This window comes from Carassius carassius, chromosome 34 (genome assembly GCF_963082965.1).
Source record: "Carassius carassius chromosome 34, fCarCar2.1, whole genome shotgun sequence".
NCBI lineage: Eukaryota > Metazoa > Chordata > Actinopteri > Cypriniformes > Cyprinidae > Carassius > Carassius carassius.
In genome coordinates this window covers 24,230,740-24,771,795 of record NC_081788.1, presented here as the reverse complement: position 1 = coordinate 24,771,795, position 541,056 = coordinate 24,230,740, and the positions used below count along the sequence as shown (strand labels likewise).

The following is a 541,056-nucleotide window of genomic DNA, read 5'->3' as shown; positions in this document are numbered from 1 at the left end:
TTAACTGTAATTGGAAGACAACTGATTTTAAATAGGCCTCAAATTTCAGAAATAAGTATGAATTCAATATAAACAGAAATATGAAAATATAGATAATTATGAAAGCCTGTTTCCACCACTGAATAAAAAAATTAAAAAAGATAATTGTAACTTTTTAATCTCACAACTCTTCTTTTTTTCCTTGTAATTGTGAGATACATTTTTATTCATAACTGCAAGATATAAACTGAGGTTGTGATAAAAAAAGTGAGATTTGCGAGATAAATTGTTTAAAAAATGTATATTCCATGGAACTAAAAAAATAATAAAAAAAAATATTAAGATGTAATTTCAAAATTCTAAGGAATACAACTGTGAGACATAAACCTAGAATTTCTAGAAATTTTTTTTTTTTTAGAATTCTGACTTTATGTCTTGCAACTCTTGCAAAGACAGACCAAATTGTGGGGAAAAAAGTCGCAACTGTCTTTTTTTTTAACTAATGGGGAAAACAGGTTTCCATAGTTACTTGAACTTGATGCACATTAAAATTGGCACTCTAGTTTGAAGAATTTTAGTAACAAAATTTGAAACTCAAATCCAGAAAAGCACCTTTTGAATTAAGCCGGATGCTGTGTTAATCTTGCAGAATAAACAACAAAATCCTGAAAGTGCTATTAATAACAGTGACTGCGTATCCTCATAATGACCTATTATCATGCATGCTTTAAGCGGTTCAATCCAGCAGCTAATTTTACAGCAAATCCCCCTAAACTCAAAGAGTCTTTATGTGCATTTGTTACATACAAAATAAATAAATAAAAATATCAGTCTTAAAGGAACTTCAACATCCAAAGTGCCACTGAGGCATCATGGTATCAGTTTGCAGGTGGAGTCGCAGTTGTTTTTCCTGATTGCACCGCAAATCCAGATGGCGAGATGGTCCCGGAATATCACCATAAATCCCAGGTTATGATCTCAAACCATGTAATCTCACATATCAGTCACGCTTTGTGTCTTTGCACTTTGCCCCTGTTCCACTTCAAATTCACACACAGGTTCAGATGCAGTGCAATTACAAAAAATCTAAATCACCTTTTTTCTTCTTCTTTTTTTTTTTTTGCAAACAGTTTTTTTTCAGTAAACTGTAACAGAAATACAGTATAGTTTCCAATCTCATAGCTGCCATTACATTAATTGCTGTGTCTTGCAACTTCAGAGATTGGCTTTCAAAAGTAGTTTGGTAGCTATGTCCTTTCCTCTCGTTCTGTTTTCCGTCGAGTGATGTTGCGAGGTTTGATCTTCAAAGAGAGCTCCCACAATGCCTCCTCAGCTAGATGGTCACTGAAGTCGTTGAAGAATGAGACAATGTCGTCGTTGTGTTTGAGGTCATAGTGCCTGGAAGAAAGAAAAGTAGAAGTCATGCAAAACGCTGAAAAAATATAAAATGTGAAGAGACATCTATAAAAAAGACATCTCTAGGCAAGTTTTCACATTTGATTTCACTTGATTATGAAAGTTGATTATGGTTATGTACTCACACTTGCTGGAAGCGCCTCATAGTGTCCAGAATATTGAACTGCTGCCAGCGTTTGGAAAAGTTTATCTTTCCATTGATGAGGTCAGGATTCCCAAGATGCACAAAAGTTAAGTCCTGAAGAATGAGGCCTCTGTATTTTGAGGCAAAATAGGGGAAAGAGCAGTTATAGATGAAATATGACATTTGGAAAGCAATACAAATTGTGTTTTTTAATGCTTAACATCTGTTCTTACAGATACGGTATACATGGAGGCTCCACATCCGCCAACGCTGCTCTGTACGCCCGGAAGGAGGAGGAACTGTCAATTAAAGTGCAATATTCCTCTAAACCCTGTGAAGATAACATCAGTCACCATGAAGATCGACTGAGCACTAAAACAATTTAGAGACAGGCTATGTGATTGACCTCTGACGTTTGCTTCTGCCATTCCAGTCTTCTGATGGGTGCTGAATCCAATGCTGATAATATTGCCAAGTAGGAGTTGAAGTTATTGAGTTTTCTTAAGTGCTAAATTCCAGAGAGACAAAGGTTCAAGGTTTTTTTTTTATATACATATACTGTATATAAATTAAGCCAATAAACCATTAGATTCCGTTTGGAAGTAAAATAGTTTGTACCTTCATAATTTTAATAAACTTTAGAAGTAGTTTTTCCCGATCCTGGGCTTTCTCTTGCAGGATTATTAAGGACCGAACCCTTAAAACAGAGAATAATAAAAATATAATGTATTGTATACTCATGAAAATGTCCATAAACATTTCTTCTTCATTAACATACAATTTTGGGTTCAAATTTATAAAGTGTTTAAAGAAATTATCTATCATTTTCATTATCATTTTATCACTTGTTTTTAAATAGTCCTTTGGTGACCAATTAATTTTTTGAAACGAATATAAAAAATTGTCAGTGTCTAAGGCTACGTTGACACAACAATGATGTGGTCAAAAACGGCAAAGTTTTTCCCTTGCGGTTTTTTTAAAAGTTTCACGTATACACGACAACGTTTTCAAAGCAATTTGCATTTAAATATATCTGCAAAAACGCCCAAACCGCTGTATTATGTATGCCAGGCCAGTAGATGTATATGATGCGTCTCCGCTATTGGTTGTAATATTGGTGAAGTAAATCCACACTTTGCAGCAACATCAGTACCATGTACTCCGCCCTTTGTTGTGTATGTTGTCGCGTTTTCCTTTAAAATCGACAAATACTGCACGTCTTCATAAATAGCATGTACTACGCATACGCATGACGTCATCGTTTTCAAAGATTCCCGTATTGGGTGGCGATTACTAAAACTTGCACTTTGAAACCCGTTTTTAAAAATATGCGTTTTCAGTCCCCAAAACGCTGTTGTCCTGCAAACAAACAGGCAGAAACGCATAAAAAGTTTCCTGTTTTTGGCTGAAAACATCTTGTAAACGGCTCCTAATTGTGAAGGTTTTGCAGAATATTAACATGGATAGCTGTAATATGGACCGGACATTATTCTGCAAGCCAAAAGCCTAGTCTTCTGGCTGTGCTGTGGCACCTGATGTTTCTTTTCTTAAACGCTAGAAGTTTTACAGCAGCTTGAGAATCAGAGCATCATACCAGTATGACATGTTGTTGAAGTGCTCTGTGAACTGGGTCAGATTGGGGCTCTTTTCCTCATTCTGTTCCTTTGCCCAAAGTAACACCTCTGGGATCTGCACACAGACAGGAAAAAGTTGGAAAACCCTGAAACTTTAAAGATAGGAAGCTTGATGAATGACATAAGAGAAGCCGTACCTCTATCTTATAAAACAGCTCTGCATCGAGGAGAGTCAGCTGGTCTGCGATCTCATGACTACGGAAGTCATGCAGAGTGCCAGGCCTGTGAACAAACACTCAAAATCAGTCCAATTCATTCTAAAATAAAAAAACTTTTAAAGAAAGATGATCTAGGTGAGCACTACCTGGCGGCCACACCTCGTCCAGCCAGCGTTTTGAGGGAATTAGTGTACTGCAGCAACTTCTTCTGCTGGACTTTATCTAGGATGTTCTTGCGCAGAACCCGGGCCAGGGTGAGCTCACCGTTACACAACAGATTGAACACAAGCTCCATGAGCTGCTTCAGGATGTCTTCTGTCAGCTCCACCAAACTGTTGACACAAATAATTTGTATGACATCACAAGGGCCTATGAGTAAACAGTGTGGAGTAACTGTGTCAGTGCCTTCAGAACTCAAATTGCTTCAACTTTAATCGCCTAATATTAGGGTATTCCAACCTTGTATATATGTGGCATAACACAGCATATCATCAAGGGCAACCCCTTTAACAACCGCTTTAACAAATTGCAAAAAAAATATCCAAGTAATTTAACTGGATTTATACATGTGTGTGTGTGTGTGTGTGTGTGTGTGTGTGTATGTATATCCCTTTGTAAAGTGTGCATTTGATTTGACTGAGTTCCAGCTCACCAAAGCTCATCCACGGCGCGCACCAGCACGAAGAAGGTGTTTTTACTAGCTCGTTGTTTGTTAATGTCGGAGCTGAGAGAAAATCTGGTAAATGTGTTCAGAGTTAAGGGCCAAAAAGAAGCTTGGAGTGTACAAAGGTCAGTAATGAAAGATACATAAAGTGCCCTCCTGTACCATCATAAAGGATATCTATAGCTGAGCTTTTTAATGAGGTCCTCTGGGGTTAGAAACGTTCGATATGTGGTCAAAAAAGCTTCACAGTATAAAACTCGATCTACAAAAGAGAACATAAGAAAGAATCATAATTATAGGTTAAGATTTAAGAACAAGATTAAATTAATAAATAAATTACACCACCGTTCAAAACTTAGGGGTGAACAATACATTAAAAGCAGTAATATTGTAAAATATTATTTACATTTTAAAAGAACTGTTTTCTGGTTTAATATATTTTAAAATGTAATTTATTCCTGTGATGCAAAGCTGAGTTTTCAGCATCATTCCTCCAGTCTTCAGTATCACATGATCCACGTGTTATTAAAGAAAGAAATATTTAACACAAATGAATGGTCACCTTCAGATTAGAAGGGATTATTCTTACCTTTGCGATCTGTTTCGGTGGCGTGAACCAATAAAATATCGCCTGATCCAGCTCTGACGTCAGGGCCGTCATCGTTCTGAGAAGCACAGATTAGGATTATGCAGTTTTCAACAAATTAGAGCTTTGCATGTAATCAGATCCTAAATATAACTTCTTAGTGGGATGTGCAAAATAATATTTTCAAAATGTACTAGTTAAGAAAGCCCTGTTTATTTAGAGTCAGCTGAACCTCAACACATGCAGAGTTGTCAGGATGTTCTAGACTTGTTTTCAAAAGCAGAGTGGAACAGGAAGAAGCATGCCTGCTCATTAAAAGACATATTTCCTGTCTTATTGCAGAGGACAAGTGGTCCACTTATTAACTCTCTTATGTATTCATTCAGGGGAGATGCTCTCTGCAGTAGATCTGACCTTGCAGTGTCACATGTACTTCAATACTGGGGTTCACCACAATGCAGTGACTAATTCACAGGCAGAGGGCAGCAGAGAGCACACTAGCACTCTGACTATCATTGCAACCAATGCAAATCAAGACAAACTTCTAAAATTAAAGATTGCCATTTCTGCTTCGCATATGTTTTACCTCTTGCTTTAGTGTTAAGTGAGACATAATCTCGTCGTGGTCCATCAGGTAGAGCTCCTCTGAGGACAACTCTGAATCCACACACTTCTGCTTCCAGCTGTGAATGAGAGGGTAGGTTATCAAACATACAAAACATGAAAGAAAAGGCGTTTGCTGGTGGAAGGAAAAAAAGAGCCAAATCTCAAAGTATTTCTTTAAAGCAAGGAATGTTACCCTTCTCTGTCGGCCGGATCTTTGCTGTGTTCTGAAGCGGAGTCCTGGAGCGAGTCCTCAGCATCACAAGAAGAGTCCTGGCAATTACAGAAGAAATATTAAAGGACTATCAGGACCATCACTCCACCCAGAGAAAGATGGGGTGAAAAATTAGAAAATCACTGGCAAAATGCTTCACAGGTACAAGACATTTTAATAAAATGTAAAAAATACAGGGAACAGCACAATGAAATAGTTCAGAATGTCACAAAACACTCAACACAAGATTGGGGCATACTGATAACACATTACAATACAGTAAAGTCAATATCACTCAATAACTAGATTTACTACTGATAAACGTTTCGGGGCCAGAAAGATTTTTTTAAGTGTCTTATGCTCACCAAGGGTGCATTTATATGATTAAAGAGTTCAGTAAAAACAGTAACATTGTGAAATAATTGTTTTCTGTTTAAATACATAAAAAAGTCATTTATTCCTATGAAGGTAAAGCTGAATTTTCAGCATCATTACTCTTGTCTTGAGTGTCACATGATCCTTTAGAAATCATTCTAATATGATTTCATTGCTAAAGAAACATTTCTTATTGTTATTATTTCTTCTTATTCTGTATTGCTTAATATTTCAATGGAAATCGTGATATATATATATTATTTTTTCAAGATTATAGGACGAACAGAAAAGTATTTATTTGAAACAAATATTTTCTGATATGCAAAGGTCACTTTTGATCAATTTAATGCATCCTTGCTGAATAAAAGTGTTTATTTTAAAAAATGAATGACCCCAACACCCATACATTTAAACTGTAGTTTATATATATATACATATATATATATATATATATATATATATAGTTTTACAGAAAGTGCCTTAATACCCATGACATTCATTATGAAGTGATTATCAATTATCATCAAACATAAGGTTAGATAAATAATTTGCGCTAAGCTGTTATATATAATCAAACACAAAGCATCACTGGGGAAAATATACTTATGTGACTTTACATCACAGTGTTTATATATACTTATTAAAAATGTATATATACACTGTTTATAATTACATATACATACACACCAAAATATTGCACTGCAATCATTCATTGTTTCACCAAATAGGCTTGCTGTTTTTGCTTTTTAATTGTTTGTATACATTAAATTCTTTTTCACTTCATTCTGAGAAAGTTGAAAATTGGCATGAATAGCTTGATGGCGTGAATGTTTACATATTCTCAGTCCCCATATCATAAAGTCCATGTCAAATGAAATCTTGTTGAAATGTAATGTAGACATGACTGTGTAGCATTATAACACAGCTGTCTGTAAACACTCAGATGATCTTCACTGGGAAGAATCTGATGAGCTGTTCAGTGGTTATAATAATTACCGCTGCAGCTGCAGTTTTTTTTAAAAAGCACACAATCATCAAATCAGCAATTCCTCTTTTCAGTTCTCGATTGCAACTCGAGCAACTCGATTTCACAACAATGTCTGCACACACAGTCACAAAGTCACTGAAAAACTACAGGCCTCTTTTTTTGCCCAACTAGTATTTTTGGCCACACATCATGCAAAATCCTGCACAAAGCCACAAAAATACATCCTAGGTGTTTTATTTCAAGCAATTTAGAGCTGGATTTCTTTTAGCCAATGAAATCTTACTGTGAGCAGGGCCACCCTGCCAAATTTCTTATGCAACAATACTGACAGTCACGGCCGGTTACGACAAAAGCTCCGATTAACATGCAAGAGATTTCTTGTTTGTCGCCTTTTGACACTTCATGCGGTACTGCATAAAGTATGTCTTGACGACAGGTGTTGAGTAAAATTTGCAATTTAACCAGTCTCATGATGCAGAGCCAAGCATTACAGTCACAAACAGCACAAGCGCAGCATGTGAGGGCACCGGTATGTCGGCTGCAAACGCTGACATGCTGTTACTTACTCCATTGGAGAGAGTCACATCTCCATTGGCTTGGTTGGATGAATACAGATTGACGTATTCACCCTCCCCACCTTCATCATTAGCACTTTCGCTCTACAGGAACACAAGAGGAAGGACAGCACAAGCATTGACAGGCGTCAGAGTAAAGGTGTGGTTCAGAGCTGATGCCCACAAAGATGAAGAACAGCTGTAATAAACTTGGCAGAGGGAATCTATTGCTTCGATGGGCCATTAAATCAAAGGACACCTGGTAGCAAAGCAAGATACAGCACGACCAGCCTCTGGAAACTTGGCACAGCATTGTGCATTAGAGTGATTTTACTACATGAAGCTGGATTACATTAAAGTGGACTGCCTGAAACACACTTAATTGTGGTAAAATCAATGTAATGCAAGGCCTCAGGTGACTCACTGTTCAACTGCAGGAAAAGAAATATGATAAAAGACATCAAATGTGCAATACATAATTACATTTATACATAATTACCACAATAAACAGTTCCTCAACTAAACAATATAATTTATTAGCCTAACACAGTCTCTAAATATAGAAGCAAGCATCATTTATTATGTAATAAATCTATATTGCTCCCATTCTAATCAACATAATCGTCTACATTATAAGCGCTTCATTGATTATAATGTGAGCAGTCACAACAAGCCATGTGCTTAGACTGTAGACTATCTTAACAGAGTAACTATTATCTCAATGGTTTTTTTTACTGCATTTTTTGTTTTTATGTATAAAACAAAAGGTAAAAATACATCTTTCTACTAAAGCTTTTAACTAGAAATGACTTTTCTAAAACAATGTATTGTGCTTTCTTTCATTGTTACTTATTTTATTATTCACATTTTATGCAGTCTAATTTAATATTCTTTTAATATTATGGGTTTAATCTTTCCATCTATTGTGGGTTTCATCTTTAATCTAGTCATATTAATGATGGTATTTTATCGGTGTGAATTTTTTATTTTTTTTGTAAGGAACTATGAGCTGCATTTCTTGTATGAAAAGAGCTATATGAATAAATAAAAAAGGTCTATTATTATTATTTTTATTGCATTTTGTGTAATGATGAGCAAAAATGTATTGAGCATTACTATTCTATGTAATGTTTATTTGATCAAATTATAATGAATATTTATATTTATATTTATATTTAGAGTTAAAATTATATTAAAGAAGATAATAACAATAAACTTTTATTATAATTTAAAGTATAATAAAACAAGAACAACAAAACAACAAAATATTACTACTATATATTAAATAAATACAGCCATTAAATCCCACAGATAATCCACTGAATCATTGCCACTCCATATATATATATATATATATATAAAGAAATTGGGCACAAAGTACCAGCTACCAACCCCGAGACAGATCACCTATATTCAGTAGTTGCTTTCCCAATTAGAGGTATTGAAAAGTGTCCCCTGTGATTCAGTAGACTTGGTCAGAGGATACAGCTCAGCAGACATAACATCATTACAGGCAGCTCAGTCACCTAACAGTGGGGAGCCTGACGAGTCCCTGCAGGATGATGCATGTTTACCCTGAGCTATTCAGCAGGTTACAGTTGCAGGACACCTGTGTGGTACATGCTTTTGACTCTTTAGATCTCTAGCACTGAAGACTAGAGGCGTGTACAGGAAGCTAATAAAATAAATAAATAAATCACTGAACCCTAACAAGGTAGTACCGCCTTTAATTGAGGTTGTGAACTATTCGCCGCCTACAGGCTACAGCAACAGTGATTCATCCGAGCTATTATGAACATGATTCCTTTTGTAGCCGCCGGCACACACACCTACACAGAGTCAATAATTAGACAACCAGGGGTGTTTGCATGTTTGTGCTACTTCACAGCATGTGAACACAAATTGAAAAACTTCAGAATTATAACTGCAGTGTTTAAAATGCTGCATTATAGTATTAAAGTTCATCCAAAATTCACCCTCAGGCCACCCAAGATGCAGATGAATTTGTTTCTTCATCAGAACAGGTTTGGAGAAAATCAGCATTACATCACTTGCTCAACAAAAGCTCCTCTGCAGTGAATGGGTGCCGTCAGAATGAAAGTATAAACAGCAAGTAAAACCATCACAACAATACTCCAGTTTGCAGAGGAACCACTGTTTACACGTGGATACAGCCAAAACAAATATGTTTGTGGATTTTGATGTGAGAGGACAACAGGAGATAGACCTTTTCACTGGAGAAAGCTTGTCCACAGTCGTGTGGATTACAATGTTTATATCAGCTGTTTGGACTCTCATTCTGACGGCACCCATTCAACTGCAGAGCATCCATTGATGAGTGATGTAATGCTAAATTTCTCCAAATCTGTTTCAGTGAAGAAACAAACACATCTACATCTTGGATGGCCGTACATTTTCAGCATATTTTCATTTTTGGGTGAACTAAACCTCTAAAATTTTACAACTGGTTCCTAAAACCTAAACCATTAACACTTTGCAGGCAGTGTTGTTAAATGAGGCTTTAAAGCAGATATTAAAGGCTTTATTAGTTCAAAAAGACGGGTTAACGGGTTAGAGGCCGGCAAAAGGCAAGCGAGACTCACCGTAGGGACAGGCAGGGAGCCCTGGCGGCTCAGAGAGGAGTTAGATGCTGAAAGGCTGAAAGTGCTTTCAGTCTCACCAGGGCCAGGCCCGGACGCACACTGCTGCAGTTGACATGACAGAGAGGAGGAAGAGGAGGAGGAAGGAGAAGCAGAGTGTGATGAAGCCTAGGAGGGAAGAGAAGAGTGGAAGGAAGGAAGAGAAAAAAGGCCAGAGATTCATGCACAGTATAGATTATTGAGCAGATGTGAGCTGAATGAAGAAATGGACTTCAGTCAGAGCAGACGGCATATTAAATGTGACACAAATAAAACCTTGTTAATCATAGTTTGTAAAAATCAGACATGACCTAAGGACTTAAAAGCCCTATTTGAATACTATTTTTATTTGTGTCCAGTTAAATATGACGTCTATTCAGTCGAAAGTCTACTGTAAAGCATGAAAGAACGTTATGTGAAAGAATTGTGTAAAATGTTGGAAGACAGATGTTTCTATTTTTTGTGCTTGTGCTTGCTAATCAGAGTGTGGGAACAAAAACTTACTAAAACTAAAAGCACAAATTAATGGCTAAACTTACGCTTAGCACATAGGATTAACTTTATACCTAAGCTCAAAACTAAGCAACACACCTCAGTGAATCCTTCTGCTCAGTCACACGGAATGAGAGAGCAAACGGTGGAAAAACCAAGTCAAAAGAAATGAGGTAGATGGGTTAGCAAGACAAGAATGAGGGCAAAAGAAAGAACAGTAAAAAGCACTGAAACAAAAAAATCAATTAAGATGCTATTTTCAGTTTAGTGTCCAATAAAATTAGACCCCATATATAAAATAAATAAATTATATATATATATATATATATATATATATATATATATATATATATATATATATAATATTTACATAAAATGTATATTTTATTTTTCTCCGTTGGTGCCCACTTTTAACCTTATCAGTACAATATAACATAGACATATTTCTAACCCTTGCATTGTGCCTTCAAGACTTCTATGTAAATTTCCTCTTTGCATGTCAAATTAGATAGAGTGTCTTCAAATGCCTTTTTCTAATGCCTGTTTGCAAGTTTTCAGATTTCCCTCTGGGTCCTATATGCATTTATATAATTTATTAGGTGTAAAAATGCACCATGCTTTTATAACAGTCTCTTTGTAAAAATGCATTAGAAGACCATAAAACAAAACAAGTCTCTATTCTAAAAGCGTCACAAAAAAATAACCAAGAACCTTGCTAAAAATAAACTTCAGTCTCTTGTTTTTAACATTGAGATGCCACAAAAGGATATGCAGAGCTGCAGGTGCTACACAGCCAGGAATAGTACAAGATAAAATTTTACTCTCATTTGAGCTGTTTCTTATAGGCATTAGCTGAATAAACATCAGACATGTTCATACAACACACTATGAGAAACTAGATGATGTAAGATGAAGACGTACTTTTACTGGCATAATATGACACGGATCACCCAAGGCAACACTTGAACTTCAGTAAGACAAACACTGAATGAATGCTTTGCTACGACCAACTTAAAACAAGCAATAATCTGACACTACGGGAAATATAATACTGCTACCATTATGATTAATGGTGACTCTCAGTAGGAAGAAAAACATTGCATCAACGTCTAGGGAGGGTGAGAATGAGACAGACTCAAAGTGTACACAGCGTGTGTGGGCGCAGCACCGACGGCAGTGATCTAGCTCTCACCAGTTGTCTCTGTTTGGGTGGCAGTGCTGGCGGAGGGACGGTCTCGTCGCTGCTGCTGAAGGAGTCGCTGAGACCGTACACTTCCTGAAAACGCTTCCGATTGCGCTGCTCGTAAATGCTTTCACTCTGTGGCGTCTGGTAGAAAACGGAGGGCAGTGGCTCAGAATAGTCCTCCATAAACTGCATGTACTTCAGTACTGAGGGTAAACGAGGCAAAAAGTAAATAGGTTCAATCAAAACACAGGCAGACAAGTGCTACAAACTAGAACATGCATAAAGAAGGTAAAGGTTATGATGACAAAATGCTCTGAGACTGTAAGAGGGTGTGAAGGCACAGTTTACTGCATGAATCATTCATGGTCATTCAGCATTTTATTCTGTTTATTTGTGAAATTAAGCAATATTTGGTCATAATCTCATTTGTATGCAGTATGAAAATTTATATTTACTCTCATTATACAATAATCTCAAAATTAAATAATCTGCTAACTAGGATGAATCTGTATAAAACAGCTGACATATGCATGTATTAATCTAAATGTTCTACAAATAATTGTTATTTGTAATATCAAAAACATTTTCCCCAAATTTTTTTTTATAGATTTAACGATTTAAAATGATAGAATTACACTTTAGATATAAGGCTTCTATTTATTTCTATTTACTGAATATTTCTTTTCTTTTTTTTAAATCAACATCTACTTCACCACATCCCTATGTTAAAGATATGAATAACAATTTACCTGTATTTATATATACACAGTACAGACCAAAAGTTTGGACACACCTTCTCATTAAAGAGTTTTCTTTATTTTCATGACTATGAAAATTGTAGAGTCACACTGAAGGCATCAAGGGCTATTTGACCAAGAAGGAGAGTGATGGGGTGCTGCGCCAGATGACCTGGCCTCCACAGTCACCGGACCTGAACCCAATCGAGATGGTTTAGGGGTGAGCTGGACCGCAGACAGAAGGCAAAAGGGCCAACAAGTGCTAAGCATCTCTCGGGGAACTCCTTCAAGACTGTTGGAAGACCATTTCAGGTGACTACCTCTTGAAGCTCATCAAGAGAATGCCAAGAGTGTGCAAAGCAGTAATCAAAGCAAAAGGTGGCTACTTTGAAGAACCTAGAATATGACATATTTTCAGTTGTTTCACACTTTTTTTGTTATGTATATAATTCCATATATAATTCCACATGTGTTAATTCATAGTTTTGATGCCTTCAGTGTGAATCTACAATTTTCATAGCCATGAAAATAAAGAAAACTCTTTGAATGAGAAGGTGTGTCCAAACTTTTGGTCTGTACTGTATATACATATATATATATATACATAAACCTACTATTTATCTATTTATTTATCTATCTATCTATATATATATATATATATATATATATATATATATATATAAATAAATAGATAAATAGTAGGTTTATGTCATATATTATTTCTGTAAGATTTCCAAAAGGCTCAAACGTAAATTGAACATGTCGGTAATGCTCTGTAATTCTGAGTTGTTAAAATGTAAAAGAGAAAAACAGCTTAGCATCATCTGTGTGCATGTGGCCTCAGATAAACTCTTCTATCCAGCCACACCGCTCATGTGTGAATTACGACATGATTCAATCATCCCTCCCTCCAAACAACAGTCTTTCAGCAAGAGCTTATTTCCTGCCGGCTTGGGTGAGGCCTTGAACTGTATTCACTAAGAGATTTCTCCAACAAAGGCATTATGCCATCTGATCTCACAGTGAAGATGACGTCACTGCTTCCCATCCACTAGCCGACACCGAGGGGCTTTACAGAGAAAAACTGGTGAAAAACTGGCTTCGCCATACTGCGTCATTCCTCACATAGATTACACAAGGAATTAAGTAAACTGTGCAAAGAGCTTAGTTTGAAGACAAACAAAAAAGCCAGGGCTCGAACTACCTGTTTGGTTATAGTATTCAAAGATTAAATGCTGCTTTTAAAGTTGGCAAGAAATTTAAATTCACCCTATTGTTTTTAAATGCATGCTATTGATCTTGTGAACGATTCATTTGTATATAGTTTTTTTTTTTTTTTAGGACCTAATCATTTTTTTTATAAAAAATGTACATAACTCAATCATAAAGTGAAACGAAAAACTTCTCTCTGGAGGTGAGCTCCATGACTTTTTTTCAATCATTTCGTAAACCCCCTTAAAAAAAGTTCACATTCAGATCTACCTCAATCAACAACTGATAGATGGAAGTCCCCACCATACGATTTTTGTTTTCAGTAATCTGTTTTAGATGTATGTCACAATATGGAAGAAATGACCTTTAAAAATTATTCAGCAATTAATTTTTTTTTTATTTGAATGTCAACCTTGTGCTGAAACAGGGAAACGGTCTGAATATATATAATAGGGGGCCTTAACTTGGTTTTCGCAAAGTGAAACAGTGCTACATGTCATAGCGCTGCCCACAAGGCTATCAGATCTGACTAAATAAGCGTTTCTTACTCTGATTTGCTATCCTACAAACAACATATCTAAATTTCTCGTACTCACTATTGCGACTCTTCTTCTCTGGCAAGGGTGGAGGGCTCTGAGGGATCTGTGCGTTCTCAGCAGGGCCAAAGTTTCCCATAAATACATCAGGGTTCAAGGGTGGCATCGAAGCAAAGAGGGGGAACGACAGGGTCTGCATGTCCTCATCAGAAACATTGTCATATTGAGAGTACAGTCGGTCCACTTGAGGTGGAGGGGGTCGCCGTTCCTTCTTTGGGAGAGCGGGAGGTATCGATTGAGGCTGAACAGGGAAGGAGGATGATTCGTTGTGAGACTCTGGGAGTGGGCTCAGACAACCCCCTGTGTTTGCAGGAGGGATCTGGTCGATACTAGACAGGTCCTGATGCAGGAAGTCATAGTCGGGGTCGTAGGTCTCTGCTGTGTCTGAGTAAACCAGGGGACAAAACAGAGAAGATAAATCTCATCAATATATTTAAACCACTCTTGGGTGCGTGTAGTCTGTAAAGCTATCGTTTCAAAGTAGCTTTCTCAACAATGATTTAAAGACTCACCTAGGGTCTCACAGCTGGTGTTACGAGAGCACCGTCCGCTGTCCTGCTCCAAAGACGACAGCTGTTCATCTGATTTGCTCAAAATGCTGATGCTGCCACATGGGGACAGTCGTGGCGATTCCCCTCCACAGGAGTGACTGCCTCCTGAAAAACGCCTCTGTAAGGCCTCTGCCTCATACTCCTTTAGATGAAATTACAGAACAGTTAACCTCAAGAAACAATCAAGCATGAAATATTTGTTCACCTTGATGCTTCAAACCGGTATGACTTTTTCTATTGGACATCAAAATAATGTGTAAATAATGTCTTTGTACGCCATGACTTTCACTTCATGGACAACAACACTTAAAATGTCCTTCCAAATAATTTTTTGTGCTCCACAGATTATATTAGGATCGTTTTTTTGGTCAAAAATCCTTTTAAAAGCCACTCCGATGTATGTTACGTCAAATTAATTCTGACTCGTTACTAAACAATTTTGGGGAAAGAGTGAGACCTTGAGCCACTGTTATTTATTTTCTAACGGATTTGCAATTTTTCATTTGGGACATTTGCTAATGCCTTTTGAAAAATCCTGATGTGTGATTTTATACTATACTAATGAAATATTTGGAATAAAAAATGTAATATATATACACTCCTATTTAATTTAAACACACATTTTAAAACCAAAACTATTCCAAAATGTGTAACATTAGGCCCACATTAGGCTCTTAAGTTGCAGATTGAAGCACCAAGGGAACACCAAAATCTCACCTGTCGACAGATACCAATAGGAAGACTTGATCCACTTGTGGCACGACTCATTGGCGCAACCACGGCAATCCTTGTGGGAGATGGTGCCGACTGACGCTTCTTTGGTGGGAGAGCCGGTGGACTGCAAAAGGAGAGTATGTTTAGCCAATGCTAGCATCAAACAGATTAACTATAGTCATACCTAAAAGTTAATTAGTCTCATACAAGCTGTCAATCAAGAAACCTACAGATAAATTCTGTGTCATGAAAATCTGAAACCAATCCCCCTCAATCACCAAGCGACCAGGGACATTTTTGCAAAGTGAAAGTGGAATCCAGCTCTAGAACCACAAACCACAACTTCATAAATCAGTCATTTAGTCAGTCTTAATTGCTCTGTTGCCCCAAAACAGCTGCTAACACTGAAGTCATACAGCAGAGCAACTAGCAGAAGAACTGACTCATATGAATGTAGAGTACAGCTGGCTGACATTTACAAATACCGATGATCATCTTCTAAATTACCAGTCTCAATATACCAGGTCACTCCTAAATTGTTTCACCAGACAAGAGGCTTGAATGGAGATTAAACAAAGTTCTCGCTATGAAGAGACTCTAAAAAACACTTGGAGGATCTGTTGTAGTCCTAGCACGGACAATTAATTTAACAGTCTGACTGATGTAAACTCATTTTTTGCTGTGAGCCGAGTGGCTGTGAGTTAACTGTGGGATATTAGGGCTACAACAACAACTGAAATCAGACAGCAACAAATTTCATAATTCATCAGGGCATTGCAATGTGCAAGTTGAACTTTCATCAGAGAATTCACTTACAGTATAAAAAAATAATAATAATAATAATTTGAATGAAAAACAGTGAGATGTAGTGAAAAAAATAAAAAGTGCCTGATGCAATTTGTCTGAAGTATGCGAGTACGCTAAATGCATATAGTTTCATATGGTCAGATTGTCGTACCGAGCACTTTGACAGTGTGAACAACATAAACAATGTGTTTTTTACTACAGCAAAACACAAGTCAAGTCACCTTTATTTGTTTAATGTTTTATACAATGCTGGTTGTCAAGTCAAGTCAAGTCACCTTTATTTATATAGCGCTTTAAACAAAATACATTACAAGCAACTGAACAACATTCATTAGGAAAACAGTGTCAATAATGCAAAATGACAGTTAAAGGCAGTTCATCATTGAATTCAGTGATGTCATCTCTGTTCAGTTAAATAGTGTCTGTGCATTTATTTGCAATCAGGCCATCCTTAAAAATATTTTGGTTTGCAGTAACAGTAATTTTTAAACAAAAAGGGTCGGTAGGTCGGTCTATATATTTATTTTTTCAAGTTTCAATGTAAAAAAAAAAGTAAATTTTTGTGATGGTGATGACTTCGGTATGAATTTAAACAAATTAGCATATCGTGACCTCACTGACTGGGTCTTCAACCCGTGCCTTCAGGCGCATCATTGCAAACCTCATTTTGATGCAGGCTATATAGACCACAAACAAATTTAAATCTGTCAAAAACATGTTTATTGCATGAATTTCAGGTGAGAAAAAAATGAGGTACTGTTTTACTTGCATGTAATCAATGCAACCTACAAATGAGAGAACATTTACTTTGCTTTCTTGGGTTGTCACTTTTGTGAAAAAAATCCTGTTTGATTTGAGTGACGAGTGTTCATTGAATCGATTGTAAAATCGATTTTGCATGTCTAAAGTTTTATAGTTACGGATGTCACACTATGTCAGAGCCGGACAGTAACGGAGTACATTTACTTGAGTACAGTACTTAAGTACAATTTTGAGGGATCTGTACTTTACTCGAGTATCATTTTTGGGTAGTACTCATGACTTTACTCAAGTACATTTGAGAGGCAAATACTGTACTCTTTACTCCGCTACATTTCTATCCATAACCGTAAGTACCCGTTACTTCTTCGGTCCTGTCCACACGGAGACAGAGTTTACCCCAATTCAATCTTTTTTTTCCCTCGTCTCAAGGAATATTCGCATCCAGATGAAACCACAAAACGACTTTGTATTCATGCCAGACCAGCATGTGCGCTGTAATTCTGCCACACAGATACACTTAAAACGGAGAAGAAGACATGGACTTGTTCATAAACCTTGCGCGTGATACACAAAAGAACATGGAACAATACATTTATTAATCTGTGTTAATGTTAGTTAATAAAAAGACAATCGTTCAGTGTTTGTTCATGTTTTTATTGCTGTTACGTGACGTAGCGGTGTCTGATTAGGGGCGAGACGTGGGCGGATGACGTCGTTGTTCCAGAAGATATACAGATTCACCGTCCAAACATAAATGTAAAGGCGGCGTTTTCAAATTTATCCACTCTGGGACCCGGTTTCAAAAAACATTGGTTTCATTCTTCCAAAACGCCGGATTTCGTGTGGACAAAACGCCTATCCGATAAAAAATGTGTGCGTATTCACAGAAACACTTCTCCGTGTGGACGGAAAAAAAGGAAAGGACATTTGATTGAATTGAAGTACAGTACACACACACACACAAACACACAGAATTGTCACACATAGTGAGAATGGTGTTAATTCAGCTGAAAGTATTTTCTTCTGCTTTGCCTGTATGTCAATGTGAGCGGAAGGGGCTTAATACTGTCACTCAAATGAGCTGAATTTAATTTTTCCTTCTTTGTATGCTGACCTAAACACAGCTGATTAGCTGATTTTCTTTAAACACTATTATGTTCTCTTCTATGCTGCGTGTATAACACGGTCAGGTTCAGAAGTGTGTCAGAACATTGCTATTATGCCTTCTTTGCTGGTTTAGGTTAATTGATTTGATTGATGAAAAAAACATAGAAACTCACATGTACACACAATTGTTAGCTTAATTTTGTTTCAGATATTACACATTAATGTAAGCTGAGCATTTGCTTTGATGTTCTTGAGTATGCGGTGTGTTTAACACAATCAGGTTCAAATGTGGGTGCAAAAAATCCATTAAAACTCTAGCAGAGGTTTGTCAGAGCATTGCCATTGTACTATTGCCTTGTGGGCAAGTGAGAAATGTTACATAAAGCAACGTGGTAGAAAGATGAAAATGACTTGATTTTACTTTCAATTCCTTTTACATTTTCCAAGGTACTAACATTTTTCATAACTCCATGTAGGATGATTCTTTACATAAATGTAAGCACTGTGGCAGTAGTAATGCAATATTTAGAAAATGTACTCTTGTACTCAAGTACTTTTAAAAACAAGTACTTCAGTACTTTTACTTAAGTACACAACTGACTGTAGTACTTGTACTTGAGTAAAATTTAGCAAGGGGTATCTGTAATTTTACTCAAGTAATGAAGCTGTGTACTCTGTCCGCCTCTGGCAATAATATTGATAATGCTGGGTGTCAAAATGTAGGTTTTAAATAGCTGAAATGCACAATTCTGTTTCAATAGCAGCTCTGAAAAATCATTAGTGCTTCTACATATTCACACTGCTACAACATTTTATTTGCACCACAGGGTTTTCACGATATCAGCAAAATTCCAGTAGGCAATACCAATATTAAAATAAAAATTAACAAATTAAATGAATGTAATGTTACCTTCTATTATTTCTCAATGAAGTAAACGTAAACACTGCTTCTAAATTTTACATTAATTATTCAAGTAAACCATCAATAGCAGTGAGTGTGCTGTCTTATTAATGTTAAACAATGAATTTAATGGAAAAGGCAATGTGAACATTTTGCTAAACGTCTGCTTGTATGTTCCATAGCAGAAAGAAAGTTGTGGGGGTTTGAAATGGCATGAGGATGAGTAAACAATGACAGGATGACAGATTTGTAATTTTTTGCGAGAGTGAGAGCTCTGATTGGATGTTCAGTTTAGCGAACGAGTCAGTGCAGAGAATGAAGGCAAAAGTGATGAAAACAAGCATGTGAATGAAGGCGGTACAGACAGAAGGCTGTTTAAATGTTACATGATCTTTCCCAATCATTCTAATAAGCAACATGAGCTATTAAAATGTTTAAAGCTATCAACGTTACTGATATTCAAAATGGTAAGCAAGCGCTGCTATGTTTACATTTCGTATATCTGCATTTATCTCGTATATCTTTGTTTTTTTTTTTTAGCTTTTGAATGATAAATATATACTTTTAATAGCTGCTGATATGAACAGCTCATTCCTCTCACACATGCGCAGAATGCACGTGTGAGTTTGCCATCGGCTGCAGTCTGTGTGGTGTGTTCCAGCACAGCTTTTTGGTCTGACGCTGCTGATGCGAGGCCACAACACCGTCAGCATTCATCGACCGCTAGTTCTTTGAAGTTGCCTTTATATATCCGAGAGTCTGAGACACAGACTTGTTGGAAAGCTGGAAACACGCCAAAAACATTGAAACCCCAGCAAACTCTATTTTATGCCAGTGGCACAACCTAATCCTCTCCTGTCAAGACTTGGTAGCAGAATATCTTACTGTTTCTCTCTCTCCCTATCTTGTCTCCTTCAGTCTTCAGAGGAGAGCTGACCCTGTTAAGTTCATTTCTCAGAAAACAGCCCATATGTCAATAACTCTCTGATAGAGGAAGCCAAGCCTTCGCTGCTGCACCCTACAAAGACCTGAATTCTCAAGAATAGCACTATTTATATCTCTCTTTCACACCTTTTCTTTTAGGCTTCCCGTAAACTGAGATGGGTCTATGCAATAATCTTTATAGCCAAGCAAAGCACTTAAAACCTACACAACATGCTGTTGCACACCACATCACACCTGTGGTATCTAAATGTTTATTGCATGTAATCCGGATAAGATAGCACGATAAGATAACACAGCATACCTCATATTTCCTCTTGTAAACTGCTCACAGTACCACCTACAATAACACTCACTTGTTTCACTGCATAAAGTGCAGTACACAGTTCACAGTACACAACTGGTTCTTATCTTAAAGCAGTTTAAAACCCTGATGTGTGATTTTGTGTTATTCTAGTGATAAATACTAAAAACTAAAAAGACAACATAAAACTTTATTTAAATAAATCAAATATTATTTATACATTAAAAAATAAATAGATTAAAATATATAATATATATTTTTGAAAACAAAAAAATAAATAGATTAAAATATATAACATATATTTTTGGAAAATGTTATTATATATTGAATATTTTAATCTATTTATTTTTTAATGTAGAAATACTATTTGATTTATTTCAATAATGTTTTATGTTTTCTTTTTTTTAATGTGTTTTATGTGTTTATAACATTTATTTTATATTTTTATTTTATAAAACTTTTACATTTTATATATTAAGGCCATAAAGATTTCATACCAATGTTCAGGGACTTTGAGTCCAGCTAGAGGGGGTTTAGGAGGGGCCACTTCCTCATCAGGAACATCATTTGGGGTCTCTTTGGCCTCGGCTGGGGTAGGGGTCTCAATCAAGACAGTTTCCTTCGACTCAATGACAGGGGGCTCTGGAACACTGCCATAATAAAAGTGGTTAAAATGAACAACACAAAACATCATATTACAGGTCAACAGCCCAGCTGGTAACTTGTAAGATGGATATCAACATCATCCGCCTCGATTTAAAATTGTCATGTTTTTCAAAAAAGGCCTCCATTTACCGTTGTGGACTGGAGGCAGGAAGCAGGTTTTTGACAGGCGTTGTAGGGGAGGGGTGCTCCTGCTTCTCAATGGCAACTTTGACCAGCTCCTACAGGAACCATAGGCAAAGTCGGCTTTACACACAAACTATCAACTAAGATCAAAACCCATGGTTAATACAGCTGGAATATGGGTAGAGAATAGCCATAACAGAGTCATAACAGAGTTCTACTCGAACATTAATACCTTCACACCATCCAGCACTGCTTTGATCACAGTGGTGACGGTTGCAATTGTTTCTTTATCTTCCAAATTCACCCCCTCCAGCATCACTTGGTCCGACCAGCGAATGAGGTTTGCAAGACTTTGATAGAGTCGACTAAGACAGGAGGACACTCTCGAACTGGTGACAGATGGATAGGGGTATAAAATATTTATATAGTTCAGGCAGAAAACGTTTTTTCTTGAAAGCTGAACAAGAAACACATTCTCTTAAGAAGCTCCAAAACAGTTTTACCTGCTAAGTATCTTGCCATCAAGTTGTACCAAGCCCATGATGGCCTCCAAAACTTTGCTAGCAGAACCAGGAAGCATTTCCAAGACTTTCTTGTCCACCGCCATCTTATCAATAATGGTCTTGAAATACCGCAAGGCGCTGACCACTTCTTTCTCGTGCTCCTCCAATTGACTCAGACTCTAAATGTGGTAAAAAAAAGAATGCCACCGAAACCAATGTCTTCAACACGTCAAATGATAACAAAGTGCTTATCTGCTTTCAGACAAAAAACTTCGTTTATAAAGTTAATATCTTCTACTACCTTGGTCACTGTCTTTTCTGGGGACTTCATGGGTTGTTCTGGTGGAGGTTTGGACTTTTTGTTTGATGGTGTTCGCTTGATTTTGGGAGAGTGGAATTTGTCCTTTAGTTTCATCGTAAAGGACGTCAAGTGGGAGCGCTGGGATTCTAAAGGAAAACAAAAACACATAATTATAAGGTAAATTAGCTCAATAAAGTTTATTTGCTCATAGTTGTTAATATATATATATATATATATATATATATATATATATATATATATATATATATATATATATATATATATATATATATACAGTACAGTCCAAAAGTTTGGACACACTTCTCATTCAAAGAGTTTTCTTTATTTTCTATGACTATGAAAATTTGTAGAGTCACACTGAAGGCATCAAGGGCTATTTGACCAAGAAGGAGAGTGATGGGGTGCTGCGCCAGATGACCTGGCCTCCACAGTCACCGGACCTGAACCCAATCGAGATGGTTTAGGGGTGAGCTGGACCGCAGACAGAAGGCAAAAGGGCCAACAAGTGCTAAGCATCTCTCTGGGAACTCCTTCAAGACTGTTGGAAGACCATTTCAGGTGACTACCTCTTGAAGCTCATCAAGAGAATGCCAAGAGTGTGCAAAGCAGTAATCAAAGCCAAAGGTGGCTACTTTGAAGAACCTAGAATATGACATATTTTCAGTTGTTTCACACTTTTTTGTTATGTATATAATTCCATATATAATTCCACATGTGTTAATTCATAGTTTTGATGCCTTCAGTGTGAATCTACAATTTTCATAGTCATGAAAATAAAGAAAACTCTTTGAATGAGAAGGTGTGTCCAAACTTGTCTGTACTGTATATATATATATATATATATATATATATATATATATATATATATATATATATATACACACACACACACACACACAAAAGTAACAGTTTGAACTAGCTTTTGTTTTAGTTAAGGTTTTAGTATTTTTTACGTGGTTGTCATTTTCATTTTTTTTTCTTTTTCAGTTCTTCAACTTAAACTTATTTTATTTCAGTTAAGCAATGTTGGTCATTTTTGTTTACATTTTTCATCTAATATTCATATTCTATCTCTGTTTTATTTCAACTAATGAAAACTTTTAACGAAAAACTTTGAATGATTTCAATATTAGTTAACCATAACTACACTTATCCAAAGTATTCATGACATCTTGCAGTAATTTAGGCAGCAGAATTCCAGTTCACTGCTCTATGAGACATCAACCTTATTCTGTATCTTGGGAATATATGCAAGATGAGACACAGGCCTTTGTGTACAGTGAAATCCTCTTAGACTACAAACTGAATTGGTCACAGTGGGACTCACCGCTCTCTTGGAGCGTGCTACTCTGGAAAGAATTCTGGTGATGACACTATTGTGCAGGCCACAAAACCATTTAGGGGCAATTTTTTTTCTTACACGCATTAAAGGAATGAAGAGCTCACAGTTTGCAAAAGTGCTCTGTGAACTTTCAAATCATATGATACAGATTCTTCTTATCAAAGTCTGAAAGACTCCGACAAGGAAGCTTAATGGAGTTTTGTCAGGATGTTCGAAATGGCTTTGAAAGCTGGGTGTGTGTAGATGAAGTATTTAGGAGACACAGAAAAGAAAAATATGTCAAATTTTCCTTGTGTATTGATATAGTTCCTATTGAGAACAGGAAGTTGGGTCGGGAACAGTTAATCACTTTTAATAAATAACCAAGAGACCTTAGTCAGAGTAGCGCCAAAGTAATTTTTAACAAAAATTAGGCTGTGAGGGATAGAAGTACAGTGCGTTCAATGGATTGTGCTATTTAAGAACATACCGACTGTTTAGCAGACGAAATGTCTTTCTGCAAAATAAAAACCTCAGTATACAAGAACTCCGTAAAACAGTTTTGAAAGTTCTGAGTTGTGAAAATGAAATAATCTTGGACCTTTATACAGTGTGTGCCATTATAAAAACTGTAAGTCTATCCCTCAGAGCCTCGATTTCATCCACGTTAAATTCAACAAGGAGTCTAACCGAATTAAAATTGTATGGGTTTTAGTTTATATAACGTAAACGTAAACCTGATTTACTAATTAATAGCTAGTCAGAAGCAGCTGGTTTAAGCAGGAAGGACATTCTGATGTGCACAATCAATGCAATTGGATGAGTTATCATTAATATTTTAGGACCATTTTCCTAGAACGAAAAGACTGTCAATTAACATTGAAATTTGTAATTGGTAATCTGACCTCTAATAAAAAATAAATAAAATTAAAAAAAAAAACACAACAGCAAATACAGTGCTTACTGAAAGTTAATGCATTTATAATTTTGCAGGACTGGAATTACCCAGGATGATGGAACTCTTATTTGCTTATCTCACAGTCAATGTTGTGACTGCTAATCTAAACAGGTTAAATTTCTCATGATAGACCACTTCCTGAACCACTGTCTAAGAAAAAGCACCGCTGTGCTAATAAAAACACAGCAAACCAATAAGGTGTGCTTGTGCTTTCAGAGGACATGCTCTTTCCATCTGCTTCTTGATCCTCATCTACTAACTCATATCCTCTTTTTTTTTTTCTTTTTTTGCACATCCTCTTCTGAAACAAACTAGTCAACCACAACAAGTCAGCCCCCCAGAGTCTGGGTTTAAAACATCAATGCAAGAAGCTTCATTAAAGTACAGTTGTCTGGTAAATGAAAACATGTTTTTAGACAAGAATTTGTAATGCATTTTACATTGATTTCAATCAAACAGATTTGTGCAACAATGTATTTCACAACAGCTCTATATTTAAATCATAAAAATGGCAAAGTAACAAAGAAAAATGAAAACAAAAATATCGTCAGCATAACCTGATAAACTTAAAAAGAGCAAAGAAACCACTCTTATCCAATTCTGATTCTTTTATTATTAAAATAATGCAGACAGCTAAAACAAGTGCGGTTCAAGAGATATGTCTTAAACTAGAAGACACTGGCCAACATCCTCCTCCTACGCAAACCAGCATCTACTTCTCAGGGCCATTTAGAGATGAATAACTGAACTTCTGACAAGAAGTTACCCACAAGTGATTCAAATTTCTCAGAGCCCTCAGAGAAAGGAAATGACAATGCTGGCAACCTCACAGGGTAGTTAACAGATATCTTGCCTTATTCATAAAAAAAAAATCACACATACAGTCACTGAGTGCAGTAGAGTAAAAAATAAAGCTTGCACTGAACTATTTCTGCACCACTGTCTCTAAACTAGCCTGACATGAATCAAGTGATTAAAATCTTTCTGAATCAACTTACTAAAGGAGTAGAGAAAATTGGCTGAAAATGACTCATCCAAAAGCCATCCAATATGCAGCGGAGTTTGTTTCTTCATCAAAACAAATCTGGAGAAATGTAGCATTACATCCCTTGTTCATCAGTGGATACACTGCAGTGAATGGGTGCCGTCAGAATGAGACTCCAAACGGCTTTATTCAATTCACAGCTTTTAAATTGAGAAAAAATCCCCCCACTTGCAAAAAAAAAAAAAAAAAAAACTATAAAAACGCACAAACCACAGATATATTTATTATTATTTTATTATATATATAATTAATTATTTATATATTTATTAGATGATGCAATGGCATTTTGCATCCATTTAAATTTTAAGCACATACTGTGTGTGTGTGTATAATTCAAATTGCCTGTTTATCTGTCTGTCTCGCTCTGAGTGAACTGTTAACCTTTAGTAAATGACTCAAACCTCACTAAAATTTCTGAGAAAGGAAGTGACATTGTTTTTTATCTCATTACCAGGAGTATCTCTCTACCCAGCTCAGCTGTATCTTACATAGTTGTATATGATTCGACTGTATAAATTACGCAGAAACTATCCATATCTTGTTGTCATTTGTGTCACAAGCTCTTTAAAAGTATACGAGCACTTACACAACATGTATGCGAAATGTATCATATTAAGAAACAGTTCAGGCTATTAATATTAACGTTAATGGCTACGTTGAAATACACTGAATAGTAACGTTACATTTTGTGGACAGCAGACCATAACAACACACACGACCAGAAAGGGCCAGACAGCAGCACAAAACAACTGTAACACAAACTCTACAGATAACTAGTGCAACAAAACGCATACTACAGATTTAAAATAAACAACAAATAGGAAAAAATTGATAAACACGCGAAGTCTGACAGCTAGCTAAAGTCAACAACAGCGCTATAAGCAGCTCCGTCCACACCCAAATACAGCTGTCTGAGACACACTCATGTAGACATTAATACCTGATTATCTTAAAAATAAACTTAATGACCCGAATATATAATCTAAGGCGTCCATACGTCGCGTTTTGGCCATCAAAAATAAGATAAAGATAAGATGCTTTGATCCTGTCAGTGGCCTTGAACCCTCGTCTGACGCTAATGCTAACGCGGCTAACTGAAGTTCATATAAAATGATTAATAAATGTAAATAAAGGTAAACACTTACCTTGCTTACTGTCTATTTTCCCAGACATTTTGGCTACTAAGTGAGCTGGTCTCGATCAACAATCGAAAGATGTTCGTTTCTCGCCGTTATTTCAGCATCTTAAGGAGACAGACCGGTCGATGTGGTCCTAGTCTCTGTGTCTGTGTATGTGTGTTTGGCTCTGCCTCCTCCATCCACACACACACACACACACACACACACACACACAGAGAGAAAGAGAGAGACAGACCAGCGTTAGATGATGATGTTGAGTAAAAGTGTTGGATTTCTGCAGTAATGTCTCCCCCATACGGCGAAAATGACAAATTGACAATATAAACAAAATTTGAAAATGTACAAACCCGATTCCAAAAAAGTTGGGACACTGTACAAATTGTGAGTAAAAAAGGAATGGAATAATTTACAAATCTCATAAACCTATATTTTATTAACAATAGAATATAGATAACATATCAAATGTTGAAAGTGAGACATTTTGAAATGTCATGCCAAATATTGGCTCATTTTGGATTTCATCAGAGCTACACATTCCAAAAAATTTGGAACAGGTAGCAATAAGGCCGGAAAAGTTAAATGTACATATAAGGAACAGCTGGAGGACCAATTTGCAACTTATTAGGTCAACTGGCAACTTGATTGGGTATAAAAAGAGCCTCTCAGAGTGGCAGTGTCTCTCAGAAGTCAAGATGGGCAGAGGATCACCAATTCCCCCAATGCTGCGGCGAAAAATAGTGGAGCAATATCAGAAAGTAGGTTTTCAGAGAAAAATTGCAAAGAGTTTGAAGTTATCATCATCTACAGTGCATAAAATCATCCAAAGATTCAGAGAATCTAGAACAATCTCTGTGTGTAAGGGTCAAGGCCGGAAAACCATACTGGATGCCTGTGATCTTCGGGCCCTTAGACGGCACTGCATCACATACATACTACTGTAATGGAAATCACAACATGGGCTCAGGAATTCTTCCAGAAAACATTTTCTGTGAACACAATCCACCGTGCCATTCACCGTTGCCGGCTAAAATTCTATATAGGTCAAAAGAGAAGCCATATCTAAACATGATCCAGAAGCGCAGGCTTTTTCTCTGGGCCAAGGCTCATTTAAAATGGACTGTGGCAAAGTGGAAAACTGTTCTGTGGTCAGACGAATCAAAATTTGAAGTTCTTTTTGGAAAACTGGGACACGATGTCATCCGGACTAAAGAGGACAAGAACAACCCAAGTTGTTATCAGCGCTCAGTTCAGAAGCCTGCATCGCTGATGGTATGGGGTTGCATGAGTGTGTGTGGCATGGGCAGCTTACACATCTGAAAAGGCACCATCAATGCTGAAAGGTATATCCAAGTTCTAGAACAACATATGCTCCCATCCAGATGTCTTTTTCAGGGAAGACCTTGCATTTTCCAACATGACAATGCCAGATGAATGTATAAAATATGTAATAATTTAGCACACACACACACACACACACACACACACACACACGGATTATCCATAAGGGCACTTGGGCCAGTGCCCAGGCGCACCAACCATTCACAACAACTAGGGGGGCACCACATGACACAAGCTTTAAAAATATTTTTCGTAAATTGTTTTATTATTAACTTGAAATTCTTAAAAGACCATACATAACTCGTTTATGAACACTAACTTAACAACAATAATAATAATAATAAATTATAAATAAAAAAAGATTACATGACCACTATCAAGGGGGTCGCACACCGGATGAGAAGCGCAGCGCCGCGCCGCGTCGCGTCGCGCCACGTATTTATAATTCGAACACATTATTCTCAATGAGTGTACCCACACCGGCGGCGCCATTCGGCGTCTCAGAACTCTGTTCAAATTCCTGCCGCGCCACAGAGCGCCATCTGCATAGTTTTATATTAAATAACATCATATTTGTTTCAAACCGTTGTTTATACATTATACCAAGATACCACTGCTGCAAAATACTAGGCTACCTACATTAGTTGTACAGCTTGAATAAAATGTAAACTTATATAATTAAATGTATAATAAACGCAGTCATTTTAATCTTTTATTTTTCTCTTGAGACATATTTTACATAGGCTACGCAAAATATTACAGTATTTGCCTGTCGTGATTACATTCAGTCTCAATGGCAGCCACCTAGTGGATTTACAAGGTCACAACCATCACAACACACTTCAGGTCATTTAAATAGCAGAGTAGCGGGCCGCAAAAGACCACAAACTAATCAAGGACATCGGGAAATACCCGGATTCAAATATTCAAAGACAACACGAGGAAGTCATAAACGTGGAGGAAGATCGCGTTTGTCATCAGTTTTTCATGTAAGAATGTCTAATTTTCGATCTGAGGTAAAATGTTCAGTGACAGTCCTTAGAAACATTAAGATATAAGCATACCTATATAATTTTTTTTAGCTTCTTTGTTTTTATTGAGCAAACAAATCAGTATTAGTAGCTACAGCATTAGAAATGTTGAAAATTTCTTATAATAATACAAAACAATTTATTAATGGCAATCTAGTAGCTAGTGATAATCTAGACTAAATTATAACACAGATTCTTTTCATTAATTAACGTTCAAAACTCATCAATGATCAATTAAAATAATATATTTAAAATAATAATAATAAATGAATTAAAACTCATCTTCATCTTGCTGCTCAGAACTTGATTCAATATTGAGCTCCAGCAGAATGTGCGCGTCCGGTGTGTGATACCTCGAGCTGTCCTACATGTGGCGCGACGCAACGCGGCGCTTCTCTACTGGTGTGCGACCGCCTTCAGTCTCCCCCTTCCGTCGCCAATCTGTCAGTTGAGTTGGTCCACAAGTACGCGCAAATGTGTCAGTTTTTTAACGTTTAGCTACAATTCAAAATATTCCAGGGATCGAAAGTTTTTTTTTAAACGAGTGAAGAATGATCTCAGGACGACAATGACACAGAAGCGATTGGCTGCACTCTCGCTTGCTCTCCCTGTTTAGCATTGAAGTTAAAGTTAAAACATTACCGTCTACAGCTGCGAGAGGGCGCTCTATGCTGCTGAGTGCTCCCCTGAGCAGCATAGAGCGGCCTCTCGCGGCTGTAGACGGTAATGTTTTCTCTTGGTTCTTGGTTCTAAATAAATGCTACTTATAGTCCAGTGTGACTTATATATGCTTTTTCCTTGTCAGGACGTATTTTTGGACTGATGCGACTTAAACTTAGGTGCGACTTATAGTCCGAAAAATACGGTAGTTGGACAAGTTAATAAATTACATTTGATTTGATAAATCACCTTAATTATGTCTGGGGGGGGGGGGGGTCACCACACTGTCTTAAGACGGCCCTGCACACACACACACAGAGTCACATTTATGTGTTCTCCTGTGCTTTACTGATTAAATATTTAATAAGGTGTTTTTCATGTTGATATACTACAGTGAATTGATCATATTATGCATCCTGGAATGTCATTTGCAGTTTCCAGAATGTTGTCACATTACTTGTGGAGGACGGGCATGTTTAATAGATTCATGTGGGGGATAACGCGTTTCTAAATGAAGATCACCACATACCAAGGCTGCAGACAGCACACCTTGTTTGTTATCTTTATTTTATAAATGCACAAAGTTTTGTTATGTCTGTATTCAAATAAAAGTAGACCCCGGCCTTTACAGATTCGATTGATGTATTGCTCTTGTCTGTATGATCAAAACAGAAAGTGTAATTTAAGTTCTTTTCAGGGTCATCAAGAGAAGATGCCTCATAACGCGTATACACGGGGATCGATTCCAGAGGGTTAAAGTGATGGCTTTCATGCTAAGATTAAATCTCAGAAGAAAATGCTATTGTTCAGAGGATGGTGTTTCACAGCACAAAAGACTTGACGGAAGTGTTCATGATGTTATTTTGTTTCTCATAATATTCCTTAGTTTAAAAACATAAAACAAAATAGACACAAATGAGTCAATTGCTGAAAAGCAGTCAGAATACAGAGATATCGAAACTGATTTTGGTATCTTGCCAAATCTGAACCGTTTTTGACTTCTCTTCTGAAACTCTTAAGTTTCATGTGTGAACTTATTTCTCTTACTGAATTATTATTTCGTTTCATTTTCTAAGACACTGAGACTTAGGTAAAACTCTTGATATGCTCTCCTCCCTAATCTAATTACTGTGGTTAAAAATGATGATATAATTGATGAAATCTCACATGTGAACCAAAAAAAAAAAAAATTCAGGTGTAGCTTCATTCTGTGACCAGCAGAGGACGCACCTTCACCACATCTGATCTCTTTTGATTAATGACATCATCAGCATTATATTTATACTACTGTGTACAGTACACAGAAAACACAGCTCTGAGGTCATCGTTATGCAAATATGTTACTAATTGCTCACTAAAATAACTGTAAGCATGACTGACCCATATGTTTTCTGGCTTATGACATGCTAACAACAACAACCACGAAATATAATTGGTTAGTGTTGTTAAATAAGTACAGTTTAACCCGAAATAAACACTATAACACTTTAAAATAGTAGCCTGGCTCACAGCTCATTTTTTACATTACCGTTCATTGGATTGGAGTACTTTTGTTGTTGTTGTTGTTGTTTTAAGAAATTAATACTTTTATTTAGCAAGGATTCAGTAAAGGACAGTAAAGACTTACTGTGTATTGATACTAAAAATAAATGAATATTTCAAATGAATGCAAATAATCCTGAAAAAACTATTATCACAGAAATATTAAGCAGCACAATTTGTTTTCAACAATTTGTTTCTGGAGCATCAGATCAGCTCATTAGAATGATTTCTGAAGGATCACGTGACACTGAAGACTAGAGTAATAATGCTGAAAATTAATCTTTGCATCACAGAAATAATTTGATAAAACATTATAATACGAAATAAAACCGTTCTTTTAAGTTGTAATGTTTTACTGTGTTTTTAATCAAATAAATGCAGCCTTGGTGAGCACAAGATACTTTTTTCAAAAATGTTAAAACAATCATACCGACCCCACACTTTTTGAGTGGTAGAGCATATTTCATTATTGTATCTTTGAATCCGACACTCCTCAGTTCTTGGCCTCATGGGACAGAAAAGTGTTCATCGGCTGCACACTGAAGAATCTCAGTGAGTGTTTTTTCTTGCATACTATATAGGAAGTATGCTTCAGTAAAAAAAAAAAAAAAAAAAAAAAAAAATATATATATATATATATATTACATCAAGGAAATGATATTCATTAGATTCAACCATAATGCTCACTCAATCATTTCTTCTCATGATACCATCTCATTTGTGGGCAGATGGCTACAGAATAAAGACAAGTGAATATGTACAATCCATTTCTGCTGAAAGCTCACAGATAAATAACTTTGCATCTGTCAGGAAAGAACTTTAAATGTGAATTGCTATTATAACTTGTAAGCTGTTTTTGAAAAGCACTGCTTGGGGTTTAATGAGCCACTGTCCTCTGCTCAAAGACGGATAAGACGTTGATACTCAAAGGTTGCCTGTGCTTCCACTGCAGTGGGAATATGTCTGTCAAAGCAAATAGACAGATGGCCTGTACCTCTCATCCATCAAGCGCTGCCATGTCCAGTTACACATCTTGATAACAGGGGAATTAACAGCAAGCCCAGAGATCAATGCATTATTTAAGAGCTGATTGGTGATGAAAATAAATGAAGAGCCCGTTCTCTCTGCCCCCGTTTTCTATGGCGTCCCTCAGGTACCTTCTCACAAATCCTGTAGAGAATGTAAAAACACCCTTTCAGAGGGAGAAATTCTAGTGCGTTTTTAATTAAGGCCGTTTTTGACGCATGATCAGTGAACTAACCCATTAGAAGGGGATCTTAAACATCTGATGGCATGAGGACCTTTTTAAAACCAAAGAAAGAAAAAAAAATCTAAATTAAGGGAACAGAATATGTTCTCTAAAAGTAAATGTTGAAACCGAACAAAATGAGTTAACAGCAAATTTTGAAAATACAGCTTCCAACAGATCTCCATGACCTTGGATCTAGAAATTTTTTTTAACATCTATTGTACATTCTGATTACAATGCACAACAGTGAAGTTGTTTTTCCAGTGCAAATGTCAAAAAATTCTTAAATCAACAGAGATGCAAAAATGACAAAAAGTCTTGACGTATGAGAAATATATTTATGTGAATTATTTAATTATTTGTTATTGAAATAAAAAATATCTGCCAGTGGGCTCAGAAAAATCAATGTAATTCAAAGGGAAAACAAGTTTTCACATCCCATTCACAGATATTTCTTATTGTTTTAAGGGTAAATTCACTTAATACTTTTCATTTTCTCTCTCTCTCAAAAAAGACTTCTTCATGTTCATTTTGCATCTTAAGTAAATGTTATCTTGATTCAAGGATGTTTGTACTAGTACACAAGAAAATAATACAGATAAAGATATTCATTATTTCTTTAACTTTCTTCTGCTGTACACAAAAGAAGATATTTTGAAGAATGTGTGTAATCAAACAGTTTCTGATCCCCATTTGAATTGTATAATCTTCTTTTTCACACTATGGAAGTCAATGGGGACCAACAACTGTTTGGTGACCCTCATGTTTAATGGAGGAAGAAGAAGAAGAAGAAGAAGAAGAAGAAGAAGAAAGAACTCAGACAGCTTTGAAACAACTTGATGTGAATAAATTACAGAATTTTCATTTTTGGGTGAACTCACAGGTTTGTGGAAGCACAAATTAAAACTTTTTAAGACCTATTTATGACCCCCAGAAACCCTGTAAAATCCGATTGTTTTTGTCAGCCACATCTAAATTTATGTGCTGCAATGCACTGCAATGGCCTTTACCTCCCATCAGAAAAAGACCAATGACACTTCAGCTGGCTCTTTGTCCTCGGTTAATATCAGGACACACGCCGTCCTTACTTTCACTTTGGCGAGAGATGTGTGCATCAAACACTACGGTGATGGTCCTAAATGGGTTTCTCCCATGAAGGGCTGGAGAGATGAAAGGCTGTGTTCTTAAAGAGAGATTAAGCAGGATTTGATAGGCAGAGCAGAACAGCTCCTTTAGTAACTCTGGGAAAGACAGAGAACATCTGACGGGCGGCAGGGAAACAGATCCACGGGGCAGCTCATTTACGGAGAAGCTCGCAGGGCAAGAACGCAGGTCTCCACTGCAAACATGTATACCTGACTTATATAACCCTTACCTGTGCTTACTGTTATATAAATATATGTAATGTCTAAAACTGATCCATACATACTTTCCTCTTTCTGAATTACTTCATGTCTCATTGTAATATCAAGTATATAGTTAGAAACTTATATTTATAGCTTATATTTCACCTTTTTTTTAATCTGTGCAACATATTTGCTTCTATTCGAACAGTGAACTAAATAACACTGCATGATATTAATATTTTAGTTTCATGTTTTAATATTATATTTACTAATTTCACACCAGTCTTCTCTGATTTTAATTATGTTTGTCAGGTAGAGATAGTGACCTAAAATACATATTTATATTTTATTTTTATTTCATTTCACACCAGAAATCTTTTTGGTTTTAAAATGTTTATATTCATTTCAAATAAAGATATAGAATAATAAAAATAAGGCCAGTAACACTATAGTAGTCTGACCTTTCAATTTTTTTTACTTCAGTTATCAGATTTATTAAACTATCAGCTATTCTTTCTTTAATATCTTACCATTATGGGGTCTCTGCAGAAAAACTGCCAATGTTAATTAGAGGTTAAGTAGGATACTTTTCATAAATATAATGAAAAGTATAAATATATATAAACTAATTTGCATAAATATAATGGCACAAATAACAATAAAAATATTATAATTACTATTAATGTTAAAGTATTATGTTTTTGTGTGCCAAAAAGAAAAAGAGAAAAAAAAGAAAGAAAGAAAAAAGTAATCTGTATTTGTCTTAAGGCAATGCATGTAACTCACAGGTTCATAAAATTATCCTTTTTGCATCAAACTGTAGGGCCTGATCATTGTTATTTTAATTATTTCATTAATTGCTTCAAGCAAGACACAATCCACTAAATCTATATGGCCATGTGTTGATTTTCTTGGAGCAGGTTGGAGTTAGAATAATGCAAAAATATCAGCTTGGCTGACTATAGATGTAAATATCACACAAACTTACTGAATGTGCTCACCTTGCTAAAACTCTATTACCTTTAGTTATTTAGTGTTTCTTTTGTGTTAAATGTTACCTAATCTTTCTTTGATGCCATTATTTTGCTGATTGTATTTTCTGAAAAAAAAAAAAAAAAAAACCTGAGCTAAAAATGACAAGAATAGACAGGGATTCAATCCAAACACCCACAATCCCACATTTCATCTTCTCAAGTTTAAATTCACAGTCGGAGACAGTGTGGGTGGCTGCTTTCAGATCATAACGACATTTCGATGTATATGAGGCCAAGAGGTAATTTTTCTTTTTTGGAAAATGCTTGTTTAGCGTGAATTCTCTGTACACTGCAAAATCAAACCCCACAACAACAAACTTAAGATTAAATAACATACAGAAAAATAAAAGGTGTGGGGTGTGAGTGGAACAGCTTGAAAAGATATTCAAATACATTTGCTATCAAAAAGATTCTCTGATTCTCTCTCCCGCTGCAGGCTTCGCTAAACCACGCCCCCCCTGCCACATACCCCCACCGCCCGACTCAGGCCGGGAAGCCATCCGGCCTGCAGCCCCCCCCCCCCCCCCCATTTCTGGAGAGGAAGTCAGCCACCGCCATCTGAACACCCGGCCTGTGGATCACCTTGAACTTAAAAGGCTGAAGAGCTAGATACCAACGAGTGATCCGCGCGTTGGTATCCTTCATGCGGTGGAGCCACTGCAGCGGAGCGTGGTCCGAACAGAGGGTGAACTCCCGTCCCAGGAGATAATAGCGGAGGGTGAGGACGGCCCATCTGATGGCAAGGCACTTTTTTCTCTATGGTGCTGTACTTAGCCTCTCTCTTTGAGAGCTTCCGGCTAATGTACAGCACCGGCCGTTCCTCCCCCTCTATCTCCTGGGACAGGACTGCCCCCAGCCCCCTGTCCGACGCGTCTGTCTGCAACAGAAAAGGGAGAGAAAAATCAGGAGAGTGTAACAACGGCCCGCCACACAGAGCAGCCTTGACCTGGGTAAAGGCCTGCTGACACGGCTCCGTCCACTGGACCGTATCTGGCACCTCCTTTTTAGTAAGGTCAGTCAACGGGCTGGTGAGGTTCGAATAATTAGGAATAAACCGTCTATAATATCCCGCCAGCCCCAAGAACTGCCTTACCTCCTTTTTGGTCTTGGGACGTGGGCAGGTCGCAATAGCGGCTGTCTTATCAATTTGGGGACGCACCTGTCCATGCCCCAAGTGGAAGCCCAGATACCTTACTTCCACACGCCCAATCGCACACTTCTTTGGGTTGGCCGAGAGCCCCGCTCCCCTCAGCGACCTCAGGACAGCCCTCAGATTGCCGCTGCCAATCATTACTAAATATAATGATATCATCCAGGTAGGCAGCCGCATATGCAGCATGGGGCCGCAGAATCTTATCCATGAGGCGCTGAAAGGTAGCTGGTGCCCCGAACAACCCAAATGGAAGGGTAACAAACTGGTGTAATCCAAACGGCGTTGTGAAAGCTGTCTTTTCTTTGGATAATGGAGACAAGGGGATCTGCCAATAACCCTTTGTTAAGTTTAATGTCGAATAAAAACGAGCCGTGCCTAGCCGATCAAGCAACTCGTCAACCCACGGCATTGGATACGCGTCGAATTTCGACACAGCATTCACCTTGCGGTAATCCACACAGAACCGGACTGAGCCGTCCGTTTTCGGAACTAAAACTATCGGGCTCGCCCAGTTACTATTGGATTTTTCTATTACCCCCATGTCAAGCATAGCGCCTAATTCAGCCTGAACTACTTTTTTCTTGTGCTCAGGTAAGCGATACGGCCGGCTGCGAACTACCACGCCCGGCTCGGTCTCGATATGGTCCTGAATCAGGTTAGTATGGCCCGGTAGGGGCGAGAAGACGTCGGCAAACTCTGCCTGTAATTTCGTTAAATCAGTGAGTTGGGACGGCGAGAGGTGATCTCCACCTGGAGCCAGGGCGAGGGATTGTGGTTTGATATTCGCCTCTGATCCGAGATCATCCTCCCCCCACCAATCACCGTTGCCAACATCACTGATTCCGCCTCATTCCATTTTTTTAGGAGGTTGAGGTGATAGATCTGATGGGACCCATTCCTATCGGATCGTATTACCTCATAATCAAGATCTCCAACTTGTCGTGCGACCTCAAACGGTCCCTGCCACTTAGCCATTAACTTAGAGCTTGACGTTGGGAGTAATACAAGTACTTTCTCTCCCGGTGCAAATTTGCGTAATCTAGTTCCACTGTTATACAGCTGGCTCTGGCGGTCCTGGGCTTGTAACAAATTCTCCATTGATAGCCGCCCCAATGTGTGGAGTTTTGTTCTCAATTCCAGCACATACTGAATTTCGTTTTTGCCCTGAGATAGCCCCTCCTCCCAAGTTTCTCTCAGTACATCCAGCACCCCTCGGGGCTGGCGTCCATAGAGAAGCTCAAAGGGGGAAAACCCCGTGGAGGCTTGTGGGACCTCTCGCACAGCGAAATAACAAGGGCTCTAGCCACCTATCCCAATTTTTGGCGTCTTCATGAACAAACTTACGGATCATGGATTTAAGTGTGCGATTAAACCGTTCGACCAGGCCGTCGGTTTGTGGGTGATAGACGCTAGTTCGAATCGATTTAATGCCCAATAATCCGTACAGTTCGCGTAGCGTACGTGACTTAAACGCCGTGCCCTGATCGGTGAGGATTTCTTTCGAACTGTTTCGGAGATAAGACGAAACAGGGCATCCGCAACACTTTTAGCGGAAATGTTGCGGAGGGCCACTGCTTCAGGATATCGTGTTGCATAATCAACTATGACTAATGCAAAGCGATGTCCACGTGCCGATCGCTCTAATGGCCCGATGAGGTCCATACCAATTCTCTCAAAGGGGACCTGTATTAAGGGAAGAGGGCGCAAAGGACGCTTTTGGGGCGGCCGGTGGGTACACCAACTGACATTCCGGCACGCCACCATGTGGTCCTCTGCTAGATGGATGGCCGAGTCCAGCGACGTGGGACGGTGGCACTGGACCCACTCGGCGGTCTTCTTTGGAAGCCGAGCGATGAATTGCTCCAGCACCACGAGGTCGATGACATGCTCCATGTCACTTCCCTCGGCCAGTAGCCACTTGCGGCAGGAGTCCCGGAGCTGCTGGGCCAACGCGAAGGGCCGACCAGATACCCCCAGGTCCAGGGAACGGAAGCACTGGCGGTGCTGCTCTGTGGTCCGGCCGACCCGCTGAATGATTGCCCTCTTTAGGTCCTCGAAGACTAGGAGGTTCGCCACCGGTAGCTGTTGTGCAGCCACCTGGGACTCGCCCGAGAGCAGGGGGATGAGTCGGAATGGCCATTGGTCGCGGGGCCAGCCGCACGCTTCCGCGGATTTCTCGAACAGTTCTAGGAATACTTCTGGGTCGTCTTGCGGTCCCATCTTGTGGAGGGGTAAATGAGTGGGAACCACGGGCGGTCCCGTGGCCTCTGGTCGATCCAGCTCCAGAACCTCTCGCGGTACTACTGCTGGGCTTGAAGGATGGCATGGAATCACCGCTCCTGATCCGTTCTCAAGTCCAGCAGGGCCTGGTGTTGCTCTTGATGTAGGGCCGCGAGGGATGAAATAACGTCCGCAAATGGCGTAGAGGAAGGACTCTGCATAGCGGCGCCACTCCTTCTTCCTTTCCCAGGTTTCGGCACCAGTGTAGTAAGTTCGTGGGAGGAAAGGAAGAGGACAAAGGGGTCGGCTGGACTGCTGATGTATTTATTAACTCAAAAATAACTTAAAGTTCACAAACACCAAATGGTGACTTTTACTCTGACATCAACACAGACACGTTCGCACAACACTTCCGGTTTACTCGTTCTGGTTCACGTCAGCAGTCCGTCTCTCTCGTCTGCTTCTGACTCTCCTGGCGTTTCATACTCTCTCCGCGCCAATTACTGAAACAAGAAACAGGTGTTGATAGTTTTTGCCCAAACCACTCACTTACCGCTCGTCTCCTGATTCTCTCTCCTGCTGCAGACTTCGCTAAACCACGCCCCCCCTGCCACATACAGTAATTCAAAAGACATCACAGCATCCCAGTTAACAAAAATATGTTTTAAGAACGTTTTGCTAATTTTTCCCATTGAGTTAGAAGTTATTTCTGAATGATCAAAAAATTTTTGTTTGTTTTATGTTTACATTTTTTTTTATTTAATTTTTGGTTATATGAACATTAAGGGAACATTCCATTTTCCGATCATTCCATGAACAATATATACCATTTTTGTGCTAATGTTTTAAGAACATTATACATGAAATGACTTGGAGTAAACATTATATTAATGTTACTGAAAGAATCTTTGTTCATTACTTCAAGAGAATCTTGCCAAAACATTCCCTGTTAACTGAGATATAGCTGTGAATTACATTTAAGCAAGCAACAATATATTAAAGTGCCCTATTATGCCATTTTTAAGTTTCATAATATTGTTGTGGGTGTCTCCTACAATAGGTTTGTATGTATGCAAAGTGTAAAAATGCTTTGATTTTCTCAAAATATGCATTTAATATTATCTAATTTTCCAACGGTTCTCAAATGATTCATTCAAAGCAGTTCTAAAGATTCAGTCTCATTAAACTGCTCCTACCTGTGAGCCTACTCTGCTCTGATTGGTCAGATGGCCCAGTTTGTTGTGATTGGTCTTGCATACCGAGTGTGACAGAAACGATACGTCTATTGCCATAGTTCTGTATTTTAAATGCTCGACAGAAATAAACATCTATTATTTATCAAACTTACAGGTTGGTGCTAATAAACTGGGTAATGGGTTCAAGAGCAAGTGTTTTGTGAATCACTGAGATTAGATAAGCAGTCAACAGTAAAATGTTTTTGTGACAGGAACACACAAAAAAAAAGTTTGGGGTTGTACTGCTAAATGAATTCAAACCACTGATTCTTTGCAGCCTCATTTTTTGGAGTAGGACACAGTGTAGGACACAGCATCTTCTCAACATGATGTTAACCACACAAACCAGCTACAGTGTTTAAGGGCGGGTCAAGATAGAACATAGGTGGGCATTACGCAAATGTGTTACCCTGTGACAGAGGGATTCAAATTACTGGTGTCTCGTTTAGGCTGTTCAGAGTCAATTATTTCTTATGGGAGACAATTTAGAACTTTGAAGATAATTTACATTCACATATAGCTATGTTACACACTCCATGAAAGACAATATTCGAAATGGCATAATAGGGGGACTTTAACAATATTTACAATAATTAGCAACTGCATGATCCCAAAAGTGAAAATTGTCATCATGCACCCTCAAGTTGTGCCAAACCTGTGCAACTTTCTTTCTGGGGAACACAAAAGAAGATTTTTTTGAAGAATGTCGACAGCCAAACAGTTTTGGTTCCCATAAATTTCCATTGTATTTTTGTTCAGGTATACTTACGAATTTTAAAATATCTTATTTTGTGTTCCACAGTAGGCAGAAAATTATTTGAAATGACATGAGGTTTAGTAAATGATGACATAATTTGCATTTTTGCATATCATCCCTTTAAATGCAATGTCTGCATGAGGGAGACCTCTATTAGTGGCCAATAAGGATACTAATATATTCTTTCCATCTATGTTTCTTTGTCTTTGTAAAATCAGATGAGCACCACTTGAAATCCCTTCTAAAGCAACAGAATCAGTGTGAAGGAAAGTAACAAACTTAGTTTAAACCCGGGGCAAGATGTCTTGCAGTTTCTCACGGCTCTGCTGCTGTTTGGAGCTCTGTGTGCTTGCCAGCTATAGCAAACATTGATTGGCTGATTAAGCACAAATTGATTAGCAGGCTCTCATTAGCATGCCATTAGCAATGACCTATACCTAGCAAGACACACCACACTCTGACTCATATGGATTGACAAGCACAACAATCCCACCATGGACAGAAAATCTGTGAACACTTCTCTAAAATCCAGAAATCGATGGAATTCACATTATTAACCCCCCACGGACATAAAACAGCACTTTAATGCTGTATCATGGTTGCAAAGGCCCATTTTAATATTTGCATTTATTTACATTAACAATAAGCTGTTCAACCTCTATGTCCTTGAATCAGTCCAAACACACCGCATGACTGCTAGTTCAATATTGCAGTCCTTTCCATCAACAAACAACGAGACTATTTTTAGCAAAAGAAGAAGGACAATAGCAATGTACCGAGAACATGCTTTGCTTTTGAACAGATAGGCCTCGGGACTTTAATTTGAATATATCTAATAAAACAAATATTCAGAAGAACAACAAGACAAGGCTGATATTTTCATTCCCTGGGAAATGACATGCTCTAATATGCAGACGGATGACAGGTCACGTAGTCGCCAGTTCCTAATGTTATTATGAAGATCTTAAAGAGCTCCATCCTCTCAACAGAAACATACACTCTTCAAAAACCAATGAAATAGCTTGTTTTCTGTTGCCTTTTTTGCACATTTTTTTGCCTTGACATTTGCAAATGCCTCTGAGTGCAGGATGAGACAGCGATAATTTTGCTTTGTTTTCTGGGGAGTAATGTTATATTCAGTTATACTAATTTTATATCGGTTGAAAGTGGATTTTTTGGAGAACACTACAATATTGATGGCCTCATAACAAAAAGCCACAAAAATCAAATTCAGATGTCATCTTTAAATAAAATCGACTGTACGGACTATTTCTCATGTCATTTTTTATGAATAACTAGTCAGTACTTGAGAATTTTGTGACTCTTGGCGTAGATAATTAGATTTGTTTCTAAACATCAGATTCATTCACATAGAAGAAATAAAAGGTTCCTTTACAAGTAACTTGCAATTTTGTTTCAATCATTGTTAACAGATACCCAACAGATTTTTGTTCTCTGTACTTTTTTTAATTATTATTTTTAGAAACAAAACGGTTCATTATCAAATCTATATTTGTATGCTTTTTGCTAATGCTGATACCACAAGTACAAATAATATAAAGGATAATGTAAATGATCTGACTCATTTGCAGACCATAAAATGTGCCATTCAAAAAAGCTGAAAAAAAGCAAAGGTTTTAGTGGCTATTACTGTATATAAATACTGTGAATGTTTATGACAGTTTCAACATTTGTGATGACACATTTAAAAGCCATATTTCATATGCAAATGAGTTGCTGCAAAACTTAAAACCTTTCAAAAATCAACATATTCTGACAAGACTAGTTTTTCTGTCTCAATCTGACAAGTCTGTATTTTTCTCACACAAAATCTGTAAAAAAGTCTGTCAATATGGATGACATCTGACAAAAAACATAAAAATTTAACTTTATGAAACTTTCAAGACTGGGCATTTTAATCCCAGCCAATGAGTCCAGGTTTTAAAAAACATTGATTTCTTGGTTATATGAAGGATAAATGAACATTTCAAATTACTTCTAAACATCTCTGAATGTTCTGAAACAAGTAGTACCATTAAAAAAAAAAATTGTTAGATGAAGATCCTGCTACATCGTTTCAGAAAAATAGCTCCATGAATGATGTAGAAAACACACACTTACACCTTTGTAATTAACATGGAGATGTTAGTCCTGTATGAATCAATACATAAAATCATAGATGTTGTGGGGGAGATAAGAACTGTAACTAAAGGTTATTCAGAAAACCATCCCGTGTCCTCATTAGTCTACATGACAGTCGCTGCATGTATTTATGCAAAGCAGTGTCAAGTCAAACATCCTCCCCTCCACATATAACATTTAAATAAAACCATGAGTAATGCTGGAACTGCTTTGCGTCTGGTCTCTGCGACTTGTGTGTTCAACTTTAGTGCATGAGAAAGTTCTCGCCATCTGCGATATACAGACAGAATTTTTAACAGCATAAGTGCTAGAGTTTTCGAGCATCTGATGCATTATAGGTCTTGTTACCAGTTCTAGTGGGTGGCAATTCCACATGCCAGGAGGGTGAGCTACATAATTTCAGAGCGAAGCGTGAATCTTATTTCCCAACACAGATCAATGACACATCAGCGCAAAGTGACAATACGGTGCCAGAGAAGCGTGCAAAAAGATGCTTGTGTGTGTGTGTGTGTTTGTTCTTGTTAATAATGTTTAAGCTGTCTTTTATAATGTTTTTAATAAAATAAATGCATTAAGAACAATGGATTTGCACTGAGATTTGCGCATTTCTACTTTGACCATGCAAGCAGTAATGTCTGTGATTTTGGATTCACAACTGAAGCAAAGGCTAAAGCTCCATTTAGTGCAGGAAAACAAGTGTTCACACACAACAGCTACAGTATTCAGGTACGTACTACAAACCCAGAGGGATTCGGCACAATGCAGATAAGATGAGCAGGGAACAGATGGAACGTGGATGTGGCCTGTGCATGAACATGGTGCCGATGTACGCACCTCCTACATAAGCCTGGGACTGTTAGCATGGAGATCTTCCAGAACATTCTTGGCATCAAGAGGATCTAGTCACCATCTGTCTCCCAGGACAACCTCCCAACATAGACCTTCCCCGCCTCCAGCCACCCCAGTGCTCATCAGCAAAGAGATACACAGACGCCTGTCAATGAAATTCACGGTCCGTTTGTCTTGGGTGAGCAAATATGACCATAAGACAATTCTATTCGGATCATCTGCACCACCTGTTAAGTCTATGAAAACAGATGAAGGCACGGTATTGTTAACCGGAGGCGTCCACTTCGCCAGACTTGTGTGAATCAACAGGAAGAATTAATAAATGCACACACAAAGCGCAGCCAGAAATGAGGCCATTGATGAAGACCACAAACAGGAGTGAATGCAGTTTCAGTGTGAATGATTCAAATCGTTCAATATCAAATTGATTCTTAAATGGGTACGCAAGGCTCTGTTTGTGCAATTTGATTGCTCGTAAGCTCTTCATAAAGTAGATTGTTGGTCCACAATATGAAATTTTTTCTTTATTGATCTAATACAGCGGTTCCCAATTCCAGTCCTTCCATCCCCCTGCTCTGTACATTTGCTATGTCTCTCTTATCACTTCAGACGTTTGTTCTATTCGAACGTAAGTGCCCTGCATAGTGGACGTAACAGGATATTCCACCATGATTCCAGTTGGAAGCAAACATATATGTTCCATTCAAAGTGCTTGAAGTGTGCGAGACTTGAATTTAAGTTTAATTTAATTTAATATTTATTTACAGAGGTATATGTTGTCACACTTGTCTGTGTGAAGATGTCGCGTAGCGGTAGCGCAAATCCATGAATGAATGTTCCCTTGCTCTAGATTTTTTTTTTTTTTTTTTTATGCAAAAAACAAAACAAAAAACTAAAACTTATTTAAACACAACTGATGTTATTTTGTAATTATGACTTCCCAACTTGATGCAAAGATATTTCCTGGCCGAATGTGCTAGTTCAACAACTTCCATTGCGATTAATGCCACTGCCAATGCTAACAGATCACTTTCTCCAGCTATATTAAACCACTTTGAGACCATTTTCACTGTGGAAATCCAATGTCAATGAAATAAATACAGCAGCCATACCTTAAATCTGAACAGTACAGCTAAAAATGTGCGTAAACCCTCTTTTGCAGCCTTGGCAAATTTGCACTGGGGCAAGGACATGGAGTACACAAGGCACCTGGTCTCGAAATCAATCATTAGCATGGGTCGAGGGCAGTAATTAGACGTTCAGGAGGGAGCGTGTGGGATGAGGTGACGAGGAGCAGTTAATGAGGCCACGGGCTGGGGAGGGGTGAACGGCCAGCACCGCAGGAAACTTCACACACACGGCGAGAAGAGAGAACACACGCTGCGATTATACAGGCACAGTACACAAACATATGATTCAACACCCAAGGAGGTCAGGCTGAGAAATGTGCTGTAACATAGATGACAGTCGAACAAAGCTTTGAGAACTGAGGTGCTATTTTTGTTATGTAGTAAGCAAGGCTAAGGAATGGCCTGTCCTTCTGGAAGACCACGGAAAATGCTAATTAGCATTGCGCTGTAAACCTAATCTCTTTGTACTATACATAATTTCAAAAAATGTTTTAGTTTCTTATATTGGCCTTTTAATAAACAAACAAATAAATATTTAATAATTTAGTAGGCCCATTTCAGTATCGAAAATGTTCATCATGCAAATGTGAAACCTTTAAATGTAATTATTACCTTGAAGTATTTTTTGATGATTTCTTTCAATTTGAGTAATGATCATATATTAAAATATATTAATTTTAATATATATAATTAATAATAATTAGATTAAAATATTCTTATATTTTATATTTAAAATAAAACGAATTAGATTAATATAGAATTAATTATGTATTACTAATATTAAATAAAATAGTAAAATAATGAATAATATAATAAATAGTATTATGATTTCTGCCAGTTCCAACACTTTTCCAAATTTTTAAGGAATTTGGAGTAAATTTAGGATTAAGCTAAACTGGCATTAAATGTACTACTAGATATTGGTTAATATCTTTTAATAGTATTATTGTACCACAGTATTATTGAAACCAGACCTGTTGCCTACTGTTTACTGTTTTCTAGAGGACTGGAACATGGAGAGCAATAATATTTCCTTAACCCTGGTAGCCTCGCTCACCTTTGGATATATGAAAGAAGACAAAACGCTCCAAAGAATGAAGCTTGAAGGCTTATTAAATCTACAAAGACTGAAGCACACCAACTGTTTTCAGGAACAGATGCTGTGTTAACTGTGGAGTGATGAGTAGGTGTATGAATTAGCCATCGTGTCTCACTTCCAGTCAGAGAGAGAAAGAGAGTGACTCCAGCATGGCTGCGGAGGCATTCGAGACTTCACCGACTAACTCGACTCAAAGCCTCTCACGCTGCAGACCGAGTGGGATCTGAAGGCAATGATGATTTTCACTTGATCAAAGCGGATCATGCAAAAGCGCAGTAGCTCCGTGAGCTCTTCGGAAAAGCTCAGAATATAAAGTGAAAGTGTGAATATAAGCCTGCTCATTAGGATTTTCAGCAGGTTTGAAATTTCAGACAATTAAATATATATGGTTTAGGATTTAGATTATTGCAGTGCTCTGATTTAAGCAGTGCTGTACTGATATTCATCATGCATTAAAGTTCTGCAAGTAATTAAGACCAAACTACACTCTTAGAAGAAAAGGTTCTATAGAAGCTTAAAAGGTTCTATCAGGCGGTACGTATTTGGAACCCCTAAAAGGTTCTATATAGAACCCTTTTTAAGGGTTCAATCAAAACAACCCTTTAGGGTTACAAAGAACCAGGAAAAAGGTTTTATATGGAACCTTTTAGGGGTTCATTCATGATTATTTCTTTTGTCATTTCCGGATTAAATATTTCATATAATTGACAAACACCAAGACCCTAAAATGTAAAAATGTAATTCACATAAAAAAGTCACCCATGAATACTGAAAAAAGCACACCCAAAATGCATGGAACTAGTCATTTATTTATATTAACAAAAATAATTACTATTACTGAAAGAATGCTACTGTAATTTCAAATATTCAAGGCTTTAAATGTACAAATCAACATTATAACACCAACCATTTAAGAAATCTCATAAATAATGAAAATAGAGTTTCACCTACATCTACATATTACAAAATAAGTCCATTATAAAATTACATTAATCTATCACTAATAAATAATGCAAATATACAGATTAATCTAAATTCCCATCAGGGTTAGAACAACAACAAGTACCTCAAAACTACAAATCCATATTAATATAACTCACAATGGAAATATACAGATATAGAAGTACTTCAAATCTACAAATTCATATTAATATCACTCATAAAGAATGTGAATACATAGATTAAAATTCAGATCAACATTTCAGAACATCTAGTACTTCAAATCTACAACCCGAATTCCGGAAAAGTTGGGACGTTTTTTAAATTTAAATAAAATGAAAACTAAAGGAATTTCAAATCACATGAGCCAATATTTTATTCACAATAGAACATAGATAACGTAGCAAATGTTTAAACTGAGAAAATTTACACTTTTATCCACTTAATTAGCTCATTTAAAATTTAATGCCTGCTACAGGTCTCAAAAAAGTTGGCACGGGGGCAACAAATGGCTAAAAAAGCAAGCAGTTTTGAAAAGATTCAGCTGGGAGAACATCTAGTGATTAATTAAGTTAATTGATATCAGGTCTGTAACATGATTAGCTATAAAAGCTTTGTCTTAGAGAAGCAGAGTCTCTCAGAAGTAAAGATGGGCAGAGGCTCTCCAATCTGTGAAAGACTGCGTAAAAAAATTGTGGAAAACTTTAAAAACAATGTTCCTCAACGTCAAATTGCAAAGGCTTTGCAAATCTCATCATCTACAGTGCATAACATCATCAAAAGATTCAGAGAAACTGGAGAAATCTCTGTGCGTAAGGGACAAGGCCGGAGACCTTTATTGGATGCCCGTGGTCTTCGGGCTCTCAGACGACACTGCATCACTCATCGGCATGATTGTGTCAAGACATTACTAAATGGGCCCAGGAATACTTTCAGAAACCACTGTCGGTAAACACAATCCGCCGTGCCATCAGCAGATGCCAACTAAAGCTCTATCATGCAAAAAGGAAGCCATATGTGAACATGGTCCAGAAGCGCCGTCGTGTCCTGTGGGCCAAGGCTCATTTAAAATGGACTGTTTCAAAGTGGAATAGTGTTTTATGGTCAGACGAGTCCAAATTTGACATTCTTGTTGGAAATCACGGACGCCGTGTCCTCCGGGCTAAAGAGGAAGGAGACCTTCCAGCATGTTATCAGCGTTCAGTTCAAAAGCCAGCATCTCTGATGGTATGGGGGTGCATAAGTGCATACGGTATGGGCAGCTTGCATGTTTTGGAAGGCTCTGTGAATGCTGAAAGGTATATAAAGGTTTTAGAGCAACATATGCTTCCCTCCAAACAACGTCTATTTCAGGGAAGGCCTTGTTTATTTCAGCAGGACAATGCAAAACCACATACTGCAGCTATAACAACAGCATGGCTTCGTCGTAGAAGAGTCCGGGTGCTAACCTGGCCTGCCTGCAGTCCAGATCTTTCACCTATAGAGAACATTTGGCGCATCATTAAACGAAAAATACGTCAAAGACGACCACGAACTCTTCAGCAGCTGGAAATCTTTATAAGGCAAGAATGGGACCAAATTCCAACAGCAAAACTCCAGCAACTCATAGCCTCAATGCCCAGACGTCTTCAAACTGTTTTAAAAAGAAAAGGAGATGCTACACCATGGTAAACATGCCCCGTCCAAACTATTTTGAGACCTGTAGCAGAAATCAAAATTGAAATGAGCTCATTTTGTGCATAAAATTGTAAACTTTCTCAGTTTAAACATTTGCTATGTTATCTATGTTCTATTGTGAATAAAATATTGGCTCATGTGATTTGAAAGTCTTTTAGTTTTCATTTTATTAAAATTTAAAAAACGTCCCAACTTTTCCGGAATTCGGGTTGTACAAATTTACATAAATATCCCTCATAAAGAATTGTAATTACGGATTCAAATTCAATCAATCGCCTCATATTTACAAATTTACATTAGCACTATTCACGAAATATCAAAGTATTATGATAATTGATTATACATTTTGAGCACTGGGACAGTTTTTTTTTTTTTTTTTGGCTTCTGGAGAGTTTAAACGGGTATTGCTCAACAAAATTCATCATGTGAGTGATGTGCTTGGGGTATTCCACACTGAATATGAAATAAGTAGCAAAGAGGCACTCCATTGCCTCCATTACATCCATTTCTGCGCTCACAATGTTGACACCCTCCATATTGATGCTGGCTCTTTTTGCATGGAGGGGGTTTGAAGCTTCATGAAAAACTATAGTCTGAGTTGGCTTTACTGATTCCTTCAAGTTGGAAAACATATAAATTATTTGTGAAATAACTTAGAATCTTGCAAACTTTCTTCCAAACAATTAGGGATGTGACTGACCATTTTTTACCACAGTGGAAAGGGCCAATTCACTGGCTAGGTTGCTCATGCAACTCACAAACAATCATGACCACAGAAACTTCGTGATCAATGCAATATTCATTAATAAAATAGCTTGGATAGCATGCTGAAAAACTAAAAAGCAACAATGTATCTGTTTTTGATTTAACTAAACTTGCAGCTTGATTATTGAAGAGACACTACACAAACATTATTCACACATGCAGTTTCTCACTTTCTCTCTGTTGTTAATTTAAATAAAAATGCTATTCGTTCAAGCTACATCATTTCTGTATCTGATTTAAAGCATGCAGAATGCTAGGTTGCTAAAAAAAAATGCATCAGTGATTTTTTGCCTCCACGTCTTTCATTTAAATTGTGCAAATGTTTTTGTGAGAAACTGAGCAGCCCTCTCTCAATTTTAACATCTTTGTATTTCTCCTGATATTCCAAAACAACTGTCAATAAGAGTAAAACGTTCTTCATTAGAACATTATTCTACAAGAGCAAGACATTTTTATTTAATTTGATCACATTCACAGAGCTACATGCAATCAAGTGATCGTGGCTGTCAATTCTTTAAAACTATGGCATCTCAAATATCTGCTCATCACAATGAACTTCATACAGTTTGGAACTCAAGTTTAGATAATTTTCAGAAGTTGAAGAGCAGTCTCTAGATTAAAGGCAGGGTAGGTAAAAAATGTATAAAAAACTTTTTTTCCAAATTTGTTTAAACTTTATTTATTTATCAATACATAATTAAAATGTAAGTACTCTGAAAAAGAAAGTATAAAAATCGAGTGACTGTAGACCTCTCACGACTGTTTTAAAGACAGCTCATTATTTCCATTAACTCCACCCCTTCCCTTCTGGGCTCCTTCCAAAGCCTCTACTACGGCTCGCTAAGTAATGTTATGTTAGCTATATTACGCAGCTATATGTGCTAATGAAACATGCTTCATGAAAAAAATATGTATGATCAAAATACAAAAAGAAAGATTTACCTGTCCAGCAGAAATAAAGCCATCAAGGAGTCACTTTTCAGCCCCTTGAGTTCCCTCAGTTCTCGCCATCGCTGGAAAGCCACGCCGATATTAACTCGCGTTTTATTTCTTTGTTTATCCAAAGACTTTTTGTTCATTGCCTTTTCTTGTACTGTTACTGTCTTCCTTTTTTTGCCTGGTTTGCCTTCACTAACTGCATAGGCTGGTACTGTGAATTTTGCTTGCTGTTTCTCTGCCATTGTTTTGGTATTCCTAGGATCCGTGACTGTTGAATTCCTCAAATCAAACGTGCGCGCGCAAGTGGGCAGGTCATGTGTGGCAAAAGGGTGGTTGCCATGGTTGCGAGAGAGTGACAGTCGCCTAAGCCAATCCTATGTTTCGTCCCGAAATGGAAATAATGAGCTGTGTTTAATACAGATTAAACGGTCTAGAGTCACTCGTTTTTTATACTCTTTTTATCAGAGTACTTACATTTTAATTATGCATTGATATATATAGAAAGTTTAAACAAATTTGGAAGAAAGTTGTTTATACATGTATTACCTACCCTGCCTTTAAGATAAAGGTCCTTCCCAAACTGCATCTTCACTTCATGCAGCAGCTACCAAAAAAAGAAATAAAGAAAATAGAAAGAAAAATTCATTAAAACAATTTTGACTGTTTTTATTCATACAAAAATTTTTTTTAAATGCAGTGGAAATACTAAACTCAAAGGAAACAACACTAAAAACAAATACTCACAAGTTGTGGAACCCGAAGAAATGGGAACATGTCCATGACCTCTCATGTTGATTTTGTCATTAAATCAACTCTTTTAAGAAGAGCGCATTTCATTAGATTTTTGATATGTTGGTGTAGTCGGGTTGTCTTTTACATAGTTCAGCATTTATCACAGTAATGTGCTCCTGAAAACTTAACTGATGTTCTTCAATATTTTCCAGGTTTAATATAATCTGAAAAAAGTAGTAAATAACTAAATTCCTATTGTATATCTACAATCTCCTAGCATTACTGGTCAATAACCAAGCAATTTTAAGACATTTTAGTGAAGAATGATAAAACAGACAAACCTCCTGGGAATGGGTGGAAACCGGATAAGCAGTACACAGAAGTACTGGAAAGTTTGCAGTCTTGCATCTTTTTGTTTGCTGAAATGAGCAAAAGACAGTTCATATAAGTAAAAATATTTAGAAGTGACATAGAACAATTAACTGAAAATAAATTATCAGTAGAATTAAAGCATTCATTCACCCAAAAAAAAAAAAAAAAATCTGTCACCATTTACTTGTTTACCTTTGTTGTTCCAAACCCACATGACTTTTATTCATGGATGTCAAGAATAATACAAAACTTGATTTGGCCGTATGACTCATACTGCAGATTGTGGGGCTGTTCTTCATTACCATTTGAGTGTGCGGTCAAAAACTAGCTTAGAACACTATCTGCAGTTAAAAACTAAGCTTAGGATCAGAAAACACAAAATTTACAGATGTAAGGCAACTTGACACTGTCGCGGCTCAGGCTCTCTCGTGTTTTAGTGTAAATCCGCTGTAGAAACATTGACAACTTAATTACTAATGGGTTTAAAACTTATAAAAAGTAAATTACTTAAAAAAAATTTTTTATCTGACTTACCACAACAATATTTCAGTCAGACCATCAATTTTAATCAGCAGACGGGGATCAATCTCTTCTCAACCATTGGAATTCAAAAACGTGCACTGCACTCGCGAGACAGCGCTGCATGAATATGCTCGCGCAAATGCAAACAAATTGTTTACTTTGTAAAATTAATGAAAATAATGAGTTTATTACTTCTTTTTGTTTATGTTTGTTGTTCAACAGATAAAAAAAGTTTAATCCATAAAGCACAATTGTTTAGTTGCGGTAAATAATTTCACATAAATTCAAAGAATGAAATGAAAGAGCAACAAACAAGGCTATAAGGGGCCGTTCACATATCGCGTCTTTTGCGCGCTCAAGTTTGTTATTTCAAATGTAATTTCAAATGTTACTCATAATGTAAGTGACGCGCATTTGTTTTTCCAGGTGCGTCCTCACTGCATCGAGCTAAAAACATCAACTTTTCAAAATGCCGCAAGCGCACTGCAGGTCATGAGACAAGAACCAACCAATCAAGGAATCAGCTTCATCCTTTCCCGTGACAACGTTGAAAGCTCAGCCAATATGAAGGAACAGCTGATCATAGCTGTATATGGATAGGCATTTTTAACTAATTTAGTAGCTAGTTCTAATTACGTTTTCCACGCGTGTTTAGGTGCGATATGTGAAGTCGTATTTTTTGTTTTAATGATGTGCCTTTTAACATTATCAAGTATATTCAAAAACTAAACAAATCGTGCCTACAAAGTGCACGAAACTAGGCTAATGCAAAGTTACATTTGAAAGTCATACTAGTGCGCGTGTGCATTTTGAGTGCGTTCTTTCACTGCATTATTCGGTGTATTCAAATGCATTTATGAATGAATGCATGTGAATGATCACAAAATTCAAGATATGGGGGTTAGAAAATTTATATATTTATATCATTTTATGTAGTTAATCAATATCACACGAAGAGTGCCATTTCAGTTTTTCTCCAAAAATCAGCATGATTAAAATGTGATATTAAGTTACCGGTACTACAAACAATAATTTAATTACAAATACAAAATGTTGCAGAATAATGTAATATATGAATGAATAATAGCCATAAAGAACCTTTGTGCCAAAAGGGTTCTTTCTTGTCATTATAGAACCTTTTTAGCATAAAAGGTTCTTTGGAGTTGAGTAAAAAACCCAATGGTTCTGTATAGAACCCCAATGAACCCTTTTTACTAAGAGTGTGTTGTCATAACGTTCACCTTGGAGATTGAAAATGTTTCTTCCCAAATTCAGACCCAGAACAATAAAACCCACAGAAGAGGTGGGAGTTCAAAGGAGGAATCTTTATATTACCAAACTGCAGGGAGAGGAAGAGTAGATATAAGTCATGATCTGCGAGATTAACCACAATCTGATGTGATCAGACCACCTCAGAGAAAACCAGTGTTGAGGTGCTGCAAGAGCTTTTGAAGCACAGCAGTTGTGGTCAAAGAGTTCTCGTGTGTTATGATTGGTGGATGATGATGATGAGTGGATAAAGACTAAAGACTAAAGCAATCAAATAGTGAGAGAGTGATCTGCTCACCTGGTTATGTTCATGGATGTTTCGACGTGGAAAGCTGTTCGTAATGGAAATATTGATATTTTATTTGTTAACAACATACTTTTCGTACTTTAAAATCAGTAAATGTTCTGAAATTAGAGAACTAAGCCAATAGTAGCACTGGCGGTGTCATTTGATTTGGATGGGATCTTCGGAATTTTGAATCATTTGAGTCAGTTCAGGAGTTCAAAACGGGTTTGCAAATCATTTGAGTCATTTTGGGAGTTCGGAGTATGGAGCGTGAATCATTTGAACCAGTTTGGGAGTTCGGAGCGGTATCGCGAATCATTTGAGTCAGTTCGGGAGTTTGGAGCGGGTTCGTGAATCATTTCAGTCAGTTTGGGGATCGCAAATCATTTGAGTCAGTTTGGGAGCACAGAGCGGGTTCGCGTATCATTTGAGTCAGTTTGGGGATCACGAATCATTTGAGTCAGTTCGGGAGTTCGGAGCGGGATCGCGAACCAGTTCGGGAGTTCGTAGCGGGTTCGCGAATCATTTGAGTCAGTTCGGGAGTTCATAGTGGGTTCGCGAATCATTTGAGTCAGCTCGGGAGTTCAAAGCGGGTTCGCGAATCATTCGAGTCATTTTGGGGATCGCGAATCATTTGAATCACTTCAGGAGTTCGGAGCGGGATCGCGAATCATTTGAATCAGTTTGGGAGTTCGGAGCGGCTTCAAGGATCATTTGAATCAGTTCGAGAGTTCGGAGCGGGTTCGCAAATCATTTGAATCAGTTCGAGAGTTCGGAGCGGGTTCGCGAATCATTTGAATCAGTTCGAGAGTTTGGAGTGGGTTCGCGAATCATTTGAGTCAGTTCAGGAGTTCGTAGCGGGTTCGCGAATCATTTGTGTCAGTTTGGGGATCGCGAATCATTTGAGTCAGTTCAGAGCGGGATCGCGAATCATTTGAACCAGTTCGGGAGTTCGTAGCGGGTTCGCGAATCATTTGAGTCAGTTTGGGGATCGCGATCATTTGAATCACTTCAGGAGTGCGGAGCGGGATCGCGAATCATTTGAATCAGTTCAAGAGTTCGGAGCGGGTTCGCGAATCATTTGAGTCAGTTCGGAGCGGGATCCCGAATCATTTGAGTCAGTTCGGGTGTTCAAAGCGGTTTCGCGAATCATTTGAGTCGCTGTATATGGATAGGCATTTTTAACTAATTTAGTACCCAGCCAGCATTTCAAAGTCAGGTACCATGGTTAAATCAACATTGAATTACCTTTCGATTTGGCAAATTGGATCAACGTTGAAATCGCAACATTGATGGACGGTTGAAATCACGACGCTGTTTCACCGTCTTACCTTCATCACGGGTGAATGACAGTCGTTCTGCAGACCTTGGATTAACGCTGAATGAGGTTTTGATTTTGAAAAGTTAATCAACGTTGATAACACGATGTTGTTTCACCGTCGTACCTGGCACTATGTATAAATACACACTTGTATGTTCAATTAGATCCTAGTTTGCATTTAGATCAACAGTACAGGATAAAGGCTGACAATCAAATGACTGGCAGCAATGGCTTTACAATCAACTTCAATAAACTACCACATGCTCAAAATTGTATAACAGTTTTATTTTGGAATCATACTGTATAAAACAGATGAAAATAATCCCAAACTTTATTTTTGCAGAGTATGCATGGGTGTATTCTTAAAAACATTTAGTAGAACAATCCAAATACAATAATATTTAAAGGTTTTTGTAAAATAATTTGGCATATAAATGCATATTTTTTTGCGGCACTTGCAAGAGAAACCCTTGTCCCTTTATGACTGAAACCAGTTGATCTTTTATTTTGGTGGAAAACTACAGTTTCTGTAAAAAACATGTTTTAGTAATGTGTCTCATGACAAGAGATGTGTACATTGGTGCAGTGAAAATGTGTTGCACAGTTTGAGAAGGGAACCTTCAACTAGGACCGCTATAAGAGGAGGGAAGATCAGGACAATTCCAAGGGCCCAGCATTAGAGAGGGCACCCCGAGTGGGTGGTGGGGGGGTTGGGGGGGGGTGTTCTAATGGGAACCCTGTGTCTTCTTTACCGTGGGGAATGCAGAATGAGATTTCTACCAATGGGGACTCTAAAATGTTAGAACCAACAGCCTCGTGCATATAGTGTGGCTGTGCTTCGGGTGATCCTTGAAAGAGTCCCAGTGCTAGGTCCATTCTGACGCCGTCCCCTCCACTCTCTCCCACTTGTGCACTTTCTGTACCGTCCTGTATAAACATTTAAAAAAAGTGATGTGACATTCAGCCAAGTATGGTGAACCATACTCAGAATTCGTGCTCTGCATTTAACCCATCCGAAGTGCACACACACAGAGCAGTGAACACACACACACACACACCCGGAGCAGTGGGCAGCCATTTATGCTGCGGCGCCCGGGGAGCAGTTGGGGGTTCGATGCCTTGCTCAAGGGCACCTAAGTCGTGGTATTGAGGGTGGAGAGAGCACTGTACATGCACTTCCCCCTACAATTCCTGCAGCCCCGAGACTCGAACTCACAACACTTCGATTGTGAATGCGACTCTCTAACCATTAGGCCACGACTTCCCATGTATTTACATTTGTAATGTATTTACATTTAATCATTTAACAGATGCTTTTATCCAAAGCTACTTACAAATGAGAACAATAGAAGCAGTCAGGTCAACAAGAGAACAACAACCGTATACAAGTGCCATGACAAGTCTCAGTTAGTCTAGTACAGAACGCATAGCCAGGTTTTTATTTTATTTTATTTTTTTAAATATGAAAGACAAGAAAAGAAGGAAAAGTGCTAGTATTAGCTGGTTAAGTGCTGGCGAAAAAGATGGGTCTTAAGATGTTTCTTGAAAATGAGTAAAGACTCAGATTCGGACTCGGATTGAGATTGGCAGGTCATTCCACCAGCTCGGCACAGTCCAGGAAAAGGTCCTTGAGAGTGATTTTGAACTTCTTTGGGATGGCACCACAAGGCGTCGTTCACTTGCAGAGCGCAAACTTCTGGAGGGCACATAAGATTTAACCAGTGAGTTTAGGTATGTTCACAATGTTTCACAATAACTTTGATATTGTGAAATATATTTAACTGAAAACTGAATGCAAAATAAATCACACAATATTTTCACTTTACAGTTTAGTAACAGTGAGGTTGGAAACAAAGTGGACAACACTATTCATTAAACACTTATTTAATGTATTCAGATGAAAGTTTACAATTCACAAATTATTCACAAGCAGTGTTTTCAGAGCCCCCAGTTACACTGTTTTAATCAGAACACTAGCATTACAGTATAGTAAAATAAGTAAAATCTAATTCAGTAAATTACAATCACAACTATCCCAAAATGTCAAAGCATCTTTACCAGAAGTGACAGTGCAATGTAGCAGATGAACAATTTCTTACCAATGTTTCAAGAATAAGCTGGATCCTTGATGACTCTACAAGGGGAAAGAAGAAATGGTTTACTGAAAAGTCTTAAAAAAGCAGGATTTCATTTTATACCATTACTTTAAACCATTGGTTCTCAAACTTTTTATACCAAGTACCAGTTCAGAAAATATCTGTTATTAAATATTAAGTTCCACCATAATTGCCAACATTAAATTTCAGCAGCATAGTAGGCCAAACTATTCAGCTACAGCTCTACAGTTAAAAAATGAGGCAGTTTTATTCTAAGAATATTTATTTTTGTCAGCCACTTTACCATGGGAAATACAGTTTGAACATTAACACTACACTGTGCTTACATACAGGTAAATGAAAACTTAAAGTTTTAATTAAAATGCGTTATAACAAAAGTTACATAACTTTACTGTACATTAACTGTACTTAAATGAACAACAACAACAACAACAACAAACAAAAAAAAAAAAAACCTTACTCAAAGATTAAATGAAAATGTATTAACATTAATATTTAATTTAGTGATTCACCTGCGTAACCACGAGAGAGGGGCCTGACACTGAGAACCACTGCTTTAAACAATCCTAATTCATTTTTTAATTCATTTTCATTAATTCATTAAAATTGTACCGACATTTGCACTTATGTTTCAGAAAACACTTTGAAACTATTATTAGAATAAAAACATAAATAACACACCTAATGCATAGGATTCATATCAGGAAAATGTGGAAAAATCTCTAACAGACATTAACACAACTTACCAGCAAGACAGTAGGTGAGCATCTAACTTGATCATCTGTGATAAAGCAATGCAAAAATACACACACGGGTATTTATTTATCTTCTGCAGGTTACATGTCCTTTAAGCTACCCATTTGTAAACTCTGGTTATACTTTACTATTTTCTAAAGATAATAAAGATAGCGATTTTCTTACCTCATTTTGCCAGTATGTTTGCAGGACCTCGCAGAACACATCTGACCCTTCTTATGTTCTCAGTTTTTGTTCTCCTTTGACATGTCATGACTCAAATTCGCTTAAAATAAAAAAAATTAACAGGCAAATATTAAATAATTCGGGACCGACCGAGCAGTCAGTTATAACGACCAGCAGCTCACAGTTAGCTGCCTCCCTCACAGAAACACGACAACAACGGTCATATTTTTAAATGTAGAAAGGCGCGAACCGATTCATTGTCCAGTTTCCTGAATGACAGCAAGATTAACCAATAATGATCAAAGTAATAAAACAAAACTACCAATAGGAGTTGTTTAAGTGAGATAAAGCAGCGAAATGTATTTAGTTTTATTGTTGTTAATCATGATAATATTTAACATATACCTTTAGATTTTATAATAGGTATCATGACTAAAATATTTTAAAATGCTATTAAAATAATAATAATCTTAAATAATTTAATATAAATAATTTAAAAGTTTGTTAACCTTTTTCAACCATAAAGCATTAAACATTTTGTTGTTTCATTAAAACAACTGACCTTATTTCAACCATATTTCTACGTTGAAAGTTGGTCGTGTGCTGGAAGTTTTTCAACTGTTCATCTTTAAACGTTGAATCAACGTTGTTTGAACGTTTAAACCACAACTGACCTTATTTCAACCATATTTCAACGTTGAAGGTCGGTCATGTGCCGGCTGGGTAGTTCTAATAACTAGGTGTGTTTAGGTGTGATATGTGAACTCGTATTTTTTGTTTTAATGATGTGCCTCTTAACAGTATCAAGTATACTCAAAAACTAAACAAATCGTGCCTAAAAAGTGCACGCATCTAGGCTAATGTAAAGTTACATGATGAGGTCATACTAGTGCGTGTGTGCACTTTGAGTGCGTTCTTTCACTGCATTATTCGGTGTATTCAAATGCATTTATGAATGCATGTGAATGATCACAAAATTCAAGAGATTGGGGTTAGAATGTGATATTAAGTTACTACAAACAATAATTTAATTACAAATACAAAATGTTGCAGAATAATGTAATATACCTGCTAACCAGTGTTGGGGAAAGTTACTTTTAAAAGTAATGCCTTACAATATTGCGTTACTCCCTAAAAAAGTAACTAAATACGTTACTTAGTTACTTTTTATGGAAAGTAATGTGTTACATTACTTTTGCGTTACTTTCACGTTACTTTTTAAATATGAGCAGGGCTTGATTGTTTTTAATATAAGAAGTTCTATTTATAGCAAATGTAAAAGCCCTTTCACACCAAAAAGTGTAATGAATAAACCTCAGGCTGAAGGAAAAGTAAATTCAGGTCTGTACAGTAGAACACAGGAGAAGAAGGTTCAACACTCTTCAGCAATAAAAAAAAACAATGAAGCACAATTGTTAGTTTATCTAAAGTCATTTTTTAATTATTAGTATGGTTGAACTGGATCATTAAAGGTCAGCAGCAAAGACACTGTTAATAAAATGGGAATAGATACATTTGTGTTATTTAATATATTTAGTTATTGCAGGTTTGCATCATATTCTGAGTTTGCATTTCACTGTTTTGATTAATTTTGATGAATACTAAATCTGTTTTGTTTTTTGTTTTTTTTGTGAGTGGGATGAATTAATGCACATTCACATTTAGTCTAGAACTACAGTAACATGTTCACACAGCGCCTCCATACTTCCGATTTCTCCCAATATGGGAACAGGAGGCTTGTCAGTCAAAAAATGGAAATACAAAGTAACTGGCGTTACTTTTTTGAAAAAGTAACTCAGATATTTTCTTGTAAATTAAAAAGTAATGCGTTACTTTGCTAGTTACTTGAAAAAAGTAATCTGATTACGTAACTTGCATTACTTGTAATGCATTAACCCCAACATTGCTGCTAACACACGACGTAACAGTTGCGTAAAATATTGGTAATTTTTGGTAATTCCATGACTTACCAATTGACAACGTAACTACGACATCGCATGCCCGTAATTTTATTACCATCACATTACCCACTCACAACATCGTCAGTACGTCCTTCCAACGTGACCAGATAACCAAGAATGTCCCAGATTAGTGATGTCCGATTCGCGAACTAATTGTTTAATTTAACCGGTTCTTCTTAGTGAACCGGTTGAACCGTTCACCAAATCGAACTGAATCGTTTGAAACGGTTCACGTCTCCAATAAGCATTAATCCACAAATTACTTAAGCTGTTAACTTTTTTAACGTGACTGACACTCCCCCTGAGTCAAAATAAACCAATATCCTGAAGTAATTCATTTACTCAAACAGTAGGCTACACTGACTGAACTGCTGTGAAGACCGAACTGAAGATGAACACCGAGCAGAGCCAGATGACGAACGAACACGGCCACTACTGGAGCAGTTCTCGTTCTCGAGTCAAGAATCAGTTGTATCGGATTTCGGATCACCAGTACACTGAACCGAGAATCTTTTCTGTCGGATGCGTCCGATTTGAGAACCGATGAGCGGTTCTCGTTCTCGAGTCAAGAACCGGTTGTACCGGTTTTCGGATCATCAGTACACTGAACCGAAAACAGTTTCTTTCGGACGCGTCCGATTCGAGAACCGAGGAGCTGATCATACTGTACATGCGTGATTCAGTGTAAAGCCAACTGACTCACAGTGCATCTGAACCGAACTGGTTCTTTTGGTGATTGATTCTGAATTGATTCTGTGCTAATGTTATGAGCGCGGGTAAACCGAGGGCTTGAATGAAGGGCAATCTGGCGAAATGTAAGTTCATTTGATAACAAATACATCGCAGTGGATTATGTATAGTAAGTGTATGAGTCGAAAACGTTAGGCACGTTATACTTTCACTGAAGCAAGCGAATGATCTTGGCGTCAGCGCGGAAAGTGAGGAACTAACTGATCTCTGCTTCATTACAGTTTGCACATATTTTTTCGTCGCGAACGTTGATCTTCCTTCAAAACAGCCGGTAAAAGAGTCATCACTTCGACACGGCATTAGATCTGGCTTTTGTTCACACAGCGCTTGTCCTGGGTTGAACCCGGCAATTATTGCTGTTACTGTATTTGGGTGCATTGTTGCAAAACTTAATTGTAAACTTTTCATGATTATGAGGTTTTTAACTGACTAAAGTTATGATTACTGACTTTATATATTTGAATGTTTGATAGACGTGACGTCATTAGGTCGAGCGTAAAAGAACCGTTTTTTTCAACCGGTTTATTGAATCGAACTGTCCGAAAGAACCGGTTCGCTGAAAATAATCGAACTTCCCATCACTATCCCAGATAGGTCCTCTATTGGTAATATATTGGTAACTTCATGACTTACTGGCAACGGAACTACAACGTCGTATGCACGTAATTTCATTACCATATTTTTTGTACGTTCTTTATATGCTCTCCGAGTATAGTGCTATTTAAAAAGTGTAATTAAACTTCAGACACAAGATTAAACGTTCCTTAAAGATAAAATATGTTTCTTTTCACTAAGTCAGAATATGGACATGCTTTTAATATATAGTGACGTGGCATACAGCGCGCACACTTCCACAACTGACGCAGCGCGTGGACAGTATTGACAAGAAAGGAGTTGTGAAACTTTCTATCTTGTAAGGAGTTATGAACGTGAAATAATGACACAGACTGGCTACACCATCTCATCTGCCGCAGATACAGTATCAAGAGGACAGCGCATTTGTTTGAGGCACTTTTCAATTCAACTCATCTCTAATGTTTGGAAATTTGGGTATCAACAGCTCATTTGAATCTCATTCAGTTACTGTTACCTACCCTTTTAAAATACATTTTGTAGTTGTCTATCGACCCCCAGGACCACTGGGTAACTTTTTGGATGAATTAGATGTGTTGCTCTCAACCTTTTCTGAGGATGGTACTCCCCTAGTTATGCTTGGATATTTCAACATCCATCTAGATAAACCTCTGTTTGCTGATTTCCACTCTCTGCTTGCCTCTTTTGATCTCAACCGAGTGTCAACTACTGCTACTCACAAATCAGGCAACCAACTGGACCTTATTTATACATGACACTGCTCTACTGATCATGTTCTGGTTACTCCACTGCACACGTCGGATCACTTCCTCCTCACTCTTAACCTCAACATGGTCCCTGACACATCACTTACCCCTCCACATGTCATCTTTCGACGTAACCTATGCACACTTTCACCCTCCCGGCTATCTGCAATGGTTTCATCTTCACTTCCTTCCCCTAAACTGTTTGCATCTTTGGACACGAACAGTGCTACTGATACGTTCTGCTCCACTCTTACATCTTGTTTAGACACTGTTTGCCCCTTATCTTCCAGGCCAGCCCGTAACACCCCTTCTGCCCCTTGGTTATCCCATGTTCTACGCGAACACCGTTCTAAGCTTAGAGCTTCTGAAAGGGTGTGGCGCAAGTCCAAAAATACTACTGACCTTATTGTGTATCAGTCACTCCTATCTTCTTTCTCTGCTAATGTCTCCTCTGCTAAAATGACATACTACCATAACAAAATTAACAATTCATCTAACTCTCGCATGCTTTTTAAAACATTTTCCTCACTTTTTTGTCCTCCTCCTCCCCCTCCTGCTTCATCTCTAATAGCTGACGACTTTGCAACGTTTTTCATTAATAAAATTAAACACATTAGTGCACAATTTTTCACACCACAATCAGTCAAGCTCATATCACCAGCAAACTTACACTCATTTACATCCTTCTCTTCATGCTATGAGGCAGAAGTCTCAAAACTCATCCTTTCTAATCACCCTACTACTTGCCCGCTTGATCCTATTCCATCTCATCTCCTTCAAGCCATTTCTCCTGCAGTTGTACCTGCACTCACTCACATCATCAACACATCCCTCCACACTGGTGTTTTTCCCTCATCATTTAGACAGGCACGTATAACTCCACTACTTAAGAAACCCAACCTCAACCCATCTCTTTTATAGAACTACAGACCAGTTTCCCTCTTCCTTTCATTGCAAAAACACTTGAACAAGCTGTGTTCAAACAGGTCTCTACATTTCTCGCACACAACAATCTCCTTGACAGCAACCAATCTGGCTTCAGAAGTGGACATTCAACTGAGATGGCCTTGCTCTCAGTTGTTGAAGCTCTAAGACTGGCAAAGGCAGAATCCAAATCTACAGTACTTATCCTGCTTGATCTGCCCGCTGCTTTTGACACGGTTAATCACCAGATCCTCCTATCAACCCTACTGGCAAATGGCATCTCAGGAACCACACTTCAATGGTTTGAGTCTTACCTATCAGAGGTCCTTCAAAGTATCTTGGAGAGGTGAGGTGTCCAAGTCTCAAAATCTAACTACTGGGGTGCCTCAGGGCTAGGGCTGGGAATCGATTCCAAAAAGAAATGATTCCTCGATTCCGAGGCGTTGGGAATCGAGAGTCGATTCCAAAGGTTGGAATCGATTCCATCAAGGAGAATCGACTCCTCATTCAGATTATTTTTCAGTTCAACAAAGCTTATCTATGGGAGTCTCTCTAATGGAAGGCTACATCCGACAAAGGCTGCACACATTTAAATTCACGAAAATAAACAAAGAAAACGAGCCGACACTGATCATTTGAATTTTAGGATGTAGCCTTTCGTTTCAGAAGCACAATTCACCATAATTTCAACAGTTGTGAGATAAAAGATTATTTTCAATTTTATATATGCATATATATATATATATATATATATATATATATATATATATATATATATATATATATATATATAAACGATTCTATGGAAGTAAAATAATGACTTATGTCTTTGAAACAAAAAAGCATGCCGAATAGCACTATCTGAAAAAATAATGCTTTGAATTAACAGTTCTTGCATTTTAATGCCTTGTATTTCCAGGGTTTTGCATCTTTAGGTCCTGAAATGTAATATAGTTGTTCGTTTAAGCTGTGAATATTTCAATTAAAAATATTTCACACACTTTTTCATAATAAAAAAATCAATAATTCATATTCACGTTCCAGAATTCACTTCCAAAATATTAAATCGGTTAAAAAATACGATGTATAATATTCAACAGGCAAATTTCGGTCCATTTTATTTCACTTCCACAAATTCAGTGGTTAAAATTCGGCAGATAATTCGCCCTTTCACATCCGGGAGCTGCAGGAATAGCAGTAGAGCACAGAGGCATGATCTCTATCTACTGTCAGTTGCTCACCAACAGGTGGTGCAAGCGGCTGTTAAATAAGACCAAAGCAACAGGTGGATTAAGTAATACAGTTACAAAAACTGATCTGCAGAAATTAAGCAAGCGCTAAGTAGAAGTTTTGATTATCGGGGCATGTGGAAAAGCTGATTGTGCGTATGTTTATTTCAACCTCTTTTCTGTTACCAAGTAAGCAGCATTCAAATGAGATTATTATGGTGTTTTACCCAACGCTGAATTACAGAACTAACATTACATCTAAGGAAGACATATATTGCTTTCGGTTGTTTAGTTTGCCTAACTTTGTGTCATGGCTTGTGAGTCGCTGTGCTGTAATACTGGGGATCCCCTCACGTCACACTCCAGGATTCCCCAATGACGAGTAATGCTTCTCAGTCAAATAATACTGTGATATAAGACCTCAGATCTCAGAAGACATTTTATTGATGATTATGCAAACTATATAGACAGTTAAGCAGATGTAAAATATGAACGAACGCTCAAGGTTTCACGCGGTTTCCCTCAGAAATCTGTTAAAGAAAAGAAAACACGTGGCTCAGCGCACTAACAGTGACAGCGATTTAAAGACAAACTCACATCTTACTGATGATGCAAACTATATACAGACAGATGTGGATATGAACGCAAAAAATGAGTTAAAAACAATCTAGGTATATTCTGAAAATGTAAACTGAAGAAATTATTGACGTGCTACCGCACCCAAGGGACCGTCTGACAATTCCACTGACTGGGTTAAAAGGTCCAATGTGTTTTAATTAAAATTCTAAATAACACAGTCAAATTCTTAATCTTGTATTTCTCATAGTGATTTTCTACAGGTGAGATTTTGCCAATACCTCCCTTCATATATTTACAGTATACAATCATTTACATATTAAAGATCCCTGGAAAGGGTTTTCATGTTCCAACAGTTGTAGTACATGGCTAGATACAAGACTGACTTACTAGGGATGGGTGTTTTCCACAAATATCACATTCGACTATTTGAGCTCACAAAAAAAGAACACTCGAATATTCGTTTATTTAAATTAAGTTTAATGAGTCAGACATTTTTCAGCAACATTTGTTTTCGTCATTTTGAACAAGCTTACACACAATAAGCTTGAACATTACACATCGTGTTTTGTAGCTGAAAACCTTTAACAATGCGTGCAAACAAATAAAAGTACAGATTAAAAGCAAAAAAATAATAATAAGTGAACAAAGAAAAAACGTAAAGCAGCCTGCAGCAATTAGGCTATTGTACACTTAACTTTTAAACTGTCAGCAAATCTTTTTTTCTTTTTTTCTATTCTTTCAAATGTTCTTGTTAAGAAATACGGGCATGTAAACATGATTGGGGGAAAGTCGGCTCCTTAGTCTGTTAACAATAAGGCCAGCCGCGGAGAAAACGCGCTCTGACGGCACAGACGTTGTCGGGACTCACAAATAACGGTGTGCTAAGCGAATAAGTTTTGTGAAGCGCTTCGTTTTTTCGTTTCACCACTGAATGGGATCCTCATCTGGTGGAATACATGGAATACATGGCTCCAGCAAGAACTGTTCCCACTCGTCTCGGCTGGACTCTCTGTAATCATCGCTGAAGTACTGGCTCAGCCTTTTCCAGCCTTTTCCTACGAGTTGTTATTGCATCCTCTTCATCGTTGGTGATGGCGGCTGCATCCGCACCACTTGCATCAAGGAAAATGTTCTGATAATGTTCAAATAAAGTTTTTTTTCTTAATTCTCTCATGTTTTCATCGAGAAACCTGAGATGTTTGTGCCGAGGGTCTAGGGCAGACGCGAGAAGAGGAGTTTTCACTGTATTCTCCAAGTTAGCGGTGTTTATTCGTTGCATGAGAGATGCTGCAACAATGTTCTTGAATTCGGTCACTTTCTGTGATTCTCCACGGCATATTTGAAGTACTGTAGAAGACCGCAGTTCTTAGGGGGCGTTCACTTATCGCGTCTTTTGCATGCTCAAGTTCGTTATTTCCAATGTAGGCGCGCGGTATGCGCGCTCATAATGGAAGCGACGCGGTCGCGATGCGCACGCGGTGCGACGCGCCCGTTTTTTCCAGGCGCGTCCGAACAGCATCGAGTTAAATACATCTCAACTTTCAGAATGCCGCAAGCGCACCGCAGGTCATGTGACAAGAACTAAACATTCAGCTTCATCCTTTCCCGTAACAACGTTGAAAGCTCAGCCAAGATGAAGGAACTGCTGAACATAGCTGCTTACTTGGTAACAGCAAAGAGGTTGAAATAAACATACGCACAATCAGCTTTTCCACATGCCCCGATAATCAAAACTTCTACTTAGCGCTTGCTTAATTTCTGCAGATCAGTTTTTGTAACTGTATTACTTAATCCACCTGTTGCTTTGGCCTTATTTAACAGCCGCTTGCACCACCTGTTGGTGAGCAACTGACAGCAGTTGGAGATTATGCCTCTGTGCTCTACTGCTATTCCTGCAGCTCCCGGGTGTGAAAGGGCGAATTATCTGCCGAATTTTAACCACTGAATTTGTGGAAGCGAATTTGGAAAGTGAAATAAAACGGACCGAAATTTGCCTGTTGAATATTATACATCGTATTTTTAACCGATTTAATATTTTGGAAGTGAATTCTGGAACGTGAATATGAATTATTGATTTTTTAATTATGAAAAGGTGTGTGAAATATTTTTAATTGAAATATTCACAGCTTAAATGAACAACTATATAAAATTTCAGGACTTAACAATGCAAGCCCTGGAAATTCAAGGCATTAAAATGCAAGAACTGTTAATTCAATGCATTATTTTTCAGTTAGTGCTATTCAGCATGCTTTTTTGTTTCAAAGACATAAGTCATTATTTTGCTTCCATACGATTCAGATATTTTTTTACGATGGAACTGGCTTGTCCACAATTTTGAGCGCTGCGTGAACGAATAGATCATAAAGTAACTGAGGGTCTTGATCTTATTACCAACTAAAATATATATATTTTTTAACATTTCTATCAGCCAATGATAATTATAAATAATATATCAATTTTCAATTTTATATATGTATATATATATATATATATATAAATGATTCAGATATTTTTTTACGATGGAACTGGCTTGTCCACAATTTTGAGCGCTGCATGAACGAATAGATCATAAAGTCACTGAGGGTCTTGATCTTATTACCAACTAAAATATTATTTTTTTTTAACATTTCTATCAGCCAATGATAATTATAAATAATACGTCACGAGCATAGATCAGTGGACGAGAGCGCATCTGATTGACAGAGCTCTATCAATCATTAACGTTCTGGTTATTTTGTTTAAGTGTACGGTTTGTTAATATTAAGCAAAGTATACAAAGAAAACTTCATCATTCAGCTGAACTGTACACAATTATTTTAGACACTTCATGTCTTATTTAATTAATGCGATAAATGCATGTCCCTGCTGAGCTGGGATATGACTAATTTCACGGGCAAAACAAAAATTTTCGTATCGTCAATTAATTTTTTTTTCAGCTTCATATTATAGGAAGGATACATTATACATTATATTCCAAAAATTGTGGAATCGAACAGCCCTACTCAGGGCTCAGTTCTTGGACCACTTCTCTTCTCTGTCTACATGGCATCATTAGGTCCTGTCATTCAGAAACATGGCTTTTCATACCACTGCTATGCTGATGACACTCAACTCTACCTCTCATTCCATCCTGATGATCCGACGGTAGCTATTCGCATCTCAGCTTGTCTAACAGACATTTCTTCCTGGATGATGGACCATCACCTTCAACTCAACCTTGCCAAGACAGAACTGCTTGTGATTCCAGCAAACCCATCGTTCCATCACAATTTCACCATCAAGTTAGGCACATCAACCATAACTCCTTCAAAAACAGCTAGAAGCCTTGGAGTTATGATTGATGATCAGCTGACTTTCTCAGACCACATTGCTAAAACTGTCCGATCCTGCAGATTTGCTTTATTCAACATCAAGAAGATTAATCTTGCTTTTCTCCCTTTCTTTCAGAACATGTTGCACAACTCCTTGTTCAAGCTCTTGTTCTGTCCAGGCTGGACTATTGCAATGCCCTCTTGGCAGGTCTTCCAGCCAATTCTATCAAACCTTTACAATTAATTCAGAACGCGGGAGCAAGATTAATTTTTAATGAGCCAAAAAGAATACACGTCACACCTCTGTTTGTCAATTTGCACTGGCTTCCAATAGCTGCTCGCATAAAATTCAAGGCATTGATGTTTGCATACAAAACTACCACTGGCTCTGCACCCATTTACCTAAATTTGTTACTTCAGACTTATGTGCCCTCTAGAAGCTTGCGTTCTGCAAGTGAACGTCGCTTGATTGTGCCATCCCAAAGAAGCACAAAGTCACTTTTACGGACTTTTAAATTAAATGTTCCCTCCTGGTGGACTGACCTCCCCAACTCATTCCGAGCAGCTGAGTCCTTAGCCATCTTCAAGAATCGGCTTAAAACACATTTTAATTTATTATGCAATTGTATATGTGTGTGTGTGTGTGTGTGTTTATTTTATAAAGACCTCTAACTACAGTAGCTTGCTCTATTCTTTTTTTTATTCTATCTGTTTTCTTTTAATTTATTATATTATTTAAAATCCCATGCTACGTGTACTGTGTTAACCTAACTGAGATTTGTTATAGCACTTATATATCATTGCTCTTTTTGTTGTTTTTGATTGCTTCCACTGTCTTCATCTGTAAGTCGCTTTGGATAAAAGCGTCTGCTAAATGAATAAATGTAAATGTAACTGTGTCTGACAGCTTTTCTGAGGTGAGTCCTACAATTTATAATAAATAGGTAGGTTGATAAAATGTATAAAACAAAGTAAAAACAAAAGTCTAACGTCGCTAAAACCTTTTTTTTTTTTATTGTTTTAGCCTTCTAGCCGTTGAGATACCATGGCAACCGCGTACACATCAGCTGCTGGAGAGGAGAGGACTCGTCTGACATTTTCTCTGTTTCTCGTCACTTATACCAAAGAAAAGGTCAACAACTGCGACAGATTGGTTAAGTAACACGTTAATATTATCCACAGTCTACTTTAAGTACTTTTTGTTAATATTTATACCTCTCTGATTATGGTATTTTTCCTGAAATGTCTGCTAGCAAGTATTACGCTAGCGTAGATACATAATTAACGTTATAGCATATTAGATTTGAGCTCTTATTAATGAAAGTTTGGGCTTTTAATTACATCTTATGCGTAAAGGATCAGTTTTGATTGCTTTGTAAATGTTTTTGATGGTAATTTGTCAATAGATAAATGAAGTAACGTTAAGATAATTAATTAAACCTAAAAGTCTGCACTGTAGAGTGTATCAGTGACGTCACTTGCGGTCTAAAATGGGCTGAAACTATTTCAAACCACTGTTTCAAGCTTGTTCTGATTTTTCATTGTAAACAAATATTGATAAAAAAAATGTACAGTTATTTTAGGAGTGTCTTAAAAACCCTCTAAAACAGAGGGGAAGTTCCAAGAAAATTTCGAATGGGAGCTGCTGACAGGTGATCTGATAAAGCTTATTAAATAACTTCATATTTATTTTTTTACAATATATCACCATGCATCTGTAAAATCTAAACATGTGAATTCTGGTATCTTAAGATATTTTTGTATGTTTTCCATATTACTATTTTTCTTTTCTGCATTTCCCCTATTCTCTAGTTTGTTTATTTCTAATAAGGAGCTGGAGGCCGTGAAGAAACAGATCCACGATATCGTGGAGAAGCAGGCCCAGCTGAGCGAGTGGAGAGCTGTGGTGGAAACATTCAGGGGTTGATGCTCATAAGTCCAGGGTAAGTATACAGCTAACCCTCCTACCACCTCTACTCTGTGTGGTTCTCTGCAAAGGCCCGGTGTAAGCAGGACGCGATCTTACCAGATGTCCTTCACCCTATATCACAGTGTAAGACATGAGCCAGGCCCTGGGCGACGACCTCTCTCCATCCGCCGCCTCCGGTCTTCAGGATCTCCGCCGGAAACCGATTCGCTCTACTTCGCGAGACAGAACACGACGCTGTGATCATCGGAGACTCCATCATCCGGCACGTTCGTGCTATGTTAGCTGAAGATAAAGTCCACACTCACTGTTTCCCTGGTGCTCATGTTCTGGATATTTCTGCACAGATTCCCGTGATTCTGAAGGGTGAGGGGAGCATCGGAGCGGATGTGCTTCACGCCGGGGTTAACGACACCTTGCTGCGGTAGACGGAGACACTGAAGAGGGACTTCAGGAGCCTGATCAAGACGGTGCGCAGCATATCGTCTGCATGATGATCATCGTGTCAGGACCACTTCCCACGTATAGATGAGGACATGAAAGGTTCAGTAGACTTTTTGCTTTAAACGAATGGTTATTGTCATGGTGTAAAGAACAGAAACTGCTTTTTGTTAATAATTGGAATCTTTTCTGGGAGCGTCCTAGGCTTTTTAGATCTCCTGTTGGACAACATCTCCCGGACACTTCGCTCCATATGACTAGTAAGCCAATTCTCAAATAACTGCTATGATGACTTTTGTTCTACCCACTTAAATAGAAGTACTTGTGCTGTCCAATCAATAAAGACTTTGTCTGTTCCAGTGTTAATTTTGACAGGCATTTTTGATTTAGCATTAGTCTTTACCTTGAGATGAAAATGCTTAATAGTCTTAAGGCCCGTTCACACCAAGAATGATAACTATAAAGATAACTATATTAGCGTCCACACCAGCGAACGATATTGTCTGTGTATTCTAAGCGGACGCGCGTCTGCTGCTTTATCTTGAGCTCATTACAGCAGGATTGATTCTGATTGGTTGGCAATGTTTTATCGTTCATCAGGGAAAAAAAATCGTTCTGAAAGTGATTCCAACCATATCGTTTCTCTGTGCCTTTATCGTTATAGTTGTGGTGTGGACTCTGCTATTCTTTAATATTGAGAACGATTTTTAGAACTATATCTTTATCATTATCTTTATAGTTATCGTGCTTGGTGTGAATGGGCCTTAAGTCACATTTTAGTCTTTCATAGTTTTGGTCTAGTTTTAGTCTATGAAAAGTCATTGTATTTTTTTTTCAACTTTTAGTCATTATGTTTAGTCATTACTTTTAGTCAAACTGCAGTTACCAACATTTATTTTGATAGCTATTTTATATGTAGTCTTCAAACAAAAATAGTAATTAATTCTTCTCTCTTTAGACCAAATCAATTAAGCCTTTGAGAAATTTGAATCTGAATTTGAATTTGGAAAAACTTGAATAAATGACAATTTTCAATTTAGGAAAGTGATAAAAAGTGATGTGACATGTGGCCAAGTATTTTGACCTATACTCGGAATTCGTGCTCTGCATTTATACCATCCAAAATGCACATACACAGCAGTGAACACACACTGTGTGAGCTGCCATTTTTTGATGTTGGGGGTTAAGTGCCTTGTTCAAGGGCACCTCAGTCATGGCATTGAAGGTGGGAGGGAGCTCTTTACATTCACTCCCCCCTCCTACAATCCCTGCCAGTATAAGACTCAAACCTGTAGCCTTTTTGGGTTACGAGTCCGACTGTATTTTGAATATCCGGTAGACCTGAAATAATATTATAGTCCCATCTAGTCTTATTGACGAAGACGAAGCACAAAGTTTTTATCATCAGATATTAGTTTTAGCTTATCAACGTCTCATCTTAGTTACAGAAAAATGTTTGTTAACGAATATTTTTTGTCATCGTCTTTGTTGAAATAATTCACACTGGTTTATTCCCCAAATAGTGAGGTCAAAATATATTATAAAATATGTTCTAGAAAAAAATCTGATTGTGATTAAACCAGAAAAATGCTAAATTAATAAAAAATCATTAGATCACTCGCACCCAAAGCAGTTATTGTTATTGTAAATGAAATGATCACAGATAATAGTTTTGATGTACTCTGCTTGACTGAAACCTGGCTAAAACCAAATGATTATTTTGGTCTAAATGAGTCCACCAGACTACTGTTATAAGCATGAGCCCCGTCAAACTGGTCGTGGAGGAGGTGTTGCAACAATATATAGTGATATTCTCCCAGAAATGTTACCCAGAAAACAGGATACAGGTTTAACTCATTAGAAATACTTCTGCTTAATGTTACACTGTCAGACATGCAAAGAGATCTAATGTATCTCTTGGTGAAGAGAACTTTATGAAATTAAACATCTATTTTAATACATTTTATGTAGGTATAAACATCATGTTAATACTGCAAAAGGTTTTGCCACAAACTCAACTGACAGGGAAGTAAAAAATTATATAGTATACATAAAAATAAATAATAACACAAATAATATCCTTTTAAAGTAGCAATCAGTCAAGTTTTTTGATTTAGTAAATTGATTTCCACTTTAATAAAAAAAAGTAGTTTTTTCCCATTTAATTTTTCTCAACTCCTTTTTAATAGTATATACATTTTCACGTCAATTTATTAAAAGTAAAAAAAAAAAAACATGTTTAGAGCCCTATGAAATGTTTTTTTTTTTATTATTATTGTTACCAAATTCTGTGTTTTAGCATGTCTAACTATTTGAATGCATAACACAACTTAATTTATTCATTTTATTTTTTCATAAAGTAGCCTTACTGATATAGATATCATATCTCAAAGTGATGATGTTACTGACCACTTCCTTGAACCGTGCATGCTGCATATTACTGATATAACTATATTTCCAAAATGAGCTGTAGAATCCAAAATGAGCTTTATTAATTTAAGAGCCTTACTTTACATTTATAACAATAATTGTTAATGTTTGAATTGTATTTCAGGGCAGTTTGTGAAGACATAATCAAGAGAAGTCAGTTCCAGGTCCACCTCCACACCAGACCTCTCTCTCATATGGATGGCTGTCTACTAGCATATTGTGTTCTCTTCAGACTTCGGTGGATGCAGATATTATTCGGGGACATGAACACTTGAATATTGCAAGAATAGAGAAAGTAAGAATTACTTAAGATTTAAGAATTTAATGTTAATTGCTTAAACAATTTCTATATATCGTTTTTTGGGGGGGGTTTCCAAAGCACCTAAAAGCCAATTCACACTGCCATACTCCAACAGGCTAAACACAGTTCAAACAAAACAAGCATGTTTTTTTAAATAGTTTTTGTGGCAGTGTGAACTGGCCATAATGATGTATGATAGGTGTGAGATTTATTAAACTTTATTTGCTATAATACATATGCTGATAAGCTATTGCATATATGATATTCAATTAATTATTTGTAGTGGTTTGGTTAAGGGTGTGATTAGCTGATGTATTAGCATGTGATTAGTTGATGAATTGTGTGCATGGTTAAAGACTGCTTTTTAAATATTTAAATGCAATGTGATGAGTGCTTACTAAGACTTGCATATTTGTGCATAATGTTTTGACCCTGGATGCTTACAGAATGATATAGATATTTAAATATATGTTAAATGTATTTATTATTAATATATTTCAATCTATGTGCTTCTGTATGGGCTGAATGCTTTCATTCATATTTTGCTGTATATCCTGTTTTTATTAATAATTTGGGTGTATTACTGTTCATATTTGTTTGTTAATAAATTAACTGAATTCATTTAGAGTCTGTATTCATCATTCACAGCTGCTAAAACAGCCTTTAAATTAGTTAGTGCATATGAGGACATAAACTAGGTTTAACTACTGCATGTCCGCCCATAAAATAATAAATAATTCTAAAAAAATACCAACTGATTACCAGCACACGACTACCAATCCGCGATGTCGCCACGACGTCGCAGTTACTTACTGGCAACGGCGATGTATACGCACCTTTCACTTTTCCGGTTGCCACGACGTAAGGACTTACGTCGCCACGAAGAAACTTTGGTCACCAGATTACGTTGCAGTTACGTGAGTTATGTAATGTTGTTAGCGGGGATATGAATGAATAATACCCTAAATAACCTTTGTGCCAAAGGGTTCTTTCTTGTCATTATAGAACCTTTTTAGCATAAAAGGTTCTTTGGAGTTGAGTAAAGAACCCTATGGTTCTATATAGAACCCCAATGAACCCTTTTTTCTAAGAGTTTGTTGTCATAATGTTCACCTTGGAGATTGAAAATGTTTCATTTTTGAGAACCCAGGAGCCCAAATTCAGACCCAGAACAATAAAACCCACAGAAGAGGTGGGAGTTCAAAGGAGGAATCTTTATATTACCAGACGGCAGGGAGAGGAAGAGTAGATATAAGTCATGATCTGCGAGATTAACCACAATCTGATGTGATCCGACCACCTCAGAGAAAACCAGTGTTGAGCTGCTGCAAGAGCTTTTGAAGCACAGCAGTTGTGGTCAAAGAGTTCTCGTGTGTTATGATTGGTGGATGATGATGATGAGTGGATAAAGACTAAAGACTAAAGCAATCAAATAGTGAGAGAGTGATCTGCTCACCTGGTTATGTTCGTGGATGTTTCGACGTGGAAAGCTGTTCGTAATGGAAATATTGATATTTTATTTGTTAACAACATACTTTTCGTACCTTAAAATCAGTAAATGTTCTGAAATTAGAGAACTAAGCCAATAGTACACTATTAGAGTAATAGTAACTTCGGATTGTGAATCATTTGGGTCAGTTCGGGAGTTCAGAGCGTGATTCATTTGAGTCAGTTTGGGAGTTCAAAGCGGGTTTGCAAATCATTTGAGTCATTTTGGGAGTTCGGAGTATGGAGCGTGAATCATTTGAACCAGTTTGGGAGTTCGGAAGCGGGATGACGAATCATTTGATTCAGTTCGGGAGTTCGGAGCGGGTTCGCGAATCATTTGAGTCAGTTTGGGAGTTCGGAGCGGGTTCGCGAGTCATTTGAGTCAGTTTGGGGAACGCGAATCATTTGAGTCAGTTCGGGAGGTCGGAGTGGGTTCGCGAATCCTTTGAGTCAGTTTGGGGATCGCAAATCATTTGAATCAGTTCGGGAGTTCAAAGCGGGTTCGCGAATCATTTGAGTCAGTTTGGGAGTTCGGAGCGGGATCGCGAATCATTTGCGTCAGTTCGGAGCGGGTTCACGAATCATTTGAGTTAGTTCGGGAGTTCAAAGCGGGTTCGCGAATCATTTGAGTCAGTTTGGGGATCGCAAATCATTTGAATCAGTTCGGGAGTTCGTAGCGGGTTCACGAATCATTAGAGTTAGTTCGGGAGTTCAAAGCGGGTTCGCGAATCATTTGAGTCAGTTTGGGGATCGCAAATCATTTGAATCAGTTCGGGAGTTCGGAGCGGGATCGCGAATCATTTGAATCGGTTCGGGAGTTCGTAGCGGGTTCGCGAATCATTTGAGTCATCTTAGCTGTATATGGATAGGCATTTTTAACGAGTTTAGTAGCTAGTTCGAACTACGTTTTCCAAGCGTGTTTAGGTGTGATATGTGAACTCGTATTTTTTGTTTTAATGATGTGCCTCTTAACAGTATCAAGTATATTCAAAAACTAAACAAATCATGCCTAAAAAGTGCACGCATCTAGGCTAATGTAAAGTTAAATGATGAAGTCATACTAGTGCGTGTGTGCATTTTGAGTACGTTCTTTCACTGCATTATTCGGTGTATTCAAATGCATTTATGAATGCATGTGAATGATCACAAAATTTAATATATAGGGGTTAGAAAATGTATATATTTATATGATTTTATTTAGTTAATCAATATCACACTGAGAGGGCCATGTCAGTTTTTCTCCAAAAATCAACATGATTAAAATGTGATATTAAGTTACTACAAAAAATAATGAATGAATAATACCCTAAAGAACCTTTGTGCCAAAAGAGTTTTTTCTTGTCATTATAGAACCTTTTTAAGCATAAAAGGTTCTTTGGAGTTGAGTAAAGAACCCTATGGTTCTATATAGAACCCCAATGAACCCTTTTTTCTAAGAGTGTACTTAACATGTGTTCCATTTAAACTTCTTAAGAATTGTACAATAAACACTATGCACATTCTATCTATCGATCTATCTATCTATCTTTCTATCTATCTATACATATACATACAGTATATATAAAGTGTACATATTATCATTAAATTTTTCTCTTTCAAGCATTTTTTATATATTTTTATGACGTGCCAGACAGTTTCGTTTTGATTCTACTCGGCTGGCTTTTCAGGATGTAAGGCATATCAAGCCCTCAGAGTACATTAAGTACATTAAGATCACAGTCAGCCCTGTAGCTCCAGCTGATGTGATTAAACTTTGGTTTATGTTCAAATGAGAATCTGAAATTTGGCTCCATTCATGCCTCACACATGCCCTTCACAAACATGAAATGAGTAAAATGGTAACATACGTGCTTAACCAGAAACTTCAAATCAATGTAGTTTCAACAATAGTGTAACACTTCAAAAGCTGGCTTTCAAAGTCACGTTCTTTCCGGTCCTGATGGCCAGTTTGAATGCATCATGCCTCAAACAAGATATGTTCAATAATTCAAACTTGCATGTACAACGTGGTGTTGCAAAAGTGAAGTCATGTCAGGTGAGGTTAGAAAACAAACACTCATCGAGAGCCTTCATCACTCTGGCTAAATCTGGCTTGATAAGCAATGAAAAAGCAACTGCGATTACAGGGTCATACGATACACTTATAAGAACGTACTCTACTTTGCAATATATTTTTCATGAACTGTTTGTACATTTTGCATTGGTTTCTGAAGTTTATACAAGCATATTTAAAAAGCAAGAAAAGTTTCTGCTGACATTTGCAAAGTTTTTAGACCTGCAAATACAGTGCTGCCCTAACCTATTTGAAGCCCCCCCCCCCCCCAAAAAAAATTGATACAAGATGTGGGACAAGAAAAGCAAAATGCAGTTTATTTAAAGGTAAAAAATGGATACAATTTTCATCCAATCAGACAGCATGTCCCAACCTACAACATTAAAGATTATGACCTATTTGTGGAAGATAACCTCCTAGCCATTTATGATCTGAAACCCATCAGCATTTAACAATTTCTCCTGACAAATGTGATAAAAATTTGTGATATCAATATGGAAAATAATGTTCTTCTAAAAGAGGATGGAGCAAAGCTGCAGAAATCAATAGGCTGAAAAATGTCTTTATGATATATACAAAACTGTCCACAACACAGATATCTGCACAATAACAGACCACTGAATCTTAAGAGTTTTCCAAGCCAAGCCATGGAATATTGTGTGCTCCAGGACAGCGTCACTGCCTGCAGGTGTCATGGAAGGCCTCAAGAGTTCGGAAGTCCCTCCATGTTGGAGGAAGGCCCTCCTGCAGGTACTTGCCACAGCGCTGACACGGGGTCTGGAATAGCTTGATGTAGCTCCTCAACCAGGTCTGCTCAAAAGAACAACACACAAATATTACACAAATATGACAAGTGCCTTTCATCTAAGATCTGACTGGTTAAAACCTCCAAAAACTAAACGGCACTCCTCTAGTGAAACACACTAGACTCTATTAACAGTTCATTTAAACGGAGTCTGAAGTGACTTGAATTAATGAATCCTGGCCAAAACGAAGCCAATAAGACAGTATATTTTCCTGGCCAAATGCTGTAAAACTGTTGCAGTGGATCCCCTTACCCTGCACTGACTGTCCTCACTGCACTAACATGGGACATGTGAGAGCAGCATGAGGGTCTGTGGGCTCTAGCAGCAGTCACGACTCGACATTGATTAACAGCAGGAGGAGTACGTCTGCTCTCCTCTCTAACCCGTCTTCACTGGGCTGCTCAGCACAGTCGGGGTTTACCTGCACCTGTCAGGATGCAGTGGCTTTCCTAATTCATGTGCCGGCCCAAACCACCCTCCACTGACTCCCTGTTATTCATACTCCAATTGGCACACACAAAAGTCCAGCACATCCATCCATCTATCTATCTGTCTATCCATCTGTCTTATTTGTCTGTCTATCTATCTTTCCTTCCATTCATTTATCCATCCTATCTACCTGTCTATCTACCCATCTGTCTGTTCATCTATCTATCTGTCCATCCATCCGTCCATTTATACATCCCATCTACCTGTCTATCTACTCATCTGTTAGTCCGTTTATCTATCTATTCATCCATTTATCAATCCTTTCTACCTGTCTGTCTATCTCCCCATCTGTCTGTCTATCCATCCATCCATCCATCCATTTATTTATCCATCCTATCTACCTGTCTGTCTATCTACCCATCTGTTTGTCCTTTTATCTATCTATTCATCCATTTATCCATCCTATCTACCGGTTTATCTACCCATCTGTCTGTTCATCCATCCATCCATCCATCCATCCATCCATCGGTCCATCCATTTATCCATCTTATCTACATTTCTGTCTATCTAACCATCTGTGTGTCCATCTATGCATTCATTTATCCATCCTATCTTCCTGTCTATCCATCTGTCTGTCGGTCCACCCATCTAACCTATCTACCTAAAAATACTTTTATAAAGCAAAAAGGAGCCTCAAGCTCTTATTTTTGAGAGTCTGAAGACTGGTGATGGGTTTTTTAGGTTCTAAATAAGCTGTCCTGGGGATGGCCTCAGAGTGTCATCATCATCATCAACTGTAGGGTTTAAATCCGTGTACAGGAGAAAGCCCACGATTCCAGCCACCATTCGAATAGCTCCACATTGATCTTACGGAGAAGTAATCAATCTCTCCTCTCTTTCTAAGTGTACAGCAGAGGTCGGCAAACTATTTAAAGACAGACCAGACTCAATGCTTAACATCACACACAAATATACAAGCAGCGATAAGGTTAACTTGTGAAGTTATTAAAGATTTCAAACACAAAGTCAACATTTATTTCTTCAGGGCGGAGTGTGATGCCATTTTATACATTTAGCACATGCTTTTATTCAAAGCTACGGTATTTACATAGCGCACTCAAGCTACCGATTCAGTATGTATGTTCCCTGGGAAACGAACCCTTGACCTTGATGATGTTTTTGTCATCATCTTTTGAATGGTCTTTCATGCATTCTTACAATGTGGAAAACCTCATTAAACAGCACCACACAGCCAAAAGCAGAAAGTAATAATTGCATGTAATAATTCTTGCACAATGTCATTGGAATTTTAAAAGCAATGTACCAATGTACCCACCATGAAGGAGCGAACTACAACATCAGGCATCTGGGGGAGCTGGTAATGCAGCAGGGCTGTGGTTGCATGATCAGTGACCTGAGAGAAAAAAAAGATCACTGAGAAACACAACAGAATGTGTACAGGGAATACACTAAAATATGACTGCCGACATTTACAAAACCAAAACAAAATATGAAGAACCAGTTAACAAAATTGGCATAAAGGCAAATCTATTTTATAGCCAGCAAGACATTTATTGTCTGTAATTGGGGAACTTAACTATAACTTATGCTTGTTTATCATTCTAATAGAAAAAATAATAATTAAAAAAAAAAAAGTGTACGAAAGTGTAGGATATGATTATGATTAGATTTTCTTTCAATATTTTGAGCATCGTGAACAAGTGAGTTTCTCTGCCTGCTACGCTATTTCTTGGCTAAAGGAAAATACAATGACATTTTTTTTAAATAGTAATTTTCCAAGACAACTACAAGACTCTCCAGGACATTTTACATTTCCTCTCATTTCAATGCATTTTACTGGATGTGTGGGAACCCTGTAACATATGTGCATTATTGTCTAAATCTAAAAATATTCTTAATTTTCTTTAAGCAAAATATATGTATTTTATATGTCTTTGCATACACGAGCACACATTTGAAGAAATCCTAATTAAAATCCATCTTCAGATCAATCCACCTACCTTTAGATTAACTCCTAAGTCCAATTTTGCAGAACACCACCATAACCTTATTACTTTCCCTAAAATCCCATTTTCCATCACTAACGTAATTACAGAAAGGGACTGAAAAATGACCCAGTTCAATCTCCCGTCATCATTTCATTAGACTGCCAATGCTGACCAAAGGCCTTATGGGAAACTGTCTGGTTAATACCTATCAATATTGATGCACCATGGGAAAAGAAAATCAAATGGTTACTACTATTGAAGTTTAAAAAGAAAAAGTGATGCTTTTTTACAAACACAAAAACTTCTGTGGGAAAACTGTTGGACAGCGGGGAAGAGTAAAGAACGATTAATTAAGTGAGCATGGAAAACGGGAACACAGAAGTGACACCTGGGAGGGGAAGATGAGAGGGGGCCCGTCCCTCCAGTTTGAGGCAGCCAGGGTTCAAGTTAGTGTTCGCAGCCAGAGATATAAAGAAATAAACAGGTCTGTGCTTTGATCAGCCCGTGCAGATGTGTGAAGCTCAGTTACAATGCGAGCGGGTTCTTGCAACCTCTTGCTTTAAGTTCCAGTGTAGCTCGTCATGCACGTTCTCTCTCCTTTGAAAGGAAAGCAAGTTTTTCTCCCTCTCTCTCTCTCTTTGAAAGGTGCATCAGCATTAGCAAGACTACATAGTTTAATCTGCCCCAGAGCAGACTGCTCTCTAATTCCAGCCTAATGAGATTCGGGGAGGGTGAAGAGAAGGCAACCGGAGTCCAGATGTTTAGGGGACTGTCAAATGGGGGCGAAGTGGCTCAGAGTGAAATTAAAAAACAAACAAACAAAAAAAAAAAAAACAGGGACAAATGATGTCTGAGGGATGAAAGGCAAGGACTAGCAGTGGAGAGGTGACAAGAAATGCTACCATCATTGAGAAAAAGAGATCTCATTAGGATTTCACGAACACAGGATTTTAATTGATTAATTTATTTATCACACGGCTCAAACTCAGTCTGATAATCAATGACAGGATCATTTGATTACTGTTACGAAATTTCCCACCGTATGATATGGGTAATGAGAAAGACATGCTCTGTTGATTAAACTGAATTTTGTACAACCAGTGCTGCAGAAAGGCCAGTATTATGATGTTTTAAAAATGTCAGTATCGACTTTTATTACTTAACAAGTAACTGAATTACTGAAATACTTCTCTTAAAGTTGACCACTGGATAGAAGGTTGGGAAACACATTTGGTGCTCACACTGACAAAAGTCAGTAGAGATGCACAAATCCTAATTTTTCATGACCAATTCAGTTTTTTTTATACAAGCAAATGGGCTGATTCTGATACTTCTGATTTGATAATATTTATTTTATTTTTGAAGGCAATCACTGCATTTCAATCACAATCCAAACAAAGATGCTGCACACATGAGCAGTTTCTTTGTGGCACAAAACAAAAACAGCCGAAGTTTGTTGTGATGCGTTTGCTGGTTTACTCACCTTTTGAAATGCCTGATAGTTGGACTTTGACCAGATGTCAAGCTAAAAAAAAGGACAGAAAAGTAAACCTCATGCGATGAATATAGATACTTATTCCCTGGTCACAAATTGATTCAAAATAACATGGTACCCAAATTTGACATTTATTGTGCCCAACCCTTCTTAAATTATTACGGCAACGTTCCATGAATCAATTTAACCTCTTAGTGAATGTCTTTCATCTGTGTAGACCTGGATGCTCCTGCGCTCCATACACTCCACTTTTTACATTCAAGAGTTGTTTAGTTCCATAAAGGATAAGAAAATTAAATAAAAATAAAAACTCGATAAAAAGTACCATGGTAGAGGTATTGTGTGTGACAAGCATGTTTGTTTTAACACACAATTCCATAAAACATTCAGCAAAAATAAAATAAAAAAGTTGTAGTGTTTTTAGATCCTCATATCGAATACTTTTTAAAATGAAATACAATGCAAATAAACAATTAAAGACAAGAAAAAACATGCTATTTGGGCCGAATTCTTCAGGATGATTTCTGGCTTCTGATTGATTTCTGTGGTTTAATTTTAAATAAGCAGTTTGCATTTTTAAAATCCAGAAAGAGTTCATCTCATTTTAACACTTCACTATCTTAAATCTATAATGAATTGGAATTAATGAATACATTTTTGTTTTTGAGGAGCTGTGTTGATGCATACTGTATCAACTGTTATTTTGCTTACAAGGATCATAGTGTGATCAGTCTGTGAGTGGTTTTAAAAGTGTTTCAGCATGCGTTGAGCTGCATGGATTCTCACTAAAGAACATGTCGTTGTATTTTCATCATGTGAGAAGTTGGAGTTGTAGGGGTGGTCTGCCTTTTGTCTGGTTACATTTGCCTCTGTTTTTTTTTTATTAAAATGTAATTAAATAAAGGCAGAGGCACTCATAAAATGCACAGAAATATTTGCAGGACTTAAACTTCTACACTTCATTTGAAAGTTTAAAGGTCAGTTCAGACAAGCCCTGCGTCTGATGCCAGGACTGTTGTTTGGGGGCGATAAACCCCATCACTAATCAACCTATTGAGTGAAGGTCATCAGAAGAGTTTTTAAAGACGACAACAAATCAAAATGTTCTCTGATTCTAATATCAAACAGGCTCGGTGTCAGCATTTATCAGAGAAATCCGACTCCATCTCCCCTGTCCTCAAACCCACCTCCACACACTGCTGCCATTTGAAGTAAAAAGAATGGCAGATCCCAAATTACCCAAGAGATGTCTGAGATAGTCTTTGAAGCCCTACTTTGATAGCATAGTTTCCCTTCTCCTACCTCTTCCTCTGTTTTTCTGTGCTTCTGTGCTTGGCGGTTCAGCCGGGCTTTTGCATGTAGTTTTGGTAAGCTATGTGGCATCATTTGAATTGTAAGGACCAGAGAAAGGGTTTAAAGAAAGAAGCCTGTCGATATTCTGCCCTGAATTGACACCTCGCACAGTCCCAAAAAAACCTATGAGGTTGATTACAGATAAAATAATAATAATAATAATAATAAAAATAAAAAAACATTGAGATGAACTGGAAAGAAAGCAAAGTTTTGGCAGAATTTTTCAATATGTGTTTCTGGTTGTTTGTGTGATTTCTGCTCAACCCAATGTTTAATTTTAAATAAGCAGTACATCTCATTTCAAAGCTCCATAATTTTAAATCTATAGTGAACTGGAATTAATTACTGTTTTGTTAACTTGTTTTTGAGGTGCTGAGTTTCCTTCCTGAAGATAAGCAGATATTTAAACTCAGAGTCTCAAAGTCTCAAAATTCAAATGAATCAAAGAATTGGAAGAGACGTGGATGAATGCACGTGCGTTGCCTGATCCAAAAATGCACATTTTAACCCCTACATGCACAAATTATGATAATTTTTAATACAAACTATAACATTTGTATTCACAAATATGTCTCTATTTGAACAAAATGCTGCACATTAATGTAATTCTTAACTCTGCAGACATCGGTTGAAAAGCATTTGTTTCAGTGTAGTGACGAACATTCGCAAATTTTTTTAATCGTGTACACGTTAATGAATTGCCCTGGGCCTTGTTCGTTAGTAGTTGTGTGTGTGTGGGACGTGAAATGCTGAAAACTGCGAAAATGAGGTCTCAAAATCCAAATGAACCGAACAAGATCGACTCAAACTAGACTTCAATTAATGCACGCGTGTCACCCGATCCACATATGCATGGATTCCTTTTTGCATAAGCAATTTATGATATATTAATGCAGAACAGAACATTTTTATTTGCAAACACATCTGTGTGGCGAGTGGGGCGGGGCCGAGGGACGTGGGAACAAGGAGGGAGGCCGGCAATGATTGGGAAATCAGTGACACCTGCGACCCACTGCCGGTCTCGAGTCCCACGTAGGAGATGGAAGGATATAAAACTGGAGCGACGACAGTGAAGGACGAGAGAGGATCAGGCCTGGGCTTTTAGTTGTGTTTTGGTTTTTATTTGAGCGCACCAGTCGTCCGTTAGGGGCTGGTGCGCTGTTTTGTGTTTATTTTGTGTTATTAAAATGTTATTTGATTGTCCGCCGGTTCCCGCCTCCTTCTTCCCGATGATTAGGAAGGTTTAATGCATTACAGTGGTGCCGAAGCCCGGGAGAAGGAGGGACGTGCTGCTGAAGATCCCTCGCCGCTGTGGTGAATCCGCGGTGCCACAGAGCAGGCGAGGAGGATGCCGCCATGGACGCTCGAGGCGGTGGGCTGGAGCGAGTTGCCGGGAACGGGCGGGCTCGCTGCCGACCGCCCACGATATGGAGGGGCGGCTGCCGTCCGTGAGGGAGCGGAGGAGTCGGCGCCGTTCGCCAGGGGGCCGGAGCCTGCTGCCTCCGTGAAGGTATCCGGAGGAGCAGGGAACGGGGGACTCCTGCCGGCTGCCCAAAACCGGAGGAGCCGTCGCCGTCCACCGGGCGGCGGAGGGGTGTCGTGCCGTCCGCCGAGGGCCGTCCAGTGCCACCGCCAGGCACCGCGGAGGAGATCGCCCAGCCGGTGGAGGACCGAGCAGCAGTGCGTCTGGGAACCGGATTTTTTTTTTTTCTCTCTCCCCTCTCTCGTCTCTGTCGCTCCTCCTTCCATCTCCTTTTCTCTCGCCTCGTCTGTCCTACCCCCAGGTTCCTGCAGGTCCCCGTGAGCGGTCCCCCCCGGAGGGAAGGGGGGGGGTAGAGCGCAGTCTCAAGGGTACCCCCCGGCCTGCGAGGGGCGATGGGGGTATGTGGTGAGTGGGGCGGGGCCGAGGGACGTGGGAACAGAAGGGAGGCCGGCAATGATTGGGAAATCAGTGACACCTGCGACCCACTGCCGGTCTCAAATCCCACGTAGGAGATGGAAGGATATAAAACTGGAGCGACGACAGTGAAGGACGAGAGAGGCCAGGCCTGGGCTTTTAGTTGTGTTTTGGTTTTTATTTGAGCGCACCAGTCGTCCGTGAGGGGCTGGTGCGCTGTTTTGTGTTTATTGTGTGTTATTAAAATGTTATTTGATTGTCCGCCGGTTCCCACCTCCTTCTTCCCGATGATTAGGAAGGTTTAATGCATTACAGTCTGTATATGTACAAATCGCTGCACAATCATTTAATCACGAATTAAATTGAAAGGCATTTGCTTGTTGATTGACAATTGATGTAGTACACCGATATTTTTGCATGCATCTATTGATAATTTTGAGTCTAATTTCATCCCATACATTACACCACTGAATATACATTTTTAGCCACAAATTGGATGTAATATTTTACTTATTGATAGTAAAAGTGATAATATACCTTGAAAAAAAAGTAATATGAGCTATAATCTCTTTGACTCATTACTTAATTAAACATTCATAACTTTGGGTAAAATGTAAAAAAATAAAAATTTCCACAATAAATATTTAAGATTGGTTTATGATTATGTAATTTATTTAGATGGTTAAAACACCAAAAATGCAATAATACTTTAAAGATGAATATACATATTTCAAGACAAAATGTTGCAAAAATAAATCCTAAATGCAAGGTAAAAAGTTTTAATATGCCCTCCATAAACAAGTCTTTTTTTTCAATAAAAGGTTTCCAATAAATATTTACCCAAAGGTGCCCGTAGATAATATTTATTGAACCACAATATCTTTATTAATTAATTACTATCAATTGTTTTTTGAAAGGTTGAGTTTCCTACTTAAAGATGAGCATATATTTAAATGCAAAACTATCCATATCAGTAATATGTATCATTATTATAAAATATCTACTTAGTCATTACTGACAAAACTTTATCAGAAAATAATTTATATTTATAATTTTTATCATAAATTTTTACTTTCAATTGCTATAAATGATCAAATTAAACACTTATTGACAACAGTTTGGCACACTATACTCTTCTGAAATGTTAGGGAAAAATTTTTATTTTTACAAAAATAGAATACAGTGTAAACTGGAAAGCATACAGTTCTCAGCATGCAAGTACTTCATTCCAAACATATTCCTCATCTTCCTTTCAGCAATTAACTAATCTGTTTTTACCGCCATAATGAGAGTGTTACAGATTTCCTGGTGCACGCATTGCTGTGTCTGTCAGTTTGAGCTTTTTAAATAAGCTGCAGAGGTTAATATGCAATTGCTCACCACACACGTTTGGATGCAGAGGCCCAGCGGCACAAAGCACCAGCCTGGCAAGCGGTTCAGAAGATTCACAATCGCTGCCATAATTAACTGTGATCAAGCATCTCCGCAGCTTTGATGGCCACCTCATATTAGTGTCACCAAAGAGTGTTCAAACAGTGCAGCTTTCACAGATCCGTACAGATCGCTTCAGAACGAATGAGAGGATGCTGCTCAACCTGACACAGGGGACGTGAGGATAGAGGCTATCGCATACGAACATGCTTTTCATGTTCAAGAGAGAGACAAACACATCATGTGAATTATTGAACAGCTGTGCTGAGACTTTTATCAATAGCTAAAATTTATCAATAGGGATTTCACATCCTTACCTAAGCCAGAAGTACTCAAGCTAATTTTTAATGTTCAACTTGAAAATGGCCAAAAGATGAGTTTTAAACTAGATTTGAACATGTAAAGAAATGAAATGTTTTACCTTTCCGTCCTCTGAGTATACATTCTCATGATAACCTCTGACAATCGTGCGGTCAATAAAAAGGCTCCTCATGACCACAATGGCTTTCAAAACCTTCCCCAGGGTGACCTGGAAAGAAAAAAGACAACAGAAGACAGGTTGAGTGGATGATATTTGAGCATTTCTTAAACTATGGCCACTTTGGAATCGTGACTAATGAACGTGATATTGCGTAGCTTGTCAGTGATCTATGGCTCTATTAAATGCCGCTCCATTTGAAAGCAGGTTATGGCGATTTAGCGATATATCACCCAGCCCTATTCGAAACCATTTTTCTTAAGTTATTAATTTTGTTGTGTTATGTCTGATAATATTCCGTGGTGGAAATTACATTTTAAATAAAATTGCCACCTAATTTTTCTTGCTACGGAAAATGTATAGCTAGACTGTATGTAAATTAATACACACAATTAAATAATATTTTCACATTTTTAGATTTAACAAAATTACAGCTTGTCTGAAAATTACTAATTTAAAAGTAAAAATATTTGTATTTATTGAAAAAAAAAAATATATTAAAAAATATTTAAAAAATATATGTGATTTTTTAATTTTTATCCTTTGTTAAATATTTAAATTACATTTTACAATAAATACTGAAATACTTAAATTATTTCATCCTTTGTTATTGACAAAAATTACAGTTACATTTTTATGATTTAAATATTTTAAGACTGAAAATATGCATAAAATATGCATAAATATATGCATAAAAATACACAAAATTTGCACAAATAAATGATAGTCATGGTAAAAAGTTTTATTATGACCTTTAAAAACAAAATGTTAACAGTTTGTTTGTTTTAATAGAATTGTACATTTGGGACACAAAAGTGCCCATTACATCTTTATTTTACAGTTGAATTGTGAATCAAAAACAGCTGGTTCGACCAATTTCTCTCAATTACTAAAACATACAGCGCAAAACTCATCTTTTCCGAGAAAGTTTTTTCCTTCATGCCAAAGAAAGTTCACACTTCAGTCTGAAACCATCTGCTGTCAGGAGGGGTTTCCTTTGAGTCTTTTGGCTTAAGATGGGTCTAATCTGAGGCAAAGGAGGAAATCCCAGTACAATATTCTTAAATCCTCACATTCACTTAGGTTTCACTCTACACACACACGACAGATACAGTACAACATGGACAGGAAGAGGGGTGAGGATCTCTAAAACAACCCCTCGATATTTGCCAAAGCCGTTCAAACATCAAAACCGTCCCGCGAACAAAACAGCAGTTTTGCCTGAGCTCCACTTGCTGAATAATTTATGTAAGGGATGCTGAGTAAGCTTGGGCCAGGTCTGAATGCTGGCAGGTTGGTGACGGTTCTTTTTGTGGTCCCTCTGAGGTTTTCAGAAGCCGCTAGATTTGACCCCACCACTGACTGTGAAGGGGAACACGCTCAGGTGGTCTGAAAAACGACGACCAGCGTGATAAAGGTCGGCTAAAATAACACCCGAGTGACAAAGTTAGACATGAAAAGAAACTAAGAATCAGAAGAAATGAAATATCAGTTCATTTGAGTTTCAGAGGGGAGTTTTCAGGTTCCCCTGAGCTCAAGTTTTTATAAATGCCAAAGCAATAATGCAATATGGAGGGGACAGCTATTATATAAAGGGATTTTAGTTTGGCAGAGCTGAATGTACTTTCGTCAAGTCTTATTTCAGTTAGATGCCAAGTGTTTTAAGTTATTCATCAAATATTAATACTTTATATTATATAAGCTTTATTTCAACTAACAAAAAAGATTTTTAATAGTTTTAGTTACGATAACAACACTGTTAAAACACACAGTTGCAAGTCAACATCATATTATGATGTTATACTCATAAGGGTTTGGAACAACATGAGCAAGTGAAATTTTTATTTTTTTTGTAAAATATCCCTATAAGACCACCAAGTCTCCTTCATTCACCCAACATCAATACAGATATCTAGCATATGATACACTGACAAGTTCATACACACAAATACACACAAAACCTTCAAAAAAATCAACATTGGGGAAAAAAGAAACTCTGCAGACATGATCAATCATGTCAGGATCCAGCAGAAATACCCATTCGGACGCGTTCATACTCTGTGAGCCCTCACAACACATGTTTTTCTCACTTTTAGGTTTGCTTATTAAATTCATGTCTGTCAGAGAAGCTGAACGCCTGGCCTCTGCCCGGAGCCGCTTGCGCTGGGAGCCGACACCAGCACTCACAGCCTGAATCCATTACCCCTGACAGCCTTTAAAGTCATAGTTCTCCCAAATGCAAATTGAAATATTATTTTTCTTGCCAGAAAGGCAACTTGGATGCCCAAAGATGAAAGCAGTTATTTTTGTTCAACTATAACAGCTGCCTTATAAACGTGCATTTATATATATATTTTAGATAAAATAAAAATGTAACTTAAAAAAAATTCTTGAATCTAAAACAGCAAAATAAATAATATCCAAATAAAAAAAAATAGCATTTGGAAACATTATGATTCTTTTGGAGTGACTAAAATAAATGTAAATTCTAGCGTAAGTTTTAGCTAAATATACATTTTTCAGAAAGAAAAAAAAATCTGAGAACATGAGGTCCAACAGAGGTGATATGTCAAAAAAAAAACAAAAAAAAAAACATTTAAATAAAATGCAAACTCAAATAAAACAAACAAAAATGTACATGTTTATAAAATAGGTTTTTAGATTCTAATAGAGTGAATTTGTCTTCTGGTCTTTCTTCTCCTTTCATGAGTGCCCTGCTGAGTTCTGCAGCAATAAAACCTCTGATCACCAGCCGGTGGAGGCACAGAACTTCACACTCATTTTTTCCCCCACATGCTAAGTATCTTTTTCTTTTTGTCTTGTTTCACTACAAAAATGATTTCTAAAAGGAACAGAATTATAGAGGCTGTGGAAAAAGGAAACCACACATTAAAAAACAACATATGCAGCTATTGTTTTCATATTACCTGCTTGTCAAACAATGACATTCACTGCTTATTATTTAATATATAATTCTATACATTTTCTGTGAATCAGATTATGTCAGAAATAAAGCAGACTTGACTTGATTACTGGATTTTATATCTGTATTCTTGCACCAAACTTAAAATTGTAATTTATGATTAAACTATTTTGTTTTGCAAGGAGAAGCAAAGCTGATCTCCATCGCTCGCAAAACAAAAAACCATGATCCCTCTAAGCAGGATTTCAGGATTTGATCAAAGGCCTTCGACTAAACCGCACTTCTTCAGCGGGGTTAATATATCCCAGCGTCCTAAAACACACCACTGACGCGTGAATCACTGACACAAGACTTATTAAAAAGAAATCAACCTCAAAAAGGCGTGACTTGCACTCATCAAATCTGAACTTTTCAGCACAAGAGAATTTGCAAATAGTAACTCGCCAGTGTGACTCAAGCAATTTCTCATGAAATAAAGAAAACAAAAAAGGCAGAAACCCTCGCTGTAATTCAAGTTGTGAAGCCAGTTAGTAGCATCAATAGCTATTTCTAGACACAATTTTCAGCTATAAGCTATTGGAAAAGTACATTTCTGGCCTAGGGCCAGGGCAACATAAATACTAGAACGAAAAGATGTTGACTTTGAGTGTGGTACACGTCAGGGCATCCTGGAAAGGTTCATTAGCTGATCTTAAGTGCATCCCCGACCGACTGGATCGCAATGGCGGCAGATGGTATTTTTTATTTGGAGTGAGAGTGGGCCGCGGAGAGGGAGGGGAAAGTGGCAAAAACTGTGAGATTGGACAAAAAAGAAACAGTTTCTAAGCAACAAGTGAGATTTCAAATCAGCTGCGAACAAGGAAGGAAAGAAGCCAGGCGAGAACATGGCCAAGCGTCCTGCTCCCTATGATCTTTCCTTTGAGAAAAATGGATCCTCATTCAAGTTGCTTGAGACTAAAATAAGTTTCATGTTCAGCCGTACTGTCCTACTGTACAGTCGTGGCCAAAAGTTTTGAGAATTACATAAATATTAGTTTTCAAAAAGTTTGCTGCTAAACTGCTTTTAGATCTTTGTTTCAGTTGTTTCTGTGATGTACTGAAATATAATTACAAGCACTTCATACGTTTCAAAGGCTTTTATCAACAATTACATGACATTTATGCAAAGAGTCAGTATTTGCAGTGTTGGCCCTTCTTTTTCAGGACCTCTGCAATTCGACTGGGCATGCTCTCAATCAACTTCTGGGCCAAATCCTGACTGATAGCAACCCATTCTATCATAATCACTTCTTGGAGTTTGTCAGAATTAGTGGGTTTTTGTTTGTCCACCCGCCTCTTGAGGATTGACCACAAGTTCTCAATGGGATTAAGATCTGGGGAGTTTCCAGGCCATGGACCCAAAATTTCAACATTCTGGTCCCCGAGCCACTTAGTTATCACTTTTGCCTTACGGCACGGTGCTCCATCGTGCTGGAAAATGCATTGTTCTTCACCAAACTGTTGTTGGATTGTTGGAAGAAGTTGCTGTTGGAGTGGTTTTGGTACCATTCTTTATTCATGGCTGTGTTTTTGGGCAGAATTGTGAGTGAGCCCACTCCCTTGGATGAGAAGCAACCCCACACATGAATGGTGTCAGGATGCTTTACTGTTGGCATGACACAGGACTGATGGTAGCGCTCACCTTTTCTTCTCCGGACAAGCCTTTTTCCAGATGCCCCAAACAATCGGAAAGGGGCTTCATTGGAGAATATGACTTTGCCCCAGTCCTCAGCAGTCCATTCACTATACTTTCTGCAGAAGATCAATCTGTCCCTGATGTTTTTTTTGGAGAGAAGTGGCTTATTTGCTGCCCTTCTTGACACCAGGCCATCTTCCAAAAGTCTTCACCTCACTGTGCGTGCAGATGCGCTCACACCTGCCTGCTGCCATTCCTGAGCAAGCTCTGCACTGGTGGCACTCCGATCCCGCAGCTGAATCCTCTTTAGGAGACGATCCTGGCGCTTGCTGGACTTTCTTGGATGCCCTGAAGCCTTCTTTACAAGAATTGAACCTCTTTCCTTTAAGTTCTTGATGATTATTCGTTAATGCATGTGTTGTGAGGATTTGCAGCGTTTCACTATATGCATGTGTTGTGTTGATTTGCAGCGCGTTTCGTTATATGCATGTGTTGTGATGATTTGCAGCGTTTCTTTATATGCATGTGTTGTGAAGGATTTGCAGCGCGTTTCGTTTATGCATGTGTTGTGATGATTTGCAGCGTTTCTTTATATGCATGTGTTGTGATGATTTGCAGCGCGTTTCGTTAAATGCATGTATTGTGATGATTTGCAGCGCGTTTCGTTAAATGCATGTGTTGCGATGATTTGCAGCGCGTTTCGTTATATGCATGTGTTGTGATGATTTGCAGCGCGTTTCGTTATATGCATGTGTTGTGATGATTTGCAGCGTTTCGTTATATGCATGTGTTGTGATGATTTGCAGCGCGTTTCGTTATATGCATGTGTTGTGATGATTTGCAGCGTGTTTCGTTATATGCATGTGTTGTGATGATTTGCAACACTTTTGTTGTCAAACTGATGATGTTTTTTCAATTTGCATGTGTTTTCTTAAGTTGCAGCATGTTGCATTTTTATGCAATGCAATATGTAATGATGGCTGCACGCGTTTCTTTGCAGGTCACCATGGTTAAACGTGCAGTATGGAATTTTTGGCCACCAGGGGTCACTCAATCAAAATAATAATATGAGACGTACTTTGATGACGTCGGGAAAGAGCGTAGGCTCATGGGAGTTGTTGTTCATTGGAACACGTGCTCTGTCGCTCCCCACATTCCTCACTCATTTTAACTGGGGCCGGCGACACACTGGATGCGTGGCGCAAGCGTCTCAGCTGCGTGGCGTGTCAGTTTTTAATTCGGCTCCCATGTTAATAGGTTAGAGCTTGCAGACTGCCTGCGTGAGATGCGTGTCTCAGAAAACGTGTGCATGCTAGAAATAGAACCGACGCCTATTTTTCACGCGACACGCACGCGTGTTGGAAGTGTTTCCAGGCAAAATATAACAGGAAAATATGTTTATATGTAATTTTGTACACAAATACATTTTGATGTTTGAAAGTCTATAGGTTGACAAATTCAGATACAAATGTAATTTAAAAAATAAATAAATAATTATCGATTTTCAAATATTGCACCTGTCAAACATAGTCTATTTTGCCGTCAATACTGTTGACGGTGTCCTTTATCAGTAGGCTTTATATTTATGTTCAACATGAAGTATAGATATTGTTGTCATGAAGACAAGAGCCTGGTCTGTCAGCGGTCTCCCTCTATGTCACCTACAGCAGCAGCAGAGACGCCACGCAGCCAGTGTGTCACCGGCCTTAGTATTTTGACAATCACGTATTTTCGAACGGAGAGATATATGAATTATCAGACCCCTATCAAATCAATATTCCATCTAGCTAGTAGTAATATGTTAAAAAAACACGGTTGCCTTTCGTTAATAATTATAATTAGGCTACGTTTATACTATGATATCGAACAAGATAGTGAACTGCATTTGAAGCTACTTTATCCAGCTAGATATTTTTTGCGTCGACATCATCGATGACATCGACGCGTTGTCCCAGCCCTAATATAAATATAAAATATAATAGTCTCGATCAAGGCTAGCTACTACTTTTTCTTCTTCGTCTCGTCTTTGCTTCTGTTCACCTTTGTATTTGGCGGTTCCGCAGGAAGTTAGATAAACTAGAGGGGTCAAAGTTTATATGACGCCATAGACGGGCGACAAAACGGAAATAAAGAAACGTGCCATGTCTTCTAATTAAACTATAATTTTCTCCGGATTTGAAAGTTCGTGGAAACTGTCGGGATAATGTAAGTACACAACAAAAAAATATATATAACAGATATAGTGATATCTGCTATTTTTAAAGCAGAAAAATTACATATTGCGCCTTTAACAATGGAAGAACAATGATTTCAAGCATCACCTTCCTTTTAACATGTCAAGTCTGCCATTCTAACCCAATCAGCCTGACATAATGATCTCCAGCCTTGTGCTCGTCAACATTCTCACCTGAGTTAAGACGATTACTGAAATTATCTCAGCAGGTCCTTTAATGACAGCAATGAAATGCAGTGGAAAGGTTTTTTTGGGATTAAGTAAATTTTCATGGCAAAGAAGGACTATGCAATTCATCTGATCACTCTTCATAACATTCTGGAGTATATGCAAATTGCTATTATAAAAACTTAAGCAGCAACTTTTCCAATTTCCAATATTTATGTAAATCTCAAAACTTTTGGCCACGACTGTATGCTTTTCAGCTCATTTCTACAACACGACTGTATTCACTTTGGCAGACCTGGGGGAAATAATACACCTTTTACATCATTGAATTAATGAATGAATGATGCATTTATATAGTGCCTTATTGTGTATTGTTGTACACCCAAAGCGCTTTTACAATCATGTGGGGGTCTCATCAGGCATTAGCATGCGTTTTGTATCAGACACTATCTGGATATTCTATAGTTTTTTCATCCAATCGCACATTATTGTGCATAATGGGGAAATGTATATATATATATATATATATATATATATATATATATATAAACTAAACCAAAAAAAAATAATAAAGAAATCACTGCAAAAACAAACAAAAAATAAAATAAAATGAGAATGACGAGAATGGCCTCCCAAAAAACCCAATCTAAATAAACATACATGCAAACAAATTAGTTCTAGAATAAGTTTTAGCTAATTATAAATATATTCTGAATAAAATAAAATGTGAGAAACATTTTAAGGTGACAGATTAATAATAAAAACAAATGAAAATAAAATATTATTTGGAAATGCTAATATTATTTGAAAGTGCTTACTAAAATGTTTCTGTCATTTAATGAATTTGTAAAAATGACACAAAAAAATTGCATATATTAAAATGTGTGTATGTGTATTTATAGAGTATTTTTAACCTGTTAGCCAGCACCCCCCATTATGGGACTCACAGCTGAAAGTGCTCTACCTAACTTATAATTGTAATAGTTTCCTACTTCACTGTGTTGGTATACAGATACAGATGGTAATAACACAAACGTGCCAAAGTAAATAATCCACTCTCTCTATTCATATAGACACGTTCACTTTGATACCCGTGATCATACAGTAATAGCGGGCTGATTTGGGCTGATTTGCACTCAAACAGATGGTAATCATGCAGATACATTCACATTCAACAAAACACACTCTCACATATATAAAAACTATTGAAAAATAAAATAAAAAGAAAAGGGCGATCGCTGTAAGTTCCGCCTCCATCAGCTGACAGGTGCGTCAGAGCGCGTCACGAGGGAGCACCAAAATTCAAATAAACTTTTTTTCCAAAATAAAATCTTTCGCCTATCTTTCATTCATTCTTTTTTTCGGTGGATCGCCTCATTCTGTTTGTGACACTGTACGCTGCAAAACCATGCCGTTTTTTTACTACCAAGACGCAGTTTCCTTCCGTGAGTTATTCCATAACGGACACAAACAGTTCTGTCGCTGAAGAACTGAAACGTAAACAAAGGAATTATGATCCATATTACAACGTTATTGCTTCATTGGACTAAACGTGCTTCATGAGATGTCGTTCAGTGGACCCTTACCTTTCTAACTAAACCGGGATTTACAGCTGTGGATGTGTTTATGACTCATTATTACAACCGATCTGGTATGTACAGCGTTTCCATTGTTCATGTTTGTATGTGTACTGCTTACACAAATGTAGCAAATACAGTCTTTATAAGCTTTCCTTCTGTCGTCGATGCTTGAGGCTTAGATCTTTATAATGATACATAGATTTTCAAGATTAAATTTGTCCCGTTTCATTTAATCTATTCATAAACACTGACACGTGCAAGTTGAGGGGTGTTCAGGACGAGGACCTCTTTGTGCTGGCTAAGAGGTTAAAGATATATTTTTATAAGCGATCAGAAGTGAAGAAAAGCAGCAAAAACAGCTATATTTGCAGTGCTCCTGCAAATATAAACCAGGACAGAGACGTGAGGCAGGTTTTGGGGAGATGAATGTGAGATTCCAAGTGTAGTCCAGTGGAAAACTCATGGGATATTGTTCATTAAAACGGATGACCAGATCCCAAAAGAGAATCGCATGTTGCCTTTTTCACATTGCGAGAGATGAATAAAAAGAAAAAAGAAGCTGCATCACAAATAGAGCATGATGGAAAGTTAACAACTCTGATAATTACTCTTTTATATAGATAAATGTGGTCAGAATTAATGTTATCATATGCGATACACTTGTGATCCGATCCCATGTTAATGGCAGGTGTAAAGTTGGCATCTCTTCTTATACTTAACAGGGTTGTCGCTGCACTCCAAATAGAACCGGGGGGAGCTGTTTTTAGTGAAAAATGTCAGTTTGACAGATTTTGAGGTGCACAAATTGCACTATTTTGACAATCCTAGAAATCTGAATGCTATTGCAGCTGAGGTCTCTGAGAGTGTCCACCTCATTACAGAAGGTCCTCACTGCAGAACACAAGATCCAGGGGGCGAGGTTGGACCTAGATCCAACTCCTCCCACTTTATAAACCGTGTTCTACCGGAAGAAGCTGCATAACGTTACATGTTCGTGAAGTTGCAGCCCTTAATCACCAACATTTGCTCTTATTAATGTAAGTCTAGATTAATATTAGTTGAGATAGATTCATTATGTAGTGTATGTCTGTAAGTAATGATCACAGTTAAATATATGTCAACGTTTAGACTGTGTACATACTATTTGATAGCGCCATGACATGTTTAAGAAATGTTAACTTTAAAAGTACTAACAGTTAACTAGATAACAGCTAGCGCGCACATGTAAAGCTACAGGTGGACTGTTGTTGGCAAGGTAGTTTACACGCTAGCCAGGCTATGCTAACTTGGCAAGAAATACCATTTTAAATACATTTAACGTTGACCATAGATGCACAGAACAGTGTTGCGATGTGAGAAGATTGCCCTTCAGAGATGCCATGCTGTTGCTCTAATTATCATTGTCTGTGTTCAAACCCACCATGGAGCTTCATGTGGTGGCCATGTCTGCAACCACTTATCTTTGGCAGTGCAGCATGAAGGTAGGTTGGCATTTTTTTCTTTTTTTTTGGTATTCTTATTATTTTGCTGACGTTAACAGTTGCTCATTAGCCTAATTTGTTTAATGTAAGCCTCATAGTATTGTAAGACTTGAACAATACAATAATGTATTGTTGACCTCTTTTAACATGCATCTTTCATTAGCCTTTGTCATAAGTCCTACACAGAATTTTCTTATCAATAATTGTCATAATTCAAATAATGCATTAATTTGTTAATTTAACCAGTTCTATCATGCTTATGTTTATTTTTTCATTTTCAGAATTCCTTATTGTCAAGTGCAACTTGCAGTGTAGAGAACAGACATTTTCACTGTTATAATTGCCAAACACAGTTACTGTATAAGGAAAGTCAATTCGTGAGTGCTGGCTGAACTTAATTTTAAAATGCATTAGCCATAAAAGGTGAGAACCAGATTTGCAAAACCATGCTGTCTTTCCAAAGTTTTAACTTTCTTCGTTTTATTTCTGACACCATTTACTGTGTTATAGGGAAGCCTCAAGACTCAAGAAGGACCAAGTGAACTACATGAATGGTTGTCTCAAGGATCATGGGATTCTTGTGGTATAATGTCTGAGTCACTAGCAATTGTACATTTTAGAAATTTTAACTCTCAGCCAGTGTTGGGTGAGTTACTCTAAAAAAAAAAATGTAATTAATTACTAGTTACTAATTACATTAGTGTAGGTTACTGTACAAATGACTCTCTCCAAAAAGTACTCAATTTCTTATTACTAATTACTTTCTAAATCCTATATCAACCTTGACAAGTTAATGATACAAAGATAGACATGAAATGTTTCTTTTAACTGTTTCAAGTAACTATATAAATTATTCTGTTCACACTTTAGATTAGGGTCCAATTCTCACCATTTACTATTTTTCCACAATGTACTCCTAATTATTGCTTAGTAATACGTAGTAACGTAGTTAAGTTTAAGAATCGGTTAGGATTAAGTATTTAGAATAAGGTTTTGAAGAATAAGACATTAATATGTGCTTTTTAAGTAATAATAAACAGGCAATATCCCAGCATTATTCATGATAATACACAACTAGTTTATTGTGAAAATTAGACAAAGTATTTAAAGTTAGAAGGGTACATAAAAAGCATGAATTTTAATGTTAGACTTTAAATGCTGATGTTAAATCCACTATTTAATTGTGTATAAATGTTCTGCAGTCTATACACAGTATTAGTTCAATTACATATGAAGTAACTTATTAAATTACAGTAACTATTTACTTAGTAACTAGTTACACCCAACACTGCTCTCAGCATACTGGTCTTTGTATTCCTTCTACAGGGAGTATGTGGTTTTTATACAATCTTGAATTCACCTGTGTCCCGATCACCCTGTTATTTACTTCACAATGAAAACAGACGGGCCATTATTCCTTTTTATTATATATATATTTTTATATATAACCCACTACAAACATGTATGCCCAGAACAAAGACAAAATCTTCATATTTCTCCTTTTTGTTTGCTTACAGTTGCCAGCATCTGTAAAAACATTTTTATCAATGTTGTTCTCCAGGAAAGTGACGAGGCTATTCTGACACTGGCCCTTGTGTGCACTCGCTTAAGAGATCTTGTGACGGGGGAAGCCTTAAGAAGATGAGCCCATTTCCTTTGGCTTGACAGTAAGTGTTTCCTTGTAGTTTTTGCATAACTTTTTACGTATTTTAAAAAAATTCTTATGTTATTTTCTTGAACAGCTGGTTAATGAATTCCAGCCTTGTGAATTTTTGAATGTGTGTACTTTTACATGTCTACAGGTGTCACAAATTGGAGTGCTTTCTTTTCATACTACAAGGCAGAGTTCTACAAAATGTACAGACTGGAAACTTATATGCAGTGTGGAGACATATTCAAAAATTGTATTCCATGTATTCAGTGTTAGTTGTTGCCATGTGGTGTTTTGCCTTCAATGATGAATTAAAACATTACAAAAATAATTAACATTGGAATATTTATTTTTTTCTTTCTTTGCTAAACCTGTAGGATATGTAGGTCGAGGAAGAAGGGAACTCGACACCCACCCAGGCTTCTGCAGCGAGTTCTGCCAAATCTGTGCTGACCTTCTTTGAGTGTTGTGTGCATGCAAATGAAAATATAAAAATATTTGGTACTTGCCCATAATTATGTGCGCCCGACTACAGTGTTTGCAACTAAGCATTTAAAGCGTTATTAAATAAAAAAATTCTTAGCAAGTTTATTTTTCCGTCAAAAGAATAACTTTACTTACGACTCAATGCGGAAAGTATGACGTGAATATGTATGACGTTAATCTGCCATATGTCCAATCTAAATGCAGTGGGACGAGATCCAACTCCGCCCCCTGGATGTAGATCCAACTCCGCCCCCTGGATCTTGTGTTCTGCAGTGAGGGGCTACTGCCTCATTAGCGCAGCTTACTGTACCATCAAGCAATGAGGAACAAGCTGACACACCATAATGCCCCCGAGTGCAAAGAGGGGTGTTTTCCAATCGCCTCTTCCACTATTCTGACCTCTCCACCTCAGGCCACTTCTGTCCTCATCAGCACAAAAGAGAAAGTATGGAACAAGAAGGGAAGTAGCCAGAGCGTCACATGGACTAGCAGCTAGCGCATGCATTATGACACACTGAACTATGGCTGGCTCAACAAACAACAGCTCCTGTATCACCCTGACCTAGACAGTTTATAAAATAAATTAAAATACTAATTCTATACAATTTTATTACACTACAATTTCAAAGTTTGGTTCTTAAGACTTTTAAATGTTTTTAATAGTCTATTATGCTCACCAAAGTTGCATTTATTTGATCAAAATAGTAAAAACCGTAATATTGCAAAATATTATTATCTAAAATAAATTTGAATATATTTAAAAATGTTATTTATTCCTGATGTCAAAGCTGAATTTTCAGCATCATTACTCCATACTTCAGTGGCACAGGATCCTTCAGAAATCATTTTAATATGCTGATTTGCTGCTCAAGAAATATTTCTCATTATTATCAATGTTAAAAACGGTGTTTATATTTTTGTGGAAACTGGTATTTTTTCAGGATTCTTTGACTAATAGAAAGTTAAAAAATATAATATTTAACATTATTTTCCAACATTACAAATGTCTATACTGTCATCTTCTATCCATTTAATATGACCTACTAACTAGAACTATTCACTTCTTTCCAAAAAACAATCTTACTGACCCCAAACCTTTTAATGGTACTGTATATTCATCAATTATGCAGTTTAGCGGTCAAAAATAGTAGGGCTGCACGATTATGACAAAAATTATGATTGTCGATTATTGCTTTAATTGTAATTGCGATTATTAATTATGATTATCACAATTTTCATTGAATGATGTTTATACCATTGTTTGATGCAACTACATGCCATATTTTTATATGAAATAAACAAGCTGAAAACAATAACTGATTTTTTTTTGTGATTTTCTATAGTATTAAGCCTCAAATGTCAAATGTACATCAGATTGTTTTCTTCTTTAAATTATATACAAATATGAATGGTATTATAATTTCATACTAAAACAATGGAAAAACCTTTGAGATAGCATGTAAAAAGAAAAAACACATCTCAAGTGTGCAGAATAACATAAGTGGACTTTGAATGATTAATTGCCGCTTTGAACAATTACGCAACTGTGACATCCATAATTGTAATCCCGATTAGAAATTAGATTAATTGTGCAGTCCTAAAAAATTGTATATTTAAAAAAAACAAAACAATAGCACAACTTTCACTGCAAAATGCTGCGACTGACCAATCAGAACCAAGATTCCAGAGAGACAAGAAATAAAATACGTGTAGAAGAGAGGTAAACACAAACAGTGATACAGAAGTGGAAATGTGTGTGACATGAGATCTTTCTGGAATCTAAAACAAAAAAACAACCATCAGTTCACAGGCTTAAAAAACACAATATATTCTACTGAAGCCAGTTAAAAGCATTTCTGTGCAACTGCCTATACACGCGTTAATTTCCATACTCACTCTACATCTGTAACTCGGGCAAAACCCTCTGGGATTTTTCACGTTCATAACTCACTTTAATCTAGACTGCTGCAGGAGTGACGAGCGCCAGTTTGTGGCAGCACATTTAAAAATCGGTTTTAGGATCTAAAATGCACCTCTCTCCACTGCTCTGAAAAAAATGAATATTGTTTGCCATGCTTCTGCATATAGTTAATATCGGTCAGACAGTTAATAAGCGGGTACGAGGTTAAGATAATGGAATTACAGGGCCAAGGAAAGCAGAGGGCCTAAGAAAGGTGCATTTTCCATGTTAATTAACATCCCCTAATTATGGTCGGGCAAGGCTGTTAGGCAGAATATGCCCATAGAGAGCCGTCCCGTGCCCCAATTAATTCAGTCTCACTCTGCACAGCCGTTCCTGTTTACAAACTGATTTTTAAGAGATGCAGCACTGCTGCAGAGACAGCTTGATTGCTTCTTGTTATCAATGGCAGATGTGTACCACACTGTGATGTTTTAAACCCTCCCTTTCATTCACTGGTACAGGAAAGGGACAGGAAAACAAACCAACAATAAATTCACCTCTAATATAAGCTGGGCTTCCACCCAAATTTGCTAATTAAACGTATACGCAAAATTATAAAAAGAATATCGCATAAAACATTTACGAATAAGCATGCACCATTTCCATACAACCGATCGAAGAGAACAAAATTGTCACTTCCTGATAAACTGCCACTAATATCACTAAGAAAAGTAAAAGAGAAGACACTGAATATAATAATATTCATATATGATAAATTACTTTCAAATTAGAGCGAGGAAACAAAATGCAATAAATGCGGTCATTGCTTTCAGAGGTTGATTCTGCTGTTTGGGAAATGCTCAGACATTTCAGAATGACCATAACATCATTTCAGATATCCCATTTTTTTCAGAGCAGCGGAGAGAGGTGCATTTTAGATCATAAAACTGATTTTTAAATGATTGGATGCTGGTTAGTCACGCAACATTTTTGATGCGCATGGAGGAATTTATTTGGCAAATGTGTTTTTATCCCCATTATTCACATTAACCCCGTTTCGCACAAGTCAAAAATCACCTCAAGTGAGTGTAAAAACCATTTTGTGATTTAAGAGATTTGGTGGACCCATCACTCATTACTTCAAAATGTACATAAAAACAGCACGATGGAAAAATAGATTTAGTGGCTCTCAACTAGTGGGTCGGAATCCTAACAATAAAAAAAATAAAAGGCTTGGATGTGATGTAATGCAAAGAATAATTCAATTAAAACAAAACAAAAAAATACTCAAAAATAAAATAAAAGTAATCAAAAAATACTTTTAGATCTTATGTTCAATGCAAAGAAAACCAAAATGTTTAAATAAAATTAAATATTAAAAATAAATTCTAAATAAAAAAGGACTTTTGGATCTGATATTCAAAGCAAAGGTAAGTAAAATAAGTAAAAAAATAAAGCATTACAAATAAAAAAATAATAAAAGATTTTTTATAAAAATAATCAAAGATAAAAAATATAATAAAGATAAACGATTTTTATCTGAAGTTCAATGCAATTAAATATGAAATAAAAAAACTTTTAAAGAGATAAAAAGCAATTAAATGACCGACGTGCCAACTTCCTGTTAGAAAAAAAAAAAATGCAAATCCTCGCTAACTCAGAAATCATTATCTTTATTTACATATGCACAAACTGTCACAATGGGGATTTCAATTTTATTTTCGCTGAACACTTTGTTGAACACCGTAGAAAAGCATGTCAGAAGAAGGGCCTGGCAGTGATTTAGCCCCCACAGTGACAGATCACTCCGGCATGCCAACTGGGCCATCTGGAAGTGTATGCCCTGTGGGTGTGAACCACTGAACTCCCACTGCTGTGGAAGGGGCATTTGTAGTCTTCTTGGCACCACTGCCAAGATCCCTCAGTCTCTCTATCCTCTCAGTCAGCGTTGCCAAAAGGCATGACAGCAGCAGAGAAGTGTCAGAGGAAGTCTCAGGGATGGTGTGAATGACCCAACTGACAATTGACATCTCAGAATGTGATAATCCAAAAAGACTATAAAAAAGTAATCTAGGTAGAATGGAAAAACATTAAGAGGAGACAAGAAAAATATCCATTGACAAAAATATTCAGATGACTGATTGTGACAACTTATGTTGCAATCAGGGGTGTCCAGGACTGGACTGGTAATCTGGTATACCGGGCAAATGCCCGATGGTCCGATGCACTTTGGGGCCAGTCGATATAATACATTTTTTTTTTTTTTTTAAATTGGCCAAAGACCGGCCCATAAAGCAGGGACAGCGGCCCATTGGTTCATTTTCCATACTGACACTGGGCTGGCCTGATCATCTCTTAACAGGCTCCACCCCCCCCTCTCGGTTTCTTGTGTCAGATGCAGTCAGTGGCTCAGAGCCAGAAACAAAAGCGCAAGGGGGGTGCGGAGAAGTTACGGGCCAAAAAAATAAAAATTCAACATGTGCAAAGATAACCAACATGTTTAGTGCTGTAGCTTCAGTTTCCAAGCCTACAGTACCTGATGACATTTTGCAAAAACAGGTGAACATAGCACATGGAGGTGACTAGCCATGGCGGCGCTGGCGGCATCCAGGCAGAAGAGCAGGTGTCTGATAGTGAAGTCAAGGAGGGACAGAGTGAGCAGGAGAGTGTAATTGAATCAGTAAGCATGGTAGCTACATGATTAACAGGGAGGGAGTATTAATCCGGGCGGGTGCAGGAGGATAGTGTGTGTGTGTGTGTGTGTGTGTGTCTGGCTGGGCCACGACGAAGATGATGATTTAACGTTACCTAAATGAATGAATATTATAATAAGACAACATAATCATTGTCGCTATTATAAAATCTGTCAGATTGTCTAGAAAAACTTAATGCCATTTGATTATTTTAATTATTACTCTAAAAGGCTGCGTAAAGGCACCCACGACGAGCTATACGGTGGAAGAGAGGTAAGCTAACGCATGCTATTTGGGGATTAAAACCCACCTTGCATTTTGAAAGCTGTATATTTTTGTTTAGCTGTATATTCAACGAAGAAGATATATTCTCATGTTTCTAATTAATTTCCAATATCATTAATATGCAATATTAATGGTGAGTGAATAATATGATTATCGTATATATTATTAGAACGTTTGGTTTGAGTAATTTGGTAGTATAGTTTGCTTTTCTTTTTTTATGGGAAGTATCTCAACAAAGAGAGGTACATTTTGTTTTGTGTCATATTAAAGAGGGGTTTGTGCTCTTTAAAACAAAGTAGCCTATACTTGCAATTGTAAAATAGTTTTTCTGCTGTCTGGTTCATTGAAAATAATTGTAATCATCTCTCTCTCTGTCCTTATGTATAGTCAAGCCAAGTTGAGTTAGCAGTGGAGGAGAGCACCTTTGATCACCAGGGAGTCAGTCAAGAGAGATCGTGAGTACACTGGTCCACCTGCACTGGTGCACTGGTCCATGGCACTTAGTTCTCAGCTTTGTAGGGGTTTTGGGGAATGGAAGAGTAGATATGCATATCTACAGGGATCCCAAGGATGGCGTACTGGTTGTTTGTGTCCGACCGATTGTGGTGGGCCGGTGTAAGCAAAAATGCTAGGGCCCTTTTTTTGTCCCAGTCCAGCCCTGGGGGGTGTAATACACCTAATTTATTTATTTATTTATATCACAGAGGAGGCACCAAGTCAAGCCTGGCTCACGTGGTGCCCTAGTTGAAATGAGACATGACTAAATGAGAAGGAAAAAATTGTAAACGACACATTGATGATGACGAACAAATTTAAATGATCTGTGTGGCTAAATGCATGATTACTACGGTGCATTTTTCATGTTAATATATTCTGGCTTCTAAAATGACATTTACATTAAAAAATGCAACCAAAAACTCAAAATACCAATTTTTTTTCTCTTTATTTATTTTATGATTTTATAGGAATGACTACATTATTTTTTAGCTACTGGATTGCACTAACCTAAACTAACATGATACTTATTTTACTTATAATTTATTATTTTTAATACTTTAATATTTATTGATACTATTGATACTAAAAAATAGTTTTTAAATATTTTTTTATTATTTTTAATGCCTACAAAATGAATTTGGCTTAAGTTTGAATGAGCATGACACTTGGCATGCTTTTAAACGTCCTCCATGAGAAATCTTACATCTGCTTGCCAATACACTTTCACATATTAACGTTCTCTGGTATACAGAATTATATTTAAATTTCAATACTACATTTTTAACACAAAGCCTTAGGGTCTCTGGGAACCCAAGTCAGTCAATCTCAACAGATCATCAGGGTTAAGTGCCTTGCTAAAGTGGTGTGCAACATCTCGCCTTTTAGGGAGCTAACAAGCAAACATCCAGAATGGATCTTAACCACCATATAAATTAATTGGGAAGATAGGAAAAATAATAAGAAAAAAAGAAAAAGAAAATAAATATTTGTAAATTCCCAATTAACACCATAACACAGCTTCACAAGAGTCAACATTACCTTAACATCACATGTAACTAATAACTAGCATAAACAAATAAACTCAAAATATCTAATTGATTTTGGTGAGGAAAGGCTCCGATCACAACAATTTAATCTTAATGGAGCTAAAAGGATTGCTGGAAATCATTCAGAGAGAGTTCATCTGTAATAAATCTCTTCTGTCTGTCTTTACTTCCATTATCATGCATGCACCCTCCAAAACTTTGAAAGTGTGGCGTGAACTCCTCAAAAAGTCAACAATCCCGGCCCCTCTGGGATGTTCTCAGGGACAACTCACAAGGAGACTGACAGAGCAGTCAACAGAGAGATTGCTCCCCGAGTACAAGGGCATCCAGCTCTCCTTCACCATTAACTCTTATACACCATTATTCAGGAAACTGAAACATTTAGCATTTTATGGAAGCTTACTTTTCTACAAAATTTGACTTATTTTTATTCTGTCTTTACGGAGTTAATTGCAAGCCAGTCAAATTGTGCTCTCATAAATGTATGTATGTTTCAAATACAAAATGTTATGCACAAAGCATCTCACCAAGATAACTGCCGATGTCCCATTTGGCCGGAAAAGTTCGATTGACATATCTGGAAACATTCGTCCAATTCTGGATATGACATCATCAACATATCTGGAACGAGAAAAAATTATATATTGCAGATAAGTTGCAGATCTTTCACTTTGAGTGCAAGTCAAAAGGTCCTGAGTTCATGGTCACACTATCAATACCAAATCAATGGTTTTTTAGATTAAGGTCTTGGCATTGAACAAACTAATTGTTTCTTCAGTTCAGATACAACACACAGTGATGGAGTCTAACCAGTTGAGGTGGTTTGTGTCAGCGTGTAATTAAGGGCCCCTCTTAAATCAACACACTGAACTAATGTCTTATTTAAATTCACTTTTAACATTTGAATATTTTACTAGTGTGTTTTTGGTGTTATTCATATACTATTATAGGATTTATTGTTTTGAATTAGCTTTTGCTTTCATATTTTCAGTTTCCGTTTCTATTTTTTAGTGTTTCTATTTTTTTATATTTTAGTTTTAGTCATTTATAAAGATGGATGCACATATCTAACTTTATCTGCATACATACAGTGCACTCACATAAAGAGATATACACAATATAGCAAATCTTAACAAAATGTAACTATATTATTGCCAGGCTCTTTATATAAATTTAGATTTGTAAATGTGTCCAACTTTATCTGTATACATACAGTATACTGTGCTAACGTAGGAAGATATTTACGGTTTAGAATATCTCAACTGCTTGATTAATTGTAAACTGTCATAAATTGTATATTAATTGCAAATGTATATAATCTGTAAAATGCGACAAGGCATAAGGTTATTCAGATATAATAAACAAACATCATGGTTTTCTGTAAAGCTGCTTTGAATAATGTGTATTGTGAACAGTGAATTTTGTTTACGTTAAGCTGTCATTTTTTTTTACATTTTATTTAATCTTTATTTAAATTACTGATTTGATTTATTTAAATCAAAATATGGATTGAATATATTTTTATATAATTTAAGAACAACACTGATAGACACACAAATCCCACCTCCTTGTTTTCAGCACAGCTGTAAATAATCAAAATGCCATAAAAGAATGAAATAAACATCAGAAGCAACAACAAATACTGTATAAGCTCTACACTGAAGGCATTAAGGCATCAATTTGCATCTACTATCAACAAGAGGCTCCATTGTTCTACATCTGACATAACCTTCAGTGCTTCAGAAAACGAATTCTTTAAACCCTGCCAGCATTGCTCAATAGCCTCGTTAGACATCAGTAAATTGGACTGAAAGTGCCAAAAGCCTTCAGCTATCCCTGGAGTCAGCAGAACAGTCCCCAATAAGAGTCGCACAACATGTATTGTAGGGTCAATGCTAATAAGGGTTTAATGAAAATCTCTGTTGCCATCAGCTATCAATAGACTTGAGGGACTGGACAGATGCACACAGACTAGGAAAATAATTCATTAAAGAACCGATGGTGGGCGGCTGGCATAGGGATTTGCTTAAAAGTCATTTGGAAGTTATTGGACCAACTATGGAGATAATATTTCTTAACGGTGGTTATGGAGAACCCAGGTAACCCATGGACAGGTGCAGACGAGGACATGCATGTGCTTACATTTACACACGTTTGCAAGTGCAATGCAGCTGAAGGAACAGACAAAGATTAAGTTGTCTCATCACGTTGAAAGTTCTCTGTGATTTTCCTGCAACAGCATTTTCTTTCCCAGAAGGGAAGATCAAAAGCAAAGAGAAATTGTTCAACATACCTCTCTGTTTGTTCGCAATTTCCCTTGTGCCTGAACAAAGGTTGCTCATTTACTAGCTTAAATTAAATAACAGCATATTAAATAGGCGAGAACGTCGCTAGAGTTTATCACCAGCTCGACATACGCTTAGTAAAATCTTTATACAAGGAGTTTGGGAATCATTAGACCAAGAATAAAACTAGATTTTAACCTTTCTTCAGGAGAAAATGTGAGCAGTGCTTGTACATGCAAAACATTGCCGGCCTAGTGCTATGGTATTTTTATGCAGTTGCTAGGGTGTTCTGGATAGTTGCTAGGTGGTTTCCCATTAGCCTAATTCTGTCTGTAAGATATTCTAGTCTTAATATGGCTGGGGTCCTTCAATATAATTTAAGAGGACTTTTTGGACCGTTTCATAGTCCACCAGGTGAAATGCATCTGATCACTTTGAAAACCATTAGCGCACTTCACCACAGCAATTCCAGTGACTTAAGGTATGATCCATGTCAAATACTGTGGGGGAAAGGTTATGCACTGAACTTAGTACTTCACCCTGAAATTAAACCTCATTACTTCATTATGTCATTACTTTCCCTCATGTCGTTCCAAAGCCATAAGACTGTAGTTTTTGAAATACAATTTAAGATATTTTTCATGAAACTTGGGAGGTTTCTGACAAGCCATTGATAATACAGTTAATCAAAACTTGCATGATCCAAAAAGGTTATAAAAGCAACAAAAACAACAAAATTAATCTCGTCAAAACATTCCCCGTTCATATGAATCCTAAAGTACAACTTCAAATACTATATTATGCATGCTAGGCCAGTAGCTGCACTGTAAAAAATGATTGTAATTTCAACTGTCAAATATTGTAAAAACGCTACAAAAAAAAGTTAATAGGTTAACAGTAAGTGCTCGTACTATATACAGAGGAAAGACTGTAACAGTCATTTCATGCAATTTTACAGTAAAATGCCGTTAATTGTTAAGTTTTAAGAAGTAAAAAAGAACAAATTAATGTATAATTTACAGTAAAAAAATATATATAAATAAATAAACGGTACACTGATATTCCCAGAATTCCCTGCATTACACTCCATAATTGAAAGTATTGTGTTTAAATAATCATGTTTTGTCATGTTTGTAATCTTTTATGCACATGTGGGTTTTATGTTTGTTCTTCTGTTCTTTAATGAATGTTTATTGCAATATTTAAGTGTCATGTGAGTTACCATGATGGTGTTTAGTGTTTGTGTAAATTACTCTGTGTGCCTTCTCTATATTAGTATATACTTCAGCTTGTGGAAAAGCTACTTGTGATTAACTTATTCTTCATACTACAGTCTCTTTTACCTCCTGCATTATTATGGTGGTTGTCAGTTTATGTTAAAGATACAATATTTTAGTAGCAGTGTGCATTGTTGAATTGACTAGTTTGCACTCAAATTTTCTTTTTTGTAAATTACAGTTTTATACTGTAAAATCAAAACATTTTGTAAATGTTTTTCTTACAAAATTATTCTGGCAACCACAGCTGCCAAAATTATTTTGAAAAAAATTGACCGATTTTTTATTTTATTATTTATTTATTTATTTACAGTGTGTCGATGTCACTTTGTCAATAAAAACTACACAAACATGTAACACGCAAGTGAATGATGTCACCGTTTTCACAAATTGACATTTTACTAAGACGATAACAGTACCGCTTTCAAAAACGTGCACTTTGAAACCCATTTTCAAAAGTTTGCAATTTTTTAAAGTTTTTAGTTTAAAGGTCCCCTCAGTATGAACAATAGTAAAAGTGACTAAAAAGCACTCAGAGTTATTTATTGAGCAGCTAACCAACTATAAATGACAACTGAACAGCAAACATCTTAAAATCCATTTAAAAAAAGCTTTAAAATAATCTAAATTCACTTGTCAAACAGGATGTCATAAGGAAAGCATGCAATATTGCATACTAACCTCATACGAGCCAAAACCTGCTCTTGCAGCCAATCACAGACACTTCAGCCAAGCAATTATTTTATTCCTGGCATAGGTTGTTTATTGGCAACAGAATGTCTGGGATATAACCAAACAGGGTTAGCATTTACATCTCCATTGGCATCACAGTGGGGTGTCGGCACGTTTCAAGACAAGACATGTTTTAATATCTTCATAACTCAATCTCTGGACTGAAACCTACCTAATATCCATGCAAACTAACTCATCATTGCTGGACTCACAGAAATGTTTCTTCTTCTTCTTCTGTGTCTCTGATTGTTTTCTCAAGCCAAGCAGAGCATGAGTCTCATAATGGATTTTAGGCACAGCGAGGCTTAGATTAACATATCGAACATTACTTGCACATCAACAATTGTACACATTAAATCACTGTGTCTTCACGCTGTAAAGTCAATACCTGCCTTCATAGATTTTGTGGTCTGGGATTTAATCAATAATGTATAAAATCAGTCAAAAGTAGGACCCAAAATTCAATCTCCTTCTGGTGAAAACGAACAATGTATTTTATATTACTTTAAAAAACACAAACACATACATACACACACACACACACACACACTTATATATATATATACATATTATACCCTGATGATATATATATTTTTTTTCATGACAACAATTATGAAGCTTTTTCATTTGAAAAACTGACATATTTATGACAAACAGTATAGTCTATGTCACAGTGAAACTGTACCTGTCAAAAAGCAAACATCAAAGCATAGTGACTTTATTCCATGTATATTTTGTTTTGGTGGCTTAATGTCACAGATATTTCACTCAACACTATACATGCAAAAATATAACAAAAAATTTGTTGGTATTCGACGTATGTCTAACAGTAATCTACAGACCAAAAACATTCACCCTAAACTAGGTAAAGTTGCAGTTCCTCATAGTTCCCAACATTTTATTTACTCACCAAAGCCAATATTTACTCACATTTGGTGCTTGGCTGCCTTGAAACGACAGTGTTTAAAGGTCTTTATTAAAGTCCCTCCCACTGGCCCTGCCCCAGGCCATCTCTCCGAACAGTGTTTTTTAATTGTCTACTACCCATCTGACCAGTTATACCACTGCATCAGTACAGGATGAAAGAAATCCAATGGAACCTTGAGCGGGCTGTAACACTGTCAATCAGCAAGGCACCATGGGCCAATTTGCCAGTGACGGCTTCATTTTAGAATAAAATATTCAGTAGAAACTCACCATTCAGTTCAATTTACTTACTTGACCAGGTGGAAAGTCTCAGGCACTGTTGAGGAAGCTACTAGCAACTCAATTATAAGTTTTCAAATGGCAGTCAAGCTAGCCTTTAGGAAAAGTAGTGATCTGCTCTTCTTGGACCACAGAACTTTTTGGACCAATCACCTGAGCTGTAAATGTCATGCATCTAAAATCTCCATACAGCCGCAGGAAAATGATATTATAATGCTGATTAGCTGGGACTAGGGGCACTTTAAGATCACTCATTTACTCAAATTATTTTTATTATTATTATTATTATTATATTATATATATATTAGGGATGTCCAGATCCGATCACGTGATCGGAAATCGGGCCCGATCGCGTGGTTTCAGACTCGATCGGAATCGGACGTTACCTCCCGATCAGGACTCGGATATATATATATATATATATTTTTACTAGCCTATTTAAAATAGCTGTTTTATATTTGAATATATTTCAAAATGTAATTTATTGAAGATCCTGGATCTGTTTTTTCGCTCTTCTTTATTCTTTTTTTATGTATTATAGAAGTATCGGATCGGGACTCGGTATCAGCAGATACTCAAAATCAAATGACTTGGACTCGAGGACAAAAAAACCTGATCGGGACATCCCTAATATATATATCTATATCTATATATCTATATATATATATTTAGTATTTTATAAGTATTTTATCACTAGATCAATCAATGAATCAATCAATAAAAAACTAATCAAATACATTAAAATTATTAAATCAATAAATGCATTGGTAAAACATCTATCATAATATAACAAAATATTTGTTATTTAAACGCAAATATTTATTCCATTAGAATAGCTAATGGATGGCTAATTCTGAACGCTTCACTTTAGAGCCAGTTTGTGTAGTTTACATCTAACTCCAGGTAACAGAACTGTACTAACTAACTAGGCACAAAACTCTCAGGGCTGGTTTTTCAAAAGTCATTTTGCTGTAATTTACAATGAAAAATATTTACTGTACAAAAATCCATCAGTGTTAGGCTTTTGTTGATCTGAAGAAGTGAAGTGAAAGTGACATTCAGCCAAGTATGGTGACCCATACTCAGAATTCTTGCTCTGCATTTAACCCATCCGAAGTGCACACACACAGAGCAGTGAACACACACACACTGTGAACACACACCAGGAGCAGTGGGCAGCCATTTATGCTGCGGGGCCCAGGGAGCAGTTGGGGGTTCGATGCCTTGCTCAAGGGCACCTAAGTCGTGGTATTGAGGGTGGAGAGAGCACTGTACATGCACTAGATACTGGTCAGAGCTGTTGGTGTGAATGAGGATGTGAATGATTACACCATGAGATTGTGTAAGGTAGACGCAAATGTTGGTTTTCTTTTTTCTATCAACCTTGTAATCTAAATGCAAAGTTAATGAATGCTCCATGGACATGAAGGTTCTGCAGCACAGTTTAAGGATCCAGTTCAGTGTGATTTGAATCCAGATGATGAAACATTTTCAGTGGATTACATGCCAACTGCTTAAAAAATGATGCGGCCACAAGAAAGGGCATCTTTAGACCCCCCTGAGGATGGCAGGAAGTCAGTGTCAGGGGAGATGCATGTACTACGTTCATCTTGATGTAACGGGGTAACATTGGTAGCTCCGTATGATAGATGGATGATACAAAGTGATCAAATAGCCCTTTCTAGTGACTGCATGTGAGGGTGAGATGAATACTGATAAATGAGTGCTATCTTCCTCTCTTTCCTTTAATCAGGGATCAGCTATGACTAAAATTTTCATAACACTCTGCTCTCTAAGCTTTGGTGCAATGCAGCACAGGAAAAAAAACCACATCTTGACCGGTGCTCCGTCCAGTCTGGAACATGAAACCATCTAGATGCACTTCATGATATTCAGATTACAAAATAGCCCAAAATAAATGTAATTTCAAAAGTTGGCTTTCTGAATGTAAGTCAGTTCTATCCACCCATCCATCAATGCATCAAACCCAAAAATATTAAAAAGAAATTAAATGTATTAATTATATAAATTATCTATTCATCAACCATCAAAAAAAAAAATTAAACCAAATTAAATATATGAATTATTCAGTGCATTTCAACATTTAAACTTATCCATTGTATTTTATGTTGTTGGGTATCACAAAACGGAATATAATACGAAAAAGTAGGTACTATCTTACAGCAGTCTCCTTTCCCCCACAATGCATTGCATCACGTCACGTTGGGGAGAGAATTTACCAAAGCCCGCCTTGAGATCATTAAGAGTGTCTAGAGAGAGACGAGTAGTAGACGAGAGTATTCAGATAGCGCAGATTATAGATAAATACATAGATATATATATAGATAGATAGACTCGATATATAGATAGATAGACAGACAGAGAGACAGATAGATATCGACCAACAGCGACCAAAACGCACTCACTTCCCTACAGCACAGCTGTCCAACGCAGTTTCCATGGGACGGCACACACACAAGCACCTGCCAAACACCGAGACAGACACGTGGCTACGTTTGCAACAACATTTTCACCGGAGGAAGAGATAAACGCTTAGAAACGTCCATATAGCTAGCATGATGCCTTCTATTTCTAGATGACAAAGACAAAGTTTACCAGTTCTACGACACTATGACAAAGGTTACCGGTACTTATCTGAACTAACGTCATGATCACTGCCACTAGATATAAAGAAAACATTGATTTTTCACTCTGTGCTATTCAATGACAGTAAAAAATATGTGTCGTGCTCATTGCTGCGATGCTAAATGATAGCAACTCACCAGGACACTTCACCAACTCTCCACTCATTCTCCTCGGACCATGCATTTAATTGGCTTTGACGGACATCATTTCTTGGCAATTCATCATTTGCCCTCTCACATTTTAAAAATGATATACATATCTTGAGTGATTTATGTACCAATTAATTGAAAGTGGTGGTTAACCTGCAACATGGCCTTTAAATTCACAGCAATTCTGTTTCCTTGCATTCAAACTCAATTACAACTCAGCAACTAGAAAGGAACTAGAAAATTCACAATCAGTTCTGAACGGCACACAAACCAGATTAACAGCATAAGTTTTCAGAAGTACTATGCAAGACTAAAATGACCAAATAAGTCAAATGAATAATTTCACCTCTTAATTACAACAGAATTCAAAAGCATCTTTGCAAAGAATGTCACCTTACAAACAACCCAATGAACAAACCAAAGGCCAAACTCCCTGAGATGAAGACGAGAAAGAAACCTTGGGCAAAGCCTTTGGGAGACTCAGCTGGGGAAGCCCATTTCCTCAGAATGGCACCATTTTAAACAGTTTTACAAAGCATACACAAATGTTAATTTGAGCAGATATAATCCAGCCACATATTATTAATGACAATTACACATATTATTAAATGACACTTCTAATAAACTAGAAATCTAGGCTAAGTGCGATTTGTAGGGATGCAGACGGACTATGACAGACACAGGTTAGGTGCTCTTAATTATAGTAACATGTAAAGGAAATCTGCAGGTCTCAAGAGGGTGGTATGGTGAATTAGTCTTGGTTCAGTAAATGTGGCTTTGCCTGTTTGGCCGATGGGAGGAGACGGCACTACAATGACAACAGCACTCTGCATTGATCCTAGCAGGGCGGCAGTCCAACCCTCTACATTCCAAGTAAATCACTCACATACACAGCAAAATCTCCAGTGTTGAAATGCCAGTGTTAAGGACTTTTAAGAAGTTGTGGGGTTGAATTTCAAACGATTAACACTAGCTGGTGTAAACAGCCCCCTCTTGTGGTATAAAAACGGAGCGTAACCCTTATTAACACTGTTGAGTGTTATTAGACACATCCGGGACATTTTCTCGTGTGCGAGCTTGACCCGTCTGAAATATTTTTCAAAGACGCCATTTTCTTTGCTCGCAATGCGAAGTGCATAAGGAAGTAAAACAGCGAAATAAAGTGTTTAGTCTTACTTACAAATATGTTTTATCATTATCGTTTTATAATGATATTTATGAGCTGTATGCGCCTAAACGTTTCTCAGAGACATTTCCTTTCGCTCGCGAAGCGGAACAGACGAGGACTTTTTATCAAAACAGTAAAATCCGAAAGTGTTTTTATCTCATTTAAAATATGTATTTTATAGCATCACATTGATTTAAGGTGATATTTATGTGGTGTACACTCCTAAACCTTTTCTCAGAGCGATATTTCCTTTCACCAGCGATGCGAAGTAGACAGGGAAGTTGGTTTTAACAAGGAAAACACCGACAGTTCAGTAGTAACAGTTAAGTGTTTTACCTCATTTACGATATGTTTTTTATAAGATAATATTTCTATATGACGATATTTATTTGCTGCGCACACCTGAACAAGCCTAACTTAACCATTTCTCACAGATTTGAATTGCTATGCAGTCCGCAGATGCGGAGGTCACTGGGAAACACCAGAAGTTAATCGTTTTAAACGTTACCTAATGTTACCTCATGTTATTTATAGTAATATCTAACGTATCTGCTTGTAACGTTACACTCCTAAACTTTTTCTCAGAGATATTTTCTTTCACTCGCGATGCTCTGGAGCAGGTGGGGAAATTGATCTTAACAAGGAAAACACCAAAAGTAAGTGTTTTATTTATTTTACGATATGTGTTTTATAAAATAATATCACTTTATGACGATAGTTATATGTTGTGCATGCCAAAACGATCCGAGACATTTTCACAGATGAAATCTGAAACTGAAGGGAAATGGCAGAAGTTTTTTTTAACGTTACCTCATTTATAATACAGTATGTAACACGTCAATGTCAAATCAAACCACTGCAAAACTGCAGGTTTAGAACCACATGGGGATAAACACATGACAGAATCTTCAGTTTTGGGTGAACTATTGTTGTATTGCAATTCATACTTGTATTTGACATTTCACCTGATAATAGTTTTGATAAATGGATTTGAAAATATTTTGTATTTTTTTTTTGGGTGTGTGTGTGTTTTTATTTATTATTATTATTGTTGTTGTTTTTCAATTTTACAGGGGAAGGTGTGTGATGCTGCAAATAGGAGTGGATCTTGCTTAGCTGAAAACTGCTGAGAAACGCATCTTGTCGTGCTGAAAAAAAAGAAGTTCTCTCTAAGGAGGTCCAAACACCATCACAGACTTTGATTAGTGAGCATTAACATGTATTCTGCATGTATTTATGGTAATGAATGGAATGCTGTTGTTTAACCTGATAAATGTCAGCAATATAAATCTTATGACATTAAGAGTACATATGGACCAAATAAGAATGTTTTTTGTGTCTTTGTTTTGACATTAGGATGTTTAATTGTTTTAAGACCATGTTCTTTACATTGATTTTGTTTTTGTTTTTTTAATTGTTTTCAATTGAAACATTCAAAATGAAGACATTTTGGTGCAGGAAAAAATGACAATGTTTTAATAAAATAAATATATGTAAACATTTTATTGTTTTGTGGGTTAATTTTTTGTTTTTGTTTTTCACCTGAGTGTTAACTTTGAACACCAACTTTGGTGATCTCATCATCCATTCTGGTGTTAATATTTTACACCTTAAGAGTTTGTTGGTTAACACTGTCAGTGTGTTAATAATGTTAACTCTTTCAAAAGTGTTAATTTAACACTTTACCAGTGATTCCCATATATGCTATGGGCAGGTGTTAATTTTAACTCTGAGGGAGTTAAATCCACTCTTTAAAATTTGCTGTGTATGCGACTAAATCTTCATTCTGGTGACTAAATGATGTCTAATTTTATCCAATGGCTAACAAATTCTCAGATTTTACTCGGCAGTGTATGAGTTTGAGGCTAAGTATAAGTTTAGCACAGATATATTTTCACCTGCAAACACTCGGACTGAGGGCTTCATAGTTTCACTCTCCGTCAAGCGATCTGTGATATTTCTCAGTTCATCTCAATGGAAACATCTCATTGGCTGGCGCTCACTTGTTATTGCCCCTGTTTTGATTTCAGCAAATCAGTTCAAGCAAACGCACAAGACCTGATTAATATTCATTAATGCTCATTAATCCTTAGTAATGCTTAGTGTGTTTTATAGTTCTTATTATTAGAATTCATATCCTTATTATCCTATCAGTATTTGTGTTAGTTTTTTCCCAATTGTTTTTGTCAGAAACATTGAATGACAGAAAAAAACCACTATCTCTCAAGTTAAAATGTGCAGTTAAAATGACTAATATGCATTCAAACATGGTTATCAAATTTACTTCTAATTACTTAAGTTATATTAAATAATACTTATTATAAAGCTTGACTGACTGATGTTAAAAGTGTATTTAAAAAAAACTGTGCCATTATATATATATTAGTGTTGTCACGATACCACAATTATTGTTTCGATACCGATACCTAGTCAAGAATTGCGATTTCGATACTTTTTCGATACTTTTCCTGAAAAGGGAAAATACACTCAAATATTATTGATTTATTTTAAAACCTGGACAACATTCTAACTAGGGATGGGCGTTTTCCACAAATATCACATTCGAATATTTGAGCTCACAAAAAACGAATATTCGAATATTCGTTTATTTAAATTAAGTTTAATGAGTCAGTCGTTATTTTTCAGCAACATTTGTTTTCTTCATTTTGAACAAGCTTACAATAAGCTTGAACATTACACATCGTGTTTTGTAGCTGAAAACTTTTAACAATGCGTGCAAACAAACAAAAGTACGGATTAAAAGCAAAAAAAAAAAAGTGAACAAAAAAAAAAAACGTAAAGCAGCCTGCAGCAATTAGGCTATTGTACAGAATGTAGCTTACACTTAACTTTTAAACTGTCAGCAAATCTTTTTTTCTATTGTTTCAAATGTTCTTGTTAAGAAATACGGGCATGTAAACATGATTGGGGGAAAGTCGGCTCCTTAGTCTGTTAACACAAGTTAGCGGTGTTTATTCGTTGCTTGAGAGATGCTGCAACAATGTTCTTGGATCACTTTCTGTGATTCTCCACGGCATATTTGAAGTACTGTAGAAAAAAGCAGTTCTTAGGGGGCGTTCACATATCGCGTCTTTTGCATGCTCAAGTTCGTTATTTCCAATGTTGGCGCGCGGTATGCGCACTCATAATGGAAGCGACGCGGTCGCGATGCGCACGCGGGGCGACGCGGTCCCGTTTTTTCCAGGCGCGTCCGCACAGCATCGAGTTAAAAACATCTCAACTTTCAGAATGCCACAAGCACACCGCAGGTCATGTGACAAGAACTAAACATTCAGCTTCATCCTTTCCTGTAACAATGTTGAAAGCTCAGCCAACATGAAGGAACAGCTGATCATAGCGGTATATGGATCGCCATTTTGAAATAAATTTAGTAGCAGAGCTACTGAAAGCGATTTTTTTTTGTGCTGCAAATTCATTTATCCTTTGCTGAAATTTCCGCGTCTTCATGGAGAGAACGCGTCGCCTCAGGAGCGCTTCTGCCCTAGTGCTTTGGAAAGAAGGAGAAAGCGGCGCGCATAGCCTTTTCCACGCCTTATTAGGCGCGATATGTGAATGGCCCCTTAATCATTCATTAATTATTTTTTGCTTGCATACACCTTCAAATATGCCGTGGAGAATCACAGAAAGTGACCAAATTAGGTTTTATTGTGAACTTTTTTTTTTTTTTTTGAAATTCGAATATCATTTTTATTTATCGAATAATTAGAGCAGAACGAATATTCGAATGTTCGACTATGCGTGCACATCCCTAATTCTAACCATATAACACACTAATAAATGAACATATGAACAGCAGATATATTAAACATTTGAACAAAATATGAAATATCAAAATATAAAAAATAAAATAGAGCAATGACATTCAAGGTAAAGAAAGAAATTTAGCATGCATTATCTCAGTTATCCTAAGAAACACAAGATTAATAAATTTGACAAACAGTAAGTCTTTGAGAAGGGGTTTATCAAGCCAGGTGGTGCATTAGAAAAGGGGCTCATCTCCTGTTTCCAAAATGCATCACAAAGTGCTTGGAAAAAGCTGTAAACTAATTCCACATTGCACAAGGTGCAAACAACTTTACGCCTGTTTCACACATACTCCGTCTGCAGTGTGTATGCGGTGCATATTTTTTTACGCACCCATGTTAACGGATTCCAGTTGCGTTCCAGGAGCGGTGCGTATGCAGCAGTGCAGCGATCATTTACCGGGTAGCGAACTGCAAACGCGTCCTGTGTGAAAGCAAACCCAACTTTGAGAATAGATTAATGGCGATATTTTTTTTTATCGCCCAATAAGAGTCTCACGTTAACGCAGCACATTAACGATGATAACGGCCCACCACTAATATATATATATATATATATATATATATATATATATATATATATATATAAATCACTGTGGAGAGTAAACTAAAAAATTTACTATCCAATGGCGATTCATTTGCCAAGGTGTCCGTAGAGGGTTGCAGTCTCATATCCTGAGGATTCAAAAGCAACAGAAAGCCCTGACTGGCAAAAACTAAGGTCACCTTGAGCTGACTGGGAGTGACTTTCAATACATACACCATGACATAGTAAAACTCTCTGATTAACAAATCAAATTAACAAATCTAAATTTGAACAAATCATAACTACCTCACAGTGGATAGATTACATAAAGTAATACAAGGTATTTTATCTGCGGTCTACTTAGCTGGTGGGAAAGTGTTCAAGCACAGACAAGATCCCCTTGAGCCAGATAATATGAGTAAATGCTGTGTAATTCTGTTTACAGGATTTATATTGCAATGAATGCACAGGATAGGACCAGACTCTCCTCTGGGCCTCAATTACCAGGCTAGTTTAATATGCCGTGATTTTAAAATAAATCGCTTTGTAGCAACTCCTGCTGGTTCATTAATGGCAGTATGAATGATTATAACAGACTGATTGAATAAATGAATCAACAGAGCGTGTGGTTTGTTGATTTGATTATTTTGAAAGTTCTTTAGGCCTCTACTCATTTTCTTTTTATCATTAGAAAACGTTCAATCACTAGGACTTGGCATCCCTTTGCTTGAAAATTAGATAGCACACCCAATCTAGGGCAGTTACAATTAATTATTATATTGTTTATTTACACAGTAAACATCTTTTAAAATGCATTTAGAAAACTTTGGTTTTGGGACAGCCTTACTTTCTGTCGGTACACTCATTTAAGCAAGCATCCATGTTGGACGGAAATGCGTTCAGAAAGTTGGCACGTAAAAAGTAAAATGAAAGCAAATGCGCATGAAGGTTGTGTTGCATAATTCATGCGCCGCTTCTTTTAGAAACGGCAAATTCATCAGGACAATGACATTTGACAGAAGAGCCGCTGTCTCTGTTCACCTTGCTCCGTTCAACATCCTCTCCCATCCGAAAAAAAAACAGCACAGTGCTATTACACAGCGCACTGACGACTGAAGGGCCAGTCAGGTTCAGGGCACTTTCAGTCGCCAAAAATCTGACTTGTGACAATCAACTTACTTTACTGTTAATGCTTTTTGAGAGGATGAATAAAAACAAATTCACTGAAATCAACCTGGAGAGCAAAACAAAAAACAAAAAAACGGAAAAAATGGCAAATCCAGCAGTTCTGACACACGGGGAAGCTTTTCATGTACTGACACTATGGAAACTGCTGGGGATTTTCTGAAATACCAATTGTTTCCATTTGTTTTTGAGGCCTTTCCAAATATTTCCTTCTGAATTATGTGTTCGAAATTACTCTCTAATTCACTTCAGTTACTTTTCCCTATATAGTGGGAATATAAATAACTCCACACAGTGGACTTTGCTGGGACAGAAGTGAATGAAAACAAAGTACCTTTGAAAGACAATTCAGTCCAGTTAGTTGCCATCTTGTTAACGCCCCTGGGCTGCTATTTCCAGTCAAGTACAACTCGTACCTAAATTACTGCTCAAGAATTTGGTAAGATTGTAATTTATTTTAAGAAATAATACAATAATTCAGACAGGATGCATTAAATTGTTCAATAGTGTCAGTAAAGACATTTACAACATTCCCCAAAAATTTACTAAAAGAATCCTGAAGTTCAATCAATTAATCAAGAAAAGATCAAACATTTGGCCTTGAGCTTAATTATAAAATATTAACTAATAAAAATGACTAACTTCTAAACACATCCTTGATTGATTTGGAAGTCTTTAGAAACCTGGAAAACTTGGCAAAATAACACTGATGCATTTAGACTGCTTGCACACAATAAATCTGGGTTCACAAAAAAGGTAAATATAAAGTGAATCAAATTTCTGACGTTCCATAGTGTTTAGACAACACTATATAGGAAACAGAGAGTGATTTCGGACACAGCAGTAAATATAGGACATTAAACATCGCAAAGGACTCTTTCTTCTCCCTGTCAGCACATTGTGCTATCAGTACCTAAACAGGCACCAGAGCAAAGGAGAGCACTACAACTTGAAATAAATGAACAATCACTTTGAAGGACCTTGGAAAGAAAATAAACAGAATCAGATTACACTGACCACCTGGGCTCCGCTCTCGTCTCTTGTGTCAGTCCCTTCATACTTATTTTGTGTTCATTCTCCATCCGTCTTTCATCTTCCATTCAGTGTCCATGGTCTCTTCTCCTCTCAGTTTACCGAATCTCACTCTCAATGCTTTACTATTAAAGCGGATGGTCTAAGACCCCAGTGACACCACAGAAGACAATGAGCTATTCTACTCTGTCACTGTAATCAGATGAACCAATAGAGAGGAAGAGAGTCACCTCTGACCTGCTGCTGATGGCTCTCTGGACAAGCAGATGCTGGGGACTTCAGTTTTCACGAGTGTGGGCCTTGTGGTGTGCTTTTTAAATCCTACATCTATGTACATGAGAATCAAGTCCATATGCACATTTACTGGACAAAGTTTACAACAACTAAACTTGTTTGACATGTAAAAGAGCCTATTGGGAGGCATTATAAACTTTCACATCTCCGGTTATGATAAACTGTTAAAAAATGATGACCTCATACTCACTGTGTTGGAAGGGATAGAGTGCTGGGCTGAAGTTTGGGTCTTCTTTTGGCAGATGTTCCCATCTGATTGGCTGAGCGTTTGAGTGACTGTTGGTTTAGAAGACTGGAGGCCAGACCTGCATGGTACTGTAACTACAGAAAGAAAAACAGATATTCATGTACTAGGGCTGTAAAATTAACATATGCTCCTGATCATGATTATTCAATTCCATTTATTTGGTCTTTATTTGGAATACACAATAACATTTAATATATTTACAATAAAAGTGAACAATTTATAACAATTCATGTTATATTTTAAAGTTTACAATTTGAATACATTTAAAAAAAAAATCAATTTATTTTATAATGGCAAAGCTGATTTTTATTTTATTTTATTTTTTTAACTCCAGTCTTTAGTGTTTCACATGATCCTTCAGAAATCATTCTTATACACTGATTTGGTGCTCAAGAAAAAAAGTCTCAATGTTAAAAACTGTTAATATTTTGCATAATATTTTTGTGAAAACCATGATATACCCCCCCCCCCCCCCCCCCAAGATTCTTTAAGGAATAAACAAGTTTTTACATTTAAAAAATATATATTTTAAAATCTTCCCAGTCTACTGACATTTTTTACGACATCCACTTCAAACATTACAATGCACATGATAACTTTCATTAACTCTACAATATGTAGACCCACTGCAAAAGCAAAAGTTCAAAGACCAAATTCTAAAGATGGCTGTGCACTTGAAAAGAAAAAAATAAACATTTACTATTGCATAATGACACAGATTAATTTTATTCTTTGGAATGTTATTATTCTTATTTGATAAAAAATAATATAGAAAGTAGGGCTGGGCGATATACAAAAAAAAATGATATCTCGATATTGTCAAAATTTTTACGATATTCAATATATATCTCGATATGTTTGCATTTGCATTTAAATAATAAAAAATAAAACATGATTTTCTTTTGCCCATTAAAAAAAAAAAACTATTTAGATTAAACAGCTAATTTAAGCAGTTAAAAAATCTAGACCAAGATATCACTTACTGCTTTTTATTAAATGAATACATGTAGGCCTATATGTAACTGAAGCAGTGCAAATTAAGTTACATAACCATTACAGAAAGTGCATTCTTTTTAGTGCATGCAATTCACAATTTAAACTATGCAACTGGGATAAGTATTTTATTTAAAAAATTTTAACAAGTTTTTAAGCTAAGAACACAAGTCTGTCAACTGTCTGTGGTTTTAAGAGAAGCTCTGTGGCATGAAACTATGGTCCTACTGACACTAAAAACCCTCTTAGATGGGGAGCTAGTTGCTGAAGCACATAGCTATTTCTTATATATAAATATATATAAATGAATACCAAAGACTTTTGCATTCTCTCTGTCTATATTATGGAAACTGGTAAACATAGTGAAATTCCCCAAATAGTAATTCCAAAAGACCATAGTCTATGTTTCTCTATTCAAACATCAGCGGTCAAGTAAGTGCATTTATTTTGCGATCACAAATGCAAACAATACAGTTGAGATCTCACGACAGAACACAGACCGGCTGAACGACGCTTTCATTAGATCGCTCAATTACAGCTTGTTAGTGTTTTCAGATTATCGACGGCGGCTCTTCCGCAATGAGGAGTGAGCACGTGCGCATGGTTGCCAGATTGCTTAAAATAAGCAAACACCGGGCAGAAAATGTATCCTTGTAACAGTGGAGCTCTGATTGGGAGATTTAAACTCTTGTTATCTGGCAACCGCTATCATTACAGCTCTCGTAGTAGAGGGGCGTAGAGCAGTCAGCAGTTACAGGTTCCTTTTTTGGACATTCGGCGCGTTCTTTTGGGAAAGTATGCTTGAATTTGAAATATTCGATATTCCCGATATATTCAAATTGTACATCGTCGTCAAAATTATTCCGATGTTATCGCTAATATTCGATATATCGCCCAGCCCTAATAGAAAGTAGCCCCTAAAATATAAAATACATGGGCTTCATTCATGAAACATTCGTAAATATATAGTAATTTGCACATAAAACCGACCTCCCCGAAAACTTTTCTCTGGATTCACAAACGCTTTGTAAACGTCTGATTTGTTAGTTAAACATGTGTATGTTAATGACTTTCAATCATTGGTAAATAGGGCGCTTTTGCGCGTTCATTCACAATTTGCATAATCCCCGCCTATAAAGTACAGCTACGTAAATTGCGTGACCAGGAACACAGTGGAATATTCTGCTCAACTTCCACAGGTTTGGCTCCAGTATATTGCATAAATGCGAAAACAACTAATAGGCCATATGACTAACGATAAATATTCAATAACACGTGTCCACCAAACAGTTTTTAGCCAGCTGAAAAAATGACCAGCTGGTGGCGATTTAGAATGCTTTAGTGGCACAGCGTTTTTCCAGCTGAGAGGCTTTAGTTGCTATGATTTGAAATATCCACGGCGACAATGTATTACTATATTATCTCATTTTAAAGAATTTTACTAAATATAAAAAAAAAAAAAAAACAGTAACCACTGATATTGAATTCTTCATTGTTGTAGTACAAGCAGGATACGGCTGGGTAAATAGTGATAGTGACGAGCGATATGTTTAACAGTTATCAACTCAAAACGATAAATAAATAAAATTAAAAAAGAGGGCAAGGGCAAATGAACTTGTAATTATTATGGCAGTGCATCAAAATTCTGTGTCATCAGTTTGTTTCAGTTTTATGCACCATTTACACATAGGAGGGAGCAGATGTACATTTCTTTCGTACCAACGAGCATTTTGAAAATACGAACATTTTCATGAATTTGAAAAAACAGATCAGAACAGCTTTAACAATTTAGACAAAAATTAGTTCTGCTCATGTTTCAAGAATGAGGCCCAATGTGTGTGTGTGTGTGTGTGTGTGTGTGTGTAAAAAAAAAAAAAAAATCACCTTGAATACTTCCCGTTTCAGTAAAAAATATATTAACACTTAACAGACAACTGTAATTGTCAAGCTGTACAATAATATCTAACTTCTGCATCTATTCAGATTTTTATGGCCAGTGGGTGTTATTTGAGTCTCACGGCGACTGTATTCAAGCCCTGAATTCAAAAACTCAAAACATGAGTGTCCAGAGAATCTTCTGCAGCTTTACAAAGAACAGCTAAAATATAAAACAAAAATCATCACAGCATAATTGGGCTTTTATGAATTGTTTACCCAAAGCACAGTTCCAATCATGTCAACAATCTGTTCTTCTGAGAGAAAGCACAGTTGCTTGCATACTGTACTCCATCACGTTTTCCTTGTGTTCCTCCTCAACTGCCCACCTCCCTCCCCCTCGCCTCCCGTCTTACTATGTTGAACATAACACGGCACGTGTAATATCTTTGGCTTTGAAGTTGCAGTATAGCAGAAGTCTGTCAATAGCTCTTCTGCTCATGTGATGAAACCATGTGAAAGGTGTCCGCTACCCAGAATGCACAGGTGTAGCACTCCACCACTCAAGACCGGACATATTTTAATGGCTGTGACAGAACTCTGGATATGATATCACAGACATAATTTTTCAGAACCGATCCGATACCGATCCAATCCGATACCAGCGCTGTTTTTTTTTTAAAACAATGTAGAATTTCTGTACTTTTCTGTGTTGACCTGATCATCACTCGTTTGTGTGTTAAACACAATCTACTACATATAACCAATTCATTTGAATGAAAAATAACAATGACAAAATATATAATCATAATATTTGACAAAAATACTATTATAAACTAGGTTAGTGGATAATTCAGCAGCTAAAGATAATCTACATTCTATAATTCACAATAATTTTATAATATTTTGCTAAATATTTTATTTACAAATAAATGTGAATAAGTCTAAAATCTGGTAAAATGTAACACATTGCTCATTGTATTGTTTTGACTGTGGTAACCAAACGCAACACACAGTTAGAATGCTGAATGGAGGATGACAGGCATGAAAAAGTTTTGGTGATTTATAATGTTTTTGTGCCTTCATGGGGCTCAACATTAACACAATAGTATACGCACAATATCGGATTTGGATCGGTCTTGTTTGACTGATACCCAATCCACAGATAATGCCAGTATCGAAGCAGATACAGATCCCGAGTATCGGATTGATGCATCCCTAGTTCAATGGACTTCTTAGACTTACGATATTTTTGAGAAATACAGCCTAGGAGAACTTCAATGCTAGCTAACTACCAAAAGGATTACTTGATTGCAAATCAGCTACTTTTAATAACGAGTAGCTTACTGCTTGACAAACAACACCTTCAAAGTATCTCCTCCAACACCACTGCTCTGGGCAGTCAGCTTGCTGGGAAATCTCAAGGAAATCAATAGTCCATGAGCAACATCCTGCATGCGAGGCTGATCATAACAAGCGGTGACAAAAACGATCTCGTCGGGCTTCAGAATTCATCTGCATGCACCCCCACACAAACCGTGCTTGCATAGGCCCGTGCTTGCATAGGCCCGTGCCTCATTAATTGCTATTAAAATATTCCTCCTATTGAGCTAATTAGCCATGTTCCGAGGCAGAGGAGCAATGTTCGCTGAGTGAGAAGCAGACGGCGCAGCACTCCCCCTGTTTAATTTGGCTGACCAAAGCAGCTGTGTTAACGGGGTATTATTTTAATTAACTGAATCTCCTTTTCGTAGCTAATGAGCCAACTTGGTAAGGGCCAGATCTTGTACGAGTGTAGCGTGTATGGTGGGAAGCTGGTCTCCAACTGTATTAAAAGCCCTTGCTAATAAATAAAAACCCTACATAAGGTAAGAATAAAACAACATGCAAAGAAGATGCTGTCAAGATGGCTCAGGTGCCTTTGAATGTCAAGTGGCTTGAGAGATTTGGTGCATTAAAAACATCCACATCAATCACCACTGGTTTAAATACTGGCAACTGGTAATTCTGTAGTTTGTATAGTGTTTCACAAAAACAAAAAGATTAGAGATTATTACAATATTAGAGATTGATAATTCAGAATGTTCTTTTGACAATATGACTGGGTGATATACTGAATGTTTAAGACATATTTGTGTTAAGATTGCTGGAACAATTATGTTCAATTCGCATGCCTTTGGTGTGAGAGATTCGGGTTCGAATCCACTGTGAGACACATAACCCCTAGTTGCTCCAGAGGCGTGTGACCTCTGACATATATAGCAATTGTAAGTCGCTTTGGATAAAAGTGTCAGCTAAATGAATAAATGTAAATAAAATACTAAGTAAGTACTAAGACGATACTTTTATTCAGCAAGGAAGCATTAAATTGATCAAGTTACAGTAATATAATACACGGCGTTAGAAAATATTTTAATTTCAAATAAATGCTGTTTCTTTTAAACTTTCTATTCCCAGAACACAGAAATAAAACTATTAAAGTTTCCACAAAATATTAAGCAGCAAAAACAGTTACTAACCAATACTAATAAGAACCGTCAATAATTAAGCATCAATAATAACTGATAAACATTGGTAAGCAATAAGCATATGAAATTTCTTCCAATAAAATCTAAACTAAACTATTCTAATATTACTTATAATTTTTTTTATTAAAATGACACCAAATGACAATTCGAAATTCTGAAATAAACACTCATTTAATAAATACCTGGTAGATTAAATAGTCTCATCCTATAAATTTTTCTTGTTGAATATCCTGTCTTGCTCAGAAATATACCACAAGTAAAATGGGTTGCAAAAATAATGCATGTTATCTGTAAATAAATACATTAATATCAAAATATGCAATTAATATTGTCAAAAGGCTGAATAACATTGAGACAGTAGATCGATGTGAATGCCACAAATTAATCGTTCAAAGCGGCAATTAATCGTTCAAAATCCACTTATTTTGCGTGCTTAAGATGCGTTTTTTTCTGTCTACACATTATCTTAAAGGTTTTCCTTCATTTGTTTAAGTATAACATTAAAATACCATTCATATTTTAACTTTTTTTATAATTTAAAGAAACCAATCCGATGTATAGTTGACATTTGAGGCTTAATACTATAGAAAAGCACTAAAAGTTTTTCAGTTAGATCATTTTCAGCTTGTTTATTCTCATATGAAATATGGCATAGAGTTGCATTAAACAATGGTATAAACATCAATGTAAATTGTGATAATCTTAATTAATAAACGCAACTACAATTTCAAGGGAATAATCGACAATTATGATTTTTGTCAATCATGCAGCCCTATGAGATATTGAAAAAGAGATCAAAACTTTGCTGTCCAGTCCTAAAGGGCCTATATATTTCTGTCAATTAGAGGGACCCAAAGCAACATCTACAAGCTGAAGCCTTGTTCCCAAAGAAAGAGGGACAGTGAAAAAACACTGAGGCAAAGGACAAAAGACGTGGAGGACAGTGGAGAATGAGTACAAGGAGAGAGAAAGACTCAGAATGCTGTCAGGCAGCTGAGTGTTTCATCTCATCGGGGCAGTTGAAGATTAAAGCGCGGGGTCAGAATCTGATTTGTGAGAGGGATGCACAGGACAAGCTCACACAATCAATGTCACAGTCAAATGGAACAAAACAAGACAGCCTCTTTCACTAGAAGCAAACGCAATCACAGAAGCACAGAAAAACCATTGCATTGTGCTAAACCACATTATCAAGCTATAATTCATACATATGTGTGTATATATATATATATATATATATATATATATATATATATACATATACATATATATATGTGCTTTCACACAGGATGCGTTTGCAGTTCGCTACTCGGTATGTAAACGATCGCTGCACTGCTGCAGATGCAACGCTCCTGGAACGCAACTGGAATCCGTTAACATGGGTGCGTAAAAAAATATGCAACGCATACACTAAAAAACGCTGGGTTGTTTTTTCAACCCAAATGCTGGGTTGAGGCCGCTGGATAGGATTTTGGGATGTTTTAACCCAAGTTTGGGTTGAAAATTGTTCTCCGTTTTAACCCAGCGGGGCTGGGTTGAGAACGTGGACGTGAAGGAGAGCACGCACGTCATGTCAAGATCGTACGTCTCCAGTGCGAGCAGCCGCCATTTTCTCAGCGTGAAAGAAGCGAGAAGCGAGTGAAAGACTATGGTAAGTAAATATTCAAAATGTTAAGTTATCATTTATTGTCTACCCGGTTGTATGAAAGGCGGAAGGTTTTATGAAAGGTGGAAACAAAGAAGCTTAAGTTATATTACAAAAAAAAAAAACTGATGCGGTTTTCGCCTCAGACACGGAGGTCTTAACGGCATCATTTAACGTTACTGAACGGAAGAGGTAGTTTTAATATAACGTCAGTGAATGTATTTGTCATATTTACATAAGATTTTACATTATCTGTACTTTTTGAGATGTTAATAGACGGTTATGGTCACGGTTACACTCATGTTAATGTTTTTCGTGGTTAAACTGAATGTATGTTTGTCTCCTAAAGGAAACGGCATTGTGTAGTAAAGACTAGCATAATTATTTTGAGGCTGTTGAAGTGGTAACAGTTAAAAGTATGTTTTACATGTAATATTTCAGACTTGTCCAGCTCGTTTCTTCATTGTGTCAGCGCTGTGCGCCGAGAGTTAAAGACACAGAAGCTGTTTGTGTGAGAGTCTCAGACTGTGAGGAGGAGGATGTGTTCTTCTGAAGAGAGGGACAGACGGCTTTAAGGAGAGTAAACTTCAGAATAACAACGTTATATTTATTTTTACTAAGACTAAAATAATTTCATTAAAACCATTGATGTCTGTGTTTTTCATTGCAGAACTCAAACCAACTTTGGAGTTGTCTTGTCTGATTTGGAGAGTCATCATTCTTGGTCTTCCCTCTTAACCCTTTAAGGTACGCACTATGAAAAAAGCAAAGGAAATTTTTTTTATTTGCGTTTATTATTCAATTATGATAATAACAACAATCAGTATTTTTTTTTTAAATGAGACCCTACAAGTATTTTAGATACAGTCCTCTACCAAACGGTTGAGATGTCTGTTCATAATAAAAGAACAACATTCAAAACAAGTCATATTAAGTGCAAGTTCTTGGCCAATAAAAAATCTGATGACTGCTATTTATGGCTCCAAACACATTAAGTGTGTGTTTGTGTTTGTGTGTGTGTGCGTGCGTACGTGCGTGCGTGCGTGTGTGCGTGCGTGTGTGTGTGCTGGTGCAAAACTTCACACAAGATTTGATTCGATTTTTTTTTTTTTTTTTAATGTCAGTGGGAGAAAAATAAAGCCTCCACTGTGCAGTAAGGGCTGAACAATGTGGTAAAAACATATTTAGTATTTTGAGGGATATTGCAATTGAGATGTGATTCACGATTACTGTAGGAATTAGGGCTACCCCGACTAAAGATTAAAGAATGGTAGCTAGATAAAGCCAATAGTCACCTAGCTGACACACATTTATGATACTCATTTAACTATATACAGTGTAACATAACACAGGTCTCATTGTTCAAAACATGGAATAAATAACTATCGTCACTGAAACAAATAGTGGTGGACTTATTGATACAATGGATAATGTTCCATTACACAGTTACATAGACGATATAAAACAAATACAACAAATATTTTTGTCATGCAACAGCACAGGGGTGCAACAGCACTTATTTTGCCTTTGGTCATTCATTTGTGATGGTATGCTGCAAAGCATTCCTTCTTTGCATTCATGCACAGGAATACATGACATTTCTGGCACTTCCATCTCGAAACTCACTTTGGACAGAGGTTGCATCGCCCCCGCTTGTTTGAGTGAAGTGGCAAATGTCCGAAATTAACATACTGTACATCTGGTTGTGGGTGGGAGGGTCTTGGGGTATTGTACTTTTTCTTTGACCACATCTGTGGTGGAGAGGATGAAGGTCGGACAACTTTGGATGCTGGCTTGTTGATGTGAGCCATAGTGTGTGCGACTGCCAGACGGAACTTTTTGAGAGGCAGCAGTGTTTCTTTCAGGAAGCTGCAGTCCTGCTTGTAGACAAGCCAGGCATTTGAGATGCAGAGGTCAGGGATGTATCCAAACAGCGGAAGGTACCATCGTCTGGATTTCGCCGGGGTCTTGTACATGTGTACCAGCATGTCATACAGATCAATGCCTCCCATATGCTGATTGTAGGCAGGGATGAGTGAAGGGCACATGACGGCGACCTTTGCTTTGGCCTCTTTGCTCCACCGTTTGACAGAGGAAAGAGGTGTGATCCCACTGGCACTGCTAAGAAGGCTCACACATTTATTATCGAACCATTTCACTGCGAGCAGCCCTTCAGCAGACATGAAGTCAAAAGCTCCATGTCCTTCCTTCATCAGCTCTTTGACCGTCTTTAAGGTTGCTCCACCCATGCGGTTTGGTCGGACAGTGCCAATGCACCTGATGCCCAGGTTCTCTTGCAGGTTCTGGACCAAGTCGAAACTGGTGAGGAAGTTGTCACAGAAGACGAATGAAAGTCTTGGCAGTGTGATGGTTTTGCAGAGTGTTGTCACGAGTTTGGTCCCTAGAAGCAGTGCCTCCTCCTGCTCAGTTAGGGCAACGTTGAAGAATGTGGATGCCCCCTGATAAAGCAAAAGGTCATGAATGATGCCAGCTGAGTTGGCCCGGCAGAACAATTTAAAGCCCCACTTGTCTGGCTTGTTGGCAATATACTGGCGGAGAGAGCCAGCCCTTGTGCCTTTATACACCACCATGACCTCATCCACACTGTGCTGGTAAGTGGATGAGATCAGAAGACACTGCTGACGAAGCATGTCAAAAAGGGGGCGGATTTTGTAGAACCGGTTTGGACTGCCATCGCACTGCTGATTGTCATTAAAATGAAGGTGCCGACGTAACAGCTTGAATCTTCTCTTTGGCATAATATCGGCTATCACACCGAACCGTGACTCAATGCACCAGTAGTCATCGATGGCTGGGAAACTGAAATCACCCATGAAGAGAAGCATTGCCAGGAGCTCTGCTACTAAATTTATTTCAAAATGGCAATCCATATACAGCTATGATCAGCTGTTCCTTCATCTTGACTGAGCTTTCAACTTTGTTATGGGAAAGGATGAAGCTGAATGTTTAGTTCTTGTCACATGACCTGCGGTGCGCTTGCGGCATTCAGAAAAGTTGAGATGTTTTTAACTCGATGCAGTGTGGATGCGCCTGGAAAAAACGGGCGCATCTCACCGCGAGCGCATCGCGACCGCGTCGCTTCTATTATGAGCGCGCATACCGCGCGCCTACATTGGAAATAACGAACTTTAGCACGCAAAAGACGCGATAAGTGAACGGCCCGTAAGAACTGCGGTCTTTTACAGTACTTCAAAATGCCGTGGAGAATCATAGAAAGTGACCGAATTCAAGAACATGGTTGCGGCATCTCTCAAGCAACGAATAAACACCGCTAACTTGGAGAATGAAAAACTCCTCTTCTCGCGTCTGCCCTAGACCCTCGGCACAAACATCTCAGGTTCCTCGACGAAAACATGAGAAGTAAGAAAAAAAATAACTTTTTGAACATTATCAGAACATTTTCCTTAATGCGATTTGTGCGGATGCAGTCGCCGTCACCAACGATGAAGAGATTGCGGCAATGCCCACTCGTCGGAAAAGGCTGAGCCAGTTCTTCAGCGATGATTACATAGAGTCTAGCCGAGACGAGTGGGAACAGTTCTTGCTGGAGCCATGTATTCCACCAGATGAGGATCCCATTCAGTGGTGAAACGAAAAAACGAAGCGCTTCACAAAACTTATTCGCTTAGCACACCGTTATTTGTGAGTCCCGCCAATGTCTGTGCCGTCAGAGCGCGTTTTCTCCGCGGCCGGCCTTATTGTTAACAGACTAAGGAGCCGACTTTCCCCCGATCATGTTTACATGCCCGTATTTCTTAACAAGAACATGTAAAACAATAGAAAAAAAGCAAAAAAGATTTGCTGACACTTTCAAAGTTAAGTGTAGGCTACGTTCTACAAAAGCCTAATTGCTGCAGGCTGCTTTACGTTTCTTCTTTGTTCACATTTTTTTTGTTGCTTTTAATCTACTTTTGTTTGTTTGCACGCATTGTTAAAGGTTTTCAGCTACAAAACACGATGTGTGATGTTCAAGCTTATTGTGTGTAAGCTTGTTCAAAATGACGGAAACAATAAATGTTGCTGAAAAATAACGTCTGTCTCATTAAACTTAATTTAAATAAACAAATATTCGAATATTCGTTTTTTGTGAGCTCAAATATTCGAATGTGATATTTGCGGAAAACGCCCATCCCTAATGTGAATGTCATGTCTGTTTTAATGTTTCAGTAAAGAAGCTTTCTGAAAGCAGTATATTTATTCAAACAATATTATGTGCCCTCATACTAGTGCTGCCATTATAGCATTCTGGAGCGCTGTGGTGGACCGAGACATTAAACAACCTCACAAAGTGTTGAAACTTTAACACAGATTATTTACCTATCCTTACGGATGTGAATACACCTCTACCTGAAAATGGATAGTTTAATTAAATGTTTTATTTTTTCAAATGTGTTTCTCTTTCTAGGCCACTGACGAAGAACAGGCGGTAACTGGATGAATGCTGGTCAAATAAGAGACCGTCCTTTCCCCTAAACTGATGCAGCAGTGGTTTTAAAGGAGGACGCTGCCCTGGAAGATGTAGAAGATGTAACATCCTATGCTTATGGGGCTTCTTCATGACTACATCAATTATGCTGAAGAGATCATGAAAATTGACCGTGATGCTTGATCTGTATTCATGGACTATGAAACAAACTGTAAGTGTATAATTTGTAAAAACAATGTTAAATGCTTTTTCTGGGTTGTTTAGTAGAAGAGTTTACACTCTGTCATTCATACACATGCTCACATTGTTTCACACACACACACACACACACACACACACACACACACACACACACACACGTCTGTTAAATGTTATAATATCAGAGTTAATGTTGTGATTTATTTGTGTACTGTCATGCCAGAATAGTTGGTAAAGAACTTAACTAATTGTAAATTTATTGTATAGTGTTTTCGTATATTTTTATACAATATATACACAATTGAACAAAGTCCAATTTGATCTTAAGTTATATTCAACGAATATTCAATGCTTTATGAACTGTAGCTGTTAATGCCATCCTTTTCTGCATTTCTTCTTACATGTTACTTTTTGACTTTACTCTTGTTTTTAATAAATATTTTCCTTTTGATAATTATTATTTGTGTGTAAAAGTGAAAAAAGTGTTAAAATGAACATTATTTGTAGGTTTAATGCCTAGCTCAATTTGGGTTCATTTTAACGTAGCATGCATTGTTTCCCACATCCTTACACTCAATTGGTGGCGGCACTCTGAGAGTTAATTTTCTGCCAGCAGGAGGCGCTAAGCGGGAATGGTAGGTTTCCACGGTAACGGCTGCAAAGTGGCACTGAACTCACAAACGCTGCCTCATCAAGCATTACATGCGAAATTAATTTGAACATTTTCTAAATATAGTAGTTTTCCTTCTGAAATACAGTGATAAAAAACACCCACTCTGGTTTTTGAAACCCTGCAATGTAGTCATTTTAAACCATAAAAAAAAGCAACCCAGCAGGTTGGGTTAAAATAACCCAGCGTTGGTTTCGTCCTTTTTTGACCCAGTGCTGGGTTGCCAAAATAACCTAAATTGGGTTGTTTTCAACCCAGCAGTTTTTAGAGTGTACACACTGCAGACGGAGTATGTGTGAAACAGACGTAAGGTTGTTTGCACCTTGTGCAATGTGGAATTAGTTTACAGCTCTTTCAAGCACTTTGTGATGCATTTTGGAAACAGGAGATGAGCCCCTTTTCTAAGCACCATCTAGCTTGATAAACCCCTTCTCAAAAGACTTACTGTTTGTCAATTTTATTTGGGTAACACGCATATTCTGAATGCCTTCATCAGAATTCGAATGAGTCATTTTAATCTAGATTAATCTAGATTAATTTCAAAATCACAGTGAGATCAATCTAGATTAAAAAAATGTATCTATGCCCACCACCACCATACACCCACACACACACACACACACTAATGTATATAGTTATTCACAACATATACTAGATTGTGAATTATGATGCATGATATAAGTATATGCATCAATAAAGTGTAAATATAATCTTATCCTTTTTCTTATGCAGGATGTCCTGGAACATTTAAAAACAGTTAATTTTTAAGGCCTTTTAAATACTTTTTCTTTTTTTCTCAGAGGACAGTGCATCATCCATCACCATCTTCCAGATTTTTGCAATGCTCAGACTGCGGTTATCTCATTCCCAATGCTTCTGCATTTAATACTATAAGCAGATCTAGGGGACTAGTATTTATGCAAGGGAATGTCCCGGCATTATTCCATGTACAATATATGTACAACTAATTGCAAACTCCCATCAAATCCAATATCTATTCAAAGAAGCTTTGCTGAGGAGGGAACAGTAAAACCACCAACGAATATTAAGTACAAGTTGAAACAACTCTCTTTGATCATTCTCAGCTTGTAACTCTGCACCAAAAAAATTACGAAATCACTGTTTGTTTGAGTGCATCTTTATCTAAAAATCCCCCAAAACCTTTACACAGCCTTGAGGGGAAAATCGGCTCAATTTGTTCAACTCAGTTTGCTCACATTTTACTGTCACCAACAATATTTACTTTATAATCAGATTTCTAAAAGCTATGACCAGTTGCAAAGCCAAAAATTGTGTTATTTCGAAACATTTAGCGGGATATCAGATAACATTGCTCATGGGAATCTGTCCCTTGAAGAACTGTAGTTTCAACGATAACATTTTTTTTGTTAAATGCCAGATTAGATCTTCAGAGAGTGCAATTAAATATACATTTAAATCACTGCAAACTCAGTGTGGAAAACAGCTCTGATAGAATCAATTACCAATGCATAGCAGCAGCTAAATATGTTATATACAGGCTGTTACATCCATATGCATAATCTATGGTCTTATTGTAAATGTTTAGTCAGAAGAGATAATTAAGATATTAATCCCCATGCAATGAGAGATAGAAAACAGACACCTCAAGACTGGGAAGGTGGAAGAGGGAAAGAGAGATTGACGGGCAAAGAGAGGAAGAGACAGCAATGCTGCAGTCAGGGGTTAATTAATTTTTAAATATCAGGCAGGGATCAGAAGGTCTAGGGTATTTTCTATGCCTGGTTCGCATAAATCAGGGTTATGAGTAACCCAAATGAGATCAGACATATTGCATGCAGGAAACCCATTTGGATTTAAAGAAGTTTCTACAGGCAGTGATTGAATAACGAAAGAGAGGCATGTGATATCAAAACAGTTTTTAAAGGAACAGTTCACCCAAACATAAAATTATGTCTGCTGTATTGCCGTTTTTTTTAATGAGACTACCATAAAAAAGTAGTTCAGATGACTTCTGAAGTCAATCGACAGCTCAGTGTAAGGAAAAGACCAAACTTCTGTTGATCTGTTATTCAAAGCTTCATTTCTGTCCAGCGTCAGTTCTATTTCTCTCCAGAAGTTATAATCAATAAAAAAGCCATTGTACAGGGTATGTGTACTATTCTGGTGATGAAATTTGCGTCATCGCACTATACACGGACCTTAGCATATGTGTAAAAACTTTCTCCTTTATATTATGTAAAAAGCAGAAGGCATTTATAACGCATCAGATTACTCATTTTGGGCGAATTATCCAAGCACCAAGCAATTACAAGAAAATAGTTAAAACCAGACAGACTTATAAAATATATAAATAAATACATATAAATACATAAATAATATTAGACACTAAACATGTGCTGATGCATAAACATTTTTCCAATTCACATTAAAGCCCTGTTTACAACAGTGCATTTTTGTTTTAAAACAGTCTTTTAAAATGAAAATTATCCTCGTCTAGACTGGCGTTTTCACTGCGTTTCAGAAACGTTCTCCGCACACACTAAACAATGAAAAAGCAGGTCATGTGACTATTCATACAAGTACAACAATGTGCATGATGTCATTGTTTACATGGTTTATCAAGGATATGCAGAGCGAATGTGGCCTGCCACGCCATTGATTTCAAAAGTCTCCGTTTTTTGTTTTTTTTGGATTAACCCTAAAACACAACCCCGGAGTATTCAAATTAAACAGTGATAGCAATTAGGTTAAACCCTACAAAGAAGTTCCGTAATGATCTAGGTTCATCCAATTTTACCAATCAATCAAAAACTTTACAAACAGATATCGTCCCCACGGCCTTCTAAACAAACAATTTAAATGAACATTCATATATGAATAGCAAACACTGGGGAAAAAAATATATATCAAAGGTTCTCGCTTGTCCCTTGCTCTTTTAATGAGGAATTAGCAGGCCGAGGCGAGCGGAGACCACTGTTCTTTTAACTTTACACTCCCTTGTCTTGGAACTAATAAGGAATCCAAGCTTGCTAAAGTTACCACATCAAACATTTTTCTCAGAGCAGCGCATTTTCAAAAGGTCGTTGCTTTTTTTCGGCCCCTTTTAGTTGTTTCTTGTTCTTTTTCAACCTTTTTCGTCCCTTTGCGGCACACTGATCTTTAAGACTGACCAGGCTATTAGTCCTCCCTGGCACAGCAATTGGCAAACACATGCTCCATCATTAACTGCAGGGCTGAAACATGTTGTGATGGCAAGTCCGCTGCTCTCTGATCTTATTGTGGACCCTGGGTTTGAGGCCTGCCATTTGTTTCTTCTGACAGCTTCGTTCAAGACATCATTAAAGCGTCTGAAAGGTTTCAGGACATTGTACGATGTGAAAGGCCACGAGCCTCTGCAACATCCACAGCAATCTTTTGATTAGTTTGAGGGCAAAAAAAAAAAAATAGGTTGTAGGATCTGTGATTCTATATAAATATCCATAACATAAACTCTGACACAAGGGGATTGACTTATGATATAGCTGTTAAGACTCCCAGCCTAGTGGCAACTCAACTAAAATCAAGACCATCTTAAACTCTGAATTCATAAAAGGTGCATTTTCAGTCAAAAGATCTTTAGTGTATTAATAATTACAGAATCTACTTTAATATAATTTTTCTAAAAAATATAGTTTTTTACTCCACTGTAGCTCTCAAAAAATGGTATCTTTGGATGCATTATTTCAGATTTGATGCACCAAAGATTGTTGAATTTCACATGATCAAATTCGACACAAAGCACTAAATTCTGCAATAAGTGTAATATGGGTTGGTTCATCCAAAAATGAAAATTCTGCCATCATTTACTCACCCTGATGGTGTAACAATCTTTCTTTCTTATGGGGAAACCAAAAGTTGTTTTTAAGAATGTTTCATTGAACACAACATTGGATTCCATTGTCTTTTATTGTATTAACAAAAAACTAAGAAACATTGTTCAAAACACTGCGTTTTAAAATCACAACAAAAACAAAAATAAAAACAAAATAAAAATATATAACAAAAATAAAACATGCAGGTTTGGAACAACATGAAGGTGAGTAAATGACTTATGATAATTTTCAATTCTGTCTGAACGATATTAACTTTTTAAATGAAGGTGCATTTATGTATTTATTTTTGCACTGTTAAAAAAAAAGTAATAAAAGCTTTACATTAACATCAAGAAATAGAGATATTGTTTAGAATATCTAGTTTTACTTAAAAAAACAAAACAAAAAAAAACACAATTTTCTTTTTTGGCTGAAGTATACCTTTAAATAGGTAAATAAAGGTGTATTTAATTATTAAATTTTTTATTTGCTGTTCAAATAATAATAAGAAATTATTAAAAAAATACATAAATTAGTGATGAAAAACATAAAATTTTACTGGTATTGACATTTTATTACTGAAAAGTTAGTATCATGACAGCCCTAGTGGATATAATGTAAAAGAAATTATATAAAAAATAAAATACATCTGCACTGTTCCCGTTGCTCATCAATAGTGTCAGCGCTGTCTAAACTGGCTCAACTCTATACGATTTGAATTCCCTCCATGTTTTAGAATGTAGTCAAATGTGGAATTTCTTTGAGATTAGATCCAATCTGTTTGAACGAAGCGATTGCCTTTGTAAAGGTTCACTGTCAAGATAATAGAGATTTTTCTTTAATATTACAAGCTTAGCAATTTCACACAAGTGGGGCTAATTTCTGCTTCTTAATCTGTTGATCTCATTAGTTGTCCGGTTGTGCAAGCTGAAGAAGAATATCAGAGCATCGATGGCAAAGTGACCTTGTGAAAGTCAATGAAGACTGTGCCTCATTTTACTCCCAGAGTTTCCTTCAATCCCAGACATATGCACCCATGATGCATGCTCGCATGTTATACGAAAGACAATTAAAGGGAAACATGTTTTCGGCCCTTGGTTACTAGCGGTCACTCACCATCGCTCATTGCCTGATTGTTTGGCTCCAGAAATCTCAAGGTCTCCTCTTTCCTGAGGCTTTGGCTTAAGTAAATGGGATGTACATTTGGATATTGTTACTTTTAATCTAATAAAAAGTGTAAAAATAATCATATTTCCCTACTCACTTCAACTTGATTCCAATGATTTATTTTGAATTTTATAATACTTTTTACAGTATATAGAGAGATATTTTTCAATGCCAGACCACTCACATAAAACACAAATCCACACAAAATAATTTCAATAAATAGATAAAATAGACCTAAATAAACATTAACCAACATACCGATTACATCTAAAAACTAGTCGAATGGTATCATTGGTACTTTTATACACCATTATAAACACATTATATTATATGTGAGGTGAATATGATAACTGTAACAAGTTATATTACATTAATTACATAAAAAATATACTAAAAATACTCCTCATTGTCAAATCAAATTTACAAATTCAAAGCTGAAAATAATGATGTTGATGTTTATAATACCTTTATATTATAGAAAATATTTATATAGAAGTTCAAACTGTCATCATTTACTCTTTCTGGCGCTATTATAAAACTGCCCAGGCTGTTCTTTTCCAAAAACCAAAAGACACTGGCATATACTTGTACATAAAACTAATTATTAAAATAAATAAAACCATAAAAATAGTCCACATGATTCCATATACCATTCAATATCAAGTTGAATGGACAATCTTTACGCTCCTTTTTGTCTTTAACATTATAATATGGGAATTGAACATCATTAGGGTGAGTAAATAACCAAAATGTCTTTTTTGTGTGTCTAATGTTTCTTTATTCTATTCTACGAAGAAAGATTTTTGTTTTACTTTCACTGTACCCAAGATTTAACCCCTGAGACACAAAAACAAACTCAAACAGAGATTAAAATCATGAAATATTTCTTAAAAAAAAAAAAGTCTGCAATGACACATTATTCATGTGCTCCTGGTCTGCTGGCACTAGAGGAGCTCGAGTATAGATGACAGAATAATAGCTTGATGTCTTAACTGAATTGATACAGGGATAAGCAGGTGCTTAAATGTCTCTCTATGCAGCCAGACATCTCTGGTGTACTGACAGCGCACAACCCGGTGTTAAATACAGTTAAACAGTCATTAAATCATCGTTTTCATGATAGGCTTCCAACTGACGAAGAGAATTCAAAATCATGCAGTCGAGAAGATCCTAGGATAAACACAAACTTGAGACATTTGTCCAAACCTGAATGAGTTTCTTTCTTCTGTTGAACACAAAAATATATATATTTTTAAAAATTAGTATGCGAACAGTTGATAGGCATCATTGACTTTAATAATAAGAGAAAATACTATGGAAGTCAACGGTGCCAATCTACTGTTGGGATACTAACATTTTTAAAAAATATATTATTTTACGTTCAACAGAAGAAAGAAACTCATACAGGTTTGGAAGAAGTGGAAGGTGAGTAAATGATGACAGAATTTTCATTCTGGAAGTGAACTAATCCTTTAATATTTTCTAATGTACAATGCTTCACACTTCACACAAAAAAAAGGTCTCAGGAAGAGGAGAGCCTTGAGATTCCTGAGACAAAACACACCAGGACATAATGAGGGTGAGTGACAGCTAGTAGCCAAAGGCAAAACATGTTTCCCTTTAATTAACTGTTGATCTATTCACTCTCAAATCCAACTGGACCAACTTTAACAGACTGCAGTACTTGAATAGATTACATACTCACTTAAAATGCAATTAGCAATATTATAAGATGGTATTTTTTATCAAAAAGGTGCAACTGTATAAATATGCCAGGATGAATGATCATACTGAATAATAAAACTCCATCTAATCCTAAATACCAACTGATAATTTATGCAGGCTGATGTGCCACTAATCTAAAAAACCGACTCAAATGAGACAATGGACAAAAACAGCCTTACTGAAAGCACGAAGTGCATTAATCCTGGGGTAGTTTGCATGGCGAAAACGTTCGCATCGATCAGGTTTACATTGGGGTGGGAGTGGTGCTGTCCGGGCAGACAGCGAGGAAGCATCAATACTTCTGCAGAGAGTCTTGGTTTGGCCTCATGCCCATGTTTGCCCGCACACAGTCCAGCCCAGACACCTAATCCTGCTGTACCGAAAACAGAGGAAGCTCACAGAGCGACCTGAACCTGATGCAGTCCCGGCTCACTCTGATGAGACCAGGAGAACACAGACACTTAGATCAAGTTTTCAACCTGGAAAAAGTGCAGAAAAGTTTTGACCTTAAAAGTCAATATGAAACCAGATTTGACCCAGTTTAATTTCTTAAAGTCCTTTCATAATTCATGATGTAACACTGATTCTGTTATTTTCCTGTTTATTACCATGAGGTTATTTTGAAACAACCTATACTGTATAAAGCGATATATAAATAAAGGTGAATAGACTTCTTGGTTGCATTACACAATTCATCAGTGAACTTTAATCTAAATTATATATACATGTTTATATATTATATAATATATATTATTATATATTGTTGTTTAACAGAAAGGGAAGCACAACCACTTACCTGGAAAAAAAGGAATGAATAAGTGTCAATAAAAGCACCTTTGGGCAAGAAGAGACGGGGAATATTTCAAAACAATTTAATTCCTGTATGACCAAAAAAAAAAAAAAAAAATTTCTTCATTATTATTATTTTCAAAATGAAAAAAAAAAAAAAAAAAAAAACTGCCAGTGATGTTTCAAGAACTTTTCTGTGCAATAGCTGACCTGTGTACAACTACTATTAAGCACAAAGTGTGGAGAGAGCAACTAATGAGTAGCTGCTATTGATTGACCAAAAAACCTGCCACACATTCACCAATTCATGCAGGAAACCTAAACAGGTGATCTGGTACTGCAAAACACTCTTCACCCTTTACCTCCAATATTGAGAATCAAACTATAGCTTCGTGCCATGTTTCCAAAAAAACAAAGAGTTTGTTTTCTATTCAAATTCCAGGTCTATCATAATGCTACCTGCATCACCTAAGGGCAAAGCATCAAAGAACTCAAGAACAGAGCGCAGGAATCCTGTGAAATTGCATTTACAGTAAGAACAGCAAATCTTGTTCAATAACACTTAGGACAGAAGACCTACTCAAGATCAAAAGAAGTCAAAGCACTCAGCCGTAATGGATATTGAGCAAATGTTGGTTCTGCTGTGAGAACACCCACATCTATTGAATCTCAAGTGTGTACTCTTCTGGCAAGACTTTGTGCGCGTTCTACTGAGAGGATTCGCATGAGGACCTTGATCCACAGAGAACATAATTTTACAGTTTTTTCAGGAACAAAAGAAGATTTACTAGGTAAGAAGTAACACAACTCGGTTTTCTGTCAAATTAAGCAGACAGAAATGGCAAGCTTTTTTACATTTGGAACTTCTCACATTGCTTTAAGCAAATCACAGATACGAGCTATAATGTGTCTTATTGATGCGCTGCGATTAGACCATCAAACTGTAACCCTATATTATTAAAGTATTATTAGACGCAATATATTCAAGATGATATTCAATTCCATCACAGCTGAGTCTGACAATTATGATGATGTAAAAGCCTTGTATTCATGTTCGTCTGGAATTCATGAATGGAAGCAACTTTTTCAAACTAAAGGAAGACAAAACAAATGCAATTTTCTCAAGTACTAAGACAAAAAAAGAGAAGGCTCTTACAATCATCTGCAATATTTGCCCACTGGTTATTTATCCTGAAAACATTTAATTATTTAATTAAAACATTAGTTATCATTCATTGTGGTTGCCAGGTTTCCAGAGTTAAAAAATCCCCCAATTAGAGCCATCCAGTGAATAAATTACATTTTTAAATATATTTAAATAGAAAACAGTTATCTTAAATTGTAATAATATTTCATAATATTGCGGTCTTTACTGTATTTTTAATCAAATAAATGTAGTCTTGGCGAGCATTAGAGGCTTTTCTTTTAAAAACATTAAAAAAGTAAAAAAACACTAAACTTTTTAACAATAGTGTAATTGCATTTTTGTCCACAACCCACCATGTAATAATTGCTGTCCAAAAGTCAATCAAAAAAATTTCTCAGTAACAATGTTGCAGTTGAACTGAGCATGCTAAAAAAAAAGACATCTTCCATAAAATGATATAGTGCCCAGTATTTTACTTTATTTTCCCAAACTGGCAACCATGCACATACACGCTTTAAATTTTTTAATTCTTTTGCATAAACCAATGAAATGAATACCCTGAAGAGAATTCACACTATAAACCTGACACATATCAAATGTAAAACACAGTTCTTCAACCATTTGATTGACCACTATAAACAAAAGACTTCTGTCTACCAATCTCCTCACTAGTGTTGTCACGGTACCAAAATTTCAGTATTCGGTACCGATACCAGTGAAAATCCACGGTTCTCAGTACCAATTTCGGTACCAAAGCAAAACACAAAAATATTCTAAAAAAAATAAATAAAAAAACTTTTTATCACTAAAAATAAAACCAATAACATTCTTTATACTTATTTACATTTGTTTCAAGTTTTGTTTGAAAAACAGTAAACAAGTTTCACCCAAATTTAATTTGTCTTTTAATGAAATGTAAACAAATTTTTTTTGATAAATGGGATTTGCTATTAAAATGTAAACATGGAAGAAATAGTGTGATTTATTTCTTTAAAAAATAAAGTTGTATTAATTTTTTCAACAGAAGTAGCAGTATCACATACATTCTACTAAATAATAGTAATATTTCTAGCACAATGCCTTTATGCAAAAATGAACTTTTATTTTGACGGGCTACTTTTATTTTGACACTAGTTTTACTCAGATGAAAAGGTAAAATGCTTGTGAAGTGACTCAGAACAGTTCTGGTGATGTAGTTTGTGTATTTATGTCCTCATTGAGATGGCAGATGCTGAAATTACTGCAAGCGTCACGCGCTTCAGTCAATGTAGTAAACAAACCATTCATTCATTCATTCACACAGAGACGCGCAGAACATGCAGGATTCATATTTCAACCAACTTTTGCGGCTTAACATTTACAGATACTGGTCTATAAGGAGATTTGATTTGATTAATTTATGCTAACTTTGACAAATTCCGTGACTGTCCATATTAAAATGTAAGTTTCATAATCAAGACTGGATTTTGAGATTCCGTCTGCGTTTTCTGCTTCGTGGAAATCGTAGCGCTGTATGTGTCAAGAACCGGGTTGAGCGGGTACTTGGTACCACCGGTACTTAAAGAAACCTGGTACCATCACATTTTCATTTTTTTAGTACCTACTTGGTACCGAAGTACCGGGTCTTTTGACAACACTACTCCTCACCAATTAAAATTTCTGACACTTTCCATTAATTTTCTCAAACTTTTATGATTAGTAGGGATGTAGCAATGTACCCTGAGCCAGTTGATAATTGTTACAAATATGTGAGAATTCAAATTGGCTGAGATGTTAAATGAATCGTGACACAGTTGGGGGTTTATATGTATGAGGGCAACTGACTGTCTTCAGAAAAGTTTAGATGCTATTTTCTTTTACATCTACCTCCATATAAAGCATATTAAAAATAGTGTTAAAGTATAAACTCAGGGCTGCTTTGTTTACAAAAGTAACCAGGTAAATGCTGTATTGCTGCTGTTCCATAAGCGCCACCTACTGTAGTATAGTTTCGAATTCAAAATTATAAAAATTTTGAAATGATACAATCTAATTCAGATTTAAAACTGCTCATACTGGATATATGCCGCACTTATGTTTGGATTTGGATTAAAATAAAGAGGTTGCCTCTAACTTTAAATGGAAAGAGCACAGGCAAAGCCTTGGTTTGTTTATATGAAGAGATTTCTTTTATTTGAATTATTTAATTATTTGATTTGGGCTTTGTTTTAAAATTTGAGTTTAGTTTTTTAGTTTAGCATTTGACACGTTTCAATTTCACAAAGAAATGTGCAGCATTTTGTCCAAGCAATAATATATGACATCTTTTCATTTAGAATTTGTCTTAAATCTTTTGTAAAACAAAAACACCTGTGAGAAAATCGTATTGTGAAATCAGTATTGTGAATCGAAACACATCGTAAGTTGGGTGAATTCTTACATCCCTAATGATGACTTTTCATACTGTTCAGAAGTTTGCAGTCAGAAATTAATATTTTGGTTCAGCAAGGCTGCATTAAATTGATCAAGAACGACAGTAAAGACATTTATATTGTTATAATATGTTTATATTTCTAATAAATGTTCTTGTAAACTCTCCAGTTATCAAAAGGCAAAAATATTACACAACACAAATGTTTGCAATATTGCTAGTAATAAGAAGAAGTTTCTTGAGTAGCAAATCAGCATTTTAGAATGATCAAGAATCATGAGACACTGAAGACTGGAGTAATGATGCTGAAAATTTAGCTTTACCATCTTAGGAATAAACTACATTTTCAAATAAATTAAAATAAAAAACGGTTATTTAAAATTGTAATATTATCTCACAAATATCAAATAAATGCACCCTTGGTGAGCATAAGCAGAGACAATTTATAAGAGACATGCTACTTCGTCAATCCTCAATACAACTATATAAGGAAAACCCGTAACGACAAAGATGGCGGTTGTATGCACATGTCCCGCCCCTCATGCTGGAAAGCCAATCATCTGCTTTCAACAGTTAAGCCGGGAAACATTTAAGCCTATCGTCTGGTTCCACTGATGCATGCGCACAGTTGAGGTTTTGCGACAGCGGAGACAATTTGGCGACAGTGAGTTGTGTGCAAGATTAGATGGAATCCACATAGAAGTGGGTGATAACAACGCGAAGGCACCGGACTACCAGTTAAAGCATTTTATATCGACCACAAATATGTTACCGTACATTCTAAGTAAAAGACACCGGCATTCTGGATAGAGACGTAAATGAAGTTGGTGTCGTGAACCCTTGCACATGCATAGTAAAAGTATAACCTGTGGGGAAAAAGGCGTTTTAAACCTTATTTTGGGGCAAAGTCATCAAACTTTTTCAGCGATTTTTATCATATTTTACTGCTGTTTCTATTAGAGTTGTTCCGATTCCGATACTAGTATCGAAAATATCTCCGATACCACAACAAATTCTGGCATCGGCATCGGCGAGTACATGAACCCATATACCGATCCGATACCATTTTCAAGACCTAGTTATGAACGCTAGCTTTGCCTAACCGCTGCACGGTTCTTCTTCGCTGATCAGAATGCATTGCAAACACAGGACGTTGTGCTGTAATGCCACAAGCAACCCCTGTGTAGAGCAGCGAAGAAGAAATGAAAACGCGTTAGCAGCACTGATCTATATATGACTGGATCGCTCATCGCGTTCTAAACTGCCAACAGACAGTGAAGCCGCTTCTATATTATAGATCAGTGGTTAGCAGTATGTCCGCTGTTTAGCAGTATTTCAGACTGGACCAACCAGACAGTAAAACGGCGACTAGGGACCAAGACGGTGCTGAAAATTTTAAAATGTGATGATACCAGCGTCTCCGGTAGTAAGTTTGAGTATATTCGTTACCCGCAGCTGCGTTCAGTCGCTTCCGTGTTAGTCTAAGCGCAGGGCTCCAGACTGTAGCCGAATATATATACTAGTGTCTGTGAATATTAAACTGCAAAATACTATTTAAATATTACTCCTGCAAAGTCTACATCTCTGTGGGAGACGGGCGCAGATGCACGGGAGCTCGCTGTTTTGTGGCCTCTGCCGTGTGTCACTATATGAGGACATGAACGCATAAACTGTCACTTCATGAGAATTTAACGTTTCATTTGAGAAAACTGTCATATCATAAACACAGACACTCAAAGATCTTCATGGCGAGTAAATTGACAATATATTAAGCTACTGTTGTAGCCTACAGTAGATTTAGGTACGTCTCTATGTAGTAATAATAGGTCTCTATTAATAATAATAATTATGCCTAGACGGTTGCTTGTTTTTTTACTTGTTTTGATGTAAAGAGATTATCTGATTAATATAGAATTTTTTATATTCCTAGACTTATTTCTTGCAGTTTTTTATACACTAATATAGTAAAACTAAAATACTAAAATACCTTTTTTAGTTTGCGGTGTTAGATTTTTGGCTGCATTTGAAGTTCTTTTTCGCTTAAGAAATTAAATAATATTACTGTCAAATTCATGTCAGATAATAAAAATACTGTAATAAATACAGTAGTTAACCATGTATTTGTTCATGTTTTATCAAGGGATAAGTCTGGAGCACACCATAAAATAATTCTAGAAATTTACACAGGGCTAGTAGTATATACAGCTGTATATACAGATACACACCCAGGTATCGGATCAGTACTCGGTATCGGCCGATACTCTGAGCCCAGGTATCGGAATCGGTATCGGGAAGAGAAAAAGGGTATCGGAACATCTCTAGTTTCTATACATGCAGTTTTTATGCTCGGTGACCAGTGAAAGTGCAGTTCTGACTCTCTGCCCATTCATATAGATAGGAGCCTGGTCTTGTTAGTCTGGAATAGCTGCCTGGAGGCGTTGCCAAGATGGCGGCCGAGTGGCACGACTTGCCTAAAAGGACTTTGGAATTAGAGACCTTTATCTTAAACATTAAAAAAAAGAACACATTTTGAACAATAAAGCTTTTTCCAGCCCTGGAAAAATTAACATTGTGCAAGACCACGGGAGCCTCAGACCACATCAAGGTGACCCTTTAATACATAATTCACTATTGAGCATATTTCTGGAGTGACTGTCTGAATAGACCATTTAAGAGATTCATCACTTAAATTTCGTTCCATTACTTTTAAATCACCTGTGTGTGTTGCATTCAAAGGCTTTAAAGCAAGGTGAATCAGCAAAATGCTGACAACTTACTTTATTGGACCATTTGTAAGCCTGGAGCAGCTGGCTGTAGAGAGGTGTTTTGTCCTGAACGGGGTCTAAACTGAGCAGTCCACTGTTGTGTAAGGGGTGACTCTCTGACGGCCTGCCAACCAAAGTACTGAGACGCTCCAATTCACTGCAGAAACAAGAAACAAAAGTCAGGCTGGTACTGTTGATATTGATTTTTTTTTACATACACAATAAAACCAATGTCACACATCACATAATAATTGTAATTATGGTTCCTAAAACCAAGCTAAAATCAAGCTTTTTTGACTTTCTCCGCCATAAAAAAAAAATATCAGTCATTTTTAGAAAACATACCACAACACATTAAAATCATAATAAATGAATGTGTGATTTCAGAATCTTCCATCATCGCTTTTCGTGTTGACATCAGCGGGTAATAACGTTACTAGGTTATCATGGTTTGTTACAATAACACTTGCATTTTGGCAGCGATGGTTACCGTTACAACATTTCACAGGGTAACGTTAAGTGAATGGTCAGACAATTAACTCACTTTAAATCGCGATTGACTGACTGTAGGTTATCTTGGAATTCAGTTATAAAGACCTTCTCCCGCCCTTCAAGGGTCTCCTTATTTTTCATCCCATCTTTAAGAGAATCGAACACCCTGGTGACACTCGATCGAAGAGCCTGGATGGCATTAATCGCTTGAGAAAACGCTTCTAAATTCACTCCAACATTCATAACGTCCGCCATGGCTTTTGAGTCCGCGGACGCTGGCGCTCGAGTGACGTCACTGACGCAGAACCATAGCGCAGAACGGATGATGGGATTTGTAGTTTCTAAAAGGGAGGCTACTGACGCGATGAGAAAATATGTAGTTCAGTTCTGTAATCGTCGTTATTGATAGAAACACGTTTCATTGTTTAATAAAATCTTATTTGCAAGAAAATGCGAAAAATACGAAAGCTAAAATTTTTGTAAACTTGCAGTTTGTATCTTTCATATTTAATTTCCCTAAGCAAACACAAAATAATAAAAGAGACCTTTCAAGTAAAAGTTAAATTTACAGTGCAGCTTGACTGTGCAATAGTGCAGTAATTACCTGCAGTAATGTTGTAGTTTTAAAATATTTGTTTGTTTGTTGTTACAGTTTTAGGTAGACTACATAATAATTACCTAATATTGTAAAACTGCACACCTCATTAGTAAAAAAAGGTAATATGTTTGGCTGAAGATGAACAGCATTATCTGAGGATTAAACACCTCTCTTCATTGACCATTTTTATAAATAAATAAATAAAACAGCATGTTTCATGAATTCATTTATTTTGAATTTTTAGCCCGTCCCTTAAAGAAATTCACCTTGGTAACAGAACAGTCTCCGACAAAATGCCATAGCCTAGTTATGAAGTTTTCAGTATTTTTCTTTCATTTTATTGTGTGACTCATTTATTTATTCAACTATATAAGTTAACACAGTTTTGCTAAAGCAATACCTCTAACATTTTGACCGAAACTATGGTAGCCTATATTCTGTAAGTGTTTGGCTTGATAAACACCTTGGCTACGCTGTGAAAGAAGCCTGGGAATCCTCAGCCTCTGATCTGTCTCTTTAAGCGGGGCGGACTGCCTCGTCTGCTGCTGGGACGGTTCTCTTCAAGCCCCTAGATAAACTTCTGCTCCACACTAGTTCGACTGAACAAGGCAGGCAGGTTGCAGAGACTAAAAGTATTTTCATCGAGGTTTCCAAAGAGGAATGAAAGTCAGATATTGCATTGCGCAAATAGATAGCTACAGTAGATAAGGCAGAGTGAATGGAGCAGGAGCGGGGATGGAATAACACAGGATGGGAACTGGAGGTGGAGTACTCTGAAGTCTGTCCTTGAGCGCACAGGACAGAGGCATCAATGAAGGCAGGGACAGGAACCGAAACTTTAAATGCACGGTTTTCAGGCAATACTTAATTCGATTCGGAAGAGTCTGGATGTAGGGCATCTATCTAGAATGCTTTCCAACAAACTACGCGGCAGCAGAAGAAAGCTCGAAGGAGAAAGCGTTTGCTGTGATTTATGGAGCGGAGTAACGTGTGCATGTGTTTCTCATCCATCTCAAGTGATATGGCAGGGAACTGACTGAGGGAGAGAGTTTACACTGAAGAAATTCAGCCGTAAAAAGGTGCTGAGCTCTGGAACCGAGGTAAGGTTACTCAGGTGTGTTACTTCTTTATTTCGGTCATTGAACATTCTAAATCTCTTGTAAGCGCTTAGAACACGGACAGCATTTCAGATGTTCTTTGATGAATTCAAGTAACTTAAGCTGGTGAGGAATAGGTTATTGTCTATCACATTTCCCGGATGTTTTTTGGAAAAAGTGCATTTAACTAAACTTTTTTTTTTTTTACTCAGTTTTATAACAATTTATTTGCGAATTTCTTTAGTTATTTATTTTCTTTTCTAATCGCCTTTTTGTACTTAAATAGGTAGGCTACAATAAAATTGTGTAATATTTGCGCGAATGTGTCACAACAGAATTTATTTATTCGCATTGTTTTGGAGCATGTCCCGGATGACCTACTACAGCGTTTACATAAATAAAAAAAAAAGATTTCCATAGCGAAGTCGAAAATTTAAAAGTGTATCATCTACTGCCTACGGAAAATGTGCACCTTGGAGAAAGTGGCAAGTTTTCGAATTTCGCTGTTATGAAAAATAATACATTTGGGTTTAAAAAAACAACAACAAATGGCAGCTGTGGTTTCCAGCATTGTATCTTTATTGTTAATACATTGACGATGTTTTAATCGTGTCTGTTTACTTCACAGTTAAAAACCTATACATAATGTAGCCTAATGGATAAATTTTATCCATGAACTATAATGCAGTTTCATTGTCTTTTAAAATATATTTTAATGTAAGTTAGCTAACTTAACTAATTAACATTTTTTTAACTGTAAAATATATATTGCTTATTTCTGCCCCCCCCCCCCCCCCCCCCTATTTCCTAGGCAACCCATCAGAAATGAAACAGCTCATCTCATCTCACTTGAATCTTAGTCTGGACTCTGACACCAGGCACCTTCTGATTGCATATGAACCACTAAATGCACTCCATGTCTCTGAACTGAAGTAACATTCATCCCTGGACTTGAATTCAGTTGTCATGTATAGAAATTGAACTTTGAGTTCTGAAGATGTCACAACAGATCTAAAAATAACACCTCAGTGTGAACAGGTTTTACATTAAGTCAAAGTTTTCCACCGAGGACCAGACTTTGCCCTTTTGGATGAATATTGGAAATTTCACAATCTAATTAATTTCCATGCTGATACACCTAATAGCTGTGGCGCCCCTTGCCTTTCTCTCATGCCCATGGACCCATCCAGTGCCATGCTCTCACAGGCGCTCCTGCTCTTACAGTGCATTATTCTGACTCTCGGCCAGTACGATATCTGTAAGTCGCTGGTCAGCACAGACGATGGACCAACATGGGAATATTACGCTTGCCAGCCCAAACCCATGTCCATGAAGGAGTACATGCAGATTAGAGTGGAGCCTCCCGATATCACATGTGGGAATCCACCGGAGAGGTTCTGTACTCTGGTGAGTTTGGATCACTTTTGGCTCTGCCTCTTTGTCAGTTACATCTGTTCCACTGGAACAGCTTGTGTTTCTATGCAAATATAGTTTGCAATCATGTTTATTTATGATAGTGCAAGTTTGATGGATTTTCGGTGTAACTTCAGAAGCTTCATAGCAAAGAAAGTCTAAAGAAAAATGATCACATGTGGATGTACAGTACATGCCTTCATAACAGTATGATTATTATCATTTTTGTCAAATTCAGGATGTGAGTTGGTGAGTCAAAATCTTTTAAAGGGACAAAAATGAATGGAAAAATTAAAATTTCATTTACCCACCCTCATGTAAATTCCAAACCTGTATGATTTTCTTTCTTCTGTGGAACACAAAAGAAGATATTCTAGAAATGTTGGTAACCAAACAGTTCTGGTTCCCATTCACTTCCCTTGTATGGTGAAAAATGTACTTCTTTGATATTCTTCTTTTGTACACAATTTTGAGGAATGTTGGTAACCAAATAGTTTTGCTACCCATTGACTTCCGAATCCAATGACAACCGAATCTGTTTGGCTAGCAACATTCTACAAAAACATTCTACAAAATATCTTCTTTTATGTTCCACAGAAGAAAGAAAATCATACAGGTTTAGAACAACATTAAGGTGAGCAAATGATGACAACATTTTAATTTTTGTGCATACTGTCCCTTTTAAAAGACAAATAATCAGGCATATAAATAGCTAGGCTGTGTTTATTTTTGGAAAGAAAGGATAAAAGAGATCAAAGAAATCCAGTATTACAGTAGGATCTAACACAAGAATGCTAAAAAGTTTCCAGGTAACCCTGATATGTCTACACACAGATTATGCACTAATCTGCAACGTGACCATTAACAATGTGCTTGCTCAGAGAGTCAACAAAGCCAGAGATGATGTGTAAATTTGACCACACAGCTGTTATTCAGTGTAGTTTCCCTCCGCGCATGAGACAGCAGCAACCGCAGGATTATCTGTGTTTAGCACCGAGCGTGAGGGTGCAAACAATCTGTGTCTTTCCAGGGTACATCTGATGACCGATCGACAAAAGATTTGGCTTACTCTGCGACATACTTGGGATGAGAGATTAGGGCAATCACAAGCATGAAAATATTATCCATTCAATACAATCAGTGTTTGGAGGGGTGAATTTTAGGCCCTCTGTTAGGTTGGTGAGGTATGAGAGTAGCCAAAGTTAATCTCCATCAGAGATGCTTTGGGAATTTAGCCAGAAGCTTGATTGCACAATAATCGGATAGAGGATTTGTCCAGCTGGACTGACACTACGCATGAAGCTCGGAGACGGAGCGCTGCCTCTGACGGGGTGCTAATTCACACATTTAGACTGTGTGGATCAAAGACAGAATGCCAGATATTGCTCACTCAATGACATCATTCTCTCAGCATATACCGTGTGGCTCACACAGTGACTACGGGTGGGTAGCTGGACTGTGAAGAGAGTCTGAATTCAGTCACCAAAATAATTTTTCAGACACAAATGTACTGCAAAGTCATAGTGAGTCACCAGTGATGGATTTAGTTGTCAAGAGTAAAAAGTAGGAGAAACAGATTATGTTTTTCAAATTCAGTGTGAAAGAAAGGATGCCGTTCTTTTGCCAGAACCTGTAGGAAGGCTGTAAAAATGTCACAGACCACAAATAGTGCTTGACCAATATGGGTCGCCCTGTTGACCGGCTCTTTTACTCTTGAGATATACCTGTCCGATGACCTTTCAGATTAGGTGTTAAGCAATTCTATGCAGTTTAGGACTGGTATGTGAACAGATTTTAAAACACTAGGCATCACTTGCTTTGTAAATAGTTAAAGAGGAAAAACTGGGTATCATACACTAAATGAATGACTACACACAACCAGACTTTCAAGTCCTTGAGATGAAAACAATAAAGGCCTCTTTACACAGCTAAGTTAAGGCTGCTCTGTGCAGGCTCAAAATTCAGTGTTAAGATGCAATGCCACATCAAAGTTTTCCCTTTCTTTGTGCACAAAAAGTATTCTCGTAGCTTAATAACATTATGTTTGAACCACTGATGTCACGTGGACTATTATAAAGATGTCCTTGAACGAGGTAGTACCGTTGCTGTCTATGCAGGGTCAGAAAGCTCTTTGAATTCATCAGAAATATCATAATTTGTAGATCAAAAAAGGTCTTATTGGTTTGGAATGACATGAGGGTGGCAGAATTTTCATTCTTGGGTGAACTATCCCTTTTCTTATACCTACTCTGACCCACCTCAGTCCCTAGTATCAAAGCATACAGTTGTAAAAAACACATTTCTGCCACCTTTGACCAGCATTTCAGGCAAAACTTTGTGTATTTTTGAGAATACCACCCTTTAACCATAACAAATGAGATACCAAATTGCTAAAATTAAAAGAGAACTTTTCACAAAATGTTTACTTAAAATTCACGAAAATTAAAATTACATTTAAATTAGCAGAAAATTTACAAATATATATATATATATATATATATATATATACATATATATATATATACATTTATTTATGAATTTAAATATTCTCTGACACAATTCCTTAGTGAAAAACAACATTAACTCTTTTGAAATAAACATTCAGAGCACACAAATTCACAAATCCAGCTATTCACTGTTAAAGGGTTAGTTCACCCAAAAATGAAAATTCTGTCATTAAGTATTCACCCTCATGTAGTTTGAAACCCGTAAGACCTTCGTTCATCCTGGGAACACAAATTAAGATATTTTTGATGAAATCTGAGAGCTGTTTGCCCCTGCATAGAAAGCAATGCAACTGAAATGTTCCCAAGTCCAGAAACGTAGCAAGGAGATCTGTAAAATAATCCATGTGACATTAGTGGTTCATCCAAAATTACACGAAGCTACGAGAATACTTTTTGTGCACAAAAGAAAAAACAAAAACAAATTTATGCAACAATTTGTCTCCTCTGCATCACCCTGGTGCCATTTTGGAGAATATTTGCTGTTCTGTGTCAGCTGCGTCACACCAATTACCTTGTTTCCGTTCAGATCAAATCACAACAACAGTAAACAGATCCGGCGTGACGCAGATTCCATCAAAAATATCTTAATTTGTGTTCCGAAGGTGAACAAAGGCCTTCCGTGTTTCAAACAACACAAGGGTGAGTAATTAATGATAGAATTTTTTATTTTTGGGTGAACTAACCCTTTAATTATTTACTAAAAATCGCATTTGGCCACAATTCCTGTAAGTTTCCTACTTTTTATATATTGCACCACATGAAACTTTCTGTCCTCATCTGCTATTCGTACAATAACCTGACACTAGGGCGTGTATTTCGTGCATACTGATTAAGGAATATTTTTCCATGTCGACCTGAGATGGCTTACTGAGCAGAAGAAACTAGAGATGAGTTTTAGGAGAAGGGTGTAGTCATGTCCTTTCCTGTCAGCACTTTCTTCTCAGATCAATAAAAGCTGACTGTTCATCCACTGATCAGCCTGCTCTGCATTCAGATGTTGAGTAAGAGGGAGGGAGGGCAGAGGGGCCAGGCACTGTAAACAGAGGAGACCTTCTGGCATTCACAACATCAAACTTGCTCCATGTGAGAATAACTCCATGTGCCTGCAGTCACAGTGCGTTTTAAAGCAGCAGTGTTAAAAAGAAGTGATCCTCGCTTGTTTATGGTTACAACTCCAGAAATGAATGTAGCGTTCGACGTCCTTGACAGGAAATGTCTCGCCTGACTCTCAGAAGGTGTAGGTGAATAATTTATAGCTACTACAGTATAATGCATTCAAAGTAATGCAGGCTACTTAGAAAAATGATAGCATATAATATTAGATAATAGCATGAAATAAAAACATACAAGACCTCAGGTAGACGAGAAAAAAATCTACAAATATGTCTATGCATTCCATAATACAATGAATATTATATATATATATATATATATATATATATATATATAATAAAATATGTGGGCTAGCCTATAAAATTTTTTTGGCAAAATATATCAAACATGCTGCAGTTGTGAATGAGTTTTAAGTTGAACTCATTTAGTTTTTTTCTGCAGAATTCTGCAGTCTCTGATTTGTTGTAGGGTACATTTAGGTACAAGCACAACAGGTTTATTTTAAATTTATCAAGGCACACAAGGCATATTTGATATAGTGAGTCTGGCACTCTTTTAAGCCTGTTGAACTGTGTTTACAATCAGAGTTCTTTTTTTCTTCACATTGAAAGCGAGTTAATTGATCCACGTAAGCCCTCTAGATTTGGCAACTTCTCTTTCTTTTGGAGAAGCTTTCGCGCTCATTAAAGATTTAGAGGAAATTTCAGTCACTCAGCGCCCACAGGAGATGCCGTTGCATTTTTACTCAGTGCCTTGTGTTTTTTTCTTTCCTTCTCTTGCATGATGTTAGCTACCACTGGAAGCTCTCGTTGTATGAAGCGCAGGCTAATTAGGGAGAGAGAGAGTATAAAGGATGGGGAGGGAGAAAGGATCTCAGCTTAGCCAAGCAGAAAGATGACCCATTGCTGCATACAGTACGCATCTGAACATAGACCGAGATTCAAAGCCTCCATTGTGTATCATCCTCACACATGCTATTTGAATGAAATCACTGTCTTTAGTCACACAGCCATATGAGGAATAATCCCATTAACCTGTTTAGCAACACATTAAGAGCCAGGACTAAATATAGCAGGTTGAGTAACTGCACACTCTCGCAATGCACCATGGGAAAACAGAAACACTTGGTCCAGATTTTTTCTGTAACCGTGTCTGGAAAACATCACTTCTACACTTAAACAATGAGCTGTCTGTTTGCCACAGAAAAATCCTGTAGCTGCTTAGTTTTTGCCATTTCTCATGAATTGTCCATGAATCCAAAGCACATCCTTCCCCATCCTGTACTCCCAAAGGGGGTCGAGTTTGTCCCCATGTGTCCACATGCAATAATCCCCCATCTGTCTGTTTTCATGCCGCCTCAGGTCTTGGGGATTCTTCAAATCAACATGTCTTCATGTAGTCATTTGCATTCCTCAAATTGCTTTCTTTAGTTGTTTCAGAAACAGCATGCTCATTCTTGTATTTTATTTTGCAATAAAACCCTGTCCTTTTTGACTGTATCAAAAAAAAAAAACACATTTCAAACACCAACATAATCCTTCTCCCTTATACAGAGCATTAATCACAATGAAAAGAGACTTTCCTCTAGCTTTTGGTGCAGACCAAAGTCTGGTTTGTTTGGTTGATGTGAATGCAGTTTTTCTGAAAGCGGTTCATGTAAATGTAAGTACTGTACAGTATGTTATGAAAGCATTCTGACTTGCATAAGCAAACCGTTATTGATCATTGTATAATATGAATCTTTGCACACACTCGAGTCACACTCATAGACTGTAATGCATTTCTCAAAGCAGCTTGTCTGTGAATAAATTGCCTTCTGCAAGCAGCTCACTTTCACTTGCAATGCGTCCCGCAGAAAACAGATGATAGACATGCCATTCTGTGTGTGTAGTTTTGATGGTAAATCCATAGGGGCAAATACTACAAACGTAGCCAAACTGACATAGGACTTTTTGGGGGGGATAAGATATTTATATTATTTTAATGATATATTGAATACTAAACTGGACAAGTCCTTGGTTTTAATTTCATAAATCTGGTCATTTTGTTTACATCTCACAATTCAGGCTTATTTTTTATTTTTTTCAGAATTGCAAGTTTATATCTCACAACTGCAAGTTTTAAAATTGCAATTGTGAGTTTACATCTCAGATTTTTTTCCCCCCTCAAAATTGCAAGTTTATTTCTCACAATAGTTATTAAATTGTAACTGCAAGTTAACATCTCGCAATTCAGAATTTTTCCTCAGAATTGTGAATTATTCAATTCAAGTTTATTTCTATAGCGCTTTGTACAATACAAATGGTTACAAAGCAACTTTACAGAAAATTATGTTTCTACAATATTTAGTAATAGCTTATAAGTGCTGACTGTCACTGGCTGTCGTTTGTGCACGTATGACAGGATTTGTAGAAAAATTAATACAAGACGAAGTTAACCAGATGATGAACATTATTAATATTAATAATTATTATAAGATGCAGTCACACTTGTAGCAATATTAGTTGGTTCGGATCCTTGTGGCACTCCATATTTTACTGATGATAAATGAGATGATCTCATTTAAGTAGAGATCTCCCCATTTAAGTAATCAAAATGGTAGCGATCGGACAGGTAGGATCTAAACCATCTTAGAGCCGCCCTTGAATACCTGTATAGTTTTGTAATCGATCTATGAGTATGTCATGATCTATGGTGTCGAACGCAGCACTAAGATCAAGTAAAACTAGAAATGAGATGCAGCCTTGATCTGACGCAAGAAGCAGGTCATTTTTTTATTTTAACAAGTGCAGTTTCTGTGCTATGGTGGGGCCTAAAACCTGACTGAAATTCTTCATACAGATCATTTTTGTGCAGGAAGGTGCTCAATTGAGCAGACACAACTTATTCTAAAAATTTTAGACATATATACTCACAATTGAGTTTTTATTTAATTTTAAGAGTTTTTATCTCATAATTTGGAAGAACTCAGAATTGCAAGTTTATATTTCTTAATTGCAAGGTGTATTTGAAATTACAAGTTTACATCTTGAAATACTGACCATTGTCCTCAGAATTGCAAGTTATTATTTGAAAAAAAAGCTAGATTTGTAAGATGCTACTTTGAAATGGTGAGAAAAAAACTATTCACAATTGCCTTTTTTTTTCAATTCCGTGGCAGAAATAAGCTTCAAACTCTCATTCAGTGATCAAACCATGAATAAAAACAGTCTGAAAACACATCTGAAATGAATTTAAAAAGCACTCCAAATCCAGTAAACATCAGAAACATTACCAAGTTTACTAAATAAGCTAAAAATGGTTTGATAATATATTTGCATATTAAAGCCCTATTCTGGCACTCTCTGGGACAGTTGAAACTCTTGTGCACGTCACTTTCTGGCTGGTATAATTAGGCGACTGTATCCCTCTGAAGCTGTTCAGCGCCAGCTGTTATTTGACTGGATGTCCAGAGGGAGCTGCCTTCATTGTAATAAACTCACACCACCTCTCCAGGTACAAGACCAGCGGTCAGTCTGGTCTCCACGAGTATAGTACCTGCTCTTCACAGCTTGTTAACTGGGGTCAGAACATTTCCACCAGAGTGACTGCTCTTATGAAACATTGTAACAGTTTCTATCTGAGTCCCATTTTTGTTAACAAAATCTCCTGATTCATCTTGTTTATTTTAAGAACACACAACCATCTTTCTTTCTCGGTCAGCCCCTATAAACAGATCCTCAGTGCAATGTGGATACTCCTTGGTGATGTTGAACCATATATTGAACATGCAATACAAACAGACTCATACAGACAGGTCGGGAAATCCCATTGAAAGGTGTGTGATGCTAATGATACGCTCACATTCAGCTAAAGTCAAAAGGAATCACAGGTTCCTGGAAAAACTTCACTGCTGTTCCAGGATGCTGGTGCTTGTGCTTTATAGCCTGTCCTCAAAAAAACACAGCACATTACAGTCTTTGTTTTTGGTTTATATATATTTTAACTTTTAGTATTTGAGCCAAATATTTAAAATATTTTATGAAATATATATTTTTTAATAATTAAATTAAATATTATTTAATTTATTAATTAAAAACTAAATGTTAGTAAAGTTTATAGCAGCCAATTTACAAATATATAAATGGTAATATTTAAACATCAAAATTCAGCCATCACAAACACCCTTGATATCAGAAGTTATTTAAATATTTTAGTTAAATATTATATATATTAAATATTTATTAAACACCCTTGATATCAGACGTTATTTAAATAATCATTATTTTATTTAATATTTAAATATTAGTAGCAATTAATTTACACACACACACACACACACACTTTACTTAAGTGTAAATTTTTTGAAATCTGGAATCTAGGGTGCAAAAAAGGAAATTTCCTTTAATGTATAATGTTTATTTAACAATGAATATAACTAATCAAAAATGTTGATATATTTATGGTATACAGCTTTGATAATAGAAGTTATTAAAATAAATATTATGTAACTGATTAATTCATAATTAAATTGATAAAATTCACAACAATCTGTTTACTAAAATATTTTATATGGAATGCAAATCAGCCATCACAAACAGTTTTGATATTTATTTTATTGAAATAAATAATTATTATTTATCTGAATCATTTATAATTAAATATTAGTCAAATTCACAGCCATCCATTTACATATATATATTATTAATTATTATTAATACTAAAATAATATTCAAAATAAATATTAATATTAAATAGTAATGTAATGTTTAAATATGTCATAGCAAACGATTTAAAAATATGATATTTATAAATACAATTTTAAAACAAAAATAGAAATCGCTCCACAAAAGTTACATTGATCTAGATTAAGTAGTGCATCCATTCATATGTATTCACAATGTGTTTTCTTCTTAATAAATTGTTCTGGTCCGATCACAGTAATGATTATTCATTGTCTCAAGTTCTGCTGTGAATTCGCCAGTGACAACACAACCACACATTTCTATTGGAGGAGGCCGATGTTTACTGACAGGTTCGAACATTTCTCTCAGAGACGCACTGGTCTTTAGACGTGAGGGCATTCCTGTGAGGATAGCTGGAGGTTTAGTGTAAGAACCACCTGCTGCAGCAGTTGGACTGGATTTGTTCGATATGGAGAAAGACGGCAGGATTGAGTCAGAGGGCTGAGTTAGGCTAAGGTTCAGGGGCGTAGCCATCTTTTCAGAAGTGAGGGGGACAGAAATTACATTTTATATATATATATATATATATATATAAACCATTACAATATAATATAAAACATTACAATATAAAATTTCTGTAACCTATAGCCTACCAGTCAACAGTTTATGTTTTTAAAGAAGTCTCTTCAGCTCACCAAGCCTGCATTTATTTGATCCAGAATACAGCAAAAGCAGTAATATTGTGAAATATTTTTACTATTTAAAATAACTGTTTTCTATTTGAATATATTTTAAAATGTAATTTATTCCTGTGATCCAAGCTGTATTTTCAGCATCATTACTCCAGTCTTCAGTGTCTCATCCTTCAGAAATCATTCTAATATGCTGATTTGCTGATTATCATTATTTAAAAGATATGAGTACATTTTTCCAGTATACTTTGATGAATAGAAGGATCCAAAGATCAGCATTTATTTGAAATAAAAAGCTTTTGCAACATTATACACTATATCATTCAAAAGCTTAGAGGTTTTTTTTTTTTTGAGCAGAAAATCTGAATATCAGAATTATTTCTGAAGGATCGTGTGAATGGAGTAATGATGCTAAAAATTCAGCTTTGAAATCTCAATAAATTACATTTTGAAATATATTCAAATAGAAATAAGTTATTGTTTTGCTGTACTTTGGATCAAATAAATGCAGGCTTGGTGAACAGAAGAGACTTCTTTAAAAAACATTAACAAGCTTACTGTTCAAAAACATTTGATTGGTAGTGTATAGGCAACTTAAATTTTTCTCTAACTTCAGGCTTATAATTGGCTTAGAAATCTATAACTGCTGGACAATAGCAAATAATAATGATCTGTTTATATACTACAAACACTTTTTTTTATCACATAATAAGGCAGAATAGTTTCTTGTAATAATAATGTGTTCGTGTTTCCAAAAGTGTCTGTTTTTCTGTGAAAACAACTGTTTTCACATAGCATAGCTGGACGCTTTTGTCCATATTAGGAGTTTCCTGGTATGAATTTCTGCGCGAGAGCGCCCTCTGGCTTCAAGGATGAATGAAACACACACTGCAGGAGAGTTTAGCGCTCCGTGATGTTCATCTTGTCTTCTGGGTCCGAATAAAATATCAGGTCATGCGCAGACTGTCCTGTCTCTTTGAGTTTAAATCTATATTTATTCACACCAGCTCTTGAAAACCTCTATGCGAACACACTTGACCGAAAAAGTGCGGGGGACGAATTTCCGTGATGATAAAAGAGGGGGGGACACGTAATCTACGCCCCTGCTAAGGTGCTTCCTGTTTATGGATCAAAGTGCTAAGGTACTCCAGATGGTTGGGACAGGTAGCTCGAATTATTTCTTAATGGAAGCTAATGGTCCATAAAGACACTTGGCCCGAGAAACATTCAAGTGTGCCGGCTATTAAACAATAACTATTCCTGGACACCAATCTGTGAGTTTTAGAGGCTGGAGCGTGTGCTGGGACTTTTAACTCCTCAAACATTTGCTGTGTGGGATGGCTGTTGCTTACTTACAAGGGAATTAAGGGTTCAAGGGTGACCAGATGGCAATCTGTAGGCTAATCCATACACCTGGTGTGTCACTAGGGCAAAGGTTCAAACCCTGAAATTACAGTAGCGATGGGAACTTTGGAAAGGGGTTATCTAGATAGATAGATAGATAGATAGATAGATAGATAGATAGATAGATAGATAGATAGATGCTTAATTAATGCTATGTTTGGTCAATAAGAGTTTTTTTAATGCTTTTTTGAAAGAAGTCTCTTGCATTTATTTGATCAAAAAATGTGTATGAATATAGCTATTCCTAAAAACCTTTTATAAAATTGATGATATATATATATATATATATATATATATATATATATATATATATATATATAGCATTAAGAATCAACATATTAAAATGTTTATTTTTATATTTATTATGTTTAAATATGCTAATGTTTTTGAAATGTTATGCTCACCAAGGCTGCATTTATTTGATAAAAAATATTATTACAAATTTAAAATAACTATTTTCTATTATCTTTTAAAATCGAATTTATTCCCGGTACAGCAAAGCTGATGTCACATGATCCTTTTGAAATCCTTTTAATTTTTTAATTCCTCTTTTCCTATTATCAATATTAGCGTTAGGGGCTTAAATAGAAAGTTCAAAAGAACAGCATTTGTTTGAAATAGAAATGGTTTGAACGTTGTAACACTATAAACATCTTCATTGTTACTTTTGATGAATTTAAAGCAATAAAAATAATTTATTTGAAAAAAATATATATATATCTTACTGACCTTAAACTTTTGTACGTTAAAAACTTTTTTTTTTGTTTAGTTATATGCATTTGCAAAGGCATTTTTCTCAGTATTTAGATTTTTTTGTACCCTCAGATTCCAGATTTTCTAATAGTTGTATAACTATAACAATAATAAACCATACATCAATGGAATGGTTATTTATTCAGCTTTTCAAAAAAACTATTTATCCTTCCTTAATTTTGTACAACTCTTTATTTGACATTTTATTTCCCTTTTGCCTGTAGGAAAACCCATACCTGTGTAGTGACGAATGCGATGCCTCCACCAAAGAACTTGCCCATCCTCCAGAGCTGATGCAAGACCCGGAGCGAACTGGACTTATCACGTACTGGCAGACTGTAACATGGAGTCGTTTTCCTGAGCCTCTTCAGGCCAACATATCCTTATCCTGGAACAAAAGCCTGGAGTTAACAGATGACATCCAGATAACCTTTGAGTATGGACGGCCCACAATAATGGTGCTGGACAAGTCCCTGAATTATGGACGAACCTGGCAGCCTTATCAGTACTATGCCGATGACTGCATGGATGGCTTCGGGATGTTGCCAAAGAGGGTGCAGGATCTGTCGGCCACGAACGTGACTAGAGTCATATGTACAGAGCAATACTCTCGCTGGGTTGGTTCCAAGAATGAGAAGAATGTGCGGTTTGAGGTCCGGGAACGCTTTGCCATATTTGCTGGGACAAAATTACAAAACATGGACAACTTATACACACGCATGGAGAGTATGAAAGGCCTCCGAGACTTTTTCACCTTCACAAACCTACGGCTTCGGCTGCTGAGACCGGCGCTTGGAGGAACATACGTACAAAGAGACAACCTGCTCAAGTACTTTTACGCCATCTCCAATATCGACATACCAGCAAGGTAATGATGCACAGCACAGTGTTTGTGTTACTGATGGATAGCTTTTGCTTGTTTTATTATTTAATCGCTCATTTTTCAGCCTTTTCTGTCTGAAAGAGTAGAGGAATTACAGGAAATTATGGGAGAAGAGAGGGAGAAGGGTATCAGAACACAATAAAGGAGCAAATCTTCATATTTTAGGAATCTCATATTGTTTAATCACATTCAAATAAATAAAATTGAGAAAAAAAGCTGACACTTATCAGACATCTTTGTGTCCAGCTCATATGTGCTAACCTGTAGACCAGGCCTACAGCATTGTGCTCTTCTAAACCGAAATCACTGGAGTGCAGAACGAACTAAATCATCTAGGGTGGTCCTTTTACATAACCTTAACTCTTTTGATAAATATCGCATGCATACATGCATATGTTATTGCATATCAAGAAGACGTTTACTTTCGCCCATTTCAATGCTTCTGGTTCTGGAATTTGTTGGTCAACTAATGCATGGAATAGACCTATGCAAAAAAGTTTCCAATTTTCAATGATAGTGTATATTATAAATATATTCTAAACTTTATCAGCTTGGCTCATGAATATTAATTAGGTAACAATGTTCAACAAGTAACCACAAAATTAAAGATTACTTTTCACAAATGCTAGATGCTTCTGTCAAGTTAAATGTCTTCGGACGGTACTTTTTTTCTAGACTGTGGACAGAACACATCTCTAAAAACATCACGATTATTGCCCAAATAGTTAGAAGGATCGATAATGCTTTCTGTGCACCATATTACATGAGTTAATAATAATAATAACATATTACATCTATATGAGTGCATATTTTAATATAAAAAACTTCAAAGGTTAGCCTAAAAAAGTGAGCCCTGCTGATCCACCTTTAGAAATGTCCATAGAGACACATCTTGGCACATTTCAAACTAGTTGTTCTATACGTTAAAGTGATCACCTGGCAGACACAGCTATGATAAAAATGTCCAGCAGTGAAGGGCCCAAACCTCCGGTAATGCAAACCCTCAATCAATACTTATTCTGGTATGTCAGAGAGGAAATTGTTTTAACAGCGACAGGGAATGGGATGGGTAAAGTAGACTAATGGACAAGCAGAAAGCGGCCTATCAGAGTGCTGACTGATGTTTCAGTGTTTCACAATGAGAGGAGCGTTGGAGTGGAAATGTTAAGCTAATACCCAGTGGAAAATCGTCCTGGGATATTGTATTCGTTCCACAATATTGGGATGCGTTTCAGCAGCATTTGAATAATAAAAATGGCACGGCCTCCCTGATGGCTTGCCCTGCGAGGACTCTTCTAAATGGAGTCCATGGGGTTGGTGGGTGTTGGGCATGATAATCAGATCAGACTCTACAGCCGGTGACACTTCCTGCATCACAGCCCATTTCCTCTGTCATCTACCATGCGCTAATAACCAGTGCTAAAAGCCTATAATAAGAAGAAGAGAATCAAGAATCCTTAATTGAAGAAGATGAAGTGTTACTTGTTTAAAGCAATTAAGGTATGCTGTTAATATCCCTATTTATCTCTTTATCTTGCGTCTTGTTTGCCAGGAAATGTTACGTGCTCTCTGATAATGATGTTTGCCTTTTTATCCGAAGTGCCAGCAATACTACTAACTCATATTCCAGCAGAACGCATCTAAAAATAACCTGACCAAACAATGAAAACATATTCCTCAGTTGTTTTTTTTCCTGCTGCTTTGATGACATTCGTGAAAAATTTTCTTGATCAGCTCCTTTCCTGCTAAAAAGTAATGTTTAGGAGGCATCATGCTGTACAGCACACCACATGACGGTGAACATAATGAGACACAATCATTCTTTTTATTTATTCTTTGCACAACAGTAATGTGTGAAAAGATAAGACTTGCGTTTTATCCTCACCTTCCCTGCCCTGCTCTGGTTTGCTGCAATCTTGACGTAAGATACAAGACAGTAGAAAGAGTTCACAAATAGGCGTCCCAGTAGATGGACCGGATTTGGAAACAGTAGGAGAGCGGGAGGGTGGGCTCGTGTTCCATCAGACAAATATCCCAAAGACATTGCTTGAACCTTAATTAAACCTGGTAAGAGAGGAAATAAATAAATAAACACAATTCCCAGGGTTCGTGTTAATTTATGCAAAGACTTGAGCTGATCAGATGCATCTCCTGTTCCCTTTCCTCCTGAATCCACACATGAAACCCTTCTGAACATCCAGTGTACCAAGATATTGCAGCCTTGATACTGAATATCAAAGAAGGCAGGGATGGCTGCTGAATTTTGCAGAAGGGATTTTGGAGAAATAATGCTGTTTTATTAATATACGCAGAACATGATAGGCCATTACTAAAGATCAAGGTTGAACGGAAATAAAATAAGTCCATGTAAGCCTATCAGAACTCGCATCTCAGAGATGTCCTTGGACCCACGTTGGCAAAGAGACAGAGGTTACGGAGGGAAGGTGAAATGAAGGAAGCTCCAGAGGAGCCACGAGGACAACATCAGGATCAATCCATCTTTATCACTCGTGTGTGGGCAGAAACTCTATCATGAAAGGGCCACCATGAAGAGGTGTTTTATAGAGAATCAAGAATCACTCAGAGACAGATTCACACCCACACTTGGATTGTGCCGTTTTGCTCTTGTATTAAATGTAAGTGCTTGTGATTTCAATCATTTAATCATCAGGCCTTAAAACACCAAGACATAGTAAAATATATGCTTAGAAAAAAGTTGAAAAGCAAATACCAGTCAAAGGTTTGAACACACCTACTCGTTTCTCTATTATTACCAGTGCTGGGCAAGCTACTTTGACACTTGAGTAGCATTTAAGGTAGCAATACATACACATACACTGTATACATGTATGGCAAGTATAAAATAATACACATTATATAGTCAACAATGTGTACAGTAAGCAGTGACATCTCTTTAATCGTGTTCATTCTTGTAAAATATGTATTTTATAGAATCAGTGAATAATTTTTAAACCTTTTCATTGAAATGAATAATCTGAATGATTTCACTAAAATTAATCTTCAAAGTAAGCAAACAGATGAGTGTGAGTATGTTCGATTATTGCTCAAGTTTGCACATATATACAGTATTGTTGGAAAGTTTGGGTTCAGTAATACTTTTATTCAGCTAGGATGCATTACAGTAAATGGATCATACATTATGCTCTTTTGAACATTTTATGCATCAAAGAATTATGAATGAAATGTATTCGTTTTCACAAATATTTTAAGCAGCACAACATGAATATATATATATATATATATGAATATATATATATATATATATATAAAACAAAAACTTTTATTTGGGATGTGATTAATTGTTTGACAGCACTAATATATATATATATATATATATATATATATATATATATATATATATATATATATATGACAGCGCTAAAAGTTTTTGTTTACATAATATATGTGTGTGTACTTTGTATATTTATTATGTATATGTAAATACACACACATATGCATGCATATATTTAAGAAAAATATGTTATGTTTATATATTAAATATATTTATATATGATATACATTATATGAATATAAATATATACATGTAAATATCTTCAAAATATATGCTGTATGTGTGTGTATTTATATACAACCCGAATTCCGGAAAAGTTGGGACGTTTTTTAAATTTTAATAAAATGAAAACTAAAAGACTTTCAAATCACATGAGCCAATATTTTATTCACAATAGAACATAGATAACATAGCAAATGTTTAAACTGAAAAAGTTTACAATTTTATGCACAAAATGAGCTCATTTCAATTTTGATTTCTGCTACAGGTCTAAAAATAGTTGGGACGGGGCATGTTTACCATGGTGTAGCATCTCCTTTTCTTTTTAAAACAGTTATAAGACGTCTGGGCATTGAGGCTATGAGTTGCTGGAGTTTTGCTGTTGGAATTTGGTCCCATTCTTGCCTTATATAGATTTCCAACTGCTGAAGAGTTCGTGGTCGTCTTTGACGTATTTTTCGTTTAATGATGCGCCAAATGTTCTCTATAGGTGAAAGATCTGGACTGCAGGCAGGCCAGGTTAGCACCCGGACTCTTCTACGACGAAGCCATGCTGTTGTTATAGCTGCAGTATGTGGTTTTGCATTGTCCTGCTGAAATAAACAAGGCCTTCCCTGAAATAGACGTTGTTTGGAGGGAAGCATATGTTGCTCTAAAACCTTTATATACCTTTCAGCATTCACAGAGCCTTCCAAAACATGCAAGCTGCCCATACCGTATGCACTTATGCACCCCCATACCATCAGAGATACTGGCTTTTGAACTGAACGCTGATAACATGCTGGAAGGTCTCCCTCCTCTTTAGCCCGGAGGACACGGCGTCTGTGATTTCCAACAAGAATGTCAAATTTGGACTCGTCTGACCATAAAACACTATTCCACTTTGAAATAGTCCATTTTAAATGAGCCTTGGCCCACAGGACACGACGGCGCTTCTGGACCATGTTCACATATGGCTTTCTTTTTGCATGATAGAGCTTTAGTTGGCATCTGCTGATGGCACGGCGGATTGTGTTTACCGACAGTGGTTTCTGAAAGTATTCCTGGGCCCATTTAGTAATGTCATTGACACAATCATGCCGATGAGTGATGAAGTGTCGTCTGAGAGCCCGAAGACCACGGGCATCCAATAAAGGTCTCCGGCCTTGTCCCTTACGCACAGAGATTTCTCCAGTTTCTCTGAATCTTTTGATGATGTTATGCACTGTAGATGATGAGATTTGCAAAGCCTTTGCAATTTGACGTTGAGGAACATTGTTTTTAAAGTTTTCCACAATTTTTTTACGCAGTCTTTCACAGATTGGAGAGCCTCTGCCCATCTTTACGTCTGAGAGACTCTGCTTCTCTAAGACAAAGCTTTTATAGCTAATCATGTTACAGACCTGATATCAATTAACTTAATTAATCACTAGATGTTCTCCCAGCTGAATCTTTTCAAAACTGCTTGCTTTTTTAGCCATTTGTTGCCCCCGTGCCAACTTTTTTGAGACCTGTAGCAGGCATTAAATTTTAAATGAGCTAATTAAGTGGATAAAAGTGTAAAATTTCTCAGTTTAAACATTTGCTACGTTATCTATGTTCTATTGTGAATAAAATATTGGCTCATGTGATTTGAAATTCCTTTAGTTTTCATTTTATTAAAATTTAAAAAACGTCCCAACCTTTCCGGAATTCGGGTTGTATACAGGATTCTTACAATAAACATTTATTGTAAATTGCAATACTTCACAATATTACTGTTTTACTTTTTGATCAAATAAATGCAGCCTGAGATAAGAGACATTAAAAAATCTTTCCAACCCTTTCATTTTTAAATGGTAATGTTTATCACTAAAAACAGTATACGAGTAGCGCATGAAACTACAAAAATTTGCATACTTGTAAGTAGTATGCTAGCGTGCTAATCCAAAAACAGCCATACAAGTGGAAATTTAGCACTGACACTTTAGGATTGATATTCAGCATTCATCTGTGTTGATAGTAAAAAACTAATCAGGGTCCTGTGGCAGGGGTCTAATGGGTAAAGTAAAGCAGCAATCAGCTTTGGCCTAACAATCATGGACAGACGGATTTGCTAGATGTGTCTGAGATCTGGGCAGGACCATATTTTCAGTCTGACCCTCATTCACCTTCTTCATCGGTCCCATTAGGAAAATGTCAGTCTGACAAAAAGGTGTCCTCCAGAGGAAGTGAAGTCTCTGGACATCAGATGGCATCTCTTGATTCTCTGCTCTCTGAGAGGCACCTGAGCCCTGAATCTAAGGTGTAAGACTGGCAGAGAGGGTGTGAGAGACATTGGCAGGCTTGTCAAAAGAGAACTTGGGTAATTTGGAGCAGGACAGTTTTGGAAAGTTCACATGACACCGGTCAGATGCTGTCAGGCCCATCTATCTTTTCACTGAAACATTTGTTTCATTGAGGTTTACTGAAATACCCTTTGACCCTGTTGGACTTCCATACTAGTCCAGACTTTTGCTAGTTGGTGCTGGTTTGGTGAAAAAAAGTACCATGCTGGTCCTGGAAGTACCTTGGAGCTCCATGTAAAGACCAAATTCATGAATTTCAGTATTACAACATAAGTATCATGGTACTCACACAATACATTTTTCTACGATGTTACTACTATGGAACAGAAATATACAATGATATTGAAAGTAACATTATTAACATATTATTTCAAGGTTATTACAAAAATGCCATGATATTACTATGGTAAATGTCCCAAAAATGCTAATACTGAAAAACATAGCAGAGTGTCACTGACAAAATGTTACTGTGCTGGTAGTTTGGTACAGTAATGTCATTTGGTGGTAATACCAAGCAATTTTGAAATTTGACAATTTTTGTGAAATTCATGTACAGTATCATGGTATTTGCATGGTGATTCCAAGAATACCATGGTTCTACTGTGGTAAAAATCTATTAAAACCAGGGTGCATGTCCAAAAACATAGTAGTACCATGGTACCTTTTTGTAAGTGTTACTTACAAAATATTACTGTGCTGTTAGTATGGTACACTAATGTAATTGAGTGGTAATACCTTGGTACTTTGAAACATACCACGGTACAAAAATTTCTGTACCATGGTATTTGCAATGTGTTTCCAAGAATACCATGGTACTACTATGGTAAATTTGAAACCTCAGACAAAAAAAAAAAAAAAAAAAAAAAAAAAAGGCTAATACCATGGTGTATGTCTGAAGAACATGGTAGTCCCATGGTACAGCACCTTTCTGTAAGTATTACCTAAAAAACATATACGTTTTGTATAAGTATTGTATAAGTTAAACATAACATAATGGTACCTTTCACAAGAACATTGTATTTTCTGTTGTTCTACTTAAAAAAGTTTAATTCCATGTTCTTTGCAATGAATTGTGAAATTTACTAGCAATTACTGAAAGCTAATTATTTCTACACCATTTTTGGAAGTACCATTGAATGATTTACCATACTAAATTAAATTTCAGTATAACATATATGAAAATACCATAATGTTATCACGTATCATCACCCGTACTGTATTACTAGCACAGTAGATTTTTGTAAGTGTAGCCATGCTACACGTCGGTGAGGCTGGTTAACCAGTGTAATGATGCTGGTTAACTAGTTAAAAAGCCTCATGGGTACACCAGCACACCATCATCCAATGCTACCTAGAATTCACAGCAACATACTGTATGCTGAAGACCAGCTATGGTGGTCTTTTAAGTAGGGAAATTTGCTTTAAAATTTTTCTGATTTTAATGTTGCTCTGGATTTGTTTTAGGATGTCTTTTCATCATAAACCCTTAGATAATAACTTGTGGAGGAATTTCCGTCTGCTCCTTCACACAATACAATCCCGTTATGTAAGTACTGAGGGTCTCTGAGTGTGTACGTGACGTGATTCTATGAATGATTCTCTGCTCTAACTGAGGCTCAACTGCTTTGTGGTTGCTTTGGAAAAACAAACCGCAGTAAAAAACCCAAAAGCTAATGTAAAGCTCACAAACTAGAAAAAGTGGATTAGTTGAGCAATCTGCATGGTTATTACAGTATAAATGAAATCTCTTGTCTACTGTACTCTACGGAAGCATCCCTTCACGGTGGTCAGAATCCATAAATCACAGAGAGCATGGCATGGCTTTATTTGATACATTACTTTGTTCTGCTGGGATCTGTCAATATTCAGACATGCTGACAGTTGTTTAGCATCTACAGTGCACTGTGCTGTGAATGACCTGACAGGCCATCATATGCTGCCATCCCTACTGAAAACACCAGCACATGTTCTGGATGCTGGTATGCTGATGTATTCCCATCTAACTTCTTGAAATTAACTTGAATTGTCATTCTCAACCCTTTTTATGTCCATAATATGATGTATTTTTAGGTGAAAATTAGGAAAATTGTTTCATGAAAATTGGATATTACATACCAGAATGGAGCCAGACAAAATTTTCTATATAGCTGTTTGGTTAATGGTTAAAATTATCCTACGGAGAGTCCTGTCAGAAGAAAAGCAAGTTAGTACATTTTGATGAAAATTACAAAGAAAAATATTCTTTGCAAATTAGGTATACATAATGCAATATTCAAAACAGTCTCTAAATCAAATATTTTATGAGATTAATAACATGTTACAGTAATCTCTCATGTGCTCACAAGGCTGCATTTATTTGATCAAAAATACAGTAAAAACAGTAATATTGTGAAATATTACAATTTAAAACAACTGTTTTCAATTTAAATATATTTTAAAAAGTAATTTCTTCCTTTTGATGGCAAAGCTGAATTTTCAGCATAATTACTCCAGTTTTCATTGCCACATGATCCTTTACAAATCATTCTAATATTCTAATTTTAGCTCAAAACCATTTCTTCTTGTCTTTAAAAAAATATTATTATACATTTTCTCTTAAAATATTTTTTGGAAACAGTTTCCACCCATTGCCATCATGGACTTTTAGTTTGTTTTCTTCCCTCGTGTTTTTCCCTGACCTAGGTTTCCCATGTGTGTTGATTAGTTCTTTCTGTTCTCCTGTGTTCTTAATCTAGTTATTAGTCCCTTTTTTAGTCCTCCTTGCAGCAGTCGGTGTGACACCCCCCAGGGTGTTTATTTAAATAGATTTTAAATGTCTTTAATGCATCCTTGCTGAATAAAATTACTAATTTCTTCTTCAAAAACTTACTGACCCCACATTTGAGTTGCAGTGTATGTTTGATATGTTTAAATGATTATTTGGACTGTCAAATTAACACATTTTTGCATTGTGTTCTCATTGGCTAAAATTATTTCATTTCATTGAGTAAACTGGACTATAATTAATGAATATGACATGACAAAATATGAACTAAATTTCAAGGACATTTTTGACAAACTATGACTAAAACAAATCAAGCTGTAAAAATGAAGACTGCCTGAAGGCCTCTGAGGGCAGTCATGTAAGTAGGTTTGGGGGCAACAGAGCCATGTCAACAGATCAATGAAGCCCCTTTCAAAGCCAGTCAGACACATCTGAAGAGCTAAGCACTGAGTTTTCTTTGGACAGGGCCTTGAGTGAGCTCCATTCTTCAGCGTGTGCTGCGTTTCAACTCAACCTGTAGTGCTGCATTTTAGTGCATGCTTGGTTTAATCTCACATTCTCTTTTTTCATCTTGTTTAGTGTGCATCTCTTTCCATACTAAGCCAGTCCATCCCACAGCAGGAAAAAAAAGGTTTTCAAGTTTTCTGCAAGGTTTGAGGTATAGAGTATTAATATATTTTCTGCTAGGGTGTACTGGGTGGTTGTTAGGGTATTGCTTTGCTGTTACCATGGTGAATGCTAGGGTGTATGTTCAGCTTATTTTATCATCTGCCAGGTGAAAATTATAAATCTGATCACTTCGAAAAGTTATGCCACACCTCAGCCACATAAAGACCACAAAAAAAGTAATACTTATTTAAATACATCTTTAAATACTGTAAAGATGCTATGTTAACAACCTCTTAATTGGTTGTTTATATACTAAATACAGCGAAAAACTGTAACAAATCTTACAGAAATTTTTAAGTTTCGTCTTAGTTTTGCACTTTAGGGTTTAACGTTATGTATCTTATGCTGTAAAATTAATGTTTATTGAATGTTTTTTGTGTAATGTGTTTTACCATGATGGTGTTTTGTATTTCTATATATTGGTATTTATATCAGTTTATTGAAAAGTCACTTAATTCTACATGACATTCTCTTTAGCACCTGCATTTTTGAGTGTTTTTCAATGTAAAATTATAAAACAATTTTAGTAATTTAATAAGTTGGTATATAATATACTGTATGTTATATATGTGACCCTGGACCACAAAACCAGTCTTAAGTCGCTGGGGTATATTTGTAGCAATAGCCAAAAAATACATTGTATGGGTCAAAATTATAGATTTTTATTTTATGCCAAAAATCATTAGGATATTAAGTAAAGATTGTGTTCCATGAAGATATTCTGTAAATGTCCTACTGTAAATATATAAAAACATATTTTTTGATTAGTAATATGCATTGCGAAGAACTTTATTTGGACAACTTTGAAGGCAATTTTCTCAATATTTAGATTTTTTTGACTCCAGATTTGCTCGGCAATATCTCGTCCAAATTTTATCCTATCCTAACAAACTATACATCAATGGAAAGCTGATTTATGATGCAAAATCTCAATAATAAAAAAAGACCCTTATTACTGGTTTTAAAGTTCTGGCAACCATTTAACCTTTTTTTTTTGTACATTTAACACCCCCCCCTCCCCCCCTTACAGCGTATAGTTAAATGTAAGTTTAATACTTTGCGTTAGGGGTTTGATCAAATCCTTAAACTAACAGAAATTGAGCATGAAGAATTCAATTAGCTGAAGTGTGGAGAATCATTTTTAGGGTTAGTTAGGGTTGCTCATATATTGTGTAACATTTCATAGACAAATTTTAAAAGCAGTCTATTTATGTCTTCACTTCCACTTAGACATCTTTGGTGTATTTGTCCATGAGTTTCACCACACTGCGTTGTGTGGGCGCATGTGTGATCTGTAATTTTTGCTTTTGTCTGCAGTGCTTTCATGTGATGTAATACTTGCCCTAGTTTTTGGTGAAGATTATGCTGGCGATACATCGGTACAGTTAGAAGCAGAGAGGAGAATGTTTTATAAATGCTCAGGTCTAGCAGAGCTGCTCTTACAGTATTCCCACAGGAGCTCCTTGAGTTTGCTTCTAAAAAGCCGAACACCATCAGCGCTGACCATCAAAGATGAGTCCTTGGCCTGAGTTACTCTTCCTATAAGGTTACATTAGTGAAGAGGCCAGGGGCGCAAACTCAGGCTTGCTTCCACCCTCCCCGCATGATCGCTGCTGTAACATATGCGAAGATATATTATTAAACACACACCGAGTAAGAGTGAAAGAAAAAATACTGTGGGTTATTGGCAGTGCGGAAATTCAGATGGCATGGTCTCCAAAGCCCCTGCAGTCTTTCTGTCTTTGTTAGTTTCGCTCACGATCGTTCAAGTATCTGAAAACACAATTAATCTTTGAAACATAAAATACAAATGTACAGAAACAGCAGTTTAAAAAATGTTGATGATTAGACCAAGTTACTGAAGTGTGCCATTGTTTCTACTGTATCAGCTTTAGGGTTTTTGTTGCCATCCGAACATAAAATTGCAAGCTATTTTTTTTAAAGTGAACTATTTAAAGGGTAAAGTTAATTTAAGTGCACTCTGCTGTTCAAGTATCCCAAACAGCTCGACAGAAAGGCTCAACCATCTGAATTTGTTTTGGGGAAGAACCATTGGTTGTCCAACCAATAGAAAGTTCAGGAAACCTGTTTTAAAACATAATTTGATAAATAACTGCAGCCATGATCAATATAAAATTTACACAAATCTCGAGAAGACTTCTTTCTGATGACATATGGAATTCTAGAATCATTTAGTCCAATCATTTAGTCATCTAGTCAATGACTGATGAATAGAACCAAACCCTGCCCTACATTTTTTTGCTTTTCCACATTAGCTTTGATAATGTTACACTCAATACATCACGACGCAGAAGAAAAGATCTGTCTCTATTTCCGTTACTTTAATTGAAATTAACACAATGTGAAGTGCACCAAGCCAATATAATGAGCATCTATAATGAGCATCATTTGGATAAAAAGGTTGCATTGAAAATAATTACAATTATTTGAAAAATGTCTGTTCATTGATACTACACTACATGAGGAAAAAAAAGTTCTTAGTTTTTTTGTCTTGTTTTCCAATTAAAAAACAAATACTTGAGAAGCAAAATGATGTAAGACATAAACGGCCCTATCATACATCCGGCGCAATGCGAAGCAAGGCGCAGAGCAAGTGTGTTTGCTAGTTTCAGTCCGGCGTCGTTGGCATTTTTCCGTCCAGTGTCACGTCATTTAATTAGCAAATACATTTGAGCCCATTTGTGCGCCCATGGGCGTGCTGGTCTAAAAAAGAGGTGTGTTCAGGCGCATTGCTGGCGCATTCCTATTTTAAGGAGCTGAAAATAGACTGCACATTAGACCAACTAAAACCTGGTCTAAAGTCTGGCGCAGTGTTTTTTCTTTGTTACTTAAAGAGCGTGTTAGTATAGGCAGGTCCGCAACGCACGTACACTCTGTTTATTAAACACAGGGATGCACAGCAGCACACAAACATGCCAAATAATAAAAATTAAAGGATTGCAATGCATAAGAATTTTTTTGTAGGCTTATTAAATATATATATATATGTATAAAATACTGAGAAAGAGAATCCTTTTTGCAGTGTAGTACCACAGAAATTTTTCACTTTGTATTTAATCAGTTCTGAATCCTACAATGATTGGGATTCCTACAATCCCATGGGGTGAGAAGTTTGAAATAGTGCCAAGTGCAATTTCATAGCCAAGTGAAGATTTGTGAAATGAAAATACAATATGGTGATGCATTTTGCATCAAAGCTATAGAAGAAAGCTTTGAGATCAATTTGATATTGAAGATTTTTTTTCACCCAACTTATTGACATATTCTCCATCTTACAATAAAAAGGCACCTTCAAAGCCATCATCCAAATGCAGTGAATGTGAGAGCTGCATCAAGCCAGAGCCAAAGCAAAACCCAACCAGAGGGATCAACCAACATACTTTTTCATCCTAGTTTGTGACCGAATACTTGTCTGTTTACATATGCATTGATCTAGCTAACTCATCCACCAGAGTCTGTTTTCATCTATCTCTGTGCGCAGAAGTGGGTATTATATAACTAATGATGCACTCTCGTGGCTGTGTATGATTAAATTAACCCATGCCTCTTACCCTGAGCCCTGCCATCATTTTTTATGATGGATGAAAATCGAAAAAAAAAACCCTCAGAAGCCCCACCCCACTCTACAATATCCAGAATATGTCTAATACACTTAGGTATTAACATAGCAAAAACAAAACTACTGTTAGATTTTGTCTTCTGTAATTTCCCCCATAAAAACCCTCAAATTTTACTGCACAAGAAAAGAAAATCCAATTAGCAATATCAGTCCATGAGGATTTTCAGCGCATTTCGTTAATGCATGTGTTGTGAGGATTTGCAGCATTTCGTTTATGCATGTGTTGTGATGATTTGCAGCATGTTTCGTTATATGCATGTGTTGTGATGTTTTGCAGCTCGTTTGGTTATATGGATGTGTTGTGAAGGATTTGCAACGTGTTTCGTTATATGCATGTGTTCTGATGATTTGCAACACTTGTGTTGTCGATGTTTTCTTCATTTGCTGATGTTTTTTCAATTTGCATGTGTTTTCTTAAGTTGCAGCGTGTTGAGCTGTCTCGGCCACCTTAGTGAAGCCACTTTTATGCAACGCAATGATGGCTGCACGCGTTTCTTTGCAGGTCACCATGGTTAACAATGGAAGAACAATGATTTCAAGCATCACCCTCCTTTTAACATGTCAAGTCTGCCATTCTAACCCAATCAGCCTGACATAATGATCTCCAGCCTTGTGCTCGTCAACATTCTCACCTGAGTTAACAAGATGATTACTGAAATGATCTCAGCAGGTCCTTTAATGACTGCAATGAAATGCAGTGGAAAGGTTTTTTTGGGATTAAGTTAATTTTCATGGCAAAGAAGGACTATGCAATTCATCTGATCACTCTTCATAACATTCTGGAGTATATGCAAATTGCTATTATAGAAACTTAAGCAATTTCAATTCCAATTTCCAATATTTATGTAATTCTCAAAACTTTTGGCCACGACTGTATATATATATATATATATATATATATATATATATATACACACACACATGTATATCAAATGAAGGCTCTTGATAAGCTCTTTCTACTAACACAAGTAAATTCATAATGAGGATATGTGCAGCATTTTTTCAGGTGCTTGCGCATGGATGATACCCATACTGTGCCAGCTCTGTGGAAAAAGTCATATATAACACCAATTCCAAAAAACCCTGGTGCATAATCAAATAATGACCTTCGCCCTGTGGCTTTGACTTCAAATGTTGGGAAGTGTTTTGAGAAATTCATAATCTCACTGTTGGAAAAAGAAGTAGAGCCACTATTAGACACCTGTCAGTTTGCCTATAGGCAAAATAGAAGTACTGAGGATGCTGCTCTTAACATTGTTCATCTTGTCTCTAAGCATCTTGAGAACACTAAAGCCTATGCTCATATTTTATTTGTGGATTTTAGTTCAGCATTTAATACAGTGCAGACACATCTGCTTTTAGAGAAGCTTTATGGCATGGGTGTCGGAATTTTTTTAATTAAATGGTTTTACTCTTTTTTTAAAGTAACAGAACTCAGCAGGTTAGGGTTAATGGGACAATTTCTGAGGTCAGATATAGCAGCACAGGAGTTCCACAAGGTTGTGTTTCATCGCCTGTGTTTTTTGCTTTATACACAAATGACTGCAGGAGCACATATACTAATAATTATATAATGAAATATGCTGATGACACTGTCATTTTATTATCATACACTATTATCTTACCACAGTGAAATAGATACTTTTACTCATTGGTGTGACAAGAACTGTCTTGTGTTAAATGTAAATAAGACACAAGAAATGGTCCTTGACCCAAGAAGTGTATCTGAACATGAGGCCGTGATCATTAAAGACACAGAGATACAGCAAGTGACATCTTACAGATACTGGGGTTTTATATGGACAATGTTCTTTGTTGGAAAACACACATTGACAGTCTGTGCACATGACTACAACAGAGGCTTTATTTTTTAAGAAGGCTGAGACTGTATTGGGTGGGTAGCAATATCTTGCGTGTTTTTTACCAGGCCACGCTTGAAAGTCTTATTCGCTACGGAATTACAGTCTGGTTCGGAAACTTGTCTGTTCAACTGAAAAAAAATGGGCTCATATGCACAAAACAGCTATGAAAATCATAGGAATAAAACAGTATGAGCCCATACAGACTCTATTTGAACAAGCAACAATTAGAAGAGCAATAAGTATCAGTACTGACACCAAACATCCTCTTTTTAGTGAATACCAGACACTGCCATTGGGAAAGTGACTAAGAATGCCAATGTGTAAAACTAATAGACTGAAGCTTTCATTTGTTCCTGCCTCGATAAAAATGCTGAATTCCACCAAAAATAATGCTCATATAACATATTAGAACCTTGTGTTTTGCATTATATGTATTTTATATATCAGACTCATACATAGTATTTTATTATGTTTTTATTATTATTGTCTGTTTACAGAAAAAAACATTGTAGCACTTTGCCCAAGACAGATTTCCCTTCGGGGACAAATAAAGTTATCCTTATCCTTAAAATAATATTGGAGTTATTCATTAGAAACCAAAAGACTTAACACTGAAAATACTAAGCCAGTTGGTGCCAAAAGGGCGGAATTGCACTTATGCCACTTTGCCATTGAGAAATGTATTTAGGGTAAAGCACATGAGTCAAAATGACTGACACAACAAGTAAGCCTGGTATGTCAACCAGAGGACAGCAGTTTTTTACTACTGAATATGGTTTATTAAGCTTATTTTGTGACAAAAAGCTGAATGATGATGGAGAAAATGTGAATATCCAGCATTCAAGGTCAGTGAGGTGTAGCTAGCTAGCAGGTAGTAACCAATAACTTACATTCTAATGGTATATCATATAGGCACTCAGTTACTGCTTAGTCAAACATAGAGAGAATGCATAAAAATAATGCATTTAATAATAATTAGTTATGCATTGCTTCAGTATCATTCAGTTAATGGTATTTGCGATCTTATTTATTTATTTACAAATCCTAGTAATTTACTGTATTGAAAATGCATTTATTTAATACTAGTTCAAATCTAGTAAAACTTTATTTGCTTCATTTATTGTATGTTTACTGACATATGAAAACTATATTTAAACTGGAGTACTACATGCACACGATGGATATTTCTCAATATTAATTCTAAAATGTGTTTTAATGTCACTATTGTTGAGGATGCTCTTTGAATAATATTTAAATGCAAGATGTTTAAAGTGCACCTAAAGTATACTTGCAATTGTTCCACTTTTAACACAATCAAATATAGTTCAGTATATCTTTTAGTTGGACTTCAGCACTTATTTCTTTAAATTGAATTGCATTCAGTATAAAATTAGTTGTTCCAATTTAGCAGACTTAAAGTATACCAGTTTAGCATATACCATATGTAAATAATATGTAAATGTATTTGTAGTATACTTAGCATGAAATAAATGTATTTCAAATACATTTAAATGCATCTGTAAAGGCTTTTCAATCGCCCATTTGGCCAAACAGTAAAGTGACTGGGATTACTATTTTAGTTAATAGTCAATAACTTATTTGATATAAGGACTTTTTATATGATATTTTATTTTATCACAATATTTTTTTTTTTTACTCATTAATGTAATGCTTTTTTCATATTGTCATCAGATGCGCACATTTTTATACATGAAATAAATACAACAATGGTGACTTTTTTTTATAAAATAAATGTAATTTTTTTTTCTGAATAAATGTTCAAATAGTGTTCAATAAGTATATTGTCATCAATGTGTGTAAATGTTTTTAATATAAACGATTGAATCAGTACACAAAGTAAATTTTTGTTTTGGCCCTCTTATAAAGTTGGAATGTCACTTACGCCCTTCTGGTTCTCACCCCTAACTCTTCTTCATAGAAAAATATCATGACTTGCATGTAGGATTTCAAGCTCCAGCTGTTCATTTCAAACATAAATTTTATCTTTTTTGATCTAAACTAATAGTTTAGTTTAAATATTTAATAATGAAGTTTTAATAATGTGTCAAATAATTGCTTACTGTCAAGACACAAAACTGAAGTGGTTATATAAAAACATGCGCAAATTGAAAAAAAATATGCTTGAAAATATATTTATATTTTGTTTTTTCATATAATATTTTTATATAATTTTTTACAGCTTTAAAATGCCACCACTAGTGGAGGATTTACATTAAATGATAATGAAATGTAGTTATATTTATTATTTTCATAATATTTAAACTATAATGTTACTTAATAATTAAATAATATTATATTATATTTTATTTTAATTGCTGTTTTGCTTTGTTTAACTATTGGTTCATCTCCCCGGAAATACAACCCAATGAAAGAAAAATGATCGCATAGAATTAGTTTCAAAACCAATACCATCCAGTGTGATTTACACTGTAAAGATAAGTGTGTGTGTGTCTCACTGTATTCAGCGTCATGTGGATATCTAGAGGATGCAGCTCTGTGGACAGTGACGCAGCAGGCAATGGAGTCACATTCTGGCAATAATTGGCCCCATCGCGATGTTTCCGTAGGGGGGAGAAATTAATTATGAAGGGACCTCCCTTATTCTTTCTCTCCTTCAACTTTTTTGATGTGCACAGGCAATGGCAAGACCACTCTCTGTATCTTTTTCCAGTTGCGCGCAAGTCTCCTTTCCTCACCATTAATCCAGGTCTTCCACGTGAGAAGCTGCGATGGCGATGCTTGCGTTGTCTTCCGCTCTTTCATCCGGGAGTGCAGAAGAAGCCCTTTTCTGCATCCTGTGTGAATAATTTACAGGAGCTGCCGGTGCCAAAGCTTTCAAGGTCGTCTGCGATTCGGTAGCTGTGACTTTCGTAGCTTTCGCCTCATGGGGAGCACTCTCTCTCCCATGTATCTCCAACCTTTTAACTGCAAATCCACCAAAAGGGGGATGGGGAATAGGGCTGTAAAGGCCAGGTCTCTGGTCTGCCACCACCCTTCAGCACTACTAGTGTATGGGCAGCTCTCTCGGGCATAGGGGAGGAAACAGCAGGGCATTTTTCATTAGCCGCTCCACCTGGCACAGGCTAGTAAAAAAAAGACCACATTCAGAAACAAGCTCCCTGCGACTGCCTTTTAACACACAGATCTGCTATTGTGCGGATGACCTTTTTTTAGTTGCTGTACTTCAAAAGTGTGGGAAGGGGCTGGAGCGGCGATAATAAGGAATATGAAAACCGACATATAGTGAAGTTCTGTGAGAGCCGTGCCACCGGAGGAGTCTGAATCGGGCATCGTTAGCCGAGGTCAAAGCTTTCAGGGTCCTGTGAAAGGATTAGGATGAGGAAGAGAAAAGAGTGTTTAAAGTCATTTACCCACGTCGGTCTTAGTGAGCGGTTCTTAAAAATCAATATCCGCTGCCTGAACACCGTGTAAACTGAATTGAATCTTATTTTCGGAGAGCTGTCATGTTCAATTTGTAACTTTCATCCTTAATAGATGAAGCTAAAGCATTGCTAATATAAGGTGTATGAGTTAACAAGATGCTTAGCTTGTTAACAAAGCGGGTTGTTTTCTCAAACAGGCCAACAAGTTCACGGGCTGTACAGCCCATTTGGAAACATTCATGCATTAACGCTCACTAATGGCGCTCTTTCTCTATGTTCTCTTCCTCAATCCTCCTCAAAATGGAGGTAATAAGTCAGTCGGGTACTGGTTATAATGACCAATCTAAGCCGGCCCGAGGTGACTCTCTGGCCACTGATCATCCTCGTCTTTACTCCATCCGTTTTTGTTTGCGTAAGTGCCTCATGATGAGCAAGGCAGTGCTTCTGTGCAAATGAGAATAAATAGTCAGGGTGTCTCGTGAGAGAGGACTGTGGGAAAAATAAATCAAGCTCCCATTAACAGCAGCTTCCAGCTGCTTCAGAGCAACGGACTCCTGCGGCAGCCTTTTATCTGTCTATCTGTGTTTGTTTAGTGCCACTGCTATTTATTCATCCGAGCGCCATGCTCCCGTTATTTGCACCAGACTTTGACTCTTTTAAACAAATCTTGAAAGAAATCTAGCTGCCGCATCCCATAAATGCTTAAATGCTCATAATGATATTCTATAAACGTTCATCAACGATGCCCTGGGGAGAATTACGTCACGTTCGTCTTAAGCTGTGCAGATTTATCCAAAAGCTCATTACCTAAGCAATGGCAGGGTTCAAAACTGTTTTTGTAACTTGCATCAAAAGTAGGGGGATGCTCAAGGCAGAGAATTGAGCTTGGTAGAAAATTCTGAACGTTCAAAGATTTTGCCACTTTTTATTTAAAGTAGAAAAATTTACTCAATATAATGTGTTAGTGTGATCAATAAAAAACAAATAAATAAATAAATAAATAAAAACCTTTTGATTTGAGACAGTTTTTTAAAGACACAATTCTCATTGTGTGAGCCAAAACAGTGACAGAGGCAGAAAATATGTACAGGGAAAGACTAAATATACATATACATATATACATGCTGGAGTGTAAGATTTTTTATAGATTTTTAATTATAAATTGTAATTAAATTAATCTGTTGACAGTAGACTTTTAAGAAACCTCTTTAGAAACAATCACTATGTTTGCAATTCCTTACTTCAGTGGCTCAGAAATCAATGTACATCAGTTTCGTAGGGTGAGGATAAACCAGCTGCAGGGCAAAACTATGAAATTCAGGTGGATGTGTCCCAATCTCATTTTCTGTAAAAACACAATTAGCAAAGATTGTTATCTGAAGACATAATGCATTCAAATGCGCTTCAAAATGCTTGAGGTCATGTTATCTAAACACTGTTCATACCTCACATACCTGAGCCTTTGGTGAATTTATTTGTACCATAGTCATCCCAGAGGAAGACAGTTTTGAGTTTAATATGTGGAGTGTGAAATGGGCATAATTTAAAAAGAAATACTTTACCAAAAACATTTTTAAATGCAAAAGTACATTTCAAATAAGAATTTAATAAAGACTAAAACAAATCAATTAAAGGGGTCAAGTTTTCCTTTCTCTTTGGAGTGTTACAAGCTCTTGGTGAATAAAGAAGATCTGTAAAGTTGTAAAGACTAAAATCTTAAACCCAAACAGATATTCTTCCTATAAGTTAAGACCTGTCCACACCCTCCTAAAAAGCTTTGTTTTAACACGCCCCACATGTCTACATCACAATGTGGGAAAATTTGCATAATGCCACCCAAATGTTCATGCAAAGAAAGAAGGCGTAACCTTTGATTCTCACTGTTGCCACCGGCACCATGTTGTGGAGACCCTGTTTCATGTCAAAGCAAAAATACTTTGTTTGGCCTTCTAGAAGACACAACTAGAAATCAGTGGTTATGTTGTATTTACAACACCGTTCCAGAACAGTTCAACCCAAATATTTAGATGTGTGCAGCGCATTTTATGGAGGACTGTTTCCTGACCCTGAGAGAGATCTAAATTCTCAATTCCAGTCTTTGCGCCCCCCTGCTCTGCACATTTGGTATGTTTCTCTTATTGTTTCAGACGTTTGTCCTATTCAAACGTAAGTAAGGTTTTATTGTTTTTGTTTCGTAGTGCCGGTGTTCTGACCGGTACACGCATCACAATATGGCAAGGGGCATAACATTTCCTTCACGCGCTTTTGGCAATCGGCCAATCACAACGCACTGGATAGCTGGCCAATCAGAGCACACCTCCCTTTTCAGAACGATGAGCTTTGTACAAAAAAAAAGATGTGTTTCAGAAAGGTGGGGCATAGATGAGAAACAATAATGCACATTATGTGGAAAATAATGTATTTTCTGAACCTTAAACCATAACACATTTCATTAACCAAATACACAGAATAATGTTCTTTTTAGCAACATCATATGACCCCTTTAAAAATAATAGTTGTTGGTGTACTTTAAAAATAAATATTTTACAAATAGCTTTTAATGCTTTTTTAAATAAAAAATAAAAAGGTTATGATTATATATATATGAAACTGATATTCCCTTGTTCCTAATTAAGGTTTAGATTGGCTTGGTAAACTTTCGTGTTTACACACACATTGTGCCTGTAGCCAGAGGAAGGCTAAATTTTCTTCAGCCTTACGCATTCAACTTTGAGAGGAATCCACAACCGTGTTTAATCTCTCTTTTTAGCTTCTGTTTTGCCAGAGCATTAAGAGCCATATGTTTATCACACACTCCTGATTCTCCAGTCACAGATGGCCAGATAGGGGTTTGATCCCATCCCAACAGCAGAGCCTGGCAGCAAACGTGCCCATGAGATTTGTTCCTGTCCCAATCAGTGGGGTCCCAGCCCTGTGGTGCCTGGATATAGCTGCCCTGGATCCACACAGATTCAGTGAGTGCAGGGCAGAGAAACCTCACCTCACACCCCCGAAAAAGATGCTGCTACTTCAACCCCTACCGAGGTCCAGGATGCTTCCCGGTGTTCCCCTGCAACCTGTAGTGAGATGCACTAGAAACGCACCCGGGCTGGTTCATCAACCCATCTAACCCCATGATGCCAGTGTTTTAATAAGAGCAAAACAGCCTTGCCCTCTCTGTCCTGAACACTGGCACAGATGATTCCTGCTGTCCTTGGTTTTTAATCACAAGACTTTACTGTCTACTTAGCACTTTTTTTGGTGAGGTGTCAATAATTTAATATTCATGATGATGAGGAACACATACCAATCTGTAAGCTAGCGCCCATATCGATTGCAGTCTTCACACTCACTACCCATGCACATTTACAAAATGCCAGCAGGCATTTATTCAGCCGTCAAACCAGACAGATTTCTTTTTAGCGTTGTTTTTGCCAAGGGCTTGCATCACTTCGAGTGCTGTTTTTTTCCCGGGACGTTAGATTCCCACAGCTGCTTTGCATTAGTCGCCGATGCAACTGTGTTGCTTTTATCTGGCAACTTTTAAGATGCAATTCTTGATTTAACACTACTTTCATTGGGTGCACCTTCATTGGGTGTTGCTTTGACTAGGAACACTTTCATTCCTGTGTTAATTTTCTCAAAACACTTTTCATACTCTCACTAGCTTAATTACCCCACTAACAATGTATGACTGTGTATGTATATTGCTCACTTCTGTTCTTCTTTTTTTCTTTCTAAAACATATTTTCACTACAATGTCTTTTCCATCACATCTAATGATTTATTGCATAGAAATGCATTTCTGGAATTGCTAGTGCTGAATTTATAGAATTAAATGTACACATGAATGCATATAAACACACACACACACACACAAAATACACACAATTATATGATATTTTCATACTTTTTGCAAAGCTGAATTTTCAGCATCATTACTCCAGTCTTCATTGTCGCATGATCCTTCAAAATTCATTCTAATTTGCCACTTTGGTGCTCAACATACATTTATTATTATTATTATTACTAAAAATGGTTGCGCTGCCTATTTTATAATATAAATATATATATTTTTTACTTACATTTAAAAAGTTTTAGTTCGTTTGAAAAAAAAAAACCTGAACATAAAAGTGTCTATAGATAAAGAAACACCCAAAAATGCAACCCAAGCAGAACATGCACATGGAGCAAGAAGACACTTCACACATACAGTATCTGTTCATGGTGCACTACATGACACAAAGACTCATTCTCATCAGTTTCTCATCGCTCCTCACAGGGTGGGTTCTAATTCCAATCTGTACCTAAGAGGATTGTAAAGCACGAACACTGGATTTGGTCAGAAATTGATACAAGACCTTGCCATGCTTTAATTGATTAACACTCGTTTTAGACCCTGCGCTGCCTCTCAAAAATAGAGAGGTCTTCCTTAAGGTGAGAATCTCTGCAATGAAGTGGTCCACCACTGATTAATTTGTCATGATAGGAGCTTGACGGGCACTTGGTCTTGGAGAAACAGCCGAATGAAAGAGTGTGTGATTGACATTTGGTTTTAATTATGAATTAAAGGCATACAGATGGTGATGGAAGTCTGTTTCCTCAGGTTTTTGAATAAATAGACCTAATTCAGTAAATGAAAGTGTGTAAAATTTTACTCTGTAAACCATCCTGTCTATTGTAGTATTCATATTTGAGATAAAATGTTGGAAACAGTACCTAAAAAGTACCTGTTTTGCACATGGAAATGAGGGTTTGAGTCTGGCCAGTGTCACTTTCTTGTCTGCCCTATATATATATATATATATATATATATATATATACACACACATTACAAAAGCACATACAATTAAACAAACTTAATTTCAATTAAAATATTTTTTTTAAAATATAAAAATAAATCCTTATTCAAATATTAATGAAGATTTTTTCATAGTACATAAATTATACTAAAATAACACTGGTGTAGGGGAGATATCTTTAATATGAGTGTCATGCACTGGCATGTTTTTATTTATTTGTTTTTCCCTTCTTCAAGGGAATCTTCAGAGGGCGAGGTATGACCTCATTATACGGCAAAACAAGGTTTGGTTATGGGGTGTCCACATAGAAATATATAGGTCAGCTACATAAATATTTCATGCAAATGGATAGCTGTTCCTTTTAGTGAGGATGAAAAAAAATCTGATGCATTGGGATTTACACACTCATTTGATTAGAGAGATTGTAATTGCAAAAGTAGTAATTTCCATACTAACCTGCTTTCCTCCCCAGACCTTTAATCTTAGCTATCCTTAAAGTCGGCTGTCAGATATCTGGACCATTCCTCATAAAATCAAAAGAGGGAAGCAACATTTTGTAGAGCACTGCAGATTTTTCTTATTAAGCCAATGATAAGGAGAGACAAGTCGAGGCCATCTCAATATCCCCCATTTATTCTCATTACTAGCGATAATCATTACTCACCCTCTCTCTCTTTTGTTGGTTCCATTTTTCTTGAGGTATTCCCTTCCCCCCAGTAGACGATGGTTATATTTGGAGTAGAGCAGACAGATGCTGTTTACTGTCCCCAAAGATCCCAGAGTTTTATCTCCAACATCAGAGACAAAGAGAAGCAAACTTACCTGCGTCTACAACAAACACAAACAGACTCTATAGTGCTTATAACATGGGTTAAGAGAAGAGTCTTGATAATGATGAAGAATAAAAAAAAAGATTACAGTAATATCTAGAAAAGTGCAGATGAAAATCTGTTTTTTTCCCACTTGTTTCCATTTTTTTTTTGCTATTTTATTCATTATTAAATATTTCAGTTAAACGTTCATTTATTTTTATTGCAGTTTTAGTAATTTAATACTAATTGGACATGTTTCATTGGCAACTAACTGAATTTTTTTTTCTTAACTTTTTTGTTACATTTCTTCTCCTTATAATTATATTTGATTTTAGTTTTATTTAAATTAAAAATATATATTTTAAGAGTTTTTTAGTGGCAGACACTGGCAGATTTTTCACTTAATTTGAATTTATTTAAACTTTAAATAAGTTGACAAAATATATGCCAGTGCATTAAGACAAAATACACTCATATTAAAGATATCTCCTCTGCACCAGTGTTAAGTACTATTTGTGTGCTACTGAACATAAAAATATTAATATATTGAATACAATTAATTTTTATATTTTCAAAATTAATTTTTGAGTTTTATCAACTTAAATGAAAATAAGAAATGTTGCCTTGGCAACTACTTGAAATAAAACAATTTTTTTTAAAAAAGAGAGAAATTATAAAGAGAATATACAGTCTTACTAGTTTCTGTACCAAATACAGAATAAAAAACAACAACTGAAAAATAAGACAAAATACTCATTATAACAGGATTTATTACAGTGCACAAGCTCTTAACCAGATGCACCATAATTAAGAAAAACTAAAAACACTTCCAACTTAAATGGCAGCAGTAAAAACCACTGCTTCAAATCTGAGATTTTGTCCCGATTTTTTGTCCCTGACTGTCCCGAAATTGGTCCAAAAGCACCCCCCCCCCCCCCCACTTTAATAACTGTACACACTTCAAAGGTCTGTAGAATCCACAATATTCCCTACAGGTACGGTTTCAACCATACACTATAGTGTCAGGCTCCGCTAATTAGCGTAGCTAATTTATTGAGCCAAGTAATGAGCTACCTCAAGTGACCCTAACAAATAAAAGGTGGGAATAGTCCTCAGTGGTCCAGCTTTCGCCCTTGCCTGCGATGTGACAAGTGTGCTAATTGGTGTTTCCTGTTTTCACAGATGTAAGTGTAACCTCCACGCCGGTCAGTGCTCCCTCCGTGACGGGACCCTTCAGTGCGACTGCGAGCACAACACCACTGGACAAGACTGTTCGGCATGCGAGAGAGGATTCAAAGCCAAGTCCTGGAAGCCTGGCTCATTCCTGCCCACCCCGAATGGCTCCCCAAACATTTGTACGAATTATAGACCTGCTGTATGCAGTAACACGACACACTTGAGAGGAAGCAATGATTTACGTACCATGTAGAAAACTGGGGCATCTTCACTCGCTAAGGAAAGTAGAATAGCACAAAGCTTTCACGTAAACTTAGCAATAAAACGAAAACAGGCATATTGAATTGGAAAAATGTCCAGCTCATCGCTAATGTACATTCACTGCATTCAAAAGTGACGTTTTAACTCTTAGATGTGCTCCAGAGAGGTAGAGCAATAAATAAAATAAACCCACAAGAAATAAACCCTCTCATTTGTTTTATCTTCTTCTCTTTCTGTTTGCAGGTGAGGCGTCGGGAACGTCTGACAGTAAGTGGCATGCTAATGGAATACGCTGACTGTCAGTTTCATGTTTTTTTTTTTGGCTCCTGCTGCCATCACTCTTTTTGGCCTCTTTATTTCATGTCGTTAACAAGATGTCGGTTCTGATCCGTCCCTTAACTGTCACTGTGAACTCTGATGGCGTGATGCATTTTTCCACAGTTTTCTACTTCATAAATGTTTCATGTGATGTGAGACGCAAAGCATTCTAATGCTGGCTAGTGATGTATGAGGGTGTGTTCAAGGTTATAGGACATTTCAGTGCAGTCCTGGCCCATTTGTGGGGGTCTAATGCTGTTTTGTTGGAAATCTGAGGTGATGACTGATCTCATGAGGAATATAGAAAAATCTTGTTCCTCAAGATTATTCTTAAAGGGGCATTTGGTATTTTTTCCATCTTAAAGGTGAAACTTTGGGTTTTTAGTGATGCTAGTGGCATACCCACAAAGTTTTGCGTTGAAAGAAATCAGTGGCACTTTTAAAAAGGTTTAAATGGTTTAGACTCGCATGAGTTTAACAGTATAATAGTTATATTAGCTGCATAAAAGCTGTTTAATTAGATAAGAACATTTTCTTCTCTTGGTGGTGCCCATATTGAGATCACATGACCAGCTGAATACTACCAAAACTTTTTCTGACACATTCTTTTTGTCAAATTAATTAATAACGGTTGATAAATGTGCTTCTGAACAGGGTATAAGTCAATTACATCTTTAACCAAAAACATTTGCTTTTGCATGATGACTGCAAGGACATCAGTAGTGTGGGTGTCAGTATCAATTCAAAGACTAGAAACATTTATTTGTGCAGCTCCAGTCATTTGCCAGAAGAAAAAACAGGCTATGATGCTGTTCTTCACTTTCAGTGTCAACATCAGCAGTTAATCTTGAGGCTGCCACTGTACCAATGTCCATAACTGCATCCATAACGCCACCCACAGTCCAACTGACCTCAGACTCAACACCAGCCACCACAGGGTCAGTCCAACCCATCACAGTATCCCAGACTCTGGGTACATCAGCGTCTGTATACACTTTTACAGGTCAGAGCTGGTTTAAAGTCCATTGAGTAGTGCAGTTTGTCGTGTGATGGTCTGTAGGTTAAAATAGGTTAGTCTTGTAGTAGGTGATCAGTGATCGGTAGATGAGCTCTTTAGATAAACTAGAAGAACATAACAGTCAAACATATCAAAAAGTATCTTTTTTGGTCATGATAATACTGCTATAGAGTACCATGTAAATTACATAGTACATGGATATGGTAATCATTCAGTATCATGGTACATGTATATGGGCAATTGACAAATGGACATGGAAATGAACAAAGCTTTACACTACTTTTCAAAAAGTTTGAGGTCATTAGGGGAAAAGGTTAGACGTCATTATTCGGCAGGGATGCACTGAATTGACCAAAGGTAACAGTGAAGAAATCTATTTTGTCACAAATGATTTCCATTTTAAAGTAATGCTGTTCTTTTGAACGTTCTATTAATCAAAGAATCCTGAAAAAAAAATTGCACTCTTCCAAGAAATATTAAGCAGCACAACTGTTTCCGCTGATAATAATAAGAATTGTGTCTTGAGCAGAAAATCAGCATATTATAATGATTTTTTAAGGATCATGTGACACTGAAGACGATGCTGAAAATTCCGTTTTACCATCACAGGAATAAATTACATTTTAAAATATATTCAAATAGACAAGTTATTTTGAATCGTAATAATATTTTACAGTAATGTTTTTTTACTCTATTTTTTATTGATTAAATGCAGTCTTTAAAAAAACCTTTCTGACCCCAAACTTTTGAACAGTATTGGATGTATTTGTACAAGAGACTGGATTTAGTTTATACATATATCCAATTTCCAATTTCAACAATAATTTATACTGTATATATTGCCGTTTGACAATATTGATGGCATACTGCAAAACAACAACCATGTTATTGAAATTGCAAAAATTGCTTAATTTTTATGGACAAAATCTGTTTCCTGTCCAACAAATTATATATGAGAAAAGTCATGTCAACTGCCCATGTACCACAAACATGTGAAATGTGGTATTATTACCATTTGAAACCATAACTGTACTATGGTACCATCACAGTGCTTTTGGGTCCTGAGAAGCTTTTCTTCCCAACCTCTTACCATTGAGTAACACTCACTAGAGTGAGAGCAATTTATCACAGTGTGTGTCGGGCCATGGACTCTCACACTCCCTCAGGGTCCTGCTGCCTGCGGTCAAACACACATGCAGAAGACACATTAATACATTTTTTCACTCAAAATAATATGTTGAAATCTCTGTAATTCAACATTATTAGGGCCTGTCAGAACTGCCTGATTTTTGAGTTTGTGATGTTATTTTTTTCAATCATTGCCAAGTTAGAAATGTTTAATAACCCTCACTGGAAGAACTGTTATTGTTTGGAGTGGAACAATCTTCCACAGTACACAATGCAGATTTTGCAAGGTCTGATAATTCAATTCAATTCAATTCAAGTTTATTTGTATAGCGCTTTTTACAATACAAATCGTTACAAAGCAACTTTACAGAAAATTATGTTTCTACAATATTTAGTAGTAGCTAGTAGTTTGTGCACGTTTGACAGGATTTTAGAAAAATAAAAATAATAATAATAATACAAGACGTAGTCAGCTAGATGATGAACTATCAATATTATTAATTAATAGTAATTATAGGATGCAGTCACACATGTAGCAATAATTGTTAGTTCTGTTTGTTGATTCAAGGTTAGCATCATCTGGGGTCCTCTGAGAGTCAGCATCATCTCTTCTCAGGTGTTCTGGATCCAGACTGGAGCTTGTGTAAATCCTAGTTACCACGGGATGTAAATCCCGTGGCAAAACATAGAAACAAAATAGAGACATCATTAGCATAGCTGCTGATCCAACAAAGTAAAATTAGTTTAACCCAAGCTAAAGAATAAAAATGCAGATGCAACTACACTCACAATTTAAGAGATACATTATTCGAATGCTTGGCGAAAGAGATGCGTTTTTAATCTAGATTTAAACAGAGAGAGTGTGTCTGAACCCCGAACATTATCAGGAAGGCTATTCCAGAGTTTGGGAGCCAAATGTGAAAAAGCTCTACCTCCTTTAGTGGACTTTGCTATCCTAGGAACTACCAAAAGTCCAGCGTTTTGTGACCTTAGGGTGCGTGATGGGTTGTAGCGTGGTAGAAGGCTAGTTAGGTACGCAGGAGCTAAACCATTTAGGGCCTTATAGGTAAGTAATGATAATTTGTAACTGATACGGAACTTAATAGGTAGCCAGTGCAGAGACTGTAAAATTGGGGTAATATGATCATATTTTCTTGACCTGGTAAGGACTCTAGCTGCTGCATTTTGGACTACCTGTAGCTTGTTTATTGACGAAGCAGGACAACCACCTAGAAGTCCATTACAATAGTCCAGTCTAGAGGTCATGAAAGCATGAACTAGCTTTTCTGCATCAGAAACAGATAACATGTTTCGTAGCTTGGCAATGTTTCTAAGATGGAAGAATGCGGTTTTTGTAACATTGGAAATATGATTTTCAAAAGACAAATTGCTGTCCAATATAACACCCAGATTTCTGACTGTAGAGGAAGTAACAGTACATCCGTCTAGTTGCAGATTGTAATCTACAAGATTCTGTGTGGTGTTTTTTGGTCCAATAATTAATATCTCTGTCTTATCCGAATTTAATTGGAGAAAATTATTTGTCATCCAATCTTTTACATTTTTAACACACTCTGTTAGCTTAGATAATTGGGAAGTTTCATCTGGTCTTGTTGAGATATATAGCTGAGTATCATCAGCATAACAGTGGAAGCTAATTCCGTATTTTCTAATAATATTACCAAGGGGCAACATGTATATTGAAAATAGAAGGGGACCTAGGACGGATCCTTGTGGCACTCCATATTTTACTGATGATAAATGAGATGACACCCCATTTAAGTAAACAAAATGGTAGCGATCGGACAGGTAGGATCTAAACCATCTTAGAGCCTGCCCTTGAATACCTGTATAGTTTTGTAATCGATCTATGAGTATGTCATGATCTATGGTGTCGAACGCAGCACTAAGATCAAGTAAGACTAGAAATGAGATGCAGCCTTGATCTGACGCAAGAAGCAGGTCATTTGTAATTTTAACAAGTGCAGTTTCTGTGCTATGGTGGGGCCTAAAACCTGACTGAAATTCTTCATACAGATCATTTTTATGCAGGAAGGTGCTCAATTGAGCAGACACAACTTTTTCTAAAATTTTAGACATAAATGGAAGATTTGAAATAGGCCTATAATTTGCCAGTACACTAGGATCTAGTTTCGGTTTCTTAATAAGAGGCTTGATAACCGCCAGCTTGAATGGTTTTGGGACGTGACCTAAAGATAACGACGAGTTAATGATATTGAGAAGCAGTTCTTCGGCTACAGGTAACAGCTCTTTTAGTAATTTAGTGGGTACAGGATCTAATAAACATGTTGTTGGTTTAGATACAGTGATAAGTTTATTTAGCTCTTCCTGTCCTATATTTGTAAAGCACTGCAGTTTATCTTTGGGTGCGATGGATGAAACTGAAGTGTTAGACGCTGTAGAATCTACATTCGCTATTGTATTTCTAATGTTATCTATTTTATCAGTGAAGAAATTCATAAAGTCATTACTATTTAACGTTGGTGGAATATTTGAATCAGGTGGCGTCTGGTAATTTGTTAATTTAGCCACTGTGCTAAATAAAAACCTTGGATTGTTTTGGTTATTTTCAATGAGTTTGTGGATATGCTCTGCCCTAGCAGTTTTTAGAGCCTGTCTATACCTGGACATACTGTTTTTCCATGCAATTTTAAAAACTTCCAAGTTAGTTTTTCTCCATTTGCGTTCAAGACTACGAGTTACTTTCTTGAGAGAGTGAGTATTACTGTTATACCATGGCACAGTACGTTTTTCTCTAACCTTTTTCAATTTGATGGGGGCAACAGCTTCTAATGTATTAGAGAAAATAGTGCCCATGTTGTCAGTAATTTCGTCTAATTCATGTGTATTTTTGGGTACAAATAGCAGTTGAGATAGATCAGGCAGGTTATTTGCGAATCTGTCTTTGGTGGCTGGAACAATAGTTCTGCCCAGACGGTAACGCTGAGACATATAGTTAATATCAGTTATACGCAGCATGCACGATACAAGGAAATGGTCTGTAATATCATCACATTGGGGTACAATATCTATAGCAGTAAGATCGATTCCATGCGATATAATTAGATCTAGTGTATGATTAAAACGATGAGTGGGCCCGGTGACATTTTGCTTGACTCCAAAGGAGTTTATTAGGTCAGTAAACGCAAGTCCTAATGTATCATTTGCATTATCAACGTGAATATTAAAATCTCCCATGATTAGCGCCTTATCAACTGTAACTAGAAGGTCTGAGAGGAAATCTGCAAATTCTTTTAGGAATTCTGTATACGGCCCTGTTGGTCTATACACAGTAGCCAGAGCAAGAGATACATTAGATTTCTTTTGCATGTCTGACAGTGTAACATTTAGCAGAAGTATTTCAAAAGAGTTAAACCTGTATCCTGTTTTCTGGGTAACATTGAGAATATCACTATATATTGTTGCAACACCTCCTCCACGACCAGTCTGACGGGGCTCATGCTTATAACAGTAGTTTGGTGGAGTAGACTCATTTAGACCAAAATAATCATTTGGTTTTAGCCAGGTTTCAGTCAAGCAGAGTACATCAAAACTATTTTCTGTGATCATTTCATTTACAATAACTGCTTTGGGTGTGAGTGATCTAATATTTATGAGCCCAAACTTTAAAAATTGTTTTTCTTCATTTACTTTACAGTTTTCTGGTTTAATTACGATAAGATTTTTTCTAGATCCTACATTATATTTTGACCTCACTATTCGGGGAACAGACAGAGTCTTAATAGTTTTTACAGCACAAGTACTTTTATCATTTAAGCGGGTGGAACAAAAGTCATCATAATAGTTATTAGAGAATTGTCTTACTAGTCACATGGAGCGAAGTGTCCTGGAGATGTTGTCAGAGAGCAGCTCCCCTCCGATTCTGCTGGGGTGTAATCCATCAGCGCGAAACAGCCTAGGACGCTCCCAGAAAAGATTCCAGTTATTAACAAATAGCAGTTTCTGTTCTTTACACCATGACAACAACCATTCATTTAAAGCAAAAAGTCTACTGAACCTTTCGTGTCCTCGTCGATACGTGGGCAGTGGTCCAGACACGACGATCGTCGCCGCGGGCGTCATGCTGCAAACCGTCTCGATCAGGCTGCTGAAGTCCCTCTTCAGCGTCTCCGTCTGCCGCAGCGTGGTGTCGTTAACCCCGGCGTGAAGCACGACCGCTCTAGGGCTCTCGTCGACCTTCAGGATCGCGGGTATCTGCGCAGAAACATCGAGAACACGAGCACCAGGCAAACAATGAGTGTGCACTTTACCTTCGGCTAACGTAGCACTTACGTGTCGGACGATGGAGTCTCCGATGATCACAGCGTCGCGTCCTGTCTCGCGGAGGGGAGCGAAGCGGTTCCGGATGGAGATGTCGAAGGCAGGAGGGGGAGAAGTCGTTGCCCGGGACCCGGCTCGCGTCCTCCGCTGTGGATGCACCCAGGGTCCGTGGTGTCCCGGCGTCGCAGTGAAGGACATCTGGGAAGATCGCGTCCTGGGTGCACCGGGCCTGTGCAGAGAAACACACGGAGTAGACGTGGTGGGACTGTTAGCAGATCGCTGTATACTTACCCCGGACTTGTGAGCGTCAGCCCGGGATGATTCCAACGCGGCTCTCCGCTCTCTCAGCTGGGCCTGCCTCACCTCCAGGTCGCGAATCTGCTTTCCCACGGCCTCGAGCTCGAGCTGCACAGAGTGGAGACATTCATCCGCCATTAAAGCAAGTAACAGTGAGTACAGCAGTGGTAATGTGTGTGAATAGAGTATTAGCAATGTTAGCGCAGTTAGCTGCAACCACGCCGCTGATGCTAATGGGCTAAAAGCTAATAGCGGACCCGGGAGATCAAAATAAAACTAGTGATAGCGAGGCGCTCTGATTGTTTTTGTTGTAGAATACAATAGAGGATATATTCACACGTTATATAAACGGAAACGATGATGTATAAAATTGATTTTTGAGTTAAAAATAGTCAATGAAAAGAATATAGTGACGGAGCTCAAACGCAGTACAGCCGCCAACAACAAACAGGAAGTGACGTGTCACAAATATAATATTTGTTCACAAAAAGTAACGTTTTATGTATGCTTAATGATGGTATGCTTTCAGAACATTGCTGCAATCTAAACAGTCAGATTATGAAACTTGAGTCAGATCTTTCTTTTGCATGCAAACATCTGGATTCCAGTTAGTCTCAGTCTCAAACACCCCCACAGACAACCCACATACTGTTCACAGACTGTCTGAAGTACAGTATACTGCAGGCAAAACTAGTAACAGCTAGAGGAACTGCAAGTTCTGATTGGCTGGCTGCTGTGTAACTTCTGAGAAGGTGCATAGGTTTTTATCAGTTAGCTGAGAAACAAAGTTTTAAATAAATACAATGAACACATGACATTAAAAATAAAAAGACCATGTTTGAGGCAGTTATTACAGGGTTCCCATGGAAATACATTTCTCACTGAAATACACACACACACACACACACACACACACACACACACACACACACACATATATATATATATGAACAAAATAAAAAATGCTATTTTCTACATATATTTTTTTAATTACACTACCTTTCAAAAGTTTGTAGTTGGAAAGGTTTTTTTTTTGATCAGGAAGACAGTAATATGAAATATTATTACAATTTAAATTAACCCTTTTCTGTTTGAAAATATTTTAAAATGTAATTTATACCCGTGATGACAAAATTGATTTTTTTTTTTTTTTTTTTTTTTGAATATTCACTGCAGTCTTCATTGTCACAATGACACTTCAGAAATCATTCTAAAATGCTGATTTGATGCTCAAGAAACATTTCTTATGGTTATTGTTGAAAACAGTTATATTTAATATATACATTTTAATATATAATATTTTTTGTGGAATCTACTGTATGTGGAAACTATGAGAATTAAAAAAAAAGTAAAAAACTAGAAATGTTATATTTTTGAGTGAAATCACTATTAAATGTTTGTTCAAAATTAATTTCCAGTAAATCACAAATAATTGGAAAGCAGTGTAAATTCCATTGATGTGTGAAAACTCATTCGTCGCACATAAAAAATATGTAATTGCTTTAAAGTAATCAGTGTATAACTAAGTTTATTACTGTGGCATGTATAGTTGATTTCAGAATTACCCACCTGCAAACATCAATATTAAAAAAGGAAATGGGTTTGGTCATTTTACAAGCCTTCTAGACCAAGTCGGCAAATACTGGCCAGAATAAATTAGAATGTGGAAGCAAGTCTGGTTGAAATCTAGCTGCTCTAGTAGGACTGCAGCAGCAGTGACCTCTGCACTTGTCACACTGAAACGGGAAGGTTATCAGCATATGTGCTTCAGGGGCAAATCAAGACATCATTACCAAAATGATCTCCAAACAGTCCTGGGATTGAACCCTACTGCTATCTAGTGTCATTTTTTATTTTATTTTTATTCAATTTTACTGTGTGAGAGGATGAGGAATAAAATATGGAAGCACCATTTATTCAATTCCTCTTTCCTGGATAGAGTGTTTGGAAATTGTGATAGAAAGCCCTCGCTGTCCTAAAGGAGAAGACAGAGAGGAAAACAGAGTGAAAGAGAGAGACAGAGAATGCAATAGAGAAAGACAGAGAGCAGGAATTTGGAGGAAATGGATGATTTATGTTTATTAATCTTGTGGGCCTCTCATCACTCTAAAAATAACCCTCATGCATTTATCCAGCAAGGGCAATGTTATTGCACATCTTCATGCCCAAGTGTCTGAGGCAGTGCATGGGAAGAAGCATCTTAGTAAGCAACTGTACGTGATAAAAGTGATTTTTTATTATTCATAATTACTTCAAGGAACTGGCTCTGTTCCAGAAACAAGTGAACTTCTTTGCTGTCTACAGCTTACATAGGCGCCCGCCTTTTAAGAACGCATGCCAACTGAAATAGAAAGCTCCTAAGTGACTGATTGAGCTAAACAGATAGAAACCTAATGGGTCATACAACCAGAACTCCTTAAAGCAAGGGAATGTAGTTTTGTCTACAGCTACTGTAAGTGAGTGGAATTCACTGTCATGATAACAGGATAGCTGCACATGTTCATTTGTTACTGCCGTAATAATTCACCCTTTTCATGGAATTTCGTTCCCACTCACCAAACTCTCATGTTCCCAGAACAGACTTTTGGAGGATAGTGTGGGTAAGAAACAAAAGTTATTTGTCTCCTTAGAAGTCAGTTTACCATCAGAATGATTTTTAAACGGGTAATTCAAAGGGAAAAGATAAAAAATAAAATTTTACATACAGTTGCTTTAAGTCAAACACACAGGAGAGAAAGTGTGAGAAGACAGACCAATCGTGGAAAATTGAATATGTGCTCAATATGGTGCGTGACAGAATGGAAGCCCTGCCTTTCATTTGAATGAGCCAATAATTTTGGCAGTTTGCACACTCTAAAATCTACATGCACATTAACCAGACCAACCTGAAGAGTTATATTTTTATTTTATTTTAGAGCTGAAGTAGTTTAAATATAAAATGCAATTTTTTTTTATAAAATATACTTAAAATTACTTAAAAAAAGATTCCATTATCCAATAAGTGTGTGTTCTATATTTCAATGGCATCAACAATAAATCAACTATAAAATATGACACAGTTACCTTAAATTTCACTAATCTGAATTGCTCATATACTACTGAAACGTAATCTTGGAAAACAGTTTTGGAGATTTTGGTACTTTTCAAGTACATACATTTTTGATTTAGATTTTCCTGTGTTAAGAGTTTGTGAAACTCTAATATGCACAAAAATACATAGTACTCACACATATTATGTAAAATAGACTACTGTTTTATTACATTGACTATTGTTAGACATACTTTTCGCAATGAATAAATATATTTATAAATCTAAATTTTTTACACTTTGTCGACCATCTTGGATAGAATGTCACAATGCATTTTGGCATTGCATCCTTTGTGAATCATACATTCTGCCGTAGAAACTGTCCAAAAGACATTAGAAGGCAACACAGTCATCCTTCCTATCTTTTGGAACAGCAGCAGCGCACTTATGATGCCTTAAATAGTCAGTTTACTAGACTTACTTTGGAACAGAGCCATTAATTCACAAGATTGCAAGCCTGTCTTTTTTTTTTTTCCTCAAACAAACACTCTTTCTTTGTTTCTCTCCAACTGAGAGCGGTTTAAAGTAGATCGGGTCAGTTTTTGCCTGCTCTTTTGGTTCTGGCCTGGTTCGGTGGCAGATGGCGGGTGGGGGGGGGGGGGGGTGTGATGTGAGAAATCTGCCCGAGCTCCAGCTCTCACGTTAACCCCCCATGGCCATATGCCTGCCCTCCTTCACACAGGCACAGATGCACTCTTTTTCTAGAAAGCGTGACTGCACTGCGAGAGACTAATTCGATAAGTAGCCTGTTAAAAGGCACTGGATGATAATTCCTTTCTGGATGCTTCTACTGATCATTCTGTGTGACACAGCATGTAAAAAAATCATTGTGAAAGACGTAGAATAAACAGTCCACATAGACCAATATTTATATATTTATTTATATATATATATATATATATATATATATAAAGCACAGTTGAAACACGAGGACATATCGACTCCTAAACCACTTTTTTTATATTCAGTGATTTTACACATCTGCCACAATAATGAAAACCAAATTTCTTTCTATCTTCATTTTGGAGATTTAAATATCATACAATTAACGTGACTGATGGCTCTTATTTTTGTATTACTATAATTATTATTATTATTTTTTTTTTACACAAAGTACTGTAATTTAGTTTTTCCATGAACATTTTTGACCTTATTTGGAATACTTAAAAACAGTTTTAGACTCCTGTACATTACCGTTCAAAGTTAAGTTGGAGTTAGATTTATTTTTTTTAAAGAAATTAATACTTGTATTCAGCTATCTATCTATCTATCTATCTATCTATCTATATATATATATATATATGTGTGTGTGTATACATACACACATACACAAATATTAAGCATCGCAACAGATTTCAACTTTGATAATAAATGTTTCTTGATCAGCAAATCAGCATATTAGAAGGAAATCTGAAGGATCATTACACTGAAGGCTGCTGTAAATTCAGCTTTGTTTTCTATTTTAATTAATTTGATGGCAATTATTTTAAATTGCAATAATATTACACAATATTACTGTTTTTACTGTATTTTTGATCAAATAATTGCAGCCTGGGTAGCATAAAATACTTTTTATTTCTTACCTTTTGATCTTACCTTTTGATTGGTAGTGTGTGTACTGTAAATGGCATCTGTTATGATTTTCTTACATCTTTGGGAAATTAACAACTGAAAACTGTTAAATAAATGAATAAATTATGAAATGTAAATGTGGTCGGTCATTCAGGTATGTTAAAAAAATTAGTTCATCCAAAAATCAAAATGATATATTTACTCACCCTCATGCTGTTCCAAACCTTTATAACCTTCTTTCAGCTATTCATGGGTTCAGACGTCAGCACCATAACTTTTCATAATTATCTTGATGGAAGGAAGTTTTACATTGCATTAGGACAGTGGTTCCCAAACTGGGGTGCGCGCACCCCTAGTGGTGCGCAGACTTACCACTGGGGGTGCGCGGAAGAATGTTTGTAATGGCGGGGAAAAATATTGTCTCTTTATTATTTTTACGTATTTAACCGAGGTAAACTTCACATGCGAAAGTTTTATTAAGAAATACAATTTCACATTACAAGCTATAAATTACTCATGATTAAATTTCATTTTACAAACACATCTATGTCACAATAGCCCCGCCCTGCTCATATTAGGCGCTAACTGATAATTCGTTCATTTATTTTTTCACTTACTACATTCAACAAAATGGACACCTGGTTAAAAACGGGCACTTAAAAGAAATCAAGGAAGTAATCTTTTGTATTTATAACAGATTTTTTTTATCATTGATCATTTTTTTTTTATCATTTTTGACTGGATTCCGCGATTCAATCCGTGTCGCTTTGCAAACACAGTCGGGGTGAATTTATGAATGAAAGTGTGAAAGTTCTGACACAAAACGAAGCTGTTACGTATCCACACGCCTTATTAAGTGGGTAACGTTATACGGAAATCCTTGGCCTTTTCTAGTGGGTATACGGCGTATTCCTGCGTATCATGTAGACCTATTAGTTGAGTTTAGGTTCGACACTAGGCTACATAGTTTTGCTTAAGGTAGAATGATAAGGCTAATTATATATATATGCATGCCACTTTCTGAAACAACCTTACACAGTTTTGATAACATTAATAATGAACACAATGCTAATGTGGCCTACTGTGATGAAATGCCGACTTCACACATATACACGTTTCTTGGGATTCCACAACTTCCATTGATCATCCTCATGACTTACTGCTTGTAGCCATTTTGTCCTACTTTCGGGTTCTGTATGTTTATTAGGAAGGATGTAGAACTTTAATTCATAATTTGTTCGTTTATTGGCGGTACAGAAAATGACACAGCAACTCTTCGGCATGATTGTCCCGTGTATTTTCAACTGGCGCCAAGGCAATGTTTTCCCCCATGGGCTAAATTCACATCATGTGACAGGGCATTCACGGGGGCGTTCCCAGACCAACTGTCTGTATGTATTTAGTTATTGCAATTAAAAATGTGAAGTTTAACCAGAGTAAGGTGTTGGGGGGTGCTTGATAGGTGTCAAACACTAGAAAGGGGTGCATGCTGCAAAAAGTTTGGGAACCACCGCATTAGGGTATTAAAGATTAAATAGTACATCAAACTCTCTTATTTCAAAAGAGAAAGTAAAATCTTATGATAGGTCATCCTATATAAACCAGTTTATATAATTATAAAAATGCAACACTGATCTCAAAGAACAAAAAAAACCCCTGTGTGAATCTCTTACTGAATTATTACAGAGAGACTGAACATAAATTATTTTAATCCACTAAGACATAACACTAAATAAAACATCTATCGGTAATACAGGCCATTTTTCATTAGCAAACCATAAATACAATAAGCCCATGGAATTAGGGAACAGTGTCTTCAGCCATGCTTTAATTATGAAACACTGGGGAGGAACGCAACCTTAATAAAACATCAGCATGCCTGAGAGCAGGAAGTATCGGCCTGCTGCGGTGCTCACTGTGGGCTGCCCACGCTGAATCCCAAAGCTCCTATCAGCACCGGCGCAGTGTGAGCTGAAATGGTCATTCCTCTTCCAAAGGGAAGACACTTTCTCCTACTGTGACAGCCAGACAACAGCAAACAAGCTAACATGCATGAGAAGCCAAATGCCACGTTTCATTTTTGATGTACAGTACTGTGAATTCTGGCATAGACAGCGATGATTAGCACTGGTCCAGCACTGAGGAGCATATTTGACATTAAGTAGGGTAGGTTTTTTAAAAAAAAAATTCAATGTGTTTGTGCACACGAGTTCATACACAAGTTAGTATATACACAGATTCATCCAAAGTACTATGGTAAAACAGAGGTGTTTGGATACCACAACGACAATATGATCTCAGTATTCAAACCTAACATCTGATTTTAGCGTGTACATTTTTCGGTTTCTGGATATATATGTGTGTGTGTGTGTGTTTATTTTTATTTCTTTATTTTATATATAAATATATATATATATAAAACACACATATTGTAAATATATAATCCAAAATAAACAATATACAATAATAAACATATACTCTACATACACTTAACTACAAGAGATTAAGTGTTAAATAAATTTATATTAAAATGAATTACATTTTTTTTAAAGAATAACTTTTAAATTGGCAAAGGTAATGTGCAAATGAGCATGCCGAGGTGAATATCCAGTATTGATATATACCAATAAATTTGTGTATAAAAATATGTGTAAACTGTACGTACAAAAACCTATGAAACAAATTAGATCTTGACCATGATGGACATACCACATTTTTATCATCTGTTGTATAAGGACATGTTTTATGACTGACATTATTTGTAAATCCATACCTCATCAAAATCGTGCTCATCTGAGTGTTTCTTTAGTGCTGGTTCCCTTTATTGCTGAGGGCTGCAGCAAAGTGTCTTTAGCGGTGCCCTTTATTTGTGGTCAGCAAATAGCTGAGATCAGGCTGATTTAGGCTCTGATGCTGTTGTGGTCTTTGATCCCTGCACTGGCGAGCTTATCATTCTATCTGCTGACTAGATACGGCCACCTCCAGTGACACATCGACTTCTCCTCCTGACCCTACAGGCAGCTCAGAGATCCCTGGATCACTCACCAGTACACCAGGTGACACAGGCAGAGACTAGAAACTTAAAGTAGTTTAGCTGGTGGATACAGACTTGATTTATGAAACCTTATTTGATGGACGTGCTTTTAGCTCCATTTTGCATGAAAGTCAACATGAAATGCTATTCACAATGTATTTTACTTTCATAATATGATGCAATTCTGAAGGAAACAGGATATTTAGTGGGATGAGAATGTAGGATGAAACTTGGTCGGGAATTAATTGGATTGTGAAAGTGGACCTGACAAACTGAATTACAATAATATCAGTACCTTGAACTGGGAAAATAAATAGGGCTGATTTCTATTTCATGTTGACTTTTAAGTTCCTTTTCATTTCCATTTAGTAGTAGATGGACCATAGTGCATTGCCTGTCTGTGGTACACGATTTAAGCTTTTCTGGTTGATTTTATACTAGTCATGGAAAAACATGTAATAATGTACAATAATGAAATCATTAATAGCATCTAAAAAAAAACTTTATAATCAGAAATGTATTTCAATACATTAAAACTAGAAAACAGTTCTTACCTAAAAAAACGAAGTGATTAAACTTCTATTTTATACAACCAAATGTAGCTAGATGTACCCACTTGTAACTTTGTATTATTTTGCATAAGTACAAGTTTGTTTTCTAAAGCTAAATTAAAAATAAAAGTGTGAACAGTAGGAGGTAGCTGGCCCTCTTTACTTACTCTCTCGGCTCTCGACTCAACGCTGTAATTTTACTGTCCCAAGTGCTACTTGTGACAAGCTTTCTGCCCACAATGCCAGATGCTACAATCTCGAGCCAGACAGACACCTCGTCTTTAACTACAATGCCATCTCCGTCTGGTCCAACACTCACAGTCGTACCCACAGCACCTGACCAGCCAGGTAAGAGAACTTCCTGTACATGCACAATCACAGTTTTGTGACAAGTTTGCACAAGACAATAACATTCAAACAAACTTTTTTCTCTAAATGTCTTCCAGTATTAAAGTTGTGATATTTAAGTAAAGCAAATCCATCGGAACTCTGTTCGCAAAGACATTTCAACCTTGAAATGAGCTTTAATATATGCAAACATGTGTCCATCTATTTAGATTAGACATTCTTCATTTATTCGGTCTCACTTGTGTTAATAATTGAGAAGTGAAATATTCAACAGGGAGCATGTTTAAAGTCATACATTGAGTTTGTTCTCTTGCCCTCTTGGTTGTGAGAATGCATAGATTACAGTTATTCTATTAGAAGGCGCTTTGAATCTTTACAAGCTTTCAGAAGAGCCTAGAACATCTGAATTTGTGTGACTTCATTTTATAATGCTACACTATGCTACAAGTCCAGGGTTCACTTCATGGGATGATTACAATTTGATACCTGGTTAAAAAAAAAAAAAAAAAAAAAAAAAAAAACCTAAAAACTTCTCTAAACAAAGCAGTTCAGACAGGACCAAGCGAGATCATTTCAAATTTACTAAACCCTTTCAGATATGCTCTAAACTTGCATATCATTCACTAAGCTACAGCAAAATAGTGCAGCACTGTAAAAACGTCACTGTAACAAATTATGCACAAATATTAATATAATTCATATCAGGTACAACACATTCATCACAGGCAAGTAAACAAGGCCAATAGCAAGTGAACTATACTACTTAGTAAATTCCCTCCAGTTTCTTTGCTCTCCCTTACCATACAGGAGACCTTGAGGATTGCAGTGCATGCAGGGAATCACATTCCACTGTAATTCCACTCATGATTGATGGCAGTAATGGTGCTCTATATTCTGATCTGAGGTATAGCAGGTTGTGGAGATTAAACACGATTACTGCTGTCCTAAATAACTCATTAATATATATAGGCCAGGGTGCCAAGTGACATACCATGCGGCAGCTCCCTAAACTATGTCTTCTTGAATCAAGCATTGAAGACTTGTAGCATTTTGATGATGATGCCACACTGATGCTTTAAAACCCATTACCAATTTAAACGGGCTGACAGCTGTAAAAAAAATAAATTAAATAACTGATAGTAAAATTTTACAGACTTAGGATTTCAATACAAATACAACTAAAGCTCAGCACCTGTAACATTATGTTGATTACTAATGAAAGTAATTTTTGCTTTTTCCATTCAGTTTTTACCTCAATATTAAAATGCCTAGTTTTAAAAGCCATAATACTGAAGTAACTAAAAAAGGATGATTTAGACAACTTTATAGCTCGTATGATATATAATATAATATAATATAATATAATAAACAATGAGTGTAATTTCTTTTTAAAGTTAATTTCTAATATAAAAATATATTTGTATAGTATTTGTATATAATGAAAATGTTTATATCACTAATATATTTATTGCAATGAGTATATGCTCATTTACTGCATTTACAAGCAGTGCAATTCTCTTACAAAGCAGGTTGATTTTCCAATCAGATATGCTACTGTAGATAGCAGGTGTTCAGTTTTGTCAACTGTGAAGATTTGATCACTTGGTTTGTGTATTCAAATCAATATGCCACCACCTCACCTATCCCACCATTTCTGCCTCACACCAGGTGTGTGTAGCATTCGCTTTTCAAACCTATTGGTATTGAAGCTATAGTTATGAAAATGGCAAGACCCGGCCTCAGGACATAAATCATTAAATACTCTGTTATTGTGAAACACAATCACTTTGGAGAGCACATGGAGCTCAATTCTTTCAGATCTATTTTTGAATAGCTATTGAATGAACACCTGCTAAATATTTTATAAGAGAAAAGAGACCAGGTCATGGTAAGGAAGACCAAAAAAAGCACAATTTATTGAACCTATGGAGAGAGAGATAGATACATGAAACCATAACAGGAAAATGCAACGAGTCCTGTCCTTGAAGGGTTGGACGGGGGCATGAACGGGGGAAGTGATTCTATCAAATCTTGTGTATCCCGTTTCTGCCATACTGGAAATGGCCAAAGGTTGAAACGCTGCAATAACATCTATTATGTACAATATGTAACCCAAAGGGCACCAATGGTATTCATAGGCATCTAAACTGCTCTTGACAGAACGGTTTAGATATCTGACTCTTTATGCTCTGTACACAATTACAGTTTCCACAGCACCAGATGTGATACCCAATGTGGCCACCACAGCAACCGACACCATGACAGCAACAACTGGCTTTGTTACAAGCAGTCCACTCTCTGTTTTTCCCGAGGTTACGGATTCATCGGCCTCATCTTCTGATCGCACTGCAACAACACTTAATATGGACACCCAAGCAATATCTTCTACAACTGTGGCAACAACACCTTCTGCAACCATGGCAACTTCTGAAACAACATCTTCAGCATCAGCTAGCACAATTCAACTGCCAACCTCTATTGCTGTTGATGCAGTTTCAATGGTTTCTGATAGATCTCCAGTGGAAGCGGGTGCAGTGGTTACAGGAAGTACTGCGGTAACCATTTTTACAAGCACAGTTGTGTCCTCAACTGATGCTGCGATTAAAACAGATGATGCACTCCCTCCAGACATTGATTTGATTTTCCCAGCATCTGCTGTTCCTCTAACTCCTGCATCTGATGGTGATGCACCTGCAACTGATGCCATCGCAGCAGTAACAGATGCTCCGGAGATATTTACAGTTTCTCCAGAGATTGCTTCTTTTGCCCCAGTAACCTCAGACTCAAATGCGACTACTACTGTGGCTCCTGAAGGTCCAGGTGAGGCAGAATCAACCAATGTATCTGATGAAGTCAAACCAGCTTCAGAAGGTCCAGGTGATGGTGATCAAATTGTCATAACAGGTGCTGAAACAGTCACAGATGCTGGTCCTCAAACTAATGCTGAGACTGACAGTAAACCTCCTTTCGAAGTAGTCGGGAAGAGTGAATTTCCTCTTGTTGAGACAGAGGAGGAAAAAACAGCAACAAATCTGGAGAAGAGAGATAAAGATCCTCCTGACAGTAAACCTCCATCTGAAGCAGGAGAAAACAGTGAAGTTCCTTTAGCTGAGTCCATGGAGGAAAAAACAGCATCCAACTTGGAGAAGAAAGATGAAGATGCTCCTGACAGTAAACCTCCATCTGAAGCAGGCGAAAACAGTGAAGTTCCTTTAGCTGAGTCCAAGGAGGAAAAAAATGTAACAAACCTGGGGAAGAAAGATAAAAATGCAGGAGCCCCAGGTACTCACAGCAAATCTGATATCTGAAATTTCTGACAAGTATAATCCTTGCTAAAGTGCAAATAACACAATGATACACTTTTAAAGGAGCTTTAAAAGTGAATTTTGGAGGTGTAATCTGTTGAAGTTTGTGTCACCCAACCCAAATTGCCTTCAGGACAGTAAGCCAGAGGCCTGCCTCTCTTAAAGAAATAGTAAATGAAAATTCTGTCACCATTTACTCACCCTTATGTCGTTCCAAACCTGTATGACTTACCGTACTCTCTTTTGTGGAACACAGAAAATATTTGAATAAACAATACGGAATATAAAAAAATAACTGATTAAAAAAATGAATCAGGACCTCATTTGGTTCAAGCCTTAATTAGATTCTCTTGCAATTAAACCATTAATGAACAGACCTTTATAAATTCCATGAAAATCTTTTGAAACAGACTCCTTAAATATTTAACCACTATGTCAGCATAAAACAAATGATGTATCACATCTGAACAATAAATAAAATTAAATGGAAAATAAAGTGATGTGACGTGTTCTTCTTCAAACACTCACGATCTCTCTGGTGTAAACAGTATCTGGTGACATTAAGAAGAATAACCAGGCTGGGAAAACCGGAGAGAGCAGGGAAGCCAAAGAAGAAAAGAAAGAGAAGGAAAAAAAGAAAGAAAAAGATTTTGAAAAAAAAGACTATGAGAAAAAAGGTATACAGCTGTAGTTGTAGTTGAGTGTGTGTACCGTGCATAGCTACACTATAGAAATGACTCAAACAGATATTGGACTCATCTCACACAATGTTTTAAATGACTGCGGTCTGAAAATGCATTTCTGCTTGACTGCATTGTATTTTCCAGTAATGGTGCTTTGGATGAGATGGAGTATCTGTTAGTGAAGAACATTTACAGCTTGTAGTGTATTGACTGGTTTAGCTGCCATTAGATCCACAAGAAACAAACTCTAAAAAACCCTAGTTTCCTCTAGTTTTGTTCAAATCATATCATATATCAGTTTTCCAAAATAACAGTAGCATCATTCCAGTGTATCTAGTTTCACATTTTCAGCCCCTCACAGTGATTTTCCACATTGCTGAGTGATTTGTCCCAATAGTGCAGTCGTGTTAGCCAACAAATATCCAACATAGTTAATAACGTTGCTTTTATTCTGAAGTTGTTGCGAGGATTTTGATCCCTGGGGGTCCAAAAACACAGTTGTCAAGAATTGCATACATCAGATTTCAAGGTAAGGCGATGCTTTAAATCAAGATAGCAAAAAGGCTTGATTTTCAGGGTTTCAATGTCATTTTATGTGAATATGAATTAGCGCTCCTGTAGGCAATGCTCATCAAAGGATAATTCAGTTTTGATTTCAGTTTTTCGGAATATGGACAGACACTAATATGGAAACTGTGGAAAAATTGCTTCCTAAATGTTATTCATTTCCTCTCTTCCATGTCGCCCTTTCTTGTCTCTCTCTTTTCTTTGTGCTCACATGTTTTGTTTTTTGCTTTGTCTCATAAGGTAAGCCACTCATGATGTATTGTGTTTGCTAGAAAACAGAAGGATCTCCCCCAGGCTGTATAATCAAAAACATCCTCTTCTAGAAACTAGCTACTTTGCATTTTCACTTGTCGAGTGTTTGGCAGCTGTCTGCTGAAGATGCAAGATTGTTTGTGAAACATCGCTCCATCCCTTCACCAATCTGGGGAGTAATTGAGCATTTATATTTAATTAGCTGCTCTCACCCCCCATCCCACTGCTTAGCTGACTGTGACACAGCTGGACCCCACGTCGCCAGCATCTTTAAAACATCATATCAATTATTCAAAGCCCCAAGTGTCCAAACAGCAAAGAATCGAAAAGATCAACTTCGCAAACACAACTTTAAACAGCAGCTCATTATCAGTGTTATATTAATGTCCATTTAAACTATGTTAATTAAGGCCTACAGGTGGATTTGTTCACTCATACTAATGACTCTCTACTGTTTAGGCAGTCTGTTTGGGGATGTCTAAATTACTGTTATGTAACAGCATCACAAAAATATTTAAAATTTAATTTAACCTTCAGCCTTACTAACAAGCCAAATAGAATAATTGGTGTGTGCAGGCCAAATAAGAATACATTGTCAGCAAAACTCTATCTACAGATAAAACATTCTATGGTATAATTAAATATTTGTTCACTGTATAAATAAAACAATGTATAACCGTCATTGGGAACAAAAGTTAAACTAGTTAAACTACAGTTAATAACCCCAGAGAAGAACTATTATTACTTGGTTAACATATGCATCTTAAACTTGGAAATAAATTATTTTAAACAAAATTATTTAGAATAAACAAATAATGTCAACACTTTATTTTCCACATGTACTTACGATGCACTTATTATTATAAATAACGAGGTGGTAACCCTGAACCTACCCCTAAACTTAACCTTAACCCATGTACTGGAAAATAAATTGTAACCCAACTAATTAAAGTTTTACAGCAAATAGTGCATAAATAAAAATGAAAAATAAGAGACCATAAGGAAAGCAATCTAGGCTACAGTGATCCACACCTGACCCTTCACTAAGCCTTGGTGGTTTACTGTTGCTGACTCAGACAAGCTTTACAGTACATCCCATAGGAATGAACTGGAGATATCCATGAGCAGTGTCATTTTCATTAAAAAGTGCTAATGAAGTGGTAAAAATGATTGGCTATTATTCATATGTGGGCTGAAATGAATCATGACACTGCAAAACATTTTTATTTCCCAAGAAGTTGTTAAAAGACAGTGATAACATTGGAGTTTCTAGAGCAATGATCCTCAACTCTGGCCCACAAGATTCACTTTCCTGCAGAGTTTAGTTCTTACTCTAATCAAACAAACCTGAGCACGCTAATCAATGTCTTCTTCAGGATCATTACAAAATCCCAGGTACAGTAGTTGAGTTTGATCAGGGTTAAAGCTAAACTCTGCATTGCGTTGGCCCTCCAGGGCAAGATTTGAGGAACCCTGTTCTAGAGTTTGTATAATATACTATAAAACTGTCGACATTTACATAACTGTCAATTACATAACAAATTTACTTTCAAGTAACGGCATCATTCATGTTTATTTTGGAAAGAAGGTGACAGCCTGTACTTCTGTAAAATTCTGCATCTGTAAAATAGTTTTTAAAAATGATCTCAGAAATTCTCCATAAACTTACATTAGATAAAAGCGATAAGTCATCTGATGACATAGTGGAGAGCAACCGTTGTTATGGGTAGGATTTGTCTTTAAGGCTGGAATGGAAATCAATGGGCTAATATGATCTGTAATCCAATCCAATATTTTTTTTTAGGTGTATTAAATACCTGCCAGCCTTTACAGCTGGCGAAATAGTCTTAGCCTAGATTATAGTCTTCTTAGTGTCTACATGTAATGCCCATGTCCTCTCATGAGTTTCCTGTGTATTTTCCCTTTCCTCTCCCTCGTTCCCTGATCCACAGACTAACACCTATCTACTCTTTCTCCATCAGACTGTGAGTGCAACGGTCACTCAAATCGCTGCAGTTACATTGATTTCATCAACATTGTGACTTGTGTGAGCTGCAAACACAACACTAGAGGGCAGAACTGTCAGCACTGCCGCCTCGGATACTTCCGGAATGCTTCTGCCGAGCTGGACGATGAGAATGTTTGCATAGGTCAGTCATATATCACTCCACGTCAACCCGTTTCACTGTTCCCCTGACGCACCCACACCATGCTGCACAGAAATTGTTATTTCTGGCCAAATGATACGTATGGAACTGGAAAGGTTGAGAAATCTTTCCTCATGTGCATACGCTCCAACATTTGGTCTGCCACCACCTTGCCATACATGTGACAATTTCTGACCTAATAAAGTCCAACAGAAGTATGGATTTAAATATACTAATATCATGCATCATTCATCTTACAGCCTTTACTATTAGAATCGCAAGAAATCTTCTCCTAGACTCCCGTCTTCATTTTACTTAAGATCTAGGAAACTAAACAACTTGCATTTTCAACTGGCCAGCTTAAAGCTTGATCAACATCTGTATAATTATGCTCTATGAGAGTAGTGTAAAGGAAATGAGATTTGAAAACAAGCAACTTTGTATTCAGTAAAAATGAACATGGATTGACACGGAAATGCAGTCAGTTCACAATACATTTGTAGAATTAAAGCCTACTGTGTTTCGCAGACAACATACGGCTTTTTGGCTAGGTTTAAAACAAGAAAAAGAGCACCTTTAGGCAAACAAGGAAACGCAATATATGCACTTTTTTGGAGGCAGAAAAACAAAGCTCATTAAGACCTTAGGGATTGCTTGTAATAAAGATTTAAATGCACAAGGCACCAGAGCCGACTGTTTCTGTCAGTGGTGAATTTTAATTTTAAATTTTTGTGATTGCCCAACAAGAAAATTAGGCTAAATGTTGTATTTAAATGTGTTGCCGCTTGCTTGAGCAACTTATTATACAAACCTAGAAGTCAAGTGCATGAATAATACTAATACTTCAAAGTAATAACGGTTATTTAACAAGAATAAAAAATTCAGTAGGATGGGATTGGATTGGATGTGTTTTTAAATAGAATTTTTGAATGAAAGTAGACGGTACATGGTAAAACTGAAAAGAGAGGTTTTTGATGACAAATGCATGTCACATTCACAGGCGTTTGGACATTTTGATAATGAAGACAAAATATTTTCTTTGGAATAAAATTAATCATTGACTATAGGACAAGGAATGTGTATTTAGAAAAGTAAATAGAATGAATTTTGATTTCATGTTGTCTTTATAAATTGGTTGGCAGGAGGAATTCAATCAGAAATCTGTCACAACTCTTTGATAATGATACAGTGACCTCTACTGGAAAAATACACACACATAAATCACTGCGCTATGACTGACAGCTGCCCAGATGAAAAAAAGTATACCCTTGTGAGTTCATAGAGTAAAACCTGACTGATGAACAACCACTGATCACATAAAACTGAAGTGATTTTTTCACGTGAATATATGCCTTTAGGCAAAAGGCTGTTACTTTTGAAACACTGTACATAATTTTTTTAATATTATTTTATATTAAACATTATTTTTCCTGCAGGTCGACTAATAATGTTAGTAATTTTATACAGGTAAAATTATACAGGTCATTTTTGCTGCTATGGCTTTAAGACTTTAATGTAAACACTCTTTAATATGTGTGGCACTGTTGTGCACTTTTACATTTAAAGGAATAGTTTTGCAAAATGTGCAAAAAAATTTACTAACCCTCAGGCCATCCAGGATGTAGATGAGTTTGTTTCTTCTTTGGAACACATTTGGAGAAATTTAGCATTATATCACTTGCTCACCAATGGATCATCTGACGTGAATGGCTAAAATAGCTAATGGCTAAAATACAAGTCCTCTATCAATATAATTGCTTTCTCCAGAGAAAAAGTCATCTTGTCTGGATCAGGAGAGAAATATGTGCAGATCAACCATAGTTTACAAGTGAAAACAGTCCAAAGCAGTTCTAAAGAAATTTGTTGGAGGACATTGATCTGGGAGGAAAACAGGGGTGGATTTTTGTACTGATGACCCATTGGTGAGCAAGTGATGTAATGCAGAATTTCTCCAAATCTGTTCAGATGAAGAAAAACTAATCTAAATCTTGGATGGCCTGAGGATGAGATGAAATTTACATTTTTTGGGTGAACTATTTTTTTTGTAAGAGCTGCAGGTTTCCTGTCGAATACAATACGGTTTTACTGCCCCATCAGGAACATAGTTTTAAAAGAAATTGTCTAACTATCCTACTGAATAATATGCAGAGCAGTATTGTTTGCAAGTATGAAACAAGCTATTTTTGAGTTTTAAGTTCTGAAAGTTACAGTGTTTTCATAGTTCAATGAAATCTATCACAAAAGAAAAAGAACATAGCCTTAGTAGCATAAGTCATAGCAATAACCAATAACCATAGCAAAAGTCATCTACAATTTTCTATACACAGAGTGTAACTGTAATCAGCTGGGCTCTCTACACGCCCGGTGCAATGACACAGGCTTCTGCCAGTGTAGAGAGGGCACCACGGGCCAGAAGTGTGAGGACTGCCTGCCTGGATATACCTGGAAGCAAGGCTGCATGCGTAAGTCACACTTCCTTCACAAAAGCATTAAACATAGGCTTAGTCATTCTGTGATGGAGGATTCCACTCAGAAAACAAATACAATGCTGTGAACGAACAACATATAGGTGTCATTTCACTCAAACATTTGAGCAATATTGTTTCTCACAGAGGTCTTTGATGTTGTACTACCAACAACAGGCTGCTGGTCACAGAAGTTGTGGATTATAAATACTTGTGGGTGGGGTGAGAGTGGAGAAAGCAGTGAGGTAGGGTAAGAAGGTGGTTGCAGGTCCAAACCTGGCAAAAGGAATAGCAAAGGACTAGAAAACAGCCCAAAACCTACATTAGCTTATCACAACCCACCACTACAGATGAAATTACTGTTTACAAACATACACGTGACTGTGACAGCTCCCAGTTCTTTTTGTTTAAGGCTTTATACAAAATGATCTGAAAATGATGTGTACATGGAGTTGAAACGCCCAGTCTTCGAAAGATTGGTGGAGGTCTGTAGATTTCTATCTTTACTGCGGGATCAGGACAAGTCTAGGATTTGACCCAAATAATGATCATTCACAAATCCCTACCATCATAATCATCTCTGCTGTAATTAGACCTGGTTTTCATGCAGGCATGGCATAAACTTATATAAGTTTTAGTTCAGCAGTTCAGCTTTCTGTGAAGTGTGTTTTCATTAATTAATTTCCAATAATAAACATATCATTATTAAATATTTGATGGCGACATAAAACACATTTATCTATCTATCTATCTATCTATCTATCTATATATATATATATATATATATATTCTGATATGCGATTTAAATTTTCTGTTATTATAAGTTTTGTAAAATAAATGAATATTTTTATACATCAAGGATGCGATAAATTTATGTAAATGATTTTATGTTACTACAAAAAAAATTCAAATAAATGTTGTTCTTTTGAGCTTTTTATACATCAAAGAATCATGAAAAATAAATGGATCATGGTTTCAACAACAACAATTAAAAAAGCAGCGTTTTCAGCAATGATTTTAATAAAAAAAATTTTTACTTTTATTATTTTATTTACTATTTTTGACCAAATAAATGCTTTGTGAGCATAAGAATTTTTCAAAATATGATTATTATTTTTTTTACATTTTAATGAAACATTTAAAAGGTAAGGTTTTCTGGCCCACAAGTTTACACACACACACATACACAAAGAACCTTTGGCCACTTAGTCACTGAAAATGAATCCCTTCCAGTTAACTGTCAATGTGAACACCTTAAGTCACTATGAGTAAACTATATCTGCTAAATGACTACCTACATTACAGGTACAGCTAGATTATAACTTTAAGACAATTGAACAATCCCTTAAAACATGATCTATCTTTATGTTTACAGACATGTAAGATTAGATATGTATCATCCTTAATGAGAATCTCCTCTCTGTCATTCTTTTACTTCTAGCAAACGTGTGTGATGACGAGCTCCTCCTGTGTCAGAACGGTGGCTCCTGTATCCAGAACCAGAAGTGCATGTGTCCACCCAGCTTTAGGGGTGTTTTGTGTGAGCAGCCACGCTGCCAGGGTGAGAAAGGGTGCGATGGCGCATCAGCCTGCTACCTCAGCACACTGACGCTGCTGCTCTGCCTTCTAGCCAACAGCTTGCTTAAAGCCAGCGCCTAGAAACCCATCTTAGTTCTGATATCAATTCTAGACTACGCAGGCCAAAGGGCTGATCACTGCGAACGGAGAGAGAGTGGCCTGAACCCATACAGGCCCAGCCTCACGGTGCCGAAATCTTTTTTGGAAATGACGGTGGCTGCGCTGAGTTCAGAACGCCTTCATGAGAAGAGCAGTTTATTGCTTGTCTACTAGCATCACTGATCGCCTGAACTTTATACCAAAAACAGATTAAAAAGAACTTAAGTTCAGTTTAAACTCAATCTAACGAAAGTTGAGAAATATATAAATATATTTCCGTTTCTTTGCATTTCTACATTCTCTGTAGTTTTGAAGCTCACCGAGGTACAAGCACTGCATTTAGCCAGCTTGTTTTACATACAACTAACAGTCAATATCACGGAAGCCTACTTATGCCAAGTTATTCTTCTCTTGAAGACTTGTTTTTACATTTCTTTTCATTTCTGCATTGTTTTTGCATCTTATTGCCATTGAGGTTGTAACAAGTAAATGAAACCATTGGATAAGATGTTTAATTGCTGTCCCACTTGTATGAAGAATGAACGTATCTAGCTTGTGTTTGAAATTACGTTTATGGAATGTAGAAAGAGGTTTTAAATTGTCACACTGAACAAATATACATATATCGGTCTATCTGAAAGGAAATATTAAGTATTGTATATTATGATTTTCAATATTTTTTTGTAGAAATGGTTATTTTTGTTGAGTAAATGTTACCATTGTAAAGACATTGCAGCCTTTATTGCAGTTCATATGGTATTCACACCATGGTAAAACTATTTGATACAGCAGAGTGCATCTCTAATATATTTGGAATATTTCTCCATCCATATCACTACATTTAAATAAAGCATAAACGGTTTATGACATGCACAGCTTTAGCTCAATGTAACCCGCACATCATCTTGTTACTGGCATGTATTCATCAGTGCAGATATGACCGTAAAGGACTGCTCATTAACACACTTTTGTGATGATACCAGTGATATAAGTTCATAAAGCACAAAGTCCCACGAACCCCAAATAAATAAGTTACGAAGCACAGAAAAAAAATGCATTGTTAAATCAGCACAAATAGAATGGCCATTCAGATTAACAATTAAAAATACATAATGAAAGTCAGCACACTGTATATCATGCAATCAGGTTATTTGTCAAATAATTTTATTTTCCTTGCGTGTCTCAAAGAAATGCCAAAATCTTTAGCGGCTCATTGGCTTTTGGATTTATTTCACATTTACAAATGCTTTACATTCATGATGAGCCTGGGTAAATAAAATACTATGAATAAATATTATAAATGAATAAAACCTGACAATCAGAAAGCACAAAGAGACATGTGTGTGTATTGTCTTTCTTTAGACTCTGTCCTTCTATATGCAAATCAAAGTTTTATATTAGATAAAAAATGTTAGCCTGTAAGTCGCTTTGGATAAAAGCATTTGCTAAATGCATAAATTTAATTTAATTTAATCTTTAATTTAACAGCATATCTATTTAGTGCCTGATGCAGCATACACAGACATAACAGCCACAGCAGCAAATAAGTGTAATTAATATCAACAAATTTTTATTCCGTAAAGTTTCACATGGGGAATCAGCCATATATATGTCTACAGACCCAGAATCAAAAGTGCCAAGCCATTTGCATTACTCCAACTACCTGCACTGAAATGAATAAATCCTTAATAACACACAACTTGAGTCAGCAGAGCTAATGCCAGGTGGAGACTTTCCTTTCTGGAAACAGACGTAAGGTTCTATTCATGCATGCTATATAACATACAATGTGTTATGTGATTAGCAATGGAAATTCCAGTTGGGTTTATTGCACATAACTGGGGTTATTGCACATAAGCTCCATAACTTTGTAATTTATGATAGCATTTTCATACCTAGGCCATCCTTAAAAATATTTTGGCTTGCAGTAACAGTAATTTTTTTTTGTTTTTTTAAAAAAAGGGTCGGACAACGGATCCACGGCCAACAGGCAGGAGGAATGTAAAGATTCAATATACTGGTAAAGATAGATAGTGTAAACATAGATGACGTCACAGGTTTTTTTTTTTAATTAAAGAAGATAGCCTTCGTTTGTATGTAGGCCTAGGCAATTTATATATTTACAATACTTAGCTACTTAAATATAATTAATAGTATTTTATTGCTTTTGTATTAGTTGTTTGAAGAGTAAAAATAAATTGGTCGGTCTTAACGCAAATTTACAATCGGCAAGTCGGTCGGACTAAAAGCAAAAAAAATAAAAATATTAATTGAGTCGGTCCTAAATTGACAGGTTCGGTCGGGTTACGACAAACAAAAATATTTTTAAGGATGGCCCTATTGTATATAGCAGAATTTCAGAAATATGCTGATAGAAATAAAGAGCTAAAATTAGCCATTGTCCAGTGAGGGATTGACAGTTTTCTTACTTTAAGTTTTAATTAAGTTAATTTTGAAATATTTTAAATCATAGTTTGTTGTGTTGATATTTCTAGGTTATTATCAATCAGCATTGAAAGTTTTAAAGTGATAAAAAAATCATAATAATTAATGTTTGAGCTTTTGTATTCATACAATAATGTTACTTAGAGGATGATAGGAAGGAGCTAGCTTTTGTTAGTAAACGGGACTGATTACCAATTAAAAAACAGAATTAGCATTTGAGTCATAGGTTCCCCATTTATTTTATGGGAAGTAATTGCTCATAAGAATTTAAAAGCTGCTGTGCTTTCAAAACACTTCAATTGTGGTCCACCATCCTTTATTATAATTAACTAAAACACCATTAAAAAATAAAATAAAAATTCATCTAGTTTAAGATTATATTGTCATTTAGTGTAACTGCCTATAGACTGGGGCAGTCGTGACCTAATGATTAGAGTCGGACTTATATAGGTCTTGGATTAAAAAATAAACACATTTAATTACACCAAATACACAAAATAATGTTCTGTTTAGCAACATCATATGACCTCTTTAATAAAAACCAGTATTCGAGCTACAGTGGTGGAATGCTAGACCAGGTACTGGTCATCCTGATCCAGAACATCAACACAGCATCAGAGATTACCCCGTACGAGACGGGACAGGTCACTGTAAACAGATCCACAGATGTGATGAAGTACGGCTTCCCTTCCCTGTCCAACATCAAGAGCAGAGTCTAACATGACCCAATACGACCCCAGAAACCGCAGCATGGGTCACAGACCAGCTCAGCGACGAAACTATAACCGTGGCTTCAGAGAGACAGTTCTGCGATTTTAAAGAAGATGTCTCGGTTCATCTTTACAGATCGACTAATGCGGATTACAAGGGCAGGGGGTTTGACAGGGGTCATCTAGCCGCAGCAGCCAATCACAATTGGATTCAAAAAGCCATGGATGACACCTTCTTCCTAAGCAACGTGTCACCACAGGTGAGTCCTTAAAGGGCTTTTCAATCCTTTTCATGGAGATCAAGGAATTAAGGTACAGTTCAAATTAAATTGTATCCTTAGATGATATTAATAACCCATTGTTAAAATGCCACATAAATGTATTTCTTTTTTTTAAATATTTATTTTTCAACAATTATTTTTGTTAGTAATTTAAACTTTAATGAAATGAAATTAAAAGAAAAGTATTTTAAACCCATCAAAAGAAACAATAGATGACATTAATAACCAGTTTAAAATGCTACCCTTAAAAAATATTTACGTTACTCTTTAGTATTTCTTAAAACTTTGATCATTCATACATAATTTATTTTTAACATTTAATTTGTTTTGAATATTTATTAACTATTGGTTTTTAATCGCCTTAAAATAACCTAAATTAAAAAAAAAAAAAAAAAAAAAGCCTTTACCATATAACTGAACTATATACTCAAGTAAACAAAACATTGTGTATCAGGCAAACGGCCTGGAAATAAGGCATCATTAAGGATTAATTTAGTTCACTGGCATTTAGAAACTCCGAATATGACTACTGGTCTCATCCAGCATTACATATTAGTTTGTTTTTCCATGTTTATGCCACAGAAACTAAAGTATACACACTCTGTGATAACCTGCAAATGTTTTATTATACTTCAATTCTTGAGAGCTGGGATAAAACAGCCTACATATCTGGTCCATTTTGAAGTGGAAATTGTTGTTTTCCAAACAAAAGGTAGGCTAATTTAACGTCCGTGTAAAGCAATATTAAATATGTTCTGGGTTTGTCACAACACCGAAAATTTTTATTAACCACCAAGCCAAATTTGAATAAAAAACAAACAAACAAACAAAAAAAAAAAACCCACACCAAGTATTTTAATTAATCTTGAAATGATGGGGGCGTGTCCACTGTCTGCACTGAAACCATATATCGTTATGCCATTTGTGGGAACTGTGTTAGAATGCTCAGTGAGGCTGAAAACAAGTCTTCTCGACATGATGTAAACACTAACTGGCGGAAGTGTTTGTGGGGGTTGTGGCTAGAAACAGTAAACACTGGAAACTAACAATAAATTGAATTTTCTACCTATTAGATTGTGTTTATTAAAGTCTACACCTAACCCAAACCCTAAACCTACTCCTTATAATAATGCAAAAATAGTAATTATTGTTGTACAGTGTGAGAAAAATTATGCTATATTGATGTGCGCATACCCAGTAGTTTTTGCTGTGTCAGAGTGTTCTTATTTCGCAGGCAGGTGGAAATTATGCAAATGTATTACCTTGTGACATATATAGGTAACGGAAAAGATTCGAAACTGTGACGACTTGAAAAGTCGTTTCAGAGTCAAATCTTTCTTTTGAGAGACAACATCTATATTTATCATGCACTTTTGAAAATGTAATTCATCAAACATGAGTTTCAAGGTACAGTAAGTACTTCAGAAGGGGTGGCTGAGGGATGCTGGAAATCTGTCAAGAAACAAAGGGATGACTGCTGTATATATGTACAGTACACCTCTTGTCTCATTAACTGGGTTGATTACTGATTGTGCTACTCTCTGTTAATTAGGTTAATTATCCCAAACTTTGTTTATAAAACATAATTTGTTTTAACAAACGGTACATATCATTTGACATTTGTGCTCTTAATTCAGTCCAAACCGCTCCATTGAAACTGTATGTATTACCTGTCTCAGGTGTGTTTTCTAGTTCAGTTGTTGTAAACATTACACTTACAGAAATTTGAAATTAAACTAAGTAAATCTTACATTGATAAACCTTCAACCGCTATATGCAAGATGTCCTCCACATTTGAATGGTCAACTTGACGTCATTCACCATAACAGTAGGCCTAACTTAAGTTACCAATGTTTCAAAACTTGTAATATTGAGTTAATACATTTAAAAACACAAACCGACACATACTCACCTGTGAAATGTATCCTGTTTGTTCGGGAATTTAAATGTGGAGTTGTCGCATCTTCGAATATTCGACCGTTAAAGATGACGGACGCATCTACGTGCTTGGTTGGCGCAATCAAATGGGGAGTCTACCTAGTCACCTTTTTCTTCAACGCGAAAGTAAGCCTATGGGCGAGACTTCCGGTTAATTAAAGGAGAACAACGAACAGTAAAACGGTTTCACCACAAAGCACTATGCTCTTAATTAAGATAACACATTAAAATAATATGATAAGACATACCAACTTTCAATTTCAAGCAGCAAAATAATAGTGATGGCAAAATCGAGGCCTCGTGAACCAATGAAACAGTTGAACCAAATGTGCCTTTTGTTTCGAGGCTTCGAATCAATCCGACACCCGTCTCAACGGTGACACCTAGTGGTCACTTGCAGGTGTTGATCTGAAACAACCTTGACGAGCCATTAAAAAAAATGTGTTGTTTATTTATTTATTATTATAATGTTCTAATATGTGAAGCTTGTAACCTATAGGCTCCTCACTGTGCATAATGTTATTTTGGTCATGAAAAATGAATATTATTAAAAGAAATCAAGCCACAATGTCTCACTTTTTTAGAGATTTTTATTCAAAAATATTAATTTATCTGCTGTGGAAGGACTTAGCCTACTTCTTTTTTTACAGATAATTTCTCCAGCCTTTGAAAAAATCCTCTCACAAGGGACACTTGTTGCTGGCATACAAAGATATTTTTTTGCAAGGACATACAAATGAGGAAAGATTACTGCTCTCTCTTTCCAGTAAGTTAGTGGATCATGAGTTCTGGGCATCGCATCGTTGATGTATTTTTTCACTTCCACTGTGGCATCAGCTGTAGCATTGTGTATCATCTTGGTTTGATGGATGCGAGTATCAAAAAGTTCCCATAAACTGTCCTGTGTTTCTACTGGTGTTGATGTTGATGGTGATTGGTGATGATGATGATGATGGGTGTGATGTTGACATTTCTGGGTCTGAATAAAAATGAAAACAGCAATTAGTAACAAATCCTAAACTGACGGCATATATGAAGGATATATTATATTACATGATTCAGATTACATAACATAACACAGACTGAAACTGCTCACCAGGATTTGTGTTTGAACGCATCAGTGAAGCACACTCCAGTGTGATATTCTTTTCAGCTTCCTGGGCTTTGGCAGCATTTCCAAATGCCACATTTTTGAACCTTGGGTCCAGCAGTGTAGCCAGTGCCAAGGCTCTAAAACTCTCATAACCTCCACATCTGGAGTGCAGACCTTCTTGCAGATGTGAGCCTATGAGCCAAAACAGGAGAAACATATATTTATAATAATGACAATAATATGACAGTTATGGCCAATCACATGGGTAGTATGGTCATTGTGGCCTACCTAATTGAACAGTTGATTCCTGCGTTGCATTTCCTTTTTTCTGTGCAAGCTTGTGCTGCAACATCCTGTACAGTGGTATAAGCTTTGAAGCAGACACTCTCTTTTCCTCTGACATCTCTGTTGTTGCGAGTTTGAATGGTTGCAGTATTGACAATGATTGTTCAATAATGTCATAATCAATACTTGTCAGGGGAGCAGTATCATTGTTTAAGTTGGAAAGTGCAGCAGCCACTGGTTCACGTTGGTCATACAAGCGCTGTAGCATGTCAAATGTGCTGTTCCATCTCGTGTCAACCTCCTGTATCAGTTTCAGAGTTGGTCTTCCCATCAAGCTCTGCAACTCCACAAGCTTGTCCTTTGCTTTGCAGCTGGATCTGAACAACCCCACTATCTTTCTGGCCTTCTGGCGTATTTCATTGATGACTGGGGTTTGATCTAGTGCCTTTTTCACAATCAAATTTAAAGTATGAGCAAAACATGGGACATGGCGAAGGTGGAGTAGCTGGGCACTTAGGATCATGTTAGATGCATTGTCAGTCACCATGCACTGAACTTTGGAGGTTATTCCCCACTCAGCCATTAGCAAGGCTTTAGCCTCCATGAGATGCTGGGCTGTGTGGGTTTGGTAAAACCTCCTTACACCCAGTACAACAGTTGCCATTTTTGCCTCTGGTGTTATGTAATGGCAAGTCACACCAAGATATCCATCCATATTAATGGAGGACCACATGTCAGCTGTAAGGCTAACAAATTCGGCCTTTTGTAGGTCCTCCATTGTCTTCTCCTTGGCTTTGTTGTACTTTTCGCTGACCATTATTTTAAGCACCTTCCGGGATGGGAGGACATAGCTTGGATCAAGCTTGTTCACAAATGCCCTGAATCCCTCATCGTCCACAATGGTGAAGGGCTGCAGATCCTTCACCACCATGTTTATAAGAGCCTCATCCAATTCCCTCTGTCTGACTTTTAAAAGAGAAGACAAAACATACTTTCAGACAAATACATTGGAAAAATACAGCTTCAATTAGTGCACATCTATTAAAAGTATAGCCTACTGGTTCATTATTTGGAAACCTTCCAGTGTTTATAATCAGTGCTTTATATAACTTATAAACTTTATAAACAGTGTCCCAAAAGGTTGTAATTATATTTCAATTATAATTATATCCCAAACAATGTATACCTTGCTTAGATGGCCCAGCAGTGTCAGTAGCAGGCCTAGGTACAGGGGGAATGCCATCCTCTGCACCCTGCAAAATGGCAGGATGAGTGCTCCTCAAATGGCGCATCATGGATGATGTATTGTTGCAGTAGGCTAGCTGCCGATCACAATACACACATCTCACTTTATTTGGGGTTTCTAAATGGAAATGCTCCCACACCACAGATGTACGGCATCTCTTCTGGGGAGCTTCCATTTTATCTATCTATCCAAATCTATCTATCTATATATGAATCGATCTATGTATCTAGATATGTATCTATAATCTATGTATCTATATATGTATCTATCTATAATATATGTATTTATATATGTATCTATAATCTATCTATATATGTATCTATCTATAATATATGTATTTATATATGTATCTGTAATCTATCTATATATGTATCTATCTATTAATCTAGCTGTCTATATATATTTATATCTATGTATCTATTAATGTGTCACTATATGTATACTCTGTCTGTCTCTAGCCTCTCAGTCAATGTGTTGTGTAAATTTAAATGTAAGTCTAAATTGCCTATAACTAATCAAATCGCACTATGTCACTATATCACCAAAAAGCCGCTATCTCAAAGTCAAACTCCTCTCACAAAAACCCACGAGGTCAAAATGCGTTTATTTCACTTTTACAGATGTGCGATTGTGTGGTCTGTTCCCGACCGTTCCAATCAAACGCTGATTCGGCGGACCACACCTGATGAAACAATTAGTGAAACACTTCGAGGCTTCGTTTGGTCATAGTCACGTGACATGGGTGTTTCGAATCACGCTTCGGATCAGTGTTTCGACACATCTGCGCTTCGGGATCTCGCAAAGCTTCGGAACGACTGTTTCGCTTCAGCCATCCTTACAAAATAAATGTTTTGTTTAGCTAAAAATAGCTGGAGGAATGGATACAGATGAGACTGGAAGCCGTGCCCAAAGAAATTACAAAAGGCCGTTCCCATTTTTAAGAAAAGAAAAAGGTGGATACGTATCTATGTAATCAAAGTCGTCGACATAAACGCAATATTTTCATACTGCATTTCGATTGGCCTTTTGTCTTAAATGAACCTTCAATCCAGACTGCAATTGTTTTCGACTTGCTTACAAATCTTACCATTTATTTCCCCGTTTTACTAAGGTGGCTGAGGTAAGATCAACACGTTTTGTTTGCATATTATTTAATATTAAAAAGGCTCATCCCTAAATCCAAACTTAAATACTAAAATAATAATTAAATTTACAACTTAAGCACAAATCTGTCAAAACCATTGATGTCATACATCCTGAATCTTTTCTCACAATATTATTTTAATATTGGTCCTTGTATGCATATATACATTTACATATACCCATACATACCTATACATGGCTGTTCTAAATTAAAAAAAAAAATGAAATTTGAATTTTATCTTGTTTATTCTCTTTTGCAAATCCCAAGCCTAAAACCTAAACTTACCTAATATTTTTTCTACCTTAAAATACTGCCATTTTCTTCGGAAAATGCAAATATAGATTGTGAATATGATTCTGTTGTTTTGAACAGCATCATAAATGATACAAACTGAATCAATATACTGTATCTAATCAATATATTTGCCTTAAAATGAATAAAAAAACAACAACTGTGAACTTCCACTTGAAGAGCACTAGATGGCAATATGGTCTCACACATCACAGTTGTTACATATTTAATAGACTGTGATATTACCATTATGAAGAGGTCAAGGTTTTGCCAAAGGCTCAAAGTTTCACTGGTTAGCATGGTCCAGTTATTCATAATTACACAAAAATCTGTTGATCTTTTTTCAAAAGTAGTAGTGTTTTCTTATGAAATAAAAGGTTTTTACAATATATAAATCACACATATTACAGCAGATGTTTAAAAGAAAGACTTAAGTGATGACACTCATGGACAAATATTTAGTTTTTATTTTGAATGGCACTTACTGAAGTGCACCAATCTTGACAATGGCATTCTACATGGATATATACATTCTGTCCATATCATTTACTTGACTTTACACAGTTGAAACAATATATATTTTTCTCAACAACAGTATTTTTCTTGGACTGTACAGTTAACTAACAACTAAAGTAAGAACCTTGAAATAGCTAAATAAAACTTTAATAACTCTAGAGGCAATAGTATATGAATTGCACTGAACATTTTCTTCAACACAAATGACTTCTCATATATCGTTACGTCTTTTGTTCAGGTATGTACATGTGGCAAAACTGTCAGCGTAGCTCTGAAACATACATATAAAGGACCTAGAGGTAAAGCAGAAAACACTTAGGATTTTTTACATGGTTTTTGATATATAATGCCAAAGAGGAAAAAGTTATCTTCCTTTAAGTGGCACTAAACAGCAGCCCTTTGACTTTCACATAATGTATTAGGGGAGTAAAAAAAATTAAACTAAATTAAATTAGCATACTATTGCCTTCAAAGGTTTGTTAGATGAAGTCCAGACATGTTTTGTTTGCTTGTTTTCAATTTCTCTGTATTTAAACAGGCTAGTATAATGATGTGGACACACATAGTGTAGTGATAAATGAAGCACAACTCACACACTTTCAAACCAAGCAGCTTTCTGATGTCAGTGTTGGTGAATTCAAGTCACCAACATGAACCCATTGCGAACCCCATACTGGGAAATCTATTGGCCACACATGAAATTACTGATTCCTTTTGTAATGAATGGATTTTGCCCTCGAAAATGTACAAAAAATGGTAAATGAGACCTCACCTTAATTCTTATAGATACAGTATGCAATTTCTGCATCACTAGTTTAACTAACCGCAACATGAGGTTGTTTGTTTGAAGAAACAGACAGGCCCGACTTAAACCTCACACTAATGGTATTTTAACATCCCAAAAAATCTTCAACTTTAAAGAAATGTATAGTCACCATGAAACCGAAATTGTCCATTCTTTTTTTTTCTTATGGAATATTGCAGATTACTATAAAGGATTCATTATATATATAGGCTATATATATATATATATATATATATATATAGGCTATATATATATATATATAGGCTATATATATATATATATATATATATGTATTCATTAATATGTTTTCACGTGCTTTCCCCTTGGAATGAAATCTCTTCTCTTCCCAAATGAGATTTCAGCAATTAATAAACAACAACGATCCAACAATCCACTCAATTCAATCAAACAAAATAAAGTCCTGCCCTATATTTTTTCTTGTTCAAGAAGCTGTTTCACCTGGATATCCGTCACAATAGGGAAAGATGAGCTTAACTTCGGTTTCAAATTGACTGAACAACACTGGGCATTCAATCTTCAACAAGTACTCTTAATTTTGGGGTTATAAAAACAAATATAACTAAATAAATTAACTGTATATAATAATAAAATAGTAAAAAAAAAATAAAATAACACACACACACACACACACACACACACACACACACATATATATATATATATATATATATATATATATATAAACAGTTAAACAGAGCATACTTTCTCGCAAACCTGTATGATAAATTAAAAAACAAATGTATTGAAAACAGAGAATACTGAAAAATGGAGATGTTTGATATGACATTTATACAAAGTGGTTTGCCCTTGCAGTTTTTCCAAAATTATTGTCCTAAATAAACTAATGTGAAAATGTATACATAAAGGAACACTTACAGTCTTCAAACTCTAGCCTGATTTGAATAAAGTTCAATGGAGCTAAAACAGGGCAGAGCAAAGGGTCTGTCTGCAGGGTTGATGCAACTATTGCTGCGCTGCACTGACTCCCAGCTTGTTTGATGCAAACCGCATTTGAAGAGCAGGAAACATCACAACCTTTAAGAGAAAATCATCACTTCACACATCAAGTCAAACCTTTATCAGTAGAAGTGCTGAATGCTATATGCTTCATTCTTGCTGCTCTGAATAGCCTTTATAACAAGTCCACAGAAGCAGGTTTTGGTTAAAGGGTCCATTCTAATGCTATAGAAAGTGCAGAGTGGAAGAAAGACATCGTAGGGGACACACACTGATTGTACTGTAGCCATGACGTTGAATACGGAGTCTAATACTGGCCACATGAACAGCAAGCAGTATGAGGACGTTTCAATCCACGGTGTTGATATTGAGCATTTGCAGAGGGGTTAAAGTGTGTTTTCATCTTTGCCCTGTCTAGAAGCAGTACCTGAATGTATAATTGCAGCTTACATTGTTTTTCGTTTTTCTTTTTCTTCTAAATAAAGTACAGCAGACCTCAGCACAGGTAATACACACCGTACGAAAAAAAAAAGAAAATCTCTTTTCTCTCAAAAGCCCATAAAAAACTATATACATTAATGAGGTGCGTTACCTCTATATAGACTTATATGTTATGCAAATACAAAAAAGCGAGTGGTTTGTGCTACTGCTGCCGTGAAGTGACACAAGCAAGAAAAATGGTAAGAAAATTATGTTTACATTAAAGGTACAATAAAAAGAAAGCAGAAAATAGTTTTTCAACAAATAATTACATACAATATGATTTGTTATCATCATGCTAAGTCCAATCAAAAGGTATATATGCACAGTTCAAATCTAGAGGTGATACAGAGTTTGGTCACAGCTTATATTGGTGACCAAGTGGCTCTCTTGACAACGGCTATGAATGAAGCATCATGGGACATCTTTTCGTGGCTAATCTAAAAGGATTCAAAAAGACACATTAGCCTTTAAATACTGAGCGAAAAACGACATTGTGCAACTCCAATTAGTTCCCAATAAGAGTTATTTTCGATCCAGTACTAGGGACTTTGTGAAGTAAATTTAACCCCGCCGGTGCACCTTTTTTCTGTACTGTAAGAGTTACCCATAGCCCTTGACCGTCACTAGGCCCATAGGCCTTTGTGTGTTTGTGTCCACGCTAACAGTTGCTGCTGTTCCGGAATTCACCGTTTTCTGTGATCTGCAGCTTGGTAGGGTTTGTGGGAGAGATGCCGTTCCTCGTTTGCATGCTGTAACGATCCTTCAGCTGAGACAAAGCACTCATTAGCCGGGCATTTGCGGCGTCCAGGGATGCGATTCTCTTCTCCTGTGGGGAGTGACCATTAATGGAGGTCAGATAGGAGAAAATGATTAACAGTGCATGATATTTAATGTTTAATTAAAGTATTTCTACTCTGCATTGGACGCAAGTTGACTGGCAACATCTATAACCCATAAAATGAATTTGAGTTTAATTTAATTTTAATTTGAAAATGAGTTTAAATTAAAATGAATGCATCCTTGTCTTTATAAAATAAATCTATGATATAAACAGTCTTTAGTAATTTTGATGAGTGCTAAAATGAATCCACAGTGGGTGGATTTTATGCTCATCAAACTGTTTATGAGAGGCGCTGATTGTCCCCGGAGGACACGGGTGTTCATCATTAAACTTTCAGATACATTAACACCATTAAACTTCAAAGACCAACTCATAACATTCTGCTGAAACCTAAACCAAACACAAGAGGGTGCCATGAGCCTGCAAACGAGTAGCTGACGAGCCATACAAACATTTAAGACCATTAGTGAAAATGCTGCTTCTTTCCTGTTTGATAGAAAATGATACATTATTACATTTTTATCAGCATAACAACTTGAGTGAAAAGTTAACATTGATTTTTTACTATTCAGTATGCACCCTTAATGACAGCTGCACTCAAGCTGACACAGACTGATGATCATGTTCTCTAGCCTGATTTGAGAATAATCCAAAAAGCATCTTTTGCTGCAATGGAATTATATATGTATATTTATATATAAATCTTGATCACATGCTCTGATAGTAATAGCTTTGTAGGACTATACTTTATTTGGATAATTGAAAACAAAAACAACAACAACAACCAGTAACATTTTATTCTGTTGCATAAAACTGATTAAAAATAATATATTGATATTTAAAATTTATATATTTTCCATCCAATTTCACTGCTTTACTTTCAATAAAGTGTTGTTTTTTATTGGCTTGTATTTTTAAAATTCAGTATAATTAAAATTATCAAATTAAATTAATTAGTTTATTAGTTAAATTAATTAGTATATATATATATATATATATATATATATATATATATATATAACTATATATATATATATATATATATATATATATATATAGTTTAATAAGATAAATAATTATTAAAAAGCATTTTTGGTTTTGTTTTTCAGAATTTTCCGTTTCGGCCAAGAATTTTCATTTCGGTACATCCCTAAAATATATACAGTATATACTGTTACAAAGTAAAAGTATTTACTGTCATTTTAAATATCACTTAGTTCAAATGGAATAATTTATTTTCTTTTATTTATTTTTTATCAAACTTTTGAGCAGTAGTATATGTATACATATTGTAAAACATTTGCAGTTCACTTAAATAGCACTGCTGTGTAACCAAATACTTCAAGTTCATTAATTTATTCCATAAGTGTCTCAATTTTATATGAGCTCATTAAACCATATAATAATTATGTAAAAATTTGATAAATGCTGTTTAGAATAGTTTTCAATGGAGTATAGCGTGCCAATGCAAAATCTTTCACATAAATTAAGCTTCTGGATTTAAATGCACCAGCTAATGACATGATTTGATTACAATAAACACTGCCTTGACTGACTTGAAAATGATTAAAGTCATGTAAAGGGTGATTAGATATTTAATTCACCTGGGCTTCGATGATTTTTTGTTTGGAGTCTACAATGGCCTGCATGTCTGTGTGATCTTTCTTCAGCTCCTCTTCAACTGACATCAACCTGAAACATAAAATTGCCATATACATCTTTATACTTCAGATGCTACTTAAGTGCTTAACTGAACTAGAGCGTAATACTTCAAATACTATCAGAAGTTTATCTGGGATTCTTTAAGTTTGAAATCCTTGTGATATCTAATGGATCACACCTTATGGGGTTTGAACCTACAATGTTTCGTTTTCTAGACCGGATTTTTAACCAGATGGTCACACCACCTCAAAACAAATCTTCACCTGGTGATGATGCTTTTCATCTGGTGCTCTTTCTCATCCTGCTGCTTCCGTAATATCTCCTCCGTGTCCTCAAGCCGAGACTGGTACTCCAAGAGCATCTTCTGGGTTTGGTCATCCTGGCACTTTATGTGAGATTCATACTCTTCCAGCTTCTTAGCAGAAATACGCAGCTTTTCCTGCAGGACCGCAACCTCCTGCTGATACTGAGGAGGAGAAAGAGAGAATGAAGTACTCTAATAGCAGGATTATAGAGCAACAAAAGCTGTGTAAAGAGGGAGTTCTCGGGTGTGTACGGCTGTGGTTTGAAATGCATATTACTCGATCAGAGCCCTGCTAATCATCTTGTATCTGCCTGCTAAGCCTGGGAAATCCAGCAACCAAGCTGTAGGTGCTACAGAATATTTCAAAGAGGAATTCTGTAGTTCAGAGTAGTGCATGCTGCTAACAACACCAATATCATGGGTTTAACTCCCAGGGAGTCAATGTACCGTGAGACCTTGACATCAATAATATATATATTATATATCAATAATATATATATATATATATATATATATATATATATATATATATATATATATATATATATATATATATGTGTGTGTGTGTGTGTGTGTATCTATATCATCAATACCTTCATCTATCTCTCTCTCTACATGCATATCTTAACATTTTTAGCTCTTCAAGTAAATTGCTCTTATTTTAGAGATGTTTACATATTTTATATATATAAAAAATAAGACATATTGATTTAGAAAATTTATTTTTTTGCTGTGTTGTTGCTTCAGGCTATTCAGAAACTAAGAAAGTGTTGTATGAAATGTTTCATGCAACTGTTTGGAGAAGAAAGTTCTGCAGAATTCCCTGTTGATAGTCTCCATCTTGAGATTAGGCTTGGTTAAAGGCTTATAGACACAGAAACCTACTGCTTTATAAATATGCAAAGACAAAGACTTGGAATAATAAGCCTGGTTTCCTGTGTGTGTGTGTGTGTGTGTGTGTGTTTTCATCTTGTCATTTTGCATCTAGACTAAAATGCTGTTGTGCAATAAGTTACATTCCCTGTAGAGGTTTCAACCAAACTTGATAATATCACTTACATTAACAGCTTCAAACAGTATGGATGCAGTGGGGTTCTGCTGAGGGAGGAGCTTAAGTATGTGCGTGTACACACTCAGTGCACTCCGCCGGGCTCATCATTCATTAAAGAGCAAGGGAAAAAGACGGCAGACAAGTCTGAACAAGATGTGTGCTCTCCACTATGTAGTGATTTGAGCCTGTCCTCCTGAATTACAACTCAAAAGTCAGCTTCATCTAAAGTCTATTACAATTGCATTGTTGCTCTTCAAAAGAATCAACCTGTCTGCAGTTTGACATCCACAGTGCGCGTATCAGTTTGAGACAAGATTCAGTGACTAAGCAACTAGATCTGAGCTTAAAATGTCCTCAAGTCTGGGTGATCAGGAAAAAAACCTTGGCTGGTTCTGTCTTTCTTTAGTTTAATGGTTTAGTGTTTAAGTTTTCAATTTACACCATGTTTACAAGTTGGGTGTCGATCATTGATCTAAGGAAGGTTACCTAGCAACATTAGCATGACCTAAATAATATTCATCAACATGTCCTCACAGAAAGTCTATCATATTCAAGAGATGACAAATAGTGAAACTAGCTAACATATTTTATAGGAAATCTGTTGTGTCCCTGTGGGAGGCCAGATTTTGATCACACAGACAGTAAGCCTGCTGTTTTTCTGCATACAGTATACTGCTGTTTTTCGTGCCGTCGGATGAGGTCTCATTATTACCTTTTCAGTTGGTGTGAGATCCTCCTTGTTTGGAAAGTCCTCCCGGTGTTTCGAATCTGGGTCAATTCCCTCCTGCTCCAAATATTGCACATTCATATTCAGCAGCCACGCAGCAGTGCGGTTCAACGCATTGGGATTCACAGGAGACGGAGCCTAATAAAAGTTCATTCAAACACACACAGACACAAAAACATTGTATCATAATTGGTCATGTTCATCTACATGAGACTAAAATTAGGTTTTACTCATACACACAAACAAGTGCCTTAAAACTTTTCAAGGTGACAACAACACTTGTGCTCACTAGGAAAAACACTTGCTCACTAGGAAAAACACTTGATCATTTTTTTTAATGAAGATTCATTCTGCAGACATCAAAGGAACCGTCTGGACAATGCGAGCAGTCATTTAATCACTAGCCCAGTGTTTGCACTCAAGCAATTAATTCTGCTTGTCTGCTCCGTTCTTTTTGCCTTTGACGGTGAGAGGGCTGTGCAGTCGTCTCAACCTTACAGCCCACAAAAGACTCATTAACCCCTGAGAGATCTGAGTGCCAATTTGTTTAAAGGATATCAGCCGAGTGCTAGCTAATTTGGTTGTATCTAAATCAACTATGGGAATGTTGCAACTAACGGACCTAGTGAGACACAAAGGATGATTGGTTTAAAAATGCTATCTCTCGAGAACACCAAACTTTGAAAAGTATCTTTCTTTTGAACTGTAGCAATAATAACAGTAATTCAGTTTACAACATTCCTGAAAAAAAAAAAAAATGTGAGCATTGCCTACCTCGCAAAACTTGTTACCACAATGCTAGTTGTTTGTGTGTTGCTGTGCGATTTCTTGGATGTTCTGAGTGCTTTTTGGCATGTGGATTGCTAGGGTTTTCTGTTGGGTTGCCAGGTTGTTGCTTACTAGGACAACTCAAGAAGGACCAACCCTTAATCCTCAAAGATATTCTGATCTCCAGATATAACTTGGGTCTTTAATATAAGTCTATTTTATTTTCTAAAACAGTTTATTGTCCAGGCAAAAATCATGTTTAATTTCCGAAAAATAAATAAATAACAACAACATTTGTGATGGTATACAGAGGCTAGCACATGATGCAGAAATGGCAATGACTTCACACAAATTATGAATTAAGTTTATCTTTTATTATTTCATTTCCTCGTTGTAGTTAACATAAATAATATCTTGTTTTTTCCCCTGCATGTCATTAGTGGGGCTCCGTAATGCCAAACGAAATAAAATTATAATAAAAATAAACAAATACATATATAAAAATTAAATGACTAACTAAAATTAATAAAATAAAATAAAAGCAATAAAAAATAAGATTTTTAAAAAAAATTGCTTTAAAACCTAAACCTAAACCTAAATTGCATTGGGTATACTGGAACTGTAACAAGCAAAATAAATGAATAAAATTAAATTAATGAATTAATAGAATCTGCATTATTCAACAAGGACGTCTTTGTTAAATGAAATGTCAATTTTCGTCAAAAGACAATAAGAAAAAAAGTGTTTTTCTAAACTCACTTGTTTGTGTAGGGTGCGCTGTTTAGATTCTGGACTGTCCCCTTTGGAGGACGACGACTGCTGCCTCAGTCTGGTGCCACTGCTGGGCCAGTCAGGAGATGATGACATCATACTTCCACTGGAGGGGCGGGGGTACGGTGCAGTGTTGAGCATGTTGGGTGGAGTGCGGCCCCTTGTGATGGCTGGAGGCGGCTGGTCTATCCTGCGCTGCGGCCCTGTGCTGTTCTGGCGTGGTACGTTGGCTTGGTGTTGGGTCTCTGTGAGGGACAGTTGTCTGCAGGTGAACTCTCCAGAGCACCGAATGAACTCGTCTCCATTGCTGCCCCCTCCGCCACTGGCCCCCATGCTAGACTGGCTCAGAAATGGGTGCTTTGACCCTGCAGTAGCTGCTTCCTCTGCATTACTCTGGGAGCTGATGGAGCTCTGGCATTCAGATCCTGAATCGGCCACTGCGCGGGGCAATCCAGTGGCCATCTGGTACACAGGGTTCTGGAACGAGAGCGGGGCAAGCAGCTGGGACCTCCCCATGGCGGTTTCTATACTCAGTGTGGTGGGTGTCTGGCCTGCCCTCTTCAGGGTCGGACCACTGGGTGTGTTGCCCTTAGCGGTGCGGGTGGTCCACATTCCTGTGCCCTGGCCAACGGAGGTCTGGCTGTCATTGATGGGGTCGCTGAAGGAGGTGTTGGGAGCGCTCTCAAGACATCGACTGTCCTGCAGGTCCACCATGGACAAGCTCTTGCTGCCGTTGGGGATCTGAACTTCTGGCTCGTTGGTCTCCGAGTAACTGGAGCTGCGGGCAGGTGACGGCTGGATCACAGAATTCTTTGTTACGAAAAACAGGTCCTTGTTTTCGGGGGTCGGTGAGGGCAGCCGTGTGAAATCCACCAACCTGTCCAAGAGCCAACGGGACAAAATGAAGATCACAGCTGTTCTTTAATTAAAATCAAACTTATTGTTTGCTGATGTGACAGTAAAAAACATGTACACTAAGTCTCATGACAGAAAACAGCTTTTATTCAAGACTACATTACAATATATGTCTTTGATTACTGTGCTAGAGAATAAACCACCCTGAAGAAAAGGAAAGAATAAACAATGTCTTGCTTGGTGCAAAACAAATCTGTTTCTCATGGATAAACCTGACAACGTTATCTGCATGCATTATATTATCAGTTTCTATATTAACACTATCGTTCAAAATTTGGGGTCAGTAAGATTTTGTTTGGAGAGAAATTAATTCTTTAATTCAGCTAATTTTAAATAAATGCTTTTCTTTTCAACTTTCTCTAAACTAAAGCAAATAATCTTGAAACCAATGTACAATGGTTTTCTCAAAGATTTTAAATGTCTACATATTAAAATATTCATATTAACTGTTTTCAACACCGATAATAATAAGAAATGTTTCTTGAGCACCAAATCAGTATTATAATTATTTCTGAAGGATCATGTGACACTGAAGACTGTATGATACTGAAAATTCTGTTTTGGTATCACAGGAATAAACTAAATTTTAAAGCGTATTCAAATAGAAAACAGCTATTTTGAATTGTAATGAAATTCCACAATATTACAGTTTTACTGTATTTTTGGTGAGCATAAAAGACCTCTTTCAAAGCATTCAACAGATGCTTTTAATCAAAGAGACTGTGTGTGCATATAAACAGTATGTGTGTTTCTAAGAGAACTGAACCCTGAAGTTGCTATTACATTGCTCTTCTAATAAAGAAATTAAAGTAACATAGAGAGTTAGAAAGTAAATAGTCAGTAAAAGATCTGAAAATGATTATTAAATCGTGGAGATATCAGATGCAAGTAATCTTCTTTGAAAGCACTGGGTGATCAGTGGAGCAGCAAGAGAAGATGTGGCGTTAACAAGAACCTTGTCTGGAACGCGTTTTACAGCTTCATTTTTATCATATTCTACTACATAATGATGAAGATTTTACTAGCTTGCAGTTTTTCCTCTCAGCTTTATTTACATGTCACAATGTCATGTTTAAGGCTCTCACCTAAATATATGAGTGCTTTAAAAGTATTTCCCTGATTTCACAGACAAAGTAGCCATTAACTCGCATGAATCACATCCCAGATCCCAGAGCCCACAGAATCAGAAGTCTTTGGAGTTTTATTTTTAAGTTTGTTCATTTTTTTTGTTCATCTTCAGTTCATCAGTTTCTCAGTTAAAAGCCTAAGTAATGCAAAAAAAAGATAGTATATTTGCTTGCCAGTTAAACTGGATATTTCTTATTACTTTCAGATTGACAATAACCTGCAATCTAGACCAGAAAAGTCTGGTTACATAAGACATTTTTTCCTTGACCTACCCTGTGATCTCACTGTCCATGACCATTTTCTGCAGACCGGTAGACAGGCTGCTGCTGGGTAGAGTGGGGGAACCCACACGCTCGGTGGGAGATGACACAGGGGGCCCGGTGGGGTTCGTCAGGGCTGAATTCACATCCCGCAAGATCCGTGCTAAAGGACCCAGCTTAGTAATAGTACTCTGCAACACAATACAGAACTGTGAATGACTGGATTTAACCCTATGAAGTCGATTAACGCGGATACGCGTTTTGAGTCATTTTCTCCTGATAACCCCGAAAAGAACTTAAATTACACTTTCAGTTTTAATCGTACAGATAAGAGCAATACATCAATCGAATCTGTAAAGGGTCTACTTTTTTTTGGATACAGACATAATAATAACAAAACTTTAACTTTAAACACTTAAAAACTTACAACTTTAAACTTGATAGAGCATGAAGGTACAATATCACCACAGAAAAGCCACCTAATATAAAGTTTTGCATGTTATTTCAGTACAGTTTAAAGCTGCAAGAAAGGAGAGGCAGTGCATTACAGTTATTTAACTTTGTCCATAGGATTTTGTTAGCTTATCATGAATAAGCCTGGCCAAGTTAACTGGATGCATTACTGTATATTGCCACTTTCACATTGTATCCATCAAAAATCCTGTAAAAATGCATTACGCTTTTCTTAAAAACATTAAGCAGCACAACTGTTTTCAACAGTGATAATAACAAGATTAACCATTTTGACTTAATGACCACTTAAAATAAAGTTATTCCAGTACAGTTTGAAGCAGACGAAAGAAGCTGTGAAATCACTGTAATGCACGTTCAGTTGGTGTTGTTAGGTTCAACACAAGTAGCGTGTGAATCTTAATGACTAATTGTTGGTGTAAATCTGGACATTTCTATTAAAGGCACACAATTTAGCCAAACAGCAAGCTGAATTTTAAAACTATAACTATTTTATGGTTTCTAGCAAAAAACAAAACAAAAAAAAAGATATATATCATATATCATTGACTGTGGCTCCTCCAATCAAAATTCAGAGCTATTGTTATCTGTATTTTATCTTATCCATTAGTATCAGATAATCACTTGATAAACTAAATTAAGCTCTTTGTAGTTTTTTTTAAGAATCTATTTTTCTGATCTCAAATTACAGTTTCTGTTCTGTGCGAGTTGTATGAAGACACATACATGGGACGTCGTGGCCTAGTGGTTTGAGAGTTTGCCTCCAAACCCAAGGGTTGTAGGTTTGAGTCTTGGGCCGGCAATACCACGACTTAGGTGCCCTTGAGCAAGGCACTGAACCCCCAACTGCTCCCCGGGAGCTGCAGCATAAATGGCTGCCCACTGCTCCGGGTGTGTGTTCACGGTTTGTGTGTGTTCACTGCTGTGTGTGTACATTTTGGATGGGTTAAATGCAGAGCACAAATTCTGAGTATGGGTCACCATACTTGGCTGTATGTCACGTCACTGTCACTTTATAAGTACATTACAATCTAATTAACAATTTTAACAAAACATTTCAATATTTGTTGAATCGCAGGACCTAACCTGATCGAGCTGTGAGATGGCTTCGGACAGGAGAGAATGGAGAGTGGAGAGTTCACGGCCCAGGTCAACATAACCCTCGAAGCCTGCCGTGTTTGAGATGGTCTCGGGGTTGGAGATCTCCAGCAGGAAGCGCTGCATGTTGGTCCATTCATGTTCCAAGAACTGATTCATGAAGGACATGTACTCCTCCTTGCTGCCAAACCTACAACAACAAATACAGTAAATACAGTTTGAAATACAGCTGAAAATGTGTACAAGAGTTCATCAGTGTCACATAACAAACTTGTCTGCTACCACAGGGGTATGATGCATTAAAACTCATGATCAACATCAAATCATGTTACATGTTATAGCTTAATGATGTAACTTTTTGATGTAAACTATTTACTTGATGTTTAAATGAATATTTCAATAATTCAGCAAAGCAATCATGTTGTCGGTTGTCTGATGTTAGTCAACGGTCACCAAACAAGCAGGTAAATAAATGAAATATTTCACATTTTTATTAAGTGTTTCATTTTGATTGTTTTTTATTTTTAAGTCGATTCATTTTAGTTTTACTCGTTTATGCTTTAATTCATTATTAGTTCCCTCATGAAGCCCTGAGGTTTGCGAACACCCAGTTTGGTGGAAATAATCTATAGTTGTACGCACGAACACACTCACTTGGTGAAGTTGGCGAGGTTTTGTGTCACTTTGGCAATGAGTGTAAGTGTGCGGGCGGTGCGGTCGTCAGGATATTCCTGCATGAGGCTGAAGAGCGAGGGCGACATGATGGCAGGACACAGGAAGCGCAGGAAAAGAGATGCGCTGATCAGGCGTTCGCTGATGTCCGGTCGTCCTCGGTTACTGCATTCCTGCCTCCAGGATGCAAACACTTCTTTGAGCTCCCGAGGAAACACGCTAGAGTGGATAGACAATAAAATGATTTGATCAGAAAAATATGACGGCGAATACAACATTTTTATTACAGCAAAAAAAGTATACAGTTAATGATGACTTTAAACCAGTGAGCTGAAATACCGTCTAGCACTGCTGAGTAACTGCTTAGTAACAAACAGGCCCAAAAACAACAACACTCCCACTCAGTTCTGCATTCCCACATCAAATCACAATCACCGTGTGCATTTAATTAAGTGTTAACAAACGCGTGACAGCATCCTCTCCCACAACACTTTCACTGCTACACCCGTTAACCGTTACTCCCACCTTCAATTTTCACATCACCGCCGTAAGGACGTCCCCTCCTGCGACCTCTAGCTCACCACAATCTGCCGTTTAAGTTGCTCTTTTCGAGACAGAGAGACACATAAAAGATGGCGCACAAAAAAACCGCGACAAGAGTTAGACACAGCTTATCAAGATCCAGTTTAAGATCCTCCTCAAAGGGAGCAAAATTACATTCCTCTGATGGAATACCTTGCACTAGGGAATTGCAGGAGGGAGTAACTTCATATCGCAGCATGGTTTTGCTAATACGTAGGTAATGACTGAGGAACAGCACAGTCACTGTGAGGACAGATGGAGACGTCTCACTTCTTATTAGTCTTACTTTGCCAGGCATCGTGGGCTTTCTGGAGAAAGATGACAAAATTGCTAGTTCTGGAGCTGCCTAGAATTAATTTAAAAGAACCCAAAAACCCTTTGTGGGTCATAATATTCTAGCGTGTTTTTATTAAGCATTTACATTTCTGAATTTGGTAAATGCTTATCATTTAAAAATGCTTGTCTTTTTAATCAGTTCATTTATTGCCTGAGATTCAAACCATGGCCCAAACTGTGCCTATATGCCATACTGACCAATCAGTTTCTAACATAGGACTAACAATTTTAAAATATTAAATGAAGCATGTTTCCAATAAAAAGAACATGTCTATAAATCTATCTAGGGCAGGCAGTTGCTGTGTGCAGACGCTGATGTGAGAAGTGAATTTGATGGCATTACCAGTAAGAATTGATGATCTTGCAGAAAGCCAGCTCACAGCACATCTTCAGGTTGCTCTGGTGCTCATGCAGGTCACTGGAGGAGCACTTGGATGGATCCACCTCGCAGTTCTCGTCTGACTCATACAGGGCTTTGATGAACTCACCTGGGACGGAGAAAGTAAACAATGCAGAAACCTCATTTAGCACAGAAAGCGTGAAGCCTGATGCAATACTGTACTGTACAACAAGGGCTGATTATTAATGATCATTAGAAATGAATATCAATTTCGAAAAATATTTAAAAATTCTACTCATCAGATGAGATGCATAATAAAAGCTGATTTATTTTACAGTGCAAAATAAACACCATCTTTGAAGAATTGATCCCAAAATGAAGAAAATGTTTAGACACATTTTAATTACATTACTTGAGTCAACTGAATATGAATCACTGACTCATTCTGTAAGTAAATAAATTATTTAAAGAACGATTTGGTTTTATTTTGTAATGCACAAAAATGAACAAAATAACTAACTGCAACATTACATAATATAAAACTATTCTATATGTAAACTGCAACACTTTTTCACAGACTTTACTTTTGAAAGTATTTTTCCCAGCATCAGATAAACTCTTTTGAAGGAAACCTAGATTAAAGCTTTTCCTCCTCACTTGATTTTGCACCCATAATTGACTTGATATCTTAAATAATTGAACAGAACTTAAAAAACACATACTAAGCACACACACATACACACACACACACACACAAAACCCTAAATTATTGATTATATATTCTCACAAGCATATCTGATGCTCTCCAGAAATAGTAAGGAAAGTATATTTCACTTTTTTACCTAAAGCGTCCTGAAGGTACTTCTGTCCCACTAACTTCAGGTACTCCTCTATAGCTTTAGTAGCCAGTGTGTTTTCACGGAATATGAGATGCTCATTGTCTCCGCACCGATCCACCTCCGACATCATCAGATCTGTCAGAAAGTCCTGAGGAGGACAAAGCATTAAGAAGTCTTTAGTGATGTGCAGCATTTCTAGTCTTTAAATATTTGAAACCTTGGGTTTAAATTGCAAATGGTTCCCCCTGACTCTCATTTGTGAGATAAACAAAAAGTTTCGCCCAAACACATTGGTTGAGTGAATGTTATTTATAGGCTGTTTTTGAGTGTACTGTGCTGCTTATGGTCCGTTTCCTCCTTTCTTTCCCCATCTGCCCATCTTTGATCACTTTGCTTTTGAAGTCCCACATTTGATTTTGAACTATCCAGAACTGTGTCTGACTGGATGAACTGGAAAACAGCAAATGCCTCTGATGGGCCGGATGCAGGAGTTTTTCAATGGAGTCCAGGAGCATTGCTATTGACTGAAGACACACAGCAGCTCCAATCAGGACATGTTCCAGATTAAGATGGTTATGGATATCCAGTGGGGGAGATGAATCATATGCAGTGATAGTGTGTTGATTGTGGGGTAATAGATGTTGTATAGTTCAGTGAGGTCTTGTTGTAATATTCTTTCCCTCACTTTCTGTTTTTCTTCTCTTATGATGTGAATCTCATGTGTCAGCTCCATCTTCACTGCACTACATCAGTTTCAGCTGTGCACATCCAAGACCTCAGAAGCCCACGAGTCAACATGCTAATGATATGTTCAAGAATCATAAATCCATTTGATATCTTGGGATCATTTTAATTGTTACTAGTCGAAAATCTTCTCCTCTGTGGTAGCTGTTAAGCAGTGATGACAAACAGTAGATGTCAAGTTTAAAGATTTTAGAGCTTTGCCAAATGGGAAGATCTTAAGTGAATAACGACAGCATCTATGCACTTTTTTTGTTTGCACAGAAAGAACAAAAAAGCAGTCCGAAATGTAACGACAGGAAGTGTAATTTACTTAATTACAATTCTAAGAAATTCAGCAGGTAATGACTTTGTGGGAAATTAGGTTTTCATTTAAATTAAAGGTAACAGGTTTATCCAGGTTAATTTTTTTTATTATTAATTTGAATCCAAATTCTAGTTCCTGTTCAAATTCATATTCATTAAAATGCACCAATTTAAAAAGCATTTGATTCATTTCAGAATGACATTAAAAATATTCAACAAATGATATTTTTTGCATATTTTAATACTTAAGCACATTCTGTCAGTTATATCCTTATACTGTATAATCATAATGTTTTTTTTTTTTTTTTTTTTTTTTTACAATAATTACAAAATAGAAAGGTACCATGAAAAATAGTAGTGGTAAAAAGTTTATTTTTTGTTCTCTTTATGTCCCCAAACAAGTCTAAGTTTCCATATAATGATTATAAAAAACGATACAGCAGAACTGAATTGATGCAAAAAATTTCCTGCTGGTTAGTGCTGGTTTAGGATGCATATCAAAGCTATATGCCAGCAGAACATATGATCCCACCAGCATCAAAAACACAATCTGGTCATAAGCTATGTAATGTGAGAGAGATGAAGGATCAATGTAGGTGGTGCTGTGCTACTGCTGTCAGCGGAATCTCCTTAAAGGACATGGACGTGTGTGTGTGTGTGTGTGTGTGTCTACAGCTGGCTGTGATTTCTGCTGATGCCCTGGCGTTGGATCAATGATCTGCAGCAGATGTATGTCTGTGTTTTGAAAGATAGTGTCTTAGTCATTATTGCACATCTCTAAAAGCACACTTCTGAGGATTCAGTCTCCTAAGCAGGTGTGCACAACAATCTAAACAGTTGAGTGACGTGACATTCAGCCAAGTATGGTGACCCATACTCAGAATTTGTGCTCTGCATTTAACCCATCCGAAATGCACACACACAGAGCAGTGAACACACACACACACACACACACTGTGAGCACACACCCGGAGCAGTGGGCAGCCATTTATGCTGCGGCGCCCGGGGAGCAGTTGGGGGTTCGATGCCTTGCTCAAGGGCACCTAAGTCGTGGTATTGAAGGTACCACGACACATTAGGACGGTTGCGACACATTACACTTATATAAGACAAGAAAAAAGACAGGATTTTCTGTGCTGCACAAAGCTCTCTCCACCATCACCGGTGGGATCAGGTGATAAGGGCATATCTGAGCTCTTCTCTTCCCAGTCAGGCAGAGGTGCATTGTGGTTATGACACTGAGAGGATCAAATGAGACCCAGTTTCTCGAAAAGCTCTACATCTTTGGCAGGAGTCACGGCACTCGGTATTCAATTAAGACGTGAGAGCTTAACACAGTGAGCAGCACTCAGTGCCCGTTCCCTGATGAGACTTATCCATACTCTCACCACTAATCAGTCAGCACCGAGTGCAGTGCATTTTCCCCGGCAAGCCTGTCACATCCCATCATGCCTGTCTGTAGCTTAGCACCACAATCAGCACACATCTGCAAAAAGAAAACTATGGGGGTTTTATGGGAAATTAGTAGTTGCAAAGCAATAACTGAATACTAGGCAAAATATACTATGCAATGTGCACAATTTTTAAGCAAATGATACATGTGAAATAGTATGCAGCTATAAATGCTTATGGTGGTATGCAATGTTGTCACATGACCTCATTAGATTGCATGAGGGGTGCCCAGTTAACGTGTCAGAAATATGGGCATTTGTTGCCCAGTTTTGCTCAAAAATGTATTTGGCAGTCTGATCAAATAACGAGTCACAAGAGAGATGTTAAAGTTTGTGGTTAATATTACTTTCAGAAAATTTGTCACACTGCAAGTCAAGCACACTGCATTGCAGAATAGTGTACATAGTGTGATTTGTTATGTGTACTGAATATTTTGACAGATATACTAGGTCATGCTTTTTACTGTATATAAAGTTTGCATACCACTGAAAAGTTTGGCATCTGTAATATTTTTACTGTTAAAAAAATCTCTTATGCTCAACAAAGGCTACAGTTTTTTTTATCGGAACTACAGTGAAAACAATATTATTGTGAAATACTATTAGAATTGAAAGTAACAGTTTTCTATTTTAATATATTTAAAAATAACATTTTGTTTATATGATGCAAAGCTGAATTTTCAGCATCATTACTCCAGTCTTCAGAGTCACACGATCCTTCAGAAATCATTCTGATATTCTGATTTGATGCTCAAGAAACATTTCTTATCAATGGTTAAAACAGTCGTGCTGCATATTTTTGTGGAAACTTTCATGCAATTGTTTTTTTCAGGGATCTACAGTAGGGTTGTTAGCATCTTGTTTAAGCTTCGTGCATACAACAGTTTGAGGCAGGCATGATAAGCAGTGGCTTGTTATAATGGCAATGTGTAGTCTCAAGAGTCAGTTCATCCTCTGGGCGATCCACTAATGACCCGTGTCCCACAGGCCCTGCCTCCCTAGTGCACAGCCCTGCTGATAAATAATCTTTCAGACTTGCCATTACAGCTCAATTCTTTACGGACCATGATCACATGAACCCGTTTGGCCCTCAAACCAGCAGCTGAATTAATAAAAGCTGATTAGCATGAGGCCTGGCACTTGGAATTTCCCTCGGGACAAACCCTGAGAGGACACTTTGACCCTTTATGTGAGGTTAGATTCGTGAATCTCCCCCCACTGGCTCACACCCTCACACAGCACAATCAATACTTCCTGCACAAACAGACTGGATCTGTATTCATGTGTCACAAAGCTTGGATTTAAAGTGTTGTGGATAAAAAGAATTTACATAATTTAAAATATAATTATATTAAATATAAAAGACAGGAAAGATATATATATATACCAAAAGTTTGGACACACCTTCTCATTCAAAGAGTTTTCTTTATTTTCATGACTATACAAATTGTAGAGTCACACTGAAGGCATCGAGGGCTATTTGACCAAGAAGGAGAGTGATGGGGTGCTGCGCCAGATGACCTGGCCTCCACAGTCACCGGACCTGAACCCAATCGAGATGGTTTAGGGGTGAGCTGGACCACAGACAGAAGGCAAAAGGGCCAACAAGTGCTAAGCATCTCTCGGGGAACTCCTTCAAGACTGTTGGAAGACCATTTCAGGTGACTACCTCTTGAAGCTCATCAAGAGAATGCCAAGAGTGTGCAAAGCAGTAATCAAAGCCAAAGGTGGCTACTTTGAAGAACCTAGAATATGACATATTTTCAGTTTTTTCACACTTTTTTGTTATGTATATAATTCCATATATAATTCCACATGTTAATTCATAGTTTTGATGCCTTCAGTGTGAATCTACAATTTTCATAGTCATGAAAATAAAGAAAACTCTTTGAATGAGAAGGTGTGTCCAAACTTTTGGTCTTTACTATATTTAGGAGCTTTATCTAAAATTGACATATTGACATAATTATGTTTTTAAAAAATAACACATAAAAACACTTGACATTTTATATTTATTTATTGCTCACTTTTAACTTTGGATAAAGCTATCTGTATCATGAAAATGAAAAGGTATCACGTAAAGACATGACATTAAATTGATTTAAATGTCTATATTCAGTATAAAATATACCATATTGTACACGTAACATAACTACTGTATATTTTAAATTGTAAATAATACCTATATAGGAGCTTTATCTAAAATTGACAAGGGAAAATAATATATAACATATGAAAACATAATTCTAGAAATAAAATGTATGCATTTATTTAATATGCCTATTTTCATTTTTGATAAAGTTTCTCAATAGACATTATGTAAATATAAATTAATTAATATATATACAGTATATAGTACAGACACACTATACTGTGTATATTTCATACTGAATACCTACTGTATAAACAGTGCATTTATACATGTAAATAATAGGAGATTTATCTAAAATCAACAAGGGGTAATAAATATGAAAAGATAACATAAAAACACTTGATATTTTATATTTATTTATCACCCTTTGCTTTTATAGTTGATGAAGCTCCTAAATATGTATTATGTAAATACATATGTAAATTATATATTATATACAGTAAATATTCATATTATATACATTAAATATTCTGTGTGTGTGTGTGTGTGTGTGTGTGTATATATATATATATATATATTATATTGTAAAGATTCTATACTGAATACATACTGTGAGTACATACTGTATTTTACCATTTACAGTTATGGTTGTGAAAAGATGTCTGATACATTTGCAAAGCTCAAATACACAGCATTTCCAGACTACCTTACAAATTTGACGGTTGCTTATTAGATCAATAAAGGTGAATGTCATATTATGCAACTACACATTATGGATAGCTTATCATTCAGCAACTTTGGCTTTTGCAGCAATCCAATTTGAAGACAAATTTAAAACGAGATGACCCATACAGGCAGATATTATTTCAATCATGTGCAATCAGTACATACTCAGGCTAATCAGTACTCATTATTGAAATCATGCAGGCCTGCAGACAAAGACAGGAAGCTGTGGAATGCTGAGACTAAGTCAATGCACTTTATTTACAGTAACCAGGCTTCTGCTAATAAGAGACAATGCACTGGCTGACCAGCTCTGGCCTTGTATAATGAGAGACAATGCAATGGTCAGGGACCAATTAACTCCTCTGTAATGAAAAACTGTGGCCTTATTGACTTACAGTACTGCGGTAATGACAGACCAGCCACTTTGTTAACCGTCTAAAAAAATTACATAAGATGTGCTATGCAAAAATTAGTTTAAAGAGGTTGAGTCATGTGCCGTGATGGCAATATGTTGGAAAAAGTAACAGCTAAGAACTGCTGAAAAGGACAGAATCAATTTTTCATTCAACACAAAAGGCAAACAAGATCTCAAAATCTCATTCAAGCTTGTCTAAACATAAGGCTTGTATTGCTGGGTTGCACAGACTAAAAAACCCCAAAAAGCCCAGAGTGGCACTTGACAATAACATCGCATTTTCTAGCAAATTGTTGTACTAGTCCGTTATGATGCAACAATTCCTCGGATTGGTGTCAAGAGTGCAGCAGCGGAAACAACTCTCTCTAACAGCATTTGATCAATAATGACAGATGAATGACAAAGCGTCAGACAGTGCACATTTGTTTGTAATGTCATCTGATTCTAGGCTGATTTATGTTGAGTATCAGAGCCGCTTGTGCTCAAGCTAATGAGGGCAATCACAGCGCTCAGCACTCCTGTGATTAAATGAAGGGAAGCAGGCCACGTCTCTATTGTTCATCTCTATCATTAACGTATTTCACAGTAGGACATTTGATGGGTTGAGTAAGGCCTAGAACATCCTTTTTGTTTCTTACAGCAAAACTCACAACTAGGCAAATGCTTCAGTTCAGGAAAAAAACTCTTAGAAATAACTTTCACAGTCAGCTTTTTTATACTAAGACATCTCAGATGAAATTCAAAATAACTCTGAATGTAGCATGGAAACTCAAAGTAGCACAATGATTGTTGAGTGTTTTATCTTGACAATGTACAAATCGTGATGTCACTCTCTCGTTCTGTTGTCAGCAAACAGCATCGTGGGAGTCTATAATTAAACAATCTTCCTAGATATAACAAATGCAGTCAGGCAACACATTTACTTTTATAGTCAACATGAAAAGGCCTTTGCATCCCATTTTACAGTTTTTCTCAGTCACTTTGGTGCATTTCTCAAATCAGAAATGAAATTCTCAAAACTACTTGTTCAACCTCCACATCATGTAGTAATTTATACACATCATAAAACCAGTTTCTCATTCTTTTGAACAAGTTGTGATTGCTTTTGTACATTCATGCCATTGATTATGCACATTTATCTGCGGTTTCCTACATTATCAGTTGCTAATGTCATGTTGCTCACAATGTATTATATAGTTTTCTGTGCAATAGTCTTACCCCCAAAACATATCAAGTCTTTAGTTCATCGTATAACTCATTAAATGCAAAATGGTTAATCTAGTTGTCAAACTGCCAAGCACATTTTTTTTATTTGTACACATTATTATTAGAATTTTTGTAAATTTGGCATGAATTGTGCATGTAAATCTTGTGTAATGAAGAGAATGTAGATCAACCAATGATAAACCATTTCTCTGAAATAGCTCAAAGTTTCATTTCATGAATCTTCAGTTAGAAAGATATGATGTATATTTTTTCCATTTCTATATCACAATGACATTGTAAAGGTTTTGGTTTTTTTTTTTTTTCTTTCAATCAATATCCCACATACAGTAATGTGTAAATGTGTACTTTTGAAATGGATATATGGATATATACTGTAAGCATATGGCATACTGTTCAATACAGTAACTATCATCCAAAATGTTGCCATAGTTTACATCGGAACATCCCTCCAGAGTACACTGTTATATTGACAACATGACTAAGTGATTTGACTGTCTTATCCATAAACTATGACACAAGGACTTGTCATTCTGATGGCACTGACATGTTCACTGACACAGATATTTATTTTTGAGAGATGAACTAAGGATTTTGAGCAAGAGACTGGCTTTTGCAGGTAATCCATGGTGTTTTGCTAATTGTACGAGTTGTCTTGAGAAATGCACTTACTGTTTTGCAAATGTCAAGTATGATTCGAGAAATGTACCAAAGCGACTGAGAAAAAATGTAATTATGGAATGTGATGCATTTCTGGGTTGTGACGTTGGAAATTACAGCATTTTAGTGGTATGTTAAAAAAATAATAAATAAATTAAAAAAATTACTAGAATAAAGTCATAGCATTTTGAGATTATAATAAAAACAGAATTACAACATTAAAGTCAACTCAATACAAATAATGTAGTAGAAATATGAGGTTACAGTCTTAATATTTTGACAATAAAGTGTGGACGATTTAGTTAAATCTAGCATAGGATTTAGCAATAAATAACACTGAAATGACAACTGGTGGGTGACTTTAATCTCATATTACTAAGACTTTATTCTCTTATTGATACAACTTTATTCTCAAAATAGTAGAAACTTAATATCACAATATTACAATTTTAATCACACAACGCTATTCTGACTTTATTTTCAAAACGACACTAATTGCAAATAGGGTTGTATGATTTGTTGTGTGCTTTCTGTATGATTTACAATTATTTATGTATCATATTTGTTAAATGCATTGTACAATGGTAGCCTGAAACTGCTGTATTGCATTATATTCATTCACGTGATTCTAATGATGAATCATGCACAACAAGAGCAGGACCGTACATTAGAAAAGAACATGGGCTGAACTGATTTCATGTTTACTTTAATGTGGCATAGCAGCATACAATGCAATTATCTTACCTTGGCCTTGCCTGTGCTTTGCAAGATATGGACAAGTGCACAAGCCATCTCTTCCTTGTTCTTCACACTTAGCGCTGGCTCCAGAACTGAGCACATTAACATATAATTGTTAGTAATATACTCTGCAAACTCCTTGTACAGCTCCATGGGGAGAATGGTCATGCTCTGATATCGGGATTTCATGCGGACCATGGGTCCCGGACTCTTTCCTTTATTGGGATTCGGAGTGCTCACAGAATACCACTTTTCCACAAACTGCCGCCCGGTGACTGCTGCTATAGGGATATTGACAAGGCCCACGTAATTATTTTTGTCTTTCTTTTTCTTTTTGTCCGTTTCCTTGTAAAGATGCACGGTGATACTCTTAACTGAGGGTAGGTTGTTGAACTCAAAGTGCTCGCCCCAGAAAACATTGTCCATTTTGAGTTTGCAGGTAGTACGTGCATATAACGTGTCATCCAGACAAAGTTCACAGAAGTATTTTTTCTTTGCAGGCAAGTCCTTAGCTTCGATAATCCAACATTTCAGCATGTTTTCCACCCGACGGATGTTATCCTGCAGAATACAAAAAAAAAGAGAAAGCACTGCATTTTACAGCAAACTCTGCAACCTGCAGAAAGGAATTAGATAACCCCCTGTGTACTTTAAAAAGTTAAGCTGAGTTAATGCAGAGAAGTCGATCAGAAACTGTCAATATGTGAGACAGGGTATATGAAAAAGTGACATGCATAAACCTCATCTCATCTAGAATTACCCAGGATTCAGATGAATCATCCAGTTTACCTTGTTGGGATGCACAGCACGTCTCAAATTCTCCATCCATTTGTCTCTCTCTGCAGCTGACCGACATGAGAAGCATTTGCTTCCTGTTGAAGTAGTTACCTGCAGTTACAGATTACAATTATCAAATTTGCGGATGAGTGCATTAAGGGAGCTAGAAAGGACTGAAATGCAGATCAGGAGATGGTGGAAGTGAGCAAAGAGATCCACTGAATGCTACAGCACTCAATCAATGATTCATTTCCCAGGAGAGGAGAGCAATTACATTTGGAGGAAGAATAAAACTCTCAATAGCCCTATCAGACAGAATGCACTTAGATCAAACATATTTGAAGCATCACATCACAGCATGCGTTATCAGAGAGTAGAAATAAATGCATACGCCTAAAACAATTTTTTTTTAATATATCTAATATTCATCCTGAAAAGACCATCTGCTCACAGTCACACCATCCAGGTGACAACAAAAGTACTGGTCCACATTACTGGAAGCAAAGAGACAGCAAGGCCCTTCTGGTATTAAGCTCCGCATGCAGATGCCTGATTTATGTATGATACTACCTTACTGAGATTCATTCAAAAACCCTTTTTTTTAGGTGAATAACTATTCCTTTAAGGAAACCTGCATGCCTATTGCCTGATCACAGTTTACTTTGTCTGCACCCTCTGACCTTTTAATTATATAACCATCTGTTTTAAGTGAGCCTTCTCTGAAACACGTGTGAAGATCATCCAGTAACATGACCCATGGCTCCTCAATGACTATACTGCTGAACGGCTATTTTCTGCAAAGTATTTGATCTTGGCTAATGGCCTTGATGAAGTTTTAATGGGCTTTTGCTGCGTGCATTTTGAGACTTGTCGGACATTAAAAGTCCTTTTGGCAATTAATACAGGGCTGTGACTTCAACAGGGCAGTGAGGTCAGCCGACTCACCTCAAAGCAGAAATCCTGTCCCAGGATGCTGCTGTGCACAGGTTTGATGAGCACTTCCTCCTCCATACTGAGATCTAGAGCTTCTACTGCACTGCTGGGGCTGAGCAACGATTCGTGAGACCGCGATTCCTTCAGCCTCGGCATCAGATGGGATCTACTGGAGTGAAACAGGACGAGAGGAACATATGCATCAGAGTCAAACGGGCATTTATAGTTTATCAGAAGTGAGTTGCGATGCGAGCTGGAACTATTGTATGCGTTGGCATGTTGCACTGAGCACGGCATGAGCTGCTGACTTCTCACTCTCTGATTAGTCAGAGGTTCTGCGGCACTGCATACAAAAGCTGAAGCTTCCAGGCACCGGCATGACATATCTGATGAAGATCAGAGGGGTTGCGTTCTGGGAAATGATGAGGCCATGAGGCATTTTCAACAAGTTGTAATGAGGGATCAAAAAGCAGCTTTGCGTAATTGGAAGTGAGGTGTGTCTCACATAGGAAATGGTAAACAAAGTTTGTCCTCCAGGTGAATGACCTTCACTCGGATGGGACTGTTTGAACGAGACCGCCGAGGGCACGTTGAGATGGCCAGCACTGTCACAAAAATGAAAAAGGAAGTAACACGCATAGACACACACAGAGTAAAAGGTGAAAAGGAAGTGTTTACAGCAGGTGTGACTTGTCTTCTCCATGTTCCCTTTAGGAAAGAAAATGTTGCTAATTTGTTAATCGTTTCTCTTAGATAATGATAAGATTAGGAAAGAGCAAATGGAGCAAATGAAGTCTGCTGTTAGGGTTTCCTGAGAATAATGATCTCAAATAAGAGGAAAAATGAAGAACATATTTTCTCTGAATTTTAGATATCTCAAAAATGTGTCAAACTGTGCTCTAAATTGCCAAGATGTGAAAGTGTGCAATCAAAGGTTAATTTCCATATGAACTCTTTTAAATTATTTTAAAAGTTAATTCATCTGAGCTCTGCTTTCAATTTTGTAGTTTACAATATTCCTACAAATAGTCACCTTGGAATTATAAGGTTCTATCTACATTCTGAGCAATTTTGAGATATTGAGCTTTCTAGTTTTTGCACTCCATATAGGTGATATTGCAGATGAGGAACAAGTATATTTCATACATCAGTCCCAAAATGTACATTATAAAAAAAAAGATTAAAAAAACAACAACAACATCATCATCAAATAATTTAAATAAGTAAAAGAATAACTACATTTTTACACAAATGTCAGATAGAACCTTATAATAACCTGATAGGTGACCAAATGTATCATTAGTGTCATTATTTATTTATTCTACGAAATATTAGGTCACACATCTAGAGAGACAACACACATCTAGAGACTAATATTTAAAAGAAACAACAAAGAACAAAAAATTTTATATTAAAATACACTATTTGTAAAATTTGGTATATAACAAAATACAAAATAAAAAAATCTAATACTAAAAAAATGCCACTAATAAATGTAGGCATCACAACTTTTTTAATATACATTATGTAAAATGAATATTCATTCTGAGATTTAAGATAGCACTTAATAGTGTTTTTAAATTATTCAAGTGAGCGATAAATGATGGCCGACATAATATAAAATGTAAAAATAAGGATAATGAGTAGGAAAAATTACATATAAATATTTACTGATATGATGGCAAAAAAATATATAATTAAATAAAAAAATACTGCCTGATAAATAATATAGTACCAATTATAGTTTGTATTTACTAATTCATAAATCAGGATCAGGATTGTTCTTGCATGCACTTTTGAGAGGCAGGGTTTTATCTGTTGTGACACATTCATGCTGTAGGTCAGTAAAGTCATAGTATCCACAAATCTCATTCTACCAGTCCTGCAAATTACTACTGTATACAGTACAACCCAGAAAGGAGGAAAATGTGCAACCAAATTGATTTTGTATGAGTCCTTGGATAGTGAGTTGAGATGATGGAATTACACTGGCACACTGCTGCTAACAGAAATTAAAGCTGGCAGATCAAATTACCAATTATGAAATTGTGAAACATAAATCTCCTTTGGAAAGTCTCAAGAAAGTTACAGGGCCATTTAGCTATCCTGGTCCATGGCAGTCAAAATGGGATATACTGTAAAGAACACAAAAAAATACAGATATTTTTCTGAAATTCCACAAGCTTCAAGAGAATGTACAGGGCACCAGTCAAGGGCTATAAAAAACACCTCTCAGTCAAATCTCATGGGAAGATGGCCATATTACCCCCCTGATGTCCAGCATGCGGCTGTTCATCTGTTCATTTTTCCTGACATGAAATAGATAAAGTCAAGCCAGCGCTTTGCAGGTCCCGTGTGTATAAATGATTGATGAATGACTCACTGTGGACTGTGGGCTGATATTAAACTCATGTAACATCCCTCTAGTGACTCTGTCAGTGGTGTCAGCGAATCCACAATGACCTGAGGCGAACATCATTTTGTTCCAGCCATTGACCAAAATGACAAGGAAACTTGCTTTATGCATTTCGAGAATGACCGATAAGTGCAACAGGGACAGAAAAAGATGTATAAAGATGCTTTATAATATTTTGTACACAAAATTCTATGAATTACATAACTAATATCACTCCACATTCTTTACTGCTCACTGATATTACCATATTTAAATGACTTTTCGAGGTTTGGGGAAATTGATTGTAGATTTTTATCATTATATAAGGATATATAAGGAGAATTCATATCACCCGTTAGAGATCACACAAATTCATTATGTTTTGTATTTGTACAACATTTAAAAGCTTTTGTATTTCTATATGTTGCAAGTTCAAGCAATGCTCAAGCATGGTCCAGTTCAAAAAGCAGTATAAAGATATTATATTTAGAAGGTATAATAACGAAAAAGAAGGGATTTGACGAAGTTATCTCTGATTATTTTTACTATTAAAAATATTATGTTTTCTTTATATTTAGTGTTAGCATATGGGAATAAACGTGTAAATATATGTAGTAATTTATTGTCATTGTTCTGTAAGAACAGATCATGAGTTTCTTCCCGTAAATAATGTTAAGAATTAAGAAATTTGATGGTTATCAATATTCAGTGTAATAGGTGTCGGATTAAATAATCTTATGATTCTTCAAACTCCTTTTCAGACATGTTTAAGTTAATATTGTTTTTTTTTCTGCGTTGTTTTATTTATATTTTTTATTAGACGTGTATATGTGTGTATACTGTATATGTTTGTATATGTGTTTATACATATATTTGTAAGTGCATACATATACATACATTCTCTATTTTATACAGAGAGAGAGAGAAAGAAAGAGATAAACATATACTCAATTTAAAAATCATTACATGTGCAATTTGTAAACAATTGCTTAGCATTTTCTACATTTAAACTTTAATTAGCAGAGGAGATAATGGATTGCTAAATGTTGCAAACTCCAAAACTGCATCATCTACACAAGCAGCAGCACAACTCAATGCATGCACTTATGTTAACCGCAAAGCCACATCTCTGAACAAGAAGGCAGAACATTTAAATGCTATCCAAATATTCTTTCTGGAATAATAAGCACTGAAAATCATCTATTAGCAGACAAAAACATTATTAAATAATGCAAAGGTCAAGAAGACATCTAAATGGGCACAAACTTGTTCTATTTGTGCATGCATGGGCTCCTCTGTTCAGAGAAGGCTGGTAATGACTCATGGGAAATGTGAGACTGTCGAGGTGAGATTTGAGTTAGGAAAAATATAATTTTTCACATTAAAAAAAGAAGTGTATAATGACAAACAATCTCTTTTCATCTTGTTTTTTTTTTGTTGTACTTATTTTAAGAAACAATTACATTCATATCAAGTACATACAAGCAGGGCCGTGCAGGACCTTAGGAGGGGCAGGTGCTCAAAGTATAAAAGGGGCACATGGAACAAGACTTTAAATAGCGCTGTTCAAAATATCAATAGAGCAATATATTGTGATGCATTCCTTGCTGATTCGCGTATCGATATGGATGATTATGTATTGATATGGCAGCAAATGCTGTGATGAAGTTTTGAAAAAGAAACCGATTAGAAAAGACAATTTTAAGTTTAAAAGTAAAAAAAAATATATTTTCTTTCCACCTAATAATAACTCTGGGATTAGAAACTGAAATGTCTTAAATTGTCCCAACCTGATGGCTTTTTCTTCTCTGTTCTACAGAATAATTAAGAACAGCTGTTATAGTAAAAACTATAGAAAACACTTGTGCCTCTACATTTCCCTCTTTTTCTTCCTCTATCTCCATCTCCTCATCTGATCTATTACTTTCCACTCTCTTTTCATCTAGGAACAAGGCACAATTTACTATTTCAGCATTAATCTATTATTTTAACCATCACTACTACCGGTACTCTTGCACCTTATTAATATGTCCACCTTAAATATTGATACAAAACATTAAAGAACTGATACACTGGAATATAGTGATTAATATTATTATTACTGTTGTAGTTGTTGTTGTCTAAAATTGAACACCTTTGCAATGTAAACAAATGACAGGCTACAAGTGTTATTCATCTCCTCCACACTGCACTTTGATGGGAGGTCAGGTATATTATTCATTTTATATTGACATATTTCTACATTTACTTCCACAGAGATATTATTGAGTTTATAGGCTAAAGTGGTCTTGCTGTTGTAAACACTGTTGCTATTGTAGAAAAAAAAATATTTGTGTCACATTTAAAATATAATTATATTTTAATTCATTTCTGAATTGTTTTTATTTTCATAATGATAATTCAAAGAATGTGAAAATCTGAATAAGCCTTACCAGTGTTGTGATAATTATTTTTAAGGCACTCTATGTGTTAAAAAAAATATATACTGTAATATAATAATAGTTTAGTCAAATAACATAAAAAGACCAGACCCCTCGATCAGAGGGGAATCATGCAGTCATGATTTTTGAGGGGGCACATTTTTTGGAGGGGGGGGGGTAGCTATAAGTCATGTTACGAAAGCACTGTATAACTGATATAGGCTTATGTTTTATTTATCTATTTTTCCTTTTTATTCAAAACAATTCCAAACATGCTTAATATATCAGGAAATATCTCGATTTTCAAGCGTGTAAATAAACACGTTTTGCACCTTTATAGACTGTTATTTGATCAATAAATGGAAAAGTAGTGTAATCTATTAACTACACATAGAAACCCCGACTTTTTACTTAAGTGCCATATCATGCCATAAAATATTTTTAATACAAATGAATTTGCAATATTGCAAATATTGTAAGTTACTTATTTTAACACTTTCATTTTACAGAGAGTAAAGAACAAGAACTGTCTCTGGCTCAGCGCCAGCCAGCGAACGCAGATTTGAATTTAGCTGATGCTGTGCACTGAACTATCTAATCACACCGCTGTGATTGTATAAAATATATAAAAAAAATATTACTCGGTTTGGAAGCTGCATTTAAAATCCACTTGGCTCAGAGATCTGAGGGAGCACGTGCTCCCTCACTTTGAATGGGCATGACGCCTATGCCCTCGATGCCTGTGAAACTTTTCTCCCTCAAACAGCACGCTAACGTTACTTCTACACTACAGGCTACACACAGCAATATAAACAACATATCTGCATGTTCTCACATCACATAGTTCTTGTAAAATAATAATAAGTAAATAAACATCAAAATCACTTCGCTGAGAATGAAACACCTCTTTCCAGCTAGTTGAAAACATCCTCTGGCAATTAAAAAATGCGCGTGTGGCGTGACAAATCGTCCCGGTCGGATGAGGTCCTCGTCGTCAGGTTAAAGGTCATCATGTGGGTCATTTTATTTACGGCTAAATTATTATTCAAGAATTTTACTAATATTTAGATTGGGCATGGGCAGGCATTCACAAAAGGGTATGTTATGAAAAAAAATTTTTTTGAGGAAATTTTGCTATGACAAAAGGGCACTTTGGGCACAAAAGGGCAAAGGCACTTTGCCCTTTTGGGCACCCAACGCCCCCCCTCTGCACGTGCCTGCATACAAATGTAAACCAGAAAAAAGTTAATAATAATAAAACCAACATTATAAAGTAAAAAACAAATAAATAATTCTTAATAGAATCTCAGTTTTGGACCCTGTTGAGTGTGGAACTGTTTTTTAGAATTGCAATATGCCCTTTTATAAATAAAAATGCTTTGTCAATCTTCCTATCTACATCATGATCAATATGACAATAACCACTAGGGTATTCAGCAGAGGTGGAAAGTAACGAATTACATTTACTCGCGTTACTGTAATTGAGTAGCTTTTTTGTGTACTAATACTTTTTAAAGTAATTTTTTAAATCTGTAATTTTACTTTTACTTAAGTATATTTTGTTTAAAGTATTGTACTTCGCTACATTTTAAAACACATTAATTACTGAGTAAAAAAAAAAAAAAATCGCTCCCTGGAAACTACGGCAGTAAATAATGGGCAGGAGGGCAAACTGGCGCTAAAATCACAATAAAGATGCAGACGGTCAAAACAGGCGTTCGTGGTGCAGACACCGCTGAAAACGAAACCCTGTCATATTCTGAAGTTTAACTTGAAGGAAATGAAGTGAACCCCTGGCCATATGTATGCTCTATTATGCAGTGTAAGCTGTACTTGCCTAGGAAGACCAAACTAGCAGCTTATAAAATCTCGACGAGACATCCACTCTTCGCAAGAATGTAGAGGTAAGCTAAATAATTGCATCGTTGCATTGGTGGTTAAAATGAAGCTTTGACATGTTAGCAAGAGGTTTTACACAAATTAGCCAAAAAGACAGTGGTTAGGAGTGTGCTATATATATCGTCTGTGATAATATCATAATTTTTGTTTTAATGATGTGCGCGCGCATTTATAGTGCGTTCTTTCACTGTGTGATTCAGTCTCCTAAAATGCATTCAGAATGATCACAAAATTGAAGATATAGGGGCAGAAAATTCACATATTTATATAATTTCATATATTAAATCAAATTCACACAAAGAAGGCCGTCTTTTCCTCCAAAAATCATCATGAATATATACATACATATATACATATATAACAGTTCAGTAAACAAGTTAATTAAGAGACTTACGTTTTGGACACCATATTGCCTTTTTAGCTCTATTTCTACAACAGAAAATAATTCCAAACACAGCCACCAAAGCACAGTTTTGCGTCTCTGAGCAACGTGACAGTGTTTCGTTTCTGAATGAATCAACAGTTTAAATGATTCGGTTCAATCGCAATGACTCACTTATTAACAATGACTTGCTGACACATACTGGCCATTTTAATTTCACATTTAAAGTATCTTTTAATTTTTTTAAATAATTAATTTCTTATCATTTCAAATGAGTATTCAACATTTTATGTCTTGTATATCAAAATATTATTCATGCATTTGTAACTGCAGGTTAAATGCATTCTTGTCCTGCACTAAACAGTGTAATACATCTAAATGCCACTTCCAATGAATCTTCTGCATTTCCTCTGCATTAAAAGATGAGTTTGTTGATACTGATTTGCCTGGTAACAGCCCAAATGTTTTATTATTCTAAATAACTGATTACTTTAATTAAAAACAACTAGTTTGAGATTAATAGACCTATCCCAGTGGTGTCAAACTCAGTTCCTGGAGGGCCATAGCCCTGCAGAGTTTAGTTCTAACCCTGCTCCAGCACACATGTCATGTAGTTTTCAAATAAACCTAAATGATTAGATTAGCTGGATCAGGTGTGTCTAATTAGGGTTAAATCTGTGCAGGACTGTGGCCCTCCAGGAACTGAGTTTGACACCCTTGGCCTGTCCCATTTTTGACTCCCTCCCACTGTTAAAATGTAACTAAGTAATTTTTACTCTGAGTAAATTTTAAATGAGTTACTTTTTACTTTTACTTGAGTTGATTTTTAGACTGGTACTTTTACTTGTACTTAAGTAAAATTTCATTAATGTAATGGTACTTTTACTTGAGTAGAATATTTTTGTACTCTTTCCACCTCTGGTATTCAGACATCAAAGATCCATTCTGTGTGGCTACTACAAAAAAAAAAAATTAAAAAAAAAATTAAAACTCCATTGAGGGTTACTAAAAAACAGTCAAACACGCAGTTTATCTGCAGCCATCAAGATGAGAAAAACAGAAAGAAGCAACATTTCCCAAACTTACTTTTTACAATTCTGATTCAACATGATCCCAGTGCAAAACAAAACAAGTCCAGAGGTTTCAAGATGAGTGAGCCAGTGCAGTGATTATCAGTGATTTTCCTGAAAGATATCAGACACCAGGGCTGGGAAACCGTGTTCACTGTACAGCACTCTGCCTAAAACATTTAGAGCGAGGGAGTGTCTTAGTCTTCAAGTGCCCTAGGGAACAATCTGTTGCATCTTGAACACACCCAAATCCATTTTCAAGGATTTCTATAAAAAAAAAAAAAAAAATGCTGCTCTTGTTTTCAGAGCAGGGATTTAAGGATTGTCGCTGCAGTTCTTGTTGGGTTTGGAATGTTATGCTTTAAAAAGATGATTTTACAAACAAAAAAACATACAGATTTTTTTGCTACAGTTTTTTTGCTACATAATTAAAGGTCAAATAAATCCTCAGCAACCAGCAATTAATAGTCTATGTATCACTTCACTACAAAGCCTTAAAAATAATGATGACACTAAATAGGCAATTAATAAAAAAACACTTCTACATTACGGCAAGGAAATCGGTTTCTTTTTAAGTATGTCTTCATGAGCCAATAATAAGCGAGGAAAGATAGACAGCAGCAGATTGTGGACTCCGCAGACCTCGCATGCTGTAATTAAATTCATGTTGAAGAGTGCAGCCTGCCGTCTGGTCTAAGTTTGCGTCCTATATCTGTGGTTGACTCCGCCTCCAATGGTTCCCACACTCCCCGACAGGAAGCAGTCCTCCCTCGAGATCTCTGCTCCAAATAGGAAATGACTGCCAAGGAAACCAGCAATACAAGCAAGATTTTTAAAGAGAATGACAATGGCTCAGTGAACCTGGCATACCATGCTGTTTAATGGAAATTCAAACTTGGATTGGAGTGCAACTGGGAAATACATACAGTAAAACTACAGTAATGTTTTACAAGGGGGTAAAATGTTCTGCATTTTTGAATGAAATTAATCATTTTATTGATCAAAAGTGACAGCAAAGAGACAGACATTGCTACACAAAAAAGTTCTATTTTAAATATATGCTGTTCTTTTGAACTTTCTATTCATCAAATAATTAATAATAATAATAATAATAATAAATGTTTCATGAGCAGCAAATCAGAATATAAGAATGATTTCTGAAGGATCATGTGACACTGAAGACTGGAGTAATGATTCATCTTATTCATAGGAATAAATTATAATTTAAAATATATCAAAACAGAATAAAAAAGTAATTTTAAATTATATATATATATATATAATAAAAATTTTTAATATTACAGTATTTTTTATCAAAAATGTGTTGTGAACATGTGGTGGTGTGTGTGTGTGTGTGTGTGTGTGTATGTGTGTTTGCACTGTATATAGGCTGTATATATATTGTATATACTGTAGGCTGAGATTATAAACAAGCTATATTTAAGAGAATCTCATAAGCCAAGATTTCAAAAGCTAAAATTGTATTTTAATTATCTGCTTATAAGTACTAAAGCCATTTTTACTCACACATAAATATGATTTTTGCTATATTCTTGGAGTAAAACACAAGAAAAAGTGTAAATTCTATCCGTTTATCCCTTAAGGGCAATATGAATATACAAGATACGCATGAACTAGATCAGTCAGCTCATGTAACACATCCCACTAAACCTTGCGTTTTATAATAAAAAAAAAAAACATTTAGGAGCTCAGTGAACAATGTAATTATTCAGCATCCCATAATACCCTGGTACACAGCTTATTACTGCATTTCAACAGCTGTGTTTGACTCCACAGATGAAGTTACATAATCTCAGCACTACCGATGGGGTCACTCCTAAAACCCACAAGCCTGTTTTCAAAGAAGATTATTTGGGAGATTCTTGGGGCATGGAAAACAAATGAGAAACCAGGAGAAAAAAAAAATCTAAATTAATGTTATGCATGTACATTTTGTGACAATATAGAGTTTCCAATGCACATTCCTATATCAGTACCTGTAACAACATTAAATAAGACAACAAACTGTTGATGTTTACTGTGCATTAACTAACGAGGTTATAACATGGCATAACATGGTATGAAATTGACAATTTCTAAGGACTGACAGCCAATCTGACCAACCCCCAACCAGCAAGACTTTTGAACTGCCAGAAATGACAGAAGCTTTAAAATGGTTAAGCAGAGAGAGGCAATTAAAATGGAACAATATTTCTGCACTTTGGAGAATTTTAATCTGCTAAGTGACAAGGTTTTTGCAATCATCATGAATTTTGAGGGCCCTTAAAAAACCTTCACACAACTAGAGATAATGGCTTAGATTGGCTTGGAGAGAATATGTCAGATGCAAAAAATTTGTCAAAAAATTGTTAAAAAAAGTCCCAAACCTTGCTCCTAACTGAGCAATAAACAGATACCTACTATTAATAATAATATTCCTTTTATAAAATAATATTAATTTTGTCCTCATCATAGCCCATTTACACTGCACCTGCCTGGTAGAAAAAAAAAAGACCTTGTGAAGGCATGCTTTTCTGGTTTTCGAAGTGAATATTCTGGTTGTAAAAATGTGAGTTAGAAAATATTGTCAAAAATATATCTATCTATACACACACACCTCAAGCAGCTGACTCTTTAACTAAATGAGGGAAACTAGTAAAATAGCAATAAAATATCATCCCAAAGCCTAGGTCAATGGTCAGTTGTACAGTTTGGTGGTCAATATACAAAAATATCCGACTGCAGAATGCCTCAACTGACAGAATCAAATATTCCAAGTTGTGATAAATACTATGCATACCATATATATTGTTTTGATGTGTTTGAACTGTCCACAAATCTTTTATTTGTGAATCTTTTTCCCTTAAAAAATATTTTAAACTTATTTGTGAACATACAGGCAAACAGTTTCTTAAAATTAAAATTGTATGTCAATTTTCTATCAACATTGAAACTGATTTCCTCTAATGAACAAAAAAATCATACTTGACTATTTATTGTTTATGTCTTGTACGATTAAGATTTATATGTTATGTGTTCAGAAGCATGTCGAATGACAACAGCACGTTCATGATGTAAATTAATTAATGTTGTTTGGCAATAAATGTTTAGATTAATCAAGGCAGTAACAAAGCAAAATACTCATTATTTAGAATAAATACCACACATTCATAACATATTCTCAGTCTTCATTATGCAGCTTCTCAAGCAAATATTTAGCTCTTTCTTGTGCTAGAGAACACACTAATGCACTAAATTATTATTTTTTTTATGTTTTACACTATAAAAAATATGGGTCTTTTAAGAACTGTTGACTAAAAGGTTCTTTGGGAAACCAAAACTTGTTCTTTGGAACCTTTCTTTTTAAGAGTGACTTACAAACCGCACAAAACCTCATTTTCTCATATCAAGCTCTTCAAACACAGTTTATCAGATCCGCCCATTCACATAGAGATTGCTGGGATGTCAAACAGAACGTGTCACCATCACCCAGTAACAGGGTGGAATAATGGATCTCATAATATCAATTCCCAACCTGACAGAGCCATTAAATGAAAAAAACGTTAACAAAAGCACTCATGAAGACATCTACTGTCCACCTGACCGCAGGGCACGGCGTGTGTTCCTCACCCAGTGTGTGTTTATGTACATCTGCTCCCACACAAAGGACAGAAGATAAAGATAATGCAGAGTTAAAAGCCCTGATCCGTTCATAGGAACTGAACACCTCAGTTACCGGCCACAATCCCTGCTGACAGCAGCAGCATGCTGTTTACCATCGATTAATGCCCCGATAATGTTGACAAAGGCAGGGGGAGTGCTGTGACTCGTCCCTCACCTCTCCCTTGTAATGAGATGCCATTCAAGCACAATGCAGCGCTCCCATAACATACTCCATCCACTGAGATCTGGATCTACAGCGCGCCTGTCAGAACCACAGGGATTCCAGGCCAAAATACTCACCAGACATGCTGTCAAGATCCCCGGTCCCCTGGTGATGAAGACGTGGATGAGGAAGGCAGCTCACAGCTCCATTTTGCTACCTCTGCTGCGGCTCGGAGCCACTGGGAACAGTGCACACAAGCTCACACACACAATCCCATGGCCCCGCCTCTCTCTCCTCACGCTCCGGCCTCCTTGTTTAAACTGTCACACTCTCATAGAGGAGCTGCTTTAAACCCCCCCCCACTCATATTTAAAGTGGGCCAAGGACTGTGGGCTGCGCCGATCCAGTCTCTCTCTCTCTCTCTCTCTCTCTCTCTCTTTCGTTGTGCTGGCTGGACTGCTGCTGTGTGCAACGGAAGTAGGCTGAACAGTGTGAGCTAGCTCTGCCCCCTTTCCTCTGTGAGCATGTGTGTGTGGCCTTTGTCCTGTGGCTTTTGTGATGTACTGGCCTCTTCCCTGCACTGGGAAAATCTACACCCAAAAGTAAAGACAATATCTCCCAGCATGCATGTTTGCTGGAGGTAAATGGCTGTTTGGAAGCGTGGGTGGATGTATTTACACTCAGTAAACTTTGACCTGAGTAGTGTAGGTTTAAAAGCAATTACAGCATGCTTGGCTATTACACTATTGCTCATACTTGAGGTTAGGGCACAGGTTTTTTGGTCCGCAAACCATTTGTTAGAATTCAAAACTGTGGTGACCCCACACCCACATCTAACCACCTAACAGATTGGATATCATAAACAAAGTATGCACATTTTTATTACATTATTATATAACATTATTATATTTATATATTTCATGATTGAGTCGGTTTCATTATAACCACTTGCACTTCACTATAACTCTTGCTCATGCACCATGAACTCAGTTTTTTCTAAGCTGTTGCACCATGTTAAAGGGGTAGTCGTGGCATTTGGGGAAGTCGTGGCCTAGTGGTTAGAGAGTTTGACTCCTACCACTAGGGTTTTGAGTTCAAGTCTCGGGCCGGCAATACCACGACTTAGGTGCCTTTGAGCAAGGCACTGAAACCCCAACTGCTCCCCGGGTCGCCGCAGCATAAATGGCTGCCCACTGCTCCACATGTGTGTTCATGGTGTGTGTGTGTTCACTGCTGTGTGTGCACTTTGGATGGGTTAAATGTGTCACCATACTTGGCTGTATGTCACGTCACTTAAAAATGCCTTTGGAGGCAATACACCCCAAATGAATAAGGCAAAATAATAAAACTATTTACAATGTTACACTAAGGCCTGGTTTTACATACAGGGCTTAGGGTTAAAACAGGATTAGGCCATAATTCAATTAGGACATTTAAGTAGCTTTTATAAATGTGCCTTAGAAAGAAAAACTACTGATGTGCATTTTGAGACAAATCAGTGACACTGACAGATTTTAAGATCAGTCAGTGCAAGTTTCTTTCAGTTAAAACAGTTCAGAGATGTGTTTTAGTCTGGGACTATGCTTAAGCCTTGTCTTTGAAAGCGGGGGTATGAATTGCAAACTTTTTATATAAATTTGCACTCATTTGCATATGTTTCTAGAACAGAAATCTGAACAATATATAATTGATATGAGTCTTTGATATGAGTTTTTAAAGGGGGGATTTTGGTTAAGTCTTTTTTTTTTTTTTACATCCTTTAAAGACATGTATTGTACATGAAAACTGCAGACAAACAGACAAAGTGAAATAAACAACCAAAGGTATATTTTAGACATTTCTTTCCTTTCTCTCTGAGAGTTTAGCATGGTAATATACATGGCAATATTAATGTGTTTGGTCTTGGCGGAACAGAACTGATGTAGCAGAGCAGACCAAGTACCAAGACTTGCTTCTACCAATAGATCCACAGACATGCTGCTGTGAACATGTAAGAAATACTGCTGTTGCACTGATAACGTATGAAATAACCCATATACTGTATATAACATACATAAATCACCCCATAGCAGATTTATAGGTGGAGCTGAGTAAGGTGGGGGGTTTCTGAAATGCACTGCAACTGCTACAGCATACACTAGCCAAGTATTTTTCATGACAGAAATTTGCATTAACCACCACAAACACCCTAGCAAACACATAAAAAACTCACATCAGCAACAACATAAAAATGCTCTGCCAAACACCCATAACTTCCTAGCATCATGGTGGTAAGAGCAAGTGCAAGCATGGCAATTAGGGCTGGGATAAATGATTATTTTTTAAACGATTAATCTAGCGATTATTATTTCGATGCATCGATTAATCTAACGATTAATTTTTCAGACCGATTCGATTTCGATTATCTCCCCATTAATTGACTACTAACAATTTATACATGTTGATTTACATATCTGAATGAAAAAAACATGAATTCCTTAACATTGCAATATATGTTTATTGCTCTTAAAATTACAAAATAAAAGACTGACTAAGAATGCATTACTTTGCACTTGTATAGAGACAGCATTCAATAAAACCTTGAAGCCTTGAAAACACATAGCTTACTGAAACAAGCTTACTGAACACATAGGGCCTAGCTTACTGAAAAAAAGTTCTTCTTTCAGATGAAAATAACAACAACTTGATGTCTAGCATTCAATAAAAAAGTTCACCCAAAATACTTGTTTAGAGCAATTGAAAGAATACAGTAACCAATGTAAACTTTAGGGCTTTAAGATAATACAGAGATTGCTTTTCCAAAAAAAATAAAAATTAACAGTGGGAGCCAGCAGCCTGTCATGTAGAAAAAAAAATCTCTGAATGCTCCACGTGAAACTTTGGCGTACGTACCAACGAGCAAGAAGCGCTCGTGTTGTTTGAAGACTGTGAGTGCGCGCGCACAGCCGGGGCTCTCTCTCGTACGCGCCCTGTCAGCATGTGGTGGTTTAAATAACCATAAAACAATCAATTATGAGATCGTTTCATCAGGCTCAGTGCTCAACCCACACAAATGTTGTGATTAATACTCTCTATTAAGAAAATGTAGTTTAAGCCATAATATGATGAACCACAAGAAGAGGAAGAGACCATGGCCTACAGCACATCGCTTAAAACTATTCCTGTGATTAACTTACAATGGTTGATTGAATTTAGCAATATACATATGATAAAGTCTGAAAATTGACAGTGAAAATTGCATGTATGTGTACGTGGATATATACAGAATACCTGCACACACACACACACACACACACACACACACACACACACACACACACACATATGATAATATAACAATTAATAATTCTTAATTTAATTTAATAAGAAATATGCTAAATTATTTCATTTTATAATAGCAGTCTCAGGCTTTTGGAGCCCATTGTATATTTGTAAAATACATACAGTAAGGTATGTACAACTTACATAAAACACAAAGCAAAAGCAAAGAAACAAAAACATTAAAGGGTGCTTTTATGGGTAAAAACAGTACATTTAAACAGTTTACAATATCACATCTCACTGTCTGTGCTGTAAATCTGTGCTTTGCATAACATGGCATCTGGCTTTTAATATATTTCTCATGGAGATACAGAAAAACAGGCCTATTTTATCATTCTCTATTGACTCCAGTGCTGACTACTGTAACATCTGAATGTCTATTCAGATGTAAAGGGTTGCATCCATTAAACATGTTAATTAATGTAAGTCAATGAATGCATTGTATTATTGCAACTTCAATGTCTGCTCTTTAGCTGAGTTTAGGCACCAAAAAAAAAACCCATTCCTTTGAGTGGTTCATCAATGTTCTCTCCTTAAAAGGCTTTCTGGCTTTTCTGGGTGGAGAAACCAAAGTGGCTTCCATGTCCTTCAGGGCTGAAACAATGAGGTCATGTCTGTGTTTCAGGCTGGAGAGAAGTGCTATGTGACAGAATCCTCGAGAGTGGGTGTAGGGTGCTGGCTTTAGACACATTCAGGAATACAATTCATCGGGTGACACTATATCCCGAAGACATGCAGTATAACAGAAGACCTGCAGCACAGGAGAGAGGAATTTCCTCTCACCAGCTCAGCTCTCCTCAAACGCAACCTTTAACATAACGTATCGAATGTGTGCGAGTCACTCGGCAGACAAATTAATGACATATGCTCTTACCATTCTCCACCACGCACAGCTTTCCCCTACAGCAAGCCTGTGATTCATTTTCTAGTGTCATTCTCTACGCTTTACACCCGGTGTGTGTGTGTGAGCAAGCTAAGAGCAATTACTTGTCATCTTGCAGCTTCACCTAATGGTCCCGCACCTGTCTCATGGAGTTGTGGAAGTCTTTTAATATTAATTCATGTTCCTCAGAAAGTATTCCTCATATATAAGCTCCCTGGGGCGTTTAAGCAGAATGAAGATTTCAATAACAGGGACTGACTTCCCAACTGACCTCTTGGATTGTCAACAGATTGAAAATAATCATGAATGCAATGATGCAGTTGTGGCTAGCTGCCTTTTATATCTGTCATGTAGTTGCTCTGCTAGCTATCATTATAAATGGTAAAGAAACTCTCAGCAGATCTGCTGAATGTCTAAATGCATGTTATGTGAATAGAAATGGGTAATGGCAGTTAAAAACTCACACGGGACAATTTAAAGGAAAAGTTACAATTCTGTCATCATTTACTCATTCCCATTCCATTACAAACCCATGATTTTCTTCCCTCCATGGAGCACAAAAGGAGAAATATTACCAAACATGACAACGGACATAACAAAAATACCATAAAAGTGGACTTTACAAGTCATGTGCTATATTCCAAACCTGACATGTTATGTCTAAAGGTGTCATATTTGAACGAATGCAGATCATTTTAGTGGACAGTAATAGTAAAAATAAAATAAATAAATAAAATAGTAAAATAAAATAAAATGCTCTATGGCTTCAGAAGACTTGGACAATACTGCAAGAGACTGGACAACATTGCTTTTATGTTATTTTGGAGCCCTTTCAAAATATAGGATTTTAATTGTGATTTTTCTGAAAAACTGTGATTGCAATTTCAAATTTAAAGCTCCAGGTTTGATGTGCTTGTTTGTAGGAATGCACAATTAGGCCATTATACTGATTTTAAAATACTATAAAGTAATAGCATTTCTTATTTTGTTTAATATTTGTATTTATTACTATTATTATTATAATTATTATTATTACATAAAATAAAAACAATCTTAATGTAACATTTCACTCTAAAAATATTATAATCTATAATATATCAAATTATTATATATTATATTATATTATATTATATTATATTATATTATATTATATTATATTATATTATATTATATTATATTAGCCAATACTATATTTTATGTTCCATAGAAGAAACAATAAAATATCTAATGAATTTGTAACAAAATTTCTGTTTTTCTAAACTCTTTCTTTAATAAATCTCAGGAACGCAGGAAGTCCTTCACTCTGTTAGCTCAGCCTGTGACCGCTAACATTCCCCTCAGCATTGTAAACATTCTCCTCCTGTCTCTTCCGGCTCCATTAGATACAACTACAGACCACTGAACACACGGCATAAAACCGTCCCCCTATTTGCCTTTTCACAATTTGTTGCCTTACAGGTTGGAATTATGATGCATCATATCGACCTAGTTTTCTGGTAAATATGCTAACAACCCACTAGGACAACATAACTACAAAACGTGTTAATTATGGAGATGCTGGATGACATTGGTATGGGTTTAATTCCGTCATGGTCACCTCAAAGCCTGCTAATGGTCATGCGGTATCCATTAAAAAACTGCTGTTCGAAATGCCGCACTTGCCGTGACAACCCAAACGTGACCTCAGAATGTAAACACACTAGAGTGAAACACTGACATCATTTGCTGCTTGGTAAGAATAAGATATACTGTATGTTTTGGTTGCCTTTACAGAACTGAATATTATTACAAAAATGTATTTTATTAAAGTGTTTGCTTTTAAATGTAGGTCTGATGACAAAAGAAAGAAAGAAAAGGGTCTACACTGTCTGGTTTGGCAGGTGGAAGATTTGTCTGAGAATGTACCTCTTTCTGTTACGAACAGAGTAATTCATTGTTGTCAGCATGGCAATCCGCAAAAGAATTACAAGACTCCAGAGGTAAGATTTTTTAAAATAGGTTACCTAATGCACAATTTACAAAAGCATGCTTTCCCTGAACTTTTTTCTATATATTTCAGCTCTCTTCAGAGGATGAGTATGTATATTTTGGCAAAAGGAAAAGAATGTACATACAAATGACCAAAAAAGTTGGCTGCACAGCCAAACTTTTTATTAGGTACATAAGAAGGTGGGCTACATTAACTATGCACAATAATGGAAAGATAAATATTTGAATGACCAAATTGCATATATAGACATGACTTAAAACACATTAAAAAATTAAATATAATTATTAATGATCCCCTAACAAGGGACCCCCTTCCTAAATTAAAAATAATAATAATAATAAAATAAAATATGGAGCCATCTTTATAAAGCAGATAACACAGTATGGTTCAAAACTATGTTGACATAAGGTCTACAGTGCTGATGTTCCTGAGTTTCTCTGGGACTGTCCAAGAACCTTTGTGCAACATTGCCTGAAAGGCATAAAGTCAGCTGCTCATTATACCTCTCAAAATGTTCAAGAACAGAGCCAGGGTGAATATATGAAGTCCAGAGTGAGCAGTTGTGTGTAGTCTTTGGAGACAAAGACCATGAATGCAAATTTTTTAAATCCTCTTTTTATTTTCAAACACACTGACAGCTTATGGTCAAAGGTCTCAAAGGAATATGATCTACCACTTCTCAGCAGGCAAGATGATGTGAAGCTGAAATTTGTGTACTCCCAACCAGTGACGTTCACAGACATTCTGAGGGGCAGGGGCTCAAGTGGAAAAAAGGGCACTTTTTTATTATTATTATTTTCTAAACAAAACGTTAAATATATTAGCGACTGTATGATATTGACAAAAAAATTAATAAAATTCTTGATATTTTCTGGGATTTTATCGATAACGATAATAAGTTGATATTTTGCTGAGTGTGATATTGTGCTGATATCTTCAGGACAACCGTAGACAGCTAAAGTTTTTTTTAAATATTCTTCATATTCTGTGTTGATCAATTCACAGCAGAATGGGAATTTTTACCTTTATAAAGCCATTTCTAAAGTGTGCATCATCTTTTCAGTCAAACTCTTAAATTGAATCAGTCAATTAGAATAATAAGTCATTTGGGCTGTTACCAAGCAAATTAAATCAGTACTGACAAAATTAATATTTGAAATGCAGAGAAAACACAGTAATAAATGCATATTTGGACACGTTGAAGCTCGAAAACAACACCAAAGCCAACGTTTCAGTACCTACGTGCCTCTACTTGTGACAGATTTGACTTCTGGATGTTAGAAAAGGTGATTGTCACTAGTGTAAATTTTACAATGTTTATGTTTATATTTTAGTTTGTAGTCTGAACATAGAAGCAATTTTTCCGTCTGGAAAAAAATATTACGTATATTATTTCACACCCATGTGACTTACTTCCTGGGAGCACAAAAATGTCAGGTTGTTGCAACTCCTTTTCATTACCTAGTTTTTATGGTGAATAAAATGAAAGTGAGTGTTTTCTTAACACCATATTGTGTCTGTCTTGATATATTTTATTTTAAGGTGTTGTTCTCTCAAATTAAATGGATTTTCATTCCAATCCACGTGAGAGGCCATCACTGAGTACTTCTGGTAGCAGATCTTCCAAAGATGGAAGTATCTGTAATGGACTCACTTTCACAAAACAATGACATCTACTCAGAATTTTCATAAACTCTTGCGTTATGTTACTGTACAGATTTTTTTTGTATCATACTGTACATATATTTCACTCCAACAGAATTAGGTTTTTGCCTGTTTATCAGCCATCATATTGTTCTTTAGATATAACCTTAAGCTGAACTAGGCCAAATTGATAAAGACATTAGAAATACTAATTTTGAACTTTTTTTTTGAACATTTTAGGGCTTTTCACACTGTGCTTAACCCTGGGCTATTGCCGTTCTAAACACCACTTTTAACCCTGGGTTATGAAACCCGGCCCTGGATCTGGCTTAGCACTGCTTTTATGATGTTAAAGGAATAATCCACCCCAAAATGCAAATTTTGTCATTAATCACTTACCCCCGTGTTGTTCTAAACCCATAAAAGCTTTGTTTATCTTCAGAACACAATTTAAGATATTTTGGATGAAAACTGGGAGGCTTGTGACTGTCCCATAGACTGCCAAGTAAATTACACAAGTCAAGGTCCAGAAAAAAATTTAAAGCATCATCAGAATAGTTCACTGTTAAATGTTAACATAAGCCCCTTCACACTGCATGTTGGACCCGGAAAATTGCCGGAACATTGCCGGGTCGCCATCTGTGTGAACGCAAACACGTCCCGGGATTGATTCCGCGATTGATCCTGGGTAGGGGACCTAGTAACATTGCCGGGTTCAGTCCCAGAATGAGCGGTGTGTGTGAACAAAAGCCAGAACTAATGCCGTAAATGGGGTGTTGTAGTGATGACGCTCGTTATTGTGCGATTCTTTTAGTGGGTGTTTTGAAGACAGATCAGCGTTCGTAATGAATTCGTAATGCAAACTGTAATGAAGCAGAGATCAGCTAGTTCCTTACTTTCCGCGCTAATGCTGAGATAGTTCACCAGCTTAAGTGAAAGTTAACGTGCCTGATGTCACGTGTCTTTACGGGACTTTTACGGGTTGTGTGTGAACGCACGCACATATTCCAAGTAATCACTGGCAGCAACCCGGGAACAATTGCCGGGACACATTATCCGTGTATTTTCCAGAATCGCAGTGTGAAAGGGGCTTTACACAGACACAGAGAGTCTCAACGAGAGTGAATCTCACTCGTGGGAAGTCGTGGCCTAATGGTTAGAGAGTCGGACTCCCAATCGAAAGGTTGTGAGTTCGAGTCCCGGTCCGGCAGGAATTGTGGGTGGGGGGAGTGCATGTACAGTTCTCTCTCCACCTTCAATACCACGACTTAGGTGCCCTTGAGCAAGGCATCGAACCCCCAACTGCTCCCCGGGCGCCGCAGCATAAATGGCTGCCCACTGCTCCGGGTGTGTGCTCACAGTGTGTGTGTGTGTGTTCACTGCTCTGTGTGTGTGCATTTCGGATGGGTTAAATGCAGAGCACAAATTCTGAGTATGGGTCACCATACTTGGCTGAATGTCACTTCACTTTCACTAAGCATGGGAAGAAATGCCATAATGCACATTTCATGTGCGTCTGGATGAGTGGCCATTTAAAAATAGGTGTAGGTAGAATATAAAAACCACTGCAGTGGCCAAGCAGAACTGCAGCTTACTAGGCTTATCTGGTAATTTGATTTGTCACTGATCCATGAACTCGAGTGAATCTGCCAAACACAGTTACACACTTAAGACCATTTCACACAGCTCTTGTAAGTAAAGTGTAATACATACTAAGCACAACTTCAGGTTTGTGTTGTGCTTTGTGCTTCTGTTGCATAAACAGATCTACAGTGGGTATAGAAAATAATCATCCCTTTAAAATAATCACATTTTGTTGCTTTGCAGCCTGAAAAGAAATGGACACAGATTTTATTTTATCCAGCAGTATTGACTATTGACAACTTATAACATCCAAGTGAAAGATATAACACCAACATGTCAAAAAAAAAAATTATTGAATCACTGCTACCCTCTGCCAGAAATGTGTCAATGGGAAGAAGGTTTACCTTCCAACATGACAATGACCTAAAGCACTCAGCAAAACTGAGCACACAGCGGTTGAATGAGAAAATGGTGAATGTCCTTGCATGGCCTCGCCAGAGCCCAGACTTAAAGGGTTAGTTCACCCAGATAGCAAAATTATGTAATTAATAACTTACCCTCATGTTGTTTCAAACCCGTAAGACCTCCGTTTATCTTTGGAACACAGTTTAAGATATTTTAGATTTAGTCCGAGAGCTCTCAGTCCCTCCATTGAAGCTGTGTGTTCGGTATACTGTCCATGTCCAGGAAGGTAAGAAAAACATCATCAAAGTAGTCCATGTGACATCAGAGGGTCAGTTAGAATTTTTTGAAGCATCGAAAATACATTTTGGTCCAAAAATAGCAAAAACGACGACTTTATTCAGCATTGTCTTCTCTTGCGTATCTGTTGTGTGAGAGAGTTCAAAACAAAGCAGTCTGGATATCCGGTTCGCGAACGAATCATTCGGTTCACCAAATCGAACTGAATCGTTTTAAACGGTTCGCATCTCTAATACGCATTAATCCACAAATGACTTAAGCTGTTAACTTTTTTAAAGTGGCTGACACTCCCTCTGAGATCAAACAAACCAATATCCCGGAGTAATGCATGCACTCAAACAGTACACTGACTGAACTGCTGTGAAGAGAGAACTGAAGATGAACACCGAGCCAAGCCAGATTTTTTTTTTCCTTTTTTGCTATTTTTGGACCAAAATGTATTTTCGATGCTTCAAAAAATTCTAACTGACCCTCTGATGTCACATGGACTACTTTGATGATGTTTTTCTTACCTTTCTGGACATGGACAGTATACCGTACACACAGCTTCAATGGAGGGACTGAGAGCTCTCGGACTAAATCTAAAATATCTTAAACTGTGTTCCAAAGATAAACGGAGGTCTTAGGGGTTTGAAACAACATGAGGGTAAGTTATTAATTACATAATTTTGCTATCTGGGTGAACTAACCCTTTAAACCCCACTGAAAATCTGTGGAATGACTTGAAGACTGCAGTCCACCATTAAATTAAACTGAACTCGAGCAGTGGGCGAATATAGCATTATAATTATATAATATTGCAAATATAATTAATTTGCACAGAAATGTGCAAAGTATTCACATGTTGTTAAAAAAAGTGAACACACAAAAATAAAAATAAACAAAGGAAAATGTACTAGCAATTATCTGCAATGAAATGCAAAATTCTAAATACAGATAAACACCTGTAAAAAATAAACAGAGAAAATTCCTTAATACTGTATTAAAAGTATATTGTGCCGTATTTTTATTTTTTACATATTTTCTACTGTGTAGTTTACTTGTTTTTTTTTTAACAGCTACCAAATTTAGAATAAATTAATCAATTGGAGAAATACGAATAAACTGCACTTGTAGCTAAACTTCTGCCACATTATGCTGTTTATGTGCTTAGTTTGAATGGTGTAGCCTGTTAATATAGGAACCAAAATTAGTATGTGCAGCTTACACATGTTGTATAAGCCACCTTTAGCATGCATTACAACTGCTCATTCACTCTTAATTTGTATCAAAAAAGGGTTTAACTAGAAAAGGTAGAACTTGACTGACAATTTCCGGCTTGCAGTGGTTTGTTTTTGGTCTGCTGTATGGTACAGACGTTTAGAAAATTCCAGAAGCTGATGAGCTGTCGGGGCGGGATCTGTGGGACGCTGACAGGCCGTGAGTGACGGCAGTGTAATGACTGGCCTCATCTCAACCACTTTACAATGCACAGAAAGAATCAGGTGACAGAAATGACAGCTGTGTTCAAGCTGCTCCCCTTTCTCCTATCCTCCTGGATTTGAGTGTGAATTAGAAAGACATTTCTTCCTAGAGTAAATCAATTTTGGGCAGGTCATGGTCATTGCAAAAAGACCCACTACTAGAGATAAACAGCATTTTCTGCTGTCAAAACAGCAGTGCAGGATTAAGCCATCCTTTAAAATGTAAATTGCAATCCATCTTTTCAGTTTTATCCTCAATTGCACCATCACTCTTTTGCAAATTCTATTTAGTGCAAGAAATAGAACAAAATTTAAAAGGTTATCACATTATTCTGCAATCCCTAATTCAATTCAATACTTTTTGTTGGCCCAAACCAAAAGTCCTCTTCCGTTTTTCCTGTTTCACAATTTAGACAATGAACAAATTGAAAGAGGTTGGCTAACTGCCTCTGAAATACCGTATTTTCCGGACTATAAGTCACACTTTTTTTCATAGTTTAGCTGGTCCTGCGACTTATAGTCAGGTGCGACTTATTTATCAAAATTAATTTGACATGAACCGAGAGAAATTAACTTACAGAAAACATTACCGTCTCCAGCCGCGAAAGGGCACTCTATGCTGCCAGAGATGCTGCTCAGTGCTCCTGTAGTCTACACTAAGCAGCATAGAGCGCCCTCTCGCGGCAGTAGACGGTAATGTTTTCTCCTGTTTCTTGGGTCTAAATAAATGCGACTTATAGTCCGGTGCGACTTATATATGTTTTTTTCCTCGTCATGACGTATTTTTGGACTGGTGCAACTTATACTCAGGTGTGACTTATAGTCCAAAAAATACGGTACATATATGTATATAATATATTGTATATAAAACTTATTTCTTTAATAATTTATTGAATTAATCAACAGCATGTCACAAATGCTGTCAATACAGCTTAGCTTGAATTGACTTCGAAGCATTGCTTTAACAATTCCTGAGTGTCTCCATCTATACTGTGTTGAATTTAAATTCAGGAGTCATTCAGCTGGAAGTTGTTTTATCAGGAAGGTTATTCAGACCTTTGGCTCAAGCATTACTTCACATCATAACAATGAAATTCAGTGATTCCTCCGAATAAAGATCTGTGGGATAGAGAGGTCACTGTCCTTGTCTGTGAAGATGTCAAACACAGCTCTGCTTACAAGAATTTCATTACTATACATCATCCACAGGCCCGTCTATAATGCACCATGTCAAGCATTCCAAATGAGTGGGAAATAAAGACAAGGAGGAAAATGCTGTCAATAAAAAGTGTTATTGAACCACTGGGTCAAAGAGAAAACTTTAGGAAACACTGAATTAATGCTGCTTTGTGTCAAGGCCTTTTCTGTCAAAAAAACCAAAACAAATCTCCTTCAATGATAAAACAGAGATAAATGTATAATAATAGTAATATAAAAAAGTAATAAATAATATGCTTTTTTTATAATTTAAAAATAAAACACTAAAGCCTAAATCTAAAAACTGAATTTAGACATTATAAACATACTGTATTTGAAAAAGAATATTAATTTGCTAAAGATTAAATAGAACAGTGCAATTAAACTTTAAGAATATTTATATATTAACTTTAAGCGAGCATAAAATGAAGACAAAACAAAAATTTAACAATGGCCAATAAGCGATATAATCCCAATATATTGTGCATTCCTAGGAAAATGAAAGCATCCAGGTTTGGAATGTTCTACGGGAGTTTAAACAGCACCAGTATTTCTTTTTTTAAAGATGAACTGTTCCTTTAAATAGATGCCTTTTTAGCTATTAAGTGTATTGAAACTGCAGAAAGCCAAAGGGGAGATCGGGGCTAGTTGTCACATTTTTTTTACTTAAGTGAATATATCAGAGATTTTTTTTTTTTTTTTTTAATCTCTTTATATTCAAAAGCCTAAAGTCTTGGCTATACATATACATATATATATATTTACAGTACAGACCAAAAGTTTTAATAGTTTTCTATTTGAATATACTTTAAAAAAAAACAATTTATTCCTGTGATGCAAAGCTGAATTTTCAGCATCATTACTCCAGCCTTTAGTGTCACATGTAACATCCAGTCTATCACATGATCATTTAGAAATCATTCTAATATTCTGATTTATTATGAGTGTTGGAAACAGTTCTGCTGTCTAATATATTTGATGAATAAAAGGTTAAAAAGAACTGCATTTATTCAAAATTAAAAAAAATTCTAATAATATATATTCTAATAATATATTTTCTATTATCACTTTTTATCAATTTAACACATCCTTGCTGAATAAAAGTATCGATTTTATTAAAAAAAAAAGAAAGAAAAAAAATTACTGACCCCAAATTACTTACCAGTAGTGTATTATTGTTATTACAAAATATTTATATTTTAAAAACATAGCTTCTTTTTTTTTTCTTTTTTTTTACTTTTTATTCATCAAAATATCCTAAAAACGTTCTGAAAAAATATTAAGCAGCAGAACTGTTTCCAACTTTGATAATGAATCATCATAATTAGAATGATTTCTAAAGGATCATGTGATAACGATCCTAAAAATTCAGCTTTGCATCACAGAAATAAATGATCATTTAAAGTATAATAAATTTAAAAACAATTATTTTAAATTGTAATAATATATCACAATATAAAAAAAAATTCTGTATTTTTGATCAAATAAATGCAAGCTTGATGAGCAGAAGAAACTTCTTTCAAAAACATTAAAAATAGTAATGTTTCCAAACTTTTGGTTTGTACTGTATATATAATTATAGTGTGATAAAACTAATAATAATTTTAGTGTTTTGGTATGCTGTCACGGTTGGTAAACCGTGATCTCAGGGTTTTGCACTTTGTGGGTGAAGTCTGTGTGTTACGCGTCAGCACTGAATGGTTTGAGGGCGTCTCCGCTAATTGTCATCAGCAACAGCTGTCACTCATTACTCATCCCTATATATTGGCTTGTCTAGCGTCTTGTGTTTGTGAGAGCGTTGTTTCATGTTTGTGACCTATGCTTTGCTTTCTTGTGTGTTTCTGCATTGGATGTCCGTGTCTCCCCGGAACCCCGCCACTCTACGCAACCCACCACCAAGCAACACCACTTACCTTCGGCTCGCTTCCCCACAGTTCCTGTGTCACCCTCTCCTGCTGCCAACTCACCTCTGCCTTCCGGACACATTTACATTTACATTTACATTTATACATTTAGCTGACGCTTTTATCCAAAGCGACTTACAATTGCTATATATGTCAGAGGTCGCACGCCTCTGGAGCAACTAGGGGTTAAGTGTCTTGCTCAGGGACACATTGGTGTCTCACAGTGGATTCGAACCCGGGTCTCTCACACCAAAGACGTGTGTCTTATCCACTGTGCCAACACCACCCCAAAGTAAAGAATCAAAGGGTTTCAGTCAAAGTCTAGAGCTTATCCTGACTGAAATTGAATCACAGGGTTTTCCAACTTTAACAGACATGACTTTTCATTACACTTCACATGGGACACTTCACCCATCGCCACCATCCTGGACTGTGTATTCCTCCCAGTGTCATATTTGTGTCTCAGTAGTGTCTTGTATCATTGTCTCCATTAAATTGTGTTAACCTCGCACTTGCTTCCTGCCACTCCTTCACCCAGTTGTTACAGAACGCTCTCACCCAACATGGAAGCAGCGAGCACCACTTCACTTTCCGAATTCATTCATCACAGCGTCAACCGTATGGATCAGCAGCAGGAGAGCATCGCTAACACCGGACGCGCGATCCAAGCGCTGGTGACACAGGTGTCCGAGCTCGCCCAGCAGATCCATCAACTCACCTCTCCCACTGCGCCCACTGCACCGCCCGTCCCCCGGGAGACCTCCCAGGACCACTTCCGGCCAGAGCCGCGACTTCCCGCGCCAGACAGCTACTCCGGTGAGCCTAACTTTTGCAAGATTTTCCTTAACAAATGTTCCATGCATTTTGCATTGCAGCCCCGCACCTTCGCGACAAGAGAGTCCAAGGTTGCGTTAGCTCTTACCCTACTCTCTGGCAGGGCCGCCTTATGGGGGACGGCGGGGGGGAAATTAACATCCGTGTTGCGCCTCGTTCCACGCCCTCTCCGAAGAGATGAAACAGGTGTTCGATCGAGCCGCGGCAGGCAGGGAGGCCGCTCACCAGCTCTCGGACCTCCGACAAGGGAAATCATCGGTGGCGGATTATTCCATTCAGTTCCGCACCCTGGCGGCCGCGTGCCAGTGGAACGAGGTGGCACAGTGGGATAGATTCCTGCATGGGCTGGCCGACTGTGTTCAGAAGGAGATCTACCTCCTCGAGCTGCCCCCAACGCTCAACGGCCTTATCGACCTGGCACTCCAGGTGGACGCTCGGATTAATCGCCTGGGTAGACAAGCCAGTCCAACACGCCATTACGTCTCTCCGGAAAGGGGCCGCTCGAGTCGAGACAACATTGTCAGTCCCGTCTACGATCACGAAGCTTGGCTTTCCCGGAGGGAGAGAGAGCGGCGGAGGTCCCAAGGACTATGCTTATATTGCGGTGGCTCGGAGCATTCCATCCATTCATGCCCGGTAAAAGAGCCAGCCCGGTAGTAAGTTTGAGGCTACTATCAGGTGGGATCTCTGCCGGGAAGTCCTCAACCACATCTTCGACTCTCCTTCCGGTGAAACTGCGGTGGGAGAACCACACTCACGACTGTCATGCCCTTCTGGACTCTGGGGCCGAAGGTAATTTCATTGACTCTCTCCTTGCACGTCACTTGAACCTTCCTGTCCTTCCTGTGTCTCATCCCATCCATGTCACCACACTCAATGGCCAGGAACTGCCACACGTCACTCACTACACTGAACCCACAACTCTGCTCACCTCAGGCAACCACAGTGAAACCATATCCTTTTATCTCATGGACTCCACTGTCGCTCCCATTGTTTTAGGTCACCCCTGGTTAACCAAACATAATCCACGAGTGGATTGGGGTTCCAACATAGTCACCTTGTGGAGTGAAAGTTGTCATGAGTCTTGTCTGGTTTCTGCTTGTCCTATTGTGCCTGTTTCTGTCTTTCAGAAGGAGACCATGGTGTTATCAAACGTGCCCGCAGAGTACTTGGACCTGAAGGAGGTGTTCAGTAAGTCTCGTGCTGCTTCTCTTCCTCCGCATCGTCCCTATGACTGTGCTATAGATTTAGTTCCAGGTAAGTCTCCGCCTAAAGGCAAGCTTTACTCTCTTTCTATTCCGGAGAGGGAGGCCATGGAGAAATACATTTCTGATTCCTTGGCATTGAGGTTCATCCGCCCTTCCTCTTCTCCAGCGGGGGCGGGATTCTTTTTTGTAGGTAAGAAGGATGGTTCTCTGCGACCTTGTATTGACTACCGAAAGCTGAACAACATCACGATAAAGAACACCTATCCATTGCCGTTGATGTCTTTAGCTTTCGAGAGGTTACAGGGAGCATCCGTATTCACAAAATTGGATTTACGTAACGCTTATCATTTGGTCCGCATCAGGAAGGGGGATGAATGGAAAACCGCCTTTAACACCCCTAGAGGGCACTTTGAATATTTGGTGATGCCGTTCGGGCTCTCCAACTCACCAGGGGTTTTCCAAGCACTTGTTAATGACGTGTTGAGAGATATGGTAGATCAGTTTATATATGTTTACCTGGATGACATACTGATTTTTTCTTCATCTCTCCAGGAACATGTGCAACACGTCAGACGAGTGCTCCAGAGATTACTCGAGAATGGGCTTTTTGTCAAGGCGGAGAAATGTGTATTCCATGCACAGTCTGTTCCCTTCCTAGGGTATATCGTCTCGTCCGAGGGAATACGTATGGATCCTGACAAGGTTAAGGCTGTGATAGATTGGCCATCTCCAGATTCCCGTAAGGCCCTACAGTGGTTTCTGGGGTTCGCCAATTTTTATCGACGTTTTATTCCTAATTTCAGCCAACTAGTCTCACCTCTGACGGCCTTGACCTCCCCCAGTACTCCGTTCAGGTGGTCGGATGCAGCCGAGACTGCATTTACCAACCTCAAGAGCCGCTTCATTTTGGCTCCCATCCTCGTAGCCCCTGATCCCACACGGCAGTTCGTGGTGGAGGTCGACGCATCATAGGTGGGGGTAGGAGCAGTTCTTTCCCAACGTGCTGCCTCGGACGATAAGATGCATCCCTGCGCGTTTTTCTCACACCATTTATCTCCTGCTGAACGCAATTATGACATTGGTAACAGAGAATTGTTGGCTGTCAAATTAGCTTTAGAGGAGTGGCGTCACTGGTTGGAAGGGTCAGGGGTACCTTTCATTGTTTGGACCGATCACAAGAATTTAGAGTACATTGGAACTGCCAAAAGACTCAATTCCAGGCAGGCTCGGTGGGAACTTTTTTTTGGTCATTTTGATTTTACTCTGTCGTACCGCCCGGGTTCCAAAAATGTCAAACCCGATTCTTTGTGACGTCTATTTGATCCTTCCGCCCGCCCAGTGACTCCCGAGTGTATTTTTGTACCTGAGAAAATAGTCATCTTAACACTCGTATGGGAGGTCGATTTGAAGGTCAAGACAGCCTTAGAAGGGGTAATGCCTTCGCCCGGTTGCCCACCGAATCATTTATTTGTGCCGGAGGAGTTACGGTCCAAAGTTATTCAGTGGGGTCACGGCTCTAACGTTTCTTGTCATCCAGGGATAAGCCGAACCAAGGGTTTAGTTAAACAACGATTCTGGTGGCCACTTATGGCTCGCGACGTCCACGATTTTGTTTTGGCTTGCTCAGTTTGCGCCAGTGGTAAGTCATCTAAACGGCCTCCAGATGGGCTTCTTCAACCGCTGTCTGTCTCTTCGAGACCCTGGTCACATATCGCGCTAGATTTTGTTACCGCCCTCCCACCCTCTAATGGCATGACGGTCGTTTTGACCATAGTGGACCGGTTCTCGAAGGCGGCACATTTCATTCCCTTGCCCAAATTACCTACAGCCAAGGAGACAGCGGTCACTGTCCTAGATCACGTCTTTCGGTTACATGGCCTCCCGGTAGACGTGGTTTCTGACAGGGGATCCCAATTCATATCCAAATTTTGGAAGGAATTTTGTAAATTGTTAGGAGCGATGGTTAGCCTGTCTTCGGGTTATCATCCCCAGAGCAACTGGCATTCTGAGCGAGCCAACCAAGATTTAGAGAGAACGTTGCGATGTTTAGTCTCCAAGAATCCTTCGTCCTCTCTATGGTGGAGTACGCTCACAATTCATTACCAGTGTCAGCCACGGGCCTCTCTCCATTTCAGTGCAGCTTAGGTTACCAGCCACCAGTTTTTCCTAGTCTGGAATCTGAAGTCGCGGTCCCCTCCGCTCACGCATTTGTCAAGATTTGCCACCGCACCTGGACAAGAGCCCACAAAACTCTGCTCGGGATGAGGGAGCCCACTAAGGCCAAGGCCGATCGCTACCGTTCAAAGCCTCCCGTTTACGTCATGTGGCTTTCTCCTAACAATATTCCTCTCCGTTCCGTTTCTAACAAATTAGCCCCCAAATTTATTGGCCCGTTTACTGTCACCAAGATCATTAGTCCGGTGACAGTCCGCCTCAAACTACCTCCAGCGTACAGGAGAATACATCCTGCCTTCCATGTGTCCAAAATTAAACCCGTGTTTTATTCACGTATTAATCCGCCTACCCCGGTTCCCCCACCGCCGCGTCTCATAGATGGGGAACTGACTTATTCGGTGAATCGTATTCTGGACTTGAGACGAAGGGGACGAGGATTCCAGTACTTGGTGGACTGGGAAGGTTACGGTCTGGAGGAGAGGAGTTGGGTACCTGCTAGGGACATACTGGATCACTCCCTTATTGATGATTACAATCAGCAGGTAGGCCCTTCTGGGAACTCCAGGAGGCGTTCTTAGAGAGGGGGGGGGGGTACTGTCATGGTTGGTAAACCGTGATCTCAAGGTTTTCCACTTTGTGGGTGAAGTCTGTGTGTTACGCGTCAGCACTGATTAGTTTGTGGGCATCTCTGCTGATGTCATAAGCAACAGCTGTCACTCATTACTCATCCCTATATATTGGCTTGTCTAGCGTCTTGTGTTTGTGAGAGCGTTGATTCATGTTTGTGACCTATGCTTCGCTTTCTTGTGTGTTTCTGCGTTGGATGTCCGTGTCTCCCTGGAACCCCGTCCACTCTACGCAACCCACCACCAAGCAACACCACTTACCTTCGGCTCGCTTCCCTGCAGTTCCCGTGTCACCCTCTCCTGCTGCCAACTCACCTCCGCCTTCCGGACACTTCACCCATCGCCACCATCCTGGACTGTGTATTCCTCCCAGTTTTATATTTGGGTCTCAGTAGTGTCTTGTATCATTGTCTCCATTAAATTGTGCTAACCTCGCACTTGCTTCCTGCCACTCCTTCACCCAGTCGTTACATATGCCCATCAAACATTTCAGGTCAAATGGGACAATGTTGTATCTGCTCCATTTCATGTCAGTAACGGAGTGAGACAAGGAGGAATTATGTGTCAGGAACACAACTGGACACAGATGCAGGTTACAGTGTGAGACCAATTTATTCAAAAAGTCAAAAAGAAAAGACTTCCTCCAATCGAACAGAAACAGGCCGGGAAATGAGGAAAAAGGTCCAACAGAAAAATAAGAGACTTCAATGTCCTTGCATAAACACCCGGCAGGGGGTGCCCAACGGCGCGGCCGCGTAGAGAGCAGAGAGAGGAGGAAGCCACGAGAGAGCCAGTGACGAAGCAAACAAAAACTCTTCTGAAGTATGCCGGTGCCCGGTCTAAGAAATGAGGGAGGGGAAAAAATAGAAAAACAAAACAAAACCAGTAGCAGCAAACAATGGCACGACAGAACAAGACTTGACAGGATCAGACAGAATGGCTACACATGGACTATTGTCGAACAACGATCTGGCACCGATAGGCGTGACAGACGGGAATAAATAGAGCAAGAGATGAACAGACATTGAATTCAGGTGAGCGGAGTCAAACAATTAGAAGCGGAAACTGTAGTGATGAGGGGGAGGGAGGAACGCCACAGATAGGTGCAAGACGAACGATCAAAACCAAAACAAAACACCATGTGCACACGAAATGCAGACATATACAAAAACACACACACACACACACACCGAAGAACGGGGTGATCAGACAGCGGACATGACATTATGTCTCCTATTTTATTTAATGTTTATATGGATGAACTGTCAGACCAGTTAAATAGGTTAAAAACTGGTCTTGTGTCTTGTGGGCAACACTGTTGTTAATCATCTAATGCAGTGGTTCCCAACCTTTTTCCTTGGGGCCCCCCCTATGTACATATTTAACAATCCGTGACCCCCCATATATATATATATATATATTAGTGCTGGGAAAAAATTAATCGCATCCAAAATAAACGTTTTTTTTTTGCATAATATATATGTGTGTACGGTGTATAATTATTTTGTATATATAAATACACACATATGCATGTATATATTTAATATTTTTATTTATTTATATATAAATTATTTATAATTATATATAATATAAATTATGTATAAATGTATATACATGCAAAAAAAAAAATTAAAACATGCATATGCGTGTATTTATATACAAAATAATTATACACAGTTCACACACATATATTATGCAAACACAAACTTTTATTTTGGATGCAATTAATTTTTTTCCCAGCACTAATATATATACATATATAGGGGTGTAACAGTTCACAAAATTCAAGGTTCGGTTCGATGCGATACACTTGTGTCACTGTACGGTTCGGTACGTTTTTGATACAGCAAAAAGAAAGAAATGCCAGAGAAATTTCCTTGATTTCTTTTTTTTATATTAAAACTAACATAATAAAGTGTGATGTTTTTTACTTTGAGTAATTCTGGAGCTATAATTGATTCTATAATTGATTCAATGAAATTGTAGTAGTTATAAACCAAGGTTTATTTTATTTCAGATTAACATTTGAGGGCAGCAATTGTATTCATAATGTCAAAATAAAACCTACGTAATGTTACTTGAAGGCATTATGGCCTACTATACCTGCCAAACTTTCATGGTTCGGTTAGTGTTACTTCAGTAAATCCATGGTGAATGTTGCAGATCTGGACACTGGATAGTTCATTCACGACACAATGTTTCTTCCTGGTTTCCACGCGCTGTTTGATTCGTTAATAACGGAGAAATGTGAATGTTTCTCTCTAGATCGCGCAGCGATGTTATTACTTCTGTGCCAAATTCAAATGCTTTCTTTACTGGATCTCTTATTAGCGCTGTGTAGTAACAGCGTCACATGATCACGATCGGCTCGCGCTGCACTGGTCCAACTGATTAACCGTCTGTCAACCACACAATAACGAGCAGTTTCGTTCCGCTTGGATTATGTTTGCCATTTGATGTTGGGCACTGTTGTGGTTGCGCCGGCATCTCTTACATTATGAGCGCGCTTGCCACGCGCAACGCGCCTACATTCGAAATAACGAAATTGTAATTGAAATTTGCATTGTTAGCATATGATTTTTTAAAAACTTTTAACAAATATTTTTAGATAAAATTATTAGTAGAACATTTTATGCATCTTTATTCACCTCAAAGCATATCCGCTCCCGCGCCCCTCCTGTGAACTCTGGGGGGCGCGGACCCCAGGTTGGGAACCAATGATCTAATGTATGCAGACGATCTTGTCCTGCTCTGTCCTTACAGCGTTGGGCTGCAGCAGATGCTGAAAGTCTGCTCGCAATATGGCGTTGATTATGATATTAAATATAACACTAAGAAAAGCCACATAATGGTAGTTAGAAGCAAAGAGGATAATAAATCAACTTTTCCGACTTTTTATTTGTCAGACAGCCCTCTTGCTGTGTGTGAGGAAGTTAAATACTTAGGTCATGTGATATGTAATGACTGAATGGATGACAAAGACCTATACCGTCAGTGTTGTAAAATTTATGCTCAAGCCAATATGCTCATAAGGAAGTTTTATATGTGTTCTGACTCTGTGAAGTGCTCTTGGACAATTCAGTGAACAATATAATCGAAGCCCTAGTCAGTCCACTGAAAAGCTGTTATAGATACACTTCAAGGCTGAGACGACACTTGTGTAATAACCTGTATATTCTATAGGCTATTATGGAATTATGGAATCTCTAATTATGGAATCTCCTTTCGTATGCTGTATGTTGTGTTATATGGAACTGTGTCTGCAATAAAGCTTTATTATTAATTATATATAAAATTGATTAAAGGCACACTGGAAACCACCTTCCCTCAGTATGTGGCTTCCCAGGAGATGAGGGATGCGTGCAGCGAGCGGGTATGGTGATGGTGGTTAGGTTTGGTTTGAAGACATGTGATGTGAGGGCTGTGGCAGTCTGCCCGTAATGGATTAGCCTCATTAAATTCAAACCAGCATTCCTCACAAAGAGACACCCACGTAAGAGGTGCAATTCCTCGCTTCCTTCAGTCCGTCTATCCCTTTGGTTTTGTCTCCATCTCACCCTGTCTTCCCCCCGGTACTCCATCTATCTGTCAGGCTGTCTATCCCACCACCTATTTTTTTTATTAGTTGCTGCTATCTCTATACCTCACTAAAACCAGTACCATATTTCTGCTTTTGACCCTCTGGCAACCTCAAATATTAGCTATGAAAATTACTGTCATGTACATTCAGAGCATTTCTATGATTGGTCAAGGACTTTCACTGGTTATTGAATTGATGGATATGTTCAGTTTTTTTTTTTTTTTTTTTTTCATTGAACAACGGTTTTAACTCTCAATGTTTGCATTTAATGGCAAACTGAGCTAGCTTTGCGGCTTATGTACCATGGTAATCCTATGGAAATTGATGCTTAGCGCTTAATGTAGCTTTTATGTGGTCATAAAACCTGTTACATATTCTGTGGTTTCCAAGGACTGTGCATGTTTTGTTAATGGTAATCTTACCAGCTGCATTGCTTTCTCAAGATTTTTTATGCTTATGTAACGCGCGTGAGTATTCACTTGCTAAAGTTCTTACCCAGCGCTGTGTCGTGGGTTCTTGGCTTCGTTCTGTTATCCACACTATAGAGAGGACACTGGCAAGGAGCTCGGGTGATTACAACACTTGTTTATTGAACAATCAGAGGCAATATTCCAACTTGACCGCAGCCGATTACAGAGTGCGTATTATCTCTCCCTCTCTCTCATCTCAACAAACCCCGCGTTCCTCCCCTCCTGCGATCTCAATCACGGGGCGCTATTCTCGCGATATTAACCCAATTCCTATTTAAAGTCATAGAACATTATAACTAAATTTCACTTCCTACACTTACATCCACAACTGAGCTTCCATTTTCTGTCTCTTATCTCTTTGAAATCTCGAACTCTATTGAAACAACAGCTGTTCATATAACAGTGTATTGCACGTTTTAATATGAGTTCAGCAGGTTTAATCTTTAAAGTCTGTATCACCCGGAATTTGCATTTTCCATTTTTAGAGTGTTTGCATCTTCATTCCTTTGCTGTATATTTCCTGATGGATGTCAGAATAGCTTTCTTAAGATATTTTTGTAACACTTCTGATCTCAAATCCTTTTTAAGATGTTTAAAAGATGTTTGTACACAAATATGGTGCTAGAATACAACATAATGCTGTCTAAATGATTCTCTTTTATCTATCTCGGTATATACGTATGCTTACTGGGATGTTTTAGATTTCACCAGAGACGAACAGAGTACACAGCTTTATTACTTGATTAAAAGTACAGATACCCCTTGCTAAATTTTACTCAAGTACAAGTAAAAGTACTACAGTCAATTGTGTACTTAAGTAAAAGTACTGAAGTACTTGTTTTTAAAAGTATTTGAGTATCAAAAGTACAAGAGTAAATTTTCTAAATATTGCATTACTACTGCCACAGTGTGTACATTTATGTACAGAAAAGTCCTACATGGAGTTATGAAAAATTTTAATGTTAATAACTTGGAGAATGTAAAAGGTATTGAAAGTAAAATCAAGTCATTTTCATCTTTTTATTATTTTTCTTTATTTAAAATTTCTCACTTGCCCACAAGGCAATAGTACAATGGCAACGCTCTGACAAACCTCTGTTAGAGTTTTAATGTTTTTTTTGCACCCACATTTGAACCTGACTGTGTTAAACACACCACATACTCAAGAACATCAAAGCAAATGCTCAGCTTACATTAATGTGTAATATCAGAAAAGAAAATTCAGCTAACAATTGTGTGTACATGTGAGTTTCTGTGTTTTTTTCATCAATCAAATCAATAAACTTAAACCAGCAAAGAAGGCATAATAGCAATGTTCTGACACACCTCTGAACCTGACCGTGTTATACACGCAGCATTGAAGAGAACATAATAGTGATTAAAGACAATCAGCTAATCAGCTAATCAGCTGTGTTTAGGTCAGCATACAAAGGAGGAAAAAAATTATTCTGCTCATTTGAGTGACAGTATTAAGCCCCTTCCGCTCACTTTGGCCTAAAGGCAAAGGCAGAAGAAAATACTTTCAGCTGAATTAACACCATTCTCACATACACAATCTATGTGTGACAACTCTGTGTGTGTGTGAGTGTGGGCATGTGTGTGTGTACGTACTGTCATGAAGTCTTTGGCGGAAAGCTGAATGTGATTGCTGATAGGCTGTCCCAATCAGTGGTGCCTGCACAATCCAATCACGTTTGAGAGGGAAATGTGGTTTCTGAGATTTTTTCCTTTTTTTCCATCCACACGGAGACACGTTTCTGTGAATAAGCACAATTTTTTTTATCGGATAGTCGTTTCGTCCACACGGATCCGCCATTTTGTGTTTTTGTCTGGACAGCGAATCCGTATATTTTCTGACACTATGACGTCATCAGCCCACGTCTCGCCCCTAATCAGACACCGTAACAGCAACAAAAACATGAACAAACACTGAACGATTGTCTTTTTTATTAACTAACATTAACACAGATTAATAAATGTATTGTTCCATGTTCGTTTGTGTACAACACACAAGGTTTATGAGCATAGTCCATGTCTTCTTCTCCGTTTTAAGTGTATCTCTGTGGCAGAATTACAGCGCCACATGCTGGTCTGGCATGTATACTACATCGTTTTGTGGTTTCATGTCGACGCGGATGAGATTGGATTGGGTTAAACTCCGTCTCCGTGTGGACGGGGCCGAAGAAGTAATGGGTACTTACGGTTATGGATAGAAATGTAGCGGAGTAAAGAGTACAATATTTGCCTGTAATATTTGCAAGTATTAAATGTACTTGAGTAAAGTCACGAGTACTCCCCAAAAATGATACTCGAGTAAAGTACAGATCCCTCAAAATTGTACTTAAGTACTGTACTCAAGTAAATGTACTCCGTTACTGTCCGGCTCTGGATTTCACACATCGATGGTGACCACAAGAGTGTCTTCTGTGAAATTCACAGGTCACTAAATAAACCAAATAACATAACAGCTTCTGAATATACCATTCGTCTAGAGAAGAAAGACAAAGACTCCCCACACACATTCACAATCACATAAAAGAAATGAAGACAGTAATCTGTGGCATAGGGTGCACACTACACTGGCACGCTCTGGGCATGCATGTCTCTTGATATTAGCAGAGTGCAGCAAGGCCATGCATTCTCTCTATTACACGACTCCCAGGCTTGTAATTAAGTGGGACATGGCAAAACAGCCGGAAGCATGAAGGGAGGCTGACCTGGAAACCACGCTGTATCCAACAGGATGATGCAAGAGACTCTTAAAAAAAACACATATAAACAAACAAAAAACAAGAACGTGATGCTTCAGTAATTGGTTTCAATCAGCATGTTTTTAGATAAAAAATGATGGATGCAGCAATAACACAAATAAATGCACAGAAGTGTGAGCCAGAGGGGAAGAAGATGGCCTTTGCTGAATGAAAAAATGCTTGAATAGCCCTATCCATCACCCAGCTGAGGCGACACCACCTCCTTTATTTCTCGTTCAATTACATGAGGATGAAGAGACCTCACTGCCGTTATTGTTCAGATAATGGTTGTTGTGAAAATGAAGTAAAATCAATACTTAAAGCCAATGTCCTTTTTGGAGGCTGCAATGTAAAGAGATCGCATAAGTCTAAATGTCATGTTTGATTTCTCCATTTGGATTTGCAGGTGACAATGTAAAAGGTAACACTTTATTTTTAGGGTCTAGTTGCTACTACTAGTTGCTTATTAGCATGTGTATTACTAGAATGTTAGACATTTATTAGTACTACATTTATTAGTACTAATTAAACCTAATGCCTTATTCTACATGACCTTATTCTACATCCCTAATCCTGCCCAGTACCACGGACAACCCTATTTTTTGTATGACCATAACCATTACTCATTAAAAAAGGTCATGCAAAATAATTTAAGGTTCTCTCTTGAACTGCACCTTCACTTCCATTTTCCTTTTCAGTGTCTAAATTTTCTGTCACATGTGTGCGTGTTAACTTTTTTTCAAAAATGTTTTTGTAACTGTCACTTTTACATCAGCCCATCTGCTGTTGTCTCCACCTTGTTGCAAAACAACCACCTCACTGTAATTTGTTTGTACGTAATATATATTTATTATAAATTGAATATATAAATTAAATTAAATATAAATAAATTTTAGTTACATTTAAATTATTACATAACTACCACGTGTTATTGTTTTTTATTGCATGGCTCTGTGGAATACTTGATTCTGATTGGTCAGTCACGACATTCCGAGGCCTGTTATCCCTCATTAACAATTGGTAAATGCTGATAACAGGATCATCCTGGTAACTGAAGTTGGCGCTATAGTCTTGGTACTAACAGGTTTTCTTTTTGGAAGCTTTGCTAAAAGGCTATGAGATGGTAAAAGATATTTCAGAGGTGACAGACCCTGTCTGAACTATGCAACATTGACTCTGGCTTTGCAACCTTCAGGTCCAGGCAGGCTGAACAGGCACATCTAGAGGAAATTACCCTTAACTTACTGTGACTGGCAGAACCCAGTCAGGTATGGAGGCTACCACAGCATCTATGAAGCAGTATGTGTGTGTCATATCCAGCTCACACACCTTGGTGCCACCCAGGATAATATGCGGCTCTAATGAGGCATAAAATCTCTGGACAAACAAAGCCATTTTTACTTGCTAACACCACAGCAACACGGAAGCACAAGGTTGACAGTGAGCTGTGGAGTGACTCAACAAATTCCCATGAAGAGACGATGCTCTTAAGATTCTCTTTTGGGTAAATGAGAATACTTTCCCACACAAATAGAGAATTTAGGAAGCTAAGGTGCATTTTTGTAGTAAACTGATAAATAGCTTAAACTTAAAGATATAGTTCACTCAAAATGGAATATTCTGTCATAGTTTGCTCACCTTTAAACTGTAAGAGATTCCTTCTTCAGTAAAAGTCAAATTTTTGCAGAACAGCCCATACTTTTCAAATATAATAAAAGTAAATGCAACTATAAAATGCACCATAAAACTACCACAAAAGTGTCTAATGACTAATGGCACGGGATTTGATATGAGAGCAACAAAGAAGTGGAAAATGATTAGTCGAGAGCAGCTTAAAAATCGCAAGGCTTCAGAAGATTTGTAATAGAGCGCATGAGTCATATGGACTTTTTAATAACAATTTTTTACTTTTTATTACATTGAAAAAAGCAACCAGGACATTCACCAAAAGGGGTGGAATGCGATGAAGATAAAAAAAATAATAATAATAATATAGAGATAAAAAATATAAAAGATAAAGGAATGATAAAAAAAATAAATGTACCAGTTTGACATTTGTTGAATGGTACAATGGGAAAGGATGATGGTAAATAATGGTTCAACTAACAGAAGCCTGATTCAAACTCACATCATTAACCATTAAGTTAAAGGTGAATATTTTATAGCTCAGACATTGCTTTTATAGCTCGGATTTCAGTTATGCATAATTTAACTACCAACAGAAGATTCTCCTAGTTTCCTAAAGGATAAATAATAATAATAAAAAAATGTGAAAAAATTAAAAAAGACAATTGTTGACACAATAAGAGTGTAAAGCAATACATTATGAAATTATTGAGTTCACAAAAAAAATTTTGATTGCAGATTTTGGTATCTTTGCAAATCTGAACACAGTTAAGATCTGAAACTAGGGGAAACAAATGCAAGAAAAATCAGGAAAGAAATCTGATTAGCACTGAGACCTCAGTAAGCCTCCAATTGTGGTCAATTTAATCTATTTGCACAAGAAAAAAAAAAGGTTCATAAAGAAGTGAGGTTGACAGTTATTGTGCAAAGTTAGTGGCCAGTCCTTCTGAATAACAGACTCAAACACAGTCACAATATCTAAACTCTCTGTTCACTTCTGTGTGCAAGTGTGCATTGCTACGAGCTCGTAAACGAGCAACACACTGACCTGAGGCTGGGAAACAAACTGCTACATGAGGTCACTGTATTGAAGTCACATCAAAACAACATATGAACCAAGCATCCCAGAGCCTGATATTTCATCTCTTGACAACCTGAACGGCATGCAGGGAGCCGAATATTTCACAGGCATCTCTCGCAAATTAGACTGAGGCCAGGTCATTTATCCTGCAAGTAATCCAAATCATTCCTCACTCTGTGATTCCTATTCATTGGGGAGAAAAATGACTCAAAACAATCCTAATAGAGATTAATAGAGAGGCTAAATGTTTGGAGAATTACGTAATGAACGTTGAAGGAGATACAGAAAGCTGCAAATCGAGGCATTACGCTGTGTAATACAGACAGGGGGAGATCTGTTAATTAACTTAATGGCAAATCTAAATTTTTATGTCACACATTGATTAGAAAAACCATGGATTGTAAAAGGCACATCATAAAGGACGTGTTGACAGCTGTCAGTATACTGGTGGATTCAAGTGTTGGATGAATAAAAAATAAATAAAGCAACAAACAGGAAGCCATAAGAGACTCTAAACTGCAACGCAAATCTAAACGCAACCAACTGAACGGTTCCAACTTACCGGTCATTCTCCGCGCTCTTGAAGCCCGGTAAGATGTTCCTGAAGCTGCTGTGGCGGTCGAGCTTCGGCTGGCTTTTGGTGCGTTTAATGGAGCCCTTCAGTCTGCGACTCAGAAAGCCCTGGACAGGAAGTCAGAGGATAGGACTGGATTACACTCAGAGATTCATTAACCACTGGAGCAGCTGCATGTGAAAACCAGCGCTCGTCTTTTTCTCTTCTATTTGTTCTTTCCTCGCTCTCGCTCTTCTCTCATCCGTAGCATTTGGTTGCGCCGTGCATAGCTGCACGATTGGTGCGGCACACACATCTGCTCACAGCGCTGGACTGAAGGAGCTTCACTGATGTGATACTCCCCTCAAAGCCGCTGTTACCATGGAAACTGTTGGCTGGCATGGAATGTTGGGGGGGGGGGGGGTATTGCTGCACTGCAAGTTCATAGGGGGAAAGCTGAGCTGGTGCTTTTCAGATGCTGTACAGATTAGGACAAGATTAAAAGGACTAATTATTCCTGAAAAACTACAGTCTGTCTGAGTGGGATGCTTGAAACAATGAGAAAGGAAAAATGTGAATCAAGGCCTCATGCATGAAGTGAATGAATGGCTGCTTGATCTAAATAAACCACTTAGTGCCCATTGTTACACAACAACCGATTAAGGGGCTAACATGAATGGATAGAGTCACAAAGAATGGTATTTATGGTAATGACATTTATATTTATTTTATATAAATATATTTTAATAAATATGTATTATGTATATTAAAAATTATAATATGCATCCATCTTTATCTTAATGAGATGTTGTAGGTTAAAGAGCTAGAATGAAATGCTGTGCCATAAATCAGATTATTTGATTGAAACAGAAAATTGTCATCATTTACTACCTATATCATGCTTATCTCTTAGTCAGCTTATTTACTGATTCTGATCATCTCAAAATGGCCAGGTATTGGCCAGTATAGATGTACTGTATGGTAACTGAAGATGATAAAAGCTTGGGTCACCTTTAAGACATCTTATCAAAACAACTTCAAAGTATATTCCCCCCCTCGGGTGTAGTCTAAATTTTTTTAGCTCTTTTGTTTGTTTGTTTTTTTTCCTGGCTAATTTCACATGAAATTTGCAATTTGCCAAATTTCCAAATGGAATTATTCATCGAGCCTGTCAGAGTGAAGGAAGAGCACTGTTTGATGATGCTGTTGTTTGAAAGAGACGGACAGCTGGAGGCTGCAGCTGCAGTCTGGATCAATGACAACGTAGTCTTAAGAGCTCAACTCCTGACACACACTCCAGCTGTGCAGTAACCCGGCATCTTTCAAATCGAAACAATACACAAGATGCATTCACTAAATGATTTTGCAATTCTACAGATAGAAGTGAATCAGAACTACTGTTTTCTACAGAGTTTTGTTTCGTGCCCTCTAAAAAGTATATAAAAGTAAAAATTTTACTATAAAACCTATTTTGTGTGTGAAGCCCTATGTTGATGTAGTATGATTAATGATGTCTGTACAGGATCATGTGACACTACAGACTGGAGTAATGGCAAGATAAAACCCTATTCTTGACCAAACATATGTGGTTATGCTGGCATCATGTCTCAGTAATAAGCTGCCAGCTGTCAAAAGGCTGAATGTCTGCAGATTCCTTCATGACTATTGCGTGCATGTACTGAATTCCTATCATGCTTAGCTGCTGAGCTTGCATTTCCAACCTCCTCTAATTCCCCCCCACCACCCCACCCCTTCTGTAATCTTTATGCTTGGCCTCTCTCTGCCCTCTTGTGTCCATGCCTGTGAGTTTGTGTCTGACAGCATTAATTATTCTTACGAACCTAGACATGGCTTGAAACATTCTAAGGCCGATAAATGTAGATTTGAAGGCCCTGTCTGGATTTGTATAACCTAGTCCCTACTTTGTAAGACAGGAGAAGTCTAAGCCCCTTTCCTGACCCATTAGTCATAGCATAGCTAGTAAAGAAAAGATCTGGGGCTCTGTTGAAAAACCTTGTGAGATGTCTGTGTGTGTGATATGTTTTTTTAATACCAAACAATTTAGTAGCTAAACATTTAATATTATAAGCCTTAAGTGTCAATGTCATATTGTTCACTTTTGATGAATGTGAAGTAACAATGTTAGTTTTGTTTACTAAAATAATCATAGTATGTTCCAGTTAAATATAAATTTTTTTTTACATAAATGTAAAAAGGTAAATAAATTATTAATAAATTAAGATGATTTTTAAATATTTTTTTTACAAGTTTAAAAAAAGAAAAGAAAAGAAAAGAAAATTTAAATATCTTTTTATTTATTTATTTATTATTTTTAAATTTTGTATTGTGGGCATTATGTTAAATCTCATCAGCAGGTCATTTAAGGGATAAACCACTATTCCTCATTCCCTGAAATCGTGTCTAGACAAGTAAAATGCCAATCTTGTTATAACCAGTAGAACGGAGATGTTTCTTGTCCTTATTGTGCCAGTGCACCAAAGATACAAGATACGCATTCCTGGAAGATATCTTATTTAAAATGAAATATTTCAAGAGGCCCCTTATGCCAAGACTTCCATATGTCTCATTGTGTCAAATGCACACCACAACGCTAAAGATCCCAATCCTACATTCAATCGAAACAAATCAGTTTGGCAAATAGGTTATCTTGTTTTAAGAATAAAACTAAGAAATATAGTATTTGATTGATTAGAAAAGTAGCGAAATACACTTAATTTGTCAAGGATAGCACAATAAAGTTAAAAACTTGTTTCCATTGTGGTCCGTAATGTTAAGCACAAACTTCACTCCTGATAACAGATACTGACATTGCATTATAAATAAAGAAATGACAATTTACCCTAGAAAAAAGGCATTAAAATATGAAGGAGCATTTTTTATTTAATGTGTTCTATTCTGGTTTCTGTAGGTAACCAATAAAGATGCTTACAATAGAAAACATAAACGTGTAAAACAACTAAACCTTAAAATAACCGTTTCAATTTAATTTGAGATTTTTGTAACCAAGTAAATTTATCTTGTTTTAAGGTTGTTGTTTATATATATATATATATATATATATATATATATATTAGTGGTGGGCCGTTATCAGCGTTAACGTGCTGCGTTAACGTGAGACTCTTATCGGGCGATAAAAAAAATATCGCCATTAATCTATTCTCAAAGTTGGGTTGGGAGCTGGGTCTATACTAAGCAAGCTATGATGACTTTCACCTTGATATTTTATATAACCGACTGGCTGAGGCCAGCCTAAAAAGATGTTCAGGACAGTTGACGGGCCATTGCTGCGCATCGTCACGAAAGCTTATTCCGATCACGTGTTTTTAAGCCTTACCACTTGTCGATTTAAACATTAAAGCATCCAAACACAAGACGCGGAAAAGCTGAACAGAGTAGCTGGTTACTCGCGCGCTGTGTTCGGTGCACACGAGAGAGAGAGAGAGACGCATATCACGGAGAGCGACACTGAACCGAGCTCTCTTCTGCGAAGTTCTCCTCGAAGTCCCTCCTGCACCTGAACGATCAAATACAAATCGCAGTTTGAACAAACAAAAAGATGTGAAAGAGCCCAATTCAGTACTCGCGTTGTTCTGGTGTTCAGGGCTCACAGAACTAAATAATTATTGCTACATGTGTGACTGCATCATATGATAACTATTAATTAATAATATTGATAGTTCATCGTCTAGCTGACTACGTCTTGTATTATTATTTTTATTTTTTATTTTTTCTAAAATCCTGTCAAACGTGCACAAACTACTAGCTACTACTAAATATTGTAGAAACATAATTTTCTGTAAAGTTGCTTTGTAACGATTTGTATTGTAAAAAGCGCTATACAAATAAACTTGAATTGAATTGAATTGAATCACGCAGAGAAAGGCGTCTCAAAACACTTGAACATCGAATTTGCTTATTTTTGCTCTTGTGCCGACAAATACATACAAAATATGTCAAAATATCCACCTTGGAAATTATGCTCGAAAAAAACTGTCAGTTACTTCTTAAGTGAAAGTAAACAGTTGAGGAATAAAATGGGATGTGTATTATATTGGATGCGTTCATCGTCTCTTAAAGTGACCGTGCATAATTTAGCTACTGGCTGCTGTAATGTTAATCCAAGAAAATGAAAATCACTCACTTCTCTTGACTGAATTACTTTGTAGTTTTAACAGTCAAACCAAAAAATATTCAGACACCAGATATAATTTTTGATATATATAGCAAAACTGTAATAATGTAAGAAATGTTGAAGGTGTCTGAATAAATGTAGGTTTGATTGTATATTTCATTTTTACATTTAAGACTATCCAGTGCTATTTTACATTTAATTATTTGGTTTCTGTACCTTGACACCTACAAACTTGAAAAAAAAATAAATAAATAAATAAAAATAAATAAAAATAAACGAACATACAAATTAAACAATTTCAAACAGGGCCCACTGGTACAACCTTCACCGGGTCCCCACTGACCCCAGCTACGGCCCTGCTCACGCTGTTTCACACATACTCCGTCTGCAGTGCGTGTGCAGTCCGTGTGCGTTACGTATGTGGTGCAGCACGGACTCGATGTGCTGTCACACAGGACGCGTTTGCAGTTCTCTACCCGGTAAATGATCGCTGCACTGCTGCATACGCACCGCTCCTGGAACGCAACTGGAATCCGTTAACATGGGTGCATAAAAAATTTGCCATGCATACACACTGCAGACGGAGTATGTGTGAAACAAGCATAAGGTTGTTTGCACCTTGTGCAATGTGGAATTAGTTTACAGCTTTTTCAAGCACTTTGTGATGCATTTTGGAAACAGGAGATGAGCCTCTTTTCTAAGCACCATCTAGCTTGATAAACCCCTTCTCAAAGACTTACTGTTTGTCAATTTTATTTGGGTAACACATATTCTGAATGCCTTCAGCAGAATTCGAATTAGCCATTTTAATCTAGATTAATCTAGATTAATTTCAAGATCACAGTGAGATTAATCTAGATTAAAAAAATTAATCTATGCCCACCATTAATATATATATATATATATATATATATATATATATATATATATATATATATATATATATATAAACAATATAATCTTCACTGGAAAATAAGAAAAAAAAATACTTCTCTAGGACAACAGTAGCCAGTGATAAAATGTGCAAAAAAATATGTTTTGCATTGTGAAAACAAGTTCTTTCGGTTCAGTCTTCCATGAAGGCACTTAGCATAACAGCCGTTATCAAACATGAGAAACATACTCTCAGATAACAACTAAACAAGACTCCCGACTGCAGCGAGCCTCTGCAAAGAGACTGAATGTGTCTGATGAGCTGCTGAAACAATACATTTAATGTAATTATCTGTTGTTCGCAGCCAGACAGTCTAGCCTGAGGCACAATGCAGAGGAGTCCATGGTCTGAAGCTGCCTGATCTGCATGAGAACCACTGTCCAGTGGGGAAATCTGTAACCCTGGGTTTACTAATGATCGCATCTGCATACATCACCAGAGCAAGGCATTGGATTTCTCCCAGGGTTCTCAAAGTGGTCCGCACAGCATGGGATGCACACTATTGCCCTTCCTTCTTCTGTTCCGACAAGCCTGGGATGCTTTTCAATTAGTGTGAATCCGGTTCGCGTACTCACACGATAGGCTCTGCATCACCGGAGTCAGCGGGACTCTCGTGGCCCCGCAGGAGCCAAATACACAACTCATGGGCATGCACAAGGGGCGTTCACGTTCAAGCATGCTTACAAACACTGTGCTCATTCTGTCTTGCGTCAGTTAATAGATCCTGGCATTAGTTTAGCTCTGTAATTAAGTAAAATGGGTGAGCTGAAAGCAGTGAAATAACTGTTTATCTTAGGTTTCTGGTAGGGGGTAAACAGTAGCAGCAGACTGATGCCAATATTTGAATCCAGCCTAGAAAATAAATACACAGGCCTAAGAGGAAATTACTGAAGCGTATATATTATTGAATTACTGGAGTGTTTACTTTGGGGAACTTTATGACCAATTACTTTTTATTCATATTTGACAGATTTCAGATTAAAAGATCAAAATCATTCTATAATGGAAACATTTTACCATACGTTATTCATTTACTTTTGCTACTTTTCCATTGCCTTTTATGTACACTACTGTAAAATGTTTGGGCATTGTAAGAACGTTTTTGAAAAAAATTCTCACACAGGCTGCATTTAAAGTATTCAATCAAACATACAGTAAAACTGTAATTTTAGTAAAACTATTTTAATATACTTTAAAATGTAATTTATTTTTTTGAGTTTCCAGCTTCATTCCTCCAGTCTTCAGTGTCACATGTTCCTTAAGAAATCATTCTAATATGCTGATTTGCTGCTTAACAAACATTTGTTATTATCAATGCTGAAAACATACTTATGCTGCTTAATATTTGAATACATATTTTACAGAAACCATGATATTTTTTTACTGAATTCTCTGATGAATAGAAAGTTCAAAAGAATAGCATATATTTAAAACAGAAATGCTTTGTAACAATATGGAAGTCTTTCCGGTCACTTTTGATCAATTTTGAGTTAATACATATTTGCTGATTAAAAGTTTCAATTTCTTAAAATTTCTTGACTTTGAAATGATTAAGTAATTGTGTACATTTACATTACAAAGAACGCTAATTGTAAAAACAAAATACTTTTCCATTGTATAAAAATGTATTTCCACCACAGAATGGAAATGACACTGTGGTGGAAATTTTCATAACTTTTAGAAAAAACATCCAATGATGCGCAATGTTATACTGTTGGGATACTGTAATGGACTAAATAAATATTTAAATACTGTAAATAAATAATAGTGGGAGTGAAAACAGGACCAAAGCTAGCCATACTTGAAGAAACACCCATTTATGAATTATCCTTTTTTATTATTGTTATTTTTAATTGCTATACAGATAAAACTGACTTGACTAAATTACATCATAGACTGTAAATCATATAGTAGCGAAAGTTCATTAAAAAAAAAGTGACTCAAATCAGTAATAGCTGGCTTAATCAATCATAATTGCATCTATGATACTGTCCTCCATGGTAACCTGTCCCAACTGGGTTGTGCGCTAGTGGTATAGCATTACAGGAAGGATATATTTTTACACAACACCTCGTCAGCTCTGCAAACTACTTCACCGTGAGGGGCACGTGGGAATAATTTCGCCTTTCCCAAGAATGGTGTGCCTACAGGAGCAGGGAACAAGGGGTACCGGTGCTGCCAGCTGTGCCTGTGGCTTTTCCACATTGCAGCTAAATGCCGTACGACTCGCTACCCATCTGTCACATTTACAGCATGCATCAACTAGGACTGATTGCATCTTCTCCAAGGACTGTTCCCTGTTAGATGCCCATTGAGGTCTGTAACTCTATCAGGATGCCTAATCCTTCTCTCCTTTCAGACCTGTGGATTCAGAGCCAGCTGTGGCCGTGTCGCTCACCTATCGTCAAGGATAGTCATTAGGACCGGTGCTTCTCACCCTAGGCAAGAAGTGCACGGCGCATCAGCGGTGACATGCCGTCTCTCCTCAGGGTGCGTGATGAAACCTGCTTTATCCCACTAGCAACAACTGCTGGGATTAACCTTGTACCAGAGTTCAATGAACTGCAGTCTGCAGTGTGTCTACAAGTGCAATCCGGTGCCCTTTGCTCCACTAATCTAGACAAACAGAATCTGTCATAAAAGTCAGTAAAGCTGTATGTGTCACGCTACGACTATTATCCACAGCAAACACTTTCTATGTTGTAAAAGGCAGTGGTAACCACAGGGGTAACCACTTATTCACAGGTTACCCCTGTAATTAGAGTACTGTACGTCATCAAAACGAAAATGTCTGGGTCATTCTTTTAATGCACTAACTTTCAACGTTTGTTACTTTAAAAGAAATATTTTGGTGCTGCTGTTGTTCATGCAAAAAATTATGTAATTTCCTTAACTTTGCCCAGCTCCAATCGCAATGAGATTCAATTGCAAGCAGCACGGGGTTCTTTACTTGCTGTTGAGCTGGCCTCTTCTATTGAGCCTCAGGTCTCGGCCGGACTTTCTCCCTCAGCGACATCTTTCTTTCCTTGTTTCTTTGACCCCATTTAAACAAAAAAATTGCGATTGATATTAAGCGTATGCAACACCATTAAGAGTACGAGAGCACTAACAAACTTCATGTTGTCTTTTACAACTTGTTTTCTTTTTATTTATTATAGAGAAAAACGACCCTCTAACATTACCGTTCTCTATTCTTTTTTCTATTCTATCTACTTGTTTTCTTTTTATTTCAAAGTGTTTGCAGTTTTTGCAGTTTATCATTAAAAGAATGGCATCTACGCTAATATTTGTCTGTTTCTCTCTTATTCCGGGGTCACCGTAGCCACCAGATCCAGCCTGTATCCAGATCAGAGGGTCACTGCAGTCACCCGGATCCAGTACGTATCCAGACCAGATGGTGGATCAGCACCTAGAAAGGACCTCTACATCGCTGAAAGACAGCAGAGACCAGGACAACTAGAGCCCCAGATACAGATCCCCTGTAAAGACCTTGTCTCAGAGGAGCACCAGGACAAGACCACAGGAAACAGATGATTCTTCTGCACAATCTGACTTTGCTGCAGCCTGGAATTGAACTGCTGGTTTCGTCTGGTCAGAGGAGAACTGGCCCCCCAACTGAGCCTGGTTTCTCCCAAGGTTTTTTTCTCCATTCTGTCAACGATGGAGTTTTGGTTCCTTGCCGCTGTCGCCTCTGGCTTGCTTAGTTGGGGTCACTTCATCTACAGCGATATCGTTGACTTGATTGCAAATAAATGCACAGACACTATTTAACTGAACAGAGATGACATCACTGAATTCAATGATGAACTGCCTTTAACTATCATTTTGCATTATTGACACACTGTTTTCCAAATGAATGTTGTTCAGTTGTTTGAAGCAATGTATTTTGTTTAAAGCGCTATATAAATAAAGGTGACTTGACTTGACTTGACTATTTGTTTGTTTTTTATTTGATATATTACCTGACATATTAAGGCATTTATGAAGTGTACAGCATTTTGAAATTCAACCCTCAATGCTCAGAGATGTTTAAATCCTCTTACGGTTGTAAACATACTATTTTAACTGTGTTGTTGTCATAAATGCTTACCGTGACTTTAAAAGGTGTTGACGTTTCTGGATCCATAGCGATGACCGTTTTGTCCACCGTACTCCCAGGCATACTGCGCCGCCGGCCCATCCTGCCAGCGAGAGACTCTGAAAACAGACAGACAGAGACAGAGAGAGGAATCAGAGAGTGATGTCTGGATTCATGTGCATGTAACTTGTCAATAGCTGTTCTAGGATCAGATTTCCCCTAGGATAAACAAACCCACCATCAATAACAGTACTGAAAAAAAAAACACTGAAGAAAGGTGTTCATCATAATCTCTTCTTCATCTTCATCTTGTTGCTTGCTAAGATCTAAATAAGTTGCTAGTATGTTTTAGATGGTTGCCAGGGGGATGCTATGCTGTTGCTAAGGTCTGAGTGTATTTAGCACATTGGAATGTGGTTCCTATGGTCTTTTGACTGGAATTAAACATGTTGCAATCTGGTTGCTTTAGGAGGTGCCTTATTGGCAAGTCAAATTCTGTAGCAGGGTCACTATGTCAGTCACATGTGTTGGTCATGTGTGGCCAGACGCTGAACCTCAGCCTGCATCAGCCTGTCAGACTGCTTGGCATTCAGCACACGCCTGCATCTCAGTCTGCACGATTGATGGAGGGAAGGAGGGAACAAGTGTTTGTGCGGAAAACAAATGAGAGAGAGAGAACACAGCCAACCTGAAAGACAAGATCTATTAAATTCATCTCTCTCTTTGCACAGTCTGAATCATGTCAAACTCAAAACAAGTGGAGGAAGGGCTTTTTTCCTAGCTGGTTTTGTACTTGGAAAGAAGCATCACTAACTAGATCTGGAACATTTGTGTGTGTGTGTGTGTGTGTGTGTGTGTGTGTGTGTGTGTGTGTGTCTGTGTCAAAAAAAAATATCCTGGTACATTTATAAAAAAAAAGAAAAAACACACACACACACACACACACACACTGCCACAGTGTGTTTTTTTTCTTTTTTTTTATAAATGTACCAGGATATTTTTTACACTGTAGAACAGAAAGCTTTTTTTATTTGAATAACCAATTCAGGCACAAGAAAAGTGCTGCCAGAAAGAACACACACAGACACAGACACACACACACACACACACACACACACACACACACACACACACACACACACACACACACACACACACACTGCCAGCTGTGGTTGCCTGAAATTCACTGTAAAAAAATACTGTGACAGTATTTCTGGTGTTAAAACATGCCTGTATATTTTACAACTTATTCATTAAGTGCTTCAATTTTAATATACCTATATACTCAAACTACAAAAATCTGCTTTTTGCCATAAAAAAAGTATTAACACCCATTATAATAATACAGGTGTTACAACAGATGAAAATTTTTTTATTTAATACCCATTTTCTTTTTATTTATTTGCAAACACCGTGACCCTCTAACACTTGCACTCTCTTTCCTGTTTCTATTCTAACTACTTGTATTCTTTTTATTTAATATAAAAAACCTTGACCCTCTTTGTTCTATTTCTATTTTTTTCCCTTGTTTTCTTTTAATTTATTATTATATATATAAAAGAAAAACTTGTTACATACTGTGTTAGACTGATCAGGACTTGTCATAGCATTTATATATTATTGTTTTTTGTTGGTTTGATTGCTTCTATTGTCCTGGTAAATGACTAACTGTAAATGTAAATGCCCTGTCTATAAAACACTATCCTGTGTATGGACGGTGCGCACAGGATAACAAATGGCATTGAAATAATGCAATAAATAAGAAACAAATAACAAAATGTAACACACAACATCCAATGTACATTACTGTCAACCAAAATGAGAAGAAACAAAATTATTTATGTGTTACTTTTGGGAATATATATATATATATATATATATATAGTATAGACCAAAAGTTTGGAAACATTACTATTTTTAATGTTTTTGAAAGAAGTTTCTTCTGCTCATCAAGCCTGCATTTATTTGATCAAAAATACAGAAAGAACAGTAATATTGTGAAATATTATTACAATTTAAAATAATAGTTTTCTATTTGAATATACTTAAAAAAAATAAAATTACTAATAATATATTTTCTTTAATATCACTTTTTTTATCAATTTAACACATCCTTGCTGAATAAAAGTATTGATTTTATTTAAAAAGAAAAAAAAAATTACTGACCCCAAATTACTGACCAGTAGTGTATATTGTTATTACTAAATATTTATATTTTAAAAACATAGCTTTTTTTTTTTTTACTTTTTATTCATCAAAGTATCCTAAAAAAGTATCACATGTTCTGAAAAAATATTAAGCAGCAGAACTGTTTCCAACTTTGATAATGAATCATCATATTAGAATGATTTCTAAAGGATCATGTGATAATGATCCTAAAAATTCAGCTTTGCATCACAGAAATAAATGATAATGTAAAGTATAGTAAATTAAAAAACAATTATTTTAAATTGTAATAAATCACAATATTAATTTTTTTTCTGTATTTTTGATCAAATGCAGGCTTGATGAGCAGAAGAAACTTCTTTCAAAAACATTAAAAATAGTAATGTTTCCAAACTTTTGGTCTGTACTGTATACTGTATATATATACACACACACAGAGAGACAAACAAACAATTATTTTCAGTGTACAGAGAGCATCAAATTTACAGACACCTGGAAATATGCCAAATTATATCAACTGCTAAAGATAAACGATTATGTGCAAATATATTTTGCCACAATGTAAAATAACAAGGATCTGTATTGCTCCCTCAGTCATCATTAAGTGTTGGCTGAGCAAAACTAGACACAATCTGACAACATGGAGAAAGAGTGATTAACAGCCCTGCGTAGGTATCCACATATGAATATTCCGTCTGTGTTGGTAATTTCACTGTTTTCTCGCAGAGAGATGAACAGATTGGGATGCATGGGAGAGAAATCTCAACACCGCCTCTTGCTTATGTTGATATCACAACATCTTGAGCCATACGTCACTACACGGTCACTAAAGATTCACAGGGTTTCTGAGGACCATTTAAAAAGTCATCCAGGTTATCCAGATGTATAATATAATATAATAGTCACGGCTTACGCTGCTGGAAGGAACACGGAGCCGAAGGATAAACGAAACAAGGCTTTATTAAATCCAACATAGGCATTATCCAAACATGGATCTCAGAGGAAGACACAGCCCGTCCTGGGCTTAACGGGGGTTCAGGAGCCCGTCCTGGGCTTAACGGGGGATCAGGAGCCCGTCCTGGGCTTAACGGGGGTTCAGGAGCCCGTCCTGGGAAAAATTATAATATAATATAATATAATATAATATAATATAATATAATATAATATAATATAATATAATATAATATAATATAATATAATATAATATAATATAATATAATATAATAATATTATATTATATTATATTATATTATAATATATTTTTTCATTATCTTTGTTATTACTCAAGTTTGATATCAAGGAAAACAGAAAATTATACCTAATGGTCAAAATAAAAAATAACAAAAAACTTAAATAAAAAAGTACAATGTTGCCCCTGTAAGTTTCTTTTATTAAATGAATATATTTCAAAAACTTTCTCGAATGGTATGAGCCATCAAATAATTTTCCATATGTGTTAATCAGTTCAACCCCAGATGTTAGAAAGACTTGTGGGCCATTTGCCAGAGAATTACAGCAGAAATGTTTGTCGCTAGCATCCCTATTAATCTGCTCTGAACTAGATGCATGGCCCAACTGAGTAAGAGACGTCTGTACTGGGGTGCCACTGTCCTCCATCTGATCTCATAGAGGACGCTGTCATTCCAGCAAATTACACAGAAATGCTTCGGCCTCATTTAGCATTCAAGCAGGGCTATAACTCACAGGCCTGTCTCATTTGCTCTCAATCTAAATGCACGTTCCTTTCTTCAGGTCTGGCTTCACTTGTCGCAACAAGAGATAGTTAGATGAAGGCCTGGGGCAGAATGATTTTTGACTTCTTTGGCCATGATGCCCTTTTAAGAATTAAAAGTAAAAACAACAAAATAAAAATAAAAACAACTTGTCCTGATTTTCAGCAGGGTCAGTGGGTAACGTACAGTGACTTGCAGGTATTGTATTTGATTATGAATTTAAAATAAAAGTTTTTTGATACAAGACCACCACAGTGAAAAGACATGAGCAACATGCAAAAACAAACAGAAAGAGAATGATAACTGAGCACTGTTTGTTATTCTTTGAACACGCTGCTGCAGTGTTTCTAATTAAAACTGATGTAAGTGTGAGTATATAATGACACATTTTTTGTTCATTTTTGGGTGAACTCTAGTTTAAGAACAAATGTAATCTATAAATTGGACAGCAGATACTGTCCAATGCAGTAGCCAGCTGTAAAAATGGCTTGTGGACGGGGATGTTTCAGATTCTGACATGTACAGTAACAGAAAATGGATGGTAAATGCTGCTTTGGGGTCTGTACTAAAGCGTCAATCACTGAGCTAGTCAGCTCTCTTTCTTCTATGAAACAGACACAGAGCTAAACTCTCGACTACACCTGTCTCTCGAGTCTCTCGACATGTCAAGTCACAGAACTTCTTTGGTCTTTAATGGAGAAGTGCAGCTAAAGGCCTGACAGACTGCAGATTGTGCACATCAGCCATCAGCCCTCATTCGTCAACACTGCCAAACCTTTCATTTGAACAGTGCAGTGTTTTCAAACAATGGATCTGACATCAATCTGAGAAAAAAAGAATAATAAAGATCTTGTTTTTTTTTTTACACTCAAAGTTTAGAAAAATACTGAGTGCACGCATAGAGTTTGAAAGACTGGAAATAGGAGAAATTAAACGATTTATGCGGCAAAAAAATAAGGTTCATAGGCTGACAAAAACCATTATTAATACTTCAGGCTAACTCATAGTGAAAGTGAAGTGAAACTTAGACTTTAAATTTACAACTTGTCTTTTCAATCTGCTAAAGAAAAAGTATAATACTTGTGTTTCTAATTATCAGCATTTTTAAAACATGGAAGTGGAAGAAAGGCCACAAAGAAGACTGTGTGAAATATTTATGTCTCTTTAACGGTTGATAAATTAATGAAGAAATCCAACCTACACATTGTCAAGTCACAGTAGAACAGATGACAGAGATAGAAACGTGCTTCAGGAAAACAGTATCTTCAAACTATGATTACTTTCAATTTCAGTACTTTCATTACTCTCTTAGCCTCAAAGATAAGGCCAGAACAGGTCTGTAATAGTATAGGCTAGTAAATCAACTGATTAACCAGCCATTATTAGGCAATTTAACCACTAAATAATTGTATTCTAAAAAAAAAACAATCATTACAATTTTCTCTCTCTCTCTCTCTCTCTCTCTCTATCTATATATATATATATATATATAAAATAATTCTATATTTTTGATAATTTTATATTTTTATTTATTTTAGCTGGAAAAGACCAAAACACTGACTAAAATAATAATTTCAGCAATTAGTGTATGCCTCATTAGTTATCATTAAAGTGTGTTAATAGTACTGTCAAATATAGTATGGATGTCAATCTGGCAACCTACTCATAATAAGATATTTTTATAAAATGTCAACAAAGTCCAGTCCCCTCAAAAGTCGCCTGGACCTTCACTTGCTTTAAAAACTGTTTATAAGAGTATCACAGCAAAAATCTTCAAGTACAGAGTAAAGAGAAGAAGAATATCGAAAACCTGGGCAGCGTTTCACTCAGACACCAAATGCACACTTCATTCTGATTGAAAACTATAATCAGTCAAACATTCCTGTCAGTTCCTCAGTGCACTTTCATTTCCATCGCTCTTGAGGGCAAATTTTATTACACGATAGATATTAAGTCAGTATGATCAGACAATAAAAAATATCACAAATACATAAGAGTACTATGGCACCTCTGTAACCCCATGCAGCAAAGTACTGTTTATATCCAAGATAGAGAGAGAAATATGAAATCACCCTTGAAGGTGCGGCAGCGGCTCCGTAACCGAACATGCTGTCTATGTCTGGATCGGCCCAGAAATCCATAGTAGAACCACTTCCTCCCCAGAACTCTCCTCACTGCCCCTGACATTCCCACAGAATGATAGATTCAGGAACTGCAGGAAGTCTTCTCCTTTTGAACTGGATCACTGCCAGAGATGTAGACTGCTGCATCTGATTCTACATGTCAGGACTGCTCTTGAATGGCATGGTGGAGAGGTTTGAAGGAAGAGGGGGAAAAACAAGGGGGAAAGTAGAGAGCCAACTCCTCCCCACAAACAACTTCTGTGATCAGAGCCGCACAAAAACATCTCACCTCCCTGATGAAATTCTCAATTCTGAGAAGCAGATGTCAGATGTGCCCGCATCAAAAATAAATAAATAAAATAAATTAGTTATTTTATTGGTTTTTGTGCAAATTCGTGAGAAAACATGCTGAAGGTGCTGGCTGAAACAAGGTTGTGTTGTTGTGAGTAGCAAGTCGAGTGGAAAATGACAATATACTGCTAGTCTACCCATCTCTTAAAGTTTTGAGACCGGTGGAGATGACAGCATGGAATAAAGCCCCACATACAGCTTCCTACCTTGATTTAATATTATTATCCCTTATTATAATCCACCATGACAGCAACATGTTGTCACGTCGTCAGACCACATCTGTATTGCAAACTGTATAGCTCTTTTTTTTTGTTTATAGCGTAGGCATACCAACACAAGTCATTGCCATTGAAACCAATGCAGATATTGAGTAAATGAAAGAGAGCCATGGACACAATTGAGCAGTTGCGATACACAGTGTGGACAGTCAATCATTTAGATCAGATTCCAATCGTATATGAACAAAAATTTACAGTCTGAATAAGGCTAAAAGCATATATTGACCAGGACCTGTCAAGTTTATTTAAAGGGAAAAAGTAGTCCAAACAGCTATGTTTCAACTAGTCTTTTGATTGCTTTGAATAAAAAGACATTGTACTACTACAATGATAATCTCAACCTCCACCATTCCTCTTAAATGTCAAAGATGTGTATAGTTGACATCAATGGCATTGGTTTGTATGGCTAAATATGTAGAGTTTGAATGGGTGTAAAGCTATAATATATGGATGGACCACTTGTTTTGTAGTTTTACAATTATTTTTTTCTTTCTTTCTGCAGCTTGATAGCATAAATGCGTATTTAGTATATGAACACAGGAGAGAAACAACATGAGGGTGAGTAAATAATGACAGGATTTTCATTTTTGAGTGAACAATCCCTTTAAAACTTTACTCAACTTTTCATAACTCCAAAAACAGACTGACAAGCCAAAAAGATGTAGATCAGCACAGTGCTTCTCTGAAATGTAACCATCAAAAGCAGGCATACTTAGAACTGCAAAGTTAAAAGATTAGAGGGAAAAATTTGAATAGCAGAAGAGCTAAAGACAGTAACAGCCTTGAGAAGAAGCATCTCTCTGTGAATTGGAGCTGGTGGATGGGGGGGGGGGGGGGGGGTGATGTGCTGGCAGCTCGGTGACAGAATATTTCTCAAGTGAGGAGGAAGAGAGCAGTTCTGTGGCATGCTGGGTCTTTGTAGAAGGGTGTGTGTGTAATGGAAGGACCCGAAGGAGGAGGTAGGAGCCACTTTCATTCTCTCCTGATGCTCAGACACTCAAACTTTCTCATCGAGAGGCTGGCGTAAAACTGTCTGCCTGGCTTCTAAGAAGAGCTCTGTGCTGGAATAAATGTGGGTAATAAGAGGTCTGATATTATTACCCATAATGCAGTTGCTACATGCCATCTGAGCCTAGGACTCAAGCTAAAGTAGAGTACAGGGAAGTGCCATTAAGTCCAGTTATTATGGAGATAGAATTGTTGCATAATTCCAAATAAACAGATTATGATCCACACATTTTTTTTATATTAACAATAATTAAATATACTGACGAACCTTAAAGTTTCACAAACATGAATTACATTCACAAATTAATAAAACAAAATTTGAAAATTAAAAACAAATTCATAAATGTCTTTTTCTGTCACAAACACAACTTTGATTTGTGAATCGTCTTGTGCATTTGTGAATGGCTTTATGTGCATTTGTGGAACTCTGCTCGCAATCTGTGCATTTGTGGATTTCAAAACATTTCTAGCGTTAAGACACTGACAATTCACAAATGCATAGACTCCACCCACTGTCTGCTCAAACCAATCAGATAACAGCCATACTTCTCTGACCAATCATAGCACGTTCTTGCTATAGCCAATCACGTTTAGCTTTACATTCAGAGCGGTCTTGTCCTGAAATAACTTCATTCATCAGCACTGGCTCGAATAGGTAATATAAGGGCAATACAAATTGGTACAGTAAAAAATGTTTAAAACTGGATTTTGTTTCACCATTAGACTGTGTATCAAGCCAAGCTACAATATTATATTTTATGTGTCTTTGAAAATGTCAGCGAAACAGTGCTTTAAATCAAGCAAACACGTTATGGAAACATCATGTTATTCAAGATGGAAAGAAAATAGTCAATAACTGACTAATATTGAACCTCATGACAAACATGTGAGTTTGAGTAATAGGTTAAACTGCTGTCACACAACAGCCAACAGTGTTTCCCAATTTTTCTGTCAAGCAGTTTAAATGATGTACATGAGCGGCCTATGTGGATTTAATGATGTATAAATCATTATAAATAATATTTTCCAACATTATACATAAAAGTATAATAAAGTTGCATTTGCTTGGGGAGGAAAAAATATACATTACAGACCAAAAGTTTGGACACACCTTCTCATTCAAAGAGTTTTCTTTCTTGTAGAGTCACACTGAAGGCATCGAGGGCTATTTGACCAAGAAGGAGAGTGATGGGGTGCTGCGCCAGATGACCTGGCCTCCACAGTCACCGGACCTGAACCCAATCGAGATGGTTTAGGGGTGAGCTGGACCACAGACAGAAGGCAAAAGGGCCAACAAGTGCTAAGCATCTCTCGGGGAACTCCTTCAAGACTGTTGGAAGACCATTTCAGGTGACTACCTCTTGAAGCTCATCAAGAGAATGCCAAGAGTGTGCAAAGCAGTAATCAAAGCAAAAGGTGGCTACTTTGAAGAACCTAGAATATGACATATTTTCAGTTTTTTCACACTTTTTTGTTATGTATATAATTCCATATATAATTCCACATGTTAATTCATAGTTTTGATGCCTTCAGTGTGAATCTACAATTTTCATAGTCATGAAAATAAAGAAAACTCTTTGAATGAGAAGGTGTGTCCAAACTTTTGGTCTGTACTGTATGTGTTGAATAAAAAATGCATATAAAATGTAAGAAAAGATATTTAAAACACTTGATCACCCAAACAATATTTCATATGAATCAGATGATGTGAATCATATTGCCGAGAAGAGGAGGGAATAAAAGCATAAGGAAGGAAGTAGTGTCCAGTTTTATGTAAATTACCGTGACCATATTAAAATCACATAATTACTTCTTTCTATGATTCCTGCTTTCACCACACTCTGAAATGTTTACCTCTTACTCTGCCAGACCTTTAATAGCTCTGACCTCAGGAGGTGTGCACATCCACCCTGCACACGAACAGGCATTTAGCCTCAGAGCGCAGGAACACTGCTGTAAATATCAGACTGACTTCAGGGAGCTGACTGACTGGTGTGCAGCAGGTAAATGCAATCAACATTTACATTTAGTCATTTTGCAGAGATGCCTTCAGCTTCATGCCTTCAATCAAGACATTACTTCAGCTCTCTTCTTCATAGATTGCACATTTAAAGGGAAAAATATTTACATGCAGTGCCCTCCTCTGGACCAAAGTGGTACTAAAACAAGAACTGGATGCAGTACCATTAGAGCATTCCCACAATCATCAACAACAGATAGTGAAAATAAGACATGCAGACAGGCAGAATGAAGACAATCGGAAGGACCTCAAGCTGTGGACAGGAACTCATGACAGCTCTTCCTTTGAAACCACTCTCTTTTTCTGTTGAAATCCAATATAGACAAACAGCTCTTTGGGCACTGTTTAATGAAATACACATAATGTTTTTGGCCATTTTAAATGTTATATTTTTTCTTAGAGTACAGAGTTCAACACATTAGGTGGTTGGGCAGTACAGAGAGATCCTTGTTTTCTGCTGCTGTTTGAAGTTTTGGATTCCAAGCTTTTACTAGAATGGACTCCAAGAGGCAATGGCCAAAATCATCAAATAATGAACACCCATAGTGACGATGTGATGATGTGACAATGCGAATTAATGATGCAATGAACACTAGGAGAACAAACACATTAGGCAAGATGAAGTTCTGGACACACTGTTTATGGCCCTGAATGAGACTAAATTATTGTGCAATTATTGCAACAATGCCAAGTTTGGTAAGAGATGTTTTCACTGACGAATCAGCAATTACATACAGTACAGTTCTTTCCACCTGAGAGTCTGAAAATACTCCGTTAGTCTTGTCATTTAGCTGTGTGAGAACTATTTGGGTTATTTTTGCAATCATTAAAAAACTCACTGAATATGTACATGAGTCGTTATTATGCAGCTCTGACATTGACAAAAATGAGTACAACAGAAATGCAAGTGGGCAGTGCAAAACCATCATACAACAGATTTTGGAAGACCACATGGAAAAGACCAGAAGCTAAAAAGTAAAATGAAAGAATAAAATGAAATTTATACAAACAGAGGGTTTTTGCTTTAATGAAATTACAAAACAATTTTGATCAGAAATAAATAAAATATAATATTTTATACAAAATATTTTATAAAAGTCACACATCCAACATAATTAGTTTCTGGTGATCTTACAAACTTTTAAGCTATTGATGTTAGTTTTGGAAACAAATAAAATTTGTATCATACAAATGAACAAAACTAATATTTTAATTGATGCAGATTACTTCCTTCAACACTGATTAAAAACCATCTTAGGATGTTAGGATGGATAGAACTCCTGCAATGTGAATAAGAGGGGAAAATGGCAAAATAAAGGTGAAAAGTCAAAGGCAATGCTTCTGATCATGCTTTGATTGGTTCATTACCGTCAATGCACAAATGCCCATCTATCATGCTAACAACCATTCTGCAAATTGGCCAAATTGGAAATAGAGAGACTAATAACAAAAATGACTGATCAAATTGAAAACTGAAGCAGATTACCATGAAACATTGAAACTTATAGAATATTAACATTCCACTTCAACTTACAAAAAATTGTTGACAGAGTATCAGGTACTGTGCATCCAACCTACATTATGATCTCTAAAACAAGACTTCAATCACTGAGCTACATGAGGTCTAGCAATTAACTGATGCTCCTGGGTATTTTCCGCTTGAAAGCAGGCCGCCACTCTTAAAAGATCTGGATGTCCCCTGGAAGGCGAGAGGCCCTTTGTCACCAGACACCATTAACATCAAGCTCCCTGAATCCCAGGCAGTCATGCCACATTTCCTGCAGCAACAGTCAACAAGCTCATGAATCTCTTCCCAGACTAAAGACCAGCAGTTTCAGTAGTCACAAGCACCAGCAAAAAGAGCCTTGGGGATTCCACACGTTCTACGGTTATGTGAACCAGAGTCAAATATCTGCTTTTCATTTATCTCTAGAAATTACACAATCCCTGGGAAGAAAAAGCAGTTTTAATAGAAACTATTGTGTGAGATTTAAAAAAAAGGATAAACACATTCCATCTGTTAATTAATCCAAAGAACTCTTTCATCACTTATTTTGGCTCTTTAACATGAAAAATAAAATGGCTGTTCAACAACAACAACAACAAAAAAGTATAAAAGTAAAAATGACTCATGCATAATTTATAATTTCACTGCATGATGAAGAGCAGCTGAGACATTCTGTAAAATAACACATTTTGTGTTCCACTGAGGAGGGAAAGTTCCTCACATCTTGAGTAAATGATGACAGGAATTTCATTTATATGTAAGGCAACTCTCTGAGAAACAAGCAAACAGCTGTTTAATTTCCAGTGCATAAGGAAGATAAAATGAATTTTGGCACTGGATTAAAATTGTATTAAGACTTAAACTAATCTCATGTTCAATACAATCACGACCACAGTTGTTTTCCCCAAACTGGAGGAATTGTTTCCTCCATTTTTGCAATTATCTCAATTACAGAGAAGAACAACAGAACTAGACTAATGGCTGCTAAAAAAAAGGGGAAAAAAAGTGCAGCAACATGTTGTTCTGTTTTGTTTTGCCCTTTAAGTAATTTACTTTTGGGTTCAGTTCCAGCAACAATTTCTTGAACTGAAGATCTCACATGTAGCACATTTCTGGTTTGACCCAATTTCAATCTAGTTTATTCTACATGTTCAGAAGACCTTAATCATAGAGAAGACAAATGTTCCTAAAGGGTTTTATTCCCTGATAATCGAGATATCTGTGTTGCAATGCAATTTTATATAGATGGTCTAAAAGCACTTTTTGCATCAAATATCAAAAATGTGTAAGAACATCAACAGACCACCCACTAGGCATATTATACATTTGGCCTTGTATAAACCCTTAAAGTTATAGTTCACCCAAACATTTGGTCATCATTTAGTCACCTTAAAGTCACTCCAGATATACAGTACTGTATATGACTTGACATTACATAAATTATTTAAAGTAAATTAATTCCAGCTAATAAATTTTACTGCAATGCAACCGATATCAATTTCTTAACGTCATTGCACTTCAAAAGTGAACCTTGAAATTTGATCTCCACTAGAGTCAGCGAATGAAGTTGAATAATGTGAGGTTACCCAAAACTTTGAGTCCTGCTGATCATCAGTATCAAATATAGTTTGGCTTACCAAAGTGTAGACACAACTGTTAGTGCCACACATGGGCTCTCGTATAACCCTGAGTACTAAATTTAATTCTGTCTAGACTGGACTTCTCAAGAATCTTAGCACTTTCTGGCATGCTGTCTACTGTCCTTCAGTCTAATCTTAAACCGGAGGGTCTATCATCATCATGCCAGCAGGCACACACAAATAAATACACACACTCTCTCTCAAATAAGCAGCGCTGTTACATTAAGATCAGGTGTGATGTTACTTCAAACAGGAAATAAATCAAAGAGGTGCATAAAGTGGTCCACTTCTGTCTACAGGGGTCTTCTCCCTGGGGCAACCAGGGCAGGTTATGCTGAGCCCTCCAAAATATGATCTATAAAATGGGCCATGAGAGGTATTTATAACCCTTAGATAGTGGATTAGACTGCATTTTTCAGACGAGTAAAAGCAATTCCACTGCAGCCGCCACAATATTTTCAAATATCCGTGCTCAGCTGCTGATATGCATCCTGCAGCACATCTCGGCAGCATTGCTCAGTTAATTAATTGGACTTTGGCTTTTCTCTTTTGCTTTGGTATGTTAATGAACGTCTAGCACAATAGACTCCAAGCCATCAAAGAGCCACAGATAGAATATGCCAAACACCTGCTTGTTCCAATAGCTACACCGACTGCCAGGGTCTGTATTAAACCCCGCAATAAACTGAGAGGACGCTTCACTGCAATTGGCAAGTATATATATATATATATATATATATACACACACACACACACACACACACACACACATGACCAAAGACCAAAATCTTTTATACAGATTATATACAGTATATACAATACAGGTCAAATGGCCTCTTGACCAGCCTTGGCCAAATGATGGACCAAATATAACATTGATAGTAAAAACATGGCTTGAGTGACAAACAGCCTTTGTCTAGTCTAGTCTATTACACAAAAACAGGTCCTCAAATCTCCCAGAATGCTCAGCGCCAGGGCAAGCCTATATTTAACTTTGCACAAGAAAAGTCTTGTCTGTGGTTTCGAAGCGCTGTCCTTTGCTCAGCTGTTGTCAGAGGTTGCCAGGAGACAGGATCAATAGAGACACTATATCAGCCATCTCTGAGGCACCACAGCTTAATATTTCTAATCTAGGCTTGGAAAACCCTTCCTTTGGAGTAAAACAACATCCTGACAATAAAGGGGAGGATACATGATGGTAAGGTTGTGTATTGGCAAGAATCTGGCGATACAAAACATATCACGATACAGGGGTTTCTATACGATATATTGCGATATATATTGCGATACTGTAAGCAAGGCGAAATATTTGTAGATTTTAGGAATAGGATATATTTTTAGGAAAGCTGTCATAAAGAACACAACAGCATATGCAATAAATAATTAGCAATAAATAAATAAAATAAAATAAATTATTTAACCAGAACACAGTGGGATCTGCATCTGCAGTAATCAATCCCTGTAACATTCAACGTTATTGAACTACTTTTTGTGCAGTTCAAGTGTGCATACAGTGTAATAACATTTTGATCTGAACAAAATAATTATATCTGCTTAATATCAATAAAGTGCTTGCAGGATTTCTAAAGAAAACAAAACAATTTTAAAACAACAAAATAAATACAGATGTTAAACAGTCTCAGAACCTTTCCACTTGGATTTCACAGGTTTTTCAGTTTGTATTTATGTTCCGCGTGGAATCGCAGAGACCGCGACATGAGCACAAAAAGCCCCCAACACAATAGAAAGCTGCAGCCGCATGGCGACCCAACCTCCTGGTGCGTCCCACACAAAGCCTCTGAGGCGGCGCCCATGGCACAATCTCGCCGTGGACGTTAAAAGCCCAAATGACAGAATAACAGTAGAAAAATGGAAACCAGAACAGAGACAGGGTCCATTTGTTTATAAGCTGATGCTAAAACAGCAAGGCCTGCTTCATAAAAAGTTAATTGCTGACAGAGCTACTATACACCCTTGGATTCAGAATTCTGCCAGCCAGAGAATAATTCCCATGTTTCCACATACGTCTACGGGGTGTTTAAATCTTTTTCTGCAGCGCACTGCAGATGACTTAACACTATGTAACACTTTCGAAATGACTGCTGGAAGCCATATTTTACATCATTAATAACAAATTATTGCACAAATTGATATCTTTTCTGAAAATGCAAGGTAACTAGTTTGATCTGTACACTGTAAAAAAAATATTTAGCAAAGTTCAGTAAATAAATTCAGAATTTCAGTATTGTATAGTATAGTATGTTATACAGTATATATGTAAATATAATATGAATATGAATCATATTTTTTGTAACTGTACTTGCACAAGGAATAACAGCATGGCCTGCATCATAAAAAGTTAAAAGTTAACTGATGTTATAAAATTGTTTCTCTCTTTTTCATTATAGTGCCCTGTTCCAACTAAGTCCAAACAAGATCATAGCTTGGCCCATTTTATGATTTGGACTCCTCAAAAGCCTATGCGACATTACATAACCAAAGTGTGGGCTTAAAAGAGGGCTTAGTGCACCATTTGGGACGAGGCCCCGGATGTCCATAACTTCCTGTTTGAGCCTGAAGCGTACGGCATGCTGTTTAAAAGACAGTGGGCCCTACATCTGATCTTTTTGGAGCCCAAAACAGCTCCTTCTCACCTTGGTTGCCCCCTGGGGAAGTCTTAGAAATAGGCCAGTTTCTGAAGCAGGTCACCCCATCCTGCAAAAAGAAGAATCAGAAACAGAGAGGACGACACACAAGCTAAAGGACTCAAGGAGGTGTCCGGCACCATCTCAGCTCCTAACTGAGAAATACAAACAAAACCGGCCTGTCACATCCACCTGTGAGCTGTTTCGCCTCCACACGGTGGTGGAGATTACCACAAGAATTCTAAAGTGGCGCTCATGCCTGCCACATTGTGCGCAAGCTGACCCTCCCACTTTTGGAAAGAAAGGAGAATGAAAGAGAGGGAAGAAAAGGAGAGCAAGAGGGACAGTGGTTACTTTTTTCCATTTTCATGAGCATTTAGGGGCCTAATAACAGCATTCTCTCACTCTCATTCTGCACCACCATCTTTTGGGTAAACAAGCCCCCTTTGGAGAGCTGAATTCCTCTGGAATGTCAGCCAATCAGAACACAGGCTCTAGGGAGTGTGTTATGGGAAGGCCTGACTCGGCTCTGACTCTTAAATCTCCCAGCAATGTGAAAAAGTGGTACACACTACACAACGCTTTTGAAATGCTATTATATGCAGTGTAATTAAGCAGTCAGTAAAGTTTTTTTTCTATTCTAGTCATTTACAGTTTTATTATATTTATAGATGAATAATGACACTGTTGTTTTCAGTAGAGCTGCTTTACAGATGAAATTGAATTGGTTTCATAATTTTCGAATTTTCCTGTTTATTACTGTAAAGCTGCTTTGACAATCAAATTGTATTCAGTGCTATATAAATAAATACATTTTAAATTTGCTATCTCTGTGCTACAGTATTGCAAAAATTTGTATTATATAAAAAAATAAAAAATAATAAAGATTTTGGAACACTTTCCCCATATGTAATTTTTCAAACAAACAGTCGCGCCTCAAACTTACTCTATTGGTTTTAAAAAAGAAAAGCACACAGTGTTTTCAATATGGGCAAACCAGCAAATGAAGTGTATATATATATATATATATATATATATATATATATATATATATATAACATGTGTATGTGTAACACCCCTTCTGCCCCTTGGTTATCTGATGTTCTACGCGAACACCGTTCTGAGCTTAGAGCTGCTGAAAGGGTCCAAAAATACTACTGACCTTAATGTGTATCAGTCACTCCTATCTTCTTTCTCTGCTAATGTCTCCTCTGCTAAAATGACATACTACCATAACAAAATTAACAATTCGTCTAACTCTCGCATGCTTTTTAAAACATTTTCCTCACTTCTTTGTCCTCCTTCCCCCCCCTCCTGCTTCATCTCTAATAGCTGACGACTTTGCAACGTTTTCCATTAATAAAATTAAACACATTAGTGCACAATTTTCCACACCACAATCAGTCAAGCTCATATCACCAGCAAACTTACACTCATTTACATCCTTCTCTTCACTCTCTGAGGCAGAAGTCTCAAAACTCATCCTTTCTAATCACCCTACTACTTGCCCGCTTGATCCTATTCCATCTTCTTCAAGCCATTTCTCCTGCAGTTGTACCTGCACTCACTCACATCATCAACACATCCTTCCACACTGGTGTTTTTCCCTCATCATTTAGACATATAACTCCACTACTTAAGCAACCCAACCTCAACCCATCTCTTTAAGAGAACTACAGACCAGTTTCCCTTCTTCCTTTCATTGCAAAAACACTTGAACGAGCTGTGTTCAACCAAGTCTCTACATTTCTCACACACAACAACCTCCTTGACAGCAACCAATCTGGCTTCAGAAGTGGACATTCAACTGAGACGGCCTTGCTCTCAGTTGTTGAAGCTCTAAGACTGGCAAGAGCAGAATCCAAATCTTCAGTACTTATCCTGCTTGATCTGCCCGCTGCTTTTGACACGGTTAACCACCAGATCCTCCTATCAACCCTACTGGCAAATGGCATCTCAGGAACCACACTTCAATGGTTTGAGTCTTACCTATCAGATATGTCCTTCAAAGTATCTTGGAGAGGTGAGGTGTCCAAGTCACAACATCTAACTACTGGGGTGCCTCAGGGCTCAGTTCTTGGACCACTTCTCTTCTCTGTCTACATGGCGTCATTAGGTTCTGTCATTCAGAAACATGGCTTTTCATACCACTGCTATGCTGATGACATTCAACTCTACCTCTCATTCCATCCTGATGATCCGACGGTAGATATTCGAATCTCAGCTTGTCTAACAGACATTTCTTCCTGGATGATGGACCATCACCTTCAACTCAACCTTGCCAAGACAGAACTAGAACCAGCAAACCCATCGTTTCATCACCATTTCACCATCAAGTTAGGCATATCAACCATAACTCCTTCAAAAACAGCTAGAAACCTTGGAGTTATGATTGATGATCAGCTGACTTTCTCAGACCACATTGCTAAAACTGTCCGATCCTGCAGATTTGCTTTATTCAACATCAAGAAGATCAAGCCCTTTCTTTCGGAACATGCTGCACAACTCCTCGTTCAAGCTCTTGTTCTGTCCAGGCTGGACTATTGCAATGCCCTCTTGGCAGGTCTTCCAGCCAATTCTATCAAACCTTTACAATTAATTCAGAACGCGGCAGCAAGATTAATTTTTAATGAGCCAAAAAGAATACACTTCACACCTCTGTTTATCAATTTGCACTGGCTTCGATTAGCTGCTCGCATAAAATTCAAGGCATTGATGTTTGCCTACAAAACTACCACTGGCTCTGCACCCATTTACCTAAATTTGTTACTTCAGACTTATGTGCCCTCTAGAAGCTTGCGTTCTGCAAGTGAACGTCGCTTGATTGTGCCATCCCAAAGAAGCACAAAGTCACTTTTACGGACTTTTAAATTAAATGTTCCCTCCTGGTGGACTGACCTCCCCAACTCAATCCGGGCAGCTGAGTCGTTAGCCATCTTCAAGAATCGGCTTAAAACACATCTCTTCCATCTTTATTTGACCCTCTAACTTTAACACTCACTATTCTAATTCTATTCTTAAAAAAAATCTAACTACCTTTCTAATCTTTTTGTATTCTATTTTCTTTTCATTTATTATACAATTGTATGTGTGTGTGTGTGTGTGTGTGTGTGTGTGTGTGTGTGTGTATGTGTAAAGACCTCTAACTAGCTTGCTCTATTCTTTTTTTTATTCTATCTGTTTTCTTTTTATTTATTATATTATTTAAAATTCCATGCTACGTGTACTGTGTTAACCTGAGACTTGTTATAGCACTTATATATCATTGCTCTTTTTGTTGTTTTTGATTGCTTCCACTGTCTTCATCTGTAAGTCGCTTTGGATTAAAAGCGTCTGCTAAATGAATAAATGTAAATGTAAATGTATATATATATAATTTAAAATGTTATTTATTTTATTATATTTTTTATAATATATTGGCCTAGTTTACTTATCAGACTGATAATAAAAAAATATTAAGAAGTCACATTTACCGGCTGATACAATAGTGACTGCTGATACGTGCATCACTGCTACTAGGCTTCATTATAACTGTAAATATATTTTCTGTTGGTGTTTACAAACTGAGTGTTAAGTAAACATTTGCTATGGTAATCTGGATGCCAGAGATGGTGTTGATAGACACACTGTAATTTGTAAAGAACCTGGAATATTCCTTAAAAAATGTCCGGCATCCTGAACCATGAATTAAAAGGAAAACATAAAAATCTGACTCCCAGCACAGAGTTTGCTGATTGCACAAAAAACGCCAGCTTCAGTGAAATCTGTTTTAAATGACGAGTTAAAAAGTGGAATTAATAAAAACACGCATCAATCTAATGTTCAGAAAGGGGGATGGGTAAAACAATGTTACTACGGTGATAAAAGCTCTGGTCACCGGACATCCTAGCAACAGTTACAATGCTTCAGCAATCTGTGGTTCAGTGAAGATAAAAAGCTCAGCTCACAAAGTGCATCTGCTTTACTTCATGCCACCTAAAACCAACTCTCAGGGGTTCATATTGCATTACAGCAATAAAGGACATCAAATTAGCTGAGTCTGAAAGCTGTCTGGCCGCCCGGATATATAATATGCGTCATGACTGGACTGGTCATACACAACACATATTACATTTGCTCTTTTAGCTCTTAGTATCATTGTGAGCAAACTAAATAAAAGTAGTGATACTACTAACCTGAAGGCAACAAGAAACAACATCCCCAACCCATTTTGTTGTTGCTGCCAGATGGTTGCCAGCTGGTTACAAAATATCATCAAATATTATCACAATATATAAAGAAATAATAATGTTCACTGTATACAATAACGTTCAATGGTTTGGGGTGTGCAATTTAAATTTGTTGAGGTTTTGAAGTCTGTTATGCTCACCAAGGCTTCATTAATTTGACTAAAAATACAGTAAAAACAACATTGTAAAATATTACAATGTAAAATTAATCTTTTCTACCTCAGTATATTTTAAAAAGCTCACCAAGAGAATGCCAAGAGTGTGCAAAGCAGTAATCAAAGCAAAATGTGGCTACTTTGAAGAACCTAGAATATGACATATTTTCAGTTTTTTCACACTTTTTTGTTATGTATATAATTCCATATATAATTCCACATGTGTTAATTCATAGTTTTGATGCCTTCAGTGTGAATCTACAATTTTCATAGTCATGAAAATAAAGAAAACTCTTTGAATGAGAAGGTGTGTCCAAACTTTTGGTCTGTACTGTATATATCCTTTTTTTTTCAAAAGTATTGCTAAATTAGTTTTGCAGTTACTTGAATATGATGAATAGTTTGTAACTAATCTAAAGTAGCTTTCCCAAAAAAGGTTGTGATCATAAAATGAGCTCATCAAACAGACAAGTGACTAGACGTACAATTATAGTCTAAACATCCTACTAAAATTACAGAGAGTTGGGATTTGGAGGGCTGCTGTTACCGACACAAAAGCACTTCTGTGAAGAATGTGAGGTCAGAAAATCGGTTGGATGTATGACAACCAGTTCGGCCAAATTCAGTGAATTCTGACTCCAAATACAATATGCCCACATGGATTTATGAGGGCTCACATGTCAAAGACTCTTCACATTTGGAATAAACAAAGAAAACCCTATTTGTCATTTATGAAATGTGCTAAGCATGGACAGTGGAAGAGCTGTATGGAAAACGTCACTAAAGTACCTCTGCAAATCATCAACAATGACCTTATCATCACAGTCTAGGATTTAGAGCTTGTTCTGCCCACCTACTCCTGATTCTGACGCATTTTTACAGCTGCCCTTTTCCAAAATGTCCTTTGCTTTAATGGGAACCATTCAGGATTTGGTAAAGGTCAACTTTGTGTCACTTGAACTTTCATTGAGAGCAGAATGTAAACCACCGTAGTAACCAGCATAGGCATCTAGAGACACATGTCCCATATTCAGATTCGTGGTTGACCAATATGGTCTGTTCAATGGCTCATTCTAAAATTGTTACATTTGATCTCTCCAATTCTGGTAGAGTGATATTCTTGGTATAAAAACACTAAGACTTTTTTTTAAAGTGATCATGCTATTTTAATAGCTTCTGAATATGGGAGCTAAAAAACCACACATTTACACCTTTTACAAATAACACCTTTAACTCTGTTAAGTTCATAGCTCAATGTCTAATCCCCTTTCTAAAGCCATTAAAGTCTATCTTAAAGTGATTTGCCCTACTATAAAAAAAATTTTTTTTCAAGTCAAGTCTGCTTTATTGTCAATTTCCACATGTACAGTACATACATACAGAGAATCAAAATTGCATTACTCTCAGACCCGGTGCATACAGATAACATTAACATTAAAGCCTAAAAATCTAAATCAAATATAAAATGTAGATACAACTATACAATAAGGGAATGTAAAAAGACATATAATAAAATTAAAAATAAATTTAAATAAAGAAGCGCAAGGCAAATGGCAGATAGAGTGCAAATCAATGAAGTGAACAACAGTGCAGATAAAGATTTTTAGTGCAAAAAAATAAATAAAATAAAAATAAAAAGCTTATTAATCTGATTAATTGACAAAGGGCTCAAGAGCAGTTATTATATTTAACTGACTGATGAGGTAGTGGAATGACGTCAGTTCCATGCTGAATGAGGTAGGGAGCAGACCAATGCTGCACAAAGTGACTGGTGCATGCCATCATATATTAGTGGGGGGGCTGGGGATGTGGGATCTCCTCCCTGATGGTAGCAGGCTGAAGAAGCTGTGTGACGGGTGGGTGGGATCACCTGCGATGCAGAGGGCTTTGCAGGTGAGACAGGTTCTGTAAATGTCCTGGAGGGAGTGGAGAGAGACACCAATGATCTTCTCAGCTGCTCTCACTATGTGTTTCATAGTCTTTTGGCAAAGACTCTGGGCAGCCTAAAATACAGCCTCAGTGCTAGAGCGCTCTATTGTTTCATCTTCCCTCCTGATTAATCCCAATAATAATGAATTATTTTAATACTATGCAATTAGGGGAGTGCTGTTCCCTAGTCTAAGGCCTGAATAAAGACTCCAGTTGACTACCCTCTATTATCAATTATGATTAAACTGGGATATCCCAATACTGAAAAAAAAAACATGAAAATCCAGCTTACCCAAGGCATAACTGTGAAGTTTTAAGGGATATTTTCAAGCTAGCATGGAGTAATGTTTCTTAATGAAAACAGATTTAGATTATATCTGCGATTCACTGTCGCTGTTCATTTGTACATGAAAGGGGTCAAATTCTACACGTTGCAGCCTTTCATACTCCTGAATTTGTACTCAAACCATTTTCTTTCCTCTTTCTGACATTTACAATTGAACAGATTATTTTAATTGCTTTTGAATTTTCCATTCAACAAAAAAAATCCTGAAAAAATACTAAGCAGTACAACTGTTTTTAACATTGATAATAAGAAGAAAAGTTTCTTAAGCACCTAATCAGTATATAAGAATGATTTCTGAAGGATCATATGACACGTCCATCAAGACTGGAGTAATGATGCTGAAAATCAAGCTTTGCCATCACAAGAATTAATTCAATTTTAAAGGTCCCGTTTTTCGTGCTTTTTTGAAGCTTTGATTGTGTTTACAGTGTGCAATATAACATGTGTTCATGTTTCGCATGTAAAAAAACCACAGTATTTTTCACACAATTCACCTATCTGTATACCGCTGTTTTCACTGTCATAAAAACGGGCTGATGTCTTCCTTGTTCTACGAAGTCCCTCCTTCAGAAATACGTAGCGAGTTCTGATTGTGCCAGCGGTTCCTGTGTTGTGATTCGACAGCAGCTGAGCGCACGCTGCCCTCCTCGAAATGCGATTGGGCTAGTTTTGAGAAGCAAGTGGGCAGGATTTGTTTTGAAAACTGCTGGAGATGTACTCATAATCACTGACGAGATGCGTATGAAAATCGCATTTGATTTTTTTTGCACAGCCCTAACATCTAGTTAACAAATCTAAACAGCGTTGCCCTTTGTGTAATAAGTTACAGAAACTGTTAAACGCACCAACTTAAATAATAAAATACACTTACCGGTTGTGGTCCATAAACAACGCCTTCTCCAGACAAAGAGGGAACTGCTCCATCTTTCAAGAATAATCTTTGTGTGAATCCGGCATTAAACTGATTGAGATTGAGGAAGCTCGCTGTCCTCAGCAAAATGTGCAGCACATAGTTTTACATGTGGATTATAATTTTCGGGAACCGAGTTAAACATAAATTGTAACCATTAAACAAACAAAGGTGATTGGACTCCAAGATGAAAATAACAGTGTTTCGATGACATGGCGACAAACACAAACGCAGCTCTTCCTCTTCTCCGTCGGAGCGCAACAAGGCCACGCCCCCTTTTTTGTGTATCGATGTGGGCGGAGGTTAGTCAAAAAACTGTTTTAGTGACGTCATTCCTGCAGGAACTAGAGGGATGTAGTCCAAACGGGTCGTTTTTTGTAGGCGAATACTGTTAAATAAAATATCTCGCTTGGCATTGAGCTTTGAGCTTTAGAATTTTACAGATATTATTTATACTCTAACAACAACATTACACACTAACTAAAGTTTAAAACATGGGATCACGAAGAACGGGACCTTTAAAATATATTCAAATATAAATTGTTGATTTATATTGTATTATATTTAAATAATATTTCACAAAAATACTGTGCTTAATAGGTGCTTATAAGGGACTTTCTTAAAAAAAATGTTTTTTATCTTACCAACCCTAACTGAACAGTAGTGTAGAAGTCCAAAGTAGCCCAAAGATAATACACTAACTACAGTTTAAAGCTGAGGTGTGTAAATTCTGCTACCACTGGTATTACCAAACAGGTTTCCCAGACATTCCACTATTTGCCATTTTACAATGTCGCTGTATAAAATACAGTATCGTAAGGCTAAGTAAATCATAGAATCTACTACCAATGTTTACAAAGATCTTACTTAGGTTTATGATGCTTTTGGGAAATAACCCTGCAGGTGACTCTAATAAACTCAACAATGCTTCAGTGGCACCACAATGAGACAGAGTTTACACTTTTCAGGGGAATCAACCTACAAGTAATTTAATTATAGCTGTCTCTGCAAATTAAGATGAGATAGGAGACACTTTTTTTAAAGAGTAACAGGTGGTTACAATAAGTTATAAGGCTTAAACCAAAAATTATATAGCCATGCACTAAAAGAGCTTGTTTGTTACACCAGAAATGTCTATTACTGAGTACATCACACACATTGTGTGTTTGGAACACAGCCAGTCCACATGCCAGCAAATGAAAAGGAGAAAAGACCAAAACAGAATGTTGCCAAAGATGAACAAAAAGAGGACAATATGATGCTTTGCTTCAACAATGGAGAGATGATCATCATCGCCACTGACCAAATGAAACATCAACAGGCCTAAATGCTGCATAAAACCAAAGATGGGGCATCAGGAAAAAGATGGAGGAAATTATAAATGTTAGTCCTCATATCTGACTAAAGGAGATTATGTCCATCTTGATATGCCACAAGGATTATGTTCTTCACAAAGATTGTCACCATTTAGAGCCATGTCTGGGATGTTTAATCCTCGGCAAAGTTACAAGCAGGATGCTTTGAGCCCAACATATATTTGCTGAAAGATTTCTAACCACATATTCCTAACCGAAGTGAAGCAACAAACAGAAAACATCCATCCCATCAAATGTTTCAGATGTTTCATGGCTTTCCGTTTTCTGAATAAAGTGATAAAAGGATGTCAAACAGTAAGGAACAAATATAAATAATCAGATCACGTTGCAAAAGTGCTCATTTAATAAATTATTCATTTACTCAAAACATTTTAAACTTGTGCTGAAATGTAAAACTCTCACATAGGTTATGCTTATGAATATCTAAAGAATTCTGTTTGATTCCTGATTTCTGGTGAAAATGAAAACGATGAACAGGCAAAGCATTTTCATATTATTACCTACAAAATAATTCTTAAATAGCCTGCATGAACCATAAATGAAACTACAAAGATGTTGTACAGTGAGCTTGACCACTATGCAACTCAATTGCAGCAAAGGTTTTATACATCAAACACAAAAAAATGTGATTTTTTTTCTTTACCTACACTGTCTTTAAACATCTGGTGGAATAGCTAATCATTATTTAATTTAATTCCCTTACTCTTTTTATGTCTTTCAAAAGCCTCAAACAAGTTGAAGCTATAAAAAACTGTGGTTTGACAAGCTCTGAAAGTTTTGCTACAGTTTGCTTTAGGGACCACGACATAGATCATAGACAAAGTTCATTTCAGCCCACAAGACTGTCACATCAGCATGAACATAGTCAGCATTAAATCCTTCAATACAGTGCAGTTCAGTCTCATTAGAAAGACATTAATGAACAAAACAACATCCAGAATGAACCACGAGTTCCTTTCTGAATACAATGGCGTAAATGTTTTTGAATGTAACAGCGTGGCACAGGTTCCATGGCAAAATTTTAATACACTTACAACTACCGTAACTGAATACATTTTTAATTGAAATGAATATAAAGTCAATTTTGGTTTGATTTCGATTCTAAAACCATTAACATACTGAAAATACTCGAATTCTTCTGGTACACACTAAAAGTTGATGAAGTAAATTTGTAAGGTGTAAGTAATGGTTTTCAGTGCTGTCAGACAGAATGTGAACCCTTGGCCTGTGGTAGATCAAATTTCAGGTAAGGTTTAATGCATGTCAAGGGTTCAGCCTGGCTTGAGAGGTAACAGTAGCAGTCTGAGTGAACACATCTGTTGATGTTACAGCGTTTTCATCTGTTCATGTCAACAGACATGTTCGAAACCCTTCCCTAAGGACTAAAGACACATTTTAGTGCGTAATTACACACATTTTGTATAGATCACAGTTGTTCTGTCATTGCAACAAAATAAGAACTCTGCAAACGCCCTGGCAGCCTGCTCTAATCTGTTTCACAGCCCCACATACATAAGCTCACATCACTGTCTGGCTCTCACCACTTCATGTGCTTTGTTAAAAGTGTATCCAAGTTCTCCTCTTACCATGGTGGCCGTCCAGCTCGAGTTTGTTGTCCAACTCCATAACTTCAAAGACAGACAAAATCAAACATGGTCTCAGTGCCAAGGGAGGGGAAGACAGCAACGGAGGGTACTCTCTCTCTCTGCCTCGTCACCCGTTTGCCAGAAGAGCGCTGCCTCCCATGCAGCCTGCCTACCTTCGCTCTGTTCTGGCTGAAGCATTGCATCTGGCAGATCTTAGCTGGGCTGAGCCACTTCTCTGGGCCCCACTCACTCCCACACGAGCACCAGAGCTCTTAAAGACACAGCGGGATTTTTCACTTGCTTTTCCCCTCTTTCTCTCTCTCTCTCTCTCTCTCTCTCCCCCTCTCTCTCTATGAGAGAATGTCTTTCTACCATCCTCTAGATATATTTTACAAGCAGAGGTATTTAAGAATCACTGAGATACTTTCATAATGTTTATGAATGTAATTATTTTTAGATTTATATATTTTAAAAATATATATTTTTTTATCATTATTATTTATTATTTGTAATTTTTATTATTTTTTTATGACTATAAAAAAGAATAATGCAATAATGCAACAAGTTAAACTAGATAAAAATTATAAATGTTGCCTCAACAACTAGCTCAAATAAAACAAGTTTAAAATAAGTTTTCCACATTTTATTTCACAATATAACAATGAGGTGAACATAGGGGAGTTAAATGTTATATATACATATGTTATATATATATATATATATATATATATATATATATATATATATATATATATATATATATATATATATCATTAATCAAGTTTAAGTGATTGAGCTAGACTAAAGCATATTTTCATAGATCTGGTTTATCTTTAAACATTAATAAATCAATTATATGAAGACAGGTATATTCATTTTTTTAATAACTGAGTTCTAAATCTACTGCAGAACAGGAATGGTTAAAAACAAATAGGTTTATATTTTTTTTTCATTTGAAAGAAAAAAGTGCTTAAATAAACTAGGCTTTGATCACACTACACATAATTCAGCTTAATTTACAAATCAAATTGTCCACATTTTGCTGTTTATCTATGTCTATTGTATAAAAGGGTATAGCTATTACTGTGGTAAGAGGGAACAAAAAAACAGGAAATATTAATTATGCTCAAATCCAACATACAACATCATACTTCACCAAAATGCTCACAACTCGTAAGGAAGCAGGCATTATTGTAATATTAACAAATGCACTGTATCCAAAACTGATCACTCATTCACTCAAGACCATTCAAAACACAGTTAATGCTACATATGAGAGCGGATGCCACAGCACTTAAAGACTTTACAGACTTAACATCCCGAAGGAGGAAAGAACCTGAAACTTGAAATCCAATCAAACTGCAACGCATTTCCAAAAATCCAATTTTAATTGGATTTCAAACCACATATGGATATCAAGTGTGTTTCTCTTTTACACTATGACAGATTAGGATGCTGATGATGCACAGGAGGGTGTGTGTGGGGTTTTAAATGTGTGTCTCAGCAGGGGGTGTGCAGAGTAAACATGCAGAGACATTTGCGGAGTCAGCAACAAGCTGCCAGTGTCTGACACATGCATCAAAACAGAGCTTAGCTGCACTGAACACGGCTCACGTGACAGAAGAATCTTAATGAGATCTGAAGAGCTGTCAATGTGTACCTATAATCATACACTAATACTGTTCAATAGTTGGAGATACTGTACGTACAATATTTTATTTTTTATTAATACTTTTATTCAACAAGGATGCATTAAATTGATCAAAAGTGATAGTAAAGACTTTTACATTGTTACAAATCATTTCTATTTCAAATAAACATTCTTTTGAATTTTGTATTAATATATATATATATATATATATATATATATATATATATAATACAATTTTTACTGTATTTTTGATCAAATAAATACCACCTTGAGACTTCTTTCAAAAACATTTAAAAAATCTTACCAACCCCAAACTTTTGAACGGTTAATGTGTCATTTACGTGACACTCTTACTTTTATTATTATTTTTTTCAAAGGTTAATTTACAATACTAATAAAAAGAAAAAAAGGAAAAGAAGAAAACAGACAGACAGACAGAACCACACTAGCCTATTTAATGCAAGAGTTCTCTTTAACCTTTTCACAAAACAAGTGTTAGGATAATGTGTCTCATCCCCAAATTCAATGGCATTGTGAAACAGAGTCCATATCATGCAATTTTAAACAATAGCTGTCCTGTAACACCATCATAATTATGCCTACCACTGCAAATAACTGGCTTGCTGCCTATCCGTGACAAATGGAAAACAGTCTACAGTGTGTTCCATCATGTTCTATTTCATGGGTCTGTCTACTGGTGTTACATCTGAACATAAACAAACGAAGTTTGCATCATTTAAAATCCACTAATATGAGTAAAAGAAATGTATTCTAATACATTACATAAAGAGTAGCTAAATGTTATTAACTTGCATAAGTTGTCCGTGCCTATGTCAAAATCACTCATTTAGAACAGTGTACTAAAACTCAGGATAAAGATTCCATTGCAAGGTTAGTGTAGATTAGCAGCAGCAATCAAGCGATTGTTTTTGTATTCCACTTTGTCAATGACACCTTTAAAGACTATTATCAGAGTTTATTACTCATCAAAGTGTTTCTTCACTGTCCAAAGGGGAAAAAAATGAACTGAACTAGGTGTATACAAGTATGCGCTCCAGAATCTACTCACTGGCATTTCTGTTTAGGGTGCTCTGTCTTTATGGAGCTGAACTCCCTCAGGAATGCTGGGGCTATGTCGCAGGAGCTCTCGTAACAGCAATGGACTGATCTGAGAACAGGCTACAGAAGTTCATAGAGTTTAGAGTGTTAGTGGGTAAGGCCTATAAGAAAGACTTCAGCATGCTAAAGAAAGCTCATTCTCTCTACTCTGACATGTTACTATGTACTTGTTGTCAGAGCACACATAGGCTGCTATATGATATACTGTTATAATGATTATAGGCTATTATAAATATTATACATCGCCTACGCAATATGCAACGCATATACACATGCATTAGCATACATGTGACAGTAGACCATGCAGAGCATCAGGGAGAGCATGGGGAGCTTTTAAAAGTTCCCAATGCTTCGGGAAAAGCTGCATTTTGAAAGAGTTTTGATTTGATTACCACGACAAACAACAAATCAATTGGTCATGTGCAGTCCTCGCCATCTCCTCATTAGACGCACCTTTAAGAAATGCATCTATACGGATTCTGATTATAATAAAAGAGTTTTTGTTTTCGATATGTTTTATTTCGTTAAATACTAATTCTATAGATATATTAATCAGTCTGTCTGTTATTCATGTATTCGCTGAGTTTCAGTTCATTTTTGTGAAGCACTCCTATTCAAGACCAGACGGCAAAAAGGGCATCATGTTTGTTTTCTTAATTTTATAAAAGCACTACGTTTTGTTGATAGTGAACAAAAATATTTATGATGAATTGGTGTTACCTTATGAGCAAAAATGATGGCGTATCCACAGAAAACATCTAAGTGATCACGCTGGCGCCTCCATGTCCTGCAAAGCGCACATTTTTATATGCTTGAACTGTTTTAGTATATCTATACATTTTACTTTAGGCAAGTCGTGATGATTTGAGAAGGCTAAATTGATCAAACATATATTATCAGCTTACTGTCTGCTGCTGGCCGCTTGGTCATTACTTTAAAAAACAAAAACTTATATTTAACGAACAAAAAAATGCTCCAACGTTTTTCGAAATTAACTTAATAAAAAAATATAATATCTTTGCCATTACATACAAAACTGAACTATTTTTAAAAACATGATATGTTATATATAATGAGTATATGTCCAGGAGAATTAGCTGACATTCTGCAACCAAGCAAAACTTGACCTGCCATTCCATTGGTTCTGAAAATGGCTGTCCACAAGATATCCAGTGTATTGATTAACCTTTCACGTCTGTAAAGCAGAAAAAAAGTATGAGAAATGAGAAAAGAAGAAGGATCAATTACAATCATGATAAGACCAAAGAGTGTGAGTCTAAGATGCTAAAAACAGAAGGTGACCCAGTGGTCATAAAGTCAGCTGGCATTCAGCTCTATGCAGGGTGCGATTTGTGAAAAAAAACAGAGGGGGGGGGGGGGGAGGGGTTGTTTTTAAACATTTGAATTCATAAAAATAAATAATGAGAACATGAACTAGATGACGTCATGTGCTAATTAGCATATTAATGACGTAAGTGCGTCGTATTGTATTGCCTCCCTATGCTCACATACTGCAATTAAATTTAGCCATTTCATTTAATTCTTAATAAATTGTTTTTATTACTATATTTTAATGTTTCTGTTGTCAGACAACGGAATGAATATTATAATGACTGAAACGCGGTCCTTTAAGACTACATAACCAGCTCTCAAACATTAATCTGCACTAATGAAATCAAATACACGATAAAGTCAGTGGTTGTGCTGTGACTGATGTCGGCTATACTTGCTTGTAAAATAGAGTTAGAACAGAATATCTTTATTATTTTTTTTTACTGCTCTCTGCGCTCGCTCGCAGATCCAGAGAGAGAGACCTCGAGCTCGAAAAGTCGCTAAATCTAGCGACAAAGTCGCCAAGTTAGCAACTCCACAACCCAGCGGTCCGGCTTCAACCGTCTCGCAAGTGTTGATAGGCTATTACTCGTGAGGTGTAACCAATCAGATAGCGCCGTGGGCGGGACATTGAGCAAGTCTGCAGAGAGGCTGCGCGGCAGCTATATTAGAGCCAGCCAAAGTAGCGCATTTTAAAATAAAATTGACTTTAAGCAAACCACGGATCCGTGATAAGTTTTGTGATCCGTCTCGCCACTAGTGTAGAAGCATTGATCACTTTGGGGGTGGGGGGGGGGGGTAAATTAATGGGATAAAAATAATTCAGCAGAAGCAGGGATACATTGACCAGAAAGGGGGAAATCCATAGACTGTATAAAAACATGGACGTAGTGTCCGTGACGTCACCCGTAGACTCCTGAAGTGTGTTTTTGAAGCCTAAAGTGTGTAGAGCGGGCCGTCGCCATCTTGGCAGCGCGTCACCGCGCGACTCTCCCGGAGAATCAAAAATGGGCAAAAGGGCGGGAGCTAGTTGCTGTAGCCACGCCCACCTAGCACGACGGCAGTGTCAGCAGCGGCAATCCACCTGTCACTCAAGTGGCTACGCCCTTAATTATGCAGAACTTTAAGTCTTAATATAATTTAAACGGATGAGTTATAAAAAAATTCACCCCCCTCACAGTTGTCATGAAGGGCAAAATTAGCTATTTAGACCAAAATCATTTTTTGAACCAGGCTGTAAACATGTTTTTACCTGCTGTAAAGTTGGGCATTTTAACATGGGGAGTCTATGGGACTGACTCCCTTTTGCAGCCAGTCGATGAATTGCAGTTTTAGTCACTTCCTTATTGGCCTCACGAGAGAGAGCGCGAGAGGTTGGCGCTCGGGGAAATCCCACGCATCCCCCCCGGCAAATCGCACCCTGGCTCTATGAATGGAATATTCTTTTGTATAAAAACACAAAGTTAATTGAATTACAGAGCCTTCAATTTAAGTAAATTTACTGAGTTTAAAATGAACATTTAAAGGTGCTCTAAGCGATGCCGGGAGTCGTAACTTCTTGTTGACGTTCAAATTGTTGTCAAACAAAACGGAGGCTAGCTAGACCCTCCCTCCTCCTCATCCGTGCACTGACCCCCCAAACCCCACCCACAAATCTTTCTTGTCGGTTATTGGCTGGAACAGTTTGTTATGTTTTGTGGTGCGGGTGAGCCCAGTTTGTTTTTCTTGTTGTTTGTGGAGCCTGTGGTGTCTAGAGAGACCCCGTTTTTTTTACAGTGTGTTCAGGGGACAAGCAGCTAGCGGATAGTGAGGAGATGTTTGCTGGATGTGACAAAAAATGTTTTGGCCTAAAATATGTGTGACATCACTTAGAGCACCTTTAAGAGACTGGTTGGTTGTAGTGCATCTTTGGGACTGTACACTGATCCCATGACATTTAGAATTGTTTATTTAATATGATAAGGAAAATTATTAAATCATTTTGCTGACTAAAGGGCAACACTGAGACGTATATTCCTCAGTTTCTTCCAAGTTAAACTGTGATTAAGCTATTAGTTAATCAAAAATGTCTGGCTGGGGCAAGTTGAAACATTTGTTCATATTTCCAGTTACGTGTGCACTTAATATTTTGCAGAAATGTACAACACTATTTGATATTTTACTTGTTGTGGTTGTTTAATGATTGTTCCACAATAATTTCACTGTCTACTTTTCTGAAAAGCATGTTTAATGGCCATAAAGTGCTTAAGACATGGCAAAAGCAAACAAATGTTATGCACTGTGTAACGTTAAATGTTTTTATATTGACTTGTAAGACATGTTTACATATAGGAATTACATTTTAAATATAAATGTATCCTAAGAAGCACTGCAGCAACATATGTGACATCTAGCCTCAGTCGCCCTTAGGTTATATATGGCAAACAAACGTGTTAATAAAAGTTGAACACATCTCGTTCGCCTCAAAAACAAATGGTGTACTTACCGGTGGCCCTCATCCAGCCCTGGTGCTGACAGCGGGTGATGTAGGCTGACATAGAGGTGAGACCACTTAACATGCCTGCCGTTTTCAACATGCAGCATTCCAGGACATATGCACACCTGATGGACGCCTCATAAAGATTAAACGTGCCATCAAAATGAACTTTTAAACGGAATGACGCTGGTTTGCGCGTGCAGAGTGTTGACTCCTTTTTATTAAATCACTAAAAGAGTGAAGGGAACAAAGGGTGTCATGTAAAACCTTAATTAAATTAACGCTTTAACCTCTCATGGCGAAGAGAGCACAAACAAAAAACTCTTATCTCTTAAAAAAATTACAAAAAACAACAACAACAACAAAAAACACGCACCTGACACACACACAATCGACAGTTGTTTTGAATTTGGCAGGTTCGTTCAGAATTCTGGAGAACAAGAAGTTACACAATGACTACATTAAAATACATATTGACAAAAATTAGGAGATTTTGCCCTAATTCACTTGTTTCATATTAAAAACATAAAGGTAAGGCCTGGCTCACGAATATTAATCGCTTAACGATAGGTTCGTTTAGTAGTCAGTCGTTAAAATTTCGCGCTTATCAGCTGGCTGATTTAACCATTGCGAAGGCTTGGCTCATGAATGTTAATTGAGGTGTACTGGAACGTCAGCCTCATATAGTTAAAATTCATACGTTAACCTTTTGCCACAAGATGTGCATAACCCCATGACCATTGCATTGACATACATCGGTTTATGCATTTATTAAAACATAATTGTTTGGAAATTAAAGATGATGGTCTTTGCAAGAAAAACTAAAGTAGTATTTTCTACACTTTTAAAACATATATACATTCTCTTCTCACTCATATGTGATGAAAGGTCCAGTTAATCATGGTTACTGTTTCCCGTTTACATTTATAGTTGTGTCTGTATTAATTGTGCAGAATAAATAATACCAACAAGCCTGTGAAAATGGTTGTACAGATACACGAGACACAATTATTGCTGACAAACTCTTTTAATGGTCTGAAACAGGAATGAATGAATAATGACAAATGCAAGTTTGCACATTTTGTTCCAAAAGACAAATACATGTTCATCATGTACGGCTTTGAGGGTGCTGTGTAGAAAATTTGCCAGAAAAGCATTCAAAACTCCTTAATTTTAATCTTATGATAAGGCAATAGGTTGTTTCTCTTCTAAACCTTGTTAAACTTGTAACCAAAATATATTCTCTTGAAATGTGAGCAAGTTGACATACAAAAATTTGAGAGCATGATCAGTACAACAATCTTTGTATTTTGTTGACAAAACCGTTGACTTTTAATTTCACAATGCTTTTCCTTTGGGGAAATATTATAAAAGTAAAAAGTAAATACTTGAAATATCTTTTATACATTTAAAAAAAAAAAAATAGGTCAATTTATCCAATAATAGCTTGCATAGCTGATAGAACATGTTAATAGTGCAATAATAAAATGGGGCTAATATTATATCCAATTATATACATTTAAATAATAAAGTATATTTATAATGTTTTGTACTATAAAACTAATTAAGTCAAATTATAGAACCTGCCAGCTTTAAAACTTCACATAACTTTCAATTTTCCAGTCAATTCAATCATCTGATAAGTGCATGTATCCACTTCCAGATCCATCTCAAATATAACATCGATCTTTGGAAATCATGTAAAAACATTGATTTGACATTAATATGTGGGCAAATGTTGAAAAAAGCCTATATTCTATTGCTAATTAAATGCAAATGATCACTTTCCACTTTCAGTTTCATTTTGCTTTTCCAAAGCAGGTACCGTTTATCCAATCTGACATGCCAGAGCATACAGAAGAATTTAAAATAGAAAAATACTTCTCAAAGCAGTATTTGTGTCACTTTGGTTATCTAATCACCCAGATCGAATTCAAAAATTATAGTTGAACAGGAAAGAACGAAAGTGCTAACATTTTAACATTGCTAAAACCCCCCCGCTGTACTGTTATCTAAGGTGAAAAAACAAGTGTGTGCAGATTGTTATATATTGCTTCTGCAAAAATACTTTAAAGGGATAATTCGCAGAAAAAAATGAAAATTTGCTGAAAATGTACTCAAGCTCAGGCCGTCAATCCAAAATGTAGACGATGTTTCTTCATCAGAACAGATTTGGAGAAATTTAGCATTGCATCACTTGCTCTGTGAATGGGTGCCACTGGAATGAGAGTCCAAACAGCAGATAAAACATCACAATTAATACAAGCAATCCACATGATTTCAGTCAATCAGTTAATGTCTTGTGAAGTGAAAAGCTGCAAGAAACAAATCCATCATTAAGGCATTTTAACTTTTAAACCGTCAAAAAATCCATTCCTGTTTGTCCTCTCACATCAAAATCCACCAACATACTGGTTTAGAACTATTTTTGCTTGTAAATGGAGCTTGATCTGTGCATATTTCTCTCCTGATTCAGACAGGACGGCTTCGTCACTAGAGAATGTAATATTATGGACTGCAATCATGTGGATTACTTATCAATTATTGTGATGTTTGTATCATCTGTTTGGACTCTTTGGAAGTGATGTGATGCTATATATCTCCAAATCTGTTCTGATATTGAAACAAACTCATCTACATCCTGGATGGCCTGAGGATGAGTACATTTTCAGCAAATGTTCATTTTTGGTTGAACATTAAACTCAAAACCTTTTTTGGGGCACATGAAACGGTTTGAATCCCAAAACTAAACTGAAATGACTTCATGTTGTATAATACTGTCCTGTATCTGCTACCTAATAATGACGTTACACTGTGTAAAATTAGTATATGTTACTAGACTGAATGTTTGTGATGTTTAAAGTGCCCTAAAAGGACACTGCAAATGACTTCACAAAAAAACACATTAATGTCCCACATGAGAGAAGACCAGAGAATCAGAAAAAAAAACACTATATGTGGTTTGTGGAAAACAAGAAAAACTCCGAAACTATGACTTTCAGAATAGCAACACAGAGAGTAACTATGGGGTGGGGTGGGGGGTGTCATCTTCCTTTGCAGACCACCTGTTCCACACCTCTGTTCTGTGATATTCAGTAAGGTGTAGTTCCTTCCCACTCCACCAAATACTGCACCTTGCCTTCAGGTGTGATCCTACGAGCCAGAACCTGATACTTCTCCCCGCAGGTGAGTCGACCGGCCGCCCCAAAATAGCTGGTGATGGAAGACTTGAGGTGAGACAGAGAGGAATCGTCCTCGCTGATGCTCTCAAAGGTGTGGCTGTCGATGCTGTTCTCCAACATGACGTTGCTCTCCTCTCCAGGCATGCTGATGGGGCTCAGCTCACGCTCCACCATCTCTCGTTTTGTGGCCAGCGCAGTGTAATTAGAGGAGGGCAACTTCCTCTTCCGACTGCCCACATTTTTCCTGTAAAAAAATTATAAGAAGCATAAAAACTCGCCTTTCACTCAAAATGTTCTTTTTATTTTTAAAATTATACATTTTCTGCTCAAGTAACCAGTTTGCAGAGGTGGGGGGAAATGATTTCTTCAAAAACAAATCAATATCCCAATCAAATTAAAATCAAGCCTGGCTAGGTTCATAATGGAAGACGTGCTTATTAATCAATTACTGTATACAGCTTGCCATCGTTTACAATTTTAAAAAGAACATATATCATAATTTAAGGAAAGTGAAGAAAAGATAAATAAATGCACAACTTTTCACTCATTTGTTCTGATGCTGAGAATTCAGCTTTGCTATCACAGGAATGAATTACATTTTAAAATCGGTTAAAATTGGTATAGTATTTCATAAATATTACTGTTTTTATTGTATTTTTGATCAAATGAAGGCTGCCTTGGTGAACTTTTAAAGACAATGTAATATCTTTCTGACCCAAAAAACGGAAAACTAAAGAAAACTAGAAACGGAAGCTTAAGATGTCCTGATATTCTAGCCATACACACAAATTGCTCTGTATACATTGTGCTGCAAATGTAAAAAAGAATACAATATTATGATAATTTATTTCATATTTCAGCTAAAAATGTGCACTACTCTGTGTTCTGCTTGAATAAAAAAATACTCAAAAGAATAAAAACAAAAAGATGTATTATTTGTTGCATTTTCCAGTGAATAAATATTAACACAAAAAGGGTGCAGTTGTATAGATGCACTAATACTGTCATCCACAAGATGTCCCTGTTTAACACTGAATTTTACTTCCTAGACATTCGCCATCCCTTTTCAGTTGCCTCTGTGGGCATTACGGCATTTTAAAGGTCATGCAGCAGACTTTTAGGTATTTTTTTCTCTCTCTCATGCTGCAAATCTTCTGGGAGTTTCCAATATGCATAAACCACATAATCAAGGTTCCTACACATGTTTCCCAATACATTTCCATGACTTTAACAATATTCATGACCTTTGTCTTTAACGGACCTCTCTGTCCCAGAGTTGCACGCACCCTGTCACTGTAAACTGACCTGTCAATCATCTTGTCACAGTTAACATCCTCCACATTTTAACTTCCCACCATATTAGAGAGAAAAGAAGTAGCACGTTGAACCAGCTGTGGATCTTTATGCGGAGATCTCTGCTCATATTTTTCGCATAATGAGGCATTTCAAAGTTAATAGCCAAACGGATGTTTATAAATGTTCAACATTGTTGTTGCAGATTAAATATAACACAGATAACATGAAATAAATATATTTTTAACCAGGTTAAATGTTTATTATTAGTAACTCTATCCCCTGTATCTAAACCTCTCTGCTTAACTGTCAGCCGCCATGTTTGTAGTTTTTAATGCTTTTTATTCATGTTTGTAGTTCGGAACCCGAATCTTTTGCTGAAGTGATTGTGGGTAATATTAGCCATTAGATGTGCATGGATCCACACTTCAAAAGTCGACCTGAAATAGTTGATAGTTCTGGGATACACTTTTCAACACACACTTATTCTACCCTCACAATATATTTAGATATTTGGATAGTATGAACACTGGGACACAGGGCTTGAATAGTACCTACTAGGCAAGTGACAGTTCTGTCAACTGTCCCAAAATGCGAGTGAAAGTCTTGTATCGCAGCATCTCTCATAGTGCAGATGAGATGTGCCAATGTGAAACCACTTGTAGAGACATAAGCGAGAAGACCCGGTACAGCTGAATCACTCACGCGATTTAATCTGACAGTCTGTGTGGATTTATTTGCTCATCTAACCTACAGTACATGCTATATTGAATAAATATGTGCAGGAATTTCCCTCATTTTAAACTCAAAAGCTGTGGGAATGAGTAAAACTATACAAACTATGCGATATATGCACAAACACGCAACAAAATACTGGACCTGATTAAACATAATTCTATTATACAGAGATTTTTTCAGGTTTTTTCATAACCGTGAAATCCCTTCATAATGACCACATATTTCTGCCCATAGGGCATGTGTAACATGGGAAATCACAGCAAGACATCAAAATCCAATGCCGAGAACCACCATTTCAGAAATCATTACAGCTGCTAAAATGGGATGTAGAACTAAACCGTATTAGTACATGAAAGCCATGCACGGAAAGCAGATATGTGTTTATGAAGTGTTTGATCTAGCCCACGACGAGGATGCACAGTAGGGGACAGGGATCTGTTGACCCTCACAACGTTTCCCGTCGAGAAAATCCAAGTTGTGTTTTATTTTCTTCCACCCTCTCTCCGCCTCTTTCCGAAGACCCCTAGGAACACTGCAAGAATACTAATGAGCATTCATATCCTAAAATAAATAAGACAAACTATGGGAAAGTAATCAACGGGTGAGTGGGGCCATTTGGCAGAGCATGTTCTGCGCACAGGCCTTGGCTTTCTTTGATTGTGGTTTCTCCAGGCCTAGCGCAGTGGGTGACAAAACAAAAACAAAAAACAGGAAAAGTATAAGGGATTACTAACTGTATGAGTATCTGGCCTGCGGGACATTAGGCATGACTACCAGGAATGTGATGAGCTTCTGAGGAAATGGCGACTTACAGCAATGACTCAACAAAGAGAACATGAGTTCTGCTCTACAGTGTCAGTGTAACACTCCTCAACGGAAATAAAGCTTTGTGAGCGAGACTAAAAGGAAAGGACAAGAGGGAAAAAAGGCTAGAGGAACAGAAGTTTTCAAAAGTAGTTCACACAGAAATGAAGGGTCGGTCATTATTTTCCCAGTCATTATTTTCAATCTCAAATAGATGCAAATGAGATTTCGGGGCTATGGCTATGACATGAGAGCGAGAAAATAACAGAATTTTAATTCTTCTGTGAATTATTTATTTAAAGGATGCACTGTGTGTGTCATTCAGTCAATCAGCATATACTTACATATGCATATATTAATTATTTACAGTTACATTTAGTCATTTCGCAGATTTACATTTACATTAGGAATGTTCATTTCGATTATTTTTCCTAACCGACAACCAACGCTCGTTTACCGATTATTAACCGTTAACAGACAATATTATTTTAAATTAGAATTTAATTAAATTAGAAAGGATTAGAAATTAGAAGTGTCTGTGACCCGTTAAAAATACTAACATTTGTTTCCCGGGAATTATTTTTACATGCGCAAAATGCAGCAAACAACAGGATTCACATGGTCTTCATATTACATCACGCACCTGCAGCGCTTATAACATTATAAGCTAGGCTATATATATATATATATAAAACAAATAAATAGGCCTATATGAGAAATACATTTTTACTTAATAAATTAAGAAAATGAACGAAAAACTGTGCAACAAGTAGCCTGGTATGCAGAGTTTCAGTTAATTTTTGAGGCGGCATCCTATTTTTCTTTAGGCTTATTTTAAGCATAAGGATTTGTTTCTATTGTGAATGAGCACAAATAAAGGCAAACTGTTTTCAATTCCGATTATCTTTTTAACTAAAAGGAGAATTCGTTTGGCTTGTCGTTTGTATTGCTATAGTTTGGATAGCTATATGTTTTGGAGTGAGGGGAACTAAAATAGCCTAGCTATGTTTACAGTGTTTATTATAATGCTTGTAAACATATCTCGCGTCGGCATTAGGCCTATTTCTGAATGCGTTTTTTTCTCTCTTTAAAAACACTTTTTTATATATATGCATAGCATAGACCTATTTTAACCATGCAACAAACCTTTTTTAAGATTTTGATAAATTCATGAAAATAAATAAATAAATAAATAAATAAATAGAAAAAAAAAACGTTTAAATGATTGTATTAATCGATCAAAATTCTTAACCGTCAGTTAACCGGTTAAAAAAACATCCCTAATTTACATTTAGTCATTAATTATTATACAATATATATTTATAATTGGAAACAATGTTAAACAAATATAAAAAAGTAAAATATTTTACATCCCGTTTTAAAACTCTAGTTAAAAAAGAAAATCTAATTTCTTTTTTATTAATGTAAAAATAGTTATTCAATATAAATATACAAATATGTGTGTGTAAAACATTTTTTTTTTGTGTGTGTGTGTGAATACTTTTATACAGCAATTACACATTAAAAACAGCACAACTGTTTTCAACATTGATTAATGAGGCCTGCTCAGGAAATTATATTGTATTGGATTTCTGTATGCTGATTCTGTATATTTCATAATTTTCCTTTTTGTTGTTTTTAATTACATAAATGCAACCTTGGTGAGCAAAGTGACTTCTTTCAAAAACAAACAAAATTTTTACAGACCCCACATTTTTTTTAATGGAAATTTACTTTCTTATATATATATAAATAACTTCCATTACTTTTTCAGTTTTATAATGTCTTAATATCCCTGCTAGGGTGTCCCTGAATGTCTATGTGAACCTTGTTTTTTTAAATAATCCATAATCTGACAGCATATTTCTCTGCGAGCTGTTATAGGCGGTTTACACACAACATCAGGTGGTGATGGACACCTGTTATTCCTTTTTAACTCGTGGGAAGCAAAGTGCAACCCCAGCAGGGGAGGCGAGAATCTACAGTGACAGTGGCGCTGCCAAATTGTCCCACTTCAGCAATATTGATTACGCTGCAGTGTAGCCGTGAAGAGGACACTTGTGAAAGGACAAGATGAAAAGCATAGAAGATACAGGCCTGGAATTTCAGCCAGTCATTTTAGCGACCGAGTCAAACTGACAATTGCTTGAGCTCATGTATATTAAAAAGCAAAGCGCTTTGAGGCACCCTGGTGGCCCGGTGGTTTAGTTGCAATCATTGATGCCACCACTTCAAATGTCATGACAAATTAGCTCCTAGCATCCCTCAGGCTCACATCGAATGTTGTAGTTGTTGTAGTTCAGGGTTAGGTACCAGCGGGTCACTGGATAATCCAGGGAAAATGTTCTGACTGAAAATATTACCTGGGTAGACCTCATATGTCACATGCATGGCTTTTACTTCACTTATTTAAACCACGCTGTTGCAAGGATCTATAAGAGTAGGAGTGATCCGCAACAGCCTGTGAAGGATTGCATCACACCAGCTTTTTGTGCTGCTGCTGCTGAATTTAGCTGTACTGTGAGCGAGAATTTCAATTTTCCAATTCAAATTTTTGAACCTAAAAGTGTGCATCAAAACATGCTAACACTGAACTGTGCAAATCTGTGATAATTATCCATTTATATAATGCTACCTGCATAAACATATTTTGTGCCACTGTTGCCAGATGGTTTTCTCATTAATGTTTTTAACATTAATATTTTATACATACAAAGACTGCAAACAGCGCAACTTCGCAATTAGTTACCTGGCTGACAACTGACTAAATCTCACGGGCAGGAAACTGTTACTGTGTTAGATTGTTAATGTTTTATGAAATGTAACTGGCTGCACATAGTGTAAGAATATGCTTTTAAATAAATACTTTCAAAAGTGTATTTTGTTGTACTACATGCATTGAAAAAAGCATTCAAAATAAGGGGTGGAAATCTTTCAGCACCCAGTGATTTGATTGCATTTTGATTCACAATCTTATTCCCAATTACTAACTGTTGTTTCCTGTTAAAGGTTAAGTAAAGTCTGCAGAACTGAAGAAAATAAAGTGTACCTGAAGTCATAGGAGACGCTGGTGGTGGCAGAACCAGAAGTACTGGCTGCATCGGTGGAGTCCTGGTCCATACTGAATGTCTGTCCTGAACTGGTGCTAACAATGAATAGAGAGAGAATTAATCAAGAGACAGAGATGAAGAAAGAAACGCATACAAATGAGTTCCATGACTCGAACCATCTAACAGTTACAGTCAACATGAAACACAGCTAGCAACCTGTTTTACTTCCATATTGGGGCATATTTTATAGCAAAAACAGAATTATTAAATGCGAAAAAAAAAAGGTGGAGCTTGATTTTATCTATCAGAAACCGTTTGAAACCACTGCTATTATTATTGTTCACTAAAACTAAAACTATTCAAAACTGTTTTTATTAAAAAAAAAAAAAAACATGATGAAGCTGATAAAATTAAATTTTAGAAATTCAGTAAAAACATAAATGAGATCAAAATTAAATTACAATATATAAAAAAATATTGCCCCGGCACATAACTAAAAAATAATACGTTTAAGATGAAGCATTTAAATAACTATAAATATAGTTGAAATTAAAATGAGTTAAAATAGATATACATTTTAAAAAAACTCTAGTAAAAATATAATATAAAAAATATAATATAAAAACACAAAAAAAAATACTAAAACTGAAAATATAAAAATAAAAGCTAATTTAAAATAATAAATAATATAATAGTATAAATATTACTAAAATAACACTGGTAGATTTTTTTTTTAAATCAACTGACAATTTTCAAATATTACAATAATTGAAGAAAAAGAAAGTTGTTTCAGTTTGACTTTGTTACTAATCTTATCATTCTCAATAAGTTTTATCTCAGCCATACTCAAGGGGCCAAAACAAAGGGCTACTGAAGAATACAAAAGAATACAGTTGAGACAATTGGCTTGCTATTCAATACAATATACAGCGCTGGGATTGTGACTATAACAGAGTTTATCACGACTCGCATTTAAAGTATGGCACTCATTAACTACAGTTCACGGCTTTGTGATGAAACCCAACGTGGCCTTTTTATTATTGGCCGAAACCAAGATTTTTATACTTTTATACTCTTAAACAATCCCTATCAGACAGCCGCTTTCGTCTTTGAAAGCTTTGTCTGCCCCAACACTGTTTCCAATTCTCTCATTATTCAGGCCTGTTTGAGATGATAACCTTTGCAGAAAAGTATAATTAAATCGCATCACCCACCGTGTTTATAAAAAAATATATTTTCTGTGGGGTGGGGTTGTGATTAGGGAAACAGTGAGAGGCCTTTCCGATATTTCAAAGGCAAATGGTGCCGTCTGTTGCCGAGAGAGAGACTGATGTAGGTAGACTGAATTTGATTGAGACCTCATTATGTACATTGATGGAAAGGCGACAATTAATTCCTGGCAGTTTTAGCACAGGTGAGGCGACTTTATCAAAAAATGAAAGGGCAGTTGTATCAAATGAGCCATCAAACGTGAAGAATGCGGATATCTGTATTATGTGCTTAATTGTTACGACGTGCCTCGGGTCCTAATGGATTATGAAGTCACTAAGAGGACAAGGGTGAACAATGAGCTTGTACCACAACATACATTGATCATGGATCATTGATACTATGGCTTTTCTCAACTCAATTTAAAATGCAAAACACTTGATAAACATGGATGACAAGGCTGATGAACTCACATCTAACCATCTAACTGTGATGGTTTCATTCGCATTAGAGATGCGTGGTATGACAATGGGATTACTCATTAAAAAAAACTAAAATTGAAAGCACAATCTTATCATCTTATAGTCTGTAGTACTGCTATTAGTTTGTGATCCAGTGTTTTTCCCTGTATCAGTGAATGCAGCAAACTCCATCTCTGCATGTGCTGTGAACACCAGCTAAGCATTATTTTCACATTTGCATAATATTAATAAAAAAAATTTATGGGACAGCTAACAGTATTCCACTAAATTCATAATTATATGTGTCTGGAAACCTGTTGTCACAGAAAGAGAAATTACCAGAATTTAACCAAAATTAAAGATTGAGGCTTCAAGTCTTGCAAGTAGAAAGAAGTAGAAGAAATTAAGAAAAGTAAAAAAAGTATTGTAATTTCTTCCTACTGTAGAGTATTATGAATTGAAAACAAATTTCATCAACATTTATTTTACAGTGCAGCTGTATTGAAATAGTAATATTATCTGCCTCATTAATAATATTTGGTGAATGTAATGTAGACTGAGACATTATATCACAACTAAAAAGAGGTCTGCATAAACTGTAAAGTCCAGGTACAAGTCAATGCAAAGATATTATACACTGTTCATTTTGGAGACTGAACATGGGTTGGAGCTTTTTAATTTTAAACTCCTAAAGTGCACCAGACTAATGAATTTAATTTTAAAATGAACAACATTTTACCCCCTAGACGCGAACACTGTGGGAAACACTGTAAATAAATAATATAAATATTTGATACATATACTGTAAATATACTGTGACTACATATCTGTTGAATTCTATATCAACATGCTATTTATTTCTATATTCATTTCATAACAGTGCCATGTCCTAATACAACCAATAAAGCTAAAGCTAAAAAATAAACAAATAAAATAGTTACAATTTTGCCTTTGGACTTTTTTGCAAAAAACACCTTTGTGTTGAGTCAATAAAGTTCAATTCACCTCTTCAAACTCTGCAGCTCGTCCAGCGTGAAGTCGAATATGTTGGCCATGTGATGATTGGTGCTCCAGGTAGAGGTGAGGTCATTCTGCGATGATGGCACAAACAAAGCATGAAATTCAATGTTAAATTCATTATACTGCATGGTCTGATTGTCAGTGGGATGATGACGATAATCAAAGCTTTGATTGTGACGATCAGAGCCATCATGGTTGTTATAGTCAATCTAATGCCGCCTTTGAAATTGCTCATGGCATTATTAGCCGTGCTGCCTGGAGTGTCAAGGATGTACAGTTCAAATAAAGCATGTCTGGGGACTGGAGACCTCTCAGAAGGATTTGTCTGTTAAATGCTTCAGAGGATGAATGTAATCCATTTTAAAGAATGAAGTAGAGTTGGGAAGTAACAAACTAAAAGTAGAGACGTAACCCAACTAGATTTTGTCAGAAGCATGACTACTCTTTGTTAGTAGCTTGTAGTGCAGCTGATTTATTGTGCTAAAGGCTAGCTTGACTGAAGTTCAGCTGCTTGAAATCATGAACAGCTTGTAGATTGGCTTTCAAAGTAGCTTCACCAATGGTGCAAGAAAAAAGGTGAGGGAGAGAGAGTGAGAGAGCAAAGGCGAGAAAGAGACAAAACAACACACAAGAAGCGAGTGAGAAATGCAAGGTCTGCAATGTCAGCAGGCGTCAAGAAATAAAAAGAAGATCACCACGGGGTGCAAAGAGATGCTAGAGAGAGATGAAGAAGAGAGGCAGGAGAAGATATCGAAGAGTAAACTTCACACAGGTCATATTTAAATCGGCCGTACATAAGCAACCGTGTGAAAAATCTTTGAAATAAACGACGAAAGAAGCAAATAGTAATTCCCTCTGCTGCATGAAAGCAAACAATTGAGGGATTCAATAAACTCTAAGAAGTGCTAGAACACAAAAGCTCAGTAAGAACAGCTAAGATTTGTAATGACAGGTCAAACATAGTTTCAGTAGTCGAACACTTCACCTCTTCATGAATCTGATTTCAAGAAGAGGACTGAACAAACTGAATTATTTAGTGTGTGTATGTGTGTGTGTGTGTGTGGTTTAGTGATAGATGAACATATCAGGTTTCCCACCTGGGGTTTGTGAGTAAATCATAAACATGTAAAATTACAATAAATAATTTGAAAATAAAAGTAAAGCACTTACTATTAAAGTTATTTTATTAGTTTACCCGCATGTCAGACGACCATTAACCCACACCAGAGAACCATGAAAATCTAAGAAGGTACTTCAATAGATGTTTAAGGTCAAATGGTTTCGGCTGACAAAGAGTGTGGCAACCACCCTGAACTAGGCCAATTAAACATCCGATATGTAACCATGTTAAAAGTACTAACATTCTCTGGTAACTGTACCCAACTGGCCAATTAAACAAAGTGTCTGAAAGCCTTGTGAAAGGATAGCAAATACTTCCTGTTTATAAATATTTAAAGCAAAATTAGGCTTCATTAAATAAAGAAGCTTTGAGCATGTCTTATTTGCTGTTATTAAGAAGTCTCTAATGCTCACCAAGTCTGCACTTATTTGATCAAATTGTGATATTATGAATTTATTTATTCCTGTGATGGCAAAGCTGAATTTTTTAGTAGCCATTAATTCAGAGTCAAATAATCATTCAGAAATTCTGATTTCAAGTTCTTATTATTATCAATGTTTAAAACAGTATAATATACTTAATATTTTTTGGGTGAAAACTGTGAAACATATTTCAGGATTCTTTGATGAAGAACAACATTTATTTAAAATATAAGCTCTATAATATTATAACATCTTTACTGTCACTTTTGATTTCTTAAAAAAATAAAAAATAATAAAATATTGCAAGGGGTTGTATGTGCATATAAAATCCCTCTAATTTGAGTACCTCAGTCAAATGACCACTGATAAATACACTCATATAGTATTTAAAAATAGTGTTGAATAATTTGATAACTCTATAGATCAGTACAGCTAGTAACATCTCTTTTTTTCTTTGAAACGTAATGTAAACTGGCCTATTTTGAATCTGAAATATAAAACTGATTACTCCTTAACTTAATGCTAGTTGGCTAGTTCTTAAGACACTGTTTTTAATTTTTATTATTGTACAGTCTTAGAAACCATAATAACAGAACCCAGTTCTCTTACGAGAGCTCTCTCGTACTGCGTCTTAGCTAAGACGCTACGGGAAAAGTCTCTTTTCACGAAATACTGAAGCAAAAAATTATCCTTCATTTTGTATTTTTGTAAAGCGCATTTGCAGCAGTACACAGCCATAGGCGAGACGGCTCGTTCGCTCATTGGCTTGTTCTGCGACAACTGCACAGCCTATCGAGCGCGGGCTGATGCAACATCAGACCAATAAGGGCGCTTCGCGCCCTTCTTGCCACTTCCCGCCGAAACGGGTGTGGCCCAACCTATAAAAGGAGCTCGAAAAGGCTGACTCAGCTGATTTTTCATCTCTTCAGCGAAGCTCACGCATCGTCGTCCAGCAAGCGCCGTCTGAGAAAGCACATCAGCAGGACGAGCCATTCTGAAGCTGCTGGCATCGCCACCTTCCACTGCCGTTCCTGTTGCGCTATCCGGCGCCTATATCCTTTCAATTCTGTTATATCCAAGCTGTTCTTTATGTGTGTGTGTGTGTTCGCCCTGCGACACAAACTCGTAATAAGGGCTCGCGTCTTTTTTAAGTTGCCTTCCTGCGGCTCGTCAGAGCCCCACTCAGCGAGGGAGACCGGTACGTCATCTGTGTCTCCTGCCTGGGTGAAGATCATGCAGCGCTCGAGCTCGCTGACGGTGGATGCCCCCACTGCAAGCTGTTGCCATGGTGACTCTGAGGACTCGCCTGGCCTTTTTCTCTGAGCCTGCATTCTCCGCTGCGCTGAGGCGCCGTAAAAGCATCGCTTCCAGCGGATTCCGGAACCGTCTTCAGCTCAACCGAGTTCGCCGGTTCGCCCTGCTTCACCGGCCCCCCTGCATCGCTTCCCGGTGGGCAGCGCCCGCTGTCTGCTGGCGCGTCGTCCGAGGAAGTCGATCTCAGGGCCGCGTCGGGGGAAGAGGACACGCGCTCTCTGCTAGCTTCGGGCAGTGAGGGCTGGGCGAGCTCCGAGGATCTCGCGCCTTCTGCTCAGAAGCCCAGCAGACGAGCTGACATCGAGAAGGAGCCGGGGCGAATGCTCGTGTTGGCCGCGATGAGTCTCGGCCGCGAGTGGTTTGCGCCAGCGCCCCCCCTCTCGTTCCCGGCTGGATGGTATTTCCCTTTCAGATGAGAGTACTTCTCAAAGCCCGCCTCATTTCTTCCTGAGCTTCACGAAGAGGTGGCGAAGGCTTGGATGGCTCCATATTCAGCGCGAACTCGTTCATCTGTCTAACTAGCATTCTCCACACTGATGATGCTAAAAACAGGAACTACCACTCACTTCCGCCGGTGGAACAGGCGATAGCGACGCACCTTTGTCCGCCCTCTGCTGGACGGCGGCAAAAGCGGTGTTGCCATCTAAAGCCTGCTGTGTGACGCTGCGTCGGCACTACTATCGATGGCTGCTTCATCGAAGCGCAGGTGTACGAGTTCCGCTGTGGCAGAGCTCTCACCCAAGCGCGCCGCTGTTTCAGTTCCAGGAATTGTGACTGTCTCAGCGTTTTCTGCAATGCGCAAGCCTGCACAGTTGCCCGCTTGCCTGCACACAAAAGCCGTTATCACAACAGCTTCAGCAACGCAGCTCGAGACCCCCGTTCTCACTCTACCGGCTGTCGCCCCGCGCCACGGGGACCGCGGCAGAGGATTACGGTGAGGCCGGGAGCCCCGAAGCCATCCTAGGAAAGCCATCTATGCATGCTGCATGATGCTGCGTCGGCACTACACACGATGGCTGCTTCATCGAAGCGCCGGTGTACGAGTTCCGCTGTGGCCGGGCTCTCACCTAAGCGCGCCGCTGTTTCAGTTCCAGAGATTGTGACTGTTTCAGCGTTTTTTGCAATGCGCAAGCCTGTACGGTTGCCCGCTTGCCTGCACACAAAAACCGTTATCACGGCTACCCAGATATTTCCCGAAAAAGGTGTAATTTCCGGTGTCCCGGCCACGGCCGATGGTGCTATAAATGTAGTGACGATGCCCACTGCTCAGTGCCCATCTCCACATATAAGCACAGCCCTTCACACAGGGCTCGCGCCCATAAAAGCGACTCAAGTCGATCACGCGCACTACATAGTAGACGTGCCCACTCCTCAGTGCCCACAATCACTATGTCACACGCGTCATGTGGTTTCTGTAAAAACGAAACCCGTGCACGTTCGTCCGGCCACGGCCGATGGGGCTATAAATGTAGTGACGATGCCCACTCCTCAGTGCCCATCTCCACATGTAAGCACAGCCCTGCACACAGGGCCTGCGCCCATAAAAGCGACTCAAGTCGATCGCGCACACTGCATAGTAAGCGTGCCCACCCCTCAGTGCCCACAATTACTATGTCACACGCGTCATGTGGTTTCTGTAAAAAACAAAACCCGTGCACGCTCGTCCGGCCACGGCAGATGGTGCTATAAATGCAGTGACGATGCCCACTCCTCAGTGCCCATCTCCACATGTAAGCACAGCCCTGCACACAGGGCTCGCGCACATAAGATCGACACAGATCGGTCGAGCGCGCCGCATAGTAAACGTGCCCACTCCCCAGTGCCCACATACACTATGTCACATACGGCGCGTGGCTTCTGTAAAAACGAGGCCCGTGCATGTACGCTGTTACTCGCAGACATATCGAGTCCCACGGGACCTGCTCAGCCTTCCCCCAGTCGGTTAAGCGCCGGGACGGGGTCGAGGAGGAGCGATCTGCTTGCTGTAATCAGCGCGCTCCCCGCCTCAAATGCGCAGCACATCCGAGCGCCGCCGTTGCCCGGTCAACAGAGCGCGCTTCGCATCCAGCCCTTAGCCATTCATGCAGATGCATGGTCAGCGCTTCCAGGGGTTTCGGATTGGGTGCTAGGCATTATAAAGAGAGGCTACTCGCTACAGTTTTTTTTTTTTTTTCAGCGCGCGTCGAAACTACGGTCAAAACAGAAGTAGCACACATACTTCGGGCCGAAATATCAAAACTGTTGAGCAAAGGGGCTGTAGAGACTGTGTCTCAAGCTCAAAGCGAGGGGGGGGCTGTACAGCAGATACTTTCTGGTGCCCAAGAGAGACGGGGGTCTCAGGCCCATACTGGATCTAAGACAGCTGAACAAGGCATTAATGAAACGCAGTTTCAAAATGCTTACAACCAGGAAACTCCTCGCGCAGATTCGCAGAGGGGACTGGTTCATGTCAATAGATCTGAGGGACGAGTATTTTCAAATACAGATAGCGTCAATCCACAGGCGATATTTGAGATTCGCCTTCGAGGGCCAGGCATACCAGTTTACAGTCCTCCGTGGCTCCTCGTACGTTTACGAGGTGCATGGATGCAGCGCTCGCTCCTCTCAGACTCAGAGACATACGAGTGCTGAATTATTTGGACGACTGGCTGGTTCTGGCCCGATCACGAGCGGAGCTCGTGGACCACAGGGCCGTTTTACTCGATCACCTCGAGAAGCTCGGCCTCAGTGTCAATTGGGCGAAGAGTTCGCTGAACCCCAGTCAGACGATCCTGTTTCTGGGTATAGTTCTGAACTCGTGTTCCATGACGGCGCGGCTGTCACCACAGCGCGCGATGGGCATTCAGCGCGCAGCGAGTTCTTTCCACTGAGGCGCGACCGTGTCGCTCAAACACTGTCAAAAGATGCTGGGTCTCATGGCCTCAGCATCTCCGGTTCTGCGGCTGGGCCTGCTCCGCATGCGCCCCCTGCAGTTCTGGCTGAAGGCTCGGGTGCCGCGCAGAGCGTGGGCGTCTGGCCGGCTGCATTTCAAGGTTGATCAGAGCTGTGTTGCGGCTCTAGCACCTTGGACAGCGAACGGCTGGTACCGATCAGGTGTAAGCCTGGGGACTTCCCCGAGTGTGAAAATGGTGTCGACAGACGCCTCCACTTCGGGATGGGGAGCGCTGCTCGAAGGCAGACCGTCCTTTGGCCTATGGTCAGAACGGGAAAAGCTCCATCATATCAACTGCCTGGAAATGCTGGATGCTCAAGGATCACCACGTCGTAGTCCGTTCGGACAACATGTCCGTGGTGTCCTACATAAATCGCCAGGGCGGTCTCGGGTCCCGAAACCTGTGCAGGCTGACGGAACGCCTCCTGGTTTGGGCTCAGCGCAACGTGCGCTCGCTGAGAGCAGTGCATGTGCCTGGACTGCAGAATCTGGGTCCAGACAGGCTGTCCAGAGACAATGTTCCTACGGGCGAATGGTCTCTACACCCGCAAACAGTCCGGCTGTTGTGGGAGAGATTTGGCATGGCGGAGGTGGACCTCTTTGCGTCCCACGAAAATGCTCACTGCCCCGCGTTCTTTTCCAAGAACGAAAGCGCGCTGTCACGGAGATGGCCGTGCTGCCCGCTTTATGCGTTCCCTCCCGTCTCCCTCCTTCCGCAGGTGATAGAACGGGTGAGAGAAACGAGATGTTCAATACTGCTTGTAGCACCTCTTTGGAAGAACCAACCATGGTTCCCAGATTTGATGCGGTTAGCAGATGTCGCCCCGTGGCCGGTACCGTTGAGGAGGGACCTCCTCTCGCAGGCCAGGGGCTCGATTTGGCACCCTCAACCGGAGTTGTGGTCCCTCCATGTGTGGGCGCTCAACGGTTACCCGCTGATCTCGCAGTGGGAGTGCTAAATACCATCACTCAGGCTAGAGCTCCGTCGACACGACGTCTGTATGCCTCGAAGTGGTCGGTGTTCTCCAGCTGGTGCACAGCTCGAGGTTATTCACCCCTTAGTTGTGAGGTGACGGAGGTCCTCTCCTTCCTTCAGGAGCTGTTGGATAAGGGCAGAGCCCCATCCACGCTCAAAGTTTATGTGGCTGCCATCGCGGCGTTTTCTGAAATGGCGTCCGGTCAGTCAATAGGAAGGAATGATTTAGTCATCCGGTTCCTCAGAGGAGCTAGGAGGCTGAATCCTCCCAGACCTCCGTCAGTCCCTATGTGGGACCTCGCGGCGGTTTTGGAGGCCTTGAAGGGTCCCCCTTTTGAGCCTATCCAATCGGTTAGCCTTCAGCATCTGTCGTTCAAGACAGTATTCTTGTTGGCTCTCGCTTCTGTGAAGCATGTGGGTGATTTGTACGCGCTCTCGGTGAGCCAGTCGTGCTTGGAGTTTGGGCCCAATGACTCAAGGGTCATACTCAAACCTAGGCACGGTTATGTGCCGAAATCCCTCAACACACCGTTTCGGGCTCAGGTTATTGCCCTGTCTGCCCTGAGGGGAATTCTGAGTTCACGAGCGCTATGCGCTGCCGACTGTTATATGGGCAGTATTGCGTAAGACCCGCATTGCCACATTGGTCAGGCCTTGCCTCGGCTGTGTGATGTCATATTGCCGCATCTACGGATGCTGCTAGATATAGGACGGAGGGCTTTTTCCCTTTTCTGTCCTGGACTCTCTGTGAGTCCCTCAGGTGACTGTGCACTGTAAATACTGGGCGTTGCTTCAGGTTTATTGGTGTGTGATCCCTGCGCGCACGGCGTTTTACATTGGGTTCCCGTAGCGTCTTAGCTAAGACGCAGTACGAGAGAGCTCTCGTAAGAGAACGTACTCGGTTACTAAACGTAACCTCGGTTCTCTCTAGAAGAGCGAACGAGTACTGCGTTCTCTGCCGTGCGCACGATTCACTCTGGTTCGCTTCGGTGATGAAATAAATCAGGTGAGTCAGCCTTTTCGAGCTCCTTTTATAGGTTGGGCCACACCCGTTTCGGCGGGAAGTGGCAAGAAGGGCGCGAAGCTTCAGTATTTTTGCTTCAGTATTTTGTGAAAAGAGACTTTTCCCGTAGCGTCTTAGCTAAGACGCAGTACTCGTTCGCTCTTCTAGAGAGAACCGAGGTTACGTTTAGTAACCGAGTACGTTTTCAACTAGACAAGAAAAGTCATGTTATCCAACTTTAGATGCAGTGAAGCTTACATTAGGAATAGCATCCTCTAGCAGCCACTTGGACCTCTTCTTCCTCCGCTTTTCTGTAGGAACAGAGTTACTGCAACAGAGGAAAGCGAGAAGCATTCAAATGACAATCCAGCATAATAACAACTGAACTAATTAAACTGTCAATCATTACATAATCTTCACCCACTAAACATATCAATACATATCTGCGAGCTGAAATTACTGAATCCTAAAAAGAACTGTGGCTGTCAAATATTTAATGATAGGGGAGAAGCCATGTGTTTTTCAGAGCATGCTCTGCATTAAAGCACTGCGAGTCAAAATAAAAATAAAATTAAAAAAAGCTCTCAAAAAGATCTCATTTACAATCAGCTGGAAAAATAACTAACGAATACCACTGTAAATCAAATAAAATATTTGTCTTATGATAATCAATTTTTAATGTTACCATGTGACATCAACAAAAGGTATTGGTCACAAAATTTGGAGGCACTAATGAGGCATTCAGAAATGCTCAAACTAACCTGTTTCTGTTGACCCCATTTTTGCGGCCCCTGTGGCCCTCACTGTTCTGGGCCTTCTCTGGAAACAACTTAGATGGGGGGTTAGGAGGGACCCTTGTCCTTAGTCGGAAAATGCATTTCCTCTTTTTGATCTCCTTGCCGCAAAGAAACCTAAATTAAAGGGAATTAATAAATGAATGAATGAATATTCAAATGATAAAAATAAAAACATCATAACATTTTTTAATGATTTATTTAAAAAGGTTATGATTTTTTTATCATAATATATATATATATATATATATGTGTGTGTGTGTGTGTGTAATCATGTTTATTTAAATAAATAAAAAAATATAAAAAATCTATTAATTCAAAATCCATGCACTACTTACTTCAAAGAGAGAAAACAAACTGAAAACTTTTTTTTCTTACTTGCTTTTATAGTTGTTGAGGGCATCAAGAATATACTGGCCCCGTTCAGACAGAGGGGTGTTGGAGAGCTTGAAGGGGAAGAAATAGATATGAAAGTCTTTGAGAGAAACTGATTGTGTGATATGGTGTTTTATTATGAGACATTTCCTTCGCTGTTGCCTTGAGCTGCCATGTTTCAATGAAGACAAATAAAACCCACAGGCTTTGCTGAAAAAAAAAAGAAAATAATACTGGCTATTTTTCACTACCCCTTTCTCTCAAAGGAACTGCTTTTCAGTACCTAGCAATTACAGCAATCATCCACAGACAATCTCTAGCACTGCTTTTATTTGGCTTTAAATGTCTTTGAAGCTGAAGTGTGACATTATTGCAAAACTGGTGGCACAACATGGAATGGCATGTTTACAGTTCCTAGAATGTTCTGGGTGTTGCTCTGTGGATGTTTGTGGTTATTAGGGCATTAGGAAGTTGCCATGCGTTTTATAGGGTATCCTTGGTGCTGTTATGTTATGCTTTTAAATTAAATGTTCCCTCCTGGTGGAATGACCTCCCCAACTCAATCCGGGCAGCTGAGTCGTTAGCCATCTTCAAGAATCGGCTTAAAACACATCTCTTCCATCTTTATTTGACCCTCTAACTTTAACACTCACTATTCTAATTCTATTCTTTAAAAAAATCTAACTACCTTTCTAATCTTTTTATATTCAATTTTTTTTTCATTAATTATGCAATTGTATGTGTGTGTGTGTGTGTGACCTCTAACACTAGCTTGCGCTATTCTTTTTTTATTCTATCTGTTTTCTTTATATTATATTATTTAAAATCCAATGCTAAGTGTACTGTGTTAACCTAACTGAGACTTGTTATAGCACTTATATATCATTGCTCTTTTTGTTGTTTTTGATTGCTTCCACTGTCTTCATCTGTAAGTCGCTTTGGATAAAAGCGTCTGCTAAATGAATAAATGTAAATGTTATGGTATGCAATACAGTAAAAAGTGTGTATTGGGTATTACTATGTTATAGCTAGGATATTCTGAGTGGTTACTAGGGCGTCGCTAAGGTGTTCTCTAAGGGTAGTTGCTTATTGACTAAAATTCCACCCAAAGCACACCCAATTTTTTTTTATTAAATACTTTGTTTACCTTTAAAGCTTTTTTTCCTAATAAGTTCTCGAATAGTAAGCAATAAGAAAGGCTTGAATGTACCACCTTGCCCATCTGGAAATGGTCCCAGTTGTTACTGATGAAGGTCAGGATTTCTTCCAGTTCAAAGTATTTCTTCTTACTTTGGACTCCAAGGTTGTAAAGGGTGAGATGGACAACATCCACCCTGCAAGTGAAAAATAAGTTGATTTAAACAAGAAAACCTCACGCAAAATGCCAGAGACCGAGCTGAAGATGTTCTGGACCTAAAGCAGAAATTCTCTTACAACAAATGACACCACCAAAATCGGTCACATGATGAACATTAAATAGAGCTCCGCTCTGTTCACAAGGCAAGGTCCGTTTTAACACACCAGACTTTTTAAGAAGGATAAAGCTTAAATCTGAAACGAGACTGGCTTCATACCTAAACATCCAACACATCCAGCTCACTGTGTTTGAAGAGTAATCCCCTGCTATCATAAGAAATCCTCTCAGCACCAAATCTTCCTTTCAAATGGCTATTTCTCATTTGGGACAAAAAGCAAGAATCAATGTCCAGACAACTGCTACTCTTAAAAAAAAAAGGGAATGTACCCTCTTTACTTTCTGAAATAGCCGGCACTTGAGAGTAAAAGCTCTGGATGAAGAGCTCCTGCCCACATCAATCACATCCGACACTTTGACTATAGAATTCTGACACGGACCTGGGTGCAATCACTTGCTAGGTTGGAAAAGAAGAGCTGTCATTTACCATCGGAGCGCCAGCTGCTTGATGTATTCCACTCCTTTATTGCACACCGCACAAATGAACAAGTAAAACCTATAACATAAAAGACAGAAAATAGAGTCATTTAAATGACAGACCTTGGAGAGGTACAAACGGTGCTGCAGACGCAAAAAAATAGTGCTTGAATCATTATGATCATTTAAAAATTCCCTAACGCATGTAATCTCGCCTGTGTGCGACGCTGCATTAAGTTTGTCTCAATATTCACTAATCATTACAGTTGAGATGCTGCAAGTAGAATTTCACTTTGGTTATTGCATTCATTGATTTCTTTCTGAAAAGCAATGGGTTATATTTCATTATAAAACAGATAACGCCAAGCCTAAAATCTTATTGGACTGATTGCAACGAGCAATTTGTCTGTACATAATGAATGTGAAACAGCTGCACGACACAATCACAGCCAATCAGAGGATATCTGAATTTTACAGTTATGTTCAGTTGGATTTTAGACCAATGAGATTTAATTATTTAATTAAATTAAACCATGTGTTTAGAGAAATGCATTTCTTGCCATGAGTGTAGCAGGTTTGACAAAAATTACATTTACATGAGAGATCTTTGCTCTAAGAAAAGTTAACTTTTATTTAAATAATAATTCAAATATTGAACATATTTTAAATATTTATTACATTTTAATATAATATCAGCCCCTCAGCCATGACAAAATCACTGAAAACATCACTTTAATTATATATAATGATATAAAGCCAATTGCTTTTCAGGGAAATTCATAGACTTGAGGGGTAAGATGAGAAATCCATACTAAAGGATGGCAGAATATTGATTCTGTGATAAATGTAGCTCTGTACAGTACAGACCTATCTCCAAACATCATGGACTCTTGTAGGCACTGCGTACACGCCTCATGAAACCACTGCTCACAGCGAAAGCACTGCAGCATTTTCAGATACCACCTGATGGGAAAATCAGAGAATAAGAAATGAACTGTCAAATCTTTCTTATCAGACACAAAACACAAAGACCTAAACAGACCAATTACAGTTCAGTATAAACAAAAATAACTGGTGGAGTGATGGAGTTATGCGCAAATCTTTTTCTTTCCATTTAGAACAGCTGCAAGATGCCAAGATAACATTTCTTTTACTTTTAGGCTTTTTATCTTTTATTCGTATTTGATTTTTTTCCACCTTAATTTGAATTATTAATAAAATAGTTTTAGTTTTTAGTAGTTAACAATACTGCTCTAGTTATTGTCATTGCAACTAAAACATAAAATGTATAACTTATGTTTAACTTTCTGAACTCTACTGAGTGTCACAGTGCACATATAAAGCCAGCTGCTTTAATAATAATCTGATGACTACTGTTACGAAGCAATGTAGGGACTGTTTATTTTTTAACAATCCGGTGACAGTCCCTGTTCTGTTGTTGGTTGCATAACACATACAATTTTGTTTTGATCAAAATGATTGCAATGAGCGAGCAGACAGCAACCGAGCACACGAGGCAGAGATGTGTGAGTGCATATGTCACACTCTCCTCACTGCATTTACTTCACTGAAACACACAAACAAACCACTTTACTGCAATTAATCAAACGTCCCAATGCTTTCAAACAATGTGACAGATGTTATGCCCAGTACATTACAGTTTTGCTTTCCTGTGCGTACACTACACTGAATCCGTTTTTAATGCTTAGACCTCTAGCAGGAAAAGAAGCCAAGCAAGGAAGAGAACAAAATGAAAGGAAACAGACGAAACGAGGAAGACTCACTCTCCGGGTCCTCCGCAGTAGCAGTAGCACTGCTGATGGTTCGTACGATGCATAGAGTCCCACTCCAGCTCCTCTGGATTATAGGGCAGTACCTGCTTCATGGCCTGCAGTGCTTTAGAAATTGGCCCTTTTTTCAGAGCGCCCCCTTTCTGCCACATAAAGAAACACACGTCAGCAACATGGCCTCCCCAATCCCCATTCATTTACATGGAAAGAGAAAAGAGTGTATACGCACTGATATGAAAGACTTACTCTCACAGCTAAAGCAAAAATGCACTTTCTGCAGAACCATGGAGAAAGGTCAGCTGAGCTCTCCACTGGGGGCAAGTGGCAGAGCTGGTGATAGCCTGAAGATGCAAGGCAAGCATGTGGAAGTACGGAGGACAAATATTACCACACACACAAAAAAAAAGATGTGTAAATATGACCAGCAGAGCTGAAGTCGACACTAATTTTTGAGACTTCAGAGAGCCACTTCAGGCGAGTCATTACTGTAGTGCAGTCTAACCAAACCTTTCTAAATTCATCAAAGACACCCAGAATAGCTCTCTATTTGCTTCTGTAGACGCTATGGCATTTATAATGCAAATTGTACCACATTTTCCACTACAGTTTTTTTTTTTTATATATTATCACAAGTACATTTTAATCAGTTCTTATTCACAGGCAGAAGAGTTCCCCAGCCGTTGCATCATGCAAGAAGTCAAAACAACATTTATATTACTAGATTTCTAAATTTTCTGAAGAAATTGTCAGTGCTACAGAGGCGTAACCACCACAGACATTAAATATAATCATAAAATAAATCAGATATGGCTAAATCTGTTTGTTGGTAGCATGACAATAACAGCACTCATCATTGTCAAAATGAGTGAAAATGAGCTGATCAAATCAATGAAAGCGGGCATTACTGTTCACAGAAGCTGAGGACAAGTTCTAACAATCAGTTGATAGAGTGCAAGATAGGAAGCAATTAGCCGGACAGTAAATATTTTGCTTTTGTAAACCATTTTAAGATAGAGATGTGAAACTTCCGACATCAATACTGTCAAACTTCGACAGAATCATGAATGTGATGAAACAAAAAAACATACTTCAGCATATTAGGCATAAGATTAAACGTGCAATTCACTGCTGACAAGAAGGGATTTTAATAAATGTTTGCTGTCTATGCAGTAGAAATTAGCTTTTTTTTTTTTGTAAATCTGTGCAGAAGTACGATCTGTAATCTTCAGAACAGCCCTGGAGCTGTTCATAGCATGCCGAATGACACATTTTACATCATTTATTATTTGCAAATAGTTCAAATGCATTACATTACAACAACATTATTATTATTATTATTTTTTTAGTAACCTCCCAAGACATGGACATGGGTTTGGTTATTATTACAATCTTAGTTTGCCAGGGTATGGCTAAATGGTTGGTAGGACATTTTGGGTGTATGCTAGGTGGTTGGCACTAACAGAATAACCATCAGCCGTCCCACCCAAACCCAAATAAAATAATTAAAATTAATATAATTTTAAATGTTCTGTAATATATTCATTTACCACAATAAATTACTATTATTTAACTTAACAAATACATTATTTGCCCCTAAGTTAATAATAATAATAATCATAATAATAATAATTATTATTATTATTGTTATTTAGGGGGAGGGACATGCTTAAAGCATTCACTTTACAAAATGATTTTATTTTTACTATTAATATTCCCATCAATTAATAATATTTGGACATTTCATTGGACACATATCTACCTGTGCAAGATGAGGACTCATTAATATTTTGTTTTCCTGGAGGAGAGAAAATCTAAATCTAAATTTGTCTGTCTAACAGTCAGCTGTACATTCGGTGTGCATTAGCATACACATGATCTCAAATCCTTAACCCTAAGAATGAGTAATAGTCAGAGTGATGCAATACAAGCATCACTCATTGAGTCAGTAGTTCTTTAAAATGAATCACTGCTTTCTCCAAGCAGAAGCAAGCTGTTTTACTGCGATATATCAAGGTTTTGTGTGCTACGTAATGAACTAGAATACAGGCAGTGCCCATGTCTGTCTCAGACTCACCTATTCCGCACTTCCCACAGATAAGAATTTCATTACCAGGAACCAAAGACATGTCAGAACACACTGAGCATTTGGGTTCTTCCCCAGGGACACCAGCTGTGCGAGAGAACGAGAGAATAAAGCTTCAGTTACCTCGTCACCATGCTGTCACACACACACACACACACACCTCATAGGACACACTGACATATCAAACAAAATATCGGCTTTCTAGCTTGCTGATGATTTTTTGCTGCTTCTTCTGAAATTAAAAATCCCGGGTTTGTACGATGCATATTTCACTCAACTGCTTACCATGCTGTATGTCTTTCCAAAGCACCCAGAACTTGGAGTTGTCTTCAAACGTCACAAAGCAATTCTGTTTTGAGGTGCTCACCTATAGAGGAAATGGAATAAGAAATGTTTTTACTGTGAAATGCAAACATAAAACTGTAATAAACATTAATATATATTTGCCAAAATATTATTCATGAGTGTAGAACATTCTTTCAGGTCATGAACACCTCTTGTATGTTTCCTCATGGGACCAAGCCATTCATTTTTGTCTTCTATATATCTGGTGTTTCTTAAAGTGGACAACGAGGGCTTCCAAAGCACAGTATAATTTTCTTTTTCAAGACAGACATGTCCCTTTTCTTAAAAATATCCTTTGTAAGGTCTTTTCACCTTGAACAGGGTAAAAATGAACAATATTCCAATTAAATATGACATTTAGCAATTTTACACATTTTCTTATTAGATTTTTATTCCCATTGTAAGTTGTTAATGTAAAAAATGCACATCAAAACCGTAATTTATTTCTTCATCAGAACAGATAAATTTAGCATTATATCACTTGCTCACCAACGGATCCTCTGCAGTGAATGGGTGCCGTCAGAATGAGAGTCCAAACAGCTGATAAAAACATCATAATAATCCTCAAGTAATCCACACGACTCCATCTGATCAATTCATGTCTTGTGAAAAGCTGTGTGTTTACAGGAACCAAATTCATCAGTGAGGCGTTTTAACTTTAAACCACTGCTTCTGGACAAAATACAAGTCCATAAACCATGCTAATGCTTCCTTCAGTGAAAAAGTCCATCAAATCCACTGTTTTGGACAGTATTTGCTTGTAAATGGCGCTTGATCTGTGCATATTTCTTTTCTGACTCAAACTAGACAAGTTTTTCTCTGCAGAAAGCAATATTATTGATAGAGGACTTTATATAGAGTTATTTTAGCCATGGTCTGAAGTTAAAAACATCTTAATGATGGATATGTTTGTTACAAGCGTGCAGCTTTCCACTTAAGTCAGGGGTCACCTAACTCGGTCGCTGGAGGGCCGGTGTCCTGCAGTTTAGCTCCAACTTACCTCAACAAACCTGCCTGGAAGTTTCAAGTATACCTAATAAGACCTTGATTAGCTGCTTCAAGTGTGTTTGATTAGAGTTGGAGCTAAAGCCCTCCAGAGACCGAGTTTGGCGACCCCTGTATTAATTGATTGACTGAAGGATTACTGTGATGTTTTTATCAGATCTTTAGACTCTCATTCTGACGTCACCCATTCACTGCAGAGGATCCACTGGTGAGCAAGCGATGTAATGCATCTCCAAATCTGTTCTGATGAAAAAACAAACTCATCTATATCTTGGATGGCCTGAGGGTGAGTACATTTTAATCAAATTTTCATTTTTGGGTGAACTTTTCCTTTAATGCTGCAAGCACTATTACAACTTAATTTTAAACTTTTCATGTTGCCATGTTCCAGGAGGATATACAGTGCTGTGTGTGCAATAAAAAAATAGAGATGTTCAGTGCATTCAGTTCACGGGTATATAAACTTCGACAGTATCATTAACTCACTCTCTGGATCTTGCCCAGGTAGTAAAGGCCGTCAGACCAGCGACACAACACGTACTGGCCCACGGTCAAGTTGGTCTCCTGTTCGCTGCAGGTTTTCTCTCTCTTGGGAAGCAGGTGCTTGGGTTCTAGAGGTTCCGACCTGACTGTCAGATATCCGTCCCGACAGGCCGATTCCAACATGCTGACAGTAGACACACCTACACTTCCTGTTAGTAAGAACATACAAATCATGAAAAATATGTAGATTACACAAAGTTTATCACATGTGATATTTCCCGGTGGAATTATTTGCATTATATTTCATTCAAACACACTCTTTTGGAATTTTTTTTGATGTTTTTCTATTTAAAAAAGGTTTAAATATGAAAACCTCGGTGAACACAAATCTCTATGTAAAAACTCCCAGAGAAACCAAGGTAAAGATTGACATAATAATGGGTTTTGCCCACTGGTCAGTCCACTTGCATATACGAATAAACACTCAGGAAAGGCAGCAAAAATAATAAGTCTGTCTATTTCTCTTCCAGTTGCTTTTTTAATCTAAATTAGCCCAAAAGATATTTATAGATGGAAAAAGGTTTTAAGGATTTATAAGCGCAATTAATCGATAAGCATAAATGCAGAGCACCATCAATCTAAAGGCATGGCTCATTTAGCATAAATAAGGTTTTAAAAACATGACAGTCTTCTAGTTCTCAGGGAAAACCATAGGAATCAAAATGAGATAGTTGCAGCTTTGTCCACTTATTTATTTGATAGTAAAATTAGGAACATGCACTTGACTAGATAAGTGTTTCCCAAACATTTTTTTTTTTTTATACAGCCCTTTCCATAATGCTGACGTACCTTCCAGTAATGTGTCCTTTTAACTCTCATTATTAAATTAAATTAAATTAAATGTATGCATTTAGCAGATGCTTTTATCCAAAGCGAACAGTTTTTACCTAACATTATAATCATTATAATTATACACTTTAGCAGAATACTTAATATTGTCATATTATTACTTAAAATGTTTTTATTTTACTTATTTACTGAAGTCTTTTGACGTTCAGGGACTGATTACAGCATGAGCAAATAGCATTCGATTAACGGCTGTGAAGATGCAATATGATTGGCTGGACCTACTGTAAGAACACGCTCACTTTAAAGATCGATTCAGTGTTTCGAGTCTGCATGAGATTCAAAACAGTATAGAATGAGACATCTCAAAATAAGGAGGACATTTCTAAAAATAAAACTAGATCATTTGTAGACTACTACGGAAGTTCTAAGCGGCCATCTATTATAATTTTTTTCCTTCTTGTTTTCTCGTTATCTCGACATAACCAAAGTCGTTTTCTCTTTATAATGACTTAATTTTCTCGTTATCTCGACATAACCAGTCGTTTTCTCGTTATAACGACTTAATTTTCTCGTTATCTCGACATAACGAAAGTTTGGTTTCTCGTTATAACGACATGAGTTTTACTGTTGCTACAGTAACGAACTCAACTTTGACAGGCATCTGATGGACAACCATGCAGGCGCTCTTACTAAAGCCTATATTTCTGCAAATTTTGCTTCGCCTAGGTAATAACGTCTACAATACTGTACATAAATAAAGGCTAATCAATCACTATTGATTTTTCCAGAGACAGTACACCAAACGTTTTGTTTTTGTAATTAACATGTTTAAATGGCAACACTGCGAACACTTCAGAAGGATGCAGAACTATTCTAAGATCTTTTAGAGCTGCTTGGATTAAACTCACTTTTAATTTTCCCTTTATTTTAAATAAAATTGTAAAATTTTAATTTTTAGTAGTCATTATATGCTGTGACAGATATATCATGTGCGTTACAAGCTTCTGTTTGAAAAGATCGTTCATGTGCCGTGTATGTGTGTGTGCAGAAAAAAACGATTACAACATTATATCACAAAACTGAATTAAATTAGCCTATGCACTTTAAATATACATCACATTTCTTATCAATATGGTTAACAATAAAGATTAATAATAAGGAAAAGAAGCACATCACAAATAGCCTATCGATGAATCCCGTCCTAGTGTAGATAAACAAAACATTTCTGCTTATTAACTACCTAATCATGTACCTAAATGAAGCACAAATAAAGATATAGGTGCAAACAGAATACGGTGACGTCAACCTTGGGTTTGATAAGCAGTTATTTTATGACACAGAACGCGTTGGTGAAACTCATGCATCTAGCAAGAACTTAATACACAAAATAATCATATTGATTCAAGCATTTAACATTTCTGAATTAATTAAATGTCAGTAATGAACAAGACTGCACAAATTATAGCGATCACGAGGAAGCTCCGTGTACAGTAAGGTGGATAGTGTACAACACCCCATCAGTTATATTCAGGTCTATAGCACCATCTGCTAGCGCAGTCTTGTAACGTTAACTTCTTAGAGAAAATTAAGTCGTTATAACGAGAAAACAAGAAGGAAATTCTCAGCCCGACACGAAAAATCCCGAAAGATATACTGAAACAAATTTCAAATGATTTTCAACGGTCGCGTCGCGTCCAGTGTAGATGTCTTTAGCTGTCCGGTATGGACGCGGTGTTAGGCGAAACTATATGATGCTTAAACGCTCATTCTGGAAACTCGTAATATATTTTGAAGATGATTCAGTGTTCGGTTAAGTTGAGTGACTCAATGACTCGCTTAGAATATTTAAACGATGTCGCCACCTAATGGCGTGATGAGCAATCTCAGTGAGTCAGGTCAGTGAACTGATTCAAAAGATTCCAATCACTGAGTTGAATCAATATACAAACAAAACATACTGTGCATGAATGTGCATGAATGAAACTATGCATGAAAAAAATGAACTCGTTAGTATCAAATATAATCTATATATTATATATAACAATATATAACAATATATTCATATATATATATAATCATATATATATATATATGAAAAAAATAATTATTTAAAAAATAAAATCTTCGTTATTTTATTTATCTATTCATTTGAATAAGTTTATATGTTTACCGTTACATTTTTTGTAGTTTTAACAACTTTGATCTTATCCATAAACTACCATGTGGTTAGGAATCACTCAGTGTGATCCAGGTAAGCAAGTATGTACTGAATGTGCGTAGAACTGCAAATAAATTCGTCCAACCACAACAGTGCACATGGGGAATATTGTCTGACTCAATCTCAACCCCGATGAGGTTAAAAAAAACTGGGGAGCAGAGAAACGGAGCTGGTTGACTCATCGTCATGTGAAGTGAACTTATTGATCTCGAGCAGCTTTCTTCTGCTAATATGCACCATGAATCGAAACCAGGCGGCCGAGAATCACACGATTTTCAACCTAGTACTCTTAACTATAAGAATCAAACATGCGTGCTTTTTCTCTGCGTGACAGAAAATAACACAGAAAACTATTGCATCGACTATAAAAGCATGCACTCCTGCATGAAAGGTCACTCTATAGCCAAACCAACTTCTATCAATTAAAACTTCTATCAAGAGTCTATCAGTTCAGCTTACTTAAATAAATAATAGCCACTGCGAATCTTAGAACGGACTCCCTCCCCATTTCAAGACATGCAACATCATCAGGGCACGCTGGAAAACCTGCACACTGCCAAAACTTCTCTCAGGGACTCAGACAAGTTTTCACGCTAGCTGTAATCAACACATAACATGCACAAAACACACCATCACTCTGTTTCTCCTTCGTATGCATGATTAAGTTCGTCAGATCAGTGCATCTGAGATGTTACGCACTACAATTCAGCAGATTTTGAATCTGGTCACATTCAAACACATCTCGCGCTGAGATTACCCCTTTGATTTCTCTCCAATCCCGCGGGTAAAACGCGCCAAAAGTACAGCTATTCCTCCTCTGGCAGCCCGAAATCCCATTCGCGATGCGTACGAGAGTTTCTGGTGTTTTTACAGCTCAAGCGGCGCAGAAATGTAGTCAGTGAACGTCGCCATTTTTTCACCTTTTCCCGCGAATCATTTACGTTTTGCTTATGTAATTAACATAACCCGATCATCATCATCATCCGCGTACAGGAAGTACAGCAGCAGCGCTCTCGAGGAGGGGCTACAGAAGCACTGCTCCAATGACAAAATGATATTAAATGCTCTGATAGTACAACGTGACAGGGGAAAAGACTGCAGTGCAAGTCAGAGATGAAAGCCATACTTGTATATAAAGATAGAAATTACAGAATAAAGTTATTAAACTTTCATATAACTATTAGATTAGATTATTCTGTTATATATGTAGGCTACTGTAGAACAATAAGTAGCCTATAGCTAGATAGATAGATAGATAGATATATAGATAGATAGATAGATAGATAGATAGATAGATAGATAGATAGATAGATAGATGGATAGATATTCAAATTATATACAGAAGTTATAGCCTATAAATATATAGTTAGTTATATAAATTAGATATATATTACAATTATAGTTATATAATATGTAGGAAGATGGATTTTGTTAATGTTATTCTTGGAAGTTATAAAAAGTGTAATGGTTTTGATGAGTGGAAGTGAGAGATGTGTCAGAGAGAGTGAGCTGTCAGCATATATGTCTTTAGCAAAGGTTTGCTGACAGTGCAACTGCAACAATGCAGTTACATTTTTAACACATAATGGGACATACTTGCTGGCATAACAGTAATATTCTTAGATTTCTGTGAAATTTGGACATTGTGATTCAGGCAGACATCACAAGTCATGGCGGGCTGACTATATAAAAAGTTTTATGTCGCAGAACAAAACTAACAATAAACACTGGGGGCTACGAATTCCAGATGACTAAGAGTATTTAGTTATTTGATTCAGGGTGTTGGTTTTTACATATTGTAAAAAGTTACCCTTTCAGCTGTGAGAAACCACCTGTTCTTTTCTCATCTCTCATTCTGCCTGTCCTTTTCTCATCTCTCAGTTTTGATTTTAGAACATTTGATTGTGTCAGGAAGGATAACGTTCCTCTCCAAGTATAGGCTATTACTTTCAGGACTTGCTTACTAGCAAAACTGCTTACTAGCTGAACTGATTTTGGTTTTGCACACATTCCTGGAAGTGTTAACTTGAAGGTAACGTGTTGTACAATGCAAATAATTGCCACAGATACAAATGTTACACTTTCTATTAATAAAAAGTTATGAGGTGATTTTGCACAGTAGCCAGTATGCATATAATGCATTGGTTCAGCAACATTTCTATTGTGTATATAAAAGGAAATACAAGTTCACAGGCAAAAATTGTGGTAAGCATCGGATGCTCTGTGAAAAAATTATGACTCTTCATAGTGAAAATACATTTATAAAATCATGCTAAAAATTAATGAACCCACTTGATCTTTTCATGTGCTAATCTGATATAAGGATCTATGCTACAAAATCTTGACTGATTTATCAATTCACAAAATAAATAAAATTACAATAATCAGAAAGTCATTTTCACTTTAAATTGCTTCAGGGCAAAATAATCCATAACATGGATCACATGCAGGGATAAAGTCATTACCCTGTTTGTTCTCTCACATCAAAATCCACCAACATATTATATTTGTTTAAAACTGTTTTTGCTTGTAAATGGTGCTTGATCTGTGTAAACTTTTTCACTGGAGAAAGCAAATAATAGAGGACTTTGATGGATTTGTTTCTAATAAACATGCAGATTTTTGCTTTAAAAGACGTTCATTTATGGACTGGAATCAAGTGGATTACTTGTGGATTACTGTGATGTTTTTATCAGCTGTTTGGACTCTCATTCTGATGGCACCCATTCACTGCAGAGCAAGTGATACAGTATAATGCTACATGCTACTTTTTCCAAATCTGTTTTGTTGGATGGCAAAAGGGTAAGTACATATTTAGTTGAACAGTTTCTTTAAATTAAAATCGTAAATGCAAATAATATTGATTGTTTTAAATTTTAAAGAGGTTAAATCACAAATTGTTTATCTGCAATGTTGAGACATGTATTAAGCAGATAAACTATGCTATGAGGAAACACAAAACAAGGTAGTAAACACATTTAATATTACACAAAATATGAAAACTGTCAGAATGATGTTACAAAATCCAAAAGAGTTCATTTCATAATAAATAAAACATAAATATATCCAAAATAACACATGAAAAAAAATCTTTGTTTAAAACATTAAGAGCCAAGTGTCAATCTAAAAATATTACTTTCCTCATGTACCCAAAGATCCAAAATGCAACCGAGACAGAACTCTTAAATTTTTCAGTTCATAAATATTTCCGGGTTTGTTTCTTTGCACTCCATATTCATTTTGTCCAGATCCAGAATTGTTATGCTTAACAGCCAGGCCTTCATGGTTCAAGAGGAGGTGTCTACCACGCACTTGATATAGATGGTGTCATCCTTGCAGTAGGCATGCTTAGGTGACCTCAATTTCCCCAGAGGGAAGAACAGGGGGCACCCGCTGGCCACATTCATCTCTGAAATGGGCCGGTGGAAAGATACAGAGGAGAGGTCGGGACGGAAAGCGTCGATGACGTGCTCCCTCTGGTTCTGATCTATGAGAAAGAACGTGACCTGCCAGATACGTGCAGGAGATGTCAGTGGAAGGTCATGGAAAATGCTGATGACACATTATTGAGGAACCAAAGCTGGTTCATTACAACTGAAGCCACTATTAAAGGGGTCATATCATACATTTATTAATTCTTTATCCTGAGGAGCACTTAGTACGTTATTTGCAACATACAGCTGTAATTTAGTTTTTCATGACCATTTTACACTCTCTCTAACACTTTGAATGTGTTGCTTTTTGCTATGCTGCTGTTAATAATTCTACATGCTTTCTTCAATGTGAAATTTTGAGTTTCTAATGTTTTTAAAACACTTTAACCTTCAATAGCAGAATCAGTAAGCAATCTACACTACTTTGTGCCAATCAAACATTTTTTCTGATAACTGTATTTTTATTTATCATTGAAAAGTCAAAACTCAATTATTACTTTTTTGTCTCAAAACGTATTAAAATCTATAAACCAGACATTTGTTTTTTTTTTTAATCTATAAACCTGGACCTTTCTGCTTTTTCACATTTTTTTTAGTTATTATTGTACTAAAGACGGACACATGAGATGATAATGCACTTCAGTGTTCCCTTCTGAGGGCTCACATCAAGTGATCTTGACTAGAACATCATGATGCTCATTTTACATTGATAATCACTGCAAGACAGAAGCAGGACAGTTCATAATATGACCTAAATAACAAAATAAGTTTTTGAAGAAAATTTTCGAAAGTAGAACAAAATTCCTAGCTATTGCAAGTTAATGCAGCCATCAATTGAATTTGTATTCATTCTTGTAAACTCTAATAATTCAAATAATTTAATCAAATTGTCTTGCAGGACTGGGAAGGACATTTTGTGTGTTATCATTTACGTTTGAGTTCAACATTTAAAGTATAATTTCATTATACATCAAAGCTTTTTTTTATTTCAAAAGATCAAAGAATTTGGTTCCTTGTAATGACTCCTTTAATGTATGAATTCAGCATGTGAGCATCATGGCTAAGAGAGAACACAAATGTGCATAATAATGATTGTTCGTTTCAATGATTGACAGCTTGATTTTAGTGTTTTACCTTATATCTGAATGGCCATGAGAGAATGGGGTCATATTCTCCTTTCATTATAACAAAGAAAAGAGAGATGTGCGTTCCCTTTCCAACCCCATCTCCGTTCAAGTAGAGCCGCATACACACTTTAAATCCATACATGGCAGTGTAGAAAGCTGAAAAACACAATGCATTGTCGTTTTTATGTAAAGCTAGATGGGCTTTAGTTAAAACCCTTAAAAATAGCATCAGATAACCAGAGAGCTTCTTTCATCTCAAAAATCAAATGCATGGTTTCCTTTTGCTGACTGCTGTATTGGAACAACACTTATTCTGATATCCTGTTCTAAAATAATGTGAAAGAAATTACCTTAAGTTGTTCTCTTTCAGTCTTTCTCTTTCTCGGTCTTGCTGTCTATTATGGTTGTGTTCACACAGACACATGACTACTGGGCAAACAATTCCATTTTAGTCTTTGTAACAGCTGCACATTTGCTTTTTTCATTTTCCCTTTCGCTGGTCCAACTCATTTTTTTTAGAACTGGTCTTATGAATGAGCATCGATTCTACTTCAATATATGACAACAACTAACATTCATTCACCACAGCTCTCCTGATGAGTCTAGTCCAATGCATTAAAGTATTCAGTGCTGGCAAAATTGTTTTTGCTTCGGCACAAAAGTGAGAAGTGATTAGCAATAATATATTGATTACGTCAACTGAAACTGCAAATGGAACAAGCTTAGAAAAATAAGGCTCAGGGGACTGAGATTTTTCTGAATCACACGGTAGATGTAGACCTGTTCCCCACACAAACTACCATATGATTTTGACTATGATTCACAGATCATATGGACAGCATTTAGTCACCACCTACCTTCATTACATGTAACACAACTAATAGCCCTAAACAAATGATTCCTTTAAACCGGTTCTTTTTATTGAACCAAAAACACACAGAGAGACCAAGTCCTATGAGCCAGTTCTTTTAATGAATCACTTAAGAAGACTCACTCACTTGTTTAATGTACTCACTGAATCCATTAGCGTGTTTACTGAATAAGTATAAAATCAGCATTATCTTTTAGCGTTGAGATATTTGAAATAAGACCGATAAGATTACTTATATATTTGAATATATCTATATCTTGATATAGACAGACAGACAGGCAGATAGACAAATTCGAAAGACAGATTTTTAAAAGTCGGCATTTATTTGATAAACGTTGTGTCAACGTCGACTAGTGAGCTGAGACTCGAACCTTGTGCACAGCTATGGCATATAACACGGCGCAGCCCACATGGCTACTGCTCCTATAACAGCTAGTTTTTAACAGTCCTTTTGTCTTTGGGACATTATATTTCTGACAGATTTCTGCTCGTTCTAAATCAGATAAAGATAAAGTAGCATAGTAAAGATTACATTTACATGAATGCATTAGTAAGAGAGTGATTGAGTGTGCGAAGAAATATATGCTACAACTTTTCAGTTTCTAAGCTATTTTATTGAGAAATCACAGACCAGTGTTGATAACATTTCAGCATTACTGAATGATTCTGTGTGCGCATGATGAGTGTGTGATGTACGAACTACTGTCTGTAGCCTGAGTGTGTTTGCGTTACAATGTAGTGGGACAATAGATTAAAACGGTCGATAAAGGCCCAATATGTAATTTGTTTCTGTTGGAAGGCGCGTATTTAAAACACAAAGAAACGAAGGTGTAGTTTGATGATGCCGTGACTGAGCATGGATTCATGGGAGTTGTCGTCTTCATCCCCACAGCCAATGCATTCCGACGTGACTTCCGACGGCAGAAATCATGTTCGTGGATGAGCTAATGATTTATTTAACGTAGTAAAATGAAGCAGGGTGAGGCTTAAAGCCCTCGAAGCGAAACGAGGCTGCTGAATGAACGTGACACACAGCTCAAAAGCAGCGGAGCTTTTAGAATGCTATAGTCGACCGCTTCTGCTCCTCCTGGTCATGCTTATAAGGGGGGGAAAAAGCAGCGCTGTTTTCTTAACCGGTCTATTAAAATGCACAACATATTAAAGCCTCTTTGGTGTTTCCAAACAAAACGGAAATCGAGGGGATATGACGTCATTGGCAGGCGACAGAATGACACTATGGACACGGTCCATGTCACTAGTTAAAATTGCTTATTTCTCTGGATTTAAACATTCTTCGAAACATTTAGGATAATTTAAGTTATATAACACTGTTCTAATGGTTTTTGGATATTTTTATAAATATTGCACATATTGTGCCTTTAACTTAACTGTACAATAATCTATTTATAACGTGCATTCTCTCGTTCAATTTTGAGTGTCCAGGTGGTATAATCACCTTCTGGAGCGCTTTCGGAGAATGCATTTATTTGTCATTTTAACTGTTTTGAAATGGAGCTTTATGGAATTATATTCCAGACTTCATTCACAAGGAATTGCAAATTGTATTTGCAATTGCGTTTTCAATTTGTGGACGCATAAAATGTGACATAATCCAAACGCAAATGCAAATCGCGCATTATCGTTTGCATTTTCATTTAAGCGAACGCACAGTGTCTGCCAAATTTAAAATGGAAATGCAAAGTCCGTTTGCAATTGTGTTTCCCATATCTTACATATCTTACGATCTTAAATAGCAATATTAATTACCACATTTGCCTTTTCACTCTCTCTGCACTGTGCATGTAAACTGCCAAAACTCAAATGGAATCGCAATACCTTTTGCATTTGAATTTCCAACGTCTACACGGAAACCTGTCAATCAAGTGACAGGGGTGGGCCCCTTTTATTGGGCGTGTTTGCATTGGGAAGTGACGACACTCACAGTCTTGTTATGTCACATTTTATGCGTCCACAAATTGAAGACGCAATTGCAAATACAATTTGCAATTCCTTTTGAATAATGTCCGGAATATCATTCCATACGGTTCAGTGTCGCTGTCCGTGATACGCGGCTCTCTCTCTCGTGCGCACCGAACACATTGTGTGAGTAACCAGCTACTCTGTTCAGCTTTTCCGCGTCTTGTTTTTGGATGCTTTAATGTTTAAATCAATAAGCGGTAAGGCTTAAAAACACGTGAAAAAGATAAGCTTTTTTTATATATATATAGAATGTTATCAATCTAGAATCTATCAATCTTATTTTTATAGCACACCAAATCTATAAATGTTAAAAACATAAAAGGAAACATTCTATCTTGGTATGTACATGTATGTATATACATACACACACACACACACACACACACACATATATATATACACATATACAAATGCATATATATATTACTCTGCCATAATTTTACTTCATGCCATTCTAGAACTATATGACAAGAAAGTCTAGTTAAGGAGTTAAAGAGAGAGTTAAAGAACAAAGTCAGTCATATAGGTCTAGAATGGCATGAAGGTAAATGATGACAGAATGTTTTTTTAGATATTCTCCACTTTTTAGATAATTCTCCATTTTCAGAACAGTACAGGAGAGATATCTGCTTTGGTACCTGGCGAGTACTGACTGATCTTTTGGCCACTGGCAGCCTCTTTCAGGCTCTGGCTGACATCACACAACCGCCAGAGAAAGGTGCCATCATATGAGACGTCCTGCTGGGCGCTGATACACTGCTGCAATGAAGAGATGTGAATGTCTTTCCTGACCAGTCTCTGCTGCTGTTCTGCTACCTAGAATGTGATGGAAAAACATTATAATGGATGAACCACCCAAAGGTATGATTGGCTCACTGCAAAAGCGCAATATTAATGTATCATAATGGACCTTCAGAGCTGGTTAATGCCGGCAGCCTTGTGTGAGACAAACAAGGAGATGGTGACATCCTATTAGACACATCCTTTTTTTTTTTAACAGTACTTGGAGAATTGTCACTCAAATCTATTTCTACCACTCATTCCCTTCTCATCCTTATTCAACCTTTCTCTTCATTTTCAGCATTTCAGTAATGTCATCTCAGCTCCCACATGTTAAATAAACCCTTCAGGTCATCGTCAGAACACAGCCGTAATTATTTGTTAGCACCTCCCAGTGTTAAAATGAGCACAGGGACAAATAAATTTGCATTTCAGACCTCCCCAAAAGAATACCTTTGTTAGTTTTATGTGCGTCCTTATTTAAAGCATGAATTATGCAACCCAACGGCTACAAATAAAAACAAAAAAATCTCAGGTAAAAAATGTTCTGCAGAGATTTCTATATAGCATTTCAGCTCTTTTGCAACACAAACACTTTAATTAGCTCCAACCATATTGCAGATTCACAGCGTGAGATCAATGCCTAGTTAACTGCAGGACACATCAAAGTAATGAAATCTGTTGTTGCCATTTACACACAGTGGAAAACAAGTGCTTTGTTTTTGATAATCTAGGAAGGAAATAGTGTGATATCAGGGTTGTGCACTGTTCAGAACGGCATTTAATTCCTGACATTTGAGGCAGCAGGATGCACAATTCCAATGTGAATATTTTAATTTAGATAGAATTAAAATAAAAAAATTTTTTTTTATAAATACTGTTAAGTGTAGTTTTTAATAATACTAGTCATCTTCAGTAGGAATTAACCATAAACTTATCATACAACATGCAAGGTATTTCAAGAAACATTAGATTAAATGAATTATGTTTAATTGATGTTTGAAAGACCACAATTTAATAAATTTACCTTTTACTATATTTCATTATCAGTTCATTCACATTTTGAATAGTGGAGACAATGCAATGGATTTGTGGTGCTGTATGAAATATTGTGAATTATTTAGATAATGTTAATCTTAGTTTTAAGAAATACACTATTGTACAAAAGTTTGGGGACAGTATGTTTATTTAAAAAAATGTAATGACGTAATTATTTACATTTTGTGGTCAAACTTGTGTTAGACCGCATTTCTGTAAATATTTCTTTGTGTTATCCCAATTAAATTCACATTGCAAACATTTCATTAAAAGCCAATTGACTAATAAAGTTTTATGTATGTATAGACAGAACATTCTCACAAATCTATTAGTTTAACACCATCACCAAATTATTTCAAAAGAAATTCTAGAAGGAATCAGAATATATATATATATATATATATATATATATATATATATATATATATATATATATATATATATATATATATATATATATTAACAGATTATTTGCATGTGAGCATCAGTGTGGCAGCACCACTGCTATGTAATTTCATTATCCTTTCAGTCTCTAAATGTTCACTAGCCTAGATATTGAAAATCTGTTTTTTTTCTAAAAAAATTAAAACTCATAATAATGCCATTTAAAAACTGACCACTGTTTACAAGACCATTTCATTCCATTTAAAGTTGAAATTCCCGTACCATTAGTGTCATGAAACAGACTTTTTACCTTTGTTTCCAAGTGCCGAATGAGCTGCTGATTGTTGTAATGGTCCCTCTCCAGCGCGACGACACTGATCTGTGTCTTTTCCACCTCTCGGTTCAAAGCTGAGATGATGTTCTCCATAACCTGCACCCTCTGCTGTAGAACATCCAGTTGCTGGCCTACAGCAAGTTCAGCCTGATCGTAGTGGAGACTGAGGGCCTTATCACTCACTCCTGGGTCTCCTCTGTCGGTCTCAATCTCACCCTCACTCTGAGAAGTGAGGGAAGCACCACACTGTTCAGGCTGAAGAAGATCAGAATTCAGGGTACGCTGAAGAGCCCTGGTCACATTCAAGAGAAGCTGTAGATGGCCAACATGGCTGCAGGATTCATGATCTTTTAATTTGTCTGTATTGCCCTGAAATAAAATGTTGCAACAAAACTGTATCATTCAGTCATAAAATACTACTTCCCCCACTACAACAACAAGATTTACCTAAGAAGTATAATTGTAATAAGAATGTATTTATTTATTTGGTTACACCATTGACAAATTTTGTTTGTTTTTTTTAAAGCAAAAATCTAACAAAATTCATAAAAAAGTATAATTATTATAATAAAGTCTAATACAGGGGTTTTCAAACTTTTTTATTTCTATGAATTTGTAAAAAAAAAATCCCTTTAAATTTAGAACATATCCTTTTTCTGCAAAATATTAGTTTTCTCTAGCTAATATTAGAATATTAGAGTTCAATTTATTTGTATTTGTAAGTAATTTGCACATTAAATATTGTTTCAAACAGGCATACAACCCAAATGAACATTTAGAAGAAAAAAAAACGTTTTTATTTTATTAATATTATTATTTGTTTTATAAAACTATATAATACATCATGATTAACATACAAACACTGGTACTGTTGTTAAAAGACCAACCTTAAAAAGACAACCAACTTCTGAGAAAATGCATGGCTCTTTCTTTTTTGAGCTGCCTGGGTGATTATTCTACAAAGGAAACACACTTTAGAATTGTTCATACATGCTTCTGTAAAAAAAACAAAAATAAGAAATGTCACTTTCACTAACCACACTTATGAAAGGTTTGCTTCAATAATTTTGTGCTGCAAACTTTTCAAAACATCTCATTAAGACATTTTAATCTTAATTTGAAGCGAGAAACACATTGCATTTGAAGATATCTCGACTAATGTGTTGTGTTTGAAGTTTGAAGTTTAAATTCATTGGATTTCTGCTCCCCCCCCCCCTTTCCTTTTATTCCTATAATCCATGTCCCGGAGTGTAGGTCCCGATGGGTGAAATGGAAAAGAAAGTAATATGGGACAGCAGTAAACACTGGAGACTCCATCTGTGGCTTTAAACCGAGCCATGGGGCTACAAGCAAGGGCACGCTGACCCAGAACCACTCTAGCATCAACGAAAGAGGCAGAATATCTTGGACTTATAGGCCTTTTCACACAATATCACCAGGTATCATTCATGTACAGTATATATGATTTGATAATGCTCAAATATTTTGCTGTTTGTACATTGAGACATATTCTATAACTGTTTTCCAGTAAAACATCCAAACATACTTTCCCTGAGAAGCAAAGTATGTGTATGTCTTCTTTTCATGGAAATTATCTTGAATTAGGGCTATTTTTATATATAGGTATATTTTTCAATACAGAAATACTGATTAGGAAAATAATTTTTTGTAGCATATACAATCTTTAAAGTGTCATTTTCTAACCTTACCTGGAGTTCTCTTGGTGTCAGGACACCTGCACAAGAGGGGCATGAGGTCTTGTTGTTGGGACAACCACTGTCCAGATGTGTAGCTAGTGACTTCCTCTGCACCATGATGCCACAGCCAATGTTGCAAGGGATCAGGGCATATTCACACTGACTCTGGTGGTCCTGTTGAATGAGCAATTAAACAGTTAATCTAAATCTAAATATTTATGCTTTTTTCTGTGGAAAACAAAAAGATTTTTGTCATCCAAGAATCTTCATGCAGTTATTTTGCATACAGGGACAATTAATAATGATTATCTAAAAATGTTTATCAAAAAAAGAAAAAAAGGGAAATAGAAAAACACCATGCCAGTTCAGTTTTAGTGAATTTTTTTTCTGTTCCTCACATATATTTATTGTTTGTCTTATTAGGTTATTGTTAAACTTATTATGTTATTTGTATACTTTAGTAATGGTGTTCAGAGCTTGGTGGTCATTATAATCTTTTATTGTATGAAAATAAAAAGTTGTATAAAGATTCTACAATACATCGGTTTTCTAGAGCAAAAAAATAAATAACCGCATTAAGATCTGAAAAAACATGAGGGTGAGTAAATTACATTTTAAGTAAAAAATAATGCTATACTTTTTTTAAACAATTAACCTCTAAAACTTATGCTTTTGAGCATATAGTTTCCATTTAAAAAACATCTAAAGTCCAACTTATACATGTTTCTATTCTAACAGTGAGCTTGTGAATAATACGATATTCTCAGACTCTCTTCAGTACAGAAAGAAGGTAAAAACACAAAAGACTTCCATTAGGCAGCCATGAGGGTCAAAGCTATAGAACATTTTTCTTGACAAAACACTGACCTCTAAAAGTTGTACAAAAGGCTTTTCAAATCCATAAGTAGGAGTTTGTTACTGCTCTATCAGTTTGATTCACTACACTGGACAGCATCTGCACAACAGCTCCATGATTAATGCCTTAATGGCTGGTTCAGGTTATGAAATGACCACAAAGCCACCATGCTAGGATTCCCGTAAAATAGCATCTTGTGGTTGTAACCGAGTATGACTGCCTGCCATGAAATGCAGCTCTTTTTTAATGAGTTCCTGTGATTTAACAATGTGACAACAGAAAAGCCACGGTTACTAATATGATCGATACAAGCCCCATAATCCACATTGATTTTGACTGAAATTTGAGAGCATTACAGTGTTCTCAATAGCTTTATAGGTTTTACATGAATGTGTAGCAGCCCGTGAACAGCCCTGATCTCTGGTCTTACATATATTAGCCTCAATGTTCAAATCTAAACGACAGCAGAAAGCATTTAGACTTTAACCATAAACCGTGAAGCTCAAAAAAAAAATTCCCATGCTATAAATAAATACATAATTTAGAAGAAAATCTCACAAATTGACGAAGGTCTTGCTGATTCATCTGATTAAATAATGTTAAGTACATTTCAGATCCATTCAACTAACTTACGACATCACTAATAGAGAATAAGAGTACTATACTACATTTCAGCAAGGTAAATAACTGAATTTCTATAGAAAAGTACCTCAAAGTTCTTCAGGGTGCTTCTCCAGGGGCAGCCTTGGTTGGCACAGTGAACTTTCAGATCCAAAATTTCCTTATTAATAGCCGCATCTTTGAAGAACTGTGGTTTACACAAGAGGGGAAATAGTGATAACTTTCCAAACATGAGTCACAATGAATCCACTGTCAGAATCAGACCTTTGACAGGCATTTATAATAAACGTGAATGTGAAGATGCCTCTGTCAACATCACATATTTTATCAACTAACAGACAGACAGACGGAGAGTTTTGATTACTTGGTCAAAAGTCAGTACACTAGTGTCATTCTCAACACTGGGGTCCTTTTCTTTACATTTTGTGCACACAAGGTCCTTGTTGTTTCTGTATGAAATAGTGAAATAAAAGCATTGATTAATAATACTTTATTATAAACTAGCAAAAGTATTTATATATATATATTTCTCTTACCTGACCAGGCAGTTAACGCACGCGAGGCAGTAGCGGTGACCGCACACCGTTTGACGCGCTTTATTCAAGACATTATTACAGTTGCTGCACAAGTACTTCTCCTTCGGGACCTCATCGCAGATGCTCTGAGGGAAACCCGACGGGTACTCGTTCTCACCCGGTGTGGACGAAGCCCCGTTTAACGACGGGTCTGAAACAGCTGATCCCGAAGCCATTGAGGTTTTAGTTGAACTGTCTGACCAAACAGTACGTTATGATGACATATTGATATCCTTATTACTTTTTGCGTGATATACCCACGGTATAAAAACACCACGGGGTTCCCCGGAAATATTTTGCGCTGTTTTTACGCCCACTTATCACGGATTTTGATAATTATAATTGGAAAAAGTTTACAAAATAATAAGAGACAGAAAAAAGTGGTTAAGTCATTGTTAAATGATAAGTGAACATGACAGAAACGCGTTGCGGCTGTGTCTTCAGACCTAGTAAGTGTACTAAAAGAAAAAGCAGAAGTGCTGTCTAGGAAAGCGGTTGACTGGTTTGACCCTGCCTACATAGCGTCCACGTATATGTTCAAAAGAAGTGACCTTAAGGTTTTTATTAGACTGAACTGTTTTTCAGCTGTTTAAATCACCGTTATGGCGTCGAGAATCTAAAACAACCATATTCGACGCTGCAGCCAAAGGCTGACTTGACAAGATAAAATATATATGTTAACAGATATTTGCAATTAATCAGTTTCACTAAATGTGTAAAATCTGTCGGATTCGTAATGAGCCGAGAACCAATCAATGAACCTGATTTCCCGTAACTTCAACAGTGCCATTTAGGAGCGCGCCAACGATGCCCAAAAGTGTTGTCTATAGGTAGGAAGCACACTAGGTGTTGAGCCACAGTCTCTCTCTCTCTCTCTCTCTCTCTCTCTCTCTCTCTCTCTCTCTCTCTCTCTCTCTCTCTCTTTCTCAGAATTTGGCCGTCATATTCGCAACACGGAAAGTCCCAGTTTGAAAACTAGCTGCGGTTCCAGTGTGGTGGACACGTGACGCGACTGTTTGTATTTTTCTTGCTCACCAGTCTCTGTTAATAATAAAAGTGGCGTGTCTGACACGTCATAAATTACCGAGCCATAAAGAGAGAGAGAGAGAGAGAGAGAGAGAGAGAGAGAGAGAGAGAGAGAAAACATGTATTATGCTATTACTTAAAAGTGACAGTTCCTTAGATATTTAAATACTCTTCATCCTGTTTTCCTATTTTGATTATCATGCTTGACCTTGGCCTTTTTTCGTGTTCTGTATATAAATGATAGGTCATAATAAAGTATTATTATTAATAATATTGATAATACTGATAATAACAGAAATGTATTGAATAACAGTACAATTTATTTAAAAAATATTGATCATTGTGTATTATCATTATTTTTATACTGCTCTATTATATAAAATGCTCATTTCAGTTTGTAAAATTAAGCTATTATTATTTTAATTAATTAATTCAATTCGATTTTGACCAAATGTGGTTCTTCTGCTGATGAATAACACAGAACCCCATGCAGTGAGACACTTTGCTGTGTCATTCATTTGTCATCATGTTTGAATCTTTGACATTCACATTTGGAATATTTGACTTCATAATTATCCTAAAGTCTTAATGCGTCACTTAATAAAGTTAGTTCACCCAAAAATAAAAAATTCAGTCATTAATTACTCACCCTCATGTCGTTCCAAACCCGTAAGACCTCATCTTCGGAACACAAATTAAGATATTTCTGATGCATCTCGAGAGCTCACTGACCCTCCCATAGACAGCAAGGGTACTATCACGATCAACGTCCAGAAACATAGCAAGGACATAGGTAAAGTTATCCATTTGACATCAGGGCTTCAACCATAATATTACAAATCTACAATAATAGTTTTTGAATGCAAGAAAACAAAAATAATGACTTTATTCAACAATTCATTTCCTCCGTGTCACCCTAGTGCCATTTTGGAGAGAATCCACTGAATGCAAACAGCGTATGCTGTTCTGTGTTAGCTGTGCCACGCAGATATGTTGTTTTTTGTTCAGATCAAAGCGCAGACAATGTAGAAAACATATCCATATGATGCAACTAAAACAGAACAGCACACACTGTTTGCATTCAGTGTATACTCTCCAAAATGGCACTAGGGTGACATGAAGACAAATTGTTTAATAAAGTTTTTTTTGTTGTTGTTGTTTTTTTTTTTGTCTTTTGCACACAAAAAGTATTCTCATAGCTTCGTAATATTATGGTTGAACCCCTGATGTAACATGGATTATTTTACCATTGTCCTTGCTATGTTTCTGGATGCTAATTGTGGTAGTACCCTTGCTGTCTATGAGAGGGTCAGAGAGCCCTCGGGATGCATCAAAAATATCTTAATTTGTGTCCCGCAGATAAATGGAGGTCTTACGGGTTTGGAACAACATGAGGGTGAGTAATTAATAACATAATTTAAATTTTTGGATGAACTATCCCTTTAAGCACCATCCACTCGCCTAAAGAATATACTATTGATCTTGTTAACCATATGAACATCATTTCGTTTCAAGAGAAAGTGGAAAAACCCTCAGAAGACCCTTGCATTTGCTCACTACACAGACAGGAATCTCCCGTTTAAATATCCAGCTAAGTCACAAAAACTTCACAATAAGACTAGTCATTGAACTTACGGTCACATTTCGTACAGCGGGCTCCAGAATTTTTTTTTTTTTCACTTCAACCTGTAAATGTCACTGCTTTGCCAAGTATTAATTTCGAAATCTGCAGATAATTGCTGCTAAATAGTGAATGATGGTCCGTGAAACATTATGAGATGATACATATGAATCTTAAACTGAGCCAAATCAGAAGGACAGCTGATTAGAAGATAAGAGAGTGAGGGAAAGAGATCAAGGGAGATCATTTTTGCTAAAGAGGGCAGTCAGGGGGGTTTCAATATCTGGTGGAGGGGATTAATGACTTGGGTAAAACTATTCACCTCTACAAGGGACATTCTTCACCTCAAATCAATTAATCTGTAATAGGAGAGCAGGGCTATGCTGGCCTGTTTTTCATTAAACAGCAATCACATGAGGGACCAGTGCATCAAAATGACGGCAGCAGGTGGCTGGTGAGGGGCCCGAGAGGTTTCTGTGAAAAAAGATGTTTGTACCCTCATGAATCACTGTGAGAAGATGCAATTCAATAGTACAGAAACCTCATGATGCAAAAGCTTAAAATGCGATGGGCCTTATCGATCGGGCTGGTCGGGAGGCCCCAAATGGCATCTAGTGAGCTGAAAATAGAGAAGCAAAGTATTGGGAAGCATCTTCTGTAAATCTGTCCGGGTGGAAGACAAGTATAGGCGGAAGGATATTGGGGGATGAAGATAAGAAGCCAGATCTGTTTATGACTTGCTGAGTGTTGAATATCTGAAGCGTTCCATCAGCACGGCTCTCACTTCTGAGGCATCCCTCACTTGGTTTTGGTCCCAAGTTCTACTGAGTACAGTAGATGCACATCATTCTAACACTTCCTGAAACACACATAATGCAACTATGTTCTTGGAAGAACCTGCAGAGTCATTCTCTTTCACCACACATAAGAGATAATACATGATTGATTCTCACACACACACACACACAAAAAAGTAATGAATGTGAGTAGCATACTGAAAGAAAGAAGTGCTTCAAGGCTAAATTTATTTGAAATGATATATATATATATATATATATATATATATATATATATATGAAAAACAGTAATAATGTCACATATTTTACCATTTAAAATGTTTTCAAATTTGATAATTATAAGAATTATTTTTAATGAGCACCAATAATAACTGACAATAATTGAGCAGCAAATCAGCATATTAGAATGATTTATAAAGGATCAAATGTTATAATCTAATTTTCAAATGTTATAATATTTCACAATTTTAACTATATTTTTGATCAGATGAAAAAAAATCATTGAAAGAGTAAAACCTTAGCATATTGGATTTTTTTTTTGTGCTGTTGCAATGGAGTTTTCGCTGTTATTGTTTTACAAGGTGTTTTGGCAGATGTTCTTCAGTTTTAATAGAATTTGGTGAGAAATGTCCCTTTTGCAGAGCTAGTAACCTTTTCAAAAGTTATTGTTCTATTACTAAGGGACTTTCCATTAATCGTGTTACGAGGATGAACTAAAAAATACACAGTAACTGGTGTCATTTCCTGGGTGTCACAATTTTATTAAATATAATTTGAAATAATTTAATAATCAACAATGACTTGGAAAATCAACTCAATGAATATTGGCAAAATTATTATTATTATTATTTTTTGCCTTAATGCAAACTCCTTAAAAGCTGGGTTCTTTCATTTCCAGTCTTATAATATTTCAGGATTTATGAAGTTATGTTAGGAAATAAAAAGTAAAAAAAGGAGGCTGCTGTCATCTTATATGAAAATGAATGTTGCTTGATTGCTGGATATTAACCATTTTCCTCTCCATACTCCAGGAGAAGCACAGAAAAAGGCAAAATTTCTCCATTCCTCTATTCAGTGCCCTATATTTTCACGACATTCTTGAAACATCCATCACTTGAGAGCCTCATTATTTCATCTAGGCCTGAGATTGTCACATTTGCAAATATTTAAAAGCAAGGCAAATGTGACAGTTGCAATATTCACATAAAAAAAAAAAGCTTTACCTAGGGATCTTTTCTTGGCCTACCTAGTCAATTACCAGCTAATGAGCTGACCTCAGCTGACATTCACTCCCAAACTGCTAAGGTGAAATTAGTCTGCTTCTGTCAGAGGAAATGCCCTAGTCACACAGTAAGAGACTACGCTAGAAACTGTGTATGTTTATTAAATATTACTCTACGTTACGTTAAACACATTTTAATGATCAACAAAAAATACTGCTAAATACAAGACCTAAAAATGGACCGTGAGTCCATCGCAATTTCCAAAATGTAGCAGAGCATACCAAGTGTCAACAGTGTACATAAATCTGTGTTCCCTTTCATAGCTGCATGGCCACAAGGATGGTTTTGTAGGTTTGGGGATGTTAGTGAGGGCAGGATGTGAAAAGAAAGGAAAACGTCCTCTTGTGATCCCGGGAAATTGTTATACTGCAAGACATGCTCAATTTCATGGTAAAATTATTTACATGGATGACTGGCAAGCGCCGTCAGCGACAGGTGTAGTTTGAGAGGCCATCGCCAGGGGTTCCTGAGTTCCAAGAAGTTCACAGAAAGCGACTGCATGGGGCCATGAACTGAGAATCTGTTATTCCAAACGTTCTCTCCTTTGGTGCAAAACCAATCTCAGTCCATATTTATCAGTTTCATGCCCTAAAAGAACAACACGTCTTTTAAAATACCTGGAGAGCAAAAAAAAAAAAAACAGGCGGGATGAGGTGAGGTGTATTTTATTGGCGTCACTGGATCACTGAAAACCCTCCTACGGTTTCCAGAGAGAATTGACTGTGAAACTCAATCTACATTGAGACGTTCATCTTAAATAGTTTCACCTCACAGAAACACCTGTGGTTCTCTGTATTGAGCAAGAATATGCCACAAACGTGATCAAAATGCATCAGTTTGGTCGGGCTGTGACAGCTGTTTGCTCTTTTGTAGTTTTGAGCTCCTCTGATGGTGGTGAATTGGTTTTTCAGTAGGGGTTGCCATTGAAATATATTCTGTAAATTGGCCATTGAAACATAGATGAATAATAAAGCAGGTTGATATTGAAATGCTTTGCATTTTTAAAATTCTCTGAGGGATTAGTTATCCTTTGAATAATAAAACTTTTTTATACTCTTCCAGTATAGATACATAACTGATTGTGAAACATTTCGAAACTGAAATGATGTTTTGATGTTGCTGTTTAAAGTGCAGACAATGTTCATCTTTGACACGATAATCAATGTACACATTTAATGTAAAGCTACAAATGGAGTTATGAAGATGATTTTCACATTCTAAACATGGATGTCGCAGGATAAATGGCATTAGTGTACAAATAAAACAGCAGGTTGGCAAGTTCAAAACTGTTATCAAAACTAATAGAAATACATATAAAATACATGTAAGTGGGTAAAAGGACATTACAAGTTCATTGTATGGAAAGGTAACATGTTCATTGTCAGTGCCATAAATTAAATAAAAGAAAGAAATTAGTGAGTCAAGTCTGCATATGTAAAAAGCAAACAAATAAAAACAGATAGAGAAGCATTAAGATTAGTTTACCCCAAAATCAGTGATATCAGTTACACACACCCGCATGATTTTATACAACAGTTAAATAATGCAGCATCATCAAGGAAAATAGATTCAAGGTCAGAACAGAATCGTTGCACTTCTCTGGGTGTTGTTTCTTTCTGAATGATTCATTATTTTGAACAAATCAGTAAATGATTCAGCAATTTTTCGTTCCTGAGCTCATCAGCATTTTTATGAACAAATCAGGTGAGTAAATGATTCAGTGATTCACTCAAAAAGATAAAAAGTATTTTATCACTACTTACGGTTCTAACAATAATGTACTGTACATAACGAGTCACTGAAAAATCATACACACAAACACACGTTTGTTTTTGTGAAAAGTGGGGACATCCCATAGGCGTAATGGTTTTTATACTGTATAAACTGTATATTCTATGGCCCTACACCAACCCTACACCTAACCCTAACCCTCACATGAAACTTGGTGCATTTTTACTTTCTCCAAAAAACTCATTCTGTATGATTTATAAGCATTTTGAAAAATGGGGACATGGGTTATGGGTCCTCATAAGTCACCCTCTCCTTGTAATACCTGTGTCATACCCATGTCATTATACAGAGTTGTGTTCTGATATGTCACACACACACACACACACACACACACACACACACACACACACACACACACACACACACACACACACACACACACACACTTTCTGTGTGTTTTCTGACATTGATGTTCACACATTTTAAGAGAATCCAACACTTGTTACACTTTTATACAATATTAGGTCTTAAAAACCTAAATGCAATTTAAATCTTGACACCTTTCATTTTAGGGTAAACTAATCCTTTAAGCAAAAGATTTTGAGAACTTCAAAATTTACCTGAAACAAATGGCGTTAAATCAATAACATGATCATATACTGTTGGAAAAATAAAGAGCTAAATAAGCTACTCAAATGATCGGCAGATGATCTGACAATTAAAACAGAAGCCTCAGTCGGTTCACAACAACAACAAAAAAGCAGTTCAACTCAAGTTCAGTTTCTGAGATTAAACCTTAAAGCTCCGTCAATCCATCTCATTGTGATTTCAGGTGAATCTGAACTACTGTGCATTAGATAAAATCCAACACTCTTCTATCCGGCAGTAACACCAAAGAGTTATTGTGTTTTCTGATAGACGTTCAGCTTCTCCATTGATAAATCTTCCACCGACTGACCTGTCAGAATGAAAAATGCACCTGTACTGCTGGCCCATCACTCTGAAAGCCACCACTGTGACACATATTCTCTTTGAGCATCTCTGGTGGTCAATAACATATTTACTTGACATGTGGGAAAATCTAGCTAGCTCCAAGATATTACAGCAGGGGTTGGACACACCAATAGCAACATTGTCATGTTTAACCATGAGTTACTAATTAAGCACTGAATGAAAAAAAACATAGGACAAGCTGCCTCTCCGTCAGATGTCTGAAGAGTTAAAAGTCTTTATTTTTATGAAAAGCTACACGTTCTTGCTAAATTTCACATCTACAGAAGTATTTTTTGTTTGTTTTTCTTTTCTTTTTTTTTATAGACAACAACTATCGATTTTTTATTTCATCAGTACATTTTTGACAATACCTGCAATGTTTCGTAATAATATTCAGAGATGTGAACAACAGATCAAGAGAAAAACATCGGCCCATTAGCACAAACACTACAAGATGGTAGGAAAACGGGAATTGAGAGATGAATAGAAACAGAAACATGAGAAAGAGGTTGTTGCCGGAAAGTTCTTGCGTTTCTGTATTGAGTGTCTCTAACACCTACAGCCATCTTTGAGCTCTTGTAGTCAAGTTTTCTATTCCTCACTTATTTATTCTCCTCCTTGGTTGGCCTAATCTTCATCTCTGTGAACTTCAGCGAATACTGCCAACCCGTCCAGGACGACCACTCGATGCCGTCGGCATACGAGGTGTGCTGGCCGCGCAGGTACTGTCCGTTGAGGTTGGAGGTGTGGCAGTTGCGGTACCACCAGGCGCCGTGGTAGAAGGACGCGCAGTTATTCTCAGAATGATCGTTGTCCTTGTCCTTAGTGGTGAATTTCATCCCGTTGTGTTTTAGCAGTGAGTCGCCTGCGGCGTCGGATCAATGCGGGATGGAAAGAAAGATTGAGAAAGACAGAGCAAGGGTGGAAGAGTGAGCATGTGAGAGACAGGGATGGTGAGAAAAAGAGACAGAAACAAAAGAACAAGAGAGTCACTCAACCGCAACGTCTTTGTTTATCTGTGTCATGGAAAGTTAAGATTACTGCAGTAAAACAGCACACAGTTTCATCAAAGAATAGAAGTGTTGTTTCAAAACATAGTGAGCTACCTTGCTGACTACAGTCTACATCACAAGCACCATCCTAACTCAAATGGAATCTTAAAACAATGCATGATAATTATAAAAATACACAGATATTGGGTAAAAAAGTACATTTTTAATTAAAAATAAATTGATTGCAAAATATAAAAAAAAAAAAAGAAAAACAAAGCAATACAATTCATAATCAAGTGAACGAGTGAATGAAAGCAAGCTAGTTTCTTTTAAACTTTATGGGTTTAAACAATCCCGTGCTTGAAAACTATAGACTATAAAACTAAAACGTTTTTTTTTTTACGCTGTTCAAAAGTTTGAAAAAAAAGTATTAAGCAATAATAGTAATATTAAGCAAGGATTCAATAAATTGATCAAAACTGACTTTTGCATCGATACAAATAAATTATTTTTATTAAATGCTGTACTTTTTATCTTTATATACGAGTCCTGAAAAATTAATTGCTGGTTCCACAAAAATATTAAGCAGCAACACTGATAATAATAAGAAATTTTGTGCACCAAATAATATTAGCATATTACAATGATTTCTGAAGGATTATGTGATACAAAAAATTGAAGTAATGGCTGCTGAAAATTCTGCTTTGAATCACAAGATTAAATTAAATTTTAAAATATATGTTCAAATAGAAAACAAATAGTCTTGGTGACCTTAAAAGACTTCTTTCAAATATATATATATATATATTAGGGCTGGGCAAATTAACGCGGTATTAATGCATTAATTGAATAAAGGCGATAATTATTTTATCGCGTGTTAACGCAGTTTTTTATTATTATTATTATGAAAGTCCGTTGCTCACTGGCTCTAAATACACATACAGACAAATCATGGGTCACAGGAGGGGATGCTCCCGATCAAATTATTTAGGCTAAGCATCAGCATTCACAAACCACTGTCCACTGTTATTCTTTACAGAAAAGAATGCAATGAGCTTGTAATCACGACTTCATAAATGGGAAATAGGAAGGTTTAGATAGCACGTGAAGACAGCAGAGAAGCACTTGCTCAGCACAGTGGAGTGCATTGTTTTGTTAACTTTGCAGTTTATTATTTTGAGTCATATGGGACGCGGTAACACACGGCCTTCTCACAATAAATTGCTTTACACATCCATCACTTTTGCCGCTCAGAAATATTCACACAATCATGCTCCACGCATCAGAAAATCTGTGCTTCTGGCGTAGTTAGCACTCATACTCACTTATCTATATATAACTTAACCTATTCTTGCCCACCTCTTCCAACCGAGCCAGGGACTGCTAAACGGAGCGATCACACTAGTCAAATGAGCCAGCCACTGGGGGTTAACATTGCCTAGTGTGAGCACACCCTAAATATTCTCCCGCATTCCGCACATGGTCTCTACCCACCCCTCAAGTGTTGATGATCGAGAATCTGGACTCTGAGCATAACTTGTTTTTCTATAACAAACTATAAAATATTTTCTACAAAAACGTTAACGTCCTGGCAGTGACAAATAGCTTGTTTTATATTTAATTTAATTACATTAATGTTATGTTAAGATTTACAAGAAATATTTTAACTGCTACAATGTAAAAGGAATACTGCTATAAAAAAGTGTTTGCAAACCAATTGTTATTGCACTTTTGTTCATATAGCAATACTTTTAAATGAAAAACGTGCACAATACACTACTTTTGAATGGATTATTAGTTTTGTGCATAAAAATGCGATTAATCGCAGACAATCATGCGATTAATCGCGATAAAAAAGAAATAATAAAGTTGCCCAGCACTAATATATATATATATATATATATATATATATATATATATATATATATATATATATATGAATTGAAGGCTGTAAATGCAAATATAAATGCATAAATAAAATGCATATATAAATAATAGTCATTTATGCATTTATATTTGCATTTACAGCCTTAAATTCATAAAATCCAATAGACCCCTTAAAAGTTTGTAAACATTGCAACGTCTCCGGGTGGGCGGGGCTTAGCTGGAGGCAAAAAGAGGCGCAGACGCAATGTTGACAAGCGTAAGCTAGCACGTTTTAGGTCCGAATATGTACAGTCACTGACTCTGCGGGACCGTGACAGCTTTTTTTGTAAATTAACTCTCGCAGATGGAAGCAGGCTACCTGACCCGTATGCCATGCGGCCATATGAATTACTTTTGGGTGGTTTGGGGAATTTTGTCAAGGCTTATTTTCTAATGTAACCTATCGCTGGGCTAACTATGATTAGCAATGTGTATTATTTTAAGAGACCATTCAAAGGATGGCACACACATCTATTGCTGTATGTTTGTTTAACATTTAAACTAGCTAGTGCGCTGAAAGTTTGTGACTTTTCACCTATAAAACAGAAACTTGCTGATTTACTAGATAAAACCAACACACCAGTTCATATGCATAGATCATTTAACCTGATATGAAGTGTGCACTGCAAACACGAGCATTATTCATGATAATCTCCGTCCAGTCTGTACGCCGTATTGCATTCAACCACAATTGTCTTCTTGATTTCTGTGAAAGAATGTCTGCCGTGATCCGGTAAAACTTTAGTTTTGAAACAAAAGTGCTGTTCCTTCTATTCTGGCAGCCAAAAACACAACGAGAAGACATTTTAAAGTCAAAACCTCAAACTTTTAGCGCACCTGCTATGAGTTCTGCCTTATGTTTTGCCTCCAGCTAGAGCGGTGACATCACAGTCACCTATGCGATTAAGGGGTCTATTGTTTAGAATAGTGATGCTAAAACACTGCTTATGGGCTCACATTGAGCAGCAAAAAATGTTTCAATCACCTTAGTATGTTTATAGCTGAATACTGAGAATGTGATGAGGAGAGAGAGACAGAAACTAAAGAGAGGAGCGTGTTAATGCGCTGCCACTAATGTGCCCTTATTAAGCTCTGTGATGTATGTTTCAGGGACATAATGTTGCAGTGTGCAGCTAGGCTAATTTAATCCCAGTTTCCTGCCTCAATACTGCCTGGCTCCGCTGGGCCCGGCCTTGCTGACAAGATCAGCCTTTTATGCCAACCTTGCAGTAAAACCTTTCTCCTGTCCTCTTTCTCTTTCTCTCACTCTAATTCTTCTCTACTGCAACATGTATCGTAATGGTGATAGCTGTTTTATTGGGACAAAGGAGATCCAATTGATGCCGTTATGTCATATTATAAAGTGTGTTACACATCATAAACTCGTTTCGGTTGTCTCACAGATTCATCAGTGTGGTGTAGCAGATAACGAATCAGCAGAATGATGGTGGTGTAAAATGACAGCATCTGGACTGTGAAAGGAGAGCTAATGAAAAGATGTGGAGACGTTGCCTGCAGAAAAATTACGCATAAGCTAGCTTTACCTGGTATTTAACTTGTCTAAGACAGTCATTTATGGTCTTTGGCTGTTCCAAGCTGGTTTAAAATGTACTACTTGGTCTACCACTTTGGCTAAGAGTTTGATTCCCACTGATTCTGTTGTATTTTGTGTCCATAAAATAGAAGTCAACAGGGACCAAAACTGTTTGATTTGGACAAGCTTTTAAGATCTTCACCTTCATATGGTTCTAAACCTGTATGACTATTTTTTTTCCAGGACTCACACACACACACACACACACACAAAGTTATTTTGAAGAATATTGGTAACTAATCCTTCAAAAGATTTTCTTCAAAAGACTTAAGTTCCACAGAAGGAAGTAAGTCTCACAGGTTTGAAACAACATGAGGGGAGTAAATAATGACATAATTTTTTTTATTTTTGGGTGAATTATCCGTTTTAGCCATTTATAGTCAACAGGTCAAAGCTGGTTTAGATAATTAACTGGAGCATGTTGGTCAAGATCATTAGAGCTGGTAGAACACCTTGGAACAGTAACAAGTTGCAAACTATCATGATTCAAAAACCAACCAGAACTCCTTAAGCCGGTAAATATGTGGTCAGTATAAACAAGGTTAAACTGGTTTAACCTGCATCCCGACGCAGGTGTCCTAAACTCCACCTGTTTGCACCTGTCAATATTTATGAATAGATTAAATGAAATGGGACACATTCAATCTTGACAAACTATGTATCATTATAAAGATCTAAGCCTCAAGTATCGACGACAGATCGCTGTTTTTCAATGGAAAGCTTATAAAGAATTTTGCTAAATTTGTGCAAGTAGTACACATCAAAACACGAAGAATGGAAATGCAGTACATACCAGATTCATCATAATAATGAGTCATAAACACATCCACAGCTGTAAATCCCAGTTTAGTTAGGAAGGTAAGGGTCCACTGAACGAAATCTCATGGAGCATGTTAAGTCCAACGAAGCAATAATGTTATGGATGATATACGGACGATAATTCCTTTGTTTACATTTCAGTTCTTCAGGGACAGTATTGTTTGTGTCCTTTGTGTCCTGGTCATCGACCAGTGGTTGATATCTCAAACATAATAATAGCGTGTTGAATAATACGATCGCATTACGATTCTTTAAATAAATCGAACCGAATGTAAGGGCTTTACTGAGTCATATGTAAACCTTGTATTTATATTTAAACCTGTAAAATCATCTGAAACTTTTGTAATATGTATTATTAAAACTGTATACATTATTTAAATAAGCGTGTATATATTGCCTAATGACCAGGTGGCATAAGCAAAAGCAGGCTGTGTAGTTGACATGGAGGTAATATTTGGCAAAAGAAAAGAAACCTGTTCTAAATGCTAAATATAATAATATTTGTATAAGATATTTGTGATATTTAATAAGACTGTTATTTCCGGTGTGACAATCGAGTCTGTCCGAAAATCAGCTCGCTATTACTGTGTAATCAGGGCTATAAATGTGAATGCCATCTATATGAATAGAGTGTGATTTATTGACTTTATGGCGCATTTGTATGATTACCATCTCTATACAGTAATTGGCCATCAGCACACGTGATAATTGATTATATGACCAGAATTAATTGTAAATGCTGCATTTCTAGCAGTCTCAGGATGTACTGTAATTGGCATACAAAGTTAAATATTATTTTATTTTATTTATTTATTTTTCTTACGCAAATTATTCTTATTGTATTTTTCTAGTGTTCAAATAAATCACTTATATGATGTCTAAGTTTCTGTCTATTGTTTTATAATTGAAAAAATCTATGTAGTGGTATGTTTAAATGTATGTTTTATGACTAAAATAGTTTGTAGAACCCTTCAATACAGTTGGTAAATATTTTTTTTATATTGGGGGGTGGGGTGGGGGGACTAGACAGTCTTAGAAAAATGGTTGCAGGAATCTTATTTTTCCGGTATCTTCTTCAGGTTTGAAATAGAAATAGAAATTGCTCCAAAACTTATTTCATGTGTTTATATATCAAATTTAAAAAAAACTGTGTGGTAAAAAAAATTTCAAGGCACTTCAGTGTCTATAACTTTTCATATTTTTGAGCATTATCAACTCTGGTTGATAAAAAGTAAAGCCCAAAGGGTCTTCTTTCCAAAGACACCAAAATCATGTGTGTAACACACTGAAGTAAGGAACTGTTACAATTTTAAGTGAGGGAATCACTTTCAGCCATGAGTCCCATAATGGGGGGTAAGTTTAATAGGTTAAGTTGGTTGAAAAAATGCCCCCAACCACTCGAAAAAAACATCAAAACAGACAAGTCTAATGAGCTTTGGAGACTAGCTAACTTCTAAGACTGGTTTTAAGAGATAGCCCACAAAAAAAAAATTAATTCTGTCATCTAATCAAATCAAAATTCACTTACTCATTATCTAGTCAAAGTTGAACCATGTTGGTAAAGCTGTTTAGAGCTGGTAGAACACCTTGGTGTAGTAACATGTTCTTAACTAGATATCATGTTAATTTAAAAAAAATCTCTCTCTCTCTCTCTTTCTCTATCTCTCTCTCTTTATATATATATACCTCATATATGTACCTTTATATATACCTATACCTTTATATATATGTACCTCAAGCTGGTACAATGTTGTCAGCTTAAACCAGTTGGCTTAGCTGGTCAGCCACCTGAGAAATGCCCAAACTACTTGAAAACCAAAACAGACCAGCCTAATGAACTCTTGAAACTAGCTCGCTAGATCAGTCTGGTTTAAATTTTTTTTTTTTTTCAGCTGGGAAAGCTGCTTGAAGGATATCCTTTACTCTCTCTCTATCTCTCTCTCTCTCTCTCTCTATGAAAAAATCTTAACAAACTACCTCTGCAATAGTAATATACTGTAATATTCATAAAGTGTTACATTTCAAAGAACACCCAATCATACAAACGACACTGAAAAAAAAAAATCACTTGTTGAATGAGATGGTTAATCATTGCAGTAAATTGCAGATTCTGTGCAAAACAGACCTCACAATTTGTGCACCTGAGGGGGTGTGTAGCGAGTGTCAGCATGGAGGTGCAGCTCAGACTTTTATCAAATGTCTTGAGACAGACCACCACAGGAGGGCGATACAAGTCATTAGCGATGTGCATGAATGCATAATCACATTAATGCCGAACAACACTGCAACATCAGAGAGAAATTATACACTTCTATACGTGGACAAGCATTGTTACAAAATAATCAAACACTCACATGCAATTTCGCTTCTTACTCTGACCTCACTAATGGTAGTGAAAACATTTCTGTGTGCTTGCAAAACTGTCATTAGTGTGCTTTGAAGTTGATACTGTATTAGCACTCAAAGTGTTTACAGAGATCAGGGCATCATGGGTGTAAAAACTCATCTCAGGTAATTATATCTTCCCAGAGAACCCTGCTGTGGCTGAGCGCTCTTTCTCTACGCTATCATAAATGCCTTTCATTAAACAGATCAGCATTAAAGACAGCATGCTTGTGCACTGAAAGCAGTTATGATATGAAAATTTTAGCATGCAAGACAAATATCACCAAAATATCTTTTTTTATCTCAGCTGCAAAAAAACATCACAGTAATGCATGAAAAATAGAGGATTCTGGGGTATGGCTCATCAAAATCTCCAAAGGGATGCACTGTCATACTGAAATAATGTCATATCAAATCGGTACTTCAGCATCAACACACAATCGCTAAAACACTTTCTGACAGCTTCTCTGCACTGTTGAGACTTCTGCTGAAGAAGTCACTTGGATGCTTTAATGGCCCAGATGAATGGGCCATTAATGGAATATCTATCTATCTATCTATCTATCTATCTATCTATCTATCTATCTATCTATCTATCTATCTATCTATCTATCTATCTATCTATCTATCTATCTATCTATCTATCTATCTATCTTACATAATAGTACATGTTTAAAAGCAACTGAATGTTTAAAAAAAATTATGGTCAAAGTTGGTCAAGATGGTTAACTTAACCAAGCTGGTACTGAACTGGTTCAGCTAGTAGAACACCTTGGTCAAGCTGGTTAGAACTGGTGAAACATCTTGTATCACTAATGCGTTCCAAATGAGCTAAACATCAAGTTCCAAAAACCAACGTGAACACCTTAAGCTGGAACAATTGGTCAGTTTAAACCAGGTTAAACTGGTGTAGCTGGTCTGATCAGTTTAAAAGTGTCCCAAACCACTGGAAAAATCGTTAAAACCAAAATTAAAATGCTTTATCAGCAAGTTTTCATACTCCATTCATGTTAATATCCGATAAATGGACACATTGTTTTCAGAGAAAGTGCATCAGATAAAGTGAGAATACAGTAAAATCCTGCTGTTAGTTGAATATTAAGCTGCCTGCCACAATCAGTTGTTTTCATCTGATCTATGGCCACGATGTGCCTTTTACCAGTGACCTTGTGACAGAATTTTTCCCTTCTAATTTCTGTGATGGTTGGACTCTGAGGACCGACGTGCTATTTGTCTGACAAACCGTTATTAAAAGTGTCAAGGACATCTCACAATGTTGCCCCCTAGGAGCCACGGTTTGGGCCTGCGAAGTGTTTTGGTCATTATTTTTTTAGTTTCTCAGCTGCTGCTTTGTTCCACACTACTTTCTACTCTTGATTTGATTTCATTGTGCTAAAACATTCAGTCTATGTCAATCTCCAAAAGTTCATACTTGAGAAAGCACAGCTCAGACAAAAAATCTAAATGTGTTTTTAAAGCTTACGGTCAGTCCAATCTACCTGTACACATTAATACGACCATGCCTGCATTTCAATCCAGACAGCGGCATAAGAGTCCAAACAAGACGTAATTGATAAGATTGGGAATCAATGTGGCATGACTCCTCCAGTGGGGGATGTTTAAGATAGCCTCACTAATTAGCTATGTGAATGCAGTATTCTCCTCTTGATTTATGTTAATAGGAGTGTTTGTTTATGTCTCCCATAATAAGCCGAGTGTCTGCTTTATTAGAATGCCATAGATGTATTCTATGGCTTCATTATCCCTGCCCTTTCCAGCGCACAGCGAAGGTCATGCCCGCGTCCGGCCCCAGAAAGAAGGGCAGTGCTCGAGGAGAAACACCTGCAAATAATAGAGAGCAGGACCCAATTAATGTTAAAAAGAGGCCCCGGCGACAGTGCAGGTGAAGCAGTGAGAATTGCTCATCACTTTGTCTCGGTGCAGGCGATAACCTGCGGCACCCGTTGCTTTGCGTGCCGCAAGAATATATCTGAACGCCGCTGACAACAGGGCAGGAAACGTTAGATTAGTCTTGTGATTCTCATGATAGTTTCTATTCTGGGCTGATCTTTTTGGTTTTGCTGGGTGCAATTCAGGCCACTAAGTTTGGATTTCCTCTCTGTGCTTAACTTGGGCTTGTTTTGAACACAAAAACTTTGCTAACACACAAACACACACACGCAACACACACTCACATATACTTATACATGTGACCCATGCTGTCAAAATGAGTCGGAATGTGCACAGGCTAATAAATCGGGGTGAAAATCTGATGTGTAACATAATATTAGATCCTTGCATTATAGTAGGTCTTACTAAATAGGCCGTCTGTTTCAATGTTAATCCAACAATAAAAGAAAAAAGGGAATGCTCTAAACTTAACTATTTTATTTGTAATGAATGCACTAAAGACTATGTAGTGATTTTTACATTTGATCGTTTGTTTTTCTTACTTGAATGAATCTACTGTTTTTTGCATCTTTTTACTTATGTTTTAATAACAAAGATAAAATAAAAATAACTTAATTATGATTAATATAGTAATTATATTTAATAAAAGAATTGGAAAAAAAATGCATCGTTATGCATCGAGAATTGTTTTATAATCGAATCGTTACCCTCTGAATTGTATTGGAATTGAACTGCATTAAGATACACACCTCTGGTCGCAATAACCTCTTCTGCGATCGATCAAAACACCGCTTGCATTTGCATCATGGAAATAAAAAAAAGTTGAACATATATTTTTCCTAAAGATTTGGGTATTGATTTGTGCAGAATTTGGTGGTATTACCAGAGATTTTAAAGTATGGTTGCTAGGTGATTTTATTTTGGAACCTTCAGAAAACTTTAACTAGATTCTTCCCAACTCTATCGACTTCATACATTTTTTTTAAACAGAGGATATGAAAATAAACATTTTTGAAAATTTGCTCATTGAGACTCATTTTGCCAGCACTAGTTACATATACATTTATTTGTGCTGTAAAAATCTAATAAAAAAAGTAACTAATTAATCAAATTTTTCCTGAAATAAATCGCAATTATTCCCACCTAACAGTGAAGTATTTAAATATACTTTTATATTGTAATAATTTCACATTCAATCTTCAAATTAATGTAGATACATTAAGAGAGTATTTTTTTTATATTTGTTTGGCATCTTATTTTAAAGTAAAGTAAAGATCATGTTCCATGAAGATATTTTGTACATTTCCTACCGTAAATATATAAAAACTGAAGGTTTGATTAGTAATATGCATTGTTAAGAATGAATTTGGACAAATTCAAAGGCGATTTTCTCAGTATTTAGATTTTTTTACACCCTCAGATTCCAGATTTTCAAATAGTTGTATCTCGGCCAAATATTGTCAGATAAACCATACATCAATGGAAAGCTTATTTATTAAGCTTTCAGATGATGTATAAATCTCAATTTCGAAAATGTACACTCAAGACACTTGATACATGCATACACAGTTTTAAGGCATTATTTTTCTTTTTCATCATCAATTGTTGATGATCAAAAAATTTTTTTGCAAGAGACCGGTAATATATCTGATTTATACCCCCCACCCAAAAAAAAAAAAGTTATGAAACTGGACACAATAAATGTCAGTTATATTGTCTCTTATGGTCTAAAGTGGATGTTCAAAGTGGATGTTCTGGGCAAGACTACATATCAACCGAAGAGCTTTTACCAGCGTTTACCTGTGGCTCCCCATTAAACCTGACATGAACTTTGGCTCCAGACATCAATGCAGGTCCACGATTGAATTGCTGTTGTGCAGGATGTCTTAAGAATACAGAGCTTTAAAAGCAGGACACTATGACCTATGACTTCCTGCGAGACCTCTGCCTTTGCAATAAATGTAATAGTTTTGGTCTCCACACTGCAGGAACTCTCGGTAAAAGGCAGAATAATGTGAATAGCATACCTGCTGTGCCAGAGTAGTCTGCGATGCTCAGTGGGTAGCCATCCTCGTCGGGGTCAACAGAGAACAAACCCACTCCAAAAGAGCCATACTTTGCAAAGGAGGTACTGTTCTCGAAGTCCTCCAAGTCAATCCTCAGCTCATAGTTGGCTTGAATGGTAAGTGCATGGATTCGTTTCATGCCTGAAAAAGAGATTTAGATGAAGTTAATGGAAAGATGTGCAGATGATATTTATTTGAATATAAAGAAGGCGGAAAGAGTGTTTGGGCAATCAGCTTCTGCTATAGACATTAATAAAACCCTCAAATCATGGAAATTACTGAGGACAGGTGTGCCAGCAACATGCTTGAAAAACAATCAAAACCCTTTGGCAACGAAATAGCTACACCCTGGCAACCACTCCATTAAAATAAAATAAAAATTTTTTTAGACAGTAAAATATTTTATATTTCATATATTTATTTATATTTAAGCACTATAAGTTATATGTACATACATACACACACCAATCATATGTGTATGTATGTACATATAACTTATAGTGCTTATATATAAATAAATATATGTGAACAAAATTCAAACAGAAATTCAGCTCTGTGTAAAACAGAAGCACACCCAAACTTTTCCCCATAACACTTAATAAATATTTTTTTACCCATTATATCACAGTAGATTATACAAGTTTACTCATTTGTTTTTTAATGTGAGAAGAAATCAGTGGAAAAACAGAAAGGGTACTGGTACTTTTCTATCCGTTAAGTTTACTGACATTTCCTATAATGCTTAAAGGTACAATTTACATTTACATTTACATTTACATTTAATCATTTAGCAGATGCTTTTATCCAAAGCGACTTACAAATGAGAACAATAGAAGCAGTCAGGTCAACAAGAGAACAACAACAGTATACAAGTGCCATGACAAGTCTCAGTTAGTCTAATCTAAGTCTAATTTGTAAGATATTTGCAGTAAAATATCCAAAAACCACTAAGTGTTATATATTTTGTCCAGCTGATTACAAAAAAATCTCTAATGTTTTCAACTACTTGTAAATCATGAGAAAATTCCCATTCTAAAAAGTGACACGGCGCAGTGCAGTCGTCTGTCAATGACGTCAGTTACCCTTTGTTACCGCCTTTACTGACGTAGAAACCACATGACAACAGTGTCGTGGACAAATGCAGAAGTAGTGTTTAGCATCCAGCAAACCACTAGCTTGTATATATTTGTTGAACAAGTGGTAATTGTTTTCATATCATCTGATTAAACAGTAATCAATTAATTTGATAATTTACTGTCAAACTATATTGGCTCTATTGTTGGGTAGAAGACAACAAATCCCATCATTCCACACTCCTTCTTAGCGTCATCAAACCACGTGATTGTTATTGTTTTGGTAGTGCGACCTCTAGTGGCAGGTCCTACAACCTGGACCTTTAAACTCACACAATTTATTGTGCAATCCATAATATCGGTAAAACACCAGTGAAAAATCAACATGATAAATATGATAAAATATCAATACACTACAATTCCTGCATATTACCATTGGGCCCTGTTTTTACAGACTTTTCTTGGAGTGTTGAGGGTTCTTAAAAGTGTGAAATGTATTTATTTTTCCATATATATTTTCCCTGCCTTCATAGTTCAGAATGGTCTTGATACTAGTGAAACCATCAACCAATCATAAATTTTCCCCCAACTGTGACTGGGCTTTTTGTTTTTTTCTAAAATGAAAAGAACTAGCAGTGAACTTTAAGGTTTCACAGTAACTTTCATAGCAAAGTTTTATGTGAACCGATGCAATGGTGTGCTTCTGAATCTCCTCTCTCTGAGGGGCAGGCCTGCTAGAAACATAACGTCTCTTTCTAAGCTTGAAGGATTCTGGTCTACTTCCTGAAGTCAATATCTCAACGGGAGACCCAGATTCTAGTAAGTTCTGCTCTTAATATTCCACCCAGTTTTCACAGAGAGGAGGAGAAGCATTTGACAGGAAACTAATGTGCTTACCTACAAATGAATTCCTTTTGTAGCCCGTTCACTGGCATGTGCTCTGCACCTCCAGGACAGAAAATCAATACAGCAGAGTTTTGCTAGGTCTAATCATAGCTGGCTGCTAGTCTTCAGCTGTTGTGAACCGCAGCGCATGTTTGGGTAGGGTGTTAGGTGAATAAACTGCCATATTTGCTCAACCGAATGTGTTGCTTAAAAAGCATCACACTGTGCCTAACAGATGTTCAACAGACATTCGATATAAAACGAGCTACGGGTTTTAACAATTATTAACATAAGCACTGACACTGAGATATTGTTTTGAAGTCAACGTGAAGCCATTCACAACCCATTTCATTTGCATAACCAACTACTTTCAGAATGAAACCAGATATTCAGAAAGAAGACATGTAGGATGGGTTTTATTCATCAGGAATTGATTGGATAATGAAAATTTGCTATTATGAATCAAAAAAGCATCAGGTGGGAAGGGTAGTGGTTGAAAAGCAACAGGAATTCATGATGTCACCCAAAAGTAAGTTATCAAAACACCAAAAAATGTATAAATAAATAAATACATAAAACATACCTTGCACTGAATTAACCACATATGATAAGAAAAAAGTGTGTTAAAAATTATTTGTAGACTATAAATAATGAAAACATTTATGAATTGTGCATTTATTATCAACATTTATACAAATTACTATCTTTTATTTAATACTATAATACTATTAATATTGCAAATTAAATTGTATTTTATCTTTTCAGTTTTCATTTGAATTTTAGTTTATTTTTATTCGCTTTTGATTTGTTATATTTTTATTCAGCTTAATTTTTTTTTTTTCAGTTTTGTTTTAGTAATTTTAGTACTTCAACTAAGACTTATACATACATACATGGATATATGGATACATACATACATGGGCAGCTGTGGCCTAATGGCTAGAGACTTGGACTAGTTACCCGAAGGTTGCCGGTTCTCATGGTATGGGTTACCTTACTTGGAAAATGTCACGACTTTCACTATATATATATATATATATATATATATATATATATATATATATATATATATATATATATATATATATATATATATATATATATATATATATATATATATATATATATATATATATATATATATATATATATATATATATATATATATATATATATATATATATATATATACACATAGATATATATATATATATATATATATATATATATATATATATATACACATAGATATATACAAGATTTTGGAGAGTCTCTGTGGGAATTTTTAACCCATTGATCCAGCAGAGCATTTGTGAGGTATGACTCGCAATCTCTGCTCAGTTCAAATCAAGTTCATTCACACCAAACTTATCCAACCAACCATGTCACCCCAAAAAGGTTTACACTGCTCCAGAGTCCTGTGGTTTACACCAAGCCATCTGACATTTGGAATTGTATTTGGTGATGCAAGACTTGCATGCAGCTGCTTGGCTATGGAAATCCATTTCATGAAGCTCCCGCTACACAGTTTTGTATTGAAATTAATGCCAGTGGAAGCTAGGAACTCCAGCTATAGAATCAGCAGTGTTTGGCAAATTGTATGCAACATGCATCTCAGCAATTGGTAAACCAGCTCTGTGACTTTATGCGTTTCCCGCATTGTGGCTTATTTGCTGCTGTTCCTAAAAGCTTCCACTTTAAAATATCACTTACAGCTGACCGTGGAATATTTAGCGTGGATTAAATTTCACAAACTGACTCATTGTTAAGACATCCTATCACAATTACCATGTTTGAATTCACTGAACTCTTCAGAATGACCTATTTTTTCACAAATGTTTGTAAATGCAGACTGCATGGCTATGCGCTTGATTATGGCAATGGGTCTGATTGAAACACCTTAATTCAATATTTAAGGGGTATGTCCCAATATATATACATTTTTAATGACCACCCTTTCTCTCTCCCTGAATTAAAATGTCTATTTTTGGCTCCTACAACTTTGAGAAACACCCCTTAGCATGTGAAATGTGCCTGACACTTTGAGAATCTAAGTTACACGATAGCCCGGGTGAGAAGCAGCAGTCTATCTGCCTCCCTCAAGTCCTACAGAATAGACTAACATTTGTTCAAATGATATTGGCATAATGACAGAGATGGTTATGATGGCTGTGAATGGAGGGGGACTGGTGTGGTGCCATTCCAGCAGCAGCCGAGCGCATCATCAGGCTCTATTAAGCACCAACACCCTTCTAATGGTCTTCACGCTGACTAAATGGATAGGCCATTTGCACTCGAAGGTCATTTCTGTTTCGACCCAGGGACCCAGAAATGTTACACAGTGGTACGATATATCAGAGCAGGCGTGTTAAAGACAGAAGGCTGGCTGTGCTGCTCTTTATGGAAAAACGAATGTGCGTATGATTATCTTCACATGGTCGGGGCTTCAAATGGCTCCAGATAACCTGATATGAGACCCAACATTTTAGTGCTTAGACAACATTGCTGGCTCATCAAGGCCGTGGAAATGAAAAGATAAAAGATCGAGGGGCTTGTGTTTGATTTCTATTGTGTGGATATCCGATATATACACACACATATATATATGATTGTAATTTGAATTACAATCGTTTTTTCCTAGTTGTAGTGATGTTCACACTCGCGTGATGCCTTTTGAAAACCTTAGGCTGGTGACACATATTGCACCTGTCAAACATAGTCTATTTTGCCGTCAATACTGTTGACGGTGTCCTTTATCAGTAGGCTTTATATTTATGCTCAACATGAATTATAGATATTGTTGTCGTGAAGACAAGATCCTGGTCTGTCGGCGGTCTCTCTCTATGTCACCTACAAAAGGAGCAGCAGCGCGCCAGCGCAGCGTCAGGCACAATTCTGGTGTGTAAAGACACAGAAAACGCGAGGCAGCCGTCACGCAACTGACACGCAGCAGAAACAGCACTCTTACGCCACGCAGCCAGTGTGTCACCGGCCTTAGAATCAGCTGCAGGGCGGGATTTGCACTGAACGCGGAGACTTCTGCCACTTAAAAGGTTCGTTTGGAAACACGAAAATGTACCTATGTTCCGTACATTCGGTCATTCGGTACACACGTATATCGTACCGAAAGCCCTGTACCGAAACGGTCTGGTACGAATACACGTATCGTTACACCCCTAATATATATATACAGTGGCACTGTGTTAAGTTGCCACTAGATGTCCAATATAAAATCTGTTTCCTGAAGAAACCCATTGAGAGTGAATGCTTTGAATTATATATATGAGTTGGATACAGAGGCAATAACATCTCAGGGTGAATTCATATAGCTGCCAGTGCTGTTGACACATAGCCGGTTTGATCTGTTTTTGGAAAGCCATTGATCACTCCCAAAACTGCTGTTTGAAAGCCCTGCAGGGAGGAGATGCTCCACAGCAGATCTGAAATTCATCCACACAACAAAATCTAACACAAGCCCCTCGACCTTTCATCATTTCATTTCCACGGCCTTTATGGGAAAACAATGTCGTCTAAGCACCAAATATCTACAATGTTGCGATGAAATAGCTTTTTTTAATTGTTGAAATATGAACAGAAAAACTGTTCTGACATCAAACATAAATCTCTGAAATCTGATATCCATGAAATCTTCTGTAATCATTTACTCACCCTCATGTCGTTTTAAACCCGCATAACCTTATTTCTTCAGTGAAACACAAAAGAAGATGTTAGACAGAATGTCCAAGCTTCTATTTTCCATACATAAATCTATCCATCAGCCCTATAAACCTTAAAACTTCAAGTCTTGGAGTTGAAGTTTTTTTCTCAAAATGTTCTATCTATATCTACAGATGTATCCATCCATCCATCTACACATCCATTCATGAGGATTATAAACCAAGTGTGTATCTTCACAAACTGAAAAGTCCAACCAACAAACCCACCAAGAAACTTTAAGGCTTTTACAATCTTTTTACCTAACAATCCAAGTATCTCAAAAAGCTTTTACATGAACGTTTACATAAACAATACATGAATTTCTTTGAATATAAGTAATTTGAATTCTACTTCCTTATATTTAAATTCCATTTTTGCACCTGTTTGAATGGAATTAGAATTTAAAAGGCATTCGCAGTTTTGTATAGTGCATGACCTTTTTTTGCATCTAAATGGTATAATTACTTGTTGATTCACTGCTGGACTCAGTGCTTCATAATTCCACATTTCAATTCTTCTGAGGCCTCTTTAAAGGAAGCACAGTTTGTGTTTCAATTAGAACTAAAGAGAGGCACTTGGTAGGATGCGAGGCAATGGTAAAAACGGAGGCCCTCATGCTGAGCCGTGCCAGAAAAGGACAGATTTCTTTCTGACAGGCCAAAAGCTGTGCTCATTTTCTCCCCATGCAACCGTCCTCTGCTATTAATTTTTAATCAAGCTGCTCCATCTGTGTTTCAGCGAATGCTCTGCTGCTCCCCGCAACCATTCTATGAGACGCGTCTCGCATGGCTGTTCCCTGCGCCCTGTCAGACAAAAGCGAGACATTCGAGAAATGAAGCAAAGAGATTTGAGTTCAGGGCAGGGGTTTCCACTCTCACAAGCACACAAATTCGCACATGTGATTGCGCCCTGGGGTCGCGGCATACAGGGCTTTGAACACCTGCCAGCGGAGTGACACAGTATTAGGCTCATCTTCAGTTCTCCGCAGGATGAATCATCGCACCTAACGTGCCCGTCCCTTCCCAGCGAGCCACATCAAAGCTGTTGTTTACAGGTGGGTGCTGTCGACCACACCGATATCGATTTGGATAATTTTCCAAAGCCTGTCTGCAAGTCTCTGTGAAATCCATTTTTGGGCCTTGAGCTCAATTATATGCAAATCAAGAAAAAGGGATTTATTTACAGCTGATGCAGCTCTTGTTTACATATTCGGAACAGAAAAAGAGCATCTCTTGTCATCTGCAGGAACCTCCAGAGGGATTCGGGAGGAATATGCAATGACCCTGCCACTGTCAGATGCCAGATCAGAACATTAAATAAGAGACTCAATAAGGTACTGAAGTGTAGTGTTATGGAAACAGTTATGGAGGTAAAATGGACAAGATGTAAAACCTAGAGCAGAACAACTGCTCATATGCTATTGAAAACACATCTGTAAGTACACTTCACATCAATGCAGTTGTTTCAGCACAATTAAAAAGAGCATATGGAGACCTGCCTCCAGAGACTGGAACGAACACAGTGTTTCTTACAACTTGCTGAACGCACAGAAGCTACAAAACAGGAAGACCTGCTTTAATATCATTGGCTATTCACACATTCCTGACCAATCCAATTAAAGATGCTGATAATGAGCTCTGTAACATTAAAGAGGTGTAATTATCTATGACTGCTGATAATGTGATACACATTAATGCGTTTAATTTCAACTATTTCTCATTACAGAATTCTCAAAAGCACAAATCCATTGTTAATCTTAAGTGTTGCTTCTAATTCCAATTCTGTGCCTTAAATAATGTTAACATTTTTTTTATAAGTTTAATTAATTAATTAAATTAATTTTAAACAATAGACCATTAACTGAGAAGTTAATATTAAGTAACTTACCTTTAAGAAAGAATATTGCCAGTTATTTTGTCTATTTTTACACCATGAACAAAAATAGTTCCAGACAAGCTTCATATAGGTGTCCCTAAATAAATCAGTCACTTGTTTTGATTCTGACTGAATCTGTGTGTTTGAACAAATCAGCTCTGTGAATGATTTACTGATTTACTCATTCATTTTGTTCCAGGATGAATCAGGTATTTTTTTTAAATTTTCTTTTAACCAATCCGTTGAAAAAGCTCAATCATAAACACAGCCACTTGCCCTTTCTTGTATTAATGGTTTGAGCCACTTGTTTTGTCCTAAATTAATCAGTGACTTTGAACAAATCGGCTGTGTGAATGATTCAATCACTCACTCATAAAGATACTCACTTGTTTTGTTCCAGAATGAATCAGTGTTTTTGATTTAATCGTTTGAGTGAATGATTCAGTGACTCAAGCATAAGCCTAACTTGAACAAATCGTTTGAGTACATGATTTTACTGGCATAACAAACATGCAGAAAAATTGTGAATTCGTGTAAATACATTTATACCACCTCTGTGAATCTGCATAAACAATATATTTTTAGTTTAAGAGATGTGACTTCTACAGTGTATAGTGTATAGCTCTAGGAAAGCAAATCTAATAATTATATAACTGGCTCATATTGCTGTAAAGACAATCAATCTCTATGCATATGCACATAAAACAACTTGCTTCAACTTTCTGCACGGGAAGCTACTATCACCAAGACAAATTCCTTGTGTGTGTAAACACACTTGGCAATAAAGCTCTTTCAGATTCTGATTCATAAAGACTTTGGTTTGGACTTGAAACTGTGTCTCCAGCTTGAGCACAAGAGCTCAATGTCAGGAGCACACATACTATACCAGCACCATGAATTTGAAATTAATTCATTCTAATTTAATATGTGCCAACAGAGCATGTTTGAACTAGCACTGACAAAAATGAAGTTGAACAAGTCTGTCGTCGGATCCAGCGAAATTTATATCCTTTATTCATGGGGGACTGTCACAACAAATAACATTTCATGTGTCACTAAGGTTAAAACTTAATTTTTGTGTTGGGATACTGTGGCACACACAAGCAGCCATCTCACTCATCTAAACATAGGGAAAATTAAATAAATCAGAACGTCTTAAATAATGCATTTCCAAGAGCCTGCATAACAGAGATCAGAACGGCAGTTCGACTTTTCTCTTGCATTTAACTGCAGGTCACACAGAACCACAGCTTTAAAGGGATAGTTCACCTAAAACTGAAAATGTTGTCATCATTTGCTAACACTCATGTTGTTAAAAACCTGCATGTTTTAATTTTTCTATGGAACACAAACAGGAGAAATTTTGATGGATGAGGACTGGAAACATTGCCAGATTTAAAGGAATAATTCACCCCAAAATGAAAAGTCTATCATTATTTCTCAAGTTCTCTCAAGTTGTTCCAAAACGTTAGTTTCTTTCTTCTGTTGAGCACAAAGAAGATTATTTGAATAATCTTGACTTCAACGGCATGGCAAAAAAAAAGAAAAAAAAGTCAATGGCTATGGCTGTTTGGTTACCACCATTCTTCAAAATATCTTCTTTTGCATTTAACAGAAGAAAGAAACTCTTAAAGGTTTGAAACAGTAAATAACAACATAATTTTCATTTTTGGGTGAACTGTCTCTTTAAATCATTGTTCACTAGTAATCTTCCAAGTGAGAATCAGTTCATTGATTCAATGAGTTAAAAGGTCTGATTCATGAACTAATCCTTTATAAAAGTTTTTTGATGTAATGAGAAGATCTTAAGGATTTTCGCTCTGTTCACCACTTAAAGCTATTGGATGGTTTCAGACTGCTTGATATATAGTGCACTAATCGTTTGGACTACATTTACAGCACTTCAGTGGTACATTTATGATGCTTTGCTTCCTCTTTGAAGCCAGAAAGCTTCATTACACATTTATTAACAGCATGAAAATGAGTAACTAGCACAATATTAAACATTTATTCTTTAATGTTTCCTCAGAAGTCATACAGGTTTGCAACGACATGAGGGTGAGTAAATTAAGAGAGAATATACATTTTTGCCAGAACTATGCTCTAGTTTCCCTTCATGGTGTATGCTGTATTAATAAGATAACGAAGTCTAGGTCCATTCCCCCACATTCATCTGTGAAGTTATGAGGTATTAATGGCCTTTCAGTTAGCACTTTGAAATTAGCTGGAGTACTTTCAGTGATAGCATCACAGCGGCTTTGCGTTGCCATCAGCTGAAATCTTATCAGGGACATCAGCATCCTATCTGTGTGCTGACCCGGTTTGATGTCTACAGCTCGCCACCTGCCTATTCCTCTTAAACGCTTCACAAAACACACATCGCAGTTCATTACTGTGTCAGGTTTGGCTAAATGAATGGATGCCATGGGACAGAAAATATGTAGAGCATCCCGGGGGGTAACAGATACTAGAAAAATATTACTCTTTGAAAAATAGCTGCCATTAGGAATCTGAAGCATTCCATGGAGCACTGCTATTTAACATTTTTAAAAATGCATAATCTCTGAGATTGGTAAAGCTTTGATTCCATCTTAATAACATGAAGAATCCTTGGCAGATGCAACCTTTGCACAGTAATGGATATGACTTTGGGCCACATCAAAAGATTTGTTGAATTATTTTTTAGGGTTTTTGTTTGCTAAGTTGTGCAAGGTACATAACAAAGTTTTCTCAAGTAAAATAACTAACGTCTCTTAAATCTGTAATTCGCGACCAGCAGGAACTTGAATTGGTTTCCACTGGTATAAATTTTCATTTTGCATTCTTTAAACCGAAGAACAAAAAGTATTTAGACACTTGAAAAATGTCAGAATTTCATAGAGTTAAATAATTAAACGGTTTATAACTTTTAAAAAACAGTTTTTAAAATAAGTCTCTTATGTACGGAGCCCCACACATGGCATGCAGAGAAAAAAATGTAATCTAAATCGTGTGCACGATTTATTATTTGGATCCCTCGATTTATAAACTGTGTGCACAATTTACTAATCCATTGCCTCGATTTGCTAATTCGTGCACACGATTTATAAATCGAGTGATTAAATTAGTAAATTCTGCGAACGATTTAGCAAAGCCAGGGAATGAATTAGCAAATTGAGGGAATTAAATAGTAATCGTGTGCACGTTGTAGTACATTGAGGGAACAAATTTGTAAATTGTGCGCACAATTTATTAATTTCTTTCTCAAATGTCCTGTGCAGGGCTCCGTACTTGTGTTCACCAAGGCTGCATTTATTGGAGAAACAGAGCAAGATCAGTAATTTTGTGAAATTTTATTACACTATTTTTTAATCAAACATATTTTAAAATGTAACTTATTCCTGTGATGTTAAAGCTGAATTTTCAGCATCATTACTCCAGTCTGTAGTGTCATATGATCCTTCATAAATCTTTCTAAAATGCTGATTTGCTGCTCAAGAAACATTTCTTATTATTATCAATGTTGAAAACAGTTGAGCTGCTTAATATTTTTGTGGAAACAGTGATGCATATTTTCATTTTTCAGTATTATTTGATGAATAGAATGTCCATTAAAAAAAAAAATTTTATTTAAAACCTAAATCTTTTGCAACATGTAACATAATGTCTTTGTCACTTTTGATCAATTCAATGAACTCGTGCTAAATAAAAGTATTAATAAAAAAATTAAAAAAAACTGTACTGTCCCAAAATGTCTGAATGGTAGTGTAGTAATATTACTTAAAAAAAAAATGAAATTAAATTATTCTATATTATAATACAACACATTTAAGAAGTTTAGCTTTAAAAATTGTATATATTTGTTTTACATGTTATGTATTTTGTTTATGAATAAAATAATATTTACATTTTCATAATAAAATAATAAAAATGAAAGCTTCTTATTACTATATATATAATGCAAAAACATTCAAACAATTATAAATGAGGCTAAACTGTCCAAATACTTTTTGGGGTCAACGTACACTCTTCAAAATAATTTTAGTTTTTCGTTTTTTTATAGTGATGTAACAGAAGTTCAGTCTGGGTTCCTCAAAGACATTTCAGTGAACAGATCTTAAATAGAACCATTTTTTAGTGTGAATATTTTTGTAATCTGAAGAAAGTGAAAGTGAAGTGATTTGTGGTCAAGTATGGTGACCCATACTCGGAATTTGTGCTCTGCATTTAACCCATCCAGTAGTGAACACACACACCCAGAGCAGTGGGCAACCACATTGCTGTGGCTCCCGGGGAGCAGTTGGGGGTTCGGTGCCTTGTTCAAGGGTTCCACTTCAGTCATAGTATAGAGGGTGGAAGCAAGCACTGGTCATTCACTCCCCCACCTACAGTCCATGCCAGACCTGATACTCGAACCCGCAACCTTCAGGTTACAAGTATAACTCTCTAACCTTTAGGCCACAACTGCCCCAATAGGCAACAATAAAGAATCATTATTTTTAAGAGTGTGTGCAACAAAACCTGATGCAAAAGTTTTGTCATGATCTTAAGATTAACTAGGTGACACTTTTCTGGTGTTGATAAAGTGTTTGTCTGGTGTGGATTTGTCTGTGGATGCATGATAAATAAGGTTGGGGAACACTGTGAAAATATGCAACGATAACACAAGTGTGCACGCTTGGAGAAGCATTACCAGTGTCTGTCATGTCTTTTTCTTTCCAAGAGGATAATACTAGGATTGATAATATTTATAATGGATTATGGTGTTTAAAAGTTAAGTCGAAAGCTGTGATAGCATCTCATTTCCACAGAAGGAAGAAGAAAGATAGGAAGTAATGTACAAGGACAAGAGGAGAAGAAGACCAGAGGAGTTTTCAATTTTAACTAGCATTTCCCCCATAAAATTCAAGGCCATCTGTGCATGGCCAACGTCATGTGGTTAATCCACAGCGCAAGATAAGTAGTCAGTCTAAAACAATCCTTATGGTGATTAATGGAATGCTTTGTGGATGCTGAGCAAGGCCATGTTTTATTCAGAGCCTCTGGAGAGCTATACTCACAGATAAATCACAGATAAAGACTAAGTGAAAATTGCCAATGTTTTCATAATCCCAAACAAGTCAGTGGGGACCACGTTGGTTTGATATCCATCTATTTCCCTGCTTAGATTCATTCCACCAGCCCGTAGATTGCAGCACTCCACTGAAGAGGCAATGAATGTGTCTTGAAAGGTCTACCCTATTTATTTTGTCCGTCTGTTATTTTTATCTCTCTGCGTCATCCAGGAATTCACCTACAGAGCAAGACGACTATTTCCTGATGTGGACACAAGACTGTCCTCTATGAGCTAACATGAGATGTATGAAAATGCACAGATATCCCACGTAATACTGGAGGAAACCTGGCATTCTGAATTGTGACGACTTACTTGTAGGGTAATGTGAAGACATCATGAGAGAAATGCATTGTTAAAACCAGCATGACAACAATGGTCCCAGCCAGTAACTAACTAAAAGCAACAGCAGTACATTTTTCAGTAGTGTGACAGTTATTTTTCAGTATTTTTGTCTTGTTTTCCAGTAAAAGTATCTAGACATCCTTAAAACAAGTTCAATTTACTTGAAAATCAAATCTGCTTGTAAAGTCTTGTTTTCAGAGAAGTTAATTTTTTTGGTAAATTAGTAAATAATTAAAAAAAAATTAAGGATAAATCTCACTAATTCGTTAGATTTACACTTAAAACCTGAAATATAACAAGATGATAGAAAACTTACTGTTGTCCAAACTGTTTCTTTTTCATAAATTTGTTTGTTTGATTGTTTATTTCAATGAATCGTTTCATACGATGACTCGCTTATTCAAATGAATCATCATTTAGCATAACTTAATAATATTTATAAATATTCATAAATGTTATTTATTTTTATTTTAGAAACATTCATACATTACACTATATTTATACATATTTAGATGGTACTTGTTTAAGCTATTCATTCATGTTATCCACTCAAATTATATAAAAATAGTGTTTCTATATACATTCTTATATACATTATATACTATATACATTCATATATAATTTTTTTCTAGAACTGAGCAGTTTTCTTTTTTTTACGTCTGACAGGATGCCAGTGCACAGTACTTGAGCTACCAACTTTAACATTCAACGTTTACCCAGAAAACTATTAAAAAGGTCTGAATACATAATGAATGTGCACTTAAGGGGAAGGTCAGACTGATCATTTTTACCTCCACCCACGTTAAAGGCTGCACCGACTAATTCAGAGCTTGACTAAATGCTTTAAAAAGCCTCAGCGTAGTTTGCAGTTACATTTGTTAATAACTTATTGTCTAGCTAACTTCTTTTCAACAAGGTTCTGTAGCTTCACTATTTAGACTGTTATTGCTGTCATCAATAAGCTACATGCACAGTTAAACACAAATGCCTTTTTTTTCAACCACTAATTGCATCTCATTGAGTCTTGTGTTCATTAGAAGATCAACAAAAATGTCCCACTTCTCTCTGCTTGTGAGATGTAAAGGTTTCTCTCCCGCAGCTGTGATTGAGCACACTACAGCATCAGCTGCACTTTAGACTCTTTAAAAATTTATTCTGGATTAACACTTTCTGACAGAAACATTTCGTCTGAGTATCTGTACAATGGAGAGTCACAGTATTGACTCGTGTTCTTTGAAATCCTCTGGTTTTTAAATATTGAGGAGGTCACTGTAGTGGATTCTTCCATCTTGTGGTAGTAAACAATAATAATGTTATTCAGAAGGGAGAGCTTACACAAGCACACACACACACAGTGGGGAAAAAAAAATAGAACAGGATACAGTAGAGACAAGCGGCGAAAGGAAAATATGTTTGTCAGCATCTCGGCCATACATCTTAGTGTTACATCTAGGGGTTTTGGGAGTGAAATAGCAGGATACTGATTGGAAACGAGTGAGTGAGAGAACAAACCATGACATGGTGAAGACAGGATGCTAAGAAAGAGAGAGAAAACCAGAATAGCATTGATGTAGCTTGGATAGAGTTGTAAATAAAGCATATTAGCATGAATATTTTGTTGCTGCTGTTTTGTTTGGGGTTTCTTTGAAGAAAAAGTAATTATTTCATCATCATAACACTATTTCATCAATAAATAAATACATACATTATTTATTATTATTATTAATTATTTCATCATCATAACACTATTTCATCAATAAATAAATCAATAAATCAATAAATAAATCTTGCCAAGAAAAACAGTTGTTAACCATCAAAGGTTATGGCGATAATATAAAATTTTATTTAAAACATACAATAAATGAAAATAATTTGATAAATATAACTGCATTAAAAAAATTATAAAATCTAGAAAGAATATGTTGTTGTTTTTTCAGGACTCGTTGGTGAATAGAAAGTTCAAAGTTTATTTGAAATAGAAATCTTCTGTAACATTATAAATGTCATTACTGTCAATTTAAATGAATTCTATGCATAAATAAAAGTATTAAATTCTTGATGATGAAGGTAAAATTATATTTAATATTCCACACAGAAGGTAAATCCAAAAGAGAAAGCCTTAGCACACGTGAAATTATAGAGGAGATCTGACAAATACTAGGAAACTTAAATACACAGGCAAATTAAGATAATAAACTAGACACAGGTGAACATAATGAACTAATCAGACACGAGGGAAAACTAGGTCAAAACAGGAAAACGAGGAAAGACAACAAACTAAAAGTTAATGATCGCGACAATAAACATGCCATTTTAGTCATAATTTACTCTAAATAAATTGACAAGATTAATGTTTTTTTTTTTTTTAATTAAATAAGAAAACTGTAACTAAATCAAAACTGAAAATTCACCTTACCAAAGAATTGAGTAAATCATAAACTTTAAACACAATGATAGCGAGTTAAGGTGAACGTGATTTCACCAAGTACAACATGTTCCTGGATCAACATTCTTGTTGATCCTGGAACAACATTCTACTCAACCAATCAGTATCGAGGGATATGTTTTCAAGAAATGTCAGATTTAGGTTTACAATCATGGATAGATACTTCTACATCCTTGTCATCATTTCCCTCTGATTTTAGGAATAAATTATAGGTAGGGTTAGGTTTAATGGAAGGGATTGGGTTAGGTCTATATTTTTGGACAGTAATGTTGATCCAGAATCAACATAAGATGATCCAGGCACATGTCTTACTTGGCAAAATCACAACAACCATGAGTTAGCGATGACAGAATTTTATTTTTAACTATATTGGATCTCTTTGTGGATGCGAATGGTGGAATGACAGTAAAGCAGACCAGGTAGCCAAAAGCAGACCTCACATGCTCCTATCACAGCGTGGCTCATTTTGGAAGCAATTCACTAAGAGACGTGAAAAAACCTGATAGAAGCACTTAAAGAAGCAATTTTTTCTCTCGTGACAAGCATGAGGGCCTGAAGCACAGCCAGTTTATGCACATGTAGAAAATGGAAGTTACACTCGTATGTCAAGCTGTATGAACTAAAAGCCATCAGCATGCTTTTCTGAGATGTTCTGCTGGTAATAAGTCACTTCACATCCATCCACCCTCGCTTTCTTCACATACGAGACGTGTTAATGCTGTTTACACGCTCCGACACAAAAAAAAGAGAATGTAATGGGTCAAAAAGCCCTTGAGAAAACATCTTCATTTATCACTAGCTGAAGCAAGTGCGCATATCTGTGAATAAATTGCAAATGCACAAGACAATGAAGTTGACTGAGGAATGTTTTTTTTATGTTTTCATAACTATTGATTCACCAAGTATAAAAGTCTTTTTCACTGGCTGTGTGTTAAAGAAGTAGATAAGAGCAAAGTACAGCTAGAAGGCAACCCAATATAGTGGCTTAAAAATAAGGATTTTGTCCATTTGAGTCAGTGGTTTAGATTTTCATTGGCTCTAACAAAATAATTATAATTTTTAATGTACTGCGAAATAATATTATAATTTAAAATAACTTTTCTATTGATGTATATTTTAAAATGTAATATATTTTTGAGATGACAAAGATGAATTTTTTAGCTGCCCTTACTAATACTAGGGAGCCCTGTACATGACACGCAGGAAAAAATATAAAACTAAATTGTGTGCACGATTTACTAATTCGTTCCCTCAATGTACTAAAACGTGCACACAATTACTATAGCGTTCCCTCGATTTACTATTTGCATTTTTGCTAAATAGTAATCGTGTGCACATTTTAGTAAATTGAGGGAACTAATTAGTAAATCGTGCACACAATTTATTTATTTTTTCTTGCATGTCATGTGCGGGGCTCCGTATAATACTAATCAGTTACTATAATTTATTATTGTGTTAAAGTATTAATATCTAATAATAATAAACTAATAATTAATTGGTATCATTATCAAAGTTGAAAACATTTGTTGCTGCTTAGTATTTTGTGGATGGCATGATAATTTTTTTTCAGAATTATTTGTTGAATAGAAAGTTACATGACATATTATAAAATAAAAGATTTTAAGCAGATATCTTTTGTAACATTATAAATGTCTTTACTGTCACTTTTGATCAATTGAATGCATCCTTGCTGAATTAAAGTATTAACAAACATGAGAGAAAAGAAAAATCATTATGACAATAATTAAAGGTGGTGACCATAAGAGACTACTTTCAAAAACATAAAAAACATAATTATTCCAAATTTTTGACAGATAATAAATCATAGGTATATATATATATATATATATATATATATATATACATATATATGCACGTATGATTTATTATCAGTCAAAAAACTGTCAAAAAATATATATATACATATAGAAAATTCATCAAAATATTTTAATGAGACACAGTGTCTTTACATATGCAACCTAGATTTTTAATGATCAAGAATATATGAAAATTATACACTTTAGCAAGAAAACAATTGTCTATGATCTAGAACGTTCCACAATGGTTTGTAATTTTCAATCAGTTCTAACTGATGCTTCCACCACTTGATGAAGAAGTTCAAGTCAGTTAAAATCACAATAACGTTCAGTGCATCACAGAAAATCAAATGTTTGCGTTTGCAAGGCTTAAAAACATGTTGATGATCAACAAAATACACTAGCACGGACAGAACATATGCATCACTAGATGCCATCTGATGCATGCGTTTTTATCTTAAAGACAGATGTCTTCCGAACATTTATGATTTAAAATTCAAGCAAAGTTTGTACACAATAATTGAAAATCTATGCTTTCCAGATGAAGTGCCCTTAGTAAGCATACAGACATCTTGGAGCTGTATGTGTGCTTAGACATTGTCATGTATTAGAAATGTTTCATTGCCAAAATACTTCTTTAATATAAAGACTCAAGAGATTTATAGGCTGACTTCCTTGAAAAGACAGAAGTCTGTTACTGAGCTCTTATTTTTCCAGTTGTGCAGATTTTACACATTTCAGCTTTAATGAGTGCCGACTGATGTTGCTAACACCACATGCTGTGTAGCACTGGGAAACCAGACACGTTTCATATCAATTATGCTGAGAAAGTCTCACATAGTCTCTCCAATGAGATTACGACGCGTCACCAAAAAGCTCATCAGAAACATCCATCTGCCCTGTCTTGTATCCAAAAACATGACACAGAGCAAACAAAAGGCTAAATCTTTTGTAGTGTAAACAGTTGTGCCAGTTTCTGACTTCTGTCAGAACACATTTGTGATGAGACAAGGCTTGTGAAGATGGATGAGATTATAGGCGATTCTTTTTTCTGCTGACGTGGAGCTGGACGGACTTTCGGGAACACTGTGTGATGAATGTGGGGATACGGCAGGGATGGAGTAAATGTGATTAAATACACCCTCTTCTTCCTTAAGATGATGTAGGGAAAGGGTTAAGTTTATTATTTTGGGCAAAAGAAGCAAGTTCATTTCACTAAAGAACAAGCCTATAGGATTCTGACAAAAAGCTCCCACACACAATTTCATGTCTGGTTTATTATATGATTTGTGATCATGTTAACATGAACACTTATAAGATTTTTAAGCGTTTATACACTATATAATTGTTACTGAAATTTGACGTTTTTTAATTTTTTATTTAATTTTTGCACTTTTTGTAAATATATTATTTTTGTGTGCATTTTTGTTATTCTCATAACTGATTTTGGGGTCTGTAAGAGTTTTTGTTTTTCTAAGAAATCTTATATGCTCATTAAGACTCAAAATAGAGCAAATAATAATAATAATAATAAAAATAAAAAGATAAAAAATCTGATTTAAATGCAATTTAAAATAACATTTTTAGAGTTGAAAAGGTTTAAAAATGTAATATAAAAATCAGAATTTTCAGTATTATTACTCCAATCTTCAGTGTCACATGATCCTTCAGAAATTACTTTAATAAGATGATTTGCTGTTAAAGAAACATTTATTATTATTATAAATGTTGTAAACAGTTGTTCTTCTAAATTTTTGGGGGGAAACTGGAAAAATTATCATTATTTTTTGTTTTACAATTCTTTGATGAACAGAAAAGACAAAAACATTTATTTTAAATAAATAAAAAATATATTTTGTTTGATTAAAATGTATTTACTGTAACTTTTGTCCAATTTAATGCATCCATGCTGAATAAAAGTTACCTTTTTTTAAGTAGTGGTATTTTCACCACCATTTTTGTACAGTCTTGATAAGTTCAGTAGAAGTAAAATGGAAATAGTTGTAAGCCTCCTTGTTTAGCATTTCCTAGAAAAAAAAAACCTTCATACAGTCAGTTACATATAAAATGAAACCTGCTGATTCAGATAAATCTGACATAAAACTACACTTTACGTCAAATCTTATTAATTCTTACACAGAGACTTCTATCAGTTCGACTATCACCTTGGGTGCTGGTCATGTGGTGGACGTGTCCCCCCACTTTTAATGAAACGTAAATTCGTACCCCACCTTTTTTCCGGGCAAGTGTGTTCACATAGAGGTTTTCAAGGTTTTCAAACATTACTGAGTGCTAAACACTCTCATGAAGTGCATGTTACATTCGTCCTCGAAGCCAGAGGGCAGTCTCGCACTGAAAACTATAAATGGCTCATAGAAGTAATAACCATAGACAGTAAAAGAAATGGACACAGCGACCCCATTGGATTCAACGGAGACAAGTGAAGTCAATTAGAAGCACGCACTTCCTGGGGGTCGAGCGTACTGCGCAGACTCAAACTGAGCTTGATGACGTAGATGTCACGTGAGCAACCTGTCTGACAATTGTAAGTCTTCTAATCGCTGTGCCAAGAGAAATCTGAATCACTCACTGAATCTTGCAGACGTTGTTGAATAATTTTGTCCCGTGGCTTTTATGGGCTCTCTATGGGCTTCTCCCTTGACTTCATGCCTCCGCGTCCCCCCGATTGCCTCAGACAATAAAAGATTGTCAGCAAGCTGTCGGGAGTATAAGTCATTCTACGAAAGCACTGTATAACTGATATAGGCCTATTTTTTTTATTATTTTTTTTCCTTTTTATTCAAAACAATTCCAAACATGCTTAATATATCAGGAAATATCTCGTTTCTCAAATATGTGTAGGTAAACGTGTTTTGCACCTTTATAGATTGTTATTTGATCAATATATGGAAATGTAGTTTAATCTATTAACTACACATAAAAACCTGACTTTTTATTTAAGTGCCATATCATGCCATAAAATATTTTTAATACGACTGAATTTGCATTTAATGTAAATTTTAATAACAATATTGTAAGATACTTATTTTAACACTTTCATTTTATAGAGAGTAAAGAACATTTACATTATCAAAAAACATTTTCATTCAGTCTAGCCAGAGTTCAGGCACTCTCAAAAACTCCCATTAAAATCACTGAAGCACTTTACATTATGAAACGAATATCTTACTTACATTCGTATGCACATCTGCACTTTTTGTTGTTTCTGATGAGAGAATTCGCTAAATAATTCAGTCAGCGAGCAAGTGAACAAAACACCGCGTTTCAGTGATGACTCTTCTGGACGTCTCTCATTGGCCATTGCATCCATAAGCGGAACAGAATAGTTTCTGATTATCTGATTATATTTCTGGTTATCATGAAGCGTTGTACGAACGCGTCTGTCTCTGGCTCAGCGCCAGCTAGCGAACGCAGATTTGAATTTAGCAGCTGATGCTGTGCACTGAACGATCTAATCACACCGCTGTGATTGTATCAAATATATAAAAAATATTATTCTGCAATTTTTTTTTTTTTCGTTTGGAAGAAATCTGAGGGGGCACGTGCCCCCTCACTTTGAATGGGCACGACGCCTCTGCCTTGTATCGATAATCATCTGAAAATATTCAGGAAATGGAAATGACTTATTATAAGCAATTCAACAGAATTTTGTGAAAATGACTGATAAAAGACTTATTTATAGTGCTCTGGGAGTTGGATCATGAATGGATATGCTAATGCACTACAAAAGTAAATTATGGAATGATAATTCAAACATCTCCTTTGATGACACAAAAATACACTCTAGTGCATTAATATTCATATTGCTCCCTTAATATTTTCGACTTACATTTATGCATAAGCATTTCAAGCTAATTGGTAATGTGGCACTAAAACGATCTTCGCTTGCATGCATGCCAAAAGTAGCTCATGAGTTTCTCTGAGAAACTTTAGATGTGTCTGTCATTCGTTCTGTTCAGAAACCAAAGAACATGCTGATAAATATATTTTATCCAGTAGGGCTGGGCGATATATCTAACGATATGATCATGCGCATCTAATCAGTAAATCTGGCTCCGTGATTACCGCTAAATCACCATCACCTGCTTTTAAATGGAGCGGCATTTAATAGACAGAGACAGATCACTGACAAGCTCAACAACTGAGCTTGTCAGTGAAAATATCTTGATCTTGTGTTAACCACAGACCTATTTTTAAGGCATCTAACCAAAAATCTATTGAAAAAACATTTGAATTGGAAATTGGAACCAGAAGTGTTAAAATACTAACTAATTTCTGACAAGTTACGAAATATCGCGTTCATTATCAAAGGCGATTCATCTGGGATAATGAACGCGATATTGCGATATTGCGTTCATTATCAAAGGCGATTCATCTGGGATAATGAACGCGATATTGCGATATTGCGTTCATTATCAAAGGCGATTCATCTGGGATAATGAATGCGATATTGTGAAATTGGTTCCAATTTCCAATTCAAATGTTTTTTCAATAGATTTTTGGTTAGATGCCTTAAAAATAGGTCTGTGGTTAACACAAGATCAAGATATTTTCATAAAAGTTGTTGAGAAGTTGAGAATAATACCATGATGAACAAAACGTTTACGAATCATAAATGGCTGCTGGTCACAAAGCTTATTTTCTGCAATAATCCAAAAGGATGATGGAAAAATCCTGCTGTTTTTTTTTTTTTTGAGGGAACCAGGGTGATGCTAACTTCCACATTGGATTGCAAAAACAAGTCATTACTTTAGCACTCTATTCAAACTATTTTTTTCACTATGAATTCAATTTTCCAACATTCCACTGTTTAACTTTTCTAGTTAAAATGAGTTGTATGGATTCCATTTCATTTGAATTCTAACTCCTCACATATAAAAACAGCAATTCTGCATCCTGTTTGCTACCTCATTTCAGTTTCAATTTAAATCAAGCAGCTATCAACTAAAACTTATAAGGCATTCCCAGATCAATTCATAATGGCACATTTTGCAACAGGGCTATTGTGAACTGTGCTCCATATCCTATTTGTTAGAGGTGAGAGGCTAGATTGTCTCTCGCTACAGATCCTCTGCCCTCCCCAATTTCCTTGTCACCTCATTCCTGAGGAGCCTGTGTTGCTGATGTTTTCTGGAACTCATTTCACCAGCCCTGGAGGTTAATTGTCTGCAGCTCCCTCATGTCTCTTATTGATTAAGAGTGTGGGCTGGAGCAGCTCAACTCATTGGCACCGATGCACATCTTCACTACGAGGCAGGGCCTTGAACCTCGTCACTCCAGGGAGGACTCATCCATGCTGGGCTTGCCCAAAGGGAACCAAACCCCTGACCACAAGCGGCACAAGCAATATCCTGTTTTGAACAGCCTGTGGAATTGCTCGAGGCTGGTCTTACTCACTGTGAAGAAAAAGGAGCAGGCTATGGGAAAAGTCATTCTCAGCCACAGCGGGCGTGAGAGACGCTGCTAGCAAGTGCTGTCCTGCACTCGTTGTGAAGCTGTCAATCTCTCGAGGATGACACTCAGTGACGGGCCTGTCATGGTTCATCATGGCTGATTGAGACCCAGGACCCTGAGCGCACATTACAGACAACAACTCTACAAGTCTAGACCTAAAATGTTTATCAGGCAAAGGCAAAAAACGAAGAAAGACGCATCCCATAAGCATCGCCATCACAGAAAATATTTCCTTTTTTTTCCTCGAAAGAGGAGCAGCCTTGCAGTGAATAGGAGAAAATGCAATTTATCTTCTTCACATTCAACATATTGGAGAGCAACCGGCCATCATGGAAAATACACAAAAAAATCACAATGTTTTCCTTATTCCATCTATCAGGTTTAAAAGAATAGTTCATCCAAAAATATTTTGTCATTATTTTATTGCCATACAATCTTTTCAAACAGGATTCTCAAAAAATATTTTTTTAGAGTCTTTACTTTTTTTTACAATTAAAGTTCAAAGCAACTAGGTGTGTCAAGCACTTTAAAAGTAGAGTATACAAGTCTATTCCAAGTTTGAAGCTATACCATAGATTTGTATGAGAAACCTAAACAGAAGACATGGAGTATTTTTTTTTTTTATATATACCTTTCAGTTTGGAATGAAATACAAATATATCTATACTTTACATTTCTCTGAGCTTATCACAATGCTTTCTGAAAGTCTTTATTTTTTATTTAGTATTTTTTATTTATTTAATAGTTTATAAACTGATTTTATTGTATTTTATAGAATAGAATATAGTACATAGTTAAAAATTTACAATTAAAAAATGTAAAAGCTATTTATTATTTATCACTTATCAGTCATGACATTTAAAAATGTATTATCAAATTAGCTTATCTGTATTGGCCATAATTTTTTAAAAAGTTACCTTTACACTTCACATTTTTCTGACCTTGTCACAATGCATTCTGAGAACGTGTTTTATTTTTTTATATATTTTTTTTTACATAAGGTTGAGTAAATAATGACAGCATTTTAAATTTTAATCAACTACTCCTTTAAAAAAACAGTGAGCTGAATCAACAAGCACTAATCAGTAATTACAGTATGGGATAGAACCAAAATTTCCAATGCTTGATCAGTGGATGTTATGATGAGTTTCCTTGTCTTTATAAAGCCCTGCTCCCTGTCCACCCACAGCCATCTGCCGTGCGCTCGGCTTTGGACACACAGTTTGGCATTTTGTCCGTGCTGGCAGCTCACTGTGGCAATAACCGAACATGCCCATACTCCTTACAGTTGTCAGAAAAACAGTTATATGTAGAAAAAGGACAAACATGAGCATGTTTTTTTTTTGGTGCGCGTGTCATGACTGAAGCAAAATATCTCCTCAGGTTGTTTTTTAAAACATTACTTCCCTTCAAAACCAAGAAGTGTGAAACTGTGAATCATGGTTGCGGGTGCGCTTTTATACAACTGTTCCATAAACAAGAAGTTATATAAAGTTTTTCATTTCATACACAACATGGTCAGCTATTGTAGTTAGCTTTGCTCTTTCAACAATTTTTTTTCTTAAATATTATGAATCCAAACTATTTGTATAATGTATACATTTAGTGCTTATTATATACTATATATGATAGAAAATGCATTTTGCTGTTTAGTATGCAGTAATGGACATAGCATATTACAACTGCTTACATGTTCTATACATCTTTTAGTGAGAATATTACCAAAGCTTTTTTTTCCAGACAGATTGCATTACAGATAGGGACATGGAAGGCTTACCAAGCCAATGCTCTCCTGTTATCTTGCCAAATCCTTCACGATAAGCTTCCCAGTCACGGAAAAAGTTAACAGAGCCATCCTCTCTGCGTTGAATCACCTGAAAAAAAAGGAAATTATCTGATATTATATAATATCCATGGAGAGGTGATATGTGAATAAACCCCCTAGGAAAATGCACAATTATTACATACACAGCTTTAATGCAAACTGCTAATTTTTGCCCTCAAAATGGTAAAGTTATAACATCTACCTGGAGAGGTAAACGCTCATCCATTGGACTAAACTAAAACATGCATGCTTTTACTTTTATATTACACTTAGATTTGCCATATCACTCAAATTCATCTTTGTAAAACACTAATAATTTTTATTATACTGAAAAATATAATCTTTAGCAAATCTTAAAATGAATGTGTATTTTCTTACTATATTTATATTATAATGTTGTAATTCCTAAAATCACTTAGCACTTAGTGATTTTAGCTTTTATTGTTTAACTTCTAATCTACGGTATTTAGACTTATTTATTAGTCATTAGTCATAACATAATATAACAACTAATCTGTATTGGCCAGAATTTTAAGCTCGGTGCATCCATCCTTTTTAAATTACCCTACAGTTTTGAATGAAATACAAATATATTAATACTTCACATTTCTCTGTGCTTGTCAAAAGGCATTCTGGGATTGTTACATTATAATGCCTTAAAATAGGCAGCTCCCTAGGTTTTGGAACATAAAGTTAGTCCTGGGACCATTAGACAGCACTATCTTTTCATATCTTATGTCAACCCTCTGCTCACTTCTACTTTAAAACAAAAAGATAATGAATCCTAGTGAAACCTGATTCAGTCTCTAGGTAGCTAACACAGTCATCACTTTTCTGAAGGTACATCCTTTGTCTTTGGTATGCAGATGTATTCTTTACTCTGAGAGGAATGAGGGGGAAACATGTAAATTGACTGGAGAAGGATATTTCAGGAGTGCAGTGCAGAGGACACATATAGGGGTCGGGGTCCTCAAGGGAAAGGTGACACACACATGGAATTCAAAGTGAAATTCAGACACTAATTGACTCCTGATCCCTTTATAGAAGATTAATCAGGCAGGCAGTGGATCAATGGCTGTTGGAAATGCCAGCAAAGGAGACGTCTTGCCATCAATGTAATGAGCCAAGCACAGCGCCCTTCTCACATGCTCACCAGTGCTTGCCAAGACAAAAAAAATAATAAATAAATAAAACACATGCCTCCGGGGATAGCTCCCAGAGAAACAACCTCACCTAAACTAGACGGGAACAGCTCAAGGAACTCAACACTAAAGTAAAACCACCTTCTGACCTCAGTTAGGAATCTATCTATCTGTGTATCTCGTGCCGAAGTCTACTTTGTGTAATGCATTATCAATTGCTGCGATGTGAAAATGGAATTTGTGTCACTAGAAATGCATGCATTCATGTACTGAAGGTGCTCTTTCCTCGTAAGAAGAGTTTATGTTTAGCTAAGGGGCTTTATGTGTGATGACACACAACGTATAGATTCTTCAGAGAAGACCTTTGAGTGGGTCCTCCCCCATGTGATCTTGGAAAACACAGCCGCTGTCTCAATAAAACATGCCAACACTCTCTGCAGGTGCTTTGGGCCACATTCAAAATTAATGGATGTGGCTTGACTCTGAATAAATCCTTTCATTGTTTCCTCTTTCAATCCACAGAGCAACCAAAAAGATTTTAATTATTCACCATAATCTCTGTAAATGAACACTGAGTCACCTTTCAGCAGTGGGCTCACTTAATCTTTATTGTACCTCGAGTATAAAACAGGTAATTAAAATACAGGGAAATTTTCATGTTCTGATAAATATTTCATAAGTGCTGCTTTGAATATTCCCATCGGCGCAGCATGAGCAGACTTCATGCGAGGCGCCGTTTAGATAGTAGAAAATCAGGTGCATACTTCAGGCTGTCACACTATATAGGGAAAGATGTAACAGTCGAGCCTGCCACTTAAACAGTAAAGTAACTATGAAATGTAAATCATTTCAAAATGCTGTGAGAATGTAAAAGGGAAACAAATAAGAAAATAAATGAATAAATAAATACAAATTTTTGCTAAATACATGTATATGATAAAAGCTATAATATTATAATAAAATTAGCTTTAAAACAAAACAGAACATTTATTTTAGATAGTTGCCAAGGCAAAATTTCTAAATAAATAATAAATAAAATTACCATAAACTGAAACTTACATAAAAATGTGTATAAAAAATAAAACTACTAAAACTGACCAAAAAAAGTCAAATTATTAAAACTTTCACTAAAATTCAAATGAAAAAGGAAAATATAAAAATGAAAACTGACTCATAATATTAATAAAACCTACTGTATATTATAATACGGTCAATGATACTAAAATAAGACTGATATATCAAATTAAACATTAACATTGCATATCATTGCATATCTTGATTAAATCTATAAATATAGTTATAAAAATGTTTCTTAATACTAAAAATAATATTTAATATCTGAGAATTGTTCACTTATTTACTTGACTGACACACGGGCCAGTCATAGCCTAATGGTTAGAGAGTCAGTCTTATAACACTTATAAAGGCTTAATTAATTTATTAAGTGATTAATTAACTGACGGATCATGTTAAGAATTGATTGACAGCTCTAGCAAGGATATAAATCGATACTATTTTCATCATGATGTTATAGACGGAAGGAAACCACTGTGTTCTGCTCTTGCTGTTGTGTTCCTCTGTGCATCTATTGCAGTTACCCTAATTCCAGAGCCACACTCCAGCTGATGTGTCCCAAAAGTAATTTCTCCTGTACCAATGAATCTCCAATGCCAGCAGAGCACACGACAGCAGACGTGAGTCCTGTGACGCAGATGAGGCTCAGCTCCAGCCGTCGAGGACTTTGTCTGATGCAGATGGATGACCTTATTCCACTGTTCTTCAGTTTCACAATTGCCACTGACTCCACGAGTGCAATTCAGACAGAGAACGAGCAGACAAAGACAGTTCACTTGAACAGAAGGAAAGCAGCCTTAAGAATCGTCTTGTTATCTCTTAATTATCTACGCTTTGATTTGCGGCGCTAAGGCAGACGGCACACAGCGAGGCCCAGGGGAGTTTTGAAACACCTCTAGCGAGCTGGTAAAAATTAATAATTGTTCTCAAAGGCTGAACCTCCCTCATATTGGCAGAAGTCTTTCATTTGCAGTCAATGTAAGAGAGGGAGTGTGTGAAAGATTAAAAGGAAAATTAAAATTGTGTTGAATATTCAGAAATTATGGATTGTTTTGGGTCTCTTGAGTGAATTAGATTACAAATTTATTTCACTGTTTTGCAGCCGGTGGCTAGGTTTAATTCTAAAGAAAGAGGAAAAGAAGTTTATTGATGTAACAATGGTTCTATAATATTTAATTAATGTTTTAGAGTGCAGGTAATGACCTCTTTAATTTCTCAGGAGATATCAGTTGTAACCTACCTCATTTATCATTGTTTTATAATGTTGGTCTGATTTTTTTATTAATTAAAAAAAAAAAAAATGTGCATCACACATTGTATAATAAATAAAATTATAACACATAAAATTATAACTTGTCCCAATAAAAACCTCACATTATATAGCTGACTCTTATTTTATCAACTTTAAAAATCTAATTTATATTTTTAATAATAATAATAATACATAATTTTTAAAATTATTTTTTTTTTAGCATTCTGGATAGCATTTATTTATTTCTTTATTGTACAGAATTCTGAACACAATTGATCTGGTTTGTAAAAAACGTAATCAGTATCTGCAGAAAGAAGACATCAAAGCAAATAAAACCATTTTGACCTAATGCCCTGGCACCAAATAAGATAAAAAAAAAAACACTAACAAAAAAACCCCAATGACAAACACATATTTATTTACCATAAAGATTTTGCATAAAAAATACTTTGCATGCAAAACGTCTCAGGTTACGAATGTAACCATGGTTCCCTGAGAGGGAACGAGACACTGCGTTCTCTGAGGGGACACTATGGGGAACACCTCGTCGTGACCTGTGTCTGAAGCATACTTTGAAAAATGCCAACGTGTTGGCCGGCGACAGCCTCTGACGTCACTACCAGCGCGACTATAAATACGCGCCCGTAGGACCCGTTACTTATCTTCTTCGTGAAGCTTGCGTCCGAAGCATGGCAGGGAGCTAGAGGACGCAGTGTCTCGTTCCCTCTCAGGGAACCATGGTTACATTCGTAACCTGAGACGTTCCCTTTCAAGGGAACTTCGAACTGCGTCCTCTGAGGGGACACTATGGGGAACAGTATACCCACGCCGCCATGCTGAGGGGAGTGCAGACCAGAATCATGGCAAACACTAAGTACCAACTCTACCGCTTTTCTCTTCACCGGGAGTCACCCCTGGGACGGTCTGACGGCTGCCTTATGACATTATCCCTTACGGCCAAAGGCCTAAGCTACATACCCAACTTATCCTGTAGGGCCCTGGCCCGGGGTAGGCTTGGAATCACAGAGATTCCTTTAAAGGGATACGGCTAAGAGCCTGGCACTTTCCTCTACCAAGTCTTTGCCTGTCACACAGGGGCTACTGCTAGCTTTCGCAAAACTTGCCGAAAGGGCTGTCCCCACAGCACTCTAGTAGCGGCGCCCTGTTCTAGATAGGTATCCGAGGATACCTAGGTGGAGTGGTGCCCAAGATGAACGGGGCTTAAACCAACTCAAGAAAGGGCACGAAGCAGCAGCGCGAAGCCCTTACCATCTAGGGATTTTAGAAAGAACGCAGAGACTAGCGTGCGAACTTACCACAATGTGGATTTCAGAAAGTGTGCAAAGACTTCACGTGCACACTTACCATAACATGGATTTACAAATACTGTTCTAAGGAGGGGCTCTCGTGGAACTCTGTCAGAGCAGCTCGTAGAAGAATGGCCCGGGAGCAGAGCGATTGGAGGCCTCAGCCCCTGCCTCAGCAGGATGCCTGCTCTCACAGAGCGTCTCAAACAGTATGTGGTACTGGAGCGCTCTGAAGAACCGGGAATCAGTCTCCCAAGAGAGGAAGACTCCGAGCTCCGAGCAGCATGCTCATAGGTGACCCTTTCAGAAAAGGGGAGCGCTGCTGAACTACCCGAGAATTGCCCACACAGCCCCCCCAAGTTGAGGGGGCTTGGGGTGTACAATAAGTACACACCGGTTGGATGAAGCCCAAGGAACACCGGGGCGAATCATCCCAAGAAAGGGAACCAAGCGGAGCGCGTAACCCTTACCATACAGGATTTTAGAAAGTGCGCAGAGTCTTGCGTGCACACTTACCACTTTACGTGGATTTCAGAAAGTGCGCAGAGTCTTGCGTGCACACTTACCACTTTACGTGGATTTCAGACAGTGCGCAAAGCGTTAACGTGCACACTGACCACCATGTGGATTTGAGAAAGTACACAGGCTTAGCGTGTGTACTGAAAGGTTACCTGACAACCACAGTATGTGGGAGCTCACATTCAGAGAGGCCTGTGAAGCCTGCTACCTGATAACCACAATATGTGGGAGTTCACCTACAGAGAGGCCTAGAGAGGCCTACTATCTGTTACCAGATAACCACCTCAGTGGAAACTGAAAGCACTCGACTCCAGGGAGGCCTGGTGAGGCCTACTACCTGACAACCAAAAATCGTGGGAGCTCGCTTTTTAGGAAACGCACAGTATGTGGGAGCTAAATCTCCAGGGAGGACTGGTGAGGCCTACTACCTGGCAACCACAGAACGTGGGAGCTCACCTTCAGAGAGACCTGGTGAAGCCTACTATCTGAAAAGACCACAATATGCTATTTAGTGGAGACGCACAGTATGTGGGAGCTAAATCTCCAGGGAGGCCTGGTGAGGCCTACTACCTGGCAACCACAGTATGTGGGAGCTCACCATCAGGGAGGCCTGATGAAGCCTACCACCTGATAACCACAATATGTGGGAGTCCACCCAGCCCCTCATGTTGAGGGAAGCAATGCTTGAGGTGTATAACAAATACACACTGGTTGAATGAAGCTCATGGAACCCAGGGCTAATCATCATAAGAAAGGGAATGAAGCAAAGCGCGTAACCCCTACCGTACAGGATTTTAGAAAGTGCGCAAAGTCATGCGTGCACACTTACCACTTTACGTGGATTTCAGAAAGTGCGCAGAGTCTTGCGTGCACACTTACCACTTTACGTGGATTTCAGACCACTATGTGGTTTTGAGAAAGTACACAGGCAAGCGTGTGTACAGAGAGGTTCCCAAGCATCGCAGAGGCGCTGGATCGCACGGGAGCGGTGAGCTCCAACCCTCTTTTCCAGGTGAGGTGAGCATCACCTGAGGCAGTAAATACAGAGCTTCTTGCCGTAACCACCACCTCCCCGGATGCGCCAGGCGGCCAGCGGCCCTTCTGGTCCGGACCGTCAGTAAGGCGGTTGCTATGAACATAGAACCAACCAAAACATCATAGGTCCAGGAAGGAGACTGTTATGTGAGAGACTGTCTACCTAACCTCGATCAGGTGGAAAGCTGGTGGCTACAGGGGAATTAGGCAGGGGGGGACAAAAAACAGAGGTTAAAAACAGAGGTTAAAAACATCCGGAGCTACTAGGTCATCCTACCGCTCTGACCTGGGCGAGGACGCTGCCTCATCTGAATCATGTCCCTCAGACCCTGCTTACCGCTCCGTGACCCGCGGTTCCTCTTGCCCCTGCCCTTAGGCGGGGGAGGAGCGCGAGCCGCAACACTAGCCTTCTGCGCCCCTCTACGACCCTCAGATTGAGATGGGCCAGGACCCCTGAGTTGCTCGGGCTCGGACTTGGACCTTCGTGGAATGAAGGATTTAAAGGCCGCTGAGCGCGCCCTTGCCTCCCTGAACTTCCCGACCACCATCTCGACGGAGGTACCAAAAAGCTCAGAAGGCGAGACCGGAGCATCGAGAAGAAACCCCCTTTCTTCCTTCCCGATGTCAGCCAGGTTCACCCACAGATGTCTCTCCGTCACCACCATGGCCGCCATAGACCTGCCCATGGCGGAGGCGGCCTGCTTGGTAGCTCGGAGAGAGAGGTCTGTGGTGCGGCGCAGCTCGGCTACCTGGTCAGGTGAAAGGCCCTAACCTGTATCCAGGTCCTTCAGCAGGTCAGCCTGGTAGGCCTGGAGCACCGCCATCGTGTGCAGTGAAGCCACAGCCTGACCAGCTGCCGCGTATGACCTGCCATTTAAGCAGGATGTATCTTGGAGGGGCTTAGATGGCAAAGCGGGAGATTTAAGAGAGGACGTTTGCCCCACAGAGAGATAGCAAGCCAGCGTCTCTTCTACAGGGGGCATCCTCTCATAGTCGTTCTCATGCAAGCCCTCGATATTAGCATAGCTCGTATGCTGAAACCGGTGGATGCGAGAGGAAAACGGCCTCTTCCATTCCTTTTCGACTTCTGCATGTAAGTCAGGCAAGAATGGAAGGCTCACCTGGGCTGGAGGGCTATGGTCAGACAAGTACCACTCAGCGAGGCGACCTCGTGGCGCCACCTTACTGGCACGCTTCCATGGCAAATCTAATTTTGCCGTGGCGCGATCCATAACCTCTAACAGCTCCTCATACGCGGGACAGGAGGATTGAGAAGGCTCAGCCTCAGCTTCTTCACCACTCTCAGACATCTCCTGCTCTTCCTGGGTAGAACCCAGCAGAGCACTAACTTCAGTGTCAGAATGGGTTAATGATACCACATCTGCCTCCCGAAGTTCGCTCTCATTCGCCGCCGGAGAGTGTGAAAGGGAAGGTCCTTCTCTACACTCCTCAGCGAGATCCATTTGTGATCCCCACGAGCTCATTCTCCTCCGTGCCTCGGCAACGGCGGGACCTGAGCCGCGGGATCCAGATGGCTGTCCCTCTTTCCTCGAAAAGAGAGACAAACGAGAGTGGAGCTTTCTCAGAGAGAAACGCTCGCAGTGCACGCAGACCGCCCCCTCAAGGACATCGCGCGCGTGCTCTTCGCCCAAACAAGAGACGCAAAGAGTGTGTGTGTCATCGGGTGTCAGATAACGCTGACACGGATGCACACACTGTCTAAACGCCTTGCTAGTGGAAGCCATGATGAAAACAGTAATAGATCGCTCCTACCGTTTTGGTCGTTTCTCAGATGCACGCTTCAAACAAAACAGTCAACTGAAGACGAAGAAGATAAGTGACGGGTCCTACGGGCGCGTATTTATAGTCGCGCTGGTAGTGACGTCAGAGGCTGTCGCCGGCCAACACGTTGGCGTTTTTCAAAGTATGCTTCAGACACGGGTCACGACGAGGTGTTCCCCATAGTGTCCCCTCAGAGGACGCAGTTCGAAGTTCCCTTGAAAGGGAACTGGATCTTTAATATCCACCCAGTGACAGCAAAATCAGACTTCTGAAAGAAATCAATGACATTTTATTTGAACAACAGATAAAACCTGCAGTTCAAAATATCCTAAACTTCAATAATACGCTCTGTTCACATTTATTTTCCGCCCATGTTGCAAAATATAAAAATAATGCCATTGCTTTAGGTAAATAGCCTCTCCAAGCATGTAGTGGAACAATTGTGGGCTATAAATGCTGCAGCAGTGTGGGCTGTTTTTCACCGGAGAGTCACTAGGTACTGGCAGGTTTGGTTTCATATTGCTGAGAGCAGAGAAAACAACCCTGCTGCAAAAATAACTGAAATCAAATCATGTTGTTCACTCATATTCCCCATTGAGACCCCTCCTGCAGCCAGCAGTTGCACAACAGACCGTTGTAACAATCTGCTGGGCTGGAACAAGAGAAGACATTCAGGGCCAAAAAAACACGGCCTCCTCCTGTCACTCTGACAGAAAACAGAGTCTGACCACACACAGGGCAAAGAGGTGGAGGATTTGACAATGGTCTCCTCGAGGGCTGTCAATCAACTGAGGTATAAACTTGTGGCATCTCCACCTCTGGTTGTACTGGCGGAGGGTCAGAGGCGGTGATTGAGCGCACTTGGACTCTTTCTACTACAGTAATACAGTCTCCTGGTGACGGTACATTCCATGACAGAGCTAATTATAGCGGCTGAAATATTAAACCAATTTATATGACTGTATTAGTGATAATACAACGTCAGTACAAATATTTTGATTCACAATTTGTTAGTTTTCTAATTTGTTTAATCTTAGAGTAGTCCAAAAAGTATAGAAAAAGATATAGAAAAGAATCACCCCCTTTAACAATAATCACATTTTGTTCCTTTGTTGTTTTTGTTTTATGCAGCTGTATTTACTGTATTTATAACATACAAGTGAAAAATATAACACCAACAGGTAAAATGAATAAATAAATCAGAATATCAGAATCACTGAGATGGAAAAATTATCTGTGGATGTGTGTGTGTGTGTGTGTGTGTGTGTGTGTGTGTGTTTACACATATATACATAAATAAAAATAAATAAAAATCTCATCCTGAGAAAAATGTTGCATTATTATTTATTTGCAGTGTGACTTTAGTGTCAAAATGCTTTTTGGAGCCAGCATATGTTAATTTCAGCAATCACTGCACCATGTGACAGTGCACAAGTGATCACTTTTGCAACAACAATAAAGTGATAGAATTCATAAAAAATAGGCGTAACAGGATGAATGCTAAAAATCCCTATTTTTTTTTTTTTGGTTTATGGTGAAGATTCTGCCTCTTCTTAGAGTCATTCAGAGTTAAAATAGTCCATGAAGTCTATTGCATAACTAGAATTTACTGTAAAAATGACTTTTCACAACCTGAAAGCCAACCGGAATGCACAACGTCTTTGAGAGACTTCTCTATAAAAGGCTCGCAGGTGTCTAACACAAAGTCATTCGACCACTCTAAGTGATGACCCTCTCCTTTTCTGCTTCTCACCAACACCAGCTCTCCAAATTACTGAGAAAATTATACAAAATAATATATTACTTGAATATATTACTTGAATATACTATATATATATATATCTTCATTCATACACACACGGAAGCACGCGTGATGCTCGCGATGATTTCAGCGTCTTTCCTCTCACTAAATAAAGACGTGAACAAATGAGGAACATCTCCAGAACTACACCGAGAGTCACTTCATGAGCATCTGACCGTTTGATTTGAGTAAAACTAGCGTCATATATCACATCATAGACTATAGTATCGAATAATCTATTACTATTGTTCAGCAGAATGTACATAGCCTACTACTACTATTAAAATGAAATGAACATAATTTTTTAAGGAATAATCACACAACATTTCTTCCATGTTTTATTTTTAATAGTAAATTCCCTTTTTTTACCAAAAAATAAAGTTTACTTAATTTTCGATAATTAAAAGATAAATTAAATGAATGTTTTATGCCTTCATTTGATAACCAGAAAAATGTAAATACACAGAATTTCAGAGGGGCAAAAAACATTTCATAAGGCTATTTATAATTTTTTACAAATTAAGTTGTTTTTATGCATTTAAATAATTACACATGCTAAAACACAGAATTAGGTAACAATAAAACATATGGTGAAGAAAAAATAAAACATTTCATAGGGCCCTAAACGTAATATTTGGCTTTTTTTTTTTTTGTAGTAGTAGTTTTTGGGGGGGTTATTTTTCCTGTAAAGATATCGAGATATACAGTACAGACCAAAAGTTTGGAAACATTACTATTTTTAATGTTTTTGAAAGAAGTTTCTTCTGCTCATCAAGCCTGCATTTATTTGATCAAAAATACAGAAAAAACAGTAAATATTATTGTGAAATATTATTACAACTTAAAATAATAGTTTTCTATTTGAATATACTTCAAAAAAATAATTTATTCCTGTGATGCAAAGCTGAATTTTCAGCATCATTACTCCAGCCTTCAGTGTCACATGTAACATCCAGTCTATCACATGATCATATAGAAATCATTTTAATATTCTGATTTATTATGAGTGTTGGAAACAGTGCTGCTGTTTAATATATTTGATGAATAAAAGGTTAAAAATAATTAATTCTAGAAGAAATTCTAATAACATATATTCTAATAATATATTTTCTTTACTATCACTTTTTATCAATTTAACACATCCTTGCTGAATAAAAGTATTGATTTTATTTTTTTTTAAAAAGAAAGAAAAAAAAATTACTGACCCCAAATTACTGACCAGTTGTGTATATTGTTATTACAAAATATTTATATTTTAAAAACATAGATTCTTTTTTTTTTTTTATTCATCAAAGTATCCTAAAAAAGTATCACATGTTCTGAAAAAATATTAAGCAGCAGAACTGTTTCCAACTTTGATAATGAATCATCATATTAGAATGATTTCTAAAGGATCATGTGATAATGATCCTAAAAATTCAACTTTGCATCACAGAAATAAATGATAATTTAAAGTATAATAAATTTAAAAACAATTATTTTAAATTGTAATAATATATAACAATATTAAATTTTTTTCTGTATTTTTGATCAAATAAATGCAGGCTTGATGAGCAGAAGAAACTTCTTTCAAAAACATTAAAAATAGTAATGTTTCCAAACTTTTGGTAATCACTATGGAAATCACTTTTCTAAAAGAAGGAAATCAAACAACTTTATTTTCTTTCATCCAGTTTTTCCACTAAGTGAACATAGAGGGTGAATTTTAAATCATTTCACTACTTTGGTTTGAACAGATGCTGGAAATGACATGGATTTTGGTAGGAAAACAACAGCTTGAACACCAGTAATAATTCTGTGATTTTTAAGCCGCTGAAATGTTTGGCAAAAATTAAATACAAATAAATACATAAAACATGAAAATAGGGAGAAAATATGCCAAAATATGAACAGAACAGCAAATTATGATCTACTGACTGAGGTGACAAAATCGGTTTAATTTTAATTTTACAAATTGAAATTCACTTAACATTCACTCAGATGTGACAGATATCAATCAATCAATCTGCAGCTATAAAGTCTATAAAATAAAAAGATATGCTATAGTACATCCCACAATCTCAGAATTTCACAGTCCCTAACTAAACATGTCCCAAAAATGTCACAAAGGCACAAAATTAAGATGGCTACAAATAACTTTTACACCTCTAGGGGGTCATGACACTCCATATAGTGTAAAACACAAAATAAAAAGTTCCTGGCATCCGAGCTGTACTTCCAGGCAGAGTAAATTCAGCCATTATTCTGACATTGTCTTTCACTGTGAGAGTGTAAATTGATCCAAACACACAATACTGTACAGAAAACACACTGACACTTCAAAGGGCCGGGTTCTTGGAGGCCAAAGAGCCATTTCACACCTAATCAAGTCAGCCCTTAATCCGGGCTGGGCCTGTGCAGATAACACACTTTGAAGTAAGGAGGTCCACTGACGGGAAAACTTGCAAGTCTGAAAAAAAAGGATTCCTTCATTCAGGATCATACATGCTTATTCCGCTCTGCTTCATGGTTCAAGTTTGTCAGGCTCTGCAGTGTCATCATTGAAAAGTCCCCTTTTCACTCCAGTTCAAACTGTTTTAAACAAAACTATTTTAACTTCAGGCTTGTTTACACCAGGCATTACCATCAGTCACAAGTGATTTAATTACGTTTCTCAAACATGTCTCCTGTGGCCACACAGGATAAGATTGTCATAGCGGAAGGTCTTTCATTTCATGGTACATACATCACTTAAGTCAGCATGTAAGATTGTTTTTTTAAATAGATTTATACATGAATTCAGCAAGGATACATTTAATTGATCAAAAGTGACCCTAAACACTTTTACATTGATACAAAAAAACATTTTTTTTTTTAAATTAATAAATGTTGTTCTTTTGAACTTTCTATAATCAAGGAATCCTGAAAAAAAAACCTAACGGTTTCCACAAAAAAAAAAAAAAAAAAAATATATATATATATATTTCTAAACAATACAGTTTTTACGGCATTTTTAAATAAATGTAGCCTTGTTGAGCATAAGAGAATTTCAAAAACAAAAACCCTACCAACACCCTAGTGTTAATTTAGTTAACGAAGATTATGGCGAAAAATGTTAGTCGACGAGCTTTGACTAAGACGAGACAATGATGAGACGACAATAAAGTCAATTAAATAACTAAGAATATCAACATGCAATTTCATTGACAAAATAAGACGAGACTAAAATGTATTCAAAAAGATAAAACGTTTACCAAAAAACTATTTTTATTTTCGTCAAAAAATGGAGACAAAATGTAATTAGCCTTTCGCCGGCCCCTCCCCCAAAACGGCCATTGTCCAATCACACATCATAGCAACCGTTACTATGTGAGGCAGTTCCGACAAACTTTGACTCCAAGCAAGATGGTGAAGCGGTGTGCCCACAGCGTATGTAAATCGGACACTAGAATAGAGCTGTAATCGGGCCTTAAAAGTTAGGAGTATATCGCGGAGGTATTACTATTATCTGCAAAAAAGGTCACTGACACGCACGGGTATACCTCTTCCCGTCATGGCAATCTGTCACGCTGGTCATGTTTGACCATTTGTTTGTCGGAAGCAGCAACAGTAACTAAGGGGGGCGGGGCTCGGCGAAAGGCTAATTGCGGACTGCTCTAAATGCCTCTACTACGCGAGCTCTCATGACAGCAGTTGCCAGATATCAAGAGTTCTAATCTGTTGTTTTAATAAGAGAAATAGGCTATTGCCATTTGGAAAATAAATTTCACTGTTAGAATATTTTTCGTTTGTTTTAACTGTTTTCATAATGTAGACAGAGAAATTACATAAGTCTCTGTTATTACATTTTATAATAAAAAGCCTATAATAAATCAGAACACTAGATAAGGTAAAATACACCATGTGTATGTCCACATTCTAATGATTCGTGCTTACTGGTGAAAGTGCAATACCTGAAATGCAAAAGTAAATTTCTCAAATGACAACAATCATTACGATTAGAATTTAGAGAAAAAATATTTCTAGTCAGTTTAACCATTATATAGAATGAAAAAGATTATTGATTAAAACTTGACTTAACAAAAACAGGACAAGGTTTTCTAAATATGATAACTAAAATGTACATTTGAGTAAAACTAATACTAAATTAAAAATGGCTGCTAAAATGAATACTGTACAGTTCATTAACAATAATCTTTTTGCTAAAATGTCATGTTTTCATTGACTAAACTCAGACTAAAATACTTCAGATTTTCTTGGACTAAAACTAGACTAAAATACTTCAGATTTTCTTGGACTAAAACTAGACTAAAATGTTGAGACTTTTAGTTGACTAAAACTTGACTAAAATGAAATAGGATAAGGTTGACTAAATTTGATAAAAACTAACAAGGACAATATAACACAAGACTAAGACTAAAATAAAAATTGCTGACAAAATTACCACTACAACTCTCGAAACTTTTGGACTGTATTATATAGAAATTTTCTGGTCTAAACTGATTTTTAGGATGTTACACCTGACTATCTCTGATAAATATTTTAATATGGATCAAGTTGTGACACAAAATATCCCATTAAACCAGATTTAAGTGTTACATTTTTTTCTAAACAGATCGTTGAAGCTGGAATATTAATATGAGGTAAATGATGGCTAAAAAATGGTTTGATCTTTATGAGCTAGACGTGCCATCATTTCAAGTAATTTCTAAATCATTTTCAGTTTAAAATTACAGCAGTAAACATTTAGTCAATAGCTGAAAGGTTGATAAACTCCAGGCATAATTTTGTAAATACAGATTAATGATGTTTAATATGCAGATTGTGTGGATAAATCAGAGGAGAGCTGAGTCCCCATCAAAATCAATGGGACCATCTGCAACCCATCAGCGATTTTACACCCTCTAATGTGGTTCAAATTGAACTGTGGCAATGGGCATTCAGACTTCCAACACCAGAGAATCAGTAAAAGACAGTCGTGCCGTGAAGGATCGCATCTGTGACAAACTCGTTTGGATTCCAGCTGCGCTCTGCTTTCTTGCCCTTACTTAATACAGTACCACAAATATTGCAATATGAATACTATATACACAACCCCATATAAGGCACATAAATAGTATGAGCAGTGTAGCCGAGGAGTTTGATATGCCTTAAATGTCTTCTGAAACTAAATATCTCAGGTGAAGGTCATGTAGCAAAGAGGGAATCTGTAAAGCACAATAAATGGGGCCAGATTTCAAGGGCTTACCCTCTAATTCTCAAGGTTAACATAGGCGTTCTCCTGTTATCTGGACCACATTAATCATATGAGTTATGAGCTATGCTAGGAGAATCACTGTGTGCTAAAATGTATTCGCAAGGGTATAAAAGTTGATTTTTAATTCTCTTTATGAATAAGAGAGGCAAATACATCTATTAGAATAATGTTGGATTCAGTTTTGTGAGAATCACATAAAAGGCCAGAATAAGTTAGTACAGGAATAATGGTTGAAAAACATATTTTGAAGTTATTTATTGATTTTATTACAGATTGAGCACAAATGTCTGTGGATTCCAAGCACTTATAGGGATGGTGTTTGGGTGTCCATATACTTTTGACCATATTAGAAACACATTAGAGGGTGTAAAATTGCTGGAGGATTGCAGATGGTACCATTAATTTTAATGAACACTTACCCTCTACTGATTTAGCCTCACAAATGGGTATTAAACATCCTTAATATATACAGGATTTACATACAGACACAGTTTAACACCTGAATACATCAAGGTTTTTAACAAATCGACTGTTTTAATGCTTCAGTGGCTCACCTTAAATGAATCCAAATGTATTATTCCTGAATGAGTCTGTATTGTTGAACGAATGGGTTCACTGAATGATTCAATTGATTCATTTGTCGTATCATTTTAATTTGCATTAACAGTCATGGAAAAATCAACCACTAAAACACAGGCCATCTGAAATGTATTAATCTATAAAGACACATATTTAATATTAAGAAGTTTTAGGTTGGAGTGGTTGACTCTTAACTTTTATAAAGAATATCTCTTTGGATTTGAGACTTTTGTATTTTACAAATGTACAGATCTTTTTTTGTGCACCAAGAGCTTGAAACACTCCAAAGAGAAAGGAAAAACTGAAATCGCATCATATGACTCCTTTAATAAAAAACAAAGTAAAAACACTAATATTGTGAAATATTATTACAGCTTAAAATAACAGTCTATTATATATATATATATATATATATGGTAATGAATTATATATATATGATAATTAAAATTGTTAGTAGGTGTGTCAAACACATAAACCACTGAGAAAAGAGAGAGATAACTTAACAGAATTGCAAATACTTCTTGAAGGCCCAAAGTGTTACAGAACAGATCGATGAATAGCAAAGATTTTTATTTTTTTTTAGGAAATAAAAACATGTGAAGGCTTATTCACAAATTTCATAAAACATTAGTCCCACTGGGAGCTTGAAGAAATCCAATGAGTTGCATGAAAATGTATGTGTTCTTTGAGAGTGACCCATGTAATAACCACAACCCAAGAGAAGAAAACAAAAACAAAACCATCTGAGGTCCGACAGCGCGCACATAAAGATACGCTTTACAGAAGAGGTAAATATTTCAACAGAGTTACTTCATGTGCCCTCCTCTGGCAATCTATAATAGATAAAGTATTTCATTTCAACAGGCCGCTTTTAAAAAAATAGGAAATTATATTACAGGAAATAATGCTTTTTCCAGAGTGTTTTGATTACACCTGAAATTTTCATAAAAAGACAGAGCAATCTGCATGAAGAATAATGCATTTTTCTTTCCCCTTTGAAACCAGCCTTACAATTCCAGCTTGTCTGTAATCATGAGAAATCATTACTCTCTGCTAAGATCAATGCCAGAGAGAAACCTGTCTGCCGCTGTGGCGTGCGGGACACCCAGCCATTTTGAAACAACCTAGGGGTAGCGCTAACTGCCTGAATATAAATAGAGCAACCTCAAGAATCGTTAGACCTCCAGACCTTTAGTGGTCATGCAAAATTCAAACCGTCAAGATGGAAAAAGAAAAAGAAAGATATGCTGAGACTTTTCTCCCTCTGGCAATAATGTTACTTTCAACTTTCATCACCTTTTAAGATCTGCCATCAAAAACCGACCCCTTTTTTCCCCCATCTCCACATCTCCAGAGTTGCTTCTAAAGAGTTACAAGGGGAGAAAAATACAGCAATTAGTGGAGATCCGGGGCAGGACCAGAGACGGCAAAGCAGGGACGATTAAGTTGTGGGAGTTTGGGAGTGGGCGGCAGGGCTCCGGTTGAAACTTTTTCTGAGTTTCAATTGAAATTAGATTGATATGTTTCATTCCCCTGCCAACAAAGTAAGATGCCATCGCTGGTGCAATTTCCTCTCAGATGCTTTGATTGCCGTCTGTGTCAGGCCATCTTTCAAAAAGCTTTCTCTTGATGGACTCCGTCGACTGAAGTCTTTAGGAAAAAAAAAAGATTCATGAACCGCGTGGAGGCCGCTTGAAGGTCTGCTCTAGTTTCTTCAATTACTCTGGTGGTGTGTTCTAACAAGGGCAGTGTGTACTCTTACACGCTTAAAGAAAAAGCAACTAATGTCCACTGTTCTGCCTCTGGTTCAAAAGAACACAACATTTAATCTACCAACAGAGTGTGCACACACTCTCAAGTCATGCCAAACCCTTATGAGAGCTCATGAGAAAGGTGGGCATGTCAGATTCATGAATGAATCATTCTTTTCAATAAATTCATTGACCCAGATCACAAAACTGATCTGAGTGATTATTTTACAAATCTGACTCAGTGACTCAGCCAGAGTGGTTAATAGCTCACTGGAAAACACTATTAATAAATAATGACTTCATATTTATGTCTTCTGAATAGCATGGCTTCAGGAGACTAGAGCACAATATGTCTAGGCCACTTTTATGGTGTTTTTGCAAGTTTGAAAGCTCCAGAAGCCATTTATTGTAATTGCATGGATTACATTATTCATACACTGGTCAAAATATTACATTTCGGTTTTTGTTTTCCAAAGAACAGAAAATTGTTCACAAGAATTTGCTGGTGAGTAAATGATGACAATTTTCATTTTAAAGGGGTCATGAACTGCCTTTTTATTATTTTGTACTGTTCTTTGAGGTTCACTTTTAATGTTATCAAGATTTTTTACATCAAAAAAACAAAATTTTTTTGGCGGGGTTTAGCCACACTATTACTTCATAAGGTGGCACATTCCACAAGCTGTTGTTTTGGCAGATTGGCTTTAATATAAGATGTTTTTAGATTAACAAGAAAGTTTTGAGTTCTGAAACTTGCGGGATGTTTTTAGTACAACAACCTCTTATATGTCAAAAGATCAATTCTGATTGATCAGTTCATGACCCCTTTAAAATCAGCTTAAATGTCTTGATTAAAAGGCAGAAAATATTAATCAAAAACGACAGAACCACATCCGGAGCACTTTTATGTCTCTCCTAAAAATAAAAGCAATTCATTACGTGTCCCAAAAACTAAAAAGTTTGAAAAAGCACAGAGGAGGACAGCACTACTTATTAAAATGCCTCAGGGGACTCTGGTTTCCAATATTTGAGGCATTTTTATGCCTGGGAGTGCATTGTTATTTTTGACAAATAGTACTACAAGAAAGCTTCTGACAGAGAGGAAATATTACAAAAGGAAACAAATCAATGCATTCAAGTGCAAAATAATCAGAATTTCTTGAAAAAGTGCTAGGGGGTGATTGAGGAGGAAACAGTATGCCACCCTCAGTGTTAAATGAGCTTTGAAGATCCTAATGTCAGCTGCACCATCTGACAGTGCTGAATGAGATCACTAGCTATTAAAAAAACAGCAGAGGTGTGGGGCTGATGTATGATCGGAATCAAAAATTGGGTCCATTTTTGGGTCCCAATATTGAAACTGAATGATTTTTATAACTTTCAGCTCCATTTATGGTACTTGGTTGTCTGTATGTGGATGAACGCTGTAATAAAATTTTGCAGTGTTTCCTGCAGTGCTACTGTATCTACAGTACAGTGGCAAAAGAAATGACATTTGAGCTGAGTTGACAGTTTTAGCTTACAGTTTAAACTGACTGTGATGAAAGGCTAGGTGCTGCAGAATCATACGAAGATCACAAACAGACAATTAATTACTCTATTGCCCCACTCTCAATGGTTTAAAATCGGTTTGTTTAAATTAATTTATTAAAATACTACAGAAATCAGCCCTGAACATATGAGTTATCAGTCTGAACCTGCTTTATAGCTCAGTGGGAACAGAAGAATAAGAATATCATTGTTGAATGAATAGAAAACACTGAAAATAACCATTACCATGCTGTTATAAGGGTACATAGACAAGCCAGGTTACATGAGGTGAATCTAAACAGACTGTGTGTGAAAATTAACAACAGAAATTCCTTTAAAAACAACCATTGTATAATTCACAAACTAAGCACGGATGCTTTCAAGTGTCAGAACAGTTCATTCAAATGAAAAAAAAAACATGAAATAGAAAGGTGCTACTTTTGTGAGCTGATGGAATGTGTGAGGACGTGAAGTTCTGTTTCCTCACTTCTGCATAGACATTGAGATTCTGTTCACAAGCTTCCAACAGTGGTTCACATCACACTGAGTCATGTCCAGTGTTGGGGAGTAACTAGTTACATGTAACGGCGTTACGTAATTTAATTACAAAATAAATGTAACAGTAATCAGTTACAGTTACTAAGAAAAAATGAGTAATTAAATTACAGTTACTTATGAAAATTGTAATGATTACAAAGAGGATTACATTTGAATATTTACACACATCCACATACAGCTTATTTCTTTCCCAAATTGCACTAAGACATATGGCCCATAATCTCCGAGACGCGGAAAACGCATTCGTAGAATCCAGTCAATGGAATTCAGCCTATAACGCGGACGCAATATGCCACATTTTGGACGAATAAATCAAAAGTAGGTCAGTACACTTGAATCAAAACCCGATATGGACTGATGTCTGTGAATATTAAGCCGCAAAAAGACTGAAAATGATTTCCTGTGGAAATCAGGCGCTGACTGGACATCGGGAGAACCGGGATTATTCCCGGTGGCCTGGCAGACGATTTGGCCTTCTACTTTAATATTGTTATTGTATAAATGCAGGCCGAATATACTAAAGCGATTATTTCCGAATCCGCCATTCGATAATTAAATCTCTAATAAATCATGAATCGGTTAGTCGTGACTGGCAATGGTTGGGCTCGCGCGTTTTCTGCGCCTCCGCCGAACGGTTTGGATCAGACTCCGAGTAATCAATGCGAGAGAGAGACCGGAGTGAACTGTGTAAGCGCACAGCTGGAGCAGAGAAGCGACACTTCTGTTCAGGGTTTCAGGTGCAGGTCAGTTTCATCTGTAAATATGCTAATGTAGTTTTGTCTTTGTTTACTTAGTCAAGCAGCAGCAGCACATTGCTCGCAATCACTCAAAATACTGTATAAACGACGTCATTATTATCTTTTGTAATGTTACAAAAGTAGTAAGTTAGCAGACAAATCATCATATTTTATCATAGGTTTAGGGGGAGCTAGTGGATACAAAAACACAACCCTTAGGAAAATTAATATAGCCTATGGTATGGCACTAACCGTGGTTTAATTATGGAATTTGTAGTAAAAATAAATACAAGTGGTAATTCATTTGCCAAAAAAACTAAATTGCACTTACAAAACATGGTAAAAGTCAAATAAAAATCTTCAGTATTAAAGTCATGAGAGAGATGGGTGGATAATGGAAGTGAAGGTGCAGTTCAGGAGAGAACTCTTAATTACGTTGCAAGTCCCCAACCTAAGGATTCAAATCTTTTTCATGTCAGGTCCATACACAAAATAATGTTGTCCATGTTTCAGAATGGGTTGTGGGTGCATCAGTGTGAGATTTCCCAGCCTATTTTTTTCCCCAGTCCGCCCCTCATGGAAATTAATCTCTAGAACAGTCACTTCATGAGCATTTTTTACTTATTTTGAGAAACTATCATCATATCATATACAAAGAGACAGCAGTGTTTCAGGAGTTTAGTACACAAAATAGGACACATGCTTATTAGATAAACGTATTTGAGTTGATGTATATGCTTTTATTTTTTTATTAACTATTTTTCCCCAAACCATTGTTAGATGCAGTTAGATGCCTGTAGTTATGCAAAGATTTGGTTTCAAAAACAGTATCTATAAACTATTTCTTTTGATTTTAAATCTGCTTTGAACTTCAGATCAATCTCTAAGTAAAGTCTGATTGTGTGATGGATGTGTTCAAATGTGATCATCTTAATTTAAGTGATGAAGGATGGTGAAAGTCTGACAGTATTGAGCACTACTGTAAGGTTAAACCTGCATGGTGTAAAATGGTTGAAGATGATTTACAGTTGCAAATTAACATTCATTAGAAATTTATAAAAGTAATCAAAAATGTACTCAAAAGTAATTAGTTACATTACTTTATTAAAGTAATTAAAAAAGTTACACTACTATTACATTTTAAATAGGGGAACTTGTAATCTGTAACCTATTACATTTCCAAAGTAACCTTCCCAACACTGGTCATGTCACACCAATTTTTCCCAACCAGTATGCTGACAGAAAGTCTTTTGGGGTGAAGATTATGTAGTAGATTGTATTAAGCTGATGAAAACATACAAACCGAAACAAACAGCCTGTGCTTTGCAGTTGGTCGATTTAACTGAGTATTTAGGAAAGTGGTGTTCAGGAACGCTGTTTGGGGGCGGAATGCACCTGTGTGCTCACGGAGGTAGAACAGGGACATTATTCCAGACGTAGCTGACAGCCACAGCTGCCTTCCAGATGTTTATTCATTATACAACTGCATAAATGAAGTATCTGCTCCAATTAACCACAGTCTGCCATTGTCATTTGTAGTTTCAGAGGATTCTAGCTTTTATTTTTTATCACCCCTATGTGTACTTTCTCCCCTTGACCCTCTCTGCCTATGTCTTTCTGCCCATACAAGAGCACATTAAAGGAACAGTGCAATCAGAAATGAAAACTGTGTAGTTGTTTTGCCCAAGGAACACTAAACATGACATGAGGGTGAGTAAATAATGACGTAATTTCATTTCTGGCTGAACTATTCCTTTACTAAAACACCAGAGACCAAGCGTGTGGAGAGGCAGAGAGAGGACAGCTTATTTCACTGCTGTGAATGTCCATGGCAGGGATTGTGTGCATGTCCGAGCATGTGAAATTACAGCCCCTCCGCCATCACCCATCTCCGTGACCCATCTAAACACAGCCTGATCTACAGTACTCCAGTACCAGCAGAAAAGCCCCACATCCTCATCAAAAACCGCTGGAGGCCGCAGATGATGAATAGTGGCGCAGGATCTATTAATTCTCTGTAAGAGTTCCTTTTTAGCTCTTCAGATTCCCAGCACTCTCGGCACGCTTAGAAGTGAAAGATGACGTGCTAAGCCAATGCTCTTGCTGCCGCCAAGCAGCTATGACTGTAATCAGGGAATACAATATGTCACCCTTTTAAACACCATGTATATAAGCCACTGAAAGCAAATATGAAAATACGGAACTGAGGCATTTCTGTGTTCATAAAACTCTGTACCATGCCCAATCTGCCTTAACTGACCTTAACAAAATACATTAAGAGACTAATTACCATACCAGAAGTTGTTTCATCAAATATCTTCTTTCCCTTTACTGCAGATGTCAGCCTGTGTTTTTATCAGGATGCTCAATGTATTACCCTGAAATATCTCAATAGCATAGACAAAATAATATAGACAAAAACAGACTTGTGTAAAGCTTGTGATGTTCACCAAGTATTGTTCAAAGGATCTTCTCTGAGGACACAGAGCAAACGAGAATACGGCAGTAACAGCAGTCTTTTAATTATTCATTATCAGATATGTTTCACATAGTCTAATCAGTTAGTTTTACAATTAATAGCACTAAATTAAATTAAAACAAAGTGCTTTTCTGTTTCATATGCTTAGAGAATACAAGATCTGAAGCCACTTGTTTATAAAGAAGTACTGCTCAACAAGCGCACAAAGTCATCCCTGTGAATTGATTAAACCATTTTTAAGAAGACTGAACTTGGTGTCTGAAAAGCAAGAACTGGAAACATGCCCCCTTGAAGCAATCATCGGTGTGCCACTGTAACTGCAAATTTACAAAATTGACTCTTTAATAATGGTGCTAAAGACTGTTCACGTTATTAAATACCTGTCGTTTTTGTGTTGAGCAGTATTATCAACACTTCATAGCACTGTATAAGTAATTTTACACAGCGTGCTACAGGCTATAAATTCTTGTGTACAGAAAAAAAAACTCATGCATGAGTTAATATATAAAATAAATGTTAATTTATTTTGCATTTGAAGTAATAAAGTACTGAAATAAAGTAAAGCTAAATATAAAACGAATAAAATAGTTTATGTATTATTTTATTAAAAGCATATAACAAAAAATCTAAAACTAAAAATAGAAATATAAAAATGTAAAAATGATAATAAATTTGATAAAAATTATTTATATTAACATTTTAATCGTTTTAACATTTTAATAAAAAAAATTTTTTTTAAATTAAAATCACAAATTTCAAATTATAAAAATAATTCCTAATGCTGTCCATGATTGAACAGGCTCTTTCAGTATCACTTCTGTTTATAAGCCACAATCTAATTCTGTTTACACTCTATAAACCTGAGCTTACAGACCTGTTGCTATGATAACAACTCTGAGATGAACTTCGAAGAATGCAACTATTCAAAACCTGAGCATCACATCAAGAATTAAATTGAGAGAATTCTAACTCAAACCAAATTATAAGATTTAAAATAACAACTGAATAGTAAGTCAGTGCAAAACCACCATAACTAAAATGCAAAAAGCTGGAAGCACCTGTCTGTGACATATTCATAGAGAGTCCTCTATAGTTTTCTACTCGTCTGACTCTTTTAAATGCATATAGCTCAGCATAAGTGGCACAGCAGAATCTTTACCGGTTGACACACTGCTATCATTTCATGACATACACTGCCTTCCCTATGTCTCATCTTTATTTTTATTCAAAAGACCAGGAAATTAAAACATTCCTGCATGCATCGAATGTTAAGATAATGCCCTCGGAAAAGATAGTTTGCTCTGTCTATTCTGTATGCAGCTGCTGTAATGAACTGTACACTTGTGAAACATCAGTTTGAAGCGTGTTTGTGCATGCAAATGCGTTCATGCTCGTATCTGTGACCTGCTTACTAATGCGTGGGATTATACACTTAACAAGTCAATGTCTAATAGAGTGACTCATTACTAGTGATTTTTATTCCTACGGCTGTTCAGTCAATTCAGATATATTTGGAGAAAAAAAAACAGCTCAGTGGTGACCGGAAAAAATGTCCGAATATCACTCCGAGCTACCATCGTAATGTATGATGCTGGAAAGTGTGCGACTCACCATCCATCCGCCCCCATCAGTAGTCATGTCACAGAAAACCTGAAAGCCTTCTGGGTAATGTGTGGGGAACACAGAGTAGATACCATCCTCTCTTTGCCCGCTGGCATAGATGTCACTGCAATCCCTGGGTCTGGAACCTGCCAGAAGATACAACATGCCAGCATCATCAATCTACATTCCATGCCAAACCATAACTGCATCTGTTTTTTCATTTTTTGAGAAACCCTTTCGAGGTACGGCGTAAGACAAGAAAGCTTCAGACCTCAAATCTGTCATCTCAAGCCAGCTGTCTAAGCAGTGGCATGTTTCTTTCACACTGCTAGAAAGATTACGAGGGAATAGGTATGAAACCATTCTAGGGCTCATTAGGGCTGGCTGGAGACTTGAGAATATGTGACTAATGAGAAGGTTTTTTTAATTTATTTTTTACCTTCTCCACTGGCACAGCCCTTGGGCCGGATGCTGTGTACCGGAGCCCTCTGCAGATCTGCCTTGAGACGGCTCTTGATGTTTCCGGTTTCCTTCTGCATGGAGCTTAGTGCGTCGCTCACAGAGTTCACCACTTTCACCATGTTGATCTGGCTCTCTGACAGCAGCTGGAGAGAGAGAAAGCAGAAGAAAGTTTAAAGGAAAGAGGATGACACGATCCATTTCTTTCACTGAAGCTCTTAAGAGTCACATACTTGTATGTTTAAATCAGCCTGACAAATCCTTTAGAGTACAAAAATGTTGTTATAGCGCAAAGTGAAACATATTTTGATTCACAGGTTTTTGTAGATACCCCCCCCCCCTCCACACACACACACACACACACACACACACACACACACACACACAAACACACACACACACACACAAACTAAATACTGTATGTGTTGATGTTTAAAGAAGTATATTTGTATTATAATTTATTGAACAAAAATTTAAATATGGATATAATCATTTTAGTATTGTTATAATTTATTGTATTTATAGTTTAAGGTTTTAATACTTTTTTTTATTAAAATTAAAATCACTCATATTAATTCAAATATTTCCAACATTAAAACATGTTACCAAAATACTATTTTCTAATATAGATTTTTTTTAAACAATTCTAATACTATATATTACCATATTTATTGGTTAAAACTAGTGGTGGGCCGTTATCGGCGTTAATGTGCTGCGTTAACGTGAGACTCTTATCGGGCGATAAAAAAATATCTCCGTTAATCTATTCTCAAAGTTGGGTTGGGAGCTGGGTCTATACTACGCAAGCTATGATGACTTTCACCTTGATATTTTAGCGCGGATTTATACCTAGCCGAATTGCACTGTAGGGGGCGAGAACGAGTCTTCAAACCTGTGTGTATGCCTACTGTGAAATTACCACATCAAACTTGACGTGCTAACATGGATGCAGCTAAGATGCCGCCGGGTTTGCTTCAGGGAATTTTTATTTTTAAGAAGCTTCCCAATGGAAACCTCGACAAGATGCACACCAGTTTCACACATACTCCGTCTGCAGTGCGTATGCAGTCCGTGTGCGTTACGTATGTGGTGCAGAAGCAGCACGGACTCATACTCATTGTGCTTTCACACATGACACATTTGCAGTCCACTATTCTTTCCGTGAACGATCGCTGCACTGCTGCAGACGCATCACTCCTGGAACGCTCTGACGGACCGCAACCACGTGAACGCTGGAATCCGTTAACATGGGTGCGTAAAAAAATACGAAACGCATAAGCACTGCAGACGGAGTATGTGTAAAACAGGCATAAGGTTGTTTGCACCTTGTGCAATGTGGAATTCGTTAACAGCTTTCACAAGCACTTGAGAAAGCACCTTGTGATGCATTTTTGAAACAGGAGATGAGCCCCTGGTCTAATGCACCACCTGGCTTGAGAAACCTGTTCTCAAAGACTTACTTTTAGTCATTATTTTATTTGGGGAGCACACATATTCTGAATGTCTTTGGCAGAATTAAAGTGAGCCATTTTAATCTAGATTAATTCTAATATTACAGTGATATTAATCTAGATTTAAAAAATGTATCTATGCCCACCACTAGTTAAAACTATTATGAAATATAAATCATTATCATTACTATTACTACCACTATTACGTATATATATATATATAAATATATATATATATATTTTTTTTTTTTTTACAAAAAAAACATAAATTTATACTTTTATACTTACAACATTAAACCAGGATCCCAAAATAGTATAATATTCTTTATAAAACTCTTATGCCCACCAAGGCTGAATTTATTTGATCAAAAATACAGTAAAAACTGCAACATTATGAAATATTTGTTCAATTTTAAAGATCTGTTTTCCATTTGAGTATATTTTGTAATTTAAATGTGATTTATTGCAAATGTAATTTATTCAGCAGCCATTACTCCAGGCGTCAGTGTCACATGATCCTTCAGAAATTTGCTGCTCAATAAACATTTCTTATTATTATAAATTTTTTTAAAAACTGCTTGCTGCTGAAATCTTGTTGCATCATACGCGGTTTGGACATGATTTTTTCAGCATTTCTGTGCCACTATAACAGAGCTTTGGTTGACTCTGGCCTTTTCTAAAAGGCTGGCTTAAACAATAACAACAATGGAGTCCCTGTATCAGCATGTGGTCCCCGGTACTGCATTAAAGTAACAGGTGCACTATGCTGCACATCCCTGATAGCGCTTCAGTTTTGCGGGCTCAAGGCCAGTGTGTCTGGAAACCACTCGGTTTGAGTTTCCTAGACAGCTCTCTTTACTGCCTGCATCAGCAAAGCTGCTGAGATCACCTCATTGAAAAAAAACCCCAAAAAAACCTTGATTCTGAGTGAGGAAAACTGACTGCCTTTCTCCAAGGACAGGTCTTTGTGTCTCAAACATCAAACATCATGAATCAACGTGGCACTTGAGTATGTAGGAAGCTCAGTAGGCGATTAGCGAAAATTAGCCCTATGACACACGAAAGCGTAAAGCTCTCCTTTGGGGTGAGATGGAGCTTCAAGTTCTTTGAGAGTGTGTCGTTATCAAGTCTGCATGTGCACATATGTCGCTGTGACAACACTGCAATCTAAGTTCGAGTTGGTGTGTGTGTGAACTAGCTTGAAGTTGATAACGGCTGACACACAGTGTGGATGGTTGGGACATTATTACTCGCAGCTCTCGACAACTCATTTGCTTCAACATGCTGCCATAGCAACAATCATTACGTGGCAAGCTCAGCATAAAAAAAAAACTAATGTGTATGATAAAAAAAATTATGTCCCTCAAAGTACAATGCACTCCATGCTCTTACCTCTAACTAACCCATTTGTCCAGTGTCTTGAACCTCTTGGCATTCACTCGACGGGACGCAATACCTCAGTCACCACTTCTACTCTAAACATTGCCTCACTTTCATTAAAGCACACAGCAGGAAACTAGCAATTAAAAGATCCATGACTTCAAAACTCACCTTGAACTATCAATTTCAATAGCTGTGTTTGGAAATGAACCCTGCAACTTCTTGAATGCTGTACAGAATGTATTTTATACTGCATATATGTATGTTTTAAAAAAAGTATTTGAAACAAAAACAACAGGCATTATTCCATGCTAAATGTTTCTGAGACTGTGTACATGCACCAGAATATCCTGATATTAATCAGAATTTGCTCAAATCTGTACTGTAAATAGGTTTGCAAACTTTCCAGAAATTTGGAAACCTCCCGGGATTTTTTTGGAAGCTTTCAGAAAATGTTGGGAATTTTCAGGAACTTTATTCAAAATAATAATAGTAATAACAGTACATTAATTGTATCTGTGCATGCCCAAACAAAGATAATTGGAAGAGATTTTAGATACAGATAGTTACAAATTTTGGAATGCGGAGGACATTCAAACATTTCATATGTTAAAAGAAAAGTCATCCTGCTCTTGTACTAATGTTAAAAACATGAATGAGAATTAATGAGTTAGCTAAAGTTCTGCTCAAAATTAAAGCAAAATAAACTGCAAAAAGTGCATCTTAAGTATTTCCGGAAGAAAAATGGAGGAAATGAGCATGCATGTTTTTAATATATTTAGATTGTGCTGATTACATTTATGCTAGAAGATTCAATTAAATTTTTATCAAAAAAATCATATGCATGTAAACAACATTATCACCATATGACCTCATCATCACATTGCATCTGCTAGCATCTCGTCAAGCGCACTGCATTGTGGGATGTCATATTCAACACATATTCAGCAAACTCTGTTTTATGAGGCAAATGCAGCAGGTCATGCAGTTATTTTATGCGAACAGAAAAATACTGTGCACAGAATAAAGTACGTACCTGTACCGTATACTACAGAAATAGCAAGAGCAGGAAGGCAGTTAGCTGTTTTGAACATAGCCAATGTCACAGCATGGTACCGGCCATATAAGTGCCCACTGACTGCACTTCTACCCGAGGTCTGTATATGTTCATTGCTCTTAAACTGTGATAAGAGATGATGAAGGGGAAATTAACTAAGGTTAAGAGTCTCGTGCCAAAGAATTTTAGCAGATAAAGAGACACAGATAGCCCTGTTTAAAATAAGTGGTCTGGCCCATCTGTCATATCCATGCTGGACCAGGACATCAATGGCATAAACATTATTTAAAAGAAATTTGCTTCCTGTTTGAGGGGCTTTCATTAATCACAGACATATTCGAACACGCTTCCTCTGCTAGACTCTGTATCATCAATAATCTTGCCAACAGAGTATGCATCCAAGTTTGGAACACAGCTCTCAGCTTTGGAAATGACTGATGATAGATCAAAGGCGAAAGATTAATAAGCACAATCGAACAGGAGGAGACCAAAAGGAAAAACTGTGCTGCTTGCTGACACATCAAAACTTAAAAATCTTAGTATGCAAATGACTGAAAACACAGGATTCTGCACTCATGTGAACTGAACATTTCCTATAGACTGTGCATTCATTTTTCAATTCTCTACAATAATATCTTTCAGATAATGGCACTTTTAAGTTATTTAATGTCAACGTCAACATTTACCAATAAATTATAATAAGAAATTGCACTAAAAAGTAATTGCTCATTTTTGAACATGTAAGTTTCACTTAAAATGTTTGAATGTTATTGCATTAGAAACCAATTGATAAATTAAATGTCTTGGTTAAAAAGTGTTTTTGGGTTATATTTCTTTAAAAAATAAATGCAACCTGGTTTATTATTTTGTATTCTAATGCAAAACATTTTTAAGTTTTGACATTTTGAGTTTAGTGTTCAAATACTTTGATATTTTAATCCAGATTATAATTAGAAATTGTAATATTTATAATTAAAGGTCACACAGAAAAGAAAAGTCTGCCTTCCAATAAATAAATAAAATAATAAACAAATATTATTATTACTATTATTTTATTCATTTATTTATTTTATTATTTTTTTATGACAGAATGTTATTTTCTGGTTGTTCTTTAATTATAAATACTACAATTATAATGTAAAATGAGTGAATTTTTTTTTAATGATGATAATCTTTTTGCATCTCAGGTTTTAAATAACACTATCCATTTAGTGTTCATTTTCAGAGATTTTAAGGTTCTTTTAAGACAGAGTGAAATTATAATTAAATAATCAAATAATTTACAACAATGTCATTGTCCAGGCTTAACAACAATCACAAAAGTAAGTTACATCGAAACTGATCTTTCATTCGAGACACCATCCTAGCGTTTTGCGGCAGACGACAGATGTGATTTTGCCAGGAGAAAAGTGTCAGCATGTATTAATTTTAAAATCTGGCTGACAGATGAGTCAACATTTCCTTCCTCCAACCACCTTCCAAAGCAAAGGGCAAAAGAAAGTGGTTTCTTTTCCAAAAGTTTATTGTAAAGAAAGAAAGGCTGCAAGCATCTCTCTTCACAGAGCAATTTCCCCTGGCAACCAATCTAATGAGTCTACACTTATAATTAACAAGAGAGTTTTAATAAGGTCCTGTAGCAGGACTAATGTGCTCTCCTGCTAACCAAATTGGTTTAAAAAAAGATTGTCAGAGGGTACCTGCTATTTATAAAACTATGGTTTCCTGACACACTGAACATGGGTGTTAAGAGGCTGTTAAAGTGGAATAGTGAGGCGCAAACTACTTCCCCCAAATGCACGTTACTGATCTCCTGCCACCTCAGATGTGCTGAAAACTCTGTAGCCGTGACAGTGACCTAGTTGTGAGCACTCTGGTCTCAACAAGTAGACAGAAGGCAGGCACTTGTGCTTTATACTGGAAACAAATGTATTATTTATTCAATTTTTAGATGGAAGTTAATTTCCCTTTTAGTTGGTCACTACGAGTCACGATGAATTGGGATCTCGCTTAGAGAGACCAATCTACTTCGAGTGTAAACTAAACGAGCCAATGGATATTGGCATGCGATGATTGCATCCAGTTGCTGCTGATCACAGGGTGATCATAAAAAGGCAGTCGGTGCAACGCATACTAGCTTTTCGCTTCCGAGCAGAGCGAAAAACATCGTTCTGCTCCTACCAAACGGACTTCGTGTGTGACGAATTAATGCACTCTAGGGTGCTTCTTGTGTTGGCAGACGGCGCCCCCCCCTGTTGTGCTGCAAGCGGCCATCTCCCCCCGTGCGTCTCAGCACGTAAAAGAGCATTTCCCTAAAAGAGTATTTTTTTTTTCTCTAAAAGAGCATACATAGGTGAATCTTTGTAAAGATGATGGATTGTCTTTTTAAAGATGCAGTTTCACCCATGCATTTCTGGATGTGGTTGTTACCTAGCGCCGGGTGATGGTCACGACCGCTGCCTCACGTGTCTGAGCATTAAACACACAGAGGTGGCATTCGCGGATGAGTCATGTTCCCATTGTGGGAAGACGGCCATCTCTGAGCTGCAGACCAGGCTCCATTTCCTTCGGGGGGGGGGGCGGAGCTCCGTTGCCTCTGCTGCAATCTAGTGTTCAAGAGTGTCAACAAAGGCCCTACTCTGCCAAACTGTGGAACTAGGTAAGAATTGCACCTCAAACTCAGACCCCTCCTCGGCCCGCTCACAAGGCGCTCAAGTTGGGTCTCTACATTCCACCTCGCTGCCCAACTGCAGGTTCAGTAGTAGTTCCCACTTATATAGTATCTGGGTGCCTGGCTAACACTACCCAGCCCATCTCGCTAGCTTCTGTGGAACATCAGCCTTGGCTATGCGATTCAGTTCGCCCTGGCGTCCCCTCAAGTCTGTTTCACGGGTGGATCTGTCCCTGAGATTGGTTTGCAGCGATCGACCTGGAGAATGCATACTTTCATGTGTCGATCCATCCAGGCCACAGACCATTTCAGCAGTTAACATTCAAAGGACATGCATATCAGGACATGGTCCTTCCCTTCGGGTTGTCCCTGTCTCCCCATGTCTTCCCAAAAGTTGCAGAGGGGCTCTAAGAGCAAGGTGTTTGCATTATCATCTTAACGATTGGTCACAGGATCAGTTGTGTGAGCACAGGGACCTGGTGCTCTGCCACCTCAGCCAGATGGGTCTTTGGGTCAAGTGGGAAAAGAGCAAACTCACCTCACAGTGGAACGTGCGCGGTCAGTGCTAAACTGCTTGAATACATTCAAGGGTAGGGCAGTCCCACTGAAACCAATTCAGAGGCTCCTGGGGCATATGGGAGCTGCAGCGGCAGTTACACAGCTGGGGCTGCTTCATATGAGACCGGAGCACTGGCTTCATGGCTGAGTGACCTCTGGAAACTTCATGTCTGGTCCCTAGATGGAAAGCTTCTAGGTGACCTACCACAGGAGTTAGTTGATACCATCACTTCAGTGAGACCATCATCTACAAGACAAACTTATGCCTTGAAGTGAAACCTGTTCATCGAGTAGTGTTCTTCTCACCAAGAAGACCCCTGAAAACGCCTGATCATGGTCGTAATTTCCTTTCTGCAGCAAGGGTTGGAGCTAAGGCTGTCTCCCTCCACCCTTAAAGTCTATGCCATTGCGATTGCTGCTAACCATGACCAAGTGGAATGGAAGTCGGTAGGGAAGCATGACCTGGTCATCAGGTTTCTTAGGGGGCGAGAAGGTCAAATCCTCCCTAGCCCCCTTTTTACCCTCTTGGGCCCTGTCTCTAGCGCTCAACACACTACAGCAGGGCCCATTTAAGCCTTTGCAATCAGTCGAGCTAAATTTCTCTCAATAAAAACTCTGCATGCATTTTTGGTCAATGATGTGTGCCTATAGTATGGGCCAGCTAACTTCCAGGTAATCCTGAGGCCCTGGCCCGGCTATGTTTGCCAAAGGTATCTACTTCCCTTTTCAGGGATCAGGTAGTAAAACTGCAAGTGCTTCCCCCGAGGAGACTTAGCCCTAGCTTTGCTTTGTCCCGTCCAAGCCTTAAGATGGTACGTAGACTGGACACAAAGGTTTTGGACCTCAAAGCAACTCTTTTTCTGTTACGGAAGCCGGCAGAAGGGCAAGGCCATCTCTAAGCAGAGGATGGCCCACTTGATTGGAGATGCCATTACCCTGGCTTATCAGGCACAGGGTGTGTCCTGCCCACTCAGGTTGCAAGCTCACTCTACTAGAAGTGTTGCATTCTCCTGGGTGCTGGCTCGTGGCACCTCGCTGACAGATATCTGTAGAACTGGGTGACCCCCAACACGTTCGCTAGATTCTATAGTCTTCGTGTGGAGCTGGTATCCTCCTGTGTCCTCAAAAGGGTAGGGGCACTTAGAGGCCCCGGTTTAGTGTCAGCTTGCTAAAACTGCTCCAGAATGTATGTACTGGAGAACCTGTCAAGCTCCTCCATCCCCCCAGCAATCAGATGTGGTGGAGATGTCACATCCCAGCTGCCTTTTTATGCTCTAACCCCTGCACTTAGAGATTTTTGCGAAAGCATCAAACAAACATTGTCACATGTGCGTTCACAACCCTGGCAGAATCTGCTATGTCTGCCGGCTGCAGCAAATTCAAGCAAAAGCCAACACATATTAGTTGTGTGAAAAAGCAAAATCACCATAACTCACCTATTAAGAAGAAACAAAGCAACCTCTGTGTCCAATGCCCTTCCGCTCTTTGAGTTCTCTCCACCACTGGAAAGCTGCTCCAATATTTAAGCAGGTTCTACCTCTTGCCTGATCATAAACCTTCATTTTAATGTTTTGTTTCTCCAAAATTTTCATCTTTTTTATCTGCCATCTCTCGCTATCTATAGTCGATCTGCTAATATCTGTCCTGTGCACTCACTGAGCGCTCTCTTCTTCCTATCATTACTAGACACGCCCCTTACTGTTGATTGGGTGCAAGTTTGTTTTGGGACTCAGTCTGTGTTCAAAAGCATTTTTCAAAAATCGCTTAGAGCAGCTTTAAAGGAATAATTCAAAAATTAAACTTGGCTGAAAATCTATTCACAGTCAAGCCATCCAGCATTTAGATAAGTTTGTTTCTTCATGGGAACAGATTTGGAGAAATGTAGCATTACATTACGTGAACTATTCTTTTAACATCCATTGAACCTTTCCATTGCATTAAAGGTTCTTTAAAGTGGAAAAAGATTATTTAGATATTTAAAATGTTCTTCACACTAAAAATGGTTCTTTCAAAAGCTGTTCACTGGAAAGGGGGTTCTTCTATGGCATCGCTGTGAAATCTATTTGGAATCTTTATTTTAGGAGTATATGCAATGGGGTTCTCACTGTTTTGGACCTCACTGTATAACACTAAGATTATAAGCATGCAGACTCATGCGATGTTACACAGTGATAACATTCTGTGGAAGTTAATGCTATAAAAGTGACATATTCACTCCAATGTGTAACTTTGTTCACTGTGTTCTAGTTTCTCGGGAATACTCAGACTGGATAATGACTAAGGAGGCCTGGATTCAGCCAACCTCATTAATGATCCAGGGCTTCTGTCGAGTCAGATTGCTAGCACCTTGGAATGCACAAAAGAAAACTTTATCCATCCCTCAAAGATTCCCTAAGGATAGATTTACGTAGCATCTCTGAAATTCCATTGTCACTGGAAGAAGTCAGTCTACTATTGAGCAAAAGTGGAGCATGTGATTTCTGCACCACTAGTGGCGAAAACTGGAATTGCAAAAAAGAAGAGTTTCCAAACACCCCTACCACCCAATTCTCAGCAGCCTTGGCTCAGGACAAATATTTACTTTCATTTTGTCCATCTAAGCCACGGACTTAAACAACCAGCTTTGAGAAGAACCACACTCCAAAATTTGATTAAAAAAACAAATAAATAAATATAAAGTTCTATAAGTGTGTGTGTGTGTGTGTGTGTGTGTGTGTGTGTGTGTGTGTGTGAGCATGTTTTTGTGACATATCAGGACACAACTTTGTATAATGACATGGGTATGACACAGGTATTACAAGGAGAGGGTGACTTATGAGAACATAACCCATGTCCCATGTAGGGTTAGGTGTAGGGCCATAGAATATACAGTTTTTACAGTATAAAAACCATTACGCTTATGGGATGTCCCCACTTTTCACAAAAACAAATGTGTGTGTGTTTGTGTTTGTGTGTGTATGTTTATATAAATAAATATATATATATATATATATATATATATATATATATACAGGTTTTAACAAACACTTATTGGCGGATAACGATATCAATACTAATTTTAACAAACACTTATTGGTGGATAGCGATAACGATACTGATACCGATATTTGTCACTTCCTCTCCAATTTGAAATTTTGGCATCAAATTAGATAGTATTTTGATTATGCTTTAGTGAAAGTGAAAGTGAAAGTCACGTGACATACAGCAACCCTCTACATTTTGAGTTAATCACTCGCATATGCAACTAAATCTTCACTCTGGGTGACCAAATGATGTAAATATTAGCCAATGGCTAATGAATTCTCAGATTTTACTTGCCAGTGTGTAAGCTGGAGGCTAAGCATAAATTTAGCACAGATACATTTTCAGAGTTTCACTCTCCGTCAAGCTATCTGTGCTATTTTCAGTTCATCTCAATGGATGTGCAATGCACCTTTATTTGACGTCTAGTGTAAAGGTGCACAATATGGAGCCAAAAGAGTCTCAATAAAGATAAATGCACACACTACATTCACATATGCACACACAGGATTCATACATGCACACATATGATTCATAAATACAAACACAGGATACACAAATGTGCACAAAATTTACAAATGCACACACAAAATTTAAAAAGCACAGAAGATTCATAAATGCATACAAAATTCAGAAATGCACACAAAATTCAGAAATACACACACAATTCAGAAATGCAAACAACATTTACAAATGCACTCAAGATTCACAAATGCACAGGACAAGATTCAGAAATGTATTTCTGATGCACACACACATATATCTTGATTTACAAACTGCTTGCGGTCTGTGAACTTAACTGCATTTGTGTGTGAATTTTGAGACTCCCCTGACTTGGCTCGACACACAAATGCCTTTTTTTAAACAGGGAATGATCTGCAACCAATCAGATATCTCCCTTGTTTTAGCCAATCACAAGAACGCACTCCACGTGGGGGATTGTTTACTTATAAGCCAATCACATGAACGCGTTCACACAGCGCAATATGCCTGTGGTGCGGCATATTATAGCCTACTTATTTATGAAATTGTATGAAAATACAGATGTTTAGATTACAATTCAGGTTTATTTTTTATTATTTTTTACAAAATATAAATTTAAAAATGTCTCAATACATATAGCCCAGTGACTGCAGAAAAAAAAAAATAACCATGGATTCATAAATTTGCAATAGGCAATTATTTCATTTTATTGAAATATTTTAATGAAAGTAAAAAAAAAATGTACACATTTTTGAATATTTAAATATATCTAAATATTCTTTTGGATGCAATATAGAAGTCACTTTAATTATACTATTCGGTCCCTACATGAAGAGAGAGTCAGTGGTCCGCTGCGAGAGGAAAGTGAGTTGTTCGCTGCATGACTTGTGAGGAAAGTGAATCGTTCGCTGCGTGAGGAAAGTGAGTCGTTCGCTGCGAGAGGAAAGTGACTCTACGGCTGCGGAAAGTGAGTCTCCTGCTGCGCAAAGTGGGTGTCCGGCTGCGCAAAGTGGGTCGCCGGCTGCGTGAGGTAAGTGAGTCGTTCGCTGAGGAAAGTGAGTCGTTCGCTGCGTGAGGAAAGTGAATCGTTCGCTGAGGAAAGTGAGTCGTTCGCTGCGTGAGGAAAGTGAGTTGTTCGCTGAGGAAAGTGAGTCGTTCGCTGATTGGCTTATAAGTAAACAATCCCCCACGTGGGGTGCATTCTTGTGATTGGCTAAAACAAGGGAGATATCTGATTGGTTGCAGATCATTCCCTGTTTAAAAAAAGGCATTTGTGTGTCGAGTCAGGGGAGTCTCAAAATTCACACACAAATGCATTGAAGTTCACAGACCGCAAGCAGTTTGTAAATCAAGATATATGTCTGAATCTCGTCCTGTGCATTTGTGAATCTTGAGCGCATTTGTAAATGTTGTTTGCATTTCTGAATTGTGTGTGTATTTCTGAATTTTGTGTGCATTTCTGAATTTTGTATACATTTGTGAATCTTCTGTGCTTTTTAAATTTTGTGTGTACATTTGTGAATTCTGTGTGCATTTGTGTATCCTGTGTGTGTATTTGTGTATCCTGTGTGTGTATTTATGAATTATGTGTGTGCATGTATGAATGTAGTGTGTGCATTTATCTTTATTGAGACTCTTTTGGCTCCATAGCACAACTCCCCGTCACTTTGTGTCACACACATGAAGAGAGAGAGAGAGAGCATTCAGCAGGCCTACAGAACAAATACAACAGAACAAATATACATATTAAATAAACTTTCATTTAAGGTAGTTTTAACAGTTTTCAGGTACAGAAATAAAAGTAAACAAATGTAAAATAACATTTCACTGTATATTATTCCTTCTTTATTGTAACATACTTTATGATTAATCTTCTAATTTGTTTTCGTATACATTTTCATATTTATTGTAAGTTTAAATATGTATGTAATGTATATATGTATATCTATATGTAATTCGCTGTATGTTGATGGTAATGCAGCTGAGAGAGAGAGTTTAATGTGCATCTCGTGCTGTGCTTTGTTTAGCTCTTATGAAGGTTTTTTTTTTTTTTTAATTGAAGAAGGACGCAGTAAACTTAATAAAACATCAATAAAGTTTTGGTCAACACTCAGATGTGGTCCGATACACTTATTTAGTCAAGATTGGTGTGCAATCTTTTGTCTTTTGTTATTTGTTTAGCATTAAAGTGCAGACAGAAGCGCTAGGATTATGCAACAACAACAGCTCAGAAAAGTCATAACACAGAAATAATGTTGTTTTATGATTGGAAAAATTAATAATTCCATGAAGTAATGATAATTAAGAACATAATTTAAGTTTATTGCAAAATATTCAGATATATACAAATTCAGTAAAAAAAAAAAAAAAACTTTATTAATACTTAAATTAATACTTCTTTTCATCAAGAATGTGTTGCATTTATCAAAAGTGACAGTAAAGGCATTTAAAAAAAATTTTTTTATATTTCTATTTAAACTAAATGAAGTTCTACTGAATGTCCCGTTCATCAAATAATACTGAATGTAAATAGTTTCCACAAAAATATTAAGATTTATGATATCTGAAGGATCTTATAAGACTAGAGTAATGGCTGCTATAAATTGCAGCTTTGCCGAATAGGCAAAGGAATACAGGAATAAACTACATTTTAAAATATATTAAAGATTCAAAGAAATATCAAAACACTGAAACAGAAAAGGCTATTTTCCCTACAGTGTTTGACCAGTCGGTTACATACAGCTGTCTCTGTAAATGAACAATTACTGTACCTGTAAAAATACATGATGCCTATTGTGATTTAATTGAGCTTAATTTACATAACATGATCGAATCCACTATTTTCTAGTAAGCACTGGGCAGATATTAAATTTAATTTCATCTGTAGAAAGTAAACCGATTATAGGCAGATCTAATCATATGAGCTCAGGATATCATGGTATACCTGAAATTAAGTTGTGAAATTACCCTTCAGAACTTTCATTCGGTATTCTTGTAATTCCGCTCAACGGCCTCATATTTGCTTTCAGATTTATCCTGAGGTTTTCAAGGAGAGAGTGTGCAAACCAGTTTATAGCTCCCATCAACCTAACCACGACAAGTGTATCCCTTGGGCTGAGAAATCCATCCAGTTATCTCTGAGTCTGTGATAAATAATAAAAAGTTCCCATGATATTACCAGGCAGTATAGTCTAAACTCCACGGCATGGTGGAGGTTGGCATACGGCAGCAAAGTGTGAGCTCGATCCCCTGCTAGTTCACGGGCAAGTCACTTCCCTCAAGTTTCAATTAAAAAAAAGGAAAGGAAAGAGAATGAAATAAAGATGGAGCTGTTCATCACATGGAAAAGCTCATAAAGAGCTTTAGTATGCCAACAACATATTGGAGGAAGAGATAAATGGTATCTTGTAAACACTAGGAGATTTCTTGAATGTTTGAGAAACCGAAGTATTTCAGCCTCAAATTACTGTCAAGGATAAATAATCTCTCCGTCTGCTGTAATCAGTGAGTGTTACACTCATAAAAGGTCATAAAGTTGGAGCTTGGGGGACATTGTGAGTAATGGTGCTTGTGATTTTCTTTCACTCTTTCATCTTGACGATCCAAACGGTGCTGAAGAAGGCTTTTACAACAATGACAAAGGTAAAGCAGAGGCAAGCAGTATGGTAGGAATTTGATCCCAATTATTTTGAAACTGCTATAAGTAAAAAGTTCAGCAAGATGCAAAACGTGATTTTCAAGTAGATGTCAAGGCCTGTTCACACGGAACCAGATGCCACACAGAAGCATAATATATATCAGAGCTGGGTTATTTTGAGAATGTGGAGAACTTGAATGGTGCACAACCCTGTATCATGGTTCCCATAAAAATATTAAGCACTAAAAACTGTTTCTAAACATGGAAAATTATAAGGAACATTATTAATAATTGAGCATCAAATCAGCATATTAGAATGCTTTCTGATGAATCACGTGACACTGAAGACTGGAACAATAGCTGCTAAAAATTCAGCAGAATTATGAACCGGAAGAGTGGCATTTAATTTTGCATTTCTCTGATTGAATGTGTCAGTGTATTTTGTGCACATAATGTGGGTGTCAGCAAAATAAACGTGAATGAACATCAGAATGTATGTTGAAATAATAGAGTACAACTTACTGAAATATATCATGTCACATGTAATTGCTCAATCAATCTTTCAAGTGCGTAAAGACGTCAGTAAAACACCTAGTAAGCAACATCACATTATTGTCACATTTATCTCAGGAAAGTCATTGAATGTCCATAAATTCATTAGTCAGCTAGGAAAAAAATAACTCTAGAGTAGAGCATTTTACTAAATATATCCACTATTTTACATACAGTATTCATATTTTTACTTTTACCTGTTGTCTTCATTATTTAATGTATATTTGAATAAATGTGTCATAAAAACTTGTTTAATTACAACCACGGTTTAAATGTTTATATTTCAGAACCAAACTAGTGTAGAAAAATAATTCTGTTCTTAAAAAGTTGACCTAAAACGTAGTTTTCTATGTAAATTAGGCTTAATATACTCTGCATTTACAAAACTTTTGTGCCTAGCGCTTTTAACGCCACACTATTACTGGCCAAGGAAAGCAGACGGTAAACCAAATTTAGAATAGCTGTTCCATTATAACCAGGCATATATCCAGACCAGTGAGGTGAGTTAGCCGAGTCAGGCACCTGGACCGCAGTAGTTGGGCAATACTGTACAGTCCCAGCAAAGTATGCCAGATCACATAGTGTGCAGCATTACCCAACAAACTTATATCCGGAACCAGCCTGAAAGATGGTCGCATTTTCATGCTTATCTCATTTGCATAAACCCTTTAGTGTACCAAGCGCTAAAACAATACAAACAGTGCATGCAAATTAAACAGCGCTATCAACGGCACCATTCATTCTTTGTGAAACCTCCCAGCATTGTTGTTTTTAAAATCTTGTTTTCTAAGTTCTTCATGCCAGAAATTCAGACTTGGTAGACACTAGAATTTGGATAATGCAATGACTACAAGTGACAAATTCATTTCAGCCCGGTTTGTTGTGTCTTCTCTTGGAGCGGACAGCGAAATTTCCCAAACTAACCTGAATAAGCCGGCCCTGTTCGGTCTGCAGAGTGCTGAGCTCCTGTCCAATGTTGCTTTGGCCTTGTCTCAGCGCGTTGTACTCCATCTTCAGCTGACTGGCATGGGCAGCCAGCTTGGCAACCTCCTCGGCCAGTTTAACAAGCAAAGCCCGGTCTTGCCCTTTCACTGACTTCAGATCAGTGTCATGGTCGGTGAGCGAGTGCAGCAATGAGGTCTGCACGCCTTCCAGACGCAGGAAGTTATTGTTGTAGTCAGGACAGTTGGGGTCAATGAAGATGTTGATGCGGGAGCCGTCGCCTCTCTCGATGGTAACCACTGCATTACCCTCATCCTGGTTAGTGCTGATGAGAGGGGGGCCGTCGGGGCCACTGGGCGCTTGGTAATGGTTCATCAGAAGGATGATCCCGGTTACTGTGACAGCCAGTAACAAAGCAACAAAGAGCAGGATGGTGCATAGGAGGTAGCTACAGCTCATCCTCTGTAGAAAAAACAGAAAGAACGAGACACATTAGCATACAGAAATAAAAAAGTCTGAAAAGAAGCATTAAAATGACCAGCACAAAAAAAATTCTCTCTCATTTTAATCTTAAATACAACTTTGTAAAGCTGATGCATAAGTAATACACTCCGATTAAACTTGACATACACTGATAACACAGATTAAAAAGTACGTTCCCCAGCTTGCAAATTTCTAAAAAATTCCTGTTGAGCATTAAACTTGCATGGAGATGCATCTTGAAAGATTAATCTGCTATTATGTAATACCTGAAGACTCTTGAACGCATCAATTCAGGCTTTTCACAAAGGTGTTTATAAAAGATGGAAAATAAATTGTATTTGGTCAGTTTCCTAAGACCTAATCATCATCTCTTGCTCCAGATAATTTAAGTCAGGAAGATAGCATTCATAGCACATGAATGCAACCTCAACCAGTAGGAAACTCAGGGTTTTCTCTGAGCCCGGACTTTCAGAATTGGGGAATTCTTTGTAAAAAATTGTTGTGAATGCAAACTGATATTGGAAGTACTCACTTTTCATTTTGAGCACAATATTTAGTTTCCTCTAAATGTATTTTGAATAGCTGCTATGCATTTCTGCATATTGAACCCTTTCCAACAGTAACTACGTACATGATTTTAAGATCTATATTCTCACAATAAGGACAACATCCACAATTATTACAAAAGGTTAAAACTTCACTGACGCTCAAGAAGAAAACATGATGCATTAAGATCCCGGTGGTGGAAATATATATATAACTTTTTAAACAAATGTACACACATAAATCAATGAATATACATTATAAAACAGCTATGCAAATTAATATATTGTTTATTTCCATGCATTCCTCTTATTGTGCAATATAAATGTAGCATAAAGCTAAAACCTACATTAGGAGGAGTGGCAATAGATAATTTTGAACACTTTACACTGATTTCTGTGACTGCCCAGGGCCTGAGCGGTGGGCTGGAATATAAACGACGAGATGAGCAGTGTTTCCTTTGAGGATCTAGCAAGGCAAATCCCACAGGGCAAAAGACTAGAAACTACAGACATAAGCCTTAAAGCTCGATATTACGGTTTGGTTAAGTGCCCAGAGTTGACAACTCTCTCATCTACGGGATTGTGTGGCAGTGTGTGGACGTGTGTGTGTGTGTGTGTGTGTGCGCATTCGGCAACAAACACAGATATAACAAAAAATGAAGTGAAGAACATTTGATGGGAAACTAGGGAATGCCACGCAGGCACTGGAGAGGGCTTGCTTATCATTTTGCCATGTCTTTTTATTCAGGGGAGCTTACATTGCTCGCCCTGCTGTTATACAAGTGCCACTTCAATATTCCACTTGACAGCGGGTGTCGGTCCTTTGCATAAGCTTCGAGTACATTTTGTATATTTATTTGTCACATTTTTACATATATGCTAGAGTGACTCAATGCCTATGTGCCATAGTGGCATTTATGATTTAAATTAAATCACAAACACTCAGGCTGAAGCGGCGCACAGCTGCAATAAGATATTTACAGGGACCAGCATTAAGGAATATTTCTGATCGCGTGAACAGTTCAGATTTCTATTTGCAAAGATTATAAATGTAAAGATCATATATATATATATATATATATATATATATATATATATATATATATATATATATATATATATATATATATATATATATATATATATATATGTTTATAATTTTAAAGTTAAAAAATTAAAATATTACATTATTTTATATTCATATTTAAATTATTAATTAATGAATACATACTTTAAAAAATATTTTGTTTCATTTTATTTGCAAAAAAGAATGTAAAAAAAAAAATTTTGCACATATTTTTTCCCATCAAATTTTTAACTTGTTTTAAGAGAAAATAAAAATTGTGATAAAAGATAATTTGCAATAAAAACTAAATTACAATTATTAAAATTACTACAATTATTCAGAAAAACAAGAAAAAAGTGGCATTTATGGCAAAACAACGATGACATTCAAATCCATAAAATAAAATAAAAACTATGTTAGAATTCTATTTTTGAAATCTATGTTAGCCAACTCAATAATTTAACCTAGTTGACAAGTTTTTGAAACCAAATGTCACAGAAATCCAAAAGTTTCTTTGGATAAAAGCGTCTGCCAAATATGTAAAAGTAAATGAGGTGGTCCTACATTTCCATGTGAAGTTAAATCACGAAGTGCTGTACACTCTCATATACGCAGACACACACCCACAAACGCAATAAAAAGACACATACCCTCTGAGATGTTGATTTAAAAGTCACTGCGGTGAATAACAGCCCCTGCTCTCAAGCTAAATTTCCAGTAAAACACATCTAAAATTACAATGACTGTGTCGGTCCCGAGTAATGGATATATTATTTTGCAGAGAATATTGAATTTCCATACTTGTGATAAAGTGTATCTTTACAAGACACCTATGAACATAAGAACAAGTGCAGCCTGGTGAAGAGGGCTCTATTCCCACACCGAGTGCACGCATTGTCATATTTATTTTAAAGATAATTAATGTGCACAAAAGACTCCAGCCTACTTCATCATGCAGCATCAGTTGAGAGTGGTCTCAGATCAATTTGTTACAATAAACCAACAATACCTGCTGTCTACAGGAATTAGCCGGGCTTATATCTGACCCCTCCACTGTGATCGAAATGCATACAGCAACAAAAAAGCAGACTGGAGCAGCCCTGCGAGAAAATCCTTGCTGACACAATGAGGCAGCATGCACGTCTATTCTATGTACAAGCGCACCATCAATCTTGCTCTTCTTCATTGTGATAGAACCTCTCTACTGGTGTTTAGGAGAAAAACGAGGGTTCGTAAACATTCGGTCGCCATACCATGACCTGCATCTTAACTATATGGCGGGCCCTGACCGTGGCCGTCTTCTGGGATGTCTACGCACCTTTACTTCCCTCTCACACTCTAGTGGGCAGCGGGTAGTTAGATGCCCCCTGAACAGACACAGGTTGAGATTAGAGGGCCATGCTTAGCTGAGCACAGACAATATTTGATAAGGGCCTAAGACAAGGCTTTTGTATGAGGAGAGGTGAAACAGAGGAAACAGCGAACAAAAACACTGCCACATTCTTTTCAACGCCCTCCTTAGACCTGTAAGACTCAGGGCGGCTCGAAACTGATACCCAGGGGCGGACTGGCCATTGGGAGCACCGGGACATTTCCCGGTGGCCTGATGGTCATTCTGGCCTGCCGGCTGCCTCTGTGCAGTCGATCAGGCTGACGTGCAATAGGCTGTTATGCAACTGCGAATTAATTGACGGTCTTATGAGTCTACGAATCAGGCGGTCTCGGAGTGAAAAGGACACCATCACATGACCAAACATCAGCGAAGCACTGCCTAATTGGCTATATCCAGAGGCAGGCTTTATTTGAGAAAATCGCGCAAAAAATGGAGCATAAACTGTGAAAAAGTTGAACTGTTCCACCCTAATATTTACATAATCATTTGGCAGACGGACGCTTTCATTCAAAGCGACTTACAATAGATAAAATCTATTTTAAAATAATAATAATAATAATGACAAACTAGCACACTGTTTTACATAAGGGGATACAGTATTTTTTTTTGTGCCAAAATTGACCAGAACTTGATTTTCCATTTCTAGCCTACAATATGTAGCCTAGTGTAAAATGCTTATTTATTTTGAAGGTGATGAAGGAAGCAGCAGTAGCACTAGTGCTGTTAGTGCTCCTGCTTTGAACAAGAGAGGGTGGACAGTTCAGCTTTTGAGTCAGAGAAGGAACCTTCAGGTAAAGTTTAAGCTATAAGCAAAACTAAACATGCTGGCTATACTCTTAGAAAAATATGTGCTTTTATGATTTATAAGATCATCAGTAGCATGACTGTGATCATTGGGACATACAATTAATGGCTGCATAATTAATATAAATTATTGAAAGTGCTTATTTCATATTGCAGAGAAACTCAATGTGCAGAGTGAGAGAGAGGGGGATTAAGGGAAAGATGATAGAGACCGTGAATGCCTTGATACTTCTTGATACTTCAATTGATTATTTTGCCCGTCCACAGTCTAAGGATTTTGATTTATTTTTTAAGTATAACCCAATTCTAACAACTGAAAGAGCCAAAGAGTTTAGCAGTCTGGTGGACACATGAATTGGGTGGTGGTGACTGCAGCAACAGAGGTGGCCTGGGGTGGAGTCAAATTCCCGGCCTGATTTACTGTCCCAGTCCGCCACTGTTGATACTAGCTGCAGGAACCAAGAAGGAGGTCAAGTGCATTGACACACTGGTGACGTAGATCTGCACGCGTTTCTCAATATAAAGTGCACTGATTTTGGACTTTGCGCATTTGACTCGGGACTGTGATGTCCGCGATGACACAAGTCCGGTAATTCTGCAAACAGGAGCATACTTGATAACATCAGTCAGCTCGCCTTGGCTACTGCAAATTTCCTCACTGTACATTTACAATAAAACGAAATATGATATCAAATACCACTCCCTCCTTTCGTTTTCATTTAAACATAATAACAGCTGCAGAAATGTACTTAGTTCAGGGATATGTGTATATATACAGCCATTACAATGAAACAAAATATTATATAAATTTGCCTTTTTTATTTTCATTTTAACATATAGATAAAATGAATACAGACCAAAGATTACCTGTTAGATTTACCCAAAACTTAATTATATTTTATGTGTAACCACTAAAGAGACATCAGAGCCAGCGGCACATATCAGAAGGTCTAGCCGAGGTGAGGCTGCTCTCGGTGGATACATGAGGACTGAGCTCCCGCTGATCGCGTGGAGCTGACGTCTCCGAGATCGGCGAAACACATTTTTACATAGGCACTGTCTTTATAAATAAACCACAGATTTGAGTTTTATACAACTACATTCTCACCTTAAATACTTTTAAAATTACTTTTCATGACACAATAACAGTAATATTTTGAAAATGTTCCGAATAAGTGGTGGTTGAACCCAACCAATGCTGCGTGAACTCAACCAATCAGGATGTTTAGCGCCCAAGTCCCGCCCACGAAAGTTCTGGAACTTTGAAAAAGTACTACCTCGCCAGCAGGGACTTTCTGAGAGGCATTTAATTACACGGAACTTTATTTAGTTCCTGGTTCCTGCGGTGGAAACACACCGAGTACCAGGCCAAAGTCCCTAGTTCCTGCGTAAAGTTCCTGCGGTGGAAACGTCTCAGGTTACGACTGTAACCTATGTTCCCTGAGAACAGGGAACGAGACACTACGTCAGAATGACGCTTTGGGGAACGCCTCAGGCGTGACAGGTGTCTGAAATCACTATCAAATCATGGCAATCATAATGACCGGCGACAGCCCGTGAATCATTAACGTGAATGATTAACGTGCGACCTGCAAGTATAAAAGGGAGCCTTGCAAACATGACAAACATCCTATCGTCTGAAGGGACTGTTGCAGGCAGGCCCCGAGGCATGGCAGGAAGACGTAGTGTCTCGTTCCCTGTTCTCAGGGAACATAGGTTACAGACGTAACCTGAGACGTTCCCTTTCGAAAGGGAACTCTACACTACGTCAGAATGACGCTTTGGGGAACGATATACCAACGCCACCATGCTAAGGGGAGTGCCTGCCAAGCGGCAGTGACAACTGACAGAACTAGCAAATTCAAATGAAACGCTAGAACCACTCACCCTCAGGTCACACTGGGCTGTCAGTGACAGCACTCCCTACGGTCATAGCCCAAGCTATATGATACCACAGAAAAACCTCCATAAACATAGTTTTAGTGAAAGGTCTACCTGGGCCTGCTCAAGGGCCTAGGACCACACTTCAACTTCTTAGAAGGGGTCCCTTCTAGGGAATGTGGCTAGGGAACCTGAGGGAACCCCAGCCAGTCACTATTCAGGGGAACGTGCCACCTGAAATGCCACCAGGCAGGCCTGACCTGGTGTCACCATACAAGACACTATATTCTGGCCACTTCCTGTCTGTCCGAAGACAGAGCCTCTGGACACTTGCCTTTAGGAAGGCATCCAACCCGAGGGACTGCGAAGCAGGCAGTGAACCACTCGGACCGGATCTCAGAGACGGGATATCCTGGAGAGTATGACTCAGCATAGTGCATTACAACCCTTGCCAGCGAGGGGAGTTTCTCTACTCGATCCATGGATCAACCCAGTGTTTGTGTTTCAAAACACTAAGGAGGCCTGTGAGGGCCTAAGGACTGATCTAACTGGGAGGCCTCATGAGAGGCCTACGACCGACTGATCAGACTCAGGAGACCACATACTAATACTGACCCTCAGTGAGGGGAGCATTAGATCTACCTGGTAGGCAACCAGGCTGTAGCAAGATAAAGAGGTTCCAGGAGGGAACCCGTAGCAGAGAATAAAAACTTGAGTCGAGCCAGGGCGCAAGCTCACCTTTGGTAGCTGCCTGATAAGGTCTGCTAAACTGAAAGTAAGCGGCCACTAGCTTACAAAACCCAGCACCACTGTGAAACTACTCAGGGAGACCTGGAGAGGCCTACTACCTGACAACCACAGTATGTGGGAGCTCACCATCAGAGAGGCCTGGTGCAGCCTACTATCTGATAACCATAAAACGTGAGAGCTCACTTTCAGAGAGGCCTGGAGAGGCCTACTACCTGAAAAACCATGCTCAGTGGAACACACAGTAAGTGGGAGCTAACCTTCCAAGGAGGCCTGGAGAGGCCTACTACATGATAACCACAGTATGTGGGAGCTCAACTTCAGGGAGGCCTAGTGAGGCCTACTACCTGATAACCACAGCGCATGGGAGTTCACTTACAGAGAGGCCTGGAGAGGCCTACTACATGACAACCACAAAACCTGGGAGCTCAACTTAAGGGAGGCCTAGTGAAGCCTACCACAGTACATAGGAGTTCGCTTACAGAGAGGCCTAGAGAGGCCTACTACCCATTACCAGAAAACCCACATTAAGTGGAAACTCAAAGTATGTTGGAACTCAACTCCAGGGAGGCCTGGTGAGGCCTACTACCAGAGAACCATGACATGAAGGAGCTTACTTTCAGGGAGGCCTGGAGAGGCCTACTACCTGAAAACCACAGCTGACAGTGGGCCAGACTGGCAGTCCAGTTGACTGTCTATGGGGCTTTGCCTTCAGGGAGGCCTTATGAGGCCTACTACCTGATAGTTCAACCTCAGGGCCACTTAGTACCACAGTATGAGGGATTCAGCCCTCAGGGAGGCCTAGTAAAGCCTACTACCTGATCTCCACAAAAAAATGTGGGAGCCCATCTTCAGGGAGGCCTGAAGAGGCCTACTTCCTGAAACGGTCTAATCAGCTGGATGTGTACTGCTGCTGGGGACTCGCCTAACAGGGAGGCCCGGTCGAGCCTACTAGCTGATAGCGAGTCTTTCTGCTACTTTAATGAACACTGCTGGAACCATACTAATAAAAAACTTTCCTAAAGTTTTGACCTAGTGTATGCTCCACAATGTTGTGACCCACCTCCGAGGAGGCCTGTTAAGACCTACTACTCGGTAGTGAGTCTTCTGCCCAAACTACCAGGGCCAACCACCAAAGGTGAGCTGGCCTAGGAGCCCTATCTTAGGGGTTACCCAGTCAAGGAGGCCTGCTGGGGCCTACTACCTAACTATGCAGCCTTCAAGGCAGAAAAACTGTTACTACAGCGCTACAGCATCCTGGTACCTAATCACATTGCCAAAGGCAGTGTACTCAGCAAAAAGCAATACCCTCATAGCAGGGGAGTACAACATACGCCACTCTGCCTAGTGGAGGCCCCATTTTAAGGGCCTACCTACTAAATGCAAGGGCATCAGCTCATGGCAATGCTCTGGCTTCAAGGGAGCGGAGTTCAAATACCGGAATGAAATGTAGTTAGAACTCCCTGCTCAACCGGAGCCATCATGGTGTGAGGTAGATAATACAGAGCTGAGAATGGATTACTCAAAACTACCCTGCGTTAGCGGGGGAGTAACACCATATGCCCCTGAAATGTTAGACAGGGAGCGGGCCTGCAAGTGGCTCCAAAGGGTGACAGGGATTTGTCCTGTGCCCAGCCTGGGGGAGCGGAGCTTGCTTGCAAGCCAACCAACTTTCACCCATCGTCCGAGCGGTTCAGCTCAACGGGCTGAGTGGAGCCAGCTCTAGAGGCCTAAAAACAAGTAGCTCTGTTCGGCAGGGTCTTGCAAACTATCACATCGCAGAGCGAAAGACAGCCTGACCCGCCTGAAGGATCATACCTCAACTTCCACCCTGCATTACTCTATCACCCCTGAATGCAGTGAAAGGGGCGGGCTTTGGCCAACAACTCCCATTTAAGGGAGGAGGCTGAAATCTCGGGGAGGAAGCCTACACATAATAAAATGCGGCAGCTATACTTAGCAAAACGCCTCCAACATCCCAAACATAGCCTAGGCCAGCTACAGAGGCGGCCCGGGTTAGGGCCGACCTACAAGCATAGATCTACCTGAGGGCTCGGAGGAGCCACAGCCTACTTGATTGAGAGGCTGTGAAACACTCAACCTACTGCCAGGGGAGCGAAGTACTCAGGATACCAATGTCACAAACCGAAAGGTAGGACATAAGATCTATCTGAAGCGCCAGCGTCAGTCTAAACCTAAAGTAAAAAAGTTTTTTTTTTTTAGGAAGACCAACTACTCTACCCCTAGGCGGCTTAAAGCCCTGAGGCTAACATAGAAATGAGTGGTGGCCCACCACGCATAAAAATGTCATGACAGGAAGGCCATCACCTACTCACACGGGAGTCAAATCTTTTTTTTTTGAGCTTCTCCCTAAATCGTTCTAGCCACAAGCTGGGGGGGGGGCTTCAGGGCCCTGAAGTTCCAATACCTTACCTCATTGCTCCTCTAAGAATGACTCCCTAGGTCTATACAGGGAACAAGGTCTGTAGAGAAATACAAATCAGTGTTAGTATACACACAGAAATTATATTAAAAACCAACCAGTTCACCTGCGGCGTGCAGAGTGAAGACTCGCCAGAGAGTTCTCTATGAACCTGGGGGCCATCACTTTACATGCCTGAAAGAGGCGCTCTCACCAACCAAGCCGAGGCGGGCCATCAGAACCTTGTTCTCATCCTAGACCCAGCCCCAGGCCTGGTGTAAGAAACGCCTGGGGAGTCGGGAAAAAGAGGAGAGGGCTAGGATAGTAACAGCCCTCCAGGAGATGATCCATCACTAACGCTGTGATCGTTTGTACTGGATCACCTCCCTCAGATCCTTCTTTTTCCTGCGGGAGTCACGCCTCCTCTGTGACCTGCTCCTACATGGAGGGGGTGCACGAGAGGCGACACTAGCTCTCTGGCCCTGTCTACGGCCCTCAGGTCGTGAAGGGCCAGGCTCTCCCGCCTGTCTGGGCTCGGATCCGGATCTCAGCGGTATACAGGTCTTAAACGCCGCTGAGCGCGCCTTCGCCTCCCTGAACTTTCCAACCACCGCCTCCACGGAGGTGCCAAAAAGTTCAGAGGGCGAAACCGGTGCATCAAGGAGAAAGGCCTTCTCTTTCTCCCCGATGCCAGCCAGGTTCAACCACAGATGCCTCTCCGTGGCCACCATTGCCGCCATCGATCGACCGATCGAAGCGGCAGTCTGTTTAGTGGCCCGGAGAGCAAGATCTGTGGTGCGGCGCAGCTCAGCCACCGCCTCAGGGGACAGCCCTGCCCCCTGGTCGAGATCCCCCAGCAGGTCGGCCTGGTACGCCTGCAACACCGCCATAGTGTGCAGGGCAGCACCGGCCTGACCCGCTGCCGTGTATGCTCTGCCATTCAAACGCGCTGTGGTCTTGAGCGGTTTGGATGGCAGGGCTGGAGCACTCAGTGTCGACGCCCGCCCAGACACGAGATGGTTCGCAAACGTCTCGTCAATGGGCGGCATCGACACATACCCTTACTCGCCGATCCCCTCAACATCAGCGAAACTAGCCCGCTGATGTCGGTGGATCCGAGCAGAGTATGGGTTCTTCCATGCCCTCTCGATCTCAGTATGGAGATCAGGAAGAAATGGAAGGCTCGCCTGAGCTGGTGGTCTATGGCCGGGGAGAAATCGATCGTCCAGCCTGCCACGAACAACTTCTCCCCTAACGCGCCGCCATGGCAGTTGCAACCTGTCAGTGGCGCGTTCCATTACATCCAGCAGCTCAGCATACACGGGACAGGGTGGCTGAGAGGGTTCAGGGTCCACCTGAATGACCTCCTCCTCATCCATCACCTGCCCGTCCTGAAGAGCATCTGTTGCAGGAACAGTAGGAGAAAAATCCTCTTCGTCATCCACCTGCAACTCACCCTCGTCATCCGCCGAATCATCTGAGAGGTTAACACCCCTCTCAAGACGATCGGCGAGATCCCTCTGGGAACCCCATGACGCGAGTCGCCGCTCTGCCTCAGCGCGAGCGGGACCTGAGCCACGAGGTACAGATGGTGAGCCCTCCTCACTCGAGAAGAAGGCTAGACGAGAGCGGAGCGTTTTCAAAGCAAAACGCTCACAGTTTGCACAGACAGCTCCCTCAAGAGCCGCCTGTGCATGCTCTTTGCCCAGACAGAGAACGCACAGTTCGTGTGAATCACCCGGCGTCAAATACCTTGGGCACGGATCCGCACACTTCCTGAAGCTTTCAGCCTTCTCCGTGCGTTTCATTTTCTTTGCCGACTTTTCCAGCGATATCAAACAGACAGTCCCTGAAGACGAAAAGATGTTTGTCATGTTTGCAAGGCTCCCTTTTATACTTGCAGGTCGCACGTTAATCATTCACGTTAATGATTCACGGGCTGTCGCCGGTCATTATGATTGCCGTGATTTGATAGTGATTTCAGACACCTGTCACGCCTGAGGCGTTCCCCAAAGCGTCATTCTGACGTAGTGTAGAGTTCCCTTTCGAAAGGGAACGCGGCTTAAGTTTCAAGAGGGAAAATCCCCCTATTAATTCACATATGCTTTTATTCAGATTTGTGCAAAATCCAGAAATGAAGAACTGGCTTCTTTTTCAATTAATGAATGTAAATTTTAATTTAACTGACCGCACACCACAGGAAGTTGATTTAGAATTTCAGTGGGAAAGAGAGAAAGGATATATAGAATTATTAAATTTGGAGAAATATAAAAAACTATTTGCTACCTCAATTTCAAATTCAGTCTTTCTCAATTCAATTCTGAATGGAGCACAGCCTTAATATCCTATAAAGTTTCAGAATACATCAAGAAAGATCCTTCAAGGATCCTTAGGAGAGGGGAATCTATTGGAAATCAAATCAGCTTGTCAATCAAATCAAATCAACCACTTGACCGCCTCAGGGTTATTCTATTTTTGTGTTTTTTTTTTTTTTTGTTCGTCTAAAGAAATTCAAGAGAAACATCTGAGAAAAAGTTAAAATATAATTGAATAACTCCATTAAGTCTCCAGAGCTTTGAAAAAGCAACCTCCAAAGAATAAAAATTTCACTCACAATTAGTTTAATTGTAGGTTATATAAGGTGAGATACCAGGGAAAACTTTTGAATGGTCTTCTCTATACTTGAAAATTAGGACTCTCTTTTTGGATGGGTAAGCATCCAACCTTTGAGACAAATATGGTTTAATCACAATTCAATCAATACTAAGAAAACAACCATGAACCTCATTGAGTTTTTATGTCCTTCTAATCTTATACTCTGAACTGCCTCAGGTTTATATTGGTTGTTCAATGAATGCACGTATTCTAAAGGGTTCTCAATACAATGAACATCCAGGCATTTTCAATAGTGATTCACAGTCTGTTCAGCATAGCTTCACTGTAAGGGCAAAGCTTTTAAAATCACTTTTTAGGTGCCATATGTTCTAATATGCTAATACAATAATGTTGTTGCAAAGATGACCTTAAAACTAGCCATGTATTAGTGAAAATCAAACAATACTAAGCTTTTGAAAACATTCATAGAAATAGAAATCTATTCTGTGTGAGAAGATGTAGCATGTGAATAGCAGAGATATTTCATGGGCTTAGCAGAGTTATTGTTGATTCCTTGGGCTGTAATTTCTGATCTCAACATGGTAACCAATATATAATTTACTCATTGGTATTTTTATCTATAGCTTAAATTCAAATCAATAGTAAATTTAACTGCGCTGTGCTTCCTAGCATTCAAAAGTTGGCAAAATTGATTCTGAATTTTATTTTACCTTAGCATTTGTACCAGTGGTCAGTCCACCTTCTACTTAGTTTAACTTAAAGGAACACTGTGCTTTAGCTCATGGGTCCCTTTATCTTGAAATACAAATCTACAGCTCTTGCTGAAATATCGGGGTGCCTCAAGACTCTAATCTAGGCCCGACCTAATCTTCTCATAAGAGCTTAAGTTAGAAAGATCCTCTTCCAGCTGTGCACATACATTGGGAGGGTGAAATAAACAGGCTGGCAGTCAGACATATGTGGTTGTTTACTTTTTTCCCGAGATACAGATCTTCCTGATTTAAGAGTGCTGGGTTTTTATTAAATACTGTGCAGGTCTTGACGAATGACCTTTAATGTTCTCAATGCTTCAACAGAAAACCAATCTCAGACAGACGAAAAAGCATCTGCTAATGTGTATGCAACTTGACTACTAACAGTATACATTCAGAGTATAGGCTATTTATATTCATTAGGGTTGAGAACTGAGAAAGAGGTCTTATTCAGAACTAGTTCTTTTCTTTGAAAAAAAAAAATGAAAAAAAAAAAGAGCAGAATGATTTCTATTAATTTTGGTTCTGGAAAAGGCATGCATTCTTTTGACTCTTATTAACCAGTTATTTTTAGTGAATCAAAAACCATTCAAAATCAGTCCAGTTCTCTCAGACTCACTCACTGAATTACACTTTTTAGGCTATTTTCAACATTTATGATTCTAAATTAATCAAGAACTGCTAGGTTATGATTTAATTATGGCTTAGCTTACTGAATGATTTTATAAAAGAAAATAATGAATGATGCTACCAAATTTATCTGGCTAAATTTATATTTTATTTATTTATTTTTTAAATAGTTTAAAAATGAATAAACTACATTTATTCATATGCATTTGTACCTCCATAATTGTATATTTTTTTTTAAAATCCTGGCAAAAGGTGTTTACACATAATATTAATATGTGTTTCTGATTTGTTATATTTGTTTTGTATAAATCTGAATTGATCTCCTTATTTGCCAGCCAAATAAAAAATAAATATCTCTATCTCAGAAGTACTGAAATAATCATTCAAAATATTATTTTTATATTGCTAATAGATATCAAAGTCATTCAGTATTAATACAATATTTATATTAAAGATACTACAATACATATCAGAATCAATTTATTAAAGTTTTGGATGCCTAAATCTCAAATCGCTGTTAAAAATCTATTTCCTTGATTTATTTTTTGGATCATTTTAGCCAAGAGCTTAAATTAAAGTTAGATATTATTTACTGTACATTTCAGATGTTGGTAATTTTTTCTGTCATAAAATCTTGCATACATTGGATAAATAACATATTTAACATTGATATTGCACTCAGGTTCAAGGTTTCAAACGAAGACCCCTAGAGCACTTTCAGACCCCTTCAGAAACACATGAGTATTAAATGTGGTCAAGCTCCAGTTGTTTTACAAATTAGACACTTGTAAGGCCAAACGCCTGTAAGCAGCTCCCGTCAACACGCATTAAGGGATCACTACGCCATTCGCCCCGAATTACACAGCGACCCAAGGCCTAAAAAATATCTTGTTATACAATGTGAAAGCAGAAATCCCAACAAGCAAGTCTTAGCGCTTTGGGCAGACCAGATGTGGGGGATTACTCTTAATCTGCAAAATGGCCACACAACTCTAGCACTTCTTCTCCAGTTCATTTATCACTAATGTGGCACGGCAGTAAGACGCGGGAACCTGAGCACTGACTCACTACGAGATCCACACTGCCACAGCCACACAAATCAAAACACACACACACATGCATGCATTCACACATACCAGCACAATTTGTGCTGGCTCAGAATATGTGGCTTCATTAGCCAGTTTGAAATGATAAATAGTTTATTGTGTGTAGTGGGGGGGGGGGGGGGGTGCTTGGGGCTGTCAAAAGCAGAAAGTTCCTCCCCCTCCCTCCAGCTCCACCGAGGCTATTAAAACGGCATCGTGCTAAAGTGTAAAACTGTTTTTCTGAGCCAATAGGTGATGACATCCTGAGAAGAGCCCTCTGTGTATCTTTGAAACATCTCACAAGCATCTCCGAAGCAGATAACGGCACCTTGCTGACAATCTGATAAGTTACTAGTGGGTCAAAGCGATGCAACGTGCTAGTTGTAGCCTGAGGTGAATGAGAAAAATTATTCTACATCCTTTGTAGGGTGAGACCGGTAAACAAGGCAGGGGATATGACTTCAAAATGAACGTAGCGTGCATACGGTTAATTAAAAAAGAAAGGTAACAACAGTTCCCCAACTGTAGAGTTGTCAAACTGAAATTAGTGGGTCAAAAAACAACATTCTTTGATTTCAGGTCTTTCTGGGTAAAACCACAAGGCATTTGCAGAGAAGCATTCATACTTTAAACTCTGCGTCCTCTTACCATCTCAAAGGAAATAAGTGGGTGCCAGTGCGAAAAGAGGAAATCAACACTTCAACGGTACACGTTGCTTCACGAAATTGCCATCATGTGCAGCTAAAGTGGGTCTGAAATCTCGGCCATCAATTTTTAATCATAGTCCTCTTCCACTGACCACTAAACCTCCTTTCTGCGAACCTTAGATAACTTTGACTTTGACTTTGGCTCTCTTTAATATCTCAAATCTTTAAATAGAAAATCTTTCATAAAATCTTTTAATCTCAAAGAGTATCAGAAAAGAACTCCAGAGTGTCTCATACTGGGCTCATATTTACCAATGTGTCCACAATCAAAAATGAAAGATTTCAACATGGTGTCAAAATATCTTAAAGTATCAAGATATAAGTAATTGAGCTTTGCATCAATAATAGGAATAAATGCCATTTAAAAATAGATTAAAATAGACAACAGTTGTTTTTAAATAGTAATAATAATTCAAAATATTTCTGTTTTACTGTATTTTGATCAATAAATGCAGCATTGGTGATTTCTTTAAAAAAAATATTTTTTAAATCCTGCTTTAATTTGGTTAATTCTGTGTTGCATTGTTGAGCATTTTGCTGACGTTACAATGTTATGTCTAAAACATAAGTTACTTGATACCAACTTTTCTTTAATGAACTGTTAATGAACTTTAAATATATATATATATATATATATATATATATATATATATATATATATATATATATATATATTTAAATATATCTAATATATATCTAATATATATATATATATATTAGAGCAGCAACTAACGATTATTTTTTCTGTCAACTAATCTAACGATTATTTTTATTAAAATAAATTATTAATCTAATGTTCTTTTCTTGATTAGCTAATTAATCCTTTGGATACCTTTACAAAAAAAATATAAGTACAACTTCTAATATAATATTTCAACCTTTATTCATTTTTTTCCCAAAAATACTTCAAGGTTGAAGTTTTTACAGTATACAAAAATAAAGAGGCAAAGAAAATTATTTTACTATGGTAAATATGAGTTAATTATAGCATTTATAATTAAACCACAGTAGCCACAAATGTATAGTTGTCTGAGACGTCATGAAATTTAACATCACAAACCATAAAATGTAGTCAGTGTTCTGCTATGGTTTATTTTCATAATAGGTAAACACAGGTTACAAGTTAACACGATCACATTTCCTTGATTCAGCAGCTGCATGATATGACGCCGAGAGTCTTGTCTTGAATCCAGAGAGCTGGAGCTGATTTGGTGTAGATCAGTAGTTTGGTGGTTCGTGACTGTTGTCTCGCGGCGTGCCGTCTTTTAACACTTGTTCGAAACCCGCGCCAACACAGACTTACTTTCTTTTTATTTATTTATTTATCCTACTTACTTCAGCCGCTACAGGTGATCATACCAATAACTTTTAATCTTTACAAGAATATCAGAATCATGCAATGAGCAAGTCTGAGTTTATTAGACACTTAATAATATCACATCAGTCTGTACTTTTAGAATCGCCGAATCTGCTGCGGTCGTTCCATCACATCTGCAGCAAATACCTGAACCAGGAAGTTGGTCACAGATAACACTGTAACCAGTTAAACCGTAACACCGGAGAGCGCCAGTAAGTTTTCTTCTGAGGTGCTCGTGCATCGCAGTTGTGCTGCCGTCGTCCATCATCTCGGTTTTGCAAATGGAACAAAGGACCATTTTATTTGGCCTCTGTTTAAAGTATTCCCATACTTTTGATAACCGTGGTCTCTGTTTTTGTGATAGAATGCAACTTTCGCCATTCCCAGGAGCAGAAGCCGCCATTACACAAAATGTAAACACTGTGACGCGTTGCAGCACACATTTCACATTCGTAATTCTGGTGAATAAAAACACAGTATTCATGGGCTTAAGAAATATCTGAGACAAATTTGATACTTTGGTAACAGCATGAGCGCCCACTAAAAAAATTAACTTTGAGAGTGTGCACAATATCTTCAAAGCAAAGCATATATTTACTGCTATATACAACAAAAAGTGTTTGCAACTGTAGTGTGTGTCCACTCAACTGACTGTTGACATGATTTAGCCTCAGCGTGTGGTGCGTTTGTGTGTGTGCTGCTTGTGCATGCGTAACTCGGCAGAGTGGCAAGCAGCAGTGGCAGTGCCTTCTCTCTGCAGGCTTGCCTGTCAGTGCACTCCAAGGACATGCAGCGATGTGTGCAGGCAGCGATTTGTCTTTCAGGCCTCTTCTGGGATCCAGAGAGCAGCTTCTGCAGCAAAGCCATAAGTCACTATTCACACTCTTCCTCTCAGCTCCCTAATGGCTGACACACAGAAGTCAGCTCCGGCTTTGCTCTGACATGCTGAATCAAAACTGCAAGGGACAAAAGATCAGTCTGTACATACACACACACTCACGAACCAACCGATGCCATATGAGAGAAAGTAAATGCATAAGGTGTAAAAGCGAACATTGTCTCTTATTTGTGTGATTCCAACAGTGAGCAAACAGATCACAAAATGCTATTTCGCTACGTTTGAGCAGGAAATGATATGTTGTTTCAGTTACCTTGTGCACAAAAAGTTCTACATCCTTCAAGCAAAAGTTCAAAGGAATGAGAAATTTTCAGGAGAAACCTGGTTTGGATGTCTAAAATGAAAAAGATTCCAAAGGAACTTGACATCATTTTACTGAAACATGAAGGAAACTAGAGAAAATCTTTCATATACAGAGTCATTACTGTTCCCTTAAAACTAAAGTTATTTACATTTATTTTTGTTAATAGAAATAAAAATGAAAATAAATGAAATATATAGTAATGAAGGATTAAAACCTTGGCAAATAAAATACATTTTAAATGGTTACTTACAAAATATGTATAAATAAATAGTTTAATTATTCAAATAATTAAAAAAAGGAAAAAGAAAGCTCATGAAAAATAATCAAGACAAAAACATACAAAGAAATTACTAATACTTTAATTAAATAGAAAAATTAAATGAGAAAAATACAACTAATTCAGAATATTAATAAATACTATATCCAAATATAAATAATACTAAAATAACACTGGTCATCTGGGGAAAACACAATAATAGTTCTGATTCGATTCTGATATTAATTCTACTACATTTACAATTCACTGCCAGATAAAATATGCAAAAATGTTCAATTTAAATGGGGCAGTACCATCAAAGGTACATGTTAACTACTAATAAAAAACTATCCCTTTCAACTTGCTGTATCAACTATTTATTGTATTTTCTATTACCACATTCAATAGTGACTGCCGAAACATTTATTTTTCTGTTGCAGAAGCTCTGTTAAACAGAAAACATAATGGTCTTGCCTTATATGCCATAATATAACCCAAAAGGCCACAACATTTCTAAAAACACAGCTGATGGAGGACTTTGAATTGTTTCAACTCAGCAATTGAGAAAGAAAAAGCAAATGGAAAAATGCCATCACTCATGGGAAGTCCCAGCTTGTGGTGGTTAATAATGGTCATTTATTTCTGTTACAGAGAGACATTTTTTTCCCCAGAATGCCATAGTTAGAAAGTGCCAAGAAATACTACTGGGAGGAAATGTCTCACTGAAAGAATCTGAGATACATTTCCATAAAACGCTGCAGTATTGTAAGGGTCAGGCAAAATGTTTTCAAGTCACATCTTTAAAAAAAATACAAAATAGAAGGAACAGAAGGACACTGTCAATGGAAATCTTTTTAAAATTCAGTGTATTATGCAAAGACGTTCAATAAATTGCAGCTTTCACACACTTATGAACACCATCAAGAAAACCACTTTGCTTCAGAATGGGGACCTTCAAGAATTAGCTGGTAATTTGCATACCAAAACCTCTGAATGGCATACGTTTTGAACTCTGGCATGTGGTGAGCATTTCAAATGACACAGCCGGTTGGGGCTTCACAGTGCAGAAACTAATTAGATTGTCCATAACGGATTCCATCTCACTTTATATGATGTGACGTGACAGCTGCCAAAGCTGTTGTAAAGTATGAAACTGTTTGTTTGTGTGCGTGTGTGTGTGTGTGTGTGTGTGTGTGTGTGTCTGAGTGCAATTGACCACTCATCTCCGGCTTTCCAACTATGATGTGTATATGCTTCTAAAATCCCTTTTAGTCGATGACCAGCTCTCTCAGCAGAGGTCAAATCCATTTGCGCTTCCTGTAGGTGGCATCACACCAGGATGACCCCCAGGTCACAGCAGCTGCAAAAACAGCCTTTTAAAAGCCATCAGAAGTCCCAAGCCACATGCACAAACTCTAGGATGTTATGTCAACAAAAAAGACACAGTAAAAGTAAAGGTGGGACTATTACCTGACACACATGATCCAGATTTTGGTCTGCGGTGCTCAGGAGGAAATCTGAGATCTACAGTTTTTCTCTTAAATGTTCTATTCGTTGTTGACCATTTACAGAGTCACACAGCAGTTCCACTTGTGATATTTTCACAAACTGACACTTTTCTCTGTTTGCATTGTGCTAAGCCTCATATACACAACCAGACCAATCGTTTCACAAGTGGGCCATTTAACAGCCCTGTTTTGTTGAATTGTAAAAATCCTATTAACGGTCAAAAAACAGTTTACTGAAAAGGCTTCGTGGTTGCCTAGGAAAGCAAAACAGAATGATTCCACAACAATTTTCAATGATGACACTAGATGTTGAGAGAAAAAGCAATGCAATACCAAGCAGACATGAGAACTACTCCTACCTACTTGAATGAAGACCCGAGATCTCTCAAACTGTTTGCCAAGATTACGTTTTATATAACATGTCTCCAACTGCAAAAAAACTGGTTTTCAGATTGATCCTGCTATTTTGCATGCAACCAACAGATCAGGTGACATTTTTTCAATCAAAGCAATCCTTTCCTTTCCTAAAGCCACCACACTGAAAGTTGCAAATGATAAAATACCTACATGAAAATCAATTACACAATTAATGCATCATTTCTATACAAAGGATTACTGATTAAGCACATACTGTCTCATTCAGGAAGTGAAAAAGCTCAAGAAGCATGAAATCTGAACACACGGCATGCTACAGTTAAGATTTCTGAATTTGTAAGCCATAATTTCCCAAGAGGAAAGTTGGCTTGATCCAGTGGTTGATTTGGATAAAGGAGTCTCTATGCTAATCAGAAGAAAAAGGTGATGATTTAATAAGAATGACTGAAAAGTAAAACTGTTTTTCAATACTCTCAATAGCTCTTGATAACTCTACAGGTGAGTTTTTCAACATTTAAAGTATTAGCAGCATTCCACCGGACCTTCAAAATGTAGTACTTCTATTAATAACATTTTTTTTTTTTACGTGAAACAATGAGGGGTTTTCAATCTTAACAGACCTACTCTTCTCACAGATTTTTTTTTCTGTATAGGACTACAATGTACTACTCTGTAATACATACAGAAAATGTACAAAAATATAAAAAAATTATATGAAAAATAAATTATTAAAAAATAAAAATTAAGTTAAATGTAACATTAATAAATAAACACTACCATGCAAAAGTGTGAAGTCAGTCATTTTTTAATCAAATTAATTATTTTATTCATTAAGGACACATTAAATTGATCAAAAATGACACTACTGAGTTTTCTGTTATTATTCTATTTCTAATAAATTCTGTTCTTCTGAACTCTCTAATCATCAAAAAAATCTGAATCTTTCAAACACAAAAATATCTGACCTTTTTATTTATTTATTATTATTATTATTTTTTACTTTATGCTACTTAACTGCTTATATAGAGCATATACAGTTTACAGTACATATATCATATATGTCTACCCACAGAGCCTCCATGGGGAATTCAAGGTCCTCCATGTGCTCTACAACAAAGTCTGCTTGCAGAAATAATTAAATATAGCAAACTATTCTGCCAGTACCATGTTTCAGTGAGATGTGATGTGGGAGCGACATTAGTCTGATTATTTTTCCTTCTGTCCAGTCAAATGAAGTAGGTTGTGGTTATGTTGCTAGGTGTCACATTCCAATAAGACACTTGATATGACCGTGGCCACTGTAAAGTTGGTTGGCCAGGTTTTAGTGTTACATTTAAAAGAGCCAAAAATAGATGAGGTGGATTTCTATAATGTCTTGTTTACTGACCACTATCGACAGCAAAGGTTTGGGAAAGTTTTGAATCTAAAATCTGAATGTGACACTACAGAAAATCTATCGTGGCAGTCAGTGGGTGGTTGACAGAAAGCATGAAAGCATGCAGCAGTACTGGATGTCGTAATAAGCAATGCCTTAGATATAAAGCTCTATGAGACATTATACAGAGTAGAATGTCCATTAGCGTCCTCTCTATATGGCTTCAAGCTAAAAGGAGCTTTCAGCAAAGCCCCAGTTTTCCAAATAGACCCTATCATCAACATGCATCATTGTTGTATCTGTAGAAAATCTCTTCTTCAGTTCATTTTGAGAAAGAATGATTATATGATTGGTGTGCTGTTGCTTGGCTACCATAAAAAAAAAAATGTTTTGTTTGATGTCGAAAAAACACTAGATCACTGGTGTGAAACTACTAACCACAGAGCAGTCAAAAGACATATGTTGGCCTCAGCACATGATACATCAAACAGTGTATCAATCGTTTTTGTCCACACAATAAAATCACATATGCTGGTCAACAACCTGAGAAACAGAATGAAAGATTAGATTTGCACAATTTGCTAATACAGAGAACCAAAATGAGAAGAAACGAGGACAAGGATAGGGCAATTAAATTCAAAATGCATCTGAAACACATACACAAATAATAAAAACAACAATAATGATCATTTTTCCACATCTGGTCAAGCAAAATAATTTTCCCACACTATTTTTCAATAAATCAACATAAATTATATTTAATAATTTAGCAACAAATATCATATTTAAAAATATTACAAATATATTCATACAGTATATTAACATACCCAAATTAATTTAATACTAAAAATAACATATGCCTACATATATTTTTATATTTATGAAAATGCTTCTGATCATATTTTAAGTGATGATGCATCTTTAATTCAAAAGTCAAGACACAATCTTTAGGAAACTTAAAAGCTAAAAATGCACAGTAACTATATCGCAATATTCACAATCATCCTTAGAGAGATTAAAGGTTTTTACTGACCCTCATGCTGTTCTGCTGAACACAAAAGAAATTCTGAATAATGTTGGCAACAAAACACAACTCCCATAACATTTTTTAATACAATGGAATGATGGTCAGTGAGGACAATCAACGGTTTGGTTACCAACATTCTTCCCCCAAAAAAAATAAATAAAAATAAAATAAAATAAAAAATAAATAAAATAAATACATATATATATATATATATATATATATATATATATATATATATATGTATATGTATGTATATGTATATATATGTATGTATATATATGTATGTATATGTATATATGTATCTTTTACATCCCACAGAAGAAAGAAACTCATACAGGTTTGGAACATCTTGAATGTAAGAAAATTAATTATTATTTTTCAATATATAAATATAATCAATATATATTGCCACGTAGTGTAGCCCTAGGTCTACTTTAGTTATGAATTTACAGATCAGACAATCTGGGGAGGAAAAAAAATATGGGCATGAGAGGTTAAAAATGCACAAGGCTTCCAGGATTCACAGAGCTCAGAACAGCTGAGTCCTGTTTCAGATGTGCTTAATCCCCATTTCTCATTTTTAAAACCACTCATCTTCAAAATGGCCATGGCAGTGATGGAGATCAGAAAAGCCAAGGTATTCTGTCTTAAACCATTACTTCACTTAATCTTAAAAGATCTGGTGATCTCTCACATTAACTGTCCTTCCCCCAGAGCACCTAAAACAACATCCAGTTTGTAAATCACACCAACTGACTGGCAGAAAGTAAATCTTCTTGTCCTGCATACTACTGAATTTCTGAAAGTGACAATTATATAAGAGTTTGTACAGAAATCAGCTGAAAAGCCAATGCACACTGATTTCCTGATAGAAGCGATAGAAGCAGACCACCAGTTGTGATAATGGCCAATATAACTTCATTAGCTCACAGACCTACAAATCATCCACAAGATGCTCTCAACGTTACACTTACGACTGCAAGCCATGGTGTCAGGATCATTTCATTTGCTCATGATAGCAAGAAAACTAGTTTCACCACTGGCTGAATACATCAACAGAACTGTCTGCCACAACTTTGCCCCAAGTGTCAATGGCACAGAGGCCTTTTAAGAAACATGAACAGAAATCTGAACAGCAACAGCAGGATTTTCAGTAATGGTTTGTAAGATGAGACAAGTGAGGCTGTGGTAAAAAAAAAAAAAAAAGTCAATATGGATTCAATCTCATAAAATGATACAAGTAAAGTTTAATGAAAAAAAATAATGTGACAGACAGACGGAAGCCCCTTTCAAACTGCAATTCCGGGAAATACAAAAAAAATTGTTAGCAATTGGTCGCTAGATTTTGCACTTTCACACTGCCAGTGATTGCCCGGAATATGAGCGTGCGTTCACACACAACACGTAAATGTCCTGTAAAGACGCGCGACATCAGGATGTGACGTGTAATGTACGAGTCGAAAATTCTAGGCACGTTAACTTTCACTTAAGCTGGCGAACGATCTCAGCTTCATTGCGGAAAGTGAGGAACTAACTGATCTCTGCTTCATTACAGTTTGCAAACATTTTTTTTTTTATCGTGAACGTTGATCTGCCTTCGAAACACCTGGTAAAAGAGTCATCACTACGACACACTCTTTATGGCATTAGTTGTGGCTTTTGTTCACACACAGCGCTCTTTCTGGGACTGAACCCGGCAATGTTACTAGGTCCCCAACCCGGGATCAAACCCGGGACATGTTTGCTTTCACACAGAAGGCGACCCGGCAATGTTCCGGCAATTTTCCAGGTCCGATGTGCAGTGTGAAAGGGGATGCACGGACGGACAGACAGACAGATAGAAAAAAACCACGGAGAAACTGGTGGTTGTTTTAGGAAGCTCAACACTAAAGATCTCCAATGAATTATCTAAAACATACTGATAAAGACAACAGATGCATATCCATTTTGTGAATCCCTTGCAGACAGCATGCAGTATGAGCAAATGAGCATGCTGTTTTATCAATGCACCAGAGGAAGTATCTTTATCTGTGTTTTCACTGTCTGTTATTGCTACACAAAAGTGCATGAGTGGAAGGCCACTCAAGGGGCAATACCAACAGCAGCAAAAAATGCATGCTCTGACCTTCCCATACATTGAACACATCTCTGCCAAACATTGTCACGTACAAATCCCTCATACTGCCAGATTCAATCCACCTTGATCATAATCTTTCCACCCCAATTGGCTCAAATTCAAATAACACAATCCACCACATTCAAAATCGGCTTTTATTCCACCGGCAACAAACAAAGAACTGACCGCCTTAAGCACTTGCTTTATGTGATTATCTTTCCTCTAATACATTGGACTAATAGGCTTTGTGGCTATAATTTTCACACTCCCCTGTCCATTATAATACAGCAAATGCCACTCCATTTGTTTTTATTCCACCATATGTGGTTATTTATCAGATTGGATAACTGTGTTGATTCCATGTAATGTTCTATTTTGTATCTGTTGCAATGCAAAATACTATCACGTTTAACATCGCTTTTCATGGCCTTTGATTCAACAATACATAAATACATTGAATGCATGCAAAAATAAGTTTTTTACTAAAAACTAAGTACTTCTAAATTAAAAGAAAATTAAGAAATTAATATAAATTAATATTAATATAATATTTTTTATGGACCATAGTGGTGGCATCAGATGGTAATTTGGTATAGGCTATACCAAATTAAATTAATAAGTGATATAAATGTTCATTTATTTATTGGCGGGGGTCATTATATATATATATATATATGTGTGTGTGTGTGTGTGTGTGTGTATGTGTATATCTAAAATTTTGATTTTTATCAAGCTCCTCCTTGAGTCATTTTACTTTAATTGCAATGTGCAGGTCCTTTTCCAGGCTATTAAAGTGAAATAACTGAACATAAATATAGGAGCCTGATAAAAATCCTAATTTTAGATGAAAATTTCAGATGGCACTTAGAGGCTTTTGCATCTGAACTCTTCATATATATATATATATTTTTTTTCAATATCTATATATATATATATATATATATATTAGGGGTGTAACGATACGCGTATTCGTATTGAACCGTTCGGTAACCGTGGACTAATTAATTATATTTGGAAAATAAAAAAAAAATTGTGAAATATAATGATATGCGTTCAACAAGGTAGCCCAATAACCCAAACGACATAACAGGCAACGCCCCTGACACCCCCGAAGAAGAAAAAAACACCAACTTATATGTTTATGTTAGGCTACTCAGTCAGGCGCTCGCTCACTCAGTACACGCTGAAGGCTCGTTGCAAAATGGCCAATGCGTTTAACAGACCAGAAATAGAAGATCCTCCAATAACCAACAGGTCTGGTGTTTGGGTGCACTTTGGATTCCCTGTAAGCTATAATGGTGATGGCAAGAGAGTGGTGGATAAAAAAAACAACGATATGTCGCATCTAGGGTACACCAGCGGGAATACAAAAAAAAAAAAAAAACACCAGCGGGAATACTTGAAACATGTCAACTCATTTACGCCGACATCACCTTAGTGTGTCAGTATCTGGGAAAAGACGAAAAAAAGGAGAAACATACACGCAAAAAACTATCCCCGCAGCATTTAGACAGACATTTCCAACGGATTCAAACAGGGCAAAAGACATCACCACGGCGATTGGTAGGCTACATTTACGTTATAGCCGCGGATATGAGACCTTACTATTTACCATTGATTCTATCATCACCATTATAGCTTACAGGGAATCCAAAGTGCACCCAAACACCAGACCTGTTGGTTATTGGAGGATCTTCTATTTCTGGTCTGTTAAACGCATTAGCCATTTTGCAACGAGCCTTCAGCGCGTACTGAGTGAGCGAGCGCCTTACTCTGTAGTGGAAAACGTAGGTTTTAAGAACATGCTTAATGTAATTGAGCCCCGTTACAATATTCCTTCACTAGCCCATTTCAGACAGACCGTAATTCCTGCTTTGTTCCAAAAAACATAAGCCCTATAGAGAACCAATTGAGTAAAAACACACTCAATATAAAGAGTTATAGAGTTCCATATAAAAAGTTACATCTTTGTATTTGTTCATAACTACTACAATAATATAACATTTTAATTTTTTTTTTTATAAGGAGCTGTTTTTGTTTTATACAGTATGCTGCTAAGAAAACACCATAGAAGATGGGTAAAGAATAGCTCCATCATTGTTCAATGTAAAAAAAAAAAAAAAAAAAAAAAACATACTTTGTTAGTTTTAATAAAAAAAAACATTTTTTTAAAAATCAAGGAAATTTATCTGCCAATTTTTTCTTTTTGCTGTATCTAAAACGTACCGAACCGTACCGAACCGAACCGTGACACCAGTGTATCGTATCGAACCGAACCGTGAATTTTGTGAACCGTTACACCCCAATATATATATATATATATATATATATATGCATGTTTGTGTGCTGCTAGGCCATGGCATTCTTATATATATATATATATATATATATATATATATATATATATATATATATATATATATATATATATATATATATATATATATATATATATATATAAGAATGCCATGGCCTAGCAGCACACCTACATGCTCTAGTTGAGCTGTGGTCCTTGTGGCAGATCCAGGTCTCCCTCCTGCTCCTGTACCCACTAATTCCCTGTCGCCTCTCTACTGCCTGTGTCAATAAAAATAGAGCAAACCACCAAAAATAAAAGCTGTGAAAACTGCTGACTCCTGAGCACAACTGGTCAAGCAACATCACTGTCTATGTTCATTGCTCTTGAGATTTATTTTGTGCTGCGAGTAAAAGTGCCAATTTGAAATTGTAATAAAACCTTATTCTTCTCTCCCTTGCATTTGCTGAACACAATTTGCATGGTGCACTTTTCCACTGGGAGAATTGACAAGATGCATGTTTTTGCATGTAAATATACTGTGTGCCAAAGTGGTACAACTGCGTAATGAATTCAAATTAGTCAAAAGAGTGCTTAAATTTTTTAAAGCAATTTTAGCACACCGTCTTTAGTTTCATTCAGGTTGACCAAAGATGGCTGTACTCTCAAAAGCAGAGAAGAAATGTCAAACACATGATAAATACCAAAAGGTGTGTCTATATTCCTGAATTAAATAAAGGTGGCTTTTGCAAAATGTCAACAGATCTGACCCAGAGCAAATTAGATTGTTTATTCTTATACCTCATCTAAAAAATAATTCCTCATTGTTGAAGGTGAGAAAGAAGAGACACGTCGGGGATCTGAGTGATGTCAGGGGTTAAACCAAATAACATTCGCTCCATCACACTGAAAAAACGATCCATGACAGTTTGATATACAGACGCCATCTAGGAGAGCCATTGATGTCCTATAATTATACAACTACTCTTAGAGTGAGACCCTCGCCTGTGGGACTCCATATATCCGAATTCATACACCCCCAAATAGCCCCACAATCTTGTGATGGATATCCAGCACAGATAACAGCAGAGAAGGGAAAACCATATATCTGCAGGGACTTTATAGCTTTCACATTCATCCACTGTCAGTGTGCTACAACCAAGGCCAGAAGACTTTATTATGCAGACAGGAAAGATTGACGAGAAACAAGGTATGGCTGAAAAGATAGGGTTGAAATTCTGATAGCATTTCCAGCCACAATGAACACCGAAACACCGGAAAGAATGAACTTTTTTATTTATTTATTCGAGCCACGGTTTATTTAAACCCATTTTTTTTTCTGGATAAAACATTAAATAGCATAAGTAAGATTGTTAGGGGAAATAAATGGCTTTGAGAAGAGAATAAGCAGGGTTTTGTCATTAATATGGCTGAAAAAGCACATGAGCGTCAGGACATAATGAAACAGGAAATGTTTTAGAGTCATCGCAGCATACTTATTAAGCTAGGGGACACTCTAGGTATCCAGTGTTTTATCCTGTACACACATAATGGCTATGTTCAGTCATGTGGTTACAGCTTTCATTACAGAACAGCAGGCTTCCAGGTTTTTGGAGGAGTGTTTAATTGGCAGGGCCGTGTTTGACAAGCATCCCGAAGAAATGAATTTCAGCCCACATGTTTGGACTTTCTATCCCCATTGTGTCCAGCACACAATTGGTAAACATCTCTCACATTGTCTTTGTTTGGCTGCATTGGACTGCTGTGTGTGCCAATGGGGAATTGCTGGACAGAAAGCAGACCACGGCTGGGCACGACTTCACAGATTCTCCAAAGATTAACTCTAAAGATAAAGTATCTACACTTCATCCTGATGAAAAGCTACCCAGGCTGTCAGCAAGTCTGTTCACTTTGCAAATCCTAATAGCTACTACAACTTAAGCGGGTTGACACATTTTAGAGGGAAATGAATTGATAAAACTCTATTTAACTTCAGGTGGCTGCTATCATCCTGTGCTGAGATGAAGTCTGCAAGTTATAATGGCCAATACTCATTTTCCCGACTCTACAGGATGGCAAATGTTTCTTACAGCTTTCAGAAATTTAAATCCCTCCAGCCCTTTATAGTAAAATTCCTTTAAGTAAAAAAAGCCGACAAGCAAATCAGTTACCTGAAGAACCAGTCACAGATGTTTTAGACTGCAGTTACCAGGGTTAAAAATACAGTAGCAGCTTATTCAGTTAAGAACAGATATTCTGTCATTCTTTACTCACCTTCATGACGTTCCAAACACGAATGAGGAGAAAAGGAAATGTTTGGCTGGATGTTCACACTATTTCCTATACAATGACAGTGAATGGCGAGCAGGGTCTGTCAAGCTCCAGAAATGACAAGACGGCAACATACAAATTCAGAATGCATCCTAGAAATCTATACAAACTGTGCACTATATTCCAAGTCAGAAGACATAGAACCAATTTTTGCATGTCACTATTAGGTAAAAGACACAGGAAAAACATGGAAATTTTGCAAAAAAAGAGAATGAGATTTGAGATTCCGAAGACTTGAGGCTCGCTCACACCAAGAACGTTAATTATATTAGCATCTACACCAATGAACAAATATATTAAAGGGGTCCTATTATGCTCTTTTACAAATTGATTTTGTTTTGGGGGTGTACTAGAACATGATCTCATGCTTTGTGGTTCGAAAAATGGCACAAACGACTCGATTAGTTCTGGGTTTGATGAAAGCCCACCTTCCTAAAAACGAAATATGTTTTGATTGGTTAGATGTCCCAGTGCGTTGTGATTGGCAAACAGGATAGACGGTGTTTCAGTACTGCCCCGCCCCTTGCCAAGGCAGCTAGTTCTGTTTGCTCCGGTATAGTTACTGTAAGGGTGGCGTCAATATTGCCATATCAATTTGAGCTGGATTCAGAACAAGATGATCGTGCAGAAACTTTGTACGCACGGATATGGACGGACATGGTGAAAACTTGACACTACAGCAGCTCTTCTTCTTCTCCATTTTCTCTGATGCACTAACTCTGCAGCAGCACTTCTTTATCGTCGTCTTGTCTGATGCACTCAACCAAGTGTTCTAACCACAACCTCGCCCCTCCCCACCTTCATTAGAAGATGAAGAACATTTTAATCATCTGAAGAAACTTTTTCAACTTGTACAATGTAAATGTTCCTCAATGGTTGTTTGTGGAACCATAGATGACAATAAATGATCCTTTACTTTCAATAGTGAACCTATTCTCATGGAATCTGAATGTTTACTAAAACATGTCCTTCTTGGTGTGAACATGCAGTTTGTAGTGCAGGATTTGTGTGGGCTATTTTTAAGGTCATTTTAGTGATAATTCACTTTAATTGCATACAAAATGGCTTCCAAACATCTTTTTTTGCGTTCCACAGATGAAAGAAAGTCATACGACTTTGGAAAGCCATGAAGGTCAGTAAATAACAGCAGGATTTTTCATTTTAAAAATCACTGCAGCTGTTTTGCTCAAGAGTGTGACCGTGTGTGTCTGCAGAAGTAGACCTTAAAGAATATCACGGGTGGGCCGACAATGAAAAATCCCCAGGAACAAGGAGCTAATGAGTCCATCTGACGATACCATACAATAATGGTACTACCTGCAACCTAAACTAGCTTACTGTGACTCCTTTGGCTATTTTATAACACACTCACACCATCCATCATTTTGCTGATGCTAAAAAATGCAAATCCTTCTTTTACCTGTACATCTGTCTCACAGGACCCGTAAGCCTATTTTTAACCACTACACAACAGACCAGAGGCTTCACCTTTTATATTCACTGTAAAAATCAAGGCACAGAGAACAGCAAGAGGAATTACAAATCATGTCCATCTAAGTCTGAATGCTCCAGCACAGCAGGTGAACAATTTTATTCGTCCCTTGAGATCCCAGCCCCTCCTCTCGCTCTCTCTCTCTCTCTCCCAAGTGAATATTTTATTAATAAACATCAGTCAGAAATGGATGGCAGATGAATTCCATTGATTAATTAACAACCCCCTAAAATAACTCATGCAGCACAAAGCAAACAAGCCCAGACATTTTGATAGACTGGCATGACACTTCGGTTGTGCTGCATGTTAAAATGACTCGGTTACACAAGACGGGTAAATAAAGAAGTGCCATTAGAACAAGCGGCTCATGTTGATGTCGACGCTTCAAAAGCAGGGCTTGACATATTCCTGAAAGGGCATTGTATTATGCACACTTTACACTCCCACTGAGAGAAGGTTAGAAGATGCCACGTGAGGATTATAGCAGTAATAAACAGCTGTTACGGCCGTGATCCCATCCTTAAACCGCTATAATCAGGATTGCTATAAACAGGGTGTTATGTACATTCCCCACTAAATGCTCACAGCAGATTACAGTGGCTGTGAAATGCAGGCAGTGGCAAGATATAGATTTTTTCAAACCAGCTTTGAAATAGACAGTGCGAGATAAAGAAAGCAAAGATGCAACACCCTTCAGCGTGCTGAGCTCCACCGTCAGATCTGTGATGTGATCTCTCTGCTGTGAATGCATGAACTTCCAGCATTCATGAGTGAAATTTTCTGTCAAGCATGCAGTCGCTCATACATGGAAGGGCTAAGCTTAATCCTGTAGTTCTGTGTGAGCTGCATAATAGAAACAAATGTATTCCCTCGTGTGCAGAAGGGCACAGAGAGATGTATCATATGACACTGGTACTATATCAATCTGAATACTTGAGAACTAAAGGGGCTTATTATTTACTAGCACTAAACTTATACTAAGCCAATGAATCTGTCAATATTTTGGTATTGTCAGATTATCGGCATCCTCATTTACGTCTGTCGGTGGCAAAATTTAACAAAGGATTTAATGGTTTCTAATTCTTTGTGATTCTAAGTATTGTATGTAGCAGATGTTCCTTTAAATTCAACAATTTCTGACAAATAGTATGCAATGCTGACCATTTTTCAATATGTATTCAATGTTTATGTTTAAAAAAAAAAAAAAAAAAAAAAAATATATATATATATATATATATATATATATATATATATATATATATAATTAAGATTAAGAATAAATGATTATTTTCTGGATATATGTGCAATTATCATGGTCTAATTTCTGTCTTTTTGAATGACATTTTGGCCATATACACACAAATGTATATACGTATGTAGTGTGTATGTGTGTGTGTGTGTGTGTGTGTGTGTGTGTGTGTGTGTATACAAACCATGTATAATATCAGACCCCTTAAATCTCTTTCTAGGCAGCACTTTCTTATCTAAAGCAAATGCTAAAATGTACTATAAATGAATCAAATAATGTTTGTTTAAACAAATAGTTTAGCCTAATCTTCAAGGTCTGAAAGCATGAAGTGATTTGTTAATAGCGGCATGTGTTTCAAAATATTCAGTTCCGAGTAACATTTATGTTTGCTGACTATATAACACGCAATGAGACCTGCGCAATGAGATATGGTCAAAACTATAGTTTCTGAAGTGCCTGAGCATCACAAACGCATCGACACAGGTCTAGTAGCTCCCTACATGACGCGCGTGCAACATACCTGCGATTTATGCTGCTGTCCATCCTCGAGTTCTGAAACACTGTTCATGATTTTCCATCGATCATTTACCATTCTCTGGAATCCTTAACATCCGAGAGTTGTTTTCATGGGCATGAGGAGAGAACGGGACTGTCAGTCTTAAATTCCAGCATCCAAGAAAGAGAAAAGAGAGACAACACAACAGTCTACGGGAACTAAAACTACTTCAAGATGATCCGCGCAAACCTACAGAAAACCGGGGCACAGAACTAGAGATCCACACTCATTTTGTAAAAGAAAAATATACGTACTTTAAGGGACTTGTCCCTCACCCCCAAAAATAAACAAATAAGAAAATGCAGTTCGAAAGCAAATCCGATCTCCTCAACGCACTTAAATACTGAGGAGAAGGTGTGACTGTTTGCGGATGATGCGTTCTGTTCGTTGGCAGGTATTCCTCCTCAGATATAAAACTTTCCCTGTTGAGTCTATGAGAAACAAAAAAAAGACGTGGATTTAGAGAATAAAACATTAAGTTGTGCAGAATAACTGTGTGCTACGCGTCCGTTTGATTTGCTTCATTCCTGTGGTGTAAGGACACGCTTGTGGTGGAGCTCTTGAATTCCGCCCGATGTCCGATCCGTGAGCGAATCGTTCTTTTGAGTCGGATCTTTTCAATGAATCGTTCGATCCGGTCTGAACTGTTTGCTCACCGCATTGGACTGAACGATTCGGTCACGAGTGAACAACTCTCTGACTCATTCAAGCGTAAAGCGAACATGTCCGAATTACATTGAGCCGAGAACCGATGAGTGAGCTGACAGTAAAGAGCGTTTGGAGCCTATCGAGGATTTTTCTGATGGATCAGAGTAGGCTATGTACCACAGTGCTTTTAATGGGTATTAAGAATGGAGTCAGTATTATGGTCTTACCAGTACCAAGTTAACAGACAAGCCAACAAAATGCAACTTCATGTCATGTCCTTGGGGAGGTTTGTTTGAGAAATCCATTTCAGGTAGTTTAAAAAAATGAGAGCAACTAATCTGTCAGCTGGTAAACATGCTGCGATTTGTACTGTGAAAACTATGCCAGGAAGTGTTCAGAACATTGCAGAAAACTCTGTTTGTCCTTCATTTGCACTGCAGCTACAATAAGTATAAGTACCCATGAGCTTTCAAAAAAAGATTTTCAGCTTTTCATGCTATTGAATATTCAGTCCAACAAAACTGCAAAGAGCTAAAAAATGCCATTAACTGCCCTCTAATATTTTCATAGTAACATGGTCCAGATATGCTTTTGTTGCCTGTATTATAATCATCCACCCTCAGGAGCTACACTAATAGCAATTCTGACATTTTTAGCATGTGTTACATGTCATAGATTTAGAGATTCAAATGTCAAAAACATAGCATATCAAACATCCATTCAGCCAGCAATGTGTGCAGTGCAGGCACAAGGAACAGTAACCAGCTCATTCTGGCTCCTTTATAAGTGTGCTTGTCAAACCATCAAGTTGGCAGAGCTGGAAGCACGAGCAACCAAGAGTTGCCCTCTGTCAAAAAGAAGCCTTCTGCGAATAAAAAGACTCTGAATAAGATGCTCAAAAAAGTGAAGGCACCAACAGCAGCTTGGTAATCTAGTCTACAACAAGATGCATCTCCCTGACAGCTTGAAAAAGGCTGAAAAACTGTTTTTGTTGTTCTTAGGCTCACTAAAATGTGGCTCTGTTTTTTAAGGTAAGTGGCTGCACAAAATGTACGTATCTTCATTTTATACATACACTGATCAGCCAAAACATTAAAACCACCTGCCTCGTTTTGTATAGGGACCCTAGTCATGTTCCTCAACCGATTCCTGAACAATTTTTGCAGTGTGCATAATCCTGCTGAAAGAAGCTACTGTCATCAGGAAACACCATTTGTATGAAGGGCTGATTCTGGTCTGCAACAATCTGTAGGCACATGGTAGATGTCAAAGTAAAATCTACATGAATGCCTGGAGCCAAGGTTTCCCAGCAGAACATTGCACATTGTAGTCTGTATGCAAAACGTAGAAAAAATGCAAAAGAAAAAAAATTGTTTCTGCTTTTACCACATCACTGTTGTGTAAATGTACCCTTAGACCTTGTCAAAGTCACTCAGAACTTGTTCTGCTTACTTGTTCAATTGCCTAGTGTATCACACCCCTTGAAAGGTGCTATTGTAACAATAAAATCAGTGTTATTCACCTCACATGTCAGTGGTTTTAATGTTGTGACTGATCAGTTTATGATCCTCCAAGACACATTTGAGATGGATTTACCTGATTTGAAACACAATCTTGACAAACAGTTACAGTGATTCTGGTTTTCTTCATTGAAGTAGACAGTAGCTGTACTTGCACGGCTGGAAATAGCTGTTGGGGTGTTTAAAATATAGTTGCAGAGAGAACAGATTTGCCTTAACCTGAACTGTAAACACAAATAACCTAAAAAACAGATAAAACTGCTTGTTATTATTTAGTAAAATGAAAAACACGATTAAAATTAATCAAAAGAGCAAACTTACTTAAGGCCAAATTTTATTTTTTCAACGCCGAAGGCAGACGGAAAATGAGCTCCTTCTCCACAAATAACCAAATTAGTTTTAATTTATCACAAGTCCTCAAGGGGTTTGGGTAAAAATCAGAGCTGGCAAAGGAATAAAGGGGAAACTCAAGAAACTAGATCAAAAACCCACAATCAATCATGCAGTCAGTCAACAGACCAACCGCTTTGTCGATAAGTTGTTTGTCTACCTGTCCATTTACTTCACATTCATCAGACCACTTACTGCTGTCATCGGAGTTCTCCGTCTTTCTATTTTTCTCTCCTCTTCTTTCACCCTCCATCTATCTGTCGATCTACCTCACAGTTCTCTCTCCTTTTAAGCCTTCTATTACAAATGCAAGCTACAGTGTTCTGTTCTCACTCGGGTCGCTCCTCTGCAGTCTAAACGTCAGATGTTGACAGCGTAATGGGCAATTACTTGCCATTTTGCTTTGATCCACATCTTTAACCTTCCAATACATAACAGTTACTGCAAGGTTATTTTACTCTGAATAGCAGTAAATATGAGGATGCATGTTTCTGTAGTAAATTATAACCTCAGAGTGGACGACAATAATGGCCTATCATATCATCAGGCTTAACACAGATTTATCTTCACATGTCCTCTTGTGAAATGAATAAACCACTGAGGTCAAGGTGAAACAAGGAATCTCAGCTGCACTAATATCATTCTTGAAACTTAATGCAAAGTAAATTTCCTTTAGGACGCCCAACAAATGACTGTAAACTCAGATCACAGTGTGTTTCCAAAACACCTGTATTTTATTCTTTCCACTAATTGATAAATGTTAATGCCGGGTGTAAATTGGGCGGATGAGTGGTTGTTTAGGAAATGGAAGTAATAGACTTTTAAGTTGTGGGAGGCAAAATTATACTTTTTGTCATTAGAGGCAACATTGTGTCGTGTCCAGGGGACATACAATGTTCACTTATTTAGCACATTAGGTGATGGTAGAGTGACAAAAGCAACAGACAGTCCTGCACCGCCAGTCTGTTGTGCTGCCACCTGGGAATATAATGGTTCAGCGTTTCGGCTTCAGGTAGGAGGTTCAGAAAACAGCCAAATTGTGAAAATGCCCATCTGTCATGTCCTTACGTTTATCTGCTAGGGAACGAGAGAGGTTTAAGGAGCAATGGAGAGAGAGATACAGGTAGAGAGAAGATAATAAAGCGAGAATTACAGGATAGACATGGGTGGTTTTAGAACAGAGCCACTGGATTACTTAGAGGATATCTACTCCAGCAAGGAGTATAATAAATCTTTTAGAGTGCTTCCTACAGCAGTTATCAGAGCTAAATCATGATCTATTAATGAACCATTAGCCATTTAAAATTATGCACTTCTGACACTGAGAAAAGTGCCAGTCTCCAGACTTTTTGAAAGAATTTTCACTGTATAAATAAAAGAGCAAATTGCAAATATGCAAAGACAAATAGGCAGATGAAAACTGTAATATTGCATTTTGGAGGCTGTTGCAGATAACTGCAACTGTTGCAGAGTGTGAAAAAGAGGAGATTTGGATTAATTGCTCATGGTGAGGGGAGCAATCAGTAAGCTGGGTGCGGTGATGGTAGGTGGATTTGTTGCATTTGGCAGTTTCCCGCCATTTAAACCTTCTCTTTGAAAAAATGTCTTCCAGGAGCAGACGCATACCCCTTGGATTAAAAAATAAATAAAATAAAAATTATACTTAAGACACATGATTATTGCATGTAAAATAAATAAATAAAAATAACTCAACCACATGTCTAATGCTGGTCAATCCAATCGAGTTGCACCTTCCACAGATTATTTTATTTAAACAAAAATTTCCATCACCACCAATATCGCAAATTGAATATTGAATAAACTTTTTTTTCCTGCAGAACACAAAAAGAGTTATTATAAACATGATAGAGCTGCTCTATTTTTATTGTTTGTTTTAATTTATTATTTTTAAATAAACTGATATGGTATAATACTACATAATATATACATAATACTACATAAAATATACATTTTATATTTTATTTAATATAATATACCTTTATATAATAGTTTTAATATATAATATATATAATAATAATAATTCAATATAATATTTTCAAGGTAAATATTACTTATATTTATTGTGCCATTTTTGTCAAATGATGGTCTGAAAATATTGCAAAAGTTTGAAAGTATTTTCTTTAATTGTTTGTGCTAATGATATATAAAGAGCTGCCTATGAAATTATGAAACCTTAGCAATAAAAAGCAATTGGCAATTTCATTCCAAAAATATTTTAAATATTTCCACTACAGGATGTTATTAAAACACAATACACTGTTTGAGATATGATGGAAAAGGATATTGCAGTCGAAATTAAACTTCAAAATTTCTCCTCTGATGCATTTCTAAACTGTGTTGGACATTCTTAAAAGACAAATTCATTTTGTTAAAAAGTGGAAGTTGTGGCCTAATGGTTAGAGAGTTTGACTCCTAACCCTAGGGTTGTGGGTTCGGGTCTTGGGCTGGCAATACCACGACTGAGGTGCCCTTGAGCAAGGCACCGAACCCCCAACTGCTCCCCGGGCGCTGCAGCATAAATGGCTGCCCACTGCTCCGGGTGTGTGTTCACGGTGTGTGTGTGCAGACACATACCCCTTTGGATGGGTTAAATGCAGAGCACGAATACTGAGTATGGGTCACCATACTTGGCTGTATGTCACATCATTTTAAAAGTGTGAAAAGCATTTTAATTCTACACAAGATCAAATTGTCATTTCTTATTTTTATGATATTTTGCAGTGTTTATTATAAATGATTTATCTGTCCAAATCATTATTTTGAATGTTTAATATCTAATGAAAAATATTATATAGATTCCTTTCTTACCCATTGAAAAAGACGTATGGCTCAAATAAACATCACAATAGGGAAGAAACTATCAACCTTCTGATTCATGCTCAGGGTCAAGCCCTTTTCTACTACAACTCAAAATTCTGCATCCTGCTTATTATATGTACATATAGACATGCTTCTTTTGCCTGTACATTGAACACACGCAATGACTGTCTCTACGAAAGGCTTCGTCTGAATTTGGGATAGATTGAATCTGCGGACTATATTGAAAAATATTGAAATATTGAAACTATTTATCACAGTTTAAATTCAACTGCACAAATTACGCCCTCTAATATCCCAAAGGTGCTGAGCTGGAAGACAAGAGAGAGAGAGAGAGAGAGAGCGTAATGCGACAGTTGTGTGACGAGCGTGTGGGGTGACAGAAATCTCAAATCGGGTGGCGAGGGAGGATGCTGCCGGGCTCGCTGCAACACTGACAGGACTGACACCGCCTCATCAGGCTTGCATTTTATACTCTATTTGTGCTGAAACACTTCAGTGGGTTTGTAAATAGGCAATTATTTCCGAAAGCAGACAGAGCCAAGGATTTTCACATTGACAGCTGCATTGAGTTTAACAAGTGTATTAATAGAGAAATGTCATGCATTCTGTGTGATGGTCCTAGACATCATAATGTCTCACAATGGCTTCACCTAAGTCAGAGGCCTGAATAGCTAACCAAAGGAGTGCTTGTGCTAATCTCACAGCAATGGTGCATTCATGAGGGGTTACATGGCACACAAGTAAAGTATACGTGTCACAGTGCTTTCTGAGCTATGAACTATTTTATAACCTTTTGAAATGTAGTAAGCTACTAATAAAATGTAGTACCTACAGTGGAGCTATTTATAACATCAATATTTTGCACAGGCAAATATAAACAATAAACAATACAATTTAACAAAAAGATCTGAGCTGCCACAATGCTACTGAAAAATTTTGCTAAGCAAAGAATATTACTGGTAGACATGACAATGATATACAAGACATGTAATAGACATGTAAAAGAAAACAGAGAAAAATCAAGATATCAGTTATACAGTACACTGCTATTCGAAAGTATGAAAGTAAGTCTCTTTTGCTCACTAAGCCTACATTTATTTGTTCACAAATACAATAAAACAAGGAATATTATGAAATATTATTATGATTTTAAACAACTGTTCCATGTTTTCTGTAATTTTTTCCTGTGATGGATAATCTAAACTTTCGGTATCATTATTCCAGTCTTCCAGTGTCACATGAACCTTCAGAAATCATTCAAAAATATAAATATTTCAACAACAACAACAAGCCTAACTCAAACTTTTTAACGGTAGTGTAAATTTTAAGAATTTTTTACATGATCAAGGACACAACAGTATAAATGAATATGTAATGATGTGTGAATCAACGAAAATATCACTTATATACAATATGTATTGTCATTTTAAATCAAGTGAAAATATTTTTAAATCATTTTTTTTTTAATTCAATGTTTCGAATTTGTAAAAGCTATGAAATTAAGTAATATTTGTATTATGTGTTATTTCCACACATGCAGTAATATTGTCAAGTTTATTTGTGTGTGGATACGTAAAATGTTGAGAAAGCACCTTTAAAAAAATATATTAACCAGCCATTTTATGGGAAAAATGTTTAAAATGTAATTTTCATCATTGTCATTTAAAAACATTCTGAGATGTAATGTAAATGACATTGCCATTAAAAATTGTAAAAATGACAGAAATCTTGTAGCTATGTCAGTAAAAAAAAAACCAAATAAATAAATAATAATAATAAAAAAGCTTCTACTGAAATGTTTTGCTAAGCTAGTAGATTGCTCCTGTTTTGGACAGTTTTGACAGACTCTACATGTCACACAGTCTCGTTCTTATGCCCCAGGGTTTTGCGGCCGACCCTTGATGCATTACAAACACGCAAACCTAGTTTCCATTAATCTGCTATCAACAGATCCCATCTCTGAGAATTAAGACCCACTCAAACTCTCATTATAGCATGAGACAGGGATTCTGGATCTTTGCATGCATGTATGTGCATTCGCTCTCTCTCTGCTTTGATTTTATCGTTACTTTTCACTGTCAGTCTTCAGATCACTTCAACCAGAAAACTTCACAAAGGAAATTGATCAAATCACTCACAGCTTCCCTTTGACAAGCGTCCAATGAAAGCCCCAGACTGCATTTAGTCATGCTGCAATGGAGATTAAGTATTGGATTGCATCGCCGGATGTGGTGAAAATGATTATCTTCAGCATCTTTGTCAAACAAATCGCACAAAAGCTTACCGTTGCAAAATCACAGCTGTTTGTAAAACCAATAGAAGGAACTTCAGGAGATTAATGGCATGGCTGGTATTCACAACATTAAAGTCTGAACCTAAAAAGTTAAACACAGAGATGTTAAAGGTCATAACAGATATCAGAAAGGAAATGACTTTGCAAAATCACTGGAAAACACAGGTCTATTAGGCACAAAGCTCTTGTCTGTAGATTACATTGGGTTCCTGTGAGTGGGAGATTACTGCAGGAATATCAAATATTTTTGCTAAAAAACAAAAAGGCAAAAACAAAATGTCTAAACTGCAAACTCATGCTAAGAACTAAATATTCTTCTTACAAACCTGATAAATAATAATCTTCATCTCCACTGTGACTCAAATAAAATATAGTTTGGAAACAAGAACTAACATTATTTATAGCTTAGACGGAACAGCAATGACACTAGTATCGTCAAGGTCCTAGGTTTGATTCCCAGAAAATGCATGAAGTGACAAAAATGTGTAATCTGAATGCAGAACACAATAAGTTGTTTTGGTTAAAAGCATAAATGTAAATGCTGTTGTTAGTTGTACTACTTACAGTATAAGTGCCATGTATCATGTGAGAGCAGCAGTGAAGGTGAAGTTTTGGGGTTTGCGTGATCACTGCGGCGTAAATATATGACTTTAGAAGACTTGAAAGAGAGTCACATAGCTTTTTATGGTGGATTTTTGTATGGACTTTTATGCCCAGAACTAATGTTGTATTCTGTTCTTGTGTGTGTGTTGCACTAAGAATATCAGCACACAAGTTTAAAACTATGAGGGTGAGTAAATATGGCTTTAATTTTTGGGTGAGCAAACCCTATAAAAGGTCCATATGTCATGGGGGTGAAGAAACAGCATCTGATGCTTATTTCACATGTATGGCTCGGATTCAACCGTGAATCTCAGGATGCCTAGCAGAGAGCAGGATTGCCATAATTATATTTTCATTTCGAAGAGTCGACAAAGAGCATCTTTAAATGGGAGAGATCGAATAGGAGAGCTTTTATTAATCCGCACTTTCTGAAATAAAGAAATGGAGTCAAATAAAGAAAATAACACATAAGGCAGCACTATTAGTTCATAAAGGATGAGATTGGAATTTTAAAGCAACTGAGGCTGCTTACCTGTTGATAGAACACAGGGAGGGCTGGACTTTCAGCCCCCACAGGTAATGAGAGCGAACTAGCAGATGGTGCCCCAGATGGAGCTTCTCTGCTCTGGACTGGACATTTCAGCAGGAGGGAGAGCATTTTGTGTCACCTGATGGTGCATGTGAGAGAATATGATTCTGGAGATGTGAGGGGGGTGATACCGCAAAATTAGGCAGAGTATCTCAAAATAATGTTAGGTCCTTCTATAATGGGTAGAGGCTGTCCCCTCATACTCAAAATCATGAAAGTGTGGACATGAGAGGGTCGTGTTTTAACAGAGCATAGGGCACTGGCACACACATATGACATAGTTCTGAAGTACTACTGGTGAGTAGTGCATGATATCCCTCTGCAATATTAGATAGCATTTAGCTTTCTGTTATAGGACAGTTCCTGTCCATTTAATGTTACAGTATTTTTCATTAAAGAGGACACATACACGACTATTCAAAAGTTTGAGGTTGGTAAGATTATTTAATGTTTTAGAAAGAATCTCTCACCAATACAAAAACATTTATTTGATAAAAATACAGTAAAACAGTAATATTGTGATTGTCAAGTTTGAAATTTATTTTATTTATTTATTTATTTATTTATTTTTACATTTTTTTAAAAAGCTGTTTAAAGCAGCCATTACTCTAGATTTCACATGATCCTTTGGAAATCATTCTAATATGATGATTTGCTGCTCAAAAACATTTATTTTTATCAATGTCGAAAACAGTTATTTTTGTGAATTAATAATCTTTTTTTCAGAATTCTTTGAAAGTTCAAGAAAATGTAATTTCTTTATTGTAAAATATAAATCTTTAGTAACATTATAAATGTCTTTACTGTCACATTTGACCAACTTAATGTCTTCTTGCTGAATAAAAGTATTAATTTCTGACATAAAAGTGACCTCAATCTTTTTTTATATGGTACTATAAAATTCATTGACTTTCAGCAAAGGGGGAGGAAATGGACCACTCAGAGAAAATGAATGAGAGTAATTGATAATGCATTACGATTGATTTAACAAAGAATATTAAGCCAGATAATTCATTGCAGATTAATTACTGTAGAGGGATTGCTTTTTGCAAAGCCAAGAAACAAGGAAACTTTTGCCTCTCACTGTTAACGACATACTATCAGGTTAAAGGAGTTGTATGCTGGGCGTTTCTAATATTTTTGACTAAATAGACACTCAAAACATGAAAAACTGTGATTTTTTTCTGGTGCATCAGTATTATGATTATTATTGGAAGTGGTAGAAGTAACAAATAAAGTAAAGAAATGCATATATGTCCTTAAAGGGTTAGTTCACCCAATAATCAAAATTATGTCATTAATAACTCACCCTCATGTCGTTCCAAACCCGTAAGACCTCTGTTTATCTTCGGGACACAGTTTAAGATATTTTAGATTTAGTCCAAGAGCTCTCAGTCCCTCCATTGAAACTGTGTGCACGGTATACTGTCCATGTCCAGAAAGGAAAGAAAAACATCATCAAAGTAGTCCATGTGACATCAGAGGGTCAGTTAGAATTTTTTGAAGCATCGAAAATACATTTTGGTACAAATACAGCAAAAACTATGACTTTATTCAGAATTGTCTTTTCTTCCGTGTCTGTTGTGAGCGAGTTCAAAACACAACAGTTTGTGATATCCGGTTTGCGAACGAATCATTCGATGTAACCGGATCTTCTTGAACCAGTTCACCAAATCGAACTGAATCGTTTTAAACGGTTCGCGTCTCCAATAAGCATTAATCCACAAATGACTTAAGCTGTTAACTTTTTTAATGTGGCTGACACTCCCTCTGAGTTCAAACAAACCAATATCCCGGAGTAATGCATGCACTCAAACAGTACACTGACTGAACTGCTGTGAAGAGAGAACTGAAGATGAACACAGAACCAAACCAGATAATGAACAAAAGACTGACTCGTTCTCAAGTCTCAAGAGGGAGTGTCAGCCACATTAAAAAAGTTAATGGAGACGCGAACCGTTTTACACGATTCAGTTCGATTTGGTGAACTGGTTCAAGAAGATCAGGTTATATCAAATGATTCGTTCGCGAACCGGATATCACAGCAGAGTTTTGAACTCTCTCACAACAGACACGGAAGAAAAGACAATGATGAATAAATTGTAGTTTTTGCTATTTTTGGACCAAAATGTATTTTCGATAATTCAAATAATTCTAACTGACCCTCTGATGTCACATGGACTACTTTGATGATGTTTTTCTTACCTTTCTGGACATGGACAGTATACCGTGCACACAGCTTCAATGGAGGGACTGAGAGCTCTTGGACTAAATCTAAAATATCTTAAACTGTTTACCAAAGATAAACGGAGGTCTCACGGGTTTGGAACGACATGAGAGTGAGTTATTAATGACATAATTTTGATTATAGGGTGAACTAACCCTTTAAATAAGGTACTTTCCTATCAAGATGTCAGCTTTGAAAAAAAAAGATATTTGTGTCCCTCTGACAGATTGTTACACGTGGCTTAAACTTGTCATAAGGTTGCAGTGAGATGCTCTCTCCTACACATTTCTGCATATATAACCCAAGTCCTTGTAGACCTGGTTTGTATATTTAGAGTGATTTGGAGTCATTCTGTTGCAGCTAAATGTCTGGGGGCCAGAAATGAGGGCCATATAAGTCAGAGGTCATTGATAAGGGAGTATTATTCTTTTTCTTTTACATAATCACTGACACAGACAGCAGCCAGAGCTCCAAACTGCATATTCAAACCCTACAGGATGATGATAACACATGCTGCATTCATCTGAAGAATAGAGGCTTATGTGAATCCACAGTAAACACCAAACAACATATGAGCCTTTGATTTTTACTGCTGTCCACATGCTCTCAGAAAAATATAAATAGAATGGGGAAAAGTGGATATGTACAGTAAGATTATAGAATCAGTAATGTTATTTACTTAAATGATGGAAAGAAGGATGATGCAAGCAAACAGGAGTCTCTTGTATTCAAAAGAACAATATCTATCAAAACGATCAAAATGTAAACGTTTAACAAATAATTCAATAAATAAAATGTATTATAAATAATTAAAATCATTAAATACATTATCAATTATAATTTTACATATACAGTATTTCAGTATCAATACTTTAACTGTTTTTCGTTTTTTTTCTGTCTGCCTTAATTTAAAAGAACATTGCTTTACTCACAGTTACCATTATAATATTTAAATAGTTTAAAAAAATGGTGTCGGACATAATGCACAAAACGCAGGACTTATTCATGCACACTGTCAAGCATTCCTGCAGCACAAAACAGCTTCAGCCCTTCAACGTCTTCCTCTGCCTTGAGGTGCGAGCATTTTACTGTATTTATGGGAGCATCTGAGCAAAACGACACTTTCTCGGGTTGCCTTTCTCGGACAGCGTCGGAATATTCTCATGATTTGTTTTGAAATTATTTCTGTTTTGAAACAGAAGACCTTCTCTCGGTTCAGGGTAAGCCGTATAATTCGGTTTGGATGTTGATACGGAGGCCTCGGAGGAGAGAGGGAGCTACTAAAATGACAGAGAGAGGAAAAGAAAACATTATACACTTTTATTCACTCCACATACGGACAGCAGAGAAGAGCTTAAGTGTTACATCACCCCCGCTAATGGTTTTATTGGCTGTGTCTGACACCAAACCGCACATTAACAGGTTGATGCAGTCAGCCTCGGCGCTAATAACAATGACATCGCAAATAAAAATGACACACTCCACTGTTATTGTTATCATCTACCTAATGAGTGTATAAGCAGACCCAATGCTTGGCAGCCAGAGCCGATATTTGAACACAGGAGCTGATTAAGTGCAATTCATACACAATCACTCAGTGGAACCAGAACCTTGTTTATGAGACAGAAATCTGTTCATCTATTTGTGCCAGCAGGAAGCAGAGAGCAGAAAACGCATCTCTGGAAGAGTCACACAGATGCCACCTACTCTTGGAATAATACAGCTGCAAATGGAATACCGAGTGTCTCTCGGAGAGCTCTTGTCGCCGAGGCTTTATCTCTGAATAATCTGCTTGGATTGGAAGTGTTTCATGGCTCCCTGCAGTTTCGTGATGGTGAGAGAGTAGGGAGAGCGGAGGTTAACAATCAGCCACATGGCGCTCCCAGCAGTGGGCCGGTCTCCCGGGGGAGTCCTGGAGGGCGAGTAAATGCATACTTACTGTACATACACACACACACGTTCCATGCGTTCTCAAACAGCACAGACAGACAAGTCTCTCTCAACGGTGGTCTCCAAGTGGTCCATTTGTGAGTGCCTTTCCCAGGAGGGAGATATTTGATCAAAAGACCTGGGCTTTCAAGATCAACCAATCATCGGTGAGGTTCACAAGGCCCCTTTAAGACTTTTAAGACTATGGAGAAAATGCATTACGGTGGTGTCACGGAAGTTAAATCGGATGAAGTTTAGGGAACAAAAAGTCTGAAAGAAACAGATTATAGGGATTAAAGGAATAAAAAACAATATATATATATATATATATATTAACATTAAATATTTAAACGTTAATTAATTATATATAAAAAATTGTCATATGCTTGCAAACCCTCAAGAGTTATTTTATTGTCATCTTTTTTATCTTCTTTTTTTTTTTTTTTTTGGAATATTTCTGAGGATATCCTACTCATGAACTACACTACCATACAAATGTTTGGAGCCAGTAAGATTTGTTATTAAAGAAATTAATACTTAAACTATGGAGCCAAAAGAGTCTCAATAAAGATAAATGCACACACTACATTCACATATGCACACATAGGATTCATACATGCACACACATAATTCATAAATACACACACAGGATACACAAATGCGCACAAAATTCACAAATGCACACACAAAATTTAAAAAGCACAGAAGATTCACAAATGCATACAAAATTCAGAAATGCACACAAAATTCAGAAATACACACACAATTCAGAAATGCAAACAACATTTACAAATGCGCTCAAGATTCACAAATGCACAGGACAAGATTCAGAAATGTGTTTCTGATGCACACACACATATATCTTGATTTACAAACTGCTTGCGGTCTGTGAACTTCACTGCATTTGTGTGTGAAATTTTGAGACTCCCCTGACTTGGCTCGACACACAAATGCCTTTTTTTAATCAGGGAATGATCTGCAACCAATCAGATATCTCCCTTGTTTTAGCCAATCACAAGAATGCACCCCACGTGGGGGATTGTTTACTTATAAGCCAATCAGTGAACGACTCACTTTCCTCAGCGAACAACTCACTTTCCTCACGCAGCGAACAACTCACTTTCCTCAGCGAACGATTCACTTTCCTCACGCAGCGAACGACTCACTTACCTCACGCAGCCGGCGACCTACTATGCGCAGCCGGACACCCACTTTGCGTAGCAGGAGACTCACATTCCGCAGCCGGAGAGTCACTTTCCTCTCACAGCTAACGATTCACTTTCTTCACGCAGCGAACGATTCACTTTCCTCACGAGTCATGCAGCGAACGACTCACTTTCCTCTCGCAGCGAACGACTCATTTTCCTCACGCAGCGAACGATTCATTTTCCTCACGCAGCGAACGACTCACTTTCCTCACGCAGAGAGCAACTTACTTTCCTCAGCGAACGATTCACTTTCCTCACGCAGCGATTAACTCACTTTCCTAAGTGAACGACTCACTTTCCTCACGCAGCCGGAGACCCACTTTTCGCAGTCGGAGAGTCACTTTCCTCTAGCAGCGGACCACTGACTCTCTCTTCATGTAGGGACCGATTATTATAATTAAAGTGACTTCTATATTGCATCCAAAGGAATATTTAGATATATTTAAATATTCAAAAAGGTGTAAAAATTTTTTTTTACTTTCATTAAAATATTTCAATAAAAAGAAATAATTGCCTATTGCAAATTTATGAATCCATGGTTAACTTTTTTTCTGCAGTCACTGGGCTATATGTATTGAGACATTTTTAAATTTATATTTTGTAAAAAATTATAAAAAATAAACCTGAATTGTAATCTAAACATCTGTATTTTCATACAATTTCATAAATAAGTTGGCTATAATATGCTGCACCACAGGCATATCGCGCTGTGTGAATGTGTTCATGTGATTGGCTTATAAGTAAACAATCCCCCACGTGGAGTGCGTTCTTGTGATTGGCTAAAAGAAGGGAGATATCTGATTGGTTGCAGATCATTCCCTGTTTAAAAAAAGGCATTTGTGTGTCGAGCCAAGTCAAGGGAGTCTCAAAATTCACACACAAATGCAGTTAAGTTCACAGACCGCAAGCAGTTTGTAAATCAAGATATATGTGTGTGTGCATCAGAAAAACGGTGCAAGGTGTACGCTGGCGCGTTTGGCTGCCGCTGCCGCTGCTCACTGGGTCTAGAGCCCTCATTTGGATTATTTTATACCAATCAAAGTTTGACCAACCCCTCTGAAAGGACCTGAAAAGCCCTCTTTCATCGCTTTCACGAACTTGATTTGGAGTTATTTGGATTTGTTATACCAATCACAGTTTGACCAACCTGAAAATCCCTGTATCTCCGTTTCCACAAACTTCCATGAACTTGACTGGAGTCCACCGTGAGAGGTTTTCTTGACGGCTGCTCCATGATCTGGGCTGTCCTCCTGTATCTGACTGTTTTCCGTCTGTGGGACTTGTGCACGGCGCTGGCTCGCATAAGCGGGCTATCGGCAGACAGGCTGCCTTGTCGGCCAGCGGTTTGCGAGGCTGCGTTGCATTCGTCCTTGTTTGGCATGGCGTTCAGTTATTCCTCTTCACAATTCCGTGGACTCAACCCTGCATTCACTCCTGGACTTAACATCTCCATTGTAAATAAACTCAGAGTTCTGTGTCGCTCCCGTTATGTCCATCGGAGTACACGCAGATGCTTTGTTTACCATCAGCAGCCTGAGCAGTGCATTCCGTCGATCTGGACACGTCATCAGAGCGCTGCCACCAAGAGGCTGTTTCATTCCAAGCAGGACAGAAAACGCGGAGTGGATCACAGCCTACTCCGGCCCCTACAGAGACATTCTGTTATCACAAATCCAGCGTCCCCTGTAAAAATTGAATTTTTAAATGCACAATCCCTTAACAACAAGGCATCTTTTATTCATGACCATATAATCAACGAGCAGATACACTTCATGTGCCTAGTTGAAACCTGGCAACAACCAGAAGTTTATTCTAGTCTCAATGAAGCCTGTCCCTCTGGCTACACCTACCTCAGCAAGGCCCGCACCACTGGCCGAGGTGGTGGCCTTGCCGTTGTGCACCGGGTAGATTTTGAGTTGTCCTCCCTTTCCCTGCCTGTCCATTCCTCTTTTGAATGCCTTGCATTCAAATGTAAACCGCCACTTTCCACTACAATGCTTCTGATTTACCGGCCTCCAAAACCGAATCCAGCTTTCATTTCCGAGATGTATGATCTTCTCACCACACTTTACACAACCCCAGGGAATATCATCATACTTGGTGATTTTAATATTCATGTAAACGACTCTTCTTCCTACTCTGTAGCTGAATTTAATAATCTTCTTGACAGTCTTAATTTCACCCAACATGTCAATGTCCCAACACACTCCAGAGGCCACACTCTTGATTTGTTGATCACCAACTCTACCTCCATCACCAATCTCTCGGTGCACGATCTGGGCGTGTCAGACCATAAGGCCATCACATTGGAGTTACCCACTCTGTTCCCCATCAGTAAGCCCAGCAGAAAAATCAGTTTTAGTAACCTTAAAAATATCAACCCAGTCACCCTGACTACTGACCTCTGCCATCTCTTTGCTGCAAACCCCCTTTCAGTCACTAATTCTGTGGATCTCTACAATTCATCACTCAGCTCACTTCTGGACCGCCATGCCCCAGTCAAGTCCAGAACCGTCACCTTCACATGCTCAGCCCCCTGGTACACCAAGGAGCTGCGGCTACAAAAGAGAACAGGGCGTGTCCTCGAACGGCGTTTCAAGGACGCAGGACTCGCTGTTCACAAGCTAGCCTACCGGGAACATCAGAAGGCCTACAGCAAGTCCCTCAGTGACACACGGTCCCGGTTCTACTCCCACATAATCAACAATAGCCCTGGAAACTCCAAGCAACTTTTCTCAACTGTAAATCATCTCCTCAAACCCCAGACTCCCCTATACTTCGATAATATGCAGGAGCGGTGCAACAGCTTCATCCGATTCTTTAAAACAAAAGTAGGAAAGATACGCTCCATTCTCTCCAGCCCCCCCACTGTATCTGCTTCCCCGCCCCCCCCCCCCTTCTTCATCCTAGTTTTTCTACCCCCCCCCCCCCCCCCCCCAGTAATATCCACTGACCCTCAATCTGGGACTACCCAGCTCCTCTGCTGTTTCAAGGATATCACTCAGCATGAAATTGAAGTCCTGCTAAGGAAGATGAAGCCATCCACCTGTGACCTGGATCCATTTCCCTCAGCCCTGATAAAAAGTCACTCTTCTGCAATAAGTCCCATGATCACCAATATCATCAATCAGTCTCTTCGGTCCGGCCATGTCCCCACGTCTCTGAAAAAAGCGGTCATCAAGCCACTACTCAAAAAGCCCAGCCTTGATCCAGAAGTTCCTGCTAACTACCGCCCCATCTCCAACCTCCCTTTCCTGTCAAAGGTGTTGGAAAAGGTAGTTTCCGACCAACTCCACAACCATCTCATAACTAACAGTCTTTATGAGAAGTTCCAGTCTGGTTTTTGCTCTGGCCACAGTACAGAAACTGCCTTGGTCAGAGTCACTAATGACCTACAGATGACGGCTAATGCTGGATCTCCATCACTTCTCATCCTTCTCGATCTCACTGCAGCATTTGACACCGTGGATCACCATATCCTTCTACACCGCCTCCACTCCTCTATTGGACTCTCTAATACTACCTTGGCTTGGTTTACATCATATCTCATGGACAGAACAGAGTATGTTTCCCTGGGTGGTGCTAAATCGGACACACACTCTGTCACTTGTGGTGTCCCTCAAGGATCAGTCCTTGGCCCCACCCTCTTCGCACTGTACATGCTCCCCCTTGGTTATGTCATCAGCCGGCATGGAATATCTTTCCATTGCTACGCTGATGACACTCAACTCTACATTAAAACAAACCCAAGCCCCTCTGCAGCCCTCTCCACAATTTCCACCTGCCTGGAGGAGATAAAGGCGTGGATGACGGCTAACTTTCTGCAACTCAATAGCTCAAAAACGGAAGCCATTCTTGTTGGCACTCCACATCAGACCCGGTCATCCACCATCACCAGCATCACCTTCTCCGGCCATGACATCCATCTTTCATCCTCAGTCACAAACCTTGGTGTTAGAATGGATCCTCACTTGACCTATGAGGCCTACATAAAACAGCTATGCAAAACCTCATTCTTTCACCTCAGGAATATTGCAAAACTTCATCCCATACTCACTCTCCCTGATGCAGAAAAACTTGTCCACGCCTTTGTATCCTCCAGGCTGGACTACTGCAACGCACTCCTCATCGGGATCCCAAGTAAGAACATCCAGCAGTTGCAATACATTCAGAACTGTGCTGCGAGGATCCTGATGGGGGTGCGGAAGTACCACCACATCACACCCATCCTAAAATCCCTCCACTGGCTTCCTGTCCAGTACAGGATTGAATTCAAAGTTTCCCTTCTGACCCACCAGTGCCTCCATGGAACTGCCCCCTTATATCTCAAACAACTCATCACCCCCCTTTCCTCCTCACGCCATCTCCGCTCTGGACAGGCCTACCTCCTCCAGCCTCCAAGGACTAGGCTTCGAACTATGGGCGATCGCGCCTTCTGTTCAGCTTCACCCAGTCTGTGGAATGCTCTCCCTGTCCATCTAAGGGCCCCACAAACTGTTGACTCTTTTAAAAAAGGACTTAAAACCCATCTTTTTAGAAAAGCCTATGGCTAAAAGTGCTATTTTTATGTCTTTGTTTTCTTTTTACGCTAATTTTAAAGTTTATAGTATATAGTTTGTTGTTTTATGTGCATTGTAGCACTTTGAGGTCATTGAATTGATGTAAAGTGCGTTACAAATAAAATTTATTATTATATTATTATTATTATACATTTCTGAATCTTGTCCTGTGCATTTGTGAATCTTGAGTGCATTTGTAAATGTTGTTTGCATTTCTGAATTGTGTATGTATTTCTGAATTTTGTGTGCATTTCTGAATTTTGTATGCATTTGTGAATCTTCTGTGCTTTTTAAATTTTGTGTGTGCATTTGTCAATTTTGTGCGCATTTGTGTATCCTGTGTTTGTATTTATGAATCATGTGTGTGCATGTATGAATCCTGTGTGCGCATATGTGAATGTAGTGTGTGCATTTATCTTTATTGAGACTCTTTTGGCTCCATATAAACTGATAAAGTTTAGTGCTGGAGTAATGGCTGATGAAAATTCAGCTTTGCCATCACTTAAATAAAAAAAAAATATATCCAAATTGATAATAGTTATTTTAAATTATAATATCTTACCATATTACTGTTTTACTGTATTTTTTTATCTACTAAATGCAGTTTTGATGAGAATAAGAGACTTCAAAATGTTTGAATGGTGGTGTGGTGTCTTATGATTTAAAAAAAACTAGATTTGGCCACAAACATAGAAGTTTGCACTTTGATGAATATAAACTTTAACCATGCATAATACAACACTTGGCGAATGTCCCTGAAATCTTACTGTTAATGTTAGTTAAATAAGAACTGTATTATGTATTTCTGTCTTTGCCATTACTACACAGCCACAATAGGTCAAGAAGACAATAATGTGTGAATGTAGGGAGCAGAACGAGTCATTGTTGCAGCCAAGATTCAATAAATAGTTTTGGGTCTAAAAAAGAGGTTTTGAGTTCTGAAAGTTATATTTTCATGTAATATTGAGTGTTTTTATCTCAAAGGATCAGGGAGAATTTGATTCTTCATGACCCCCTTTAAATACAGCTGCCAAATGATATGCCATAGAAAATCAATGATGATATATGAAGTCACATAACAAGTGATTCTAAAAACCACTAAAACTCAATGCAGAGACACTAATGGCACTGACAGCACGAAATATCTTAATCCTCATGGTGCACTTAAGATGTTTGATGCACCCTCAATGTTCCTCTTTGCTTTTACTGTGCTTATGAGCATGAATTCTTAATAAGTGAAAATGCTATATTTTTCTTTGTTCAATAATATTTTCCTGCCTTTTTGGTAAAATATATATTGAGAGAGAGTATATGATTTTCTTGACGCAGTATGAGACTGCAGTTAATCAACAAATGGCTAGCGAGCAATTGCGAACGTTATCTGCTTCGCTGCATTTGCAATAATGAAGATGTCAGGAAATGTTAACAGGAAACAGCTAGTTCAGATATTAGCCATCAGGCTTTACACTCTTATGACAGTAAATGTGAGGGGGAACATTCTATGAGGTCAATTCGACATCAAATACAAGTTCACTGACAGCAAATGTGCTTCAAGGTTTTGTGTGTTACCACAAACTCTATTTACCCAACTATATAAAACTTTATGCTTTTGCCAGAATCCCTCTGATAGCACATGTAAATTGTCGAGACATCTGTTTGGTGTGTATGTGTTCATCTTGAAGATATAATTACGAAGCTGTATTGTTATTCCTCATACGTTCTCGTAAGGGTTTTTTCTAAATCCCTATCACTTAAGTATGAAACTTCTGCAATTACTTCAGCCAATCAGCTTGTAGATCAGATCTCATTTAGTTTTTTACCACTTTATACTAGTGTCAATCTAATTATATTTAGATTTTTTTTTCTGGAAACATTAATACAATTGTTACAGATCACTCGGGAGGCTGAGGAGTAACAGACAGAAGAGTTTATTAATAGACACAAGCAGAGGAGCAGGTAGTGTTGGGTAGAGTGATGAATGGATCCGTGAGAGCTGGATGAAGACGTCAGAGGAGGGAGGTGAACCACACACACTGGGGATCTTGATCTTCAGAGAATCGCTGGAGAGAGGTAAGTAGAGGAACAGTTAGTCCTTTGAGTTAGCATACAGGTAAGACATTGTCGCAAACGAGACCGGACGCTGATTGAGTGCATGTGTGGTATTTATGGTGCCGAGGTGATTGGGTAATGATGAGGGTCAGGTGGAAGTGCTCAGTACTCAGCTGAGGGCGTGCGTTGTGAATGAGTGGAGGTGGAACCTGGCGTGTTTGTAACAACAATGTTCTACATTCAAAATATGTCATTGATGACATCAATGTGATAATTTGCATTCTGTGTTCTGATTTAACTTCTAATTCTAGTCTCAAGTTATAATTTAAGCGAATTTCTCTCAAAATGTTTTTATCTGATAATTGCCAAAAACTTTTTTATTTTTTTATTTTTTTTACAGAATTTAGCACAAATTAGAATCTACTCTTTTAATTAGTGGTGCAAGTCCCATTGTAACATTTGAAGAGACACGTTCACATTGTTTCTACTGCTATATATTCATGAATATTTATTCTGGTGTTTATTTATGTGCTCTGATAAATTCAGACTCAACTGTTTATTTTATATACTGTACATTACCATTTAAAAGTCTGAGGTGAGTTTTTTGTGCTCACCAATGCTACATTTATTTGATGTCAAATACACTAAAAATTACAGCACAGAATAGAATAGAAATGTTTTGCAGTATGATAATTGTCTTGGCTGTCACTTTAGTTCAAGGTAATGCCTCATTGCTGAATAAAAGTCACTTAATATTTTTTTTTAAACTGACCCAAAACATTTTAATGGTAGTTCTCATTCTAAAAAATGTGAATTGTTTCCAATGCACTGCACTGAATGCGTCGGTTTGAATATGTCTGAACAGACGAGAGGCAAATCAGTACTTTTCTTCATATACAGTACAAAGATAGCACTTTATTTTGAAATGAGAGCATCTGCTAAATGACTTAAATGTTAATGCAAATGCAAATAGGAAAGTATAAAGTAACACAAAGACACATAATTACTAAATGTTGCACACGCATATATATATATATATATATATATATATATATATATATATATATATATATATATATATATATATATATATATATAAAAGGTTTTAGTTAATAAAAATACATCTTTGGGGTCTGTCCTGGGCGAATGTGAGAGCAGCTAAATTTAGCAGTAATGGAGCGTATCAAGGAGGTTAGATGAAACCAAGATGATGTGTAAAGCTTAGACCACTTTGCATTCTGGTATCTCATTCTCTGGGCTGCATAAGAAGAATTTTGATGTCTAAAAAGATTTGGCTATGCAAACCTAGAACAAAGCAATAGTATTTTGTCTGGGTTATTCAGGGTGAAACTCTTCATCAAATGGAACAGGCCTTTGTTTACCTCTTTAGAGCATCGGGATTTGAATAATTCATGGGCATGCATGCAAGAATCATTTGACTCATCAACCACCTAGATTTGCCAATACAGGCAACGTAAAAGTATAAACTTGAGGCCCAATCAAAAGCTGCATTGATAAGCACTCGGAGTAACTGGTTGAGATTTCTTTCACATTTGACCTGACAATCAATATGTCTGAATCAATATCATGAGTGAAGTGATCTTGTTTTAGCTGCTCTATGACATACTTCACATTTACTCTTGGATCTCAAGCTCCAAACTTTTGTAGTGTGTCAGTTTCCACAAAAATGTTAAGCAGCTGTAAAAAAAAATATATATATATATATATATTGCCCACTTCAGGTTGGTGGAGAGTTCCTGCCTCAAGTGGAGGAGTTTAAGTATCTTGGGGTCTTGTTCACGAGTGAGGGAAGGATGGAACGGGAGATTGACAGACGGATCGGTGCAGCTTCTACAGTAATGCGGTCGATGTACCGGTCTGTCGTGGTGAAGAAAGAGCTGAGCCGCAAGGCGAAGCTCTCGATTTACCGGTCAATCTACGTTCCTACTCTCACCTATGGTCATGAGCTTTGGGTCATGACCGAAAGGACAAGATCCCGGATACAGGCGGCCGAAATGAGCTTTCTCCGCAGGGTTGCTGGGTGATCCCTTAGAGATAGGGTGAGAAGCTCAGTCACCCGGGAGGAGCTCAGAGTAGAGCCGCTGCTCCTCCACATCGAGAGGGGTCAGCTGAGGTGGCTCGGGCATCTGTTCCGGATGCCTCTGGACGCCTTCCCGGGAAGGTGTTCTGGGCGCGTCCCACTGGGAGGAGACCCCGGGGAAGACCTAGGACACGCTGGAGAGACTATGTCTCCCGGCTGGCCTGGGAACGCCTCGGTGTCCCCCCAGAAGACCTGGAGGAAGTGTCTAGGGAGAGGGAAGTCTGGGGTTCTCTGCTTAGACTGCTGCCCCCGCGACCCGGCCCCGGATAAGCGGGAGAAGATAGATGGATGGATGGATGGATGGATATATATATATATATATATATATATATATATATATATATATATATATATATATATATATTTTTTTTTTTTTTTTTTTTTTTTTTTTTTACAGCTGCTTAACATTTTTGTGGAAACTGTGACACACTACAAAAGTTTGGAGTAAGTTACAAAATATTTCTATTTCAAATAAATGCTGTTCATTGAACTGTCTGTTCTTTAGAAAGTTCTGAAAAAAAATGTATCAAGGTTTCCAAAAAAAAATCATGATTTCTGAAGGGCTGTGTGACACCGAAAACTGGAGAAATGACTGCTGAAAAGTAGCAGCTTTTCCATCACAGGCATGAATTACCTTTCAATATACATTATTGATTAGAAAACCATTTTTAAACTGTAATAATCTTTCACAATATTACTTTATCATACATAGCCTTGGAGATCATAAGAGACTTATTACAAAAACGTAAAAAAATTATATTTATTCCAAACTTTTGATGCCGTATATGTAAATCTTGCCCAAAGGCTGTGACCGAATAAATTCCACACTACCGTCTTCATAACATATTTCATTGATTTATATAGGTGACAAAGAAAGCATCAACAAAACACTGTTATAATTGAACAAAAAAAGCATGCATGAACATGACAAGCTAGAATTAGAATGTGAGGGACATGGTAATTAGACACAGGCAAAGCCGCAGACACCTGCTGCTGCATCCCCAGAGGTCCCTTTTGCATCTATGTTTCTCTTTGATCAAGTGATAGTTCCCTGCATGTTGACCATTCCACAACACATAAACCACAAAATGCTACCGAGCCAAAGGGGAGAAGGTCACACACTCCAGGCACAAAATACACAAAACAAATCCACATTCAAAATAATGTTTCACCGTATTGCATGATGCATTTATTGAATAATTGAATGCGTCCCAGGAATTCAAATGTACAAGAGCAGAATTAATTATCTTTATGCATTTCTGCCGTATCATGAATTCAGAAGTAATCTTGACTAATTAGTTTGTCTTAGGCTTCTGCGTGTTAGAGGAACAAATACTCCTCTATATCGACGCATAAAGGGCTGAATAATTCAGCAGCTGTATCTGACTTGTGGCAAAAGGTAACACCACAGGCTTGAGTGAAAAAGAGTCAAAAAATATTAATTGGCTAGTCAAAAACATGAGCTGTGATTCTGGTAAAAGATAATAATAATAAAAAAAGAACTGCATATTTATTTACACTTGAGCATTACTTAGACTGCTAAAACAGTCTTTTGCCAGTGGCAACGTTCAGAAAGCATCAGATAATAATCATATCATGGAAGTGTCATATGCGCCACACATGGGAGAGCTCGGAATAGACACAATAATGTACAATATTATAATAAGGCAGAGAAATGTGTGTGAACATGGATTGAATTTCAATATTTTGGTATATTTTTATATAAAACATTTTATTTACACTCATATAGCTTTCCTGCTATAGCACATACTATCCTTTTTAAAATCACACACAAATGCAACTTTTATTCTGCTGAGCAAGCCAACATTTTCCTGTATATATATGTATGTATATATAAACTTTATGTTATCTACACATTTTGTATAGTTATTTTTTGTGTGTGTGTGTGTGTGTGTGTGTGTGTGTGTGTGTGTGTGTGTGTGTGTGTGTGTGTGTGTGTGTGTGTGTGTGTGTGTGTGTGTGTGTGTGCGTGTGTGTGTAAGAAGAAGAATAGAACAACAATCCTCTCACGGTTTTCAGCAATTGGAATTACTGGCACAGCCCTTGAATGGTTTTCCTCCTATCTGACCGGGAGGCAACAGTTTGTTATAAATCAGAAACACAGATCATCTACAAAATCCATCTGTTCTGGTGTACCTCAAGGTTCTGTTTTGGGCCCTCTCCTCTTTACCATTTATATGCTACCAATTGAACAAATAATCAAATGCTATGGGTTAAATTTCCTCTGTTACGCTATAGTGACATTCACATTTATTTTAGCGCACCTTCCACCTCAGTGTTTCCTCTGCCTGCATTAACAAATTGCATCAAGGAACTAAAGTTTTGGGTGGAGGCAAATTACCTTAAATTTAACTCTGATAAAACTGAGGTAATTCGGATTGTATCAAATGATATCAAAGCTCTCTTGTCAACTGATGGATCTGGATGGTGATCTGATTGTGCCCTCCACTAAGGTTCGCAATCTTGGTGTTCTCATTGATTCCACTCTTTCATTCAATGATCACATTTTTAAAATAGTAAAGACCTATGTAATATCTTGCATATTCAATCCTCTCTCAGTCAACAGGATGCTGAAACTGTTATACATGCCTTCGTCACATCTCAGTTAGATTACTGTAATTCACTTCTTTATGGCCTGTCAGCTAATAACATCAAACAATTACAATATGTTTAAAACTCTGCAGCTCGCTTGATTACCTACACAAGAAAGAGCGATCACATTACCCCAATCCTCTATTACATTCATTGGCTTCTGGTTTCTTTGCGCACAAACTACAAGATATTAATTATCACCTATAAAGCTCTCCATAACCTTGGTCCTACATATTTAATTGACTTACTTCTGCCATATGTTCCTGCCTGCTCGTTATGATCTTCTAGTGAGGGATTGTTAGTCATCCCTAAGTTTCATCTGTTGACTATGGGAGCTAGGGCTTTCAGTGTTGTGGCTCCCAGATTGTGGAATGCTCTTCCCCAAAACATCCAGCATTCTCCCTTCTCTCCTTCAAAATCCTTTTAAAAACACATTTATTCTCTGAGTATTACACTTCAGTTCTCAGTCTGTAATTTGTACCCTGTTGTGGATGTTTATCTCCATTCTCATGTATCTCTAACCAAGAGCTGAGAATAATACACAGAGACCACTGTCTTCTAGCTAGCTAGCTAGATAGATAGAATGATTGATTGATTTGAATGTAATATAAATAAAAAGAAAAATAAATAAAATGTATGAATATGGGGTGGGGAAATCTTAATCAAAGAATAACTTCCAGTTTCCAAGAAGCGCAAAGTTTATTTTGAGTGTAACCAAAATCCCAGCTTATGCATACGACAACATTAAGTAGATCCTCAGTTGACACAGGGGTCGCGAGGTCACCAGTAAAGCAAGACATCCTTCAGCTCGCTCTGGGCTTTGCTGCCATATGGACAGCATGTTTGATTCAGTGACCTATGGTCCCCATCAGTCTTGGCAGGAGCTAAAGATTAGAAGCTGTGCACAGCATTAATTAATAAGGCTTTATAGACAAAATCCCTGTGTAAAACCCACATCTTTGTTTAAATCCCTTGTTTAAAACTGAACCTGACAGCCCAAAGCCTCTCTGGAACAATTTAGCCTCTCGTCCCTCAGCCACAGCCAGGTGTGAAAGCCATTAGCCGGGCCTCGCAAAGTTCGGTCCTGCAGAGCGTCTTAAGATTTGGAGTGGCTGGCATGGATGTGGGACATCTTTACTCACATTTGGGTCCACAGCTGTCAGTGTAATTATCTGTGTTTGAGCACAGGACATAGAAGCTTTAGTGGCACTTCTAAGAAGGATTCTGATTAAGACTCATAATCTGCAATGGAGAAATCACCAGTGACTGGAGAGGAATTTCTAGGACAAAGCCCTCAGGGGCCGTGTGGAATCTAGGCAAGAGTTCAAGAAAGAATCCCAACAGACACCAATCACTTTTCCTCATTATCACACCATGTTTCTTTTCAGAAAATGTTTAATTTTTCAATCAGCCGACCACAGAGATGCACATACCGTGCTGAAACACAACTGAAGGGGTTTAAACAAATCGGTCCGAAGAGAGAAAGGATTCTCAGAGATGAAAATGAGTAATAAACAGAAACGAGACTATGAATTTTAATCAGGAAGGGTAAAACTTAGGCTTAGAATCTATTTGTAGTGGTAAATCAGTGCATGATTCAGGTGGAGAGTGGGTTTTACTCTTGAAGGCTTGTATTTGAGACCAAAAATGTCTGTATGAGAAACTTTAGAGTTGCTTTAGAGCATGAATTACTGACACTTTCCAAACTGAAGCTAATTTTATTAAAGCAGTAGCTGAGAAATGGTCCTGCCTGTAGCATGCCAGTAAATTGCTCAAATGGGGGAAAAAATGTGACAAGATAGATCCAGGAATATATGATGTTTACTGCTGAAGCTTTTAATGCTTATCCAGAAAATATATTAAAATGATTAGTGGAAAAGGCCATCGGTAAAGCAAGATTAAAAGCATAACACAATTTGACAGGATGATTAAACATTCACATTTATACCACAGCATTTGAGGACCTGAAAACCTGCATCTCTAATTTAAGAAACATGCTTGTGAAGAAACTCATAAGCTATTATTAGCTATATAGCAAATCGATTGCGTATTACATAAATGGCTTATTTGTTGTCATCAAATATGCTCATTTGGGTAATTAAACCAAACACAATGAGCTACCTTTCTAAACTGCATTTGTGGGCATCAATCTATGTTAACACCTTACAATTTGAAAAATAACTCTAGGTAGGTAGCACATTACATTTAGAAATACAGCCACTCATGCCAGACTGGTTAGCCATATGGTCAGTGCAGTTTGTGTTAGTGGTGAGTGTATGTGGGTTTGGGTTTTAACACACCTCAAGTGTCAAACAGGGCAAAGGCTAATCATGTAAGAGGATTACGCAGAAGATCTCCGGCTCTTCAAAATCAGGGCAAGACAGAAGGCGTCCACCACAAGTGTTAAAATCACAGATTAATGTCAGGATCAACTCTGCAAACTCTATAAGAGAAATAAACAAATGTAAAGAACACAAAAATATCCTATTTCATTAGTGCTTTCTATTATATATATATATATATATATATATATATATATATATACATATATTATTTTTTTTTTTTTATAGAATGTGTTACATTATACACTGATTAATTGGTAAACATATTAATGTTGAATCAGCAGTAGATTAAGTTGTCTTTATGTTGCCAGCAAGCGGCTACAGTAATTTCCTTCACTGCAAAAACTTCCTTAGTATTTTTGTCTTTTTATTATAATACAAATATCGCATCATTCGTAAAAAAAAAAAAAAATACATTTATTTGAGAAGCAAAATAACATAAGACATTAAGTCTCAAGTCAAATCACTTTGTGCAGTGTTCACACCAGGGTCAAAATTTTACATTGATAATCTTAACATAATTTGTTATATCATTTATATAATTTTCTATAATTAATATTAAATTGTAGTTGTAAATCATATTGCTGCCCTACATGCCAGGGGCATAACGGGCAGTAAGTAAGGAAGTAAGTAAATCATATATTATGGTACATCACCAACTCTGTATTTTATATATATTGAATTGGATCAAATGGGATCTCTGTTTCCACACCCCTGAGTCATCACACACATTCACACAGGTGTTAGGTAATTGAACAGAAACTCTTCTGTGTTGATTTTGCTCTGCAGTTCCAACACGTGCTCAACACAGCACTCTATCATTAGCCCTGAGCAATTTAACGTGGATGATGACATGGATTTTCGCACCCAAAATCCACTTGACTTTCAAGGGTTTTTGGCAGGAGTGTAGCAATGATGCAAAATCTAATGTTGTTAGAGTTCTTTCAGCAACACACACACACACACACACACACACAAAAATTAACAACCTCAAACTTTTGAATGAATACACTAGCTATCTAATTATTATATTATATTATATTATATTATATTATATTATATTATATTATATTATATTATATTATATTATATTATATATACACAAAATGTAGTAATACTATCCACATCAGTATGAAACCATGCAACCTAATGCAAGTAACTGTCTATTATACTATGCATGTTTTCTTATTTTCACATAAATTATCTTTCCCTCTAACTCTAAAGTACTGAAACTGCCCAGAAACATGAATGTTCTTACAAATTTTTAAAGGGTTCTGGTTTCTTTTGAATCTAACTGTATAATATAGACTTTTGCTAAATGTTGTTTTTCTATTTCATTTATATATTTTTTGCTATAAATAAGCAAGCTGTTAGTCTGTGGGTTAGTGCTCATCTATGATGCTCAGCATTGGCACTTATATAATAGGATGTGGCAAAAATTCAGTAGACAAATATATTGGCTGCTGATGATAAAGAAAATGTTTCAAGCATATCAGTGTCAAGCAGAAAACAAGCTTTAACCTCCCTCAAAGTTGGATCATTCAAATTCCATGCCATATTATAACAATTTGGGTTCTGGAAGACTCACTGGTATAACATTTAATCACATCAGCTCTATGATGCTGTTTTTGGGCTGAACTAAGAATGTGAAACTGACATACCCTTTGGTGCAGTTGGTAAAAATGTAACTGAGGGTCATGACAGCTGCGGGGCCATATGCTGATTCTTGAATATACAAATCATTCGAGAACAAGATATGAATCAGACAAAATCACCCTATTTAGTAGGGCCAGGGAGTATATGTCATGCACCAAAAGACATGGTTTAAACAGTAGAGATTTTAATATACTGTTTACACAGTAGCTGATATATTGGCATGACAAAGGGCAGGATTGGCATGTTTTGGTTTATGTCCATCAGGTTGCAAATAAAAGTAGAACAATTAAAAAAAAATCTGTTAAATGTTACATTTCAAAATATATATCCACTTTTAGCATTTCAAATGACAGACTGATTGTAGTTTTTGATGTTTACATTTTTTATTTATTTAGGCAAAATAGTATAGAACAAGTATCAGCTATTTATTGTCCATAACATTTACTGCCCATAACATGAAACTAATTATTGGTTGATCATTGTTGATCATTAGTTATTGGTTTTAATATTGGTACATCCCTAAATGTAATTTTGTAAATTGTGCAAAGTTAGAATAGCTAAATAAAAAGGTTTATCAACTTTTCAGATACTAAATTTAAAAACAGGTTGTCTAGTCTGGTAAATAATATTTGTTTTTTCTTATGCATTTTAAAAGTCTAAATTTTCCTATTAAGATTTTAAGCACATTTTTTGGCCTATGCAACTCAGACTAGTATACAAACATTTCAGTGTTTGGTTTTGAGGTTATTTTTTCATTTTGCCCGAATTGAATACTTACATACATGATCATCTGTTGATTTTTGCTATATTTACAGGCAGTTCACAGCCCTGAACTGAAATAATAGTGAGGTATTTTTCAGCCAAGCCAACGATGTTGTTTTTTTTTCCATCTTAGAGAGCAACCTGCCATGGGTAATTACAATAATAAAACCTCCAAGCCGCTTTACCTGTGGGATGCTGTTCCCATAAAAAGCCAACTTTAATGCAATGTCATGGGGGCCTGAGTTCACTTATGAGCTGCCTGCTAGTTCTTTATTGGATTGATAGCCCACAACTACTCCTGTGCTCCTGACGGGCTGCTGCTCAAAGCCCTCTGTCCTGGGTATGGAGCTCTGGGACCTGGCACCCCTGCATTCTGGAGCGTTTTCCGCATGTGGGAGGAAGAATATGATGGGTCTGTAAACAAACCTTCTCCTGCTCTCTTTCTCTCTGCATCTCTCTTCCTCTTCACAGACAAACAGCAAAGTCATTTGAGGATTCTCTCTGATCTTTTACATGACCCACAAAATGAGCCTTAAATCACCTAACAAAAGACCCATTACAAAAAAATAAAAAATATTCATCAAATGAAAATAAACAAAAATAACCCCTTAAAACTGAACACTGAAATGTAATAGCAGTCTGAACTACACAGGCCAGAAAAAATCCGCTTTTCTGAACACGAAAATTTACACTTTTTGTGAAACAAATGAACAATAATAAGTGTGATTTACCAGATTAGATGTTCTTAAAAGCAGTATAGGTCCTGTTTTCTTTTAACATGGCTAATGACAGACGCCTTTGATTGGCATTAATAATAAATGATATGGTAAGCATATATGAAAAGTTGACAAGCCTTATTATTTTGCATTCCTAACTCTGCATGATTATATGTTTACTTACATTTAGTGATGTATCGATATTAAAATTCTGGCAGATACCTATAAGTCGATAATTATTTTTATATTATGGACAATAACCAATGTATGTCGGATACTCAATACCTACCAAATTATTTTGCCTAAATAAAACAAAAGTGTGAAAACTATAATCAAACATTTTGTGAATTAAAGCATCACAATGATGAGATTAAATTATAGATTACTTTGACTGTGATGCCAGCAAATATAGCCTAATATAAATGCAAAAACAGGGAAAATAAGCATACACTATTAAATATGCGATCAATACATGATATGGTGATGATATATCGTGCAGCTCTAGTTGTATTTTATTTATTGCATTCCATACTGTTCCTGCTGTTCTGCTGCAAAAGTAAAGACCTGCGATGCATTTTTAGGTCTTGACCTACCAGTTGAGAGGCACGACCTTAAATAAGATATGAAATTTCTAAAAGAATCCAAAAAGTATCCAGCTGCATCACTGTGGCAAGCAGGGCAATAGTTTTTGAGAGGTCAGGACTGCAAAGTCGAGTCACTGTTGACAGATTTGGTTATAAAATCTGAATCATGCTGGACTGTTCTCTGTACAGACAGCTGAGTAAGCTACTCTGGCATCAAAATCCATTTTTTGCCCTCAAGCCTATACTATTCGTTAAACTGACAGACAACTTCTTCACAGCATAACAGCCAAAGCTGTCCTTCATAATGTATTCATCTGATTTAATAGGAAAATGTACATCTGATTGTTTAAAGACAGAGGGGGGGTTGGGGGGGGGGGGGTTGGATTTAGAGTTAGAGAGACTTAAAAAGCTTTCCGAATGCAGAAATTAAGCTCAGAAATGTCATACAGCTATTTTCTTTTATATTTGAGCTAGCTTTTCTTCCCTTATTCACAATATTGTTTGAAAAAAATCTGAATAAATTAACAAATATATAAATATACATAAAGTAAATGCAAATAAATAAGACCGGTACCAAAATAAGTGAAAAAGACCTTTTACCTTATTATGCGTTATTCTTTAGCCCTCCAAAACCTGGTGAACTGCTGACACGAAGGTGGTTCAAAAGGTAGAAAACCTAATTATGGTGCAAAAAATATTGATTGTAAACATCTAATTAATTTAACTAAATTTAAATAAAAATAAAAAGATTATATCACACACACACACGCACACACACACAAACACATACATATATATACATATATATATTATATATATATATATATATATATATATATATATAGTACATATTATTATTACAATTATATTAAAATAATTTCAATTAAATTTATAATAAAACGTATTAAAAGAACTGTTGTTCCTCTCACTTTTCCTTTATTAAAATCAATGACTTATGAAGAATGTTCCAAATCAGTCACTTGATTTGGTTCCATTTCAATTAAAAGGTTGCCTGCAGTGAGCCAACTCACTAGGGTTTATACAAGAGCTCTTGTGATTCCAGGCCTTGTGTGCTATTGTCTCTAGGTTAAAAGATTTGGGTTAATATACAATATAATTGAACTGTAATGATATGTAGCATCCGAAAGATCACAGTGGCCATTTGCCAATTGATTAAGAAGAGCCGTGCTGAGTTGGAATCAGCCATGTCTGACAAAACAGAACTCATTTGTATGAAGGGCATTATGAGATAGATAGATAGATAGAGAGAGAGAGAGAGAGAGAGAGAGAGAGAGAGAGATTTGTCACCTGCTCGCTCTCAGAGGTTGCTCCAGAAGTACTCTTTTTCATATCGGGCTAATTAGTTAATTCTGCAGATAATTGAATCCCATCCCTCCTTATGCCAGAAGCAGCCAAAGAGGTTCTTTCGAGACATTTCGAGGACTCTTTTATTAGAAAAGACTTTTCCTTCCGAAATACACTGAGGAGGAATTCACCAAGAATGAGTTGCTGATAGCATTGTTTATTTGCATGTGCTTTAAGAAATATGCTTAAGGAATTATCCACAAAACATTCCCAGTCCAGGCACTGCAGTCCTGCATTTCATTTAGGATGCTAATATAATATTATAATGGCCTGATTTCACAGACAGGGCTTAGATTAAGCCAGGATTAGGCCATAGTTCAATTAGGACATTTAAGTTACTTTTATAAACATTCCTTAAAAAAAAAAAACATTGCTGGTGTGCATCTTTAGACAAAACAAGGGGACTGACATATTTAAGATCAATTAGTGTTCTTTTAGTTGAAACAGCTCAATCCAATCTAAATATGTTCTAAATCATTTCACATCAGGCACCAAACAGAAACTGTATATATACACACACACTATACCAGTTAAAATGTTTTGAATAATAAGAGTTTTAAGGTTTTTTAAAGAATTCTCTTCTGCTCACCAAGCCTGCATTTATTTGATCCAAATTACAGCTAAAGCAGTAATATTGTGAAATATTTTTACTGTTTAAAATAACTGTTTTCTATTTGAATATATTTTCAAATGTAATTTATTTTTGCAATTTCCGAGTTTTTAGCATCATTACTCCAGTCACACAATCCTTCAGAAATCATTCAAATATTATGATTTGCTGCTCAAAAAACATTTATTTTTATTATTATGTTGAAAACAGCTGTGTAAAGTTTTTTCAGGTTTCTTTGATTAATAGAAAGCTCAGAAGAACAGTCTTTATTGTCACTTTTCATCGATTTAAAGCATCCTTGCTAAATAAAAACTTATTTATATCGATTTTATATCGTTTACCAAAATGATTTATTTTGCATATATATCATTATATACTGACTCTCAGCTTTTGAATGGTATATAATATTACAAAAGCTTTTTATTTCAGACAAATGCTGATCTTTGGATCTTTCTATTGGATCTTTCTTACTGTTCAAAAAGATTTTGACGTAGTTCACACTCATATCTTGTTTTGGATAAGAATAAAACATCAAGTCTTAACATCAAAATATGGTGTCTTTTTTATTTAAATCTAGCTTTATTCGCATTGGCCCATGGAAACCTCTATGAAGACACTTGATTTCGCCAAAATATCACGGGGGACGAATATACGTAAAGTGTTTGTTTACGTATTCTACACTCAAGGTGCATGCACACATTAGGGTAGGTTAGATGCCTGCCTCCATTGCGAGTCCCTATCAAGAACTTCCCCCGTTTCATCTACTCTCTTCTTTTCCTCCTGCCTGGCTCTTTGGATGCACCACTCAACGCAAAGCAAGCCTGTACTTGATAAAGCTGCTGTGAATACGAGGGAAAAGCCAACGAGGGAGAAGTTGGATCTTTATATAGGCAGAGCAAAATATTTAATCGCTTTGTCTATAATGCATTGTGATTAGATGTTTACACAGTCAATACAGGAGACAAACCAATAGGCCACAAACATTCTGTCGGCCCCTTAATTGCGTCGGCACACCGGGAAAATGACCGGTATGCCCGATTACCAATCCAGTCCTTCATAATACAAATGTTAAATGAATTCATCCTTGAGTAATTTTTGTAGCATTATGTGGAAATAATTGTGCTGTCTAAAAAAGTAGAGATAGCTAAAGTATCCAATTGTGAGTGACCTTTCTTTTTCATTTATCACCATTCAAACCTAATTTATCATGCAACCGTGGACAGCTACAAATAAGATCTCGAGCAGAGATCTTACCATGGTCTTGTGAAATTATATGTGTAATCTATTTAAACTCTTCTTAACAAAAACAAAACGACATTATCTTCCTTGTTTGCAAAATATATTTTATGATCAAACTCACATCTCTATAAATGTCCACCCAAGGACCCCCACCCTCCCCAAAAGCTAAATCCCTGCCATCTCTTTCCCTATTTGTTTTTCTTCTGTCTGAATTGTTTAAGTAATTGAATTGGGTTTTGCTCACAGATGGTTTAAACAGCACACCAATATTCAGGTGTATAATTCACCCGCCTCACATACATTGATTAATTGTCACCAGTGTACGTTTTGCTTTAATTTACTGAATCGCTTCTACCTCACCTCAATTACAAATCAGTCAAAATTAAATCAATAGATATATAAATGTGCGGCTGTGTTCAGTTTAATAGCTTTGTTAAATCAGACACTGTGCTCAGAAAGCTACCGAATGAAGTATTTCTTGCAACTATCTTTAGACCAGATGAGATCAGTGTTAATTCATTATTATTATTCTCTAATTACATCACAACAAACACATTGTTTTCTCATTCCTGAATCTAATCGGCAGCCCATAACTGATCCCTTAGAGGTTTTACAAGGTGCTTTCAGCAACAAAGAACCTTTGCCAATGCAACAGCATTTGGTTGAGAAATGCATTGTGCCTTGTTTCAAAATAAGTAATATAATCATGTACCATTAGGACTAGAGAGAATTATGTATTACTCCAATGTTATTACCCTATTTGGGAGTGTTTTAATAGTTTGTAACATGACTGGGTTTCCAGCCACATACTTTTATGCAAATGCTAGAAGAACATGTGTTAAAACAAGTAATCACCTGACTCCACTCCATGAATTAACTTATTGTAAAGTGAAAAGCTGTATGTTTGTTAGAAACAAATACAACACTAAGATGTTTTAACGTTAAACCATAGCTTCTGGCCAAAATACCAGTCCATAATCCATAATACTTTCTCCAGTAAAAAAGTCTATCCTTGTTGTCCTCTTACATCGAAGTTGCAAACTATGCAGATTTCTCTCCTGATTCAGATGAGATGACGTTTTCATTAGAGAAAGCAATTATTATGGATAGTAGACTGTTTTTGTTTTTTAGCGGGAACCAGTGGTTTAAAGTAAAAAAATGACTTGGACTATTTGGATTCTGATAGCACCAATTCACTGCAGAGGACCCATTTTGAGCAAGTGATGTAATGCTAAATTTCTCCAAATCTGTTCTAATGAAGAAACACCAGTTCACTGTGGCTTGGAGCAACTGGCTTGGTCACTTGAGATATGTTTGTTAATGGAACATACTGTATAATGTAGGTGTTGTAGACCTTATACCGTATGGATGAATGTCTTTTATCACAGCCTGCTGTAACTGCAGTAAGGTCTCTGAGATTGCATACCTCTGAATCCTTTCTCTACCAGTCATGAACAACTGCAAGGTTTGTTATATAACTTAGATTAAGTTATCCTTCGCTCTAGTCAGTGCCAGACGTAATCACAGGTGACACAAGGGCAGCAATGTTTGGCACAGAGTGCTGACCCTGAAACACAGCTGTCACACTCATTTCTCTCATTCAAACATTCTGTGAAAACACAAGATAAGATGCAAAATATCAGGGACAGTAAGGACATGTATAATGTTACAAAAGATTTATATTTCAAAGACTTTTCTATTCATCAAAGAATCCTGAATTTTTTTTTATCATGGTATGAAACATTCTTCTTCTTCTTCTTCTTCTTCTGCTTTATGGCAGATTGCAGACTTATAAGTGCATTACTGCCACCTATCTTTCAAATGGACCACTGACAATCTATCTACAATCTCAATTAGGAGTCTCAATGGTCTACTTGAGAGATAGGTGGCGGTGATGCACTTATAAGTCTGCGATACGCCATAATGCAAGAAGAAGAAGAAGGCCTCACGCGCCTGCTGCACAAGAGTTCTAACAGTTCGAACATTGCGTGAATCAGAGGTAAAAAAATTAAAAATAAACTATAAAAAAATACTGTTCAGTTTCTTGCACAGACCGATTGTTTTGTATCTTTACACATCAGTGTATTGTCATCTTGAATGCCCTGGGGGTAAGCAGATAAACATCGAATTTTCATTTTTGGGTGAACTATCCCTGTCACCCCCCATTTTTTAAATAGGCATTAAAGTGCACTATCCAAACTAAAATTGCTGTAATTTATGAACACTTTGGAATATAAACATAAGGTTGGTCTCTTTTTAAAGACGAAAATTAGCAGATGTTTGCAAAAGTGGAATTCTTTCAAAAAATTGAAGTATCAAAAAGTTATAGTTTAAAGTAATTTAAATGTACTATAAATAATATGCGCTATATTAATTTTATTATATTTTATTTATTATAAATATTTTACATAACAGGTTTTACTCTAAAATTGGTATAAAATTAAAGCCTTGTGTCTAAATAAGTTATGTTATAAATGTGAAGTTGACATGAAAAAAATTGAGGTTCCTGTGAGATTTTATTTAGGGCGTCATACCACACACAGCCACTGGGGGTCATCAAAACTATTTTGAATTTTGCTTAATGAATTTTACTTCTATCTCAAAATAACCACCAAATATGAAATCCTGAGACTCAGACCTTTCCAATGATATGTTTGTTGCCAAGATTATAAAAAGTTTTGGTTCTAGAAGACCGTAATGCATTATGCTTAATGACACTTGACCCTGCCCACTAAGGGGGAGGTGATGGTGATGATTTTATGATAATTACTAAAAGATTTTATAGAGAAAAAGACAACAACAAAAAAGAGTGCCAAGCGTCCCACAGGTGGGACGATGACAGTTATGGGGTTAATAAGAAATGTCTTTTGAGCACCAAATCAGCATATTAGAATGATTTGTGAAGGATCATGAGACACGGAAGAATAGCATAATGCTGCTGAAAAATCAGCTTTGCATCACGGGGATAAATTACATTTTTAAAATACATTAAATATATTTACTGTATTTTTTGATCAAATAAATGCAGGCTTGGTGAACATAAGAAACATTAAAAACTTCAAAATATATTTTGTTTATGCAGAAGGTTTGGACTGGCATGTGGGTGAATACATTATAAGAATTTTCATTTAGGGGTAAAGTACTACTTTAAGAAAGCTCAAAACCACATAAAGGTGGATTTCTCATTTCATTTTTATTAAATTAATTTTAAATGAATTATAGCATACACAGTATACATAGTACATAAAAAAGCATTCACGAAAATACAATGTCATTTGTCTTTGCTTGCTCTATGTGCATCATGTCTAGATAATGCTAGATAATACATGTCAAGATGAGATCCAAATGATCTGATACACTACTCACTTGCTCATATATAATATTCCTGGATTCATATCTTCTAGAACTCTTACTATCAGTGATCTTGATGTAGTTAGTCAGCTCTGCTCTGATATGGTTATTGGTTATTTCAGGAACCCACGGATAAATCTAAACCATAACAATCATTTGCACACAAAAATACTCATAAAAGAAAAAAAAATTACTTGCAATGTTTCAAACACAGCCCAAAATTCTGCAGCACACCTTTAAGAAACAATAGCACATAACATGTAATTGTACACTTTTCATTCTTTTCAAAGTCACGTCAGTAAATTAATCTGTACTTATTTCTTTTGGACAGACGAGATGTCTACACACACATTTCCCACTCATTCTGGCTGATTTGTTTGTACAGCCGTTCACAAAGACTGCAGTACTTCTGTTTAAATGAGCTTCTACTGTGTTGTACACCAGTCCATTATTAACATTGATTTCAGATTTACCACCCCTAAATGTCAAATAAAAAACTATTATAATTTTACATCCCAGTTACACAACCCCCTTCCTGTCTAAATGGGTGTTTTTTGGCAACAGTAAGCTTCAGGTTGCTTCAATCACAATTGCAGGTCCTGGATAAAGAGGCAGCATCCACTGCATTCAAATTTTTCAAGTAGGGGATCCTAGCTGCCGTTAACATCTGACTCAGTGGGAAAGCATCCTTTCCCTTAACACAGCTCTGTAATGAACTTTTCAACTGTATTCCACATTGTAGTCAAGACTGCACTCTTATTCATAAGGTGGCAGAGCTTGGCAGAGAAACAATTAGTGTGGAAAATGACACAAGCATTCCTAAATGGTGTAGAAATTGGATATGGGATGAAATGAAAAATAAACTATGTGAATGCTTTTTGCCCCCAAATTACTACTTGGGTGAAAAAATAAAAAATAAATAAAAACACAATGGCCCTATTTTGAGCTACAAAGGGAATTGCTGTGTATTGTACTAGATCCTTTACATACCCATTTTTTCCTATATATAAAGTTATTTGAGCTTTATCATATGCACATTCGATGAGATTTTGAAACATTAACATTTACCAAACAATTCTCAAAACTCAAGAGAACCGCTGCGACTGAGTCAGTTCTTTTCAGTGAATCAGTTGATCTAGTTTATTAACTCACTGATCATCCATGTAGAACAACTTAAAATTTAATATAAATAAAGTTATCATATGACTTTGTAACATTCTGAATATATGGAACAATTGTACAAACTATTTCTGCCATGCAGATTCATAATGAAATTAGTGAGTCAGTGCTGACAGAACATTCATTATTATCATGAACTAACCCTTTAGCACGTCTGTTTTACATTTATACTACCAGTGATAATTAGGATTATGTATGTACTTATCAACCCTTCATTATCCAGCTGTGGTTTTGGACGCCATTAAATATGGCATCCTATCATCACACTTCATCTGTTTGCTTAGACCAAAATTCCACATAATAATGATCTATTTTCACTACTTTGACGCCAGTGGAGGTGAGAGCTTCTAGCAGGACGGTCCAGAAATATTCCAATCAACAACTCGAAAACGTATTTAAATATCACACTGAATTTATTAAAAATTGTTTGTGTGAATGCAGCACTTTCAGCTATTAATAAATAAATAAAAATACAAGTATCTTATCAGTGCACTCGGCATAGCACTTACATCCTGTAGGTCAAAGGTCAACTCCATTGAAAATACCAATGAGCATTGCCTCATCTGGCAGTTCTGTGTCGGTACCAAAAGACTCTTGTAGCCTTGGCCAGTCTATGTTCTCTGCTTATGAATTCGGTGCATTTATAATGTAGCGAGGTCACTGGGGCATGGATGGGCTATGCTTGCTAAGGACATCAAACATTCTTCAGTGTGTCTCTCTCTGTGTCTCTTTGAAAGGTCTATGCATTTATTAACCAGCCATCAGATTTGCTGTGCAATCAGGCATCTGTTTGTATTGAAGTGCCTGGGAATTTAAATGAAGAGGTGGGTCATCTGTTGAACTGTTAAAGGGATAGTTCACCCAAAAATGAAATCCTGTCATCATTTACTCACACTCATGCCATTCGAAACCTGTGTTACTTTTCTGTAGAACACAGAGGAAGTTATTTATTGTAAAATCTAAGCTGCACTTTTCCATACAATGAAAATTAATGGTGACCTCAGCTGTAAAAATACTTAAATTTAAAGGTGCCATGCTCATATATCTGCGTATTGAAAGTGGGAGAGAGTACTGTACATTCACTCCCCCACCTACAATCTTAAATTGTACAATGCTGGTACAAGACTCGAAACCACAACCTTTGGATTACAAGATTGACTCTCTAACCTTTATGCCATGACTTTAACTCTATTTTGAAAAAATAAATTTAATAATCAGGCTTAATTCTGTAATGAAATACTACCAATAATAGTAATAAGATTTACCAACCAGAAATTGACAATACCATGTAAACAGAAATTGCCGTAAGAGCTCAGTAGAAAGCATTCCCATTAAGTATTCTGAAGTATATTTGTATTTGAATATTCTGAAATAATTATCTATTGTTATACTTGTATATTCAATGGCAACTAAAATAAATTTTAATAATTTATTTGCAATGTTTTATGGGATGAGTTGAGATATATTTATTGATTTAGAGTATATTTACTAATATATATATATATATATATATATATATATATATATATATATATATATATACACATATACAGGTGCTGGTCATATAATTAGAATATCATCAAAAAGTTGATTTATTTCACTCATTCCATTCAAAAAGTGAAACTTGTATATTATATCCATTCATTACACACAGACTGATATATTTCAAATGTTTATTTCTTTTAATTTTGATGATTATAACTGACAACTAAGGAAAGTCCCAAATTCTCAGAAAATTCTCAGAAAATTAGTTTATTTTATTTATTAGTATTATTTATTTTTGTAATTTTATTTTATTTTATTTTATAAGTTTCACTTTTTGAATGGAATTAGTGAAATAAATCAAATTTTTGATGATATTCTAAATATATGACCAGCACATGTATGTGTGTGTGTGTGTGTGTGTGTGTGTGTGTGTGTGTGTGTGTGTGTGTGTGTGTGCGTGTGTAAACAATTAGCATCAACAACTTAAATAACTAATATATATATTTGTCGATATAAAAAAATAATTAACAGATTTAATATTAAAAGATTATTTCTACCACAGTGACCTTTGGTAGATTCAAACTTTTAATTAACAACAACTTGTGAAAAGTATTTTTGGTCATCAAGCTATGCTTTTGTACTGCACCCCTCAGCAAATACTAATGTCAGATGTGACTTTGAAATCTTTGACTTTGACTTTTGAAATAAGTGAAAACTGAAATTTTTGAGAAATTTTGCTTCTCTTCTCAGAAATGTAATATGACCCTCTGATAGTGTTCATGTAAGTTGGATTCAACTCAGGAGAAAGCCATTCTGTGTTGACTCAAAAGCGCCTGTCAGAGCTGACCGGATGTGTTGCTTTAACAGACAGCAAGAACGTGCGTGGAATAAAAAGTGAGTTCATCCTTGAAAGCCAGAGGCTACAATTACGCGCTGGGAGAGCCCCACTCAAAAAGCCCCAAAGGAAAGCAAGCGGATGTCATGTAAAACTCAGAGTCTGGCGGAGATGAAACCGGCCAAATACCTAGTCAGTAGAATTAAGAGGTCAGAGTTATCAGAGCAGTGGAGTATGTGGCTGGGAGCAGTTTGTGAAGACCCAGTGAAGGACTTGTTTGCATCAAAGCTTGTTTACCTTTATCAGCAAGAGACATGTCCCCTGAATGCTCACTTGCACTTGTTCAAACAGCATCTCCCCTTAAGGCCAAGGCAAGGAACATATAGGATAAAGCTTTAAAGCAAAAGATGCACTTTTTGAAACAGCAATACCTACATGAACACACAGAAATAGTTTATGATAGCTACATTTTACATGAGCTTACCTGTGCAAACGTTATTGCCAGGGTGTTGTTATGTGGTTACTATGCTGTTTTTAGTGTTTTTAGGTAGCTGCTATGCAGTTGCTAATGTGTTCTGAGTTGCTAGGTCATTGCTATACGAATGCTAAAGTGTTCCAAGTCTTAAGCATGTAGCTATGCAGTTACTGTGGCATTGTTTGTGAATACTAAAGTATTTAGCACATTGCTATGCAGTTGAAAAGTTGAAAGAGAGTGTTCTAATTGTTTAACATGTTGCTGTGCAAATACATACAGCATTGGCTGTATGTCACGTCACTTTCATACTAAAGTGTTCCAGTTGTTTAGCATGTTGCTATGCAGTTACCGTATTGTTAGCACATTGCTACGCAGTGGATAAGGTAGGGGTTGCCAGGGTGTTGCAATAGGCAGATACTAAAGTGTTCTAATTGTTTAACATGCTGCTTTGTAGTTGTTGTGGTGTTGCTATATGAATGCTTAGGTGTTTAGCATGTTGCTATGCAGTCATTGTGGTGTTTTTGTGGATACTTAAGTGATTAGTACATTGCTATGTAGCTGATAAGGTGTTACCACTGATCTATAATATAGAACTGGATTGCTCATGACGTCATGAAAGTGAAGCCGCAGCGCCGCCATATTGGTAATCCCTAGTGTGCGTAAACGTTCTATTGAATTAATAGGAAACTGTATTATATTGGCTATATTTTGTGTTGGATCAGTTACCTGTGTCGTCAGTGCGCAGCAGACACACCCACCTAAATGATTTGAATATATCGCTTATACTGCCCAAAAAGACCGTAAACACTGCAGATAACATCTGAAGTAAAGATGAATTTACATACACATAACATAAAAACGAATCCCATTTGATTGATTTGCTTCAAATATAGTTATTTTAGGACAGCGGTTTGAATGTGACTCAATTGTGCTCTCCGCTGGTAGGGATTAGTAAAATGGCGGATCGAACACTTCCGGTGGCTTCACTGTCTGTTGGCAGTTTAGAACGCGATGAGCGATCCAGTTATATATAGATCAGTGGGTGTTACAAGTATTGCTATGGTGATACTTAAGTGTTCTAAGTGTTTATCATGTTACTATGTAGTTGTATGGTGTTTTCTATGCGAATACTACACTGTTAATTATTCCAGTGTAAATTTACAATAAATTGCAAGTTAATAATTGCATGACTTTCACAGAAAGTTACCGTATTATTTTTACAGTAAATAATTGTGAAATGACAGCTGTTTACTGTGACCTCACAATAACTATGCCGTCATATTACTGTGATTTAGCAGTAAGCTGCTGTATAATTACAGTATTTTACTGTGCAATTACAGTTAGTCTATCATATTACTGTAATTTAACAGTAAGCTGCTGTAGAATTACTGTATTTAACCATGTATATACTGTGATTTAGCATAAATGATGGACCAAACAAAACTGATAAAAACAATGGTTTAACTTTTATTTTTTTAGAAGAAAAATACATTTTAATAACAGGAATAAACACTGTGTAACATGAATGAACACTGGGTAACATGAATGTCTGTCAATATGTGTGTGAATGTGTTTACTGTGTTTACCATTATGTGATAATGGTACTTGAAAAATACAATTTTACAACAGGAATAAACACTGGGTAACAGGAATGTGTGTCTATGTGTGTGCACTGTGCATGTGTTTACTATGTGATAATGGTACTTCACAACGTAGGAGATGAAAAGAGAAAGAAGGAGAGAGGAAAAGGTGGGAAAAGAGAGGGTTGCAGGTGTCTCACTCCTTCCCTTGCAGCAGGCACCTGCATAGTATGGGTTCTGTCCACTATCTACAAAAGATAAGAAAGACAAAAAGTTTAAGTTACTTTGTGGTGCAAGTACCTGCAAGTATGGTACTCACATTGTAAAACTAATCCTAAAATGTGTACAATTTAAGAAATTACAATTGTAAAACTCATGATAAATCAGATAAATCATGTTAATAGTACTATATCAATTAATATTAAATCAACAAACCAGAGGACTCTGAAAGTAACATGATTGAGGTTAAGCAAAAATTACATGACATGCGTACATAGTAATGCAACTCAGTAAGCCAGTAATGTGATGTAAATTTACACTTAAAACTATTGTAAAGTACGTCTGTAAATTTGACGTTTTTATTCTAACATATCAATAACCTATAACATTGAAAAGGCATGTTTAATTCAAATAAACGTAAGAACAATGAATTTTACACATTTTGCAGCCTGTCTAAACTCGTAGAACAGATTAAAGGGATAGTTTACCCAAAAACCCACCCTCATTCCAAAGACGTTAGCCCTTCGTACATCTTTGGAACACAAATTAAGACATTTTCTGACTCCTCCATGGACAGCAATCTTATTACCACTTTCAAGGCCCGGAAAGGTAGTGAAGATTGTTAAAATAGTCCATGTGACTACAGTGGTTCAACCTTAATGTTATGAAGCGATGCAAAAATACTTAATAGTGCGGAACGCACAAAAAGTATTCTCGTCGCATCATAGCAATAAGGTTGAACCACTGTAGTCACGTGGACTATTTTAACAATGTTTTTACTACCTTTCTGGGGCTTGAAAGCGGTTATAACATTGCAGTCTATAAGCGGGATCAGAAAGCTCTCGGACTTCTTAAAATTATCTTAATTTGTGTTGAACAAAATTGTTTGGAACATTATGAGGAAGTGTAATTAATGAGACTTTACATTTTTGAGTGAACTAACCCTTTAATAGCTTAAGTAAACATCTTACTGCATAACTAATTCTAGCTTAAAACAAAGACAGTGTTTCGTTAGTCTGTTCTGAAGTTGGAACACAACTTACATTAGACTGACATCCATTCAAAGTCAATGAGCTTCCTGATCAGTGTACAGACTTGCTGGTTTATGTGTCCTCTCTGCCTCTTTGATTTTGTACCTGTCTCTGGGTTGATGCCCAAGAAGCACATATAAACAAAAAGACAGAGAAGAAAGATTTAAGTTTAATTCAAGTGGGATTAAAAAGGTTTCAGTTCCCAGTCATCACCTTCAGTGGGTCACTGCTGTTGCAGTACTGAGCAAAACTAAAGTTAGCTCAGGTTTAACAAGGTGATATTACTTGGATTCAATTAAACAGCAACCATTTAAATAACTTAACAGCAACTGAAAAACATTTACATCACAAACACACAGTCAAGAATAGTCCTGCAACAAAGTAAGTTAGATGTGTGTGATTTACCCAGGCAATGCATTTGCACACAACAATTTACATCATTTACACATACTGTTTGCAGAGGATGGAGGAAGAGCCTGTTGCCAGTCCATCTCCATGTGGCTGTTTCTGCTTGCACTCTTCCTCCTAGAATTATTACCCGTTCACAGACAAAATGGCTCCTACCATCTCCAGATGTCGACCTGTTTTACTTTAGAATAGCACAGCTAACGAAGCTCCACTAATTCAGTGATAAACACATTTATTTTCCTATATCTTTTTTATAATAAAATGCACTTTATTTTTTCTGTTGACGAGACAGACAACGGCTGCTCCGTTTCACACACACGGCAGAAAAATATGGACGACGCCCAGCTAGCTAACATTACTAATTTGAGATTAATTTATTCCACCTTTGCACAAATCCACAACACTATAATGTATCTAGTTGATCATAACTGTCATAATACACACATTAAGGCCACAGCTTACCTTATAACTTTATTTCCCGGTGGTAGAAAAATGCTGTGGGAAAAGAGAGAGCGCTGTTAGAGTAACGAACGTTAACTAAGAAAAGCATTAAGCAAAGCTAAAGTTCAATTTTGACGGTGTAGTTAACGTGAAGCCTCACAGTTAATAACTTAATACGGTACTACTAGCTATACACTTATTAACACAACCAACGTCTGATCATTCAAATTTGCGCGCTCAAACCTAGAGCTAAATTACAAAAACATGAAACAGAACTTAACTAACGCTAATTTGGTTCATACTTTTAAATAACATGAAATTTCATATTAAAAACAGTCATCAAATTGACAAAGTTTGAAATTAAACACTTACCGCACTGAATCCGTCGAGTGAGACCACGGAGGAGATCAGGCCAGGGAGCTCCGGGGGAGCTCAGATGACGCAGTTGCAGCACGAAAATGACGGAATTCACAGTAGTTTCTTGTAAAAGCCCCGCGCCTGCATTATTGTCACAGTAAAAGTCTAAATACGGTATTATATTGTGAAATATCACAGTTAAAGCCTGTGAAGTGGTAATAATGTAATTACCTGTGAAATATTACAGTTATATATTGTGAAATCCTGGAAATATTTTACAGTGTATGTT

At 37.1% G+C, this 541,056-nt stretch overlaps 7 protein-coding genes and 3 long non-coding RNA genes across 27 annotated transcripts; 2 read left to right on the top strand and 8 right to left on the bottom strand.

Annotated features, from left to right (window-relative positions):
- Positions 1 to 1,100: 1,100 nt before the first annotated feature.
- Positions 1,101 to 32,181, bottom strand: LOC132114831 (rap guanine nucleotide exchange factor 1-like). 4 transcript variants are annotated; one of them, XM_059523181.1, is made up of 26 exons: positions 31,888 to 32,181; positions 26,329 to 26,495; positions 21,839 to 21,984; positions 21,538 to 21,716; positions 21,267 to 21,423; positions 21,041 to 21,129; positions 20,743 to 20,895; positions 15,426 to 15,546; positions 14,670 to 14,850; positions 14,158 to 14,541; positions 11,619 to 11,815; positions 9,899 to 10,063; positions 7,308 to 7,400; positions 5,361 to 5,437; positions 5,148 to 5,244; positions 4,565 to 4,640; positions 4,153 to 4,237; positions 3,964 to 4,056; positions 3,458 to 3,643; positions 3,291 to 3,375; positions 3,114 to 3,208; positions 2,138 to 2,216; positions 1,926 to 2,027; positions 1,753 to 1,850; positions 1,521 to 1,649; positions 1,101 to 1,377 (listed from the first exon to the last, which is right to left on the bottom strand). In XM_059523181.1, the coding sequence occupies exons 2-26, from the start codon at positions 26,354 to 26,356 to the stop codon at positions 1,227 to 1,229; spliced, it is 3,246 nt and encodes a 1,081-aa protein (XP_059379164.1). In that variant the 5' UTR covers positions 26,357 to 26,495; positions 31,888 to 32,181; the 3' UTR covers positions 1,101 to 1,226. The 4 variants fall into 4 exon arrangements, with proteins under 4 accessions (XP_059379164.1, XP_059379165.1, XP_059379166.1 ...); XM_059523182.1 differs by lacking the exons at positions 7,308 to 7,400; positions 31,888 to 32,181 and having other exon boundaries at positions 26,329 to 26,577; XM_059523183.1 differs by lacking the exons at positions 9,899 to 10,063; positions 31,888 to 32,181 and having other exon boundaries at positions 26,329 to 26,576.
- Positions 32,182 to 54,678: 22,497 nt separating this feature from the next.
- LOC132115242 (uncharacterized) lies at positions 54,679 to 57,191 on the bottom strand. Its single transcript, XR_009425451.1, has 3 exons — positions 56,968 to 57,191; positions 56,029 to 56,063; positions 54,679 to 54,856 (listed from the first exon to the last, which is right to left on the bottom strand). It is a non-coding gene; the product is annotated as an uncharacterized LOC132115242 (long non-coding RNA).
- A 10,789-nt stretch (positions 57,192 to 67,980) lies between these two features.
- Positions 67,981 to 72,463, top strand: LOC132114828 (uncharacterized). Its single transcript, XR_009425368.1, has 3 exons — positions 67,981 to 69,689; positions 71,984 to 72,185; positions 72,319 to 72,463. It is a non-coding gene; the product is annotated as an uncharacterized LOC132114828 (long non-coding RNA).
- A 3,527-nt stretch (positions 72,464 to 75,990) lies between these two features.
- On the bottom strand, positions 75,991 to 147,772 carry LOC132114826 (mediator of RNA polymerase II transcription subunit 27). Of its 2 annotated transcripts, XR_009425367.1 has the most exons (9): positions 147,529 to 147,772; positions 146,997 to 147,141; positions 120,736 to 120,866; positions 104,749 to 104,842; positions 85,543 to 85,650; positions 80,429 to 80,470; positions 78,273 to 78,350; positions 76,155 to 76,511; positions 75,991 to 76,117 (listed from the first exon to the last, which is right to left on the bottom strand). XR_009425367.1 is itself a non-coding variant. In XM_059523178.1 (8 exons), the coding sequence occupies exons 1-8, from the start codon at positions 147,729 to 147,731 to the stop codon at positions 76,377 to 76,379; spliced, it is 936 nt and encodes a 311-aa protein (XP_059379161.1). In that variant the 5' UTR covers positions 147,732 to 147,772; the 3' UTR covers positions 75,991 to 76,376. The 2 variants fall into 2 exon arrangements, 1 of the variants encoding a protein (XP_059379161.1); XM_059523178.1 differs by having other exon boundaries at positions 75,991 to 76,511.
- Positions 147,773 to 148,571: 799 nt separating this feature from the next.
- LOC132114825 (netrin-G2-like) lies at positions 148,572 to 215,912 on the top strand. 4 transcript variants are annotated; one of them, XM_059523176.1, is made up of 8 exons: positions 148,576 to 149,188; positions 149,983 to 150,578; positions 161,942 to 162,585; positions 187,574 to 187,746; positions 188,072 to 188,095; positions 210,274 to 210,441; positions 212,766 to 212,900; positions 214,345 to 215,912. In XM_059523176.1, the coding sequence occupies exons 2-8, from the start codon at positions 150,342 to 150,344 to the stop codon at positions 214,560 to 214,562; spliced, it is 1,599 nt and encodes a 532-aa protein (XP_059379159.1). In that variant the 5' UTR covers positions 148,576 to 149,188; positions 149,983 to 150,341; the 3' UTR covers positions 214,563 to 215,912. The 4 variants fall into 4 exon arrangements, with proteins under 4 accessions (XP_059379160.1, XP_059379159.1, XP_059379157.1 ...); XM_059523175.1 differs by lacking the exons at positions 148,576 to 149,188; positions 149,983 to 150,578; positions 161,942 to 162,585; positions 187,574 to 187,746; positions 188,072 to 188,095 and adding exons at positions 202,287 to 202,607; positions 203,383 to 203,484; positions 205,690 to 206,766; positions 207,338 to 207,466; positions 207,930 to 208,001; XM_059523174.1 differs by lacking the exons at positions 148,576 to 149,188; positions 149,983 to 150,578; positions 161,942 to 162,585; positions 187,574 to 187,746; positions 188,072 to 188,095 and adding exons at positions 202,286 to 203,484; positions 205,690 to 206,766; positions 207,338 to 207,466; positions 207,930 to 208,001.
- Positions 179,744 to 186,103, bottom strand: LOC132115241 (uncharacterized). Its single transcript, XR_009425450.1, has 3 exons — positions 186,036 to 186,103; positions 180,559 to 180,714; positions 179,744 to 180,477 (listed from the first exon to the last, which is right to left on the bottom strand). It is a non-coding gene; the product is annotated as an uncharacterized LOC132115241 (long non-coding RNA).
- Positions 215,913 to 226,767: 10,855 nt separating the features above from the next.
- On the bottom strand, positions 226,768 to 326,579 carry LOC132114823 (disabled homolog 2-interacting protein-like). 7 transcript variants are annotated; one of them, XM_059523169.1, is made up of 17 exons: positions 326,374 to 326,579; positions 300,384 to 300,490; positions 291,216 to 291,334; positions 249,636 to 249,792; positions 248,703 to 248,801; positions 247,920 to 248,474; positions 239,564 to 239,708; positions 238,725 to 238,869; positions 237,446 to 237,682; positions 236,780 to 236,981; positions 235,235 to 235,413; positions 232,908 to 233,796; positions 231,366 to 231,518; positions 229,562 to 229,764; positions 229,241 to 229,328; positions 227,483 to 227,621; positions 226,768 to 227,232 (listed from the first exon to the last, which is right to left on the bottom strand). In XM_059523169.1, exons 1-17 carry the CDS (start codon positions 326,411 to 326,413, stop codon positions 227,228 to 227,230), a joined length of 3,462 nt encoding a protein of 1,153 aa, XP_059379152.1. In that variant the 5' UTR covers positions 326,414 to 326,579; the 3' UTR covers positions 226,768 to 227,227. The 7 variants fall into 7 exon arrangements, with proteins under 7 accessions (XP_059379152.1, XP_059379150.1, XP_059379151.1 ...); XM_059523167.1 differs by having other exon boundaries at positions 226,768 to 227,621; positions 326,374 to 326,578; XM_059523168.1 differs by having other exon boundaries at positions 226,768 to 227,621; positions 249,636 to 249,789; positions 326,374 to 326,578.
- A 9,102-nt stretch (positions 326,580 to 335,681) lies between these two features.
- phf19 (PHD finger protein 19) lies at positions 335,682 to 381,124 on the bottom strand. Of its 4 annotated transcripts, XM_059523161.1 has the most exons (17): positions 375,144 to 375,209; positions 374,233 to 374,625; positions 372,359 to 372,536; positions 361,245 to 361,450; positions 359,694 to 359,775; positions 359,400 to 359,495; positions 357,572 to 357,666; positions 357,320 to 357,468; positions 356,403 to 356,498; positions 355,546 to 355,614; positions 354,858 to 354,978; positions 353,648 to 353,715; positions 353,237 to 353,386; positions 352,734 to 352,803; positions 344,694 to 344,779; positions 342,018 to 342,113; positions 335,682 to 336,377 (listed from the first exon to the last, which is right to left on the bottom strand). In XM_059523161.1, exons 2-17 carry the CDS (start codon positions 374,347 to 374,349, stop codon positions 336,044 to 336,046), a joined length of 2,013 nt encoding a protein of 670 aa, XP_059379144.1. In that variant the 5' UTR covers positions 374,350 to 374,625; positions 375,144 to 375,209; the 3' UTR covers positions 335,682 to 336,043. The 4 variants fall into 4 exon arrangements, with proteins under 4 accessions (XP_059379144.1, XP_059379147.1, XP_059379145.1 ...); XM_059523164.1 differs by lacking the exons at positions 372,359 to 372,536; positions 374,233 to 374,625; positions 375,144 to 375,209 and adding an exon at positions 380,997 to 381,124; XM_059523162.1 differs by lacking the exons at positions 372,359 to 372,536; positions 374,233 to 374,625; positions 375,144 to 375,209 and adding an exon at positions 365,066 to 365,285.
- On the bottom strand, positions 375,241 to 379,687 carry LOC132115037 (TNF receptor-associated factor 6-like). The gene is made up of 5 exons (XM_059523453.1): positions 377,967 to 379,687; positions 377,795 to 377,879; positions 377,519 to 377,617; positions 375,966 to 376,127; positions 375,241 to 375,252 (listed from the first exon to the last, which is right to left on the bottom strand). The coding sequence occupies exons 1-5, from the start codon at positions 378,179 to 378,181 to the stop codon at positions 375,241 to 375,243; spliced, it is 573 nt and encodes a 190-aa protein (XP_059379436.1). The 5' UTR covers positions 378,182 to 379,687.
- Positions 381,125 to 381,271: 147 nt separating the features above from the next.
- Positions 381,272 to 495,272, bottom strand: LOC132114822 (fibrinogen C domain-containing protein 1-like). 2 transcript variants are annotated; one of them, XM_059523165.1, is made up of 8 exons: positions 494,817 to 495,270; positions 494,527 to 494,609; positions 462,274 to 462,753; positions 446,523 to 446,688; positions 446,093 to 446,229; positions 421,652 to 421,748; positions 397,111 to 397,290; positions 385,657 to 386,321 (listed from the first exon to the last, which is right to left on the bottom strand). In XM_059523165.1, the coding sequence occupies exons 2-8, from the start codon at positions 494,596 to 494,598 to the stop codon at positions 386,059 to 386,061; spliced, it is 1,395 nt and encodes a 464-aa protein (XP_059379148.1). In that variant the 5' UTR covers positions 494,599 to 494,609; positions 494,817 to 495,270; the 3' UTR covers positions 385,657 to 386,058. The 2 variants fall into 2 exon arrangements, with proteins under 2 accessions (XP_059379149.1, XP_059379148.1); XM_059523166.1 differs by lacking the exon at positions 385,657 to 386,321 and adding an exon at positions 381,272 to 381,511 and having other exon boundaries at positions 494,527 to 495,272.
- Between the last annotated feature and the right edge of the window lie 45,784 nt (positions 495,273 to 541,056).

Excerpts from the sequence above, each read along its gene's own strand:
- LOC132114831 (XM_059523181.1), bottom strand. The coding sequence starts at position 26,356 with ATGTCTGGGAAAATAGACAGTAAGCAAG. Across the intron at positions 11,816-14,157 it reads AGAGAAGAAGAGTCGCAATA|TACTGAAGTACATGCAGTTT; the intron begins GTGAGTACGAGA and ends GTTTACCCTCAG. Across the intron at positions 1,378-1,520 it reads ATGAGGCGCTTCCAGCAAGT|GCACTATGACCTCAAACACA; the intron begins GTGAGTACATAA and ends TCTTTCTTCCAG.
- LOC132115037 (XM_059523453.1), bottom strand. The coding sequence starts at position 378,181 with ATGGCTTCGGGATCAGCTGTTTCAGACCCGTCGTTAAACGGGGCTTCG. Across the intron at positions 377,880-377,966 it reads TGCGTTAACTGCCTGGTCAG|AAACAACAAGGACCTTGTGT; the intron begins GTAAGAGAAATA and ends TATTTCATACAG. Across the intron at positions 376,128-377,518 it reads GCACCCTGAAGAACTTTGAG|GACCACCAGAGTCAGTGTGA; the intron begins GTACTTTTCTAT and ends CTCATTCAACAG.
- LOC132114822 (XM_059523165.1), bottom strand. The coding sequence starts at position 494,598 with ATGGTAAATGATCGATGGAAAATCATGAACAGTGTTTCAGAACTCGAG. Across the intron at positions 446,230-446,522 it reads GGGCTGTGCCAGTGGAGAAG|GTTCCAGACCCAGGGATTGC; the intron begins GTAAAAAATAAA and ends ATCTTCTGGCAG. Across the intron at positions 386,322-397,110 it reads AGACTACTCTGGCACAGCAG|GCGACTCACTGCTAAAACAC; the intron begins GTATGCTATTCA and ends CCGACGCCGCAG.
- phf19 (XM_059523161.1), bottom strand. The coding sequence starts at position 374,349 with ATGGAGAACATCATCTCAGCTTTGAACCGAGAGGTGGAAAAGACACAG. Across the intron at positions 356,499-357,319 it reads TACTGCGGAGGACCCGGAGA|GTGGTATCTGAAAATGCTGC; the intron begins GTGAGTCTTCCT and ends TTTTCCCATCAG. Across the intron at positions 353,387-353,647 it reads CTCAACAACTATAAAAGCAA|GTTTCTTTGCGGCAAGGAGA; the intron begins GTAAGAAAAAAA and ends CCTTTAATTTAG.
- LOC132114826 (XM_059523178.1), bottom strand. The coding sequence starts at position 147,731 with ATGGCGGACGTTATGAATGTTGGAGTGAATTTAGAAGCGTTTTCTCAA. Across the intron at positions 147,142-147,528 it reads TCAGTCAATCGCGATTTAAA|TGAATTGGAGCGTCTCAGTA; the intron begins GTGAGTTAATTG and ends TTGTTTCTGCAG. Across the intron at positions 104,843-120,735 it reads ACTCTATCCCTTCCAACACA|ATATGTTGATGATGTCATAT; the intron begins GTGAGTATGAGG and ends TTCTCGTTCCAG.
- LOC132114825 (XM_059523174.1), top strand. The coding sequence starts at position 203,376 with ATGCCAGATGCTACAATCTCGAGCCAGACAGACACCTCGTCTTTAACT. Across the intron at positions 203,485-205,689 it reads CACAGCACCTGACCAGCCAG|TTTCCACAGCACCAGATGTG; the intron begins GTAAGAGAACTT and ends ACACAATTACAG. Across the intron at positions 212,901-214,344 it reads CTGGAAGCAAGGCTGCATGC|CAAACGTGTGTGATGACGAG; the intron begins GTAAGTCACACT and ends TTTTACTTCTAG.
- LOC132114823 (XM_059523167.1), bottom strand. The coding sequence starts at position 326,413 with ATGGAGTTGGACAACAAACTCGAGCTGGACGGCCACCATG. Across the intron at positions 291,335-300,383 it reads CAACACCTTTTAAAGTCACG|GGCTTTCTGAGTCGCAGACT; the intron begins GTAAGCATTTAT and ends CTTCCTGTCCAG. Across the intron at positions 239,709-247,919 it reads AAAGCACAGGCAAGGCCAAG|GACTTTCTGACAGATCTGAT; the intron begins GTAAGATAATTG and ends TGTCCTCCTCAG.